This window comes from Symphalangus syndactylus, chromosome 1, assembly GCF_028878055.3.
Source record: "Symphalangus syndactylus isolate Jambi chromosome 1, NHGRI_mSymSyn1-v2.1_pri, whole genome shotgun sequence".
In the NCBI taxonomy this organism is placed as follows: Eukaryota; Metazoa; Chordata; class Mammalia; order Primates; family Hylobatidae; genus Symphalangus; species Symphalangus syndactylus.
The window spans coordinates 140,769,573-141,275,595 of NC_072423.2; the positions used below are offsets into that span (position 1 = coordinate 140,769,573).

The window sequence follows — 506,023 nt, forward strand, 5'->3', positions numbered from 1 at the left end:
TCAGCTTTAATTTAGAAATTATCAATCAGTAAATACATCAATTAATGAAAGTTACTAATTATTTTGTGGGGACTTTCAAAAAACTTTGTAGTAACTAAAAACTGTAGCATAACATTTCTTTCTGAGACTCTGAGATGCCAACTACACAGATGGTGCTGATATTGGTGAAAATACAATCACATATACAATATGCTAAAATGCCTTTCATCAATTATTGTGCTCTATAGAATTTATGCTCACTGAACCCCAGAAACAATATTAACTTGGAGCTGGTCAGTCCTTCATGCTCTGGATAAACAATCTTCAAACACTACATGACCATGACATTCTGTTTTATAATCTTTTCTTGAAATAAAATGAATTTATTGACTTTTTTTCATTTATAAGCCATTGGCAATGAAAATAATTGCACTAATAAATTATTTAACATGATTTCTTCTTGAGGGATTCATTCTACCATGAATGTCTCTCACGTCTGCTAAAAAGAAATCACACAGAGTAAGGTTACTTTATGCGACAACCAGGTTCTTGTAAATGTTCACGGTAAAATGCACTGAAGCCACAACAGATAGTGTTTCTTTCCTTTCTCAATGTTCCTTTTATTTTTAACATTTTCTATGTACTATGCAAAAACTGCTACCTTTTCCTCAATTCAATTAATAAATACTCTCCAAAATTCTCATATGAGTTCTAAAAGCAGCTGATAAGATTAGGAGAACATTCTTCGTCGAATTTGATACAAGAAAAATGAAACTATAATATCTGAGAAACCCCAAATCTTCACTAGATAAATCGTAGGAACACAGTTGACTTTGGAATTTCAGTGCTGAATTCCGATATCCTCTGGTGCTGTCAGATCTAAGGATAGAGGGCCTTTTAAAAATAAGCTATTTTCACGTAGATACATATTCTGCTATTTTACAATAACCAACTGTTCCTCAAAATAATAATTAAGGAGGAGAATTGATCTTACCTTGACTCATTCGGGTACAAACAAATAGTCTGCTGTTTATACAATCTGAAAAACAGTGCTACAATCATCAAGATGGATGACTAAAGGTGCTCAACACTTGCCCCCCAACAAAGATCAAAAAACAAACATGACAACACATCAAATGGAATATCTAGGGGAGAACACAGAAATTCAACAAAGAAGTGTCAAAGACCTTCTGCAGCACAGAGACTCAGAATGGCAGCATAAAGAAGGAAGTAAACCATATGGGCCAGGATCATCTTGGGGTCAAGACAGACTCCCCACCCCAAGAAAAGGGTAAACAGGAGATCCTTAGTAGTCTGCATTTCCACCACAGATGCCTGGTATCCTAGCCCCCATAGCCCTAGCTAGTCCTAAGCCCAGTATAGGGAGCTTCCTAGAGTCCATCTGACTGCATTATTCTGGAGAGGGAATTTACACTCCCCCTCCATACACACACTCAGTTATTCAGGTTGCCACAGAACATCACCACCTTGAGAGTGGAGCCACCATCAGAGTGCATCCTGCCCTGGGGCCCAATAGCCCCCGCATCTCCACATACCTGAGGACTCACCAACATCCTACCACATCCATCCTGAGGCTGAAGCAACAAGAAAACAGCGGAACCCAGCAGTGTGGTCATGATTACAGCACCCAAGCCTATACAATGCCCCATCAGGGTGCAAGCAGTCCAGCACAGTGGGAAGACAGGCCCCAGGAAAGAGGGAGCCGATATGTACGCTTCCCAGAACCTGAGACCTATCAGACTGGGTCCCACTGCCACCACTAGTAACCCTTCCTCCTCCATAGCAAAGTTGTCCTACACGCGGACACTTGTGCATGCCCCCCATTGGCCTGAAGTCTGGCCCACCCAGCGACTGCCATCTCCACCAGTGACCCAATTCCCTACAGAACAAAGTGCCACACACCCATGTGCACCCCTCAACAGAGCCAAGAACTGGCCTGCTTGTCATTGCAGCACCCAGAAAAGCTATTCCACAACTTCCAAAAATAACTGCAGCCTAGGTCATGGAGGTACTTGTAATCACCACTGACATTGATTACAGCCAAAGAAACCAAATGGAAAATACACTACTCTACCCTCCAAGAGTCAAAGCCAAAGCAGCCTACCCAACTGAAACTACACAGGACATATCTACAGAAAAAAGTCTTTCCCTATTAAAGCTACTTCATAAACTGGAGGAAGTGACAATTACATCAAATGTGCAGATATAAAGGGACAACACAAAAAGTATGAAAGGGCAAGGAAACGTGACACCTTTAAAAAAACACAATGATTTTCCAGTGACATGCCTAAAAGGGAAATTTAAATAATGACTTAAGAAATCTCAGGGAGATACAAGATAACATATATACACAATTCAATAAGATCAGGAAAACAATTCCTCTGACTGAGAAATTCAATAGAGATAGATATCATTTTTAAAAAACTGAAGTCTTAAAATTGAATAATTCAACAAGTGAAATAAAAAATAGAATTGGGAGCTTCAGTGATACACTAGATCAAGCAGAAAAAAGAATTTCTGAACTTGAAGACAAGTCTTTTGAAATAAGCCAGTCAAGCAAAAAATAAATAAATAAATAAATAAATAAAGCCTATGGAACATATGGGACACCATTAAACAAACAAACAAAAAATGCATTATGGAAATTACAGAAGGAGAAGAAATGAGAAAAGGCATTTCTTAAAAGACCTATTTAATGAAATAAGAGCTGAGAGTTTCCCAGGTCTAGAGAGAGATATGGACATCCACATTCAGGAAGCTCAAAGATTCCCAAACAGACTCAACCCAAAAAGTCCTTCCCAAAGCATATTTTGGTCAAGTTGTCAAAAGTCAAAAACAAAAAGAGAATTCCAAAACCAGTAAAAGTGTCAAGTCACATATAAAGAAATCCTCATCAGGCAGACAGCAGATTTCTCAGCAGTAACCTTACAGACAAGGAGTGAGTAGGATGATATATTCAAAGTGATGAAAGAGAAAAAAAAAAACTATAAGCCAAGAATACTATACCCAACAAAGTCATCGTTCAAAAATGAAGGAGAAATAAAGTTTCCCAGACAGGCAAAAACTGAGGGAATTCACATATAAATGAGTCCTACAATAAATGCTTAAGGGAGTCTCACATCTGGAAGCAAAAGAACTATAACTACCATCATAAAAACACATGAAAGTATAAAATTCACTGATACAGCAGATACACAAATGAGAAAGAGAAAACAATCAAATGTTATAACTTCAGAAAACTGTCCAACAACAAAGATAAACAATAAGAGATAAGGAAAGGAACAAAGAATATATAAAATCACCAGAAAATAATTAACAAAATCATAGGAGTAAGTCCTAACCCATCCATAACAACTTTGAATGTAAGCAGTTTAAATTCCACAATTAAAATATATAGACTTGCTGAAAGAATTTTAAAAGCAAGACCCAAATATATGCTGCCTTCAAAAACTCACTTCACCTATAAAGACACATAGACTGAAAGTGAAGGGATGAAAAAAGATACTCCACAAAAATGGAAACTGAAAGTGAGCAGGAGTAGCTATTGCTTGCATCACACAGCATAGACTTTAAAACAAAAAAATGTTTAAACTGACAAAAAAGTTCATTACATAATGATAAAAAGGATCAAGTCAGCAAAAGGCTATAACAATTATAAATACGTATTCACCCAACCCTGAAGAACTCAGATATATAAAGCAAATATTATTCGAGCTAAAGGAAAAAAATCCAACTATAGGCCCTCGTACAATAATAGTTGAGAACCCCTTTCTCAGCATTGGACAGATTATTTAGACAGAAAATCAACAAAGAAACCACACAGGCAAAGTATACTATAGACCAAATGAACCTAAAAGACATTTATAGGACACATTATCCAATACCTGCAGAATATATATTCTTCTCATCAGCATATGGAACATTCTCCAGGATGGATCATATGTTAGACAACAAAACAAGTCTCAATAAATTTTTAAAAATTGAAGTTATATCAAGTACCTTTTCAGACCACAATGAAATAAAACTAAAAAATAATAACAACAGTAGCTTTGGAAACTGTACAAATACATAGAAATAAAACAATATGCTCCTGAATGACCACTGGGTGAAAGAAGTAATTAAGAAGAAAATAAAAAATATATATTTGAATGTAAATGACTTAAATTCCACAATTAAAAGATACGGACTTGCTGGATGAAAACACAACATATTAAAACCTATGAAACAAAGCAAAGGAGTACTAAGAGGAAAGTTTACAGCAAAAATTCCTACACCAAAAAAATTTAAAAGATTTAAAATAAACAACCTAATGATATACCTAAAGGAACTAAAAAGGCAAGAACAAATCAAATCAAAATTAGTACAAGAAAATAATAAAGATCAGAGCAGAGCTAAACAAAATAGAGACTAAAAAAAGAAGATTGGCAAAACAAAAACTTGGCTTTTTGAAAAGATAAAATCAAAAGATCATTAGCTAAACTATGAAAAAAAGAAAGAAAACCCAAATAAATAAAATCAGAAATTAAAAAGGAGATGTTACAACTCTTACCACAGAAATACAAGGATCATGAGGACTATTACAAACACCTATGAGACAACAAATTGGAAAACCTAGAAGAAATGGGTAACTTTCTGGACATATACAACCTGCCAGGATTGAATCATGAAGAAATAGAAAATCTGAACAGAACAATAGCAAACAACAAAATTGAATCAGTAATATAGTCTCTCAATAAAGAAAAGCCTAGGACCAGGTGGCTTCACTACTGAATTTTATCAAATACATAAAGAAAAATGAACACCAATTCTCCTCAAACTATTTGAAAAAAATGAAGGGAGGGAAGTCTTCCTAACTCATTCTTCATGACAAGCATTATCCTGATATCAAAACCCAAGAAGAACATAACAAAAAAAGAAGACTATAGGCCAATATTCCTGATGAACACAAATGCAAAAATCCCCAACAAACTACTAGCAAAACAAATTCAATAGCACATCAGGAAGGGTATACACCATGAGCAAATGGGATTTATTTCAGGGAAGCAAAGATGGTTCCATACACAAATCATAACATATACAATCAATAAACATGGTACATCACATTAACAGAATGAAAGACAAAACCATATGATCATCTCACTAGATGCAGACAAATCATGTGATAAAATTCAACATCCCTTTATAACAAAAACTCTCAATAAATTAGGTATAGCAGAAACATCCTCCAGTATAATAAAGGCCATATATGACAAACCCATAGCTAACATTATACTGAATGGGGAAAAGTTGGAAGCCATTCCTCTAAGAGGTAGAACAGAAGGATGCCCAGTTTCACCATTCTTATTCAACACAGTATTGGAAGTCCTAGCCAGAGCAATTAGCCAAGAGAAAAAATAAAGTGGGCTGGGCGCGGTGGCTCACGTCTGTAATCCCAGCATTTTGGGAGGCTGAGGCAGGTGGATCAGCTGAGGTCAGGAGTTCAAGACCAGCCTGGCCAATAGAGTGAAACTCTGTCTGTACTAAAAATACAAAAAATTAGCTGGGCGTGGTGGCAGGCGCCTGTAATCCCAGCTACTAGGGAGACTGAGGCAGGAGAATGGCTTGAACCCAGGAGGCAAGGCTTGCAGTGAATCGAGATTGCACCATTGCACTCCAGCCTGGGAAATAAGAGCAAAACTTCATCTCAAAAATAAATAAATAAAGTGCATCCAAATTGTAAAATCATCAAATTGTCCCTCTTTGCAGACAATATAATCTTATATATATATAGAAAAACTTAAAAACTCCAACAAAAAACCTCTTAGATTTGATAAATGAATTCAATAAAGTTGCAGGACACAAAATTAACACACAAAAATTTGTAGTATTTACATACACCAATAACAAACTAGCTGAAAAAGAAATCAAGAAAGTAATTCATTTACAATAGCTACAAAAAAATAAAATACCTAAGAATATATTTAACCAACAAGGTGAAAGATGTCTACTATGAAAACTACAAAACACTGATGAAAGAAATTTAAAAAGACACAAAGAGAAAGATGTTCATAAATTCGAAAAACTCATATTGTAAAAATGACAATACTGTCCCAAGCCATCTACAGATTCAATGCAATTCTTATGAAAATACCAATGACATTCTTCATAGAAATTTTTTAAAGATCCTAAAAAACAATACGTGGACCAATGGAACAAAATACAAAACTCAGAAATAAATCCAAGTATTTATGGTCAACTGATTTTAGACAACCACTCCAAGAACGTATGTTGGAGAAAGAACAATCTCTTCAATAAATGATTCTGGGAAATTTGATATCTAAGAAGAACTAAACTAGACTCCTATCTCTCCCCATACAATAAATCAACTCAAAATGGGTTAAAGAGTTAAATGTAAGACCCAAAACTATACAGTTAATAGAAAAAAAAGCACAGGGGAAATGCATCAGGAAATTTGTCTAGAAAAAGGTTTTAGAGCTTAAACCTCAAAAAAACAGGCAACAAAAGCAAAAGTAGACAAGTGAGATTATTTCAAACTAAAAAAGTTTCTGCATAGCAAAGAAAAAAATTAACATAGTGAAGAGACAACCTATACAATGGGAGAAGTTATTTGCAAATTATTCATCAGACAAAGGACTAATATTCAGCATATACAAGGAACTCAAAAAATTAAACAGCAAAAAAAAAATCCAATTAGAAAATGGAAAAAGGATCTAAATAGACATTTCTCAAAAGAAGATAGTATAGTTTCAATGTTTGTCCTCTCCAAATCTCATGTTGAAACGTAATCCTCAACGTTATAGCTGGGGCCTGGTGGGAGATTATTGGATCACAGGAGCTAATCCCTCATGAATGGCTTCGCACCATCCCCTTGGTAATAGCAGAGTTCTCCATCAGTTCACGTGAGATCCGGTTGTTTAAAAGTTGAAGACTTCCCACTTCTCTCCTTCTTTTGCTCTCACTCTTGCCATGTGACATTGCTTGCTTTCCCTTTGCCTTCCTCCATGATTGGAAGCTTCCTGAGACTCTCACAAGAAGCAGATGCTGCAGCTGTACTTATACAGCCTGCAGAACCATGATCCAATTCAACCTCTTTCCTGGCTGGGTGTGGTGGCTCATGCCTGTAATCCCAAATTTTGGAAGGCCAAGGCAGGAGGATTGTTTGAGCCCAAGGGTTCCAGACAAGCCTGGACAACAGAGAGACTCCATCTCTACAAAAAAAAAAAAAAAGAAAGAAAGAAAACAAGAAATAAAATTAATTAATTTTAAAAACCTAATTTCTTTATAAATTACTTCATTTCAGGTATTCTTTTATACTAATGAAAAAAGGGCCTAATATAGAAAATTCATAGTGAGGAGAGAGGCATTGCCATAAAGATGCCTAAAAATGTGGAAGCAGCTGGGCACAGTGGCTCATGCCTGTAATTCCAGCACTTTGGGAGGCCGAGGCAGGTGGATCATGAGGTCAAGAGTTCGAGACCAGCCTGGTCAATATGGTGAAACCCCGACTCTACCAAAAATACAAAAATTAGCCAGGCATGGTGGCGCGCACTTGTAGTCCCAGCTACTTGGGAGGCTGAGGCAGAAGAATCACTTGAATCCAGAAAGAGGAGATTGCAGTGAGCCAAGATCACACCACTGCACTCCAACCCGGGCGACAAAGCATGATTCCATCTCAAAAAAATAAAAAATAAAATTAAAAAAACATGTGGAAGCAGATTTGGAACCGGGTAATAGGCAGGGATTAAAAGTGTTCAGAGGGCTCAAAAGAACACAGAAACATGAGGGGAAGTTTGAAACTCCTTAGAAACTGATTAAATAGTTGTGATCAAAATGTTGATAGATATGAACTGTGAAGATCAGGCTAATAAGGTCTCAGATGGAAATAAAGAACTTATTGGAAACTGGAGTAAAGGTCACAATTGTTACTCCCTAACAGAGAACTTGGTTGCCTTGTTTCCATGTTCTAGGGCCTTATGGAAGTTTGAACTTTAGAGCAATTACTTAAGGTAATGACTTAGAAGAAATCTCTAAGAAGCAAAATCTTCAAGAAGTGGCATAGCTGCTTCAAACAACCTATAATTTTAAGTGGGAGCAAATAAATGACTTAGAATTGGAACGTATAATTAAAAAGGAAGCAGAGCATAGCCTGGCCAGGTGGTAGAAAAGGAAAGCCCATTTTCAGTGAAAGATTTCAAGAGGACTGCAGAGCAACCATTTGCTAAAGGGATTATCATGACTAAAAGGTAGGCAAGTGCTAATCCAAGACAATGCAAAAAAGGCCTCAAAGGAATTTTAGAGAACTTCCAGGCCTCTCCTTCCACCATGGGCCCACAGGCCTAGGAAGAAATAATGGTTTCAGGAGCCAACCCCAAGGGCCTGCTGCCCTGCACAGCCTTGGGACATTGCTCCTCTCGTCCTAGCTCTTCTGGCTTCAGCCTCAGCTCAAAGGAGTCCAGGTAAAGTGCAGATTACAGCTCTAGAGTGTGCAAGCCATAAGTTTTGGCAGTTTCCATGTGGTGTTAAGTGTGGTAGATGCTCAGAATACAAGTGGGAAGGAGGCCTGGTGGCTTCTACCTAAATTTCAGAGGATCTATCAGAAAACCCGGGTGCATAGGGAGAAGCCTGCTGCAGGGGTGGAGCCCCACAGAGAAACTCTACTAGCATAATGCCAAGGGAAGATGTGGGGCTGGAGCTCCTGTGCAGGGTCCCCACCAAGGCACTGCCTAGTGGAGCTATGGGAAGGGGGTCACCTCCCTCCAGACCCAGAATGTTAGAGCCACTAGCAGCTTGTATCCTCAGCATGGAAAAGCTGCAGGCATTCAACTCTTACCTGTGAGAGCAGCCATGGGGGATCCACTCTGCAAAACCACAAAGGCGGAGCTCTCCATGGCCTTGGGAGTCCAACTCTTACATCAGTGTGCCAAGGATATGGGATATGGAGTCAGAGAAGATTATTTTGGAGGTTTAAGATTTAATGACTGCACTGCTGGGTTTCAGACTTGCTTGAGGCCTGTGGCCCCTTTCTATGGGCTGATTTCTCCCTTTTGGAATGGGAATGTTTATCCAATGCCAGTACTATCACTATAGCTCTCTCTGTCTCTTGATCTCACTCTTGCCATGTGACATCACCTGCTCTTCCTTTGCTTTCTGCCATGATTGGAAGCTTCCTGAGACCCTCACCAGAAGCAGATACTGGAGCCATGCTTGTACAGCCTGCAAAACTGTGAGCCAATTAAACCTCTTTTCTTTATAAATTATCCAGTCTCAGGTATTTCTTTGTAGTAACACAAAAACAGCTTAGTACCAAAGACATACAAATGGCCAACAAGTATATTAAAAAAAAAAGTTCAATGTCATTAATTATCTGGGAAATAGAAATCAAAACCACAATGATATATCATCTCACCCCAGTTGGAATGGTTATTATAAAAAAGAAAAAAGTCACAAATGATGGCAAAAAGGCAGAGAAAAGGGCACTCTTAAACACTGTTGGTAGGACTATAAATTAGTACAGCCATTAAGGAAAACAGTACGGAGTTTCCTCAAAAAATTAAAAATACAACTACCATGTGATCCAACAATTCCACTATGGATATTTAAGCAAAGGAAAGGAAATCAGTGCATCTAAGACATATCTGCATTTTCATGTTTATTGCAGCATTATTCACAGTAGCCAAGATATGGAATCAACCTATTATCAACAGATGAGTGGGATAAAGAAAATGTGTTATATATACACAATGAAATATTATTCAACCATAAAAAAGAATAAAATCCTATCCTTTGCAGCAACGTGAATGAACCTGGAGGACATTGTGTTAAGTGAAATATCAGGCACAGAAAAATGAATATCACATGTTCTCATTCATTGGTGGGAGCTAAAAGTTTGCACCCACAGAATTAGTGAGTAGAACTCTCTACTCTAGGGTAGGAGGGAGAGGAAAGAGAGAGGTTGGTTAATGAATACAAAATCACAGCTGGACAGGAGGAATGGGTTCTAGTTTTCTGTAGTACTGGAGGATGGCTATAGTCAACAATAGTTTATTGTATATTTTCTTTTTTTTCTTTTTTCTTTTTTTTTTTTTGAGACATAATCTTGCTCTGTCACCCAGCATGGAGTGCAGTGGTGCAATCTTGGCTCACTGCAACCTCCGCCTCCCGGGCTCAAGCTATTCTCCTGTCTCAGCCTCCCTAATAGCTGAGATTACAGGCACGCATCACCACGCCCAGCTAATTTTTGTATTTTTAGTAGAGACGGGGTTTCACCATGTTGCCCAGGCTGGTCTTGAACCCCCGACCTCAGGTGATCCTCCCACCCTGGCCTCCCAAAGTGCTGGGATTACAGGCATGAGCCACCGTGCCCAGCCTATGGTATATTTTCAAATACCTGGAGGAGAGGGTTTTTTTCTCACTATGAAATTACAGTGGAAAAGAGATTTTGAATATTCCCAACACAAAGAAATGATGTTTGAGGTGATAGAGATGCTAATTACCCTGATTTGATTATTACACATTGTTTATATGCATCAATGTATCACTTTGTACCCCTAAATACATATAATTGTTACATACCAATTAACAATAAAATATAACTAAGGAGATAAAATATAAACATAAAGAGAAAAATATCAAGAGACAGCAGTATAAGTGTGAGAGACATTGAAAGAAAGAGCACCTGACAGTGCAGCCCTTGCAACAGTGCCCCCACTCACTCCTGCTGTTCCTCTCCACTCCCTCTTGCACATGACTTGACTCCTCACTGTTCCTCTTCATTGCTCTTGGTAAAATACAAATTGTCCAACAGTGGCTGCTCATCTTTAACAATTCTTCCCTCCCTGAGAATCATTCTTAATCTACTCTTTCTGAAATTAGCTGAACTCCAGCTGGACACCCTTGCTAAAGCCCTTTACAACATTTCTCCCTTCTTCCTACCTTAAGAAGGCTCCTTCAGTCTTATATCTAGCATTTGCAAATAAAAACTTCTCCCCACTCCATTAAAAAAAAAATAAAACAGTGCTACCATCATTAATGAGTCTATGTTTCATCATAAAATACCTGACCGGCCGGGCACAGTGGCTCACACCTGTAATCCCAGCACTTTGGGAGGCCAAGGCAGGCAGATCACGAGGTCAGGAGGTCGAGACCATCTTGACTAACACAGTGAAACCCCGTCTCTACTAAAAATACAAAACAATTAGCCAGGCGTTGTAGCGGGCACCTGTAGTCCCAAATACTCAGGAGGCTGAGGCAGGAGAATGGCGTGAATCTGGGAGGCGGAGCTTGCAGTTAGCCAAGATGGCGCCACTGCACTCCAGCCTGGGCAACAGAGTGGGACTCCATCAGGAAAAAAAAAAAACCCTGACCATTATCATAATAATACCTAAAATTATGAATTATTATGTGCCAGGATCCCATAATATTCTTGTGTTGTCTTATGTAGTCCTCACCACAACCTTGTAAGCTAAATACTAATATTTTTCCATTTTACAAATATGGAAAGTGACACCCTGAGACATTCATTACTTAAATTCACACAATCATTATAAGTTGATGGTATGGCTGGGCTAAAACCCATCCTAGTCTAATATTTCTTAATATTAAACATTTGCTTTAATTTTTGAAGTTTTCATTTGTACTTCTGTGCTATAATTCATGAAGGATGATAAATGAGGGATTATTTATTTTCATGACAGAAAGAAATATAGCACATAATTATCTTTCCACAATATCATCAATAAACTACTGAACTAGTGGTAAAGTTCCATGACTGATGAAAAAAATTAGGATTGGTTAACCCAGTATTTTTAGAAAGTTGACAAGTTTCATAAAGTGATTTGTTTTGAAAGCTACCTTTTCTATGAGAAAATATTCTGACTCCCACATTCTGGACAAATGGATAATTCTGTCAACTTAGTGACTGGGTCACAGTTTTATTTAAGTGTTCCTTTTTCAGTGAAATACATATCACATACACCTGCATGCATGCAAAAAATAAATCCCACTTTAATTTTAAAAAATTTAAATGACACCTTAAAAAAGATGTAACATCCGTTAAATCAACGATTAGATAGATGAATAAATACAAGACAGATGGATGAATGGATAGATAGATAGATAGATAGATAGATAGATAGATACAAAGATACATAGATACATAGACAGATAAACATTTGTTTTTGACTCTGATGACTTTGTTTTAAAACTGAGCCCTAAGAAGAGCATGGCAAAAGCATGGTTATGTGAGATTCTCTGTTAACTTTTCTGGACCTCCCTGATTTTCAAACTCTGCCTCTTTCCCATGTGCTCCTCCACACTTGAGCTGTTTCACTAGACCTCACCTCCAATAACTGACAGAAACTGGTTCCAGTAGAACTCACCCAGCATATTCTCCTGTTCCATATGTGCACGTTGACATTATGACAACTACAAAAAAAGACCCAAAGACCTGGTAAGATCCAGATGAAACATATTTGTCGTAATTCAGTAGCAGTGTGGCTGCCCCCAAGAAAACAATGTATTATCTTTCCTTCCTGTATAGTAAGAATTATGTAGTAAACCATGTTTCTCTTTTGCTTTGACCTCCAAGAAGGTCAGAAGCAAATTTACACCTCAACCATATGAAACTTCAGAGTGCTTTTTTTTTCCCCTGTTCTAGTATAATTTACTCCATTTTGTTTTTTCCTGCTACTGATTTTATTTATATGTAACCAGTTAGGCATTTCTCTAGCTGGGTTTCCATTAACACTACTTTTATATATATATGAATAGATCCCTTATGAAAAAAATTCCCTTTAAAAGGTTTTGGGGAAATATTGCATAATAACTATACCCCCACATCATCCACAAAAATCACTTTTATTGAATTTTAAGCCCAAAAATTCCAGACAAATTTGAACATGGAACAGTTTTGTCATGATATTTATTAATATCTTAAAATATAGTTTGCAAAACACTGTGTTTCTTGTTTTGCGTATTTTCTGATAACCACTTTATATCCTTCAGGAAATCAAGAAAGGTATATTGGGGGAACCCACCCTCAATATTTCAACCTAGGTTCTTTCTATTTTCCATAAGTGTCAGCCAGCTGAGAAATAAAGAGAGACAGTACCAAGAGAGGAATTTTACAGCTGGGCCACCAGGGGTGACATCACATGTCGGTAGCACCGTGACACCCACCTGAGTCTCAGACCAGCAAGTTTTTATTAAGGGTTTCAAAAGGGGAAGGGGTGAAAGAACAGGGAGTAGGTACAAAGATCACATGCTTCAAAGGGCAAAAAGCAGAACTACTAATAAGGGTCTAACAAAGATCACATGCTTCTGAGGGAACAGGACAAAGGGCAAAAGCAGAACTACTGATAAGGGTCCAACAAAGATCACAGGGCAAAGGGCAAAAGCAGAACTACTGATAAGGGTCTATGTTCAGCGGTGCATGTATTACAACATCTTAAACAACGGAAAACAGGGTTCAAGAGCAAAGAACCGGTCTGACCACAGATTTACCAGGGTGGAGTTCTTCCCCACCCTAGTAGGCCTGAGGGTACTGCAGGAGGCTAGGGCGTAACTCAGTCCTTACCTCAACCACATAAGACAGACATTCCCAAAGCGGTCATTTATAGACCTCCCCCCAGGAATGCATTCCTTTCCCAGGGTATTAATATTAATATTCCTTGCTAGGAAAAGAATTTAGCGATATCTCTCCTACTTGCACATCCATTTATAGGATCTCTGCAAGATGAAAAATATGGCTCTTTTTGCCCAACCCCACAGGCAGTCAGACCATATGGTTGTCTTCCCTTGTTCCCTAAAAATCGCTGTTATTCTGTTCTTTTTCAAGGTGCACTCATTTCATATTGTTCAAACACACATTTTACAATCAATTTTTACAGTTAACACAATTATCATAGTGGTCCTGAGGTGACATACATCCTCAGCTTATGAAAGATAACAGGATTAAGAGATCAAAGTAAAGACCGGCATAAGAAATTATAAAAGTATTATTTGGGAACTGAAAAATGACCATGAAATATTCACAATTTATGTTCCTCTGCCGTGGCTCTAGCCAGTCCCTCCATTCAGGGTCCCTGACTTCCCACAACAAATGTATACATGGACAGATGGATGATTGATTAAATAAGCACATTAGAATTGAATTTTTCAAAACTGCACAGTATATTATTTAATTTCCAAGTTGAATTCTAGAGAAGTTTCATATGCAGAAACCTCCATACCCAATATGAACAACCTATTTGAAGAAAGAATTTTAATCAGCTTAAAATAAAGAGACACAAATTTAAAAGAATTTCTGAAGAAAAGTGAAAGATAAGAATCAAGTCAGGTGGGAGAGAGAGAGAACGTTAAACTCAGAAAAATAAAAGCAATGAAAAAGAATGTGATGCGATGAATCACAAAACTTTAGCTCAAGTTCTTACATCCAAGACAAGAAAAAAAGAAAAAGAAAACAAGTGGTTGTCAAATTAGTGCTCTCTAATAAAACAAAGCAGACCATAATATGAGATTATAAGAAAACTTTATCATGTAGAAACTTATGATATTTGAGTCAATAATAGGCCGAGTGTGGTGGCTCACACCTGTAATTCCAGCACTTTGGGAGGCTGAGGTGGGTGGATAGCTTGAACTAGGAGCTCGAGACCAGCCTGGCCAACATGGTGAAACCCTGTCTCTACTAAATATACAAAAATTAGCCAACGTGGTGGTACACACTTGTAAAAAAAAGAGGACCAAAAGAAAGTCCTCTTTTTTTTTTTTTTTTTTTTTTTTTTTTTTTTTTTTTTGCCAGGAACACTATGTTGAGGAGAGAGTTCTCAAAATTAAAAACAGAATAGGAAGTAATAAAAAATTCAGTGGAAGATAAAGCTGAAGAAATATCCCAAAATGTAGAACAAAATGATAAAGAGTTGAAAAAAAAAAAGTGCAACAAAATTGGAGGACTAGTCCAGGGGTTCCCATACCTTAAAAACAAGATTTCCAGAAAGAAAAGAAAAAACAAAGCAGAGGTCGTTCTGGCAGTTTTTCAAGAACTATTTCAAGGAAATGTCTCAGAACTGAAAATTTCCAATTAAAAGGCCCCACAAAATATCCAACATAATGGATTAAAACATCATTACCAACCCACATTATTGTAAAATTTTGAAAAATTTGGAGAAAAAAATTGGGAGGGGAAAAATCTACAAGCTTGTAGAAAGACAAAAACAAGTTTCATATAAAATATCAACTATCAGCCAGGCACGGTGGCTCACAACTGTAATCCCAGCACTTTGGGAGGCTGAGGCAGGCAGATCACTTGAGGCCAGGACTTAAAGAGTGGCCTGGCCAATGTGGTGGAAACTCCTCTCTACTAAACATACAAAAATTAGCTGGGCATGATGGTGGGTGCCTGTAATCCCAGCTATTCAGGAGGCTGAGGCATGAGAATTGCTTGAGCCAGGGAGGTGGAGGTTGCTGAGATCACACCACTGCACTCCAGCCTGGGTGGCAGAGCAAGACTGTCTCAAAAAAAAAAAAAAAAAAAACTCAATAACAGACATCACTAAGCAATGTCATTTTTTATGTATTTCATTATAGGTTTTTAAGTATACATCAGGAGACTTTAAATGTTATATAAATTATAAGTGTGTAATGCATTCATTAAATAAAGCTAGAGTGGGTTCTGCCAGTAGGATACTAAAGTCAGTGAGACAAACCCAATGCTTCATATATAGAATTTATAAAATAACAAACAAAGCTTGTTTCATGACTCATAGAACCCTTGTGAGGAGAGCAGAAATCACCTGGTGACCATCAAACACCATCTGGAGGCAAAACTTCTTATCTGAGGAATTTAGAAGGGAACAAAGACCACCTGGTCACATCTGGTTCCAGGTCTCTTTCAACTTTTATACGTAAGTAAAATTTCTATACTTCTCTGGAATGTCATGCTAAAACTCATTTTAAAATCCTAAGCTCCTGCCTTAAGGTCCATAAATACCCCTAAGGAAAATCCACCACGGTGCTCAGTCCTCTCACTGAAGCGCTCCACTGTACCCTTTTGCATTGTTCCTCCTTTCTAATAAACTTCCCTTTTTCAAACCTGTACTGTTGTTGTTAAACTCTTTACAACCTGCGAGTTGACCACTTCCTGGTGCTGAGGCTCTCACACCTCCCTTGGCATCTTGGAAATATCAAGGCAAAAAAAAAAAAAAAAGAGGCCAGGGAGTAGGTTTTGGAGGACATTGATGAGCAGATTGCTCTGAAGAGAGCCAGCCAGCTTGGGATGACTTGATCTTGTCAATAAGACTCAGCAGAACAGGAGAAGACTCAGCAGAAAGTCACTGGGAATTTACCTCTGGAAGCCGAGACTTGGGAAAGAAGATGCAAGTGACTAACAGGAACAGAGATTAAGCCACTAGAAAGAATGACACCTTTGAAAAAAAAAAAAAAGAAAAAGTTGCAACTGCGTTTTAAATCAGGAAGTCTTTTAGGTTGGCGCACTGATGTGTCTCATCTTAAGAGTGCTTTGGGCCAGGCGCGGTGGCTCACGCTTGTAATCCCAGCACTTTGGGAGGCCAAGGCGGGCGGATCACGAGGTCAGGAGATCGAGACCATGGTGAAACCCCGTCTCTACTAAAAATACAAAAAATTAGCCGGGCGTGGTGGCGGGTGCCTGTAATCCCAGCTACTTGGAGAGGCTGAGGCAGGAGAATGGCGTGAACCCAGGAGGCGGAGCTTGCAGTGAGCCGAGATTGCGCCACTGCACTCCAGCCTGGGCGACAGAGCGAGACTCCGTCTCAAAAAAAAAAAAAAAAAAAAAAAGAGTGCTTTGGAAAGGGGACAAATAGGATACTTTAAAATCCAGAAGTTTATTTTTATTTCCTTTTTTTATAACAATTTTTAAAATGTGACTATCTAAACATGGAAAAAAAAACTCCTCCCAATATTCCCTTCAAAAACTTTTCAAGCTTCAAAGACACTTGCTTTATACCCAACAGACTTGATCTTTACACTTTGAGAAGGGTTACTGTATTCAGTTCACTCCGGGGTATGAAAAGCAATTCCTCACACTTTATCAGCTTTTGACAATAGGCACTTATGGGCCTGAGGGATCTAAAATAGATTAATGAGGCACTAAAGTACTTTAATGAATAATGGAGCGTTTTAAAATTTATTTTGTTTTTTAATTCATTTAACTGCAATCAATTTAACAGTTGAAACACTCCCTCCTGAATATATTAAAAGGCATATTATATGGAGGTTTTATTAATTTATTATGTTTCAATTCATTTATCATTTATTCATTTTATTAATTCATTGAATTGAGCTTCACCATACAAATATTGTAGAAATCAATGATTTTATTGGGTTTTATGTTCAGCAAAACAAGTTTTCAGCATATTAACCAGGGAATTTGGAATCTGTGAGCAGAAACACCATTGGCATAATGCAAAAATATAGTTATCATTTCAAAGAGCATAGGATAACTAGAGTCCACTGAAGAATTTTGATTCTATCTCCCTTAAAAGGTAGACTTTTTAAAATAATCAGATTGTTTGCAGGCATTCTACATCCTTCTCCTTTTGTTGACTTACTCATCTATTTGTAACATTCCCTTCCCTCTCTCAGAAACACACTCTTTTTAAGTGCACCCCCTACCCTCCTTTCACTGATAAAAATAACAAAGATCCTAAAGAACTGAGTCACACCACCGTCCCTTATGTTCCCATCTATACTAATAAAGAGTGATGGTGGGATTTGGGGTATTTGTACCCATCATAAAGAAATTTGTAAATAATATTTGGCAGACTAGGTGGGGGAAGATGTTTTTCCCATGTGATAAAGTTTTGGCTGTCATGTATATGGAAGGTTGTTCTTACTGTTAGAATGACTTAAGTCTTTTTGCAAAACATTTTTCTTTTCAGAGGGTTAGAAATTTATCTGTGAGATTTAACCAGAAACTATCTTGTCATTTGGGTAAACAGAACCAAGCCTGTTTGGAAAACAGTCCTTTAAGAAAAGCTTGTTTCCTTGCTCAAGGAAACATAGTAGATCAACTCTGGGTCATTCTTGCAGCTGAACCATTTCTAAACTTAACATATCAATTATTTAATTACTGTGCTGTGGTATTAATTCCCATGGCCTACCTTTTTTTCCTTGCCTTGCACAGTGCCTTACACATTTTTCAATAAATTTTAGTCATGTGTATGGATGAATAAAACAATATCAAGTTCCTAGGTGCCCCATTCTTATCTAGAGTCCCTGCTTCATGCTACAATCCCTCAGAAATTGGATTATCTGCTCATCCCTGAGTTTCTAATACCTAGTACTTGTCTGAAGGCACCATCTGAATGGCTCCTATTACTTAAAGCTCAGATTATTTTCTACGCTGCCCTGTATTGATATTCTTCATCTTAGAATCTTATTCAGATTTTAGAGAATCCTTTTCATGTCTCTCAAGATCTCTTCTCCAAAATTTAATCTCATGACTTGAAATGCAGCTTTGGGTACATCTGTCATGAGACCAATTCCTAGAATGACTGACCCTGAGCCATAATGTTATGTTCAAACCTGTAGATTCTGCTTTCTCTACCAGGTCCCTTTACTGAGTCCCTGCCTGCCCTCTCCCCACATAACTATCATGATCTGATGTCTGATTCAAACAGGCTGTTCTTTACTCACTTTGAACAGAAGGACAAAAAGGAGATTGCAAATAGAATGGTTTATACAACCACCTTTAGCAATACATTGGAGTGAATTCACTAACATAAAACACTCAGGTTTAAGGGAAAAGAAATCTTCTAGATCATGCCAATTTTCTGCTATCTCATCTCCATATCAGGCTATTATCAGAAAAAATTGCATTTATTCATTCAAAAATATTTATAGAGTTTCTAGCATGTGTAAGATTCCCTGGTAGATTTGGAAGGTGTTTTGCTGAACAGGACAGACATGGATCCAGTCCTTATGTGGTTCACAGTTGGCCCATTTCTCATGGATTGTTCTCACTACGAATTCATAATTTCTAGGATAAATGAGTTTTTGGCTCTATCTTACCATCCTGTGTGTTTGCGGACAGTTTTCTCTCACATGCTGCTGCACTGTGCTTATTTTCTTTTTTTTTTCTGAGACGGAGTTTCGCTCTTTCGCCCAGTCTGGAGTGCAGTGGCCCGATCTCGGCTCACTGCAACCTCTGCCTTCCGTTTTCAAGCGATTCTCCTGCCTCAGCCTCCTGAGTAGCTGGGAATACAGGCACCCGCCACCACGCCTGACTAATTGTTGGGGTTTTTTGTTTTGTTTTGTTTGAGACAGAATCTTGCTCTGTTACCCAGGCTGGAGTGCAGTGGCATGATCCTGACTCACTGCAACCTCCGCCTCCTGAGTTCAAGCGATTCTCCTGCCTCAGCCTCCCAAGTAGCTGGGACTACAGGTGCATGCCACCATCCCCCTGGCTAATTTTTGTATTTTTACTAGAGACAGGGTTTCACTGTGTTAGCCAGGATGGTCTTCATCTCCTGACCTCGCGATACGCCCACCTCACCCTCCCAAAGTGCTGGGATTAAAGGCATGGGCACTGTGCCTGGCGTAATTTTTGTATTTTTAGTAGAGACGGAGTTTCACCACGTTAGCCAGTCTAGTGTGGAACTCCTGACCTCATGATCTGCCCGCCTCAGCCTCCCAAAGTGCTGGGATTACAGGCGTGAGCCACCGCGCCCAGCCCACAGTGACCTTTTAAAAACACCTTCACTCACTGCAAGTTCTTCCTTCTCCACCACACTCCTTCCTCTTAAGCCATGGCATCATCTCCTATTTTACAGAAAAAAAAGAGGCATCATCACTCAGGAATTTATTCAAATATTATCTCACTTCCCAATTACAACATATGGGCAAATTTGCTTCTTTTGTCCTGTTAAACTAGAAGAGGTGTCTTTCCCTGCCTCTGAGATCAATCTGATACCACTGCCTGGCTTCCTCAGAAATCTCTATTCAACTATATTCATGCCCCTTTCCTGTGCCCTTGACTATTCTATTTCCATAGATTCCTTCCTGTTTAAACAGGCTGCAGTCGTTTTCAAGTAAAAGAAAACCCTCACTTAGATAAAAACTAAAAGTAATAACCATCTCTGTTATACCTTTTTTTTCCTCTTCCCTTCAAAGTCAAACTTTTTGAAAAATGTGTCTCATGTATGGTTTCTGCATTGGCATCCTCATCTTCCAGTCAGTCTCCCCCTTCCATCATCTCACACATTTCTCTACTGACTGTAGTGTCACAAAAGTGTGTCCAGAATTGGTTCCTTCCAGTGGGTTCTTGATCTCGCGGACCTCACGAATGAAGCCACGGACCCTCATGGTGAGTGTTACAGTTCTTAAAGATGGTGTGTCTGGAGTTTGTTCCTTCAGATGTTCAGATGTGTCCAGAGTTTCTTCCTTCTGGTGGATTCGTGGTCTCGCTGACTTCAGGAGTGAAGCCACAGACCTTCGCAGTGAGTGTTACATCTCTTAAAGGTGGCGTGTCTGGAGTTGTTAGTTCCTCCCGGTGGGTTCTTTGTCTCACTGACTTCAGGAATGAAGCCGCAGACCTTCGCAGTGAGTGTTACAGCTCATAAAGGTAATGCGGACCCAAAGAGTGAGCAGCAGCAAGATTTGTGAAGAGCAAAGGAATAAAGCTTCCCACAGGGTGGAATGGGACCCTAGCAGGTTGCCACTGCTGGCTCAGGTGGCCAGCTTTTATTCCCTTATTTGGCCCTGCCCACATCTTGCTGATTGGTCCATTTTACAGAGTGCTTGCTAATTGACCCATTTTACACAGTGCTGATTGGTGCGTTTTTACAGAGTGCTGATTGGTGTGTTTACAATCCTTTAGCTAGACACAGAGCGCTAATTGGTGCATTTACAATCCTTTAGCTAGACACGAAAGTTCTCCAAGTGCCCACCCAACCCAGAAGCCCAGCCAGCTTCACCTCTCAATCCTCCCTCTAAACAGGACACCCTAACTGCTGTTGGGAATTGGGTGATGACAGCTCTAGCTACTTCCTGGGGGATAGGGGCTATGAAGGGGCCCCGCAGTTCTAGTATCCTCCAGAGGGGAACTCGTTATGCCACTGAAAGGGCCAGTGGGTTGGTCCAAGGGTCCTTGGTAGAAGTTGTTAGTTGAGCTCATTTGGGGTTCCATTTGTAAGACCATCTGTAGCTTGATGGCATCAATCCTAGAGGAAACAAACTTGAAAGGAGGTTAAAAATACAGGGCCCAAAGGCAAATAAAAGCAAGATGGCTGTCACAGGACCTAGGAAGGTGAGAAGCCATGTTGTCCAACCCCAGACATTGGTGTAAGAGTTTGAAAGGCATTATCTGATTTCAGAAGCCTGTTCCTGTAAATGCCAGGCAGCATCTCATACTATCCCTGACTGGTTAGTGTAAAAACAACACTCTTCCCCTAACAAGGTGAAGAATCCTCCTTTCTCAGCAGTGAGGAGGTCTAGGCCTTGGTGGTTTTGGAGAGTCACTGCTGCCAAAGAGTCTATTTGGGATTGTAGAGTAAGGATAGGGTTCTTTATTTCTTGCAAACTGTCTGAGAAATCCTTTGAGAGTGTGTGGTAGTAGGATAACGAAGTAGATAAACTGGCTATTCCGGTTCCTGTAGCAGTAGCCATTCCTAACCCTATAAGTAGGGGTATTAGTTGTATGGCCCTGCACTGATGGACTTGAGCTTTGAGGGGCACTGATAGGGTCTCATTTCCATAAGATTAGAAGTTAGGATAATACATTTTACACTGTTAACTTTTAGCAAACTTTACTTTTGTTGAAAACCTTGGGCCAGGCGCGGTGGCTCACGCCTGTAATCCCAGCACTTTGGGAGGCCGAGGCGGGCGGATCACGAGGTCAGGAGATCGAGACCATCCTGGCTAACACGGTGAAACCCCGTCTCTACTAAAAATACAAAAAATTAGCCGGGCGAGGTGGCAGGCGCCTGTAGTCCCAGCTACTCGGGAGGCTGAGGCAGGAGAATGGCGTGAACCCCGGGGGGCAGAGCCTGCAGTGAGCCGAGAACGCGCCACTGCACTCCAGCCTGGGTGAAAGAGCGAGACTCCGTCTCAAAAAAAAAAAAAAAAAAAAACCTTGTAGGTTTAGGATTTTAATTTTTCTTTGCTATTAATAAAACCTCTTTCAGTCCATATTAACTAAGAATTGGTATAGATGGCTCCTTCATGATTCTGAAAGTACTTTATGGTTTGGCTGAGTGCAAACAGCTTGCATGTTTGAACAGACCAGTTTTTAGACAATTTTCCTAACTCTGCCTCTACAAGAGTTTCCTTGTCAGTTACTGAATACCCATTGTGTCTTTTTTCTTTAATCGCCTGGGAGGAACCATCTATCCTCCAGTCCTGAAGGGAGTTCCTCCTAGGTCTGGCCTGAACTTTGCATGGTAATTAGTTAAGATTTAGATCCCCTGTTTGGAAACCTGCAGGGTTAAGGATTTTTGATAGGAAGGCTATGGGTTGTCAGAGGCCTCAGTGCTTTCGGGCTACACCCTTGTTTAAACTGACAACAAGGTGGTATTGGAGTGTTATAGGGTTACAGAAAAGATCTTCAATTATCAATTATAGGTTTTAACTTTATCCTGGCTTTTAAAGGAATAGGGTACACTGTTTTTTCTTTATTACTTCCATCTCTCTTTCTTTTTGACTTCTTCATCTCTCTCTTTCTGACTCCCTGTCTGCCTCTTCCTCTCTGACTTTCTATGTCTCCCTTTCTAACTCCCTCTTTATCTCTGTCTCTTCCTCTCTCTTTCTCTGACTTCCTGTCTCTTTCTCTCTCCTTTCTGCTGGTCTTTCCCTGCCTCTGCCAGCTGCTTATGCTGCTGTTCTCCCCTCTCCTTCCCCGTTTGATGGCTTCGGCAATGTAAGACTGCCACCTCCTTGGGTTTTTGCACTGCGTGCAATAACTCCATAATTTCCTTGTGGTATTTAATGTGGGTTCCCCCAGAGGTTAGGAACTCTCTTTCTTTCCATATGGCAGCATGGGCACGTAGGATTAGATAAGCACACTTGCTATCTGTATACACATTTACTCTTTTTCCCTTTCCCAGTTCTAAGGCTCAGGTAAGTGCCACTAGTTCTGCTAACTGGGCCCTGGTCCCTGGGGGAAGAGGCTTACTTTCAAGTACTGTTACTATGGCATAACCTGCCCTTTATATCCCATTCTCCACAAATGAACTTCCATCAGTATATAGGTTATGGTCAGGATTAGCTAAGGGGACTTGTAAGAGATCATCTTGGGCAGCATAAGTCTGGACTATAATTTGTTGGCAGTCAAGCTCGATTGGTTCCCCATCCTCTGGGAGAAAAGTGGCAGGGTTGAGGCCTGCACACGTATGTATTTGAAGCACTGGTCCCTCAAGAAGTAGCAACTGGTATCAAAGCAGGCGGTTGTCTGATAACCATAAACTTCCTTTGGCACACAGTATGCCATTTACATCATGAGTAGTCCAGACAGTGAGATATTTTCCTTGTATTATTTTGATAGCCTCTGATACTAAGACAGACACCGCCATAACTACCCATAAACAGTGAGGCCAGCCTTTGGTACAACATCAATTTCCTTACTTAGGTATGCCACTAGTTGTGGGGTTGTTCCACGAGTCTGAGTAAGGACCCTAAGAGCTATTCCTGCTCTCTCTGTGACATATAAAGAAAAGTTTGGTGCTGTGTGAAGGCTTAAGGCTGGAGCTTGAGTTTGTTCCTTCCAATGCCCAGACTTCATGGTTGATTCCCTCCTCAAGAAGGGGACAACAAATTGGTAACTTGTTCCCCCTATTCATGTAGATAATAGCTCCAGCTTTGGCTAATATATCCCTCCCTAATAAGGGTGTGGGACTTTCAGGCATAACAAGAAAGGCATGTGTAAAGAACAAAGTCCCCAGTTACAACTGAGGAGGTGGGAGAAATACCTGGTTACAGGCTCTCCCAGGATTCCTCGGATGGTAACCGACCTTGAGGACAGTCGTCCAGGACAGGAGATTAACACTGAGAAGGCCACACCAGTGTCCAGGAGGAAGTCAATTTCCTGGCCCTCAATGGTTAAATGTACCTGGGGCTCAGTGAGGGTGATGACATGAGCTGGCACTTGCCCTGGGCATCCTCAGTCTTGTTGTTGGATCATGTGGTTGGGGGCTTCTGGCCCACAGAACCTTTGCCCTTTGGGGCAGTATGCCTTCCAGTGATTGCCTCGGCAGAGCGAACATGGGCGAGGGGGCAGCTTGTTTCGCATTGGACAATCTTTTTTAAAGTGTCCTTGAACACCACACCAATAACAAGCCCTACCAGGTGATTGGCCTGCTCCATTTTCTGTCCTCTCTGAACCACCAAGGTTTGTTTGTCTAAGGGCCGTGACTAAGGCTGTGGCCTTTCCCTGATCTCACTTTTCCTTTTTGTCCTGTTCCTCTTCTTTCCTATTATAGAATACCAAGGTTGCCAGGTTTAATAATGCCTCTGGATTTTGTTCAGGGCCCAGGGCTCACTTTTGGAGCTTTCTCTTGATATCTGCAGCTGATTGGGTAATAAACTTATCTTTTAGGATCAATCGACCCTCAAGGGAGTCAGGTGACAGGGGAGTATATTTCCTTAAGGCCTCCTGTAGCTGCTCGAAGAAGGCAGAAGGATTTTCTTCCTTTCCCTGAGTTATGGTAGACATCATTGAGTAATTCATGGGCTTTTTCCTAATTCTCCTTAGTCCTTCTAGAACACAGGTCAACAGATGTTTACGACTCCAGTCCCCACGATCTGAGCCGAGGTCCTAGTGAGGATCCATACTGGGGATGGCTTGCTGACTGGTAGGGAATTTGTCCCTTTCTTCGACTGTCATTCTATCACTTACTTGACTAACATACCAGATATCTCCAAACTCTCGGGCTGCAGCTAAAGCCTCATTCTTTTCATTAAAGGCCAGGGTTTGATCTAACAATAGCATGACATGTCTCCAGGCGAGATCGAAGGTTTGCTCTAGACCCTGTAGGACATCTACGTACTATCAGGATCATCTGAAAACTTCCACAGGTGTGCCTTGATCTGATTTAAATCAGAGACGGAGAAAGGGACATGTACCCAGGTTGGGCCAAATTCCCCTCCCCCTACAGCTTGAAGGGGACATAACTGATAGCCTGGGGGGTTTTGTGGTCCTTTCGATGTTTCTTTGCTTGTTTCCTTCTGGGCGGGGGAGACTAGAGGAGGCTTGTCATTAATAGGAAGGGGAGCTATACGGAAGCTAGGATATGGGGGTAAGCTGAGAGGTCCTCTTGTGGGATGTAAATTGCAAGCTTTCCATAGTTGTGGATTCCCCTTCAATGAAAAGAAAGCTTCAACATAAGTTATGTCACTCTATTTGCCTTCCCTCTTACAGAAAAGGTCAACCTGCAAGATAGTATTGTAATTTATACTTCCTTCAGGTGGCCAATTTTCCCCATCAGAGAGAGAATAGTGGGGCCAAGCTGTAGTGCAGAAAAAAAACGAGCCGCCTTTTTTTCAGGGTTTGCAGGTCAAATTGGTCCCAATGGCTTAGGATGCATCTCAAGGGTGAGCCTGTTGATGCCTGAGTGTTTCTCATCTGAAAGACAAAACCTCCCACAGTTTTGGTTTGTTTCTCCCCCTGCCCAAGAACCCGTAACGGTCCCTGGACCCTGCTGATCGGAATAGCTGCACTCACTGATGCAGTAGCAGAAACACTATTTTTCTTCCTAGACCACAAGGAGGACCAAGGAATGTCGGATTTAGTGGCCCTTACCGACGCATTCTTGAAAACCTGCACCCTTGCCTGTCCTCCTAGACCACAAAGAGGACCGAGAAAAATCGGATTTAGTGGCCCTTACTAATGCATTCTCGAAAATCTGTTAGAGTCCTAAGAATTCTCTTGTTAGTATTGGGACTTTACCCCTGTCTTATAAAGATGTTATGCCCCAAAAATGAAGTGGAGGGCCATACCCGGAGGGAAGGATGGGATCTCCAGAGTTGGAAGAGTGATGCCTTTTGTCGTCACTTATATGAATAGGAAGGATACAATTTCTGAGGCTCCCCATATCCTAGCTTCAGGAATAGCTTATATTAGGCCTGCTTGTATGAGGAGGGATCCTAAAATTCCAGAGAGTCCCCCCTACAATAGGGCTTTGGACAAAAATTAGGTCTTTCTGATTGGTGAGCCTGGGTGCCTAAAGAAGGGACTAGAGTCCAGAGTTTATACTAGAAATCATTCTTATAGGAGTAACTAGAAAAGCACCAGAGACAGGGAGTGGTTTTTAGAAGCGGGACTAGCCTCGGAGAAGAGAGGCCAGAGGAAGTTTGTCTGACAAGCATTAGGACCCAGGAGGCAAGGGTCAGGATAGACAGGACACATGGGTGAGTCTCGCTTGGGCGACGTAACTTTAAGAGTTCCGCACATGGCTGCAGGGTCAACCAACAACTTGTTGTCAGGACCCCGGAGCTGAATGGCTTTCCTCTCTGCCAACCCTCGGCTCAGCCCAGAAGTACAGGAAAAGCGGAAGCTGATTCCAGGCAAACCAATGCTCACAATTCCAAAGAGTCGGGGATTGTTAAAGCACCCTTTCCCAGAAAGCCTGACATCTGTGTCTTTAGTCCGGTAGCTGCGCTACTCACTTTTAACTGGCCATCAGGTGCCCAATATTTAGCCACCAAATTGTAAGGAAAAATAGGACAGAATAGCAAGCAAAAGGGGTCTGATGGTACTCACCGCTTGGCGATAGGCGATAGTCCCTTCGTGGTCGCCAAAATGTGTCCAGATTTGGCTCCTTCCAGTGGGTCCTTGGTCTTGCTGACTTCAAGAATGAAGCCGTGGACTCTCATGGTCAGTGTTACAGTTCTTAAAGATGGTGTGTCCGGAGTTTATTCCTTCAGATGTCCAGATGTGTCCGGAGTTTCTTCCTTCTGGTGGGTTCGTGGTCTCGCTGACTTCAGGAGTGAAGCCACAGACCTTTGCAGTGAATGTTACAGCTCTTAAAGGTGGCACGTCCAGAGTTGTTTGTTCCTCCCAGTAGGTTCGTGGTCTTGCTGACTTCAGGAGTGAAGCCGCAGACCTTCACAGTGAGCTCTTAAAGCTGGCGCGTCCAGTGTTGTTTGTTCCTCCTGGTGGGTTCATGGTCTCACTGACTTCAGGAGTGAAGCCGCAGACCTTTGCAGTGAGTGTTATAGCTCTTAAACATAGTGCCTTCTCAAAGAGTGAGCAGCAGCAAGATTTATTGTGAAGAGCGAAAGAAAAAGCTTCCACGGCATGGAATGGGACCTGAGCAGGTTGCCGCTGCTGGCTCAGGTGGCCAGCTTTTATTCTCTTATTTGGCCCCGCCCACATCCTGCTGATTGGTCCATTTTACAGAGCGCTGATTGGTCCATTTTAAAGAGTGCTGATTGGTCCATTTTACAGACTGCTGATTGGTTCGTTTTCACAGAGTGCTGATGGGTGTGTTTACAATTCTTTAGCTAGACACAGAGCACTGGTTGGTGCATTTACAATCCTTTAGCTAGACACAAAAGTTCTCCAAGTCCCCACCTGACCCAGAAGCCCAGCCGGCTTCACATTTCAAAAGGAATAGAACAATTGTGTTGATAAACATAGCATTTTTCCATTCTTATCTTCCTAGACCTTTCTGATGCATTTGACATCCCTGATATCTCCATCACAGTTGAAATGTTGGATTTTCCTGGAGTTATCTCTCACTTGGTTAGCTACTCTTTCCCAATCTGCAGGAAAAAGACTTCTTTAAAGGCCTGAACCTTAAACATTGTTATTCTCCAGGGTTCCATTTTCAACTCTTTCTTTCTCCACCACACATTCTTCCAGATCATGTCATTTATATATATGTAGCTTCAACTACCATCTACATACTGATAATATCACAAAGGTATATGTTGGATCCTCTATGATAAGAAGAACAAATAAGGTGCTTGTTCAGCAGCACATATACTAAAATTGTAACGATACACAGAAGATTAGCATGGCCCCTGCACAAGGAAGATACACAAATTCGTGAAGTATTCCATATTTTAAGTGTTTAGAGGGAAATTCATAGCACTATATGCCCACAGGAGAAAGCAGGAAAGATCTTAAATTGACACCCTAATATCACAATTAAAAGAACTAGAGAAGCAAGGGCAAACAAATTCAAAAGCTAACAGAAGACAAGAAGTAAGATCAGAGCAGAACTGAAGGAGATAGAGACATAAAAAACCCTTTAAAAAATCAATAACTGGTTTTGTGAAAAGATCAACAAAATAGACCACTAGCCAGACTAACAAAGAAAAGAGAGAAGAAAAAAATAAACACAATAAAAAATGATAAAGGGGATATCACCACTGATCCCACAGAAATACAAGCTACCATCAGAGAATACTATAAACACCTCTCCACAAACAAACTAGAAAATCTAGAGGAAATGGATAAATTCCTGGACAAATACACCCTCCCAAGATTAAACCAGGAAGAAGTTGAATCCCTGAATAGACCAATAACAAGTTCTGAAATTGAAGCAGTAATAGCCTACCAACCAAAAAAAGCCCAGGACCAGATGGATTCACAGCCAAATTGTACCAGAGGTACAAAGAAGAACTGGTATCTTTCCTTCTAAAACTATCCAAGGACTCCTCCCTAACACATTTTATGAGGCCAGCATCAGCCTGATACCAAAACCTGACAGAGACATAACAAAAAGGACAGTTTCAGGCCAATATCCCTGATGAACATCGATGCGAAAATCCTCCGTAAAATACTGGCAGAGCAAATCCAGCAGCACACCAAAAACCTTATCCACCATGATCAAGTTGGCTTCATCCCTGGGATGCAAGACTGGTTCATCATATGCAAATCAATAAATGTAATCCATCACATAAACACAACCAATGATGAAAATCACATTGTTATCTCAATAGATACAGAAAAGGCCTTTGATAAAACTCAATACCCTTCATGCTAAAAATTCTCATTAAACTAGGCATTGATGGAATGTGTCTCAAAATATTAAGAGCTATTTATGACAAACCTACAGCCAATATCATACTGAATGGGCAAAAGCTGGACGCATTCCCTTTGAAAACCGGCACAAGACAAGGATGCCCTCTCTCTCCACTCCTACTCAACATAGTATTGGAAGTTCTGGCCAGGGCAATCAGGAAAGGAAAAGAAATACAGTGTATTCAAATAGCAAGAGAGTAAGTCAAATTGTCTCTGTTTGCAGATGACATGATTGTATATTAGAAAATCCTATCGTCTAAGCCCAAATCTCCTTAAGTTGATAAGCAACTTCAGCAAAGTCTCAGGATACAAAATCAACGTGCAAAAATCATAAGCATTCCTATACACCAATAACAGACAAACAGAGAGCCAAATCATGAGTGAACTCCCATTCACAATTGCTACAAAGAGAATAAAATACCTAGGAATACAACTTACAAGGGATGTGAAGGACCTCTTCAAGGAGAACTACAAACCACTGCTCAAGGAAATCAGAGAGGACACAAATGGAAAAACATTCCATGCTCATGGATAGGAAGAATCAATATTGTGAAAATAGCCATATTGCCCAAAGTAATTTATAGATTCAATGCTATCCCCATCAAGCTATGACTAACTCTCTTCACAGGATTAGAAAAAAACTACTTTAAATTTCATATGAAACAAAAAAAAAGAGCACATATATGCAAGACAATCCTAAGCAAAAAGAACAAAGCTGGAGGTATCATGCTACCTGACTTCAAACTATACTACAAGGCTACAGTAACTAAAACAGCATGGTACTGGTACCAAAACAGATATATAGACCAATGGAACAGAACAGAGGCCTCAGAAATAACACCACACATCTACAACCATCTGATCTTTGACAAACCTGACAAAAACAAGCAATGGGGAAAAGGATTTCCTGTTTAATAAGTGGTGTTGGGAAACTGGCTAGCCATATAGAGAAAACTGAAAGTAGACCTCTTCCTTACACTTTAAACAAAAATTAACTTAAGATGGATTAAATATTTAAATGTAACACCTGAAACCATAAAAATCCTAGAAGACAATGTAGGCAATACCATTCAGGACATAGGCATGGGTAAAGACTTCATGACTAAAACACCAAAATCAATGGCAACAAAAGCCAAACTAGGCAAATGAGATATAATTAAACTAAAGAGCTTCTGTACAGCAAAAGAAACTACCACCAGAGAGAACAGGCAATCTACAGAATGAGAGAAAATTTTTACAATCTATCCATCTGACAAAGGGCTAATATCCAGAATCTACAAAGAACATAAACAAATTAACAAGAAAAACAAACAACCCCATGAAAAAGTGGGCAAAGGATATGAACAGACACTTCTCAAAAGAAGACAGTTATGCGGCCAACAAACATGAGAAAAAGCTCATCATCACTGGTCATTAGAGAAATGCAAATCAAAACCACAATGAGATACCATCTCATGCTAGTTAGAATGGCCATCATTAAAAAGTCAGGAAACGACAGATGTTGGAGAGGATGTGGAAAAATAGAAATGCTTTTACACTGTTGGTGGGAGCGTAAATTAGTTCAACCATTGTGGAAGACAGTGTGGCGATTCCTCAAGGACCTAGAACTAGAAATACCATTTGACCCAGCAATCCCATTACTGGGTATATACCCAAGGGATTATAAATCATTCTACTATAAAGACGCATGCACACATATGTTTCTTGACACACTATTCACAATATCAAAGACTTGGAACCAACCCAAATGCCCACCAATGATAGACTGGATTAAGAAAATGTGGCATGTATACACTATGGAATACTATGCAGCCATTAAAAGGGATGAGTTCATGTCCTTTGCAGAGACATGGATGAAGCTGGAAACCATCATTCTCAGCAAACTAACACAGGAACAGAAAACCAAACACCACACGTTCTAACTTCTAAGTGGGAGCTGAACAATGAGAACACATGGACTCAGGGAAGGGAACATCACACACCAGGGCCTGACTGGGGGTGGGGGCTTAGGGGAGGGATAGCATCAGGAGAAATACCTAATGTAGATGACGGTTCATGGGTGCAGCAAACCCCCATGGCACAGGTATACCTGTAAAACAAATCTGCACATTCTGCACATGTATCCCAGAACTTAAAGTATAATAATAAAAAAAGAAGAACAAATTAGGTAAATCACACACATCAACAAGCAGAAAAATAGTTATTCTATGATAACAAGGAAGCATAGACAATGACTCTGTTTAATAGATAAGTGAATGGCTACAACCTCACCTAATCTCTAAGTGGAAGTGGAAAAATATTTTAATCTTCCAATTCCTGCCCACCCCTATCTGTTGGAATCCAAACAGTCTTTGTGATTCAAATTGAAGTAGGTCCTTATTAAAATACTCTAAAGCAATGTCTGGAAACTTCATATTTTTTCATAGCCTTTTGATCAATAATCTCACTTTTAGAATTCTATCATAAGATACAGAGAAGTGGTCAATAATCATCAAACTGATGCAGGATATTTTCTTGACCCCTTCATGGGACTTGCAACAGGGGTGCCTCGTTTACTCAGCCTCCCTCGCAGGAGGGACCATGTGAGCGAATGAGTGCAGGAACAGACCAGCCACTTTGGTGCTGGTAGGAGCAAATCCACTCACTTGGGTCTGCTGTGTTCCACCCCTTGCAGGAAGGAGCACACACATGAGCGAGTGCAGGACCCAGCTGCTTTAGCAAAGGAGCGAACTCCATGGAGTCTCCACAGCAGCATCTGTTTGGGGGTGCCTGTGACCCCAAAGCCCCAGAGGGCATATTACAATGCTCTCTTAGCTCAGCTATCTGCAGACAACAGTGTGTTATCAGTTCAGTGAGCCCTTTCCCTTGTTGTGTGAGGCAGCTGCCCTCTGGCAGTGAGGGCAAAGGGCCAGCATGATAACAGGTACCCATACCTGGTGTGTCCTGAATTCTCGTCCAGCGCCCAAGAGGAATGAAGTCACGTGGATGAATTGAAAGACAGTGAATGTGGAGAATTTTGAGTGAGTAAAGCAGCTGTCAGTGGAGAGGAGAGCTGGAAAGGAGACAGGAAGGAAAGGTTGCTCTCCCCTGAAGTCAAACCGCCTCTCTGCCTTTCTCTTCTGAAGTCAAGTTGCCTCATCCAGCCACCATCTCTGAAGCCAAAGTCACCTCTCCCCAACGTCTAGCTGCTTCTCCCTGATATCAAGCCACTTCTCCTCTCTGCCTGCTGAGTTTGGGGTCTTTATAGGCACAGGATGCGGGTGGGGCAGGACATAGGAATTTTTGGAAAAGGCAACATTCCATTGGTAAAAAAAATATTATTCAGAAAGAACAAATCAGGAGAGAGCAGGCACACAGGAATGGAAGTTCTCACTTTGGGCCACAGGTTTCAGACTTTTTGGCTCGAAGGTGGAGTCTTGCCAGGGACCTGCCCCTGTCTGACTCAAATTTATCTGCCTCCTGTTGCTATCAAAACTGGGATGTTTATCAGAAAATTATAAACTGCCTAAATACGGGTATGACTATACAACAGAATATTCTGCAGACATTTAAAATTCATATCAGAGGAAAAGTTATACATGAAAAGGAAGGAACGAAAGGATCTACCCTCAGAATAAAAATTTTCCATTCCTGAATCTACACAAAAGATAATTACACATACATACACACACACAAATCCAAAAATTATTTTTGCAACACTAACATGAATATAGAATCTTCCAAGGTGATTATTCTGAAAATAACACTTCCATGTAAGATCTTAAGATATATAGTGATGGCTAGTATAATAAATAGTTGAAAGATTGTTTAAATGAAATTATTCTAAGATTTGGGAATTTTCCACTAAAATTAGAGCCATATAGATTGTGGGAGCTTTTGAGAAATTACGAGCCATCACAGATTCAGGATAAACTTAGCTTGAGGAAGGTCAAGATGCACAGGTCTTTCCCTGGTTAACTTTAGCATCATTAAACATATAAAAAGAATGAGGGAATTCAAATTCCTTTCACCTTTAGACACTGTTATAGCAACATCTGGTTTAAAGGCCTTCTTATAGCATCTACACTGCATTCAAATGATTTTGTATATTGAAGAGAGGAGAATAACAAGTAAAAGTATACTAGGAAATGTATTTGACTCTACAATATTCAGCAATACAATTGTACAGAAACATCCACTGCATGTTTTTAATTCTGCCCATAACTTGCCTGCTCACAGATATCCCTGGAACTCTGTGACAACAATTTGTCAACTGTCACTTTTCTAGAATTCTGTTCATTGCTGCCGCAGTGTCATACACTTTAAAAAAGCCTGATTTATATTTTTCTTGTTTTGACCACAGTTGAATAATACTTCAAATAAGCATATTATAAAGCCCTTCATAGAGGAAATTTTTTAAAAATAGCATTTGGTCTTTACCTAAAATTGCAATCAATCACACCTTTAAAAATGGATCTATATTTGAGTGTAATTTTTATTATTTAAGTGTAATTTTGATGATTTTAGCCTGTTGGACCTTACAGAATTTAAAACATATGAGGCATACAACTTTCCCTGTAAAAATATGCCATCTGTTTTGTTCTATACATCAATTGTCCACTTAAAATGTTTAAGCACATATAGATAATTATTTTTTAAATGATTTTTACATAAAATTATGAAAATAAACTATGTTAAGATAAAAGATCAATGTAAAAGTCACAAAATGCTATGTACTTTGCTAGTTGGAACCTATATATAATACCAAAAAATTACCAAATCAAAATTTAAAACAGAAATAACTAGCATGCATTCTAGAGAATTCAATGGAATAAAAACATCAGGGAAGATGGGGGTGTGGGAGAACCTTTTTGGGAATAATTACAACAATTAGGTAACTTTTCTATTATTAGACAATTAGATAACTTTTCTATTATTCAGTCGAGCCAGTGACATTAAAAATTAAAATATTTTCTCATGATTATTGATCATGTCTATGTTTTACAGAACATAAGCACTGAGTATAAACAGGCATTTTTTTTTAAAGAAACAGGCTTGATTACACTGAACTAAACATATAGATTGATATTGTTAACAAAAGCTGTCTGAAAATTATGGCTGAGATGTCTGGAATCTTAATTAAAATTCCAGAAAACCTGGAAAAGCTAAGAAATGAAAGGAAAAAATAAATAATTGCATTTTCTGGCTAGCTCCCAAATACCAGCTTTCTTCATATGAGAATATGAGAGACACACAAGATATACTAGGTAACATGTTACTGAAACTTGAATAAGTAGTTTGCCTGAGTTCTTAAAGGTAAGGTCCCCCTGTAAGATGTATTTTCTGCTCACTCTATTTGCCCTGGTGGATCCTTTCACCACCCTGCACACACCCTTGGTCACTCTCTTCATACCACTTAACAAGAGAAGAAAAAGATCTAGCTACAAATATACATGGCATACTTACCTCTGTTTTTTAGTTTCCATAGTCTGATTTTTCTTTTTATTCTAAATTTCTACTTTTCTTTCTGTTTCTGACTTTCTGTAATCAAAATCTCACTCTTTTATCTTGGAGAGCTGAAATGTCTGCACCATTTGTTGATCGTGTCTGAGAACTATTTCTTAATAAATTATACTGAAACGGTTTACATTGATAGATGAATGCCCAGACTTATTTCCCTTGTGATCTATTGATTCTACAGGTTGTGGCATTAAAATTAGGGAAATAGAATCCTAAGACCTCAAAGCCAGATTTTTCACACAATGTTTCCAAATAATTGAATATATTTATATTTAATATTTTTAATGTCTTTACAGAAAAATGTATATACTGACAACAAAGACAGCCAAAAGAAATCGTATTGAATTGAAGGGAGATTTCCCCACCATCTTATTTGCAAAACTCTATTACATTGCTTCAAAGATAATCTTTTGAGTTTTCTTTTTTTTTTTCTGTTGGTAATCTACTAACTTAATAGGATCTGCTAGTCACACAACAATTTATACAAACACACTGATACTGGTTCTTAAAAAGTTAAGCTTTGGCTGGGCACGGTAGCTCACGCCTATAATCCCAGCACTTTGGGAGGCTGAGGCAGGCGGATCACGAGGTCAAGAGATTGAGATCATCCTGGCTAACATGGTGAAACCCCATCTCTACTAAAAATACAAAAATTACCTGGGCATGGTGGTGCGTGCTGTAGTCCCAGCTACTTGGGAGGCTGAGGCAGGAGAATCACTTGAACCCAGGACGCGGAGGTTGCAGTGAGCCGAGATCACGCCACTGCATTCCAGTCTAGCAACAGAGTGAGAAGCAAGATTCTGTCTCAAATAAAATAAAATATAATAAAATAAAATAAAAAAGTGAAGCTTTGAACATTTCTGAAAGATGCCAAGCAACAGTATACACATTAATTCCTAAATTATGAATAGCTTGAGTTTGAAAGTATGCCAACATTCATCATCCTAATGTGCAGTTTTCTTTTCCCTGGCATGCATGCAAGCACTGCTAAAGAGATGTATGCCTTTAAAGTGGTTTTACCAGCCCACTGTCAACCAAGAGACAACCTTAGAATGTAATTGTCCACAATTTTACCACTTATTCAATTTAAATTACTAATATCCTCAGGCAAGAGGGCCAATCTACTGAACAAGGTTACCTTGGCTTAGTCAATGAAACTATGAGGCCAAGAAAACCATGTCAGTCAAGTTCGAGGAATAACATTATAATTTAGTAAACATTTTGGTCACTGGCAACACATCAACTGACAAGCATTTAATTACAATCTTCCTCCCAGTGGTATAAGGCAGATTCCTTAGGGCTAGGAATTCCTCATACTTGACTATTCATGGCCCATGCTCCCTTGGCTTGTTAACCCTGGGACTAAAAGCTTCCAAACTGTGGAGTTACAAACAAACTTACTAGAAGCCTGAGTAACTGCATACCCCAAAATAAATCTAGGTTTGCATAAGGCTGCATATTATTTCATTTATACACCTATTCCCAAATATATTTAACTAATATTCTATTTACAGATCTTCAGATTGATTCAAATATTTCATTATCATAGACAATGCTATAATGATTGTCTTTGGACCTTACTGTATATTTATCTAATTTTATTTTTGTAATAAAGTCAAGAAGTTGTAAATGTCTTGTTAGTTTCCTTCACCACATTTCTATAAGAATTTGTACATTTTTCTTATTGATATTTAAGAGCTACCTATGTATTAAGGAATTTAAACCTTGTTATATTTTCTAATTTTCCATTTAAGCATTTTCTTATGTAAGCATTATTTAAAGCATAAATAATGCTTCAAAATTTTAGAAAATCACATTTGTTACCAATTGAAATAAAAAATTGCCAGATTAGGGCATTTGGTGGCTGCTCACCGGACCCCCTCCTTGGTGCTGGTCCTTGTGCCTGCCACTGGGTAACTTGCACATGGCCCTGCCTCATTCAGCCTTACCCATCTTGGTGTCCCACTATGGTGCTGAGCAAGGAGCTCACACCACTGTCTACTGAATGGATCAGCCTACTGCCTGAGGCAACAGAGAGCTTCACCTAGTAAACAAGGATGAGGTATATACCCATCCACATTGGCCTCATTTCATTTTTATCCATAAGCACCACCTACTGACCTGTAGGTCAAAAATACAGCCCAATATAAAAACGTGCTGACAGGGGTGCATAGGGCTATAGAAGCAAAGCCAAAAGACTCTACCCAACATTCTCTATAATCACAATCCTTAGGGAGTAGGGGAAAAAGGGGAAAAAAACTCAATAATATGATAAAGAAAGAGAGAAAGAAAAAAATCCTATCCACACAAAAATAATTACAAAAATTGGAAGTACCAGTGTCTCCAGATGAGAAGGAACCAGAAGAGGAATCCTGGTATGAGAAATCTGAATGTTGCAATACTGACAGAGGATCACACTAGCTACCCAGCAATGGTCGATAATCAAAATGCAAACTCAGAAATTACAGACAAAAAAATTCAAAGCATGGATTGCAAGGAAGCTAAATGAAATCCAAGATGAAGTTGAAAATTAACACAAAGAAACTTCTTTTTTTTTTGGATACAAGGTCTCACTGCTCTGTCACCTATGCTGGAGTGCAGTGGCATGATCTTGGTTCACTGCAGCCTAAACCTACTGGGCCCAAACAATCCTTCCACCTCAGCCTCCCGAATAGCTGAGACCACAGGCATCCACCACCACATCCAGCTAATTTTTGTATTTTTTTATAGACATGAGGTTTCGCCATGTTGCCCAGGCTGGTCTCAAACTTCTGAGCTCAAGCAATGCACCTTGGCCTCCCAAAGTGCTGGGATTACAGGTTTGAGCAACTGAGTCCAGCCAAGACAAAGAAACTTATAAAGCAACCCAGGAAATGAAGGAAGAGATGAACAACATAAAAATAAATTAATCAGAGCTTCTGACACAGAAAAACTCAAGGAATTTCAAAATACAATTAAAAGCTTTATCAGTAGACCAGATCAAGCAGAAAAATGAATTTCAAAACTTGAAGACTGGTCTTTTGAACTAACCCAGTCAGGCAAAATATTTAAAAAGAATTTTTAAAAATGAACAGTCTTCAAGAGGTACAGGATTATGTAAAGCAACCAAACCTATGAATTATTGGCTTTTTCTAGAGAAAAAGAGAAAAAGTAAACAACCTGGAAAACATATTTCAGAGAATAACCAAAGAAAATTTCCCTAATCTTCCTAGAAAGGTAAACATTCACATATAAAAAAATTGAAAGAACACCTGGGAGATACTATACAAAATGAACATCATGAAGGTATATAGTCATCAGACTATCCAAAGTCAACGCTAAAGAGAAAAATCTTAAAAGGCAGCTGAGAAAAAGGTCAGATCATGTACAAAGGGAACCCTATAAGGCTAACAGCAAACTTCCTGGCAGAAACCTTACAAGCCGGAAGAAACAGGAGGCCTATTTACAGCATTCCTAAAGAAAAGAAATTCCAACCAAGAATGTCATATCCTGCCAAACCTAGCTTAATAAGCAAAGGAAAAATAAAATATTTTTTAAACAAGCAGTCATTAAGGGAATTCACTAGCACTAGACCAACCTCACAAGTACTCTCAAGAGAGTTCTAAATGTGGAAATGAAAGAGTAATACCTATTACCACAAAAACAGACCTAGGTATTATGCATAGCCCAGACTCTATAAAGCAACTACAGGAAAGAAACTACAAAGCAACCACCTAAAAACTTTACAATAGGATCAGAACCTCATACATCAATATCAATCTTGAATGTAAATTGTTGCCGCATTTAAAAGGCATTTTAAGTTGGATTAAAAAATAAAAAGGCCCATCTGTCTGCTGTCTTCAAAAGACCCATCTCACATGTAATGACACTCATAGACTCAAAGTAAAGGGTTGAAGATCTATCATGCAAATAGAAAACAAAAAAGAGCAAGGTTTGCTATTCTTATATTAGCTAAACAAGACTTTAAACCAACAACAGGGAAAAAAAAAACAAAGAAGGGCATTAAATTATAATAAAGGGTTCAATTCAACAAGAAGACTTAACTACCCTAAATATATATGCCCCCAATATTGGAGCACCAGGATTCATAAGAGAAGTACTTCTAGACCTATGAAAAGACTTAGATAGCAACACAATATTAGTGGGGGACTTCAACACCCCACTGAAGCACTAGATCATAAAGGGAGAAAACTAGAAAAGAATTCTGAACTTAAATTCGACACTGAACCAATGGGACCTAATAGACATCTACAGACTCCTCCACCCATTAACCACAGAATACACATTCTTCTCATCTGCACAAGAAATATCCTCCAAGATTGATCATTATGCTCAGTCATAGAGCCAGTCTCAGAAAATGCAAAAAAAAAAAAAAAAGACAAAGAAATCGCACCAACCATATTCTCAGCAAAAAGTGGAATAAAAATGGTATATGGAAATCAATAGCAAGAAGATCTCCCAAAATCACACAATTACGTGGAAATTAAAGAAACTGCTCCTGAATGACTTTTGTGGAAACAACAAAATTAAGGCAGAAATCAAAAAAATGAAAACACAGACATAACATACCAAAATCTATGTGATGCAGCAAAAGCAGTGTTAAGAGGAAAGTTTACAGTGCTCAAGGAAGTTAGGAAGATCTTTGTTAAATGCTTTAACATCACACCTACAAGAACTAAAAAACGACAACAACAACAATAAAAACGTCAGGAACAAAGTGGCTGGCAAGATGGCCGAATAGAAAACAACTCCAGTCTGCAGCTCCCAGTGAGATCAATGCAGAAGGCAGGTGACTTCTCCATTTCCAACTGAGGTACCCAGTTCATCTCACTGGGACTGGTTGGACAGTGGGTGCAGCCCAAGGAGGGCGAGCCAAAGCAGGGTGGGGCATCGCCTCACCTGGGACGTGTAAGGGGTCGGGGAACTCCCTCTCCTAGCCAAAGGAAGCCATTAGGGACTGTACTGTGCACTCTGGCCCAGATACTGCACTTTTCCCACGGTCTTCGCAGCCCATAGACCAGGAGATTCCCTCTGATGTGTATGCCACCAGGGCCATGGGTGTCCAGCACAAAACTGGGCAACCATTTAGGCAGACACCCAGCTAGCCACAGGAGTTTTTTTTTCATACCCCAGTGGCGCCTGGAATGCCAGTGAGACAGAACCCTTTACTCCCCTGGAGAGGGGGCTGAAACCAAGGAGCCAAGTAGCTCTGGCTTGGTGAGTACCACCCCCACACAGCCCAACAAGCTAAGATACACTGGCTTGAAATTCTCACTACAAACACAGCAGTCTGAGCTTGACCTGGAACGCTAGAGCTTGGTGGTGGGAGAAGCATCTGCCATTGCTGAGGCTTGAGTAGGCAGCTTTACCCTCACAATGTAAACAGAGCCCCGGGAAGTTCGAACTGGGCGGAGTCCTCCTCAGCTCAGCAAGGTGCTGAGGCCAGACTGCCTCGCTAGATTCCTTCTTGTCAGGGCAGGATATTTCTGAAAAAGAACGCAGGAGCCCCAGTCAGGGATTTATAGATAAAACCCCCACCTCCATGGGACAGAGCACCTGGAGGAAGGGGCAGTTGTGCACACAGCTTCAGCAGACTTAAACATCCCTGCCTGGCAGCTCTGAAGAGAGCAGCAGATCTCCCAGCACAGCATTTGAGCTCTGCTAAGCGTCAGACTGCCTCCTCAAGTGGGTCCCTGACCACCATGTATCCTGATTGCGAGAGACACCTCCCAGTAGGGGCTGACAGACATCTCATACAGGAGAGCTCTGGCTGGCATCTGGTGGTTGCCCCTCTGGGATGAAGCTTCTAGAGGAAAGAGCAGGCGGCAATCTTTACTGTTCTGCAGCCTCGGCTGGTGATACCCAGGCAAACAGGGTCTACAGTGGATCTCCAGCAAACTCCAGCAGACCTGTAGCAGAGGGATCTGACTGTTAGAAGGAAAACTAACAAGCAGAAAGGAATAGTATCAACATCAGCATAAAGAACATTCACTCAGAGACCCCATCCAAAGGTCTCCCACTTCAAAGACCAAAGGTAGATAAATCCATGAAGATGGAGAGAAACCAGCACAAAAAGGCTGAAAATTCCAAAAACCAGAACGCCTCTTCTCCTCCAAAGGATCACAACTCCTCGCCAGCAAGGGAATAAAACAGGACAGAGAATGAGTTTGATGAATTGACAGAAGTAGGCTTCAGAAGGTGGATAATAACAAACTCCTCCAAGCTAAAGGAGCATGTTCTAACCCAAAGCAAGGAACCTAAGAACCTTGAAAAAAGATTAGACGAACTGCTAACTAGAATAACGAGTTTAGAGATGAACATAAATGACCTGATGGAGCTGAAAAGCACAGCATGAGAACTTGGTGAAGCATAACTAAGTATCATAGCCGAATCGATCAAGCGGAAGAAAGGATATCACAGATTGAAGATCTACTTAATGAAATAAAGCATGAAGACAAGATTAGAGAAAAAAGAATGAAAAGGAACGAAGAACGCCTCCAAGAAATATGGGACTCTGTGAAAAGATAAAATCTACATTTGATTGGTGTACCTGAAAGTGACTGGGAGAATGGAACCAAGTTAGTTCCATTCTCTTCAGTATATTATCCAGGAGAACTTCCCCACCCTAGCAAGACAGGCCAACATTCAAATTTAGGAAATACAGAACACACTACAAAGATACTCTTCGAGAAGAGCAACCCCAAGACACATAATCATCAGATTCACCAAGGTTGAAACGAAGGAAAAATTGTTAAGGACAGCCACAGAGAAAGGTCAGGTTACCCACAAAAGGAAGCCCATCAGACTAACAGCAGATCCCTCTGCAGAAACCCTACAAGCTAGAAGAGAGTTGGGGCCAATACTCGACATTTTAAACAAAAGAATTTTCAAACCAGAACCTCATATCCAGGCAAATTAAGCTTCATAAGTGAAGGAGAAATAAAATACTTTACAGACAAGCAAATGCTGAGAGATTTTGTCACCACCAAGCCTGCCTTACAAGAGCTCCTGAAGGAAGCACTAAACATGGAAAGGAACAACTGGTACAAGCCACTGCAAAAACATACCAAATTGTAAACACCATCTACGCTATGAAGAAACTGCATCAACGAATGGGCAAAATAATCAGCTTACATCATAATGGCAGGATCAAATTCACATATAACAATACTAACCTTAAATGTAAACAGGCTAAATGCCCCAATTAAAAGACACAGACTGGCAAATTGGATTAAAAGACACAGACTGGCAAATTGGATAAAGAGTCAACACCCATCAACGTGCTGTATTCAGGAGACCCATTTCACATACAAAGAAACACATAGGTTAAAATAAAGGGATGGAGGAAGATCTACCAAGCAAACGGAAAGCAAAAAAAAAAAAAAAAAAAAAAACCGGTGGCAATTCCAATCTCTGATAAAACAGACTTCAAACCAACAAAGATCAAAAAAGACAAAGAAGGGCATTACATAATGGTAAAGGAATCAATTCAACAAGAAGAGCTAACTACCGTAAATATATATGCACCCAATACAGGAGCACCCAGATTCATAAAGAAAGTTCTTAGAGACCTACAAAGAGACTTAGAGTCCCACACAGTAATAGTGGGAGATTTTAACACCCCAATGTCAGTATTAGACAGATCAACGAGACAGAAAATTAACAAGGATATCCAGGACTTGAACTCAGCTTTGGATCAAGCAGACCTAATAGACATGTACAGAACTCTCTACCCCAAATCAACAGAATATACATTTTCTTATCACCACATTGTATTTATTCTAAAATTGGCCACATAATCAGAAATAAAACACTCCTCAGCAAATGCAAAAGAATAGAAATTATAACAAACAGTCTCTCAGACCACAGTGCAATCAAATTAGAACTCAAGAGTAAGAAACTCACTCAAAACCACACAACTACATGGAAACTGAACAACGTGCTCCTGAATGACTACTGGGTAAACAGAAATGAAGGCAGAAATAAAGATGTTCTTTGAAGCCAGTGAGAACAAAGACACAATGTACCAGAATCTCTGGGACACATTTAAAGCAGTGGGTAGAGGGAAATTTATAGCACTAAATGCTCACAGGAGAAAGCAAGAAAGATCTAAAATCAACACCCTAACATCACAATTAAAAGAACTAGAGGAGCAAGAGCAAACAAATTCAAAAGCTAGCAGAAGACAAGAAATAACTAAAATCAGAGCAGAACTGAAGGAGACAGAGACATAAAAAACCCTTCAAAAAATCAGTGAATCCAGGAGTTGGTTTTTTGAAAAGATCAACAAAATAGATAGACCACTAGCCAGACTAATAAAGAAGAAAAGAGAGAAGAATCAAATGGATGCAATAAAAAATGATAAAGAGGATATTACCACCGATCCCAAAGAAATACAGACTACCAACAGATAATACTATAAACACCTCTACACAAATAAACTAGAAAATCTAGAAGAAATGGATAAATTCCTGGACACATACACCCTCCCAAGACTAAACCAGGAAGAAGTTGAATCCCTGAATTGACCGATAACAAGTTCTGAAATTGAGGCAGCAATTGATAGCCTACCAACCAAAAAAAGTCCAGGACCAGATAGATTCACAGCTGAATTCTACCAGAGGTATAAAAAGGAGCTGGTACCATTCCTTCTGAAACTAGTCCAAATAATAGAAATAGAGGGATTCCTCCCTAACTCATTTAATGAGGCTAGTGTTGCAGGAAGTCAGGGACCCCAAACGGGGGTACCGGCTGAAGCCATGGCAGAAGAATGTGGATTGTGAAGATTTCATGGACATTTATTAGTTCCCCAAATTAATACTTTTATAATTTCTTATGCTTGTCTTTACTGCAATCTCTAAACATAAATTGTGAAGATTTCATGGACACTTATCACTTCCCCAATCAATACCCTTGTGATTTCCTATGCGTGTCTTTACTTTAATCTCTTAATCCTGTCAGCTGAGAGGACGTATGTCACCTCAGGACCCTGTGATAATTGCATTAATTGCACAAATGGTAGAGCATGTGTGTTTGAACAATATCAAATCTGGGCACCTTGAAAAAAGAACAGATAACAAAAATGTTTAGGAAACAAGAGAGATAACCTTAAACTCTGACCACCGGTGAGCCGGGCAGAACAGAGCCATATTTCTCTTCTTTCAAAAGCAAATGGGAGAAATAGTGCTGAATTCTTTTTCTCAGCAAGGAACATCCCTGGGAAAGAGAATACGCACCTGGGAGTGGGTCTCTGAACTGGCCCCCCTGGGCGTGCCCATCTTCTATGGTCGAGGCTGTAGGGGTGAAATAGACCCCAGTCTCCCATAGCGCTCCCAGGCTTATTAGGAAGAGGAAATTCCCGTCTAATAAATTTTGGTCAGACCGATTGCTCTCAAAACCTTGTCTCCTGATAAGATGTTATCAATGACAATGGTGCCCAAAATTTCATTAGCAATTTTAATTTCGCCCTGGTCCTGTGGTCCTGTGATCTCGCCCTGCCTCCATTTGCCTTGTGATATTCCATTACCTTGTGAAGTACTTGATGTCTGTGACCCACATCTATTCGTACACTCCCTCCCCTTTCGAAAGTCCCTAATAAAAACTTGCTGGTTTTCCGGTGTGGGGGGCATCACGGAATCTACCGACATGTGATGTCTCCCCCGGATGCCCAGCTTTAAAATTTCTCTCTTTTGTAATCTGTTCCTTTATTTCTCAAGCCAGCCAACGCTTAGGAAAAATAGAAAAGAACCTACGTGACTATCGGGGCAGGTTCCCTGATAGGCTAGCATCATCCTGAAGTCAAAACCTGGCAGAGACACAACAAAAAAAGGAAATTTCAGGCCAATAGCCCTGATGAACGTCGATGCAAAAATCCTCCATAAAATACCGGCAAACCAAATCCAGCAGCACATCAAAAGCCTTATCCACCACGATCAAGTCAGCTTCATCCCTGGGATGCAAGACTGGTTCAACATACGCAAATCAATAAATGTAATCCATCACATAAACAGAACCAACAACAAAAACCACATTATTGTCTCAATAGATGCAGAAAAGGCCTTTGATAAAAGTCAACACCCCTTCATGCTAAACACTCATTAAACTAGGTATTGATGGAATGTACCTCAATAAGAGCTATTTATGACAAACCTACAGCCAATATCATACTGAATGTGCAAAAATTGGAAGCATTCCCTTTGAAAACCAGCATAAGACAAGGATGCCCTCTCTCACCACTCCTATTCAACATAGTATTGGAAGTTCTGGCCAGGGCAATCAGGAAAGAAAAAGAAATACAGTGTATTCAAATAGCAAGAGAGTAAGTCAAATTGTCTCTGCAGATGACATGATTGTATATTAGAAAATCCTATCGTCTCAGTCCCAAATCTCAAGTTGATAGGCAACTTCAGCAAAGTCTCAGGATACAAAACCAGTATGCAAAAATCACAAGCATTCCTGTAAACCAATAACAGACAAACAGAGAGCCAAATCATGAGTGAACTCCCATTCACAATTGCTACAAAGAGAATAAAATACCTAGGAATACAACTTACACGGGATGTGAAGGACCTCTTCAAGGAGAACTACAAACCACTGCCCAAGGAAATCAGAGAGGATGCAAACAAATGGAAAAACATTCCATGCTCATGGATAGGAAGAATCAATATTGTGAAAATGGCCATATTGCCCAAAGTAATTTATAGATTCAATGCTATCCCCATCAAGCTACTATTGACTTTCTGCACAGAATTGGAAAAAACTACTTTAAATTTCATATGGAACCAAAAAATAGCCCATATAGCCAAGACAATCCTAAGCAAAATGAACAAAGCTGGAGGCATCATGCTACCTGACTTCAAACTATACTACAAGGCTACAGTAACTAAAATAGCATGGTACTGGTACCAAAACAAATATATATACCAATGGAACAGAACAGAGGCCTCGGAAATAATGCAACACATCTACAACCATCTGATCTTTAACAAACCTGACAAAAACAAGCAATGGGGAAAGGACTCCCTATTCAATAAATGATGTTGGGAAAACTGGCTAGCCATAGGCAGAAAGCTGAAACTGGATCCCTTCCTTACACCTGAAACAAAAATTAACTCAAGATGGATTAAAGACTTAAACATAACACCTAAAACCATAAAAACCCCAGAAGAAAACCTGGGCAATAACATTCAGGACATAGGCATGGGCAAAGACTTCATGACTAAAATACCAAAAGCAATGGCAACAAAAGCCAAAATTGACAAATGGGATCTAATTAAACCAAAGAGATTCTGCACAGCAAAAGAAACTATCATCAGAGTGAACAGGCAACCTACAGAATGAGAGAAAATTTTTACAATCTATCCATCTGACAAAGGGCTAATATCCAGAATCTACAAAGAACATAAACAAATTTACAAGAAAAAAACAACCCTATCAAAAAGTGGGCAAAGGATATGAACAGACACTTCTCAAAAGAAGACATTTATGCAGCCAACAAACATATGAAAAAAAGTTCATGATCACTGATAATTAGAGAAATGCAAATCAAAACCACGATGAGATACTATCACACACTAGTTAGAATGGTGATCATTAAAAAGTCAGGAAACAACAGATGCTGGAGAGGATGTGGAAAAATAGGAATGCTTTTACACTGTTGGTGGAAGTGTAAATTAGTTCAACCATTGTGGAAGACAATGTGGCAATTCCTCAAGGATCTAGAACTAGAAATACCTTTTGACCCACCAATCCCATTACTGGGTATATACCCAAAGGATTATAAATCATTCTACTATAAAAACACATGCATGTGTATGTTTATTTCCACACTGTTCACAATATCAAAGACTTGGAACCAACCCAAATGCCCATCAATGATAGACTGGATTAAGAAAATGTGGCACATATACACCATGGAATACTATGCAGCCATTACAAAGGACACGTTCATGTCCTTTGCAGGGACATGGATGAAGCTGGAAACCATAGTTCTCAGCAAACTAACAAGAACAGAAAACCAAACACTGCATATTCTCACTCATAAGTGGGGGTTGAACAATGAGAACACATGTACACAGGGAGGGGTACATCACACACCAGGGCCTGTCAGGGGTTAGAGGGCTAGGGGAAGGATAGCACTAAGAGAAATATCTAATGTAGATGAGGGGGGTTGATGGATGCAGCAAACCACCATGGCACGTGCATACCTCTGTAACAAACCTGCATGTTCTGCACATGTACCCCAGAACTTAAAGTCTAATAATAATAATAAACTCAAAGCTAGCAGAAGAAAATAGATAATGAAAATTGGAGTAGAACTGAACAGAATTGAGACCCAAAAGTCCATACAAAGAATCAACAAAACCAAAAGTTGACTCTTTGAAAGGATAAACAAGATGGATAGACCACTGATTAACAAAGAACAAAAGAGAGAAGATCCAGATGAGCATGATCAGAAATGGCAATAGTGACATTATAATTAATCCCACAGAAATACAAAAGATCCTCAGAGACTATTACAAATACCCCTAGGCACACACACTAGAAAATATAGAGAAAATGAGCAAGTTCCTGAAGACACACAACCTCTTAAGATTGAATTAAGAAGAAATTGAAACCCTAAACAGACCAATATTAAGTTCTTAAATTGAATCAGTCATAAAAAACCTACCAACCAAGAAAAGCCCAAGACCAGTGGACTCACAGTTGAATTACATTAGATATACAGAGATGAGCTCTTACTAATCCTACTGAAACTATTCAGATACATCAAGGAGGAGAGACCCTCTCTAACTCATTCTATGAAGCCAGCACTACCCTGATACCAAAACATGAAAAAGACAGAACAACAACAACAAACAAAACTACAGACCAATATCCTGATGAACATTGATGCAAAAATCTTCAGCAAAATACTAACAAACCAAATCCAGCAGCACATCAAAAAGATAATTCACCACAATCAAGTAGGCTTTTTCCTTGGGATGCAAGGTTGGTTTAGCATGTGCAAATCAATAAATGTGATTCACCAGATAAGCAGAATTAAAAACAATGACCGTATGATCATCTCAATTGATGCAGAGAAAGCTTTCAATAAATGCCTTCATGATAAAAACCCCCAACAAACTAGGTACCGAAGGAACATACCTCAAAATAATAAGCGCTATCTATGATGAACCCACAGCCAACATCATACTGAAGGGGAAAAAGCTGGAAGCATTACCCTTGGGAACTGGAACAAGACAAGGATGCCCACTCCCATGATTTCTATTCAAAATATTACTGGATGCCCAAGCCAGAACAATGAGACAAGAGAAAAAAATAAAAGGCATCCAAATAGGGAAAGAAGAAGTCAAACTATCTCTCTTTACTGAATATATGACTCTATACCTAGAAAACCCTAAAGACTCTGCCAAAAGGCTCCTTGAACTGATAAATAATGTTAGTAAAGTTTCAAGACATAAAATCAATGTACAAAAAGAGGTAGCATTTCTACACACCAATAATGTTCAAGCTGAGATCCAGATTAAGAATAAAATCCCATTTACAATGGCTACAAAAATTAAAATACCTTTCTTTTAAAATACCTTTATTTTAGAATCCTTGTACAGGTGAAAGATCTCTACAAGGAGAACTGTAAAACACTGCTGAAAGAAATCAGAGATGACACAAACAAGTAGACAAGCATTTCATGTTCATAGACTGGAAGAATCAATATTATCAAAATGGTGATATGGGTTGGACGTGTCTTCCCTCCATATGTCATGTTGAAATGTGATCCCCAGTGCTGAAGGTGGGGCCTAATGGGAGGTATTGGATCATGGGAGCTGATCCCTCATGAATGGCTTGGTGCCATCCTCTCGGTGGTGAGTGAGTTCTCATTCTGCTAGTTAACATGAGATCTAGTTATTTAAAAGAATGTGGCACCTCCCCGCCTCACTCTCTTGCTCCGACTCTTACCATGTAATGCACAAGGTCTCCTTTCACCTTCTACCATGGTGGTAAGCTTCCTGGGGGCCCTCACCAGAAGGAGATACTGACACCACACTTCCTGTACGGCAATCAGAACTGTGAGCCAATTAAACCTCCCTTGTTTATAATCCAGTCTCAGGTATTCCTTTGTAGCAAGGCAAAATTGGACTAACACAGAAAATTAGTAACAAGGAGTGGGATATTGCTATGAACATACCCAAAGATGTAGATGCAGTTTCAGACTGGCTGAAGTTGGAAACATTTGAAGATCTCAGAAGAAGACAGGAAGATGAGGGAAACTTTGGAACTTCTTAGCAACTTGTTAAGTGGTTGTGACCAAATGCTGATAGAGATATGGACCATAAAGTCCAGGTCGTTGAGGTCTCAGATGGAAATAAGAAACCTTTTGTGAACTGGAACAAACGTTACCCATGTTACACCCTAGCAAAGAACTTGGCTGCATTGTGTCCATGCCCTGGGAATCCATGGAAGTTTGAACTTAAGATTGATGAGCTAGGGTATCTGGCAGAAGACATCTCTAAGCAGCAAAGCATTCAAAAGATGACTTGGTTGCTTCTAACAGCCTAAATTAGATAGGAGGACAAATAAGAGACTTAAAGTTGGAACTAATATTTAAAAGGGAAGCAGAATGTAAATATTTGGAAAACTTGCAGCCTGGTCCCGTGGTAAAGAAAGAATCCAAGCAGGCTGCATTGAAACCACTTGCTAAAGAGATTAGCCTGACTAAAAGGGAGTCAAATGCTAGTATCCAAGACAATGGGAAAAAGGCCTCAAAGGTATTTCAGAGATCTTAGAGACAGCCTCTCTCATCACAGGCCCAGAGGCCTGGAAAGAAACAATAATTTGGGGGGTCAGGTCCATGGCCTCATTGCCCTGCACAGCTTCAGGATACTGCTTCCTGCATCCCAGGCTCTCCTGCTCCAGTCACAGCACAAAGTGGCCCAGCTACAGCTCTGGCCACCACTCCAAAAGGCACAAGTGGTAAGGCTTGGTGGCATCCAGGTGATGTTAAAGCCTGCAGGAACACAGAATGCAAGAGTGAAGAAGACTTGGCAGCTTCCCCCTATATTTCACAGGATGTATCACAGGGGCAAAGCCCACATAGAGAAATTCTACAAGGGCAATGACAAGGGGAAATGTGGGGTTGGAGTCCCAGTGCAGACCCCCCACTGGAGCACTGTCTAGTGGAGCTGTGGGAATGCGGCCGCTGCCCTCTACAGCTGTGAATAGTCAATCCACCAGCAACTTGTGCCCTGTACCAGAAACACCACTGGCACTCAACTCCAACCGGTGTAAAGAGCCATGGGGGCTGAATGCTTCAAAGCCACAGGGGTGGAGCTGCCAAAGGCCTTGAGACCTTACCCCTTGCACCAGTGTGCCATGGATGTGGAACACAGAGTCAAGGATTATTTGGGAGCTTTAAGATTTAATGCCTGCCTGCTGGGTTTCAGACTGCCATAAGGCCTGTAGCCTCTTTCTTTTGGCTTATTTCTCCCTTTTTGAACAGGAATGTTTACCCAATATGTGTACTAACATTGTATCTTGAAAGTTAAATAACTTGTTTTTTATTTTACAGGCTCATAGGTGGAAATAACTTGAGTTCCAAATGAGACTTTGAACTTGATGTTGGAACAAGTTAAGATTTTGGAGGATTATTAAGAAGGGATGACTGGGCCAGGCGCAGTGGCTCATGTCTGTAATCCCAGCACTTTGGGACGCCAAGGCAAGTGGATCACCTGAGGTCAGGAGTTCGAGACCAGCCTGGAGAACATGGTGAAATCTCGTCTCTACAAAAATGCAAAAATTAGCTAGGGGTGATGGCGGGCACCTGTAATCCCAGCTACTTGGGAGGCCGAGGCAGGAGAATCGCTTGAACCCAGGAGGCAGAAGTTGTGGTGAGCTGAGATCGTGCCACTGCACTCCAGCCTGGGTGACAGAGCAAGACTCCGTTACAAAAAAAAAAAAAAAAAAAAAAAAAAGGATGATTTTATTTTGCATTGTGAGAAGGAGATGACATTTATTTCATGGCCAAAGTGAAAAGATATGATTTGGATGTCTGTCCCCTCCAAATCTAATTATGTTGAAATGTAATCCCCAAGGTTGGAGGTGGGGCCTAGCAGGACGTGTTTGGGTAATGGAGGTGAATCCCTCAAGATTGGCTTAGCACCATTCCCTTGGTTATGAGTGAGTTCTCACTCTGGTAGTTCATGTGAGACCTGGTTGTTTAAGAGTGTGGCACCTCTCCCCAACTTCTTGCTTTGCTCTTACTATGTGACTACATTGCTCCCCATTTACCTTTTGCCATAATTGTAAGCTTCCTGAGGCCCTCACCAAAAGCAAATATTGGTACCATGCTTCTTGTACAGCAGGCAGAACCATGAGCCAAGTAAACCTCTTTTCTTTATAAATTACTCCGTCTCAGGTATTCCTGCAGAGTAATGCAAAAACAGACTTACACAAACAGCCATACTGCCCAAAGCAATCTATAGATTCAACACTATTATTATCAAACTACTAATGTTATTTTTGTAGAATTAGAAAACTTTATTCTAAAATTCATATGGAATCAAGAAGAGCCCATATAGCCAAAGCAATCCTAAGTAAAAAGAACAAAGCAAGAGGCTCACATTACCCAATTCAAACTATACTATAAGGCTACAGTAACCAAAACAGCATGATACTGGTACAAAAACAGACACATAGACCAACAGGACAGTATAGAGAATCAAGAAATAAAGCCACACAATTATGGCCATATGATCTTTGACATAAGTTGACAAAATGAGCAATGGGAAAAGGACTCCCTATTCAATAAATGGTGCTGAGATAGCTGCCTAGTCATATGCAGAAGAATGAAACTGGACCCCTACCTTGCACCATATACAAAAATTAACTCAAGATGGATTAAAGAGTCAAGTGCAAAACCTCAAACTACAAAAATTCTAGAAAAAAACCTAGTGATATGGGTTTGGCTGTGTCCCTACCCAAATCTCATCTTGAATTTTAGTTCCCATAATCTCCACATGTCATGGGAGAGACCTGGTGGGAGGTAACTGAATCACAGAGGTGGTTACACCCATGCTGCTGTTCTCATGATAGTGAGTGAGTTCTCTCGAGATCTGATGGTTTTATGAAGGGCTTTTCCCCCTTTTGCTCATTAATTTTCCTTGCTGCTACCACGTGAAGAAGGATGTGTTTGCTTCTCCTTCCACCATGATTGTAAGTTTCCTGAGACCTCCCCAGCCATACTGAACTGAGTCAATTAAACCTTTTTCCTTTATAAATTACTCAGTCTCAGGTATGTCTTTATTAGCAGCATGAGAACAGACTCATACACCTGGGAAACACCATTCTTGACATCAGCTTTGACAAAGAATTTACGAGCATATCCTCAAAAGCAATTGCAACAAAAACCAAAAATTGACAAGTGAGAACTAATTAAACTAAAGAGCTTTTAATTTTCACAGCAAAAGAAACTGTCAACAGAGTAAACAAACAATCTACAGAATGGGAAAATTATTTGCAAACTATGCATCCAACAAAGGTCGAAAATCCAGAATCTACGAGGAATTTAAATAAATCAACAAGCAAAAAATAAATAACCCTATTTTAAAATGGACAAAGGACTTGAATAAACACTTCTCAAAAGAAGACATACAAGCAGCCAAAAGAAAGTATGAAAAAATTCTCCACATCACCAATTATCAGAGAAATGCAAATCAGAATCACAATAAGATACCATCTCATACCAGCTAGAATGGCTATTATTAAAGAGTCAAAAAACAACAGATACTGGCAAGGCTGCAGAGAAAAGAGAATGCATATAAAATGTTGGTGGGAATGTATATGAGTTCAGCCATTGTGTAAAGCAGTTTGGAGATTTCTCAGAAAACTTAAAACAGGACTACCATTCAAACCAGTGATGCCATTATTAGCTATATACCCAAAGCAAAATAAATCCTTCTACAAAAAAAGACACGTACACATATGTTTCTTGCAGCACTACTCACAATAGCAAAGACATGGAATCAGCCTAGGTGCCCATCAATGGTGGATTGGATAAAGAAAATGTAATACATATCCACCAAGGAATACTACACAGCCATAAAAAAAAAGAAAATTATGTCCTTTGTAGCAACAATTATGCAGCTGGAGGCCATTATCCTAAACCAATTAAAGCAAAAACAGTAAATGAAATGCCGTATGTTCTTACTTATAAGTGGGAGCTAAATATTGGTTACTCATGAATATAACGATGGAAAAAATAGACAATGGGGTCCAGTAGAGGGTGGAGGATACTTTTGGGTACTATGCTCACTATCTGGGTTACAGAATGACTCATACCCCAAACCTCAGCATCATGCAATATACCCATGCAACAAACCTACATATGTACCCCCTGAATCTAAAATAAGAGTTAAAATCACAAAAAACAAATAACCTTTTTATTTTGAAGGAAATTTAGATCTACAAAAGGTTTACAAAGATAATACAGAGAGTGCCTTTCACTCAGGCTTTCACTCAGCCTCCCTTATGCCTTTCACTCAGCATCCCTTAATATTAACACCTTTCATAACCATTGGACAAGTATCAAAACGAAGAAATTAAAGTTGGCACATTATTAATTAAACATCAGACTTCATTTGGACTTCCCTAGTTTTTGCAATGGTTCTCTCTTGTCTTGCTTGTAAAGTCTTCTTGGTGAACTTGAGAACAACATTGACACTATAGAAAATGTCATATTAAGATTTCGATTAGAATTTTATTAAACATATAGATTAATCCGCCAAAATTGACATCTCTCTGATACTTAGAGTTCTAATTCAGGACCATGGTATCTATTTTGGTAATGAGGGTTTCAGAGGCAGTCTCCAACATTTCCATAAGCTATTCACTTTCCACTTTAAGATTCTTGCAATTATGTCTTTTGATTTTGTTGAGTCATCCTTCATGTTCTTAGTAATCTTTTGCAGTTCTTTTCATTTAGAAACTCTAGATTTTATGTAGAAATGTTTAGAAAACTAAAATTTTTGTTACTATTATGTGTCTTTTTTTCAATATATTTTAAAGTGGTCATTGCTGGAATACAGAAAGGCTATTGATTTTTATATATTTATTATTCATTTGGCCACCTTTCTGAACTCTTGTTGGTTTTCATGGGTTTTCTTACTGATTCTCTTGAAATTTTCTAGGAAAATAATCCTCTATACTTTATAATAATTTTGTTGTCTCCAATGTATATATATTTACCTCTAATTTATTATATTTTACTGCCTTGTCAAGAATTTCCAAGACAATAGAAAATAGCAGTAGTGCCCTTGTCATGTCCTTATTGAACTATGCTTATACTCCTGGGATACAAGAGGCGGACCAGAGAGTCTGATGCTTTTTAGGTCAAGTGAAGAAAAAATTTCTAGAAGAAAGGAAGGATAGACTGCGTGAAATGCTCATTATAGTTCAAACAAGAAAAGGAAAAAAAATTTCTTTAGATTTAGCAATGTAAAGGTCAAAGACAAATTTTGGTGGGGTGCTTGAGGTGATCGCAGTGCTCTAAGAGGAAATGAGAGGAGACAACTTGGAGACATACAGAAAAGCAGTTCCAGGAGTTTTGAAGCTGTAGGGGAACAAGAGAAATAGAATTGTGGCTAGAGAAGAACATAAGGAGAAACATGATATATTTTGGGGTTGGGGGAGAAGTAGTTGGTAGGAAAGTAGGAGTGTGAACAAACTGGACATGTGGCAATATTTATAGACACCATGAAGGGCCCTCTAGAGTTAGTGGGAGGAATTTAAGCTAATTCATGTCAGTCTAGTTGAGTGATTTTCTCCATCAACTTCCAGGTGCACAAGACAGGTTTAGTGTCAGTACGTTTAATCAAGGTTGGAGGTTTTCCAGACAATAAAATAGAACAAAAGGACAAATGAGCAATTATAAAGATTGATGATGTAATTTAAGGTAGGTAAGGGGAGAAGTGAAAACATGAGGGGGTTGAGAGACAGTGATGAGGATCAATAGACTCCCAGTTGATCAACTCATCATATAAGCAACTATGTCTTTGATTCTTCTTCTGTTTGGAATACGTGTTGAAATATAAGGGTAAATACAGTTCTCACGCCACTGATTAGAGAGAATATGTCTCACAGTGAAAGATACCTATCTAATTTTCTGTTTGATGACACTTGGATCAATGAACATGAACTATCTTCTTTTCCAAAAGGAGGATGTGCTTTCCCCTTTTATGGTTATGAGGAAGAGGGAATAGGGAGATCCTAGCTTCAGTACTATTTATGTTATGATTATAGATGTTTAATGCAGAATTTATAAGCTATATCCATCTAGTCTGGCATTGCTTTGTGTTTCTGTCTTTCCTGTGTCTTGTAAATATTTTAAAGGGAAATTGAGAGAGACTACAAAAGATATTGTTAGCTAAATATTATCTTACCTAGACTTCTCAATTCTATTTATATGGAATTAAAGTTAATCATGTAATTTTTCCTCAGATACTCAATTCCATACCAATAGCAGATTATCCGAGAAATTTTGGACTTTGTGTTAGGCTTTCCAATGACTGGTTCATTTTATGAAACTTCAGTTTGCATTTCATAAACACTAAGCACAACTCAAATTTCAGAAGAGTTTTAGTCTAATTCTGACGTTAGAATTCACAAAGACTTGGCGAGATCTTATAATTTTTTCGTAGGTCTCTAGAGCACATTTTCTCTGCTACATAGATCTGCTCATCTAAAAGCTTAACATATTACTATGCCTCATGTACAAAACAGGGCAAGGGAATATATATGATAGAAAAACATTCTTGGAAGCCTTCGTTTTTATTAAAATTTTACAAATAAAATTGGGACTAAATTAGTAGAAGTGGCCCTTAGAAACCCCACAAAAGTTGTTCCAAGCATCTTTGTCTGATGTTTGATTCATTTTTATCTTATCTTTAGGCTTACCAACTTACCTATCTTAGATTTAGCAAAAGATCAAATGGATAACCATATTCCTACTAAGTAAAAAAAAATAAGTTGCTGATTACAATTTCTAACTCTATCATTAAATAGCTGAATAACCATAGTTTAATTATTTAACCTAACCTAGCTTCTATTTCTGTATCTTCTTTTTCTCTAAAATAATGGAGTTGGACTAGTTGGTATCTGAAATTCTACCCAGCTCTAATTTCCCTAATCTTACTGTTAGGAAGAAAGTGGAATTTTAGAGGTATCCTTCACTTAATATGTTGTAAAGGGCAGTATGAACTAGTATAACTTAATTAGTCAATAAAAACAACAAAAGGCTAATCACTTAGAAAAATATAACTGGTTTCCAACATCATATTTTACACAACATTAAAATGATAAATTAATTAAAGATTTAAATATTTAATAAGAAATTATGAAAGAAGTCAACATGTAGGTGAATTATAGTCACAACAATTTCCTCAAAATATAATCTCTATAATGTGTTTTATTATCTTGTAAAATGCATCTTTGTCCTTTTTCTATTGGGGTGTTTGTGATTATCTTTCTCACATATAAGAACTCTATATAATAAAGATATAACTTTTCACTGCAAAAATGTTTTTCCTCCATTTTTCCATATTAAACTTGATATATAGATTTTCCTATAACTTAGAAAAAATTTTTTCTGCATAAAACAGGTATATTTAACCTGGTAATTTATTTTTTCAATTTTTTATAATTTCAACTTTTATTTATTCAGGAGTATGTGTGCAGGTTTGTTACATGGGTATATTGTGTGATGATAAGGTTTGGGGTACGAATGATTCTATCACCCAGGTAGTGAGCATCGTACCCAATATGTCGTTTTTCAGCCCTTGTCCCACTCCTTTTATTTCCCCTCTAGTAGTCCTGAGTGTCTATTGTTCTCTTCTTTATGTCCATATGTATCCGATGTTTAGTTCACATTTATACATGAGAACATGCAGTATTTGCTTTTCTCTTCCTGTATTAAATTGCTCAGATTGATGGTCTACATAGCTGCATCGATGTTGCTGCAAAGGACACGATTTCATTCTTTTTTAATGGCTGCGTTGTAGTCTATGGTGTATATGTATCAAATTTCCTTTATCCAATCCACTGTTGATGGGCACCTAGGCTGATTCCTTGTCTTTGCTGTTGTACGTAGTGCTTCAAGGAATATACTTGTGCACATATCTATTTTGTAGAACAATTATTTTCCTTTGGGTGTAAGAAAATGTGGTACATATATACCATGGAATACTATGCGACATAAAAAAGAATGAGATAATATCCTTTACAGTAACATGGATAGAGCTGGAGACCATTATCCTAAGCAAACTAATCTAAGAACAGAAAACCAAATACCGTATGTTCTCACTTATAAGCGGGAGCTAAATAATGAGAACACAGGGACACAAAGAGGGAAGTAACAAACACTGGAACCTACCTTTAGGTGGAAGGTGGGAGGAGGGAGAGGATAAAAAAATACTTATACTATACTTATTATCTGGGGGGCTGAATAATCTGTACACCAATCTCTACAACACACAGTTTACTTATATTACAATCCTGCACATGAACCTAAAATAAAAGTTTAAAAAAGTGGGCAAAGGACATGAACAGATACTTTTCAAAAGAATATGTACAAGCAGCCAACAAACATGTGAAAAAAGTGCCCCACATCACTAATCCTGAAGGAAATGCAAATCAAAACCACAGTGAGATACCATCTCATACCAATCAGAATGGCCTTTATTAAAAAGTCATGGCCGGGCATGGTGGCTCATGCCTGTAATCCCAGCACCTTGGGAGGCTGAAGCAAGCGAATCATCTGAGGTCAAGAGTTCGAGACCAGCCTGGCCAACAAGGTGAAACCCCAACTCTACTAAAAATACAAAAATTAGCCGGGTGCGGTGGCACATGCCTGTAGTCCCAGCTACTTGGAGGCTGAGGCAGGAGAATCGCTTGAACCAAGAAGGTTGCAGTGAGCTGAGATCGCACCTTTTCACACCAGCCTGGGCAACGCACAAGACTGTCTCAAAAAATAAAAATAAAAAAACCAAAAAAAAAAATAAAATAAGCAAAAAAACCCAAAAAGTCAAAAAACAACCAATACAAGGGAACACTTACAGTTTGAGATTTTATACTTAAATATTTAATCCATCTTGAATTAATTTTATATATAGTGAAGGATAGGGGTCTAGTTTCACCCTTCTACATATGGCTAGACAACTATCCCAGCACTGTTTATTGAATAGAGTCCTTCCCCCATTGCTTATTTTTGTCAACTTTGTTGAAGATCTAATAGCTGTAAGTATGTGGCTTTATTTCTGTGTTCTCTATTATGTTCCGCTGGTCTATGTGTCTGTTTTTGTGCCAGCACCATGTGTTTTTGGTTACTATAGCCTTAAAATATAGTTTGAAGTTGGGTAATGTGATGCCTCCAGGTTTGTTCTTTGTACTTAAGATTGCTTTGGCAATTCAGGCTATTTTATGGTTCCATAGGAATTTTGGAATAAAGTTTTCTAATTCTATGAAAAATGACATTGGTAGTTTGATAGGAATAACATTGAATCTGCAGACGGCTTTGGGCAGTATAGCCATTTAAATGATATTGATTCTTTAAATCCATGGGCATGGAATTCTTTTCTATTTCTGTAATCTCTGATTTATTTAAGTAGTGTTTTATAATTCTCCTTGTAAAGATCTTTCACCTCCCTGGTTAGGGGTATTCCTGGGCATTTTTTTTTTTAGCTACTGTAAATGGGATTTTGTTCTTGATTTCACTCTCAGCATGGATGTTATTTGTGTACAGAAATGCTACTTATTTTTGTACATTGATTTTATATCTTGAAACATTAGCAAAGTCGTTTATCAGTTCCAGAGGCATTTGATGAAGGTTTTAGTGCTTTCTGTACATAGAATCATATTGTCAGTGAAGAGGTATAATTTGACTTCTTTCCCTATTTGGATGTCTTTTATTTTTCTTGTCTCATTGCTCTGGCTAGGACTTCCAGTACTATTTTGAATACAAGTGATGAGAGTGGGTATCCTTGTCTTGTTCCAGTTCTTAAGGAGAAAGCCTCCAGCTTTTTCCCATTCAGTATCCTGTAGGCTGTGGATTTGTCATAGATGGAGCTTATTATTTTGAGGTACATCCCTTTGATGCCTAGTGTGTTGAGGATTTTTATCATGAAGGCATGTTGAATTTTATCAAAAGCTGTCTGCATCTATTGAGATGATCATATGGTTTTTGTTTTTAATTCTGTTCATGTGGGGAGTCACATTTATTGATTTGTTTATGTTAAGCCAACTTGCATCCCAGGGATATAGGCTATTTGATCATAATCTTTTTGCTGTAGTGATGAATTCAATTTGTTAATATTTTGTTGAGAATTTTTGCATCAGTGTTCATCAAGGATACTGACCTGCAGTTTGTTGTTGTGTCTTTGCCAGGTTTTGGTAGCAGAGTGATGCAGACTTCATAGAATGCTTTTAGAGAGGAGTCCCTCCTTGACTTTTTTGAATAGTTTCAGTAGGGTTAGTACCAGCTCATCTCTTAGATCTGGTAGAATTCGGCCGTATGTCTATCTGGTCCAGGGTTGTTTTTTTTTTTTTTTTTTTTATTGGTACGGTTTTTTATGATTGATTCAATTTCAGAACTTAATATTGATCTGTTCAGTGTTTCCATCTTTTCTTGATTCAGTCCTCAGGGGTTGTGTGTTTCCAATTACTTATCCATTTCCTCTAGATTTTCTCGTGTGTGTGCATAGGGGTATTTACACTAGTCTCTTTTGTATTTCTGTGGGATGTCATCTTTGTCATTTTGGATTATGCTCATTTTGATCTTCTCTTTTTTTTCTTTGTTAATCTAGCTAGCAGTCCATCCATTTTGTTTAGCCTTTCAAACAACCAACTCTTGGTTTCATTGATTCTTAGTATGCATCTTGGAGTGTCAATTTTGTTTAGGTCTGCTCTAATTTTAGTTATTCATTTTCTTCCACTAGCTTTGGAGTTAGTTTGAGTTAGTTGGTTCTGGTTTTTCTAATTCTTCTAGGTCTTATTTTTCCTGGCCTTGTCGATGGGAAAGCTTTTGATTGTATTTTGAAATTCCTTAAGTGAGTTTTTTGTATTCCAGAAGCTCTGATTTATTTTTAAGACGTTTATTTTCTCTTTCATTTTCCGAGCTGCTGTAGAAGTTTCCTTGTGTTGATTTCCAACTTTGTTCTGGGTCTCATTGAGCTTCCTTCCAATTCATGCTTTGAATTCTTTACCTGTCATTTCTGAGTTTCCATTTTTATTATTGACCATTGCTGCGGAGCTAGTGTGATCCTTTGTTGGTGTCATGACATTCAGATTTCTTGTGATACCAGAATTATTCTGCCCGCTCTTCTCATCTGGAGATACTGGCACTTCTAATTTTTGTAATTATTTTCATAGGTTGTTTTCTCCTCTCTTTTCTTATCATATTATTGAGTTGTTTTTATTCCCTTTCCCCCTCCCTAGGGCTTGTGACTGTAGAGAATGTTGAGCAGAATCTTTTGGCTTTGCTCCTATAACCCTGTGTACCCTTGTCAGCAGGTTTATATTGGGCTGTTTATTTTGACCTACAGGTCAATAGATGGTGATTATAAGTAAGAGCCAACTGAAGCCAATGTGGATGGATATATACTTGATCCTTGATTCCTGAGAAAAGCTCTCTGTTGCCTCAGGCAGTGGTCTGATCTGTGGAGTGCATAGTGGTCTGAGCTTCCTAATGAGCCCCAAGGTGACAAATCAAGAAGGGCAGACCCAGACCCAGCAGACCCTCCTACTGGTTCCCTGAGGCAGGCACGAGCACTAGTGCTAATCAAGAATTCAATGGGCATCCACCAAGTACCCAGAGGTGTGCCTAAGCATGGAGCTGAGAAACCCCCTTAGCCGCCAGTTCTCTGCACTGGCATGAGGGCCAGCCTAAATTCCTAATCCAGGAGAGTTAGTGCAGCAAGTGTTTGGAGATCTGCCTGGACTTGGAGCACAAAGGGCCCCACTACACCACAGTCTCTGCACAGGAAGGGTGGGCAGCTCAGGCCAGTAATTCAGAGGACCTATTGCTCTGAATGCCTGGAGACATGGCTAGGTGTAGAGCAAAGAAGGCTCCACTTCACCACCATTTCTGCATAGGAATGATGGGGAAGCTCACACTGCAGATCCAGGTGAGTGAGTGTTCTGACTACTGGGCATAGAATGGAGAAGACCCTGCTCCACCACAATCTCTGTGCAGGAAGGTTGAGACAGCTCACACTACCAGTTCATGTAAATAGGTGCTCCAAATGCCTGCAGATCTGCTTAGGAGTACAGTGATCCCCTCTGAGCCAGTATCTCTGCCAAGGAAAGTTGGGGTGACTCAGGCTGCTGAACCAGGCAAGCAGGAGCTCCACATGCCTGGATCTCTGCCTGGACTTGAATCAGAGAGAGCCAACTTGCACCAGGATTTCTGTACAGGGAGGGTTGGGTGGGTCTCACTGCTGATTTGGGTAAGCAGGTCATCCAAATACCTGGAGATATACCTGGGAGTGAAGCAGAGAGGGCCCTGCTGCACCTCAATGCCCAGGAAGGATGGGTAGCTCAGGTTGCTAGTCCAGGCAAATGTGTGCTCCAAATGCCTGGAGTTCTGTCTAGGGGCGTAGCAGAGAAAGTTTCACTGTTCCATGATCTCAGAGGAGCAGGCTGAGGCACCCAGCAATGACACACACAGACTGGTTCCAGGTCATCAAACTGGCCCTGGCTGCATGTCTCGTCACCTAGGACAAACTGCAGCTGTAGCAGCTCTCCTCCCAATCAGGCCTGTGATGACAGCACAACTGAAGTGCCTACTACTGAGGTGCTTTTCACAATTCTAGCTGTGGAGGCCCCTACCTCACTCCAGAGCGAGTGCTCCAATATCTGGCCCAAGACAATGATGCCTGCATGACCATGCTGCTGGGTACCTGGCAATTGGCTGACTTTGTATGCACCCAGATTGAAAATGGTGTCTTACTCTTAGTCATGGGTCTGGGAAAATGCCTGCAGCTTTTCCCAGTGTATTTCTGTCTCAGCACCTCCAAGCCTCTTCCCAAGGTGGCTCTGGGGCTTGGGAGAAACAAAGTGCCCTCCCTCGGCTTCGGTTGCTCAGATCCCAACTGGGAAGGTGAGTCACAAAGGGAGGCTCTCTGCTTCTCTCACTTACTGGGGCTTAACTCACTTATATCAGCTGTAACACCATCATGGGGACTGTTTGCCCACATTCTCCTCCCTGGCACCTGGGGCATCCTTCATGATTCCAGTGGATTCCCATTTTCCTTCTTGAATTACAGCTCAGAGAGTTGATCTTTATGTACCATCTTACTACTTCCATGGGGCCAAGGCATGCCAAAAGCTCTAATCCACCATCTTGAGAATAAACTAAAAATAAAAAGTTTAAATAAATAAAGTGTTCTAAACAGATATCAAAACACATAATAAAGCTACAGTAATCTAAATAATACAGCAAAATAGTGACAGACAAAGCAATTAAAGAGAATGAAACAAATGCATTTGGTATTCTACATGAATTAAGGAGAATTATTTTTTAAATGGAACTAAATCAGTGAGTTAATTATGGAAATGGCAAGAAATCAAGTTTGGACCCTTACCTAAATCCACAAAGGAAAACTGTAACTGGAGCACAGGCTTCAAAATTAAAAATAAAACTATTTCCTTCTGAAAACCAAACAAGAATATAAATAAATGCCTATCTGGTCACAGAATGAAAGAGGAATTTCTAAACATAAAAACAATGGAACAAACCACAAAGAATAACAAAAAAAAAAAAAAATATTTCACTGGAAAAAAAAATTTAAGCTTTTGTTTAAAAACTTCAAAACAATTGAAAGTTTAAAAATTATATCTGGAAAAGTTATTTGCCACAAATATAAGAGACAAAAACCTTTGCTTTCTTAATCATCAATATAAGATTAATAAAAAGACATTAATACTCTAATAGGAATGGGGCAAAGGACATGAACAAACAATGCCCAAAAGAAATAAAATTGGCTAACAAATACACTTTTAAATTTAACTTCTTTAGTGGTCAAAAAGGAAAAGAATAATGTGATAAATTTTTTTGCCATTATACTAGCAACTATTCAGACAGGTAATTATAGCCAGTGTTGATGAGAATATGTTGGAATAGACTCTATACTCCTGGCACCACTGATGAGCATGTTAATTATATAAGCTTCTAGGAAAGCAATTTGTCAATATATAAAAAGAGCTTTTAAAATGAGCATTTCCTTTAACCCAATATTCAGGTGAAGTTTTATGTATATGGCTATTTGTCAAAGTGTTGCTAATAACAGAAAAAGATTGAAATTATCTACACATAGGCACAAGTATACATACACAGACAGACCAGAAAGAAACATGCAAAATATTAACGGTATTGCTAGATCAGAACATTATGGATAAATTTTCCTTTTCTTCCATTTACTTCCCTAAATTTTCTAATCTTTCTGGTAGTATCTATTACATAATTTTATTTTGTTCATATTTTTCCCTGTTTGCTGGAGTTTCTCTAATTTTTCTTATAACTAGGAGAGAAATGCAGTTTCTTACACAGAGAAAACAGGGCTTAAAATTAAGGAATATAAGAAATCTTTAAATGTATCTAGATTTTTAAGCATTCAAAATATACAAGAAATTTTAACATTGGCTGATATTTTGATAATTCATAGAAGGTAATAAAAAAAGGCTGCTATATTAAACCTGACTTGCACAAGGAGAACATGTGGGCTATGTGGCATGTTCCCATTTCAGAAGTGAACCAGTCAACTGTACATAGTCTCTGGGACTTTATCTTCTTATTTCCTAGTCACAGATCCAAACTTCTGGTTAATTAGTTCTAAATGTCCTTCCAGTCCCTCCATTTTCTCCTGAGGCTGTTGGAGTCCACAGGCAGCTAGGATTATTCTGGGACTTAGACGGCTTTGGTCCTGGTGATTTTAACTTTTTCCTGGGAGTTCCTAGTTTGATCTGACTTTTGTCCTCAAACACAGAATGCTAGAGACAATCATCCCTCCAGACATCAAGGAATTGTTACTGGATTTTCAGAAACAGATGACAGCTTTCAGACTTTTTTGAGGGGTGGGGAAGAGAGAGTTTCATAAAATGATACTTAGCTTTACTATGAGGTAAACACTCTGATTATTTTCTATTTTATTTTTTTCTATTCTGTTCTGTTTCATTTATTTTTTTAAACCACTTACTTAATTTCATGAGCTTCCAATTGATCCTGATCCTAAGGGTGAAAATCACTGGGCCAGAAAATATGGAGGATGCAGGCCGGGCACAGTGGCTCTCGCCTGTAATCCCAGTAGTATGGGAGGCTGAGGTGGCGGATTGCCTGAGGTCAGGAGTTCGAGACCAGCCTGACCAACATGGAAAAACCCCATCTCTACTAAAAATACAAAATTAGCCAGACATGGTGGCGCAAGCCTGTAATCCCAGCTACTCCGGAGGCTGAGGCAGAAAAATCGCTTGAACCTGGGAGGCGGAGGTTGCGGTGAGCAGAGATTGCACCATTGCACTCCAGCCTGGGCAACAAGAGCGAAACTTGGGAGGGGAGGGGAGGGGGAAGAGTGGAGGATGCTAGCTGACAAAAAAACAAAAGTAAGAAGCTGAACAAAACTCAAAAATGATCACAGTCAGGTTTTCAGAAATGGAGCAAAGGACTGATCTGTGCAGAATGGGGTATTCAGTTCTTATGGGTCCCTTACATAGAGTTTCTGGAAGTGGCGACTTAAAAAAAAAAGCAAAGATGATTTAAAATGTGATGTGTTATACAGAACTGACATTAAGTAAAGAGTGAGATTGCTATTCTTATTTTAGTCGTATTCCATTCATTCTGAAGGCCATAATTGTCCATTCCGGCTACAGAAAACTCTTCTAATTTATTTTTGCATTGATCAAATAAGCACATGGAACAATAATTTAAAATAATGGCAAAGGTTATAGCCTTCCTTTGTGCCAGGAGCTATTTAAAAAACTTTTCACATATTTTATCTCATCTTCTTTATAACTCTGTAAGTTAAGTACAATTAATATTCCCATGGTAGAAATTAGAACGCTGAGACTCAAAGAAATTCAGTAAGCAGCTCAAGGCCACAAAACTGGTAAGCAGCAGAGCAAGGATTTGAACCCAGGCAAGCGTGCCTATGCTCTTAAATACCATTCCATGATTCAGAGTCCAAAAGGATAACAAGTGAAAAGTAAAGACTCCTCTACTTTCAGCCATCCACCCACCCTCTTCCCCACCCAGAGACAACCACTGTCACTATTTTCCTATAAACACTTACAGAGATATTCCATATGTATAATAAATAAATATATAAAAACTTGTGTGTTTGGGCTGGGTACAGTGGCTCACGTCTGTGATCCCAGCATTTTGGGAGGCTGAGGCTAGCAGATTACTTGGGGTTGGGAGTTCAAGACCAGCCTGGCCAACATGGTGAAACCCCATCATTACTAAAAATACAAAAAATTAGCTGGGTGTGGTGGTGCGTGCCTGTAATACCAGCTACTCAGGAGGCTAAGGCAGGAGAATCTGTTGAACCCAGGAGGTGGAGTTTGCAGTGAGCCAAGATTGTGCCACTGTACTCCAGCCTGGGTGATAGAGTGAGACTCCATCCAAAAAAAAACAAACAAACAAACAAAAGAAAAACACCAAAAAAAAAAAATCATGTGTGTGAATGTGTCCTACAAATGAAACTTTTCTCATATAACGATCCACTTCCCATAAAACCGGCCATGGAGTTTTAGCAGCTCTATTCTATTCTATTGTATGGACCGAGCGCAGTGGCTCACACCTGTAGTCCCAGTACTTTGGAAGGACCAATATGGGAGGATCGCTTGAGCCCAGGAGTTCGAGATCAGCCTAGGCAACACCGAGAGACTCTGTCTCCACAGAAAATAAAAATAAATTAGCCAGGCATGGTGGCACACACCTGTGGTCCCAGCTACTCAGGAGGCTGAGGTAGGAGAATCTCTGAGCCCGGGAGGTCGAGGCAGCAGTGAGCCGTGACCATGCTACTGCACTCCAGCCTGTGTGACAGAGCAAAACCTTGTCACAAATATATATATATTCATATATATATGAATGCACAATAACTTTTGCTAATCATTATTGAGGAGTATTTATTTTATTGTAGTCTTTTGCTACATCAAACAATGCTTCAACAAATAACCTTGTGCATAAGATCATTTCACACGGTCATAAACAAATCTTCAGGCTACATTCCTAATTGTATAATTTCTAAGTAAATGGATATGGGCATTTTTTTATATCTGTGTTGACAAAAAGAGAGTATAAATTACAGCCTTCAACAATCCACAGTGTCTAGCTAGAGCTTAACAACATTTCATTTCATTTGTTTTTACTTTTAAGTAAGGTTACCAAGTATTTATGACTAGTGATATTAGTTGTTCATTTATACAAATTATAGAAACCTTATTAACATTAGTGAAACAGTGAGCAAATCTTTAAAATATTTCTTATATAAATATTAAAGATGGTGCATCAAGGTAGTACTTGAATGATTAAATGTGGAAAGACTTACGATTGCTAATGGTTTCCTTGGACTGCCTATAACAGGAGACCAAAGAGGGGGAGGTGTATAACCATTTTAAAACACCTCGATTTACTTCTATAGTTTTAGTACGTTTAGATAGTTTTACAGTTACAGGAACAGGTACCTCCACTCTCAATGAGTACCACCTGGCTCAAAGTTATTCTTTATAACTAGTTTGACAGCTTTAATCTTATTCAAAATGACAGTACCCTCAGATGTCTTTGCGTGGTGATTTCACCCTCACTCACAGATTATGCTGACCTCTTACTCTGCCTCATGGTAACTCTTGTTTTCCTTCTCCCCACTGCCTAGCAAAGAGTATTTGATAAATGCTGATCACTTAACATGCTTATTCAAGCTTTCCCAAGTAATTGCATTATTGAATTCTATCCATAAGCATGTTTCATAGGTTTTTATATACATTGCTGGGCTTATAATTTGTCTGCCACTTTCTGCTTGCCAAAACACTCTTGAGTTGAACTATGTGTCCTGTAATATATCTTTAGTGTGTTTAAGATGCCCTTGGGATCCGTTTTATCTTTCCTTTTCCACATAGCTATTCTGAATAAAAATACATGTTTCCACAAAACGTATGAACCATATTAGATGTGGTCTTGCCCTGTGAACCTAGATAAGAAGTTTACTTAAGAAAAAAAAAAAAGGATGCTTATGCAATCTTTCCTTGGTTCTTTCACCAAGGAAAGTAACTGCAAAGTATGCTCTTTAGTGATTTCAAAAACACTATGTTATGAACCTCAAATTGCTTTGGATTTGAATTTGGTTCCAAAATATATCCCATAAGTATTGTATTCTGTTACCTGATATTTCTATATCAAATTATGAGTCAAATATAATGTCCAAATCCATTTACAGAAAATTCTGATCTTTGACCCAGAGGCTGCTTTTTCAAATCCTAGGTTGGAAGCATTTAGTTATACAAACCCTGCACTGTGAACTTATAACCATACTACTGCGAAGTGGCCTTTGCTTCTTTTATATGTTTCCATAAAGATTAAAGTTTATAACTGTGTGGGAGTCCAAGCATTGCTCACATTATTTCAAGTGTAAAGTGCCATAGCTAATTTTATTTGTAATCCAGTTATTTTTAATAGCATTTCTCTTCTTATTCAAAATCTATATTTAATATAGATACTACATTTTGATTATTGGACAAAAATAAAATAATGGTGGAATTATTGACTTCAAGGCTAACAATTCTATCTTTCAAGGTCTACAGTCCACCCAAGAAAGATAAACTACAAATTCTGGAAAGAAAAAGAGTCTTAAAACTATCTTAATTTCATTTCAGTGTGTCACATCAGTTTTCAATCTTGTTCCAAGTATCTACTAATGCTAAAAGTGTCAATCTTTTCAATCACTCTGCAAGTAAATAGAACCATCTTTTTAAAATCTTTATATTCTTTTTAATATTATTTAAAATATTAGGACACATATCAGGCTTTCTTTTCCTAGCTAAATAAAGAATACTCCTTTGATACTATTTTACAGTAATTTGACAGCTTTTTGCCTTAATCCAAACAATAGGTGCTTATTGAGGGAAGTAATCAACATCAGATTTTTCCCATTATGTTTCATATAATGAGCCTGGACTGCCTAGACTTCTTATTTTGTAATAGTATCTGCAGCCACTACTTATTACACACTTCCTATTTGTCTGTGTCTCGTAAATATGAAAACATAGACTATTTTCTACAAACATTACAATGACCCCATGATGTAAATATTATTATTGTCTCCAGTTATGGATAAGGAAATCAGGGTCGGAAAAGTGAAGTATTTCCCCAATCGTGCATATCTCATATGAAGCAGAACTGGGATTTAAGCCCAGGATCTCAAGCCAAATCCTTAAATACCATGCTTGTACACTGCCAAGTTAACAAGGTAGGGCCTTTTGTTTGATGTATATTTAGTCTTACAGAAGGTGAGGAAAAAAAAACTTTATTCTAAGATCATATGTTGCAAAAATAATATTAATCAAGCAGTAAACTATGGGTAGATATTATTGATTTAACAGAAGAAATTTGCTTTTTTTTTTTTTTTTTTTTTTGAGACGGAGTCTTTCTCTGTCCCCCAGGCTGGAGTGCGGTGGCGCGATCTCGGCTCACCGCAACCTCCACCTCCTGGGTTCAGGCCATTCTCCTGCCTCAGCCTCCCGAGTAGCTGGGACCACAGGCGCCCGCCAGCACGCCCGGCTAATTTTTTTGTATTTTTTAGTAGAGACGGGGTTTCACCGTGTTAGCCAGGATGGTCTCGATCTCCTGACCTCGTGATCCACCCGCCTCGGCCTCCCAAAGTGCTGGGATTACAGGCTTGAGCCACCGCGCCCGGCCTGAAATTTGCTTTTTTTTTTTAGAAGGAGTCTCGCTCTGTCACCCAGGCTGGAGTCCAGTGGGGTGATCTCGGCTCACTGCAGCCTCTGCATCCCAGGCTCAAGCGATTCTCCTGCCTAAGCCTCCACAGTAGCTAGGATTACAGGCATGGGCCACCACGCCCACCTAATCTTTCTATTTTTTTAGCAGTGACGGGGTTTCACCATGTTGGCCAAGCTGGTCTCAAACTCCTGACCTCAAGTGATCCACCTGCCTAGGCCTTCCAAAGAGCTGGGATTACAGGTGTGAGCCACCATGCCCAGCCTAAAAGAAGATAATTGCTTTTGATGAGCAACTTATCCCTTAATATTGGAAATTGCTAAAATATATATTACTAATAACTGGTCAGTGTCTTTCACTTTTATCCTATGTTAATTTATTCTTCATTTAATTCCATTGTTTCCTGATTGATTTTCAATTTTGTGCTTCACTGTGACCTCTATTTTCTTTTCTTTTTGTACACATTAAGTCTACATTAGATATTCATGGTACAGTCATGTAGAATTTTATTCCAAGTGGAGATAGATCTTTATATGTATTATGATTATGTGCCTCCCTTTCTCTGCGTATATACATCCTCTCTAGCTGTATATAAAATTCTTTTTAAGAAACAGAACATTGGTTTATTCAGAACTACATCCTCTACAATTTAAAAGCTTTCAGGAGCCATTTTATATTTGCAGAATATCTCAATTGTTTTGAGTGGCTTTTCAAAACAAGATACTACAGCCAGAATTTTTTTTTTTCCAAAAGGCAGCTGGAATTAGAGACAGAATTGGCATTCTGTGCTATTAAATCAAAACTCCCCCATCTGTTTCTTAATCCCCTTGCAACATGGAGCCCAAAGGTTTAAATAAACAGACAGCCAAGTATTTATCCACTGGGCTAAATTTCTACTTACCTTTCCTCTTTGAATAAGGCACATTATCACTGCTGTGTTGTACTATATTAGTCATATAAAGTCATATGTAGCTAAAATACAACTGCATTCACTTTAGAAAATACCTGGAAGTGAAATGCATGGGAGAAATACCCTCAAACACTACAATATGTTGGTTAGATGGCTTTTCTTCAAATGTATTGCAGCATTTGGTCTGTAGTGTGGAAAAGGTGTACAAAAAATAGAAACTGACAGATTTTTTTAAATTCCTTATATAGACATCATAAAAGGGTAACAGACATGGCTTAATTCATTTACTAAGTTTTTGTTTAATTAGTGGATAACATTTAACTATCAAACTGTTTATGTGAAAACCCAGATTTCCAGCATTTTTTTATCGTAAGATGTGATTACCATGAGCTGAGTATCTGCTGTCCCTTAGTCAGAGGATGGACCTCCAGTTTGCTAATGTCTCGCCTCGCCTGCTTCACTAATTTGTATTACCTTCCTAACTCGTGTTGAAGACGGAATTTGTGGCTCTGCAAGAACTTAATGGACTCTGAAAGATGTCACAGGAAACTTGACTCAATACCATGAAGTATGGTGAGGCCAGTGACAGATTAACTCTTTACTAACAAAACCACAATAAAATGCATTATACGCACTGGTCAGCCGAGCCTTGGACAAATAGATAGATCTAAAGCATCATAATTCATGAAAGTTCTATAATATTAATAACAGATTTGCCCCACCTGAGATTTTCTGACCCTCAACAAAAGTATCAAAAACAAGATATATTAAGAAATTTTAGAGAACTTAGGTTTTTAGCATGTCAATAAATATTTGTTGTTTTTCCAAAGGTCTAGAAACCCTTGACTGAAGTGGGCTTTTCCACCTACAACTGGGTCAATTTAATACCTAAGGAAACTGCAAAATGCTTCTATTCTTAGCAGAGTCCTCTGAACCAAAAATGACTGATGGAGCAAATACAGACTCCAAAAGCGTGCCCAAGAAAGGAAAGGAAATCCCTAAATCTAATCCCAAACAGATTATTTCTAACGAGTTCCTCCAGTAAATAAAAGAAACAATATAAATTGCAACTTTCAAAAAAAACTCTCATTTGTTTAATTTTACACAATTTGTGAAGAAATGTTAGTAAGAGATAACATTCTGGAGTCTTCCACAGTTACAGTCCTGTCTTAAATCTCAATATGATGTACAACTGTCAAGACCAAGATAGAACTTGACCTAATTATGAGAGTATCTTTCCATCACAATAGCACTGATTAAGGGCTTAGTTTACCTTTAGACAATTCTCTCCCTTTAAATGGCATTTATATTAATCCATCCTATGTTGCTGACAGAAAAGCTCAGTCATAATGCATTGTCAGGTGTTTTTATCTCATGCAAGAGCTTGCTCTCATGAGCAATTATAATCTAATTAAAGTCATTAATGTTTATTCCTTTGGGAAATATAGTTATTCATAGACATCAGAATCTTTTATGTTTTCCCACCACTATATAATTCATATTTTGTTTCTCACTTCTAAGACTCTTCAGGAGTCATTTTCCTGTCACCCTAAAATAGAAATGTACCCTTTGGCAATGTTTTCAATATAGCTATTTGCAGTTAGATTGAATAAAAAATGAATAATGTGTTTATTAGGAGTATCAGGAGTGGAAATGCAACTTTTCTCATTATGTTATATTAATGTTTCTGCTCAGCTACATGATATTAATAATTTTATAACATAAATAGTAGATTAAGTTTTGAAAAGTCGTAACACCTACAGGAACATACCTGGACTGGAAATTCTTCCACATAGTGGCAATATCCTTTAAATCAACATAAAAATACAAATATGGTATAAACTTTTAAAATTTAATTTTCCTGGGAAGTGTTTTTATTTTTTAAAACTAGGACGCATTTTTGTATTGATATTATAATATTTCTATGAACACATTCTCCAATATACCTAGAGGGTCCTTAACTAAATAATACATGTATTAGAAAAGAAAGACAACAAAATTTTTTATACTGTTTACCTATCATTGCACAAGTCATATACTCTATTTCAAAGGACAAATAAGCATAAATGTTAATAGACAATAATGATACAACTTTTTGAGAGTTTACTGTGCCAGCCACGAGCTTAAATGTTTCATCCACCTCATTAAATCCTCATATCTTATTAGGATTATCCTCTTTTAACAGGGGAAACTGGAGCACAGAAAGATTAAGTAACTTGTCAAAAGTCAATCAGCTAGTAAATGATGGAGCCAGAATACAGTTGACTCTAGTGCCTGGACTTCTACCATCTTTTCCTATGCTATACTCTCTCCTAAATTTAGAGCTTCTCCCTTTTTGAAGTTGTAGTTATTCAAGTGCTATCTATGAGTTCTGAACCTTCCTGACATTCGTTGAGTGACTGCTTGTGTGACATTATTGCAAAGTAGGTAAAATAAGTATATATTCAGCCACCATGCCTGCCACTTTACAAACTGCATGGATCTAGGCTTGTTATTTAAACTCTCTAAGCCTCAGTTTTTCATTCATAAGACGGTACATACCTCATAGAGCTGTTCAGAAAATTAAAGGAGGAATGCAAGTAAAGCACTTCACTAAATGTCTGGCTCGTAGAAAGCACTCGATAGATGTTAACTATTACTATTACTATGGCTTTAGTGTTCAAGTGCATGCATAAGGTGCTCTTTTAAGGAGTCAAGAGACTTCCAGGAATCATCAAATAAAAACACAATTTCATGTCTAATACAAGGCTGTGTTGCTTTTGTTTTTGTTTTTGTTTGTTTAAACACTAAAACGGGGAGCCTTTCAACAATGTGGATATTATCCATGAAATAAATAATCAATGATCTTACTGCTGGAGTTGCAGATTTTTCTGGTAGATTAAGAATACAAATTAAGTAATAGGAAAGTAGCTATGCCTTTCAAGCTGTTGTTTTTTAAAAAAAACAGTACTTCTTAATGGTATATAAGAATAATGGTGAATCAGAAATATTTTGTAAGAATTTTGTAAAAATCTGTAAGACAGTCCTAACACTTTCTTCAGTACTCTTTACTAAAAGCCAATAATTGATACTTAGAAAATAAGGTCTTGAAATAACATCCCTATGGTTATGTCCTCCTTGTCTATACGGCAAATATTTTTAAGAATATTTTTACCCAAATTTACAATCCTTTCATCTATGAATGTTACTGTTAATGGTTCCCAAACTTTAAATCACCCTAAAGATGATGACAATTTTAATCAAGTGAGGTACGTTATTGACAAAAGGATTTCAAAAAGGTAGAATTACTGTGATACTAAAGAGTTTTAGCTTTCAGGGTCCCTCATTTGCATGGGGTCCTTCCAAGACCCTGGGATGCTGAGTGGGTGATACATTTGGCTTGAGTTTAATGTGCATTATTTATGTGGCTCACAGTCACTTCCCTGTATAGTTAAGTTATTGCTGGCTTTCCTAGTATAGAAATGGATTCCAAAAATACTCCTAATGCCCACTGTGGTGAGTTATCCAGCATTTTTTTGCAAAGGTGAGAGACAGAGTCCTATCATGATATGAATATGCCTATGGTAGTCAAAACTGGAATTATGTGAGAAGAAATTAGATTGTGAATGTATGGAACCATAAGTTGGTAGGTGGAAAATAATTATACAGATGTGTTGGCAGTTATTTAATAAAAATATTAATTTCTCTGGATCTTTAACTGTTCGAGGGTTTTGTCCCAGCTTTTTAAACTATTCAATCGGTTACTTTTTTCTAATTTTAAATAATTGTGGACTTTTATGCCTAACTTTGCACTTGTAATTTTCTATCCTTTTACATAAAAGAGCTCAAACCACATAGGCTTTAGTCTCACAAAACCTGGATCTACCTTGACCATAATATGTAATAAAAGACTGATTATCCTATTTCCCCACTTTTCCCAAATAGAATTATCTTAAGGTCAAATAAAATCTTTCTCACTGCAAAAAATAAGGCTTCTATGAAAAAATAAAAGTATAAGAGAATCAGAACCCAGCCAAATTAGGAATAGGAAATCTTTAAAAATCCTCATTTGGGCACAGTGGATCAATGTCTGGCAGAAGGATCACTTGAACCTGGAGGTCAAGGCTACAGTGAGCTTTGATCGCTTCACTGCAGTCCAGCCTGGACGACAGAGTGAAACCCTGTCTCAAAAAAAAATTAACTTAAATTTATAAAGTTAAAAAAATTAAAAATTCAATTATTGTTCTTCACATGCCAACATAATGATCCATAAATACATTAATTTCAGCATCCATTCACATAGTCAAGGTATGCAATAATGTTATCTGAGCTAACACCTTTTAAGGATGAAAGATATTAATCTAATTTTAAAATTAGTCTTTTTGGAATATGCCTAGTACCTGAGAGAAAAGGTTGGCACAATTTAACCTTGATAAAAGCACAAAACTATACATACCCATGTATAAATACAAATGTAAAAATCTTTCCTCAATTTTTCAATTTTGGGAAGACCAAAGTAAGAATAGCTGCAATCCAGAATTTTCCAAAAGCGTTAAATTCATTCCAGGGAAGGACTGCCTGAGTCTATAGCAGTCTTCATTTACTGGTCACCCTAAAATTTCATCTAAAAAGTTTTGGTCAATATTTGAATTGATCTAAAATTTCCACCCTGCCCAGGGAATCCCAGAAGCTGGTATTCCTCACCAAACACTTGTATAATATCCATTGAGCATTTTGTTCCAGGCATCATAAGCTACCTAAAAGCCCATCTTGATTTTACAGTAATTGACATAGCAAGTGAAATGATACTGGGCTATTAGGTGCCATATGAAAAGTGTGAAAACATCACTGAATCAATAGATGATAATATTCATTTAAACTAACTCCTGAGGCAGGGTGGGGGGAAGGCATTGAACTCAGCATGATGAAAAGATTGTAATTTATTAACTGTAATCAGTAAAGACCTTTTGCCCATAAGTTTGGCATTTACTCATACTCTGGCACAATAATAAAGAAAACCATAAAACCAGATTCCCCAAAGGCTAAGTACTTCAATATTTGGCAACTGGGGGCAATAGTCTTACATTTTGCCATTAAACCATTTTCTCCAAGAAATCTGCCGAAAGAGGATATTGAAATTACATAGTATTCTAGCTCCACCAAGTGACAGCTTTATATTGTTACTGCGTTGCTGCTACTCATCTGCCAACCTCTGAGGGGTACACTAACAAAATAATACATTCTACTTAAAACATGCTCATTCAGCTAGCCAAACTTGAGGGGATTTTTTTCTATTCAATCAGGATGCAAAAAAAATTATATTTGTACTTCTAAAATTCTAGTCTCAATTCGGCCTTCCTAATATGTATGTTTGAAATTGAAAATCTTATGTAATTATTGCAATGTATTATGTCATAGTCCATTCCAAGTTTATGACTACTTTTGTTGAAAAAATATGGGATGCAATTTTACTATTCTACCCAGACATTTGCGTTTTAGAAATTAAAGTTTATGCAATTCAAAGTAGTCGTCTTTCTTTAAAAATCTACAAAGAAAACAAGTAAGAATCACGGATATTTTTAAAGAACAGTTATTTATCTGGCTCAGAATTCTTGTCTATAAACTACAGAATAATAGGAGAGCTTTTTTGTCAAATAAAGGCTATATTTCTTTTAAAAGTAGCATATGTTCATTATTTGAAATAAATAATTAACTTATGACACAGGAATACATTTTTAAAAGAGAACAAAAAATTTAAAATTATTCATAATTTCTTCACCCAAAAGTATCCAATATTATATTCTAGTGGATAATATCAGGTTATTTGCTAAACATATATTTACATATGTATCGGGGGGTACAAAAACAGCATGCTATAATACAAGCTATTTTGTAGTATGCTTCTTTTTTTCTTTTTTATATTTTCTTTTCTACATGCACAGCTGTGAGCTTTTTTCTTCATGAAGGTTATAATGTATAACATCGTATTACACAGCTGCGTAGTATATCAATGTATGAACATATTCTTTGTATATATCCAATGTCCTATTGTTAAACTTTTTTGTTGCTGCCAGTTTTCCTCTATAACAGGCAACTCTGAATATACAATTTTGCATGATATAGTTTTATTAATATCAGATTAAACTACCTTTAAAGCAAAAAGCATGATTAACAAAAAAGAATTACTACTTCATGTTTAAAAGGGTCATTTCACCAAAATAACAGAAAAATTTTAACTTGTCTACATCTAAAGCATAACTTTAAAAGCAAAAATTGACAGAACCAAATGATGTTGACATTATATAACGAATTCATACAGAGAGTTTTACATATATAGGAAATTATATAAGGATTTTTATACTTTTGATTGTTGCTAGGTAAGAGTATATTCTTACCCCCAAAATGGTAAGAATTTAGAAAATTTATATATATATTCAATGTTCATTTATTATTTAATAATTTAAATTTTAAAAAGTAAAAGGATATCCTTTTACCAAACTACAAAAATAAATGGATTGAGAATGAACCTTCTCAGCTGCCTAGAAAATTGCACACATTCTACCTCCTAAATCATGTGAAGAAATGAAGAGTTCTCAAGAAACTTAAAGCTAGGAGCCTGAAATTTATAAGCACTAGTGAATGGCAGCAGGGACCATATTTTCTGAACCATCCATTATGGCTGCCCCACGAGTCCCCACTGAGTAATGGTGTGTATTCCAAATGTTTTAAGTCCATTTTTTGGAACTCAGGATACATTATTCTCATAGAAACAATGTTACAGACAATGTATTAATAGAATAGCCCACACAAGTCCACTTAACTCATACTATAGATGAATTATATTGTTAACTAATAGGCCCACAGAACCCAACCATCATCAACAGTATTGTTTCTCAGGGAAAATTAATACCAACTTCACCCCAAACAGCATAGTTCTTGTTTCCCCTAATGTAGCTCTAGGAATGAGAGGGTAAACTTTCCCCCACGTGCTAATCAAAGCCACGGGGGTAGAATTCCAGTGACTCTAGAGGTTCTTGGAAAGAAATTTAGGAAATAAAAAAGCATCCCACAGTTATAGCCCTCCCTCACCCACTACCCCAACCAAATCTCCCCAGCTAGACAGTCTCAGACACAACCAATGATAGCGAGGAAGAGTCCTGATCACACCCAGAAGCTGCAATATCAGAACTTTTCATCCATTCCCAGTATGCTTTGTGAAGAGAACCTATGGCAACCAGGCCTAGAAAAGACTGCTGTGGTCAAGGTTCTTGTCTAAGGTAAGTATTTCAGTTCAGTATTCAATCAAGGGCTGTCTGAACTGTAGCAAATAAATATTACCAATAGGAGATTGGGGGATAATAAGATATTCCCTTACCTGAAGCAGAAGAGACCAAGAACACATTATTGGGCCAGGGAGGCCCATTGGCCTGTCACTCAGAGCACAGGATTGTGGGTAAATGGACTTTCTCTAGATGCTCTATAACACCCTTGGGAGACAAGTGGGTGACAGGTACAATCCCTTCATTTTTCACCAAGGGTAAATGAAGCCCAGAAAGTGTAGGTGGCAGAGTTCCAGAAAGCTTTTCAAAAAGTAAGAAGCTAACCTTCCAAAGCCAGCCACTTTTCTTTCTAGGTGAAAAGTCTTGCATCAAGTACAAGTATTTCATGTTAAGACTTGCTAAAAAGTCTTCTGGGATTTGTTGATAAAGCATCGCTCAGGTCTCAGGCAGAAGAAAATAGCAATTTATAACTGTGACATTTTGCAAATGTTTCAACCCTCAGCATAGCTAATTATGCTTCCTAGAGCTTTTCCTATAATTTTCTTGACTATTTGAATTAGTGATAAATGACTTGCATATTTCTTCTGATTACACATGAAATCAAACCTTCTTACTTCTAGTGTTTTTCTCCCTCTACTTCTTTCCTAATTATCTGGACTAATCAGAAAGAACACTGATATCTACTCTCACTTCTAAGAAATATGTGATATATAATTTTTATCCATACATGTCAGACTTATCAAATTCATCTTCCAACTCTAGGAAAGATAGTCTTGTGATCTACTTTATGTTCAAATTATCTTTATAAATTATATTTTATTATGTAAGTCCATATTTTCATCCCAAGTAGGACTTCTCAGAAATCTCCTTGGACTGAAGGAAGTAATAGTTACTGAAATACAGTATTTCAAAAAAAGATGTCAAATACACAATATAGAAAAGAGAAAGAGAACAAAACTGGCAGAATAATAACAATAGAGGTCTCTTACTCTCGTTATTTAAGCCATAGAAATTCTAGTTACACTTTCATCTGGCATCTCAATTGAAGTTCTTCAAGGCATTCAGCATGTCAACCTTCTCAGGATGTTTCTTCATCCTAAGGAAAAGAGTAACGTGCACTTCAGAAGTGTTCACTTTTTAAAAATTCATTTCTGAACATAGATGCTAGCCTTCTCTGACTTCGTCTGTAGTCAAGCATAAGGTCCTTAATGCTCACTGTCTCCTGGGATAATTAGCTAGGCAAGTAATTTAAAAGAACACAAATGCCAAAGAAGAACAATAAGAAAACTGGCAATTTTCGCTGGGTGACTTATGGGTCCTAATGTCTCTGCTGTCATTTGGAATGTGTGAACCATGCTGGTAAATAAATGAAAAAGCCATAGGTGGCCACACAATCACAACGGTCAGCAGCAGGACAATGAATAAGGGAGAATAAGCTGGATCAGGGAACAAAGAAAGGGACTAGAGACAAAATGAACTTCTTTCTTTCCATTAATCACAAGACTCTATGCCTCTTTCTTCTCTATCACATACAATTTCCCCCTAAATCTGAGACTGATATCTAAGAATAAAAAGTGCATTTTAGTCTGGAGTTATTTTGCCACCAACCAGAGGACCAGTCACCCACAGAAACATGGGCTGCCAGATTCTCACAGCTGCCCAGAATCAGCAGCTATGAAAAAGAGAAGCCTGCTGATTTTGCTGTCCTGTGCAGAAGAGGGGAAGCTTCATTACAGACACCTCCAAGGCAAGTTGGAAGTGAGAATGGGTTGACTCCAAACAGAGGTGCAGTGAGAATAGGTTGACTCCAAACAGAGCTGGAGAGAGAATCTACCATGTACTAATGACAAGAGAAAAATAACGTCAAGAAAATAAAGAAATAAAGAAAAGTCAAGTCACATGTAGCTTCAAGAATCTTGCCTGCAAGAATCTTATTTCAATATATATAATTTGGGTTTTTATTTTCTCAGTTTCTCTACCATTATTTTTTTCATACAGTAGGCCACGTGTGTGTACATTGAATAAATGAATGGGATGTGGTCAGCTTCTCCCTACTCATGCTTCAAATCTTTACTGATGCTGGAGCTTAATAATGCTTACAGAAATTGTGTGGAGTCATAAAAACATTCAGCAATATACATTTGTCAAAGAATATTAATTTATGTGAAGAGACGGACACAGTATATTGCTAAATTAACAATACAGTACAACAACAGTATATTGCTAAATTAAAAACAACAGTACACAAAACATAGTTATACTATGTTACTATTTTAGATACATTATATATTTATTCATTCCATCAGCAAATATTTATTGAGCTTCTACTATATGCCTATCACTATTAAATTCATAACAATCTTTTGCCCTTGAAGATTAAATGGGGAGGAACTAGAGAATCAACAATGACAATAAATAATAGATGTAATAAAATAAGTACATTACATAGTCCGTTAGAAAATCTTAAATTCTGTTAAGAAAAGCACAGTGAAGCAGGACAATGGGGATTGGAAGCGAGCATTGTAGATGGGGATGAAATGTGGAAATGGGTTGCAGTTTTAAATAGTGTGGTCAGGATAGGCAATTTTTGAATGTGGGATTTGAGCACAGACTAGAAGGCGAGGAGGTATGAGGCAGATTACCCCACTTTGAAAAGACAGCCAGAGCAAAGGCCTGAAGGTGGGTGTGCCTGGGGTACATAAACAACAACAATGAGGTGAGTCTGTCTAAAGAAGAGGAAACAAGTGAGAGAAAAGAAAGTTAGATAGGTACTAACAGTATCAGATGATGTGGGTCCTTATATGACAAATGTAGTTTTTTTTATATTAATACTAGAAAGGCACAAGCTAAAATAATTTTCTTTTTTGCTGTTTTAGAATTGCAAATAATTTATATTTTCATTGTTCTTTTCTATGTACTGGTTTAAAAATTAGGAAAAGAAGTTATCATAAGAAACAATTCTAATAAAATTTAGAATAAATTAAAGCTATGCTAACCCCTCATTCCCTATTACTGCTATGACGAGGGTATACCTTAAAAGTTCAGGCTATGGGCTGGGCGCAGTGGCTCATGCCTGTAATCCCAGCACTTTGAGAGGCCAAAGCGGGTGGATCATGAGGTCAGGAGATTGAGACCATCCTGGCTAAAACGGTGAAACCCTGACTCTACTAAAAATACAAAAAAAAAAAAAAAAAATTAGCCAGACGTGGTGGCAGGCACCTTTAGTCCCAGCTACTCGGGAGGCTGAGGCAGGCGAATGGTGTGAACCCAGGAGGCGGAGCTTGCAGTGAACCGAGATCACGCCACTGCACTCCAGCCTGGGCAACAGAACGGGAGTCCGTCTCAAAAAAGAAAAAAAAAAAAGTTCAGGCTATGAGCACACACCTTGCAAGCCACAGTCTTTCTCCCCATAACACAGAAGATAAAAGAGAATCAATAGTCTCGTGCAGCTCAAAGATCAGAGCTCACGCACATTAGGGCTGCTGCTCATTAGAGCCAGTGTCTCCAGTGGTTTCATCTGACAGACTCAGTGCCCTGCCATCTAGGCCTGTGACAGTCCCACCTGACCAATTCCTGCCTTAGTCGTTCCATTCAACAAACACTGACTGAGCACATATTACCAGGAATATGGATCTCTGCTGCTGTAGGCCCAAAATCTAAGAGACTATCTGCTAAACCAACAATTACAGTAAGCTGTAATAAAAGATATAATAAAGGTAAATAGAGGGTGTCCCCAGAAGAATAGCCTGAGCATGGTGTGGGAAGGATAAGAAAGCCTTCCAGGAAGGGAATGGCTGAGGTCAATCTTAAAGGATAAATGGGAACGAGGCAGCAGGATGGGTGGGCAGGCAACTTGGCAGAGAAGACAACTTCTGCAAAGGCATAAAAACAAAAGACAGATGTGTTTCTCAGACATTAATGTGAATATAAATCACTAGAAGATGTTAAAATGTAGGTTTGGGTTCAGGAGGTCAGGGTGAGGCCTGAGATTTTGCATTTCTAACAAATTCTTAGGTGTTGCCAACACTGCTGGCTGAAGGACCACATCTGCTGGATGGGGACCACGCTTTGCAATACTGGAACTAGAGCAGTGTGTTTCCAAACTTTGCTGTATATTGGAATCATCTGGAGACTTTTTAAAAGTACTGATGCCTGGATCCACCCTCAGACATTCAGATACAGTGGATCTGAGATGCAACTTGCACATCAGAGTTTTTTAAGTCTCTCCCAGATGGTCCTATCATGCAGCAACATTTGGGAATCACTGACATTCAAAAACACAAAAGAGGATACAATTCCTGTGGGGAACTGGAAGGAAATGTAATGGGTGAGGTCAGCAGCTGCAAATCAAAAAGATCCCCCAAATTGTCACACTAGGAAGTCGGGAGATATATATCTCATCTCTTGAATAGCTAATAAATTCTCAAAACTATTACATGAAAATCCAAACTCCTGATTTTCACTCCCCCAACATAAACATCAAAAAAAGCTTTGCCCCTTGTTTAGTCTTTCCCAGCTCAGTAAATCTCAGCTTTTCCTTCCTGGTACTCAAGGAGTCTTCCTTGAAGCCTACTCCCCACATCCAAACTAGCAGTAAATCCTATCAGCTTTACCTTCTAAATACATCCAAAACTGTCTGAGATTTCTTCAAAATAATATAGTAGGAGGATTGAATGGGTAATAAACAAGAGAAAATTGGTCCTGAGTTACTAATTTTTTTGAAGTTGGAGGGGTTTCTTATATTCTTTTCTTCACTTCCATATATATTCTATGTTTTCCACCATGAAAAGTTTGCATATGTATTTTTACCACCTTTGTCACTACTGCAAAGGTCTAAGGCACTCCCAGCTCTTAGGTGGGTTATGGCAAATGCTCCTTAATTGCCTCCTAAGCCCTTTCTAATGGCTTTCAGTCTTGCCCCATTTCCAGCTCTTCTCCACAGAGCAACAGAGGTATCCAGTTCAGTAGACTCATATTACTCCTCCACTCAAAAGTCTCCAGTGGCTTCCCAACTCACCCACAAGAAAAACTAAAATCTTCACAATAGTCCATAATCTGCACGGCCCCTGCATCATTTCTTTTTACCTCTTTGATCTTATTTTCTACTTATTTCTTCACTTTAAAGATACAAGCCTTCTTAGTTTTTCTTCAAAACTCCAAGACATTTCCTCTCCTTGTTGCCTGTGAGGTGACTGCTACCTCTATCTGGAATGCTTTCCTCCTAGATATCCTCATGGCTTGTCCTCACCTCCTTCAGGTCCTCACTCAAATACCATTGCCTTTGTGAGACTTTTCTGACTTTTCCATTCTCTTTGTTTTTAATTGACATATAATAATTGCACATATTTATGAGTTACACTGTGACGTTTCAATGTGTATATATATTGTGCAATGATCAATCAGGGTGATTAGCATACCCATCACCTCAAACACTTGTCATTTCTTTGTGGTAAGAACATTTAAATTCCACTCTTCTGGCTATTTTGAAGTATGCAATACATTATTGTTGACTATAGTCATCCTACTAAGCAATAGAACACCAGAACTAATTTCTCCTACCTGTTACTTTGTACCCGTTGACCAACCTCCCACCATTCTCCTTCCCTGTACTTTCCCCCAGCTTCTGGTAACCACTATTCTACTCTCTACTTCTATATAAAATCAATTTATTTAGATTTCACATATGGGTGAGATCATGTGGTATTTGTTCTTTTTTCTTTTCTTTCCTTTTTTTTTTTTTTTTTGAGACGGAGTCTCGCTCTGTTGCCAGGCTAGAGTGCAGCAGCACGATCTTGGCTCACTGCAACCTCCACCTCCCAAGTTCAAGCGATTCTCCTGCCTCAGCCTCCCAAGTAGCTGGAACTACAGGCACATGCCACCATGCCCGGCTAATTTTTGTATTTTTAGTAGAGACGGGGTTTCACCATGTTGGCCAGGATGGTCTCGATCTCTTGACCTCGTGATCCGCCCGCCTCAGCCTCCCACAGTGCTGGGATTACAGGCATGAGCCACTGCGCCCCGCCCAGTATCTGTTGTTCTGTACCTAGCTTATTTCACTTAATGTCCTCTAGGTTGATCCATGTGGTTAAAAGCGACAAAAATTCATTCTTTTTATGGCTGAATCATATTCCATTAGGTATGTACACCACATTTTATCCATTCATCCATTGGTGGATATTTAGATATGTAGATTGATTCCATATCTTGCCTATTATGAATAGTACTGCAATAAACATTGCAGTGCAGACATCTCTTTGACATACCGATTTCATTTCCTTTGGATATACACCAGTAGTAGGATAGTTGGATCACATAGTAGTTCTAGTTTTAGCTTTTTCTTATTTTTCTCTTTCTTGCATAGACAGGGTTTCACTATTTTGCCCAAGCTGGTCTTCAAGAAATCTTCCCTCCTCAACCTCCCAAAGTGCCAGCATTACAGGAATGAGCCACCACATCCACCTTTATTTGTAATTTTTTGAGGAATCTCCATACTGTTTTCTATAATGGCTGTACAAATTTACACCCCACCAACAGCATACAAGAAGAGTTCCCCTTTCTCCATATTTGAGTCAACATTTGCTATTTTTCATCTTTTTGATAATAGCCATTCCAACTGGGGTGAGGTGATGGCTCATCGTGGTTTTGATTAGTATTTCCTTGATGATTAGTGATGTTAAGGATTTTTTCATATACCTGTTGGCCATTTGTAGGACTTCTTTTAAGAAATATTTATTCAGAGCTTTTTCCCATTTTTGATCGAATTTTTTTTGCTATTGAGTTGGGTTTCTTAGGTATTCTGAATATTAACTTCTTAGTTAATGCATAGTTTATAAATATTTTCTCCATTTCTGTAGGTTATCTCTTCCCACTCTGTTGATTGTTTGCTTTGCTGTGCAGAAGCTTTTCAGTTTGATGTAGTCCCATTTGTCTATTCTTGCACTTGTTGCCTGCCCTTTTGACATCTTTTCCAAAAAGTCCTTGCCCAGACTGTCATAACTGATTTCTCTTTTTTAATTTGAAGCCCTGCCTCTAGCACTACCTCGCCTGAATTTCTTTTCATATGCATTTATCATGACCTGTCATAATACTTGTTTTACATATTAATTCAGTCATTCTCTAACTCCTCTTTATCGACCCTTATCCTGGCCTCTCACAGGCAGTTAGAGTGTATGCTCTATAAAAAGAAAGATTTTTGTTTGTCTTTAAATGCCCTATATTTCAAATTCCTTGAACATGTCTCTCAGCAGATGGTAGTTACTCTATAAATATTTGTTGACTGATTGAATTGATCAGTCAATCAACTAACATTTGTTTCCCTCTTGGATAAGAGACTTCTACCCCACTTAGCATAGTTGTACCACAATATCAAGAGATGATAGCTCCTATTATGATATATATTTCCCTGTAGCAGGGTTGAGCAAACTTTTTCTCTGTAAAAGGCCCACTTTTTTTTCAAGTCATACAATCCTTTCTGCTACAACCACTGAACTCTGCCACTGTAGAAGGAGTTAGAGATAGTAGATAAACAAAAGGGCATGATTGTGTTGGAGTGAAACTTTATTTACAGGTTTAGCCCACGGGCCATAGTTTGCCAGCCCCTGCTTTAAAACAGAGATTCCCAATTTCATTACTTAAATATGTGCAAAAGAATTGCCTATATCATGTCAAGTAATGCAACCAAAAGCAGTAGAAATAACCAAATCCCACAAAATAGGTAAAATAACTTCAAATAATAAAAGGCTGATGTGACCAACTAATTCAAGACTATTATTAAGGCAGTTTGGCATAGCTTAATAGCACTTAGCATTTTTTAGAAATAATGGTGCACCTGATAATTGGTGAAGTTTTGTGAAATATTATTTTATGCTTAAAATATCTACAATTGTTTCTACTTCTTGCACTGAACCTTGACTAACATAGCATACACTAATCTAACTTGCCCAGAATAATTTATATACATTCTGTCTATAGTATTCCTCTGATCCATGAGTAAATTATATGTACGTCTGTGTACATGCAGACATATCTGTGTGTGTATGACACAAATAGTTTGGGTAACTTTCTCTTTTGAAAAGTTTAATTCATAAAGCCACACTTTCTAATATAATTATTTAAAATTATTTTGATTATCTGTTTTAGAATATTTTCAGGTTAGTAAGCAAATTTAGAATACCTACTTTATAGAATATGTTTTATCTATTTTTTTATTAATAAATAATTTATTATTAATAAAAACCAAGACTGTTTGCCTAACTCTAGATTTCCTACTTTCCTCCCTGACAACTAGTACTGGCTCACTGATGCAAAGTGCAACTTCTTTCAATGCCTAACTCTAGATTTCCTACTTTCCTCCCTGATGACTAGTACTGGCTCAGTGATATAAAGTGCAACTTCTTTCAGTGCCTAACTCTAGATTTCCTACTTTCCTCCCTGATGACTAGTACTGGCTCAGTGATGTAAAGTGCAACTTCTTTCAATATTATGAAAATGTACCATTAGGCCAGGCCCGGTGGCTCCCACCTGTAATCTTAGCACTTTGGGGATGCTGACGCAGGCATCAAGACTGGCCTGGACAAAATGGTGAAACCCCGTCTATATAAAAAATACAAAAATTAGCTGGGTATGGTGGCGTATGCCTGTAGTCCCAGCTACTTGGGAGGCTGAGGTGGGAGGATCACTTGAGCCTGGGAGGCAGAGTTTGCAGTGAGCCAAGATCACACCACTGCACTCCAGCCTGAGTGACAGAGTGAGACTCTGTCGAAAGAAAGAAAGAGAGAGAGAGAGAGAGAGAGAGAGAGAGAGAGAAAGAAAGAAAGAAAGAAGAAAGAAAGAAAGAAAGAAAGAAAGAAAGAAAGAAAGAAAGAAAGAAAGAAAGAAAGAAGGAAAGAAAGAAAGAAAAAAGAAAGAAAGAGGGAAGAAGGGAGGGAGGGAGAGAGGGAGGGAGGGAGGGAGGAAGGGAGGAAGGAAGGAAGGAAGGAAGGAAGGAAGGAAGGAAGGAAGGAAGAAAGGAAGGAAGGAAGGAAGGGAAAAAATGTACACTTTATCAAAAAGGAGGCAGATTCATTAAGAGTACTCATATATGCTACAAGTAGGAATATCTCTGGCAAATGGTTCACTCATGAGGAGAAGGAGCCAGAAATACAAGATTGGCACACTACAGCAGAATAGAGAAAGGGATGCTAACTCAAAACAGGCGACAGGCTTTCACTTCAGAGAAGTGGCCAGATGAGCAAGGTACAATGTCCAAAGGAATAATAAAATAAACTGCATCACAATTTCATTTCCAATCAGATCTATCTTCTAGTGTATTAATTCCACCTTCAGCTGAGTCAAATCTTTTCAATCTGCTGAGTTTTTAGTATCAGTGACTGTATTTTTTATTTCTAAAAGTTCAATTTGGTTGTATGTATTTCTTTTTTTAAATTTTCTTGGTCTTTTTTTATATTTTTTTTTTCTTTCACGCTTTGGATTTCCTGTTTATATCCTTAACCATTTTATGCATATTTATTTTCTCTTTACTATTCAATAGTTCTTTTATGTTTTTGATAGTATATTACTAAAGCTTATCGTGTATGCTGATTCTCAATTGTGGCATGTTGTTTTCTTATGTATTTGGCAATTTTGTATTATGAAATCTTCAGCAGCAGGATTCTATTGGTGGTAATTCTATCTGGATTGAAGATGTCCCTTCAAAGAAGTTTTACATTTACTTCACCAATGCTCAGGGTTTTTACACGCTTTAAAGAAAGATATTGGTGGCTGCGCACGGTGGCTCACATCTGTAATCCCAGCACTCTAGGAAGCCGAGGTGGTTGCATCACATAAGGCCAAGAGTTCGAGACCAGCTGGCCAACATAGCGAAACCTTGTCTCTACTAAAAATACCAAAAAAAAAAAAGGTAGCCAGGCATGGTGGTGCACATCTGTAGTCCCAGCTAGTCGGTAGGCCAAGGCAGAAGAATTGAGGCCGAGGTTGCAGTGAGACGAGATTGTGCCTGGGTGACCGAGAAAGACTCTGTCTGCAAAAGGGAAGGGATAGGGGAGGGAAGGGGAGGGAAGAGGAGGGGAGAGGAGGGGAGGGGAGAGGAGGGGAGGGGAGAAGGGAACGGAAGGGAAGGGGGAAAGGAAAGGAAAAGGAAAAGGAAAAGGGAAAGGAAAGGAAATCAGGAAGCTTTCTGGGTAAAATAATTTGCCATATTGCCAGAATTAGAAGTAGAAAATGGTGGCATGATGCCACAAATTTAGCAGGATATGTTCAAACTAAGCATCCCTTTTTTCACCAAACTGATGAAAAAAAGAAAAGCAAACTAAGCATTTAAAATCTAAAGAAAAACTACTACAATTATTCAGGGATTTATAAAGTCACACAACACTAATATAGAATTTTACAAAGTGTCATTAAATACAGTAATAAAAATGTAGAAACTTCTTTAGAGGTTTCTCATTTTAAAGCAAAAGTAAAAAGCACAGCCACGTCCATTGGGGAAACACTTGTTCTTTCTGTCATGGTAAAAATGGCTAAAATAATACAAAAGAAAGAGCATATGATGAAGCCTAAATGCATTTCTTTGTCAGCAAATATTGTTAGACGATATATAGAAAACATTACAGTAGAGTGCAGAAACAAATGTTGCAACAAATTATATAGTGTTGAAAGTTTGCTATATATTTAGATGAAGCACTGATGTTTCTAACACATTTTAGCTATGGTATTTTCTGGATTCTATTTCCAATAATAAAACACATGAATAACTGCTTTTTTTTTGTATGTGAGCTGTTTAAAAAAAAAAACAAGTAATATTTTCCTTCAATAATAAATGGTTTCTTTTAGAAAAACTATGATACATGAAAAATTGTGGGGCAACTATTTGAATTAGAATTTTTTAAATTCCCAAGCAAGGATACAGATAAAATGCCCCACATGAAATACATTTTCTTTCTCAGTCACAAGTGAGCTGTCATGAAGAATATGGTGAAGCCTGAAGAGAGCAAAGTGCTACAGGATGTTATGGGTGAGGTTAGTTTCATAGAAACAAGACATTTAAAATTTTAGAGGACTGTTTGCACTCTCTTATGGAATGTAACTAATTTAGATCAAGTTTTTTGGAAAGAAAATTCTGACATGGAGAGCTGCATATAGAAATGATATTGGGGCCGGGGGCAGTGGCTCATGCCTGTAGTCCCAGCATTTTGGGAAGCCGAGGCAGAAGGATAGCTTGAGCCCAGGAGTTTGAGACCAGCTTGGTAAACATTGTGAAACCCTGCCTCTACAAAAAAATGCAAAATATTAGCCAGCCGTGGTAGTGGGTACCTATAGTCCCCACTACCCAGGAGGCTGAGATGGGAGGATCACCTGAGCCAGGGTGGTTGAGGCTGCAATGAACAGTGATAAAAAAAAAAAAAAGAAAAGAAAAAAATTATATTGGGGAGTGCCCTCAGGCTCAACAGCCAAGGAAAAGTGAAGGAAGCAGGAATGAGCAAAAGAAGAAGATGAACTCTGATGCAGTTACCACAGTGTCCTCAACCAATCCCGTGGGGAGCTCAGACAGTCTGTCAGTATTGTCTCACCTTGCAGCAAACTAGCCAGGCCTTTTTTTCTTAAATTTATTTTATTTTTAAGTGACAAATAATAATTTTATGTATTTATAGAGTACAATGTGATGTTATTATATATGTATACATTGTGGGATAATTAAATCAAGCTAATTAACATATCCATCACCTCACATATCTATTATTTGTGGTGAAAACATTTAAAATCTACTCTTTTGGCAATTTTGAAATATACATTGTTGTTAACCATAGGCACTATGCTGTGCCAGAACTTACTTATTCCTCCTAACTGAAACCTTCTACTCTTCAATCAACATCTCTCCTTTCCCCATTCACTTGCTTTCCCAGCCTCTGGTAACCACTATCCTAAACTCTACTACTATGAGTTCAACATTTTTTACATTCTCCATGTAAGTGAGATCAAGTGGCATTTGTTGTTCTGTGCCTGGTTAATTTCACTTAGTACAATATCCTCCAGGCTCATCCGTGTTGTCAAAAATGATAGAATTTCCTTCTTTTTCAAGGCTAAGTAGTATTCCATTGTGCATATATATTACATTTTCTTTAACCATTCATCTGATGATGGACACTTAGGTTGCTCCCACATCTTTACTATTGTGAACAGTGTTGCAGTGAACATGGGAATGCAGATATCTCTTCAACATACTGATTTCAATTCCATCGGATATATACGCAGAAATGGGATTGTTGGATCATATAGTAGTTCTATTTTTAGTTTTTTGAGGAGTCTCCACACTGTTCTCTATACATTTACAAATTTACATTTCCACCAACAGCATAAGAGGATTCAGGCCTTTAAATTTACCATAGGCTGGTCTTTGGAGGAGACCTGCCTTCTGGGAAGCAGTGTGACCTTGGGTGAGACAGCTTTCTTTCCCTGAGTGCAATACCTAGAGAATGAAGCAACTGAGAGACTTCAGCCACCAACATAGTGCAGAAGGGCTGTGGAGAGTGTACCACAACATTCAATGAAGTAATCACACAGAGGATGGCAGGTAATATTGTAATAGAGTCCTTAATATAGTTGGCAAACTTACACGAGTTATTCATTTTCTCTTACGAAAAAAATCAAGTGACTTAAATATGCTGGATTTTACTAAAGATAATTAACTGACACTAAAATGTGACACACCATAAAAAAATTGAATCTAACAAAAAAAATAAGAAAATACTTCTTGAAAGACATTTATGCTATGGAGAGAGCTCTTTAAAAACCAAACTTTGGAAGTGTTTCCAGCATTATACGCTGTTGTTGTTAAAAATTACATAGACTATAGAAATTCGAATACTTGCACACTTAAGAAATCTGGAAAATAGCCAGGTGCAGTGGTTCATGTCCGTAATCCCAACACTTTGGGAGGCAGAGGCGGAAAGATCACTTGAGCTCAGAAGTTTGAGTACAGCCTGGGCAACACAGTGAGACCTCATTTCTACGAAAAAATAAAAATAAAAACATAGGTGTGGTGACACACACCTGTGATCCCAGATACTAGGGAGGCTGAGGCTGGAGGATTGCTTGAGCCTGAGAAGTTGAGGCTGCAGTGAGCCATGATCATGCCACTGCACTCCAGCCTGGGTGACAGAGTGAGACCTTGTTTCAAAAAGAAAAAAAAAAAAAAAGAAACCTGGAAAATTATTATAACTTGTTAAGAATATTAAAAGTTTAGTACATGTTAAAACTACATGTTAAATTTTTAAAGTATAGAGGTTGAATAAGCAAAAATTTTCCAGTTATTTTTTCAACAGAAATATTTACATAATTTTGGATTTGCTATGAAAGACAAATACTACAAATTAGCTGACATCACAAAGTTAGAAAGATCTCAGATTAACAACTTAACACTACAACTGAAAGAATTAGAGAAGCAAGAAAAAAATCAACCTCGAAGCTAGCAGAAGATGAAAAACAACAAAAATCAGAGCTGAACTCAAGGAAATGAAGATACACAAAAAAAATTCAAACGATCAATGAATTGAGGAGTTTATTTTTTGAAAAAATTAATAGCTATATAGGTTGCTAGCTTGACTAATAAAGAAAAGAAAGAAGATATGAATAAATAAAAATGATAATGGGAATGTTACCACTGACCCCACAGAAATAAAAATAACCACCAGAAACTACTAAAAACACCTCTACGCAAACTAACTAGAAAACCTAGAAAAGATGGATAAAGTCCTGGATGCACACACCCTCCCAAGACTAAACCAGAAAGAAACTGATTCCATAAACAGACCAATAACAAGCTCCAAAATTGAATCAGTAATAAATAGCTTACCACCAACAAAAAAGCCCAGGACATGATGGATTCACAGCCGAATTCAACCAGATGTACAAAGAAGAGCTGGTACCATTCCTGCAGAAACTATCCCAAAAAAACTGACGAGGAGGGACTCTTCCCCAATTCATTCTATGAGGCCAGCATCATCTTGATCCCAAAACCTAGCAGGGACACAACAACAAAAAACTTCAGGCCAATATCGTTGATGAACATCAATGCAAAAACCCTCCACAAAATATTTGCAAACCAAATCCAGCAGCGCAAAAAGCTAATTCACCATGATCAAGTAGGCTTCATCCCTGGGATGAAGGTTGGTTCAATATATGCAAATCAAGGTTAGTTCAACATATGCAAGTAAATGTGATTCATCACATAAACAGAACTACAGACAAAAACCACATAATTATTTCAATACATGCAGAAAAGGCTTTTGGTAAAATTTAACACACTTTCATGTTAAAAACTCCCAATAAACTAGATATTGAAAAAAAGTCATAAACCCATAGCCAATATCATACTCAATGGGGAACTACAGACAAAAATCACATTATTATTTCAATACATGCAGAAAAGGCTTTTGGTAAAATTTAACACACTTTCATGTTAAAAACTCCCAATAAACTAGATATTGAGAAAAAGTCATAAACCCATAGCCAATATCATACTCAATGGGCAAAAGCTGGCAGCATTCCCTGTGAAAACCAGCATGACACAAGAATGCCCTCTCTCACCGCTCCTATTCAACACAGTACTGGAAGTCCTAACCAGAGTAATCAGGCAGAAGAAAGAAATAAAGGTCATCCAAATAGTAAGAGAAGATGTCAAACTATCTCTGTTTGTAGACAACATGATTCTATGTCTAGAAAACTCCATAGTCTCAGCCCAAAAGCTCCTTCAGCTAGTAAATAACTTCAGCAAAGATTCAGGATACAAAATTAATGCACGAAAATAACTGGCATTCCTATACACCAACAACAGCCAAGCCAAGAGCCAAATCAGGAATGCAATCTCATTCACAACTGCCACAAAAAGAACAAAATACCTAGGAATATAGCTAACCAGAAAGGTGAAGGACCTCTATCATGAGAATTACAAAACACTGCTCAAAGAAATCATGGAAGACACAAATAAACTGAAAAACATCCCATGATCATGGATAGGAAGAATCAATATCATTACAATGGCTATACTGCCCAAAGGAATTTACAGATTCAATGCTATTCCTGTCAAACTACCATGACATTCTTCACAGAACTGAAAAAAATAAAAACTATTTTAAAATTCACATGGAACCAAAAAAAGAGCCCCAGTAGCCAAGGCAATCCTAACTAAAAAAAAAGCAAAGCTGGAAGCATCACATTACCCAACTTCAAACTATATTACAGCACTATGGTAACCAAAATAGCATGGTCCCGGTACGAAAACAGACCCGTAGATCAATGGAACACAACAGAGAGCCCAGAAATAAGGCCATACACCTACAACCATCTAAACTTCAACAAAACTGACAAAAACAAGAAATGAGGAAAAGACTCCTGTGTTAGTCTGTTCTCACACTGCTATAAAGAACTGCAGAGACTGAGTAATTTACAAACAAGAGAGGTTTAATTGACTCACACTTCCACCTGGCTGGGGAGGCCTCATGAAACTTACAATAATGGCAGAAGGGGAAAGAAGCACGTTTTACATGGCAGCAGATGAGAGAGGAGTGTGAGAGTGCAGGAAAAACTACCATTTATAAAACCATCAGAGCTAAAGAGAATTCACACACTATCACGAGAACAGCACAGGGAACACTGCCCCTGTAATCCAATCACTTCCCTCGCTCGACATGTGGGAATTACAGGTCCCTCCCTCAACAAGTGGGAAGTACAATTCAAGATGAGATTTGGGTGAGGACACAAAGCTAAACCATATCAACTCCCTATTCAATAAGTAGTGCTGGGATAACTGGTTTGCCATATGCAGAAGACTGAGGCTGGACACTTTTGCATATGGACACCATATACAAAAATCAACTCAAGATTGGATTAAAAACAAATGTAAAACCCAAAACCATAAAAACCCTGGAAGAAAACCTAGGCAATGCCATCTGGGACACAGATACAGGCAAAGATTTCATGACAAAGTCACCAAAAGCAGTTGCAACAAAAACAAAAATTGACAAGCAGATCTAATTACACTTAACAGCTTCTGCACAGAAAAGAAACTAACAACAGAGGAAATAGATCTACCAAATGGGAGAAAATATTTGTGAACTCTGCATCTGACAAAGGTCTAATATCCAGCTTATATAAGGAACTCAAATTTACAAAAGAAAAACAAACAACCCCATTAAAAAGTGGGCAAAGGACATGAACAGGCACTTTTCAAAAGAAGACATAAGCAGCCAACAAGCATATGAAAAAAGCTCAATATCACCGATTATCAGAGAAATGCAAATCAAAACCACAATGAGATACTGTCTCACATCAGTCAGAATGGCTATTATTAAAAAGTCATAAAGTAACAGATGCTGGTGAGGTTGTGGAGGAAAGGGAGCACTTATACACAGTTGGTGGAGTATAAACTAGTTCAACCATTGTGGAGAGCAGTGTGGCAATTCCTCAAAAGCTAAAAGCAGAACTACCATTCAATACAGCAATCCCATTACTGGGTATATAACCAGAGGAATATAAAGCATTCTACCATAAAGACACATGAATGTGAATGTTTACTGCAGCACTATTCACAATAGCAAAGACATGGAATCAATCTGAATGCCCATCAATGACCAACTGGTTAAAGAAAACGTGGTACATGTACACTATGGAATAATATGCAGCCATAAAAACAAATGAGATCATGTATGTTACGGGAATGTGGATAGAGCTGGAGATGATTATCCTTAGCCAACTAGCACAGGAACAGAAAACCAAATACCACATGTTCTCACTTATAAGTGGGAGCTAAATGATGAGAACTCATGAATACAAAGAAGGGAACAACAACAGACACTGGAGTCTACTTGAGGGCAGGGAGGAGAGAGAAGAGCAGAAAAGATAACTACTGAGCACTGTGTTTAATACCTCGATGATGAAATAACCTGTGACACAAGATTACCTATGTAACAAATCTTCACATGCACCCCCGAATCTAAAACAAAAGTTTAAAAAATAATAATAAAATAAAATCTTTTTTAAATGATAAGTATTAAAATTTGGAATGCATACGCAAAGGTACACTTTTTCCGTTTGGGCATACATGTCTTTAGAACTTTTTCAACTCTGACAGCCATTAAAATTAAGTACTATTCAAATAATTTAAAACATAGGTTTCAAATTTCTATATCACAAAACGCTACACCAAGTTTTCATATTAGAATGAAGCATCTGATCACATAATGATTCAAGGCTTAAAATAATGTACTTATCCAGAACCAAGATTCAGCAGCTCAAGGCTTCTGGTCTCCCACAACAATTCTCAAGATGAACTGCCCATTCTCTTCTTTCTATTACCCAGTTTCTAGACAGTGGCTGGTTACTCTCGCTGATCACCTAGCAAGTGATCTCCAACCCTTTATCTATATGTGTCACCACTGGTTAAAAAAAAATTGAGTATGTACCTCCATTTATTTGTTTATAAGTTACACACGTGCTATTCTTCGGACAAATCATCTGTATTATGTAACATATACAAAAGTCAAAATTTTAAGTCATGAGAGATTCTGCAATGTAAGCGGCATTACCCTTTAGAAATGTCATCGTCATGAAAGAAAGGGAGATTTAGGAACTGTTCCAAGTTGGAGTAACAAATGTATGACCCTTGATTGGATTCTGAAACTCTAAAGAAAATTTTGGAGAAAATAAGCAATGTTTGAATGGGATCTGTGGATTAGATGGTAGTGTTAGATAAATGTTGATTTAATAATTTTGATTTTAGAACTGTAAATATCTGCCAACTATTAAGAGATTGTGTCTGCAACTAATTTTCAAGTGGCACGGGGGGAAAAACCTACAGTGATGTGATGTGATGGGTGTGTGTGTGTGTGTGTGTGTGTGTGTGTGTAGACGAAGAGAGAAAGAGGATGCAAATATGGACAATGCTAACAATTGGGAAATCTGGCTGAAGGATATAAACAGCTCTTTGGCCCTTTGTACTACTTTTGGCACTTTTCTGTAAATTTCGAATTGTTTTAAAACAAAAAAGGTAAACAATTTAATATAAATCAAACAAAACAAAAACATCTTTAAAAAGATGAGACAAACTTGGGCAACATAGCAAGACACCATTTTTACAAAAAATAAAAAGTAAAACTAGTCTGGTGTGGTGGCATGCAGCTGTAGTCCAAGCTACTCATGAGGCTGAGACAGGAGGGCCGTTTGAGCCCAGGAGTTCAAGGCTACAATGAGCTATGATCACACTACTGCACTCCAGCTTGGATGACAGAGTGACTGTGTAATTCTTCTTCCTTATGAAACTGTTCCAGAAGAAAACCTTTAGTGATCTTTTTGTTAATTAAAAAAAGTTTCCAAATTGTAAAACCAACTCCACTCTTAAAACATTAGATTTAATAATTTAAAAGTGACTTTTTGTAGGTTAACATTTAATATTTGAGATTTAATGAATTATAAACAATTTAACAAACACATTTAATTGCTATTCATGGCTGTTCAAAAGATTTAAATTATTTAATTTATTAAAGCCATGTTTGGGCTGGGCACGGTGGCTCACGCCTATAATCCCAGCACTTTGGGAGGCCAAGGTGGGCAGATTGCCTGAGGCCAGGAGTTCAAGACAAGCCTGGCCAACATAATTAAACCCCGTCTCTACTAAAAATTTAAAAATTAGCTGGGGGTGGTGGCAGGTGCCTGTAATCCCAGCTACTCGGGAGGCTGAGGCAGAGAATTGCTTGAACCCAGGAAGCGGAGGTTGCCGTGAGCTGAGATCGCGCCACTGCACTCCAGCCTGGGCAACAGAGCAAGACTCCATCTCAGAAAAAAAAAAGAAAGCAATGTTCATATTCTCTCAAGAAACAAAATAGAAATGATTTTCTATTAGGTGTTCCAAATCTTGATCATATCTAATTATTTTCCACATTCTTGGTGTCCTTTCTTTCTCTCAAAATAGAAGTAACATCCTAGGAGTATTCAAGATACGCATTATTATGTAGTAGAATGTGGTAACAGTTTGGGCTGCAAAAAGAATTGTTCCTTCTTAGACCGTCTCCTTTACCTCATCTTCATTCTGATCCCAAAAGCATGTAAAATGATGCAGTAGAGTTATTATTTAGCAACCAGTGTCATATAATAATTCCCTGCTGCCTCCTTCTTTCACCTACCTCCTTCTTTCACCTTTTCTGACTGCTTCTGATTCATAAAAGCGAAAGCATTCCATCAAGAAAAACGTAAGGGTATGAAGGGAGTGTTCACTGACTTAAGAAAAGCATGTGAATGATGAGTACATGGTCACTTTAATTACACAAGCAGACCAAAAAATACATGCAGATAAACATTAGGCTTTCATTTGAGCATTTATATTTCACCAGAATGTGATACGAATTGCAGTGAGGACTTGTGTACTTCTGAAATAAAGTCCTTGACATTGCAGTGTTTCTCTCAACAGCAACATTCCCCAAACACAGACGGCCATTTAATATAGGTACCTACAGATGGCCAAATTGCTCCCAAAGTCTGTCCCAAATTTGCTATATACAAGATGTTGCTGAGTACTGTGTTCTACATAGAGAAGTAGCTAAAAGAGAAAGCTATGTATACGACGTCACTATTCAGCAGATTGCCCATGCACAAATAATGAATAATGAGCATCATCAACGAATACTCATCCACGGATACAGAAGACTGAAGTATCTTTGAGAATATCCCACAAACAAGGGCAAACTAAGACTCTTGAACACACATGCACAAAAGCACTTTTGCTTCAAATAGAATAACCTTACACAGTAGTCTCTCACTTATCCATGGTTTCAGGTATCAGTGGCCAAACAGCAGGGTGAGTACAGTACAGTAAGATATTTTGAGAAAGAGAGCAAGAGAGAGATCACACTCACGTAACTTTTAGTACAGTATATTGCTACAATTGTTCTATTTTATTATTAGTTACCATTATTAATCTCTTACTATGTCTAAACTATAAATTAAATGTGTGCATAGAAAAAACATAGTACATGTAGCACTCAGTATTATCTGAGTTTTCAGGCATCCATTAGTGGGCTTAGAAGATATCCCTTGAGGATAAGGGAAAATGCTATAATTACAAACAAGCAGTATGATTTGGCTGAGTTGTTAAAATTGTTATACTTTTTGTATCATTTCCTTAATAGTTTTTCTATTTGAAAGTGGTAACAAAAAAGTCAAAGATTTTTTGTCAATGATTATGTTTCCCATGGTATAAGAACTTGATGATATAGAAAGGCAAAGAAGTGGGTTACAAGGTTTTTAAAAAGCCAGAATGTTGTGACCATACACATCTCAAGGAATTATAGAGGAAATTAAAAGATAATCAGCTATATGATACAGCAGAACATAGAAAATTCAAAATGTTTATTCCAATAACAAAAGGGGGGGAAAAAGAACAAAACCTATAGTCTGTTCCTTACACTTGCCAATGACCTCCAGCCAGAGACTGCCAGGAACACACCTGCAGTTGACCAAATTTGGGATCCTTGACTTGTAGCAATGGAGAACCATGTAGGGAACTATGGGGCATTAAGAGGTATTAGGAAGAGCTTATTATTACGATTAGAGTTTGAGGTGAGTTGGGGAAGAGTTCCAGGAAGCAGGGCTGTGCTCTGGATTGGACATTATCAGGAAGTGGAGTAATTCTATGATTGGGTCTCTTAATTCTTGTCTATTTTAGATGATGAGATGATTGGGGTGAAGCTAAAGCTGTCATTGTTTTTTTTTTTAAAGCGGCAGTCAGTTATATCAGCCAGGATATGGAGATGTTTGGCCATTTTTGTGGTTTGGATTGGATAATGCTCATGTTTTTGTCTGTGTTCAACCCTGACTATAGAGTGGTTTTGTTTTTGTCTTGGTCCACCATGGTCACAGAGTGGCCTTGTCCAGTGTTGGTGTTTATGTTCAGCAAAACACTATGGCCCAGCTGTGTGTGCCAGGACATTTTCCAGCTGTCAGGGTCTGCTTTTCTCTTTCTCACACTAATAAAATGTGAAAATACTTCAGCAAAACTTCTGGAAATATTCAGTGCTCAAGATTGAGATGAGTTTTAAATAGAATATATTCCAGTATTCCTCAGACATTATGATGCTCCAGGCAAATTTACTGAGCAATAATATAATATGAAGTAGGAAATAGTTCAAGGGGTCATTGCATTCATCTCCTTGCCTCCAGGGTTGATTTCTGCATCTTAAAAGTACCTCATATAAAAATTATACAGTTTCTATTGGCAAGTCTGTTATGATAATAAGGAATCTCAAATTCTGCCTCATTAAATGATAAGGTAATTTCTTCTTTCTTTCTCTGTGGAGATAGATGACAACCAGCCAATACCCTCTTCATGGTAACACTTTAAAACATATAAAACCTTTGCCTTCTCTCCTCTGGAAAATGTAGCCTCTTTTCCCAAGGAAGCTATTTTATGTCTCTCAAATTGGTCTGCATCTCTCCATCTGCTGCCACCACGTTAGTGTAAGCCCCTATCATTTATTATCTGGGGCACTACAGTACTTCCTAAGTGGTCTCCCCCATCCCTTCTGGAACTGCTGCCCACCCTCTTCCACACTGCTGCCAGAGCGATCTCTCAGTTCATTTCACTAATGTGCATAAGTTTCCCCGATTTCTCAAAAGGCAAATCTAAACTCCTTAATCTCACCCAGAAGGTCTTGCCTTCCTGATTTTCCACCACTCACATTCTCCAACACTTCTCCCTCTCTGCACTCTAGCCACACGAAACATCTTTTAATTCTGGGAAATCCATGCTCCTTCAACCTCAGGGCCTCAGCCCATTGCCCTCCTTCCTGGAATGTGCTTTCCCTTTTACTTTATCCAAATGGCTTCTCCCCATATTCCAGATCTCAGTTTAAACATCCTGACAACCACCCCTAGATTTGCACAGGTTCCCCTTATTAGATGCATTCTTAGCATCCTGTACTTCATCTAGCATGCATTACAGTTATAATTAACTAATTGGCATGTGAGTTGCTTGTCTCCAAAAGACAGAGACAGCCCCTATCCCATTCATTACCATCTCCTCAAGGCCCACTTAGGGGAGTGATTTCATTGGGTAGGCATTCAATAAACATTTGCTAAACAAATGACCAAATGCATTTAATAATTTATGGCCTGAGCCCTCTTCAATTTCCTTGAAACTAAAAATATCATTTAAAAGTGGCCTAACACTCTGAATACAGCAGTGGAATTTTATCCAGGACCCCAGAGGTCCCATTTACATTAGAAATAATAATGCCATTTCATGGCATTGGGTGATTGACATATAGATTTACATCACCAGTTCATTCCACCAATGACTTAAGATAATATAGTAACTTACACTATTATTGACCATAATTCAGGTTATTGTGCCCAAGCCCTGACTTATGGTAAAGTCCCTTTGTTAGGATCCTCTACTCTTATTTTATTTATTAACTATATTAATAATTAAAGTATTATAATCAATATTCTTCATTATTATACAAGGTTCTTTTCATATGTAATTAATTTAATTAATTAATAATTATTGGAGGCCGGGCGCGGTGGCTCACGCTTGTAATCCCAGCACTTTGGGAGGCCGAGACGGGCGGATCACGAGGTCAGGAGATGGAGACCACGGTGAAACCCCGTCTCTACTAAAAATATAAAAAAAAATCAGCCGGGCGTGGTGGCGGGCGCCTGTAGTCCCAGCTACTCGGAGAGGCTGAGGCAGGAGAATGGCATGAACCCGGGAGGCGGAGCTTGCAGTGAGCCGAGATTGTGCCACTGCACTCCAGCCTGGGCGGCAGAGCGAGACTCCGCCTCAAAAAAAAAAAAAAAAAAAAATTATTGGAAATTATTATGACCACTTTATAGATGAGAAACTGAGGCCACATAGCCAGATGAAGCTAGGATTCAAATCCAGACTTTCTGATGCCAAGTCTGTTCCATTAAAATAAGCCTCTAGAAACCAGGAGTCTTTCTAGTTGGTGATGGGGATCCTGATACCCACCTAAGTCTGGCAGTCCTCCTTCCTGAGGCTGGACATCTCCTTCCTGTAACCCAGGAGAAAAGTGATGGTCTAACTGAGTATGTGCAAATTTCCTTCCTTTAATAACTTTCCCTGACTGGTTGTTAATGAACTGCTACCTAGAAGCGCTTGCTGCTATGTCCTAATCACCAGACCTGACCTCCTTATTCTGACAACCACCTGAGCTGGTTCTATGGTTATTGTAATCTTAAGACATTGTACCTGGAGCTGCCTGGCTCTCCTAGCCTGCACCAGCTGTCATAGCAGCTTAGTTGCCCCCTTCCTAGGCACTAGTCCAGGTCTAGCTTTTCAATGTTCCTATAGACTCTAATATATAAATGTGACAATATAGTCCAACATCAAAATAAAGGATTTGAAGAAGACAAGTAATGTGAAGAAAACAATAGAGAAATATTGATGGAAAGGATTCTACAGAAAGGTTGAGAAAGAAAATTCAACTTCAGTCAGGCAAGGAGGTAGATTGCAAAGGTCCTTGAATGCCCTAAGTATGCGTTTCCTAAACCTAAAATTATTTGTGTAAACCCATCACATCAATAAACTACCTTTAATATATTTTTTAAATTGATTCACTTTTTCTGCTGAAATAAATTTATTTCAAAACGAAATTTATACCATCACTTTTACATCACTATAAATACTGGTTGTATTTTTCAAATACAAAATAGACTCAAAATTTAAAAATACGCTTTCAGCTTTCAAGCCGGGCGCGGTGGCTCACGCTTGTAATCCCAGCACTTTGGGAGGCCAAGGCGGGCAGATCACGAGGTCAGGAGATCGAGACCACGGTGAAACCCCGTCTCTACTAAAAATACAAAAAAATTAGCCGGGCGTGGTGGCGGGCGCCTGTAGTCCCAGCTACTCAGAGAGGCTGAGGCAGGAGAATGGCATGAACCCGGGAGGCAGAGCTTGCAGTGAGCCGAGATCGCGCCACTGCACTCCAGCCTGGGCGACAGAGCGAGACGCCGTCTCAAAAAAAAAAAAAAAAGATCTATCCTCAGGACAATAATTAATTGAATTCTACCGGACACACATCTGCATTTCTATGGACAAAAAAATCATTTGCATTATTCCCAATTTTCTACAATATATAAAGTTATAAAATAGCTCCAAAACAATGAGAAGCTGAGATAAGCTGGAAGAGGACACTCAAGATGACACATAGTAATATTTTTTAACTACTTTAAATTTTTCCACAATTTTTCTTGCTAGATCTTGTATGTTTATTATGTGCTAATAGGTAAATAAATTATTACCTAATTTTTAAGAATGTCAGCAAAAGCTATCTACGTAGAGGATTATGGTATAGCCTTCTAAAAGTGTTTATATACCAGAAAACTCATAAATTTAAAGAATTAATTAGATCATTTGTGTCTTTATTTACTTCTTATTTTACATTAAGCATAATATACTACAACATATGATTACTTGTATAAGTTATTGGTCCACCTAAAATTATTCCTCCCTACCAAATTTGCACTTACATATGCCACTGTGATAAAGCAACTGGTAGAAATCAAAATCAGTACTATAGATTAAAACAGTGCTAGGTATATATTTAGAATTAACATCAAAACTATTATATGCCTGTTGTTTACTTTTAAACACAAGAATTATCTATACCCACACAATGCTCTTAATTTGCCTGGCAATGATTACTCCAGTGTTCCCCTTCTTTCAGATGAAAAAAAAAATTCAAAAGGTTACTACCCACAATTTGTAAAACTTAAAGAAAAGGAAAAGTAGCAATTCCCACAGACTATTATTCTTAATTAAAATTTTTATTGAGCTAATTTTAGATTCTCACATAGCTGTAAAAAATAATACAAAGAAATCCCTCTCACACTTTGCCCAATTTACCCTGTTGGTAACATTTTGCAAAACTAACATATAATATCATATCCAGGATATTGACATTGAAATCTTAGTCAGATTTCCTCAGTTTGACTAGCATTCATCTGTTTTGTGTATTTTGTGTATGTGTGTGTGTGTTAAGTTATATTATTGCCTGTGTAAGTTTATATATCCACTACCACAGTGGAGATAAACCACAAGGGCCTAAATGTAAGAAGTAAAACTATAAAACTCTTAAAAGAAAATAATAGATACAAATCTTTGTAACCTTGTATTAGTCAATGATTTCTGAGAGATGATATCAAAACCACAAGCAACAGCAAATAAATAAATCAGTAGTAATTGAGAATTAAGTTTTCAATAAAGTTATGGAAATTTAAAATTTTGTGCTTCAAAGTACACCATTAAGAAAGAGAAAGAACCAGGCATGTGGTTTGAGCCTATAATTCCAGCTACTTAGGAGGCTGAGGTAGGAGGATACCTTGAAGCCAGGATTTGAGCAACAGAGGGAGACTCAGACTCTAAAACAAAACAAAACAAAAAGTTGGGCACGGTGGCTCACACCTATAATCCAAGCACTTTGGAAGGCTGAGGTGGATGGATCACCTGAGGTCAGGAGTTCGAGACCAGCCTGGCCAACATGGCAAAACTCCGTCTCTACTGAAAATACAAAAATTAGCCGGGCATGGTGCTGCATGCCTCTAATCCCAGCTGCTTCAGATGCTGAGGCAGGAGAACCGCTTGAACCCAAGGTGGGGGCGGAAGTTGCAGTGAGCCGGGATTGCGCCACTGCACTTCAGCCTGGGCGACAAGAGTGAAACTCCGTCTCAAAAAAAAAAAAAAGAAAGAAAGAAAGTGAAAGGACAACCCACAGAATGGGAAAAAATTTTTGTAAATCATTTATCTGGTAAAGGATTTTTATTTAAAATATGTAAAGAACTCTTACAACTCAATAATAAAAACAACTCAATTTTTTAAAATGAGCAAACTGTCTCATAGACACTCCTCCAGATAAGATATACAAATGACCCATAAGTACATGAAAAGATGCTTGATACCATTAACCATCAGAGAAATGCAAATGAAATCCACAGTGAGATACCATTCATACCCACTAGGATGGCTAGAATGAAGAAGAAAGATAATGACAAGTTTTGGTGTGTAAACAGAGAAACTGGAACGCTCATATACTGCTGGTGGGAAAGTAAAATGGTGCAGCTGCTTGGGAAAGCAATCTGGCAATTCCTCAGATGATTAAACATAGAGTTACTATGTGACCCAGCAACTCCATTCTTAATATATAACCAAGAGAAATGAGAATATATGTCCACACAAAAACCTGTGCAGAATTGTTCATAGATGCATTATTCATAACAGTTAAAAAGAAAAAAACAAGCTAAATATCCTTTAGCATATAAATGGATAAATACAATGTGGCAGAAAAATCCAATGGCATATTTCATTGGACAATACAAGAGAATTAAATATGGTTATGTGATATATTATATAGACAAACCTTAAAATCATTATGCTAAGTGAAAGAAGCCAGTCACAAAAGACCAAAGATTGCATGATTACATTTATATGAAATGTACCAAGTAGGCAAATCTAGAGAGAGAAAGTAGACTAGCGCTGTAGAGGGAGAAATAGGGAATTACTGCTAATACTTACAGGGTTTCTTTTTGAGGTGGTGGAAATTTTCTAAAATTGATTTGGAGAATGGTTGCAAATATCTGTGAATATACAAAAAAATTGAATTATACACTTTAAATTGGTGAATTTTATGGTATGTGAATTATATCTCAATTAATCTGTTATTTTTTAGAGATTGGGGGGTAACGGTATATCATAAGGATCCTTCAGGTTGCCCTAAATCATACCTACCTTCTTCCTACCACTCCCTATCCTTATTTCTATTCCATGGCAACCACTAGTCTGCCCTCCTTCCTAAAATTTTGTCATTTAAAAAATGTTATGCAGTCATACAAAAGAACAAGATCACGGCTTTTAAATGAACATGGATGGAGCTGGAGCCTATTATCCTTAGCAAATTAATGCAGCAACAGAAAACTTTATACCGCATGTTCTCAATTACAAGTGAAAGCTAAACAATGAGGACTCATGAACAGAAAGAGGAGAACAACAAACACTGAGGGGTACTGGGTTTACTACCTGGGTGAAGAAATAATCTGTACAACAAACCCCTGTGACATGAGTTTACCTATGTAACAAACCTTCATATATACCCTCCAACCTAAAATAAAAGTTAAAAAAAGAAGAAAAACTTATATAGATGAGATGATGACTGAAGGAATAAGTGAATATAATGAAAAAGCTCAGAAGTTGGTTTGCCTCTGACACTGATGTAGTAGTTCAAAGTGATTAAATTAATTCTCATTTATTTAAAGAAATCACCAGTAATTAAACATATAGATAGCATCGGTCTCTAGATATGATGCACAGAAAGAGCAAACACCCCTTTGTATTCCTGCCAAAAATGAATAACCTGAATCTAACTTCAAGGAAGCACTGGAGAAACCCAAACAGGGGGACATTCTACAAAATAACTGCCCCATACTTTTTTTTTTTTTTTGAGAAAATTTCATTCCCATTGCCCAAACTGGATTGCAATGGTGTGATCTTGGCTCACTGCAACCTCTGCCTCCCAGGCTCAAGTGATCCTCCTGCCTCAGTCTCCCAAGCAGCTAGGACTGCAGGTGCACACCACTGTACCCAGATAGTTTTTGTATTTTTTGTAGAGACAGGATTTCACCATGTTGCTCAGGCTGGTCTCAAACTCAAGCTCAAGCAATCCACCTGCCTTGGCCTCCAAAAGTGACTGGCCTATACTCTTAAACACTGTTGATACCAAGAAAGATAAAAGAAAGATTTGATGATCAGATTAAAGAATAAATATATGTGACAACTGAATGTAATGCAATATCCTGAATTGGATTCTAGGCCAAAAAAAAAAGCCGTAAACAACATTATTGGGAAACTTGACAAAATTTAAAGACAAACTGTTGTTTAGGTAGGAATATCATATCTATGTTAAATTTCCTGATTTTGATCATCATATTGTAAAAAATATCTTTGCTCTTAGGGAACAAAGACTATATATTTATGGGTACAGGTGCATAATATCTACAACTTACTCTCAACTAATTCATGCAGGAAAAAACTATGTTTAAGCTGGTCTGATGGTAGTGGGTTATTAGAACTTATAAATATTAGTGTCACTGAAGTTGGTATACAACCCCCCACTGCTAAATTTGACTGGCTTAAAGAAAACTATGTTTATATATAAAGAAATAAACATGATGAAATAAACGAGGCAAAACTTTCACAATAGGTTGTTTTGACTAAAAAAGTAGTTCTTTTTACTCATGCAAGTATTTTCTTTTTTTTTTTTTTTTTTTTTGAGACAGAGTCTCGCTCTGTCTGGCGTGCAGTGGCTCAATCCCAGCTCACTGTAACCTCTGCCGCCCAGGTTCAAGAGATTTTCCTGACTCAGCCTCCCAAGTAGCTGGGATTACAGGTGTGCACCACCACGCCCAGCTAATTTTTGTATTTTTAATAGAGATGAGATTTCACTGTGTTGGCCATGCTGGTCTCGAACTCCTGGCCTCAGGTGATCTGCCTGCCTCAGCCTCCCAAAGGGCTAAGATAACAGGTGTGAGCAAGTATTTTCAAAGCTTATGATTTTATCAAAATAAAGTTACTCACCCCTGAGTGTTACATAAAGTTACTCACCCCTGAGTGTTACATAAATGGAATCATACAGTATGTAACCTTTTGGGACTGACCCTTTTCACTCAATATTAATTCCTGGGAGATTCATCCAAACTGTTTATGTATCAGTTCATTCCTTTTTATTTATTTCGCTTGGTATGGATGTACCATACTTTCATTCCCTTTTTGAAGTACATCTGGGATTATTCCAGTTTTAGATTATTACCAATAAAGCCTGTACTTATGTCCAACTTTTTGTGCAAACGTAAGTTTTTATTTCTCTAAGGGAAAAAATCCCCAAGAGTGCAATTGCTGGGTTATATGGTAATCAAATATTTAGTTTGTTAAGAAACTGTCAATTGTTTTTCAGTCACTGTATCATTTTATATTCCCACCAGCAATGTCTGAGTGATCCAGTTTCTTTGCATCCTCACCAGCATTTGGTATTGCCATTATTTTTTTATTTTAGCTATTCTGATAGATGTGTAGTGCTATCACATTGTGGTTTTAATTTTCATTTCCCTGACGACTAACCATGTCAAACATTTTTTTCACAGGCTTATCTGACATTGGATTATCCTCTTAAAATATCTGTGCATGTCTTTTCCACATTTCCTTTTTTTTTTTTTTGAGACGGAGTCTTGCTCTGTTGCCAGGCTGGAATGCAGTGGCGTGATCTCGGCTCACTGCAACCTCCGCCTCCTGGGTTCAAGCAATTCTCATGCCTCAGCCTCCCTAGTAGCTGGAATTACAGGCACGCACTGTACCACATCCAGCTAATTTTTGTATATTTAGTAGATGGGGTTTCACCATGTTGGCCAGGATGGTCTCAATCTCCTGACTTCGTGATCCGCCCACCTCGGCCTCCCAAAGTGCTGGGATTACAGGCGTGAGCCACTGTGCCCGGCCTTGCACATTTTCTAATTGGATTGTTTGCTTTTTCACTGTTGAATTTGGATATTTATATACTTATTATAAAGACTAGTCCTTTGTTGGATAGGTGGCATGTTAGTTTCCTAGGACTGCTGTTACAAATTACCACAAGTAGGGTGACTTAAAACGAAAGAAATTTATTCTTTCACAGTTCTGAAGGCCAGACGTCCAAAGCCAAGGTGTCAGCAGGTGGTACTCCCTCTGGAGGCTCCAGAATGAAATCCATTCCTTGCCTCTTCCAGTTTCTGGCAGCTGTCGGCATTCCTAGGTTTGTGACATCTTTCCCTCTGCTAGTCTTCACATCACCCTCTCTGTGCCTTGCTTGTGGCCTCATGACTATAATTTCTGTCTTCATCTTCACATTGCCTTCTCTCCGTATGCATTAAATTTCTCTCTGCCTTATTCTTACCAGGCTGCTTGAGATGGAACTAAACAAACACTGATTTTGATCGTACTTGACTATTCTTATTTGTCGTTTAATGCTTATATCCCTTTTAATGATCCATAAGTGTTTACTGGTTCATAATATCAGCGCATGACACAAAACCAAAATTAGCAACAAAATAACACAGCATCAGTAATTTGTGTTTCTAGCATAAAGCCTTAACAAAAATGACATAACTCCGACATGTGTGTATGTATCCCTTTTCCTCTGGGACTTACACTCACATTAGCCATTCACAAAGACGTCCTCACATCTGTACGTGGTAGGCCTTTAGACATTTGAATGATTTGACAAACGTCAAAGCAACATCAATAAATTTAAATGTATTTAAAGTATATATCATCATGATTAAGGACACAGGCCCTGGAGTCAGATTGACAGCAAAGCTTGTACCTGGCTTCATGCTTACTAGATTCACCACATTATGCCTCAATTTCTTCATCTGAAAAAATAGGTTTATAAGCTTTATCACGAGGATAAAATGAGTTAAGTCATATAAAGCACTAGTATTTTCCTGGCAGAAAGTATGCCCTCACTCAGTGTTAGCCGTTATAATTCAACTAAACGTTCATGTCTCGCTATGCTAAGAGAAATGGGAACCACTAAAAAAAAAAAAACTATAAGACATGAATTCCACTATACAATAAATAGCCTTATGAAAGCAATACATATGCATATTTCTGAAAAACACAAATGAAACATAAAAACAGCATAAAGTGCTATCTATTCCTTGTACTCTTCTGCCCACTTTATGCAGGCACAAACTCTCCAAAGCCTGTTACTATTGAGCTGAAGAAAGTACTAAACTAATAAAAGCAGATGTCAAAAAAATACAGTCACAAAACATTTTGACGCTTTGCTGTATTTCAGTTTTGAAAATTTTGGTCACCAAATTACTAATTTTTGTATTGCTATTCAAGTTAATTCACACCACACTCCATGATAACTATTGTATTAAACTTTCTCAAAAAAATTTTTAAAAATATTAACTCCAGAGAGGAGACACATTAATATATTTTTGATCGTCAAATAAACAGAGAGGAGTTTAATTTTTTTCTTTAAAAATAAGGAAATCCCAAGAGAACATGAACCAGAAAGAAATAATAAAATACAAAATAATAATAATAATAAAAACTAAGGAGAAGTCCGAGCATGGTGGTTCATGCCTGTAATCCCAGCACTTTGGGACGCCAAGGCAGGAGAGTGGTTTGAGCCCAAGAGTTCAAGACAAGCCCAGGCAACATAGCAAGACCCCGTCTCTACAGATTTTTTTTTTTTTTTAATTAGCTGGACATAGCAATGCATGCCGATGGTCCCAGCTACTCAGGACACTGAGGTGGTAGGATCACTTGAGCCTGGGAAGTTGAGGCTGCAGCGAGCCATGATCACGCCACTACCCTCCAGCCTGGGCAGCAGAGTGACAAACCCTGTCAGAAAACAACCACCACCACCAAGGAGAAATCAGAAGAAGATATCAAGTCTGTGCAGGACGTCAGCTCCATAAGCAAAAATCATAAAATCTGCACATAGTAATAAATGTTAGGAACAAGGCAGTTAAAGATTAGTAACAAGCAGTTTCATTGGGATTTTAGGAACCTGCAGGGGAGAATGTGAGTGCTCATTATATTTTAAATACATCATAAAGTTAAAACTAATGAAAGTAGAAATAACATGCATTCACATTTTGAAAAACCTTGAAAGTAATGCAGCTACAAATATTCACTATCATTTGAGAGCAAGCTTTTTAAGAAGTTCAAATGATTTCAATTATACCATAACTATTCTAAACATCTATTAAATTAAAGAATTTTGACTAATTGGTTACCCTTTCATAGGTTCTTCTCAGTTTGTCAGCTAGATGACGTGTTCCTACACTATACTTTGCTGACATAATTAAACCATGGATTATCTCTGAATTAGGCTGGGTATAATTGTAATATAACAAAAGGGAGAAGTCACAGAACATAGTCTAGCTGTTAATAGCATGGACTTTGGAGCCAGGCTTGCTGGGTTCAAACTCCAGTCCACCATTTAGTACTCTTTGAAATATGCATATTTTTGTTCAAAAAGGAATATGTGCACTCTTCCTGGGAACAACTGTAGTTTCCACAATATTTTAAAAGAACTGTTGATTCCAACAGTAATTCAGATCCCTAAAATCAGCGGCAGTAGAACATTTTAATGTATGAAAGTTTTTCATGCTAGGACTCTGGTGGTATTTTCCCTCACTGCCGCTAAATTCAGCCATTTCTATTCTTTAGTTAGGGCTCTATAATAAACACCTGATTTGAAGTCTGACCCGTTTTTAAATTGGGAACGGGGAAGACACCCCTCGGAACCTCCAAGCCTTTGGTCAGGGCCAGCTATATAATCTGTGTGGGTCAATGTTAAATGAAAATATGACGCTCCTTGTTCAAAATGAAGACAAAAACCTTCAGCTTACCGATAAGTAGAGAAAGACTGAAAAGGAAAGGAATTGTGGAATGTCTTATCTTTCCTTTTCCTTTTATGCCATCACTTTTAGTGTAAGTGGTTAGAAAATATAGTAAGGTGGTTGGGCATGGTGGCTTAGCCTGTAATCCCAGTTTGGAAGGTTGAGGCAGGCAGATCACTTGAGCTCACAAGTTTGAGACCAGCCTAGGCAACATGGCAAAACTCTGTCTCTACAAAAAAAATACAAAAATTAGGGGGTGTAGCGGTGGATCCCTGTAATCCCAGCTACTTGGGAGGCTGAAGCAGGAGAACTGCTTGAACCTGGGAGGCAGAGGTTGCAGTGAGCTGAGATCATGTCACTGCACTCCAACCTGGGAGACACAGCAAAACCCCGTCTCAAAGAAAACAATAATAATTTCAAGAGGGCAAGGGTGAGCCCTTTTGGGCACTTTGTACTTAGGTCCCTAACTACAAAATAAGTGGTTCATGGAGGCCATTTAGTGCGCATCCTGAACATTGTATGACATGGGGCAAGAAACAGTGACAGACACACACATTGCATGAATCACGTCTGCTCACAAGATTGCTCCATTGTCTCATCCGACCTCACTCACAAAACATAAGTTCAAATATAAACTACTAAGCATTTCAAGACGGCAACAGCAGAGCATTAAACCAAATGTACAGCCCTTCTAAGCACTAGTTGCCTGCTCATGAAGCTGGCCCTACTCTCTGCTCTCACGTTCCACTTCATACTTTTCTGACCTCAAACAACAAAAAAACCTCTCTGCCCATTCCTTCTTGATGCTTCTGCACATATAAGCCACATTGCCCAGTAGCAGTAAACTGAGGGTTAATGGAGTTGGTCTGGTTAACTTGGAAAAGGAGGGAGTTGTTGGCTGGAGAAGGGTGTTTCAGCCTCTTCCACTCAAGCCAGGATGGGTCCCTAGACTACAGCAAGCATGTGTTAGCTACCTTTGAAAAACACCACCACCACACCTTCATAAAGAATGCCTAGATTGAAAGCATTTGTTTCGTTTTCATTTATTTGTTCCTTTATTGACCCAGTGAATATTTACTACTTACTTCAAATTGCAACGAGATGCTGACAATTTAGCTATGAACAAAGCAGATGTAGTTCCTGCCCTTATTCAACTTCAAGAAACAGGCAGTGAACGACAAGTCAGTGTCACAAGGAATACCAAGGGGAAAATGCAGGGCACTAAGAAAGTATAAAGGAGATACTCAGGGGCTTTAGGGGCAGATAAGTCTTCTGGAAGAATTCATCTGTACAGTGAAACTTCAGTATACATAGGAGTAAGTCAGGCCAAAGGAAAGAATGTTCTTGACAGAACAGCATTGGCGAAAGTGGCAAGAATTTTAAGAAAATTAAAGAAAATGTACAAGTAATGGAACCAGGAATCATGGGGCTCTTTAAGGACAAAATATCTTAAAGGAGTTTGAACTTCACCTTAAATGCAATAGGGAGCCATTGTAAAGTTTCCTATTCGATACTTGTTTTGTAAAAATATTACTCTATGAAGAATATAGGGAGTGGAGTCTGCGGTCAGCGGGTACTAGTGCAATTTAGGGAATGAGATTAGGCTGGAAGCTGGATTGGGGGAGAAAAGGTGGGCATGAGAGAAACTTGGAAAGTAGAGTTGAGAAGATCGTGTGACTGACTGGACGGGCAAAGGTTAAGAGAGGATAAATAATCATTAAGGACGATTTCTCAGGCTTCTAGTCGGTAACTGGATGGATGTTGGTGCCATTTCTCGAGAAGAGTTAAAGAGCCAGAGGTAGCCGGCAAAGAGAAACATGGAGCTCGAATTTTCAGGTATCTGCAGTTTCCCTAATACCTTTTTAATCCAGAATTTTCTCCTTGTTTTGGTTTTAATTCTTCTAAAAGCTGCTTCCGTGTTGCAAGCTGGCTGACCGCTTTAACAGGCAACCAAAGAGATCCTTCTCACAAGAGAGAGGCTTTGAGCACAACCCGGGACATTTGAAGTTGTCAGACTGAAGAAACAGGAAGCTTTGAACTACCTATCACACCCCGGCCTTAAAGGTTTCGGAGTGACTCCACCAGTAAAATCCCCGCGACTCTGAGTAGAAAGTCCCGGCGGCTCGCCGCGACCCTACCGCAGGCTCCGCCCCAGGGCCGGGTGGATGCCCGGATGTGGACAAGAGCGATTGTGCGTCACGTGACGTCGCCTGGCGGGGCGGGATTCTGCCTGCGACGGTGGTGTTGGGTGCATCCCGCGCCACGTGATCGCCTCCCAGCCAACCAATGGAGGAGCGAGGCGGAAAATTTCGAATGTGGCGGCGGTAGTTCCAGGCTACGGGGGACGGTGGTACGATCCCGGAGGGGCCAGGAGGCGGGGCTCGCGCGTGGCGGGAGAGCTTCGAGAGCCTTGAAATGTGAGGAGGAGGAAGATAGCTGTTGCAGAAGTAGTGGCCAAGGTATCGTTCTGGACGCGCCTGCGGCAGGAGGGTCGCCGCGTCCACTTCCGCCAACCCCACCTCCCCTCGGCCTTCCTGGAGTCCCGGAAAGAGGAAGAAGTAGGTTTTAAGGTGCGAAACAAGGGGGTAGTGATCCCTGTTTGACTTCCCTTCGGTTTTCAGTATCGTTTTAAATTCGGTGGCCGAAAGCTCGGGCTGTGGAGTCCCACTCACCGCGCGCTTTTCGCCGTTCAGCCACTCGATCTGCGTTTTCAGATGTTCCGGCTTCCTCTTCAATAAATGGAGACCCTAATTTCCTACTTTGCAAAATTGTGTAGATTAAGTGATGTGCAAATGAAGCTTTTTACAACAGCTAAAAGCCTGGCTTAACGTAAGGACACAAGAAAATTGACAGCAGTTCTTTGTGCAGCGTGATACCGTTGACGTCCTCCTTGTCCAGGCCATTCTCTTCCTCACTTACCCTGGAGAGGCCGGCACTGACTAGTATCCTACGTGGCTGTCTTCGCAGCAGGACTAATTGGAGAATTATGGATGGAGATCAAATATGCTAGGTTCTTTTGAATCCAGAGCGCTTACAAGAGTACTCTACAGATTGAGACCGTCATCTCGCTCTGTGGTCTGTCTTTGCTTTCATCCCTTCTACCACACCCCCTGCTAATACCATCGCCTTATTTAGACAGGATATAAAACTTTTGATATGGCAAGTTTCTTTTGTGATTTTTAACTTGATTAAAAGTAATAACGAAAGCTTTTTAGGTAAGGCTTTGCCTTTAAAATACCTTAACTAAACTGGATCCGTTACTTAATCTTTATGACTCTCAAACATCTCCAATTCTAACTTAATTGTGTAAAACAACCCCTTTACCATTCGTGCTTTTAAAAATAGCTACCCTGTCTCTGCTACGAACCTCCCAGTATCTATTGTATATACCTTGGTAGAAAGAAACTTCTTAAGTGGTATCTACAATACCTATATTTAAGATTCCAGACACTGCATAGAGGAAAATAAGGCCTGGAGGAAATACTTAAGAAAGTGTAAGGTTTAGGAAAATATTTGACTATCGTAGAGGAGATGAAGATATCCTTTGTAGTGAAAATTGTATGCATAGATTGTTATTGGAAACAAGCTTTTTTTTTTTTTTTACAATTTTAAGATCTGCAAAGTGCAATCTAGAGTAAAAGATGTTTGTGAAAAGTGGTTTGACATGTTTAGTAGCATGCTAAAGCCTACCTGATTTGCAACATTGAAAGATGAAGTATACTTATGTATTTAATACTCAATGTTTAACTGTATGTACGACAATATTTAATGTCTGATTTGATATGTTCATAATTTACTTGGAGTTAGCCCTAACTTTTAGCCACACTTTGAGAATACTAGAGTGTTCCTCTGCCCAAGTTCCTGCTCTAGCTCTGTAATTGTTACAATGGCCTATTAAAATTGTATGTAGTGCTACATAGTTTAAACCTCTAAGGATCACCTTGACTTTCTCGAGAGTGTGTGCATATCATAAGTGATAATTGGGTTAAAAGAGTATGGAAAAATAGTTGAATGACCTAATCTGATGAATTAATCATTAGAGAAGAGCTGGAAAACAAAACCCAGATATATAATTGCCTCAGACCTAATGCTGTAAGCTTAAGCAGTAAAAGTTGGTCCTAAACATTTTCTATAAAAAGCATAAATAATAATGGCATCAAAATACAATAATAAGCATTTTCGATAGTGTCTGGCATATACCCCACAGTGAGTATTTGTTAAAGAATGAATAAGTGGCATATTGTGGAATCTTTGGGTTGGAAATCTATATTCAATAAACCTTTTCTATAAAGTGCCTGAGGAGGAAGAGGGAATGTCAAAAATATGAATGAGATTTTCAAAGGGGAAAATTTATATTATCAAGTTAGTTAACTATCTACTTTGAGCTAATTCTACAGTTTAGTCTATTTAATGCATTCTTTATGAACAGCCTATGTTTTTTAAGTTTTATATTTGACAATATTCTCTCTGAGAAAAATTATTTTTTATTGTTTAGGCAAAATATGGCCAAGGAAAGATGCCTGAAAAAGTCCTTTCAAGATAGTCTTGAAGACATAAAGAAGCGTATGAAAGAGAAAAGGAATAAAAACTTGGCAGAGATTGGCAAACGCAGGTCTTTTATAGCTGCACCATGCCAAATAATCAGTAAGAGATTTTTATGTTGTCCTTTTATATCACTTTTAAGTTTAGATTTAATAACTGATAAATTTTTTTTATCCTCTTTTAGCCAACACTTCTACACTGCTGAAAAATTACCAAGACAACAACAAAATGTTAGTTTTAGCTTTGGAAAATGAGAAATCCAAAGTGAGAGAAGCCCAAGATATCATCCTACAGCTGAGAAAAGAATGTTACTATCTCACATGTCAGCTATATGCATTGAAAGGAAAACTTACATCACAACAAACAGAAGAAACTGCTCAGGTATTTTCATTACTAAGGCCGAATTTCTTAGTTTAGTTAAGCCATGAATAAGTAGTTTAGATCAATTATGTTATTTAAATGAATTACTGATAACTCAATTATGCATGAATTGTTTAAAACATCCTTTAGTGCTCCAGCACAGCGATTGCATTTGGCCATTTAAGAAAGCTTCAAGCATATAGGTGATTGAGGCCTGTTCCTGCCTGTTTCGTTCTTAAAGCAGGTAGCAAAACAGGATGCAGAGGAAATAGTTTAGCCTTTTGCATTGCTGGTCCATTTGAATGTTCAACTAAGTGAGTCGAAGATAGTGCAACTAAGCTAAAGATACAAAAATGGTAGTTGAAGTGGACTCATCCAAAAGTTTTAATCAATGCTATCTTAGCTTTTACCTTAGCGTTTTGTTTTGCTTTGTCGTTTTGCTATATCCAATGGGGTTTTATAAGAACGATCTTTATTTAGGACATAGGGAGTATTTAAGTGCTTTTTGGAGAATCGTTTTTACCTACTTGTTGGCTAAGTAGAGAAGACTATTAACTCCCAGACAAGTAAGATCATAAACATTTGCTGCTCAAATTTTTTTTTTTTTTTTTGAGACGGAGTCTTGCTCAGTCGCCCAGGCTAGGGTGCAATGGCGCGATCTCGGCTCACTGCAAGCTCCACCTCCTGGGTTCACGCCATTCTCCTGCCTCAGCCTCCCAAGTAGCTGGGACAACAGGCGCCCACCACCACACCCGGCTAATTTTTTTTTGTATTTTTAGTAGAGACGAGGTTTCACCGTGTTAGCCAGGATGGTCTCGATCTCCTGACCTCGTGATCCGCCCATCTCGGCCTCCCAAAGTACTGGGATTACAGGCGTGAGCCACTGCGCCCGGCCTCAAATTTTTAATCTGATTCTCTTTGTGTCTAAGATTGTAAAGAAGGTGTTCAAATATGGTCCTGCTAGCCAAAATATAACAGATATGGAGAAAGTTTGCTTTAGGATATTCTTTGTGTCTCGCTGTACCATTGTGTATCACTGTCTACACAGTAATGTGTATCATTACTTAAGAAAAGTAATGATGAGCTAGTTTATTTTTCCCTTTTTCCAGTAGCCACTGCCGGGGAAATGGGGCAGAGAAAAAAAAAGCAGTGGTGTCAGGTGTACAGGACGTTGAATTTCTTCCCAGTGGCCATTGCTTCGCTATGCCAGTGAAAACAATTGAGTTGGCACTTAGGCCGGAAGGTCAGATAAGAAAGCGAGAACATTATGATTAGGGGAGGGATATGGGGGGGTGGGAGGAGGTGGGTGGGTACTTGAGAATGGAATTAACCTCACTTCTCCATTGATAGAAGTCAGTGAAAGAGTTCTTGCTTCCCTATTGATTCCTTATTTTTTTATCCATGTGATTAAGACACGTGTTAATATATACGTATATACACACATAGACAATAAGTACATATATGGTATATTTGAGAACTGCCTCTATAAAGATTAGATATGTTTTCGTTACCTTCATGGGAACTTTATATTTTTTTTTCTCTTTTTTTCTTGAGACAGAGTCTTGCTCTGTCACCCAGGCTGGAGTACAGTGGTGCAATCTCAGCTCACTGGAGCCCCTGCCTCCTGGGTTCGAGCGATTCTCGTACCTCAGCCTCCCGAGTAGCTGGGATTACAGGCATGCGCCACCACACCTGGCTAATTTTTATATTTTTAGTAGAGACAGGGTTTCGCCATATTAGTCAGGTGTCTCGAACTCCTGGCCTCAAGTGACCCACCCACCTCAGCCTCCCCAAGTGCTGGGATTACAGGCGTGAGCCGCTGTGCCAGGTGTGGTAGGTTACTTTTTCTTTTTCTTTTCCAGAATGTAATCTTTTCTAATTTTGTATTTTCCTTCTTCAGTCAACTAGTAGGGGGAAACAGTTCCTCTAAAGGCATTTGAATCTTCCTCCTCCCTTTACAAAGTTTTTGCTGAAAAACAGAAATAGTAGGAAGCAAATACTCAATGAGATAATTACAAAAGCAGTTGGGAAAAAATTCTACTACTGCAGCTCAATAGTTTTTGAGTATTTATTAAAAACATTATTAGTTGCTACGCAAATACATTCTTAGCATTTAGAAGGTCAACGTTTGTATTTTCTGCTATGTACTAATTGCCTGTGTCACTCATTCTCAACCTCATTGTACACCCATGCTTCAGTGCTTATCAAATCAATTTAGCAGTGGTGGAGAAGCTTAAAATGTAAGAATTTTACAAGAATGTTTTCTTGCCTAGCCCTAGCAATAGTTAATGTTTAGGTAATTTTTAACAGCCTTTTGTTCCCTAATTTTATAGTAGATTTTTCAATGACTTGTTTTTAAGTTATATTAGTATATAGTTAAATGTTCTTTTTTATTTACCTGCATTAATATTAGTTTCAGAACATTAGCTATATTCATGTTAAATTTAAAGTTTTCATCTTTGGCCGGGGTAGGTTCGGGGGGACAGAGTCTTGCTCTTGCCCAGCCTGGGGTACAGTGGTGTGATCACAGCTCTCTGCAGCCTTCACCTCCCAGGCTCAAGCACACTCAGCCTTCACCTCCCAGCCTCAAGCGATCTTCCCATCTCAGCCTCCTGAATAGGTGGGACTATAGGCGTGCACTGCCATACCTGGGTAATTTTTTTTTTTTTTTTTTTCGTAGAGACATGATCTTGCCACGTTGCCCAAGCTGGTCTTGAGCTCCTGGTCTCAAGCAGTCCTCTGGCCTTGGGCTCCCAATGTGCTGGGATTACAGGCAGGAGCCACCACACCTGGCCTAAAGCTTTTAACAGGATTAAATTTCTAGTTGTTTTGTTTTTAATGAACATTTTTAGCATATTTATTATAATGTCAACATGTTCATCAAATTTCAAAAGATAATTAAATTAGAATTGGCTTCTTAGGAATTGAGTGAGAATTGTCATCTTCGTAACAGAGATCTACAAATCCCCCTCTATACTTAGGTTCTTCATCTTCCCTCTTGTTACAGTGGCAGAATGGCCCCTGTTCCTACTAAAGGCAAGCACCGCCCCCAGCCGCTCCCCAGCCCATGCATCAGATTTTCTCACCTCCTCTACAACTTTATCCGTGGAAGATTGTTCTCTCTTCTATATATTCCCCTCTCCACTGGATCATTTCAGTCATCATAAAGATGTGCTTTCGTATCTCTCAACCTTAGAGAAAAAGTAATGAAACCTCTCCTGGTTTCATATTTCTTTATCTCCTCATTTCTTTGCTTCCCTTCACAGCAGAACTTTTTAAAAGAAAACAGTATATTCTTCACTTCCTCAGCTTCCATTCACATTTGAAATGACTCTTTTTTTTCCTTTGAGACAGGGTCTCGCTCTGTTGCCTAGACTGAAGTGCAGTGGCATATCATGGCTTACTGCAGCCTTGACCTCCCAGGCTCAAGTGATCCTCCCACCTGAGTCTCCTGAATAGGTGGAACACCACCACGCCCAGCTAATTTTTAAAAAATTTTTTGTAGAGACCGCCTCACTATGTTGCCCAAGTTGGTCTTGACCTCCTGGGTTCAAGTGATACTGCTGCCTCGGCCTCTCTAAATGCTAGGATTATAGGCATGAGGTACCATGCCTGGCCTGCAGCCACTCTGAATCTAGATTTTTATCCTTACCATTCTGTTGTCACTGCACGTCAAGGTCACCAAAACCTCCATGTTACCAAATTCAGTGGTCACTTCTCTTTCTTCTTGACCTTGCAGTAATAATATGCAAAACAGGGACCACTCTTTACTTGACATACTTTGATCTCTTAGTTTTCATTATATCGTGCTCCCCTGGTTTTCATTCTACCTTTCTGACTGTTCCATGTCAGTCTCTTTTGCTGATTTCCTCCTCATTCTACCTTTAAATGTCAATTATTGGCCAGGCACATTGACTCATGGCTGTAATCTGAGCATTTTGGGAGGCTGAGGTGAGAGGATCGCTTGAGCCCCGGAGTTCAAGACCAGCCTGGGCAACACAGTAAGACTCCCATCTCTACAAAATAAAAAATAAAAATTAGCCAGTTGTGGTGGCATGCACCTGTAGTCCCAGCTACTTGGGAGGCTGAGATAGGAGGATTGCTTGTGCCCAGGAGTTCAAGGCTGCAGTGAGCTATGATAGCACCACTACACTTCAGCTTGGGTGACAAAGCAAGACTTTATTTCAAAAAAATGAATGAATGCCAGTTGTAGACTCATCTTATACCCTCTAATAGCTTTATGTACTGTCTGCTGATGCCTTCCCAGTTTATAGTACAAAATCTAAAAACAAACACATACATACATATACCCACAGCCACCATTTGCTATCTCCACTTAAAGATTTATAAGGGATCTCAAACATACCTTATATAAAGCACAACTTCCCCTTGCCCCACCAAAGATACTGTATACTTCCTACCTTCCTTTGTAAGTCTTACTCATCTCAGTAAAGTAGCCTACACATTTGCTTAGACCAAAACCACAAGAGGCTTTCCTCTGCCTCACTGTTCCCATCTCCATCCCTTTTCAGTCCTTGAGCTTGACCTGTCGTCTCAAGGCCTTCTTCCACTGGGCTTCACCTCCATAGTCATGACTCATCTTAACTGATATCATATCTTGCTAGATATGCAATGATCACCTCTCAGCTCTTTCTACCCCCGGCCTCTTTCAGTTCAGACTGATCTTTCAAAAACTTAAATCAGTTTACTTCCTTTCTTAATATTAATTATCTTCCCATCATACTTAGACTAAAATCTAAACTCATGGCTCTCAAGGCCCTACATTATCTGGCCTTTGCATTTACATCTGCTGTTCTCAGTGACTATGTTCCAGCCACAACAGCCTTTCTTTCCTAAACACAGCAAGATTTTTCTTATGTGTATTTGCTGTTTCCACTGCCTTCTTTTCCTCCTGCTCTTTCAGTGGCTGGCTTCTTTGCAGTCTTCTGATTTATATCAGATTGACTGTATTTAAAAGAGCAATCCAACCTGAGTTACTCTCTATCACCTCACCCTGGGTATTTCCTTCATGACATTTATCGCAATCTGAAATTTTGTACATATATCTTCTCTTTTTAAAATTTTACTTCCCTGAACTAGAATGTAAGCTTTAAAAGGATAAGACTTAACTCTGCTTTTGAGCTGTTATAGTCTCAGTTCCTAGAACCATGGCATGGCACCATGATAGACTGTCAACAAGTGCATATTGTTGAATAAATTAATGCTTTCTTACGACTACTTCAGTTATAACAGTGTTTTGTTTTAATACATTAACAGAACCAGGAAATATCTTCCTCTGGAATGGACCCCAATAGTGATGACAGCTCCAGAAATTTATTTGTGAAGGATTTACCGTTAGTATCAAATTCTTTATTATGATTATTAATACTAAGAAGGGTTTAATTCTGTGATTCATTTATGAAAGGAAATGTGCATCATGTCAACTCTTATATTTGTAGTCTGGTGTTTTCTCTGCTGAGAATATATTTAAGAGAATTTGATGTGTTGAAATTCTGTTACATATAGCCAAGCTAAACCCTTCTTTTTCTTATATTTCACTCCTTTTTTGATGCCTAGGAAAAAGAAGCCTTACCAGAATTTTTAATTCTACTTCATACTTTCCTTCAGTTATACTTTTCTGTATACCATGTTTTTATTCTAAGAAGCATTAGCTATTGAAATGAGGTGTTTTGCCAGCCCTATGAATAGTCTGGTTGAGAAAATAAATGAATAAATAAAATATCATATTTAACACAGTTGTCCCATTGTCTCGCTGATCCAGTTCATTTTTCTAGATCCCATATACCCTCCTCCCCTTCTCTTGGATCAAATGTACTTTGTTTATGAATTATTATGATTTAATTATAAACAGTAAAATGCACAGATCACAGTTACACAGTTTGATGAGTTTGACTAATGTATGTATTGTGGAACTAAAATTTCAATGAAGACATAGTGTTTTCACTGTTAACATTGTGGGCCAGGTAATTCTTTGTTGTAGAGGGCTGTCTGTGCAAGATGGGATGTTTAGTAGCATCCATAGCCTCCACCCAATGAATCCCAGTAACATCCCTCAGGAGAACAAAAAATGACTTCAGATATTGCCGCATGTTCCCTGGAGAGCATAATTGCCCTTGGATGAGAACTACTGCCATAGACAGTTCTTTCCTATGCCTTTCAAGTCCATCCCCTTCTCCACAGAAGTAACCACTAAGATGATTTCTATCGCCATAGATTACTTTTAATCATTAGTAGTTTTTAAACTGTTGTACTTTAAGATCTGATAAACTTATGTTGTGGGCGAAAGGTAAGATAAGGTAATCGAGTTTGTAGAAGATTTCTAAAGTAGTTATTAGTTACCACAGCCATTACCTAAATCTGTTTAATGTCTAGAGTGGAAAATTCTCTACAGAGAATAAAGAATAAAATTACAATTAGAATGAAAGTGCCAGTAATAGTGTTAGAGTATAAAGAACACTTCATGTTTCATGAACCAAAGAACAACATTTTTAAAGAAAATGAACAGTGTTAACTTCAGAAGAGTTCAATAGTTAAGCACCATAAAAGCATATATTACCAACAAATCACAGCTCTGCTAATGATAAAGCAGGCTCCTAAAGAGTTGAGTGATCAAACTACATTTTTAAAAAAAATTTTACAAATTAATTCTCATGGGCTGTTTCCTTAGTTAAATGAAATTGAGTTATATAACGTGTTTTCAGGTGGAATTATCCAACTTGATAGGTTGGTTCTACAAGTGGGAATTGAATGTCAGTCATAACAAATCAATCTCCCTGTAATCAGCGTAAGTGTCCTTTGGTTTCCTTTGATACAGAATAGATGTATTGATTTGAAATCGAATTATGAAATGATACTAAAGGAAAGAAAAATTATAATTTAGGAAAATACTGAATTTGTTTTTATTACATAATTGTTAAATTTCTGTTTTTCATTGGTATTTTCTAAGGCAAATTCCTCTTGAAGAAAGTGAACTTCCAGGAAAAGGAGAATCATTTCAAATAGAAGGTAATTCAAGTGAAAATCTAAAAATATTATTAAGGGCAAGATAAGGTCTTTGAAAACAAATAATACAATTAAATTTATCTAATTCTGTTTTTTTTAACTTTTTAAATTTGTTCATCTGGTATTCTGCTCAAAGCAAATCTGTTTATTTTACCCAGAGTAATAGAGTGTTAAAATACATTTATTGTGTCAAATCTGTAATCTGAAACTTTGGCTATAACTATGGCAGCAATTTACTGATTGCTACTACATGTCATTTGGCTATAACTATGGCAGCCATTTACTGATTGCTACTACGTGTCAAGCCTATGTTAGGCATTTTATGTGCATAATCTCACCTAACCCTCACAACAACCTAGGAATATAAGTACAGTTAGTCCCGTTTTATAGGAACTCAAGAAGGTAAAATATCTCACATGAAGAAGTCTAGATGTTAACAGCTAGTATTTAAAATCAAAGTTGAACTCCAGAGCCATCCCTTTCTTCTCAATGTCAATCTCCTCCATTTGAACTAAGCGTCGAAGAAGGGATAGTATTTGAATAAGCAAAACCAGACATAGCCCCACTTTTCCTTAAAATACAGATTATATTTCTTACCTGAGAAGCTTTCTAGTTATTCAAATCTTATTTATTTTTCAAAGAACAACTTAGCTCCCACTTTCTCGTTTGTCCCACTTTGAAATATGCGGTTCTACTTCTCTGAATCTGTACTCAATGATACATACAGACTATTCATTTTCTTTAAACCAAGAGTACATGAAAGCCTGTTATAATTTTTTTTTTTTTTTTTTTTTTTTTTTTTTGACGGAGTCTCACTCTGTCGCCCAGGCTTGGAGAGCAGTGGTGCAATCTCGGCTCACTACAAGCTCTGCCTCCTGGGTTCACGCCATTCTCCTGCCTCAGCCTCCCGAGTAGTTGCGACTACAGGCACCCGCCACCACGCCCAGGGGCTAATTTTTTGTATTTTTTTTTTTAGTAGAGACGGGGTTTCACTGTGTTAGCTAGGATGGTCTTGATCTCCTGACCTCGTGATCCACCCGCCTCGGCCTCCCAAAGTGCTGGGATTACAGGCATGAGCCACCGTGCCTGGCCTATAATGTTTTTAAAGATTATAAAGATTGAGTGTCCCTTATTCAAAATGCTTGGGACCAGAAGTGTTTTGGATTTATTTTTTAAATTTTGGAATATTTACATTATATCAGTTCATCATCCATAATTTGAAAATCTGAAATCCAAAACCCTCCAGTTAGCACTTCCTTGGAGCATCATGACTGCACTAAAAAAGTTTTGGATTTCAGATTTTCAGATTAGGGATACTGAACCTGTACAAGATTCTTTCACATGTCAGATATAAGCCATTAGTTGATCATTGACAAGTAAATAGATGGCAATATTTAAGTTCCCAGATTTTTATTTACAGATTTTATAATGTAGGAAAACTACAGGATGACTTTTTGGTCATTCAGTTTTTTGCTTTTAATTCTAAAGTTCTTGAAATTCAAATTTCCACAAAGTAAAACTATTTTTCTCATTTATTTTTTAAATTCTCAGATCAGATACCTACTATTCCTCAAGACACACTGGGAGTTGATTTTGATTCAGGTGAAGCTGAGTCCACTGATAATGTCTTACCTAGAACTGTATCTGTCCGTAGCAGTTTAAAGAAACATTGTAACAGTGTATGTCAGTTTGATAGCTTGGATGATTTTGAAACCAGTCATTTGGCAGGGAAGTCTTTTGAATTCGAAAGATTTGGCTTTTTAGACCCACTAGTAAACATGCACAGACCTGAAAATGTACAACACAATGCTTGTCAATGGAGCAAGGACCAAGTTAACTTATCACCAAAGCTGATTCAGCCAGGAACGTTTACTAAAACAAAAGAAGAAATTTTAGAATGTAAATCTGAACAAACTAAAAGTAAGCAACGAGATACACAAGAAAGAAAAAGAGGAGAGAAAAGAAAAGCTAACAGGAGAAAATCAAAACGTATGTCAAAATATAAAGAGAATAAAAGCGAAAATAAAAAAACTGTTTCCAAAAAAAAAATGCACAAATCTGTCAGTTCCAATGATGCTTACAATTTTAATTTGGAAGAGGGTGTTCATCTTACTCCTTTCCGACAAAAAATGAGCAATGACTCTAAAAGAGAAGAAAACAACGAGTCTGAAGTGAGCCTCTGTGAATTGAGTGGTTCAGGAGATGATTCCGATGACCTCTATTTGCCCACTTGCAAGTACATTCAGAATCCCACCAGCGATTCATATAGAAGACCAGTTACCAGGCCTCTAGCTAAAAGAGCACTGAAATATACAGATGAAAAAGAGACAGAGGGTTCTAAGCCAACAAAAACTCCTACTAGTAAGTGATTTACTTGTTTACCTGTGTTTTTAATGCTCATGATAAATGATCACTCCTGATGCTTATATACTATACTTACCATCTGTTTCTCTGGTGGAGGTTGGAGATTAACCATCTGTCTCTCTTTGGTGGAAGTTATGGTCTGATTAAACAGTTGGGGGCTGGGTGTGGAAATCACAGTTGTATTGCTCTGACCTAATTCAGAGATTGCTTCTTATGGAGACGGAATTTTTATTTTCAGTAAATGAGGACTCCCAAGGGGACAGAGGGACTTTTTTGTAGAGTTAGTTTGAATTGAAGTAGCTTTTATACACTTACCTGAAGTATCCCCTTGAAAGTGAAATCAAATTCGAATCCAGTGACTTGTTATTTTAATGGCCTTGTTTTACATTAAATTTGACAGGAACCATGATTTAAAATAATCTTCTAGTTAGTGAAGATTTCCTCAATTGATAGGCTTAGTATTCTTTTGTACGACATCTCTAAAAACTGGCTCAGAAAATATTTTATTAGATCAAAAGTAGGCATAGTTCAAATGTTCATAATACAACCTACATCTGTCCAGAAAGATTCCCATTTGGCAATTTTAGTTAATGCAAGTAAAACTAACATTTATAGTCAAGTTGTATCATTTTCAAAATATTGTCACATCATTTTATTTGATCCTCAGAACAATTCTGGGAAGTATAGGTGTTATCATGCTTATTTTGTTTGTAAGGAGATTAAAACCTTAAAAACCGAACCAACTTTCTAAATCGGCCAGTTAGTCAGTGGCAGCAGGCAAGTATCTTTTTAAAAAATATGCTGTAGGCCAGGCGGGTTGGCTCACGCCTGTAATCCCAGCACTCTGGGAGGCCGAGGCAGGCAGATCACCTAAGGTCAGGAGTCCAAGACCAGCCTGGCCAACATGGTGAAACCCCATCTCTACTAAAAATACAAAAAAATGAGACGGGCATGGTGGTATGCACCTGTAATCCCAGCTACTCAGGAGGCTGAGGCAGGAGAATCGCCTGTACCCAGGAAACAGGTTGCAGTGAGCCGAGACCATGCCATTGCGCTCCAGCCTGGGCAACAAGAGCAAAACTCAGTCTCAAAAAAAAAAAAAAAAAAAAATGCTATAATGATGTTAGATAAATCAAACAAGATTGTCAAAGTGTTGATAATTATTGAACCTGGGTAACTCAGAGTTTATTATACTGTTATTGCCATCTTTGTGTACATTTAAAAATGTCCAGAAGAAGTTGCGATTTTTTGTTGTTGTTGTTCACTTTTTAATTGAGACAGGGTCTTGCTATATCACCTAGGCTGGAGGGCAGTGGCACTGTCATGGCTCACTGCAGTCTCAACCTCCCAGGCTCAAGTGATTCGTCCACCTCAGCCTCCCCAGTACTTGGGACTACAGGTATGCGCCATCACGCCTGGCTAATTTTTTTTTTTTTTAACTTTTTGTAAAGATGAGGTCTCACTGTGTTGCCAGGGTGGTCTCAAATTCCTGGGCTGAAGCAGTCCTCCTGCCTTGGCCTTACAAAGTACTGGGATTACAGGTGTGTGAGCCTGCATCCATAAAAATACATAAAATCCATAAAAAATACATTTTTTAAAGAAAAAAATATACTCTAAGATGGTATTACTCAGAGTTTGATCCCTAGACATCTTCTAAGAAATGCAGAATCTCAGGCCATACCCCATACCCTGGAGTCAGAATCTGCATCTTTTGTTTTTTTTTTGAAACAGTTTCACTCTTGTTGCCCAGGCTACAGTGCAGTGGCACGATCTCAGCACATCCCAAACCCCGCCTCCTGGGTTCAAGCGATCCTCCTGCCTCAGACTCCCGAGTAGCTGGGATTACAGGCATGTGCCACCACGCCCAGCTAATTTTGTATTTTTGGTAGAGACAAGCTTTCTCCATGTTGGTTAGGCTGGCCTCAAACTCCCAACCTCAGGTGATCCGCCCACCTCGGCCTCCCTAAGTGCTGGGATTACAGGCGTGAGCCACTGTACCTGGCCATTAAGAAGTCCTCCTGTGGATTTATATACACATTAAAGTTTGAGAAGCATTTTTCCAGAATATAGCAACTGATCTGATACTGTTCCATAAGACATATTTCTCAAACTGAAAGTTGGAATAATTAATACAGTACAGTATATTTATGTGGCAAAAAAAAGACAGACTGTAAAACCCAGATAGCACTGGAGCATACGGCTGTTAGTATACAATCATTTCACAGTTATGGTTTTTACTTTTTTGGGGATACAGTTTGCTTTTTAAAGCTATTTGAGGAGATTGTTTTGCAGTGTCTTTACTATGTGTTGGACATTTGCCTCCCAATATAGGTGTAGCTCCAAAGTATAATAACTTGGATGTTTATGATGGGAAAAACACTGAGTAACTTTTTAACATGCTAGCTTTTCTGCTAGTTTACACAGAGGCTTGTTATTTAGAATTCTCATTTATTTAATAGAAGGAGTTTTAGCGGCTTTATAAGACTATAGGAAGAGACTTGATAATGAACCTTGGTATTGAAAGAGAGAGGACTTGATTCCAAATAGCAAGGTATGACTAAAATGAAATTCCATGGTTAAAGTAAGTTATTATGCCCAAGCTATCCTAGAAGAATTTTAAGTTTTAGTAAAGTGTCCTGTTAAAATTAATATTTCAACACTGTCTGGTTTGAAAGGAAGAGGAAAAAATGATAAAAAAGCTAAAAAATATATATCTTATTGGCTGGGTGTGGTGGTGCATACCTGTAGTCCCAGCTACTCAGAAGACTGAAGCGGGAGGATTGCTTGAGACAAGGAGGCGGAGGTTGCAGTGAGCTGAGATCACACCACTGCACTTCAGCCTGGGAAACACAGTGAGAGCCCATCTAAAAAAAAATTCTATTATTAAATGCTGGATTTTGTATACAGTTAAGATATATAAAATTGAGTACAATTTTAGTTCTTGTGTGGGTTTTTTTTTTAAATCATATTCAGTAAAAATTGTTTTGTAGGTACACTACCTGAAACTCACCAGTCACCTCATCTTACCCTGAAGGATATCACCAATGTCTCCTTGTATCCTGTTGTGAAAATCAGAAGACTTTCTCTTTCTCCAAAAAAGAATAAAGCAAGCCCAGCAGTGGCTCTACCTAAACGTAGGTGCACAGCCAGCGTGAACTATAAGGAGCCCACCCTCGCTTCGTAAGTATTTGGTTTATGGGAACTTATTTTTAATGATACATGTCGGGGGAATAAGGTTATGGAGCTTTGTTCAAGAATGAGTTTATTCTGAAATATAAACATTTGATTTAAAAAAACTGAAGTGAGAACATTTAAAATTGGTGTGTTTTACCATAACTTGGTAGGGAAGAGTAAGTTAATATTGGGATGTTCACATTATGCCTGAGATCTCTTTTTACTCTTACAGGAAACTGAGAAGAGGGGACCCTTTTACAGATTTGTGTTTTTTGAATTCTCCTATTTTCAAGCAGAAAAAGGATTTGAGACATTCTAAAAAAAGTATGAAACAAATACAATGAAGGTTTTATTGGATATTGTTTAAATTCAATCTACACCTCTTCCTGTTGCTTCAGGAGAGGATCTGTAAGAGTACACAAACGGAGTGAGCCATTGCCATAGAATATTCTCTTGACAGGACCCTAGCTCATAAACATTTCTTCAGAACTATACTTCAAATGGGATGCTTTGTATTAAAACTTTAATAAATTTATTTTTTCTTTTGAATATAAATAACTGAGCTTAAGCATTATCATCATATCGATTTCTTATGCTGCCTAAACCTCTTAATTTTAGTCGAAATATATCTTTTTTTTTTTTTTTCGGAGGCAGAATTTCATTCTTGTTGCCAGGCTGGAGTGCAATGGCGCAATCTCAGCTCACCGCAACCTCCGCCTCCCAGGTTCAAGCGATTCTCCTGCCTCAGACTCCCGAGTAGCTGGGACTACAGGCATATGTCACTACGCCCAGCTAATTTTGTATTTTTAGTAGAGACAGGGTTTCTCCATGTTGGTCAGGTTGGTCTCGAACTCCCAACCTCAGGTGATCTGCCCGCCTCGGACTCCCAAACTGCTGATTACTGAGCCACTGCGCCCAGCCCAAAATGTATCTTATACAAACATTGTAGAAATGAATAATGATTACTCAAATTAAGATCTTTTAATCATAAGCTTCTGGCATCTCTATTTTTCCCTTAAGTAGGGGATACTAAAGTGAATGATTTTCTAAGAGGATCTTTTGAAACTCTTTAGTACAATATTTGAGTAAAATAAATTATTGTGGATCTTTTGAAACTCTGTGTAGTATTCAAGTAAAATAAATATTTGACATTTACAGTAGGGTACATGCTAAGTTGTTTACGAATTCCTTATACCACTGTTGTATTTAATTTTTCAGATAAAATACGTATGGGAAAATGACTAGAGAAATTGATTCTTTTTTAGGCCCAGGGACAAGATAAGTGACTAACTGTGAACCCCAAGCTCTAATTGTATGTTCAGAGTGATGTCTCAATAAAATTACAAATGTTATGTACTTTCAGGATAGCTCCTTATTTAGTCAGAAATCTCAAAGATTAAATGTGTGAATATTTAGGGTTTTTGCATATTTTTGATCAACCAATGAAAGGGAATCAGTTCAGTTCAGAAAGTTTGATGTCTATACTTGTATATACCTCTTTAAATTTTAGAACTTTGTAGGTTATTCATTTTTAAAGAGCAATAAAGTTTGTATAAGATAGTGATTGCTTTCCTTCTATTCTTTAAATATCAAAAATAGAATATCTCTCTGTCTTCACTATTCTGATCCTTGGACATTTCCTCTCCCTTCCCCTTGGTATTCTCTTTTTTGGGGGGTGTGTGTTCTAGGTGAGTGAATCCTTAGTATTTTCAGTAGTCATTGCTATGAAACTCTCAGCTTCCCCTCCATACTTTCAACCTAACACTTCTCTCCCCCAACTTATCTCTGTGTAATCTCCCAGTTCATGATTAACAAATTATAATTTTATTGGGGGACTGTTCTAATCCTGATATCTCAGACTTTCTTGGCTGTTATCTCCCTATCTTTCTGTATTCTATGTCAGTCAGAGCTGAAATCCTTTTCATCATCCCAAATTTTTCTATCCACCACATCACTGATTCATACACCCTAGTCTCCCATCACAGTCTTTTAATTTTTCAGTTTTTTTCTTACTACTCCCTTCATACTTATTCTTTAAATTCATGGAAACACTAGAGTAGCTATCTTAAACTAAGACTACAGACCATTAAAAAGTCAGTTTTTCGGCCAGGCACGGTGGCTAACGCCTGTAATCCCAGCACTTTGGGAGGCCAAGGCAGGCGGATCACGAGAGGTCAGGAGATCGAGACCATCCTGGCTAACACGGTGAAACCCCGTCTCTACTAAAAATACAAAAAATTAGCCGGGCACCTGTAGTCCCAGCTACTCGGGAGGCTGAGGCAGGAGAACGGCGTGAACCTGGGAGGTGGAGCTTGCAGTGAGCCGAGATCGCGCCACTGCACTCCAGCCTGGGTGACAGAGCGAGACTCCGTCTGAAAAAAAAAAAAAACTGTTTCTCAGTCCGTGTAACCACCTTTCAAGTGATCAGTAGCCACATGTGGCTAGTGGTTACCATATTAGACAATTGAGGAAATATTGAACATTTTCATCATCACAGAAAATTCAGTTGGACTATGGGCCAAATCTAGCACACCACCTGCTTCTGGATGGTCTTCAAGCTAAGAATAGTTTTTACATTTTTAAATAGTTGAAAAAAAAAAAGCAAACATTTGAAATCAATTTTAATGATAGAAGCACTAACTTTGAACCCCAGTAAAGTACTTACATTATATTCTTGAGTTTGCCTCTTGGCCTACAATCCTAAAATATTTACTTTCTGGTCTTTACCAAAAAAGTTTGCCAACTCCTGCTCTAGACCATTAAGTACTTTACTTTTGCCTTAAAGATCATTCTGCTCTGACACTCTGATCTAGCTTTGATCCTTACCTTCCCTTCATCCCCAAAGTCAATCATTATCCTAAAGTCAGTGTTGAATTGTTTGTATTTTTAGTGTTCCTGTAGTCCTGCTGTCATATTTGTTCATAGGCTTTTAAGTATTGTTTTATATCTTAAGATTTTATATGAATATTATATTGTACACATCGTTTTACAACTGACTTTTATTTTTTTTTTTTTTTTTTTTTGAGACGGAGTCTCGCTCTGTTGCCCAGGCTGGAGTGCAGTGGCGCGATCTCGGCTCACTGCAAGCTCCGGCTCCCGGGTTCACGCCATTCTCCTGCCTCAGCCTCCCGAGTAGCTGGGACTACAGGCGCCCGCCAACACGCCCGGCTAATTTTTTGTATTTTTAGTAGAGACGGGGTTTCACCGTGTTAGCCAGGATGGTCTCGATCTCCTGACCTCGTGATCCGCCCGCCTTGGCCTCCCAAAGTGCTGGGATTACAGGCTTGAGCCACCGCGCCCGGCCTACAACTGACTTTTAACTCAACATTGTTTTTGAGATTTATCCATGTTGGCAGATGTAGATTATTTTCATCATTGTACAGTTCATTATATAAATTAGACTTACTCATTTCTTCTTTTGAGACACAATTCATTTCCACTTTATTATTTACAAATTAGTGCTGCAGTGAATATTCTGCATCTTTGTACACTTAAAGTGCTTAACTTTCTATAAAGTTAATACCTAGAGGTAGAGTTGCTTGGTTGTAGAGTATATTGAACTTTAACTTTACTATGAGTTAGGAAATTGCTTCCTACAGTGGTTCCACCAATTCTGTTATAAGGAGTATATCACTCTCCTAACAGCAATTTCTAAGTTCCAGTAGCACCACACACTGTCAATCACTTAGTTTTATTAGACATTAAAATTAGCCAAGCCAGGAAGTATGAAATTATTTCTCTCTTTGTTTTAATTAGTATGAACTTGTATCTGATTGATTTAATTATTTATGAGAATTCAGGTGTTTATTATTCTCATTTCTTCCTTTATGAATTATTATATCTTTTGCCTGCTTTTCTAATAGAATGTAAAACTATGGATTTTTCATATAGTCTACACACTATTCCTTTTTTTCTGTTTACGTGTATTCTAAGTATCTTTCCTCAATCTCTGCCCTTTTTTATACCTTGCTTATAATACCCTTTGATATTTAGGAGTTTTAAATACTAGTATCGTCTGCCACCTTCTTCCTTAAGATTTTGTCTAAAATTTGTACGGTTTTGTTTTTCACTTTAAGGTCTTTAAACCATATGGCATTTATTTGGAGGACTAGGGATCTAATTTTATTTTTTCCCATGAGGATAACCAGTTGTCCCAGCACAATTCATTGACTAATGTCTTCTGTCCCTACTACTGAATATTCCTAGCTTTGTCATAGAATGGGCTTCTTTCCATTGCTTTATTTGTTTAGCTTTATGCTGGGTATATTGTATAGTCACAATTTTTTTGTGTGTTGGTAGGGGTGGTAAATATACATAGAATTTATCATTTGATCTTTTTAAATTTTATTTTTATTTTTTTATTCTCACTCTGTCACCCAGGCTGCAGTGCAGTGGCCAATCATAACTCACTGTAGCCTCAAACTCCTGGGTTCAAAGGATCCCCTTAACCTAGGACTACAAGTGTGCACCACTGCACCTGGCTAATTTTTGTTTTTTCTTTTTTGATAGAGATGGGGACTGGCTATGTTTCCTAGGCCAGTCTTAAACTCCTGGCCTCAAGCCATCCTCCCATCTTAGCCTCCCAAAGTGCTAGGATTACAGGCATGAGCCACCACACCTGGCCATTTTGATCATTTTATTTGTAAAGTTCAGTAGCATTAAGTACATTCACATGATTGTGCAACCATCACTACCCTTTTCCAGAACTTTTTCTTCTTCCCAAACTAAAACTCTATACCCATTGAACAATCACTCTCCCTTCTCCCCTCTCTCCCAACCTCTGGTAACCACTGTTTTTACTTTGTATCTCTATTAATTTGACTGTTCCAGGTACCTCACAAATATAGGATATTTGTCCTTTGTGTCTGGCTTACTTAGCATAATAGCCTCAAGGCTCATCTATGTTATAGCATGTATCAAAATTTTATTCCTTTTTAAGGTAGAGTAATATCTCATTGTATGTATACATATTTTCTTTATCCATCAATGAACATTTAAGTTTGTATATCTTTGAAGAAATGTCTATTCAAATCCAATAGGTTGTTTTTTGTTGTTGTGTTTTAGTCTTTATATATATTAGATATTAGACCCTTATCAGATATGTGATTTCCAAATGTCCTCCCCCATTCTGTTGGTTGCCTTTTTACTCTGTTGATAGTGTCCTTTGATGTACAATAGTTCTGAAATTTGATTGAATCCAATTTGTCTATTTTTTCTTCTGTTTTTTTCTAAGTCATAATTTTTTTAATACATAGGTAGGATTTGTTTGCTAACTTTTTTTTTTTTTTTTTTTGAGACAGAGTCTCGCTCTGTCAGCCAGGCTGGAATGCAATGGGCATTGCAACCTCCACCTCCTGGGTTCAACCTCCACCTCCTGGGTTCCAGCGATTCTCCTGTCTCAGCCTCCCAAGTAGCTGGGATTACAGGGGTACGCCCTCCATGCCCAGCTAATTTTTGTATTATTAGTAGAGTTGGGGTTTCACCATGTTGGCCAGGCTGGTCTCAAACTCCTAACATCAAGTGGTTCGCCTGCCTTGGCCTCCCAAAGTGCTGGGATTACAGGCATGAGCCACTGTGCCTGGCCAACATTTTGTTTAGGATTTCTTCTATGTATGATCATGAGTAAAATTTGCCTATATAATTTCTTGTATACACCTTGTATTTTTTGTATCAAGGCTATACTAGCAATGTTTTCTTTTTTCGCTCTGTGGGAACAAATTGTACCTGTTGAGGGTTTGGTGAACTTGACACCAAAACCATCTTATCTTTCTATGTTTTCATGGGGAAATTTTGTACCAGTTTTTTAATAATTATAAGTCTTACACATTCTCTAATTCTTCTTGAATCTGTTTTTCTCCCTTGGGAATTGTAAATGTACATGTATTGTGATAACTGCTCTAATTTTGCTTTTATTGAATTTTTTTTGCTTTATATCTGCTACACTTTGGTTTCTCCAAATCCCATGTTGAAATCTGATCCCCACTGTTGCTGGGGGATCTAATGGCAGGTGTTTAGGTCATGGGAACAGGTCCCTCATGAATGAATTAATGCCCTCACTGGGAGGAGGGAATAAGTAAGCTCTCACTCAATTAGTTCCCAAGACAGCTGGTTGTTTAAAAGAGCCTGGTGCCACTTCTCTCTTGCTGCCTTTCTTGCCGTGTGATCTCTGCACAGGCCACCTCCCCTTTGCCTTCTACCACGAGTGGAAGCAGCCTGAGGCTTTCACCTCATGCCCAATCTTCCAGCCACCAGAATTGTAAGCCAAATAAACATTTTTTCTTTATAAATTATTCAGCTTCGGGTATTCCTTTATAGCAACACAAATGAACTAAGAAACTACTCTGCTTTTTCTTTATGTCATTTTGATAATGGTCAAATTCTGTGTTTTCCTTAAAATGAATGTAATTTTGCCCTCATTCCTGAGGTATAGGTTAAGAGTTACTAATTTTCTTACAGGCTTGATTTTATTGTTGAGAAGTGTAGTCTTTCTAATTTTTCTTCATATTTTGTTAGTTTGTCCCTTAGCATTTCATATTCTTGACTTATTATAAATGTATTATTTTTAATTTTCCATTATTTTGCTGCTAGTTTATGGAATACAATTGATTTTCATATCTAGACCTTGCTAAATTCATTCGCTAGTTCTACTACCATGTTTTGCAGTTCCATTAGGATTTTTTTTGTACATGATCTTAATTAAAGTCTACAGGTAAAGACAATTTACTTCTGTCTTTCTGTTTTGCATGTCTTTTCTTGCTTTACTGCCCTGACTAGAACTTCCTCCATAATGTTGAATAGGGGTGAGAAGAGCAGTTATCTTTGCCTTTTTCTCGACTTTGGGAGGAAGCATTTGGTCCTAGGGCATTGCTGTGATATTAGCTGTAAGTGATCACTAATAACCTTTCTCAGACTGAAGACATTTCCTTGTATTCTTTCTTTGCTGGGAGGTTTTTTCCTTTTTTCTTTTTTTAATCTTGAGTGACTGTTGAACTTTGTCAGCTACTTTACTGAGATGATTTTTTTTCTCCTTTATTCTCTTAAAATGGTGAGTTAAATCAATGGATTTCCCATGTTAAACCAACCTTGAGTTAATGGGATAAATCCATCACTCAGTCATAACATCATTTTTGTATATTGCTGAATTTTATTTGTTAATATTTTGTTAAAGATCTTCACGTCTACGTTTGTGAGAGTTATTGGTCTATAGTTTTCTTGTGGTTTTTAAAATGTTTTCTAGCTTTGGTTATCAGAGTAATAATACCAGCCTCATAAAAGGGGTTCAGAAGTCTTTCCACCTCCTCTGTTTTCTGAAAGAGTTTGTGTAGATTGATACTCTTTCTTGAATGTTTGACACACTAGGGAGACTATTTGTGCTAGGACTTTTGTTTTTAGAAATGTTTTTAATTATGAATTCATTTTTAAAGTTGATGTAGAGATGTTTAGGTTTTGTGTTTCTTTAGACAGTTTTGCTAATTTGTGTTATACAAGGACCTTGTTCACATCTAAGTTATCAAATTATTAGACATGTTATTCATAATATTCCCTTGTATTTTTTGTCTTGCATGTAAGAGCTATAGTTATCCTCCTCTCTTTCATTCCTGATATTGATAACCTTTTTCCCATTTGCCTCAAGAATATTCACTGGCAGCACTTGCAGCTGCAGCGTTTACCCAAAGATAACTTTGCCACAAAATAATCTCGCTCTTATTATTTTTCCATCACTCTAGTATATTGACTTTGGAAACAAAAGATATTCTATTTATAGCATTCTGTTATAGTAGTACTATATTTCCATTTAGAAAACGTAGTAATTCTCAAAACCTGAAAATGTCAAATCCTAGAAAACATCAAATCCTAGAAAACGTAGCAATCCTATGTGTGATGTTAATATCATTCTTGAACAGTTGTTGGTCGAAGATTCATTTGATGAACCCAGTTTTTCCGAAACAGATGATTCTGATGATTCAGACAATTCCGATGTTAGTTCTATTAGAAATAACTCCAAGAAAAGTTTTTATATTTTATTTTCACATTGAAAATCAGTCAGATTTGCTTCAGCTTCAAAGAGCATATTTATGTAAAATTAAACGAGTACTGGCAGCAAGCTGCGCTTTTTTTTCCAAACAGGAAAAGGGATTATTTGTGCTTTCTTCTTGATCAGTCTAAATAGAAGTTTATGACTTTCAAAGAACCAGTTTTTAGTTTCAGTGATTTATCTCTTTTTTATTCATTCTCTGTTCATTGATTCCTACTCTTTGACATTCTTCCACTTTGGATTTAATTTGCCCTTTCCTAACTTCTTAAGGTACTATGAATTAAGACTTCTTTTATTTTAATATGAGTATTTTTAATGCTGTAAGTTTTCCTTTAAGCACTCTATTAGCTGCACCCTACAAATTTTTATATATTGTCATTTAGTCTAAAGTATTTTCTGATTTCTCTTGTGATTTTTAGTCTTCTTCCCTGTGGGCTTCATTTTGGATAGTTTCTTCTGCTTTGTTAAATTGTCGATTAATCCTATCCAGTGTATGTTTTCTGTCATGATATTGTATTTTTTTTTACCTCTAGAAATTCCATTTGGGTCTTTATTTTATATATATCTTTTATTTGTCTCTTTATTGTATTCATGTTTTATATTCTAGAGCATATTTATAATGTTCAGAATAACTATTTTAACACCCCTATCTGCTGATTCCATTATCTCTGTCATTTCTGGATCAACTTTTATTGGCCTATTTTTCTTTTAGTCGTTTATTATACTTTCCTGCCTTGTATATCTTGTAACCTTTTAAATTGGATACTGTACATTGGGAATTTTACATTTGTATAAGCTATATCTTCTTGTATTCTTTTAAAGAGTTAACTTTGTTTTGTCAGGCAATTAAGTTTGTTAGAGATCAGCTTGATCTTTATTAGGCTTGCTTTTAAGTTTTTTGGGGCAGATCTTTGGGAGCTTTTACTCTATGCTCATTTACCCCCAGTACAAAGATGTGAAGCATCTGGGGTTTTCACTGAATGTCCCATTTATTCAACAAGGTCTATCCATTCTGGCTACTGGTTGCCCAAGCCTGTTCAAAGTATTACTTTTGAGTGTTGTTTGGCTCACAACTCCCTGTAATTGTTCTTTACCCTGTAGTTCTTTCCATAGTTACATGAAGTTTCATCCTACACATGCATGGATTAGTATTCAGTCAACACTCAGGAGACAGAATTCTGGAGCTCTTTCTCTGCATAGCTCTTTCCTATTACTCTGCTAACAAATTCTAAATTTGCGGCCTCTCCAAACTTCAGTCTGTGTCTTCAACTCAGTGATATTACTGGACTCTGGATTCTCCCTCCTTGTCCCACAATTCTGAAACTACTTTGGGAAGAAATATAGAAGAACATGGGGCTCACTGCTTATTTTCCTTCTCTCTGGAATCATCATCTTCTTATACTAGCTATTGCACAATTTCTGAAAACAGTTGATTAATATTTTCCATCTTATTTGCTTGTAGTGGCTGAACAAGTCTCATAGTAGAGGACTTTATAGGCAGAAGTGGAAGTCAATAATTTATCCTGCTTGGGATTCACTATGCTTATAAATATTCATGCTTTTTATTATGAAAAATTATTGGCTTGTTGAATATTGCCTTTTTCCCATTCTCTCCTTATGCAGTATCTCATAATTGTTGGGCTTTGATTTAACTGATAATATTCAGGAACAACTGTGCTAGACCTTGTTTTAGGCCCTTGGGATGCCTCAGTGACCAAAACCAATATTCTGCCCTGATGGAATTCACATTGTTTATAACCTGTGTCTCTTAACTCCTTTTTCATATTTTCCATCTCTTTAGCTACATTCTTTCTGTATCATTTCGTCAGTTCTATCTTCCAGTTCACTCATTCTATCCTTGGTTATATCATAGCCTACGTAACCTGTCACTTAATGTTTTGTTCTCTATTTTTAGCAATTATAAGCACTCTAATTCTGATACTTGTTGTATCTGCTGACTTTTGATTATTTGCTCACATATTTTCTAATTTTTTATTGTGAGCTCATCTTTCATGGAACTTATTTTTCCTTCTGAAAAAAACCTGTGGACTAGGTTGTAGAAACGTCTCTGTAGACCAATTTTGTGTTTACTTTTACCAGGAGCCCTGGAGGTATCACCTGCAATTTTTATTTTATATTATGTTCGAGAATTTGTTTCGAGATTCCCAGACTGTAGGAAATGTAAACTTGAAACCCACATCTGCTTGAGGTAAAGTCCAGGGGCTTCACATCCTTAGAAAACTTTTTTAGTCCATGCATTCACTAATGTATGCAGACCTTTAACAGATTCTAGCTTTATGTGTGAGGGGAGAAATGGAGGGGTGTTGACAGTCTGTTTCACTCAGCCTACATACATCATAATAAAATCTAAGCCCTTTAATTAGAGATAGCAACTCTCCCAGGGTGACCAAGGAATCAGTACATGTGTTGAAGCCCTCTTTTAAGTTTCCTGTTGGTTGTGTCACTTGGAGATTGCCTTTTCTTGTAAGCTCAGCTATGTCCTCAAATGTATTGCATTTTACCCAGCATTTCCAGGTGTTTTCAGGGGTCAAAGTTTTTAAGTTATCTTAGTCTTTGATATTGTGTAAGCGAAAATCTCCAATCCCAGTTCCTAGATGATTTTTTAAAATCACAAAATGTGATTATGCTTAACAGCTGTTTCCTGTTTCTCTTAAAATAAAATCCATTATTCTTAATATGGCCTGTTATGGCCCTGCACCATCTCACACTACACCCCTCTGCTTCTACAACTCTTGTCATGTTGAATTCTCTCAGTTCTTTGGAGATCTTAGCCTATATTGTCTTTGCCTGCCTTCTTCCAAATTTTGCCTTAGTCAATGCCTATTCTAATCTTTCAGCTTAAAAAGCCACTTCCTCTCAGAAGCTTTCTCTAAGTTCCTGCTTACCAGATTTTGTCTTCCTTTTTATAATCTCATAGCACTATACTAGTAAAAGCTCCAGAATTTCCCTATAAACAGGGACCTAGGTTTTTTTAATGGAGGAGATATTGGGACAAGGAACCAGGGGAGTACCCTGGAAATGTATATTAAAGCTACATTCGCTTAAAAAGTATGATTTTTATTTAATTTGTATTTTTGTTGAAGCCACCCTTAGTCCCACCACTGCAGGCTCTACCTTTCATTATAGCACTCTAGATACCTGTAATTACTATTCAATGTCTGACCTCTCCATGAAAATATAATTGCTACTTTGATCATTTTTTAACTACACACACTCCAAGTTTTAGTAGCTCTCTTGGGCGATTGTTCTAGGCCCTTGGGCCTAGGCCCCTGGCCCAGAAGGCCAGGCTCCTTAGCAAGGTGTTTTGTGACTCTATCCAACCTGATCCCACAATACATCATCAACTCTCACCCTGACGTGAAATTGATCTCTCATCTCTTAATTCACTGATGTGACATTTCTTCTCCAATTGACTTTTCTTTTCCAGTAATAGAATCTTAGCATAAAATCTTTATCATTTTAAACATAGGAGATGCTTAATAAATGTGGAATAGGAATTTGCAGGGAAATGTGAAGGAATAGGAACTATGGTTGGTAGCCTTAATATCCAGATACTTCATGCTGCAACAAACTAGGACCATCATTCTTTAAATGTAGCTGTGGCATTGCATAGCATTGAAGAACACTGACTCTGGATCCAGAATCCCTGCATTTGCCTTTTTGGGAAAATTCTCTCTCTGTATCTCAGTAATTTCACTGAATTTTGTAAGGATTCAATGAGTTAGTACATATAAAATGCTTAGAAGAGTGCTTAACACTAAGTACTCAATAAGTGAATTGTTGCAAGGATTCAGTGAGTTAGTACATATAAAATGCTTAGAAGAGTGCTTAACACTTACTAAGTGCTCGATAAGTGGTAGATTCCTGAGGAAATTACTTGGTTATAGGAATCTATACAGCATCCACAGATTGACTATCTGCACTAAATTCTATCTGCTCATTCAAACCCACTTAGTACCAGTACAAATAAAACAATAGTCATATTAACAATACTTCAATACTGGTTTAGGTAAAAAGCCTTTTTTAAATTTATAGTGTTAAAATTTTTATATAGTGTTTTTTTTTTTTTTTTTTTTTTTTTTTTTTTTTTTTTATATAGTGTTTTACATTCACTTGAAACCATCTTCACATACATTAAACACATCCTCACTACAGCTTTAAGCAGAAAAGCATGTGTCTGTACTCGAGAGGCTGAGGCAGAACGTCGTGGACCCGGGAAGTGGAGCTTGCAGTGAGCCAAGATCGCGCCACTGCACTCCAGTCTGGGCGACAGAGCAAGACTCCGTCTCAAAAAAAAAAAAAAAAAAAAAAAAAAAAAAAAAAAAACCGTGTCTAATGAGAATAGACTCAAGATAATAAATATGGTGTTTCATCATAAAGGGTGTTGGGAAGCAGCATTTGTGAAAGAAGATACATGTAATAAGTAAAACAGAGAGTAATTAAAATTTATTCCAGCTTGGTATTATAGAAAAGGTGGGAAATGTAGCCTGGATCGGGTTTGTTAGGTGAGTTCACATACAGCTGCATGATTACACTCGAGTGATATTGATCTTTAGCATCTTGCAAATTGGTATCCAGCATCATAATGGAAAGTTTCATCCTTTCCCTCATCCTGTTCAATATTTTTTTCAATAACATATGAGAAAACATTATATAATTGACAAACAAATTCGTAATTTATAAATGTAAAACTTAGAAGGAATAGGTAACAGTGAATATTGGAACTGGAATAAAAAATGCCTCACAGGTTAATACAAGGGTAGGGGGGAACTTCCTATAAAATTAAGCCCACGTCTACTTTGTGACCTAACAATTTCACTATTTGGTATTCATGTAAGAGAAATGAAAGCATATGTTTACAAAAAGACCTACAAAAAAAAATGTTTATAGCAGCCTTATTGTAAGACCCAAACGTAGAAACTACCCAAATGTCCACTAAACCCAAACGTAGAAACTACCCAAATGTCCACTAGAGCAGATAAACAAATTGTGGAATATTACAATAGTATACTCTTCAGCAATAAAAAGGAATGAACTTCTGATACATACTACAATGTGGATGAGCCAGACCCCAGAAAGTACAAACTGTGACCCCATTTATATGAAATGAAGTAACACACAAAACGAATCTACGGTGACAGAAATCAGAAGTGGTTTTCTGGAGACAGGGATGGAGAATTCACCTGAAAGGGGCACAAGGGAACTTTTCTTAGGTGATAAGAATGTCCTGTCTTTAGGGTCGTGATTATACTGGTGTAGACAATTGCCAAAAGTCATCAAACTTAGCACCTAAGACCTAAGTTTTTTAATAGAGACAGGGTCTCACTATGTTGGCCAGGCTGGTCTCAAACTCCTGGGCTCAAGCGATCCTCCTGCCTCGGCCTTCCAAAGTGCTGGGATTATAGGCATGACCCACTACACCTGGCCTGACCGGTGCATTTTCTTGTATGTTAACTATACCTCAATTTTTAAAAATGTTTTTCGTTTGTTTTGAGACGGTGTTTCACTCTTGTTGCCCAGGCTGGAGTGCAATGACACAATCTCGGCTCACTGCAACCTCCACCTCCCAGTTTCAAGTGATTCTCCTGCCTCAGCCTCCCAAGGAGCTGGGATTACAGGCATGCACCACCATGCCCGACTAATTTTGTATTTTCAGTAGAGACAGGGTTTCATCATGTTGGTCAGGCTGGTCTCAAACTCCTGACCTCAGGTGATCCACCCGCCTCAGCATCCCAAAGTGCTGGGATTACAGGCGTGAGCCACCGTGCCCAGCCTAAAAATGTAGACAGGATCTTGAGTTGTGCACATAGCTACAACTGTACAAGTATGCTTGGGTGTGTTGAGGGATAGGAACAGTGCTGGCACACTAACATAACAGTACTCTGTGGGAGACTTGAATTAGAGCTTGATGATAAACAGCTGACTTCAACCCAACCTATGGGCTTTCTTATAAAGCTCTGCCTATCCCACTGATGGGCAGTACTATTCCATAAAAAGGCAAATTTCCCATTCACAGATGTTTTTAAGTAGAAACTAGATGTCCATCTGTTAACAGTAGAAGATGGCAGGTTGATGGAGCAAAGATGCTTTTTTTTTTTTTTTTGAGACAGTCTCGCTGTTACCCAAGCTGGAGTGCAGTGGCACAATCAAGGCTCACATAGCCTTGACCTCCTAGGCTAAGGTAATCCTCCCACCCCTCAACTTCCCAAGTAGCTGGGACCACCACTGTGCACCACCACACCCGGCTAAATGTTTTTTGTTTTTTTTGGTAGAGATACGGTCTCACTACGTTGCCCAGGCTAGTGAGACCAAGATTCTTAAACTGGGGTTCACCAATGAACTTCAGGAGGGTCCAAGGACCAAGTGAACTGATATGCAGAAAGTGCACACATGTAAACATGTGCATTATTTTCAGAAGGTCCTTAGCCTCCAAGTTCTCCAGGATTTCTTTTAAAGGACTTCAAACCTAGATAAACTGAGACTGGTAACCCTTGGTTCAGCTCATAAAATTTCATACACATACCCAGAGTCATGTCAAATGAAGATCTTTGGACAACAATAGCCTGTATATACTATGGTGGTCCCATAAGATTATAATGCCATATTTTTACTGCACCTTTTCTATGTTTAGATATGTTTAGATACACAAATACTTACCATTGTGTTACAGTTGCCTACAGTATTCAGTACAGTAAAATGCTATACAGGTTTCTAGCCTAAGAGCCATAGGCCATACTATGGAGCTTCAGGACGGTAGGTACACTCTAGGATGCTCACACACCAACAAAATCACCCAACATTGCATCTCAGAAGGTATCCCCATCGTTAAATGGTACATGACTGTATATAAATATATATACATGTATATAAATACACACACACAAATTACACATATCATTTCTTACCTTTTTCAACTCCTGATCCTGTGAAAGTTGTGTCGGACTTCCCATTAAGAAGAGGGGGCAGGAAGCTTGACTTTTAATTTTTCTCTGCTTTGTTGAAATACTGCTTTTTAATAAACCCAAAGAAAATCTCCAGCTTTGTCACTGTTAGCTTCCTTTTTCCACAACAAAGTAAAGACGTTCCCATAAATAAATCAAACCATAAATATACATAAATACATTAAAGAGGACCTTTCATAATGCTTATGGTTGTTTTCTCACTTCCTTATAGCATCTTTTTTTTACTTTGTTGAAGCTCTTCCTCCAAAGTATACCTGGAAATCTTTCATTTGCTCTTTTTTTCTCTTTAAATTCATTTTCAGCTCTTTACCTGAGACAGTGTAACACTGTAACAGTGTTTTCATCCTGCCAATCTTCGTCATCACTTATACTGATAGCACTGATACACCCAAAGGAGAAAGTAAATACCACTTTAATACCAGGAGCTTTAAGACTCAGAGCCATTGATTTCAGTCCCTGCTACCAACTTCCCTGTCCACCCTCCACTACCCCCTACACAGATACATTTTTTTCTGCCAGGAAAAAATGTCAGAATGGTCAAGAATTTTAAACATATATTTCAACAGATGAAAAAAATGTCAACCTAATTACTACCTCTTGAGTAAGAACTTGCAAACATTTCCGACCTTTGATATTCCAGAATAGCTGATTGCTTTTCTTTGGCATTTTCACTTTGCTAAGAGGAGAATGCTAGTTAAGGGATAGACCAGAATAGCTCTAACGACAAGAGCTGCCACCAGTTACCCTTCCTCGTGCAGCACTTAGAATCCTTTTAAATAAACACTGAGGGTTAGTCTAAAGAATGTTAGCTTAAAGGGGTGACAAATAATTAACTGGTCCACAGTACCTCAGTCTGATCTTGTTTCTACTTCTTAGTTTCTGAAAATATAAATTGTTCGTCCAGGTAAAATGAAAACCTCAGTCTCCCTCTCACCATTTGCTTCTAATAAATATAACGGATTTTTAATTATTGATTGAAGTAGACTTATTCTCCATTACAGAAGTTTGCTTCCTTGAAGGAGGACATACATCATCTCCTGACTTCCTTCTGTCTCCTCATTCATTCTTTCCCTGGGAGGGACTTGACTAATTAAGGAGTTAAGTAAGAACATACTTACCATAGGTTATTATGGACATAGGTTGATATGCCCCGCTGTCACCTGGGCCTCTTCGGGGTTGGCCCACCTTCAGAGAGCACCACTGCTGTTGGCCTGCACTAAGCTTAATGGGAAAGTCCCTGCCCCATTAGTGGGGTACGGAGCAGCTTGTCAGTACATTCTGGGGTACAGAACAGTAGTACAGAGCAGCTGGTCAATCACATTCTGGGTTTCAGCCTTAGAAAGAAAGCCCATTTTCCACAGATAAAAGGAAGCCACATTCTCCAATATCCATTTTACTAGTATTAAAGGTAATACTTTGGCCATCATATGCCTTTTTTTTTTTTTTTTTTAAACTTCTCAGTTGGTTTAGATTTCAGTAGGGAAGAGGAGTTCTCCTGGTTGGGTCCTCTCAAACCCCAAAAAGATATAGTATTCTTTCCTACAGACATCATTTTGAATCATATTAGAAGCTCATATGGGAGATGTTTAAAAATAGGCTGTATTTTTCTCTCATCATTTATATATTTCACAGATGCAAAGTATAAAAACAAAAATCTTTTAATTTCTAAACCAACAACACTCTTCTTTCAAAGGATCTTTTTTGTTATTGTTTAGCAGGTGAGTGGGTAAGATGCAGTGAATAACTCAAAAGACAGAGTAAGTGTCTCTCCTGAAAATCTCTTACTGATGAGCGATGGATTTTTATGAAACCTCACCCAAATGCAACAGAATGCTTAAGATCTAAGGTTTAAGGATTCAATTAATGGTCATCAATCAGATCATAATTTGTTCTGTTAACCTCAGCCTACTGAATGAATAAAACACACCACAAGATTGGAAGCTCTTTAAAATATAATTTAAAACTATTTTGTACCAGTACAATATATTAATTTTACAAATGTAAAATTTTATCAGCTGTTAAAGCATTTGCAAAAACCACACATTCTACTTCAGCTTTATTGCACAGTATCTATAAGAAAATATTAATTTTTAAATTAGAAAACATAAAAATGCTTTCAATATAGAAGAGACAATCTGATTTTAAAGACAATACTCTATAAGAATGTCTACTCAGAAAATAACAAACTTTCACAGGATACCAGCTGGACAGATGCTTCAGCAGATCCGGTACAAAGCACTGTTTAAAACCAGTCCAAGATACTTAATCCAAACTGTATCATGATTCTTCATTAGAAATCTAGACACCACTCATGGTGGTTTCTTATACTTTAAAAAGTTGAGGCATTTTCAGTGTGAGCATTCTGAATATCTCTTACATATCAAAAACAATACTTTCAACTCAATAGCCATTTGCAGGGTTCTTTTTCCTTCATGCAGATTATCACTGGCAACTGTTTTTAATGACTATTCATGACCATTTTATTTATGCTGATAGAAAACATCAAGTTAAATACGCTTTTAAAACTTTGTCCTTTACAAAAATCAGTTTATAAATTTGCATCATAAAAATTAGTGTTGAGACCATCAAGATGGCCTTCATTTATATGGTTGTATATTAGTTGGTTTTCCCAGAGTTGGGCTGGCAGATGTCTCACTTTTCTATGTAGTGTAATCAGGAAATAAATCCAAGCACTAAACTGGAATCCCAAGACAGATTAATAAGGTTGCATGATGGATTTTAGGGGGTTATGACCCTGGACCCATATACTAATATGGGTGTTAAAACACTGACAGCAAACCCTGGTGGGAATTTAATTTACCTCAGACAATAAACATAATCTGGAGAGACAAAAAAATGTTCATTTACATATTATCAGTGTGGCTGTGTGTATCATAGAAAAGAAAAAGAACCTTTATTAGAATAATCATTCACCAGATTGATACATATATAGACCACACATCTTTTCCTATTAAAGCATGTTGATTCAATCTCATGTGTTTTCAAGTTTATGCCTTTGTGGGCAGGGAAATTATCTTTTGGAACTTATGGCCTGCATAAGCAAAGTCAAATATGATATTACACATTTGTGTAGAGAAAATAATTATTAAAATAGTGGTTATGTACTAACAAGTTTGTTGTAGGTAGACAGAATTATCAAAAACCTAGATGCTTATTTAAAAAGTTTGCATTATTTAGAATTTCTTCCTTAGGAACCAAAGCAGTTGCTTTCGTGGAACTGCATTTTTCAGAACTGCTCAAAGCACCTCATCTAGATGAGTGTTTTAAAAAATATATATAAAAAGTCTATAAAGAGACTTCAAACGTCACATATTTCACCTCTTACAGGCTTTTTTAAAATCATGTATCCCTTCCTTAAAGTCCTTCAGAATAAAATAAAAATAAACTCTCACATTCCATTAGAAAAAAAAGGAAACATTCATTCACGGTCTGAAAATTTTATGGATTTCTCCAAATTTTGCTACTATGTGCAATTTCCTTACACACAGGTTTTGAGGAAACCCCTAATCATCTATCATGAAATAGTCAGCTAATGGACATGCCATAGAAAATTTACCTTAATAGTAGTAAATAGATTAAAATCTATTCCATAAAATAAAAATGTCCTATGACTTCAATTTAAATACATATCTGAAAAGCTAAAAGGAGGTTTTTTGTTTTTCAAAAGTGCTAATTATTACATTTACAAGTCTCTTCAATACATCATGTCCAATTCTTTGTAAAAAACTAAACCACCTTGCTTTAGGCACACTGCTTGATGAGTTTCTAAGAAGCAGAGGGGAAAAAAATCACTTGTCAATTAATCCAGCTTCCTTAATTTTACTGAAGAAGAATTTCTCCAGGATATTGGCACATTTGTAGTATTCACTCTCAGGGGGGTTGTACTCTTTGCAATTGGTAAAGACTCGCTGTAAGTCTGCCATGAATAATTTCTTAGACACGTAGTACCTATTCTTGAGGCGTTCACTCATGGTTTTCAGATCTGCACGGAAAAAAAAATATTAGCAATCCTTGACTCCTTTTAAACACCAGGTGACAAAACTGGGACTGGGAAAGAAATCTATGTTGTTGGTTTGATTACATTTTTATCATCCCAATGCTTTTATTTAAGAGAAATTCTTATGACCAAGGAAAACAGTTCTTAAATCTTAAGTTCATTCTTTTGTGGGTTTTTTAAAAATGTAAAATCACAGCCATTTTAGCATTAAAGGGACCATTATTAGTCATCTGGTTCAATCCCCTATTCAGCACAAGGAAGCTAAGTAGATTAGCAACAATAAGTATGATGAACTGACTATTGTTAGCTATTCATTCAGAATTATACAGAAGAGGCTCTATCTATATGGAGTAGAGCAGGTGGAACGTTTGTATTCAATCATTTAATTACTTAAAACAATCAGACTGCGTTTGTTTCACTAAGCTCACAGTTGTTTTGGTGTCATATAAAGTAGAGAAACTGATAATAAATACATCTGTGAACACACCAGTGCCCTTGCATGTAAAATGATTCAAATGAATTTTGCTTCAAGCTCCATCAACGAAATCAGAATAACAAACTTCATTTAATAATCTATTTTCTAAAGCAAGTAAGCCTTGTGATACTATTGCAAAGAATATTTCCCAATATAGCTACTTGCTTTAAATTGCAGTATTTTACAGGTGAAAGCAGTACTCCATCTAAACTCATAAACTAAAGTGGGGTTTCCTCAATCCTCACCGTCAGGACTAATTTAAAGAATTCTATGCAGATGAGAATAGACGCTAACATTTGTCTATTTATGGTTCCCTGGTTGTCTTGAAATCTGGCTTTATTGTTAAAAGCTATAATTGTATTAACTACTATGTGTGGAAAAATCAGTCAAATGGGAAAAAAAAAAACCCACCTCTGACTACCAATATCCCAAATTCTAAGTATGTTATAAAATTTCCAGGGGGAAAGAAACCTATAACCAAATACATTGGGATCATCATTTAATAAGGTAAGTAAATGTATGTACAGTATCCCCAAATGGGGAGAAATTCATTTGCATCAATATCCTAAATCCACCACAAAAGCATCAAAGAAGAAGTGGAAAAAAGCTGCTTCTGCCTATCTCTTGATTAAAGCCTATCTTGGTTAGAGTGTATGTCATCACATCTGTAAATTCAACTTTCAACTTTTCTTTCTTCTCTAAAACAGTCTGGAGAGAGATAAAAATCTAAAAGCATTAAGAAACACAAAGACTCATCAAATACCACACTAAATGTCCCATCCAAGTGTGACTGAACAGATCAAAATGTTGTCTCATTTAAAGAAGAAAAAAACAATGAAATTGGCCCTAAGTAAAAGTAGATGTTTACATTCCTTTCACTTTTCTACCTAAATGTCTACCACTTAAGATATGTTGCCCAATATAATATTTATAATGTTTTAAAAGGAAGAAACATGTACCCCCAAAAAAGGGGGAGGGGGAGTAAAAGGATGACATGACACGAAGAAGTTTGCCCAAAAGCTTTTCGAACGTTTTTTAGGAGATGGGTAAGAAAAGATGGAGAGAGCCTAAAATGCAGCAGAAACAAAGCAAGAATTATGGAGGTGTCTGGACTTTTCTGAATAACTATAACCAATTCTGAAAACTCCCTTTCTATACTAAAGCTATAGGTAGCATTTTTCTTCCTCTGGCCTTCTTAGAGTTTTTTCAATTGACAAAATGAGGTGGGTTAAAAAAGATGACTAAATATTGGTGGTACCAAATATAGAGACACCATTAAATTATTCTGTTTTCACGTCCTTTCCCCTTAACTTGAGAATTCTGGGTAAGCAGGAAAACCCTGCCTAGCCATCCATGGGTAACAAGAAGTCATGCTTCGGCCAGACTATACAGGTGATGTCCAGTGTGTGACTCCCTAAGTAAAACAGATTAGATCCCATCCATATGAAACAGTTTTTTAGAATATGGGGAAAGAAAAGATGTTATTAGAAAAATCAAATAAGGAAATAGTGGGAACATGTAAAATTATTGATGTGTCAATCTTGTCTTCAAATACAAGATAATCTTGGGGAGAAGACTAAATATTTTACTCAGCATCTGAACAATACCAAGAAAAAAAAATACTGCCCTACTGAAGCACACCATTTATAGCTTTAATTAACTTTGTCCAGCACACATTTCAGCCCATCACCCGCCTTGCTCAATTAGGTCAGTTTCCCCCCTTGTGAGACTCAGCTGTGCATACAGGTGGTATCCAACTGGAGAAGTTCACAACCTTCACAGGCTGGACCAAGCAAAACACTTTCAGAAAGCAGGCTGTAAGTAGGCTATGATCGATGGGATCTGCTAGACCTATCGCTGCACGTCGTCAGAGTGCATGCGGACAGGGGCTAAAAGGGCCCCAAACTCATACAACTTCCCATGAGGGTTTTCCCAAAAGAAGCTGAGATGGTCCAGAGGAAGAGGATGCAGAAATCAGTTAATTTATGGTTAGAAATGGACACAAAGAGTTTTAACGTATTTTGCACATAGTGGACAATATTGATTCCCAAATCAGCCTTCCATTCAGAATTCTAGACTGAGTCAACCCTACCCTTTATTTTCTTGTACTGAAATAAATAGTAGTAAGGCAGAGAGAAGAGGGAAAGAAAAGCATATAGATGTGTGTCCACTTTAAAGGGTGTAGGCTACTGAAATCATTACTACAAATATATAAAATATTCATGAGAAACATTTAAATGCTAGAGAAAACACCTGTAAATAACTCAGTTTTCAAGGAGCTAATGCATCCCTTTCACTCTTCCTTTTCACATTTTTAACACTTCCATAATTTTTTTTTTTTTTTTTTTGAGACAGGGTCTCCCTCCAGTGCCCAGGCTGAAGTGCAGTGGTGCAATCACAGCTCACTACAGCCTCAAACTCCCAGGCTCAAGTGATCCTCCAACCTCAGCCTCCCAAGTAGCTGGGGCCTCAGGTGTGTGCCACTGCACCTGGCTAATTTTTTACTTTTTGTAGAGACAGGGTCTCACTACATTACCCAGGCTGGACTTTCACAATTCTTAGCACCTGGAATAGATTACAGGTAGAAAAGAGACAGAAGACTCTGGCTCTCTCCAAAGACACGGCCACATAGCTGATAAAAAGAAAACATTTCAACTAGTTGTCTGTCACCCACACAATGCCAAATTAGTTTAATTTGAGCGTCCACAATTGAGTCAATTAATCATTAATTTTAGAGTGGTGTGGGCACAGCACCAAACTGCACAATTCTACGTTTCTGAAGACATCCTTTTTTGTTTGATTTTGGATATGAGACAAAGCTTGAAAAGTACATACAGTGACATTAACAGTACCCATCCAAGGGCATGGAAAATCAAGAATTGTGGTAAGTGTAATTTCTCCCTCTGAAAGTACAGCAGTCAAGTAGTTTAATCTAACTTCTTTCATTATTATCTTGAATAATTATTAAAAGGAATACCTACTTACAACAGACGCAAAGCATATCAAGAGGATAAGCTGATGTTTTTCTATTTGCACCAAAGAGTTAGAATATAAGCAAAGTTATATCTAAAGTGCCAGCTTTCAAATCTAGTGCTGTCTGCAGTTACCCTGGATTTTCTGCATCTAGTGTCGTTAAGCTCATGTGGGCTTTAAACGACAGCTGCAGAATGTCTCTAATGAACACAGCCACCCACTTCTCTGCCATCAGTGCCCCTCCATGGTGCATGGAATCCCACCACCCGTCATACACTTCCTACCCTAAACAGAGGAGTACAAATCAACCTCAGCAACCATTTGTCCCCCACACCGCCATCCAGAGTTTTAAATCTATACTTAGAAAATGTTAATGGCATTACCCATGGGGAACCTTATAACTTCATAATATCCTGGAGCTTCTGTTCTCTTCACAGGTTCCATGAAGGGCCAAGCGCTTTGATGGCTCTTGGGTAAAGAAAAAAGTAAGGTATCTAATATGGAAATTCCATGTGGGAAATCATTTCAAAATATTTGCATGAGGTGAATAAAGAGAACACCCACCTTCACCTGCTGGAGGATGCTCTTGAGCGTGCTGTAAAGCTGGTCAGGGTCTCTGGGCTCTTTACTTGAAAGGAAAAAGGGAAACGAGCAATGATTAGATTTTTACCCTATTGCCAGCTGATTACTATTCAGCTTATTCTTACAAAGACCTAAAATTGGAACCATTCCAGAATGTTTTAGGAAACTCAAAACCCACCAACTGTTGTGTTAGTGATTACAATTAGTTTGCCTTTTTTCTTTAAGTCGCTGGGTGGGGAAAAAAAAATCACTTCCATTAACATCCTCTTGCCCGTCATACTTACCTTTTCTCTTTTCCACTCGGTTTCCAGCCTGTCTCTCCTATACGTCAACAAAATGAAACACTGAATGAGAAGTGCTTTTGGTCAAGAGAATAACATAGTAAATACTTATCAAAAACAAGAAATTACAGGCATGACTCAATAAAAGTCTACTTCTGAGAAAAGACTGAAATTAATGGCAATTAGTTACTTCCTTATACCACTAACAATATAAAACATTTCCAAGACTAACAACGCTGCCCCGTATGTTAGTGTTTTAAAGCAGGAACACCAACCTTTCAGTGGAGAGCATAAAAAATAAATATGTACAGTACTGTGGGCCTGTGTATTTTTTAAACTGAAAGTCAAATTTTTGGCTGATCACCCTGTAAAAGAGTTAAGCTGTTATTTTAGGTCAGAACAAATTCTGTCCTGGTCTCTGTTCTATTTGGCTAAGGCCCTGCTTGTAATGCAAGAAAGTTTAGTGTAGCAGATAGAAAACAGCCTGGAGTCTGACAGATCTGGATGTGATTTCCTGTTCTTTCCTTAAAAGGTAACTCACCCTAAATAAGAGTAAGTTGCCTCTCAGTTTATCAATCTGTAAAACAGAACCCTAAAAATTAGGTGGTTTTATCCCTGTTGAGAGTAGTTGATGTACAAAAAAAAAAAAAAACACACAGATAAATGCATGGCACAAGTAGGCATTCAATGATATGGTTGCTATTATGTCATTAATAGAGATAACACATGGAAGTAGAATTTCTGGATTTAGCATAAAAGTAAGATCTGCCAGAGGGCACATGTAATAAAGTGATATATCTTGTCCAAATAACATTTTATTTTTTCTGGAAAATTTTTGCTTGTTTTTGTTTTGTTTACTAAAGCTTAAATATACTAAAAAGAACTTGTATTCGAACTGAATAAAATTGCCAAATGATATTCAATGGCTTTTGACCTATAAAAACAACTATTTGGTATGGTTTAACCCACTACAACTCAACTCTAACATACAGACAAGAACCGTTAGGAAAACTACTGTAAAATAGGGAATGTGAAACAAGGTATATGATTTCCACCACAGATAACAAATAATATTTTTTAGAAATTTGAGGAGACTACTTTAGTCAAGCACAGATCTTGGAGGTTGCAACCATGGTGACAATGAGACATGGTGCAAACAGTAAGGTGTGTGGACATCAAAACTGGGCTGCCTCTAATTCTGACCATTACTGGCTATGTGCCCTTTAACAGTAAATGATCTAACTGCTTTGGAACTCAATTTCCCCATTTATAAAATAGGATTCCCTGCTTTCAAGGTTGCATATGCGTAATAATTCGCACTGCGCTACAAATGGCAGACTTAATAAGTGGTGGATATTAACAGCTATTACAAGGGGGCATCTAAGCTCCCTTTGGTTTGTTTGTATTGGGTGGTAGGGAAGACATAAAAGGATGACATTTGCTGCCTTCTTAAAAGACTAGAGATAACACAGAGACGGGCAGGGCAATAAAGCTTTCGAAGTTACTGCATTCTGGAAAGGGTTTCAAACACAAATCACGGCATTACAAAAAAATTTCGCTTTTAAAAGAAGGTCTATACGTACTAATTCCAGGAATGCTTTCTATAGGAATCTGTCGAACTCCATCTTTAAAACATGAAAGTCCAGGGTAAACTTTTCGAATCTGTGCCTGTTTTCTTTCAATCAGCTTTTTAATTATCTGTAAAGCACAGGAAGGAAATGTGTTTAGGGAAAGAAGTCTATGGATACAGTTCAAGTCAGTCAACCTAATGAAATGTTTTCCTAACAAAACAGTCTTTTTTATGAAACAAGATGGGAGAAAGGGGTGAATACTATTTAACAGGTAAGAAATAAACAGATTATATTATACCATGTCTATTTAGTGACATTCACAAAAACATCTTTGAGTTACTTGTCCCTGCCATCCAGAAAAGCCAATACTGAGAAAACACAGAGCCCCTAGGGCCCACTTGTCATCTGTAGCATAAGAGCCAATTATTTTGCCCTGCTTCTCTAAGGAGGCTCTACCAGAATTACAGGAAAGCAGCCCTGAGCATTCACTACTCAGTCAAGTGACAGAAACTCTTCACTTCCCATAACTAGGAACTGTTCCCTTCAGACTAGAGAGGCAGGTAAATGGGCCCCAGAAAGTCCCAAAAACCTACAGTAGTTAAAGCTTTACTATTTAAATTTGTCAAGGCTGGAGCTCCAACCTATTCTAGCTTCATCAAAAATGCAGCTCTATAATAGTAGGCTTTCATGAGAAGAAAGAAAAGAATAATGCAATTTAAAGTATCATCTATTAAAGCAACACAACCATGACATGAGCCATCACACTGACTGAGAAATTTTGAGATGTTTTGTTTGTTTTGTAAAATAATTATTAATATGCTGAGGTAACTACTTCCAAGAAAGTGAGGTTATCCCTTTAAAAAAAAAAAAAACAACAACAACAACTAAAAAATCCCATCCGGAAATTAAACATATCATAACGAATTTTTGGAAAAACGAAACAAAGCAATAGAAATCACTAATTGCATTCACAAAGGAAAACAAAAAAATCTACTTCCTGATTGATTTCAAACATACAGCTGGTAAATACTGCAGCAGGAATATGGAATCCTAACAGTTAAACAAATAACTTCATAAAATGAATGGGACTAGTAAAAGTATATTCCTAGTAAATCTAGATCAGTGCTGTCCAATAGAGACATAATACAAGCCACTCACGTAATTTACATTTTTCTACTAGCCGCATTTTTAAAAGGCAAAAAGAAACGGGAAGTTGATTTTAATAATGTATTTCATTTAACCCATTATATCTAAAATGTCATTGTAACACACAATTGGAAAAAAGTGTAAGATATTTTACATTGCTTTACTCATATGAACTCGAAAATCAGAGGATTGGCCAGGTGCAGTGGCTCACACCTGTAATCCCGGCACTTTGGGAGGCCGAGGTGGGTGGATCGCTTGAGGTGAGGAGTTCAAGACCAGCCTGGCTAACACGGTGAAACCCAATTTCTACTAAAAATACAAAAAATTAGCTGGGCATGGTAGTGCACGCCTGTAATCCCAGTTACACAGGAGGCTGAGACAGGAGAATTGCTTGAACCTGGGAGGTGGAGGTTGCAGTGAACCAAGATTGTGCCATTGCACTCCAGCCTGGGTGACAGAGCAAGACTTCCTCTTAAAAAAAGAAAGAAAGAAAGAAAAGAAAGAAAATCAGAGGATTTTATACTTACAGCATGCCTTAATTTTGACTAACCACATATCAAGTACCCAGTAGCCACATGTGGCTAGTGACTGTCACTTTTGACAGGGCTGATCTAGATGGGTGCTTTCCATTTATTTATTTTAAGTCCACTTACTTATTATAAGTTCAAATCTTTAAAAAAAAAAAAAAAAAAAAGAATCCCGGCTGGGCGCAGTGGCTCACGCCTGTAATCCCAGCACTTTGGGAGGCCGAGGCAGGCAGATCACGAGGTCAGGAGATCGAGACCATCCTAGCTAACACAGTGAAACCCCCTCTCTACTAAAAAATACAAAAAATTAGCCAGGCATGGTGACGGGCACCTGTAGTCCCAGCTACTCGGGAAGCTGAGGCAGGAGAATGGCGCGAACCTGGGAGGCGGAGCCTGCAGTGAGCCAAGATCATGCCACTGCACTCCAGCCTGGGTGACAGAGTGAGACTCCATCTCAAAAAAAAAAAAAAAAAAAGAATCCCAAGGGCAATCTCTTAAATCGACAACTTCAGAGAATATGCTGAAGACTGCTTCAATTTGAAAAGTTTCCTTCTCTTCACCAAGAGACTCTCAAACGCAATGACCTACAGATGGCTTCCACACACCTCATGTAGCACCTTAAAGATTGTGGGCTCCTGAGAAGTGACTGTTAATGGGAATGGGAGGCATCCTAAGCTCTCTGTACCTCCAGTAATCAGTATGGAGAAGAGATCTTTTTTAATTTTAATTTATTGTTTTCATTTTAGATACAGGGGGTATTATGGGTATACTGTGTGATGCTGAGGTTTGGGCTTCTAATGATCCCACTGCCCAAGTAGTGAGCACAGTACCTGACAGGTAGTTTTTCAACCCTTACTCCTCTCCCTCTCTTGCCTCTTTTGGAAACCCCAGTGTCTACTGTTCCCATCTTTGTGAGCATGTATACCCAATGTTCAGCTCCCACTTATAACAGAAAACATGCAGTATTTTGTTTTCTGTTCCTGTGTTAATCTGCTTAGGATAATGGCCCCAGCTAAACCCACACTGTTGCAAAGGACATGATTTCGTTCTTTTTTATGGCTGCATAATATTTCACGGTGTATATGTACTACATTTTCTTTATCCAGTCTACCTTTGATGGGCACCTGGATTGATTCCATGTCTTTGTTATTGTGAATAGCGCTGCAATGAACATAAGAGCACATGTATCTTTTCGTAAGAACAATTTATTTTCCTTCGGGTATATGCTCAGTAATAGGATTGCTGTGTGGAATGGTAATTCTACTTTTAATTCTTTGAGAAATCTCCAAACTGCTTTCCACAGGGGCTGAACTAATATGCATTCCCACCAAGAGTATATAAGCATTCCCTTTTCTCCACAGCTTTGCCAACATCTGTTATTTTTTTAACTTCTTAATAATAGCCATTCTGACTGGTGTGAGATGGTATCGCATTGTGGTTTTGACTTGCATCTCAGAAAGGAGGTATTTTCATTGGGTTCTAGTGTATTAACTTCACCTCCCTAGAAAATATCTTCACTTCAACTCCCTACCATGACCATAAAAACCAATGCCTTCCAAATGAAATTATGTCCTCATCTTCTTCTCCTGAAGTCCATAGCTCAGTCCTATCATCTAATGCTGTCAGTTTTAGGGTCTCCCAAAGCAGAAAATTTCAGTGGAGTAGTTCCCCATCTCCAATACACCACCCAGTCTTCGCATGTCTCCTTATAAAAAAATTGCATTGAGTTTCCCCATCCTTACTTTGGCTTCTCCAACCCCAACTCCTTATATTGTCACATGTAGATTAAGATTTAAGAATTTATCCCCCCACCCACCACCCAGCCTATCCACACATACATGTACATAGGTATATGTATGTACACACACACACACAGAGGCACATATATACCCAATTATGCTTGCTCATAGCCTATTCGCACTTTCTCAAATAGTGCCTTCATCACCGACATAACAATGGTCCTACCTGTTCATGTGTCCACAAATGTGTTTACACTGGACTCTGAGCCTCTGCTAATGAAGATTTCATTACTGGCTGCCCAGTTCAAAACAAATCTCCCACAAAGCCATGTCAGGTGACATGAGGCCCCTACAGATCCTACCTTTCCCTTGAAGTCAACACTCACAAAGTAGCACTTAACTCTCCACTCTTGGTCCACCTGTCCAACTATACTAGTTTTCTCTCTCTCTCTCTCCTAATGACAACTACAACTTATTCTGCTCCTATATACTTTTAGGGGCTAGGAAATGCCTCAGAATATTCACTGTTTCTTTGCTGCCACCATGAATCCCTACCTTCCTTGAGGGGTTTTTCACAGTTGAAGTAAATAATACTTATAAAAAATCAACTGAATTCTGTGGAAAAAAATACTACATGAATCCAAATATATTTTTATTGAAGTGACTTCAGATAGCTTTTTAAAAAACTAGGTTAAGATCTCCAAACCTCCATCACCCATTCAATGGAATGTGTGAGGGAAGGCTGGAGGCAGAGGGGGAGGAGAGGAGAAAAAAGAACGGGGAGGGAGCCTTGGCTTCTAAAAAGTTGACTGCTTTGTTAGCCATCTAAAATAGCTCTGCGCTTCTGGCATTCCCCTGTAGGTTTGAAGGGCCAACAGATCATGTACAATGTGAATTTGCAGACTCTGCCAAGGGAATCCTGCTCTCAGCTAACACCGTGGGGATGAATTAGTGCTGCTGGGAGGAGGAATGAGGAAAGAGCAGCTGACAGCGGGGTGATGGCTTTAGTTGGCCAGCAGCCTCTAATGCGGAACGATGTGCTGCTGAATCCAGACCTGCTCATTAAGCTCCAGAGAGAACAATGAGGAAAGCCAGCTCTTCAGAGAGACAGGGAGAGAGAGGAGCCTGCTGTGCTTTATTAACTCTTCCAAGTGCCTACTTGGAATTCTCTCTTAGGCTGACGTCTTTGAACAAAAAGCAACAAAAGTTGTTTGTATTTTCAAAAAAAAAAAAAAAAAAAAGCCTTTGCTCACTTCCCCAGGAAACATAAGAACAAGACTGAGCCGCTTTAAGTAAAAGAAAAATACTTCATGAGTAACTACTATGCACCAGACACTGTGTAAAAAGCTTTAGGGCTGTTACGTAGATAACGCCTGACAAAAAACTAAGAACTGGGATTAAGAAGGTTAGTAGAAACCAGAAACAAAGATGGGTATAACACAGATGTCCTCCTTAGCTATTTGTTAGAGAAAAGTGCACTAAATGAATAACAGAAGTATCAAGTGGAATTGATGTGGGATGACACAGCTGCAAACTCCACCCAACTGGGGGCAGCCAGGAGGTGATCCTGGACTTAACACACAAAGTTCTTTCTTTCAATAAACGGCCTTTGTGTGTACTCCCCAGTTCTGTTCTTTTCATCATGAGTGTTTTTTTTTTCTGCCTTAGAAAATTTACAATTATTATGTATTCAACTCTATCAACCTTTCCCTTTTACTGCTTCTCTTTTCATTCATATGCATAAAAAACGTCACCTCAATAGCAGATAACATATCACTTAATACCTAGAAGGATAAGTCTTCAGAACTTGCAATGAAAAAGAGATTAATATACAGTAAGGTAAATGTCTATGTAAGATGAATAATTGAAATTCAAATAGCTGGATCAAACTGGTGCTAGAGAAGTTCAGAAGAGGAACTGGAACACACGCTGAAACGGTTTGATTTATGTGTGTGCTGAGTGAAGGGGGTGGTTAATGGACAAAGACACTTTGGAGAATAGTAAATAGATGTACTTGGAGTATTTGGAGATGAAAGTAAAGAGATAAGAGTGGGAACGATAATTGAGGCCAGAATGTAAAATGGCTTGAAGGTGAAGTTAAAATATGTCACCATATTTTACACATTTTGTATTTTACACAAATTTAAAAAGTAATGACTCTTGTAGAAATGGTAACTGAGAAAGGAAACAGATCAAGGATACCTTTAAAGAAGAAATCTATGGCCAGGCGCGATGGCTCACACCTGTAATCCCAACACTTTGGGAGACCGAGGCGGGTGGATCACTTGAGGTCAGGAGTTCGAGACCAGCCTGGCCAACATGGTGAAACACTGTCTCCACTAAAAATAAGAAAAATTGGCTGGGCGTGGTAGCACACGCCTGTAATCTTAGCTACTCAGGAGGCTGAGGTACGAGGATTGCTTGGGCCCAGGAGGCAGAGATTATAGTGAGATAATGCCACTGCACTCCAGTCTAGGTGACAGAGAGACTCTGTGTGAAAAAAGAGAGACAGAAGAAATCTATATAACACACAGCAAACTGAGAGTTTGCAATCCAGTAAACACATACACACAGCACCCAAGGAAATGCAACTCACTCCAGCTAAGACTGGCCTGTACAGAAGGTAAATGAGTCAAGCACCTGCTTACCTCCTTCTGCTTTTTAATGATGACAGAAAATTCTGTGTAAGGGATCCGTGGATTTAGCTCACATCCCATTAAAGTGGCTCCTTCATAATCCTTGATATAGCCAACATATTTGGTTTTAGGTATTTTAATTTCTTTGGAGAAACCCTGAAAAGCAAGTAAATTCATTCATATGAACACCATGTACCAAATATCTACTGAGTGCTAACTATGTTCCAGGCACTGTGTGAGGAATCAAGACAAGCTTCTTTGAAGTTCTCATTGTACTATTCTGAAGAGGATTAGCTTAAAACCACCCATGAAGTTCAAAAACACCAGAAATCTAACTGTGTAAATAGGAAGCAAGACAACATTTTTTAAATGGCCCTAATAAAATGAAAGAAATATTAAAAAGTTTAAAACAGAAACAGGTATTAAGTAAAAATTAGGCTTAATTTTGTATTGAATTACATAATTAAATATGACCGTTGCAAATTTCTCCCAAAGTGGTGAGGGGGTCCCAAGGATTCTCAACAAATCAATAACTAACATTGATCTAAATTATCAAAGAAAAGATGGGCAAAAAAATAAAGTGATTAGAAACTTAATGTTTCAGAGGAAATGAAATCCTTTCTTTGTAGGCAAAAAAATTCCAGGCAGTCACAATGTGTGGTTGTTTCAATGACATTAATGTTTTGTAATATACTCATTTACATACTTTAAGCCATTATGGCTTAAATAACAGACTGCTTCAGAGTATATATTCAAAATTATAAATAATATATTTATAATATAAACATTATTTTCCTTAAGTATCTATTTCAGTTATTTGCAGAAAATTTCTTGAACTTCAGCACCATCACCAGCAGTTCACTGCCTCATCTTTCAACAAAAACTCATTTTCCAAGTAATTATTGCCATCATCCTCAAAGAGGAATACAGACAAGTCATTTAAGAACCATAGCTAAGATCGCATGCTTTGCACTACAGTTACAGCCGAGGAAAGCTGATGCTCAAGACCTCAGTGAAACAATCCAATTAAGTTCTCAGTGAGTTTTACCACAAAAGTTAAAATGCATCTCAAACAGTGAGAAGATAATAAATAGGAGATTATTTATCCGTCTTCAGAGCACAAAAAGCTTTCTAATTACATAAGAACACATTAAAAAAAAAAAAGTCTGGGTGCAGTGGCTCATGCCTATAATCTCAGCACTTTGGGAGACTGAGGCAGGAGGATCACTTGAGTCCAAGAGTTCAAGACCAGCCCAGGCAACATAGCAAGATTCCCTCCCAACCCCCTACCATCTCTACAAATGATTAAAAAAAAAATTGCTGGGCATGGTGGCATGCACCTAAGGTCACAACTACTCAGGTGGCTGAGGCAGGAGGATCGCCTGAGCCCAGGAGGTTGAGGTTGCAGTGAGCTATGATCATGCCACAGCACTCCAGCCTAGGTGACAGTGTAAGACTCTGTCTCAAAGCAAACAAACAAACAAAATCCAAACAGAAACAAGTCAATAGATTTTATGTAATAAAATCTTTAACATTCTGAAGATTTAAAGAAAAAGCCACAAGCAATGTTGAAACAAATATTATCCAAGGTTAATACAGTTATATACTAATAGTTCTCATAAGTTAATGTACAACTAAACATTTTTATAGAAAAAGAAACAAAAGAAAATGAATTAGCAATCCAAAAAAGGAACGAATACAAAGAATTGATAAACATGGAAAAATAAATCAAACTTCACATAAATAAATTCAAACATATACAATTTATTATCTGGAAAAGTGGTAAATTTTTTTTCAGTTACCAACTCCTTTCCTGACCCCCTTATACACTGCTGACAAAAATGGAAATTTTTAAAATATTTAGCAACACATTACAAAAACCTTAAAAATGTCTGGAAGCAACTCTGCTTCTAGAGATTTATTCTAAGCAAATTACCATCAATGAGGGCAAAACATGTGCACAAACACACACCCATACACATGCACATTACCTACAAGAAACACCTAAATAGCCAAAAATGTACTGGTTAAAGAAATTATTTTCTATTTCTACAACAAAGTCCTAGGAAACCATCAAAATTATTATATACACAGTAGGAACCAACTTTTATATTTATATACACACAGAAAAAATACTAAAAAGATTTATGTCAAAGCATTAACAGCATAGGTAAGAGCTGAGAGGAAAATAAAAAATTTTAAAATAAAAAAATCAAAGCATTAACAGTAAATTTCTTTGGGTGATAGAATTACAAGCCATTTTTCTTTCCTTCTTTTGCTTTATTACATTTTCTACAATGATTATACATTACTTTTATAGTCAGAAAAGTAAATGAAAATGTTTAGGAATTATAAATCACTATTAAAAATAATATGCAGTCAAAGAATAGTCCTCAAAAAGCTGAGCTGAAAACTTATTTTAAGACTTATTTAAAGAGAGACAAGTTCTCACTATGTCGCCCAGGCTGTTTCAAACTCCTGAGCACAGCAATCCTCCTGCCCTGGCCTCCCAAAGTACTAGGACTACAGGCATGAGCCACTGCACCTGGCCTGAGCTGAAAACTTCTGATAAGAAACTGCTAGGACAGAGGCCTGGTGAGGTGGCTCACGCCTATAATCCCAGCACTTAGGGAGGCCGAGGCGGGTGGATTGCTTGAGTCCAGGAGCTCGAGACCAGCCTGGGTAACACGACAAAACCCTATCTCTACTAAAAATACAAAAAATTAGCTGAGTGTAGTCACAGCTACTTGGGAGGCTGAGGTGGGAGAATCACCTGAGCCCAGGAGGTCAAGGCTGCGGTGAACTGAGATTGCACCACTGCAGTCTCAGCCTAGGCACCAAAGTGAGACCCTGTCTCAAAAAAAAGAAAGGAAGGGAGGAATGGAGAAAGGAAGGAACTGCAAAGATGACAGCCAAGCTCCTAGCCCACTATGTGCTGTAGAATCAGGACTGTTTGCAGGTTTTTATAAACTCCAGGATTTCCTCTCTGCTGTCATAAATGGAGGCCTTCCAGAAACTGAATCTGTTTTTCTCATTCACAGAGAATGCTACCCACCAAATTCCAGGACTGGGAATTTCTTAGTAGAAACCATATTTTAGAATGTTAGGATGCAATATTATACCTCACTGACAGGTGACATTCATTCATTCTCTCAACAAATAGTTATTCAGTACTTACTATGTGCTAGTGACACTCTCTAATCCAGGCTGAAGCTTATTTTTGACACAAGGCTTGTAAAACAAATGCCTGTTCTTATAAGCAGAAAACACTGGGGGAGAAACTTATTTGGAAGAATGCTACCTGAGAACATATTAAGAAAAGGAATGACAAAACAGTGTTGCGCGGTGAGAAACCAACCTGTTTCTTAAAGTATCCAATTGCATATTCATCTGCATATGTGAGGAAGTTGAGGATGTCATGCTTTATGTGATATTCTTTCAAATGATTCATCAGGTGTGTTCCATAGCCCTGTGTGAAAGTTAGTATACAAACAAATCATTAGACTGGGGAGAAAAATTTTTACAAATCCATCAGGAAATGATGGCGAATTCAGGAGTTTGTACTTTTACATATTTTACCAACCAGGACCTTTCCTGAAGGAAATATATTAACACCCTTTCTTGCGTTTCTTAACTTTGAAAATAAGCTATAAAACCAACACAAAATCAAAATCCTTGCTTCAAAGATAAAAATCATCATTTGACAATATAAGTTTCTAGTTATTTGAAAATAACACACCAGGGCCACAAGTTCCTAGCTCAATATTAAAGATCACCTGCTGAATATTAATATAAAAGTTTTCAGAATGAATGTAGTTTATGAATTTCTGCTTATCTTTAAGGTATTTGAGATTCTCAGAAGAAAAAAAGATGCAAATGAAAAGTGCTTATCTTCACTAGAATATTTAGTAATCCAAGTGTTTATTGTACACCACAAACTGGCAACCCTTCTAAAGAACTGAATCATCACATATAGAGCATTTTAAATTTGGTCTTATCAGACCTTTCCAAGTAAGGTCTGAGAAGCCCAGAATCTCTGGATCAGCCAGAAGACATTAGGAAGTAACTAAAGGTAGTGAACAATGTAGAATAAACTCAGTGATTGAAATATTTTTATAATATGAAGTTTTTTCAGTGACAAAGCTTACAGAAAACGTATAAATCTAATGTGATTGTTTCGGAACCTCATAAGGAGAGATAAAAGTAAATCCAAGCGTCCAGACCCAAATATCTTCGCATAAATTTTCTACAATTTGGTGGCACATTTTTCTAAAGAACTCAAATATGTTCCCAGGTATGATCTCATAGAATCACAGTACCTCAAGGACAGAAGGATCTTTGGAAGTCATTTTATCTAACCCCCTAACCCATATGAGGCTAGAGGTCTTTTGCCATCTATCATGAAAAGGCAATCTGCTAGAACACCTCCAATGTAGGCCAATTCCTTAGTGGTGAGATAGACCGATTCATTTTCAGGCATCATATGGTTGGGAATTCCTTCCTAACGTTCACCTAAGATCTGGTCATTTTTATTTCTACTTATTGACCTTAGTTCTACTCCTAGAGTTACAAAGACTCATTCCTGCTTTTAACAGCCCTTCAAGCCTTTGAAGATTATGCTCTCTCACACATGCCCATCCATACTTCCCCAGTCCCAAGCGAAGCACCATCAAGGCTATAGTCATTCCTCATATGGCATGACTGAATGACACCTTATCAAACTAATCACTTTTGGTTTTTGTTTTTTTTTTTTTTTTTTTGAGACGGAGTCTTGCTCTGTCGCCCAGGCTGGAGTGCAGTGGCACGATCTCGGGTCACTGCAAGCTCTGCCTCCCCAGGTTCATGCCATTCTCCTGCCTCAGCCTCCCGAATAACTGGGACTACAGGCGCCCGTCACCACACCTGGCTAATTTTTTGTATTTTTAGTAGAGACAGGGTTTCACTATGTTAGCCAGGATAGTCTCAATCTCCTGACCTCGTGATCTGCCCATCTGGGCCTCCCAAAGTGCTAGGATTACAGGCGTGAGCCACCGCACCCGGCCACTAATCACTTTTTTCAGAGTTTTTTCTAATATAACAATGCCTTTCCAAAGCATGGATCCTAGGACCAAGCATAATAATAAGGGGACGGTATGTCCAGTAAACAGAACAGTATCATCATCTCCCTCTTCTGCAAATTATTCTTCCATTGATGTCACCCAAAGACATTTTAGCTTTTAGCTTTTCCCAAACATATCACAACACTGAACACTGAGAGTTTGAATAAAACTTGGATAAAAAGACAAATGAACTATTTCTCTCCTTGAGAAGACGACAGTAAAATGGGGAAGATAACATATAAACTCATGTGTATAGAGGTATACTATTCAACAGAGTAGACACTAGCCTCATGTGGCTACTGAGCAACTGATATGAGACTAGTCCAGTTTGAAATGTCCTGAAGTATAAAAACACACTAGGAAAAAAATTCTCATTACTAACATTTTATACTTATTACATGTTGATATGACAATAATTTTAGACATATTAAGTAAAAAAAAGTCAAAATTAATTTCACCTGTTTCTTTTTACTTTTTTAAATATGGCTACTCAAAATTTTGAAATTACATATGTGACTTGCATTTGAGGCCTGCATTACATTTCTGTTATACAGTATTTGTACAGAGTGATATATTTGTATCTTCAATAGTGGGCTGGGTGTGGTGGCCTATAATCCCAGTGGCTCACACCGATAATCCCAGCACTTTGGGAGGCTGAAGCGGGCGGATCACGAGGTCAGGAGATCGAGACCATCCTGAACAACACGGTAAAACTCCGTCTCTACTAAAAATACAAAAATTAGCTGGGCGTGGTGGCACGTGCCTATAATCCCAGCTACTCGGAAGGCTGAGGCAGGAGAACGGCATGAACCAGGGAGTCGGAGGTTGCTGTGAGCCAAGATCTGAGCCAAGATCGCGCCAACGCACTCCAGCCTGGCAACAGCGCGAGACTCCGTCTCAAACAACAACAACAACAAAAACAACAAACAAAACAAAACAATAGTGAAAAAGACCATAATCAAGGTGGTAAAGAGAAGGCGAATAGAGGAAAAGAAAATGTTTAAGCTAGGCCTTAAAAGAGTTTGTCAAATTGAAAACAAGAGAAGGAAATGGATTAGAAATCTAAACGTAAGGTAAAATAAACCTTTACAAAAGGATTGTAAAAAGATATAGGAAAGTGGGCATATAACTTAGGGATACAAAAAGTCTTCTTAAAGAAAATATAAAATGCGAAAGCACGACGTAAAAGACTGATTATTAAGTAGAATACTTCAAATTTTAAAACTTCTTCAAGGCACCATAAGTAATCAAAGATACCATAAACAAAAAACAAATGACAAGTGAGGGGGGTGTAGTTGCAACATATATTACAAAGATTTAATATCAAAAATACATAAATATCTTCTATAGAATCAATACAAAAAAGAGATAGAATAAAAGAAAATTTGTCAAAAGCTAGAACAAGAATAAACATTACCAGTAAAGAGATATGTTCGACCTCAATAGTGATCACAGCACTCTACCATAAAATGAAATATTTCACTCGATGGCATGCAAATATGTTTACAGTTTATGTACCCAGTGCCAGTAATGGTAGGGAGAACTATTCTCTCCAACACCACTGGTGAAAAATGTAAACTGGTAGACCCACTGAGAAGGCAATCTGGAAATAATTTTTTAAATTTAGACTGGCCATATTCATTCCTATAGGAATTCTGCTTCTCAGTGTCTAAGGAAACATTTCCAAACAGAGCATTGTTGGTGATAGAAAATTACCAGAAATAAGCAAACATGTAGCTACTGAGTACCTGAGTAACCAAGGATGTAAATATTCATTTTAATTTAATGTACCTAAATACAAATTTAAACAATCACATATATGCACTAAAGCTGAAAGGTCTCTAGGACAATGTTAAGTTTTTTTCCAGTAAGGCAGTGCATACAATATGAATTCCATTTATTTAAATGGGAAAAAAGGAACAACAAAACACACAATCACCTCTTATCTGTAAGTTCATTAAGTTCAAATATATGGGTCAATACTAAAGTACCTGGAAGGATGCGTACCAAGCTGACGAAAATAGCAGGATGGTAGTGGGAAGGGGAAATGGGATTTTTGTTTTATCTGAAAACGCATTTGTGTATGTCTTATATAATTAAAAATTATTTCTAAAAAAAAATATTTTTAACTAGAGGAAAGAAAATGGTTGGCCAGTTGGAGTGAACTGCACGTGCACAGGAAAAGTAATGTCTGAAAATCAGTAAGAAATGTGTCTTCTGATGAAATTCACTTTAACACGGATGTCGATGTAAGAGAGATTATGTTGTATGCACCTCTTGTAAGGAGTTAATAGAAACTATAAATTTGTCCCCTTCATCCATAATCCAATTAATTTTACTCAAGAATAACAATGGTTCTTTGGTAAATAGCTTCTCAAAACCTGCATAAGATATTTTTCATCAGTGACCACAAATTTGTCATCTCTCCAAAAAACTTTTCCAGGTTCTAAGTTGCTTGTGAGAAGGGGCTGTGCCTTTTAACTTGAACTTCCTCTGTATCTAACTAGTATTTGTGACTAGCAGTCATGGTAGTTTAAGTACTGCCTTGGTGAGAGAGGCAGTGACAACATAAAGCTATTATAAGCAAATGTTTATTTAGATTTTAACCCCAGACCTATTTCCCCTTGTTTGTACACCTTTATTTTTACCTGCCATCAAAAGGATCATTTTCTAACTATCTGGTAACTTCAGTGTTTATTTAAATACCTATTATGGTAAATAAACAGTAGCTACATAATTTTAAAGCTATATATAGTATCAAATTCAATTTTTTTTTCTTTTGAGATGGAGTTTCACTCTTGTTGCCCAGGCTGAAGTGCAATGGCACAATCTTGGCTCACCGCAACCTCCACTTCCTGGGTTCAAGTGATTCTCCTGCCTCAGCCTCTGAGTAGCTGGGATTACAGGCATGCACCACCACACCCGGCTAATTTTGTATTTTTAGTAGAGATGAGGTTTCACCATGTTGGTCAGGCTGGTCTCGAACTCCCAACCTCAGGTGATCCGCCCGCCTCAGCCTCCCAAGGTGCTGGGATTACAGGCGTGAGCCACCGCGCCTGGCCCAAATTGTTTATAGATTACAGGATATTCCAAAATCAGGAGAGGAGCTTCAAGTAAATTCTCAAATGTTATCTTGTGTTTTCAGCACAATAAATCCACATAAAAATCTAATTTAAAGAATTCACAGGAATTTATCAGCATGATTCTCCAAAATTACCGTATACAGATTTTAAAGTGCCATTTAGCCAAGATTTTTAATATAGTAAATAAATACTTAAAATGTCTGCTTATCGTTGGGCGCAATGGCTCACGCCTATAATCCCAGCACTTTGGGAGGCCAAGGAGGGAGGATCTCTTGAGACCAGGAGTTCGAGACCAGCCTGGGCAACATAGGGAGACCCTATCTCTACAAAAAATAAATTAGCCAGGCATGGTGGTGCACATCTGTGATCCCAACTACTCAGAATGCTGAGGTAGGAGGATCACCTGAGCATAGGAGGTCACAGACACAGGGAGCTGTGATCATGCCACTGCACTCCAGCCTGGGCAACAGAGCAAAACCCCATCTCAAAAAAATTAAAATAAAAATAAAACCTCTGCTTATGAATTTGCTGTTTTCAATAATATAGGCTACAGCCACTGGGACCCATTCAGTTTTACTCCATATTGGAGCAGTGCTTCCATATTGTCTAGTGTTGCTGGGTTGGCAGAGCTCAGCAATTTTTATCTTAAGACTATACGCCAGTGAAAATGTAAATATCTTGGGCAGCGTGATGTCTCAAAAGTTGTTCACTAATCATTAATGACACAGGACAGTAAAAAGATCAGGAAATTGGCCAGGCACAGTGGCTCACGACTGTAATCCCAGCACTTTGTTTGGGAGGCCAAAGCAAGCGATCACCTGAAGTCAAGAGTTCGAGACCAGCCTGGACAACGTGATGAAACGCCGTCTCTATTAAAAATACAAAAATTAGCCGGGCATGGTGGCTGACGCCTGTAATCCCAGCTACTCGGGAGGCTGAGGCAGGAGACTCACCAGAACCCAGGAGGAAGAGTTTGCAGTGAGCAGAGATCACACCATTGCACTCCAGCCTGGGCAACAAGAGCAAAACTCCGTCTCAAAAACAAAAACAAAAAAAGACCAGGAAATAAATGGAAGAACTGTTTCTCCCATTCTTACTTCTACTAAAGATTGGTTCTTACCATTAAAACACACACACACACGCACGCATGCACACACACACGTTCTTACCATTAAAACAGACACACATGCATGCACACACACACACACTAAACTCATCCATTCTATTTTGTTTTGAAAGACTAATCTTCATTTTCTAAAACTACAGTTTCAAGTCACTTACAAGAAGTGACTGCTTTTCTTGTTCTTCCTACTGAGTTTGTGATGCTTGGCCACCTTCCTTCAAGTCTTTAGAAAATTACATGGTTGCAGGGGGAATTGCCTTTCTGGGAAGTAGTAAGACAAAGTATCCAATTCATATTAAATACCTTCAGTTTCCCTCTAGTATCCCTAAAAGTGTCCAACTCAACCTTAATCAACCTTTCCAAACAAGGTGTTTGGTATAGCTATCTTTGAAAATAAAAATTATGCCATCTTTTTCTAAAATTACAAACCAAGGACATATTTTCCAGGTCTTCACCCTAAGAAAAGCCAAATAAAATTTTCCTTTAAGCAAGTTTTTAAACTTTGAACATTTGGAAACATCTGGACATTTGTCACTTTGGCTAGCGGGGAATAATGATAAACACAGCAACAGCACCATCTAAAGACACACTGTCAGAATTCCTTGAAAATGAGCCAGAGATCAGTTTCAAGCAAATGTGGGTCTTCACCTTCCCCAGTCAGAAAGATGAATGTAAGTCTGCTGAATTGCATTTGCCCTTTGATGCTTAGTGCTAGGAGTCAAAGACAAAAAGCTCCACTTGTGCTTTGTGAGAATAAATACATCACAGCAGCTATTATTGGTGCTGAGGCCAGGCGTGGTGGCTCACGCCTGTAATCCCAGCTACTCAGGTGGCTGTGGCATAAGAATCACTTGAATCCAGGAGGCAGAGGATGCAGTGAGCAGATCACATCACTGCATTCCAACCAGAGCAACAGAGCAAGACTCTGTCTCAAAATAATAATAATAATAAGAAGAAGAAGAAGAAGAAGAAGAATTGTAAAAATGGGTACTGTGACCAGAGAGTGAAGCTGTTAATGAAAGCTAAAGTACCAACAGCACAGGCTGTGCCCCTAATGCAGAGAATGATTCCTTTCAGGGACTTATTTTTGGTTTCTGTAAATGGTATTGCTTCTTTGAAGCTGAAGGAGTCAACAAAATACTTAGACCAGCACTGTCCAATACAGGAGCCACTGGCCACATGTGCCTATCAAGCACTTGAAAGGCAGCTTGTCTAAATTGAGATGTGTTGTAAATGTAAAACACATGCTTGGTTTCAAAGAGTTAGTAAAAGGCTGGATGTGGTTGTTCATGTTTGTAATCCCAGCACTTTGGGAGACCAGGGAGGGCAGATCACCTGAGGTCAGGAGTTCAAGACCAGCCTGGCCAACATGGCGAAACCTCATCTCTACTAAAAATACAAAAATTGGCTGGGCATGGTGGCATGTGCCTATAGTTCCCAGCTACGCATGAGGCTGAGGTGGCAGAATCACTTGAACCCGTGAGGCGGAGGGTGCAGTGAGCCAAGATCGCACCACTGCACTCCAGCCTGGGCAACAGAGTGTGAACCTGTCTCAAAAAAAAAAAAAAAAAAAGAACAAAGAACGTAATGTAAAAAGGTCTCCATAATTCTTCGTGACATTGAATGCCTGTTGCAGTTATATTAATAATACTTTGGATATATGGGTAAAATAAATTTCCAAAATTAATTTCACTGGATTCCACTTGCTTTTTAAAAAATATATATATAACTACTAGAAAATTTAAAAGCACATAATATGTGTGCTTTTATGACCTCATATTTGCAGGTTGCTTTATATCTCTATTGGACACATTGCTTTAGACCTTCCAGTAATTTTTCTCAGCAGCCATCTCAATCATCCTGAGCTGCTAATCTTTAATCCACCCATGAAAATCCTAAATGAATAACATCCTTTTTTTTTTTTTTTTTGAGATGGAGTTTCGCTCTCATTGCCCAGGCTGGAGTGCAGTGGTGTGATCTTGGCTCACTGCAACCTCAGCCTCCCGGGTTCAAGCAATTTTCCTGCCTCAGCCTCCCAAGCAGCTGGGACTACAGGCATGTGCCATCACACCCAGCTAATTTTGTATTTTTAGTAGAGACGGGGTTTTACCACATTGGTCAGGCTGGTCTCAAACTCCTGATCTCAGGAGATCCACCCACCTCGGCCTCCCAAAGTGCTAGGATTACAGGTGTGAGCCACTGCCCAGCCCTAAATGAATAACATTCTAAGGACATGTTTTCTGGTTCCCTTTTCTTAAAAGCAAGAAAGTAGAACAGGACAAGGTCTAGATGAGAGATCTGTCTGTCAATTCAGAATCTAGTTTATTCTCGCCAGACTGCGACACCAACTGCAATACCAATAAAACACGGACACAGTTCCCGGAAAGGAAGGGACCTAAGCCAAAGACAACTGGGAAGGTAAATTAGCAACATAAAAAACAAAACAAAACAAAAAGACACTCCAACACATGCCAAACCCTACAAGAATAACTTCTGAAATTTATTCATAAATTTACATGACTTCCCTTATAGAATTTCATGACTTCCCTTAAAGAATTTCTTTAGTCCTTGTTTTCCCTTAGGGACAACAAGGTCATAAGAAATCTTTCTGAAGTGTAAGCTGCCTAAATCATCTTTCTAATCCACATTAACCATATCCTTTCCAGTAGTTCAGTGTCACTAATTGTGATTACATGTTTGTATGTATGTGTAAATTAACAATGAACACTGAGATCTATTTTTCAAATATTCCTTCATTTGCTATAGACTACATTTGAGTTACATATTGAACTTGTACAGTATCCTGGTACCTTGCCCCAAAGTCCAACAAAGCCTTGGTACAACCCTACTTGTTGGTAGGTGAAACCACTTACTCTCTTCACACACATACACATACACTCACAGTGAGACAGAGGTCCCCAACCCCTAGACCATCACCAGTCCGTGGCCTGTTAGGGACCAGGCCACACAGCAGGAGGTGAGCGGCAGGTAAGTAAGCATTACCGCCTGAGCTCTGCCTCCTGTCAGATCAGTGGTGGCACTAGACTCTCATAGGAGTGCAAACCCTATTGTGAACTACGCGTGCAAGGGATCTAGGTTGCCTGCTCCTTATGAGAATCTAACTAATGCCTGATGATCTGAGCTGGAACAGTTTCATCCCAAAACCATAGCCCTAATCTGACCCGTGGAAAAACTGTCTTCCGTGAAACCAGTCCCTGGTGCCAAAAAGGTTGGAGACCATTGGAGTGAGAGGACTATTCCCAGAAAGTCCTTAGCTCCACTTTGAACCTTCTCTGGACATGGCATAGAGAGATCTTCCCAAGCTCTGCAGGACTTAGTGAGAAGCCCCACATTCTGCTTTTCTTCTAAGACCTTGGGTTTACCCTTACCTTGACTTGCTCGTTTGAGGTTACAGCACAGAAGACAATCTCTGTGAATCCTTGAGATGGGAACATACGGAAACAGATACCACCAATAACACGGCCATCTTTAATTAAAGCAAGGGTTTTGTGTTTCCTGAAAGAATAAGATTATGTCAAAGTTTTACCTATCCTAGTTATATAAATATACTTTTTGGGGTGTTCCTTATTAACCAACTAAGAAAGAGGGACATGTCCTAAGTTTCTATAGAAACTTCCTTCATGTAGTCCCTATCTCACTAGACCATCCTTTTATCTGAACTTTCTAGAGCTAGGTTGCCTGCACAAGACGTCGTCATCACTCCCATCAGAACAAAATACCAGTCACCTAAGAAGTGCCTGAGGTTTACAAATAGAGAACAGAGTATGTGCAGAGGTGCTCTGGAACTGGCACAGCCAGTGCCAAGGAGGGGTCGGGGAGAGCAGGAAGTCATGGACAAACATGGTATGTGTCTCTGAAGAGTTAAGTCTTACTCCAAAATCTTACAGAAACATTATGAAAAAGAATTTAAAATTTGCATATACAATTTGCAAAACTCTGCATTATGGAATCCTTCCCTCTGTCTAAAGCATCACTCTGAATTGTGACAGGCATGGACCACAGTCCCCATAGGCTACTGGGCTATGTATGTTAAGATAAATTCAATTAGAGAAGTTTAGTTCTTTAGGGTTCTGTGGGTTTTGTTTTTTGTTTTTATTTTGAAAAGGAGTTTCGCTCTGTTGCCCAGGCTGGAGTGCAATGGCACGGTCTCGGCTCACCACAACCTCTGCCTCCTGGGTTCAAGCAATTCTCCTGCCTCAGCCTCCCAAGTAGCCGTGATTACAGGCATGTGTCACCAGGCCCAGCTAATTTTGTATTTTTAGTAGAAACTGGGTTTCTCCATGTTGGTCAGGCTGGTCACAAACTCCCAACCTCAGGTGATCCTCCCACCTCAGCCTCCCAAAGTGCTGGGATTACAGGCATGAGCCACCAGCCCAGCCTAGTTTTTTTTTTTTTTTTTTTTAAGCAATGGATTTTCAAAGTTAACGTGTCTTATATCCCAATAATTGCCCACAGACCTGGGCAATAATGGCACCTAGTTAAGATACCAAAACCAATATTTTGATTATGAAAAAAGCAGAACATCTTAGTGTTACATTCTCTCACTGCTATGAAGAATGAAGCACAGGATAGTCATCAGGAATGTAAAATATAAAGTTTCATTATCATGAACAAGAAAATTTGTAAATTGTTGAAAATTAATCTTAGCACTTTCAGACATGAAAATTAGCTTGGTGTAGCTCTGTATCCACAGCAAGACAGGAGCAGTAGTATTCGGTGGATGACTATGGCTGACTTTCACTAACTAAGCAGTTCCTCTTTCATTTAAAAAGGAAATAAGGAAGAAGGAACAGAAAGTACCACTTACGGGTCAAAGACGAGCCGTGTGATGTATTCTTTTGGCATTCGGGGCAGCTGGTGGGAGAAAACGTTCTGTAGGCCAACCAGCCACATCAGGATCTTCTTGTTTGGTTTCTGGTTGAGGGAATTGCCAACCACGTGAAATTCAATTACACCCCTGCGCTCTTCCAACCTTGCCGCCTCATCCCTGGCCGAGTGTGCTGACAGAAAGTTGGTCTGAGATGCAAGAGACAGGAAAAAATTACACAGAGCTATTCTCTCAAGACAGTGGGGACGGGACACATCCAAGCTTCTCATCTTTGTTCTAATAAGATACACATTTGTGGATTTTCGGAGTCCTAAATACATGTGTGCACACATACACACAGAGACACATACACATACAAGTTATGAAGACAAGATAGAAAAGGCAGGTAAAGCATTTTGAGAAATTGGAGTATTATATGTGTACATGGATGATATTCAGTGTAGATTAGGGGCCAGCAAACTTTTCTGTGAAGGGCCAGATAGAAAATATTTTAGACGTTGTGAGCCATAAGGTCTTTGTCACAACTACTCCTTCTTCTGCTATAATGCAAAAGCATCCACAGACAATATGTTAAATAATGGGTGCAATACTGTTCCAATAAAACTTTATTTAAAAATACAGTAAGCAGACAAAACGTGGCCTGTGGGTTAGAGTTTGCCAACCTCTGGCTTAAAGGAATCCTCTCCAGCTGAGCTTTAAGGACCCTTGAGATGACAGATTCAAATTCTCATTACAGGCCCAATAGTAGCACTCACGTATATATTCTTTTTTTGTTTTTTTTTGAGACGGAGTCTCGCTCTTTCGCCCAGGCCTGACTGCAGTGGCGCTATCTCGGCTCACTGCAAGCTCCGCCTCCCGGGTTCACGCCATTCTCCTGCCTCAGCCTCCCAAGTAGTTGGGACTACAGGGGCCCACCACCGCACCCGGCTAATTTTTTGTATTTTTTAGTAGAGACGGGATTTCACCATGTTAGCAAAGATGGTCTCGATCTCCTGACCTCGTGATCCACCCGCCTCGGCCTCCCAAAGTGCTGGGATTACAGGCTGAGCCACCGCGCCTGGCCTCATGCATATATTCTTAACACCTCTTTTTAAAGAACAGTTTTCTTTCCAGAGAATATCTGTTGACCTACACTCAACCACAGCTGGAAGCACAACCATTTGCCAGCACTTATGCTCCCCATCTTATTTAATCTGCCTAGTGGTTTGCAAGTAAATGCTCCACAAACAGCTCTTCAGGGAAGGAAGGCCCTAACTGGTGACACTTCGTCTCATTAGTCCAGAACTGGCTATCCAGGTAACCAGGTGCCATGGTAGTCAATTTCAAGCTACCAACATGTGGAACAACCAGCTCACAAAACTCCTGAAAATTTAACAATTTTCTTGTGCATTCCAGTACACGCCAGCTCTAGTACACTACTAAATATTAACATATCCAAAATATTTTGAAACATGTGACTACATCCTGATGTAGTTTGAATGTGTGCCCCCTCCAAATCTCATGCTGAAATGCAATCTCCAATGCTGGAGGTGGGGCCTAGTGGGAAGTGTTGGATCATCAGGGCAGATCCTTCATGAATGGCCTAGCACCATCCCCTTGTTGATGAATGAGTTATTGCTCAGTTAGTTCATATGAGATTTGGTGGTTTAAAGGGGTCTGGCTCCTCCTCCTCACTCTCTTGTTCCCTCTCTCACCATGTGATGTGCCTGCTCCCAATTCACCCTGCACCATGAGTAAAAGTTCCCTGAGGCCTCGCTAGAAGCTGAGCAGATGCTGATGCCATTCTTGTACAGTCTGCAGAACTGTGAGCCAATTAAAGTTCTTTTTTAAAAAAATAAATTACCCAGTCTCAGGTATTTCTTTGTAGCAATGCAATAGACTAGTACAAATCCCCATTTTATAGCTGAAAAAACCTAAACTCAGCTAATCTGTAAAGTTACTAAATCCCTAAAAAAACTATAGTCTTAAGCCTTCACAGACCGGATATCCAGAAGGAAATGGAAAGATCAATTTTAGGAAGAGATTTTTCTATTACAACATTCTGGTTCTCTGAAGTATCCTCAATATCATAAAATAAATACTTAAGAAAACATGACAAATTGAAAATTAACATTGTAATATAATCTCCAAGCCATTTCTTCATTTCCTGGAAGCTGTCAGAAATGTCCTAAGACAGGCATGTCTTAAGAAATGTCATTGCCTTGCATGCCCTCAAATGCAAGGCAATGAGATGACAGCAGCATTTTTACCAAAAATGCCTTACTTGAATCTAATCCTTAGTAAACAATCAACAAATCCAAAAAGAGGGACCTTATACAAAACTAGCGACCAAGACTCTTCACCAATGGCAGTGCTGCAAAAGACCAAAACAGGGCTGGGGAGTTGTTTTAAAGGAGACTAAACAAATGAAGAGATAAGAATTAAATGCAATGCACAATCCCTAACTGATCCTTCAACAACAACAAAGGTTATAACGGACATCATCTGGCTATATGGGAAATTTAAATACGGTTTTATATTAGGCCAGAGGTCAGCAAACTTTTCAGTGAAAAGCCAGACAAATATTTCATACTTTGTAAGCCACACATTCCCTGTCTCAATTATTCAAATTTACTGTTGTAATGCAAACACAGCTGCAGACAATATGTTTCAATAAAACTTTATTTGAAAAAAACAGCCAGTGGACCAGATTTGGCTTGCAGGCTGTAATTCACCAACCCTGTATTAGAAAATATTGTAACCATGCTAAATTTTCTAAGAGTAATGACTGCATTGTGGTTATGTAAGAGAATAGCTTCCTTATGAGATACAGTACATGCAAAAATAGTTAGGGGTGAAGTATTATGACATGTGTTTTTAATTCCGAAATGGTTCCAAATGGTTCATGGGGAAAGGGGAGAGAAAGAAAAAGAGCATATGGGGAGGCGCAGAGCGAAAGAGAGAAAGCAAATGTGGCCTAATGTTAACTGCTGAATCTAAGTAAAGAGTCTATGGATTTTTATCACAGAATTTTTGCAACATTTATGAGGGCTTGAAATTTTTCAAGAGAAAAAGCTGGGAACGATGCCTTCAACTGTGAGATTATTAGTACGTGGACCTGTGATCTGATATTCATCAAGGGGAATTACCCCTTGATCAGTTGTTCCTGCCCTCTCCACACTGACCACCAGGTTAAATGCAAACCAGGGTAGCATAACATGTTAATTCTCATCATTAGCATCCCCACTTCTGACAGCTCGAGTGGCCAGGAGAGCAGAAGAGGTCTACCAGCTGGCTGCCCAGGTTTACCCTGCTGACCTCTGGTCCAAGCATTGCTGCAGGGTCCGTGATGGTAGACATAACCTCGTTGATTAATTCCATCGGAATATCCCCCATAACTCGGGGTTTCTTGGCCTCCTCTAGAACATGAGAATCAGTCATTTTCCTCTTTTCTCCTATGATGATCAAAATAAAAGGCAAACAATGGGTGGTTCTAAACACAAAACAAATAACACATGCCAACTAATTTTCTAACAGCATTGATGGGTACGGAGGTCAACTCTATCTTTACCACCAGGGGAAGGGATGACAAAGGAACACAGGAAAGAGAGCTACTGTGAGCTCACAATAACTGCCAACCCAATTCATTCTGAATATTTTCTACTTTCTATGATGATTTTTAACTAGATACATGAAATATTAAGGCACATGTTCCCTCATCTGTAAATGCAAAGGGGTGATTCTAGCTATTGTTTGTTAGTACTCTCTAATATAGTCTCTTCGAGGTCAGAGAACATGGTCCATATGACACCAAAATGTCAAAATGTATTGAAATTTTTACCTTAAGGCCCAAAATAAGACCAATCTTTTGTAAATGTGCAGTGTCTTCTCGGAAAGAATGTGTATTTTCATATTTTGATCTCTATAACTCCATTAGCTCAAGCTTACTGATCATGTTGAATGGATATCAGTAAGAGCCTTACTGATATTTTTGTCTGTTTGACCTATGAATTACTCATTTGTTTGTTTAAACCCTCAACAGTTGGTTGATTTATTTCTCCTTGTAGTCATGTTAATTCCACCCCCCCCCACCTGCCGGCACCCCACCATATATGTACGGAAATCAGTTTGCATTAGGCTTTGGGCTTTATTGGTTAGTTATTGCTATGTAATAAACCAACCCCAAATGAGTCTTAAAACCATAACAACTTACTATCATAGCTCATTCATTTAGTATGTTTCCTGATGGGTGGCTGATTTCAGCTCATCTCATTCAATCTTGGCAAGCTTGCTCATGAGTCTACCCACTGATTGGAATCTCTGTGCTGGGCTTGGCTATACACACACACACGTATGTATATGTGTATGTATGCATATATATTATGTATATATATCTATATATATTTGAAATATACCATAAATTGTTTTATTTTTAATAAACAAAATTATGGATTTAATTTTTTATTATAAAATGACACACTTTATCTTTTACAATGCTTTTTTGCCTTAAAATGATGCCTCAGAAAGTGAGCAGGGCCACTAGCCTATCAAGTAGATGCAATCTCACCATTCCACACAATAGGACAGGCCATGCAAAGGCAGAGAGAACTTTCTTCCACTTTCCTCATGAGAATGCATGGTAGTTTTTTTCTCCTTTCTATTCTCATGTTTGGTTTTTCCAGTTTTTTCCAGACATAACATGCACTTATTTTTCCAAGTAAATTTTTTGAATTTTTAAGATGTCTAGATCTAATTTATTTCCTCACATGTGAATCCCACTGCTATCTCAATATAACATTCTCCCCATAGCATTCTCACTATCTCTAGTTGAAAAGGAGCAGAACAATATAAAGTAACTCGACTGTAGAAGATTCTTCCAGAAATATTACATATTATTTACTAAATGACTTTTGTCGAGTTCTTTTTTTTTTACAATTCTTTTGTTGTTTGTTTTTGGAGACAAGTAACAATATTTTCAGACATCTGACCAATAAGTCCTCAAATTCCATGATTCCGTAAGAGTAATGCTGAAAACTATTTATTTCATAGCTGGGGTTTGTACTTGATATGCCCTCTGCTTGTCAGACTACTAATGGTGTTTATGATTTTTTAAAAAAATCTGAGGCTGAATCCAAGCTCACTGGTAAAGAGTTTCTGCATGGATTAGTGATATCTCCCTTGGAAGTGAAAGGGAATGGTGGCATATGCTAAATATATGATACTTCTTATATTATAAGGTCCTCTTCTTTCCCTCTTTCATGGTACTTCTTTTATTTAAAAATTTGGTCACATGCAAGATTTGTCTGATGTCAAGTCTGTGGACAGAAATGCAACCTTCAAAACATTCTCTAACTGTGAAATGCTTCTAGGATCAAGAGATATTTTTGCCTGTGTGGTAGATTACATTAATGGCCAAATTCTTTACCCTCTTGGTATCTACACTCTTTGCCATGTGACTTTGCAGTTATTCCTACGAAAGGAATAGACTACCTTTTTCCACTTCTCCACCTCTCAACTCTGAGTTCAACTATGTGACTTGCTTTGGATGAGAGAATGAGGCAGAAGTCAGCAGGGCATGGTGGCTCACACCTATAATCCCAGCACTTTGGGAGGCCAAGACAGGTGGATTACCTGAGGTCAGGAGTTTGAGACCAGCCTGACCAATATGGCAAAAACCCACCTCCACTAAAAATAGAAAATTTAGCCAGGCATGGTGGTGGGCACCTGTAATCCCAGCTACTCAGGAGACTGAGGCAGGAGAATCGCTTAAACCCAGGAGGCGGAGGTTGCAGTGAGCTGAGATCGCACCACTGCACTCCAGCCAGGGTGACAGTGTGAGACTCCATCTCAAATAAAAAGAAAAGGAAAAAAAAAAAGAATGTGGCAGAAGTGATGGTTTACAAGTTCCGAGCCTAGGCTTCAAGAGACTGTGTGTTTCTTCCTGCCCTCTCCCATCACAAGAAGGACATGTTCCGGGTAGCCCAATAGTCCCAGGAAAATTATGAGAAATATGTGAAGCAGAGTTGCTTCAGCTCAAGTGCTCTAGCCAAGCCAAGCCCAAAACAGAGATTATAATCAATGGGTAACTTGCAAGCAAGCCCAGCCAAGATTGAGTGAGACTAGCTGAAATCAGCCAACTCTCAGGCAACACAACAGATGAGTGAGCTATGACAATAAGTTATTACAGTTTTAAGATGGCAATAACTAACCAGTACAGCCAAAAGCCTAATGCAAAGTTATTTCTAGCCGTTAAAATCCTGGACATGCACAATCTGTACTTGGTTCAAGTCTACCTTTTGCACTCCTCAGGTAATGGAGCTCCTGGAGCAAGTCACAGCCCTCTCTTATCCCCTCTTAAGAGCTTACCTGGGTTTGCCTCAAGTCCAGAAGAGGCTTTGCAGGCAAGACTGCCGCTCCCTGCATTTGGCTGCTCAAGGGAAGATGAGGTTGAATTGTATGAAATTGTCCCAGCCACAGGAGGTGGATTGATAACTGCACCAGCAAAAGGAGAAGGTGTTAGATGAGTGACTCCTTTCTTAGGCAACAAGAAACGAAGTGCACATGGGACCACCCCATTCCTGCCCAATGCCACAAAATAAGTCATCTTTAAAACATAAGCCACACGCATCAAGATAGTGAAGACAGTAGGGATTATAACTCATTAAATAGAATAAGGATATCTGAGTCTATATTGATAAAATAATAAATAAATACACAAATAAATTAGTGGAGATGAGGAAAGCTCAAGAATACCAACAAAGAAATAAGGAGAGAATGATGGAAGTTAGTAAAAAAAAAAAAAAAAATCACTATTTGGCAGCCACCATATGATAACTGATTTGGGGAAGATCATGTGTGTAGGCTAAACCCTGTGAGTATAATTTTGATGAAGACAAGATATTTATACAATCTCAAAATATCTCCCCACAAAAGTATTTTTTTTATTAAAAAGGAAAGGTGGTAATACTGCAGTGGAGAAAGCCGGTGACCACCACCAGAACCATGTGATCCAACTTAATACCAACGATGATGGGACAAGCCAACATAATATGCCTCCTGATGCAATGGAAAAATTGCAATAAACCACATTATTGAGACAAGAGGCAAAAACAGAAGACAGCATATAGCTTAGATAACAATACTATATCAATGTTAAATTTGCTGATGGAAAACTACAGTTTTTATGTTGGAGAATATATGAGAGACATCAAAATTTCTAAAGGGGCATGTTTTTATGTTAGGGAATATATGAGAGACATCAAAATTACTAAAGGGGCATGATGTTTGTAAGTTTCAACTAATTTAGGAGAAAAAATATATATAATATATATTTGTATTTATATATAACATAAAAATATATATATTATATATATAGCTCACACTCTCTCTTTTTTTTTTTTTTTTTTTTTTTTAAGACAAAGTTTCGCTTTTGTCGCCCAGGCTGGAGTGCAGTGGTGCGATCTTGGCTCACTGCAACCTCCTCTGCCTCCCTGGTTCAAGCTATTCTCCTGCCTCAGCCTCCTGAGTAGCTGAGATTACAGGTGCCTGCCACAACTCCTGGCTAATTTTTTGTATTTTTAGTAGAGATGAGGTTTTGCCACGTTGAGCAGGCTGGTCTCAAACTCCTGACCTCAGGTGATCTGCCTGCCTCAGCCTCCCAAAGTGCTGGGATTACAGGTGTGAGCCACCACGCCTGGCCTACATAGCTCTCTCTTTCTGTTTTTTTCTCTCTCTCTACTCCTCCCCTAAGTTTTATATATACATATACACACACATACACACACACACACACACACACACAAATTTAGGAGAAAATATATATACCTATATATAAATAATATATTATATATTTACATATGTAAATATATTTGTATATTATATATAAATTAAAAATATATATTTTATATATATTTAATCTTTTTCTCCTAAATTATTTTATATATATATATATGTAAATAACTTAGGGGAAGAGTAGAGAGCGAATAAAAGAGAAAAAGAAGGGATAGAGAAAGGGTAATAATAAAGCAAGGATGACAAAATGTTAATAATTGGTTTCTAACCAGGTAAAGCATATAAAATATACAGGATTTCTTTGTCCTCTTCTTGTAACTCTGTGAGTTTGATAGTATTTCCAAACAAAAAGGGTTTTTTTGTTTTTGTATTTTAGAAAAGGCCATTGTACAAAGTAGGATGCTGCTTTGCTAGCTGTGTTGCTGACTGGTAGCTGATGAGGTGAGAGGTGACAAGGGGTACAGACATTCTCAATAACACTGGTCACATACAGGACACAGCATGGCAGTACAGACAATTGTCAGAGAGAATGTTCATCTACGTTTCAACACAGTCACAGTTCAGTCAACCAGGACATTCCCAGCAGCCAAGAAGGCAATAAAATAAGTAAACCAAGCAAGACAGATACCAGCCCATAGCACTTCTAACTGAATGGCCAGTGGTTTGTCAAAAATCAGAATATACTAAAGTGCCGGGCTCTATGTTTTTTCTCCCAATATATAGGCCTTCTGAATTTCAAAGCATACTGGAGTGATTCTGAACAAAGAGAAAGCTCTGGTGATTCAGAAAACATCTGATTACCTTGTAAAATTTCAGGTCCATCCTTATGAATGTCATTTATCACAGTTGCATCGATACGCAGACATGCTAATTAAGTAGATTATTACACTCTTCTTTTCCCCCAAGAGAACACATTGCAATTACAGTAGAACAAGAGAAGACAGCCCACTTCTGATGGCTTCAGGTAATACTAAAGTGTACAAGCCAACTTAAGTTGGTGACAACCTTAGCCACAGAAAAAAGAATAAAATTCCCATGGGGTCACAGACAACAACCTCTTCCTTCTCCATCCTGTACTATGACAGAAAACAATGTGGCTGGAAGTTGAGCAGATTGGAGAATTTTGAGCAAACAAGGGTCAAGGGGAGTTTTCACACACAGAGAAATCCTCTCCACAGACCCACCAAAGGAGAACTATGTTGATCCTGCTGAATAACTTTGGTCCCCCACTGCCTGAGGGAGGAAACCGTTCTTCACTCACTCCTTCCACAAGTGTATGCTGTATATTGGCAGCACACACCAAGATGGTGTGATGTAGTGGTTAGAGTTCTGGCTCTCTTAATACAGTGTAATATTTAGGAATTAGATACAGATGTGAAACCCAATTCCATCACTTACAAGGTCTATCTTGGGCAATTTATTGCTCCTCCCTGAGCTTCTATTTCCTCAACCATGTAAAGGAGATCGTAATTCCAACTTCCCAGGGTTTGTGAAAAGGCTTAAAGATACCAACGAAGTGTCTTAGCCAAGCACTTAATAAATGTATCAGTTATTGTGACAAAACTGGGTCTCTGACCATCAAAAAGCTGCATTCACAGGAGATAAAAGACATACAGAAAAAAAGGGGCTAGGATAATATGAGGTGAGTATTGTCTAACAGTCATTCTCAAATGTTGCTGCACGTTAAAATTACCTGGGGAGCTTTTTAAAAGTCCCAGTGTCCAGGCCACACCCCAGGACAATAATCTCACACTCTCTTGGAACGGCACTCAGAAAACAGTATATACAGTGCATTTCAAATTCCATGGGTGATTCCAATGTGAAGCCATGTTTGAGAACCATGGATAGGATATATTCAAGGCTCTATGAAAGTATGGAAGAAAAGAGATCCAGTCCTTGCTAGAGGGGATGGGGGAGAACGTAGGGAAGTTTGCAGAAGAAATGCCATTTGAAAGTTAGGTGAGATCAAATCCAAGGTAAAGTGAATAGCACAGGTACAGGGGGAGCAATGCAAAGGATATGTCCAGTAACCACAGAAAACATGTCCACTAAATGCTGACTGCTCAACTGTAGAAGAAACATGTAATAGGCATAGACAGGCCCCAAAGCATTACAGGTTTTGGACCAGAGATACATGAAATTATGATCTCAGGTTAGAAAAAAAAAAAGGACACAAACACGTTTTTGACAAGTTTTTGTTAATGAGCTCAAACAAAAAGAGTATGATTCAAATAAAATTCCTCATTCACTGGTACTTTGGTTTGTAGGGATTTAGTTATATTTACACCTAAACTTGAGGTCTAGATGAAAACCTTTTTCAAAAATCACCTCTCAAATGCATTATGCTGAATTAAAGTTATCAGTCTCAAAAAGCTATCTACTATATGATTCCACTCCCATAACATTCTGGAAAAGGCAAAACTGTAAGAATAAAAACACAGATCACTGGTTGCCAGAGCTGGAGGTAGGACTATGAATGCACTACAGAGAGGTACAAGGGAATCTGTCTGGAAGGAGGCCACTGTTCTATATTTTGAAGGCAGTGGTCATTACTCAAATATATGTGTTTGTCAAAACACAGTACAGTAAAAAGAGTACATTTTACTATATATAAGTTATACTTCAATTTTGTTTATAAAGCAAGAATAAATCATTTTTTCTTTGCTGGAGGCATTAGAGGCAATACTCACAAGCCCCCATATTACACATTGACCTGGAGAACTACAAAAAACTCTTGACATCAAAATTTTGCATCCTGTCTTTCCCCATGGCCAGATATAAACTCTTTTGGCATTTCTTGCCAAACCTCTCCATGGAGTCTTCCTAGTGTCAAAGGCAGGAATTCAGATCCTCTTTCTGGGATCACTGTGACTCCAGAAGGCACCTGTCTTCCTTCCTCACAAAATGCCAACTGATGCCACTGGCTGACTTAAGCAATAGCAAGGATGCCCTGCCCCAAAGGGAAGTAGTTCACATCCTGAGACTCAAGACTGCCGCTTTCACTCACTATCCACCATTATACCTGGTGGTAACGTGATGTACAAAACAGACATCATAGATTAAGAGGTCAGCCTGAGACTTGATTCCTAGGTGTATCTAGCCATCGACTGAGACTATAATTGGGTATGAAAATAGCCAGCATTTGACTATAGAGCTAAGCTCATTTGACTATAGAGCTAAGTATAAGTTGCAGTGAACTGCAACTTACACTTCAGGTTGGACTTCCTGGTTGTTACTCTGATTTATGTAAAAGGAAACTTACCTGTTTGGATGCCTAGCTGGCTGGTTCTGGAAGAGGCTGAGAGAAAATCCTGATCCCAGATGGGAGAGTTTTGACTATAAACTTCTTCTTCTAGCATGGACAGAAATCTAGACACAAGAGTAACAGCAGTAAGATTTAAAAAAAAAAAACTACGGTAAGGACAACAGCCCTAATCATCTGTGGCAATCACCTTAACATCAGTGTCTCAAACCTTCAATCAGAAATATAATGGAGAATTACAACTCAAGTTATGATTTAGTTGGGCAGCCCTGGTATATTCAAATACAGAAATGCATTATACAAATGTTTACTCTTTTGACCCTGCATAGCTTAACACAACATAGGATACAGACATATGAATCACATCAGTAGAAATACATTAATCTTCCTCAGTGAATCTCAGAGCACGATTTCAGCCCTCCATATAGCTGCACTGTCATTGCCATTACCATCACAAAAGTTACTAATATTTATTGAGTGCTTGCTTTGTGCCTGCACTGCTCTAAGAACTTCTTACTGAATCCTCACATCAACCCTGTGAGTTATATATTCTATTTTTATTTGTCACGCACATATATAGCTCTTGCTACATGATAGGCAGTGTTGTAAGTGGTTGAAGTATATTAACTCACTTGATCTTTATAACAACCCTATGAGATAAAATTCATATCCATTTCACAGATGAAGAAACTAGGGCACAGAGAAGTTAAATATTTGGATCAAATTTCCACAACTAGTAAATGGCAGGATCAGGATTGGAACCAGTGATTAATTACTATGCTAACTTTAAACCAAATGGATCTCAAGTTTTGGCAACCCATAGAAATCATCTGGAAACCTTATTAGAAATACAGATGCTTATCAGAATAGGGCAGGTGATTTAAAAAGAATAAAAAATTAAAAGAGAAAAAAAGAAAAAAGAAATACAGATACCTAAGTCCCTCTGAGGCTTACTGAATTTTTTTCACCAATAAATGGGGGAAAAAACAGAAATATCTAAAAGCACTAAAAATAGTTCAGAGTGGTGAAGCTATCAGTGGTCATCTTCTTCATTTTTTCCCTGAACCAAATTTTCTTCACTTTTAGAATGAAATATAGATACACAACTTAAAAAAAAAAAAAACACTTTGTAAATAGGTGAATGGGGAAAGAAGCACACGTTAAAGCCAAGTGGAAAAAAAGGCAGCACATATGAAGAATAGGAAGATAAGAATGTAAGCCCTGAAAACGCATCTGAGAATTGCAGAGACCTCCCTGGGTGCTGGGAAGCCAGTCCCAGCTCTCACTCTGAAACGGTGCCCAAGACTCAAATAATACCTCAGGCTTCAACATGTGTGGTTCTGCTGCCAAAACTGTAGGTATAAATCCCCAATAGCCTTAAATGTTGTCATATTCGGTGAAAAGGGATTTAAAAGGAGAAGTGGGTGGTAGTTTTACCCCACCATTAGTAATAGAGAAGAAAAGAAGGTAGCATTGATGTTTTAGCTCCTAGCATAAGCATGCCAGAACTATGGGCTGAGGGAACAAAACACACTATAATTAGCAAATGTCTGCAAGAAGCAAAATGAATTTGTTATGGAAAAAAAAAGTTATTACGCAAAGTAACTAAAATTTCTCTTTAAATACTATAACAGGTGTTGGGAAGGGAGGAGTCTTCTTTGTCCCTTGACTCAGAGACAGAATGACAACTATCACCTGAAAACATAAAATGCTGCTTATATGGCAAATGTAATAGATACATAAGTAAGAAAGCTGCTTCAATCTCTAAGGAAAGGAGCTTACATCAGTTAAAAGACACTGAAATACACGAGTGTGCCCTAATTTCGTAACCCATTCTGGGGGCAACATCCAAAATGCAGTTTAAGTGCTTCAGAATCTCCCTCCACAGAGGACAACAAAATGTTCGTGTCATGACTTAGTCTCATGTACTGGTTCTCTAAAGAAAAACTGGACAATCAGGTTGTTGAAATATATGTGCAAATATTGGGTGTTTGGCCAAAGCCCATCAGAATTACTCACGACATCTATCTAAGGTTTAGGATTTGGGTTAAACTGCCAACGAATCTTCAGTCAATTTCTATCAGAAAACCATTTTATTGTTGTTGTTTTGAACCTAATTTATTGTTATGAATTAAAACTCCATCTTTACTGAGACAAAAATTCTGTAATCTAATAATACTATCTGAATAATAAAAATCTAGTTTCTCAAACAAAACAGTGTTTCATCAATCTTTGATCAAAGAATATTCCTCTCAAATTCTATTCTCCACATCAGCAGTTCAGAATGGCATGGGGAAGGAAGGCTGTATCATACCTAGCCAGCCTTTTCAAATGACGCCTTTTACCTTCCTGACCAAGCACTGATCTAGGTGAATGACAACCACAAAATTAACTGTCTCATTCATTTCTCGCTGTTATTGCTCCATGAGAAGTCATCAACTGCACCCTTGGCCTATCTCACCAGCATCCAACCTCTTAGCTTACATTTTTGGTTCTTAGCATTAAAAATGCATTTCCAAGGCCAATAGTGCAGCACTGCAACTTTCTATTGCTTTGAAGCATTTCCTTGCTTTTAAAATATTTAAATGATCATTTATGCTTTGGAGCTCTGACAGGTGCAAGAAGCAAGGAGCACCAAAATATGCCTATTCTACAAGAAATTTAGTACAGGGGTTCATCACGCTGAAGGAGCTCTCTATTCCTCTTCATCCCTGCTTTTGCAGTCTAGCTTCCAAAGAGTGGGGGCAAGTCTACTATAGCTGAGGCAGGGATGGTTCACCAGTGCTTAGAAAAAGTTGGAGAGATTGAATGGAAAAAAAAAAAAAAAAAAGCCACTTGAGTTCTTTTGCACCATTTCTGAGTGGCTGGAAAATGTACCTAAACATTCTCCCTCATCCTCCTAGAGCTTCCTGGCCGCTGAATATACAAAAGAAAGCACTGCCCCATTCTATGTGAGTCAGAGACAATCACTCAGGTAGGATGAGGAGGGGATAAGGGATCAATGACAGCAGTCAACCCAAAGTCAGGCTAATAAATGGACTGGAAAATACCCAAGAAGATTCACAAAGGGAACTGAGGGTCTTTTCTCCCTCCCCCTTGGAATGCTTTTTCTATCATTTCCGATCTTGTTATTTATGCAGGCTTTTGCATTGTATTTAGCAACCTCAAGCTCTGGGATCAAAGACCAGCAAAAAGTCTCCCTTACTTTGGGAAATGAGTGAGGATTAGAGTTCGTTTTTCAAGAGGCAGTTTATCTTTTTCCTGTCTTGCTTGTTCCAGGAGTTGTCGCCTCATAACAGTGAAGACCGAGCGAAGCAATGTTCTCCCAAACACCTGTGTGGTTTCGTACCGAGGTAGACTGTCGCAGAACTGTGGCACATTGCAGTAACACAGCCACCTGCGACAAGAAAAGTCAAGCACCATCAATATCCCGTAAACCCCCAGGTCATCAGAAATATTCAATTATGTTTATCTCGTACTATTAACCACAGCAGAAAAAAACTAGGCCTGCAATAACAAGCAACAATATCCCTGCCAGCTAGTGAAACTTGGGAATGCAATTAGCTTACCCATACATCACCACTTGTGTCTAACTCTGTTAAAATCAACTTATTCTGCAGTATCATACAGTGAGTCCTGGAATGAAACAGCCCCTGGGATCAAATTCCAGCTGTGCCACTTAACCAGCTGCATAACTTTGAAAATTTGATTACGCTATTTAGCCTCTCTTTCCTTATCTGTAAAACGGGGACAACAATAATACCTACTTCATGGAGTTCTTGTGAGCATTAAATGAAATACTGTATACAAAGTTCATAGTATAACTGGAGTTACTGGCACATTAATGGTAGTTTAAATAAAAGAAAAAATTAAAGGAGAAGCTGAGGAAGTCCCTTTTGTGAAAGAATCAGAATTAACCACCTAGTCCTTTGAGTAAAACGTAAGATTTATTTAAAATGCCTACACAGCACTTATCGGAGGTTTGGTGGGAAGATAACGATCTTCAGGACTGTTTAAAACTCAGTCAAAAATGTAGGAAGTATTAAGCTTCTACCATTTGTCGCCTAGGTACATTTTTCAACGACTCAGACTCAAAGTCAAAAATGCACCCCAGCATCACCACACGACGCTGGAGGAGGACCCAGACCAGAGGGAAGCCAGGAGTTTTCTTGAGATGTGACCACAGTTCTGGGGTACACTAACAACACAGGTCATCTAATTTAGAAAGTGCATTTGGCCAACATACAGTGGAGAGTAAAAGTCTATTCAAAAATAAACCTCTTTTTCTTTCTTTTGTTTTTTTTTTTTTTTTGAGACAGGGTCTCACTGTGTCACCCAGGCTGGAGTGCAGCGGTACAACCTCGGCTCACTGCAACCTCTGCCTCCTGGGCTCAAGTGACCCTCCTACCTTAGCCTGCCAAACAGCTGGGACCACAGGCATGCACCACCACACGTGGCTAATTTTTTCTCATTTTTTGTAAAGACGGGGTTTCACCATGTTGCCCAGGATTGTCTCAAACTCCTGGACTAAAGACATCCACCCACCTCAGCTTCCCAAAGTGCTGTGATTACAGGCATGAGCTACCAAACTCACCCAACCCTATTTTTTTTTTATCTCCCAGAAGTGGAAGATGTGAATTTCCCAGGACCCAAAAACATAAATATAACTGTGGTAGCCATGGAGCATGGCAACCAAAGAGGAAAAGGGCAAAAAGCATTATTCCACAGATTCTTATTCGTTGAGAGCAGACCCAAATCATCCTCTTCTAGAAAAGGACTCTTCGAAAAATCAAACCTCTCCTCCCTACGTGCTTTCCTGTTCTCCTTTAAAATGGGAGACAGCTCTCTCATGCGCCCAAGCTGCTACAAAAAGCTCCCGATGAACTTTGAGCCCTTTAATGAAGAGAGGAATAATATTAATTTATTCATGCTCCTGACTTTTTTAAAAAAAATCTTATTCTGTATTATAAAATATTTCGCCTGTATGTGTGCTAGTGGCAGAAATGGTGGTGGCTGTGGCAGTGGTTCACCTTTGGAGAAAAAGCCTTCATTAAAGTTAGTTCATCTGCCTAGATTAAAAATTAACCACTATCCTGGCTAACACGGTGAAACCCCGTCTCTACTAAAAATACAAAAAATTAGCCGGGCAAGGTGGCGGGCACTTGCAGTCCCAGCTACGAGGGAGGCTGAGGCAGGAGAATGGCTTGAACCCCAGGGGGCGGAGCCTGCAGTGAGCCGAGATCGCGCCACTGCATTCCAGCCTGGGCGACAGCAAGATTCCGTCTCAAAAAAAAAAAAAAAAAAAAAAAAAAAAAAAAAAACCTAAAATTTCTGCTACTATTTCTATTTCTTCTCTCAACTTTTTTCCTTTAATAATTTACACCCAAATGTGGTTTATGTTTACAATACTGAAATGGGTATCTTTTTTTTTTTTTTTTTTTTTGAGACGGAGTCTCGCTCTGTCGCCCAGGCTGGAGTGCGGTGGCACGAACTCGGCTCACTGCAAGCTCCGCCTCCCGGGTTCACGCCATTCTCCTGCCTCAGCCTCTCCGAGTAGCTGGGACTACAGGCGCCCGCCACCACGCCCGGCTAATTTTTTGTATTTTTAGTAGAGACGGGGTTTCACCGTGGTCTCGATCTCCTGACCTCGTGATCCGCCCGCCTCGGCCTCCCAAAGTGCTGGGATTACAAGCGTGAGCCACCGCGCCCGGCCCTGAAATGGGTATCTTAAATGTTAATGTTGTCTTTTGCCTGAAACAGTGATCTTGGTAGCAGAAAAAAATTATAAAGTGCATTTATTTTGTAATTCATAAGGTGCTTCATATAGAAATTCATTGCTTTCAAAGCCAATTATTTCGGCCGCCCCGTCCGGGAGGAAGTGAGGAGCGCCTCTGCCCGGCCGCCCCGTCCGGGAGGAAGTGAGGAGCGCCTCTGCCCGGCCGCCCCGTCCGGGAAGAAGTGAGGAGCGCCTCTGCCCGGCCGCCCCGTCCGGGAAGAAGTGAGGAGCGCCTCTGCCCGGCCGCCCCGTCTGGGAAGTGAGGAGCGCCTCTGCCCGGCCGCCCCGTCCGGGAAGAAATGAGGAGCGCCTCTGCCCGGGCGCCCCATCCGGGAAGAAGTGAGGAGTGCCTCTGCCCGGCCACCCCATCTGGGAGGTGAGGAGCGCCTCTGCCCGGCCACCCATCGTCTGGGAAGTGAGGAGCGCCTCTGCCCGGCCACCCACCGTCTGGGAAGTGAGGAGCGCCTCTGCCGGGCCGCCCCGTCTGGGAAGTGAGGAGCGCCTCTGCCCGGCCGCCCCGTCCGGGAAGAAGTGAGGAGCGCCTCTGCCCGGCCGCCCCGTCCGGGAAGAAGTGAGGAGCGCCTCTGCCCGGCCGCCCCGTCTGGGAGGTGAGGAGCGCCTCTGCCCGGCTACCCATCGTCTGGGAGGTGAGGAGCGCCTCTGCCCGGCCACCCATCGTCTGGGAGGTGAGGAGCGCCTCTGCCCGGCCACCCATCGTCTGGGAGGTGAGGAGCGCCTCTGCCCGGCCACCCATCGTCTGGGAGGTGAGGAGCGCCTCTGCCCGGCCACCCATCGTCTGGAAAGTGAGGAGAGCCTCTGCCCGGCTGCCCCATCTGGGAAGTGAGGAGCGCCTCTGCCCGGCCACCCATCGTCTGGGAAGTGAGGAGCGCCTCTGCCCGGCCGCCCCGTCTGGGAAGTGAGGAGCGCCTCTGCCCGGCCGCCCCGTCCGGGAAGAAGTGAGGAGCGCCTCTGCCCGGCCACCCATTGTCTGGGAAGTGAGGAGCGCCTCTGCCCGGCCACCTATCGTCTGGGAAGAAGTGAGGAGCGTCTCTGCCTGGCCGCCCCGTCTGGGAAGTGAGGAGCTCCTCTGCCCGGCCGCCCCGTGTCTCGGTAGAAGTGAGGAGCTCCTCTGCCTGGCCGCTCCGTCTGGGAGGTCTACCACGGAGGCCAGAAGCAATGTGGGGGCTGGACGTGGTGGCTCACGCCTGTGGTCCCGGCACTCTGGGGGGCGAGGCGGGTTGATCACTTCGGGCTAGGAGTTCAAGACCAGTCTGGCCAACTTGGCGAAACATGAAGAATACAACAGACAAACCAACCAACCAACTCAGTGACAACAAAACAGGTCTACCCTGGAGTCTTACTCTAATTTTTTCTATTTTCTCCCTTTCTGATCCTTTATCCCACTTTCTTTTTCTTCCTCTTCCTTCTCCCTCTTCTTTGTCAAATAGAGGATTGAGTTATTATCACTGATCCATATAAAGTCCCTCTCTCATTTATTTTAATTCCCACCCCCCATTTCTATTCCCCGACTTCCCATGTGCAACTTCCCAATATGTTTGATACGCATCTTTTTGTTTGTATGTATTTTTAGAAAATGTTTATTGTTTTTGTATGCAAAAAAAATTAATAAAAAAAAAAAGCCAATTATTTGCTAGATGTTAGTCTGTGGCCACTTAATTAAGTTAAAAGAATGGGCTGGCTAGGCATGGCATGGTGGCTTACACCAGTCACCCCAGTGCTTTGGAAGGCCCAAGCAGGAAGACTGCTTGAGCCCAGGAGTTCAAGACCAGCCTGGGCAACATAGTAAAATGCTCATCTCTACAAAAAGTTTAAAAATCAGCCAGATGTATTGGCACATACCTATAGTCCTAGCTACTTGGGAGGCTGAGGAGGAAGGATCGCTTGAACCTAGGAGTTCTAGGCTGCAGTGAGCTATGATTGTGCCATTGCAATGCAGCCTGGGTGACAGAGTGACAGAAAGAGACACTGACATGCTATCTATCTATCTATCTATCTATCTATCTATCTATCTATCTCTCTGGGGCTGAGGGGAAGTCAGATCCCAAATAACTAGTAATGAAACTATAAATATAAACAGTCACAAATCTTCATAATCAGAAGTTCAATTTCGTGAGACTTAGGCAATCACAAGACTATCTGTAATACTTAATATGGTCATGTCTTTCATGTCTTGCTTAACAATGGGAATACATTCTGAGAAATGAGTCAGGTGATTTTATCATTGTGCAAACACTGGAGAGTGTACCTGCACAAACCTAGATGGTAGAACCTACTACACACTTGGCACCTAGGCTCTATGGCAGAGGTCCCCAACTTTTTTGGCACCAGGGATTGGTTTCATGAGAGACAATTTTTCCATGGCTGGGGAGTAGAAGGGATGGTTTCCAGATGAAACTGTTCCACCTCAGATCATCAAGCATTAGACTCTCAGAAAGAATGTGCAGCCTAAATCCCTCACGTGCACAGTTCACAATAGGGTTCAGGCTCCTGTGAGAATCTAACACCACCACTGATCTGACAGGAGGTGGAGCTCAGGCTATAACGCTCACTCGCCCATCACTCACTTCCTGCTGTGCAGCCCGGTTCCTAATGAGCCATGGACCTATGGTGGACCATGGCCCAGGGGTTGGGGACCCCTGCTCTATGGTCTAGTCTATTGCTCTTAGGCTGCAAACCTGTACAGCATATTGCTGTACTGAATGCTATAAGCAACTATAACATAAGGGTAAGTATTTGTATATCTAAATATACCTAAACATAGAAAGGTACAGCAAAATTTTGGTATAATCTTAAGGGACTACTGTCATTATACGTGGTCCATTGCTGACTAAAACGTTGTTATGCAGACCCTAAATTTTAAAAATAACAAAATATGTCCAGTCTTCTGCAATGAAAGGTTTACAGATTTATTGTCCAATAAAGCTTTCACTGATGATGGGGATGACTCTATGTCTCTGCTGTCCAATACAGTAGCCACCAGCCACTGGTAACTATTGAGCACTTGAAATGTGGCTAGTATGACTGAGAAGTTTAACTTTTAATTTTATTTAATCAATTTCAATTTTACTTTTAAATGGAAACGGTGTAAAATGTTTTCCCATTAAACACAACTTGATTGTTCTAGTAGGACTCCATTTAGTTTTCATTGTTTAAAATTTAGCTACTGAATTAAGATGTGTGAAAAATACACACTGGATTTGGCCAGGTGCAGTGGCTCACACCTGTAATCCCAGCACTTTGGGAAGTTGAGGCAGGTGGATTACCTGAGGTCAAGAATTCAAGACCAGCCTGGGGAACATGATGAAACCCCATCTCTACTAAAAACATAAACATTAGCCAGGCATGGTGGCAGGCGCCTGTAGTCCCAGCTACTCGGCAGGCTGAGGCAGGAGAATCGTTTGAACCTCGGAGTTCAAAATGAGTCGAGATCATACCACTGCACTCCAGCCTGGGAAACACAGCGAGACTCCAACTCAAAAAAAAAAAAAAAAAAAAAAAAGGAAAAAGCAAAAAATAAACACTAGATTTGGTTGGAGGTTTGAAGGACTCAGTACCAAAAAAGCAAGTATGCATCCTTAATAACTTTTCACAATGGTTACACGGTGAAATTATATTTTTCTGGGTTTTTTGTTTTTGTGGTTTTTTTTTTTTTTTTTGAGACATAGTATTGCTCTGTGCCCCCAGGCTACAGTGCAATGGCACGATCTCAACTCACTGCAACCTCCACCTCCCCATTTAAGCAACTCTCCTGCCCCAGCCTCCCAAGTAGCTGGGATTACAGGTGCCCGCCACCATGCCTGGCTAATTTTTGTATTTTTAGTAGAGACAGGGTTTCACCATGTTGGCCAGGCTGGTCTTGAACTCCTGACCTCAAGCGATCCACCCGCTTTGGCCTCCCAAAGTGCTAGGATTACTGGCGTGAGCCACTGCGCCCAGCTGAAATAGTATTTTTGATATATTGGGTAAAAAATGTATATATTATTGGCCAGGTGTGGTGGTTCATGCCTGTAATCCCAGCACTTTGGGAGGCCGAGGAGGGCAGATTACTTAAGGTCAGGAGTTCAAGATCAGCCTGGCCAACATGGTGAAACGCCATCTCTACTAAAAATACAAAAATGAGCCAGCTGTGGTGGTGCATGCCTGTAATCCCAGCTACTCGGGAGGCAGAGGCAGGGGAATGGCTTGAACCCAGGAGGTGGAGGTTGCAGTGAGCCAAGATTGCACCACTGCATCCCAGCCTGGGTGACACAGCAAGACTCCGTCCATAAAATTCAAAATAATTTCTTATATCTATTCATTTTATATGTAGCTACTAGAAAACTTTTAATTATATATCTGGCTTGCATTTTTGGCTCATGTTATATATCTACTGGACAGTGCTGATTTAGAGTCTGAACAGCATTTCCATCTGAGGAGAGATTTGCAGATGTCTAAGGCTCTAAGACTGACATTATTTCTGATACAAAGATGATAGGTTATAAATAGTATCATAAAATCCTAAAAAGTTATCCAAAAGTGCTTTAACAGGTTATTCAATCTTCCCAGGGTAGAAGACAGCATAGATTGTTATTAGCTAGTAAAAATTTTCAAATAATGGATTTTCATTCATTTCCTCAAAGTCATTTTATAGACCTCAATTTATACTTTTCAGCTTTTTCTTCTTAACTTCCAAGATTAATCTTATTTTGTAATCTGTTAAGTTCACAGTAGGTTAAGACAATGAGGCTGAGTCAATGTCTGTGTGTGTGTGTGTGTGTGTGTGTGTGTGTGTCTACTTCTGGTGTTGTTTTCATAAATTGATTGATATTATTATTGCACATAGTGAGACAGAAAAAAGGAAATGGACATGCATGAGCACATGTATTCCTCCAAAGAAGGAACTGTAGGAAAAGATTTTACCTACATGACTGATTTCAGGTCTACTAAAAAGAAGCAAAATGATAGTTCATTCATTTTTGTATGTCTAATAAAGATTGTATTTGCACGCTATTTTCTGACTGTTCAAATAACTCCCAGATTTTTCACATCAGCATGATGATTTGTAACTTCTGTGAACAGAATTTTAAAATGTGAACACAGAAGACCACGTCATTCTACTGACTTGCTGAACTGAAAATCCCGTGGTTTTCAGGAATAAACTGACCTGCCCTAGTTCACAGGGACTGAGGCCCAGTTACTTAATTAAAGTCCAGACTAGAAGTCAGACCTCCTGTTTCCTAGTGTTCTTTCCATGCTTCCTGATAAATCTGTTCTAGACTTACATGTCTAATAATGAATGCTCAGTACACATGGCAATAGGCTATACATCATAGAAGAACGGCTAAATAAAACTGTTTCCCAAAAACAAGTTAGTTCTAGCTAGCTTGCTATGTATTCTTTCTCTTCTTCTTTTTTTTTTTTTTCAGACAGGGTCGTGCTCTGTCGCCCAAGCTGGAGTGCAGTGGTAGGATCATGGATGGCTCCATGCAGCCTTGACCTCCCGGGCTCAAGCAGTCCTCCCACCTCAACCTCCAGAGTTGCTGGGACCACAGGCACACGCCACCACAGGCACATGCCACCACATCCAGCTAGTTTTTTATTTTTTATTTTTTTTGTAGAGATGAAGTCTGATTCTGTTGCCCAGGCTGGGCTCAAACTCCTGGGCTCAAGCGATCCTCCGACCTCAGCCTCCCAAAGTTGCTGGGATTACAGGCATCAGGTACTGCACCCAGCCACTCTGTATTATTATGAAGCAGCTCCCCAATGTGGGGGTAAGCTTTAACTTTCAAAAGTTCTACACAATTCCAAATCTAAGACTAATTACTTGCCACTTTCCTCCAGCAGACTGTTGGTCAGTTGTATTTTAAGAAGTTGTAATCCTCTGACACTTCCTTTTCAGGTTATTTCTTCATGGAATTATAATAGTGTACTATCATGAAATTCAGGAACTTCAAAATATTTGCCCACATTTTTTTTCTATAACCACAATGCTCCTGGGAGTATAGATAAGGTACAGTTAACATACACTTATGTAACAATACTTAGGTCGAGCATGGTGGCTCACGCCTTTAATCCCAGCATTTTAGGAGGATGAGGTAGGCAGATCACCTGAGGTCAGGAGTTCAAGACCAGCCTGGCCAACATGGTGAAACCCCATCTTTACTAAAAATACAAAAATTAGCCAGGCATGGTGGCACGCACCCATGTAATCCCAGCTACTCGGGAAGCCAAGGCAGGAAAATCGCCTGAACTCAGGAGGTGGAGGTTGCAGTGAGCTGAGGTCGCACAACTGCACTGCAGCCTGGACAAAAGAGTGAGACTCCATCTCAAAAAAACACAAATAAACAAAAAAAAGAATATTTATATTTTTCTTTTCTTCAGAACAGAGAAGTAATTTAAGCAGCACTACTGTTCAGTCTGCTTTTAATTTTTATCGAATAAATATTTACAAGTTAGCTCTGTAATGAACACAATCATATTCTAAGTCCAGTCTTTTCCACAAAGAATCTTGTTTAACTTCATTTTCAGACTGATATACTGCAAACATTTTCGGCACATCTTTGTTCTAATATTTACAGTAACTGTAAGTTATAAGCTGAACCAGCATTATAGGTCCAGAGGTTCTCTTACAGCAACATCAAGATAAAGCCTGCTGGTGCCTGCAGCCAGTAATATTACCCATTTTTGAGAAGATCAGTATCAGTGATACATCATGCTGTGGTGGTATGTGGTTTTATTTAATTCCCCATGTGGTCATGGCAGTGAGGTTTTACTCTGAATATTGATTCTCCTAATTTTCACAGGTTGTTCCTCTCTACTTCCCTTTCCTCATCAACATGACGTGATGGTGGGGACGTGGGGGAGGTTGGTGTCATCTACCTTCATTTCCTTATTTATTATTAACAGGGGCTCTTGGTCTACATTTCACCTAGAAATCAGCAGGTTTCAGAACTCATCAGGGCATATTCATTTCAGTTTCTCTCAGCAAGTTTCTCTTTCCCATTGTCTGACTCCACTTTTTGCCTTCAGCTGCTGGCTCAGGAGGCTGGGCTATAAAGGACTCTTTTGACGTTTTTCTATTCCCTGCTATCTTAATTTCTAAAGCGATATTCAAATAATTACACACTCAATTATACACTTAAGGCTCTAGCTTAATAGCTCCACATTGGCAGTGACTGAGTTTTAGAGAACAATGTGCATGGGAGGAAAATGATGATGAGCATCTTCCCAGCACCTGTTCTGTGTGTCAGAAACTACATACAAACCACCCATGGAATACTCACAAAACTCATGACACTGGGACAGAGAAAGAAACCAAAAGTCTCTTTAGACCAGAGACTGGTCTAAAGCTCATGTAACAAGGGAGAGATGGATCCACACCATTCAAACCCAGCACTCATCCAAACCAATTTCCATTTTTACTACTTCTTAAGTATTCATAAGTGCCACCAATTTCTTAGTAATTCTCAAAGGCTCCCTTGCATTTTTCTTCTGTATTCTAAAACATCATAGCTGGGCACAGTGACTCACACATGTAATCTCAGCACTTTGGGAGGCCAAGGTGGGAGGATTGCTTGAGGTCAGGAATTTGCGACCAGCCTGGGCAACATAGTGAGACCCCTATCTCTATAAAAAATAAACAAATAGCCAGGCATGGTGTCATGTGCCTGTAGTCCCAGCTACTCAGGAGGCTGACATAGATGAATTCCTTGAGTCTAGGAGGTTGAGGCTACAGTGAGCTATGATCATGCCACTACGTTCCAGCCCAGGATACAGAATGAGACACCATCTCTAAAAAATATAAAAATAAAAATAAAAATAAAACAAAATATATGAATGTCTCTCAAGCTGCTTCACAATTAATTCTCCTTTTTCTTGATGAAACAATTATTTTCTCTGTTAAAAGTTACAAATGCATTCAGGGCCCTGGCTTTGACAAATATTCAGCTTTGTCAATTGTTCACAGACGGGATTAAAAAATACATATTTTTGAGAGACTTAACGTCTCAACTCTTATTATAAACAAGAGTTTCAATAATATAGCAGAGTTTCAATAATATACAACTATGGTTAATGTAAAATCCTAAAATGAAAGATACAGAAATAAAGATATAATTCAAAAACTTATTTTGAAGAAATCTGCAATTCCTATAAATATCAATTAAGGAGAAAATACTTTATAACTGAAATTGCTTATATTGCAAAAGTGAAGAGAAAGAGAGGAAAAGGGTGTGTTACACATGAAATTAGGTCAATGACAGAGAGGAAAGCTTATTTTAGATTATACAATTCTTCCATGTTATCTGCTGTTACAGAAAATAACCTGGGCACAAGTGGTCTTGACAGACTATCAAAAGATACTACTGCCCACTTTAAATCAGGAAAAAAATAGGCACTAAAGCTCCCTAATATCCCCTGATGCAAGCTTGATGTGCCTCTGAAATATAAACAGAGAAAAGTTATAAAAAAGTTGAAAAGAATGGATGATCCAAGTCACACTCCTACAGATGAAAATAAATGTAGGTCATTATATTTTGTATGGTACAAGTTTAAGATTTGTAAAACCAATTCTATTATTCTGCAAGTAATAAGCAACAAAAATAAATTTCCACTTTAGAAGAAAATATATGTTCAACCCAAGACTATCTGCAGAGTGTGAATGTCCAGCAATAGAGAAATGGTTAGGTAAGTTATGGTAAATCAACTCAATGGACTATAATGTAACCTGTGAAATGTTTGATATGATGTTAAGTGAAGAGACATAAAGGCTACAAAATTCTACATTTTCTTTCACTATAACTAATGTAAAATGTTATTTAAAAGGACAAAACCTGGAAGATAATATGTATAATGATATCAGTTCCATCACAGTTCTGGAACTAAGCTAATCTTTCCTTTAAAAAAATCTTTTTTTTTTTTTTTTTTTTTTTTTGAGAAAGAGTCTTGCTCTGTTGCCCAGAGCACACGATCTCAGTTCACTGCAACCTCTGCCTCCAGTGTTCAAGTGATTCTCCTGCCTCAGCCTCCCAAGCAGCCAGGATTACAGTCACGTGACACCATGCCCAACTAATTTTTGTACTTTTAGTAGAGCTGGGGTTTCACCATATTGGCCAGGCTGGTCTTGAACTCCTGACCCAAGTGATCTACCCACTTTAGACTCCCAAAGTGCTAGGATTAGAGGTGTGAGCCACCATGCCCAGCCTAAAAAAAATTCTTTAACGTCGTTATATGGTCATTGCATTTTTTGAGTGAGGGCTCTAATTAATTTCAGAGTTACAGTGTAGCTATCTAGTCAACAATATTCAATAGATAAATAACACAAGCCACATATGGATTTTGAATTTTCTAGTAGCCACACTGGAATGGTAAAAACAGGTAAAATTAACTTCAATATATTTTATTTAATCCAATGTATCCAATGTACTATCATTTCTACATGTAATCAATATTTTAAAACTATTAATGAGCAATTTTAAACTCCTTTTTGGTACAATCACAGAAATCTCAATCCAAACTAGCCACATTTTCAAGTGCTCATATGGCTAGTGGCTATCGTACTGGGTATAGATGATTTACATCCCTCACCCCTCAACATATTATGATAGCAATGAAAAGTAGGAGTTTGCAAGTTAAATTATAAAGACATTATCCCTGAATTGATGGAGTCATAATGATAACTAGGCAACCCTATACTTACAGAGTCAAGTAGAATTTTCGGTCTGTAACAGGCTTTATGGGGCCAAAGAAAAAGAACTTGCATCTGATTACCTTGTGTAGTTCTCTTTGTATCCAGAAATATCATCATTGGGAGATCGCAGTCTTCGTTGAGATGGTGCCTCCAGATGCCAATAGTTGATGCGGTTTAGGAACATTTTTGCCAACTCAACTATTGTTTGCCTTTCTTTTGCTGGCAGGTGACTAAATTTGTACTGTACAAAGTTATTCACACCCTTAAAAAGAGGGAAGGCAATTTCTTCATGCAGCTATGCAATCATACTAATTCTGAACACCCACACAGCCAGCATGATTGGTGGTTATTAGCAAAATAACAGACATTTCTCTATTCACAAAAATCTCTTCCTTTTCCCTAAAAGAAAATAGCAATCCCCAGAGGGAATCTTGCTTCAGATCACAGAGGATGAAAAGTGACAAGACAGAGAGGCTGTGAGTTGTGATTCTACGCCTGCTGAAATCCTGAAGCATTAAGGAGAAAATCAAAATCATGGACTGAAAAGGTCAAAACCCCTGAAACAAGAAAATATGACTGTTGTGCAGAATAATTATTGCTTTACTATCAGCAGAGTAGCCCACATATAATGCAGTTCTTAGATAAATATTGTTTTTACATTACAAAAATGCTAATCAAAAGGGTGCTATCATGCCTTCCACTGAACTAAACAACTAAAATTTAAACTCTTTACTATTATTTGTTTGAAGTCAATAAGCTTACCAAAATATATATATCATTCAAAATTATGGGCTTTTAAAAAAACTGTTAATTTAATCTTTCTACAGAATATTATCATTTCATCTAATTTCAAATAAAAGAGCAATGAATTCTTATTTAATAGAGTTTGGAGACAAAATAAAATTTACTGAAAACTGACTGATAAAAATGCATTTATTTTTAAGGGTTCTGGTATCATGACTTCAGTAGTCATTCTCATCAAAAAATTCAGTCCAGAGTGTTTTTGTTTAGCCAAACAATCAAAGGCTAAAAAAGTGATGCTAATGAGAGATACTTGACAACACCTAACAGAAAAACTCTTTACATTTTAACAGATTCCCTGAGTAAAACGGCTTCTTTCCAGGAATCATAATGTAGCAGGAAGTCCATTTCTGGGTACAAAATCTCATTTCTTTTTTGCTTTTTTTGCTTGACTTACAATGTTTTTCACATTGCTACTAAATCCCCTCACCTCATTGGGCTTTCTCAGACAGTGCCAAGCAAATGGACAAAGACTTCATTTTAAAGCATCAACAACAAGAAAAAGCACATTTCGTGTGTTCTCCTTACAAACTACATGTTCTACTTAAGGTTTTTCTTCTGCAAACACACAGTAAACTGTGAGTATGTAACAACCCTAAAAGGCAAAAGCTAGATCATGTATTAAATTATGTATACACCTCTGACCCAAAGCCTCCAGGACAATTTCCACAGACTGGTAAACATCTCTAACCTGGGTATGGAGGACTGAAGCCGTAGATAGAGATATAAAAGGAGGATTAAAAGATTTCTTCAGCCTTAAGCCAATAAAAAGAGGGCTTTTAAAATCTTTTTACCTGTTCAATGCTAGGTTTTTCAAATGGGGGTTTCTTTTCCAAAGAGCCTTCAACCACAGGTTTTCCTCTTTGTAAAATAGACTTTCTCAAGAGCTGCAAAGAAACCATCAAAAAAAAAAAAAAAAAAGAAAAACTTAATTGGTATGTCTATCTCTCTCTCCTCTCTTCTGTTTCTTTCTGTCTGTCTCTCTCTCTCTCTTACACACACACACACAGCCTTTAAAGGAAGTTACCATATTCTATTTATCTTAACTATATATAAACAAATCCTTAAGTCAATAAAATGGGCAACTATCAGGTTACCCAAACTGGCCTTCATGTCCACGGCCAGAGTTATGAGGAAATGGACACCTTTCATGTTCTGGGCAGCCTAGGCCACCCATGCTGGTCCAACAGACACCACTGTCCCATTCACTTCCCTCTTCTCCCCACTGTTTCTGGCTTTCCATTGACCCAGAGGCCTGGTATGCAACCCTACACACTTGGCACATGCCCATCCAGGCCACTATAGGTGTGCTGAAGCTCTAGAAGATCTTATTTAAAGATGTGAGAGAAAGATCTATTCTGCACAAAAGAGGCCAGGGGACAGGAGCTGTCTATAGCAGCTACATGGCATACGCATCATCTAGGGCACAGGCTTTTTGGGAAGAAAGTCTGCAGAGCTCTAAATGGGCAACTTTCACTGTTAGTCTTTTTTTTTTTCATTTCCCTTCCATCCGTAGAATGCAAGCCAACTGTTCTGGCATCTCAATGCCCACAAAACAAAAACACTGCTCTTAATTCCTGCCACTGGAATTTAAAGCTCTCAAAGTGCAAACAGAAAAGGGAACACAAAGCCACTTACCAAGAACAACGCAGAAAATAAATTTGATAATGAAATTCTTTACCTTCGATCTTTGCTTGAATCTTCTGTAACTTTTACATGTGGGTCAGTTAGATATGGCCACACATTTATGTAAGGAACATCCTTCCCTCCTTTCTCTGCTTACTGCCTTTTCAGTAGAAACAAAACATGGAAACCATTCTCTCAGGGGTAAATGGAACTCGATAAACCACCAAGATTGAAGATGACCATGTCTCACCACTGAACTGTGTCTTACAAGGACCTCAACTCCTTCCAGGGGTGCCATACGAATTCTGAGTATGGGGTATCTGTTCATCCTTTCAAGTATTATGCCCATCTTTATAAAAGCAAATTTGCAATACACATAAGTTATTGTATATGTTTCTAAGAATATCTAAAGATTAGTCATAAAAATTAAATACAAATAATTCTGGTTGCTTACTTATTTTCCCCACTTAAAATAAGACCATTTAGGAACTTGGCTCATTGGGGGTTTCAATTTGGAGGTAAACTGATGGATTGTGGAGATGTTGAACTTCAGTTTATCCATAAGATGATGAAGCTGGGATTAAGTGGGCATATAAAAAAAGTTCTTAATAGCAGCAGGCATTTGCATCCTTAATTTCAACAGACAATCTTCATGGTTCTTCATATATATTATCTCCTTTAATACTTATAACCTTTTGAGGTAGGTGCTACTACTAACAAGGCAGATTAACTTGCCCAAAGTCACATTTAGTAAGTGATAGAGCAAAGTTTTAAACCCAGGTAGACTCCAGAGCCACATCTGTAAGCACTAAGATATACTTCAACTTTAAACGCAGCTTGCCACTGGGTTTATGTTCAACACCTAAGACTGATTTTTTTTTTTTTTTTTTAATTTGGGACGTTGTCTCACTCTGTTGGCCAGGCTGGAGTGCAGTGGCGTGATAGCTCATGGCAACCTCTGCATACCAGACTCAAGCAATTCTCCTGCCTCAGCCTCTCAAGTAGCTGGAATTTACAGGCGCGCGCAACCACGCCTGGCTAATTTTTGTATTTTTAGTAGAGATAGAGTTTCATCATGTTTGCCAGGCTGGTCTCGAACCCCTGACCTCAGGTAATGGGCCTGCCTCAGCCTCCCAAAGTGCTGGGATTACAGTTGTGAGCCACCGTGCCCAGACTAAGACTGAAATTTTTTAATGCTACTAAAATATATAACACATTTTTACTTTAATTATTGACAAATGAGACACAGGAACTGCCTTTCTCTTTCTTTCTTTTTAAAAAATCATGGGCCAGGTGCAGTGGCTCATGCCTGTAATCCCAGCACTTTGGAAGGCCGAGGCGGGAGATCACTTGAGGCTAGGAGTTCAAGATCAGTGTGGCCGACAATGTGAAACCCCATCTCTACTAAAAATACAAATATTAGCCGGGCATGGTGGCACACACCTGTAATCCCAGTTACTCAGGAGGCTGTGGCAGGAGAACCACTTGAACTCGGGAGGTGGAGGTTGCAGTGAGCTGAGAACACACCACTTCACTCTAGCCTGGATGACAGAGTGAGACTCTGTCTCAAAAAAATTAAAATTAAAAAAAATTTAATCATTATTTTTGTTTTGTTTTTAGGAATTGCCTTTCAGAAGCTAAGGAATAGATTATTTATAACTCATTTGCCCAAGAATAATACTTTTTGCAGGAGGTGGGGAGAATGCTGAATATTTTGGATTGTGTTTCCACAAACAAATATACTTGCACTATTATTTTAAGACGAAGGAGGGAAGAAAGAGAGAGAAGATGTACATTAAAACAGAGAAATGCTTTCTGGCCTGTTTGGTTGGTTATAAACTAAAAAGAGGCTGACAGGATGGAAACCTTGACACCACCTTCACTTCCAACAGGGTAGTGGGGAGCTGCCAGGGAGCACAGTTCCAAGATAAATAATAGCTGTAGTCATGCAGACCTTGTTTTTCTTCAACTAAGATCTTTTTCCAAAGAAGCTCTAAACACTACGAACCTGCCAGGGTTCGAGCTGAATGACTCAAGCCTCACAGCCACATCAACAAGTTGTCACCGGCATGCCTAAAGTGGTCTAGTGCCTGCTAATGGCTGTGGGGAATCCAGCTGTTCATATTCTCTCCCTTCCCCCACTCTCTCTCTCTGTCTCTCTCTCTCTCTCTTTCTCTATTATTCTTTTTAAAGTTAATATCCCCAAATTTAATATCTACCAAATTATAAAAATATAATTCTACCTCCCACTCCTATCTCCTAACCACCCAAAAAAACCCATTAGTACAATAAAAGACAAAAGTTAATAAAAAGGGGGAAAGGCAAAATTATGAATCAAATAAGTTCAGACAAAGAAAAGAAAAGAGCTATAGGAATTGGGTACAAAATTTTCACTAAGATTCCTAGCAGCCAAAGCAAAAGAGGGAACTCACTGGAAAATTTAGCTATTTTTGTCATATAAAAATGAAGTACAAATAAATATAAATGAGTTGAAGGAGAGTTATTATAAAATGAAGCACAGTGCTTCTTATTAGAAGAGGCAAACTTTTCCTACCCATAAGCTCTGAGTGCTTTTGTTTTGCTTTCAACATCCTTGTAAGGGTTACACAATACAACGTAATCTACAATGCCCTCAATAGCAGGTTTACTTTTTTTTAAGGTTATTCCTTCTGGCAGCCTCCTTTATAGATCTATTTTTGGCAACCTGAAGTTTTACTATCCATTTCCACCACCAGTTTTGCTCCCACATCTGCTAGTCCTGGCTCTAATCAGAAGCTTGAGGAGATGTACGTCTATGGTAGGGAATGGATGTGACCCACATGGAGCTGAGGTAGAACTAGTGAAGAGGCAGCTATGGGGAATGGCAGCAGTAATTGGTGACTGGTGTCAGTGAGAAACAGGTAACAGTGGCTAAGATACCAAAATAAATTTGGAATATCTTGCTTCCTTCTCTTAAAGCATTAGAGATAGGACTTACAGCCACTCCTCCAACTACATCTCCTCCCACCCATCCCTCTGCTAGCTGGGCTCCACCACACTGCCCGCCTTGCTGTTCGGACATCACTTCAAGCTCTCTTAGTGCACGGCCTAAAATACCTGTTTCCCCCTCTGCCTCGGAGGCTCTTCCCCTAGCACTTTGCACAGATGGCTCCTATCTCCCAACTCAGGTTTCTGCTCAACTTCCATCTCCTCAGAGAGACTATCCTAACTGACCTTCCTGGCTGGCATGTCCCCAACTCGCCACCATCCCTGCCATTCTGATTCCACTTATCCTACTTTGTTTCTCTTCAGAATGCTTATCACCACCTGCAAAGATATTATTTACTTGTTGACTGTCTCTTCTACTGAAATATATACTCCATGAGGGGAAGAACTCTGTTTTGTCCACTGTTCTATCCCTCATGCCTACATTAGTGCCACATGCAGAACAGATGTGCAATAAATACTTGTTGGGTGGATGGAAAAAATCTATTTGCATATGCACACCAAGATACTCAACTTTGCATATAAGTGTAAAAGCTCTCAAAGAGAATGACGTGTTCAAAGTATGGTGGGCCATTTTAGAGAATCCGCCAAGAAGAAGCGTATAGTTCAGCAAACTCTGAGGGCAAAATGTACCATGAGCTGAAAGCCTTCACACCCATGACCTGGCATATGCAGACTGAGCACATTTGAATAATGAGAGAAAATGGTTTTAAAATGTTAAAATCTCACCTTAAATAGGTAGAAATAAACTTGTTTGGTATCTGCATCTTCTTCCTTGTGGACACAGGTAAAGAGATATTCCACATCCAACACTATTCCCAGGAGTCTGTTCATTTCTTCCTCTGACACATTCTCCAGGTGGGAAACATGAGCAGCTTATGGTAAGATCAAAGAAACATATGTAAGACCTCAACTGGAAACCAAACATTCCCCATTTTTAAGTAGAAGGTCCTCTTTCATCAATCTTACCATCAATCCTTTAAGCTCATTGGGAATAAGAGAAGATTTCTGAACTCCTATAGGACTGAAGTCTTCTCACAAAATCTACCTATAATTAAGAGACTACCATGTTCTTAAGCCTTAGCCTCCCCATCCAACATTAAAAATGGGCTGGTGGCTAATGTATGCAAATAATGTATATTTTAAGAACCAGTACTGGTAGCATCAAGACTGGTCCTGATAGGGTCAACTTCTTAGGTTTCCATATAAGAAAATTCTCCACCATGTCAAGAGGGTTCTCTATGGTCCTAGTCATGAATGCAGGACTTGGAAGTTGGTGGTTCAGAGATGCAGAAAACCAAGCTCCCTAAAGGTATAGCTCTAAGTCCTGTGAAGAGCTCACTCACCAAAGAATATCATGATAGCGTAAAGACTGAAGGCCTTTTTCTTCAGCCTTTCTTATTGAGACACACTAAAACCTCACTGTCTGCTGCAAAGTCCCCACGGCCTATTTTAGCTTGACATTCAACATCCTCCGTGATCCAGCTGCAAACCCACTTTTGCATCTTTGTTCTGCTGTCGTACTATAGTTTTGTGACCTTTCCATTGACCTTCTCCTCACTCATCCCTTTGTGATCTCTTCTACTCAAATACAGTCCATCTTTTAAGGTTATTACATTTAATCCCCAATCCCATGTAGTCGGTATTAGTAATTCCATTTTACAGTTGAGGAAACTAAGGCTCTGATATGGTTGGGCTCTGTGTCTCCACCCAAACATCATCTCAAATTGCAATCCCCACATGTCCAGGGAGGGACCTGCTGGGAACTGATTGGATCATGGAGAAAGTTTCCCGCATGCTGTTCTCATGATAGTGAGTTCTCATGAGACCTGATGTTTAAAAGTGTTTGACAGGTCCCTCCTCACTCGCTCGCTCTCTCTCTCTCTCCTGCTGCCATGTAAGACTTGCCTTCCTTCCCCTTCACCTTCCACCATGATTGTAAGATTCCTGAGGCCTCCCCAGCCATGCAGAACTGTGAGTCAATTAAACCTCCTTTCTTTATAAATTATCCAGCCTCAGGTAGTTCTTTATAGCAGTGTGAAAATGAACTAATACAGTCTCAGGCAGACTAAATAGTGTTTCATCAAATGTCACTCAGCCAACAAGGCAGAGCTAGGGTTTGAAACTGAAAAAGGTTTGACCCAAATTCTAAAGCACCTACAAACACATTTTTGTTGACTAAATGATTCACTTCAAGTCCCTTTTCACTCGAAAAAGGATCTCTAGGTAAACCATCTAATAATCACCCACTAGCCCAGGAACCCCTCTGGGCTGGAATCACGTCTTTTATTTCTGTTATCCCCAACTTCTATTACTATGTTTGCCACATAACAGGAGGCGGCACTTCAAGAACGATCCTCTTAGGTATAGCTCCAAGTGTGCTGGCTTAAAAATGCTTGAAGATTCAAGTGCTTGAAATGATTTTTAAAGAAAGATTAAAACAGATTTTAAAAAAGTGATAGATTTTTCCTCGTTCTTTTAAAGGGAGATGAAACTAAAGGCTATTGAGGAATATCTGCTAGGTGCTGGACACAGGTCAGTCTACTCTGGAGACCATGATGCACTCACCATTGAACCACAATGCTCAGTCAGAAGCCTGGGATAGAGTATGCTGCTAATATCCACCTATATATCCCCCCTCCTTAGCACAACTCTTGGTTTCCAACTACCAGGAGCTCCATTTGGCCTAAGGGCTTTTCTTATCACTGTAACCTACTCTGCCACCTATATACCCCTCAAGAGCAGCTCTTAGCCAAAGACTAAAGAAGTTAGGGTATAAATACTCATTTCCTCACCGTTCAGATGGAGTAACTCTGAGGTAAGTGTTCTACACCAGCTCCCAATTTTTCCTGCACAGAATTAAGTAGCAGTTGCCCACAGTGAGAACTGGCTTAGTAATTCACTCTTTATTGGCCACCTTTTCCTCAGTGTTTCGCTTTTAACTCTCCTACTCTCAACCTAAATAAACTACATGCACTCAAATCCTTGTCTCAGAGTCTGTTTCTTGGGGAACTCAAACTAAGATATCTAAACAAATGCATTTTCAGAAAGTTAAGAGGATTAAATACCAAGGGGTAGGGGCAGGAGTAGCTGCCCTGAAGGAGCAGGAGTAGCTATGTTTATATCAGACAAAATGGACTTTATGTCAAAAGCTGGCTGGGCAGTGGCTCACGCCTGTAATCCCAGCACTTTGGGAGGCTGAGGCAGTCGAATCACAAGGTCAGGAGTTCGAGACCAGCCTGTCCAATATGGTGAAACCCCGTCTCTACTAAAAATACAAAAATTAGCTGGGGATGGTGGCACGTGCCAGTAGTTCTAGCTACTCAGGAGGCTGAGGTAGGAGAATTGCTTGAACCCGGGAAGCGGAGATTGCAGTGAGCCGACATCACGCCACTGCACTCCAGCCTGGCGACAGAGGGAGACTCCATCTCAAAAAAAAAAAAAAAAAAAAAAAACAACAACAATAAAAAACCATGCAGAGACCAAAAAGGGCATTATATAATGATAAAGGGATCAATTCATCAAGAGGATATAACAATTGTAAATATACATGTACCTAATCTTACAGCACCTAATGTTTGCTGTAAAAATATAAAATATATATATAATATAATATAAAGCAAACATTAATAAATCTGAGCTTGGCACAGTGGCTCATGCCTGTTATCCCAGGGCTTCAGGAGGACAAGGTGGGTGGATCACTTGAGTCAGGAGTTTGAGACCAGTGGGGCCAACATGGTGAAACCTCGTCTCTACTAAAAATGCAAAAAGTAAGCTGGATATGGTGGCACATGCTTGTAATCCCAGCTACTTGAGAGGCTGACGGGAGAGGATCACTTGAACCTAGGAGGTGGAGGCTGCAGTGAGCCTAGACCATGCCACTGCACTCCAGCCTAGGCAACAGAGCAAAACTCCATCTTAAATAAATAAATAAATAAATAAATATGTGAAAGGAGAGATAGAATGAAATACAATAATAGTAGGGGACTTCAATATTACACTTTCAACAATGGATAAATCATTTACACACAAAATCAATGACAAAGCACTGGGCTTGAACTATACTTTAAAGAAAATGGACCTAACAGACATATACAGAACATTCCATCCAATAAGAGTAGAATACACATTTTTCTCAAGTGCACATGAAATTTTCTCTAGGACAGATCAGATGATAGGCCATAAAACAAGTCTTAACAACTTTTAAAAGACTGAAATCATACCAAGTGTCTATTCCAACCACACTGGTAGGAAACTATTGGGTTGGTGCAAAAATAATTGCATTTTTGCCATTCCTTTCAATGGCAAAAACCGCAATTATTTTGGACCAACCTATATACATCATTAACAGGAGGAATTTTGGAAAATTTACAAATAGGTTGAAATTAAACAGCATGCTCCTGAACAACCAATGGGTCAGAGAAGAACTTAAAAGGGAAATTTAAAAATATCTTAAGACAAACAGAAGTGGAAATACAACATACCAAAACTTACAAAATGCAGCAAAAGCAGTTGTAAGAAAGAAGCTTACAGCAATAAATGCCTACATTAAAAAAGAAAAAAGATCTCAAATAACCTAATGTTACACCTCAAAGAACTAGAAAAAGAACGAACTAAAGTCCAAAGTTAGTAGAAAGAGTAAACAAAAAAGATCAGAGCAGAAATAAATGGAAACAAGAAAAACAATAGAAAAGATCAACACAACTAAAAGTTGGTTCTTTGAAAAGATTAAAAAAATGAACAAACTTGTAGCTGGACTACAAAAGAAAAACAGAGAAGACTCAAAATAAGAAATGAAAAAGGAGACATTATAACTGACACCACAGAAATACAAAGGATTATAAGAGATTATGATGAACAGTTATGTCAATAAATTGGATAATCTAAAAGAAATGGATAAATTCCTGGAAATGTATAACCTACCAAAACTAAATCATGAAAATATAGAAAATCTGAACAAACTAATAACAAGTAAGGAGACTGAATCAGTAATTAAATAAAAAATCTTCCATCATGGAAAAGCCCAGGACCTGATGGCTTCAAGGCTGAATTCTACCAAACACTTTAAAAAGAACTAATACTAATTCTCAAACTCTTCAAAAAGCCCAAGTGCAGTGGCTCATGCCCACAATCCCAGCACTTCAGGAGGCTGAGGTAGGAGAAATGCTTAAGCCTAGGAGTTCAAGACAAGCCTGCACAACATAGTGAGACCCTGTTTCTATAAAAAATAAAAATAAATAAATAAAAATTAGGCAGGTGTGGTGTCACATGCCTGTAGTCCCAGCTACTCAGGAGGCTGAGGTGGGAGGATTGCTTGAACCCACAAGATCGAGGTTGCAGTGACCCATGATTGTGCCACTATACTCCAGCCTTTATGACAAAGTGAAACTCTAAAAAAAAACTTCAAAAAACTGAAGAGGGATGCATACTTCCAAACTCACTTTACAAGGTCAGCATTATACTAATACCAAAGCCAGACAAGGACACTACAAGAAAAGAATATTACAGGCCAATATCCCTGATGAACATGGATGCAAAAATACTGAACAGAAAACCAGCAATCTGAATTCAACAGCAGATTAAAAGAATCCTTCACCACAAGCAAGAAGAATTAATCCCAGGGATGCAAGGATGGTTCAGCAATAAATTGATATAGCAAATTAACAGAATGAAGGAGAAAAATCATATGGTAATCTCTAAAGATAAAGAAAAAGCATCTGACAAAATTCAATATCCTTTCATGATAAAAATTCTCAACAAATTAGGCACAGAGGGAATGTGCTGTACCTCAACACAAAGAGGCCATATGTGACAAACCCACAATTAACATCACACTCAATAGTGAGAATCTGAAAGCTTTTCCTTTAAGATTAAGAACACAAAAAATATACCCACTCTTGCCACTTCTTTTCAACATACTATTGGAAGTCCTAGCCAAAGCAATTAAGTAAGAAAAAGAAATGAAAACTATCCAAATCAGAGAGGAAGAAGTTAAATTGTCCCTGCAGATAACATAATTTTATAAACAGAAAACCCTAAAGACACCACGAAAAAACTTTTAAAACTAATAAACTCAGTAAACTTGCAGGATACAAAATCAACACACAAAGACCAGTACCATTTGTTTTTTCTTTTCTTGTTTTTTTTTTTTTTTTTTAAATAGAGATGGCGTCTCACTATGTTGCCCAAGCTGGTATTCTCAAATCCTGGGCTCAAGCAATCCTTCCACCTCACCCTCCTAAAGCATTGGGATTACAGGCAAGAGTAACCATGCCCAGCCATGTTTCTCTATACTAACAACAAACTATCAAAACAAAACAAAAAATCAAGAAAACAATCTCATTTATAATAGCATCAAAAACAATCAAATACCTAGGAATAAATTTAACCAAGGAGGTGAAAGATATCTACACTGCAAACTATAAAACATTGATTAAAGAAAGTAGGCCAGGCGCAGTGGCTCACACCTGGAGTCCCAGCACTTTGGGAGGCTGACGCAGGCAGATCACAAGGTCAGGAGCTCGAGACCAGCCTGGCTAACATGGTGAAACCCCATCTCCACTAAAGATTAAAAAAATTAGCCAGGCGTGCTGCTGCACGCCTGTAATCCCAGCTACTCAGGAGGCTGAGGCAGGAGAATCACTTGAACCCAGGAGGCGGAGGTTGCAGTGAGCTGAGATTGTGCCATTGCACTCCAGTCTGGGTGACAGGGTGAGACTCCATCTCAAAAAAAAAAAAAAAAAGTGAAGACACGAATAAGTGATAACATATCTTTTATGTTCACAGATTGGAAGAATTAATACTGTTAAAATGTCCATATTACCCAAAGTGATCTACAGATTCAATGCAATCCCTGTCAAAATTCCAATGACATTTTTCACAGAAATAGAAAAAAAAATCCTAAAATCTGTACAGAACTACATAAGACTCCAAATAGCCAAAGCAATCTTGAGCAAAAAGAACAAAGGCAGAGTCATCACACTACACTTGATTTCAAAATCTACTACAAAGCTATCACAATCAAAACAAAATGCCACCAACATAAAAAACAAATACATAGACCAACTGAACAGAATAGACAGCCCAGAAATCCATCCATTTACAGTCGACTGATTTTCAACAAAGATGCCAAGGAGAAGGGACAGTCTCTTCAATAAATGCTGTTGGGACAACAGGATACCCACATGCAAAAGAAGGAAATTAGACCCTTATCTCACACCATATACAAAAACCTACTCAAAATGGACTAAAGACTTAAATGTAGACCTGAAACTGTAAAACTACTAGAAGGAAACATAGGAAAAAGTTTCTTGACATTGGTCTTGGCGAAGATTTTTTGAATATGATCAAAAAGCACCGGCAACAAAACAAAAATAGACAAACTGGATTGCATCAAACTAAAAAGCTTCTATATAGGAAAAGAAACAATCAACAGAGTAAAGAGACAACCTATGGGATGGGAGAGAACATTTTCAAACCACACATTCGATGAAGCTAATATCCAAAATACATAAGGAACTTATACAACTCAATGGTAAGAAAACAACCCAATTTTAAAATGTGCAAAGGATATGAATAGACATTTCTCAAAAGAAGACATATAAATGGCCAACAGGTATATGGAAAAATGTTCAACATCATTAATCAGAGAAATGCAAATTAAAATCACAATGAGAAATCACTTCACGCTCAGGATAGCTATTATCAAAAAGATGAAAGATGAGTGTTGGCAAGAATGTGGGGACAAGGAACCCTTGCACACTGTTGGTGGGAATGTAAATTAGTACAGCCAGTATGGTAAACCATATGGATATGTCTCAAAAAATCCAAAACAGAACTACCATATGACCCGACCCAGCAATTCCACTTCTGGATATATATCCAAAGAAAAGGAAATCAGTATGTCAAAAAGACATCCGCATTCCCATATTCACTGCAGCATTATTCACAATAGCCAAAATATGGAATTTACCTAAGTGTCCACCCCAACAAATGAATGGATAAAGAGAATGTAGTATATGAACACAATCGAATACTATTCAGCCTTAAAAACCAAGGAAATGGCCAGGCATAGTGGCTCACACCTGTAATCCTAGCACTTTGGAAGGCTGAAGCAGGAGGACTGCTTGAGCCCAGTTCAAGACCAGCCTTGGTAAGATGGCAAGACCCTGTCTCTACAAAAAAAAAATTTTTTTTAATTAGCTAGATATGATGGCTCGGATCTGTAGTCCCAGTTACTTAGCAACCTAAGGCAAGAGGATCCCTTGAGCCCAGGAGTTTGAGGCTACAGTGAACTATGATTGTACCACTGCATCCTGGCCTGGACAACAAAGTGAGAGCCTGTCTTAAGGCTAAGTGAAATAAGCCAGGCACAGAAAGACAAATACTGCATGATCTTACTTGCATGTAGAATCTTAAAAAGTCAAACTCAGAGAAGCAGAAAGTAAAATGATGGTTACCACGAACTTGGAATGTGGGGTATGGGTAGAGATGGCTGGTCACAGAGTACAAAGTTTCATTTACACAGAAGTTCTGGAGATCGATTTGTGTGGCATGGTGACTATAGTTAGTAATAATACATTGTAATTGTATAATTGAAAATTGCTAACAGAATCAATTTTAAATATTTTCACCACAAAAAGTATGTGAGGTGATAGATATGCTAATTAGCCTGATTTAATCATTTTATAATATATACATCTCAAAATATCACATTATACACAATAAATACACACATTTTTATTTGTCAATTAAACCTTAATAAAACTGAAAAAAATAAATTATTTTCTCATTTTAATTAACGTATAATTGTACATATTTATGAGGTACCCAGCAATATTTTGATACATTTAATATATAGTGATCAGATCAGTGTAATTAGCATATCCATCATCTCAAATATTTATCATTTCTTTGTGTTGGAAACACTCGGTATCATCCATCTAGCTGTTTGAAACTAGATATTATTGTTAACCATAGTCATCTTACAGTGGCATGGAACACTAGAACTCATTCTTCCTATCCAGCTGTAATTTTGTATCCTTTAAAAAATCTCAGCTGGGCGCGGTGGCTCACGCCTGTAATCTCAGCACTTTGGAAGGCCAAGGCAGGTGGATCACGAGGTCAGGAGTTCAAGAGCAGCCTGACCAACATGGTGAAACCCCATCTCTACCCAAAATATAAAAATTATCCAGGCGTGGGGGCACATGCCTGTAATCCTAGCTACTTGGGAGGCTGAGGCAGGAGAATGACTTGAATCTGGGAAGTGGAGGTTGTGGTGAGCTGAGATTGTGCCACTGCACTCCAGCCGAGACTGCGCCACTGCACTCCAGCCTGCGAGACTCTGTCTAAAAAAAAAAAAAAAAAAAAAAAAAAAAAAACTATTTGTTTTTAAATAACACAAATGTCATAGAGGAAGACAGATTAAAGGGCTTAAAATTAGAGAGGTAGAGGCCACTCACCTTTCATTTCTCTCTAATACAGAAAAGTAATTGAAAGGCAGAGTGATGGACCCGTGATGAGGAACATGCATGGGTGTGCACTCCAATACAGCATTTTTGGGGAGTGGGGCAGTATCGAGACAGGGTCTCCCTTGGTCACCCAGGCTGGAGTGCAACAGTGCGATCTTAGCTCACTGCAGCCTTGACCTCCTGAGCTTAAGTGATCCTCCCACCTCAGCCTTCCAAGTGGCTGGGACTATAGGCGTGTACCACCATGCCTGGCTAATTTTTTTGTATTTTCCGTTGGCGCGAAGTTTCACCATGTTGCCCAGGCTCGTCTTGAACTCCTGGGCTCAAGTGATCCTCCCGTCTTGGATTCCCAAAGTGCTGGAATTACAGGTATAAGCCACCATGCCCAGACTCCAATACAGCTTGTTTTTCTTCCTTTTTTTTTTCTGAAACAGGGTCTCACTCTGTCACCCAGGCTGGATTGTAGTGGCACAATTATGGCTCACTGCAGCCTCGACTTTTCTGGGATCAGGTAATCCTCTCACCTTAGTCTCCCAAATAGCTGGGACTACAGGTGCCTACCATCATGCCCAGCTAGTTTTTATATTTTTATGTAGAGATGGGGTTTCACCATGTTGTCCAGGCTGGTCTCGAACTTCTGAGCTCAAGCAATCCATCCACTGTGGCCTCCCAAAGTGCTGGGATTACAGGTGTGATCCACCATGCCCGGCTCAAAACAGCATTTTTAAAAGGTAAGAAGAGAGGAATTAATCTTTATAATCTGTCTGAATTCAGCAGTATTGAATAAAATGCCAACACTGTATTATTACATTATCAAATAGAAAAAGAATAATCAATTAAATTGTTTCTAAGTATATAAATAACTTACATCATAGAAAAATTACATGTAGGCAGGGCGCAGTGGCTCATGCCTGTAATCCCAGCACTTTGGGAGGCCAAGGCAGGTGGATCACCTGAAGTCAGGAGTTAAGAGACCAGCCTGGCTAGTGTGGCAAAACCCTGCCTCTACTAAAAACACAAAAAATAGGCGAGTGTGGTAGTGCATGCCAGTAGTCCCAGCTACTCAGGAGGCTGAGGCAGGAGAATCACTTGAACCCGGGAAGTGGAGGCTGCAATGAGCCAAAATTGCGCCACTGCACTCCAGCCTGGGAGACAGCAAGACTCTGCCCCACCGCAAAAAAAAAAAAAAAAAAAAAAAAAAAAAAAAAAATTATGTGTGTGTGTAAACACAAAAATTAATGTTTAAATATATTATTTTCTATTTGGCTACACAATACGTTACCTCATCACTTTCTAAAAGATATCCAAAATCAGACTTTATTTTAGGTAGAACATTTGCTGGGTCATCTTTTTCTTAAGACTGCAAAATCTTCCTTGAGGTCAATCTGAAGCCTTTGGGAAACAGGCCTCATTCTGGAGACAACTAGGTCAACATTTTTATGTCAGTTATTTACAGAAATAATTTATTTAGGACTATTTTTGTCTTATAAACTTTTTTTAAAAATTAATAGACATAGAGATGGAGCCTCACTATGTTGCCCAGGCTAGTCTCAAACTCCTGGGCTCAAGCAATCCTCCCACCTTGGCCTCCCAAAGTGCTAGGATTACAGGTGTGAGCCTCTGCATCTGGCCTGTCTTATAAACTTTTAATCTCTTTTTGTGATAAGCTATGAAAGCAATCAGTATACAATATCAAGTAAATTCCTTCAGATGCTCCATAATACGAAACCATCTAATTAAGGTGCTAACATGTAGGTTTAACTCATGGAAGTACATGCCATGATTTACTTTTGAAATAGTAGCTTACTTTTTTCAAGCCCCAAAACACTTTACCAAAATAAATTACTAATCAGAATTAGAAGGAGTTGCTCTGGATGAAATAGAGGTGAAAGCTTCTATTTTTGGAAGGCTCAAGAACCCATCCCATACCCTTGTTGGGATTCTACAGTTTTAAAACCACTGTTTAGAACCAACTTTTTGCATATTTTGAAGAGTAGTCTGATAAAAATTAAAATGCTTAAGTGAAACCTGAGGAGGCTCATTTCCCTCTGACTCTGCCCATAATGAAATGTGTTTGTGGTTTTGTGATTTTTTTTGCATTTATTAATTATTTATTTATTACCATAATGCAATATGTGATCTCTCCTCAGAGCTCTGTGTGAAACCCAAAGTAGAAAGGAATAGGGAGATGGGGCCTTCTGCGCAGGGAAGACGCTGAGTTCGACGTTGGCCTACCCAGTCGGAAGGCAGAGCTGCAATCTGGTTAACTGCCTCCTTTCCCCCAGATTTCCTTTCATTCTGCTCGAGTCTTCGCCTGTGTCCGATCCCTATCCACTTTCCCTCCTCTCGTAGGCAAGCCTCAGACTCCAGGCTTGAGGTTTTGTTTTTCTCCTGGTGAAAATCCGACGACCATGTCTACGGAACTCTTCTCATCCACAAGAGAGGAAGGAAGCTCTGGCTCAGGACCCAGTTTTAGGTCTAATCAAAGGAAAATGTTAAACCTGCTCCTGGAGAGAGACAATTCCTTTACTGTCTGTCCAGATGTCCCTAGAACTCAAGTGGGCAAATTTCTTGGTGATTCTGCAAACCTAAGCATTTTGTCTGGAGGAACCCCAAAACGTTGCCTCGATCTTTCGAATCTTAGCAGTGGAGAGATAACTGCCACTCAGCTTACCACTTCTGCAGACCTTGATGAAACTGGTCACCTGGATTCTTCAGGACTTCAGGAAGTGCATTTAGCTGGCATGTAAGTTCTGTTGCTAAATGAACCCCACGCAAAAGCCTTTTAGCACTGGTCATAGAGATTTTATCCTGTGCAGACTCTGCAGAGTACAAAACCTTTCATACTGGGTATAAGTGGGCTTTGAGGCCTAGTTCCTTAACTTGAACAGTTTCTAAGTTTTCCAGATCTAAATAGTGTTGTGAAAATGAAGGCTATTCATTTTAACTATCATAATCAGAAGTATTTATAAGGAAATGAAGGAAAATGGTATACTACACTTATGTATAGGCTTTTATTTGTATGTGAAAGGTGCTGTATCTTAGTAATTGAACGTACAGAGTGGCCGGGCACAATGGCTTATATCTGTAATCCCAGCACTTTGGGAGGCCAAGGCAGGCGGATCAGTTGAGGTCAGGAGTTCAAGACCAGCCTGCCCAACATGGTGAAACCCCATCTCTACTAAAAACACAAAAATTAGCCAGGTGTGGTGGCATATGCCTGTAATTGCAGCTACGGAGGTTGAGGTAGGAGAACTGCTTGAGTCCAGGAGGTGGAGGTTGCAGTGAGCCGAGACCACGCCACTGCCCTCCAGCCTGGGTGACAGAGCGAGACTCTGTCTCAAAAAAAAAAAAAAAAAAAAAGCTTCCTTCCTTCCTTCCTTCCTTCTTTCTTTCTTTCTTTCCCTCCCTCTCTGGCCCAGGCTACAATCTACTCGGCTTGCTGCTGCCCGTGCCGCGGACTGCCTGGGTCTGCCGGCGCGCGCCACCGCTGCCTGCCTTTTCTCCTTTGGATGCAGGCACGCGTTCGCCATCTTGGCCACGCTGCTCGCCAGCTCCTGACGCCGAGTGCTCTGCCCGCCTCGGCCTCCCGAGGTACTGGGACTACAGACGGAGTCTCGCTCACCCAGTGCTCGGTGTTGCCCAGGCTGGAGTGCGGTGGCGTGGTCTGGCCTCGTGGCAGCCTCTACCCCCCGGCCGCCTGCCTTGGCCTGCCAGGGTGCTGGGATTGCAGCCCCTGCCCGGCCGCCGCCCCGTCTGGAAGGTGGGGAGCACCTCTGCCCGGCCGCCCCGTCTGGGAGGTGAGGAGCACCTCTGCCCGGCCGCCCCGTCTGGGAGGTGAGGAGCGCCTCTGCCCGGCCGCCCCGTCTGGGAAGTGAGGAGCGCCTCTGCCCGGCCACCCACCGTCTGGGAAGTGAGGAGCGCCTCTGCCCGGCCACCCACCGTCTGGGAAGTGAGGAGCGCCTCTGCCCGGCCACCCACCGTCTGGGAAGTGAGGAGCGCCTCTGCCCGGCCGCCCCGTCTGGGAAGTGAGGAGCGCCTCTGCCCGGCCACCCACCGTCTGGGAAGTGAGGAGCGCCTCTGCCCGGCCACCCACCGTCTGGGAAGTGAGGAGTGCCTCTGCCCGGCCGCCCTGTCTGGGAAGTGAGGAGCGCCTCTGCCCGGCCGCCCCGTCCGGGAAGAAATGAGGAGCGCCTCTGCCCGGCCGCCCCGTCCGGGAAGAAGTGAGGAGCGCCTCTGCCCGGCCGCCCCGTCCGGGAAGAAGTGAGGAGCGCCTCTGCCCGGCCGCCCCATCGGGAAGAAGTGAGGAGCGCCTCTGCCCGGCCGCCCCGTCCGGGAAGAAGTGAGGAGCGCCTCTGCCCGGCCGCCCCGTCCGGGAAGAAGTGAGGAGCGCCTCTGCCCGGCCGCCCCGTCCGGGAAGAAGTGAGGAGCGCCTCTGCCCGGCCGCCCTGTCGGGAAGAAGTGAGGAGCGCCTCTGCCCGGCTGCCCCATCCGGGAAGAAGTGAGGAGCGCCTCTGCCCGGCCGCCCCGTCTGGGAGGTGAGGAGCGCCTCTGCCCGGCCACCCATCGTCTGGGAGGTGAGGAGCGCCTCTGCCCGGCCACCCATCGTCTGGAAAGTGAGGAGCGCCTCTGCCCGGCTGCCCCATCTGGGAAGTGAGGAGTGCCTCTGCCCGGCCACCCATCGTCTGGGAGGTGAGGAGCGCCTCTGCCTGGCCACCCATTGTCTGGGAAGTGGGGAGCGCCTCTGCCCGACCACCCATCGTCTGGGAAGTGAGGAGCGCCTCTGCCCGTCCACCTATCGTCTGGGAAGAAGTGAGGAGCGTCTCTGCCTGGCCGCCCCGTCTGGGAAGTGAGGAGCCCCTCTGCCCGGCCGCCCCGTGTCTGGGTAGAAGTGAGGAGCTCCTCTGCCTGGCCGCTCCGTCTGGGAGGTCTACCACGGAGGCCAGAAGCAATGTGGGGGCTGGACGTGGTGGCTCACGCCTGTGGTCCCGGCACTCTGGGGGGCGAGGCGGGTTGATCACTTCGGGCTAGGAGTTCGAGACCAGTCTGGCCAACTTGGCGAAACATGAAGAATACAACAGACAAACCAACCAACCAACTCAATGACAACAAAACAGGTCTACCTTGGAGTCATACTCTAATTTTTTCTATTTTCCTCCCTTTCTGATCCTTTATCCCACTTTCTTTTTCTTCCTCTTCCTTCTCCCTCTTCTTTGTCAAATAGACGATTGAGTTATTATCACTGATCCATATAAAGTCCCTCTCTCATTTATTTTAACTCCCACCCCCATTTCTATTCCCCGACTTCCCATGTGCAACCTTCCTAATATGTTTGATACGCATCTTTTTGTTTGTATATATTTTTAGAAAATGTTTATTGTTTTTGTATGCAAAAAAAATTAATAAAAAAAAAAAAAAAGAAAGGAATAGGGAGATGGAGATGGGGGAAAATGTAAATAAAGCAGCAACAGTTTCCCGGAAGAGAAGAAAGAGGCTCTACTGTACAAAGGGTGAGTAACTTTCACAGCAGAAGAGGATAGCTCTTCCTCTGAGAATGAAATAAACGTAGGTCTGGAGTGGTAGGGGGTGCACTGAGGCAGGAGGATATTGTATGAGAAAGCTTAAGCTTCCTTGAATAAACAAAGAGGTGGAGGAATATCAAATGAAAGTAGATGGAGTGGACAGTCTGCTGGAGAAGGGGGGAAAAAGGTCCAGACAAGTTGTTATCAAAGAGAAGCTTCCCTGTAATAAGAAAACCAGACAAGAACAGCTATGACTACACTATATAAACACGTAGTTGTCTAAATGTGCCAACTTCTCAGACCCTCCAATGTAGCCCCTCTCCAAGGAGGCCAACTACAGATCCCTTTTGACCAAAAATCCTTTTCAGTTCTCACCTAACTCAATCTCTGAGGAAGTAGCGCTGAGCTTTCTGTTCTCAACAAATACACATCCCCAGCTAACCTCTTCTCCAGCTCCAATCTTCCCCGAACCCCACCTTGCATCCTCCCTATCCCAACAAAATACGTGCACCACCATCATGGAAAATGACTCAAAGACTGAACTCCTCACGGCCCTCCTCAAAATGGCAGCTACCTCTTGCTGGCCCTGTTTCTGCCAACAAGCCCCTCATTCATTCCTTTAGTGTCCTTTACCTCCCACACATTACCAGCCACCAGACTCCACTGAGCTTCCTCATTCTCTCTCAGAGACACTGCATTTCCCCATCCTACCTTTGTTCCACTGGAATGTCAAACCTACAGTAATAAAATAGCCCCCTAGACTGTTCTCTCTGCTGCCAGGGTAGTCTTCCTAAAATACCACTTTCCTTAAACAACCCCATCTCTACCAAATCCAGAGACTACTCCTGGCTCTTTGGGGATGCTGACCAGAATTAGACTTGTTTAACCTATCTCTAGATTTACCAGTCACCTAATTAATCCCAACCCATGTCAACACCCAGGTGAATCTCACTCTAACTGCAAAGTTAAACTATTTACTATACTGACAGTCAATTCATATTAAACCAAAAAGAATCATTCCTTATTAAAAGAAACCCTTCTGTTAATCATGTATTAAGAAGACTTTTTGATGCAAATAGGCTCCCTTCAATTATCTAAAAGTATGTTTTCTTAAAGAGATAGGCCTCTATTATTTATGAGTCTAGGAGCATATTATTAAAAACTAAAAAATAAAATAAACTACAATGCACAAATCTAAAGCAGTCAACCTGCCAAAAAACTCAAGATATGAAGTCGCTGCTATGATGTATTGCTCCCTAATTTAACCTCCCTCATCAAGATGTGCATCAATGTACACTGTGTCAGTAGTGAGAGAATATCCTTTTTCCTGTGCTCTGCCTACAGCAGAGAACCATCCTCGGTAATTTAACCAATCTTTCGAAAATTAATAAGCACCCCCCAACTGTTTTGATCTGCATTCAACGGAAGGCCCAGGGACTTGTTTGTTTTTCATATTACTGGCCGTTTGTATTTGATCTCCTGTGTACCTGCCAATTTGAGTTCCTTTCCTTGGTTTTTAAGATGTTCGTCTTTTTCTTACCACCTTGAATAAACCTTATGTACTAACCTTTAGTCTGCCATACTCATTGCAAATGCTTATGTATTTGGTGGGGAGGGGTTTTTTCGTTGATTTGATTTGGTTGCAGAGAAATGTTAATCTTCTTAGAAAGCCATATCTACGTTTGGCAGTTCTTTAAGGTTTTGCTTGCAAAGGTTTTTCCTACATAAACAAAAAATAACAAAAAATGTATTTTTCCTAGCTCTTTAAAGAGTTTCTTTTTAAAATTTAAAACATTCCTCCATCAAAATGTCAATGTTATAAAAGCCAAAAAATAAAATAAAATGCTGAGGAACTCCAGATTAAAGAAAGTTAAACAGACATGACCACTAAACAGATATGTGATTCTTGAGTGGATGCTTAATGGAAAGGAAAATATGTTATAAAGAACATTTTTGGGTCAACAGATAAAATTAGAATACAAACAGTAGATTAAAGTATTATATTAATGTTAAATTTACTGAAGTTGGTAATTGAACTGAGGTTATTAACAGAAAACTGTGGCCGGGTGTGGTGGCTCACGCCTGTAATCCCAACACTCTGGGAGGCTGAGGAGGGCAGATCATTTGAGGTCAGTAGTTCGAGACCAGCCTGGCCAACATGATGAAACCCCATCTCTACTAAAAATAAAAAAATTAGCCAGGCATAGTGGCAGGCACCTGTAATCCCAGCTACTTGGGAGGCTGAGGCACGAGAATCATTTGAACCCAGGAGGCGGAGGCTGCAGTAAGCCAAGATCACACCATTGCACTCCAGCCTGAGCAACAGAGTGAGTCTCCATTTCAAAAAAAGAAAACCTTATTATTAGGAACTGTATATTGAAATATTTAGGGGAGGAAGGGCTATGATATATAAGTAACTTATTCTCATATAGTTCCAGAAAAACAAATTTATACATAGAGACTCATATATATATATGAGACTCTCTATATACATTTTTATATATATATGAGCCAATGACAGCAAATAAAATAAAATGTTACTAGTAGGTAAATCTAGGGAAAGGATTTATGGTATATTCTTCGTTATTATTCTCATGACTTATGTAAATTTTTAATTATTTGCAAATTAAAAGTTTTTTTATAATCTTTCCTCCACCTAAATTTGATCATTAAAGAATCCTGCTTTTACTTTAAATAGTCTTCCAAGAGCCTGATACAAAGCATCGATATACACTAATTACCCAAGATTGACCAACCCTTGAGTTGTGGCAAAGTTTATTGCTTTTGGTGGGTCATAGTTCTCCCAGTGTCCACTTTGTGTGAAGGGCACAAGAAAACAGACAGAAGGTGCAAGTGAGGGGACGAGAGGAGGCTTTGCCTTGCCTTCTTTAGATCGCTCCAGAAGGGTGTACCTTGGCACCTCTCGATGCTGTGTCAGACTTCCAAACACCCAGGGTGCCAGAGAGTGACCCGCCATATGACTGCTGCCAAGAATCACGGTGCAGCTGTCAACCTTGCTGAGAACAGGAAGCACAATGTCACTGTGTGCTGTGACCCTCACTAAGCTCTGGCTCCAAGTATCATTGGCCTGCACTTCTCGTGAAGACAGCCAGCCAGTCCTCACATGCCCTGCAGTGTGAACAGGCAGCAGCTGGGCAGGCAGCTAACACGTCCCTGCTCCTCTGGACCAGAAGCAAATAACACAATAGGATTTAAAGGCTGCTCAAATACATTTTTTGTTCATGGGAATTTGGCATCGAGGCTAGAAGAGGTAAAATTAATCACCGCAATGAAATTTGTCAAATTGACTAATGTGCAAAAGGCTTATCATTTAAAAGTGGTTTCATTTTCTGTAATCTCAGATCTGGAATGGAAAAAAAAAGAGAAGCCTAAGAGTAAGACACCAGTAGATGAGAGCAGTCCAGTAGAAATATAATGCAAGCCACATATGTAAATTTAAGTATTCCAGTAGCTGTGTTTAAAAAGATAAAAGAAATAGGTGAAATTCATTTAATAATATATTTTATTTAACCTAATATATACCAAAGTATTATTCTTTCAATATGTATGCAAGATTAAAAGTTACTATTTACATTCCTCTTGTTGTACTAAGTCTTCAAAACCTGTGTGCATTTCACACTTACAGCACAATTCAAACTAGTGAAATTGCAAGTGTTCAATAGCCACACACGGCTAGTGGCTACTGTGTTGGACACAGCAGGTATAGATTATAAACTATGAAAGCTCCTCTGCAAATATATGCAACCAGCCCTCATTTTAGCATTACTGAATTCAATGACTATTTATCAACAAAAGAATAAGCACAATTATGCCCAAAGAACTAAATATATTACAAACTAGAGAAAAAGTCAACTCTTAATCACAGTTCAGTACAGATTGGTATATAATTATAGTTATATAAGAAGGAACATTGCCATAGAGCTCTAAGGCCTTTATTCTCTCTACAGAGTTCTGTAGTCAAGCCTTGGAGGATAAGCAGAATTCCCTCGCAGAAAATCAAGGAAAGGCATTGAAGGTGGTGTGAGCTTCCAGATCTAAGGCAGAGGTGGGAGAAAGTTCAAAGAACCTTTGGAGAACATGGAGCAGCCTGATGGCCAAAATGCAATGAAGATAATTGGAGAAAAGCTTTGAAAACAAAGAGGCCTCAATGAACTGAACCCGCTTGCTCAACTACAGATCACCACCCTTCACTCTGAGGATAATGGGAAGCTCAGAGGGGTTAAGCAGGAGAATGTGATCACATTGTATCATCACTTTATGGGAAAGCCAGGTATGCAGGAATGGAAACAAGAACTCCAGAAGCTGCAGCAGACACACACAAGGAATAATGAGGAAAAGCCTAAATTCAGCCAGTGCTAGAGGGAGGAACTTGAAGGGAATATCAAACAGGACTTCGTGACCAGAGGACGTCAGGGAGACATAACTTATATCAAATGAGCAGAGAAAATGTTACCAGTATTATCCCCTTAACTCCCGCTGTGCCCGACCCACAGCTCCTGAAAACTCTGAAACCGGCATCAGAAAGGCTGCATTAGCCAACAGTGGACATCCAGCCAAGAGGAATATGCTGGCTCAATTCAGGAGGCTGTCATTGTGCCAGCTGGGCCCCATGTTTACGTCCTTTGGCATCTGCACAGTACATGTGTAAATGGGAACTGAGGGGGCGATTACATGGTACAAGTCTGTACAAATGTCGTATGATCAAAGAAAATGTGTTGAGTCAAATGATCCGCCTAAATGATTTAAATATTTGAAATATACATGAGAAAAATACTGGTATTTTCTTCATAATACTCAAGAAGCTCAAGTGTGATTGTTAAAGCTAACTCTTGACCTTCCTTAAAAATCTCTGGGAGTCTCAGGCCGGAAGCGGTGGCTCACGCCTGTAATCCCAACACTTGGGGAGGCTGAGGCGGGCAATTACCTGAGGTCAGGAGTTCGAGACCAGCCTGGCCAACATGATAAATCCTGTCTCTACTAAAAACACAAAAATTAGCTGGGCATGGTGGTGGGCGCCTGTAATCCCAGCTACTTGGGAGGCTGAGGCAGGAGAATAGCTTGAACCTGGGAGGCGGAAGTTGCAGTGAGCCGAGATTGCACCATTGCACTCCAGCCTGGGTGACAGAGCCAGACTCTGTGGCAAAAGAAAAAAAAGAGGCCAGGTATGGTGGCTCATGCCTGTAATCCCAGCACTTTCGGAGGCCGAGGCGGGTGGATCACCTGAGATCAGGAGTTCGAGACCAGCGTGGCTAACATGGCAAAATCCCTTCTCTACTAAAAAATAATAATAATTACAAAAATTAGCTGGGTGTGGTGGTACAAGCCTGTAATCCCAGCTACCTGGGAAGCTGAGGCAGGAGAATCACTTGAACCTGGGAGGCGGAAGTTGCAGTGAGCTGAGATCGTGGAGATCGCGCCACTGCACTCCATCCCGGGCAAGAGAACGAGACTCCTTCTCAAAAAAAAAAAAAAAAAAAAAAAAAAAAAGCTCTGGGAGTCTCTTTGAATCAGTGAGTCTCTTTGAATCAGTTCTGGTTGTAGGGTGAGGGGTCTGCCTAACTCGAAATTTTAAAAGTTAACAGAAAAGAAATTTCCTACTGTAAACAAGCAGGAAAGCAAAGAATCTATAGTGACAAAAAACAGTCAGTTCCCACTACTGAATGTGTGTGTGTGTGTATATATATATACACACACTTAACTCCTGCTGTGCCTGACCCACAGCTCCTGTGTGTATATATATATATACACACACACATATATCAGATATATATGTATATATATCAGATATATATGTATATATATCAGATATATATACGTATATATATATATATATATATACACACACGCACATATATATCAGAAAAAGATGATGAAGGGTGCGGTAGCTGTAATCCCAGCACTTTGGGAGGCCAAGGTGGGCAGATCGCTTGACCTCAGGAGTCTGAGACCAGCCCAGGCAATATAACAAAATCCGTCTCTACCAAAGATACAAAAAAAAAATTAGTTGGGCATGTTGCTGCATGTCTGTGGTCCCAGCTACTCGAGAGGCTGAAGTGAAAGGATCGCTTGAGCCCAAGAGGGGGAGGTTGCAGTAAGCTGAGATCGCACCACTGCACACCAGCCTGGACAGAAGAGAAAGAAAAAGGTAACAACACTGAAAAATAATCAAAAAACCTCTACATAAACTAAAATATTATTACTAGACAAATTTAATAATCAGTCTGTTCTGAAACAGTTCAGAACAATGGACTCCAAAATAACAACAGAAATTCCAGTTATGTTTTGATCACAAGGATTTGTTTCCTACTTTCCTGCTCGTAAAAACAGGCTGCTTTTTTATTTATTTATTTATTTATTTATTTATTTATTTATTTTTGAGACAGGGCCTCACTCTGTGACCCAGGCTGGAGTGCAAGTGGTGCGATCTCGGCCCACTGAAACCTCTGCCTCCCAGGCTCAGGCCATCCTCCCTCCCACCTTAGTCACCCGAGTAGCTGGGACTACAGGCACATGCCAACACACCAGCTAATTTTTGTATTTTTTGTAGAGGTGGAGTTTCGCCATGTTGCCCCAGATGGTCTCGAATTCCTGGGCTCAAACAATCCACCTGCCTCAGCCTCCCAAAATGCTAGGATTACAGGTGTGAGCCACCACGCAAGACCCAAGCTGCTTTTTAAATAGCAGTCCCCAAATAAGAAAAATCTTTATTAATACTAAAATAAGGAGAAGTGCTGGGATCAACTAAAGCACTTTGTTAGACCCTTTGTCAAATTTTTATAAACCGAATATTATTGTGCCAATCCCAAATATAATTTCAGAGAATGAACTAGAATATTCTAAACCAGCACAATTCAATAGAAATATAATGTGAGCAATATATGTAATTTTAAATTTTCCAGTAGAAATAATTTTAATAATACATTAACCCAACATATTCAAAATATTATCATTTCAACATATAATCAATATAAAATATAATTACTGAGACATTCTGCATTGTTTTTGCTTATGACGTCTTCAAAAACTGTGTGTATTTTATACTTACAACATATTTCAATTCAGAGTAAACACATTTCACGTGGCCAGTGGCTACTGTATTGTACAGCATAGGTCTAGACCAACCATTTCATTCTGTGGATGGAGACACTAAACAGCAAAAAGGTTAAGGAACGCCGGGCGCGGTGGCTCACGCTTGTAATCCCAGCACTTTGGGAGGCCGAGGCGGGCGGATCACGAGGTCAGGAGATCGAGACCACGGTGAAACCCCGTCTCTACTAAAAAAAAATACAAAAAATTAGCCGGGCGTGGTGGCGGGCGCCTGTAGTCCCAGCTACTCGGAGAGGCTGAGGCAGGAGAATGGCGTGAACCCGGGAGGCGGAGCTTGCAGTGAGCCGAGATTGCACCACTGCACTCCAGCCTGGGCGACAGAGCGAGACTCCGTCTCAAAAAAAAAAAAAAAAAAAAAAAAGGTTAAGGAACTTGGTAAATTGCAGGGCCAAGCTAGAATTCTTTTCTTGGTTTTGTTTTGTTAGAGGTGGGGTTTTGCTCTGTCTCCCAGGCTACAAACACGGTGGCCCCATCACAACTCACTGTAGCCTCAAACTCCTGGGCTCAAAGGATCCTCCCATCTCAGCGTCCTGGGTAGCTGCCACTACAGGCAAAAACCACCATACCCAGACAGGCTAGAATTCTTACTTCCTAGTTCCCAACTGAATGTTCTTTCTACTTGATCAGACTATCTCACTCCTGTGTTTTATGTCCATGAAACACAGAATAGTATTAAATTACGGCAGACCAAAGATGTCTGGGATGAAACAAATTGTCAGGAGACTACATAAAACCAGAGATCCAAAGAACATATACGGCTGAGGCAAAAGAAACCCAACATTTAATCAGTAGAATTGATACTATCTCAATCAATAAGCCAGTATGTTTTGTTCTGACAAATTCAAGAACATTTCACTCCGTGTGTACAATTACTGGTGAGTAAATCAACCATGCTCAGAATGGTGCCTACTGTATGTGAAAACAGAACAACAATGTATACCAACTGAAATGTATTCGGGAATTCAGGCTTGCATAATTCCTAACAGAATTCCCTAGACCCCAACTTGTACTTTGTTGGTAACAATTAAGAAGATATCTGCATGAATAAGATAAGAAAAAATGTAGGAAACTTGCTAAAATACTCTAGCAAATAAAAGCAGGGGGTTAGATAAAACAAAACTGGCAAATGTAAATAATCATTAGAGCTGGGTGCTGCGTCCAAGGCAGTTCATTAAACTATCCCTTCTGCCTTTACGGGTGTTTGAAACTTTCCATTAAGAAAAAAAAGTTTTTTAAAAAGCATGGAAAGGAGGGAGGAAGGAAGAGTAATCTCAGAAAAAGGTTTTCTAGAGCCGTTACACTAAGACCAATAAATAAACACTGGCATTCCAACAATAATTCCAGGACCACTTGAAAATGTGCAGTAATTTCAGTTTTAAGGAAGCGGACTAAAGAATAGAGAAGAAACAAGGAAGAAAGGAAGGAGTAAGGGGAAATATTTTTTAAATACCTATACCCCCAGTACCCTGAGAAAATCAGTCAGCAACTCAATATACATCCTTCCAGACCTTTTCCTGATCATATATATCAAAACATATGTTTGTGGTATAGTATGAAATATATTTGGTCTTTGTCCCAGTTCCTGTCACAAGCTCTTAAAACCCTTGGGATTTCCTGAGCAGGAGGAGTATCTTTTATTGTTCATCATGAGCCCCTTTTGATCATACGTGAGTTTATGCTAATGAGGTGACTTAAGATAGTGCATAGATAACCCAGATGAAGCTGCTCACCAGAGACCAGGTTATTAGAGGATTAAAGGATTGGAACCTTCAGCCCCACCCATCAACCTACAAGAAAGGTAAGGGAGGGAAAGTGTAGAGTTATAAAGCCCTATGAAAAAAAATTTTTTTTTTTTTTTTTTGAGATGGAGTCTCGCTCTGTCGCCCAGGCTGCAGTGGTGAGATCTCGGCTCACTGCAGCCTCTGCTCCCAGGTTTAATCGATTCTCATGCCTCAGTCTCCCAAGTAGCTGGGATTACAGGCTCAAGCTTCCAGGTTGCTGAACATGTGGAGGTGCCTGGTGGGTTGTGCACCTGGAGAGGGCAAGGAAGCCGCACTCCCCTTCCCCAAACCTTGCCATGTGCATCCCTTCATCTGGCCGTCTGTGTATCCTTTATATTAAACTGGTAAACTGAAGTGTTTCCTTGAGTTCTGTAAGCCATCCTAGCAAATTATTGAAACCAAGGAAGGGGTATGGTGGGAACCCTAATTTATAGCCGGTCAGTCAGAAGCAAAGGTCACAACCTGGGACTTGCAATTGGCATCTACAGTGGGAGCAGTATTGTGGGACTGAGCCCTTAACCTGTGGGATGTGATGCTATCTCCAGGTAGGTCATGTCAGAACCAAAATAAATTATGGGACCTCCAGCTAGTGTTCAGCGAGTGGCAGAATTGCTTGGTGAGTGAAGGAAAAAAAAAAAAAACCCACACATCTGGTCACAGAAGTGTTCTGTGTTGAGTAAAACAGGAAAAAGTTTTACAATATTACATTTTCTTTTTTTTTTTTTTGAGACAGAGTCTCGCAATGTCGCTCAGGCTGGAGTGCAGTGGCGCGATCTCGGCTCACTGCAACCTCCGCCTCCCAGGTTCAAGCAATTCTCCTGCCTCAGCCTCCCGAGTAGCTGGGATTATAGGTGCTTGCCACCATGCCCAGCTAATTTTTGTATTTTTAGTAGAGACGGGGTTTCACCATGTTGGCCAGGCTGGTCTCGAACTCCTGACCTCAGGATCCACCCGCCTCGGCCTCCCAAAGTGCTGGGGTTACAGGCGTGAGCCACCACGCCCGGCCTTATAGTATTATATTTTCTAAACTACTAAAATGGGATTATACTCATGAAACATCAATGCTACTCCTGAGTCAGCATCGTGTATTTGGGAAAGGACCAATTTCTTAGTTCCCTTGGGGTAAAATTGGGAGTTAGACACATAACAGGCACAAGCTCCTCCACAGGGTATTTAAATCCTGAACCAATACTCACAGGGACAGAGGCAGTTGGAGCTGAATCCTAAAACATTCAGTGGCAGGAGACTGAACAGAAGGTCTGTGAACTTCTGCAGCTGAGATCCCCAAATAAGATCAAAACCTGTTTTCCGCTTCTAGAAGCTGCTAGTACCCTTCTTATATGCATTGTTTTCTTATTTAAGCTAGACAGAGTATATATCTGTGTGTGAAGTGAAAGAACCCTGACACTGTTATAATACCACTACTACTAACATCAGCCAATAATCATGTATTTAGATGCCAGGTACTATTCTAAGATTTTTTCTTATCTCATTTAATCCTCAATGATCCTGCAAGGTAAATACTACTATGAATTAACCCATTTCAGAGCAAAAGCTGAGGTCCAGGTAGATTAAGTAATGTGCTCATACTCACAGCTACTGGTTATAGAGTCAGGATTTGAACTGAGGCTGATCCAATAATTTAGTCCTAAATTATAAAACCTCCTATCAAGCTGCTTTATTACCTGATTTCTTCACAATCATCTCCTACGTTGGAATATTTAGGTTGTTTCATGCTTTTTATTATCGTAAGTAAGGCATAAAACACTGTCACCGTCCTTTTAGTTTGAGGGCACATCTTAATTTACACACAGATTAAATTTCTGGCATGGATTTGCCAGGTCAAAGGATACGTGATTTTTTTTTTCATTCTTCACTCTTGATTATGTATTGCAGAATGAGGGCATTTGTTTTCAAAGCTTGTTAAGAAATAAAAAAGGAAACGAAGTTGGCTTTTTTTGTGAAGCACTGTTTCTGCCTTCAGGCATTCATGTGTGTTTACGTGCTTAGAATGGAGACAATCTGCTCAGCTAAGAAAGAAAGAAGATCCTGTTTTAAATGTTAATTGATGTAGGATAATAGGATTTCCCAATCAATAACAAATACACTTCAAGCCTAGAGCTTAAGGATTTCTTGAGTCCAGACATTTATTATGTCATATTTCCTGAGGCAATCCTAAACTCTATTCACTCCATTCATAGTTAGTGGTTGTTTAGTTTTGTTTTGTTTTGTTTTTAAAAAAAAAAAAGGTAAATTATAATCAAGGACAGTTCTCTAACTTTTGAAATTTTTGCTCTGTATTGAGTGCTTCAAAACTCAGAGCTTACATTATTTGTGATACCAATTAAGTCGACAGAATGATGAAATCATTAGAGTGTTGCTTTTGTGAGATCACAACTATTTCTATTTTCAGAACGTTATTCCAATGTGATGACTTCTTGGGAAGATCACATTATCTACTTTTATGCTCTGTAAATATTGAAATACTCTCTGAGTACAAAATAAAATTTCAGATGACCTAACACCATGCTAACCTTGGAGGCGACACCATTTCTTGTAAGCAGGAAGCTCCAGAGAAATGATGGCATAAGAAGTCACCCACTTATAATGGTCAGGTGGAAAGAGCAAGTACTTTAGCAAGAACGTTCTGCCCAGTGCTATGTCCTTGCAGTCATGGACAGCAAACTGGCCTTGTTGACATTTTGGGGGAGACTGTATAACTGAAGGCAGAAAAGTAAGAATAGTCTAAGATTCTTCGTGGACTGAAATTGTAGTATCTAGGAAAAACTAATTCCTCAACTTTTATCTACTCAAACAACATAAGATTTTTTCTAATATATTAATCATAAAACTAGTATTAGGACAAAGAACAACATATTAGCACAGTCCTTTTGAGTGAATGCAGCAGGGCCTACTGTGCCATCATTGACAATGATTATTTTGCAGGGTCAGATAAGAAAGTTGAAAGGGAAACCACCAGTAAACATTCAATAAACACAATAAAGAGCAGCCCAGTGAAGAAAGAGCTATCAGATACACAAAACTAAGGAACATGAAGATAAAATGAAGCACCCCAGAAAGTTCAGGGCAACAGAAATAATAAAAGTGATAATTATTATCATTAAACCAGTTGGTTGAGGTTTCAACCCTGAGGTCAAAGACCCTCAGGCCCCAACCCCCAAAATAAATCAGGACATGTTACACATTATTCATGCTAACCAGCTCGATCGTCATGTTTCATCTTATTTGGCAATCCCCCAGTCCAACTCAGCTCTTGAAAGGAAGAAGGGACAAAGTCACTGCACACAGTGCAGCATTTGTCTCTCACGAGAAGTCCTTTCCAGCAAACTCGTGAGACTAGAGAGACTCTGGTTGTTGGTCTCATACAGAGGGACAAAGCATTCAAATTTGGTGAACCCACAGAATTAAGAGTCTCAGGCTACAATGAAGTCGTTATACTTTCCTTGAAGATTTAGGAACTCACCTAGGGCATGGCTACAACTCCGACAGGATTCTGTTAGACTGACAATTATTTGCTGCAGATCGGCTCTGGGGGGAGTGGGTGAGGGGTTAGGGTTTTTCCAGCCATTACATTTACAAGACTCCTCGGCCTAAAAAAGGAATAAAGAAAGAGACAAAATTACTTAACAGTCAGCCGTGGACTGATGGTTTTACATGAGAACAATGTACACTAATTATATGACAGCTATCCCCTCACCCCTAACTTTGTCGTCTTCCATATACACAAGAGAAAAATAGAAAAGCCAAAGGTGGTATTTGATTTGAGTGCTTTGCTTTTTGTTTTCTTTTGTTTTCTGCTGGCTCGAATCTGCATGCTACAGCTCACACAGCTGACCCACACACTTTGCTACCATTGCCCCCAGTGGGTGTCCATGAAGTGGTGAGTTCCAAGAAAGTCCATCTCAAAAGATGGACTTTCCAAATCCACAAGCCACACTCCTGATGTCCCACAAACACGGCTAAGGTCTAGGCTAAGGTTGAGCCTTACAGGTTCCAAGGCACCAGCTGCATCTCTGCCCCATGGACCAGTAGGGAAACCCATAGAACCAAAGAAGTTAGCAATCTTAGGAAGATGAGATGGGGCACACCAAGCTGAAGGCACACTTGCAGGCTCCTCCAAGACTTCTGTGAGCTCCCAGCTTTAGAAAATGAAGAGGGCTTCATCATGTAGTCCTGGGTTTGTCCTTATACATATATTTCCCAGGTTTCCTGTACTAGAACACCGCTATTTTAGCAACTCTTGATAGAAAGCTTCCTTAAGTTTGTCTACATACTCTTCACACTTCCCTATGTTTGCAGACAAGAGTGAACATGATGAGGCCTTCTTTAAGTGATTTGACCTATGAAATGGAAGGCAAGCATGAAAAATTATCAATTATTCTACCAGGTACCACACTGTATGCTTCAGCAGCTCTCAAGGTATGAAAGGTTCACACCTTTCATTCGTGCTTGCAATGAATGACCCCAGCCACTTATAAAAATAATTATTCTGCCCCTTCTCTGCTATTCTTAGCACTCCATCACTCTCACCATTTATTTACTGCTTCAAGTCAGCTGTGGCTGGGAAACCAGAAGATACATTGTTAGAATAACATGTAGCACAGATGAAGTCACTCTAGGGTAGACCCATCTACATACACTATCCAGTACGGTAGCCTCTGGCCACATGTGGCTATTGAGCACCGGAAATCCAGCTAGTTCAAATCAAAGTGCACTGTAGTTGCAAAATATACAGATTTAGAAGACTAGTGCAAAATATAAAATATATCATTAACAATTTTTATATTTTATATTGAAATTATATGTTTAAATATATTATTTTGGATATATGGGTTAAAGAAAAGATAATATTAATACTAACTTATTGTTACTTTTGTAATACAGTTATCCAAACTTTTTGGTTTTTTTTTTTTTTTTTTTTTTTTTCCAGACAGAGTCTCTCTGTGTTGCCCAGGCTGGAGTGCAGTGGCAAGATCTTGTCTCGCTGCATCCTCTACCCCTCAGGTTCAAGCGATTCTTGTGCCTCAGCCTCCTGAGTAGCTGGGATTACTGGCGTGCGCCACCACTCTCAGCTAATTTTTGTATTTTTAGTGGAGACAGGGTTTTGCCATGTTGCCAAGGCTGGTCTCGAACTCCTGACCTCAGGTGATCCGCCCACCTCGGCCTCCCAAAGTGCCAGTATTACAGGCGTGTGCCACCATGCCCAGCAGCATAAGTCTAATTTGAAGAAAATTGTCAGAGTGGCTGCTGCTTTGACCTCACACATAAAATTCTCCAGGATAGAGATCATTTCTGAAGTGTGTATATATGTGTAACAGTATAAGAAAAGAGAGGCCGGGCACAGTGGCTCACATCTGTAATCCCAGCACTTTGGGAGGCCAAGGTGGGCGGATCTCGAGGCCAGGAGATCGAGACCATCCTGGCTAACATGGTGAAACCCCGTCTCTACTAAAAATACAAAAAATTAGCCGGCCGTGGTGGCGGGCACCCATAGTCCCAGCTACTCGGGAGGCTGAGGCAGGAGAATGGCGTGAACCTGGGAGGTGGAGCTTGCAGTGAGCCGAGATCGCACCACTGCACTCCAGCCTGGGTAACAGAGCGAGACTCCATCTCAATTAAAAAAAAAGAAAGAAAAGAGAATAAACGATTGGCAAGGTAAGAAGGGTCATGGTAGAAGAAAAATCTGCTTTTGAATGAGTCCTTTTCAGTGGGCCATGTGAATCTGGAACACCTAACCTGACTGCTTTTCCCATTTTGTATTAATGAGGATGGAGAAGGCAGGGCCAGGAGAAGCACCTACATCAGCATCCCCACAGCTACATCCCCCAGTGAGTAGCTCAAGAGACCCTCTTTTGTCTAGGCATCAGGCAGGCCCAACTCTTACCCCCAGAGTTCTCTGTTGCCAGGCTGAACCTGGCCTTGAAATTCTCTGTAATGAGCCATCCACCTTTTCAGAGGTTGCAAAGGTCTCAGAGGCCATGTTCTTGAAGGAAATTGTCATGAGAATTTACAATGAAGACAGTGAATAGCAGAATATGGCAAACCAAAATATACAACTTTGGCCTAAGGGTTATTAAAATGCAGATACAAGAAAAGCTTGGCAGGGCGCAGTGACTCACACCTGTAATCCCAGCACTTTGGAATCATGAGGTCAGGAGTTCAAGACCAGCCTGGCCAGTCTTGAATGGTGAAACCCCGTCTCTACTAAAAATACAAAATTAGCAGGGTATGGTAGCAGGCACCTGTAATCCCAACTACTCGGGAGGCCGAGGCAGGAGAATCACTTGAACCCAGGTGGCAGAGGTTGCAGTGAGCTCAGACTGCATCATTGCACTCCAGCCTGAGCGAAGAGTGAGACTCTGTCTCAAAAAAAAAAAAAAAAAGAAAAGAAAAGAAAAAGAAAAGCTCTCTGCCCTCCCCTATATCCCCAGAAGCAGGACATAAATTCTTACAGGTATCCCTCCTTCCCTCTCTACCAAGAAGGACAGAAGTTGATCACGGAGACAACTCTAGAGCTTTATCAGCCCAGATAGGGTACCAGGGGAATCTACGTAACAAACCTTGCTAAAACCAGCCCTAATCTACCATTGGTTTCCCCACATACTTGCCTTCCCACAATCTGCTGTCCCTAGCAGCTCAAGGTCCTTTTGCTTTGTCTTCTCACTTCTCTAAAAATTTACTAGTCTTCGCTGAGATAGCCTATAAGCCCAAGTTCTAACTACCTCGAGTTACTCTTCACTGGGTGCTCTCATGTTCATGTGCAATGAATGTCAATAAACTTGTTTTTGTTTTTCTCTTGTTAATGTATTTTGTTAGTCTGGCTGACAGGGCCCCAAACCAATGCACCTAAAATGGTAAAGGGAAAACAGCTTTCTTCCCCTACAAAAGTATCACTAAGATTTTGTAGAGTCAAAGAAAACCACCCTTATTGTGGACCAACCTCTCTTAGTTGCCGCATAGCTACTTCCAGGAACTCCCGAAGCCTCTAGCTTTTCTGAATAGTTGGTCTGATCCACAGCCCTTTCCCAAAGGACCTTCAGTTTTAGAAAGAAAAATGACTAAACGGCCCCAACAAAGCAATTAAATATGGCAGGCCAAACCTAGAAGGAAAAAACAGTAATAACCAAAAACACCTTGAGTTTGGAGAACGGCATTTCAAGCCAAGCAGTTATGCACACTGACTCATTCTTTCAACAATATTTATTGAGGCCTACTACATGCCAGATACTATTGACTATGAAACAAAGATTCTGCTCTCCTGGAGATTACAATAGGGGTAGCCGGGGATGGGGAAAACAAGATTGACATAAACAAGTAAATTATAGAATATACTGGAGAATGTGATGGTGCTATGGAAAGAAAGAAAAAAGGACGAGTACAGGGAACTCAGCAGGGGGTGGGATAAAAGGTATAATTTTAACCAGGACTTTTTGAGATGACCTTAGAGCAAAGACTTGAAGAAAGGTAGGAGTTGGTCATTAGGCATCTGGTATAAGGGAAACACAGCTAGCGCAAAGGCAAGAGAGTGCCTGGCTTGCTCAACAGAAAGCAAAGGCCAATGTGGCTACAGCACAGTGGGTAAAGACGTGTTGAAATTAAACCAGACAGGATCAAGCACAGTGGCTCACACCTATAATTGCAGCACTTTGGGAGGCTGAGGCAGGCGGATCACCTGAGGTCAGGAGTTCAAGACCAGCCTGGCCAACATGGTGAAATCCCATCTCTACTAAAAATACAAAAATTAGTCGGCATGGTGGTGCACATCTGTAATCCCAGCTACTCAGATGGCTGAGGCAGCAGAATCGCTTAAACTCGGGAGGCAGAGGTTGCAGTGAGCCAAGATCGCACCACTGCAGTCCAGCCTGGGTGACAGAGTAAGACCCTGCCTCAAAAAAAAAAAAAAAAAAAAAAAAGAAAGAAAAAAGAAATGAAATTAAGCCAGACAGGACAGGCACAGGTAATCCTAGAACTATGGGAGGCTAAGGCAGGCAGATCACCTGAGGGCAGGAGTTCGAGACCAGCCTGGCCAACATGGCAAGACCCCGTCTCTCTTAAAAATACAAAAATTAGCCAGGCGTGGTGGTGGGCACCTGTAATCCCAGGTACTTGGGAGGCTGAGGCAGGAGAATCGCTTGAACCCAGGAGGCAGAGGTTGCAGTGAGCCAAGATCGCACCACTGCACTCCAGCCTGGGTGACAGAGTGAGACCCTGTCTCAGAAGTTAAAAAAATATATAAAAAATACATAAAAGAAAGAATTCAAGGATCTAAAACTTTTCTTCCTATGGACTTGCTTATAAAACTCTGCCTTGCCCTGAGATTCATGCTAACAAGTAACGAGTTTTAAATTCTTGGAGAAGACAACACGGAGTTTTAGAGACGTAGATCTTCACTTCATTGTTGCAACAGACTAAGTTCAGTCAGCCCAGAAAATAAGTTTATTTACGCCCCTTCTTAACATGACAGAGAATAATGGCTGTGTTCACTGGGGGCTCATAAATGGGTGAGTCATAAATCTCATGGCAGGGAGATTTGTAATAATAAGGTCTTATATTTCCCCTCCTCAATAAAAAAAAGGTTACATCTTAAATATTAACCGCACGTGTTGAAACCACTTGTGATAGAGTGCTTAATGAATTCTACCATACAATAAACACTGCTGCTTAAAAATGTAACTGAATAAAGATCTTTTCTTTCAAAATTGGCTGATTTTACTTCCTCCACTGAGTCTTGGGATCCCAGTACAAAGTAGATTTTTATTTCTTTTGTTCATAATGACTGAGACTTTCCAAACAAATTAAAATTCCCTGAAAACTAAGAAGAATGAAGAGAGGGAGACAAAATGGGGTGAAACACTGAGAAGTATAAAAGTTTTGTCAGCCCCGCAGCACTCCAACTGTGCTATCCAAGATGTGGCAGCCAGCCACAAGCGAATACGGAATCTTTAAAAATTGGCAATAAAAATTGAGATGTGTTATGAGTGTTTGAAAATACACCCTGAATTTCAAAGACTTAGTATTAAAAAAAGAATGTTAAAATATCACATTAAGAACTATTTTATATTCATTAAATATTATAATACTATTTTGAAATATTCAGTTAAAGTAAACTTTAGAATTAATAAAATTTAATTTTTGGCTTTCCTGATTTTTTTTTAAATGTGGCGCAGTGGGTTAAATAGTGTGTGCCCTAAAGTTCCTGTACCAGCCAGGTGCGGTGGTTCATGCCTGTAATCCCAGCACTTTGGGATGCCGAGGTGGGAGGATCACATGAGGTCAGGAGTTCGAGACCAGCCTGGCAAACATGGTGAAACCCTGTCTCTACTAAAAACACAAAAATTAGCCAGGCGTAGTGACATGCGCCTGTAATCCCAGCTACTCGGGAAGCTGAGGCAGGAGAATTGCTTGAACCCAGGAGGCCAAAGTTGCAGTAAGCTGAGATGGCACCACTGCACTCCAGCCTAGGTGACAGAGCGAGACTGTCTCAAATAATAATAATAATAAATAAAGTTCATGTTCCCCTGGAACCTCAGAACGGGGCCATATTTGGAAATAGTTTCATTGCAGATGTGATCAGTTAAGGATATGCAGATGAAATTATCCTAAGCCCTAAAACCAATGACTGGTGTTTTCCTAAGAGAAAGAAGAAGGAGATTTGGAGACAGACACAGACAAACAGTAAAGAAGGTCAAGTGAAGACAGAAGCAGAGGCTGGATCTCACCATGAGACACACCGGGGTCTCACTATAAGCCAAAGAATGCCAAGGATTGCCAAGCACCACCAGATGCTAGGAAGAGGTAAGGAAGGATTCTTCCCTACAGCCTTCAAAAGGAGTGTGGCCCAGATGACATCTTGATCTCAAACTTCTAGCCTCCAAAACCGTGAATAAAAAAAAAAACTCTATTTGTTGTTTTAAGCCACATATTTTGTGGTTATTTGTTATGACAGGCCTAAGAAACTAATACACAGGACTACTAGAAAATGTTAAATAATATATGTGGCCCCCATATTTCTATTGGATATTGGTGCACTAGACTATAAAGGGACTCCACCCCCAAGCCCCAGGTCTTCACTATGGACCCCTAACAGTTTAAGCATAGAATAGTCTCAGCATCCCTAAGTGGTCCTAACTCATTAAAGTTATACCCTACTGATACATCTGAGAATCCCTTGAGTTTTCCTTACTTGTTTCAGTATTTTTTGTAGGATATGAAAATTGGTTCTTGCACGTGTGCATGCTCCATGGGACACCTAACAACCTAAGTGTACAAAATTTTTAATATATATGGGACCCACTGCTTGATTTGCTAAAACGGACATACTATGCCCTTTAAAAAACAGTCAATGCTCTTATCCTTGACTGCCAGCAAAGCATTTTCTGCCAAGTTTTCTGAGCTGCTGCTACCATGCTCTCCACTTTGGCCTTCATCTCCCCATTCCAATGTTCTGGCCTAGCCACTGTTCTTTGAGATAAGAGGTCTCCTTTCAAAACACCTTTCCCATGTCTCTCCTTAATTAGGCATGACAGCTGCTGTCTAAGGGAACTCCCAAGGGAGTTGGCCTTGCAGCTTTAACGAAGTACCAGCTGAAGGACAACCTTTTAGGGAGTGCACTGCCAAGCCAATTACTGTAGCAGCTAGCAACCTGGGCACAGGGAGGGGAAAGCTACCCAGATGACTTCATCTCCCCCAAGAGCAAGTCTCTGCAGACATTGCAGAACTAAGGAGGAAGAAAAGGCCACTGCACTACTTTCAACAGGACTGGGATAATGTTTTCATCCCAACAGGATCCAGGATTAGAGGTCAATAGCATGCAACCGATGTTATTATAGTGTGCAGAAACGAGGATGGATGATGAGAAAGAAGATAAACTGGATAAACAAGTGGTCACAACCCAGATTACAGACAGACAAGGGGTGGAGAGCTCACAGTTCACGCTGTGTTAATGAGTGAGATGGGTGTGAAGCTATTTGAGTGACATCCAGAGGAACAGGAGAAAGACAGCCAGCTGTCTAGCAGGATTCTGTCATGCTTAAAATATTGGAAAGTCGCATTTGTTGGAAAACTTAAATTAGTGTCAAGGATGTCCCACAGCAAGAACACGTTGATGGAAAATTTATTCAGTATAACTGTGAATCCAACATTTATTTGGCACCCAAAATTAAAAATGTGCATGTATTCTTATCTCACCCGATGTAAGTAAAGTATGAATTATTGCCATTATTAAAAGAGAAAGCCGAGCCTCTAGGTGATAAGAGACTTGCCTGAGGTTACTCATTCTACCCTGCAGAAGCACAAAATGTGTCCAGGCAGGTAATTGGCACTGTGGTTGTGAGAGATGAAGGCCTCACTCTTATTCACTACCTCTCTGCTCCATGCTGGACAAAGGCATAATGTTTAAATGTCAAGGATCAAAACCATAACTTCACACCCAATAAGATATCTCTAACCAAATATAGATAGGAGGAGTAAGTTCTGGTGTTCTATCGCACAGCAGAGTGACTATAGTTAACAATAATATGTTGCACATTAAAAAATAGCTACAAGAGAGGATTTTGAATGTTCTCATCACAAAGAAATGACAAGTGATTGAGGTGATGAACGTGCTAATTACACCGATTTGCCCATTACACAATGTATACATGTTTCAAAACACCACACTATGCCCCCATCAATACGTATAATTATTAGGTGTCAATTAAACACAAAATAAATTCTTTTTTCAAAAGGAGCAGACAATAACAAATTATCAGGCATGTGAAAAATTGGAATCCTCATACAGTGTTTGTGGGATGTAACAAGGTAAAACCACTTTGGAAAACAGTTTGCTAGCTTCTTACATACTAATGGAACAGAATAGATACCCCAGAAATAAACCCTCACAGATAATGGTCAAATGATTTTGACAAGTGTGCCAAGACCATTCAATAGAGAAAGGACAGTCTTTTCAATAAATGGTGCTGGAAAAACTAGGTATCAGAGTGCAAAAGAATGAAGTTGGACCCTTAGCTAATAACACACACACACAAATGAACTCAAAATAGATGAAAGACTTCAACATAAAACTCTGAATCTCGGCCGGGGGTGGTGGCTCACATCTGTAATCCCAGCACTTTGGGAGGCTGAAGCAGTTGGATCACAAGGTCAGGAGTTCAAGACCAGCCTGGCCAACATGGTGAAACGCTGTCACTACTAAAAATACAAAAATTAGCCGGGCATGGTGGCGCACGTCTGTAATCCCAGCTACTTGGGAGGCTGAGGCAGGAGAATTGCTTGAACCCGGGAGGCAGAGGTTGCAGTGAGCTGAGATTGTGCCACTACATTCCAGCCTGGTGAACAGAGTAACCATCTCAAAAAAAAAAAAAAAAAAGGCCTACTCAGAAGTTGCTGCGAGGTGAGATCGCACCACTGCACTCCAGCCTGGGCAACGGGGCAAGACCCCATCTCAAAAGAAAAAATAAAAAAAGAAAGAATCTCTTAAAAGAAAATACAGAAAAAATCTTCATGATACTAGATTAGGCAATGGTGTCTTGGATATAACACCAAAAGCACAGGCGGCCAGGTGTGGTGACTCAGGTGTATAATCCCAGCACATTGGGAAGGTCAGGAGTTCAAGACCAGCCTGAGCAACAAACAAGACTCCATCTCTACCAAAACTTTAAAAATTAGCTGGACATAGTGGTGCACGCCTGCAGTCACGGCCACTCAGGAGGCTGAGGCGGGCAGATCCCTTGAGCCTAGGAGTTCGAGGCAGCAACGGGCCATGACTTTGCCACCATACCCCAGCCTGGTCAACAAAGCAAGATCCTGTCTTGAAATAAATAACAAAAACACAGGCAACAAAAGAAAAATAGATAAACTGGAATTAGTAAAAACTTTAAATTTCTGTGCACCAAAAGACATACACAACAGAGTGAAAAGGCAACCCAGATAACGGGAGAAAATATTTGCAAACCATATATTTGATAAGGGGTTAATATCCAGAATATGTAACGAATGCCTACAACTCAACAACAACAACAACAGCAACGAATTTTTTAAATGGGCAAAGGACTTGAGCAGACACTTCTCCAAAGAAGATATACAAATGGTCAATAAACACATGAAAAGATGCCCAACATAATTAATAATTATGAAAATGGGCCAGGCACAGTGGCTCACGCCTGTAATCCCAATACTTTGAGAGGCTGAGGCAGGTGGATCACCTGAGGTCAGGTGTTCAAGAGCAGTCTGGCCAACAAGGCGAAACCCCATCTCTACTAAAAATACAAAAATTGGCTGGGCGTGGCGGCGCATGCCTGTAATCCCAGCTACTCGGGAAGCTGAGGCAAGAGAATCGCTCGAACCCAGGAGGCAGACGTTACAATGAGCCGAGATCATGCCACTGCACTCCAGCCTGGGTGACAGAGCAAAACTACATCTAAAAAATATATATATATATAATTTATATATATAATAATATATTTTATATATAACATACATTTTATATATAATATATTTTATGTATAACATATATTCATATATATCTTATGTATATATAATATATATTATATATATTTTATGTATAATATATAATATATATTTTATGTATAACATATATTATATATATTTATGTATAATATATAATATATTATATATATTTTATGTATAATATATTATATATTATATATTTTATGTATAATATACTATATATATTTTATATATATTATATATATTTTATGTATAATATATAATATATTATATATTTTATGTATAATATATAATATATTATATATTATATATTTTATGTATAATATATAATATATTATATATTTTATGTATAATATATAATATATTATATATTTTATGTATAATATATAATATATTATATATTTTATGTATAATATATAATATATTATATATTTTATGTATAATATATTATATATTTATGTATATTATATATATTTTAAGTATAATATATAATATATTATATATATTTTATGTATAATATATTATATATATTTTATGTATAATATATTATATATATTTTATGTATAATATATTATATATATTTTATGTATAATATATAATACATTATATATTTTTATGTATAATATGTTATATATTTTATGTATAATATATAATATATATTTTTTATGTATAATATATAATATATATTTTTTATGTATAATATATTATATATATTTTATGTATAATATATAATATATACATTTTATGTATAATATATATTTTCATATATATTATATATTTTTTCATATATATGTATGAAAATGCAAATTAAAACTACAATGAAATACCACCTCACTCCCTTTAGCATGGCTACTGCAAAAGAAACAGAAAACTGTTGGAGAAGATGTAGAGAAACTGGAAACCTTGAATGTTCCTGCTGAAGACGTAAAATGGTATGGCTGCTATGGAAAACAGTATGACAGTTCCTCAAAATATTAGAAATGGAACTACCATATGATGCAGCAATTCCACTTCTGGGTATATACCCAAAAGAACTGAAAGTAGGAAGTCAAAGAAATATTTGGACACCCAGTCACAAAATGACAAATACTGTATGATTCCACTTACATAAGGTGTCTATGGTAGCCAAATTCATAGAGGTAGGAATGGTGGTTGGTTGCCGAGGGCTTGGAGGAAGGAAGAGGGAGCTACTGTTTAATGAACACAGTTTCAGTTTTGCAAGCTGAAAATTGTTCTGTGGATGGATGGTGGTGATGATTGCACAATAATGTGAATTTCTTAATACCAATGAACTAGACACTTAAAAATAGTTCAGATTAACTTTAGATCACCTGTATTTTACCACAGTTTTGTTGTTGTTGTTGTTTTGAGACAGGGTCTCACTCTGTTGCCCAGGAGTGCAGTGGCATGATCACGGCTTATTACAGCCTCAACCTCCCAGGTTCAAGCAATCCTCCAACTTCAGCCTCCTGAGTAGACAGGACCACAGGCATGTACCACTACACCTGGATAATTTTTTTATTTTATTTTTTATTTTTATTTTTTGGTACAGACAGGGTCTTACTATGTTACTCATGCTGGTCTCAAACTCCTGGGCTCAAGTGATCTTCCCACCTCAGCCTCCCAAAGTACTAAGATTACAGGCCATGAGCCACCATGCCCAGCATTACCACAGTTTTTTGTTTTGTTTGTTTGTTTGTTTTTAGACAGAGTTTCTCTCTTGTTGCCCAGGCTGGAGTGCAATGGTGCGATCTCAGCTCACTGCAAACCCCACCTCCTGGGTTTAACTGATTCTCCTGCCTCAGCATCCCCATTAGCTGGGATTACAGGCATGCACCACCCTGCCCAGCTAATTTTGTATTTTTAGTAGAGACACGGTTTCTCCCTGTTGGTCAGGTTGGTCTCAAACTCCTGACCTCAGGTGATCCGCCCACCTCGGCCTCCCAAAGTACTGGGATTACAGGCGTGAGCCACCGTGCCCAGCCCACGCTTTTTTAAAGAAACAACAATTTTTTCAAAAAGTTAAACATAAATATACTATATGACCCAGCAAATCCACTAAGTACCTACCCAAGAGAAATAGAAATATATCCATACTAAGACTTGCATGCAGATGCCTCAGCAACATTATTCATGATAGCCAAAAGGCAGATATAATCTAAATGCCCATCAACTAGTTAACGCAGAAGCAAAATGTGTTCTAGTCATATAACGGATTATTACTTGCAATGAAAAATAAAGAAGTCCTGACATATACTACAACATGGATGTATCTCAAACACATTACACTCAGCATAAGAAGCCCGTCATAAAAGGACACATACTGTATACTTCCATTTACGTGACTATCCAGAAAAGGCAAATTTATAGAGACAGAAAGATTAGTGGTCATCTGGGGTGGGGGGTAGGAGCAGGGTTAACTGTAAATGGACCCAAGGATCCTTTGGAGGTGATGGAAATCTTCTAAAAGGTAGATGGTGGTGATGATTGTACAACTTGTCAATTTCTTAAAAATCATTGAATTGTACACTTAAAACTAGAGAATATTATGGTACCTAAATCATAACTCAATAAAGTTGTATTTTAAAAGGCAAGAACTGATAGTAACTATCACTTCAAAGACAGGTGTTCTGAAAAGTTTCTCCAAAGTGCGTCGCAGAATTGGGGCTTATCTTCTCCTCACAAATTAAGGAAACTTTAGTAAGACAGATACACTTACAATTTAAAATAATTTTGTTTTTAATAGGACCAGCACATGGGGGTCTTCTTCTCTGTCCAAACCCAGTCCTTTTCGGATCTAAATAAGCAAAAGGTCCTTCCTTCACTGTCAGAATCTGACTTGGCAAAAGAGAAATAGCAAATGACAAGACAAGTGAGCCATTAAGTAGGGTGCCCTGTTTTTGAAATTAGTAGAGAGTTGGAAAGAATTGAAACTTGCTAATAATAAAGACTAGTGTTGCTGGTATTCATTCTGGGATTCCCTACTTCAGCAAGTAAGTCCAACTTTCTGGTCTTTTCACGAATTCATTGGAGCCAAACTGGAATCGAAATGAATTTCTGGGCTGGGTGTGGTGGCTCAGGTTTGTAATGCCAACCCTTTGAGAGGCCAGGGCGGGAGAATCACTTGAGGCCAAGAGTTAGAGACCTGCCTGGGAAACACAGCCAGATTCTATCTCTACAAAAAATAAAAATAAAAATTACCCAGGCATGGTGGCTCACACTTGTAGTCCCACCTATTTAGAAGGCTGAGGCAGGAGAATCACTTGTGCCCAGGAATTAGAGGCTACAGTGAGCTACGATCACACCACTGCACTCTAGTCAGGGTGACAGAGCAAGACCCTGTCTCTAAAACAATTAATTAATTAAAGTGAATTTCTAGATAGTTATTCTAGTTCCCTTCTTAAAACTACCATACAGGCCGGATGCAGTGGCTAATGCCTGCAATCCCAGCACTTTGGGAGACTGAGGCGGGCGGATTACCTGAGGTCAGGAGTTCGAGACCAGCCTGGCCAACATGGTGAAACCCCGTCTCTACTAAAAAAATACAAAAAATTACCTGGGCGTGGTGGGGCGTGCCTGTAATCCCAGCTACTCAGGGAGGCTGAGGAAGAGAATTGCTTGAATGTGGCAGGCGGAGGTTGCAGTGAGCAGAGATTGTACCACTGCACTCCAGCCTGGGCAACACAGCAAGACTCCATCGCAAAAAAAAAAAAAAAATTGAAAACCAAAACTGCCATATAACATGCAAGACACAGCCTAAGGGTGGGGGAAAGGAAACTAAGAGTTTCTGGAAAAGGTTATTAAAAGGGAGTAAGGGGTGAGACAAACAATGCGAGAGGATTGTGGTAATAGGATTTAAAATTTCATTTGCTACCATTGCAAACTGTTTGAGTTTTCCACTTAACTGTGTACATGTATTTAAAAAAGATATTTTTGTTTTGTTTGTTTGATTGGTTATTTTTTTTTTTTTTTGAGACGGAGTCTCGCTCTGTCTCCCAGGCTGGAATGCAGTGGCTCGATCTCAGCTCACTGCAAGCTCCGCCTCCCGGGTTCACGCCATTCTCCTGCCTCAGCCTCTCCGAATAGCTGGGACTATAGGCGCCTGCCACCACACCCGGCTAATTTTTTGTATTTGTAGTAGAGATGGGGTTTCACCGTGGTCTCGATCTCCTGACCTCGTGATCCGCCTGCCTCGGCCTCCCAAAGTGCTAGGATTACAAGCGTGAGCCACCGTGCCTGGCCATTTTTTTTTTTTTTTTTTGAGACAGACTCTCTGTCACTCAGGATGGAGTACAGTGGCATGATGATCTCAGCTCATTGCAACCTCTGCCTCCCAGGTTCAAGCGATTCTCCTGCCTCAGCCTCCCGAGTAGCTGGGACTACTAGACGCATGCCACCATGCCTGGCTAATTTTTGTATTTTTAGTAGAGATGGGGTTTCACCATGTTGGCCAGGCTGGTCTCGAACTCCTCACCTCAAGTGATCCGCCCACCTCAGCCTCCCAAAGTGCTGGGAATACAGGTGTTAGCCACATGCCCAGCAAGATATTTTAATTACCTTTTTAAAAAACAACACCTGGAGTCCACAGTAAGCAGCTGGGATTGCCAAAAGTTTTCTCTTTGGAAATGAGCAGTTTGAATTATGCTGATGTAATTTGGAGTAGTGCTTCTCAAACTCCAATCTACTCAGGAATCACCTGGAGATCTCATCAAAATGACGATTAAGATTCAGTGGGTGTCGGGTGGAACCTGACATTCTACCTTTCTAAAAGTTCCTGGGTGAAGACCACTCTTTGAGTAGCAAAGATTTAAAGAGATAAAGATGGTTTGACTTCAGCAACACCTTTCTCTTCTCCCTGAATTAACTTTAGCTTTTCATATACAGATTAAATGGTTCAGTAATCCTTCCCTGGGACATAAGCCCTTTTTCTTCCTCCACTGTGTGACAATCCTTCCAGTTCACACAGTTGTACATGGAAGGCCAGCAGAAGATACCATAATGCTATGACTTCAAGATGGGATTTTTAAAATATGGGAACTTTAAAAATCTGACACAAGTGAAAAGAGGAAAGTGTACAGGTTGGGGGTCAGGGTTCCCTCAGGAGAACAAAATTGCCTGGGATTGAGATAGAAATAGAATCGTAAGGGAGAAAAGGTAACTAGTGAGGTAATTCACTATCAGATGCATCTCTGAAAACCGTATTTTTTTTTTTTTTTGAGACAGAGTCTCGCTCTGTTGCCCAGGCTACAGTGCAGTGGTGCAATCTCGGCTCACTGCAATGTCCGCCTCCCAGGTTCAAGCAATTCTCCTGCCTCAGCCTCCCGAGTAGCTGAGATTATTGCCCGCCAACACATCCAGCTAATTTTTGTATTTTTAGTAGAGACGGGGTTTCACCATGTTGGCCAGGCTGGTCTTGAACTCCTGACCTCAGGGGATCTGCCTGCCTCGGCCTCCCAAAGTGCTGAGATTAGGCGTGAGCCACTGCACCTGGCTGAATGCCTTAATTTAGAGTGCCATTTTGGTCTGTGAAGCCACAAGGAATCAAAAAAACAAATATTAAAGAGTGGTCAAGGCTACAGAAAGAGAGTGGAAAGCATATCATGAGGAAATGACCCAAGACAAAACAACCCAGGTATAAACAAACACCTCATTCAAATTCTTCTCATCTATGCTCTCCGCGGTTACTCCAAAATCAAATCAACAGAAAATCTTCATGACATCCCTGTCTGGAAGAAATCCTTGCGTTTATGCTGGAATTGAATAATAAACTGCCCTCCCTTTGCTAAATATTATAATTAGGGCCGCTGACTGAAAGGTCTGGAACCCCCTTGGCAGGCTCTCTGAAGATGCTGAAATGGCTCCAGTGGTTACCAAATAGCCTAGGGGTTGGCCAGACCCTTCATTACATCCAAGTGACCTCTCCAGGAGCAAACCTAAGCATGCATTACCCCTGAAAGGGCCTCAGGAGGTCCTGGGTGACACTGGGGCCTAGAAACTAGTACCCTGGAATGCTAAACAGAAGACAATTTCTTTCCATTTAATACACACACACAGAATTTATCAGAAGTTATCTGTCAAAATGCCAGAGCAGTCAGTCAGCTCAGACTTCGACACAGTGGAAAGATCTGTCAAACGGCTTGGCTAACATTGAGCAGTTCAGACAACCAGATGACTAACAGAATTTTTCACCCTTCCGCCTGCTGTTTTGGCACCAAATCAACCAGGATGAGCAAAATAAGTAGTGCCTTATATGTTGTTTCCTTGGACAGCTCACGTTCTCATGTTATCAGTCATTATCTGAGATGATGACTCTCACATCCACATAACTAGCCCAACCTGTAAAGTAGAACTTCCAGCCCTCATTTGTAACTGCTTACATCCAGCATTTCTGCCCAGTCAAGTTTTACAGAAAGGCTTGCCTTCCATCCCAATACTCCCTTTTCAACTACCCTATTCCCTTTGTTGGCACTGTCCTTCTCCCAGCTCCTAAGGTTAATCTGCACTCAATGCCCTCATCCAGGCCACCTGATTCTTCTTCCAAACTCTGTCAGATCTATACCTTCTCCATTGTCATTGCCAGGGCCCCAGTTCATGCCCTTATCAGCCAACTAGAAGAAATACTTCCTCCCCTCTTCCAGTACATTCCCACTCCCAACCTTCCTCCTAATACCAGCTCACGTCACTCTACTCTAAAATGCCACCTAAGAACGTCAAGCATTTGTGTTTACTACTTTCCAAGGCAATTGCAGTCCAAATCATGTTATGTTCCCCTCCCAACAACCCTGTAGGACAAGTAATTCAATGCTTAGAGAAGGGGTGTGGCTTGCCTGAGTTCACCCAGCTGGCAAAGAACAAGGAGCCAACACCAAAACCTAGAACTCCTCTGTGGCATTCTAAAATAACTTGTGCCTCCTCCTTCTTAAAGGGCAAGGACACTATTATCAAATGGAATCAGTCCAAATTTTCTACCTGAAATTCAAGACCTTCTATCAACTCATTTCTTCCTAACCTAGCAGACCCTATTTCCCAGTTTCTCTTTGCCCGTATTTCTCTTTTCCTCCAAGTTGGCTAGCCTCTTTATTAAAAACAATAATTATTATTTAGCATTGTTTTAATTATAATAGTAACTGACATCTATGAGGCATTCAGAATGTTCCAGATTCCATACTAAGTTGCTAAATACATTATTTCATTTTATCCTCAAAACAGCATTTGTCTATTAACAGACATATCTAATGTATCACCTCCAACAAAGAACTCTTTATTCTTACCCAAACCTGCTTCTCCTATGGTATTCTCTACCTTGGTAAATGGAACTACCATCCATTCAGTTGCTCAGGCCAAAAACCTGGACATTATCATTCATTTCTGTCTTTTCATCACCCCTGTAACAAATTAAGTCCTGTTGCCTCTACCCTCACAATATAGCCCAAACTAATTCTCACCCCTCCATTCCTACTACCCTAGCCCAAGACACCATCTACTCATACCTAGACTACAATAACTTCCAATTGGCCCTCTTTATCTACTGTTTCTCTCATATACTTTATTCTTCTCAGAGCAGCCAGAGGGGTCACTTCAAACCGGAAATCTAATTTGAATTCACTGGAAACAGCCCAGATGTCCATAACAAGTCAACAGATAAACCAACTAGTACATCCATACAGCAGCATACTCCTCAGCAATAAACAGAAATTAACTACCAATGCACCCAACAACATGGATTAATCTCAAAAATATACCGAGTGAAAGAACAGTATGCACTATGTGGTAACATTTATATGAAAAATAGCTAAATTAACTTAAAGTGACACAAATCAGATCAGTGGTTGCTTCCAAGGGAGACAGATTTGAATGGCAAGGAGCAGGCGGAAATTTTCTAGGGGGATGGAAAAGTTCTGTGTCTTGATATGTATTTGTTGAAACTTATCAGAACTAAAGATCTTGACATCACTGTGTAAAAATTATATGTTGGCAATCTGGCCCCCATTTATCCCTTCCACCTAATCTCCTACACTCATCCCCCCAACCCCACCCACCTTCATCTAGCCACACAGGTCTCCTGACAGGCCTCGCACACAAAAAGCCACTTCTGGCCCCAGAGTCTTTGCACAGCACCTTCTTCCTCACTTCTTATCATGCAGGCCTCGGTCTGTGTCCCTTCTGCAGAAGGATTTCCTGGGCATGTATCTAGAGGAATTCCCCAGGCATTCTCATTTAATTCTCTGTTTTCATTCTCTGCGAGGCACTTAACACTTTCTGTTATTTTCTGGCTTATTGTCTGCTTCTGCTACCAGAAAGCAAGCTCTGCAAGAATAAGGACCCATCTGTCACTGTATCACCAGCATCTAAATCAACACCTGGCACATTAAATAACAATTTGTTGAGTAAACGGAAAAAGTTGACATATATCACTGTCTCCATATTACAGCTGCGAAATCTGAGGCTTGTAAAGCATAAGTAACCTCCCCATAGTCACACATCAGGGTTCAAACCCAGGCAGTCTGTTGCCCAGGTCCATGTTCTAAACTACTCTCACATCTGGCTCACATCAGTTTTGCTTCTCTGCTTGGTTTTACTCTGTTCCCTCTACCTGGGCTGGGTCTCTCTCCCACCCTTTCACCTGCCCCAAGCTCACGATGGTTTCTCTCTGCATTGACTTCATGCTTGATTATTCATTTTAATTTTTCTTTCACTTAATATCTGTCTCCTCAACAAGAAAAGGGCTCCTTGTGGCTTTTGCTTCCTTTTGTACATGTAGCAGAGAAGTGGCCACAGGCCCCTAACCGGTGCTCACAGATGTGTTCCTTTAGAGGTGGGATGAGTCAGGTAGTCCTGTGAGTATGTGCAAATCCTGGGTTACATGACTCACTTCATTATTTCAAAGTATGCTGACCTCGGTGTCTTTGGCATTCTGCCATCTAGTTTCAACACCAGCTTGTCAGAGCTGATGCAAATTGGCACTGCCACCATCAATCACTACGATATTACTCAGGTCTCATCCTCGTACTTCTGGAACCTCCTGCATACCACACAAACCTCGCAAAAGGCTGCACAAGCCAAGAGTACGCAATGCATGGGGACTGATTACGATGGCATGGAATTTAATGGAAGCAACCCCATACAACTTGCCCTGAGGTCACTGACAAGATTACCCTAAACCTCCTCCTGATATTAGGTGATGTATTGTTCCAAGTGGACCATTAGAGACATTATTCACACTTTTTTCCAAAATAAATGCATCCATCTCCTTCACATCTGTAATCAACCCCAGCACTTTGGAAGGCCGAGGCAGGTGGATCACAAGGTCAGGAATTCAAGACCAGCCTGGCCAAGATGGTAAAACCCCGTCTCTACTAAAGATACAAAAATTAGCTGGGTATGGTTGCAGGCCCCTGTAATCCAAGCTACTCAGGAGGCTGAGGCAGAGAATTGCTTGAACCCGGGAGGCGGAGGTTGCAATGAGCCAAGATCACGCCACTGCACTGCAGCCTAGGTGATAGAGCAAGACGCCGTCTCAAAACAAAAAACAAAAAAACAAAAACAAAAACAAAAACAAAAAAAAATGAGCCTAAAGCCAGGCACAATGGCTCATGTCTGTAATCCCAGCACTTTGGGAGGCTGAGGCGGATGGATCACTTGAGGTTACGAGTTTGAGACCAGCCTGGCCAACATAGCGAGACCCCATCTCTACTAAAAATACAAAAATTAGTCAGCTGTGGTGGTACATGCCTGTAATCTCAGCTACTCAGGAAACTGAGTCAGGAGAATCACTTGAACCTGAACATGGAAGTTGTGGTGAGCTGAGTGATTCTCCTGCCTCAGCCTCCCAAATAGCTGGGATTACAGGCACCTGCCACCACATCTGGCTAATTTTCATCTTTTTTTTTTTTTTTTTTTTTTAGTAGAGATGGGGTTTCACCATGTTGGCCAGCCTGGTCTCAAACTCCTGACCTCAGGTGATCCGACCACCTCGGCCTCCTAAAGTGCTGGGATTACAGGCATGAGCCACTGTGTCCAGCCTCTTTTTCTCTCTTTTTTTTTTTTAAGACACAGGGTCACTCTCCGTAGCCTAGGCTGGATCACCAACTCAGCCTCCTAAAATGCTGGGATTACAGGCATGAGCCACCATGCCTGGCCATCTTTATAACACAGTTTCCTTTCCACCAATCTCACAAAGCCTGTGAATATCAAATTACCAATTTATTCAACAAATATTTATCAAGTGCCTACTATGTGCAAGGTATGATCCACCTGGGATATGAACTTAATGGAAAATTTAATGGAATTTAATCCCCATACAACTTGTCTGTTTTTCTCATGGGCTGAGGCCTTATGGGCTCCATGAACCCAAATCTCTGCTTCATGGAGCTTCTATTGTCATAAGGAAAACAGACAAGAAATCATTTTTTAAAATATAATTTCCAAATATTAAGAAGTGCAGTAAAGGAAAACAAAACAAGATAGAATCATAGAGTGATACATGGGGTGCTGCTACTTTAGACCGGAGAGTCAGGAAGGCTTCTCTGAGAAGCTGGCATTTAAGAACAGACTGGAATGAGGCTTTGAGAACAAGATACGGAGATAAATGGGAGAGAAAAGTGTGCAAGGCAGCAGGTAACCACATGCACAATTAGATGCTAGAGATGAATGTGATTCAAAATTATAAAAGACTTGATTCCATTTGAATTATAACTAGGTGATAAATTATCTTAAGAAGTTTGAGGCCGGGCGCGGTGGCTCACGCCTGTAATCCCAGCAGTTTGGGAGGCCGAGACGGGCAGATCACGAGTTCAGGAGATCGAGACGATCTTGGCTAACACGGTGAGACCCCGTTTCTACTAAAAATACAAAAAATTAGCCGGGCGTGTTGGCGGACGCCTGTAGTCCCAGCTACTCAGGAGACTGAGGCAGGAGAATGGCATGAACCCGGGAGGCGGAGCTTGCAGTGAGCTGAGATCGCGCCACTGCACTCCAACCTGGGGGACACAGCGAGACTCCGTCCCAAAAAAAAAAAAAAAAAGCAAGTTTGAACAGCAGGTACCTGAGCAGCAATCTTCCAAAGGAGCCCATGGAATTTAATGTTAAATGAGTAAATAAATGGCAACAGATATAACACCCCATGTGTGCAAACATACAATCTTTAAGTAAATTCCCATTTTCTTAAATGTATCAATTATGGAAAAGACTAATTTATAAGTGGATGGTTCGAATGAATCAGCCATTAAATAACAAGCTCATCATATATTCAATACTACTTTTCAGGGACAGTTGTTATGAAAAATCTTTGTGGAGCTGTAGAGTAATCTTTGCTTCTCACTGTCATTCCTGGGGAGAGGGTGGCATTTAATGGCCTCAGCAAGTAGTTCTAGAGAACACGGGAATGAATGTTCTCTTTCCAACATCTCTATCAACCAAGCCCACATAAGAAAGGTGGCATTGCCCACTGGAGCTTTATGTACTGGGCTCTGGCCAGCCTTTTAGGAAAGCTGCCATCACTCTCAACATGTATGGTTCTGCATGGCTCACCGACTACAACGTATAGCAACTCTAGTCATCTTCCAGGACGAGGGACAGGTGGTAACAGGATTTCACATGAATATTTACCAGTAAGGACTCACCAATACGGACTCCAGGGGAGAAGGAGCTGTGCAGCCTAGACATACTACCAGCAGTGACATTATTATTAGCCCACATGAACCCACCTCCTTATCATTCTACCTCTCTTCCTTTCATAATCCTTATCTATATCTACTTGGCCAAGTACCCCTCCTTGATTTGTTTTTTTTGTTTGGGTTTTTTTTTTTTTTTTTTGAGACAGACTATCGCTCTGTCACCCAGGCTACAGTACAGTGGTGTGATCTTGGCTCACTGCAACCTCTGCCTCCTGGGTTCAAGCCATTCTCGTGCCTCAGCCTCCCAAGAAGCTGGGACTACAGGTGTGTGCCACCATGCCCAGCTAATTTTTGTATTTTAGTAGAAACAAGGTTTTGTCATGTTGGCCAGGCAGGTCTTGATTTCTTGGCCTCAAGTGATCTGCCCACCTCGGCCTCTCAAACTGCTGGGATTATAGGCGTGAGCCACCACACCCGGCCACCTCTTTGATTTCTTATCCACATTCCTGCCCTCCTGGGTTCTTCCAAATTTGACTATCAAATTCCCATCCTTTCTTTCAAAAGCCTAGTTAAAGATTCATCCCATAGAATGGTGTGACCCCAGGAGGCAGATCTTGCAGTGAGCTGACATCATGCCACTGCACTCCAGTCTGGGTGACAGAGCGAGACTCTGTCTCAAAAAAAAAAAATAAAGATTCATCCCATGAGGTTGTCCACATCCAATGACTTCCATCCTGAAAACTGCTGGCAATGTTTTAAGTTTTTAATTTAAAAACATGTGTCTTTACAAACTACTGCTATATGCAATAATATAGATGCATCTGACAGACATAATGTTGAGTGAAAGAACCCAGACACAAATAATTCATACCATATGATTCAATTTATGTAAAGTTTAAGAACAGACAAAACTAATCTCTGGTAATTGAAGTCAGAATAAGGATTACCAGGAGTGGGGAGGAGGCACAAGAGAACCCTCTGAGATGCTGGAAATGTCCTACAGCTTTATCTAGGTGGCAGTTGCATAGATGTATACACATGTAAAAATTAATTGTGCTATAAACATGATTTGAGCCTTTTACTCTATGCATAATGCAACTAAAAGTTTTTTTTAATGACTCCTTTGTATCATGTTGAGATACTGTTGTGTGAACAGTCTTATATAAACTGGTTGGGGGACTTCTAATTTTTTTTTTTTTTTGAGACAGGGTCTCACTCCATTGCCCAGGCTAGAGTGCAGTGGTGTGATCTCAGCTCACTGCAATCTCCGCCTCCTGGGCTCAAGCAGTCGTCCCAACTCAGCCTTCTGAGTAGTTGGGACTATAGGCGCAAGCCACCACGCCCTGCTAATATTTGTATTTTTAACGTGTTGCCCACGCTGGTCTGGAACTCTTGAGCGCAAGCGATCCACCTGCCTCAGCCTCCCAAAATGCTGGGATTACAAGGGGGAACCACGGTGCCCAGCTGGACTTGTAAACTTTCAAGACAGTCAATTTCTTAACTTTCTGACACATTTGGCACCTTCTATAGCCTGAGTAGGTATCTCTTTCATCTTCCTTCAACAGAGAATTCTATTGGGCCAGCACAGTGACCAGTCTTGATTGTCACCTTTAAAACAATCAAGAGGCCGGGCGCGGTGGCTCACGCCTGTAATCCCCACACTTTGGGAGGCCGAGGCGGGCAGATCTCGATCTCTCAGGAGATCGAGACCATCCTGGCTAACACGGTGAAACCCTGTCTCTACTAAAAAAAATACAAAAAATTAGCCGGGCGAGGTGGCGGGCGCCTGTAGTCCCAGCTACTTGGGAGGCTGAGGTAGGAGAACGGCATGAACCCGGGAGGCAGAGCTTGCAGTGAGCCAAGATCGCGCCACTGCACTCCAGCCTGGGTGACAGAGTGAGACTCTGCCTCAAAAAATAAATAAATAAATAAAACAATCAAGAGCATGTATATGTCCTGGGCCAGTAATAAAGAATGCTTATTTTGTTTACTTTATGGTCTGCACAGGTTCAATGGACTAGAAAATCCTTTGAACATACCTCTCAATTGGAGTACAATAAATTTCAAACGACAGCAGAATGCCTAAAACAAATGTAATCCTCTCCGGAAACCATCTGGAAGAAAAGCGACCCCCTCCACTCCCATGCGAAAGTTTTGGAAGAGGAGGCAAAATGGTGCATAGGAAAGAGGAGCTACTTGGGCAGACGCTTTCCTGAGTAACCACTGTAGCTTGAAGAAGTCACTTAACCTCTTTGGGTCTCAGTTCCCTGCTAGTAAAATGACCTCCCTTACCTTCCACTTACCCTGGGTAGAAGAATCAAATGACGTGAGACGTAACACTTTGGCAAACACACAAACTGCTAATACAAATGGAACGTTTTTTACAAATAAAATTAAGTAGACATTTGTGGAATGCCTAGGTTCCAGGAACTTTCATATATCCTGAAGTATTTAATCTTCACAATAAGTCACTGAGGTGGCACCTGGACTCCTACTTCACCAAGGAAGAAACCGAAACTAGGCAGTTAAGGCGCTTCCCGGCCAGGCGTAGTGGCTCAGGCCTGTAATCCCAGCACTTTCAGAGGCCAAGGTGGGCGGATCACGAGGTCAAGAAATTGAGACCATCGGCCGGGCGCGGTGGCTCACGCTTGTAATCCCAGCACTTTGGGAGGCCGAGGCGGGTGGATCACGAAGTCAGGAGATCGAGACCACGTGAAACCCCGTCTCTACTAAAAATACAAAAAAATTAGCCGGGCGTGGTGGCGGGCGCCTGTAGTCCCAGCTACTCGGAGAGGCTGAGGCAGGAGAATGGCGTGAACCCGGGAGGCGGAGCTTGCAGTGAGCCGAGATTGCGCCACTGCACTCCAGCCTGGGCGACACAGCGAGACTCCGTCTCAGAAAAAAAAAGAAATTGAGACCATCTTGGCCAACAGGGTGAAACCCCGCCTCTACTAAAAATACAAAAATTAGCCGGGCGTGGTGGCGGGGGCCTGTAGTCTCAACTACTAGGAAGGCTGAGGCAGGAGAATCACTTCAACCTAGGAGGTAGAGGTAGCAGTGCACGCCACTGCACTCCAGCCTGGCGACAGAGCAAGACTCCGTCTCAAAAAAGAGAAAAGGGGGGCGCCCAAAGGCACCCAGCATAGAGGGAAGGAAGCAAGAATTCCCCTCCTTCTCTCCCCATGTGCGAGTAGCTAATGTGCCTGTTCTAATTCCCCGTTTGAATCAGATGACCACAGCAGAAAAGCACCATGCAAGAGTAGGAAACTGTTGACAATTTTTCCTAAATAGCCACTTTTCTCTTAACGACAGACTAACTAATCAGAAGCCACTGAGCCTTGAAAATCCTAATTTTATTGGCACTACACGGAGTATTCATCTGAGAAGCAGATGTGCTGACTGCTCCCAGGCATCTTACAGGAAAGTGTATATTTCACCCTCCACAGTCACCATGATGGATCAGACCCTGTGGATTTACTTAACAACCACAGAATTAAATCTGGCTAACACCAAGGCAACTGGGTTTAAATCTGCCGGGTGATTTTTAAAAACAAAACAAAACAAAAACCTTAAACAGTGCTATATCACAAATCGCTATTTGCAAGCACACACTTCCTAAAACAAAACAGTCCTCAGCAGATTTTGCTATTTTGCCCTGTAAACTACTTTCTCAGTTATATAAAACTACAAATTGCAATCTGAAGGCTTTGCAGGCTTGAATTTCCATCTTCCCTGAAAATTTCTGAGGATGCAGAATTAAATTTGGACATCTTTCTCTCAGGCTTTTTGTATTGTGCCTGCCAAATAAAACATTTTTTCCTTTGTATGCTTGGCTTTATGATACTTACCGCATTTTAGAGAAGTCACCACAGGATATAATTGTACACAATAAACTTATGTGGCTAAAGACTGATCTTTTAAAACAACATCTTATCCACCTCCCTCCATGTTTTGTATTTTGCGGTGACAATATTGCCTATCTGAAGCCTTGCCAAAAAGATATTTCTAATTTAGTTTCTGTTTGCAAACCAACAACCAATTTGATACAAAATATCACTTTCAAAAGGTATTCATGGGCCTTGTGTGGTGGCTCACGCCTGTAATCCCAGCACTTCGGGAGGCGCAGGCAGACAGATCACTTGAGGTCAGGAGTTTGAGACCAGCCTGGCCAACATGGTGAAACCCCATCTCTACTAAAAATACAAAAGAATTTAGCAGGGCATGGCGGCATTTGCCTGTAATCCCAGCTACTCGGGAGGCCGAGGCAGGCAAATTGCTTGAACCCGGGAGGTGGAGGCTACAGTAAACTGAGATCACACCACTGCACTCCACTCCAGCCTGGGGACAGAGTGAGGCTCCGCCTAAAAAAAAAAAAAAAAGGTACTCATGGCAAGAGGAAACTTTCCGCGATGGAAGAAGTCATAACACTGAGTTGTGGTGATGGATGCACAACTGCATACATTAACTCAAAAGCAGCATAGTTACAGTGGGCAAGTTTTATGATCTATAAATTATACCGCAATAAAGCTGTTTAAAATATATGCCCATGATTCAAAAAGTGAGATTTTTCAGATTTTAAGTGTTAGTCAAATTCATATTAAAAGCATTGGTTTAGGCTAGGCATGGTGGTTCATGCCTGTAATCCCAGCACTTTGGAAGGCCAAGGCAGGCCAATTGCTTGAGCCCAGGAGTTCAAGACCAGCCTGTTAAACATGGCGAAACCCAGGTTGGCGAAACATCTCTATAAAAAATACAAAAATTAGCCGGCCATGGTGACGTGCACCTGTGGTCCCAGCTACTTGGGAGACTAGGGTGGGAGGATCACCTGAGCCCACTGCACTCCAGCCTGGGAAGCAGAGTAAGACCCTGCCTCAAAAAAAAAAGGGGGGGCAAAACAAAAACCACTGATGTTTTTTCTTTCTGTGCTGCAAAGGTATTTGTCTAAAACAGGCTTTCTCAACTTCCGTTAATTCTATTAATATTTTGGACCAGATAATTATTTGTTGGGGGGAGTTGTCCTGTGCATTGTGGGATGTACAGCAACATTCCTGGCCTCCACTCACTAGTTGCCAGTTGCATTCCCCCCTCCCAGCTGCAAAGACTGAAAATGTCTCCAGACATTGTCAAATGTCCCCTGGGATGCTAAATAGCTCCTGGGTGAGAGCCACTGCTCTAAATGCTGACAACTGAAAAAGACAGTTTGTTCTCTGGGGGAGTGACTGACAAATACAAAGGTGTTGGGGGGCACTCTCCAACTATAAGGCTTGTTCTACTGCCCCATCCACCAGCCCTTAGCCAACAGAGGATGCTTTTTATTTTATGGTGGCACATCTGCCTCTGCTGTCTGTATATTCTACAGCCAGTGCTACTTCTAGATTATAAATCATTATTATTATTATTATTTTGAGACAAGGTCTAGTGCAGTGGCATGATCTCAGCTCACTGCAACTTCTGCCTCCCAGGCTCAAGCCCTCCACCCACCTCAACCTCCTGAGTAGCTACGGACTACAGGCACGCACCTTCATGCCCGGCTAATTTTTGTAATTTTTGTAGAGACAGGGTTTCACCATGTTGCCCAGGCTGGTCTCTCGAACTCATGAGCTCAAGTGATCCGTCTGCCTTGGCCACCCAAACTGCTGGGATTACAGGCATGAGCCACCACGCCCGGGACCAATTTTTTCAATTAAAACTAATTTTATAGTCCTGTACCCTTGAAACTGCTTAAATGTGGCACCTTGCCCAGAACCCAAGCAACTGGGTTCTCCATAAATGCTTTGGGGCCACTGACTCTTATATATGAGTAAAGCACCAGGCAATTCAGTTTAGCCAGCATTAACCTAGCATCTTTATGTTCTAGGAATTCTGGGAACACTTTTTTCTTTTAACTTTAAGGTTGAAGTCATGATCACCACTTTACACATGCAGTCATTGAGGCTCAAAGAAAAACTAAGTGACTTGTGCCTAAGATCACACAAGTGGCAGAGCTGGGGTGGATTCAGGACTGAGTCTGTTGCTCTTACTTGACTTCCAAGTTAACAGTGTCTCCCCTACCTTCTGAGCACTTGCCATGGGCAAGACACCACGCTGGATGTGTAATACAGCCCATTTTAAATCCTCACTGTTATGCTATCAGCGGGGTAACATCATTCCTTTACAGACAGGGAAATAACGGCTTAAATAAAATCCTTATCCAAGGTTGCAGAGCTGGATATCCCAAAATTTGAACTCAGATTAGTCTGAACTCTGAAGCCCATCCTATTGTCTCCCCTTAGGTATTAATATAAATGGCCCGTCCTTTAGGAAGGGTTAGTCAACGGGTTTTGTTTCTCTTTTGAAGTTAGTAGATGATACACTTTCATTGAAGATGATTTGGATTTGGCCTACTCATACATTCACTTGAGTTTCTTTTATAACATTAAAAACCCAGTCCCAAGCAGGCATGGTGGTGCAGGCCTGTAGTCCCAGCTACCCAAGAGGCTGAGGTGGGAGGATCACCGGAGTCAAGGAGTTCAAGGCTGCAGTGAGCTATGATCGTGCCAGTGCACCCCATCCTGGGCAACAGAGCAAGACTGTGTCTCTAAAATAAATAAATAGGCCAGGTGCAGTGGCTCACACCTGTAATCCCAGCACTTTGGGAGGTTGAGGCAGGCAGATTGCATGAGCCCAAGAGTTGGAAACCAGCCTGGCAAACATGGCAAAACCCCATCTCTACCAAAAAAAATACAAAAATTAGCCAAGTATGGTGGTGCATGCCTGTGGTCTCAGCCACTCAGGAGGCTAAGGTGGAAGGATCACTTGAGCCTGGGAGGTAGAGGTTGCAGTGAGCCAAGATCACACCACTGTACTCCTGCCTGGGTGACAGAGCGAGACCCTGTCTCAAAAAATAAATAAATAAATAACCCAATCCTATCAGTATCTGTGGGATACCTAGAACTGTCCTATATGACAAATCTCTACTTAGTTGTCAAGAAGTGATTAAGTTAAAATTCCACAACTGCTATCATCACAGCTAATCATTTCTTCCATTTTCTCTTCTCTGGTTCATTCGCTTAGTCAATAACCGCATCGCTAAGAATCTATTCAAAGATTCTAAATGCATATCAAATAATCATACAAATCATAAAAATCATAATATAAGCACCAGGAAGAGTACAGATGAATTTGGATAATTTCTAATGGGAAGGCGGCTCAGGGGGGTAAAGGAAAGGCAAAGAAACAGTTCTACAGGAAGGGTTGGGAGTTAATTTTAAAATGTGGAAAGAAGAGCTTCCAGTCCCAGTGAACAGCATGTGCAAAGCCCCTCACCCCACCTCACCCCCGACTAGGTGAAAGGAAACCATGTGCCTGAACCCTCGATAAGGAGCCACAGATAGCAGTAGCCAGGCCATGCAGGGCCTTGTGGACCGCAATAAAGAGAAATTAAAGGGCCTGAAGTGGGGGTGTAACATGGTCAGATCTACTTTTTTTAATTTTTTTTATTTTTTTTTTTTTTGAGGCAGAATCTCGCTCTGTCGCCCAGGCTGGAGTACAGTGGTGCAATCACAGCTCACTGCAACCTCTGCCACCACGCCTGGTTAATTTTTTAGTTTTTGTAGAGACGAAGTCTCACTATATTGCTCAGGCTGGCCTCAAACTGCTGGACTCAAGTGATCCTCCCGCCTCGGCCTCCCAAAGTGCTGGGATTACAGGTCTGAGCCACTACGCCTGGCCTAGATCTACATTTTTAATGATCACTCTGCCTGTGTCACACATAACCAAAATGACTCTGAAGCAACCTTTACCAGGACACAGTTCAAAGATCTGGATCCTGCAAAACAAGTTTGTTTGTTTCTTTTCTTCTTTCTTTTTTTTTTTTCCTTTTTCCTTTCTCTGGGGTGTGCCACGTCGCCCTGGCTGAGTTAGCTCCCTTCTTTTTTGGTTTTGTTTGTGAAGTTTAAAGGCCAGATTTATATCAGGCCTGGGACTTGTTTTTCTTTCAAAAGCCCCCCAGTGAACTACCTTATCTCTTTCTAGATCCCTCCTCATTCTCTAATCTCTCTAATCTAACTTGCCAAGGGGCCTGTGGCAAAGGTAGAGCAATCTGTCCTTTTGGGGTTGCTCATATTAAGTGCAGAAACAAGCTGAGAGAGAACCACAGATTTTGCTTTCTTATACTCCTTCGTACCCAATCAAGTCCAGTTAAATTTTTTTTTTTTTTTAATAAGCAAATCTGAGATAGTGTCACTCCCCAGGTTAAGATTCCTACACTCCTCAGTGCCCTCTTGGCCACGTACCCCACCCGGTGGCCCTAGGCAACAAAGGTCTGGCTTGAGTTGGCCCACCTCCAAGCTTCCAGAACTGCTTTCAGTTTCTCCACTACAAGAAGCTTCACCCCACCCCACTCTGCCCTGCCAAGAGTTCTTAGCAGCCACTGACACCTCCTCCAGGAAGCAAATCCCACCCTACCAGTGCCCCAGTCTATGAACTCTCCTGCTCTGGGTCCACAACTACTCCAAGAAAGTAGTTTTTCTGAACTTCTCTGTAATTTTGGTTCACTGCCCTCCTCCCTAGGACCCCAACACATGGATACACACACATGCACTTGTGCACACACACAGTAAGTAACTCCTGAAGGACAAATTCTGTGTGTCATAGGCCCAGCACCTAGCAAAAAGCCTGACACCCAGGTGGTAATCCTCTAAACATTTACTGAATGAATGGACACATAAAAATGAACACTTTCAGCCGGGCATGGTGGCTCATGCCTATAATCCCAGCACTTTGGGAAGCAAGGCGGGCAAATTGCTTGGGCTCAGGAGTTTGAGAACAGCCTGGGCAACAAGGTGAAACCCTGTCTTTACAAAGAATACAAATAATAATAATAATAGTGTACTGGTACACGCCTGTAGTCCCAGCTACTCAAGAGGCTGATGTAGGAGGATCACCTGAGCCCAGGGATGTTCGGTCTGCAGTGAGCTACCATCATGCCACTGCACTCCAGCCTGCATGGCAGAGTGAGATCGTGTCTCAAAAAAAAAAAAAAAAAAAGACCTTAAAATAAATTTTCTCTTTCTCTTGCTGGGTCATGAAAGTGACCAGAAAACACTCAAATCCCACTTGGAAGTGGTGCTACATCTCACCCATGGAAATTTGAAAAGATCAAAAATATCAATGCAGGCCACATATGCTCATGGTTTTAGACAAAACCAAAACTTCAGGAAAGTTTTCAGACATTAAAGCTACAGCAGGCAGCAGGAAGTCTTTAAGAGGTGCTGGTGATGAGAACCCAAAAAATAAATTTTAAAATAAAGCCAGAACAGAAACACTGAGTTGAGACAGTTCCTGCATGAGCCCACTTTGGCTGCAAAACGCCAAGGCCACCAAGTAATTGCCCTTGCTCTTTTTTTTTCATAGGTTTTTGTGGAACAGGTGGTGTTTGATTACATAAGTTCTTTAATGGTGATTTGTGAGATTTTGGTGTACCCATCACCCAAGCAGTATGCCCTGTACCCATGACCTTCTTCTTAATTCTGTACATAGCTCGCCCTTCTGCCTACTACAGTCAGTGTCCCGTTCACATTCGTCTAATGCCCTTCATGATCAACTCCTGGGCTTGCACCTTTCTTAGAAGCACACTCCCCACTTCATCTTTTTGCATTCCTTCTTCAGAAATAACCACATGGCATTATTGTTTCTGTCTTTTCTGCTAAAATCAAAGGGGACAAATAATATATTGTCCAGGTCTGAATTGGAATGTGGTCTGTGGACTAGCATAGCATCACTTGGGAGTTTGTCAGAAATGCAAACTCTCAGCTTCCACCTCAGACCACCTGATTCATAATCAACATTTTAACCAGCTTCCCCAGGAGATTCCTATGCACATTAAAGTTTGAGGAGCACTGGGCTAGATCCTACATTCACTCAACAAATATTTATTGAACCAGTGTAGGATACAGAGGTGCTTAACATAAACCTGAGCATATGGTGTGGAAAAAGAGCAAGCACAGACATTCCATCGTGACTGAGAAGCTCCTGCAAGTACTAAGAAGAGTATAACCTAGATGTTCTAGTAGAATAAATTATAGTTATGTCAAAATTCAGAAGTGGTCACTGCAACTTGGTTGTGAGAATCGGGAATCTGGAATCTGGGAACTTGACCCTCTTTGCAGCAGGCAGGAAGAATACAGAGAGGTGTGTGAGTGTGTGTGACTGTGTCTCTTCCCTGCCTCAGCCACAGGCCGCAGGAGCTGACAAGGCCAAGTCCCCGCCCCCCTCAGCTGTCACCCTGTCAAAACAAAGCCGCTGCTGACAGCGCAGGGCCAGCCTGCCCCGCGGCCTCGGGCAATCCTCCCACCTCGGGAACAGCCTCCACATCTGGATCTGCAGCTGGGGGTGACAGGGTGCCTAAACTGGCATGGAGAGTGGGTAGCAAGAAACGGGTGTCCTCAAACTGAGCAGTAGCGCCCGCCGCGCTGGGCTGTCACTTTGCCAAATCCTGTTTACACCTCGAGCAGCTGGGACAGCGTTTTAACTAAACAAGTAATAATACAATAATGACAGGGCTGTCACCGCACGCGGCAGTGCCTCCGCCCCCAGCCGAGGGCGCCAGGCGCCACAAGACCCTCGCCTCGGGCTCTGCCCACCTTCCTACCCCGCGCTTTCCTCCCCTTCGCTTTCCCAAAGCGCCAGGAGTCCGAGAGTCTTCTCCACTCCCACTCCTTCCACCCAGTTCCTCCCAGTGGGACACAGGAAGGGATCGACTGTAGAAGGGACCACTCAGTCCCCCAAAAGATGTTTCCTTGCCCCTGGGTCACCCGCCACATGGAGAGCACCGCTCCACTCCCGGGAAAGTGACTCCAGCGAGCTTCTACAGAGCAACAAAACCCCAACGTAGCCCGGGAGCTCGGATGCCGAAGCTACTCCTTTCAAGCGGAAGGAATGAAGGGCTCTCCGTCTTAGTGATCCCCCTTCTTCAAACCCAGCAGGACTCTTATCCAAGAAGAAGCTAATTGGGCGCGGGCGACAAGAGCACTTCCGCGGTGCAGCGGCCCCAGGCGGGAGGCGAGAGGCAGGAGGCGGGAGGCGGGAGGCGGAGGTGGAAGCGGGAGGGGGAGGGGGGTCCCGCGGGCTGGGCCCCTAGCACCCATCCGCGGTCCGAGAGCGACGAGCGTGTACCTTGCAGGCGGAGTACACTCCGAGTTTCTCCAGTTTCTTGGCCCGCGGAGCGGAGCGTAGTTGCGCTTTCTTCACGGCGATTCGGGCCGAGCCACCGCCTCCCGGTCCTTCGGCCGTGCCCGCTGCAGCCACTGCCGTCGCCGGACCGCAGGCGCCCGAGCCTCCCGCGGCAGCGGCGCAGGGGGAGCCCTGCGGGGGCGCGGGCGGCAGCGCCGCAGGCTGCGGGGGCAGCGCCCCGGGCCCGGCCCCTGCCCCGCAGCCGCCCGGCCCGGCCCCGCCAGCCTCGGACATGCTGCCCCGGAGCACGGCAGGAGGCGCCGAGTGTCAGGCGCCGCCGCCGCCGCCGCCGCCAGGGTCTCCTTCTCGGGCTCTGGTAGTCGGGAGAGCGAGACCCTCCCCCCACGCCCTCCCGCCCCCTTCGCCCACCCCCCTCCCCGCCCCCGCCCTCCCCCTAGCGCGCCGCTCGCCCGGCTCGCTCCGGCCGGGCCCCGCGCGCTGATGGTGGTTGTGGCGGCGGCGGCGGCGGCGGCAGCGGCGGCGGCAGCAGCTGCTCCCCCAGGAGGGAGGGGACTAGCGGCTCCGCTGCCGCTGCCGCCGCCGCCACAGCACACGCCCTCCCTTGGTTCTTCTGCCCGGGACTCTGCTCCGCGCCCTGGCTGCGGACATATTCCTCGGGGCTGCGGACTGGGTGTGCGTGTCGGCGGGTGCCAGCCTTACGATGTCTGCCGGGGCCAGGAGGCCCCCCACGGCCTCTTTTCCGCTGCCCGCGGTGTTTGCACCCCCCACCCCACTGCCTCGACACCTACCGCTCGCCCGCCAGGGGGCGAGGCCAATCCCTGCGTGTGGGTGTGGGTGAGGATGGGGACGAGGGGTGGGGGTAGGGGCCTGGAGCCCAGGCACCTGCTGGCCACCTCCCTCCTCCGCGGTCCCCCATCCGACCCCCGCACGCCCGCACCGGTGGGAGGGGGCAGTCTCTCAGTCATTTGTCCTTTCACTCTCTTCCACCCTATCTCTGAACAGAGAGACAACTTCCTCCACCCTAGCGGGAGCCAGAGGGGAAAAAAAATTATTTTTGAAAAGTACCCGTCCGTGCTAATCCTTTTCTTTGTTGCTAGTTCACCAAAATAAAGGCGTGTTCTCCCTTTCTCTTTTTAAATACTTTCTGTCAAACTATTTTTTAATATAATTAACACTTTCTTCCCATAGCAATTTCTGGGTCAAATCTGCCGGAGGAGGGAAATAAAACTTACTATTCTCTGTAATTTTTGTTTGAAAGTGCTGGTTGCTAAAAGAAAGATTGTCTAAAAAGCATTGTCAAAAACTATGCAGTGGAAAAAGTTTGAATATAAAAAGTTTGTTAACAGGATTCGTTTCTGGGTGGTGGTTCTATAACGTTACGTAGTTTTCAAAATTGTACCACCAGCGTGCATATTAACCAAGAAAAAGATATAAGCGTAATTCAAAAGAATAAATATCCATTTTGGCCTCAAACTTTAAAAAGAAAAATAAAACCCTCAACTCAGTGTTTCCAACTGTTGTCGAAAACTGTTGTTTTCACTGTTTATGACTGTGGAGCTACAAGTCAGTGCTGCGTTTGAAAGTGGTGTACCGTTGACCGCCTTCCTAAAGCAGGTTTTAAAAGCCCAGGGCTGTTTTTCACGACCCTTCAGAAGTGCCCTACTTTTTGTTATATGCAATGTGGGTCATAATGTGCTTATTATCAGATTTTATGCATGCTATATAGCTCTCAGGCCAGACGCCTTAAGGGGTGTGCTTTTCGTTGGAAACATTCCCCTTCTTCTTTTTCCAGATTCTCTGTGTTATTTTGACGTGTAATGCAGGGTAATATATAAACGTGGGGAGGTGGGGGAGTTGGTAGATCTAAACAGTGATATTAGTTTAGATAGGGCAAAAGGCAATATTCTCTCCCAACTTGAGTCCAGTCTTGAGGGGATGAAATGGCAGATTCTTATCAGGTTCCATTCAGGACAATTAACTTCAGTACTTCCTTTCTTAGCTTGACGTGCTTCACGTTACCAGTGTTACTCTCTCCTGGCTCTGCTGAGATGTTTCGCAGATTTTTGCCATTCTCCTCAAAGCAGGGTGAGAGTCTTAAAGGCTGTGCTTCTCTGATCAACCTCTAACATGGATTTAACAGATACTAATAAGAGCTTGGGTTCCACCTTTAGGCATTTGTCAAACTGATGGAATGATCCACTTGAGATTTGCACATTTCACTGGATGCAAATGTTGCCTCAAAAATTTAAAAAAAAAAAAAATCACAAGCATTGAACTCTATTTAATGGTGCTCTTTGTACTTTGAGATGCATCAAAAATAAGATGTAAAATGGATGCCTCCATGCATGGGTAAAGGGTGGATGAACAGAGATGTGATAAAGCAAATAGGGATCCATATAATAGTGGAGTCTAGATAATGGGCACACTGCGCAATTCTTTCAACTCTTCTGTATGTTTGAAAATTTTCACAGTAACATATTCGGGGAGGGAACCCAGATTTAACATTAAGTCACCTATCACCTCCTCCTCCCAAGCGTCCCTCAGAATTCAGGAGGCAGACGACGTCCAGGATGTTTTGAAGCAGAAGTAGCCAATGTCCTTTCAATCCACTCTGAAAACCATCACTGTCTGAGTGGCGAATGGCTTGTGCCATTAACTGAACATTATTTTTCATTATTTCCCTGCTCAGAGCACCCAGATGACATACTGCCTTAGGCTGAAGGCCCGCAGTTTCAAGACCTACTGAAAGTGTGTTACGAGCACCAGGCAAGGAAATTTCAAGGGCAAAGGATTCAGGAGGCTTATTGCTTTTCCATAATTAGGTTGTTGTAAGCATTTAGTATGCTCTTTCTGTGCACACAGTACTTTTAAGAAATGACTACCAAGAAAATAAAAGGCAATGTTTTCATTCACAAAGTATTTACCACTTACTGAGGTAAAGAAGCTACATTCAGAAAATAAAAGCTTGGAGAGTGGGCATGGTAGAGGTAGGCTGACCACTGGAGGTTACTTGTGGTATATTCACACAATAGAATATTTTATAGCTGTTATACACAATGACTTTTATAAAAATATAATAACATAGATCTCTAAGAAACACTGTTGAGTAAATCTCAGTGCAGCGTAATACAATTTATATTAAAAACAAACTCATATTGACATATAAGCACAGTTTTGTATATGTTCAATAAATGCATGGGAATTCAAAAGTAAGGAAAAGATTTTAAAAGGTACATAGCAATAAAATAAAATTTCAACTTCACAACACGAGATTATATAACAAGAAGTTGATAAGGTCCACCCCTTCCCATTCTCCCTGGTGCTGCAGTATATTTCAGCCAAACTCAAGAAATGCTTTCCTACCTCAGGGCCTTTGCATTTGCTGTACTATGTGGATACCGTCCACCAAATAGCATGGCTAACCCTATTCATCTGGTATTCCTTGCTCAGAGATGCATTCCTAAGAAAGTCAAGTTTTGTGGCCATCTATTGTTATATCATCTAGCTGAGTTTCTTGCCATATTCCTTCCTACCAAGGCTATACAGCTTCTGTAATGTACCAGTAACCCTGAATCCCACAGATGGATTGAAATTGTCCCCAGTAAAGGCACAGACTTCAAGGGTACAGATCAAGTGATCAAAGTGCAGGTTTGGCCCAGTGCAGGGACCATGACTGACATTCTTCCCAGCCACCTGCTTTTAGAAGCAGCAGTTGGCTATGAGTGTAAAATAAAGAGACATGAGGTCAATGCCCAAGTGGGGCTCCTTGGGCCAACCTTCCTCTGAGGGAAGTGGCTATAATTACTGAACATTTATTTTAAATTAAATAAAATAAATCCTCCTAGGAAAAAAGTATTGAAAATAATAATAAAATGGATCCTAGGATGGGGAAACATAAAATCCCCTTCCCTAGTTTTCAAGCATTCATGAATTAAATCATCATTTCCAGTGTGAATCTTAACCATGCCCCAAATACCATTAGTGCTTTTTTTTTTTTTTTTTTTTTGAGAAGGAGTCTCGCTTTGTCACCTGGGCTGGAGTGCAGTGGCGCTATCTCGGCTCACTGCAACCTCCACCTCCCAGGTTCAAGCGATTCTCCTGCCTCAGCCTCCCGAGTAGCTGTAATTACAGGCGCCCACCATCACGCCCAGCTAATTTTTTCTATTTTTAGTAGAGACAGGATTTCACCTTGTTGGCCAGGCTGGTCTCGAACTCCTGACCTCGTGATTCACCTGCCTTGGCCTCCTAAAGTGTTGAGATTACAGGCGTGAGCCACCATGCCCAGCGCCATTAGTGCTATTTTATTCAACCTTTTTTTTTCTTTTTGAGGCAGGGTCTAGCTCTGTCACCCGAGCTGGAGTGCTGTGTTATGATCAAGGCACACTGCAGCCTCGACCTCTTGGGCTCAAGTAATCCTCCTACCTGAGCCTCCCAAGTAGCTGGGACTGCAGGCATGTGCCACCACACTAGGCTACTTTTTTTTTTTTTTTCCAATTTTTATTAGAAACAAGGTCTCAATATGTTGCCCAGACTGGTCTCTCACTCCTGGCCTCAGCAGTCTTCCTGCCTGGGCCTCCCAAATTGTTGGGATTACAGCCATGAGCCACTGCACTACCCAACCTTATTTATTTTTATTGTTAGTTATCCTTAGTAACAATCTTCTATTATTAATATGGATAGACCTAAGTATATTTGGCTAAGCCTTGCCCTTGTAAAGACAGAGGGGATTTTTTCTATTGCTTTCTGTTTTAAGTACTAACACATACTTATTTCACCAGTTTACTTACCATTTACAATGAAAGTACAATGTACGTAAAAGAAATGAAGTCGGCTTTCTTCTAAATTCAGGCTAAATGGCTTTCTACTTTTCCAAAGCAGCACACGAGAATTTATTGTTTCAAGCACCTTGAAAATTACATAAGGAAATCAAATTTCCAAAGAACCAACTTTGGTGTGACCTAGATTTTCTGGAATGATACGAACATCCTAAATTGTATTCCTGTTAGTTCCAGATAATTGTTCAAAATAAACCTGAGGGATTCTAATTCCCTAAATGTATAAAAACATTCATACATATAGTTTCACAAATTAGGGAAAAAATCTTTCTCAGAACAGGTTTTCTAATTTAGGGTCCCCTTATAAGGGAAGCCTTTACTATAAAAGGCTTCGATTCCTTAATCCTAATTCCTGATTGGCTGAGCACACTGCCACTGACCTTTTAAGTCTAAAATCAAAGCACAGAGCAGTGTGTTCCAATGTATAAAATAGGTGCTATACATCAGCAAATGCTTTGGGTAAGAAAAACAACGAAAAATGACGATTGTTCAGTATAGTAACATTATATCCCTTCAAAACCACAACAGTTTTATGTTGTTTTAAAATATTTCAAACATATTAAAAAATAAAGTAATATATTTGTATATTCACCAACCAGATTTTTAATGGTTTCATTTTCCATAGACATATATAATAAATATGTAATTAAAGACTGCTCTTTTATATCTCTCTTTATCTCATTTCCCAATTCCCTGCCCACCCCAGAAGTAAATATGTACGGAAGTGTATCTTTGGTCATGTTTTTTGATGTTTGCAAAATAAACCCATGGAGAAGGATCAAGCGAACTTTCACTGTTAAAGGCTAGATGAAGATATTTGAGGCTTTGTGGGTCACAGTCTCTCACAACTACTCAACTCTGCCAGGGTATCATTTCTAGGAAAGGACCTGTGTTTATCCTACATAGTAAAAAATCAAGCAAGATATTAGTATATAAGTACTCACCAAACGCTCCCATCTTTCTTGTTATTGTCTATAATTTTTTATCTACATTTTTATGACACAAACCGACTTCTGATTTTACCACAGTATATAAGTTTGCTAGGGCTTCCATAAGAAAGTACCACAGATTGGGTGGCTTAAACACAGAAATTTATTTCTTCAGAATTCTGGAGGCTAAAAACCCAAGATCAAGGTGACAGCAAGATTGGTTTCTTCTGAGGCCTCTCTCTTTGGCTTGTGTATGGTGGTTTTTCTCCAGTGTTTTCACGTGATCTTCTCTCTGTGTGTTTCTGTGTTCTCATCTCTTCTTCTAGGGATGCTAGTCATATGGAATTAGGGCCCACCCTAATGACCTCATTTAACCTTAACTACCTCTTTAAAGATAATCTCAAAATATAGCCACATTCTGAAGTACTAGGGATTAGAACTTCAATATGTGAATTTTGGAAGGACACAATTCAGCCTATAACATGCAATCAATAGATCATTAACATTTCCAATATATTTTAATGATTCCCATGCTTAATATACTCCTTCACTCTACATTGGCTTTTTTTCTTGCTAAACACATCCTTCAGCAGTTCTTTCCGGAAGGATCTAAACCACTACTTAGCTAGTCTTCTACTCACTGAAGGCCTTAATCTGTAGAAGGTGAAACACCTGCCAACAAATATGTATTATATTTGGCTATGTTGAGTTTAATATTTTTATTAGCTTGTAAAGAAAAATGACATCTTCTACTCCAAATAACATTTGATGTCAATTTTTTAAAATAAGCTTTTATGCATTTTTTCACACTGAAAGAAAAATGAAAGAAACAAAAGGAGACAAAGCCTAATATATATGTATCTTCAGCTGTTTTTGTCTTTCTGTTCTAGAATATTTATTCTATTTTTTCAGCGAGTTTTTTTTTTTTTTTAAGATAATATGAGCCTGGGCAATATAGCAAGACCTGGTCTGTACAAAAAACAAAAAAGCTACCTGAGAATGGGGGCACATACCTGTAGTCCCAGCTACTTGGGGGATTAGGCAGGAAGATGGCTTGAACCCAAAAGTTCCAGGTTGCAGTGAGCTATCCTCCAGCGTGGGAGGATAGAGTGAAACCTTGTTTCTAAAATAAGCAAATAAATAAAATAAAAGATAATATGCTTTAGTTAAGTACACTAATTTTAATTGTTCAGCTCAGTGAATTTTTATATATGGATACACTTGATTCCTCACCAGCCAGATCAATATATATAGAACATTCCCAACACTAGAAAGGCTTCCTGGCTGGGCACAGTGGCCCACGCCTGTAATCCAGCAATATGAGGGGCCAAAGCAGGCAGATCACTTGAGGTCAGGAGTTCGAGACCAGCATGGCCAAAATGGCAAAACCCATCTCTGCTGAAAACACAAAAAATTAGCTAGGTGTGGTGGCATGCGCCTATAATCCCAGCTATCTGGGAGGCTGAGGAAGGAGAATTGCTTGAAACGGGGAGGCACATGTTGCAGTGAGCCCATATCACACCACTGCACTCCAGCATCGGCAACAGAACAAGACTACGTCTCAAAAAAAAAGAAAAAGAAAGACTTCCTTTTGCCCCCTTCTAATCAACACCCTAAGGCAATTGCTATTCTGGCTTTATAATCATAGATTAGTCTTGCCTATTCATAAAATTCATATACAAATAACACAGCATGGACTCTTGTTGTTGGGCTCCTTTTTATTTTATTCATTTATTTATTTAGATGGAGTGTTTCTCTTGTTGCTCAGGTGGGAGTACAGTGGCGCAATCTCAGTTCATTGCAACATCCACCTCCCAGGTTCAAGCAATTCTCCTGTCTCAGCCTCCCAAGTAGCTGGGATTATAGGTGCCTGCCACCATGCCCGGCTAATTTTTTTTTTTTTTTTTTTTTTAGCAGGAGCCTCGCTCTGTCTCCCAGGCTGGAGTGCAGTGGCTCAATCTCAGCTCACTGCAAGCTCTGCCTCCCGGGTCCACGCCATTCTCCTGCCTCAGCCTCCCGAGTAGCTGGGACTACAGGCGCCCACCACCACGCCCGGCTAATTTTTTGTATTTTTAGTAGAGATGGGGTTTCACCATGTTAGCCAGGGTGGTCTCGAACTCCTGACCTCGTGATCTGCCCGCCTCAGCCTCCCAAAGTGCTGGGATTACAGGCGTGAGCCACCACACCCGGCCTTTTTTTTTTTTTTTTGTATTTTTAGTAGAGTCAGGGTTTCACCATGTTGGCCAGGCTGGTCTTGAACTCCTGACCTCAGGTGATCCACCTGCTTCAGCCTCCCAAAGTTCTGGGATTAGAGGAGTGAGCCACCATGCCCGGCCTCCTTTTTAAAGATATTATGTTTATAAAGTCTATCCTGGTGTTCCATGTAGCCATGTCACTTTTTTTGTTTGCTTGTTTGATTTTGAAACAGCATCTCACACTGTTGCTCAGGTTGGATCGCCGAGATTGGAGTGCAGTAGTGCGATCATGGCTTACTCCACCCGTAACATCCAGGGCTCAACCGGTCCTCCAACCTCAGCCTTCTGAGTAGCTAGGGCTACCTGGAGGCGCTACTACACCTGGCTAATTTTTATTTTTTGTAGAGATAAGGTTTCACCTTGTTGACCAGGCTAGTCTTGAACTCTTGGGCTCAAGTGATCTGCCTACCTCGGCCTCCAAAAGTGCTCACCTTATAGGCATGAGCCACCATGCCTGGCCTCATGTCACTTTTTTAAATTGCCATGTAGTATTCCACTGTATGACTCTACCACAATTTACCCATTTTCTTGTTGATAGACATTTCTAGTTTTTTACTATTATGAATAAAGTTGTTATGACTGTTTTTTTTTTTTTTTTCTTATGAGACGGAGTTTCACTCTTGTTGCCCAGGCTGGAGTACAATGGTGCAATCTCGGCTCACTGCAACCTCCGCCACCTGGGTTCAAGCAATTCTCCTGTCTCAGCCTCCCAAGTAGCTGGGATTATAGGCACCTGACACCACGTCTGGCTAATTTTTAGTAGAGATGGGGTTTCATCATATTGGTCAGGCTGGTCTCGAACTCCTGACCTCAGGTGATCGGCCCGCCTCGGCCTCCCAAAATGCTGGGATTATAGGCATGCGCCACCATGCCCGGCCCACCATTATGACTATTCTTAAATGCCTTCTTGTAGTCATATGCACTCATTCCTCCAGGGCATATACCTAGGGGTATGGTTGCTGAATCATAGCAAAAATGTAGTACAGCTTTAATAGATACTTCTAGTTTTGCTAAGTGATCATACCAGTTTAAACTCCTATCCCCAGTGTACAAAAATGACAGTGTTGGCTGGGCATGGTGGCTTACACCTGTAATCCCAGCACTTTGGGAGGCCGAGGCAGATGGATCACTTGAGGCCAGGAGTTTGAGACCAGCCTTACCAATATGATGAAATCACATCTCTACTAAAAATACAAAAATTAGCTGGGCATGGTGGCATGCACCTGTAATCCCAGCTACTCAGATAGTCACTTGAGCCCAGGAGGCAGAGGCTGCAATGAGCCAAGATTGTACCACTGCACTCCAGCCTGGGTGACAGAAGGAGACTGTCTCAAAGACAAAAAGAAAGTGGCCGGGCACAGTGGCTCGCTCCTGTAATCCCAGCACTTTGGGAGGCCGAGGCGGACGGATCACTTGAGGTCAGGAGTTCAAGACCAGCCTGACCAACATGCTGAAACCCTGTCTCTACTAAAAATACAAAAATTAGCCGGGCACAGTGGCAGGCTCCTGTAATGTTAGCTACTCAGGAGGCTGAGGCAGGGGAATTGCTTGAACCCTGGAGGCGGAGGTTGCAGTGAGCTGAGATCGCACCACTGCACTCCAGCCTGGGTGAGAGAGCAAGACTCTGTCTCAAAAAAAAAAAAAGAAAAGAAAAGAAAAGAAAAAGAGACAGAGAGAGAAAGGAAGAAAGAAAGTAAGACTGGGCAAATCCTCAAATCAAATTTTGGCATTACCGATCTCTTTAGTTTTTGCCGTTTTGGTGATATATATTTGTGGCTAATACATTATAATGTTGAGTGCTTTTTAAAACTTCATTTGCTTATTGGCATTTTGAATACCTCTTTTGTGAACTAAATGCCTGTTCAGATCTTTTCCCCAATTTAAAATTGGTTGTCTGTCTTTTTGTGACACTACAGGCACAAGCTACCATATTTGGCTGCCTTTTCACTCTGTAAATAGTGTCCTTTAATTAACAGAAGCCCTTACTTTTATTAAAGCCTGATTTATCAATACAATTACCATTTCATAGTAGTGCTTTTGCGTCTTGTTTAAAAATGCTGTTCCTAAGCCATGGTTGTGGAGATATTCTCTTACATGTTATTTGAGTTTTATTGCTCGCATCTTTTATATTTAGGGCCCTGCTGCTTCTCATCCAATTACTGAAGATAGCACGAGGCAACAGTCACCATATCTTATTAATTTTCTCTTTATATTTTATTTTTTGTCTATCAGTGTTAAATATTTGAAGTAAAGGGAGTGCCTTATAGCACGACTCTGACCCCATAGCTCAATTTTTTTTCTTTTCTTTTTTTTTTTTTTTTGAGACAGAGTTCTGCTCTGTCACCCAGACTAGAGTGCAGTGGGTGTTCCCGGCTCACTGCAACCTCTGCTTCCTGGGTTCAAGTGGTTCTCCAGCCTCAGCCTCCCGAGTAGCTGGGATTATAGGTGCCTACCACCACGCCTGGGTAATTTTTGTATTTTTAGTAGAGACAGGGTTTCGCCATCTTGGCCAGGCTGGTCTTGAACTCCTGACCTGAGATAATTCACCAGCCTGGGCCTCCCAGAGTGCTGGGATTATAGGCATGAGCCATGGCTCCCAGCCAGTATAGCTCAGTTTTTACTGTAAGTTCACTGTAGTGCTTTTAAAGAATATTACTGTATCCCTTTAATGATTGTTCTTTAACCCTTATTTTTTTTCTTTTGAGACAGAGTCTCATTCAGCCACCCAAGCTGGAGTGCTGTGGCACTATTTTGGCTCACTGGAACCTCTGCCTCCTGGGTTTAAGCAATTCTCCTGCCTCAGCCTCCCGAGTAGTTGGGACTACAGGCACCTGCCATCATACCCAGCTAATTTTTGTATTTTTAGTAGAGACGAAGGTTCACCATGATGGCCAGGCTGGTCTCGAACTGCTGACCTCAAGTGATCCACACTCCTCAGCCTCGCAAAGTGCTGGGATTACAGGCATGAGCCACCGCGCCGAGTCTTTTAACTCTATTTTGTTTGTTTGTTTGTTTGAGACAGAGTCTTACTCTGTTGCCCAGGATGGAGTGCAGCGGCAGGATCTCAGCTCACTGCAAACTCCACCTTCAGGGTTCAAGCGATTCTCCTGCCTCAGCCCCTTGAGTAGCTGGGATTACAGGTGTGTGCCACCATGCCCGCCTAATTTTTTTGTATTTTTGGTAGAGACAAGATTTCATCATGTTGGCCAAGCTGGTCTCAAACTCCTGATTTCAAATGATCCGCCCGTCTCAGCCTCCCAAAGTGCTGGGATTACAGGCTTGAGCCACCCACCGCTCCCAGCCTTAACTCTTTTTTTAAAGCGGGATCTCTCTTAAACTCAGGCGAGAGGAATCCTATGCCGGGTCGCATAGTCTAGAGAGCTCCTCATGTCATAAACACTAAAAAAAAAGATGTATAAGGCCGGGTGTGGAGGCTCACGCCTATAATCCCAGAAATTTAGGAGGCCTAGGCAGGTGGATCACTGGAGTTCAAGAGTTCCAGACCAGCCTGATCAACATGGCAAAACCCCACCTCTACTAAAAATACAAAAAAAAATTAGCCGGGCGTGGTGGCGGGCACCTGTAATCCAGCTAGTCAAGGGGCTGAAGCAGGAGAATCCCTTGAGCTGGAGAGGGGGAGGTTGCAGTGAGCTGAGATTATGCCAGGGCGACAGAGCGAGACTCTGTCTCAAAAAAAAAAAAAAAAAAGGTGTGTGAGTTGTGAGATGGGGGTGGTGGTGTTAGTGTCAGCTGGTATGAGTTCTAGACTGGGCGACCTTGTAAACCTAGACATTCACCCTTCTGCCTAACAATCTTCAAGCCCCGGGGAGACGCACTTCCAGCGTATCCCTTGCCCCAGATCCTCAAAACAAAAGGCACCCGCATTGGAATGCTGAGAATTTTTTTGGTGAAAGAGGCATGGCTTTGGAGTGCAGAAAGAATTTGAGTGGCAGGAGTACTTAGGTAAGAGAAAAGACAAATTAATTAACTTGTCAAATCGTCCTTCTTAGCATGAATGCAAAAGATTCTTGCATAACAAAGTATTGTTTCCCAGAGTGCTAAGCAGCCGATTTTTTTGCTTCCCTTTGTATTCCAATTCACGGTTCTGAAGATCCTCATGAATTAGCACAGTGTTCACTAACATTGCACAGAGTGGCTGAGAAACATTTCGTAGTATAAATTCATTTTACCCTCACATTTGTATATATAGAGATCTAAATATTACATATGGGAAGCATGACATGGATTCTTTGGCAAATAGATGAACATTGAATGCAAAGACTAAACATTCTTAGAAAACAGCCTTCATGGTGGGGCCCGGTGGCTCACGCCTGTAATCCCAGCACTTTGGGAGGCTGAGGCAGACGAATCACCTGAGGTCAGGGTTTGAGACCAGCCTGACTACCATGGAGAAACCCCGTCTCTACTAAAAATACAAAAAAAATTAGCTGGGTGTGGTGGCGCATGCCTATAATCCCAGCTACTTGGGAGGCTGAGGCAGGAGAATCGCTTGAACCAGGGAGGCAGAGGTTGCGGTGAGCCGAGATCATCCCACTGCACTCCAGCCTGGGCAACAAGAGCGAAACTCCTTCTCAAAAACAAAACAAAACAAAAACTTCATTCAAATTTGTAAACAGCTAATAATGTGTTCAGCTTTATTTAAAGATCTTTGACTAAAAATCCCAGACTGACTAACCACAGCTTCATTTGCCATTGAGTTTTGATAGATCATTTTGAATATTTTAAAAGAAAGAGAACTTTTTGTGAAAAATAATCTTTAGATTTTTTTACCTTTACTGTCATTCATATTTTCTGGATAAAAACACATTTAAAATTTGAACAGTTTGGCTGGGCATGGTGGCTCATGCCTATAATCCCAGCACTTTCGGAGGCCGAGGCGGGCTTATCACTTGAGGTCAGGAGTTCTAGACCAGCCTGACCAACATGGTGAAACCCTGTCGCTAATAAAAATACAAAAATTAGCTGGGCTTGATGGCCTGTGCCTGTAATCCCAACTACTTGGGAGGCTGAGGCAGGAGAATTGCTTGAACCTGGGAGGTGGAGATTGCAGTGAGCCAAGATCATGCCACTGAACTCAGCCTGGGCGACAGAGTGAGACTCTGTCTCAAAAAAAAAAAAAATTGAACAGTTTAACTACGATTACATTTTAAACCATGCACATGTAATAACATTTTAGCTATGTACATATATTAATTTGAATTAAAAATTTAAAAAGGAGGAAAAGAACGTTCATAAGAAAAAAATAAGTGCTTAAAACAGTATTTGGCAAACGGTGCATTTTCAGTAAGTATTAGGAGTCCCCTTCTACCACCCCTACTTTCTCTCTCGGTTTTAATCTGACATCAGATTAAACATCATTTCCCTTCCTCCTTCTTTTCCCACTCTCCACCCTCCAAATACAAACATACATATCCTGTTTGGAATTTGGTTGCTCTACAGAAACAAATCTAAAATTTGGAAGATAACAGAGCCAGAAGATTTGACAGGAGACATTAGAGAAACCTAGTTAAGGTCAAACGGAAAAATTAGAAGTTCAGTTGTTTAAGATGAACAACACTTTTTAGCAGAATTCTGACGTATAGCATTTGCCAGGCACTTCTTGGCCTAGTGAGAAGTAATGGGCACTGAGAAATATGGGTGGGACTAAAGGAAATTTAACTCACGCCAACAATTTGACTTACAGGTTGGGTTGCCAGCTGTCAGCAAAACCAAATGAAAGCTTCAGGAAGTTAGCACTACTAGCCACATCCGTGCATCTTAAAACACACACCTGGAATGTTTTAACATTCCATTAATCACCTCAGAATCCAATTTCTGAGGTGATTCATGAGAAAGTCAAATATGATATAGCATTCACCAATAATAAAACAACAAGAATTGGCCAAGCACGGTGGCTCACGTCTGTAATCTCAGCACTTTGAGAGGTTGAGTTGGGTGGATCACCTGAGGTCAGGAGTTCGAGACTGGCCTGGCCAACATGGTGAAACTCCGTCTCTACTAAAAATACACAAATTAGCTGGGCATGTTGGCAGGCATCTGTAACGCCAGCTACTCGGGAGGCTGAGGCAGGAGAATTGCTTGAACCTGGGAGGCGGACATTGCAGTGAGCCGAGATTGCACCACTGCACCACAGCCTGGGCAACAGAGTGAGACTCTATCTCAAAAAAAAAAAAAGAAGAGCTAACGGTTTTGGGGAACCTACTGCATGTTAGGTACTGTGATAACCCCTTTTTGCAAAACGTGCTATGTAATCCTACCAGGATAGAAAAAGCTATTCTCATTTTACAGATGAGGAACCTGAGGCTCAGAGAAGTTAGATTATTTTCACCAGAGTCTGTTCTGCACTTAACACTTTGATTTTCAGCCAATAACAATTGTGGCTACCATCTATTTATTTTTTATTTATTTAATTAATTTATTTTTTGAGACAAAGCTTTGCTTTGTCACCCAGGCTGGAGTGCAGTGGCACAATTACAGCTCACTGCAGCCTCGACTTCCCTGGCCCAAGTGATCCTCCCACTTCAGCTGCCTGAGTAGCGTAGACTACAGGCATGCACCACCATGCCCCGCTAATTTTTTTTTTTTTTTTTTTTTGAGACACAGTCTCACGCTGTTGCCCAGGCGGGAGTGCAGTGGTGTAATCTCAGCTCACTGCAACCTCCACCTCCTGGGTTCAAGCGATTCTCCTGCCTCTGCCTCCTAAGTAGCTGGGATTACAGGTGCTCCACTATGCCCGGCTAATTTTTTTGCTACTTTTAGTAGAGACAGGGTTTCACCATGTCGGCCAGGTTGGCCTCGAACTCCTGACCTCAAATGATCCACCCGCCTTGGTCTCCCAAAGTTTTGGGATTACAGGTGTGAGCCACTGCACCCAGCCCCAGCTAATTTTTTAAAAAAATTTTTGTATAGGCAGGGGTCTCACTGTGTTGCCCAGGCTGACCTTAAACTTCTGGGCTCAAGCAATCCTCCCACCTTAGCCTTCCAAAGTGCTGAGATTACAGGCGTGTCCAACTTTTTAAATTTAAATTTCCTTTTTTTTTTTCATTCACCTGATGAGTATTGCAAGATGGCTAACATTTATTGTAGAGCTAACTAAGGGCCTGAACATGGGTTGTAACTAATTTAATCTTCACAACAACCCTGTATTTGGAAGCATTTAGTGGTTTTATTTGCAATAAAGCACCTTCAGCTGCAGCACCTACAATTATATGTGATAGAAACAAATGTAGTAATAGATACAGGGTCTCTCCCCCATCTCCTGATTTGAAAGCAGAGGGGAAAATGGGCTCTCATCTGTCACCCTGCTGAGAATCCTATGCTCTGCCGAAGAGGGTATTTTCTATTCCAGAGCAGCACTCTTCAATACATTTTCCTGTGATAATGGGGATGTTCTCTATTTGCTCTATTCAGTATGGTAGCTACTGGCCATGTGTGAGCATGCGAAATGTGGTTGATAAGACTGATAAGCTAAAATTCTAAATAGTTTGAATTCAAGTAGCCAACGTGGCTAATAGCTACCATGTTGGAGAGCACAGTTCTAAGGGAGATGACTGCTTGGTGGCCAAATTCTCAGCAGAGTCCACTCTGCCTTCTCTTAGGTCTTCTATTGGCCAGTATCTTCAGACTAAGACCTCACTGCTCAGAACTGAGGATGAGGGAAAAATATAGGAATCTTTCTTACTCCCTCTATTAAAAAATAAATATTTAAGAGCTCAAATGATTACTCTATTTGTTCATTAATTTATTTAATAAATATTTATGAAACTTTTACTATATAGCAGGCATATTTGCTACAAATCTATGAATTGGCTCTGGGATTAAAAAGGCAAGCAGGATGGGAATGAAGAGACAGACGTTACTTAAATAATCAAACAAGCACACCATTACAAACTTGAATCAGCCGGGTGCGGTGGCTCATGCCTGTAATCCCAGCACTTTGGGAGGCTGAGGCAGCAGATCACTTGAGGTCGGGAGTTCAGACCAGCCTGACCAACATGATGAAACCCCGTCTCTACTGAAAGTACAAAATTAGCTGGACGTGGTGGCTCATGCCTGTAATCCCAGCTACTCGGGAGCTGAGGCGGGAGAATCGCTTGAACCTGGGAAGCGGAGGTTGTGGTGAGCTGAGATCGAGCCACTGCACTCCAGCCTGGGCAACAAGAGCAAAACTCTGTCTCAAAAAAAAAAAAAAAAAAAAGTCTAGGCTCGGTGGCTCACGCTTATAATCCCAGCACTTTGGGAGACCGAGGTGGGTGGATCACCTGAGGTCAGGAGCTCGAGACCAGCCTGACCAACATGGAGAAACCCCGTCTCTACTAAAAATACAAAATTAGCCAGGCGTGGTGGCACCTGCCTGTAATCCCAGCTACTCAGGAGGCTGAGGCAGGAGAATCGCTTAAACCTGGGAGGCAGAGGTTGCAGTGAGCTGAGATTGTGCCATTGCACTCTGGCCTGGGCAACAGAGCAAGACTCCGTCTCAAATAAGTAAGTAAGTAAATAAACAAATAAATAAAATAAGATAAAATAAAATAAAAAACTTGAATCAATTGAAAGCATAAGCAGTTGTGCAGGCATTTGACAAAGTGTGGAGGATTCCTATGAAGCATCAGGAAACATTTTTCTGATGATGCTAAAGTTCAGCTTGTGGAAATGAGGTTTTAATTGAGGAATGAGTTAGAATTAACTGAGTGCCAGTGGAGAGAAAAGTCTTTGAGCAGAGGGAATAGCATGTACAGGCTTGAGGTGGGCAGAGTGTGGATTATGCTTGAGGAATGTTAATGAATGGGAAAGTGGGGAGAGATTAGGCTGAAGAGTCAGGCTTTGGCCAGGCCCTACAGAACTTTTCTCATCATATTAGGACTTCTGACCTTTATTCCAGAAACAGTGGAAATCTACTGAAAGGTTTTAAGCAGAGGAGTGACATGGTTAGAAAATAAACTTAAAAAAAAAAAAAAAAAAGCAAAACTTGGCTTTTACAAGGGCCTCATTGTTCCCTGTTCCTTCCTTCCTTCCTCTTTCAGCAAGCAGGCAGGTGACTTCCCCAGACACAGGGCTGCAGCTGGCCCCAGAAGCAGTTCCTCAGAACAGATTAGAAGTGCTTGGTCCTGGGCCCAGGGGATGAATGGAGCTAAGCTATGTTCTCTCCTCTAATACTCTGTGTGTTCTCTCTGTGTGTTTCTGCTATTAAATAAATACTGGGGGTATTTATAAGAACTGTCAGCAAACCACCCACTCCTTCTCTGCCGCAGGCCCAGAAGCCCTCAAACAGTAACAGCCTGTACCAGAATCTCCGCGATATCCAAAGAGACAGCTCCGAAAGGAATACTAAATATAACTCTCTTCCACACAGGCTGGTGCCTGCTGCCTTGACTTTTACAATCATAGTTATGGAACATGTAAGAAACTTGAATTTGATGGGCAGTTTTAAGCCAAACAAGGGCTGCCTACTGGAGAGATTGGCTGTGAATATTTTCTAATCTGACCACCTTCCCATTAAGCCATATGTATTTGATTGTCCTGCAGTTGGGAGGATGACAAGCCAAAGAATTTATTCCAGTGGGAGTAAGGCAAGAATGGAAGAGTGAGAATCAGATATTAAGATTTGTGAATGTATTTGAAGTTCAATGCTTCCAAATAATGTGAAAGAAACATCTAAGCAAATGTATCACTGATTGTCCTCTTCTTCCAAAATGAATTGATTTTTATAGCCACTTTGGAAGACAGTTTGGCAGTTTCTGACAAACTGTTTGCAGGTCAACACACCTGGGCTCTGCCATTTATTGCAGCAAAGTTAACTCACTTTCTAGAGCTTTAGGGTCCTTGTATGTAAAGTAGATTATTAGTGCCTGTGTGCAGGGTTGTTGTATGGTTGAGAGACAATGTGGGTGGAATGCTTAGAAAGAGCCCAGCACATGGTCAGCACTGATAATGTTATTATCTATTAGTGCATCTGTGTGTCTGTCTTCCCCATGACAGGCACTGAGCTCATCAAGCACAGAGACCTGCTGTTGGCCTTTATGTCTAGTGCCTACCCCTGTAGGTGCTCAATATATAAAATAATTAATTGAAATAACCATCTTAAAATAAAGGAATTCTTCTCTTGCATTGTTATTGTTCCCAAGATGGTGGTCAATCTTCTAATTTCCTACAACATTCACTGTTTATTTATATCTGTTTTAGATATGAATTAGGGGGGAAAATTACTAGATGCACTTCCAGAAAGATATTTTCTTAGAATGTCCTACTTACACACACACACACACACACACACACAGAGCACACTTTAATTAATACATTTTACTTTTGAGTAGTTTTAGGTTTACAAAAAAATTGAGTGGAAAGTACAGACACTTCTAATATACACTTCACTGCCTCCCACCACCTCTTTCCCTTATTATTAACATCTTGCATTAGTGTGGTACATTTGTCACAATTGATGAGCCAATATTGATATATCATTATAAACTAAAGTCCATAGTTGACATTAAAGTTCACTTTTTGTGGCCGGGCGCGGTGGCTCACGCCTGTAATCCCAGCACTTTGGGAGGCCGAGGCGGGCGGATCACGAGGTCAGGAGATCGAGACCATCCTGGCTAACACAGTGAAACCCCGTCTCTACTAAAAATACAAAACATTAGCCGGGCGAGGCGGTGGGCGCCTGTAGTCCCAGCTACTCGGGAGGCTGAGGCAGGAGAATGGCGTGAACCCGGGGGGGCGGAGCCTGCAGTGAGCCGAGATTGCGCCACTGCACTCCAGCCTGGGGGACGGCGAGACTCTGTCTCAAAAAAAAAAAAAAAAAAAGTTCACTTTTTCTGTTGTACATTCAATAGCTTTTGACAAATGTGTCACAAGTATTCACCATTACGTTATCATACAGAATAGTTTTACAGCCCTAAAAATCTCCTGTTCTCCACCTATTCATCCCCCGTTCTCCTGAACCCCTGGAAACCACTGATTATTTTACTGTCTCTGTAGTATTGCCTTTTACAGAATGTCATATAATTGGAATTATATAGTATGTAGCTGTTTCCAGTTGGCTTGCTTTCTCTTTCCCTCTTTCTTTCTTTCTTTCTTTCTTTCTTTCTTTCTTTCTTTCTTTCTTTCTCTCTTTCTTGTCTTTCTTTCTGTCTTTCTTTCTTTCTTTCTCCTTCCTTCCTTCCTTTTTTTTTTTCAGGGTCTCACTCTATCACCCAGGCTGGAATGCAGTGGCACACTCTTGCTTCACTACAACCTCCGCCTCCCAGGCTTGAGTGATCGTCCCACCTCAGCCTCCCAAGTAGCTGGGACTATAGGCCTGCACCACCACACCCAGCTAATTTTTGTATTTTTAGTAGAGACCGGGTTTCGTCATGTTGGCCAGACTGGTCTCGAACTCCAGACCTGAGGTGACCCACCTGCCTCAGCCTCCCAAAGTGCTGGGATTACAGGCGTGAGCCACCATGCCCGGCCTCAGTTGGCTTCTTTCAGTTAGTGATAGTGATAATGCATTTAAGATTCATCCATGTCTTTTAGGGGCTTGACAACTCATTTCCTTTTTATTTTATTTTATTTTTTTTGAGACGGAGTCTTGATCTGTTGCCAGGCTGGAATGCAGTGGCGCGATTTCAGTTCATTGCAACCTCCACCTCCCGGGTTCAAGCAATTCTCCTACTTCAGCCTCCCAAGCGGCTGGGATTACAGGCATGCACCACCACGCCCAGCTAATTTTTGAATTTTTAGTAGAGAGGGGGTTTCACCATGTTGATCAGGCGGGTCTCAAACTCCTGACCTCAAGTGATCTGCCCGCCTCGGCCTCCCAAAGTGCTGGGATTACAGGCCTGAGCCACCATGCCTGCTTATTTTTATTTTTATATATTTATTTTTTATCACTGAGCAATGTGTATAGATGTACCATAATTTGTCTGTTTACCTACTGAAGGATGTCTTGGCTGCTTCCAAGTTTGGCAATTATGAATAAAGCTGCTATAAACACTTATGTGTAGGTTTTTGTGTGAACATAAATTTTCAACTCATTTGGATAAATACCAAGAAGTAACATTGCTAGATCATATGGTTACACTATGTATAGTTTTGTAAAAAACTGCCAAACTGTCTTTCAAAGTAGCCATACCATTTTGCATTCACACCAGTAATGAATGAGAGTTCCTGTTGCTCCACATCCTCACTAGCCTTTGCTGTAGCTAGTGTTTTGGATTGGCCATTCTAGTTAGCTGTGTAGTGGTATCTCGTTGTTTTAGTTTGCAATTCTCTAGTGACATATATTATTAGCATAATTGCATATACTTATTTGCCATCTGTGTATCTTCTTTAGTGTAGTGTCTATCCAGATTGTATGCCCATTTTAAAATTGAGTTGTGTTTTTTATTGAATTTAAACAGTTCTTTGCATATTTTGAATACAAGTCCTGTATCAGATGTATGTTTTACAAAATATTTTCTCCTGGTCTATGGCTTGTCTTTTCATTTTCTCTCTCTCACTCTCTCTCTCTCTCTTTTTTTTTTTTTTTCCTGAGGCAGGGTCTCACTCTGTCGCCCAGGCTGGAGTGCACTGGTGCAGTCATGGCTAACTGCCGCCTTGACCTCCCAGGCTCAAGCTATCTTCCCAACATCAGCTTCTTGAGAAGCTGAGACAACAGGTACACATCACCATGCAAGGCTAATTTTTGTATTTTTGTAGAGATGGGGGTCTCACTGTGTTCCCCAGACTGGTCTTGAACTTCTGGCCTCAAGCCATCCTCCTGCCTTGGAATCCCAAAATGCTGCGATTACAGATGTGAGCCACCATACCTGGCCTATCAATTTTTCTTCCATGGATCACGTCAGCATTTTCTTCATCATGGAAAGTGCTGAAAATAGTGCCTGGCAAATAGTACATCCTCAATAAAGTGTTGTTGAATGAATCTGAAAAATTCAAAATTAACTTATTCACAGACAGAGAATTCTACTGCAGGGAGTTTGTCTAATAGATACATGTGCAAATTTTGTTGTTGTTGCAGCATTGTTTGTAAAAGACAAATGCTGTTAACAGACTAAATGTCCATCAATAAAGTATTAGTTAACTTTTTGTATACTCCTATTGCTAAGTAAAAAAGCAAATTACAGAATAGTCTCAGTTGGATGCCGTAGCACACACTGGTAGTCCCAGTTCCGCAGGAGACTGAGGTGGGAAGATTGCTTGAGCCAAGGAGTTTGAAGCCAGCCTGGGCAACACAGCAAAATCCCATCTCAATTTTAAAAATAAGTTTTTATTTTTTAAAACAGTTTCTATAGTTTGAGTATACGTGAAATATAAGAAACCTGCTTTCTGACCCATATTGGAATGTTTCATGTCTTCCAGTGAGTCTATCTTTGGGTGATGGATTGAGGAAGGAGGAAAAGAACACTTTCACATCAGAGCCTAACTTATTTGCTTAGTTTTTTTCCACTTTAATAAGAAGCAAGTAAAATTTTATGATTTTTTTAGTTTTAAATTGGTTTTATTTATTTATTTATTTAATTTTTTTGAAACGGAGTTTCTCTCTTGTTGCCCACGCTGGAGTGCAAAGGCGCAATCTCGACTCACCGCAACCTCTGCCTCCTGGGTTCAAGAGATTCTCCCGCCTCAGCCTCCCGAGTAGCTGGGATACATGTGCTACAAGGCTAGGATACAAGGCTAGGATACAAGGCTAGAATAGAATACATAATTCTATTTCCTCTGTGAAATGTCTCTCGAGTCTTCTACCTTTTGGGGAGAAGGAACTGTCTGTCTTTCCATTATTGATTTGCTTGAGTTATTTATATCTTTACATATTTTGGATTTGAATACTTTGTTATTTGTCAATATACATGCTGTAAATATCTTCTCCCTGTGGATGGTTTGCTTTCTCCCCTTTGATGGTAACTTTATATAATACTGAGGTTTTTGTTTTGTTTTGTTTTGTTTTTTTGTGAAACAGAGTCTTGCTCTGTCAACCAGGCTACAGTGCAATGGTGTGATCTCGGCTCATTGCAACCTCCACCTACTGGGTTCAAGCGATTCTCCTGTCTCAGCCTCCTGAGTAGCTAGAACTACAGGCACTCGCCACCATGCCTGACTAATTTTTGTATTTTTAGTAGAGATGGGGTTTCGCCATGTTGGCCAGGCTGGTCTTGAACTCCTGACCTCAGATGATCCACCCACCTCGGCCTCCCAAAGTGTTGGGATTACAGGCGTGAGCCACCGCACCCGGCGATACTGAGTTTTCTGATCCAAGGACAAGATGAGTCTTTGCCTTTATTCATTTTTTTGTTCTTGGTAGAGTTTTATAGTTCTTTATATGCAATTTTTTTCACTCAAACTTTTTTTGTTTATTCTTAGTTAAATTATTTTTTATAATATCTAGCAGGTTATTTTTGCTTTTATATTTTCAAATTAATTGTTTTGGTTTTTGTACATTGATTATGTGATCCTCTACCTTACTGAGTTGCTTCATTTCTTTTCCTTATGAAATGTTGTTATAGCAAAAAAATTTTCGTTATTATAGATAAGCAGTTAATCCGTGTTACAGCTTTATGTTTATGATGGAATATAATACAGTGGTTAAAAAGAATAGGTAGGTTGATAAGTACTGACCTGATAAATCCCTATTCCATACTGGTAAGTGAAAGAAAACATTTCCAGAATAATATTGTCACTATGTTGCCAATTTACTAAAGAAAATACAGTAAACAGGCCAGACAGGATGGCTCATGCCTGTAATCCCAGCACTTCGGGGAGCTGAGGGGGGTGGATCACTTGAGGTTAGGAGTTCGAGACCAGCCTGGCCAACATGGTGAAACCCTGTATCTACTAAAAATACAAAAATTAGCTGGATGTGGTGGCACACACCTGTAACAGAGGCTACTCGGGAGGTTGAGGCACAAGAATCACTTGAACCTAGGAGGCAGAGGTTGCAGTGAGCGAGATTGCACCACTGCACTCCAGCCTGGGGGACAGAGTGAGACGCCATCTCAAAAAAAAAAAAAAAAAAAAAGGAAAATACAGAAAACAAACAAAACTTGATGGAGCCTACAAGTTCAGTTCCTATACAAAAATTTATCAAGCTGTACATTTAAAAATTGAGCAATTGATTTTATGCAAATTATACCTAAATTTAATAATGGATAGCATGTATGTTTTCATGTATATATAAAATACTTTAAACCCAGTCTGGAATAATACACACCATGCTTTTGGCAGTGGTTTCTTCTGTTTTTCCTCTGCATACTTCTGTATTATTTGAATATTTTAAAAAGGAGAATGCATGAATTGGATATCTAATAAATAAAAAATACAATATTTTTATTTAAGTCAATAAAATAAATAATTGATCAATTAATAGACAAAATTAACACACGACAAACACCCTTTGGAAGAAAACAAGCTGCTGAGAATTTATGTAGACATATACTCATCTTCACTCTTGGGAAGCATCTCAGAACTATGTTTTCTCTATTTTTGCTTTTCTAAAGAGAAGTTTACAGTAAGTCATCAGTTAACTTCTGTAAGGGGCCTTTCCACTATCCTCAATCACCATCCGGCCTGATAGCTGCATGCGGAAGTGTGATATGAACACCACAGCCACCCTATGAGATGCCTGACCCCACTCTAGGGAGCTGGGGTTTACAGACACTTGCCTGAAGGAGATGCTTCATTCTTTCCCACATCTACAGTGGCATGGGGATAATGCAGCTGCCATATATATACATATGTTTATAGATATATTATATATATATATAATACACACACACACACACACACACATATATATATATATATTTTCTTTTATGAGAAGGGGTCTCACTCTGTCACCTGGGCTGGAGTGCAGTGGCACAATCTCACCTCACTGCAAACCTCTGCCTCCCAGGCTCAAGCCGTCCTCCCACCTCAGCCTCCCGAGTATCTTGGACCACAGGCATGCACCACCACACCCAGCTAATTTTTGTATTTTCGGTAAAGACATGGTTTTGCCATGTTGCCCAGACTGGTCTCAAACTCCTGAGCTCAAGCAATCTGCCTGCCTCAGCCTCCCAAATTGCTAGGATTACAGGCATAAGCCACTGTGCCTGGCCTACTGCTAGATATTAATATGCAGTGCCTGTATGCTCAGTGTGATTTAAAAAGCAATAAATAAGACAAAATTCAGGTTATAATAATCTAATACCAAACTGGCAAAGATTTATCTAATGACTCTACATAATATTGGCATTGGCTGAGGGAGCAGTGCTGACAGATGGGGCAGGAGAAATTAGCAGACGCCAACAGAGACACAGCTTTGTCAAACACGTTAAGGAGGTTATCCCAAGGACAAGGACAAGCCAGTAATGGGCCTCATTCAGGGCATCACCTGCTCTGACTGCTCTAAGGGGAATGCACTGAGAGGCAACCAGACTGGAAGTGAGTTGAGCAGTTAGGAGTTTGTGCAGTAATCTGGGCAAGATATTTTCGCCTCCTGGAACCATGAGACAGCACTGGGGATGGAGACAGGTGGGTGAGTAGAGGGATGTTGAAGAGAGAGATGTGGCTGGGTGCAGCCGCTTACGCCTGTAATCCCAGGACTTTGGGAGGCCAAGGAGGGTGGATCACCTGAGGTCAGGAGTTCGAGACCAGCCTGGGCAGCAAGGTGAAACTCTATCTCTACTAAAAATACAAAATCAGCCTGGTGTGGTGGCAAGCACCTGTAATCCCAGGTACTCGGGAGGCTGAGGCAGGAGAACCGCTTGAACCCAGGAGGCAGAAGTTGCAGTGAGCCGAGATTGCGCCACTGCACTCCAGCCTGGCGACAGAGTGAGAATCCATCTCAAAAAACAAAAAAAAATACAGAGAGAGAGAGAGATCTGACAGGTCTTGGTGATCAATTTCATATATCCTGAAAAGGAGGATGGGGTGATGGTGGTCTCTGTATTAGCTAGGGTTCGATCAGTAAAGCAGAACCCTAGGCATTGTGGAAAAAAGGATTTATTGTTAAAATTAGTTTGTGGGAGAAGCTGGTCAACTAAACATCTGGGAAGAGGAGATGGGGCATCAGGGAAGCCCCCAACCAGTCAGTCTGAGAAGCCAGGGACATCCAGATGCCCAAGTTGGACCATGAAGGAGAAGCTGATGGGGAAGGCTAGAGGAAATGTTTGCTTCTGTGAGCCCAAAGACAGGTCCCAGCTAATAGGCCTGGGGCTGCTATTAGTCAGCAAGACCTGGAGCTGGAGGAAAAGCTGGAGGCAGAGTAGTGGGGAACAAAGGACAAGCAGAAACCTGCTAGGCACTTCAGCATCTGTGGGTGAACTCATTGGATGATGATAGCATTCCAATATAAACCCCTAAGTTTTAAATATTAAGATTCTCTTCTTGGCCAAATTTAACCTGGAACCACACAGGAAAAGGGATTCTCTGAGACGTTCCAGTTAAACTAAGTTGATGATCAAAGAAGAGTCTGGAGGGAAGGTTAGTGAGTTCCATTTTGAACATGTTGACTTTGATACCTCTTCAGGGAGATACCTAGTTGACAGTTGGGCTTGTCCAAACTTCTTCAGCATTCAGGCAACCTGCTCTAGGACTCTTGTTCTAACTCAGCCTTGGGGTGAGGGAGTGGCATGCGGCTGTGGATTAAAGATTTAGGAACTAAAGATATTAGTCAGGAGTCAAGGCAGGGGAAATAATTGTAAAAGGCAGTCCAGTCAAGATCTACGACTCTCAGGCCGTTACTTGAGACAGCAAGATGGGGTGGGCAGGCTCTACAGAGCAGATAGAGGAGGTGTCCTAGAGAGATGGCCTGAGGTGCTGGAACACTGGGTGGGCAGACATCCCATCTGTACAGTAAGGATAGTCTCCTAAAATGGCTATTTGAAAGTGCCACAACTTATAAAAACAATTGATAGTCACTCCTTTTACATTTTCGTTTCTACTACATAGGGATAAGACAGTTTATTTATTTATTTTAAAGACAGGGTCTCGCTCTGTCACCCAGGCTGGAGTGGAATGGCACAATCATAGTTGACTGCAGCTGACTGCCTCAAACTCCTGGGCTCATGTGACTCTCCTGCCTCAGTCTTCTGAGTAGCTAGGACTACAGGTGTGTGCCACAATGCCCAGCTAATTTTTCTTTCCTTTCTTTTTTTTTTTTTTGTAGCGACGGAGTCTCGATATGCTGCCTAGGCTGGTCTTGAAATCCAGGCCTCGAGCAATCCTCTTGTCTTGGCCTCCCAACGTGCTGGGATTACAGACATGAGCCCCTGCGTCCAGCAGTAATACATATATATATACATGTATACTGGCGATATATATATGTATATATATATATGCAGAGAGAGAAACGAAAGACCTCACATATTTATTACTGAATCCAGCCAACCAGTGCCTTCATAGCACACACAGAGAGAAAAAATCTAGTCCCAATAAAACATGTCCAACTGTCCAGATAGTGGTAACATTTTCAGCTTGATATGGTAAGGTGGTCGTGACCTTCACACAACATAAATATGTGTGCCATCTCATGAGGAATTCCTTATAGACCCGGCTTGCTTCTTCTCCAATGTCTTCTTTTGAAGTTCTACTGATTTTATTACCAGTTTTCAATCAAATCCACTGGGGAATGGGACGATTTTGCTTTTGTTTCTTGGCCAAGAAATGCTTAATCCTGAAAGTTTTGTGAGAAGACATGGCGAGAAGCAGAGTCAAGCACACACCACGACGGCGGAGAAAGGAAGAGTAAGTAAGAGAGTATATTTAACAAATGCTCCTTCTTTCAGACATTCCAAAGTTTACTTCATACAACTTGTGATGTTATTGCTTTACAGTCCTTCTGAATCATAAAGTGAGTTCTGACTGAGGTTCCAGGTGATGTAGTGAACATTCCACACAGGGAGCTCTACCAAGTCAGGGGAATGCCCACCACCACTATCATCACTATCGCCACTACTTCTGCCACGGCCATCACGTTCACCTCTACTTCCACCATCACCATCACTACTCAAGTTGGAGAAATAGAGGCCAGGGGAAGGGGATAAAGGGAGGGCAAAGAAAGGTAATTCCAAAGGAACATGAACACCAATAATGCTTTAAGGTAAACTTTCTTAAATCTTTTTTGGATAATAAATATAGCCAATGAATAATTATATCTACAGTATTTTTTTCCTCTACTTTCTTTTTTTTTTTTTTTTTTTTTTTTTTGAGACGGAGTCTCGCTCTGTTGCCCAGGCTGGAGTGCAGTGGCGCCATCTCGGCTCACTGCAAGCTCTGCCTCCTGGGTTCACGCCATTCTCCTGCCTCAGCCTCTCCGAGTAGCTGGGACTACAGGCGCCCGCCACCACGCCCGGCTAATTTTTTTGTATTTTTAGTAGAGACAGGGTTTCACCATGGTCTCAATCTCCTGACCTCGTGATCCGCCCGCCTCGGCATCCCAAAGTGCTGGGATTACAAGCGTGAGCCACCGCGCCCTGCCTCCTCCACTTTCTTAATTATCAGATGAAACCTTGGCTTCCTATTAAACTGTGTACTTTGAAGAGTGATATATCCCTCTACCTTATACAAAAGAGGAATTCCATTCCTCTCTATACTCTTATTCTGATGTCTTTACAGTTAATTAATTAATTAACTTATTTTATTCATTTATTTTTTGAGACAGAGTCTCGTTCTGTTGTCCAGGCTGGAGTGCAATGGCGCGATCTCGGCTCACTGCAAACTCCGCCTCCAGGGTTCAAGTGATTCTCGCACCTCAGCCTCCCCAGTAGCTGGGATTGCAGACGACTGCCACTATGCCCAGCTAATTTTTGTATTTTTAGTAGAGACAGGGTTTCACTATGTTGGCCAGGCTGGTCTTGAATTCCTGACCTCAAGTGATAGGCCCGCTTCAGCCTCCCAAAGTGCTGGGATTATAGGTATGAGCCACCGTGCCCTGCCTATTTAATTTGTTATTATGAATGAACGAACATATGAATGATGCAATACATTCTAAGAATGGCCCATGTGGGATAGAGCTGTATTATGGCTGTCCCCAGCATATGGAAAAATGAAGTTCTGATATAAGTAATTGACTTCAGATCAAAACACAGTATTGCAGTGCCTTATATATTGTCCCAATAGTCCATCAAGGCCCATAAAACTGCATCCTTTATATGAATATTACCAAAAAATAGCAATTAAAATATTTTTATATATTTTGGCCAAAAGCACTCAAAGGCCTTGACAGATCCAGTTTCTTCCCCTACTTCTCTGCTTACCTGTCCATTTCTTTTGCTGGGTCCTCTTGCTCCCTCTGCCAGCTAACTGATCATTCTCTTGGATATGCCTTGGACCCCTTGCTAGTATGTCTCAGCTGTGAGTTTTCCTAGGTCATTTTCTTAGGTCTTGTTACACCATTCCTAGCCAGGTGAAGGGCTAGGTTTCCAGTTGGGTACAATAATGGGGCTTTGTCCTTGACTCCACCTGACCTGTTTCATTCTGTTATTAATGACCTGGATGAGCATATGGACAGCACTGCAAACTTTTCCCCTCATAGCTTCAAGGGCAGGGTGCATCCTCATCCATCTGTGCATCTCAGCACCTTGCACAGTAGCTGGCCTATTGTAGGTATTTTAAATTTTTATTTATTTATTTATTTATTTTGAGACGGAGTTTTGCTCTTGTTGCCCAGGCTGGAGTGCAATGCGTGATCTTGGCTCACCACAACCTCTGCCCTTGGGTTCAAGCGATTCTCCTGCCTCAGCCTCCCCAGTAGCTGGGATTACAGTCATGCACCACCATGCCCGGCTAATTTTGTATTTTTTAAGTAGAGACGGGGTTTCTCTATGTCAGTCAGGCTAGTCTTGAACTCCCGACCTCAGGTGATCCGCCCGCCTCGGCCTCCCAAAGTGCTAGAATAACAGCGTGAGCCACTGCGCCTGGCCTATTGTAGGTATTGAAGAAGTGATTGGATTAGACTGTTGAGACTGAAGTATTTATGGATGAGTTGATATGATTTGGAGATTGGCATTAAAATACTCCAGCAAAAATTGTGATAAAATTAAATAACATAGGCTGGGTGTAGTGGCTCACACCTGTAAATCAGCACTTTGGGTGGCTGAGGTGGGTAGATCACTTGAGTTCAGAGTTCAAGACCAGCCTGGCCAACATGGTGAAACCCCGTCTCTACTGAAAATACAAAAATCAGCTAAGCATGGTGGCAGGCACCTGTAGTCCCAGCTACTTGGGAGGCTGAGGCGAGAGAATTGCTTGAACCCAGGAGGCAGAAGTTGCAGTGAGCCCAGATTGCACCACTGCACTCCAGCCTGGGCGACAGAGCAAGACTCCGTCTCAAATAAATAAATAAACAACTATATGGGAGGGCCGATGCAGTAGCTCACACCTGTAATCCTAGCGCTTTGGGAGGCTAAGGCAGGGCGGGTGGATCACATGAGGCCAGGAGTTCGAGACCAGCTTGGCCGACATGGCGAATACCCATCTCTACTAAAAATACAAAAATTAGCCGGGCGTGGTGGTGCACGCCTATAGTTACAGCTACTATGGAGGCAGAGGTGGGAGGATGGCTTGAGCCCAGGAGTTCTAGGCCACTGCACTCCTGGGTGACGGAGTGAGGCAACATACAAGGAAGATGCAAACACTACGCCATTTATATCAGGGACCCAAGCATCCTTAGATTTTTGTATCCATGAGTGGAGAGGGTGGTCTTGGAACCAATCCCCCACAGATACCTAGGGACGATGTATATTGTTTTGCTTTTCCATATTCAAACTTCCTGTCCATGACCTAGTATTTACTGAAAACATCAGATTTTAGGGTGGTATGCAAAATGGTTCCCTACTTGCCTTCAGAAAATATATTTATTTGTTTGTTTTTGTTTTTGAAACAGTGTCTTTCTCTGTCGCCCAGGCTGGAGTGCAGTGGCTTGATCTTGGCTCACTGCAACCTCCACTTCCCGGGTTCACACGATTCTCCTGCCTCAGCCTCCCGAGCAGCTGAGATTACAGGCGTGCCATCAGGCCCATCTAATTTTTGGGGTACTATTAGTAGAGACAGGGTTTCACCATGTTGGCTGGGCTAGTCCCGAACTCCTGACCTCAAGTGATCCACCTGCCTCGGCCTCCCAAAGTGCTGGGATTATGAGTGAGCCACTGCGCAGGGCCAGAAAAGATCTTATATTCAAATTTATATTTGGAAAGATAGATAAGATAATTACTATTGGGGCTGGGGTTTGTTGCCCAGGCTGGAGTACAATGGCTTGATCTCAGCTCACCCAACCTCCACCTCCCTGGTTCAAGTAGGGTGGGAAGACAGAAACATTCTTTTGTTTTCTACTTTGTATCCTTCTGCATTGAACTTAAGAACATGATGATGTATACCTTTTATAATAAAATATATTTCATTATTATTATTATCATATTGTCATTTTAATTAAATGGGTTAATTTCTTATCTAACTACCAACAATCTATAGAATATCAATACATATTTGGTTGTTGAATATCTGTTTCTGAGATGTTTTAAGTACTTAGAGGCTCCAAGTATTCTTAGTGTCGTAGGCTCCATCCCTCATTACTCTGACACATTAAAATGTACCCATCTCAAATACAATTTATATATGAATTGAGTTGAAGTTGACTAGTATTTGTAATGTCACATTTCATAAATATTTATGGCTGGGCACAATGGCTAATGCCTGTAATCCCAGCACTTTGGGAGGCTGAGGCAGGTGGGTCACCTGAGGTCGGGAGTTCAAGACGAGCCTGACCAACAGGGAGAAACCCTGTCTCTACTAAAATTACAAAATTAGCCAGGTGTGGTGGTGCATGCCCGTAATCCCAGCTACTTGGTAGGCTGAGGCAGGAGAAACACTTGAACCCAGGAGGTGGAGGTTGCGGTGAGCCGAGATTGCGCCATTGTACTCCAGGCTGGGCAACAAGAGTGAAACTCCGTCTCAAAAAAAAGAAAAAAGAAAAAAAAAAAAAATATATATATATATATATATATAAAGTTACTTTATTTATTTATTTTTGAGACAGGGTCTCGATCTGTAGCCTAGGCTGGAGTGTGGTGGCGCAATCATGGCTCACTGCAGCTTCCACCTCCCAGGCCCAAGCAATCCTCCCACCTCAGCCTCCTGAGTAGCTCAGACTACAGGCATGCATACCATCACACCTGACTTTTTTTTTTAATTGTTAATAGAGATGAGGCCTCACTATGTTGCCCAGGCTGGTCTCAAACTCCTGACCTCAAGTGATCTCCCTGCCATGGCCTCCCAAAGTGCTGGGATTACAGGTATGAGCCACTGCACCCAGCTAACTTTGATTTTTATCAAGTTTTAAAATATTTTGTAACCAAAGTATTTTTTTTTCTGGTCTCTAACTTTTCATAGGCCCTTGGAAATATCTCATGCCCTAGAAATTGTGCATGAAATGGGTAAAAATGGCCCCAGGTGTTGAGTACAGTCCTAGATGTTTCTGATAGGAGGGGGTATAAAACGATGCCTGCTTTCCAGAAATGTATCATACAGCTCTACATCTTTTCTTTCCTATCCTCGCCCCGTACCTCTTCGTAGTAGTTTTTTTAAAAATTCTGTCCTTACTATCAATTCTTTTTCTTATTCTGCTGGGTTTTGGCATAATCCATTCATTTTCTTGTGAACCCTCTAATTAGAACACAAGTGTTTTAAGGCAGACGAAATGCAGTACAAAAGTAATTACAATCATGCATCATTTAACGATGGGGATACTTTCTGAGAAGTGCATCGTTAGGCAATGTCATTGTTGTGTGGACGTCACAGACTGTACTTACACAAACCTAGATGGTGCAGGCTACTAACACCTAGACTATATGCTATAGCCTATTGCTGCTGGGCTACAAACCTGTACAGTGTGTTACTGTAGTGAATACCGTAGGCAGTTGTAGCACATGGAAAGTATTTGTGTACCTAAACACAGAAGAGGTACAATAAGACATTGTACAAAGAATAAAAAATGCAACATTTTAAAATAGGGCACTTACCATGAATAAAGCTTGCAGGACTGGAAGTCCCTCTGGGTGTCAATGAGTGAGTGGTGATTGTGAAGGTCTAGCACATTATTGCACACTACTGCAGATGTTATAAACCCTGTACACTTAGGTTACACTACACTTATAAACAATATTTTTTCTTCAATAATAAATTGATCTTAGCTTACAGTGACTTTTTACTTTGTAAACGTTTAAATTTTTAGAACTTTTTGATTCTTTTGTAACATTTGGCTTAAAAGACAAACACATTGTACAACTGTACAAAAAGTACTTGCTTCATATCCTTATTCTAGGGGCTTTTTTCTGTTTTCAATTTTTTGATTAAAATTTTAACTAAAATTTTAAATTATTTATTTATTTATCTTTTGAGATGGAGTCTCACTCTGTCACCAAGGCTGGAGTGCAGTGGTGCGATTTCTGCTCACTGCAGCCTCTGCCTCCTGCCTCCTGGGTTCAAGCAATTCTCCTGCCTCAGCCTCCCAAGTAGCTGGGATTATAGGCATAAGCCACCAGGCTCAGCTAATTTTTTGTATTTTTAGTAGAAATGGGGTTTCACCATGTTGGCCAGGCTGTTCTTGAACTCCTGACCTCAGGTGATTCGCCCGCCTCGGCCTCCCAAAGTGTTGGGATTACAGGTGTCAGCCATCGCGCCCAGCTAAATTTTATTTTTATTAAAAAATTTAAAATTATTTTTAAATTTTAAAACTTTTTAGCCTTTTTTTAAAAAAAAAAAAAACTAAAATACACACCTTTTCCTACATACACAGAGTTGGGATTATGACTGTCTTTCACCTCCACATCTTGTCCCACTGGAAGGTCTTCAGGAGCCATAACACGTAGTTGTCATCCATGTTAACAATGTCTTCTTCTGGAATACCTCCTGGAGGGCCTGTCTGAGGATGTTTTACAGTTAATTTTTTTTTAATATAAGGAGTTCACTCTAAAATAACAATAAAAATTGTACTATCATAGACACATAAGCCAGCCACATAGTAATTTATCATTATCAGGTATTACGTTCTGTACATACTTGTATTTGCTATACTTTTTTTTTCTTTTTGAGATGGAGTCTTCCTCTGTCACCCAGGCTGGAGTGCAGTGGCACCATCTCAGCTCACCGCAACCTCCGCCTCCCAGGTTCAAGCAATTCTCCTGCCTCAGCTTCCTGAGTAACTGGGACTACAGGCACCCGCCACCATGCCCAGCTAATTTTTTGTATTTTTAGTAGAGACGGGGTTTCACCATGTTGGCCAGGTTGGTCTTGAACTCCTGACCCCATGATGCGCCCACCTCGGCCTCCTAAACTGCTGGGATTACAGGTGTGAGCCACCGCGCCTGGCCTAATTTTTGTATTTTTAGTAGAGACGGGGTTTCACCATGTTGGCCAGGCTGGTCTTGAACTCCTGACCTCAAGTGATCCGCCCACTTCGGCCTCCCAAAGTGTTGGGATTACAGGCGTGAGTCACCGTGCCTGGCCTTGCGTTTGCTATACTTTCATTTGACTGGCAGCACAGTAGGTTTGTTGACACCAGCATCACCACAAAAATATACGTGACATGTCGCATTTTATGACATTGAAACAACAATGATGTCACTAGGCAATAGGAATTTTTTGGCTCCATTATAATCTTTTGGTACCACCATTGCATATGGTCCATCATTGCCTGAAACATCATTATGCAATACATGACTCTATGTCCATATTAGAAATCAGAATCTCAGGTCTCAAATATATACTTTCACATGTCTAAGGTAAAATACTGTGCTGATCTCTCTGAGCATTTGCTTAGATGTCTAGCTGACTTTTTGGAATTTTTGCCTAATTTATTTCAGGCAGACACAGGTCAATCACCAATTAATTGAGTACTTACATGTTTTTTTGTGGAATATGACTCAGAATATTTAATCCTAGGCTTATATAAGATTGTGAGGAGCCAAATCAAATTGCAATGATAATAGCCTACTTGAAAGGATTTTCACTGCATCGTCCTGGCATGTGAATATCTTTCATCCTGTTTGCAGAGTGTTTTGGAAATCAAGAGAATGGAATATGAAAACATCAACATTTGATTCAGATGAGGATATTCTACTTTTACCCCAAAGAAAACGTTTTAGAAAGAAAAAGTCAAGACCAGTGAGACACACCAAACGCCATGAAGAGGAGAAGGTCTACGAGCAAAGGACCACGTTACCCTGTTGCGTATGCAAGCACGAAATTGACCTAACTGGTATTTTTCTCCATAAGAAGCAACATGTAGCTCTGGCCACGCTGGGTTTCCAGTGGATGGGTGGAAAGAAACCACAGCCCTCCGTGATTGCTGTTCAGAGACAGTTCATGATTTCTAAACTATTGTCATCTTTTATGTTCACTGAAAAAACCCTACAGAGCATTAATAATGCTTTTGAGCTGCTTTGGAAAAAACAAATACCAGCATACTATAAGATTTTTGATAACATTGACAGGAGTGTCTTATATTCTCAAAAAATATGTCATCTATTAATTAAAGGAGTGGGCATTTGTGAAGACAGGAATTCTACATGGAAAGCTGACATGAATGATAAATTCACTGTAGTGAGTAATTTTGGTAATAAACCTAATGTGTGTTTTTTTGGTTTGTTCGATGGACATCATGGTGCCTCAGCGGCAGAGTTGACATCAGTGGAACTCCCAGTTTTACTTCTCCATCAGCTTTCCAAATTTGATCCTTCTTACCAAATGACAACTGATGAGCAACAAATAATCAATTCCTTTTACACTGTGTTTAGAGAAGAATACACAGCAATAGAAGACCTCTTTTCTGCCATAAACAAAACAGAAGCAGTGAGGTGTGAGTATGAGGACATACACAAAGCCTTTGCAAAAGCATTTTGGAGAATGGATAGGCTTTTACGTCTTGGAAGAAAAGAAGTGTCCAGGGTTCAATGGAGTGGCTGCTCTGCGGTTACTTGTATATTGGAAGGCAAACCTAAAAGTCCTTATGCTCATAAGAACTGGAAAAGAAAAAATAACCGTGATGGGCTGGCAGAGAGCTCCCCTTCCCAGGAGATGCCAAAAATAATTTCTGGAATATTACATGTTGCAAACACTGGTATGTACATTGAATAGCACCAATTAACACCTTTATGTTTTTGGTTCCTCGCAGCAAAACTCCTCACGCTTCCAGAATTTTTTGTGGTCTATTATTTAGTGACTTAGTACCTAGAAACTGCATTGATCAATATAAGAAACAACAAATAACCACAATTTAAATGCAGATTGCAGGCACAAAAATAATTGTAATTATTTTTTAAAGAGCCACAGATATGATATAATGTGACAAATATGTTAAATTTTCCCAAAGGGGTAGCAATAGAGTTGTTGATAAGGGTGAAAAGCGAAGGTACTACATATGCCTAAATCTGAACAAAATTAAAAACATTTTGTACACTTCCTTTTTTCAGAAAAATGGAAAGTTGTTTGCTCATTGTTAGTGTAGTTGTTTAAATTGGTCAGTTACTCTGATAACTGTATTTGCAATAGGTCATTCTCATGCTCACTGGCCAAGTAGCGTCTATTTCATCTCAGAGAGAATAACAGTTCATGCCTCAGTTTTATGAGCATGTATTCTCTCCTTTAAGAAGTTACCTGTATTGTATAAAAGTTATTTCAGGAAGTTTAGGAATTTGCCAAAATGGAAAGCTCAGAGATAAAACTTTTTAGCAAAATTGACATGAGTTCCACACTGAGTTCCACGAGATACTTAACTACAGTTCTACTACGCTTTTCATAGATAGAATTATCATTAATGATAGTGTCCACTTACTGAATATTGAATACAGAGTAATTTCCCCATCTAGTCTTACAATAACTTTGATATCTAGTGATATCTAAGTATTGTTAACCCAATGTTTCAGATGAGAAATTAAAGCTAAAAAATGTGAGATAATTTGTTCAAGGTCTCAGAAGTAATAGGAATTGGAGTGGAAATCAGTCCTACCATATCAGGTTACCTCTTAAGCGGATTGTTTCCAAAGCCTGAGGAGGCTGGGCCTCAGCAAGTGGGACTTTGTGGCAGAGACAGTGTTGCAAGGCCAGATAATCCCAAAGAATGCTACAACGAATGTCAAGGTGCCAGAAAGTCAGCCTGTTTCTGATCCAGCCTGGTTCTGAGCCTAAAATGTCAAGGACTCCAGACTAAACAATACCAAGAAAGCTAAGTGCATGTCCACTGCCTCACAGTCTTTGTCATTTCTCAGGCTCTGTGCTGAGGTTTCAAATAGTTCATAGACATAATCGTTACAGATTTAAGGCCAATCTGTGAACTGACCCATATCCTTGGAATTGGGACCCCTATAGAAGATATCATTAATTATAAGAGTCTTTGTAAAATTAATATGACAAATTATGACGTATTCAATAAGTGGATACTGTCATTAAATGTCTAGACATGGCTGGGGGTGGTGGCTCATGCCTGTAATTCCAGCACTTTGGGAGGCCGAGGTCGGTGGATCACCTCAGGTCAGGAGATTAAGACCAGCCTGGCTAACATAGTGAAACCCCGTGTCTACCAAAAATACAAAAAACAAAAAAAAATTAGCCAGGCGTGGCAGGCGCCTGTAATCCCAGCTACTCCGGAGGCTGAGGCAGGAGAATTGCTTGAGCCTGAGAGGTGGAAGTTGCAGTGAGCTGAGATCACACCACTGCACTCCAGACTGGGCGACAAAGCGAGACTCCATCTCCAAAAAAATAAAAAATAAAAAAATGGCTGGGCGCGGTGGCTGACGCCTGTAACCAGCACTTTGGGAGGCCAAGGCAGATGGATCACGAGGTCAGGAGATCGAGACCATCCTGGCCAACATGGTGAAACCCTGTCTCTACTAAAAATACAAAAATTAGCTGGGAGTAGTGGTGCATGCCTGTAATCCCAGCTACTCAGGAGGCTGTGGCAGGAGAATGGTGTGAACCCAGGAGGCAGAGGTTGCAGTGAGCTGAGATGACGCCACTGCACTCCAGCCTGGTAACAGAGCAGGACTCCGTCTCAAAAAAAAAAAAAAAAGTCTAGACACACTGCTGATTGGTTGGTTCTAATCTCCAGGTCAAACAGTTGGATTTAATTTCCAGGCCTATACAATGGTGCTAAACTGTTTGCATCTAGCCATGCTGCATTTTAATAGAAAGACACATGGGTGAAAAAAATTCAAATTGTAAAAGAGAGAACCTGAGGTCATGATTTAGCTACAAAAGTACTTCTGTAAGAAAGACCTTTAAATGACTTTCAGCCGTAAGAAAAAAATTTTACACAAATTTTTCAAAAATTATTTTGTATTTTATAGAACAGAATTAATTATAGCAAGGGAATTAGGTTTCCTTGTTTAAAATTCATAACATATCAATGTCATCATTAACTCTAGAATTTAAAAAAAATTATTACCTTATAATGAAATATGAGTTCAATAATGAAGCCATTGAATACATGTTGAATTTGTGCACATAGAAAAAGGTACTGCCAAACTCACATTTTTAAAAAAGTGTTCATCTATTTTATTGATACATAATAACTGTAAATATTTATGGGGTACATGTGGTATTTTGATATATGCATATAATATGTAATGATCAAATCAGAGTATTTAAGATATCACCTGAAATGTGTATTATTTCTTTGTGTTGGGAACACTTCAACTCTTCTAGCTATTTTAAGATATACAGTGAATTATTGTTAACTATAGTCACCCTAATGTGCTATCAAACACTAGAACTTATTCCTTGTCTCTAACTGTATGTTTGTACCTTTTATTTTTTTTTGAGACAGAGTCTCACTCTGTTGCCTAGGCTGGAGTGCAGTGGCGCAATCTCGTCTCACTACAACCTCCAGGGTTTAAGCCATTCTCCTGCCTCAGCCTTCTGAGTAGCTGAGATTACAGGTGCATGCCACCACGGCTGGCTAATTTTTGTATTTTTAGTAGAGACAGGGTTTCACCATGTTGGCCAGGCTGGTCTTGAACTCCTGACCTCAGGTGACCCACCCTCCTCTGCCTTGCAAAGTGCTAGTATTACAGACGTGAGCCACGCGCCCGGCCTAATTTTTGTATTTTTAGTAGAGACAGGGTTTCAACATGTTGGTCAGCCTGGTCTCAAACTCCTGACCTTGTGATCTGCCCACCTCAGCCTCCCAAAAGTGCTGGGATTACAGGGGTGAGCCACTGTGCCCAGCCTGTTTGTACTTATTAACCAACTTACTTTATCTCCTCCTGCCCCATCCGCAACATTTCCCAATCTTTGGTAACCACCATTCTGCTTTACCTCATTGAGATCGACAATTTTTAGGATCCACATATGAGAGAGAACATGCAATGTTTGTCTTTCTGGTCTGGCTTATTTCACTTAACATAATGTCCTCAGTTCCATCCATGTGGCTACAAATGACAAAACTTTCTTCTTTTTCATGGCTTAATAGTATTCCGTTGTGTACATATACTACATTTTCTTTATCCATTCATCTACTGATGGACATTAAGTTGACCCTGTATCTTTACTATTGTGAATAGTGCTGCATAAAACGTGGGGGTGCAGTTACCTCCTTGATATCCATTGGCTGCATACTCAGTAGTGGGATCTGCTCCCCATGACTCAAATATCTATCAGACCCCATCTCTAACATTGTTGATAAAATTTCAACATGATGTTTGGGGAGAACAAAAATACATACCATAGCAGGGCCTTTATTATGTTGAGATATGTTTCTTCTGTGCCTAATTTGTTGAGAAGTTTTATCATGAAGAGATGTTGAATTTTTTCAAAAAAATTTTTGGGGCATTTATTGAGATAGTCGTATGGTATTTCTCCTTCATTCTGTTGGCAATGTGTCATATTTATTTTATTTTTAATGCTGACTCTATTACAAGTCGTCACGGTGGGCTATTTATCATACTCAGTAATGGGATCTGCTCCACATGACTCAAACATCTATCAGAACCCATCTCCAACATTGTTGATAAAATTTCAACATGATGTTTGGAGGCAACAAAAATACATACCATAGCAGGGCCTTTCTTATGTTGAGATATGTTTCTTCTGTGCCTAATTTGTTGAGAAGTTTTATCATGAAGAGCTGTTAAATTTATCAAAAAATTTTTTTGGCCATCTATTGAGATAATCATATGGTATTTCTCCTTCATTCTGTTGGTAATGTGTCATATTTATTTTATTTTTAATGCTGACTCTATTACAAGTCGTCACGGTGAGATATGGGGAAAAGTTTTCAATTAGCAATAATCACAACGTGGCTAAACCTCACTGGCTATGATATTGCCTCTGCACAAAGCTTCACATTTATTGATTTCTGTGTGAACCATCCTTGCATCCCTGGAATAAATCCCACTTGATCGTGGTGCTTTTTTTAAAAAAAAATATGTTGTTTGATTCAGCTTGCTAGTATTTTGTTGAGGATTTTCACGTCTACAATCTTCAGGGATATTGGCCTATAGTTTTCTTCTTTGTTTTGTCTTTTCTGATTTTGGTATCCAGGTAATGCTGGGCTCATGGAATGAGTTGAAAAGAATTCCTTCCTCTTCAATTTTCTGAAACAGTTTGAGAAGAATTGGTGTTAATTCTTTTTTATAAGTTTGGTAGAATTCAGCAGTGAAGCTATCTGGTCCCGGGCTTTTCATTTGGGGGACTTTTTATTACTGACTCCATCCTGCTACTTGTTATTGGTCTGTTAAGGTTTTCTATTTCCTCCTGGTTCAATCTTGGTAGGGTTGTGTGTGTCCACGTGTTTATCCATTTCTTCTAGGTTTTCTAATTTGTTAGGGTATAGTTGTTCAGATAGTCTCTAATGATTTTTGTTTTTCAGTGGCATCTGTTGTAATGTCTCCTTTTTCATTTCTGATTTTTTAGGGATTTTCTGTCTTTTTTCTTTTTTAGGCTAGCTAATGGTTTATTGACTTTTAAAATCTTTTCATAAAAACAACCTTTTGTTTTATTGATCCTATGTGTATTTTTTAGTGTCTATCTTGGTTAATTCTGCTCTGATCTTTATTTTTTTTCCTTCTATTAATTTGGAGTTTGGTTTGTCCTGGCTTTCCTAGGTTCTTGCAGTGCATTGTTACGTTGTTTATTTGGAGTTTATTACTATAAATTTCCCTGTTAGTATCACTTTTGCTGCATCCCATAGGTTTTGGTATGTTATATTTTGATTTCCATTTGTTTCAAGAAGTTTTCGATTTCCTTTTTAATTTCTTCACTGACCCTATGATTGTTGAGGAGCATGTTGTTTAATTTCCACGTATTTGTACAATTTCCAGTGTTCCTCTTGCTATTGATTACTAGTTCTATTCCACTGTGGTATGAAAAGATACTACTTTTAAAAAATCATATATTTCTCTAACTTTTGAACAAATGGCATACAGTTATAATAACTTATATCCATGCCTGCTAATTGCAACATCTGTGCCATTTTGGAGTTGGTTTCAATTGATTGACTTTTCACTTATCATGGGTGTTATTTTCCTTCTTATTTGCGTGCCTCGTGTACTAGTTTCATAAGGCTGCTGTAACAAATTACGACGAACTTGGTGGCTTAAAACGGCAAACATTTATTCTCCCATGCTTTGGGAGGCCAGATGCCTGAAGTCAAGGTGTTCACAGGGCCATGCCTCTTCTAGGGTAGAATCCTTCCTTGGGTCTTCCAGCTTATGTTGGCTCCAGGCATTCCCTCACCCACAGCTGCATAATTCCAGTCTCTGCCTTGATTTTCACATGGCATTTTACTGTTCCGCTCATGTGTCTCTACTCTGTGTATCTCTTATAAAGACATTTCTCATTGGAATTTGGGCCCGCCTGGATAATCCAGAATGGTATCATTTTGAGATCCTTAACTACAACCGCAAAAACTTTTTTTTTTTTTTTTTTTTTTTGCCAATAAGAACACATTGACAGGTTGTGGGTGTTAGGAGTAAATGTGTGTTTTTGGATATATGGTCTTCAGCTTTGTTTTGGGATGAAATTACTTGGAAATAGTTTGATCCTTTTAGATCCTGTTTTTGTAATTTATCAGGCAAGTCCAGGGCAGTGTTGAGTTTGGTCTAATTATTCTCTACTACTGAGGCAAAACATTCCTAAGCATGCTACCTAATGATTCACGAATTAATATCTTTTCAGTCTGGCTGATTGGAACAGGAATTATCTCCAGCCCTATGAGTCCTCAGCAATGCTCCCTCTAATCCTTTTCAAATGTTTCTTTTCCCAATGTTGCGGAGTTTCCTCACACACACGTATTCACCAGTACCCATCTAAACACTTGAGAAAGACTCACTTGAGAAAGACTCTTGAAAGATATCTGGAATTCTCTGTTCCTCTCTTTTCTCTCTGGTATTCTGTCCTCGGCAAGCTCTAGCTGCACTGGTTTCCCTGGACTCTTGGCTCTGTCTCTTCAAAACAGATGAAAGTGTAAATCCAGTCACTGTTATTGTATCTTGACCAGAAAGATAAGAAATTCCATATAATGTATGGTTAGGGGAATTATTTGAGAGATGTGTCATCCAGAGTATTGCATTTGCTCCTGCCTGTTGACACTATCAATATGTACTAAGTGATCCATTTGAGGCTTTCAGACTACAAATACATGAAGTTTGGTGGTTTCACATTCTGTTTTGCAGAGATTGGGTATTGTTATGTTGCCCAGGCTGGTCTCGAACTCTTGGACTCAAGTGATCCTCCCATTTAGCCTCCCAAAGTGCTCTGATGCTTTGATGAGCTTTAATCTTCTAATGTATTAAACATGTGATTATCCTTTCCTCACAGGATTACAGATGTGAGCTACAATGTTAAGCCAGTTCCAAGTTCTTTGTAGCTTCCTTTCTTCCCTCTTTCTCTCTTTGGCATAATTTGAAATAGTCATTTTTTCTGTAGTCTGTGTGGTGGCAACAGGCATAGGTTTATTTTTGGCTCACTGTTTCGGTGAGGCCATCGTCCTTTGGGGTCCTAGCTTTGTTGTGGTGAGCCATTTAGTCTTCCCCATCTTGGACAAGCCCTAGGTTTTCTCTCCTGTTTCATAAACCTGTGATTTTTTTTTTAAGACAGAATTGGGCCTGGTGCAGTGGCTCACTCCTGTAATCCCAGCACTTTGGGAGGCCGAGGTGGGTGGATCACAAGGTCAGGAGGCCAACACGGTGAAACCCAATCTCTACTAAAAAATACAAAAATTGGCGGGGTGTGGTGGTGGGCACCTGTAATCCCAGCTGCTTGGGAGGCTGAGGCAGAGAATTGCTTGAATCCAGGAGGTAGAGTTGCAGTGAGCTGAGATCGCGCCACTGCACTCCAGTCTGGGTGACAGAACGAGACTCTGTCTCAACGAGACTTTGTCCAGGGAAACAAACAAACAGTCTTGCTCTGTTATCCACACTGGAGTAGAGTGGCTCAATCTTTACTCACTGCAACCTCCACCTCCCGGATTCAGGGTCCAAGTGATTCTCCTGCCTCAGCCTCCCAAGGAGTTAAGATTACAGGCATGTGCCACCATGCCCAGCTAATTTTGTTTTATGTAAAGACGGGGTTTCACCATGTTGGCCAGGCTGGTCTCAAACTCCCGACCTTAAGTGATCCACCTGCTTTGGCCTCCCAAAGTGCTGGGATTATAGGTATGAGCCACTGCACCTGGCCACTTTGTGAAAATTTAATGTGGATTTGGCTCAATACATGGTCTCAGGTAAAAGCTGGTTTCTGCTCTTAATATACCTGAATTTAGTCATTATTCATCTTGAGTATTTTGCACTTTCTGCTATATTATCCAGGATATTTACTTGTTCTCAGTGGAAGGGTCAATCTAAGACCCAGACTGCCTCATTACTGCTCTTTTTAATATTTGAGTGCTTTAGTGTATCTGTTATTCCAATATCTTTATGTCTAGATTGTACATTTGTTAATAATTCTTTTTAATGAGGCCCTGTAAACTACTTTTGTTTCTAGTGTCCTAGCTTTCTGTCTCATAAGTTCACAGTAGATTCAGAGAGCAGGCACAACTTTACCATTTCACAACTTTACCCACTATTTCTCTATTATTCTTTTCCTTTTTCTTTTGAGATGACGTTTTGCTATGTAGTCAGGAGCGCAGTGGTTATTCTTAGGCTCACTCAGAGGATACCACACCCTGGAACCCCTAGCCTCAAGCAGTCCTCCCACCTCAGCCTCCCAAGTAGCTAGGCCTTCAGCCTGCGCCACCACAGCTGGCTATCACAATTTTTAAATTGGTGGCCACCTGAAACCCACTTCTCAAGATTGCCATGTCACTCCTTTCATCTAATCTTCAAAATCTGTGAGGAAAGGATAATCACATTTTTAATATATCAGAAGACTAAAGCTCATCAAAGCATTATACGAAGTTATATAACCAGTGAGTGAGCCAGGACTCCAATCTTTCAGGCTTGAAGTCTGGTTATTTCAAATGAACAGTACTAGCTTTCTCCTGTTTTTAGGATGTCTTCATTTTTATGTGGAACTTTCTGTCTTCATTCATCACTAATGCTGTATTTGCAGACCTCAGTTGTCTTTCTTCTCTAGATGTGATTGTTTCCATGGGTGTGAAAATGTGTTCATTTGGACTAGTTTAATAAGTTGTTTTTAAAATTATCCCCACCCCTACCGTTTTCCCCTAAAGTTTAATTCAACTCCAGAATCTCCTTCAATTTTGTGCAGGGAAAAAGCCAAATTCTTAACACTGACATTTTACAGACCTTCCCTTCCCCCTCTCCATTTTTTTTGACGGTGGTGCTGAGGAACTCTCACGTTTACAAACCTGATTCTGAGAACACATTCAACAAATATTTCACACATAGTTGAGACTTGTGCGTAATATAGTTAGGCTTTAGGAGTACAATGGTGAGCAATGAACAATGGACATGAGTTTCATGATCATACATCTATAAAACAGAAGGACATTTTGAACATCCAATGAAAGCTAGTTCAACATGAGTAAGGGTCTTATGCTAACCATTCTTAGGAAGTCACAAAGCTGCTGTCCATGCATAAAATTAAACAAATTCAGCCTCTTTTGCTGAAACTAAAGCACTGAAGAAAAACTGGATATAGACTGTTTCCCCTAACCTTATTTACATGCAATTCTAATTTACTTATGCTCCTTTATAATTGTAATTTTTCCTTTCCCCAGTAACAATTTCAATTTTTCCCAAGTTCCAAGTTACCACTGCTTACTGTCTTAAGCCTGTAATTCTACTTCATGTTTTCTTATAATTCTTTTATAAATGGGTCTGAAATGAAACATTTGTCATTTCCCCTCAATTTCTTTTGAATAGCCTACCTGCTTTTCTCTTCTTGGAACACTATATAACCTCTAAGTGTCTACCTCTTAAATTAGCTTATTGAGTCTCAGAATAACTTTGACAAATAACACCGCAGGTGAAAACCTGTTACTTAGTGAAATAGTGACCTAATGAAGGCCACACAGACAAAAGTTTGGGGTTAAAGTCTGCCTGTCAGGCTCCTAAATCCTTCCACTCCCCATACTGTTTTTCTACACCAAACTGTCCTTATTACCCCAGGCAACGTTGTGCATCCTAGGTGTGTTTTTATTTTTCCTGCTTCACCCATCACGTATATAGGTATGTCTTTTTCTGACCACCACATAGAGTTTCTTTTCCTTTTCTCTCATTCTTTCTTTAAACTCTCTTGTTCTAATCAACACTAAGTCACCTTTCTGGCTTTATCTGAGAAAAATGTTGATATTGCCTACTCAGCTCTAGAATTCCCTGGTTGGGATTCCAGAGTTCACTCTGTAAGTTTACTGGACTTTTCCTTTTCACAAAAGTTGGTGATAACCCACTAATTGCAGGAGGCAGCCACATCATTACCCTCTGCATTAAGAAACACTTTACCTGACTATGCCGCTTTAAAAAGGCTTGAGCATCATCTCAAAGCAGCTCTTTTTAATCCCCAAGATTATTGTTCCTGAACACGTTGCTCTTCCAGTAATCCTGTTCCATTTTTGTTCTGATAACATTTTCTGAAGAGTGCAATCTCTCCAAATACTGAAAGCTGTTACCTTTGTCTAGGAATTCATTTATGCTTAGATTAAAATTGTGTAGTGGTCTTCAACACAGTTCATTGCATGGTTAGCTGTTCGCATTTCCTCCAAACAGATGTTACCAAGATACTTTTTTAAAAGCCAAATTGACCTTTCTCTTAAACTATTGAAGGCTGTTTCCTCTCCACTTCTCTGGACTATGTGGACATAACAGTGATATTTAATAATCTTCCTCTACTTGCAGTGAGCCGAGATCGTGCCACTGCAAGTAGATCGAGACTCCTTCTCAAAAAAAAAAAAAAAAAAAAAAAAAAAAAAAAATCCTTCCTCTATTTTCCCATCTTCATGGAAACCTTTTGTTCATTATCCTGTTCAAGCCTTCAGTTTAATACAGCACTTGACTTCAAACACCCTGTTTGTAGCTGATAGCATATGCCACTCATTGTTACAAAAGGAAACTATTGACTCTGCACATCTAATTTTTTAGTTCATTCCATTAGTAGTCTTCCTGATGAATCTTACTTAACCTCTACTTCCTGGGTTATATACACAAATAGTTAAGAAACGCTGGCCACTTCTTCTGCTTCACTTTTTCTTTCCTTCATGCACCATTCACACAGGTAAAGAATGTGCTGCTGGGTGCAGTGACCGGCACCTGTAATCCCAGCATTTTGGGAAACCGAGGCGGGAGGATCGCTAGAGCCCAGGAGTTTGAGACCAGCCTGGGCAACATAGCGAAAGCCTGTCTCTATGGAAAAAATGCAGAAATTAGCCAGGTGTGGTGGAACATGCCTTTAGTCCCAGTTCTCGGGAGGCTGAGGTGGGAGGATCACCTGAGCCCAGGGAGGTCAAGGCTGCAGTAAGCCATGATCATGCCACTGCACTCCAGCCAGGGTGACAGAGTGAAAACCTGTCTCACATTATCTCCCTTTTTAACAGGTAGGGAAGAACTGCAACCAGGATTTAATGTCCTTTCTCCTAGAATATTTTATTGTGCTGAATCCCAAGGATGTTCACAAGTAATAAAATGGGCCAACATGGTATGTCCCACTCTGTAGCACAGGAAAAAAAAAAAAAAAGGCAAATAGTGCATAACACTACACTTGTCAAGCTCTCTACAGAGGTAACTAAAATAAAAATAACCTGTTTACCATCCTTCCATTGTAAGTACATATTTCTATTAAATTCTTTTCAAATCACATACTAGGAAAATAATGCTTTTTCTTTTTGCTAAATGGCCTTTGACTTGCCACATGCAAATAAACATTTACAAAGTCAATGGATTTGACTATTCTGAGCCAAACTATGTCCCTTTTGTTTTCAGAGCTATGGCCACACAATCCATATGTATGTACGCACGTAAAAATTTTTTGAATTTAAGAGGTACTGAAACATATGTACTAACAATTCCATTTACTCAGTTGGCACATAAGTGCCACTTCATGTTGTCTTGCTGATTCAGTAATAATTTATAATCCAGCAAACGTCAAGATTTTACTGACTTATGTTCTGCAAAATCTAAGTCGAATAATCAACAGTAAGACAAGTTAATACACAATATTCATAACCAAACTATAAAGAAATGAGGGGCCATATAGCCTTTAGAACTACTATGTATGTAAAGTTTCCAAAATATTTTTCACAAACATCATCTTTTAGTCCCAATCCAGTAGCTCAGCTATTAAAAATTCCTATTACATAAATGAGACAACAGTTTATGTCTATTATCTGACACTAATGCTTTACCAATTTAGGCTTTTTGTGAGAGAGTCTCACTCTGTCACACAGGCTGAAGTGCAGTGGTGCGATCTCGACTTACTGCAACCTCCGCCTCCCGGGTTCAAGCAATTCTTGTGCCTCAGCCTCCTGAGTAGCTGGGACTACAGGCGTGCACCACCACGCCCGGCTAATTTTTGTATTTAGTAGAGACAGAGTTTTGCCACGTTGGCCAGTCTGGTCTCGAACTCCTGGCCTCAAGTGATCCTCCTGCCTCAGCCTCCCAGAGTGCTGGAATTACAGGCATGAGCCACCACACTGGCCACCAATTTAGGCTTTCCAACTATACTACTATACTAGTTGCATGGACCTCACCCTTTTTTCTTTTTTTTTTTGAGAGTCTTGCTCTGTCACCCAGGCTGGAGTGTAGTGGCATGACTTCGGCTTACTGCAACCTCCACCTCCTGTGTAGAGGCGGTTCTTGTGCCTCAGCCTCCCGAGTAACTGGAATTACAGGCGTGCATGTGCCACCATGCCCTATCGGGGGAACCATCCCCAATATTTCACGTAGGTTCTTTTCTATTTCCCTAAGTGTCAGTCAGTCTCAGAAATAAAGGAAAAGAGTACAAAAGAGAGAAATTTTAAAGCTGGGTGTCCAGGGGAGACATCATACACCAGCAAGTTCTGTGATGTCCCCCAAGCTGCAAAACCAGCAAGTTTTTATTAGTGATTTTCAAAGGGGCAGGAGTGTACGAATAGGGTGTGGGTCACAGAGATCACATGCTTCACAAGGCAATAAAATATCACAAGGCAAATTGGGGCAGAGTGACATTGCAGGACCTGGGTGAAATTAAAATTGCTAATGAAGTTTCGGGCATGCATTGTCATTGATAACATCTTATCAGGAGACAGGGTTTGAGAGCAGACAACCGGTCTGACTAAAATTTACTAGGCGGGAATTTCCTCGTCCTAAAAGGCCTGGGGGTGCTACAGGAGACCAGGGCTTATTTCATCCCTTATGTGCAATCGTATAAGAGACATTCCCAGAGCAGCCATTTCAGAGACCTCCCCCTAGGAATGCATTCTCTTTCTCAGGGCTGTTCCTTGCTGAGAAAAAGAATTCAGCGGTATTTCTCCTATTTGCTTTTGTAAGAACAGAAATATGGCTCTGTTCCACCCAGCTCTCAGGCAGTGATACCTGATGGTTATCTCCCTTGTTCCCTGAACATCGCTGTTATCCTGTTCTTTTTCAAGATGCCCAGATATCATATTGTTTAAACACACATGCTTTATGAACAATTTGTACAGTTAATGCAATCATCACAGGGTCCTGAGGTGACATACATCCTCAGCTTATGAAGATGACGGGATTAAGAAATTAAAGACAAGCATAGGAAATTATAAGAGTATTGACTGGGGAAGTGATAAATGTCCATGAAATCTTCACAATTTATGTTCAGAGACTGCAGTAAAGACACGCGTAAGAAATTATAAAAGTATTCACTTGGGGAACTAATATATGTCCATGAAATTTTCACAATTTAAGTTCTTCTGCCATGGCTTCAGCTGGTCCCTCCGGTTCAGGGTCCCTGACTTCCCACAACAATGCCCGGCTAATTTTTTTGTGTTTTTAGTAGAGATGGGGCTTTGCCATATTGCCCCAGCTGGTCTCAAATTTCTGGCTTCAAGTGATTTGCCTGCCTCAGCCTCCCAAAGAGTGGTGATTACAGGTGTAAGCCACCATACCTGGCCTTGGACCTCAACCTTCTAAGCCTAAATACCTAAAAAACTGTGGGCCTAGAATTGAACTCCTCCTGCAAGCAACTAAATGATCCCAGGTACAGTATCATATTTAAAACCAGAATATTCTATGTAAATTTGGCATCCTATTCCAGGAATTTTAAATCTCAAAGATGTTATAATATTCAAATATCATTAATCCCATCTCAGAACAGTTTAATAACTTTCTATAAATCACAAATGATTTAATATCAAGAAAAACAATATGTAATTATAGGTAATTTTAAAAATATGTAATTATATTCCTAAAAACTTGAGAAAAATCAATTTTTCCTAACAAACTAAAAAAATTCAGTGGTTCTTAAAAAATACACCAAAAAAAATTACAGTAATATATAACCACCTTCCAGTCTGTTCAGATCATGTTTAAACTGTAAGATTTCAATGAAGCACACCATCATGGATTCATTTGAACCACGAACAAACTACAACCAACTTTTAAGATTTCAGTTTCCAACCAAAGGGTTTCACGTTGGCTGCCTATTATTCATATAATACATTAATAACGTATTTCTTCACAGGAACGACTGATTTTTTTGTGTTTTTTTTTTTTTTTGAGGCAGATTTTTGCTCTTGTTGCCCAGGCTGGAGTGCAATGGCGTCATCTCAGCTCACCACAACCTCCACCTCCCGGGTTCAGGCAATTCTCCTGCCTCAGCCTCCCGAGTAGCTGGGATTACAGGCACGTGCCACCACGTCTGGCTAAATTTTTGTATTTTTAGTAGAGATGGGGTTTCTCCATTTTGGTCAGGCTGGTCTTGAACTCCTGACCTCAGGTGATCTGCCCACCTCGGCCTCCCAAAGTGCTGAGATTAAAGGCTTGAGCCACCACACCTGGCTGACTGACCTAATTTTTAAAATCTACACATTATAGCAACCTAGTTAAGACTAACAATAATAGTGACATTCTAATTTTTTCATCACCCATGACCTAAGTACATTCAAGTTTTAACTTGTACTGGTTACACAACTGTCATTCTGTTTTTTTTAAAAAATCAAAGTTTGTGTTTTAAATTGAAAAAGCATTTATCTTAAAACATTTAAAAATCTGCTAGATGGAATATATGTTGGTTATAAAAAAGTTCAACTCATGACTCTCCAATATGAGCAATATTAAGTCATTTCATTTAAAAATTTAGAAGTTACTTTGCATTATCTGTAATGTTAATACTAAATGTAATAGTTTTAAACACTAAAAGCTGCTTAACAATGAGGGATAAATTGACCTGTTTGAAATCTGTATTTACTGTAAATCATTCAGTAGTAATATATTACACATATTTAAACAGTACTTTTACATAGCCTGCTTTCTGTTGCATTGAAACACAGAATTTACTAAAGTTAGCAGATTTTGATACAATTGGTTATCTCTAGGATAAAAATTTCTTCTTTTAAAAAATAATCTTTTAGGTAATGTGCAAGCAGTCTTATGCAGAAATGGGAAAGGTTTTTGCCTAACCAAAGAACATACTACACGAAACGCAAATGAAAGAAGAAGAATACTTCAGAATGGAGCAGTCATTAGTTCAAATGAACCATATGGGCTTGTAGAAGGGCAAGTAAAAACTACACGAGGACTTGGATTTCATGGAAATCTCAAGCTGAAAAAATCCATTATCCCAGCACCACAAACTATTTCTGTCCCTATAGATGACCTATGTCAATTCCTTATTTTAGCTACTAATGGACTTTGGGAAGTTTTGGATAAAGAGGAAGTCACTGCCCTGGCAATAACAACATTTCACATGTATAAAGAAACATACTGTTCTATCATACCTAACAAATCTCCACCATCCAAAGGGCCTCTGATTTTTTCAACCAGTGAACCAAACCTTCCTAAATCACAGAGTAATATCCATGTATTGTTTCAGTATAAATCTGTATCTGAAGTATGTGTGTCAACTACAAATTCCAAAGAAAATTTATCCAATTCAAACTATTCTAAATACTGCATTTACAACGCTGAGAATGTAGAAACATTTCCACCAGAAACGACTCATCGTAAACCTTGCAGTGAAAAAGTAACTGACAGACCAACTAGTGTAAATGGTGTGGCAACAAATGAAAAAGAATCAGACACTAAGAGTTTCTATGAAGGTGCAGCTGAGTATGTTAGCCGTGAACTTGTAAATGCTGCTTTACTGGCTGGCTCCAGAGACAACATTACGGTTATGGTAATATTTCTCAATGGAAGTGAGTATCACCTTCTGACATAAAAAATAAAGTTCCAATTATCCAGAGCATCAAAATATAATACCATAAAGCGATTCTTCAATGATCCAGATGTTAGGATGATTCATCAATACCATGCAAATAATTTTATGAACATAGTAAAGAAAATATAAAAGCGGATACTAGGTCATATAATGTCATTTATATACATTCACTGTTTTATGCCAAAAAAAAAAAAAAAGAGAAAAACCAATAGTTGCTTTTTATACCACTTTATTCCAACCTGAGCACCTCAGTATAAAACTAAACACTGGTGAACCGTTTTCCTAATTCTGCATTATCGTAAATGTACAAGTTCTCCTAGCAGTCCAACACTTAAATAGATTAAATCATCTCTGACACATGGTAGCTTTCATATAATGAAAATACCTAAAATAATTAGTGCAATATACTCAACTGATCAAAATAAAATGAACTTTGGAAAAGAAGGCTGCAAGATTGTTACTAACATATTGCAATACTTTATGTTACAAATTACGGGTACATTGTTTATTATGGTTCTTAGCCATGGAGGAACAACTGAAACCCCTTCCTGTCAAAGGGGGAGAGAGAAATAATTAGCTGTTTTAGTAACTGTACATTTTGTATACTTTTAAGCAACTCTTAAATATTACAGAAAAGTAATACAGATATGGAGACTACAATGCAGTACCCTATTTACAGTACAGCTGAAGATCGAATTTAAAATAATCAAGTTTGAATATACATAATTGTTAGTGCATTGACTATATGATGTCAAAAGGGAAGAAAAGCCCCCTCCCCACCCCAAACAACAAAACCTATATAATGGCCAGCAGTGATTAATTAGAAATCACAGACACCTGGTTTATTTCATTTTTGTTAAAGAACTCACATGTTTGAAAGGAACACTGTCCATTAAGGTGCATTTATTAGTTCTCAAATTCCTAAAACAAGATGGGGTTGCATTTGATTTTTACCCCATTTAAAAAAAACAAACAGGACTAAGTATAATTAAGATACCATTAATACTCCTCTCCACCCCAACCTTGTATATGTGGGATTATTTTCTTGTGGTTAATTTATTAAAATGTGGAATGTACATTTTAAATACAGGTACCAGGAGAAATGAACATTTGCCTGAATACTATGGCTAAGCATCATAAATAACTTTAGAATCTCCTTCTAAACAAAGAATGTTTTTGAAAAGGCCAAATTAGTAAGTTCCAATTTTATTTTCACAGGTGACTACTGTACCAGTGTGGAGAAATGGGCTGGTTAACTGTGTGGGTCCAGACAGTCATTTGTCTATATTCCTAGTGATGAGAAATTATTCCCCCTAACCTTCCAATGAAACAAGTGTCCACATAGTTCTCATTTTTCCCTATTGTTGAAACATTAGTGAGAGGGACCCATGCATGTTATTAAAAATTAAGTTCAAAACACTTAAAATAATTCTGTATTAGAAACTTGACTCTATCATAAGTCCCTTCTTTTGGAAGTCATACTGGGCTGGTTAAATGCTCCAATTCCATTGTTATTAACATTTAGGAAGCAGAAGACTATTCCAGCTAGTTCAAACTAGAGGCTTAGTTACTACAACACTGACTCCGGGTTGGTTGTGTGGGTTCGGTAAGGTCTACTCCTCTTCCTCTGGCAGAATTTGCTCCTGGATTTTGTGGTTCATTCTTTGGCAATTTTTTAGCTGAAAGAAAACGATCAAATAAATAGAATATTTGAATACTCATATTAATATCAGTTTCACCTATTTATAATTTTTCTTTCCAGTTAGGTTACCCCCAAGTATCATATAACCATATGTTCATTCTTTTCAAATGTTTACCGAGTATTAAACGCCAAAACATTGGTTGCTGTCTTAGGGAGTTGATTTCTGGATTAATTGTGTTGGGGGAAGGGTAGATGGGGACTGGTTGTAGATACAATTAAAACTTAAGCCTGACTACTGCTTTATGTAATTCTCTATACCGATTCACTCAATAATATCAGAAAAGTTTTATTTTATTTTATATTCATTATTACTTCTTCTTCTTTTTTTTTTTTTGAGATGTAGTCTCACTCTGTCACCCAGGCTCACCTAGGCTGGAGTGCAATGGCATGATCTCAGTTCACTGCAACCTCCACCTCCTGGGTTCAGGTGATTCTCGTGCCTTGGCCTCTTGAGTAGCTGGAATTACAGGCATGCCCCACCACACCCCGCTAATTTTTGTTTTTTAGTAGAGACGGGGTTTCACCATGTTGCCCAGGCTGATCTTGAACTCCTGACCCCAGGTGATCCACCTGCTTCAGCCTCCCAAAGTGTTGGGATTATAGACATGAGCCATGGCGCCTGGCCTCATTATTATTTCTATTAAATAAAATCTACGTCAATAAAGATGATGGCCAGCCAGTAAGTTTATAAAGAAGCTCAGCTCGTATCAGCGTTCTCTAGACTGCCAACAACATTTTTTAGAACAAGTGAGGATACAAATACCATTGCCATCATCACCCCAACAAAACTTGTCCTCTATTGTGCAATTAATTATCACCCCGAATTATGATAGATCATATTTACTATTTCCTTCCTGGCTTCCACAGCCTTTGGCCTTAAAACATCTGTATACATTTTCTCTCTCTCTTTTTTTTTTTTTTAAGAGACAGGGTCTCACTCTGTCACCCAGGATGAAGCGCAGTGGCGTGATCACGGCTCACTGTAGTCCTGAGTTCCAAAGTGAGATGGGGTCTCACTTTGTTGCCTAGGCTGGTCTTGAATTCTTGGGCTCAAGCAACCCTTCCGCCTCAGACTTCCACGTGCTGGGACTGCAAGCATGAGCCACCATGCTCGACTGCTTAGTTTTTAAAAGAGAAACTTACACCTTGCAAGTAACCATCAGCTGCCTTGAAATAAAGGGGAAATAGGTAAGAGTTGAATTTTTGAGAATGAACAATTATAATCTATGCTTTGGGCAAAAGAAGGACAGATAAGACCCAAGTTAGATGCCTGCATGTGTCAAAACCTAGCACACTGGAGGAAACATACTCACACACAAACACACCTTAGCATGCTAGTGGAAATACACTCAGACACAAACATATCCACATACATTTAGACATACTCAACACTTTGTTGTGATCTTAGTTTGAACGTAGCCTGCAGCCATACTTCTTTTCATTTTGGAGACAAGGTCTCCCTCTGTAGCCCAAGTTAGTGTGTGGTGCATCAATCACAGCTCACTGCAGCCTTGAACTCCAGGGCTCAAAAGATCCTCCCACCTCAGCCTCCCAAGCAGCTGAGACTACAGGGTGTGCACCACCATGCCTGGCTTTTTTTTTTTTAGTAGAGACAGGGTCTTGCTCTGTTGCCCAGGCTAGTCTAGAACTCCTGGCCTTGAAAATCATCCCACCGTGACCTCACAAAGTATTGGGATTATAGGAGTGAGCCACCGCAACCAACCTCATTTTCTCCTTTTATGGGCTGATGAATCCTAATCTGACTGACCAGTAGCTGTACTTAATCCAAATAGAATTATCCTGAAGACCTCATCTCCAAAAACTATTTCCTAATTTTATTTGAGTCCGATGAGTGTGGCTTGTTAGATTCAGACAACACTCTCAACCAGCAGTTATGGCTTTACCTCTGCCAAGCTCTATACAGCTAGTGGCTGTTCTCTGGAGTGTGCTTCCCACTGATTAAAAAAACTTACTTGCTGCATATACAGATGCTCCTTGACTTACAATGGGGCTACATTCTGATATATCCATCCTAACTTGTATGTTTTTGATTTATGATTTTTTTTTTTTTGAGGTGGAGTCTCGTTCTGTCACCCAGGCTGGAGTACAGTGGCACGATCTCAGCTCACTACAACCTCTGCCTCCTGGGTTCAAGCAATTCTCCTGCCTCAGCCTCCCAAGTAGCTGGGACTACAGGCACATACCACCACGCCCAGCTAATTTTTCTATTTTTAGTAGAGACGGGGTTTTGACATGTTGGCCAGGCTTGATTCCTGACCAACTCCTGACCTCAGGTGATCTGCCCGCCTTGGCCTCCCAAAGTGCTGGGATTACAGGTGTGAGCCACCGTGCCCAGCCTGATTTATGATATTTTTAATTTATGATGGGTTTCTGTATGTAATCTTGTAGTAAGTCGAGAATGTACTGAATGCATATCACTTTCGCACCATCATTAAGTTATAAAATCTTAAGTCAAACCACTGTAAAGTTGGAGATTGCTGTTTGTTTTAATCCATAAGATCCTTGATGTGCTAAATTCATTTTTTGAGGGGAAGCAGAATATTAAACATGTCTAAGAGTACCGATTTTAAGAGTGGCTGCACACATTGATCTCTATCAATCTTGGGGACAGACCACTATGTTAAAGAGTCTAACTTTACCATAGCTTTGACTCAGGTTACTCAGAAATTGAATACGCTCTGCTTCAAGATCTGATTGCCTAGTTGCATTGTGGACCTTTTATCCTTTATTTGTCCTACACATTCCATTCTACATCAGCATCAATCATTTTTAGAATCCTAGATGCTGGGTTCGGCAATGGATTTGGGAGCCAGCAGCACTGAAGTTCGGAAAGAAAGCCTTCAATCGGGCCACTTCTCTGGGATTGGCTCTGGGCTGGTAGCATAGATAGCATTACAATGGTAAATCTCCAGTCAAACGTATTTACAAGCAAAGCCCCAGAGATGCTGAACACTGGTACCTGGGACACAAAATACCATTATATATTGTATATAATAACAACTTAGGTTCCGGATTGAGCAATCAATCATGTCTCCTTCTAGCATGCTTCCCTAAGTGTTTAAATCAGAGGTGAGTGAGATTAAGAGGATGAAGGAAATAAACTAGAATGAGTAACTTTTTAGTCCTTGCATTGATTAGAGTTGTTATGAGTGCACTGTGTGATTTGTTACTAATCTATCAAAGTATTCCTTCATAAAAAAAAAAAAGAAAAAAATAATTTACTAATCTAGTGAAGGAAATGGAAAGGCCACAGTATTCCATTTACAACACAGGTTTTCTTTTAAGAAGGGAAACATTCTAATTTCAGAAAAAAAACAAAAAACTAAAATATGTAGGCTGCTTTCTAACTCGAAAAATGACTTTATTAGCATGTTTGAATAAAAAGGTACAAACTAAAGCCCATCTGGTAGAGTTTAAATACTGTAAGAAAGGTTTAAAGTGCAGGCTGACTTGAGAGGCCTATTATCTCATTGTTTCCTCCAACTTTTCAGATGTGATTCTGGGTGTAATCTGTCACATTTGTAAAATGAGTATATTATCACACAATCCTTCGCAACTGTGCCAGCATTTCCCTAGCAAACTGCAAACTTGAGTATTTCAGGAAAACAGTTTACATGAAAAACAGGCAAGTTTTTTCCCATTTCAAATGAAGTACCATTAAACTCAGTCACCTAGTGAAAAATAATAAAAATACTTGCAACTTTTACTGGGTTTTCATTATTCTCTGATTCAGCTATTAACTGTTTATTTATATGAGTTCAATTTAAGAATATTTCTTACTTGGGGTTAGGACTGTGAACACCCCAGTTAAGAATCAGGGCTGTAAAATAAAAGGTGTTATGGGATGAGAAGAGTGCCGGGCACAGGAAAACAACGGACAGCAAACTTTGAGAACCACCAAAACAGACCCCTCAGGTAGAATCTATACACTAAAACCACTGGAAAGAGGAAAGGCTTAAAAGAAAAAAAAAATCCAAAACCAAAAAAAAAAAAAACCAACCTTTATTTTTGTTATAGAAAAAAGGAGGCTTATTACTACTCCAACTTCATTACTTATAACTGAAACAGCAATTACCATCAGTTAAAAGTACCTTAGGGCCAGGCGTGGTGGCTCACGCCTGTAATCCTAGCACTTTGGGAGGCCGAGGCGGGCGGATCACGAGGTCAGAAGTTTGAGACCAGCCTGACCAACATGGTGAAACACTGTCTCTACTAAAAATACAAAAATTAACTGGGCGTGGTGGCATGCACCTGTAATCCCAGCAATTCAGGAGGCAGAAGCAGGAGAACCGCTTGAATCCAGGAAGTGGAAGTTGCAGTGAGCTGAGATCGTACCATTGCATTACAGCCTGGGTGACAGAGCGAGACTCTGTCTCCAAAAAAAAAAAAAGAAAAAGAATCTTGAAGCAACAGCAAGAACACTGTGTAAGATCAAATGACCATCTGAGGTAATATAAAGTATTACCTGTTGCTTTGTTTTCCTTTTTTCTCCTTATGCCTCTATGCTCTAAAATCATCTTCCTTATAATGTTTACATTAAAATAATTTGTCAATCTGTATACTTATGTGTCATGTTCTTCTGAGTTATATTTACCAAAAATTTGATTTTTAAAAAGTATAACCTAATTAAAAAAACATATTTATCCAAATTTCCCAGCAAAACCTTTGCAAAATCTATCTGTTTGAACTATCAGGTTAAGGTCAAGGCTTAACTCACCTGGAAGAAGCTGCCTAAACTGACAATATTACAACCTAATACGTAATCATCTTTCAAATTTAACAATATTACCAACAAAATATTGCTTTGTAGAAGAGACTTAGAAAAGTGGTATAATCTCTCTCTCTCTCTCACACACACACACACACATAAACATACACACAAACCCACCCTCAAAAATTTTTTAAAAAAGAGACAATCAAATCAAATATACTTCATACTTGTTTTGCTTATATTGATCATTTTAAAAGAGATATTAATCTTACCTATTGCCATGAATATTTCATTTACATTCATTGATGTTTTAGCGGATGTCTCCATGAATAATAAACTATTGTCATCTGCATAGGACTGTGCTTCCTGTTTACAGAACAAAAAATGAGATATATCTCTTGGAAATATGCTACACCTGCTTCAAACTTGTTACAGAAAAGGAGACTTATTACTACTCCAACCTGATTCCTATAATCATCTATAATCAACAACTATATAAAAAGCTACAACAGAGGTAAGAGCACTGTGCAAGGTAATTTTATAATGGACTATTTCCTTTTTTGTCTGAAATTCTTGCATTATCCCACCTTGATTGATCTGTCCTTACATTAAATCTGCTTTCAAATACTGAGTTCCAGAGATGGGGAGAATTATCTTATTCTAAATAAAACTCTTTGATCTCAATGGCAATTTTTATTTGCACTACTATCTGCAATGAAGACAAAGGGAAACCAAATACCTAACACTGGCTTCAAATACTAAATGACACCCTCATATTTAATTTTCGATGACTTCTACAGCAATATTATAATCTTGAATATATCATGAATCATTCCTTTGAAAATTACATCACTGCCTACATTTTTATCATGCTTTTACAGTTTACATATATTACTTTTGATCCTCATAGCTGTTGTGAGGGGTAACCAATGATCTTTCCCACTGGACAAAGAAAGAACTGAGGTTCCTCTGAACTGTTATGTGACAGGGCCACTTCTGACTGTAATTTAAGTGTTTTCTCTGCCACTCTTGTGCTGGGAAGGCAACAATTTTGAAAAGAGTAATAGATGATACTATATCTCACATCGTTTTCCTAAGAATTAAATAAAATTACAAACGTAACATGCCCAGCTTAATACCTAATGGTGCAAGAATACATGTATTCCATCTACTGTCATCAAAAAAGAAAACTATTCCATCACTGATATATACATAATAGCCACAACCACCCTTCTAGTAAAGAAGCCAAAGAGCAAGAGAACAGGCAGTTTTAAAAAGTCTAAGTACGCCGGGCACGGTGGCTCACGCCTGTAATCCCAGCACTTTGGGAGGCGGAAGCGGGTGGATCACGAGGTCAGGAGATAGAGACCATCCTGGCTAACACGGTGAAACCCCGTCTCTACCGAAAACACAAAAAATTAGCCGGGCGTGGTGGTGGGTGTCTGTAGTCCCAGCTACTTGGGAGGCTGAGGCAGCAAATGGCGTGAGCCCAGGAGGCGGAGCTTGCAGTGAGCCGAGATTGTGCCACTGCACTCCAGCCTGGGCGACTGAACAAGACTCCATCTTTAAAAAAAAAAAAAAAAGTCTAAGTAGAGGACTTGCTTTGTTTTTAAGTGATTGCACTTGCTCTATTTTGCAGCAGCAAACATTCTGAATTAACAATTGTTAACACAAAACTGGATTTTTTCAGCCTTAAAAAAATTTTTTTTAATTATTAGTTGTTAGCTTATTATTTTCCAACTCTGGATCCAGATTGGCAGAACCTTTCTTTTTGAATGCCCCTTTAAGAACAACCACGTGAATGTCTGTATATTTACATAGGTGGGGTACACACATGTGCTGATACATATTTGCAGATGAGTGGAAGAGGGTTAGGACATAAAGTATGTGTGGGATGGAGGAATTAGGGCAGGATACAATCACTTTCTGCACTGTGAACAATGACTACTTTTGCTGTTTTTCTTTTTTTTTTGAGACGGAGTTTTGCTCTTGTTGCCCAGGCTGGAGTGCAATGGTGTGATCTCGGCTCAAAACAACCTCCGCCTCCTGGGTTCAAGTGATTCTCCTGCCTCAGCCTCCCAAGTAGCTGGGATTACAGGCATGCACTACCATGCCCAGCTAATTTTGTATTTTTAATAGAGACAGGGTTTCTCCAAGTTGGTCAGGTTGGTCTCGAACTCCCAACTTCAGGTGATCCACCCACCTCGGCCTCCCAAAGTGCCGGGATTACAGGCGTGAGCCACTGCACCCGGCTTTTATTGTTTAAGTCTACAAAATCTTTGGGTCAGTTTATATATTACAATAATCTATTTAAAAATTTAGGTTTATCAGAAACATTTTATTATATGTAGTACTTCATATTTGTTTTAAAAATCAATATTTTCTATTACTTGCATGGTTTTAACATTATAACTAATTCAAGTGTTGACACGAAAGAAAAACTTACAGAAAAAAAGTGCCTTTCAAATGAAAGTTAAATTTAACATACCTGGAAATCTACTGCTCTTTTATTTGCTAGGTCGGCCTTGTTTCCTGATAAAGCTATTACAATGTTAGGACTTGCTTGCCTCTGAAGTTCTTTAACCCAATTTTTTGCTCTTGCAAAGGACTCCTGTTAAACAAAGAAACAGCCATTGGGCATAGGCTCAAAAAATGGTTAGGAAGCATCTTTGTGATACAAGGCTTTAAAAGACTGTCCAAAGTGACTGTGGGAAAGAAATTCTTAGCACTACTGTATTATGAGACATTTTCATTTTTTTTTTTAAAACCAGATTTTCTAATTCACAAAAGCTTCAGCAGAAAGGTCATGATTGACTATCAAAAAAAGATTTTCCAAAATATTTAATCAAAATTCTGAACACCAAAAGTGGGTACTCAAATTAGTTTCACTGTGGAATGCATCCATACTTACCTCATTTGTGATATCATATACAACTATGGCTGCTTGTGCTCCTCTGTAGTACATTGGTGCTAGGCTATGGTATCGTTCTTGACCAGCTGTATCCCATATTTCAAACTTTACTGTAGTGTCATCAAGACATACAGTTTGGGTTAGAAAAGCAGCTGAAAGAAAAGGACTGCAATAAGTCAATTATTTTTCTCCAAATGTTTTCATAATAAACACCTGCTTGTATACATGTATCAAAATGTCACACTGTACCCCGTATGTACAACTATTACGTGTCAGATAAAAGTAATAAATGAGAGTAAAAGAAAAAGAAAACACCTAGAAACTTGACAGATTGCATACCCACAGTTAATAATAGCTTTAAATACTGGCAAATCTGTGCTTCTAAGCTATTTACATATATGCTTACATATAGGGCCTTTGCAGTGAAATCACAGATTGAAAAACTTCTGCATCTTAAAAAAGCTTGTTATAATACTAAATAAGCTTAAGACTACATTTCTTTCCTTCTTTTTTTTTTTTTTTTGATACAAGAGTCTCAGGCTAGAGTGCAGGGGCGTGATCTCAGCTCACTGCAACCTCCGCCTCCCGGGTTCAAGCAATTCTCCTGCCTCAGCCTCCTGAGTAGCTGGGACTACAGGCATGTACCACCACACGTGGCTAATTTTTGTAGTTTTAGTAGAGATGAGGTTTCACCATGTTGGCCAGGCTGGTCTCAAACTCCTGATCTCAGGTGATCCGCTCACCTTGGCCTCCCAAAGTGCTGGAATGACAGGCGTAAGCCACCAAGCCCAGCGAAGACTACATTTCAAAATTGCTCTACAATTAAAGAAATGCACTGATAGTCTTAAAAAATGGAAGTTGGGGGAAACCCAGTGTGCTTAAAAGTACCATCTACACTGCCGACACCATGACCTGTTCCATTTTACTAGTTTTTATTGGCACAGTCTGGCAATTTAGTCCCAGTCCGTTACCACCAAATTAGTATTTCTTGTTATATTATCTTTTTTTTTTTTCCTGAGACACAGTCTCGCTCTATCTCCCAGGCTGGAGTGCCTCCCAAAAGGGCTAAGATTATAGGCGTGAGACACCATACCGAGCCTCTTGCTATATTATTTTTTAAAACATTGTTACACTTTAATTGTGGTAGTCATTATTACCTTAACCTAGATTTAATTTGTTCAGTTGATTCAATATTTGCTCCTACCTTTCATTCCCTGCCATAAGAATTTTTTGGATCTGTACTTTCCCTGATTCTAATTTTAACACTAGGAAAGCAGCATTACAGGCCAGGCGCGGTGGCTTATGCCTGTAATCCCAGCACACTGGGAGGCTGAGGCGGGCAAATCACGAGGTCAGGAGATCAAGACCATCCTGGCCAACATGGTGAAATCCTGTCTCTACTAAAAATACAAAAATTAGCTCGACATGGTGGCGCTCGCCTGTGGTTCCGGTTACTCAGGAGGCTGAGGCAGGAGAGTTGCTTGAACCCACGAGGCAGAGGTTGCAGTGAGCTGAGATCGCACCACTGCACTCCATCCTAGTGACAGAGGCTCAGTCTCAAAAAAAAAAAAAAAAAAGTAGCATTATAAAATGATACAATATTGTTAAAATTAAAAGACCCACACACAGCCATTAGACCGCCCTCTGCTGCTGCTCTATCATTCACTGTAAATTGGTATGCTCCTCCCTTCCTTCTACGTTTAGCTCAAGGTGTGATATTCAAACCCTATTTCCAAACTGATATGCTCTTGAATTACAATTTTCTAAAACTGTCATATTACGCAAAAGAATTATGATATATTACTCTAAATTACAGCAGTTTATCTAGTGATGTTGACAGAGATGTACTAACCAGTAACAAATGTGCTAAAGAAACCAAGTCTACTGAGATACATCTCTTTCATGTTAGATACAACATTTATTTTTCATGCTCTTTTAGGTTAACTGGTTGCTGGCTTTAGTATCAACAACTAAAATCTTCTGAATTTTGCAAACATTACTGTAAACGTCTTCATTTTTACCTAGATTCTAATTAATAGTTTTACGAATTCTCACTAATCATATTGTAAATACATTCTAATCCAGTTCAAACTTTTTTCAAACCAACAATTAGCAGAATTCTCCATTTTCTAAAATACTGTATTTATGGTAAAGCATATCCAGAGAGCACTATGTCACTTTTTGAAGGTCATGAGAGGTTCTCCTGTAGGATCAAAAAATGTTTTTAAACTAAAATTTTAAACTAAAAGTCCCTAAGACAGTACTCTTAGCAAAAAGGAAAAGAGGAAAATAAGTCACAATACATAAGCCTTTTTTCAAGTATAGTTTGATGCAGACTTGCAAAAAAAGAAAAAGAATTAAAATGTGCATAGACTGTTTTATTTCTCAGACATACTATGATCACAAAGTATACTAGTACTAAAAACATTCACTTATACGTCCATAAGTAAACTTCAGGCTCAGGGAAATAACTATAGTCGTCCCTCAGTATCTGTGGAGGACTGTTTCCAGGACCTCCCCATATATCATGAAGGACTGGTTCTAGAATCCCCAACGGATAACAAAATCTGAGGATACTCAAGTCCCCGATATAAAATTGCAAAGTATGTGTATATAACCTAAGCACATCCTCCTGTATACTTTAAAGCATCTCTAGATTACTTATAATACCTAATACAATGCCTGCACATCATGTCATCCACATACATTCAACATAATATTAAGTGTGTAGCAAATTTAATTTTTGCTTTTTGGAGATAAGTGAATTTTTTCCCCCCTAATATTTTCAACCTGCAGTTGGTTGCATTTATAAATGTGGAACTCACAGATTCAGAGGGCCAACTGTATTAGAGATGTTGCCTTAAAGAAAATATGACCCAATTCTCAAGCCAGTTAAAGATACAAGAGGCCACCATACATGTACACCATACATGTACAAAAATGCCAAATACAAAGAAATTCCAACAAATACATTAAGAGAAACAAATGCCCATGACCAAGTACATTCTTTCAGAAATACAAAACTATTACATTAACAGGCTAATGAAGAAAAATCCATTTTATTTAAACAAGTTACAAAAAGGCATTTGAGTCAATATCCATTCCTAATAAACACATAAGATTCTTCCTTATAGCAAAACAGGGGATTATTTCTAAACCTAGGAACAAAACCAAGGGAAATCATGCTGGAACAGGAACAGATCCCACTCAGATTAACAAAGAAGATAATCAATTCATTCCTCAACTCTGCTTAGAAACCTTCCTTCATTCCACTCTAGTTAATATCTCCTACATCTGTGCTCCCAGAGTTCTCTGTGTAATAACATTTCACACCTTTTATAATCATTGGTTTATATCTTTTTCTTCTCCTTGATTGGGAGTTATCTGAGCAATGACCACAGGTTAAGTATCCCTTATCTGAAATGCTTGGAACCACGAGTGTTTTGGATTTGTAAAGATTTTGTAATATTTGCATAATGAAATATTTTTGGGAAGGGATCCAAGTCAAAACATGAAATTCGTTTGTTTCACATAAAGCTTGTACACATAGCCTGAAGCTAAAATAACTCTGTGCATTAAACCAAGTTTATGTACACTCATCAGAAAGCAAAGGTGTTAAGTGTGGAAACTGTTCATTTGTGACATCATATTGATGCTCGAAGAATTTGGGAGCATTTCAGACTTCAGATTAGGGATGCTCAACTTGTAGTAGCTCCTCTCTGTACCAGCATTTAATATAAATTCTTGTTCATACAGATGTTCAAAAAGATACATGGAACCATTTAGAGGCTACTTCAGATAACATTTGAATGCAGAGAGAGGCAGCTCCCAAATGTGAAAAAACAGGTATTTCACAAGGTCTCTACTCAAGTTGTAACACAACCTCATAAACAACATCAAGATATTTTTCACTTGATAACACTGTACTGTGCCAGGTGCGGTGGCTTCTGCCTGTAATCCCAGCACTTTGGGAGGCTGAGGCAGGTGGATCACCTGAGGTCAGGAGTTTGAGACCAGCCTGACCAGCATGGCGAAACCTCGTCTGTACTAAAAATACAAAAACAATTAGCCAGGGATGGTAGCGCATGCCTGTAACCCCAGCTACTCGGAAGGCTGAGGCAGGAGAATCACCTGAACTCGGGAGGCAGAGGTTGTGCCAATCCTCTTCAGCCTGGGCAACAAGAATGTAACTCTGTCTCAAAACAACCACCACCACCACCACCACCACCACCACCGTACTACTGTTCATGTGGTACGATAAAGCATAATTTTGGGGGAGAAAAAGACCAATATTACAGGCCTGGGAAAATCAGTTTTATAATATACTTTAAAAAATGAAAAGTGCTGCAGTACTACATGAATAGAAATATTACTTGAATAGTGTAGCCTAGTATAATAAACTCTTGATATACATAATACACCCTAAGACGTTCATGATTTCTCAAAGTCCTAAAGTTTTAAAATACTATTATAGTGGTTTTTTTTTGTTTTTTTTTTTGTTTTTTTTTTTTTTTTTTTTTTGAGATGGAGTTCAGCTCGTCGCCCAGGCTAGAGTGCAATGGCGCGATCTCAGCTCACTGAAACCTCTGCTTCCTGGGTTCGAGTGATTCTCCTGCCTCAGCCTCCCGAGTAGCTGGGATTACAGGCGGCCGCCACCACGTCTGGCTAATTTTTGTATTTTTAGTAGAGATGGGGTTTCACCATGTTGGCCAGACTGGTCTTGAACCCCTGACCTCCGGTGATCCATCCGCCTTGGCCTCCCAAAGTGCTGGGATTACAGGCATGAGCCACCACACCTGGCCAAATTCCACTACAGTGTTTAATTTCCCCTATAAAACTGAGTGAAGTGTAACTGACATTTAGGTGACATCTTCAAATTCTCAGTGCTCCTAAAAATACATCACTAGTAATTTATAAAGTTATGTAAACAATTCTGCCACTGAAAAGATAAACTACTACATCAATACTGTAGCAACATCAACCAACCACAAACTTACCTGAATCTGTAAAACCACTTTAATTTATCCAAAACGTCTATTTTCTGGCTAAGAACCATCACTCTTAGACCGCTTCATTTTCTCTTCACTTCCATCACCAGCACTAGCAGTTGGTTTTCTTTTCCGGCCCATATTTCACAAAGAAACAGCTTTTATCACTTCGAGAGTTACTGTGTACGCGATGACAAGTAGAGAAAAACAAAGCTGCGTTGAGATGTGGGTGCTGGCCTGTCTGATAGGCTCCCTCTGAGCTACGTGATCAGCTCCTATTTGCAAGCCTGGCAGCAAGCAAGTAACATTTCAGCCTCAGCAAAACTACAAATTACTTTACCACAGACCTTGGAATCAGGTAAGAATAGCTGAAGCTTTAAATGTCAAATTCGCAAATACCAAAGGCCTATTATAATATGCAAGACTCAAACAGTAAGCCAGGGGAAGACACTACAACACACTGGGCAAGGGAAAGGATATCCAAATTGATGGCATTAAACCAAAGATTAATAATTAAAAAAACAAAGTGGCCGAGCATGGCGGCTCACGCCTGTAATCCCAGCACTTTGGGAGGCCGAAGTGGGTGGATCACAAGGTCTGGAGTTCAAGGCCAGCCTGACCAACATGGTGACACCCCATCTTCACTAAAAATACAAAAATTAGCCAGGCATGGTGGCATGCGCCTGTAATCCCAGCTACTCAGGAGACTGAGGCAGGAGAATCGCTTGAACCCAGGAGGCAGAGGTTGCAGAGCTGAGATCGCGCCACCGCACTCCAGCCTGGGCGAGAGTGAGACTCCGTCTCAAGAAAAAAAAAGGAAAACAAAGTAACCGCCACCCCATAACTAAAATGATTCTACATGAATTAAACAGAAAGAGGAAAAATACAAAAACTGAGAAACCATACAACTTCAAGCCCAAACTTATTATTTATCAAAATTGACAGGAAAGAATTGCTTTATTAAAATTGGCCAAGATTCTACATAAGACTACAGATTTGATTACACAAAAATATGAGACTTCAGGTTTGCAAAACTTGTGTCATAACATCCATAACAAAGGGGCAAACCTAATGAGAAAAATTTCTACAATGGATGCTAAGTGATTAGTATTTTCAACGTGTAGAAAGCTATTACAAATGTTTACAAAAACTTTAGAACCTCGGGGATAAATGTGTAAAGAATTCACGAAAGAACAGAAAAGGAGACCAGTAGTCAACAAAATCATCCACATAGTAAAAACAATTTTTATCTCCTAAATTAGCATAATGAAAAAATAAAAATAGGGCAGGCATGGTGGCTCACGCCTGTAATCCCAGCACTTTGGGAGGCCGAGGCAGGTGTATCACTTGAGTTCAGGAGTTCAAGAACATCCAGGAACATGGCGAAACCCTGTCTCTACTAAAAAATACAAAAATTAGTTGGACGTGGATGTGGGCACCTGCAATCCCAGCTACTTGGGAGGCTGAGGCAGGAAAATCGCTTGAACTCAGGAGGCGGAGGTTGCAGTGAGCCGAGATCGTGCCTTTGCACCCCAGTCTGGGCAATAAGAGTGAGACTCCATCTCAAAAACAAAACAAAACAAAACAAAAAAGCAAACAAAAAAACCAAAAAACAGCAATTTGCAAAAAAACCCCAAGCACAGCTGATGATTTTGTACAACTCTGTTGGAAAGGATTTTGGCAACATGTAGCAAAGGCATGAAAATGCTAGTATTTTTAACCTAATAATCTCACGAAAACTCCAAAAGATAGTGTGAGGGCAGGAGAGTAGGTAGAACAAACTTTTAGCTCAAATAATTTAAAACTATTTAATAATTAAAAACAACCTTGTTAGTGAAATGAAATCCATCATCAAGAATTGGAAGTAAGGCCGGGCACAGTGGCTCATGCCTGTAATCCCAGCACACTGTGGGAGGCTGAGGCAGGAGGATCACTTGAGGCCAGGAGTTTGAGACCAGCCTGGCCAAAATGGGGAAACCCTAGCTCTTTTTTTTTTTGAGACGGAGTCTCGCTCTGTCGCCCAGGCTGGAGTGCAGTGGCGCTATCTCAGCTCACTGCAAGCTCCGCCTCCCGGGTTCACGCCATTCTCCTGCCTCAGCCTTTCCCAGTAGCTGGGACTACAGGTGCCCGCCACCACACCAGGCTAATTTTTTGTATTTTTAGTAGAGACGGGGTTTCACCGTGGTCTCGATCTCCTGACCTCGTGAACCGTCCGCCTCAGCCTCCCAAAGTGCTGGGATTACAAGCGTGAGCCACCGCGCCCGGCCCCTAGCTATTAAAAATACAAAAATTCCCTTTGCTTTCCTTCCCTCTCTCCCTCTCCCTCCCTCCTCCTCCCCTCCCTTCCCCTGTCCTCTCCTCTCCTCTCCTTTCTCACGGTCTCCCTCTGTTGCCCAGGCTGGAGTGAAGCAGCATGGTCTCCGCTCGCTGTAGACTCCTTGCCTCGGGCTCCCGTGATTCTCCTCCCTTGGCCTGCCGGGTGGCTGGGATTGCGGGCGTGCGCCACTACGCCTGGCTGGTTTTGGTATTTTTGGTGGAGGCGGGGTTTCGCCATGTTGGCCAGGCTGGTCTCCAACTCCTGGCCTCGAGTGGTCTACCCGCCTCGGCCTCCCGAGGTGCTGGGACTGCAGAGGGAGTCTCGCTCACTCTCACTTGGTGCTGGGTGTTGCCCCGGCTGGAGTGCAGTGGCGTGGTCTCGGCTCGCTGCAGCCTCCACCTCCCAGCCGCCTGCCTTGGCCTCCCACGGTGCTAGGATTGCCGCCTCTGCCTGGCCGCCGCCCCGTCTGGGAGGTGGGGAGCGTCTCTGCCTGACCGCCCACCGTCTGGGATGCGAGGAGCGCCTCTGCCTGGCCGTCCCGTCTGGGAGGTGAGGAGCGCCTCTACCCGGCCGCCCCATCTGGGAAGTGAAGAGCCCCTCTGCCCGGCCGCCCATCGTCTGGGAAGTGAGGAGCGCCTCTGCCCGGCCGCCCGGTCTGGGAAGTGAGGAGCGCCTCCGCCCGCCCGCCCGGTCTGGGATGTGAGGAGCGCCTCTGCCCGGCCGCCCCGTCTGGGAAGTGAGGAGCGCCTCTGCCCGGCTGCCCATTGTCTGGGATGTGAGGAGCGCCTCTGCCCCGCCTCCCATCTGGGAAGTGAGGAGCGCCTCTGCCCGGCCGCCCGGTCTGGGATGTGAGGAGCGCCTCTGCCTGGCCACTCCGTCTGGGATGTGGGGAGCGCCTCTGCCCGGCCGCCCCGTCTGGGAGGTCTACCACGGAGGCCAGACGCAGTGTGGGGGCTGGACGTGGTGGCTCACGCCTGTAGTCCCAGCACTCTGGGAGGCCGAGGCGGGTTGATCACTTGAGGCTAGGAGTTCGGGACTAGCTTGGCCAACATGGCGAAACATATGAAAAATACAACCAAACAACCAACCCAGCAACAACAAAACAGGTCTACCCTGGAGTCATACTCTAATTTTTTCTATTTTCCTCCCTTTCTGATCCTTTATCCCACTTTCTTTTTCTTCCTCTTCCTTCTCCTTCTTCTTTGTCAAAGACATAGAGGACTGAGTTATTATCATTGATCCATACAAAGTCCTTCTCTCATTTATTTTCTTTCATTCCCACCCCCCATTTCTATTCCCGGTCTTCCCACGTGAAACCTTCCTAATATGTTTGATATGCATCTTTTTGTATGTATTTTTAGAAAATGTTTATTGTTTTGTGTGCAAAAAAAGAAAAAAATTAATTAAAAAATACAAAAATTAGCTGGGCATGGTGGCACATGCCTGTAGTACCACCTACTCAGGAGGCTAAGGCATAAGAATACCTTAAATCCTGGAGGCGGAGGTTGCAGCGAGCTGAGATTGTGCCACTGCACTTCAGTCTGGGTGACAGAGAGGGACTGTCTCAAAAGGAAGAATCAGAAGTAGAGTAACTTGTGGGGAAAGAATGTAAAGAAAACACTAGGTAGTTTGGTTAGAGCATAATAAATCAGATTTTTTGGTTTTCAAAAATTTGAATTGCAGTAAAAGGAAATTTCGATGTGCTTTTTTTTTCAATTTTCAGTAGTAAATAAATGTGTATAAACAATAATATAGATTGTCATATTTGAGTACCTTTAAAAAAAAATCCCAATGTGTAAGTGAAAAAAAATACTAGTAACTAAGTATTAAGTAGCAATTAAATTAAAACTAAAAGGAAAGGATGCAGTGACTAGAGGGGAAAGGGTCTTGTTCAAAATTTCAGAAATAGAATGAGGCTTTGTGATAAAAAAAAAATTCAAGTTAGAGATTGTTAGAATCAGGTACTAAAGTTATCAGTGAAGACAGAAATTGGTTCACTGGGAAAATGAGTACTGACAGCAGTAATCCAACATAACAGATTTTCTCAGACAGATAAGCACTAACTTCAGATGATAAAATTACACACAGAGAAGAATACATAGCCGAAAACGGAAAAAAAAAAAACTGAGGCCATTTTTATTTCCTATGAAAGTATGTGTATACCGGAAGCACCCAGTGAATGGACTGCAGAAGCAACAGTCGTGAGTGTAGTTAGGGAAGAGTTACATTTCAATTAATGTGAGGAAGAGTAAAAAATAAAAGTAGAATAGGGCAAAGTATTACTCAGCACCCAGGAGGGAATAAAGAAAAAAACAGGGCACAGTAAAGCATACACACTGTGAGTAAACCCAAAAAGAAAATATTCCAAAAGCCTAACAACAAAATAAAAAATTATTATGTAGATAGCATATAGAAAGATAGCAATCTTCCCAAAATTAATCCATCTTAAGAGGTGATCTATACTAATTTATCTAGAATTCATTCTTAAATCAATAAGCATCTGATAAGGGACTGAAAGCTAGAATATATTAATATAAAGAACTCCTGTAACTCAGCAACAACAAAAAACCTGATTAGAAAATGGACAAAGGGCCGAGCGCAATGGCTCATGCCTGTAATCCCAGCACTTTGGGAGACTGAAATGGGTGGATCACCCGAGGTCAGGAGTTCAAGATCAGCCTGGCCAAAATGACGAAACCCTGTCTCTATTAAAAATACAAAAATCAGCTGGACGTGGTGGCAGTTGCCTGTAATCCCAACTACTCTGGAGGCTGAGGCAGAACTGCTTGTACCCAGGAGATGCAGGTTGCAGCAAGCCAAGATGGTGCCATGGCACTCCAGCCTGGGCGGCAGACTGAAACTCCATCTCAAAAAAAGAAAATGGACAAAGGACTTGAATTAACATTGATCCAATGAATATACACAAATGACCAATAACAGCTGGGCACAGTGGTTCACAACTGTAATCCCAGGACTTTGGAAGGCCAAGGCAATAGAACTGCTTAAGCAGGCGTTCAAGATCTGCCTGAGCAATATAGTGAGACTCTGTCTCTAAAAAATTTAAATATCAGCCAGGCAGGGGGGAATGCACTGGACTACTTGGGAGGTACAGACAGAAGAATCACTTGAGCTCAGGAGGTCAAGGCTGCAGTGTGCTGTGATCATGCTACTGCACTCCAGCCTGGGTGACAGAGGGAGACCCTGTTTCAAAAAACCAAAATAAATAAATAAATAAATAAATAAATAAATCCAATAAGCACATGGAAAGATGTTCAATATCACCAATCATTAGGGATATGCAAATCAAAACCACAAATTACCACTTCACTGCCACTAGAACGGCTATGATCAAACCAAGAGAAAAAGGTAAAGTGTGGGTGATCATGTGGCGAAACTGGAACTGCTTTGCAGCTGGTATGGAAAACTGTATAGAGATTTCTCAAATATATTAAAGATAGAATCACCATATGATCCAGCAATTCCTCTTACGGGCATACATCCAAAAGTAGTGAAAGCAGGAGCTTAAAACACTATTTGTACATCAATGTTCACAGCAACATTATTCATAACAGCTAAAGATGAAAGCAACCTAAGTGTCCAATGATGGACAAGCAAGATGAAGTATATACATACAATGGAATATTATCCAGCCTAAAAAGTTTTAGGAAGGAAATTCTGCACATGCTTTACAACATGGATGGAACGTTGAGGACATTATGCTAAATGAAATAAGGAAACCACTAAAGTACAAATACTGTACAATTCTACTTATGTGAGGTAGCTAGAGTAGTCAGAGTCGGACAGAAAAAGGTGAATGGTAGTTGCCAGACACGGGAAGAAGGGGTAGTTATTGTTTAGTGGGTGCAGAGTTTCAGTTAGGGAAGATAAAGTTTTGGATAGTTACACAACAATGTTAAAAGTACCTAATACCACTAAACTGTACACTCAAACATGGTTAAAATGGTAAATTTTGTGTTACGGATATTTTACTACAATTTTTAAAAGAAATATGGGTAAGGCGCAGTGGTTCACACCTGTAGTCCCAGCACTTTGGGAGGCTCAGGCGGGCATGCTGCTTGAGCCCGGGAGTTCGAGACCAGCCTGGGCAACATGGAGAAATCGTCTCTACTAACAAAAATACAAAAACAGGTGTGGTGGCGTGCACCTGTAGTCCTAGCTAGTGGGCGGGAGGGTTGGTGAGAGAGATTTGTGGCTCAGGCAGGAGGATCACCTGAGCCTGGGTGACAGTGAGACCCTGTCATCCCGTCCCCACCCCAACCCCTGCCCCAAAAAACAAAGGAAGGAAGGAAACAAATATAAAAATCTATGAGCAACATCTAAAGGTAATAGTTGTGAAATGATTTAAAATTCTGAAGAATATTAATGATGCACAGGGAAGATCCTGCATGAAGTCAAGAGTGAGGTAAAGAATAAAAATTAGTATTTCTCCAACACTGTCTAGGGTAAAGGATATTGAGAAGCCAATGCTTTTTACTATCACAGCTTGACAGCAACCCTTAAGGGACACCCAACTCTAAGGGAATCCACTAACCAGTACATAAGACAGTCAGCCACATGTCAACAGCTGAACATCGTCGCCCTAAGAATTTCTTTTTTTTTTTTTTTTTTTTGTTTAAAAGACAGGGTCTCTCACTGTCACCCAGGTTGGGGCAGTGGTGCAATCATAGTTCACTGCGCCCTTGAACTCCTGGCCTCAAGCAATCCTCCCAAGTCAGCCTCCGGAGTAGTTGGGACTATGGGCACGCACCACCACACCTGGCTAACACTAGGTATTTCTAACATACTGATGCACATTGTTTGAAAATTAATCTTAGGGCTGGGCACAGTGGCTCACACTTGTAATCCCAGCACTTTCAGAGGCCAAGGCGGGTGGATCACTTGATGTCAGGAGTTCGAGACCAGCCTGGCCAACATGGTGAAACCCCATCTCTACTAAAAATACACAAATTAGTCAGGCATGGTGGCATGCACCTGTAATCCCAGCTATCTGGGAGGCAGAGACAGGTGAACCCAGGAGGCAGATGTTGCAGTGAGCTGAGATTACACCACTGCATTCCAGCCTAGGGGACAGAGCGAGACTCTGTCTCAAATAAATAAATAAAGTAAGTAAGTAAGTAAGTTAATCTTAGGAGTTTTCACTAGGCATGGTAGCTCCCATGTGTGTAATTCCAGCATTTTAGGAGGCCAAGGTGGGACCTGAGGGAGTTCCAGACCAGCCTGGCCAACAAATGGTGAAACCTTGTCTCTACTAAAAATACAAAAATTAGCCAGACGTGGTGACATGCGCCTGTAGTCCCAGCCTCAGGAGGCTGAGGCACAAGAATCGTTTGAACCAGGGAGGCAGAGGTTGCAGTGAGCCAAGATCGCGCCACTGCACTCCAGCCTGGGTGACTCCATCTCAAAAAAAAAAAAAAATAAAATAAAATTAATCTTAGGAGTTTGTTAGTATTAAGTTAGTGCCCCAAACCTGATCACCCTAGAATAAACTGATAAAGTCAGTATGAGCACCTTCAGGGCTAAGACCCTGTGATTACCTCACCAAGTGGCATAATCCTAAGAAAGTCTCTGCTCACCAGATTAGATTTACGTAACAGGAACGGACCAAAACGGAATTGGGAAGAAGAATGAAAGAACACATTACAAAGACAAAAGATATTTTTTAAAAAATGATAGGGTACAGGTTGTTACAAGTTATTAACTACAATCAGATAAAGGATACCAAACAAATATCAAAAGAGAAAAGGTTACGGAAATTAGCTTAGCTTTAAGGGATATATAGATACAGATATATAGATATCTATAGGTAGGTAGGCAGATATATAAGTATCTACAGAAGACATTTTATCTGTAGACAACAGATACTTTACGAAACAGTTCAACAGTACTTCACTAAACTTGTCAAACGTGCAAGGATAGCGCCCAAGCTATTTTGCATACCAGGATTCCTTCCCTTCTTCTTAGTGATAGCCCTTTTCTCCTGGTTCAAGAACCTAGCACATAATGCTTCCTAGCCCTCAAGAGAATCTTCCAGACCTTTAAAACATTACTGGCCTTCAAAGTGATTCTTTCGTGCTTGGCAGTAAGCTTACATACTGAATGAATTTAAAATTTCTAATATTTGGCTGGGCACAGTGGCTCACACCTGTAATCCCAGCCCTTTGGGATTCCTGTCTCAGGAAGATTGCTTGAGGCCAGGAGTTCAAAACCAGCCTGGGCAACATAGCAAGACTCCATCTTAAAAATAAATTAGCCAGGCATGGTGGCACATGCACATGTAGTACCATCTACTTGGGATGCTGAGGTGGGAGGATCATTTGAGCCCAGGGGGTGGAGGCTGCAGTGAGCCATCATCATGCCACTGCTCTTCAGCCTGGGTGACAGAGGAAGACCTTGTCTCTCAAAACAAAAACAAAAGTTCTGATAGCTGAGAATTTTACAACATAATAGAAAAGACGACTAAAGGAGAGAGAACAGAGAAGGAAAACTTAAAACTCCTACTAACAGTTAGAGGAAACCTGTAATCCTAGGATATAATTATCTAGGCCAACCCACAAAGAAATTGGGTGTATCTCTAAGGGATAAAATAGTGCTGAAGACTAGAATTCTTTTGATCCTACAAAACAATTTTATTAGGATAAAATTCCTTTGGGTTCAGTACTCACCTCTAGAAATTGATCTTACAAAAATAAGTTGGGGGGGTGAAATTCTAAGATATCCCCTATTAGGTGATTACATAAAACAGCAAACAAAAAAGCAAACATTAAAAGCCCAACAATGGAACAGTTAAAAAATAATAAAAAGAGAAGATTGCCAGATACTAAAATATGACAATATAAATGTACTGAGAAATATTACCATTAATAAATCAAATGGAACACAGTAGTGTGACTATTATAAAGAAATCTATATAGAAATAACATGAGGTTATGAATAGTTCACAGAAAAACTAAACACAGGCTGGGCATGGTGGCTCATGCCTTTAATCCCAACACTTTGGGAGGTCAAGGTAGGAGGATGGCTTGAGGCCAAGAGTTTGAGACTACCCTGGGCAACATAATGAGAACCCTTCTCTACAAAAATTTAAAAATCAGCGAAGTGTGTTGATGCATACCTGTAGTTCCAGCTACTTGGGAGGCTGAAGTGGAATTATCATTTGAGCCCAGGAGTTCAAGGCTGCAGTGAGCTATGATAGCGTCACTGCACACCAGCCTGGGCAAGTGACACCCCGATTCAAAAAAAAAGAAAAGAGAAACCAAACACAATGGGCTCTAAAAATATATACTGCAGATATACTCAGAATATGTGAGAAATTACTGCTCACTGTTATTTAGGACAGTACTATTACAGCCAAAGCTATAACAATGTGCATATCTAAAACTAGAGAACTGGTATTACTAATATGACCCATGCAAGGGAATACTGTTACAGCCAAGAAAAATGCGGATGTTCTTTTGATATAGATAGGTCTTATGGTAAACAGTATTTTTTTTCTTTTTTTTCAAGATGAACTCTTGCTCTGTTGCCCAGGCTGGAATGCAGTGGTGCAATCTCAGCTTACCACAACCTCCGCCTCCCAGTTTCAAGCCATTCTCCTGCCTCAGCCTCCTGAGTAGCTGGGACTACAGGCACATGCCACCATGCCCGATTAATTTTTGTATTTTTAGTAGAGAAGGGGTTTCACTATGTTAGCCAGGCTGGTCTCGAACTCCTGTCCTCGTGATCTGCCCACCTCAGCCTCCCAAAGTGCTGGGATTACAGGTGTGAGCCACCACGCCCAGCCAGTAGATTGTATTTTCTAAGGCAGCTGCAACAAGACATTCCATATCACATTCTTCTTACAATGTGATATTGACACTCTTCCCTTCAATCTGTACAGGACTGTGACTAGAATAGAACTGATGCTATCTATCTATGTGACTTCTGGAGCAAAGTCATAAAAGGCTACTACATGTAGGTGTGTTCTAGCTAACAGCCCCATCTGAGGTCCCAACCAACAGCCAGCACCAGCTGCCAGATGTGTTGAGATGATTCTTGCCCCATAATGAACTGCAAATCCAAGGGAAAGATCAGAGTGAGAACCACTTACTAAGCCCACTCACCAGAACCATGGAGATGACAAAATAATTTTAAGTCTCTACATTTTGGAGGAGTCATTTGTGTCTCAGCAATAGATAACTAGAACAGCATTAAAGTGAAAAATAAAAAGTGTATTACAGTAGGTCCGACATATTTCAAATTTTGTAAAAAGGGAGACAAGAATATATAGATTTGAGTATAGTGGTAACTTGGAAAGGATATATAACAAAGTAACATCATCTTTGGGGAAAAGAACTGTGTGGGCTAGACAGAAGATGAGGGGGAGATTTTTCACTGTAAACCTTATAAACCTCTTGAATTTTGACTCACATGAACAAATTAATGCATTTGATTAAAGTCAGTTAAAATACAGCGTGTGATACATGATGATGGCATAAAAATGAAAATGGTGGTGATAATTTAGGAATATGTACAATAATCATCTTATATTCTTTTGTTCTCAAACTACTTTCACATTATTTTCCTTAAGTGATATATAGCAAGAAGGCCCCTACCTGTCAAATACTACATATTATTTAACAGAACGCTTGTCATGTGTACTCTTAACTATGAGCCAAATTTTCTAGTCTGATAGGTTCTTGCAAGGTGAAATACACATACACAGTACATTCCAGAACATGAATGACATTTCAGAAAGATGTGTTTAATCCAGCTGTCACCTAGTTGCAAAACTTCAAGCATATACTTAACCTTTATTGCTTCAATTTTCTTATCTATAAAATTAGTACCTCCCCATATAGCCATGGTAAGGTACAGATGAAACTTGTGAAAATTCTGTTTAAGTTCTAGGAATGTATCACATAACAAGTAATTATTGTAAGTGTCCTATCTTTAAATTATCCTTTATTTCCTAGAAGTCACATTTTTCTAAAATTTACAGATTACTTATGAATGCAATAGAGGAGAAAATTCTATTCATGTTATACCTCAAATAAAAATGATAGTAACTAGGTGGAACACATTCTGGCTCTAGTTTTATGCAAAGATAAAGAACAGTTTTTTGACTGAGAAAAGCTGAAGGTGTCTGATAATTACGCAGTGACTAGTCACGTATCAAGATTACCCACTTCTTCTTTGGGCCCCAAGGAATACCCAACAACTACTACTGCGAACACTTAAGGCTTAAAAAACCATGAATAACTAACCAGTTCTTCATCCTGCTTCTACCTTTCCTCAAATGGAGGATGAATGCTGTTTAGCAACACTTACTTCAGATATTCTGATTTGTAGAGCATTCTTATTTTCAAAGTCCAACATATGACTTCAGTAACACTTAACTTTCATCTTGAAGAATTTAGCAACTAGGTAACTAAAGTTTACATATACATCAAGGTAGCCAATGAATTAAAAAACAAAAAGTGATGCCTGAAAAAGTGGCTTACGCCTGTATTCCCAGCACTTTGGGAGGCTAAGGCAGGTTGATTGCTTGAGCTCAGGAGTTCGAGACCAGCCTGGGAAACATGGAGAACAGCCATCTCTACCAAAAATACTTTCTGATACATTGATAGTTAAAATTTGTGAAAGTTAATCATTTGGTTTCAAGCAAAATAATATTATCTTTATGCATCATATTTTCTCCTAAAAAGTACATATTCAGAATTTGAGAGGTTGTTACCCAGAGAAGTTGGTAGAGATTTGATATATCAGATTCATATCACAACCTAAAAAAATCTTTCTGTAGTCTTAATTATTCCCCGATTTCTTAGTTTAAAATATTATCATATGTGGCTATGTAAACATTCCTGGGTGCCGGGAGCAGGGGCACACATGCCTGTGGTCTCAGCTACTCAGGAGGCTGAGGTGGGAAGATGCGCTGGAGCCCACAAGTTGAGGCTGCAGTGATCCATGATCATGCCACTGCACTACAGTCTGGCACAGAGCGAGACCCCTGTGAAAAACAAACAAAAACCTTTAGAAGTACTCTTACTGTTTTTCTTACTCTCACACATTTTTATTCTCTTTCACAAAGAGATCTGCTGAAAAGGCTCTTGATGTAACTCCAAATGATATTATCCTATCATAAATTTACTCAGCATACTTCATAAACAAGATTATGTATATGCAATGTCAGGTTATTACGGCATATGATCTAAAAAAGGGAGAAAGAAACAGTTTGCCAAAATTTCCCATGTTTCTATCAAGTAAGAATTCTTATTCTGTTCTAAAAGCAAAATTTTAAAACACTTCCCATCCCACAGCCTCCACCAATTATTATTCAAAACCAAGTGTCTTTCATGTGCCTCTCAAGATTGTCTCCAAAAAGATCAATTATCTGGAAACCTTATATATTCAGAACACAGCCTAGCGCGGTAGCTCATGCCTATAATCTCAGCACTTTGGGAGGCCAAGGCAGGAGATCACCTGAGGTCAGGAGTTTTAAGACCTGCTTGGGCAACATAGCAAGACCTCGCCTCTACAAAAATTTCAAAATTAGCCAGGCATGGTGGTGCACACCTGTAGTCCCAGCTACTCGGGAGGCTAAGGTGAGACGACTGCTTGACCCAAGAGGCTGAGGCTGCAGTGAGCCATGATCACATCACTGCACTTCACCCTGGGCAATAGAGCTAGACTCTGTCTCAAAAAAAAAAAATCAGAACACAACCAGAAAGCTAGCAAAAGTAGACTAAATGCAGCCAGAATAAATCTCACAAAGTCCAAACACTAAAGCTTATGCAAATTTACAGATTTCCTCGGAATGTAACTGAGACTACTTTCTATGTATATCTTCTTTTGGAGATATATATATGTATATCAGTACATAACAGGAAGATCAGCTGGAGATTTAGGCTTAATTTTTAAAAAGTGGCATATAAGATCACTTTTAAAAACCTTTAATATATAGCACCAGATTACAATGTTTACTCAATCTGTCTCTCAAACTATACCAAGAAGTCGTCCCTGATTTCTACTTTTAGAATCATCAGAGATGATTTCTGGTTTTATTTTGATTTGCTTTAGACAACCTAATACTTCCCATATATAACAAATAAAAGCAGCAAATTAGTGAATCAGTAGCAGTTCACTAAGAGCTATTTCGCAAAATCATTCTATCAAACAGCTTGAATACTTCCAAAGCACCAGAGGGCATCAACACATTAAGCACAGCAAGGCAAAAACATGCTCATAATGATTCCAAATCTTGAAATACATTTTAAGAAAACAAAAGTTAAATTGTATTGACTGTATTGTTTAATGAGAAGAGTACAGTTTATAAGAACATCTGCTCTACAAGAATCCTTTTTTTTTTTTTTTTTTTTTTGAGACAGTGTCTCGCTCCGTCACCCAGGTTGAAGTGCAGTGGTGCGATCTCAGCTCACTGAAACCTCCGCCTCCCAAACTGAAGCAATTCTCATGTCTCAGCCTCCCCTGCCTCAGCACCCTGTCACCCAGGGTGAAGTGCAGTGGTGTGATCTCAGCTCACTGCAACCTCCGCCTCCCAGGTTGAAGCAATTCTCATGCCTCAGCAGCTGGGATTACAGGCACATGACACCACACCCCGCTAGTTTTTGTATTTTTAGTAGAGACAGTGTTTTGCCATGTTGATCAGGCTCGTTTCGAACTCCTGACCTCAGGTGATATGCCTGCCTCGGCCTTCCAAAGTGTTGGGATTACAAGCGTGAGCCACCACGCGTAGCCTACAAGAATTCTTACCTAGTTCAATACTCTAGTGTTACAAATGTGTAAACAGAGTTCACATAAATGCTTATGAAAGCATGTGCAGATGAGAACCATGCATACTGACTCCCAGCTCACAGGAATGTTTACATAGCCACATATGATAATATTTTAAACTAAGAAATCGGGGAATAATTAAGACTACAGAAAGATTTTTTTAGGTTGTGATATGAATCTGATATATCAAATCTCTACCAACTTCTCTGGGTAACAACCTCTCAAATTCTGAATATGTACTTTTTAGGAGAAAATATGATGCATAAAGATAATATTATTTTGCTTGAAACCAAATGATTAACTTTCACAAATTTTAACTATCAATGTATCAGAAAGTAGAATGAATATTTCAAACACACATTTTTTCTCATGAATCAAAAACCACATGCTGGTGGTTTGGTCTCTAGGTCTTCTATCCTTTCTCAAAAGTACTTTTAACAACGTGCACATGCAAAAAGATAAAAAGCACATTAAATAAATGCACCGATTATAATTATACAAACAAGTCATTCTGATGGCTAAAAAGAGAAGGGCAATGGTAGAAAGCTTTCTACTACCGGAAAAACATGAGTTACTTGGATTTAAATTTTCTGGCTAGCTTTTCTCTGTTTAGGAAGTAACTTTATTCCCCCCAGCTTTATTAAGGTATTGTTGAAAAATAAAAATTGTTATGTATTTACAATATATACTTACAATATATAACATGATGTTTTGATACATGTACACATTGTGAGGTGACTAAATCAAGGTAATTCAATATTGATCACCTCGCCTACTTACCTTTTTTTTTTTTTGAGACACAGTCTCACTCTGTTGCTCAGGCTAGAGTGCAGTGGTGCTATCTGGGCTCACTGCAACCTCCGCCTCCCAGGTTCAAGCAATACTCATGCCTCAGCCGCCCGAGTAGCTGGAATTACAGGCGTGTGTAACCACGCCTAACTAATTTTTGCTTTTTTTTTTTTTTTTAGTAGGGATGGGGTTTGGCCATGTTGGCCAGGCTGGTCTCAGGCGATCTGCCCACTTTGGCCTCCCAAAGTGCCATGTGCCCGGCACTTACTATTTTTTAATGGTGAGGATATTTAAGAATTTAGCAGTTTTCAGGTACACATTATTAAGCAGTTACCGGAAGAAACTTTCTTTAATATATGCAAACATGTAGTACTTTAGCCTTGTAATTTCTCCCTCTGAGAAACTTCCACAAATAACACAGTTGGGCTGGGCACAGTGGCTTACACCTTTGATCCCAGCACATTGGGAGGCTGAGGTGGGAGGACTGCTGTAGCCCAGGAGTTTGAGACCAGCTTAGGCACCAACAGTGAGACCTGTCCTTACAAAAAAATTAGCAAAGTGTGGGGTGCATGCCTATAGTCAGTCCCAGCTACTTGGGAGGACCCCTTGAGGCCACGTAGAGGCTGTAGTGAGTTTTGATGCCAACACTGCACACCAGCCTGGGCAACAGAGCAGGCTGTTTAAATAAAAAAAAAAAAAAAAAAAAAAAAAAAAAAGGAAAGAAACAAAATTTTTCAAATCTTCAAATTTTCTAAATCAAATGCTATGCACTAGGTGTAACAGCTACCATCTCAAGATAATACTATGTCATGACAAAACAACAAAAATATCAACAGGGATAAAATAACTCAGCCAAAAGTAACAGTGGTGATGGTAACTGTAATAGCTATAATTTAATAAATCTTTTACTGTGCCAGGCACCGTGGTAAAAACTTCAATCTGGATACAGTCTTCTCTCTTAACCACAGTAGTTTATTCTTGAGAATGACTTGGCCATAAACTGTTAGGTAAAATAGTATGTTAATAATAACTTCGAAATAAGCCTTATTTTTCTTCATTTTAACGTAACTTTTATTCCTGTTACAGGTTGTTTTAGAATAAAAACAACTAGTTGGCCATGCTAACCAATTTAGATGGATGTTAATATAAGTAGAAACAGCACTTCACTTAGAGTTAATAATTGCACTAAATTTCTTTTCTTTTTTTTTTTTTTTTTTTTTTTTTTTTTTTTGAGACAGAGTCTTGCCCTGTCGCCCAGGCTGGAGTGCAATGGCGCAATCTCGGCTCACTGCAACCTCTGCTTCCTGGGTTCAAATGTTTCTCCTGCCTCAGCCTCCTGAGTAGCTGGGGTTACAGGCACCCACCACCACGCCTAGCTAATTTTGGTATTTTTAGTAGAGACGAGGACACACCATGTTGGCCAGGCTGGTCTCGAACTCCTGACCTCGTGATCTGCCAGCCTCACCCTCCCAAAATACTGGGATTACAGGCATGAACCACCGTGCCCGGCCTACACTAAATTTCTTAATTAATTTTGTGTATTATCAGGCCTTGATCATTTGCAACAAGAAAGGAGAGCAGCAGTGGTACAGATGACTGAAAACTATGGGTACTCCCTAAGTAGAAAAAAAGCAGAATACTCTTGATTGGACAGAGGGATCATACTTTCCTAAAGACGTCTGGCAGGTGGCTAACAGGAAGGCATTCTCCTATAAAGAGATACAGATAACATGTAATGTGAGCAGTACATAATACATGTAATTCACAAACTAGGTTAGTTGCATGAACAATTTTTTTTTAAGACGGAGTCTTGCTGAGACACCTAGGCTAGAATGCAATGGCATGATCTCAGCTCATTGCAACCACCTCTTCCGCCTCCTGGGTTCAAGCGAATCTCCTGCCTCAGCCTCCCAAGTAGCTGGGACTACAGGTGCACGCCACCATGCCTGGCTAATTGTTGTATTTTTAGCAGAGACAGGGTTTCATCATATTGGTCAGCTGGTCTTGAACTCCTGACCTCATGATCTGCCCGCCTCAGCCTCCCAAAGTGTTGGGATTACAGGTGTGAGCTACCGCGCCCAGTCAACAATCTTTTTAAAAATCCGACAAACACCACACCTCAAAAAAAGACCCCAACTATTCCACGTATGGGTGAATCAATGTTAGTACCAATGTAAAATCAACTACTCAGAACACACAAAGCAGTGGTTCTCAAACTTAGCATGCCATCAGAATCATCTGGAAAACTTATTAAAACCTAGATTGTTGCTCCCACCCAAATGTTTTGATTCAACACGGGATTCTGCATTTTAACAAGTTCCTAGTTAATACAGCTGCTTCTGGAAGTGGGAATGCTCTTTGAGGACCACTGTTCCAAGCTAATGTACAAAAATCGCAGAACCAGCAAGAGGAATGTTAATATTTTCATGTACAGTTCCATCACCTAGAGTTTATAAGACATTTTTTGATTAGTGCATACAAAATTATAACTGTGGTATGAAGCACTTTTCTCAGAAGAGAAAGGATTGTCTGCTTGCTATTTCACTGCATATTCTAACCACTGAGGATTAATCTGTTTATAAATATCACATAAATGTCTTCTTAAAAATAACTATTTTTTGAGAAGAGAAACTCACTAGGAATCTTTAAAGTTTTTTCAGGTATTCAAGGTGCTAAACGAAAGATGGCCAGCCCTCATTCAACAAGTATTCAATGAAGAGCTACCAAGCCTAGAGATGCAGTACCAAGTAAAGAAGAAGACAACTCTCTGAGCCTACTGCTCCTTGCTAATCTCTGGGCTAACTTTAGACAAACAATAGAAACATAAATGTCATGCAAACTTTAAACCCCTACAAACAAGCTAGAATTCTCTAAATTGCTAAATCTGCTGCACGCAATTTCATCAAGAGTGCTATAGGGGTAAGATGCATGAAATATGGTGAGGCAACAGGGATTTTTTTTTGAGACAGGGTTCTCACTGTCACTCAGGCTGGAGTGTGGTGGTGCAGTCTCGGCTCACTGTAACCTCCGCCTCTTGAGTTCAAGCAATCCTCTCACCTCAGCCTTCTCAGTAGCTGGGACTACAGGTGTGTGCCACCATGCCCAGATAATTTCCTATTTTTGGTAAAGACGGGGTTTTGCTATGTTGGCCAGGCTGGTCTCAAACTCCTGGACTCAAGCGATCTGCCCACCTCAGCTTCCCAAAGTGCTGGGATTACAGACGCGAGCCACCGTGCGCAGCGCAACAGGAATTCTTAAATCAAGTTATTGTATTTAGGAAGAACCACACAAATTACAGAAGAAATCTTGATATTCTTAATGAATCCAAAATCCACAAATCAAGAGTGTAACATATGATATCCACCTTCGAACACAATCAAATAGAGATGAAAATTTTGAGTGCTTCAGAACAATAACTCATGTTAGGAGATATAAACAGTAAAGTGAAAAATTAAACAGTTGAGGCCAGGCGTGGTGGTTCATGCCTATAATTCCAGCACTTTGGGAGGCCGAGGCAGGTGGATCACTTGAGGTCAGGAGTCTGAGACCAGCCTGGCCAAGATGGCAAAACCCTGTCTCTACTAAAAATACAAAAGTTCGCTGGGAGTGGTGGTGTGGGGCTGTAATCCCAGCTACTCAGGAGGCTGAGGCAGGAGAATTGCCTGAACCTGGGAAGTAGAGGCTGCAGTCAGCCTAGATCACACCACTGCACTCCAACCTGGGCCACATAGTGAAACTCTGTCTTAAAAAAAATAAACCAACAGTTGAAATGCAAAAGAGTGTGTTGGCTTCATTTTTTGGGTAACTTCTACTACATGACAGCCAAAACAAAAATACACATTACCTACAAGTTATGGACCTTTCGGGTTGATCATGAAATAGCTCAAACCTTAAAATTCTTAAATGCTTTACATCTACTCTAGTTCCTAAAAGTGAAGAGCTATGAGTACAGAGCATAAAAGAATAGTGTCCACAGCTATAATCATAATGGTACTGTCATACCTCCTAAATAGTATTCACATGGGGTCAGCACAGTGAAAAAGTATCCAACAAAGATTAACAGAAACTTGGGCCAGGGGCAGTGGCTCATGCCTGTAATCCCAGCACTTGGAGAGCCCGAGGCAGGCGGATCACTTGAGGCCAAGAGTTCAAGACCAGCCTGGCCGACATGGTGAAACTCCATTTCTACTAAAAATAGAAAAATTAGCCAGGAGTGGTGGCTTGCGCCTGTAGTCCCAGCTACTTGGGGGGCTGAGGCATGAGAATTGCCCGATCCTGGAAAGCAGAGGTTGCAGTGAGCCAGGGCTACGCCACTGCACTCCAGCCTTGGCGACAGAGACTTTGCCTCAAAAAAAAAAAAAGGATTAATAGAAATTTGGATGCAAATTCCTTTTTGTTTTTAAACAGGAAGCTCTACACATAGAAATGAAAATCTTTACGAAAAATTCATTAATGAAATCTACACAATCTAACTGGTGTTACATGGAGATTATATAGAGATACACACATCAGATATATATTTATGATACACAGGATATGGGGTTACATTTTTCTTTTAAACATCCTTCTTGAGATATCATTAGGAAAAAATAAACTTAGAAGTGGATTATCCAAAACAAGATAAAAATTCTAATCTTAAGCTCTTGCAAAGCTCCCCACGAATTAAGTTCTATACTACAGCACTTCAGAGTTTTCATTATTTTAATAAAATAATAAAGAGAGGGGAGAAGAGTAGCATATAGTAAGTCCCAAATGTATTTCGCCCAGGTATTTAACCCAGAATGCATATATACTTTGGGAAATGCTTCCATTAACAGTCAAATAAGTGGGTGGACATGATCTAGCAGTCTTTAAACTTTTCCTACTAGATGGGACAGTTAGCTTTGACCAAATCACTTCTCGAGGAAGCAAAACCTTCTTGAGTAGTATTTCATTATTAAACTAGATATAATGTATTAACAATAACAACAACAACAAAATCAAATGTGGATGTACTTTCAGGGAAAAAAAAAATCACAAAGGATGTCTAACATATTGTGTATTAACATTTTTTAAAATGCCAAGACTTCTGACTCAAAATAAAAGCTCCATGATGCTTTCTGATGCTCAGCCATTAGAAAAAACATAAAACATTCTAATATAACATTGTAACAAGATATACAAAGACCAGGAGGTAGTAGAGTTCTGTAACTTATCTTACTAGAATGGGCCTAAGATTATGAACAACATTCTCAAGTATATTTGCAGAAGAGCATTCACTAAACGCACAGTATAAAGTTTTGCTTCTGAAAGACAGATTCCAAGAAGTTGCCACATGCCAGTTGGTATCTACCTTATTTCCGAAGTTCGACTTTAATTTTACAAGATGGGGTTAAAACATATACACGAATACCTTAGAAAACAGCATTGCTTAATTATATATCACTTGCAAAATATTGTGAATCTCAAACCGTGTGGCTCTTCCCACACATCATCTAATTGAAAAGCATCATTTCACAGATGAAACAGAGGCCCAAAAGAGGCTATCTTGTCCCACCTGCTATATAATTATAGGTTTCTTTGATTAAAGTCAATTTTTCTTTTTAAGAGATGGGTCCTCATTATGTTGCCCAGGCTAGACTTGAACTCCTAGGCTAAAATAATCCTGCCTCAGCCTCAAATACCTAGGACTACAGGAATGCACCACCATACCCAGCTAAAATTCAATTTTCCCATTTCACATCCTCTCTTGACGATACTGTACTGTTTGTTGTCTCCCTTTCGCCCTGCATCTTACCTTCCCCTCATCTCTGTCCCACCATAACTACCCTTGTCAGTGCCTACTCTTTCCCTTCTTCTTTCATCTTTTTCTTCAGGTTCCATTTTCCTGTTATGTCCGTTTCCATTAATCACTTTTTCTCTTCCCTCAGCTTAGGAGCATTCTTACGTGTGCATCTCAGCAGGGAGCACCTGTAATCACAGCTACCTGGGAGGTTGAGGCTGGAGGCTCACTTGAGGTCAGGAGTTCAAGACCAACCTGGAAGCACAGCGAGACTCTGACTCTTTAAAAAAAAAAAAACTTGCCTGGCATGGTGGCATGCACCCTTAGGTCCAACTACTTGGTGGGAGGCTAAGGCAGGAAGATCATTTGAGCCCAGAGTTCCAGGCTGCAGTCTGCAGTGAGCTATGATCCGGACACTGCACTCCAGCCTAGGCGACAGCAAGATCCCGTCTCTTAAATACCAAAAAAAAAAAAAAGTACATCTAGCAGTATTTAATTACATTTAATTTTACAAATAAGTATAATTATTTACAAATACTTCAGTTATGTAGATCAGAATTTAAGGTTACCTTTTTTACTATTCATTTTAAACCAATATAATTGAGCACAAACATGTACTGTATTAATTTGAAGAAGCTTCTAGTTGTTAGCTAGAAATAGGTATCAGGTCAAATCTTATTACTTGAGACACTGATTCTGCTCATGTTTTTTATCTGTATTTTAGCTACAATATAACCACAAGGGATTAACCAAACAATCAAATATAAAAACACATCATTTTAACAAAGATAAAGGCAAGTTTTAAAGCTTAAGGTAAGCTGAACAGCTCTTTTCTTCACTCTATGACTTATTTAGCTATTCATAACCACACAATTGGAACATCAAAATATTATCTGTCAACGTATGATTCGATTAAATGAAGCAGGGAAAAAAGAAAATCTCACCCCCAATGGTACTCTCTTGAAATTCATGAAATTGGCCTTTCACAAAACGAAGCACTAGGCTTGATTTGCCAACAGCGGACTCTCCCAGAAGTACTAGTTTGAACTGGCATATTTTATTTCCAGTATTTGGCCCGTTGGGTCTTGTTGCGCCTCGACTAGCCATGTCCAAATTTGAAATAAGTCCCTAATTTCAGAGTCTTCAATGAACTTCCAGAATTCAAGGGGCCAATATTCTTCTTTCTGGAGGTAAAGAAACCTGTAAAGAAACAATTATGAATTAAATATACAAATCAGTAAAGCAAATTTACTATTAATCACTTTAAATTTTGCCTATAACATGATTATCTTAAACTCTACTAGACCTTCAATGCCCTTTAGATTATGTCACTATCTTTTAAAGGAAATTTAAAGGTATAGGATTTGAGCCCAAAATCACTTTTTTTTTTTTTAAAGGCTAACCTCAAAGCTTCAACTTTGTGCCAGGTAGTGCCTCAAGTACTTAACTTCTCAACAATCCTATAAAATGAGGTATTATTACAACCCTTATAAATGAGGAAACAAGCACAGAGATGTTAAGAAGCTTAATTGAGGTCACATAGTTACTGTCACAGAAGTGACAGAGCTGAGTTTCAAACCCAGGCAACCTGAGAGATGACTCGAGTTCAAGTTCTGTAGCCAGGCTACTTGGGTTAACATTGTTTTGAGAAAAATTATGTTATTAATAAATGGGAAGCTTTTAGAACAGATCCTAAAATTTAGTATTATTTGAAGTCTTCTGTTAAACGATACATTTGTCATTTAATTAATGGTAAATTTGGACAACAAATATTTTCAGTCTCCCAGATTTGTGTGCCTAACGGCAGAAAGACTTAAAACTGTTTCTTCATCTGCTCAAGTATATACCATACACAGAAATGCTAACAGTTGTTCTCCATGTGGTGATTATTACTGACTTATTTACTTACATTAATTGTAGCTTTTTTGTAGTTTTTAGACGAACAATATACATGCCATTTTTTAAAAAAAATTTTTTGAGAAAGGGTTTTGCTCTCTCACCCAGGCTGGAGTGCAGTGGCGTGGTCATAGTTCACTGCAACCTAGACCTCCTGGGCTCAAGCAATCCTCTTGCCTCAACCTTCCGAGTAGCTGGGACTACAGGCGCTCAGAACCATGCCAGGCTCATTTTTTGGGAGAGACACTGAACTGCTATGTTGCCCAGGATGATCTTGAACTCTAGGGCTCAAGCAATCCTCCTGCCACAGCCTCGCAAAGTGCTGGGATTACAGGTCTGAGCCACCACGCCCAGCCTGCAGGCCATTATTTTTTATTTAAACAACACATTAAAAAAATCTAGCCTGAATGGTGACTTCTATGCTAATTTTTAATCTCTAAGGAATTAGTGAATATTTGAAGAACCTTTTTCAATCCACTCACACACCAATCTTAACAGTTTCCTTCTATCTTTAATCAAAATCCGAATACATGCTAATATATTAAACCTGTTGATTCCCTCTCTAAAAACCCTGCTATATTTCATTTAGCTACCTCATACAAGAAATATGTCTTTCACACTGGACACAGTGGCTTATACCAGTAAATTCCAACACTTTGGTGGTGAGGCAGGAGGACTGCTTGACACTAGCCTGGGCAACACAGTGAGACTCTGTCTCTATATTAAAAACAAAAGAAAGAAATATGCCTTTCCCATAAAATGAGTTTATAATACGCTCTTCATAATGAATTCCCTAACATGTCCACGAGATCTTAGTTCTTAATGCAATGAAACTACCTCCTTGCCTTAGCTAAACACCAGCTTTTTAGAGTCCTTATCTTTTACCATTACATACTGAAATATTTACACATTAATTGACGTAATAACTGAGTTGCTTCCAAATAACAAGGTATAAATAAAAATGCCCCCTCCCCCACAAACATACCAGATTTGGGGGGCTAATCCTGGCTATACCAATTTCCGTCTGGGCAAACTCTTTAATTTCCAAGTTTCTATTCCCATAATATCTAACTTGCATAGCTGCTGTGACAATTAAATAAAACAACACATGTAAACAATCTCTAACACACATAGTAGGGATTAAAATTGCCAATAATGTGCTCCTTTGATAAGAAAATGACAAAATATCAACAGAACATCATATATACTGAAATGCACCAATAAATCTTCAGATATTACACACACAGTATCAATTAAAACATTTTCCATTTGTCTTTTTATCTACGAAAACAAGAAATTACTTATCAAGGACAATATGCTCCAAATTTCTATGGCACTTCCAAAATTTCAGGGAAAACTGAATAAGACTCCCATTAAAAAAAAAAAAAAAATCAAACAAGATTCTGATTTCACTTTGACTTTTAAGGTTTAAAGCTACTTAATTGTGGCTACTCCCCCTAAGGATCTCAAACAGGAAATAACTAAAGTTAATGGTAAATATACACTTAGCATAACACTAAGGTTAAAAATTATGTGCATTCATTTGTATTCACTGCTTACTGAAACTTGTTTTGCAAAACAAGAATTTTGCATAATATATATACATTTGTAATCTTTTGAAAATAACTGCTATTCATTCTATAGTTAAAATCCTTCTAAAGGTTCTTTGATCAAAAAATTGACTGGGCACTTATTTTGTGCCAGGCACTGTTCCATGTACTTTGCTTACATAAATGCTGAGTTATCATTTCCATTTTACTTTAGGAATAAAGTTTATGAGCAGTCTTGAATATTCCCAGAGGTGAGCAAGTGTTTTTTTCTTATTATGTGAAAGGCAACTGATTGAACGCTTTGATTCCACTTCAGCAAGACAAAAACCAAGTATGTGAACTACGACGTTCAGAACTTAAAAGTATGAACGTCTCAGAGGTAAGCAGCTTCCAGGGAAGATAACGCCAGAGCAAGTTTCATGGTCTCTACCCAGTGAAGGAGTTCAGTCCTGTTATCTTGAATTTATTTAACGCTGTAGTTCACTACCTTCCATACAGAAGACAAGAGTCTCTAGACAGCCTATTTTGACGAGCCTCCCACCCACCGACAATACTCATCTTTGGAAGTTGAAGGTAGGCGGAGCTCCCCACATTCACACCTGCAGTAGGCCCGGGTTCCTGCTTGGAGAGCACCTGAGTAGCTAACAGCCAACTACAGATCGCCTGGATAAGCAGCACTCGCCAGGTCTCTTGGCCTTTCCAACCTCCTCCCCCGAACCTGGCTTGCCTTGACCGAGACCCCCAGGGCTGCCAAGACAGGGACCAGGCGGAACCGCGGCCTCCAGTACACTTTCCACGGCGCCATCTTGAGAAGGGAAAGGGTGACACCCGTCGCTCCCTCAGTCAGTCCCCAAATCCCGGTCTCCAGAGCCCCTTGAGGATGAGTCACCAGGGCTGACAGAACAACACGCCGGGTTCGATAGTTCTCTGGTCCAGGGCACTGCTGCGCGTGAGGGAGAAGGGACGGGGGTCTCAGTACCGGCAGGGCCGCGGACGGGCTGGGGACCGCGGATAACCTGGGGTCCAGGCCCCCGCTGCGCAGGGGGAGGGGCGGTTCGATTCGGTTACCTGAGACCGCAGCAAGCCGAGCTGCGGGGCCGAAGCTTCCTGGTAGCAAGGCCCAGGCGTGGCCCGTAGGATAAGAGTGTATCTATGGCGGTGGTGGTGGCGGCGGCGTCGTGGTGTGCTCTTCGCGCCGCTCCCCTCACACTGGACTGTGCGGGGCTCGTGCCGTCGTGCTGCCCCTGTCGGGCTTCGTCTCCGCCTCTCGCCGCTCCGCCTTCCTCTTTCCTTTCTCCTCCTCCGCCGCCGCTGCCGGCGCTGGAGTTCCGACTAAGTCTTCCTTCTCCTCCTCCCTCTGCCTCCTCCCCTAAGGCCAGGCGCCGGCTCCTTCACGAACCAAAACACAAACACTCAAGTCCCACCGCCGGAGCCACTTCCGCTGCCCGGTGCCGGCCCCGCCGCCACGTCGCTGCACGCAGCGAACTGCGCCCCTTCGTCACTTCCCGTTATCGCCAGTCAGCCGGCTCCAGCCGCTTCCCCGCCCCTTCCCGAATCCCTCCCCGCCTAGGTTTGTTCGCGGGGCGGTGCGAGGCAGGATGTCACGTGACACTGCGAGTGGCTCAGATCCGAGCTGGCCGCCTTTCTCCCCTTCTTCAACCCCAGGTACGCGCGGCCACGCCCTCTCCAGCGCCATTGTTATTTCGGCTGGGGGTCTCTGGGCTCCCAGCGGCCGGAGTCGGGGGAAATTCCTTTACTATTCTTTGGGGGAAGATCAAAGTAACTTGTGTTTTTTTGTTTGTTTTTTGTTTTTTGTGCCCAGCCCTTGTGGAAGCGGCGAGGTTCCCTCACCCCAATCCTGGCATCTCGGCTAAGGGGCTTTATTAGAGGGAACTTGTCTAGCACGAGAGAACCTCCCCCAACAAAATGGCCCTGGGGTTGGGTGGGTCGGTAAAGGCTGCTAAATCGCATTTACCCCAAGGAGGAAGAGAGGACCGTCCCTATCCGAAAAGCCGCCTTTAGGCACCTGACAATAATGAGTCGCTTCTATGAAGAGTTTACGTGGTTTTCGTAGGGAGCGGGGAGGGCCAAATCCTAAAATAGTGTCTACCTTTTATTCAGAATTTCCCTTCGCTCTTTACTGTACTAAACGCTTTACAGGAATTATCCCATTGAATTCTTACACTCGAGTCTTTCATTCTGAAACTAACTTGTTAATCGTCTGTTCCCTACATTCGAATTTTAGTTCCCCTTGGTGGTCCTCACCGCTGTAAATCTGTGTCTAGCAGCAGAAGACTGGCAGCCAAGTCTTCAGTTCTAGTTGTAGATGTTTTACAGGTAAAGAATTTGAAACACTAGAGATTGAGTAACTTGTCCGAGATCACGGCTGTGTGGTGCCGAAGCTGGATTCTAATTTGCGGGTTGGCTCCAGAACGTGAGCTGTTGAACACAATTCTGGTGGAAGACAACCCAAGACGTTCGTTACCCTCCACTATCCCACACCACAGTCAGTCTCTGGCGAGGCTTCTGCCACCACCCCCTCCCCAGCCCCCGCCAAAAAAATTTTGATAATTTGGTAGAAGAATATTAAATTGATTTTGCTTCAGAATAAAGGCTACTTTTCAGTTTGCAGTTTACAATGTATAGCTCTGTTGTGAGGGCGAGAATATTGTCTTTGAAGTGTACCGGGTTAAGGTTTCCTATGGGCGTGCAGTCGGCGGCATTGTGCAATGAAGATGATTTGAACTTTGAACAGCCGGTCTTTCAGATCAACTACCTAGTTGCCAGAAGAACGTAATGTGTCATACGTAAATGATACCTGTGGCATTTTATTCTCAAGGAGTTGTTCCGATATGAACTATTAATCATGGTAATAGCTCTGGGACAATCCCAGGAGGAGTCAGGAAATAGGATATGTGACATCAGTTTTGTCATGTCAACAGTATGCCCAAAACCAAACCTATTCCACTCCAAACCTGCTTCTGCTTAGAGACTGGCATTAACATCCTCCCAGTCACCCAGACTTGGAACTGCGGAATCAGCTTCACCTCTTCTCACAAACCATTGTCCATTCTATCAACAAATTATCTATTCCCCAAATTTGAGGTCTAATCCCAACACTTGGTCCATGGTAGTGTTTATATAAACAAATTAATGCATACTGCTGCTCTTTCTGTCCATTCTTTACACTTTAGCCACTCTACTAAAAAATATTCAATGCTATCTCATTACTTGACAGTCTAAAGTTCTTTAATTCTTCTAGTCCCAACCCAAGTTTCTTTCATTCTATTTCTATAGAATTCCTCTCCCCAAACTCTTTATTTGTCCCCTGACCACACGTATCTAGTGTGTGTTCCCTGAATATTGCCTGTGTGTTGCCATCTTGATATCTGATCACTGTATTTTCTCCACCTGGAACACAATTATTGCCCGTAACTGCTGGCTCCATCTTAGCCAGGACACCAGTTCCTGTGGACCGCATCTGCAGATACTTCTACTGGATTTAATTATTATTTTTTCTGTAATTTCACAATACTTTGCCTTACTCTCTATAATGGCTGTCTTAAAATCTGCCTTATTTTAATAGCTAATGAGCACCTGGACTTTTCTCCTTGGACTTTCATTGAATTATAAGGTTTTTATGGGCTGTGACCATCAGTTATTCATCATTTCAGTTCTTCACAGAAGACCCTTGACTGCTGTAATAGGGACCCCCAAAGTATTGGTGAACTTAATTACATTTAGAATCATGAACCTTAAGAAGACCTCACAACGAAAACATCTCATGCTGAAATTTATAAATTGCAAAAAACTCCCTATTTCATCGTTCCAGTATGTTGCTTCCTCACTCGTTCCTGTTTACTGATTTTGTCTTCACCTCCTTCATGAATACATTTCACAGTATTTTACAGTTTAGTCATAATGTTTGCCTGGAAGAGTGCTGCCCTGGTGGCTGGCATTTCCAAAGATCCAGTAGTAGTTTTAGAGAAATTGAAATGCCACAGTAAATCTCTGTTGTTGTGTTGCCACTTGCAATATGCCTATATTTTCTTTTTCATTGCCCCAGATAACTGAGGAGGACTGATAATTGTATATATTTTAGTGTCAAATGTGGAGTCCTACCGGTTGATAGAACTTGTTAAGGAAGGTACAAAATGGATAAATAATCATAAAGACTTAAACACTGTCTAATGCTTATACTGCTCTCAAATCTCTAAATACTCAATAAAAAATTCCCAGTGACAAGTGTCTCTCTACCATTCACAGGACCCCATACCCTTTTCCTTCTCTTCCAGGAAATCTGTCCTCTCTTGTTTAGCTAAAGAATGAATCTTTGCATAGATGATAATGAATGGTTACATTTACTTTTAATTGGAACTGTCTGGAGAGAATTCAAAATTTTTCCTGGAGACAAACCAACGGTAACGCTAACATTGGCATGGTAGCAAGTCAGTGAATAAAAGACTGTGAAAACTTAAGCTAGTCATGTTTCAAAAGCTCTGGGACATTGGAGGGCATCATTCAGGCTTCAGCTCGAATGTCATCTACCTAAGGGACTTCTAAGCCCACTAATTCTAAAGTGCTTTCTTACATGTCGAAGCAGTCTGTTGTCTTCATAACAGCACTGTTTGATATGATATGCATTGTCTTCATAACACTTAGCACCATTTGGTATGATATTATGCATCATTCGACTTGATGGTTATCTATCCCTACTAGAATATAAGCTCCATGAGATAGGGGTTGGGTTATACAGTCAATCCATCTGCTGGTGATTGGTTCTTGGACACTCCCCTATTGCCCCACCATTTGGGTACCAAAATTTGCAGATGCTCTAGTCTCATGTAAAATGGTGTAGTATTTGCATGTAGGCTATTCTGTATGCTTTAAATCATCTTCAGATTACTTACAATAAGTAATACAATGTAAATGATATGTAAATAGTTGTATTTTTTTATTTGTATTATTTTGTGTTTTTTTCATTTTTTAACTCAAATACTTTCTGTGGAATACAGAGGGCTAACTGTATTCCCAACACTGACACAAAATAAGGAGGGACTCAATACCTATTTGTAGAATGAATGAATGAATTGAATGAGCCCTTACCTTGATTTACATACTGCAAAGTCATTTGAATAATTTATGGGGATTTATTGAATGCAGTGGCCACTTTTGGGGTTCCTATATCTTTCTTCACAGTCCAATCCGGCCTACATGCAAACAACCATGTTTAAGGGACCTGCAGTTGGTATTCATCTTGGCACCATCTACTCTTGTGTGGGTATTTTCCAGCATGGAAAAACAGAGGTAATTGCCAATGATCAGGGAAATTGAATCACTCCAAGCTATGTCACCTTTACTGATACTGAACAATTGCTCAGTGATGCCACAAAGAATCAAGTTGCAATGAACCCCATGAACACAGTTTTTGATGCCAAATCTGATTGCTGATTGGACACATACTTGATTATGCTGTTGTCCAGTCTGATATGAAGCACTGGCCCTTCATGGTAGTGAATAATGCTGGCAGGTCCAAGTATAATACAAGGGAGAGATAAAAAAAAACTTCTGTCCAGAAAGGTGTCCTCTAGGGCAGGGGTCCTCAATCCCCAGGCCATGGACTGGTGCTGGACTGTGGCCTGTTAGGAACTGGCTGCTCAGCAGGAGGTGAATGGCAGCAAGTCAGTGAAGCTTCATCTGTATTTACAGCTGCTCCCCATCATTCACATTACCACCTGAGCTCCACCTCCTGTCAGATCAGTGGCAGCATTAGATTCTCATAGGAGTGTGAACTCTATTGTGAATTGCACACACAAGGGATCTAGCACTTCTTATGAGAATCTAATGCCTGATGATCTGTCACTGTCTTCCATCACCTCCAGATGGGACCATCTAGTGGCAGGAAAACAAGTTCAGGGCTCCTACTGATTGTACATTATGGTGAGTTATATAATTATTTCATTATATATTACAATGTAATAATAATATAAAGTGCAGAATAAATGTAATGTGCTTGAATTTTCCTAAAACTGTTTTCCCCCCATCCTACCCCCTGCAACTTGGTCTGTGGAAAAATTGTCTTCCATGAAACTGGTCCCTGGTGCCAAAAGGTTGGGGACAGCTGCTCTGTTGTTCTGACAAAGATGAAGGAAATGGCAGAAGCCTATCTTGGAAAGAGTGTCACCAATGCTGTGGTCACAATATCAGCTTCGTTTAATGATTCTCAGCATCAAGGCTACCAAAGGTGCTGGAACTATTGCTTATCTCAATGTATTGAGAATTATCAATGAGCTAACTGCTGCTTCTGTTGCTTATGCCTTAGACAAAAGGTTGGAGCTCAAAGAAATGTGCTGATCTTTGACCTTAGAAGTGGTACTTTTTAATTTTTATTTATTTATTTTTTTGAGATGGATTCTCGCTCTGTCACCCAGGCTGGAGTGGTGCGATCTTGGCTCACTGCAATCTCTGCCTCCCAGGTTCAAGTGATTCTCCTGCCTCAGCCTCCTGAGTAGTTGGGATTACAGGAAGCCACTACCACGCCTGGGTAATTTTTTTCTTGTATTTTTAGTAGAGACATGGTTTCACCATGTTGGCCAGGCTGGTCTCGAACACCTGACTTCAGGTGATCCGCCCCCCTCAGCCTCCCAAAGTGCTGGGATTATAGGCGTGAGCCACCATTCCTGGCTTTTTTTTTTTTTTTTTTTTTTTTTTGATGGAGTCTCACTCTTGTTGCCCAGGCTGGAGTGCAGTGGCACAATCTTGGCTCACTGCAACCTCTGCCTCCCAGGTTCAAGCGATTCTTGTGCCTCAGCCTCCCGAGTAGCTGGGATTACAGGGATGCACCACCATGACCATCTAATTTTCATATTTTTAGTAGAGATGGGGTTTTGTCATATTGGCCAGGCTGGTCTTGAACTCTTGACCTCAGGTGATCCTCCTGCCTCAGCCTCCCAAAGTACTAGGATTACAGGTGTGAGCCATTGTGCTTGACCTGGAAGTGGCACTTTTAATGTGTCAGTCCTCACTGTTGAGGATGGAATCTTTGAGGTGAAATCTACAGCAGGAGACACGCACTCAGGTGGAAAAGACTTTGACCACCAAGTGGTCCACCATTTTATTGCTGAGTTCAAGCACAAGCACACAAAGGACATCAGTGAGAATAAGAGAGCTGTCTGACATCTCCATACTAATTGTGAACATGCTAAGTACGCTCTTTCTTGAGCAAGCAGGCTAGTATTGAGATCCATTTTCTCTATGAAGGAATCAATGTCCATACCTCTTACACATGCCCGGTTTGAAGAACTGAATGCTGACCTGTTCTGTGACGTCTGGACCCCGTAGAGAAAGCCCTTCAAGACACCAAACTAGACAAGTCATGGATTCATGATATTTTCCTGGATGGTGGGTCTACTTTTATCCCTAGGATTCAGAAGCTTCTCCAAGACTTTTTCAATGGAAAAGAACTGATTAAGAGCATCAGCCCTAATGAAGCTGTTGCTTACTGTGCAGCTGTCCAAGCAGCCATTCTGTCTGGCAACAAATCTCAAAATGCTCAAGATTTGTTGCTCTTGTATGTCATTCTTCCTTCCCATGGTATTGAAACCAATGGTATAGTCATGACTGTTCTCATTAAGCATAATACTACCATTCCTTCCAAGCAGACAGACCACTACCTACCCTGACAAGCAGCCTGATGTGCTTATTCAGGTTTATGAAGGTGAGCATGTCATGATCAAGGATACCAACCTGCTTGGCAAGTTTCAACTCACAGGCATACCTTCTGCACTCCAAGGTGTTCCTCACATTGAAGTCACATTTGATATTGATGCCAATGGCATCTTCAGTGTCTCTGCTGTGCACAAGAGTACAGGAAAAAGAACAAGATTACTGTCAGTAATGACAAGGGCCATTTTAGCAAGAAAGACATTAAATGTATGGTCCAGGAGGCTGAGCAATACAAAGCTGAAGAAGAGAAGCAGAGACAGGTGTCATCCAAGAATTCCGTTGAATCCTATGAATTCAACATGGAAGCAACTGTTGAAGATGAGAAACTTCAAGGCAAGATTCATGTTGAAGACAAACAGAAGATTCTTGTCAGACGTAATGAAATTATTAACTGGATAGATAAGAATCAGGCTGTGGAGAAGGAAGAATTTGAACATCAGCAGAAAGAGCTGGAGAGAGTCTGCAATCCCATCATTACAAAGCTGTAGCAGAGTGCAGGAGGAATGCCTAGGGGATTCACTGTTGGTGGATCTCCTCCCTCTGGTGGTGCTTTCTCAGGGCCCACCACTGAAGAAGCCAACCCAAGTATAGATGTAGCATTGTTCCACACACTTAAAACACTGAAGGACCCAAATATGTAGCAAATTCTGTGGCAGTTTTTTTTCTCTTTTGATTAGTCAATGTAGTTTAATTTTTCCCAGTCAAAGTTTGCCTAAAAAGGCCTGTAATCTCATAAAAAAAGAAGTACATAGAAAGTAAGCCTTTAAAGAAATTGGAGAGATCATTCCATACTGGGGCAGGAAATTGAGTTGTTTTCATGAGGAAGATGGTGTTTGAGAGATGTAGGAAGATGGTGTTTGAGAGACTTAGGAAGATGGCTGAGTCAATAGGGGCAGTGGGCCTTAAACTCCTGTAGAGGAGATACAATCAAATCTATAACACAAAGTTGTTGGAGGGTGCCAGCGTGTCATCCGTGCCAGTTCAATATCAATTGTTCAGTTCTACAGTGGTTTATCAAAGCCTCTTTTAGATCAGACCCTGTGCATTCTATTAGAAGGCTTGCTCTTCAAGGAGCATCTAGTTTAGTATACAGACATGGAAACCTATGTGGGCCTAGATCATAGTAGGATAAATACTGTGTTACAAATAAGTTTGAGGTGCTATGGGAGCATGAAAGAGGGAGACCCATGGGCGGGTGTGGTGGTTCACGCCTGTAATCCCAGCACTCTGGGAGGCTGAGGTGGGCGGGTCATGAGGTCAGGAGATAGATACCATCCTGGCTAAGACACTGAAACCCCGTCTCTACTAAAAATACAAAAAATTAGCCGGGCGTGGTGGCGGGCGCCTATAGTCCCAGCTACTCGGGAGGCTGAGGCAGGAGAATGGCATGAACCTGGGAGGCGGAGCTTGCAGTGAGCCGAGATCGTGCCACTGCACTCCAGTCTGGGCGACAGAGTGAGACTCCATCTCAAAAAAAAAAAAAAAAAGAAGGAGACCCAACCCAGTTTGAGTGGCAAGACATGCTATTGGGAAGAAGTAATCCCTGGGTTGAGTCTTGAAGAGCATTTGCCAGGCAAGGAGGTCAGAGGATGAGTTTGAATAAAGCATTCCAAGCCAAGGGGACAACAGGAGCAAATGTAGAAAGTCATAAAGTAGGCTGGGCATGTTGACTCATGCATGTAATCCTAGCACTTTGGGAGGCCAAGGCAGGTGGATCACCTGAGGTCAGGAGTTTGAGACCAGCCTGGCCAACATGGTGAAACCCTGTCTCTACTGAAAGTACAAAAATTAGCTGGGCATGGTGGCGGGTGCCTGTACTCTCAGCTACAAGGGAGGCTGAGGCAGGAGAATTGCTTGAGCCCCGGAGACAGAGGTTGCAGTGAGCCAAGATTGCGCCACTGCACTGCAGGCTGGGCAATAGAGTGAGACTCCGTCTCAAAAACAAAACAAAACAAAACAAAACCACAAAGTCATAAAATAGCCCAGTGTGTGAGTGGAACTACAAGCCCTGGGTTGAGCTGTAGTACAGGCTGCAGTAAGGTGGCAAGCGTCAGGGATGAAGCTGAAGAGGTTGGCAGAGACTGGATCATGGAGGTCCAATTTATGTTTCTGAAGGTTCTCTCTGGCGATCCTTGGGGTGAGGAGAGACTGCAGTGGGCTAACATGAAGGCCAGTGTAAAGGTGATTGCAAGATTCCAGTCAAGATGTAATGAGGTCTAAATCAAGTCTGTGACTGTGAAGATACCAGAGATGTTAACCCACATCTCTTATTTTTTTCCTAACATTTTATGATGAATATTTTCAAACATTCAGAAAATCAAAGTAATTGTACTGTGAACACCCGTATATCTACCACCCAGATTCTACAATTAGCATTTTACTACACTTGGCTTTATCACGTATGTCCAGCCATGTATCAGTACTTTATGCATTTCAAAATTATGAGCATGTGTACACATTCCTTTAAACTTCATCATGCATGCCATTTACTAGAGTTCAATATGTGAACCTTTTTAAAGTTCAAATATCTATAAAATGAAATAAATGCAAGCGTCTTAAGAGTATAATTTCATGTTTTGACAAATGTGTATACCTGTGTAACGCACATCCCTATTGAGATACGGAACATTACCATAATCTCAGAAAGTTGCCACATGTCCTTTCCCAGTCAATCACAGACCTTTCTCCTTTCAGAGTTGGCCTTGAGTTTGGAATGTGTGAAAATAGACATTCCAAGTGAAGGGAACCTAGGTGGCTCCCTCTCCAGCAAAGGCATGGAGGCAGGTAACTAGGGAAGAACACATCAATGTTAGTAAACAAGTTCAGTTGGATGCCCTTCAGTCTTCCATCTCTCTCCCTACTAAGCCCCATCTTTTCGGGTCAAAGCATAAAACATTGAAGTAGAGAGGAGTTGAGTCAAGGGACTGTCAGGCCCGCAGGAGCTAACAGTCTTCAGGGGAGAAGGAAACAGAAGCGCTGACGGTCACAATTTACTGTAACAAATGTTGAATGTTATCTTGTACCAGAGTCAGGGCTATAACCAAGGGAAGAGCAGAAAGTTAGGTAAAACACCATAAATATGCCACAAGGGTTTGTTGTATGTGTGCATGTCTGAGAGAAAGAAGTGATAAGGTGAGTGACTCAGACTCTTGGTACTGGAGGAGCTCAAAGGAAAAGAGAGAGGAGTGTTTACCAGCCATGAAAAGTTTTCTGGAGGTAAAGTCTTAAGGGATGTTGACTGTTAAGTGTGGTAGATGTAAAGATGTTTCAGTTATAGATAACAGAAAATGTGAGTCAAGCAGGGACATTGGCCCATGTGACTGGTAAGTCTAGAGTTATGTGAGTTTTAGGTACAGTTTGATCAGAGCTTTGGTCCTGATGATCTTAGTGCTGTCCTATTTTGTGTGTGTTAGCTTGTCTTCAGGATACTTCTTCATGGTCACAATATGGCTGTCTGTAGCAGTTTAAAAATTGAGCTGCTATAGTAAATTCTTGGGCATTCTCAGTACTTGAGTATGGAACATGTGCATGTGGAAGGAAATAACATTGCACTTTATAAACACTGTATTGCAAATGGAAAATGCAATGTCTTAACTAAAACTATTTAAATTTGGCACCATAAAAAAAGAACTAAGGAGAAGAATATATTAACCTTCTAGAAAGTTGTAGAAAATAATTTTTTGGGTTTTTTTTGAGACAAAGTCTTATTCTGTTATCCAGGCTTTAGTGCAGTGGTGGGATCTCGGCTCACTGCCACCTCTGCCTCCCTGGTTCAAGTTATTCTCCTGCCTCAGCGTCCCGAGTAGCTGAGATTACAAGTAAGCATCACCATGCCCAGTTAATTTTTGTATTTTTAGTAGAGATAGGGTTTCATCATGTTGGCCAGGCTGGTCTCGAACTCAAGTGATCCTCCTGCCTCAGTCTCCCTAGTATACCCTACTCACTTTTTAATTATTTATTTATTTATTATTTTGAGATGGAGTTTCACTCTTGTCACCCAGGCTGGAGTGCAATGGCGCAATCTTGGGTCACTGCAACCTCCACCTCCTGGGTTGAAGCGATTCTCCTGCCTCAGCCTCCCAAGTAGCTGGGATTACAAGTGCCGGCCACCATGTCCAGCTAATTTTTGTATTTTTAGTAGAGAGAGGGTTTCACCGTGTTGGTCAGGCTGGTCTCGAACTGCTGACCTCAAATGATCCACTCGTCTAGGCCTCCCACAGTGCTGGGATTACAGGTATGAGCCACTGTGCCTGGCCTTATGTTTTATTTTTATTTTTTGAGACAGGATGTCTTATCACCCAGGCTAGAGTGTAGTGGCATGATCATATCTCACTACAGCCTTGAATTCCTGGGCTCAAGTGATCGTCCCACCTCAGCCTCCTGAGTAGCTAGGACTACAGGCATGTACCACTACACCTGGCTGATTTTTGAAATTTTTTGTAGAGACAGGTCTCACTGTGTTGCCCATGCATGAACTCCTGGACTTTTTTTTTTTTTTCAGTCTGTCGCCCAGGCTGGCGTGCAATGGTGCAATGATGGCTCACTGCCGTGTAGACCTCCTGGGGTCAAGTTATCCTGCCACCTCAGCCTCTGAGATAGCTGAGACTACAGATGTGAGCCATCATGCTGGGCTAATTGAATTCTTGGCGTTAAGCAATTCTCCTGCCTTGGCTTCCCAAAGTGTTGGGATTACAGGTGAGTGACTATGTCCAGACTCCTACACACTTTTAAAAAATATTTTTGGATTTTAAGGGGTTTTCGTAGAGTTCTGGAATCCTGTAAATTCTTTACAAATTCTGTTTTTTTCTTTTTTTTTTTTTTGAGATGGAGTCTCACTCTGTCGCCAGGCTGGAGTGCAGTGGTGTGATCTCGGCTTACTGCAACCTCCGCCTCCCAGGTTCAAGCGATTCTCCTACCTCAGCCTCCCAAGTAGCTGGGACTACAGGCGCCTGCCATCAGGCCCAGCTAATTTTTGTGTTTTAAGTAGAAACGGGGTTTCACCATGTTTGCCAGGATGGTCTCGAACTCCTGACCTCGTGATCCACCCGCCTCCACCTCCCAAAGTGCTGGGATTACAGGCATGAGCCACTGTGCCCGGCCGTTTTTTGTTTTTTGTTTTTAAATGGAATCTCACTCTGTTGTTCAGGGTTGAGTGTCGTGGCACCATCAAGGCTCACTGCAACCTCCACCTCCGGGTTTAAGTGATTCTCTTGCCTCAGCCTCCTGAGTGCTGGAATTACAGGCGCCGGCCACCATGCCCAGCTAATTTTTATATTTTTAGTAGAGATAGGGTTTCGCGATGTTGGCTGGGCTGGTCTCAAACTCCTGACCTCAAGTGATCCGCCTGCCTCAGCCTCCCAAAGTACTGGGATTAAAGGTGTGAGCCACCGTGCCCAGCCTAATTCAGTTCAAATTCCAAGCTAGGTGTTTCATATCCTATATGTGTAGAACATGACAAATATTTACCAAATATACGTTCATTAAAATCTGAAAGGTGAAACCTCAATTAAAAAAAAAATCTCCTACTTAATAAAGTTTTAGTTTGCCACATTATCTTTAAAATACAGTATGCCTTATTGTGTAGCATATCTCAAACTTTAAAATATTTACTTTAGGCCAGGCACAGTGGCTCACGCCTGTAATCCCAGCACTTTGGAAGGCTGAGGCGGTGGATCACTTGAGGTCAGGAGTTTGAGACCAGCCTGGCCAACATGGTGAAACCCCGTTTCTACTCAAAATACACAAATTAGCCTAGCATGGTGGCGCATGCCTGTAATCCCAGCTACCCGGAAGGCTGAGGCAGGAGAATCGCTTGGACCCAGGAGGCGGAGTTTGCAGTGAACCGAGATTGTCCCACTGCACTCCAGCCTGGGCGACAAAGGGAGACTCCACCTCAAAAAAAAAAAAAAAAAAAAAAAAAAAATCACTTTAAATGTGATGTAAAGCCTAGTTGTTAAAGTGTAAATGTTCTCAAGGACTTTAAGATGTCTTTATGCCACAGTTGTCAAATGTAATATTTCTAGAATTTAAAGTCTTTTTTTAGCACTAATATAACTACATGCAAGACGGAGGTACTTGGACAAGGAAGGACCTAAAAAAGTGATCATCACCAGAAAGTTTATTTGTTCATCATCACCAACATTAAGAGCCAATGGCCAGGAAGAAGCCAATTGTTGAAACCACTTTAAAACGACTGCGTTGCTTGGGAAACCAGAGAAGTTGGTGTACATTTGATTTAGCGCGCAAAGGCCACATCACTCAAATTTTCTCGCCCTCCAAATCTAGCAAAGAAAAAGTGAGAGGAAGCAGGGATAGAGAGGAAGAGGGGGAGGGAAGGGAGAGAGGGAGAAAGGAGAGAGGAAAGGCAAGATAGACACACAGAGAAAGAGGGAGAGAGAGAGGGAGGGAGAGTGCAAAGGAGAGGGAGAGAGAGGAGAGAGAAGGGGGGGAGAGAGAGAGACAGAGGAGAGAGAAGAGGGGAGAGAGAGAGAGACAGGAGAGAGAAGGGGGAGAGAGAGAGATTGAGAGAGAGAGAGAGAGAGAGAAGAATGAGAGATGAGCAGGGATCTGTTCAAGGGGGACTTGAGCGCCAAGCCCCGCCCCTGTTTCCCAGGTAACCGGATAAACAGACTCCATCTTTTCCTCTGTGAACTCGGCTAGGTGTTAAGAGGCAGGCAGGAAGCAATGGACAGGGAGTCCGAGTGAGGTTGTGCTCTTTCCTGAGAGAGGGGTTCCGCAAGGGATTGGAAGCGTCCTTCTAGCCAGGTTTCCCTTTAGAGATGAGTGCTCTTGGAGAAATGAGAATGGGGAGAAATCGTCCATGAACATGGAGATTGGACACCCCCACGAAGGAAAGGGTGATTTAGGAGACAAGAGGGTGATCATGGGAACAAAATTTCCCATGGAGTTGGGGATCAGAGTAGGATTAGGAAAAGAAGATTCCCGATGTGGGGAGAGCTCTGTGGTTAGTAATAAGTGTGAGGGAAGGATGGCATCACCAGAAACAAAATTTCCATTGAGCAAGGGGCTTGAAATGGGATTAGAAAGACAGAATATTTCTAGGACTCTCATGCAGAGGGGTAGTTTAGGAGTCGACAGTGTCTCAGCCTCACAGGGAACAAAACCTTCTCTGTTGCCAGGAAGAATGGGATTAGAAAATGAGAGTCTTCTTGCAGGATATACCCGTGAACGGATAATACAGCCTTCTTTGGGCAGGGTGTGTGGAAGTCCACAGGCTGTAGGGGGCAGGAGAGCTCCTTTGGCTAGTGGCCCTGAAGGGGTAGAGGAGTTAGTGGGAAAGCCTGCTTTGGATATGGAACCAAGACAGGAAATGGAAAAAGAGTCTACCTGTGTTGTAATGAAACCCAGCACAGAGATTAAGCCTCCTGTGGAGGTGGACATTGGACTAACCCAAGCCGAGGGGCCAGATGAGACTAAGAATACGGAGCCCCAGAGGGGCTTGGTGATAGAACCTCCCCAATGCCAGTTTGCCCAACAACCTGAACAGAGAAAGGAGGCTGGAAACATTGAATCAGGAGTGGAACCTCCAGATCGCATCAGACCCATATACTCTGGGAAGTTTTTTGATCGGACACCTTGCTGGCCAAGTGTAAGTTTTTTTCACCTTCCGTAGGAACTGAACTGTGTATAGCCATGTCTTTATTGAGATGATAAAGTGATAAAATTTGTTTTGGTTTGAAGAGACAAATCACACAGATTTCATGAGATTTCTATATTTCTTGCCCCACTGGAGTCTTTGCAGATGTTACTTAGATTTCCGATTCTCTGCCTCCTTTCCTATATGTCAGCTTTGTTTTCTGTGCACACCAGTGGTTTGTTCTGATTTCTTTCTCTTTTCTCCTTTAACCTTCATTTCATTTTCCTCAAGCCTCTGACATATTGAAAATACTGAAGATACATGCTGTGTTCTCATATTCATACTATGAACGGAAAAGAAAAGTGCTTCTTTTTCCATTCATTGTTTAGTCTGTGAGTTATTTGTTCTTTCAGCAAAGACTTGTGGTGGCCATTGTGCCAGGTACAGGACAAAATCAAATGAAAAGTACATGATCCCTACCTCTAGGTTTAGGCTTACTCCAGTAATGGAGACAGTTAACTAAAGGAATAGTATACAGTTATCTAAATGAATAAAAACACACAAGATTCTTCCTTCATAGAAGTACACTCTGAATACAGAGCTCAGTGTAAAGATTGCGTATTTCTGTTTAGAGGAGATGGGAAAAGCTTAAGGGGAAAGTAATATTTGAGCTAACATCGAAAGGTGTCAGTATTTGTCTGAAGAAATAATGAGGTTAGAGCATTTTGGGCATAAAAAGGTATAGAGCACAACCAAAGCTTCCTATGTTCGAGAGGCATAACAGTTCTATTCAGCCAGCAGGGTATTGAGAGATGAAGATGAAGAAGAAATACGTAGAAGACATCTAAAGGCCCAGAATATAGGGATAAAACATATGGATACAGCATCAATGGTGGATCTTAATGAGGGTAAAAATAAATAAAATTTGCCTTTTAGAAAGATAATTCTGATATCAGTAGTTATGATGGACTGGAAAGGGGAGATACTGAATGACAAGTAGGTAATTAGAAGAACATTCCAAAGGTCTGATGGACTGGAATTAATGCAGTGTTAGAAAGAATAGAAAGGAGACTGCACTTTTGAGAGGTTTTTAGATGATATTTTAAAAAATTGTCACTCAGTTGTGGATATGCGTGGTGAGTAAGGGAAGTTAATGGATGACTCAGGAGTTTCTGTGTTGATAATGATTTCTTTGGGTTTGGTGGCAAATGAATGTCCAGTGTTGGTTGTCTTCAATATGAGATGACAGGTGAAGAAGCCAGGGAGACACTTGGTAATATGAGACAATTGATGCCCCATGGGTGTGAATGGGAGAAGAAAGTCAAGGCAAGAATCTTGGGGAACATTGACATGAGGTGGTCAGTGAAAAAGATGTCAATAAGGTGAGTTCTTGAGGGCAAGGACTATATCTTGTTTATTGTTTACCTTCATGTCATACCACAATACCTGGCTTGTGTTTGGTCATTCAATAAATACATGTTTGATAAATAGAAGGAAACCAGGATGATTAAATGGGAGAAAGACCAGTTGGAGAAGAAAAAAGTAAGTCTGAGACATTGGTATTGAGGAACATAAGAAAGTGTCCTTAAGTTATAATGTGAATAAAAGATTCCACATTGAAATTTGAGAGTAAAACTCAGCTGAAGAGGTCACAGGGCTTCCACAGAATTTTGTCTGGGTTTGAAGACTTTTCCTCTTCAGACTTAGAATGTTCTTTTCTTCTTTGTCTCACATTGCTTTCTGGTTTCCTCTTTGGATTTTCCCAGCCACTTTACTTGACCACACCTGTTCCATTTCTGGATTGGTTCTGCAGTTTACAGCTTCTGATCTGATCTGATCTCACACACATGCAGGCACCAGCTTCCAGTTTCCAGCACAGGCAATTCTAAAACCTCTGCTTCCTCCCACTTCTCATACCTTCCTTTCTGAATGTGATAGGACAAGAAAGAGGGTGTCAAGGAGAGAGTGACCAGCAGTGTTAAACCATCTCTGATAGGCCTTTTGCAGTGGCACTACCTATAATCCCAGCACTTTGGGAGGCTAAGGCAGGAGGGGTTTTTTTTTTTTTTTTTTTTTTTTTTGAGACAAAGTCTCACTCCATCACCCAGCCTGGAGTGCAGTAGTGCAATTTCGGCTTGCTGCAAACTCGGCTCCCAAGCTTAAGAAATTCTTGTGCCTCAGCCTCCCAGTAGCTGGAATTCTAGGAGCATGCCACCACACCCGGCTAATTTTTTTTCCTTCTTTTTTTTTTTAAATTTAATTTTTGTATTTTTAATAGAGAAGGGGTTTTGCGATGTTGGCCAGGCTGGGCCCCTACTCCTGACCTCAAGTGTTTGCCCACCTTGGCCTCCCAAAGTGCTGGGATTACAGGCATGAGCCACCACGCCCAGCAGGCAGCAGGATTTCTCAAGGCCAGGAGTTTGTCATCAGCCTGGGCAACATAGCAAGACTCTGCCTATACAAAAAAGAAAAATTAGCCAGATGTGGTAGCATGTGCCTGTAGTCCTAGCTACTTGGGAGAGGTGCGAAGATCATTTGAGCCCGGGAGTTCAAGGTTCCAGTGAGCTATGATCACACCACTGCATTCCAGTGTGGGTGACAAAATGAGAGTCTGTCTCTAAAAATAAAGTAAAAATGAGATTAATTAACTTTGGACATTAAGAAATTACCAGCATTGTTAGAACGACTAATAGAAAAAGAATTCAGATTATAATATACTGAAGAGCGAATGGGTTATTAGAATCAGAGAAAGCTATCATGAAATTTTTTTCCCTTAAGAAGTATGACAGTGAAGAGAAAGAGTAAATATTCCACTTAAGAATCATATTATTTAGTGAATCAGTGGGGGAGTTTGAGATAACACAAAGGAAGAGAATGGGTGGAACCAGATTCTAGATGAGTGGAAGGGAATGGAATTAGGATTATAGGCAAGAGGAGGGATTCTAACTTCGTTAGAAACAAGGCTTCATTTAAAAATAATTTTTAAGATGTTAAAATATTTATTTTGATTATAACACAAGAATAATAACATTATAGAAAATTTAGAAAACAGGGATGAAAATGCCTGTAATCTTATCACCTTAACACAATGCCTATTAGCACTTTACTGTTTCATGATTATTAATATTTATTGGTGGCTCACTATATTAATATGGCTATTCATAGACCTTTGTAGGTATTAATTTGTTTGCCCTTATTGCAACCTGTGAGGCATCTACTATTACTAAATCCTATTTTACAGGTAAGGAAATGGAAGCATATTTAGGTAATTCGGCTAAAGTCATATAGCTAAAAAGTGGTGGGATTTGAAATCTCAAATTCCTATTTGAGAGCCTGAGTTCTTAATTACTCTATACTTTTTATGACACTTTTATCCAAATGCACTTTTATATAGTTGTTATTACCGAGTGCAAAATTTGTTTTGATTTTTCATTTGTTATTTATAAGATTTAACTATTACTACAAAGACTTAAAAAGGATCTTTTAATGATAAAAAATATTTAAGCCAATTCTTTTTTTGTTTTTTTTTTTGAGATGGAGTCTTGCACTCTCGCCCAGGCTGGAGTGCAGTGGCACCATCTCAGCTAGCTGCGATCTCCGCCTCCTGGGTTCAAGCAATTCTCTTGCCTCAGCCTCCTGAGTAGCTGGAATTACAGGTGCCTGCCCCGACACCCGGCTAATTTTTTGTGTTTTTAGTAGAGACGGACAGAGTTTCATCATATTGGCCAGGCTGGTCTTGAACTCCTGACCTCGTGATACACCCACCTCAGCCTCCCAAAGTGCAGGGATTACAGGCGTGAGCCACCACACCTGGCCAAGCCAATTCTTTAGTTAACTCTTTCCCTCTATTGCTGGGCATTTATTTTTTATTCTTCCAGAATTTTCTATAAAATAGTTTGTCAGCCTGGCATGGTGGCTCATGCCTATAATCCCAGCATTTTGTGAGGCTGAAGTGGGAGGACTGCTTGAGCCCAGGAGTTTGAGATCAACCTGGGCAACATAGTGAGACCTTGTCTCTTAAAAAAAAAAAAAAAAAGTTAAAAAAAAAGTCTTTTTATATGTATTGGAATATTTCCTTAAGGATAGAGTTTCAGCAGAAGCCAAAAGCATGGATCTTTTTCTAGTTTCTGTTGCCAAATCTCTTCCTAAAAGATTGTAGCAATACATTTAAAAAATCATAATAATTTGTTAGGCATTATTTTAATTTATGTTTCTTTGACTTATAATTAGATTAGAAATTGCTCCATATGTTTGTTTTTATTGTTTTTTTGTCTTTGTGTGTGGTCACCTTGCTGAAGTCTTATTAGTCGTAATTGCTTATCATTATTTCCTTTTTTTATGACTATTTTGCTTGTGTATGGATATTTCAGGTAGACAATCATATTGACACTTTTGTCCTTTTCTCTTTGGTATCTATACTTTTCATCTATCTCTATTTCCTACCTCATTGCATTGGCTATGATAAAAAAAAAATACAATATTGAAAACGATGTCTTTTGGCCGGGCACGGTGGCTCACCCCTGAAATCCCAGCACTTTGGGAGGCCAAGGCAGGCAGATCACCTGAGGTCAGGAGTTTGAGACCAGCCTGGCCAACATGGCAAAACTCCGTCTCTACTAAAAAATCAAAAATTAGCTGGGCATGGTGGCAGGCACCTGTAATCCCAGCTACTTGGGAGGCTGAGGCAGGAGAATCACTTGAGCCTGGGCGGCAGAGGTTGCAGTGAGCCAAGATCGCACACTGTCCTGGGCGACAGAGCGAGACTCCATCTCAAACAAACAAAACAACAACAAGGCCTCTTTTCTCATTTTAATGAGAATGATTCTAATGTTTCACTATTACATATGATTTTGTGGGAGATTTCTGATATTTAAAGTTAAGAACACTTGTATCCATTTCCAGTTTGCTAAGAAAGTTTAAAAATCAGGACTAAACAATCTGTGAAAAGCTTTCCACACATTTATTGAAACATATATTTTTTCTGAATTAAAATATTTCATTTTCTAAGGGTAAACCATCTTCATATTTTTGGCCTAAGCCCTACTTGTGATATATTATGTTCATAATATATCCCTGGATTTGACTTGCCAGTGTTTCACTAGGATTTTTGTATTTGTGGTTCTCTGTAAATTTAGACAGTAGTTTTTCTTTCTGTGCTTGGTATTAGGGTAATGCTAGTGTATAAAAAGAATTGAGAAGCTTCCCATCTTTCCAACTGTCTTTATGCTTTCTTTATATGTTATTTATAGTATTAGCTACTATATTATTTACTATATATATAGTACGTACTATATATATACTATAGTATTTATTTATATATACTACAGTGTTTATAGTATTATTTACTTCTTGTAAGCTTGGTTAAACTCGAACAGCTGAAAAAGGAAGGGAAGGCAATCCCTAACATCCTGACCAGGGGATGGGATGGTAAAGTATTTGATGCCCCTGAGTCTCAGAGTAGGAAGGAAGTGCATTTGGGTGAGGTTGAAACCCAGTGTCAAGCATGGCTGTGAGGAGAATTTAGATGAAAATCCCCATTGTGAATAACCTGCAATATCAATGCTTGAGGATAATCACTTTGCATCAGGGTGCATTCAGGGAACTGGACGAACTTACTTTAATGAGAGATCTTTCCAGTTTTGAGCGAGGAAGAGTAGATACACTTTATTTTAGGACTACTCATCCTGTGGTTTGAAGTTGCTGCCCAAAGTTGGTGTTTAATTGCGGGTGAAGGTTTGCTCTGATGGATTTATGACACCCATCAGGCAAATTCTTCTAGTAAAACAGTCATGGATATGGAACCAGTGCAGGAAGGAAAAGTTTCCAAGAAATACTGGCCTAAGGAGACATTTCTGGTGTGTCCTTAAACAATCAAAAAGAGTCTTGTGAAAGGAGGTCCTCTGTGTGGAGGCCTGGTAGCCCTTGAAAGGGCACTTGACTTTTGAAAAACACTGTCAGAGATCAAAATCTCTACACTGGTTATTTTCTAAGATATCCCAAGACTGTCCCTTGATTTCCATCAATGCACTGACTATGGCAGAAACCTGGAGTTATTAAGACAAAACATCTGAAGCATACAAAGTGCATTGGTAAATGATATTGAGCCCTGGAATAGAAAGACGAAGAAGGAAGGAAAGCTTCAAGGGAAAGTTTACAAAAATTATAGTGTCCATGATAACATAGGGCTATGGGAGGTTGAGGCTGCAGTGAACCGTGATGGTATCACTTCACTCCAGCCTGGTTGACAGAGTGAGATCCTATTTAAAAAACAAAAACAAGGCCGGGCGGGGTGGCTCACGCCTGTAATCCCAGCACTCTGGGAGGCCGAGGTGGGAGGATCACCTGAGGCTGGGAGTTCGAGACCAGCCTGACCAACATGGAGAAACCCCGTCTCTACTAAAAATACAAAATTAGCCGGGTGTGGTGACAGGCGCCTGTAATCCCAGCTACTCAGGAGGCTGAGGTGGGTGAATCACTTGAGCCTGGGAGGCGGAGGTTGCTGTGAGCTGAGATCATGCCATTGCACTCCAGCCTGGGTAACAAGAGTGAAACTCCGTCTCAAAAATTAAAATAAAAAATAAAAAAACAGGCTGGGCGCGGTGGCTCAAGCCTATAATCCCAGCAGTTTGGGAGGCCGAGGCAGGTGGATCACGAGGTCAGGAGATCGAGACCATCCTGGCTAACACGGTGAAACCCCGTCTCTACTAAAAATACAAAAAATTAGCCAGGTGTGGTGGTGGGCGCCTGTAGTCCCAGCTACTTGGGAGGCTGAGGCAGGATAATGGCGTGAACCTGGGAGGGGGAGCTTGCAGTGAGCTGAGATTGCACTATTGCACTCCAGCCTCAGCGACAGAGCGAGACTCCGTCTCAAAAAAATAAATAAATAAAAAACCAAAAAAACAAAAAAACCCCAAAAAACCCATACACAAACAAACGCTGGGGCTACATAGATGAACAATTACATAGTATCTGCATTCAAGGAGCTTAGAGTCTAGAGACTGGAGACCAATAGACAAATGACTTTATAATATGATAAATGTCATGCAAAGGGGTGCCTTGCTTTTTCCTGTTCTATACTAGTAGAACCTGACAGCTATTTTGGGAATAGGTGGAGGGAAAGGTGCCACCCATTAATAAATCTTGTGGGACCTTCCTAGTTATGCAGGCCCTGGTATTGGAGAAAATACCAGGTAAAAAATTTATTTTGTATGAATTTGCAAAGCTAATCTCTGCAGAATTCTGGGAATTGGATGTTTGTATTTGCACAATGGATTCGGTGTCTTCTGGGCAGAAAGGGAATGGGTACCATCACTCCTAATTCTCTCTGAGATGTTTAGAATTGGGGATCTCTCTGAGTAAAACAGAGGGATCTTGACCAAGGGGAAGTGGGAGAGCTGTAACCATTATGCTAACCCACACTGAGTTTGAAGAGTGGAAGGTGGTGTGTTGATTATGGGTCTGTGGGTCTTGAGCAGCTGAAAATGGTCTTATATCAACCTTCCGGAGTTGACTTGAATCTTGGGACTCACTTGTATGATAAATGAAAGAGGTACTTGGCCATTGAAGGCTGTAACACTGGGGGTTGAGTGAGGAGGTGGCCAAGCAAGGTGTCTCCACTGTTGTTAGGGACTGAGCAAAGAGGCAGCTGAGCAAGGAGATGGTTGGTGCAGTTTGGAGTTGGGTTACAGACAGAAAGCCTAAGCAGATAAGTAAATATATTTAGGACAATAATGCCAGGGTTATTTAGGACAATAACCGTTTTCTCACTGACGGAGAAAAGGGTTACAAATATGGAAAGGAGAATAGAATGAATCCTGTTGTGTTGGATTGTGATTAGAGGTATTCATATACATTTATGGTATGTCTGTATATCTATGACCATGGATTCTAACTACACAGATTTAACTAGACAGAATATTATAGGATCAATATACATGCAAGTGTGCGGGGGTGTTTGTCTATTCATACATTTCCTAACTCTATTTTTTTTTTTTTTTGAGACAGAGTCTAGCTCTGTCACCCAGGCTGGAGTGCGGTGGCGGGATCTCAGTTCACTGCAAGCTCCGCCTCCCGGGTCCACGCCATTCTCCTGCCTCAGCCTCCCGAGTAGCTGGGATTACAGGCGCACGCCACCACACCCGGCTAATTTTTTGTATTTTTAGTAGAGATGGGGTTTCACCGTGTAAGCCAGGATGGTCTTGATCTCCTGACTTCGTGATACGCACGCCTCGGCCTCCCAAAGTGCTGGGATTACAGGCGTGAGCCGCTGCGCCCGGCCATCCTAACTCTATTTAAGAGAGCTTAGAAGCAGTATTTCTCTAGTAGCAAAGAGCACACCAAAATCCAGATCTTTATTTCTTTTTTTTTATTATACTTTAAGTTTTAGGGTACATGTGCACAACGTGCAGGTTAGTTACATATGTATGCATGTGCGATGTACTATTCTCTATGAAAAGAAATTAAGCTCCTTGGAGAAATGGCTGACTCTAGGACTTGCACAGGCAAGTACGATATAAACGTGGAACAGCTTTGTGAGCAAAAAAGTGAGAAGAATCCTAAAGAATCATGCAGCTATAAAACAAACTTGAAGAAACAAGTTTGATGAGTCTTCCCCTAGACCAAACTGGTGTACATTGAGTATTGAATAAAATTACCATTGAATAAAATAGAAATCCATGAGTACATAGGGATGTAAATACATAAATGTGTGAATAAATAGTGAGAAAAGGCCTGGCACAGTGGCTCATGCCTGTAATCCGAGCACTTTGGTAGGCTGAGGAGGGAGGATCACGAGGTGAGGAGTTTGAGACCAGCCTGGCCAACATAGGGAAACCCCGTCTCTACTAAAAATACAAAAATTATCCAAGCGTGGTGGCATGTGCCTGTAGTCCCAGCTACTTGGGAGGCTGAGGCAGGAGAATCGCTTGAACCTGGGAGGTGAAGGTTATAATGAGTCAAGATCACGCAACTGCACTCCAGCTTGGGCAACAGAGGAAGACACTGTCTCAAAAAAAAAAAAAAAAAAAAAAAAAGACAGGGAGAAAAGAAAACTTCCTTGCAGTATAATGCAATTAATAAATGTAGAAAGAATGCTAAAATTAGAAAGTCCTCATTTGGCAACCATCATAGGAATAATGATTTAGGAAAGAATCATCACTAGTTTTTTTTTTTTTTTTTTTTAAAGAGATAAGGGTCTCACTTTGTTGCCCAGGCTGGTCTTGAACCCTGGGCTCCAGCTGTCCTCCTGCCTCAGCCTCCCAAAGTGCTGGCATGATAGGCATGGGCCACCACGCCCAGCTCCTCAGTACATATTAAAACAATAGGTGAAAAGTAGAAATTTTATTTAGATTATCATATTTAAATTCTAAAGAGTTATTTCTTCTCATGTTGTCTTTTAATATTTCTAATATAGTTTTATAAATGCAATAAATGCAACATCTTATATCTCTCAGGTAATCTCTTTTGTTTATTTATATTTTCCTATTCCCTGTATGTTTGTGTATGTTTTTTACTAGCTTGTTTTGCCCCTCCCTTTCAAATTGGAGTCTAAGAATTCATATTAAAACATTAGGCAGGCTGGATGTGGTGGCTCACGCCTGTAATCCCACCCCTTTGGGAGGCCAAGGCGGGCAGATCACTTGAGCTCAGAAGTTCAAGACCAGCCTGGGCAACATGTCAAAAACTCGTCTCTACAAAAAAAATTAAAAATTAGCTAGGCATGGTGGCCCACACTTGTAGTCCCAGTCACTAGGGAGGCTGAGGTGGGAGGATGGTGGAGGTTGCAGTGAGCTGAGGTTGAAAGGCAGAGGTTGCAGTGAGCTGAGATCTGCACCACGGCACTCCAACCTAGACGACTGAATCAGACCCTGTCTCTAAAACAAAACAAAACAAATGAAACATTAGGTACTACAAAGAAAATTAGTAGCTGTGTGTGTGTTGCATGGCTTGTTTACCCTGGGGCTTTTTTTTTTTTTTTTTCCTTTTGAGACAGTTTCGCTCTTGTTGCCCAGGCTGGAGTGCAGTGGAGCGATCTCAGCTCACTGCAACCTCTGCCTCCTGGGTTCCAGTGATTCTCCTGCCTGAGCCTCCCGAGTAGCTGGGACTACAGGCACGTGCCACCATGCCTGGCTAATTTTTTTTTTTTTTTTTTTGAGACGGAGTCTTGCTCTGTCTCCCAGGCTGGAGTGCAGTGGAGCAATCTCACAGCTCACTGCAAGCTCCGCCTTCCGGGTTCATGCCATTCTCCTGCCTCAGCCTCTCCGAGTAGCTGGGACTACAGGCGCCCGCCACCACGCCCGGCTAATTTTTTTTGTATTTTTAGTAGAGACGGGGTTTCACCGTGGTCTCGATCTCCTGACCTCGTGATCCGCCCACCTCGGCCTCCCAAAGTGCTGGGATTACAGGTGTGAGCCACCTCGCCCGGCCGCCTGGCTAATTTTTGTATTTTTTTGTAGCAACGGGGTTTCATCATGTTGATCAGACTGGTCTTGAACTCCTGACCTTGTGATCCGCCCGCCTTTGCCTCCCAAAGTGCTGGGATTACGGGCATGAGCCACCGCGTCTGGCCGGGGCATTGTTATAGGGTGATGAAGTGATGAGGCAGCCTTTATTTTGGGAGAGTCCCGAATATTAATTTTTTTTCTTCTAGGTTATTCACATTTTCCAGAGAATAGTAACGTAATAATAGTTGAAACTTATATAGCACATAGCATGTGTGGACACTGTTCTAAGCATTTTATATGTATTAATTCATTTAATTCTCACAATGATCTCTATGAGTTTGGTACTGTTATTACCATCTCCATTGTGGGCAAATTGAGGCTGAGTAACAGGGTGACAGAGCTTATTTATTGGCAGATATTTGAACCCAAGTAGGCTAGCTTCCAAATCTCTATTTATATTCATGATGCCCTACTGCCTTTCCTTTGCACTGCCCACTGGCTAGAGGGCTGGCTTAACTCCTGGCTGCTGGCTTTCCAGGGCCCAGTGGGAGAGGAGGCTAGAGGAAATGCATTGCAGAAAGTATACTTTTACTTATTAATGCTCCTATTAATGGCCCGCTACCTTACCTTGGGCTTGATGTTTCTGGCTACAAAACCCCTTTGCGAAAACAAATCCACAGTTTGGCAAGAGGGGTTGAGAGTTTGTGTGAAGACAAGGATAACATAGGATGGAGAAGAACTGGGGATACAATTGCCCTGAATATAAACTTTCAACCAATCTTTGTATTTTCATATCCAAGCTTTACCACACCTTCTTCCAAGAGTTGAACTCTTCCTGTATCTGTTGATTCTTAACTGCCTTCAGCTCAGAATAATCCATATGCAAAAGTGGCATATTTTTGGGTGGCATATTCTGATTCCCTTCATAATTTTATTTTTCTTTTTTTGAGATGGAGTTTTGCTCTTGTTGCCCAGGCTGGAGTGCAATGGCGTGGCCTCGGCTCACTGCAACATCTGCCTTCTGGGTTCAAGCGTTTCTCCTGCCTCAGCTTCCCGAGTAGCTGGGATTACAGGCATGCACCACCATGCCTGCCTGATTTCTGTATTTTTAGAAGGGACGGGGTTTCACCATGTTGGCCAGGCTGGTCTTGAACTCCTGACCTCAAATGGTCCACCCACCTTGACCTCCCAAAGTGCTGGGATTACAGGTGTGAGCCACCTTGCCTGGCAGCCTTCATATTTTTAAAAATGACTTGAGTTCCTATCCTAAGTATAGAGAGAGACAATATTCCCTGGTATCAGTGAGATTTCATGTAACTTCCAACTGAATTAAAAAAAATCTCACTGTATCTCTTCTCCATCTTCTCAGTCTTGCTTTTGCCCAGGTTAGAACACATAGAACACAGCTCCTTTCTTTTTTTACACAAAGTTCTTCTCACATAATGTAATTGTGTGGGTAGAATTTACTGAAGATACAGCAGTAAGACTGGGCTGCTTCTCACTGTCTTATTTCCCATCTTGGCCCCCCCAGCCTCTCACCCTGTTGCTAGACCTTGGACTCCACACACTTTCTCAATTTATTTGTCATCTCCTTGATTTTTCCTTCTTAGTGTATCTAATCAGAAGTTGTTTTGCCCCTCCCTTTCAAACTGGAGTCTAATAATTCATATTAAAACATTAGACACTACAAAGATCGTATTTTCTCCCATTTTTTTTTAACAAAGCAATTCAGTTTTCTGCCTGGCTATGTCTGTGGGCTTCCTCTTTTATACCTAGAGATGTCAGCAAGACAGTCTCTTAAACCCTAAAGACTCTCTCACTAAAAGGAATTCCACACTCAACACTTAACATAATAATAAACTTTCACCTACCCATATGTATTCATTCATATGTTCACCCACAGCTACTCATTCATCCATCCACTCCACTCCATTCTCAATTTCCCAGCTTTTGTCTGTTTGTTCTCTTTCTTTCTCTCTCTCTCTCTCTGCTCTTTCCAGAGACCCAGAACACTATGGGAAGTTAGTTTCTTTCTCTCAGTTTTAAATTTTATTTATTTATTTATTTTCAGAGGCAAGGTCTCGCTCCATTGCCCAGGATGGAGTACAGTGATCACTGTAGCCTCGAACTCCTGGCCTTGAGAAACCCTCCCTTCTTGGCCTCCCAAAGATCATACTTCTATTTCACTGTTATATAGAACAAAGAATAATTAACCTGTGATCTATGAGAAGATTGTTCTGAAGGTTGAATTCCTCAACATGTCACAGAATTCCTGTAACTGGATGAATCACTAACAATGTTAGTGCTGTAAAAATATATGCTTACAATTTTATAAATGTTTATAATATATACATAGCATTTAATGTTTGTTATGTATGAAGATTGCTTTATATTTACTATTTGTTCTTCCTTTTTTATGTTAGTCAAAAGTAACTTTGTAGCATCAGAGGCATAGGACAAGTTTGAAATAAATTTCATTCTTCAAAATGCTCCTCTTCCACCCTGACAATGATCAACCCACTTTTTTTTCCCCAAAGGCAGGAAAAGTTATTCCAGTTGGTTACAGAGTTGCAACCTGCTTGACTGAAAAACTTCCCAGGGTGAGCCCTTTCAATATACCTTTATATTTCTATTTTTACCTTGTTTGTGAACATTAAGGAATAGGCAACTCAGCGTTCCTTATGAAAGTGGTATAAATTTCAAGTGGTCAATTTGGATTCTTTGCAGTATTTTGAGGCGTTCTATTGATTTTTCTAAGAAAGTGAAAATCCCAGGCTTACAATTTCTAGCTCTACAGGGATTCAATTACAGGGGATTCAATTTATTTCAGTGGGAATAATGGTATGCTTTGTAACCTGGATTCTTCCTGGTTGTTTTCTAAATAAAACACTTAAAATATGTTGTTTAGGACACATGTTCTCAGGATCTGTGTTATGGAAAAAAATGTTTACTTCCATTAATAAATAAATACATTTTAGGGGGATGTTCATTATTTGGGGCTATACTTCCAAATGCATTTACTACATACATACACTTAAGGTTGTTGGTTGATTGGTATAGATCAGTCCTGTTAATATTTTTAGAAACTGTACTTAACACTATTTTCTTGCCTCACTCTTTGTAGCTAATTACTCCACCTGAGGCAAAAAAGTATTTCAACTTCAGATACCCACCTGCTGGCGTAGAAAGAGTATTTTATGGAAGAGCAAATGATCCCCAAATTGCACCTTATTTGACACATGGAATTAGATCTAAAATTTCAATACCGGTAACTTATTTTCTTTTTTTCCTTGTACATTATTAATTTACCAAGGTGAAAATGCACAAATCAGGTATTAGTGAAATTCATCAGTTCCAATCTCCTTCCCACCCATATTTTTACTAGCCTTTTCTCAATCTGTCTTCCAAAAGCATTTATCTTGAGCAGTAAAAAAAATCCAAGCAGCAGCAGCCAAGACAGTGTGAAGAAATTAATAGTTTAAGCCACAAACTATCCGTTCTCCTCTCAAATGATAAAAGCCTAATTGCATTCCATTTTCTCACAATAAAGAGAAATGCTGTCAGGCTGCATTAGACAATAAAGAAGACTGTTTTGGTGGGGCATGGTGGCTCATGCCTGTAATCTCAGCACTTTGGGAGGCCGAGGCAGGAGAATCCCCTAAGATCAGGAGTTTGAGACCAGCCTGGCCAACATGGCGAAATCCTGTCTCTACTAAAAGTAAAAAAAAAAAAAAAATAGCTGGGGCATGGTAGCGGGCGCCTATAATCCCAGCTACTTGGAAGGCTGAGGCAGGAGAATCGCTTGAACCCGGGAGGCGAAGATTGCAGTGAACTGAGATCATGCCACTGCAATCCAGCCTGGGCAACAGACCGAGACTCCATCTCAAAAAAAAAAAAAAAAAAAAGACTGTCTTGGTGACTTGCCTAGAGGCACTATAGAATACTTACATGGACACTGAATAGAGGTGGAGTCAAAATGTTTGTTATCTGCTGTTGATTGAATGGACAGTGTAGATTCAGAAGACCTGATCTCTATATCTGAAGAGAACTTTTGGAAGTCAAGTGGTTCTTGTGCTTTTCATTTTCACTTTTCTTTTTTTCTTTTTCTTTTTTTTTTTTTTGAGACTCAGTCTCACTCTGTTGCCCAGGCTGGAGTGCAGTGGCATGATCTTGGCTCACTATAACCTCCACTTCCCAGGCTCAAGCGATTCTCCTGCCTCAGACTCCTGAGTAGCTGGGACTACAGGCACGTGGCACCACACCCAGCTAATTTTTTTTTTTTTTTTTTTTTTTTTTAGTAGATATGGGGTTTCACCATGTTGGCCAGGCTGGTCTCAAACTCCAGACCTCACTCAGGTGATCTGCCCGCCTCAGCCTCCCAAAGTGCTGTGATTACAGGTGTGAGCCACTGCACCTGGCATCACTTTTCTTAAATATTTGGGTCAAGTAACCGGGAAGCTATCATCGTAAACCTTTTAGTATCACTGAAACCTTTTAACTCATTAGAAAGTTCTTGTAGGCAAGTTTAAACTTCACAGCCAATTCTGACAGTTCATTTGAAGGTGAGCAAAGCCAATGATGATAATGAAATGTTTTCCCGCAATCGTACAGTCTCCTCTGCCCAGCTATTGATTAGGGTTTCCATTTTCAGATTTATACTTTTTTTTGTTGATATATTTGTGCATTGTATGATCTCTTTAGGCAAACACATTGATAAACCCACAGCCTATTACCACATTTCAACAGAAAATTAAAGATAAAAAAGAATCTATATATCTTAGCAATCGACGAGCACCATTAGGAAAATCTCACGATCAAGCACCAGGATTACCTAAAGGCATGGACACAATCAATACAACATTTGGGACAGCAGTCATCAGAGGTAGTAAAAAAAAAAAAAAAAAAAGGGGTGGGAAGGGGCTGGTAAAATAAGTCTCTTTGGAAAATCTGATTAAATATCTTATTTGTATCATGTTTGGTGATGGTGTAAATGATGACTCAAGAAGGAAAGATGGGATTGTTGCAGGAAAGTTACTCTCAGAACCAAAATCCTTGACGTGTATGTATGCAGAGGCAGGAAAAATTCAGGTATTGGAGTCCAGATATAGTGAGCATAGTGGGCGTGGTGTAAAGACAGGAAAGAACTCGACAAAAATTGGCTCTGGGGCTAGCTACAGAACTGCAGTCCCTTTGCCTTGGACATCAATTTGTGTGTTTTATTTACAACAGTGCTTCACACATGTTCATGACTGAACTCTTTATGAACAAGAGTTCATGGCACAGATAAGTTTGGTAAATGCTGTATACCGCACTCCATTCATGCAGATCTGTGAGGTCTACCTGCATACTAACCAAATACAGAGCAGAGTGCATAGTTGACTTCCACTCTGATTTTGAGAGGGAGTAGAGTACCATCTTTCAACAAATAACTCATTAGAGTTGGTCACAGGCCATTCATCCTTCTGAAGACCCAGGTTCCTGCCGTGTTGTTGGGTGCCTTTCTTTATACCTTTCTCAGATTTCTCTCCTATACTCTTTTTCAGGTTATCCCCTCCCTCTAGGAGTCTTACCATAGGAGATCTCAAATCCATCTTTCTTTATTTTGTGGAGAAATTCTCTCTTTGTCTTTCCATACCCATTGAGGCTCTCTTCCAGGAACCTTAGCTTTGTTCACCGAAAGGCTCATTAGATTATTTTCCTTAAGGTAGTGACATCTACTCTGAAGATAGATTATACTTTGGAATGTAAAATCTGGAGTTGTACCTTATTGCATCAGATCTGAAGTTTTTAAAAATTTGACACATGAAAAATGTATTTTAGAGTAGATTAAATATCCTTTCCTTTTGATGTTTCTATATATATGAAACATGTATTTATATTTATAAACGATATATATTTATATTTATATAGAGACTGGGGTCTCACCATATTTCCAGGCTGGCCTTAAGCTCCTGGACTCAAATGATTCTCCCACCTTGGCCTCCCAGACTGCTGGGATTACAGGTGTGAGTGACTATTCCCCACCTCTTCTTTTCGATAGGTTTAAGAAATCCGATGTATATGAACTGTTAGACGTGGCATTATTTTAGGATTAGTTTATTTAATGTGGAAAGTATTCTCTAAGTGTGCCTCATTTAAATATATAAAAGAAACAATGTTTCAAAACATGTATATATGTGTATTATTAAGTGTAATCTCGGCTCACTGCAAGCTCCGCCTCCCGGGTTCATGCCATTCTCCTGCCTCAGCCTCTTCGAGTAGTTGGGACTACAGGTGCCCGCCACCACGCCCGGCTAATTTTTTTGTATTTTTAGTAGAGACGGGGTTTCACCGTGGTCTCCATCTCCTGACCTCGTGATCTGCCCGCCTCGGCCTCTCAAAGTGCTGGGATTACAAGCGTGAGCCACCGCACCCGGCCAAACGTTGATTGAGTTGACGATATTCTTAACTATTAGTTTATATACCTCAATTCTTAGCAGAAAGGCCAAAACAAAGGAAACTTCTTAATCTATGTTGTTAGGTCGAAAGGGAAGAGTGAAATTGTAAATGGAGTTACATTTACAAATTATTATCTAAAACAGTAAAAACAAAATTACTCACTGTACACAAAACTGGGTACCACTAGTCATGGGAATGCAGCTATTAAACAAACATCTTTTCTAGATTTAGGACTAGTGAAGAATTTCTCCCTGATTCCAGTGATTTCCCTGGTACCTCTGGCTACATTGAGGATACAGATTCATTTTTAAAATTAATTAATTAATTAATTAATTTTTTTTTTTTTTTGAGACAGAGTCTCACTCTGTTGCCCAGGCTGGAGTGCAGTGTCGTGATCTTGGCTCCCTGCAACCTGTGCATCCCAGATTCAAGCGATTCTCCTGCCTCAGCCCCCCGAGTAGCTGGGATTACAGGCGTGTGCCACCACGCCTGACTAATTTTTGTATTTTTAGTAGAGACAGGGTTTTACCATGTTGCTCAGGCTGGTCTCGAACTCCCGACCCCAGATGATCCACCCACCTCAGCCTCCCAAAGTGCTGGGATTACAGGCCTGAGCCACTGAGCCCAGCCTGGGAATACAGATTCAGATCAAAACAGACACAGGGTGTATGCTTCCATCTAAAACTGCCAAAATTTACACCATGGCTACCCCACAGGGCATTAGAGCTTCTAATTTGTGGTTCAGATTTGTTTGGATCATCTTGAGAAGTCTGCAGCAAACTAAAATAAAAATTGTACAGAGATTCTCAGGATCAGAATTTAACTGTGCTTAGAGTATGGCTTACCACAACTACACAGTTAACTGATAATAGAGTTCTTTTTATTTTTTTGAGATGAAAGTTTCGCTCTGTCGCTCAGGCTGGAGTACAGTGGTGCCATCTTGGCTCACTGCGACCTCCACCTCCCGGATTCAAGTGATTCTCCTGCCTCAGCCTCCCGAGTAAAGTAGCTGGGACCACAGGCGCGTGCTACCACACCTGTCTAATTTTTGTATTTTTAGTAGAGATGGGGTTTCACCCTGTTGGCCAGGCTGGATTTCTTTTTGTATTTTTTTTTTTTTTTTATTAGAAATGGGGTTTCACCATGTTGGCCAGGCTGATCTCAAACTCCTGACTTCAGGTGATCTACCCTCCTTGTCCTCCCAAAGTGCTGAGATTACACGCGTGAGCCACTGCTCCCAGCCAATGATAATAGAGTTCTAATATGCTTCTGACTTCTAGGAGATGAGCCAGGTCAAGTGGGCTTCCCTTTCTTGATAAATCATTTATGTTGGCTTTGTGATCTCTCGGGATGTCTATATAGCCTTGCATCCAGCATACCTAATTTCTCATTTTTTCTAGTCAATATAAACGTATTATAAATAGGTTAAAAAGTACCTTGGAACTGATTTTATTAATTCTTCCTTCAGAATACTCTGCTAAAGATGTGGTGAATCCACCAAAATCGTATGAAGAAGTATTTAAAGAAGGAAATGTAGGACATGATTTGTATGTTGTTTCTCACAATGATTATTATGCAGGTAAGTGTCCTCCAATGCAAAATGGGCCTGAGGATATGGGACTCTCGGATTTGTGAAGAGGAATAAAGGAGATTAGTACATAAAGTTAAATGCCTGCCATGTAATAGGTGATTAATACAATATTATTCGTAAGGTCATAAACCATGATAGCTGAGAAAACCTGTACCGCATATACTTATGGTTTTTAAGAAAATTTTATTTAATTTTTTTTTTTTTTTTTTTTTTAGTCAGGGGTCTCTGTTGCCCAGGTTGGAGTGCAGTGGTATGATCATGGCTCATTGCAGTCTCCACCTCCTAGGCTCAAGCGATCCTTCCACCTTAGCCTCCTGAACAGCTGAGACTGCAGGTGTGCACCACCATGCCTGGCTAATTTTTTGAGTTTTTAAATAGAGATGAGGTCTTCTTATGTTGTCCAGGCTGGTCTCAAACTCCTGAGTTCAAGCGATCCTCCCACCTTGGCCTCCCAAAGTGCTGGGATTACAGGCATGCACCACTGCACTTGGCTCAAGACTTATTCTAAGTGCTTAATTTTATATTAAGAATATTGGGTGATGGTCAAGTTCACAAATTTTTGAATCAGATCAGGTTCAAATCCTAGCTCATCCATTTACTATCTTTTAAAATTTGGGCAATTTACTTATTTGATCATTATATATATTCTTATCTCTTAAATGGGTATAGTAATATTGTGAGGATTGAGTAGATGTCACATGCTTAACACAGCAACTGGAACATAGTTAAGTGCTGATAATTATTAGCTATTATTATTATTATTAGTGATCTTGTCTTAAAGTTTCATGTCTAGTAGCTTATCACTAGAATTATTCTATAGCACAACTAAAAAGGCATTAGATGTTTATAGTGCTATAAAATAAAACTCAATTGCCTGTATGTTGATGCTAAGTGAAGTCTTGACATAATGAAGGATTGAGAAGTAGACTGATACATGTCGTGAGAAAGCCTATGGATTGTGCATGGTTTAAAAACTCAGTCTTGTGAAAATATTGTATTCACGTTTGAAAAAGCTTCATGTCTATTGCACAGTCTAATGCAATGCTCTTTAATTGTTTTAAAAAGAACTTTGGTCTGGGTGTGGTGGCTCACTCTTGTAATCTCAGCGCTTTGGCAGGCCGAGGCAGGTGGATCACTTGAGCCCAGGAGTTTGAGACCAGCCTGGGCAACATAGTGAGAATCTGTATCTACAAGAAATAAATAAAAAAATTAGTCAGGCATGGTGGTGCATGTCTGTAGTTCCAGCTACTTGGGAGGCTGAGATGGGAGGATTGTTTGAGCCCAGTAGTTCCAGGTTGCAGTGAGCCACGATTGCACTACTGCACTCTAGGCCTGGGCATATGAATATCCGATTTTCCCAGCACCATTTGTTGAAGAGACTCTCTTTTCCTCAGTGTATGTTCTTGGCACCTTTGCCAAAAATGAGTTCACTCTAGTTGTGTGGATTTGTTTGGATTCTTTATTCTGTTCCATTGGTCTATGTTTCTGTTTTTCTGCTAGTACCATGCTGTTTTGGTTACTATAGCTCTGTAGTATAATTTGAAGTCAGGTAATGTGATTACTCTAGTTTTGATCTTTTTACTTTGGCTATTCTGGATATTTTGTGGTTTCATATATAGTTTAGGATTTTTTTTTTATATTTCTGTGAAGAATGTCATTGGTAGTTTGGTAGGGATTGCACTGAATCTGTAGATTGCTTTTGGTAGTATGGACATTTTAACAATATTGATTCTTACAATCCATGAACATAAAATAGTTTTTGATTTTTTGGTGTCCTGCTCAATTTCTTTCATCAGTGTTTTATAGTTTTCATTATAGAAATCTTTGATTAATTCCTAGATATTTAATGTGTGGCTATTGTGTTTAATACATGGGATTACTTTTTAAATTTCTTTTTCACATCATTCATTGTTGGTATATAGAAATGCTACTAATTTTTGTATGTTTATTTTGTATCTTGTAACTTTACTGAATTTATCAGTTCTAATAGTTTTCTTGTGGAGTCTTTCGGTTTTTCTAAATATAAGATGATATCATCTGCAAATAAGGGTAATTTGGCCTGTTTCTTTCCAATTTGCATGCCTTTTATATCTTTCTCTTGTCTGGTTGCCCTAGCTGGGAGTTCCAGTATGAAGGAAGAACTTTCAGTCTTTCCCCATTCAGTATCATTCTAGCTGGGGTTCTATTGTATATGGCTTTTATTATGTTGAGGTGTGTTCCTTCTATAGCCAGTGTGTTGAGGATTTTTATTATTACAGGCATTAGCCACTGCTAATGTTGAAGGGATGTTGAATTTTATCAGATGCTTTTTCCAGCATCAATTGAAATGATCATATGGTTTTTTACTCTTCATTCTGTTGGTATGATATATCCCATTGATTGATTTGTGTATGCTAAAAAATACTTGGGTCCCAGAGATAAATCCCATGAGACTTGCAAATATTATCTTAAACCCATTATTTTAACCTGATAACAACTTAACACTATTTGCATAAACAAACAACAAACAAAGAAAAATAAAATAAAAACTCTATGCCTTAACTTTCTCCCCTTAACTTTTTAACCCCGTTGTTTCTATTTATATCTTATTATAATCTCTGTGTCTTGAAAAGTTGTTGTAGTTACTATTTTTGATTGGTTCATTGTTTAATCTATCTACTCGGGATAAGAGTAGTTTGGATACCACAGTTACAGTGTTATACTACTCTGTGTGTTTCTGTGTGCTTGCTATTATCAGTGAATTTTGCACCTTCAGATGATTATTCATTGCTTATTATTATTATTTTTCTTTCTGATTGAAATTGAAGTACTCCCTTAAGCATTTCTTGTAGGATAGGTCTGGTATTTATGAAATCCCTCTGCTTTTTTTTTTTGGCCTGGGGGAGTCTTTATTTCTTCATCATGTGTGAAGGATATTTTCAGCAGATAAGATATACTATTCTAGAATAAACGTTTCTTTTCTTCAGCACTTTAAATATATCATAGCACTCTCTCCTGGCCTGTAAGGTTTCCACTGAAAAGTCTACTGCCAGATTTATTGAAGCTCCATTGTATGTTGTTTCTTTTCTCTCACTGCTTTTAGATTCCTTTCTTCATCCTTGACCTTTGGGAGTTTGATTATTCAATGTCTTGAGGTAGTCTTCTTTGGGTTAAATCTGCTTGGTGTTCTATAACCTTCTTGTACTTGGATATTGATATCTTTCTCTAGGTTTGGGAAGTTCTCTGTTATCCCTTTGAATAAACTTTCTACTCCTTTCTCTTTCTCTATTTTCTCCTTAAGGGCAATAACTTTAAAAATAAAATAAAATAAAAAAATAAAAAATAATAAAAAATTTAGTCTCATTATGTTGCTCAGGCTAGTCTCGAATTCCTGGGCTCAAGCAATCTTTGTACCCTGGCCTCCCAAAGTACTGGGATTACAAATGTGAGCCACCATGCTTGGCAAGGCCAATAACTCTTAGATTTGCCCCTTTGAGACTATTTTTCTATATCTTTTAGTTGTACTTCGTTCTATAAAATTTTTTTCTTTTGTCTTCTCTGATTGTATTTTCAAATAGCCTCTCTTCAAGCTCATTAACTCTTTCTTTTTCTTGATCAATTCTGCTGTTGAGAGACTGATATACTTTTCAGTTTGTCAATTGAATTTTTCAGTTCCAGAATCTCTGCTTGATTCTTTTTGTTTTTGTTTGTTGTTGTTTTGTTTTTGTTTTTTGAAATGGAGTCTCACTCTGTTGCCCAGGCTAGAGTCCAGTGGTGTGCTCTTGGCTCACTGCAACCTCCGCCTCCTGGGTTCAAGTGATTCTCCTGTCTCAGCCTCCCCAGTAGCAGGGATTACAGACACCATCATGCCTGGCTAATTTTTATATTTTTAGTAGACATGGGGTTTCACCACATTGGCCAGGCTGGTCTTGAACTCCTGGCCCTAAGTGATCTACCCACCTCAGCCTCCCAAAGTGCTCAGATTACAGGTGTGAGCTACTACACCTGGCCTTTGCTTGATTCTTTTTAATTATTTCAGTCTCTTTCTTAAATTTACCTGATAGAATTTTGAATTCCTTCTCTGTGTTATCTTAAATTTCTTTGAGTTTCCTCTACACAGCTATTTTGAATTCTCTGTCTAAAGGACATATAGCTCTGCTGCTCCATGATTGGTCCCTGGTGTCTTATTTAGTTTATTTAGTGAGGTCATATTTTCCTAGATGGTGTTGATGCTTGTGGATGTTCCTTGGTGTCTGGCATTGAACAGTTAGATATTTATTATAATCCTCACTGTCTGTGCTTATTTGTACCCATTCATCTTGGAAATGCTTTCCAGATGTTTGAAAGGATTTAGGTGTTGTGATCTAAGCTGTATCTGCTTTAGGGGGCACCCCAAGCCCAGTAGCACTGGTTTTTGCAAACTTGTAGAGGTACTGCCTTGATGGACTTGGAAAAGATCCGGGAGAATTCCCTGGGTTACAAGGCAGAGGCTCGTGTTCTTTCCCTTTACTTCCCCCTAAACATACAGTCTTTCTCTCGGTTCTGAGCCACCTAAAGCTGGGGGTTGAGTGACACAAGTACCCCTGTGGCCACCACTGCTGACAGTATTGGATCAGACTTGGAGCTAGTGTAGCGTTTGGTCTCACCCAAGTCCTGCTGTACTCAACCTCTGGCTGCAGCCTATGTTCGCTCACGGTCTTGGGGCTCTACAATTAACAGGTGGCAAAGCCAGCGAGGCCTGTGTCCTTCCCTTCAGGGTGGTGAGGTCCCCCAGGCCCTGGGTGGGTACAGAAGTACTGTCTGGGAGTCAAGGACTAGAGTCAACAACTTTAGACGTCTACCAAGTATTGTACTGTATTGCAGCTGAGTTGGCATTCAAACCACAAGATACAGTCTTTCCCACTCTTCCCTCCCCTTCCCCAAGGCAGAGGAACCTCACTGGGTAGCCACCGCCACCCCAGGCCAGACTACCACCAATATTCTCTTTTTTTTTTTTTTTTTTTTTTTGAGACGGAGTCTTTCTCTGTCCCCCAGGCTGGAGTGCAGTGGCGCGATCTTGGCTCACCGCAACCTCCACCTCCTGGGTTCACACCATTCTCCTGCCTCAGCCTCCCAAGTAGCTGGGACTACAGGCGCCCTCCAACACGCCCGGCTAATTTTTTGTATTTTTAGTAGAGACGAGGTTTCACCGTGTTAGCCAGGATGGTCTCGATCTCCTGACCTCGTGATCCGCCCGCCTCGGCCTCCCAAAGTGCTGGGATTACAGGCTTGAGCCACCACGCCCGGCCCACCAATATTCTCTTAAGGCCCAGGGTCTCTTAAGTCAGCTTGAAGTTAATGGCCTGGGACTTACGCTTTAGGGAAGTGGATTCCCCTCTGGCCCAGAGCAGGTCCAGAAATGCTATTCAAGAGCCAAGTCCTGGAATCGGGAACCCTAAGAGCCAATGCTTGGTGCTCTGCCCCCCTGTGGCCATGCTGGTACCTAAGGTGTAAGACAAAGTTCCCTTTACTTTTCCCTCTACTTTTCTCAAGCAGAAGGAATTTTGCTCCGTAGCTACCACAGCTGGTAATGTGCTAAGTCTCTTCTAAAGCCAGGAAGTCTCAGAGGCTTACCCCAGGCCCTTGATGTACTACCTGGGCCCTGAATAACTGCAGCTGGTTATTCAGGGCCCAAGAGCTCTTCAGTTAGCAGGTGATGAATGCTGCCAGGATTGGGTTCTTTCCTTAAAGGCAGTGGGTTGCTTTTTGGCCCCGATGTGTCTAGAAATGTCATCTGCAAATCAGGGCCTGGAATGGCGGCCTCCTGAGTCCCACCAGTGCCCTATCTTGCTGTGGCTAAGGTGGTGTCCTAGATGCAAGGTGAAGTCTTCCCTGCTCTTCCCTCTCCTCTCCTCAAGCGGAAGAAAGGGGTCCCTTTTGGAGCCATGAGCGGAGCTGTGCAGCCTGGGGTTAAGGGAGGGGTGAGGCCAGCATTCCCTTGGCTGCTGCAGCTGGTGTCGCAGTATGACATGTATCCCGCCACCCACCCCACCTCCAGTCCACTGTCTCTGGGCCTGGTTCTGCTCTGGGAGTCGCCTAAGAGTTCCAGTCCTTATGGTCTAGACTGCCTTTCAAGATTACTTGGAGACACAGAGTCCCATAGCCCTTGGTGGTGAGGTTTGCAGGCACTCAAGTTTGGACTACTGGGATTGGCAATTCCTTTTTTGGTAGGGCTGATTTAAATGCTGCCTCTGGGGACAGGCATCAGCTGAGTTTGGTTCAGTTTTCCATTCTGCTCTAACAGGAAAGCACTGAGTTTAATACCTCACAATGGCTGTGTTCTCCCTGCCCTAGTGCCAGGAGAAGCTCTCCACACCACTCTGCTGCTGCTGGGGTTGGGGAGGGGTGGTGTCCGTGATTGGAAACTATTTTTTCTATCTCTTGAGTGCCTTTATTTTTTCAGTGCTATGAAGTTAAAATTTGAGGTACTATGAGTTGCCCACCTGATTTTTGAGATGGGCACTCATATCTGTGTAGATAGTTGTCAACTTGGTCCTTGTAGTGGGTGGGGGGTGGGTGTCGGTCTGGGACACGGGACTGGGACATGATTGGTGGAGCTTTCTATTCTGCCGTCTTGCTCCACTTCCTCTCCCTGAACATTTTTTCTAACCCCCGTCTATTGAGCCATTAAATCATTAATCATTAAATAAATGGGATAATACTCTCCATGCTTTTAGGGAGCCTGCTCTATATACTTAAAATTTTTTACTTAAATAATATGTAAATAGCAATAAATATGGACCTACAACATTTAAAATACACTTAATGCTTTAAAATAATTTTAATCATTACTAAAGTGATAGATACTTTTATAAAATAAAAGCTATATAGAAATATACAATATACAAAAAAATTCCCACAATTCTCTATCTCACACAGATCTTTCTTTTTCTTTCTTTCTTTCTTTCTTTCTTTCTTTCTTTCTTTCTTTCTTTCTTTCTTTTCTTTCCTTCCTTCCTTCCTTTCTTCCTTCCTTTTTCTTTCTTTCTCTTTCTCTTTCTTTCTCTCTCTCTCTCTCTTTCTTTCTTTCTTTTCTCTCTTTCTTTCTCTCTTTCTCTCTGTCTTTTTTTGAGATGGCGTTTTTCTCTTTTGTCCAGGCTGGAGTGAAGTGGCCTGATCTCGGCTCACTGCAACCTCCGCCTCCTGGGTTCAAGCAATTCTCCTGCCTCAGCCTCCCGAGTAGCTGGGATTACAGGCGCCTGCCACCATGCCTGGCGAATTTCTGTATTTTTAGTAGAGACGGGGTTTCACCGTGTTGGTCACACTGGTCTCGAACTTCTGATCTCAGGTGATCCATCTGCCTCAGCCTCCTAAAGTGCTAGGATTACAGGCGTAAGCCACCGCGCCCAACCGATGATATGTTCATAGATGTTTTTCTTTGCACTTTTATATATATCAGTATGTATGTTCATTTTGTTCCACATCATATGTACATTTTTTCCTTTTGCTTTTTTTGTCTTATGAAATATTTTGGAATGTCTTTTCATGTCAGTATCTACATTATATTTTTACTATTACAGAAACATATTGTTTATATACCTTTGTAAATGTGATTGGCTATTTCCTTAAGTTACATTCCTAGATTTCTGAGAAATTTTTACTCTTAGAGCCAAACTGTCAGGTCAAATTACTGCCCAATTTGCCCTTAGACCCAGAGTGTGAGAATATCCATTACTCCACACCCTTCCCAATAATGAGCTCAGCCAATCTTCTTTACTTTTGCTTAACTAAGAGACAATTATAATTTCTTGTTACTTCAATAACAAGACATTTACTGTTTTTATTTACATAATTTGAGTTACTAGTGAGGCTGAATATCTTTACTCCAACATTTCTTACCCTCTTGGTTGTTCTCTAGTTTCAGTCCTACTTTCTTATCTCGAAATAGAAAACTAACACCACATCAAGACTTGAAAAGAAAAAAGCACAGTATTCAGTTTTAAATAAAAAGACTCCTCTGTTGGGTTCTCAGCCCTCAATCACCCTTTGAATGTTTCTAATATGAGGTAAATGAAATATGAGGGCCGCAATGTTCTGATGATTGCACCAAATCTCAGTGAGAACAAGTGCAAAACACCAAACCTCTCAAATCTTAGCATAGTGGAAAGTGCTGCCAGGGACCTAAATCATTGCCATACCTCCCTTGATCTTCAGGATTTCCATAACAATGGTGGAGACCCTGCAGTTTTTCATCATTGATATCCCCTTTTCCCATGCAATGTCCTTACTTACTTTCTAAATATTAAAGTTCTTCACCCATTTTAAGAATTGAGTTACATATTTTCTGTAAATTTTGAATATTAATCCTCTATCAGATATATAGTTTGCAAATATTTTTTTCCCAACTCATAGGTTGCCTTTTCATTTTGGTGATTGTTTCCTTTGCTATGCAGAAAGTTTTAATTTGATGTAGTCTCATTTATTTATTTTTGCTTTTGTAGTCTGAGCTTTTGTATCTAAGACATTGCCAAGGCCAATGTCAGTAAGTTTTTCCTCTATTTTTTCTTCTATGAGTTTTATGGTTTCAGGTCTTACATTTAGCTTTTTTTTTTTTAATGTAGTTTGAGTTGATTTTTGTGTACGGTGTTGCATGTGGAAATCAGGTTTCCCAGGACCATTTATCAAAGAGACTATCCTTGCTCCATTGTTTCTTCTTGCTGCCCTTGTTGAAAATTAGTGCATTGTATATGTTTGGATTTATTTCTGGGCTCTCCATTCTGTTCCACTAGTCTGTATGTCTGTTTTTATGCCAGTACCATACTGTTCTAATTACTACAGCTCTGTAATATAATTTAAATTTAGGATGTGTGATGCCTCTAACTTTTTTCTTTTTCCTGATAATTACTTTGGCTATTCAGAGCCTTTTGTGGTTCTATGTAAATTTTTAGGATTTTTTTTTCTATTTCTGTGAAGAATGCCATTGGGATTTTGATAGGGATCACATTGAATCTGTATTTTGCTTTGGGTAGTATGAACATTTTAAGAAAATTAATTATTCTTATCAATGAGCATGGAATGAATATCTTCATTTTATTTGTGTCCTCTTCAATTTCTTTCATCACTGTTTTATAGTTTTCAGTGTACAGGTCTTTTACCCCCTTGGTTGAGTTCATTCCTAAGTATTTTTTTATGCTATCATAATTTGAATTATTTTCTTGATTTCTTTTTTTTTTTTTTATAGAAATGCCATGGATTTTTATGTGTTGATTTTGTATTCTTTGACTTTACTTAATTCATTTATTAGTTCTTTTGTTTTTTGAGAAAGAGCCTCACTCTGTTGCCCAGGCTGGAGTGCAGTGGCACGATCTCGGCCTCCCACAACCTCCGCCTCCTGGGTTCAAGCGATTCTCGTGCCTCAGCCTCCCAAGTAGCTGGGATTACAGGTGCATGCCATCATGACCAGCTAATTTTTGAATTTTTAGAGAAGACATGGTTTCACCATGTTGGCCAGACTGGTCTCGAATTCCTGGCCTCAAGTGATCCACCAGTCTCGGCCTCACAAAGTGCTGGGATTACAGGCATGAGCCACTGTGCCCAGCCAAATTCATTAGTTCTAACAGTTTTTTTATGGAGTCTTTGGAGTTTTTTACATATAGCTTTTCAAATATTAACACAAGGTATTGTTGTGTGTAGCATCCTACCAGTCTCCCAGCTCACATGGGGAAATGCTTCTGTCATCTGTAGCTAAATCTGTGCAGTTTCTGCACTGTTACAATTTAATTTTTTGTTCCCTTCTCATTTTCAATGTCAATGAGAACATAGTGTGCATCTTGCAAGATAAGGTTATTTGTGTTGCTTAAGTCATAAGTCTTCCTTTCTTTTTCCACAGGAGAGGCAAAGAACCGAAAGTATAACCCATCAAGTTTCCATAGGTTTAATGTGTATGGATTACCAACACCACATTTTAATGATGGACGAGCCATGGCAAAATCTCTGTATTGGCTCCATGAACTACAAATGTAAGTTTAATTATACTGTGCCCAGGAACAAGTGTTAGACATTTGGACTTAAAGAAAAGTTGATGTTTAAACTTTGTTTTTTGAAGAGGTAATAAAATGATATGGTTCAAACAAAATGATTAGAAAAAAATAGCAAAAACAGTGTAATGTATTTCACTTCTGACACCCATCCTATCTAGTTCCTACAGAGGTAAAAATGATACTTTTTTTTTTTTTACTGTCTTTATTCTGAAGTTGCAAGCAAACATAAAGACACATATGCATGTTTTAACTCTCTGGGATCAACTTTATTTGTGTTTCTTAAATACAATGGACTTTCAAAACTCTACCAAGACAATTGTAATTGACTTGAAATTTATTTATTTATTTATTGAGACAGTATCTTGCTCTATTGCCCAGGCTGGAGTATAGTAGGGCCGTCATACCTCACTGCAACCTTGAACTCCTGGACTCAAGCTATCCACCTCAGCCTTCTGAATAGCTGGGAATAAAGGCATGAATAACCATCCTGTCTTGACCTGATATTTGTTATTCAGCTTTGTTGAATAGTTATTTGGGCACCTGAGCATCACTCAACTTTTTCAAATTGTGACCTTTTTATGTCTTCATTCTGTAAAAACTACTTCCTTAGAAAACAAAATTGGGTCCTTAGTTTTTCATTTCCTGTGTTAGATTTTATATCCGAGCCAACATGTAAACTTTGGAAGATTGCTCATAAAAGTCTAGATATCTTGTTATGCTTAAAAAAATCAGAAGATTGTGGATACTGGTACCATGGTTTGAACGTTGTAAATACTGGTGCCGCCCTGCCCTCTACAAAAGATATGTCTATGTCCTGATGCCCAGAACCTATGAATGTTACTTTGTTTGGAAAAAGGGTCTTTGTAGATGTAATTAAGGATCTTGAGATGAAGAGATCATTCTGGATTATCTGAGTGGGTGTTAAATCCAATGATCAGTATCCATACAGGGGAAGAAGAAAATTTGATACACAAGAGGAAAAGACAAGCAGAAGGGAAGGTATGTGAAGATGGAGATAGATATTGGTGTGATGTGCCTATAACTAAGGAATGAGAAGTAACGCCAACAGCCATCAGACTTTGGAAGAAGCAAGGAATGGACTGGGTGTGGTGGCATATGCCTGTAGTTCCAGTGCTTTGGGAGGCTGAGGTGGGAGGATGGCTTGAGCCCAGGAGCTTGAGGCCAGCCTGGGCAACATAGCAAGACACCATCTCTAGGGAAAACAACAAAAAAAGCAAGAAACTAATTCTCCCCTAGAGCTGTTAGAGGAAATGTGGCCTTACTGACACTTTGATTTCAGACTTGTGGCTTCTAGGACTGTGAGAGAATACATTTTTTTAAGCCATCAGTTTTTGATAATTTCTTGTAGCAACCACATGAAGCTAATGCACGGGCCTTGCATTCGTATTTGTCAATGATAGGGGTAGATTTGTTCTGACCTCTGCCCTCTTTAAAGGAGACAATGGCCCTGTAGGTTTCCATAGGCCCAACATGCACACAATCTTAGCATTACTGCAGGTATCCAACCTGCCTCACTCTTTTGCCTATTTTGTCTCTGTGACAATAACAGCTCTCAGTTATAGAGGCAAAATTCTGAGCACTTTATATATTATTAGTTTAATTCTACTAAGAACTCCACAGGATAGGGTGTATTATAATTTTTATTCTTCCCATTTTACAGGTGAAAAAGCTGAGGTACAGAGGGGTTAAATCATTTGCCTAAGATCATGCAGCTCAGACGTGTCAGGGGTAAGAATGAAACCCAGGCAGTGTTGGCTCTAGAGGCAGCCCTAACCACTGCACCAGATCTATAGGCACTTGATTCTTGATCACCTTTTTATGGGCTTCAAAAATGATTTCCATTCCTCTTTCACTCCTTTATTACATGGAGTTTCTGATACTCGAATTATTCAAAATAAGGATGGTAAAGCACACACATAAAATAAATTTTTACAGTATCATAGTAACCCTGTATGAGATAGTTTTTATTTAGGATATGGATGAAGTATTTACATAATAAATATTTCTTAATTATATTATTAAAATGGTTAAACTATGTATAAAGGAAAGTATGAAGATATTATTTAAATATTTAAGGACTATAGATATTTATAATTAAATATAATAAATAAATTGATACTTAAAAGGAGACAAATATGGTTTATCCATTTTCGATGGGTTAGAAATATAAACTTCCTATCAGTTTGTAAAACGTATGAGGTAAATACATTAACAACAATGTGGTCCTCAAGAACATCCTAAGAGCAGAGCAAATATCAATGATTTAGTGTTGCCACAGAAAAAGACACAAAGTTTATAAGGGCAAACAGTGTGCAGTGCATGCTTCCCTCCAACTTGTCTCTACTCCCAAGAGGACATTGTTAATGGAACAGTGTTTTATTTGATCATACATTTTGTATTTTTTTTTTTTTTTTTTTTGAGATGGAGTCTCCCTCTGTCACCAGGCTGGATTGCAGTGGCATGATCTCGGCTCACTGCAACCTCTACCTTCTGGGTTCAAGCAATTCTCATGCCTCAGCCTCCCGAGTAGCTGGGATTACAGGTGTGTGCCACCATGCCTGGCTAATTTTTGTATTTTTAGTAGAGACGGGGTTTCAGCATGATCGTCAGGCTGGTCTTGAACTCATGACTTCAGGTGATCTGCCTGCCTCAGCCTCCCAAAGTGCTGGGATTACAGGCATCAGCCACTTTGCCCAGCCTTTGTCTATTTTGAAACTTAATTGGAATGTTATTGCTAGCAGTAGAGAAATTCTTTATTCTTTTGGTTGCAATTTAAAAAGAGCTCACTACTTCATTCAGTTTGATTTCTGTTACAAACGTGGAGTCAAGTGTGTTAGTTTACATTTTGAGGCATCTAATTTTATGTGCACGATTTAATGTAAATTTGGTTTACTCTCAACTTTTATGGGATATATTTCCTCTGTAAAAGAGGATCTCTATTGGCTGGGCATGGTGGCTCATGCCTGTAATCCCAGCACTTTGGGAGTCTGAGGCAGGCAGATCACGAGGTCAGGAGTTCGAGAACAGCCTGGCCAACATGGTGAACTCCTGTCTCTACTAAAAATACAAAAATTAGCTGAGTGTGGTGGCACACACCTGTAGTCCCAGCTAATTGGGAGGCTGAGGCAGGACAATCGCTTGAACCCGGGAGGTGGAGGTTTCAGTGAGCTGAGATGGCGCCATTGCACTCCAGCCTGGGTGACAGAGCAAGACTCTGTCTCAAAAAGCAAAAACAAAAACAAACAAACAAACAAAAATGATCTCTATCTATGTTTTGCTTATGACCTTTGGTTTGAATAATCAAACCAAAGTCAAATCAAACTTTGGTTTGAGTCATCAGATGGTAGGCATGCATGTGCAAGTGCATGTGTTTGTGTGCATATGTGAATGAATGAATTCACTGGCACACAAAGAGCTTTATCTGAGTTGGTTTGTGAATGAAACTCACGATTGTTGTGTAATGATGTTGCAGTTACTGATATTCTGACATACATGGTTGCCCATAGATACTTCCTGATTGTTGCAGAAGCACATTCCAGGCAGTTCTTGACTAAAAAGGGTTGGCTCTGTGCCTTACAGTTCTTTTTCTTATCATCTCTGCATGTTCTTAATTATGTACCTTGGAGCTGATTTTTTTTTTTTTTTTGGAGACGGAATTTCACTCTGTTGCCCAGGGTGGAATGCAGTGGTGTGATCTTGGCTCACTGCAACCTCCGCCTCCTGGGTTCAAGCGATTCTCCTGCCTCAGCCTCCCGAGTAGCTGGGATTACAGGTGCCCACCACCACGCCTGGCTAATTTTTGTATTTTTAGTAGAGACGGGGTTTTGCCATGTTGGCCAGGCTGGTCTCGAACTCCTGACCTCAGGGTGATCCACCTGCTTCGGCCTCCCAAAGTGCTGGGATTACAGGTGTGAGCCACTGAGCCTGGCCTGGAGCTGATATTTAGATTGTTAACTCTGTTTGTTCAAGGTATAGCCCTAAACTACATTGATTTATTCTGACTCCACCTACAGTCTTCCACCCGCCAACAAATGGGAAGGAAATGAAGAAACGAGATGAATTGCTTATATTCCTTCCTTTGTTCCTCCACAGAGTGTCACTGTTCTCCAGAAATTTATTCAGCTCAGTAGTTCAATAGTACAGGAGATACTTTGAAAAGCAAATGGAGTTTAAGAATGTAATGTTCATTGTCTTTAGTCTTAGCAAAGCAATAGAGAATTTATTAATTTTAATGTTATTAAATAGTAGTGTAATTTTACAGGTTTCAAAAGAAATTTTATTCATTTAATCACAATAGTAGAAGTAACAACATTATTTTACAGAAAACTGGCAAAATAAAATCGCTCATAATCCTATTCACTTTAATTCAGCCATTATTATCATTTTAATGTATTTTTTCCTAATGTGGCTTCCTATATAGATTTTTGCATAGTTTTCACCAGAGTGCAATCCCATTTTGTATCCTGTTTTCCACCTAACATAAAATAATTATATATTGCTGTATATGCCAGCATTGAAAATGCATGCAGTGTATTCTTATTAATGTGACAGAATTTAATTACCCTCCACAACTGAACATTTTGATTCTTTTCTTTATTCCATTGTCATCAGTGAGGCTACGAACATTTTTTATACATAGAACTTTTCTACATTTTTTTTTTTTTTGAGACAGTCTCACTCTGTTGCCCAGGCTGGGGTGCTGTGGCATGATCTTGGCTTACTGCAGCCTCTGACTCCCAGGTTCAAGTGACTGTCCTGCCTCAGCCTCCCAAGTACCTGGGATTACAGGCGTGTTCCACCACACCTGGCTAATTTTTGTAGTTTTAGTAGAGACGGGGTTTCACCATGTTGGTCAGACTGGTCTTGAACTCCTGTCCTCAAGTGATCTGCTCACTTTAGCCTCCTGAATTGGTGGGATTACAGGTGTGAGCCACCGTGCCCAGCCTCTTTTCTACATTTTTAATTGCTATCTGGATTATATCATTATTATTGGTTCCCAGATGTGGATAAAAGGGCATGAGTGTTTTTATGCTTTTTGATTCATATTGCCCAATTATTTTCAAAAGGACTGTAGGAATTTGCACTAGCAATCTGTAAATGTTTTACCATACTTTTTTGCCAAAGTTAGATATTCTCTCTCTTTCAATATGCTTATATATATTTGCTTGTTTACTGGAAATGGCACTTTGCTATTCTTTTATTTCACATTTATTTTATTACTAGAGAGTATTATAAATTCTCCATGTATTTGCTTACTAGATGTGAGTTATTTGTTTATATCCTTTGGCTATTTATTTATTTGATGCTAAATTTTTTTATTTTTATTTTTATTTTTTATAGAGTTGGGATCTCACTATGTTACCCAGGCACATCTCAAATTCCTAGCCTCAATTGATCCTCCAGCTTTAGCTTCCGAAAGTATTGAGATTACAGGCATGAACCACTGTGCCTGGCCTGATGCTTAATTTTCTTCTAGCAATTTTACGAACTACACTTACTTTATTTTTTTGAGACAGGATCTCACTCTGTCACCCAGGCTGGAGTACAGTGGCGTCATCGCAGCTCACTGCAACCTCGGCCCCCCAGGCTGAAGCGATCTTCCTAGCTCAGCCTCTAGAGTAGCTGGGACTGCAGGTACATGCCACCACGCCCAGCTAGTTTTTGTATTTTTTTAAGAGACAAGGTTTTGCCATGTTGCCCAGGCTAGTCTCAAACTCCTGAGCTCAAGCCATCTGCCCACCTCAGCCTCCCAAAGGGTTGGGATTACAGCAGTGAGCCACTGTGCCCGGCCAGGAGCTACGCTTACAATAGTGATATTAACACCTTGTTTTTATTTACTAAAAATATTGTTTGCTTACCTTATTCATTAATCAAAGTTTATTTTATTTTAGTGTAAATGAAAAAAAATGAACACATAAATCTTTCTTTTTAGCAGAGAGTTTCTTTTGAAACTACATTTGTTCCTTGAAGGCCTAATGATACTATGGTATTCTACACCTTATGTATATTTGGCAGCCGAGAATACTTTAGGTAATAGAGATACCTGATAATGTTCTAATTTTGCAGGAAAAGAGGAGCTAAGTTTGTATCCAAAAGAGTGGATGATTTCAAAGAAAAGTTTCAACATAAACTTGGAAGAGTTTTAGATCCGTAAGTTAATGATTAACTTCAAATTGATAGTTTCTTTGCATAGAATTTAAAAAATACTCTTGTGGTGACTGTTGGTGTGCCTGTTAGATTCTATCTATTAAATAAGAAAATCATTATTTTATTGTTAATCAGTTAATCTGTTAATATCTATAGAATTTGGGATTCCAGGAAAGCAGTGAGTTCACCAAAATGCAGAGGGCACTGGAGAAGAGAGAGGGATAATTTTGTGTAAAGCATTATTTCCTGGATATCAGAGATTTAACTTACTGTGTTTACATTTTTCTTTGTCTTTCCTGTCTGTCTTGCTCTCTATTTATACTTTGGTAATTTTGCTTTGAATGTATTCTGTTTTTTCTTTGTAATTCTGAGCTCCTGAAAAAGGGTGAAAACATTCAATCATTGTTAATGCAAGTGGAAGATCAGACAAAAGGTCTATTGGAGAACTTTTGTTTGATCTTCATAGTTTGGTTATGAGATAAAATATGGGCTACTAAGAACATATGGCAAACATATTTTAAATTCCAGAGATGCCATGTGGTGGGTATTTTAACTAAGGATTTGTTTTCTTTGATAGCATTGCAGAAACAATGAATGTTCCCCCAGACTACACATTTGGAGCTTGTCTCCGTCCTGAGGAATATGGTAAATATACACACTTTCTCCGCAAAAACCCCAAACAGCAACAAAATCCCCGCAAAGTTATGCAGTTAAGCTCACCATCTCCTTATTTCAAAGCTTCTAGTTTTAAAGGCTTAAAATGTTGCATTAACATTAATGAGAAACGTATATAACACAGAAATAAATTTTTTTCATATTATGTTTGAAATAGGTACAGTTGGAAGCCCTTGTAATGAGTACCGTAAGTGTAGTTAAGGCTTTGAATTTTATTTAGGAAAAATAAATATGGCCTATATTGAACAAGCCAAAGGGAAATGGGGCATCTTTTTAATGACTTCGGATATTGTCCTAGTCCCAGCTTCTCAAAGTGTGGTCTGCAGACTGCCAGTATTGGCATCCCCTGGGAGCTTCTTAGAAATGCAGAATCTCAGGCCCCATCCCAGAACTACTGAATCAGAAACTGCATTTTTACTATATTTCTGGGTGAATTTTAAGCACATTCAAATATGAGAAAGCACTGTACTCTACAACCACATAATTAAGAACCACTCTTTTCCTACCAGCCAGCCAGCCAGCCAGCCAGCTAGCCAGTCAGTTGATCAATCAATCAATACATAAAGTAGCCGAAGAAACTTACTTGGATTTTGTCTTTATTTCTAGGCAATCTAAACAGCAGATATCTAAAGGGAAAAATGTGCTACAGCTTATCAGGATTGGGCTGTATATCAGTGGTTTTCAAAACATGGGCTGTAGACTACCTGCATTAAAATCATCCAGGGAGTTTATTAAATCTGCACATTCCTGGGACCCATGCCCTAGATATTCTGATTCAGTAGGTTCTTATATACACTAAAGTTTAGGAACCACTATGAAAAATGTTTTGGCTAAAGTCCACTCATTGACAGATAGAATAAATATTTATTGAGCTTATGCAAGACAGTGGTTTGGAGCATCATTAATTACTACATTAGGAAATTGTATTTGGGTTCTGTTTTTACACAAACTACTAATGTTTGATGGATGCCTATCCATCGTAGAGGCTTTAATATCTTTTGAAGATGGTAAGGGATGATTAGGAAATCATCAATTAGCTTGAAAAAGAAGTAGGTAATCATGGTAAATTCTGCCTGTTTGAGGGCAAGCTTCATGCTGGTGGGTGCTCTTCTTGCTGTCTGTTGGATCCTCAGGGTCCAGCACATAGGACATCTTTCATCAATATTTATAGCATGAATTGATGAATTAAAAAAGTAAGAGAAAGCTGAGAGTCCTGGCAGCTTATGGGAGATGTGTGTAGGCCAGGGAAAATGATTAGAGGCAGGAGGTCTCCTCTGGGGATATCCACCAAGCTGCCACATCTGGAGCAGCATGGTCAACTCTAGTTGGGGTGGGGGTCAGGACTCTTAGTTAATGGACCTGTGAAGGGAGGCAGGCCTCTAGTGCTGGTGGTGGCATGAGTGGAAGCAAGGCTGAGAAATGGGAACTTGGTATGCAGACTGACGGCCAACTGGAAACTCACATAGGAGAGGGTAGATAATTTGAGTTTAATTTTTACAAGGCTCTCCCAGTTTAGTCAGTTCCAAGGCACACTGAGTGTTCCCCACCCGGAATCAGCCCTAGCTTTCAGATCCTCAGCATTGTAGACAAATGGCCAAGAGGTAGTCAAGCAAGGACTTCGCTGTCTAAGGAAAAGACTTGACAGTTGAGTGCGGTTGGTGATGTCCACACAAAATTCATTTTTTTAGATTTTCTTCTTGAGCAGAGAGGTAACATAAAACAGGAATATTAATTTTTATCAATTAATGTATGTACTTTTCCTTAGAGTATATAAGGATTTTCTGACATGCTGCATAATCATGTCAGAGTTAGATGTTTCTTTCATTCACAGAGGTTGCTAGATCTCTCACTTTTTTTAAAAGATAGAAATAATCTAGAAAGGCTTTAAATTTATGTAAAAAACTTTTTTCTCTCTTCAATAGGAGTTGGTGATCTCATCCATAATAGACTTCCGGGTGAATATCTTCGAGGCAAGGATAGACAGCGAGCCCTGATTGCAGCAGTTCGGCATCACCTGAAGAAAGTTAATTACCAAAAGTTTGAGACTTTGCTGGCAGCCTTCAGGCACTATGACAAGGCCAGTAATGGGAGAGAGCTTTTTGGTAATGCATGAGCTTACAGATCCCAGCAGTTTGGTGTAGATCAGGGGTCAGCAAACTATAGCCTGTGGGCCAAATCCAGCCCACTGTTTGTGAAAGTAAAGTTTTACTGGAACACAATCATGCCTGTATTGTTTTCAGTATTGTCTGTGGCTGCTTTTGCACTGTGAATGCAGAGTTAGGTAGTAGCAACAAAAACTGTATGGCCTTCAAAACCTAAAATATTTACTATTTGCCCCTTAACAGAAGACGTTTGCTGACCCCTTTTGTAGATTATTGGTTGTCAAAGTGTGGTTCCACTACCACCATCACCATCACGTGGGAACTTGTTAGAAATGCACATTACAAGGCCCATTTCAGAAAATACTGAGTCAGGAACTCCGGGGTGGGACCCAGCAATTTTTGCAAGCCCTCTAGTGATTCTGATGCACATTCAAGTTTGAGAACCACTGTTACGGATTATTAAACTGCAGTGTGCTGGGAGCAAGGGGCAGTGGGTAGCACTGGGGATCCCTGGGGAAGACTTGACAATCTACACCTAAATCTGAATATGTACACAGAGTACCTGCATTCTAGGTCCAAGTCAAGCTTAGAATGTCTTTTCCCTGGGGAACAGGGTGTGGTTTTAGTTTTGAGAGTGTAAGATCATTCAATGTTCAAGCTACTCTAAATTTTATTCTTTGAAAAAAATCAGATCAATCTAGGGCTACATAATTACCTCGCGTCATTTTAGGCCGTCACAGAATTGCCTTCACCAAGCTGCACTGCCTTTAGCTTATGCTGAGGAGCACTATAAGAAACTGCCATTGAAACGTGGCATATTTTTTGTTAGTATGCCCATGAGGCTTTTATTTTTGTCAGATGCATCTTCCTTATAAGAAACTCAGTCTTGACAAAGGAAATAATTGCACTTCATCTAAGTATCTGATGACTGGTTTTTATCTCATGGATAGCATATATTTCGTATTGATTATGCACACCTTTTTACTTTGGTTACCAGGAAGCTTGGAGCCAACTCAATAAATAATGGTAGTGACATGAATAAGAGAACCTACCACAATATGTAGTGCCCTGCTTTTAAGAATTCTTCATTTTAAATGTAATTAAAGGAAAGATGATCATCTTAATAGCTGTTGATTATCTAAGTAAACCACCAGGCATATTCCTTATGATATATTAAGCAGGGAGAAAATTACTGAGAATTATTTAATGCTGATATGCCATATATATATATATATGCTTATATATAAATATATGTTTATATATAAATATAAATTATATATATTATTTATAATATGTATTTATAGATATAAACATAAATTATATATATTATTTATAATATATATTTATAGATATAAACATATATATTTTTATATAAACTATATATATTTATAAACTACATATTTATATATAAACTATATATATTTATATATAAACATATATATTTTTATATATAAACTATATATATATATTTATACATATATATATTTTTTGAGATGAAGTCTTGCTCTTGTCCCCCAGGCTGGAGTGCGATAGCGTGATCTTGGCTCGCTGCAACCTCCGCCTCGTGGGTTCAAGCGATTCTCCTGCCTCAGCCTCCCGAGTAGCTGGGATTACAGGCGCCTGCCACCACACCCTAATTTTTGTATTTTTAGTAGAGACGGGGTTTCACCATGTTGGCCAGGCTGGTCTTGAACTCCTGACTTCAGGTCATCCGCCCACCTCGGCCTCCCAGTGTTGGGATTACAGGCGTGAGCCACCGCGCCTGGCCTTGATATACCTTTTAATAGTTAACTTAATATGCACAATGTAGCATTCAGTGTCCATAAGGAGCTTTTTTTCTGAGAGGGTAATAAGATGTGGGTCTAGTACACCTGTAGGTTAATTTTTGATTATTTAAATCTTATATTATTGGATGCCACATTTAATTTAATGGAAAAACAAAACACAACAGAGCAAATAAACTATGATTTTCTAAATGAATCTTCTTGGTTTATGAACTTAATTCTGTTATTTATTGAGTAATCATAGTACATCAAGCATTATTCCAGATAATGTGTAGACATTCCATTTAGGGAATGGAAAATCTAGAGGAAGAGTTACACATTGGGTAGCAGTAGTGTGCTAGAGTTGGCTTGAGAGAGCATACTGTTAAATTTGCAGCAAGCTTACAAGCCAGTTGACATGGCAATGGTAGCTAGAAATTACCATGAGAGGAGTATGAACACCATGGAAAGCAGCACCTGCTACAAATCAGGGCTTTTTTTCCACCACACTGCCAAAAAGCCAGTTGTTGAACATATGTAACACAACACTGAAGTAGAGTGAGGCCCAAGTACTATGATAAACTCAGAGTTGCAATCAGGGATTTTGGCTCCTAGCTATCATAGACTATGTAATTCATGACAGATGTTCTTAGCAATGCAAGTCAGCTGATGATTTTCTCTTTTAATTAATTGTCTAAATAAGCATGTGTAGATTTGTGCTCACTTAAGCAGCACATTTGTTTTCAATATGTAAACACTGTTAATTTAAAACTAGAATAGTTTCCTAAAATAAATTTTGCTGCTAGGTTATAGGGCTCTCAGTTAAGTTCAGTAATTGTGTATAGTCCTTGTTTTTGGAGGGGCTGCATGAGGTAAGTCCAACCTCCTGTCTGTCCATGCCACCAGCTGATGGTATTTGCTCAACTTGTGGAATGACTGCAAATGGGGCTGGGGAAGATACCCAAAGGTGTTCAATGTGGAGGTGCAGTAACTAGGGTCATTCTCTGCTGTTTCCAATAGATTTCTTGGTAAAGTTGAGGTGGTTGTCATTCAAATTGTGGTCAGAACTGCCTGGCAGTCAGTTAAAACTAAGGTGTCACCAACAGTTTGAGAGAGCTACCAAGGCATTTTCCTTTATGATGCAGTCTTCAGGAGTGGGCTGAAAAACAAAATATCATGATGTCCCTCACTCCCCTGAACATCCTGGGTCTAAAGTGTTCTCTCTCCAAGAGCTCAGTTGCTACTCTCCCTCTATTGCCGCAAAATCAGGGTATCCCATTCCAGTAGCTATAACTTCACCTTTTTCCCATTTACCTCCTATTTTCACCTAGAACTTTTGTCTGGAAAGGTCGGGCATAAAAGAGAATAAAACAGACCTCTGGAACTTTTCTAAGAAATCCCTGGTCTCTCTTATACCTGACCTTTCCAAACAAAAGGTCTGGGTGAAAATAGAGAATATGGACTGGGCATGGTGGCTCATGCCTGTAATCCGAACACTTTGGGAGGCCGATCACCTAAGGTCATGAGTTCGAGACCAGCCTGACCAACATGGCGAAACTCCATCTCTACTAAAAATACAAAAACTAGCCAGGTATGGTGGCATATGCCTGTAACCCCAGCTACTTGGGAAGCTGAGGCAGGAGATTGCTTGAACTTGGGAGGCAGAGGTTACAGTGAGCTGAGATCACACCACTGCACTCCAGCCTGGGCAACAAAGAGACATTCCATAAAAAAAAAAAATAGAGAATATGATTGGGAAAAAGGTGAAGTTATAGCTACTGGGATGGAACATACTGATTTTATTTTATTTTATTTTATTTTATTTTATTTTATTTTATTTTATTTTATTTTATAGATGAGAGTCTCACTCTGTTGCCCTGATTGGAGTGCAGTGGCACCATCATAGCTCACTGCAGCCTTGAACTCTGAACCTCAAGTGATCCTCCTGCCTCAGCCTCCCATGTTGCTGGGATTACAGATGTGAGCTACTGCTCCCAGCTCTCACACTGATTTTTGAGAGGTATACTCAACCAAGTGGTTATTATCCTTATGATCAAGGATTATGTAAACCCAACAAGAAAATCAGGAGGCTGAAATAGAATTAAATTTGAATGTCCTAGAATCCTTTTTATGCCTGGTTGCTACCAAAAGGGCAGACCAACCCTACTGGCCCAGGATTGCTGTTGGGGGGAGAAAAGATGCACCATGTCCAGGAATGGTCGTGGAAGTAACACCAGTTTTCAAAATAAGTCTTTATAACCCCTGCCCCTTTTATTCTGATTATTATTCAGGAAGCAGCTGCGATAGAATGAGTCCTTTCTGGGGACAGCTGCATTGAGTGACCAAACAGCTTTACTAAGGTGTGGGTGCCAAGAGCTGGTAAGAGAGGTAGACAGTTTTTGAGAAGGCCATTCCAGTGCTCAATAATACCATATGACAATGGATGGTAGGGAGTAAGAAAGCTTCACTGAATACCTTGACTAATAGCTCATTGTTGAATAGCTTTTGTGCTATAGGGTGCACCCCATTGACAGACTGAAAATGTTCCAGAAAGCAAAATGCATAACCCAGATTAACTTAACTTTATGGGTCCTACTGTTGGGACTAGAGGCATATGATTGGACTGGAATGGCAATTCTATAACTTGAATAAGTGTCAATATTGGTGTGGCACCACCGATAGCTCTGAGGAGGGAGGGGTCAGAGGTTCACTGTAGTCAGTCTGTCAGGAGCATGAGGGAGATCCCTATGTGTGACGTGTCCTCTCTCACCGTGAGACAAATGAGTCAACTTCTGGCAGTAACAAGTTTGGCATGTAGTGGTGGCTTCTGCATTAGAAATATGGAGTCCTTTACCTTGTGCCCTGTGTGTAATGGGGGTGTGTTGCCACGTATGTACAGGCAGCAATGTTGGCAATCTGGATGATTGAGGCTTGATCAGCAGCTTGATTCCAATCATTCCCATGCTTATGGTGAGTATCTACATGAACTTCCCAGATAGCTCAATCAGTAGCCATAATTTTTGTCCTACAGTTTGCAGTCCCTTAAAGGGGTGTCTTTAATCTGCTATTCTATTGTTTTCCAAGTGGCAAACCAAACAGGTAGGCCGCAGTCAACAGCCCAAGAGTCAGTAAAGATATAACAGGTTTATCAAGGGGAGTATTGGCCAGAGCCATGAGAATGGCCTTTAGTTTAGCTCAGTGAAGACCACCAGGTTTCAGCTCAGCCAAACTGTAAGTGAAACAGGCCCAGGCATTTAGAGGAGGTTCTGTGAATTGAGGGTCTTGTTGAGCCAGTGGCTTTGCTTCGGGTGACAGAGTGGTGAATAAATTTTTTTTTCTAAAGGATCACTTCTCAGCTGAGTGTGGAGGCTCACACCTACAATTCTAGCATTTTGGGAGGCTGAGGCAGGAGGATAGTTTGAGGCCGGGAGTTTGAAACCAGCCTGGGTAACATAGTGAGACCCCATCTCTACAAGTAAACAAAAATAATTAGCCAGGAGTGGTAGTGCCAGCTACTCAGTAGGCTGAGGCAGGAGGATCACCTGAGCCCAGGAGTTTGAGGCTGCAGTGAACTATGATCGTGCCACTGCACTCCAGCCTGGACAACAGATTGACAGCCTGTCTCAGCAGCAGCAGCAGCAGCAGCAATAACAACAACAAAAATATTGCTACTCTTTTACACATAAAGCTGAGATGTTACTGGGGTTGGGCTGGCTGCATTCTTGAATATGCCGTTTCCATTTGGCATATGAGGCTTGTTTGCTTCTTTTTCATTTTTGTTAATCATTGAGTCCAAGTTGGCCCACCTCAAAATGATTATCAGCTGGAGAGTCAGAAGGCCTCCATGGGTCTAGTGTTCAGTTTCCAGAGGAGCTCAGTGACAGGCTAATAGCTGCTTTTCAAAAGAGGTCTACCTGGTAATTATGTTAGGGAGGCAATGAGTCCTAAACTTCACGGTGCACCTCCAAGTGAAGGTTGTCTTTCTTTTCCAGAGGCTCTAATTGGCAAAACCACCAGTTATAGACTTGTAACTCAAAGGAGTCATTAGGGTTGTGGGTCCCAAAGGTACTAACAATTGTCTATACATGGCTCTTCTTGATCAGGATAATCCCCTCCGTCACATATGAACATTCACTATACAGACATGGAAAGCATCAATACCAATTAAACATTCAGCCTTGGAAGCCATAGCAATAATACATGGTTATCTTTAATTCTTCTCTGCGAACTCTGCCCAAACCCCATTAACTGAATTCGGACATCCTTCCCTACCATCCTCTCCCAGGACTGACTATGATGATGACTTTGGGAACTGTATCCCAACCATAAAAATGTGAGAATCTCACCCCAGTGAACAGATGCATCCCTCTTGAAGACCTGGAGCCCTTGGTCCTACTTCTACTCATCTTTCTCCCTAAAGCAGATGAGATCAGGGCTTGGGGGAGGGAGAGATTAAGGGTACAGAGGGAGAGAATGGCTTTGCACTAGTAAGTAAGAAATACCTACTTTGATTTTGAGTGACATGGTGGTGGTACGGTAGCTCCATGAAACAAACCACCAGTGTTTTCAGTGCACACAAAGCCCTGTGTATTAGGCGGTAATTTATCATTGACAGGGTCTGTTTCAGTTTTGGGGCTCTGTTGATTCAACAGCCACATCCCACATTGCTTTTCAGCTAGGGATGAGTGTGGGTTTGCATTTTTGGTTGTAGTAGAGACTTTTGTTTGTTTGTTTGTTTTTGAGATGGAATTTCGCTCTTGTGGCCCACTCTGGAGTGCAATGGCGCAATCTCGGTTCACTGCAACCTCTACCTCCTGGATTCAAGCGATTCTCCTGCCTCAGCCTCCCGAGTAGCTGGGATTACAGGCATGTGCCACCACGCCCGGCTAATTTTGTATTTTCAGTAGAGATAGGGTTTCTCCGTGTTGGTCAGGCTCCCAAAGTGCTGGGATTACAGGCGTGAGCCACCATGCCTGGCCTGTAGTAGAGACTTTTATAAAGGAGTCTGCTTTAATCCAGGGCATTTGCAACTCTATTGTCAAGATCATATGTTTTAAGTTCTCACTCTGTTTGAACACAAGGGTTAAGTAGGGAAGTTTTCCAGGGCTGTGGGTCTGACTGCAAGAATTTATAATTCATTGAGTCAGTTTCTCATTCTCCAGGGGATTGCCTCCATCAGCATTGTAAATCCAGTCCTGGGCAGTAAGAGCTTAAATACTATGCAGTGACTCATTTATGATTCCTCTTGGGAGTTATTTCCTCTCAGGGAAGTCTCTTCGAGGGGGCCAAAGCTCCCTTATAGCAGGCAGAATCCACTGCAGAAACAAACAAACAAGAAAACTGGGACCTTTGCCATCATCTCTGAATGGATTTAAGGTTGGCTTAATAGACTGCAGGAGGGGCTGAGAGCATGCTAAGATGTCCCACCTGTTGACATTCTTCCTTAACAAACATTGTGTGCTCTGCCCCTTCATCTCCCAAGTGACTCAGCCAGTTTCTGCTGAGAGCCCTTATGCGTTTCCCTCTGTTCATACTCAGTGGAGGTACTTCTGTCTTTAACTGCTGTCTGAAAGGAGGTGAGACTTTTTCCCTCCACCCTCCTCCCACTACTTACGAGGATGAATCTTAGTGTTACTTGTTACAATGGGGCTGACCATCAGATTGGTAGCATTTCCCTCTTGCCCATAAGAGTGTTATGAAAACCAGACCACTGTCTTTGAACCCACCTCCATGAACTTGTCCTGCAACTATCTCCCCAATTTCTCCTTAATAACAAGCAATGAAATGAAGGGCCATTTATTGCCGGGTTAAAACACAGAAGGTATTAAAAACTTTGTAAGGGTAAAAAATTGTAGAGAGTTGTCAAAAGTACACACCCATTGGTCACAGGAAATGTCAAGCCCATATCATGGTAATACTGCTCTACCATGGTCTAAACAGTATATTTGACTCCTCTTCTGTGAAAATTGAGGCAAATTTGAATTTATGTGATGAAGCTATTTCTTTTTTCTTAAACTAAATAATGTTGCCTACTCTGCTCTTGAAGACAACTCCCATTTTATGTTCTTTTGCTTCCTGTATAACAGAAGGGAGATGGGATGATAGATAAAGCCGAGCTGCAGGAAGCTTGTGACCAGGCCAACTTGAGTTTAGATGACAAGCTCCTGGACCAGCTATTTGACTACTGTGATGTGGATAATGATGGCCTCATTAACTACCTGGAATTCGCAAATTTTCTTAACTGGAAAGACAAAATGCTTCTTAAAGAGTGTGAAGAGAGGGTCATTATTAAAGGTATTTAATTTTTGAAGGTTTGATGAATTATTTTTTCAAAAAAATTTAAAATGTATTATTATTATTATTTTTAATACAGACAAGGTCTCACTATGTTGCCCAAGCAGTCTCAAACTCCTGGGTTCAAGGGATTCTCTTGCTTTGGCCTCCCAAAGTGCTGGGATTATTGGTGTGAGCCAGCATGCTTAGCCATTTGCTGAATTCTTAAATGGACTTCTGTATTTTAATTTTTCTAAGAGCTCAGCTATATTTAACTTTAATATTACATGAAAAATAAAAATATACACATATACATAGTGTTTATTTGCTTGTTTATGCATGGAATATCTGTGGTAGTGTAGGAAAGAATCAATAGCATTTATTATTTCCCGGAAGAGGCAGTTGGATGGCTGAGGGACAGGGTGGCAATGAGACTCACTTTTTAATCTATGTTTTTGTATCTTTTGAGTTTGGAACCATGTATTATTTATTCAAAAAATTAAAAGCACAAAACTTACACTGAAGCTCAAAATATAAAAGACAGTTTCTCAGAAACCTGTTTAAAAACGATTATCTGAGTAGTTAGTTCCCTTTCCCAGGAAACATACAATTTGACATAAAATTAGATTTTAAAAATTCTGTATAAAAAGGAAAAACAGCATAATCTTTACTTTTGATTCAAATATTATAATGTTTACATCAAGCTTGTCCAAGCCTTGGTTCAAGACAGCTTTGAATGCTGCCCAACACAAATTTGTAAACTTTCTTTAAACGCTGAGATTTTTTTGCGATATTTTGTTTTTAAGCTCATCAGCTGTCCTTAGTGTACTTTATGTGTGGCCCAAGATAAGTCTTCTTCTTCCAATGAGGCCCAGGGAAGCCAAATGGTTGGATACCTCTGGCCTACATTTTATCTTTCTGTATCATTACATATATAGATATACATATATACATATGTGTATATGTATATATTTTAAGCATGTCTAAAATAACACTGAACATACTATATAAGGCTTTTTAAAATTTAACTTTCACATTTCTCTTCTTCTTCCTTTTTTTTTTTTGGTAGGGTCTTGCTCTGTTGCCCAGGCTGGAGTGCAGTGGTGTGATCTTGGCTCACTGCAATCTCTACCTCCCGGGTTCAAGTGATTGTCGTGCCTCAGCCTCCAGAGTAGCTGGGATTACGGCAGGTGTGTGTCACCATGCCTGGCTAATTTTTTGTATTTTTAGCAGAGACAGGGTTTCACCATGTTGCCCAGGCTGGTCTCGAACTCCTGGCCTCAAGTGATCCTCCTGTCTTGGCCTCCCAAAGTGCTAGGACGACCGACAAGAGCCAACATGCCCAGCCAGCTTTCGTATTTCTAAGGAATGAAGAAATGCTTTTTTGGTTTCTATGAACTACATTTCAGTTCCCTCATGCTCATATATTATGATTTACTAAACCATTTCTTCAGTCTATGAAATTTAGGCTGTTTCTAGATATTTTAAAAGTAATATGCATAATGCTATAATGATCATATCTCAAAAAGCTTTTTATTTCTCATTTCTTGTGAATGTTATTATTGTCTCAGAAGTAGCTCTATTTTCATTTTGCTTTTCTAAATGATTTTACTGATTTGCAATTTTATCAGCTAAGTCTGTGAAGTTTTACTCCAATCTCACTTCCATTGAGTGTTATTTCAAACAAAAATTCTTACATTCTTAGTTGGTTTATAATTCTTTAGTTGATTTATAATAATACCTCATTTGCCTTGCTTTTTTTTTTTTTTTTTTTTTTTTTTTTTGAGACAGTGTCTCACTCTGTTTGCCCAGGCTGGAGTGCAGTGGTGCAATCATAGCTCACTGCAGCCTTGAACTCCTGGGCTCAAGTGATTCACCTGCCTCAGCCTCTTGAGTGGCTGTGTTGCCCAGGCTGGTTGTGAACTCCTGGCTTGAGGGATCCTCCCTCTTCAGCCTCCCAATATGCTGGGATTATAGGCATGAGCCACTGCATCCAGCCTGCCTTAATTTTTGTATCTTAATTATTAGAGGTTCAACTTTTTTTTTTTTTTTTGAGACGGAGTCTCGCTCTGTCGCCCAGGCTGGAGTGCAGTGGCGCAATCTCGGCTCACTGCAAGCTCCGCCTCCCGGGTTCACGCCATTCTCCTGCCTCAGCCTCTCCAAGTAGCTGGGACTACAGGCGCCCGCCACCACGCCCGGCTAATTTTTTTTTTTTTTTTTTGTATTTTTAGCAGAGACGGGGTTTCACCGTGGTCTCGATCTCCTGACCTCGTGATCCGCCCGCCTCGGCCTCCCAAAGTGCTGGGATTACAAGCGTGAGCCACCGCGCCCCGCCAAGGGCCTGAGCATTTTCATAGCAGCAATTGGCAGGAACTGAGTGTGGGGAGAGGTGGGGTTGCGGGGAGGAATGCGTTCTTCAGAGAGGTAAATCTTTTCTAGTTTGCCACGGTATCCACCCTTCTCTAATACCAGCAGGCCACTTGCCTTTGCAACCCTTACTTGGGCTCCCCCAGAACCTTTAGAATTTTTCTAAAGATGGAATCACCACAGCGCTCTCTAGTGGTATATATGTAGTAACCAGATCTGAAAAAGATTGCCCGAATTTATTCCTAAATTTCAGAATTGGCTCAGCAAAGCAATCTGCAAAAGAGGACAGAGTCTTACAACTTCAGTTCTATCTCAGGGTTTTCCTTTGTAAACTGACTTGTCAGGAGTTAGTTGTAGAAACAGTTCTTGAGCTCACAGTGAGTTCTTATCATCTCTCTCGATGTTGTAATGCGTGCTCCCCCCAGTCAAGTAGAGGTGGAATTTTCAACTACAAGCATGTCTTGTCTTATTTCTCCCTAGGGCATAGTGCTAGGAAAAACCGTGTACTTCAAGTTAAATATTAAAATACGCTCTTTTTTTTTTTTTGAGACAAAGTCTCACTCTTGTCCTCCAGGCTGGAGTGCAATGGCGCGATCTCGGCTCACTGCAACCTCTTCCTCCCTAATTCAAGTGACTCTCCTGCCTTAGCCTCCTGAGTAGCTGGGATTACAGGTGCCTGCCACCATACCCGACTAATTTTTATATTTTTAGTAGAGACGGGGTTTCATCATGTTGGCCAGGCTGGTCTCGAACTCCTGACCTCAGGTGATCTGCCCGCCTCAGCCTCCCAAAGTGCTGGGATTACAGGCGTGAGCCACCGCGCCTGGCCTCTCTACTTTTTTTTTTTTTTTAAGAAAAGAAATGAATGGATTCTATGTTTACATTTGGTCTCTCATATTTCAAAGCTTTATTCTAGAATAAAGTGAGTGGATTGGCAGAAGAAAACATTAGGCCACGTTCAGATTTCCTGGTGTATGACATTGGCCTGAACTTACTCTTCCACAGTTGAGTGTTGGGTCAGTGGAGGGGTCATCCCAGGTGTTTCCATCAGGAAGAAGAGACTAGATGGGAAAACTTACCCTGTTGCAGAGCAGCTAAGCACTAAGCAGTAATGTATTCCTGCATTTTTTTTTTCCTTAAAGGTGGAAAACCAGATTGTGTAAACCCTACTGAGGCTAATGTTGATGAACCTGAACCAACTCTCCTCATAAAGCCAGAAGATATTGTCTTAAAAGAACCAGGAAGCACAGAAAAGACTCTCCGGACACTTCTGAGACCAAGTGATAAAGTTTCCAAGTACTATAAGACAACTTCTTCTGAGATCAATGCAATTGTAGGAGCCATTCCTTCTACTTGTATGTCACTTATTTATCAAGTTTTAAAAGCATCAGCAAACGTGGAAGCAAACTGTCCTCTGTCTGTCCTTGCATTGTCCCCTGCCTTTCTCCGTTAGACTAAGTTTCTCAAAGCCTTGTACCTTGCATTTAATTCATATTCTAACTACCTGGGGAGGAGAGGCCCACGTATAAATGTTGATTGAACTGAATTGCCAGTGATGACCAAAGTAAAATGATTTTTTATATATTAGTGAAATGGAAACCATTATAGATCAGAACATCGAATGTTATACATTGTAGTAATTCAGACTCCACCAAGTATTAATATTAGATGATTTTTAAACCATATGATTCTTAGCTCCATACATATCTGCCTTCAAATATTTAAAGAGCTTTTACATAACATTTCTCTGCATATTCATTCCCCATGTGTTAGTTTGCTGGGGCTCCTGTATCAAAGTACCACAAACTGGTGTCTTAACAGAATTTTATTGTCTCACAGTTCTGGAGGCTTGAAGTGCAAGGTGTCAGCAGGACTGGTTCCTCTGGTGGATTGTAAAGGAGAATCCGTCCGTGCCTCTCCCCTAATTTCTGATGATTTGTTAGCAGTCTTTGGTACCACTTGGCTTCTTCAGCATCACCCTGATCTCTGCCTTCACCTTCACACGGTGTTCTCCCCATTTTCATGTCTGTGTCCAAATTTCTCCATTTTACAAGAACTCTAGCCATATTAGGTTACGGGCCCAGTATACTACAGTATGACCTCATCTTAATTAATTATACCTGAAATGACCTTATTTCCAAATAAGGTCACACTCTGAGTTAGTTGAGGTTAGGACTTCACCATATAAATTTTGGGAGGAGACAATTCAACCCATAACATCCATATATCAATATGAAGCATGATGAATATTGGTAATTTAGAAAAACTATTTTATGTTGATCAAGATCACATCCTTGGAATAAGGACATGATTGAGGATTTACATATTTTTCTCAACTGGATTTTTATAGACATGCTATACATTCTAGAGTAAAGAAATCTTGTTATTCTCTTTAGACTGTGTTGTCCAGTAGAAATAAAATTGAAGTCATCTATGTATTTACAAACTTTTTAGCATTAAAGAAAACCAGGCTGGGCATGGTGGCTTATGCCCGTAATTCCAGCATCTTGGGAGGCCAAGGTGGGAGGATCAATTGAGGTGAGGAGTTCAAGACCAGCCTGGGCAACATAGTGAAACCCTGTCTCTACAAAAAATACAAAAATTAGCTGGGCATGGTGGCAAACTCCTATAGTCGCAGCAACCTGGGAGGCTGAGGTGGGAGGATCACTTGAGTCCAGGAGTTCAAGGCTGCAGTGAGCTGTGATCATGCCACTGCATTCTAGCCTAGGTGATAGAGTGAGACCCTGTCTCAAAAAAGAAAAAGAAAAAGAAAAAGAAAAAAAGTCATGTTAAAAAAAAGAAACAGGTGAAATTAATTTTAATACTATATGTATTCAAAATATTATCATTTCAATAACTAATCAATATAACAGTTATTAAATATTTTGCTTTTTTGTACTAAAATGTTTGAATTTTACATTTGGATTACACCAAAATTCTTCCTAGCCACATTCTAAGTGCTCAATATGCACATGTGACTGGTGGCTACTGTGTTACACAGCTTTGTTTTAGAATGTCTGTTTTCTTTCCTCATCAATGACCTAGGTTACCCCATTTGTGGTGTTCCAACCATTCGATCTGACATTCCTGCTCCCCGAATTCGTCGCATCAGTGACAGAACTAATTATGGTGAAGAAGGTAGTGCGTATTCACTACTATATCCTACCATCTTCGCCCAGAAAGGAGTGTTTGAAAGAGACTTCTTCAAGACCAGATCAAAAGAAGAGGTATAGCATATAAACATACAAAAATGGAAATGTTTTATCTACCAACAACTACTATTTTAGACTTTTAAAAACTTGGGTTTTTATATTTACAAAAGTCTACAGGATCCCCAAGTATAGGATTCTTGATGAATAATGCTCAACTTGGTTGTGACATCTGGTACAATTCTTGAGGTAGAATTTATGCTGTGACAGGAAGAGCAAATTCATAGTTTACATTCAATATGGTCCATGTAAAGAAGAAAAATATTTTTCTAAAACATTTAATACTATTCTAGTTGACAAAAGGAACGGGATCAACCACTTCCTTATGTAAGCATCCTGATGGCCTTGGGCCTCTAGAACTAAGAGTGGGCATGAGGATGGTCACTCTGCTACCCTTCTTGTCCACTGCTATCATATGTCTCAGATTATCTGCGACAAGCATTGATTTAAAATATTCTGTCTTGTTGCCACACCACAGGTAAGGTAATACGTCTGTCGTATGTATGTATGTATGTATGTATGTATGTATGTATTTATTTTTGACTCAGAAAACATGATGCCCACATCCGAGATGATCCTCTTCCTAGATGAGTTAGAAAGCTAGGGTTATAAAACCAGCTAGGTCTGAATAGCCACTGGGGTGCTGAGGGCCAGAGATTGATAGCAGTGCTCAGTTAGACCAGCCTGTTTACATCTGTGCTTATGGAAAGCAGGTGTAATTCAGGGAGTACTTGCTTCTTCAGAACCTTCATAGCTGGAGCTAGAAATGATATAGGAAAAGACATACGATGACTTTTCGGACTTCAGATGAAGGGTTAATGGCTTGGAAACGTATTAAATACTAACTGAATTAATGGCAGATGCATCCCAGCAATTGTTTCATACGGAGGCAGGACAGAGAGGAAGGAGAGACAGAGGCTGATGCTTGCTTACTGTCCCCAAAGGAGGAACCTGGTATCCTTCCCGCGGATCAAAGAAGAAAACCTCCAGATTGTGTTTTCACTTTTCTCAATCACTCTAAAAGGCCTATGAAATAGAATTTTAGGGTTTCCAAAAGAAACAGAAATCTCCTGCTTGTTTCATAACACCTAAAGATTGTTTTAACTAGGAAGTCATACTTTATCCCACAATTCTAGACAAAAAGTAAGAAGTCAAAGACCTGTTTGGAATAATAATGTTGACTTGAGGATGGATAGATTTCAGTAGACGTGTTAGGTAGTCAGCATACTACTGATAGAATTCCAAACCATTGGAGCAAAGCCTCTCAAGGAGCGGGGAAGGAAGCAGGGGAGAAGGTCTGGGATGCTCAAGACTGACTCAAACCATTCCTGAGCTCACTCTGCAGGGGCCTTTTTAAACTACCAGTGGGTGGGGAAAATAGCAGCTATGCATAGGGGTGTTGTGTTTTTGCTTTACAGCGGCAGTTGCTAGCAGCTCTTCTCTTCTGAATTTCAGAATTTGATTTGTATTTGAATAGTACTTAATTTGTATTTAATTACACTAATTTCCCACAAGGGTACATCATTTCTAGGGGATTTTTTAATTGTTGAGATTCTGTTTAATAGACGTATTCTGCAACTATTTTATTTCTTTGGCTATTCGCTTCTAACCTTTTCATTTCCCTTTTTTTTTTTTTCTGAGTGCTTCATAGTAAATGGTTCTTTTAAATTTAGTTTCATTTTAAAATTTTGTTTTCACATATTTTATTCCCACTACTCATTCTATTGTTTCTTCCCACTACTAGTTCTTACTTTCCTTTCTTATATTTTTCTTAAGACATAAGAAGCATGTTTTTCCCCACCTTCATCTGTTTTAATAATTATCACTGTAGACAGATTATTTGTAACCAAACATTGCTGGTTTTCAGTGTGCTTGGCTTTTAGTGTGCTCTCTTAATCATGGGTACACTATCTGCCATTTGCACACATAGTTAAAGTTCCAACAGGCCAGTTAGATACATTTTATAAGTGTTCGTATTTTAAAGAATACAAAACTTGGCCATGCCTAGAGGCTAATGCCTGTAATCCCAGCACTTTGGGAGGCCGAGGCGGGTGGATCATTTGAGGTCAGGAGCTGGAGACCAGCTTGGCCAGCGTGGTGAAACTTCATCTCTACTACAAATACAAAAAAATTGGCCAGGTGTGGTGGCACACAGCTGTAATCCCAGATACTCAGGAGGCTGAGGCAGGAGAATCACTTGTACCCAGGAGGCAGAGGCTGCAGTGAGCCAAGATCACACCACTGCACCCAGCCTGGGCAACTGAGTGAGACTCTGTCTCAAAAATAAATAAATAAATAAATAAATAAATAAATAAATAAATAAACAAAACTAATGTTCAAGTGGCTTAGGTGACATACACAAGACCAAAATGACAATAAATGACTGAAATGGAACTCAAACCTAGCAACTCTTCTTTCTTTATTTTTTTCACTCTTTTTACTTGAATTTTGCTACCTCTCCTTAACATAACGAGACATTTAAAGTTGAAAGTAACTTTATATATTGGCTAGTGTATTTGAACACCCTCATATTCATAATAACAAAATTATTCCTGAGCTGACAGTATTAGAATTTTGATATTTTCTCATTATATATGTATACAAGCACATGCACACACACAAATACATACACACACATACTTTTCACACATACTTTTTTGGAAAAATATCTATAGTCTTAGATGTTATAAAGATATTTTTCATTATAAATTTTAAAACATATAAATCACGGTCTATTTTAAATGCCTTTTTCTAGATTGCAGAGATGCTGTGTAACATTGGTGTCAAGCTTTCTGATGAAGAATTTGAAAATGCATGGAATCTTGCATCAAAAAAGCATCACAGAGGAGAAGTTTGTGTTGAGAACATCAGAAATGTTCTAGATGAGCTATGGCATGCAGACCGGATCAAGTGTAAAACACCCATGTGATATTTTTGGACTTCATTCATTCAAGCAAAAGAATTATTAACTCTATGTTTATCTAAAATGTTCAATCCATTCTGGTTTTAGATATGATGTTAGAGTTCAGCAATCACAGTGGTTAAGACTCATATGCCTGTATGTGTTGCTAATAAATTAGATTTTGGATGTTAAAATTTATTGTTTTCCATAAAGCACCTAAGAACTTGACAAGTGATTGAAGAGTTAACATTCAGCCTCAGCAAAGACAGTTCAGAATGATATTAGAAGTTTTGTAGGCCTAAGAATTCCATCCATTTTAGTTGGCCATCTGAATTCATAGTGTGATTTGTGATGCAAAGTTTAATTTTTTTTGTTGGTTAAGCCAATTTGAACTGCAATTTCTGTCACAGGTGATCAAAATGTAGTAACACACCAAGAGTAAGGAGATTCATGTTTATGTAGTGGACTAAAAGCTAGATCTTATGCATGGAACTACAGGTGAATTTTTTTTTTTTTTTGAGATGGAGTCTCACTCTGTCACCCAGGCTGGAGTGCAGTGGCACAGTGTTGGCTCACTGCAACCTCTGCCTCCCGAGTTGAAGCGATTCTCCTGCCTCAGCCTCCCGAGTAGCTGGGACTACAGGCGCGTGCCACCATGTCAGGCTAATTTTTCGTAGAGACGAGGTTTCACTGTATTAGCCAGGCTGATCTCGATCTACTGACCTCGTGATCTGCCCGCCTCAGCCTCCCAAAGTGCTGGGATTACAGGCATGAGCCACCGCGCCCGGCTACAGGTGAAAAATTTTAAGAAAAAAAAAAAAAATGGTCTTGACTTCCTTACATTTCCTTTTCCATTAAAAAGTTACTTGTCTTTTAAAAATTAATTCTTTAAAAGAACAAATGAAGAATACAGCTAGAGGAGCTCTTTCCATATATTAAAACCCACAAATTTAAAGCTTTTATGACAGCACAAACAAGACAAAAGAAAACATTATAAGGTTTGGGGAATAAGCAATCTTTTCCAAATAATCTCTAAACTCATGCTTTCTTAACACATCTGGCTTAAGTCATCAAACTATGGTCAAGCAGGCATGGGGCCGTTGCCCTTAAGGGAGGAGATAAGCCATCTTTCAGGATGGTCCTGATTCACTTTCCTAAATCTACTCTAAAAGTACCAGTTGAGGTTCCTTTGTGTATCCTCCTTCTATCACTGGTGGGTTCTTTGTATTTTGTCCCTAGTAGGATATAAAATGGGTCAGAACTGTACATTTTCAACATCAAGGAAAATCCATTGACAAATAAAAAAGTTATCTTTTTATTCTATCTCTCATTCCAACTTATGCCCAGTCATGTTGTCCAACATAGTGTATAAGGGATTCTATAATGAGAATTCTACAATGAGAATAAATAATAGCATTGAGATACTCTGGTAATAAAATGCCAACATAAAGATGATAAACATGAAGATGATAAAATTTGAATAAACTTTCTAGTGTCGAATTCACAGGAATAAATAATACCCAAATGTTAAATTTCCTTGCCAGTTAAAATCTGAAGATAAAATTCGAAGTAATTCAAGACTGAAATCAAATTATCCAGTATCCAGTGAGTTAAAAATCCAAGGAAATTATCTCTCCCTTTTTTCTGCTTCTGCCAAGTTTCAGCCAAGGTGTTTGGAAGACCTGGGGAGAGGTGTGTTTCCTTTAAGCAGCTGTGTCTTGAGCTACTTCTCACTGGGAAGACCATAGTTCCATCCTGGCTGTTAAAGTCATAGTCACTTAACTGAAGTGACTCAGCGGGCTGAGCTTCAATTTTAGGAAGTCAAAGATGTAACAAGACGTGCAAGATTTCATAGCTCCCACCAAATTTAGGAAATAAGCCAATTCTTAGCTCTGAGAGCAGTTATCTCAGAGCAGTTTTCTCAGTGAAAATTGTGTTTCTACAACCAGTATCTGTATGTCACCGAAGATATAGAAGAAATTACGTGGTATCTGAGTGAAGGAGAGAAATGGAGAAAATCTTGATTTGAGCCTTACCAGGGTGTTCATATGTGTACGTTAGCTGGAATTTATGACCTATGGACTTAAACGAATTTGGAAGAAATGAAGTTAATTTTGATACTATGCATTTACTATATCTGGCCTAAAAATCTACTTTATATATACTGTCTTCTCTTATTGGAGCACGACATTTGAAACATTATTTCCTTCATGCAATTTAGAAATTTTGGACAGAAGCCCAATCATTACTTTTTTTTTTTTTTTTTGAGATGGAGTCTCACTCTGTCACCCTGGCTGGAGTGCAGAGGCACGATCTCAGCTCACTGCAACCTCTGCCTCCCAGGTTGAAGTGATTCTTGTGCTTCAGCTTCCCGAGTAGCTGGGATTACAGGTGTGTGCCACTATGGCGGGCTAATTTTTTGTATTTTTCGTAGATATGGGGTTTCACCGTATTGGCCAGGTTGGTCTTGAACCCCTGACCTCAGGTGATCCATCACGTTGACCTCCCACAGTGGTGGGATTACAGGCGTGAACCACTGTGCCTGGCTGGTCATTACTTTTTATTATGAAGTATCTCTCTTTCCTACTCAGCCTATTCTATACTTTTCATTATTCTTTGAGGTGCTAGGGACTGAATAGAGTGCAGGTGCTATTTAGCAGTCTTATTGTCAATATTCTTTTCAAGTGCACTCCTTCAATTCTGTGCCTAGGAATTGCTTCCATTGCTTCTTGTTTTGGAATTGCCTAGGATTCAGAAACCTACCTCCTGTTACAGTTTCTTGTATGAGTTAAACTAGCTAGAATCAAAGTGGCACATGTGATGGAAGTGATCGTTGAGCCACATGAATTTAAGTTTAGCTGATTGAGGGGTTTGCTTCCTGCCCTGAGTGCAGGATGGCTTTGGGGCAAGGGACCTAGTGCTGCTTATCTGGGCAAACCCTGTTTAAAAGTTTGAGCCTTCACCTCTTGTTGTCTAGAAGATATGGATACATGGGGGCAACCCCCTTTGGGTCCCCTCCCTTTGTATGGGAGCTCTGTTTTCACTCTGTTTTACTTTATTAAATCTTGCAGCTGCACTCTTCTGGTCCATGTTTGTTATGGCTCGAGCTGAGCTTTCGCTCACCGTCTACCACTACTGTTTGCCGCTGTCGCAGACCCGCTGCTGACTCCCATCCCGCTGCTGACTCCCATCCCGCTGCTGACTCCCATCCCTCTGAATCCGGCAGGTGTCCGCTGTGCTCCTGATCCAGCCAGACTCCCATTGCCACTCCCGATCGTGCTAAAGGCTTGCCATTGTTTCTGCATGGCTAAGTGCCTGGGTTCGTCCTAATCGAGCTGAACACTAGTCACTGGGTTCCACGGTTCTCTTCTGTGACCCACGGGTTCTAATAGAGCTATAACACTCACCGCATGGCCCAAGATTGCATTCCTTGGAATCTGTGAGGCCAGGAACCCCAGGTCAGAGAACAGGAAGGAGGCTTACCACCATCTTGGAAGCGGCTCGCCACCATCTTGGGAGCTCTGTTAGCAAGGACCCCCGGTAACATTTTGGCGACCACGAAGGGACAACCAAAGCGGTGAGTAATATTGGACCAGTTTCGCTTGCTATTCCGTTCTATCCTTCCTTAGAACTGGAGGAAAATACAGGGCACTTGTCAGTCAGTTAAAAACAATTAGCGTGGCCGCCGGACTTAAGACTCAGGTGTGAGGCTATCTGGGGAAGGGTTTTCTAACAACCCCCAACCCTTCTACTGAGGACGTTGGTCTGCCAGGAGCCAGCTTCCACTTTCAATTTTCTTGGGGAAGCCGAGGGCCGACTGGAGGCAGAAAGTTGTTGTCCCAAACTCCCGTCAGTAGCCGGTTGAGATCGTGGCGCAGCCAGAAGTCTCTACTCAGCAGTCACCCATGCGTGCGCCCCTACCTTTCCTTCTGAACCATACCTCCTGGGTCCTGACTGCGACTTTCTTGAAAGTGTAGCCCCAAAATTCTCCTTGCCTCTGAATCTACTTCCTCTGATCCCTGCCTCCTAGGTACTAATGGTTCAGACTTTCATTTCCTCTAGCAAGTTGTATCTCCAAAGGGATCTAAGGAGGCTCTACGCTGCATCCTTAGGCACCTAGGCTATAACCCAGGGAGTCTTATCCCTGGTATCCCTCCCGATTTAGGTACACAGCTCTCAACGTGGGCAGTTACGTGGGACCCGTTCCCCACTACCCTTGCCAGGGCCCCAAGTTTGTAATGGCTGAGAGAGGCAGAGAGAGAGATGGAGAGAGAGAGACGGATAGAGAAAGAGGGAGTCAAAGAGAAAAAGAAAGAAAAAGATAGAAATAGTAAAAAAAAAAAAAAAAAAGTATACCCTATTCCTTTAAAAGCCAGCGTCAATTTAAAACCTGTACTTGATAATTGCCACTTTGTTGTCAGTGTAAATAAGGGAATAGCAAGTCTTTAACCCAGTAGTAACCCGGGAATGGGCCAAATGCATTCAGTCGGTAGCGCAACTGCTTTGCTAAATGTAGAAAAGTAACTTTTAGAGGAAACCTCGTTATGAGCACACCTCACCAGTTCAGAGTTATTCTAAGCCAAAAAAAGCAAAAAGGTAGCTTACTAACTCAAAAATCTTAAAGTATGGGGCTATTATGTTAGAAAAGGGTAATGTAACTGCAACCACTGATAATTCCATTAACCCAGCAGATTTCCTAACAAAGGATTTAAATCTTAATTACCACACAAAGGTCCGACCAGACCTAGGAGGAACTCCCTTCAGCACAGACAGTAGATGGTTCCTCCCAGGTGATTGAGGAAAAAACCACAATGGGTATTCAGTAATTGATACGGAGACTCTTGTGGAAGCAGAGTTAAAAAATTGCTTAATAATTGGTCTCTTCAAATGTGCGAGCTGTTTGTACTCAGCCAAGCCTTAAAGTACTTACAGAATCAAAGACTATCTCAATCCTGACTCAAAAGGTTCCTACACCCTCTCTGAAATGAATTTGCATAAGAACTGTTGTTTATGGGAATGCATCTTGATGGGGCAGCTGGGTTGTTATGAAATATAAAGGAACTCAGCCCAGCTCTAGGACTCACCCCTGAGTGCAAAGGCAATGTTGTACACACTGGTAAAGGACCACTAGAATCCAGCAGCCGGGACTGCTTTCTTTGTGGTCAAGAAAGGTGGGAAAACAGGTGCAGGACTGCTACATTGGTGAGCATAACTAATCCGATAAGCAGAGGTCCATGGGTGGTTACGCACCCTGGAAAGGAACTCACCTCTGAGCACAAAGGCAATGTTGGGCACGCTGGTAAAGGACCACTAGAATCCAGCAGCCCAGGCTCCTTTCTTTGTGGTCAAGAAAGGCAGGAGAAGGAGTACAGGACTGCTACCTCGGTGAGCGTAACTAATCCAATAAGCAGAGGTCCGTGGGTGGTTACGCACCTGACTCTCTATGACTAATGATCATGGGAAAATAACTAGGGGTGCTGCATCCCTATGTTCTTTTTTCAGATCGGAAACATTCCCCCCAAGGCAAAAATGCCCCTAAGATGTATTCTGCAGAATTAGGACCAATTTGACCCTCAGACTCCAAGAAAGAAACGACTTACATTTTTCTGCAGTACTGCCTGGCCACAATATCTTCGTCAAGGGGGGAAACCTGGCCTCCTGAGGGAAGTACAAGTTATAACACCATCTTACACCTAGACCACTTTTGTAGAAAAGAAGGCAAATGGAGTGAAGTGCCATATGTGCAAACTTTCTTTTCATTAAGAGACAACTCGCAATTATGGTGTATGCCCTACATGAGGCCCTCAGAGTCTACCTCCCTATCCCAGCATCCCCCCGACTCCTTCCCCAACTAATAAGGACCCCCCTTCAACCCAAACAGTCCCAAAGGAGATAGACAAAAGGGTAAACAATGAACCAAAGAGTGCCAGTATTCCCCGATTATGCCCCTTCCAAGCAGTGGGAGGAGGAGAATTCAGCCCAGCCAGAGTGCATGTATCTTTTTCTCTCTCAGACTTAAAGCAAATTAAAATAGACCTAGGTAAATTCTCAGATAACCCTCATGGCTATATTGGTGTTTTACAAGGGCTAGGGCAATCCTTTAATCTGACATGGAGAGATACAATGTTACTGCTAGATCAGACACTAACCCCAAATGAGAGAAGTGCCGCCATAACTGCAGCCTGAGAGTTTGGCGATCTCTGGCATCTCAGTCAGGTCAATCATAGGATGACAAGAGAGGAAAGAGAACGATTCCCCACAGGCCAGCAGGCAGTTCCCAGTGTAGACCCTCATTAGGACACAGAATCAGAACATGGAGATTGGTGCCGCAGACATTTGCTAACTTGCGTGCTAGAAGGACTAAAGAAAACTAGGAAGAAGCCTATGAATTATTCAGTGATGTCTACTATAACACAAGGAAAGGAAGAAAATCCTACTGCCTTTCTGGAAAGACTAAGGGAGGCATTAAGGAAGCATACCTCCCTGTCACCTGACTCTAGGTCCACCAATCTTAAAGGATAAGTTTATCACTCAGTTAGCTGCAGACATGAGAAAAAAACTTCAAAAGTCTGCCTTAGGCCTGGAGCAAAACTTAGAAACCTATTGAACTTGGCAACCTCGGTTTTTTATAATAGAGATCAGGAGGAGCAGGCAAAATAGGACCACTTTAGTCATGGCCCTCAGGCAAGAGGACTTTGGAGGCTCTGGAAAAGGGAAAAGCTGGGCAAATCCTATGCCTAATAGGGCTTGCTTCCTGTGTAGTCTTCAAGGACACTTTAAAAAAGATTGTCCAAGTAGAAATAAGCCGCCCCTCATCCATGCCCCTTATGTCAAGGGAATTACTGGAAGGCCCATTGCCCCAGGGGATGAAGGTCCTCTGAGTCAGAAGCCACTTAGCAGATGATCCAGCAGCAGGACTGAGGGTGCCCGCGGCAAGCCCCAGCCCACGCCATCACCCTCACAGAGCCCCGGGTATGCTTGACCATTGAGGGCCAGGAGGTTAACTGTCTCCTGGACACTGGTCTGGCCTTCTCAGTCTTACTCTCCTGTCCCGGACAACTGTCCTCCAGATCTGTCACTCTCTGAGGGTTCCTAGGACAGCCAGTCACTAGATACTTCTCCCAGCCACTAAGTTGTGACTGGGGAACTTTACTCTTTTCACATGCTTTTCTATTTATGCCTGAAAGCCCCACTCTTTTGTTAGGGAGAGACATTCTAGCAAAAGCAGGGACCATTATACATCTGAACATAGGAGAAGGAACACCCGTTTTTTGGCCTCTGCTTGAGGAAGGAATTAATCCTGAAGCCTGGGCAACAGGACAATATGGATGAGCAAAGAATGCCTGTCCTGTTCAAGTTAAATTAAAGTATTCCACCTCCTTTCCCTACCAAAGGCACTACCCCCTCAGACCTGAGGCCCAACAAGGACTCCAAAAGATTGTTAAGGACCTAAAAGACCAAGGCCTAGTAAAACCATGCAGTAGCCCCTGCAATACTCCAATTTTAGGAGTACAGAAACACAACAGACAGTAGAGATTAGTGCAAGATCTCAGGATTATCAATGAGGCTGTTGTTCTTCTATACCCAGCTGTACCTAGCCCTTATACTCTGCTTTCCCAAATACCAGAGGAAGCAGAGTGGTTTACAGTCCTGGACCTTAAGGATGCCTTTTTCTGCATCCCTGTACATCCTGACTCTCAATTCTTGTTTGCTTTTAAAGATCCTTCGAACCCAACATCTCAACTCACCTGTACTGTTTTACCCCAAGGGTTCAAGGTTAGCCCCCATCTATTTGGACAGGCATTAGCCCAAGACTTGAGACAATTCTCATACCTGGACACTCTTGTCCTTTGGTACAGGGATGATTTAATTTTAGCCACCTGTTCAGAAACTTTGTGCCATCAAGCCACCCAAGAGCTCTTAAATTTCCTTGCTACCTGTGGCTACAGGTTTCCAAACCAAAGGCTCAGCTCTGCTCACAGCAGGTTAAATACCTAGGGTTAAAATTATCCAAAGGCACCAGGGCACTCAGTGAGGAATGTATCCAACCTATACTGGCTTATCCTTATCCCAAAACCCTAAAGCAACTAAGAAGGTTCCTTGGCATAACAGGTTTCTGCCGAATATGGATTCCCAGGTACGACGAAATACCCAGACCATTATATACACTGATTAAAGAAACTCAGAAAGCCAATACCCATTTAATAAGATGGACACCTGAAGCAGAAGCAGCTTTTCAGGCCCTAAAGAAGCCCCTAACCCAAGCCCCAGTGTTAAGCTTGCCAACGGGGCAAGGCTTTTCTTTATATGTCACAGAAAAAACAGGAATAGCTCTAGGAGTCCTTACACAGGTCCAAAGGATGACCTTGCAACCTGTGGCATACCTGAGTAAGAAAATTGATGTAGTGGCAAAGGGCTGACCTCATTGTTTACAGGTAGTGGCGGCAGTAGCAGTCTTAGTATCTGAAGCAGTTAAAATGATACAGGGAAGAGATCTTACTGTGTAGACATCTCATGATGTGAGTGGCATACTCACTGCCAAAGGAGACTTGTGGCTGTCAGACAACCGTTTACTTAAATATCAGGCTGTATTACTTGAAGGGCCAGTGCTGCAACTGCACACTTGTGCAACTCTTAACCCAGCCACATTTCTTCCAGACAATGAAGATAGAACGTGACTGTCAACAAGTAATTGCTCAAACCTACGCCACGTGAAGGGACCTTTTAGAGGTTCCCTTGACTGATCCCGACCTCAACTTGTATCCTGATGGAAGTTCTTTTGTAGAAAAAGGACTTTGAAAAGTGGGATATGCAGTGGTCAGTGACAATGGAATAATTGAAAGTAATCCCCTCACTCCAGGAACTAGTGCTCAGCTGGCAGAACTAACAGCCCTCACTCAGGCACTAGAATTAGAAGGAAAATGGGTAAATATATATACAGACTCTAAGTATCCTTACTTAGTCCTTCATGCCCATGCAGCAATGTGGAGAGAAGGGGCATTCCTAACTTCCAAGGAACACCTATCAAACATCTGGATGCCATTAGGAAATTATTATTGGCTGTACAGAAATCTAAAGAGGTGGCAGTCTTAAACTGCCAGGGTCATCAGAAAGGAAAGGGAAATAGAAGGGAATCGCCAAGCAGATATTGAAGCCAAAAGAGCTGCAAGGCAGGACCCTCCATTAGAAATGCTTATAGAAGTACCCCTAGTATTTGTAATCCTCTGCGGAAAACCAAGCCCCAGTACTCAGCAGGAAAAACAGAATAGGGAACCTCATGAGGACATACTTCTCTCCCCTCCAGATGGCTAGTCACTGAAGGAGGAAAAATATTTTTGCCTGCAGCTAACCAATACAAATTAGTTAAAACCCTTCACCAAACCTTCCACTTAGGCATTGATAGCACCTATCAGATGGTCACATTATTATTTACTGGACCAGGCCTTTTCAAAACTATCAAGTCGGTAGTCAGGGCCTGTGAAATGTGCCAAAGAAATAATCCCCTACACTGCAGGCCATACATTTCAATCCCTGTATCTTTAACCTCCTTGTTAAGTTTGTCTCTTCCAGAATTGAAACTGTAAAACTACAAAGTTGTTCTTCAAATGGAGCCCCAGATGCAGTCCATGACTAAGATCCACTGCGGACCCTTGGAATAGCCTGTTAGCCCATGCTCCGATGTTAATGACATCGAAGGCACCCCTCCCGAGGAAATCTCAACTGCACAACCCCTACTATGCCCCAGTTCAGCAGGAAGCAGTTAGAGTGGTCATCGGCCAACTTCCCCAACAGCACTTGGGTTTTCCTGTTGATAGGGAGGACTGAGAGGCAGGACTAGCTGGATTTCCTAGGCCAACTAAGAATCCCTGAGTCTAGCTGGGAATGTGACTGCATCCACCTTTAAACACGGGGCTTGCAACTTAGCTCACACCCAGCCAGTCAGAGAGCTCACTAAAATGCTAATTAGGCAAAAACAGGAGGTAAAGAAATAGCCAATCATCTATCGCTTGAGAACACAGCGGGAGGAACAAGGATCAGGATATAAAGCCAGGCATTCGAGCTGGCAATGGCAAACCCCTTTGGGTCCCCTCCCTTTGTATTGGAGCTACGTTTTCACTCTATTAAATCTTGCAACTGCAAAAAAAAAAAAAAAAAAAAAAAAATATGGATACATGGAAATACTCTCTTTTCTAAAATCAGATTTTTGCCTCAGCTGCTTTTTGCTGGGTCATGGCAACCTGCCATTAGCTCAGGTCACTGCCATCCACAGAGTATACCTAGTGCTCTAGCTGCAATTTACAGTTAAGTTGCAGCAGGCCGGCACCCAGAGGTCTCCTCTGCCTGTTATAGGCCTGCTGGCTGGCATTGGCTGCTAGATGTCTGCCTGAGAACTTCACCAAAGCCCTCTTGGATCTTTATGAAGGTTGTCTTTCCTAATGTCTGCGCAATTGGTAGCTTTCCAGTTTATCTTTCATTAAGGCCAGCATCTCTGCTGTTTGCTTGTTGTTATTTATATACACCGTCCTGTTACGGAAGAAGCAGCCTTTAATGTGTGAACCTAGCTGCCATAAGCCACAGTCATCCTTGAGCAGGGCTCTGCAAAAAGCCAGTGGTCTGTGAAAGCAGATGCACTGCACCACATAGACTACTGAAAAAAAAGAATTGTATGTCTGAACATGGTGCTAAGGATGTTGAAATGTGCATAATGTTAGCAACTTTTTTTTAACATAGAATACCAACATCTTGTCATTTACATTTCTTACCTTTGGCTGTGTTAAAGTGTGAAGAACTGTAATTTCAATCAAGTTTCATGCTTCAGTGATTCCTAACTCATCATTTAGTTTTTTTCTATCTGCTATGATACCTCCTTCCCAAATTGTATTACATCATATACATAATGTTGATTTCTTGATTCCCATTTTCAAAAGTTGTTGTTCCTAGCATGATGCAGTCTTTCAGCCCTCATACTTTACTTAGTCAAATTGCAAAGTGCTTAGTAATTATGGATCACAAATCAGATCCCTCCTGAGAAGCAAACTGAGAGCATTTTGAGTAATAAATTTGTCATTCACTGCACTTATGACCTTATAAAGACATCTAATCTTACAAAGCTGTGGCTTTTATATTTATAAAATGGAGACAATGGCTGCCTTTTCAACTTGTAAGTTTATTTCAATGGTTATGGAGATAATGCGTATATAAGTACCTAGCACCGATTTAGCTTAGTAAATATTAATCAAGGCTCCTAGTTTAGGTCTCAGCTCATCTCATCCACTTCTAAGTAACAGTGTTTCTCCATCTATTTATATCATCATTATATTGACCTTTTCTTGTTTTTTTTTTCTCATTTCCATAATTCCCGTTTTTCTTAATTGGTTGTCTTTTGTTGATTTTTATAGATTTGACAATTCCCGTTGGCTTATTGCTATCATGGCATTTCTATCACTTGTTTCAGGCTTTAAGCACAGCCTCTCATTCTATTTTTTCTTTTTTAAGCATGCACACAATCTGCTGGGATTTTTATTGTGATTGCATTGAATCTAAAGATCAATTTGGGGAATTTTACTTTTTTTTTTTACAATGTTTTGACTTCCAAACACTAAATATGGTACATGTATACATTTATTTAGCTTTTCTTTATTACTTTTTAGTTTTTCATGTTGAGATATTGTACCTCTTGCGTTAGATTTATTCCTAGGTATGTTTTTGATGTTGTGATAAATTTAAAAATTGTGTATCAATTTTTAGAAGTCCAATGCGCTATCCGTTGCGCAACAGAGCCAATTGTGTATCAATTTCTAAATAGGGCTATTGAGGTATTATCTATACACAGTAAAAAGCACCCTTTTTAGTGTGCAATTCTATGAGTGTTGACAAATGCATATAGGTTGTGTAACTACCATCACAAACAAAATATATAACCATTCCATCACTCTCTAAAATTCTCTTGTGCCTTTTTGTAGTAAATCTCTTCTTCCCCATCTCACCCCCATTACCACTGATCTGTTTTCTGTTCCTATTGTTTTGCCTTAAAAAGAAGCTCATATAAATGGAACCATGGAGTGTGTAGCCTTTTGAGACTGGCTTCTTTCACTCAGTACATGTTTTCAAGATCCATCATGTTATTGCCTGGGTTAGTAATACATTCTTTTTATTGCTGAATAGTATTCCACTGCATAGATATACTATAATTTGTTCATCTACTTACCATTTAAAGATGTTTGGGTTGTTTCCAGTTTTGGGGAATTCTGAATAAAGCAGCTATAAACTCTCATGTATATGTTTTGTATGACCATAACTTTTCATTTCTTTTAAAAAAATATCTATCGGGTAGGATTGCCAGGCTATATGTTAACTTTATAAGAAATTAAAAGACTGTTTTCCAAAACAGCTGCATCATTTTGCATTTTCACCAGCAATTCATGAGTGTTGCAGTACATCCTTGCCAGAATGTGGTATTGTCACATATGGTCAGTTAAGAAAATGTTTTAAGCCATTCTATAGGTATGCAATAATAGCACATAGTAGTTTTAATGTGCATTTCTGTAATGACTAATGATGTTGAATGTCTTTTCATAAGCTTATTGGCCATGCACGTGTCTTCTTTGGTAAAGTTTCTATCTTAGTATTTGGCTTTTTTTCCTATTACTGAGTTTTGAGAGATATTTCTGTATTCTGGATACAAGTCATTTATCAGATATGTGTTTGCAGATATTTTCTCCTGTCTTTAGCTTGAATTTTTATTTTCCTAACAGTGTCTTTCAAAGAATAGAAGTTTTAAATTTTGATGAAGCCCAATTTTTCATTATTTTCATTAATGGATCATGCTTTTGGTGTCTTCTCTATGAAAGATTAGGTTCAAAATCTCGTAGATTTTTTTTGTGAATGTTGAGTTATTTTAGCACTATTTTTTGAAACAGTTATTCTTACATTGAATTAATTGCCTTTGTACCTAGGCCATAAATCAATTGGCTATATTTGTATGAGCCTATTTATAGACACACTATTTTGTTGTATTTATTTATGTGTTTACACTTTCACCAATACCACACTGTCTTCATTACTATAGCTTTAGAATATATCTTAGAATCAGTGTGAATCCTCTTTGTTCTTTTTTTTTTTTTTTTTTTTTTATTATACTTTAGGGTTTTAGGGTACATGTGCACAATGTGCAGGTTTGTTACATATGTATCCATGTGCCATGTTGATTTCCTGCACCCATTAACTCGTCATTTAGCATTAGGTGTATCTCCTAATGCTGTCCCTCCCCCCTCCCCCCACCCCACAACAGTCCCCGGAGCGTGATGTTCCCCTTCCTGTGTCCATGAGTTCTCATTGTTCAATTCCCACCTATGAGTGAGAACATGCGGTGTTTGGTTTTTTGTCCTTGCGATAGTTTACTGAGAATGATGGTTTCCAGTTTCATCCATGTCCCTACAAAGGACATGAACTCATCATTTTTTATGGCTGCATAGTATTCCATGGTGTATATGTGCCACATTTTCTTAATCCAGTCTATCGTTGTTGGACATTTGGGTTGGTTCCAACTCTTTGCTATTGTGAATAGTGCCGCAATAAACATACGTGTGCATGTGTCTTTATAGCAGCATGATTTATAGTCCTTTGGGTATATACCCAGTAATGGGATGGCTGGGTCAAATGGTATTTCTAGTTCTAGATCCCTGAGGAATCGCCACACTGACTTCCACAATGGTTGAACTAGTTTACAGTCCCACCAACAGTGTAAAAGTGTTCCTATTTCTCCACATCCTCTCCAGCACCTGTTGTTTCCAGATTTTTTAATGATGGCCATTCTAACTGGTGTGAGATGGTATCTCACTGTGGTTTTGATTTGCATTTCTCTGATGGCCAGTGATGAGGAGCATTTCTTCATGTGTTTTTTGGCTGCATAAATGTCTTCTTTTGAGAAGTGTCTGTTCATGTCCTCTGCCCACTTTTTGATGGGGTTGTTTGTTTTTTTCTTGTAAATTTGTTTGAGTTCATTGTAGATTCTGGATATTAGCCCTTTGTCAGATGAGTAGGTTGCAAAAATTTTCTCCCATTGTGTAGGTTGCCTGTTCACTCTGATGATAGTTTCTTTTGCTGTGCAGAAGCTCTTTAGTTTAATGAGATCCCATTTGTCGATTTTGGCTTTTGTTGCCATTGCTTTTGGTGTTTTAGACATGAAGTCCTTGCCCACGCCTATGTCCTGAATGGTATTGCCTAGGTTTTCTTGTAGGATTTTAATGGTTTTAGGTCTAACATATAAGTCTTTAATCCATCTTGAGTTAATTTTTGTATAAGGTGTAAGGAAGGGATCCAGTTGCAGCTTTCTACATATGGCTAGCCAGTTTTCCCAGCACCATTTATTAAATAGGGAATCCTTTCCCCATTTCTTGTTTTTGTCAGGTTTGTCAAAGATCAGAGAGTTGTAGCTATGTGGCATCATTTCTGAGGGCTCTGTTCTGTTCCATTGATCTATGTCTCTGTTGTGGTACCAGTACCATGCTGTTTTGGTTACTGTAGCCTTGTAGTATAGTTTAAAGTCAGGTAGCGTGATGCCTCCAGCTTTGTTCTTTTGGCTTAGGATTGACTTGGCGATGCGGGCTCTTTTTTGGTTCCATATGAACTTTAAAGTAGTTTTTTCCAATTCTGTGAAGAAAGTCATTGGTAGCTTGATGGGGATGGCATTGAATCTATAAATTACCTTGGGCAGTATGGCCATTTTCACGATATTGATTCTTCCAACCCATGAGCATGGAATGTTCTTCCATTTGTTTGTATCCTCTTTTATTTCATTGAGCAGTGGTTTGTAGTTCTCCTTGAAGAGGTCCTTCACATCCCTTGTAAGATGGATTCCTAGGTATTTTATTCTCTTTGAAGCAATTGTGAATGGGAGTTCACTCATGATTTGGCTCTCTGTTTGTCTGTTATTGGTGTACAAGAATGCTTGTGATTTTTGTACATTAATTTTGTATCCTGAGACTTTGCTGAAGTTGCTAATCAGCTTAAGGGGATTTTGGGCTGAGACAATGGGGTTTTCTAGATATACAATCATGTCATCTGCAAACAGGGACAATTTGACTTCCTCTTTTCCTAATTGAATACCCTTTATTTCCTTCTCCTGCCTGATTGCTCTGGCTAGAACTTCCAGCACTATGTTGAATAGGAGCGGTGAGAGAGGGCATCCCTGTCTTGTGCCAGTTTTCAGAGGGAATGCTTCCAGTTTTTGCCCATTCAGTATGATATTGGCTGTGGGTTTGTTGTAGATAGCTCTTATTATTTTGAGATACGTCCCATCAATACCTAATTTATTGAGAGTTTTTAGCATGAAGGGTTGTTGAATTTTGTCAAAGGCCTTTTCTGCATCTATTGAGATAATCATGTGGTTTTTGTCTTTGGTTCTGTTTATATGCTGGATTACATTTATTGATTTGCGTATGTTGAACCAGCCTTGCATCCCAGGGATGAAGCCCACTTGATCATGGTGGATAAGCTTTTTGATGTGCTGCTGGATTCGGTTTGCCAGTATTTTATTGAGGATTTTTGCATCAATGTTCATCAAGGATATTGGTCTGAAATTCTCTTTTTTGGTTATGTCTCTGCCAGGTTTTGGTATCAGGACGATGCTGGCTTTGTAAAATGTGTTAGGGAGGATTCCCTCTTTTTCTATCGACTGGAATAGTTTCAGAAGGAATGGTACCAGTTCCTCCTTGTACCTCTGGTAGAATTCAGCTGTGAATCCATCAGGTCCTGGACTCTTTTTGGTTGGTAAGCTATTGATTATTGCCACAATTTCAGAACCTGTTATTGGTCTATTCAGAGATTCAACTTCTTCCTGGTTTAGTCTTGGGAGGGTGTATTTGTCGAGGAATTTATCCATTTCTTCTAGATTTTCTAGTTTATTTGCATAGAGGTGTTTGTAGTATTCTCTGATGGTAGATTGTATTTCTGTGGGATCGGTGGTGATATCCCCTTTTTCGTTTTTTATTGCATCTATTTGATTCTTCTCTCTTTTCTTCTTTATTAGTCTTGCTAGCGGTCCATCAATTTTGTTGATCTTTTCAAAAAACCAGCTCCTGGATTCATTAATTTTTTGAAGGGTTTTTTGTGTCTCTATTTCCTTCAGTTCTGCTCTGATTTTAGTTATTTCTAGCCTTCTGCTAGCTTTTGAATGTGTTTGCTCTTGCTTTTCTAGTTCTTTTAATTGTGATGTTAGGGTGTCCATTTTGGATCTTTCCTGCTTTCTCTTGTGGGCATTTAGTGCTATAAATTTCCCTCTACATACTGCTTTGAACGTGTCCCAGAGATTCTGGTATGTTGTGTCTTTGTTCTCGTTGGTTTCAAAGAACATCTTTATTTCTGCCTTCATTTCATTATGTACCCAATAGTCATTCAGGAGCAGGTTGTTCAGTTTCCATGTAGTTGAGCGGTTTTGAGTGAGTTTCTTAATCCTGAGTTCTAGTTTGATTGCACTGTGGTCTGAGAGACAGTTTGTTATAATCTCTGTTCTTTTACATTTGCTGAGAAGAGCTTTACTTCCAACTATGTGGTCAATTTTGGAATAGGTGTGGTGTGGTGCTGAAAAAAATGTATATTCTGTTGATTTGGGGTGGAGAGTTCTGTAGATGTCTATTAGGTCCACTTTATGTAGAGCTGAGTTCAATTCCTGGATATCCTTGTTAACTTTCTGTCTCGTTGATCTGTCTAATGCTGACAGTGGGGTGTTAAAATCTCCCATTATTATTGTGTGGGAGTTTAAGTCCCTTTGTAGGTCACTGAGGACTTGCTTTATGAATCTGGGTGCTCCTGTGTTGGGTGCATATATATTTAGGATAGTTAGCTCTTCTTGTTGAATTGATCCCTTTACCATTATGTAATGGCCTTCTTTGTCTCTTTTGATCTTTGTTGGTTTAAAGTCTATTTTATCAGAGACTAGGATTGCAACCCCTGCCTTTTTTTGTTTTCCAGTTGCTTGATAGATCTTCCTCCATCCCTTTATTTTGAGTCTATGTGTGTCTCTGCACGTGAGATGGGTTTCCTGAATACAGCACACTGATGGGTCCTGACTCCTTATCCAGTTTGCCAGTCTGTGTCTTTTGATTGGAGCATTTAGCCCATTTACATTTAACGTGAATATTGTTATGTGTGAATCTGATCCTGTCATTATGATGTTAGTTGGTTATTTTGCTCGTTAGTTGCTATAGTTTCTTCCTAGCCTCGATGGTCTTTACAATTTGGCATGTTTTTGCAGGGGCTGATACCGGTTGTTCCTTTCCATGTTTAGTGCTTCCTTCAGGAGCTCTTTTAGGGCAGGCCTGGTGGTGACAAAATCACTCAGCGTTTGCTTGTCTGTAAAGTATTTTATTTCTCCTTCACTTATGAAGCTTAGTTTGGCGGGATAGGAAATTCTGGGTTGAAAATTCTTTTCTTTAAGAATGGTGAATATCGGCCCCCACTCTCTTCTGGCTTGTAGAGTTTCTGCTGAGAGATCAGCTGTTAGTCTGATGGGCTTCCCTTTGTGGGTAACCCGACCTTTCTCTCTGGCTGCCCTTAACATTTTTTCCTTCATTTCAACTTTGGTGAATCTGACAATTATGTGTCTTGGAGTTGCCCTTCTCGAGGAGTATCTTTGTGGCGTTCTCTGTATTTCCTGAATCTGAATGCTGGCCTGCCTTGCTAGATTGGGGAAGTTCTCCTGGATAATATCTTGCAGAGTGTTTTCCAACTTGGTTCCATTCTCCCCATCATTTTCAGATACACCAATCAGACGTAAGTTTGGTCTTTTCACATAGTCCCAAATTTCTTGGAGGCTTTGTTCATTTCTTTTTATTCTTTTTTCTCTAAACTTCCCTTCTCTCTTCATTTCATTCATTTCATCTTCTATCAGCGATACCCTTTCTTCCAGTTGATCGCATCTGCTACTGAGGCTTCTGCATTCTTCACGTAGTTCTCGAAACTTGGCTTTCAGCTCCATCATCTCCTTTAAGCCCTTCTCTCCATTGGTTATTCTAGTTATCCATTCTTCTAATTTTTTTTCAAAGTTTTTAACTTCTTTGCTATTGTTTTGAATTTCCTCTCGTAGCTCAGAGTAGTTTGATCGTCTGAAGCCTTCTTCTCTCAACTCATCAAAGTCATCCTCCATCCAGCTTTGTTCCGTTGCTGGTGAGGAACTGCGTTCCTTTGGAGGAGGAGAGGTGCTCTGTTTTTTAGAGTTTCCAGTTTTTTTGGTCTGTTTTTTCCCCATCTTTGTGGTTTTGTCTACCTTTTGTCTTCGATGATGGTGATGTACAGATGGGTTTTTGGTGTGGATGTCCTTTCTGTTTGTTAATTTTCCTTCTACCAGACAAGACCCTCAGCTGCAGGTCTGTTGGAGTTTACTAGAGGTCCACTCCAGACCCTGTTTGGCTGGGTGTCAGCACCGGTGGCTGCAGAACAGCGGATTTTCGTGAGACCACAAATTCAGCTGTCTGATAGTTCCTCTGAAAGTTTTGTCTCAGAGGAGTACCCGGTTGAATGAGGTGTCAGTCTGTCCCTACTGGGGGGGTGCCTCCCAGTTAGGCTGCTCAGGGGTGAGGGACCCACTTTAGGAGGCAGTCTGTCCGTTCTCAGATCTCCAGCTGCGTGCTGGGAGAACCACTACTCTCTTCAAAGCTGTCAGTCAGACAGGGACATTTAAGGCTGTGGAGGTTCTCGCTGAGTTTTTGGTTGTCTGTGCCCTGCCCCCAGAGGTGGAGCCTACAGAGGCAGGCAGGCCTCCTTGAGCTGTGGTGGGCTCCACCCAGTTCGAGCTTCCTGGCTGCTTTGTTTACCTAAGCAAGCCTGGGCAATGGCGGGCGCCCCTCCCCCAGCCTCGCTGCCGCCTTGCAGCTTGATCTCAGACTGCTGTGCTAGCAATCAGCAAGACTCTGTGGGCACAGGACCCTCCGAGCCAGGTGCGGGACACAATCTCCTAGTGTGCCGTTTTCCAGGCCCGTTGGAAAAGCGCAGTATTAGGACGGGACTGACCCGATATTCCAGGTGCCGTCTGTTTCCCCTTTCTTTGACTAGGAAAGGGAACTCCCTGACCCCTTGCGCTTCCCGAGTGAGGCAATGCCTCGCCCTGCTTCGGCTCGCGCACAGTGCGCTTCACCGACTGTCCTGTACCCACTGTTAGGCACTCCCTAGTGAGATGAAACCGGTACCTCAAGCAGAAATGCAGAAATCACCAGTCTTCTGTGTCGCTGGGGCTGGGAGCTGGAGACTGGAGCTGTTCCTATTCGGCCATCTTGGCTCCACCCCAAGACCACCCTCTTTGTTCTTTATTTGGAATTATTTTGGTTGTTCTAGTTACTTTGCTTTTCTTTTATTAGTTTTAGAATCAGTTTATTTATGGCTGGGTGTGGTGCCTCAAGCCTGTAATCCCAGCACTTTGGGAGGCTGAGGTGGGCAGATCATGAGGTCAGGATATAGAGACCGTCCTGGCTAACACGGTGAAACTCCGTCTCTACTAAAAAATACAAAAAATTAGCTGAGCGTGGTGGTGGGCACCTGTAGTTCCGGCTACTCGGGAGGCTGAGGCAGGAGAATGGTGTGAACCCGGGAGGCAGAGCTTGCAGTGAGCTGAGATTGCACCACCGCACTCCAGCCTGGGCGGCAGAGCAAGATTCCGTCTCAAAAAAAAAAAAAAACAATCAGCTTATTTATTTGTATAAAAATCTTTCCTGGATTTTTATTGGGATTGTGTTACATTTATAGATCCCTTTTGGGAGAACTGACATCTTATCTTCTACATTAAGCATAGCTCTAACCCCAGTTCAAGTCACCATTTCCTTGTTCCTGCCTTCCACTGTACCTATTCATTTCTGGAACATCTGTAATTTGTCACCACCTCTCCATTCACAGGCATTCTCCTTGTTTGATAGTGCTTCACCTATGCTTTGATGATTTTTTTCTACATACAGGCCCTTCTCCTTCTATTCCAGCCTTTACAATCTTGCCACTACTATACCTTAAAACTTTCAACAGTTTTCCCATTTTGTAGAAAATGTACATTCTTAGCCTAGCATCGTAAGGCCCTACAGTGTTTTCCTCTAATACTTCTTTTTGACCTCATTTCATATCGCTCCGTTTCATTTATTCTTTCCTTCTGCAAGAACTGAACTACATGAAGTTTCTGTGACTGCTATCCACTATACTCATATCTTCCCCTGGAAATACTTCCATCCTCTTTTCCCCACTTTCTACATGCCTACATTCTACATCATCTTTAAGGAATAGTTCAAAGTTTACTATTGTTACAAAAATTCCTGGAATCATTCTCTTGCTACAAAGAATCTGTCTTTCCTTTGAACTTGCTTAGTTCTCTGTGCCTTTGTGAGACGATTACTTTGTATTTTGTCTGATAATTACCTATATACTTGCCTCTTCTATTTAATTTATAGTATATGTTTTCTGAGGACATAATCCAAATTGATAAGTTTCTAGATACACATTACCTGGCATGGAGTAGTGCTCCATAAATCTTTGGGGAACTAATGAAAAAGATATACAGACTAAACAGGGACAATAGTATGCAATCACTCACAGAGTATTGGCAGAATAAAGATTCATCCATCAATGCCAAGTCCTGACTTAAGCCATCTATCACCTATGTAAAACTTAGATGAGAAGGTTAAGCCCCACTCTTTCATTTGCACTGCAATCTGGGAGTGGTTCTGCACTCTTAATATTTTTGGGGTCATTAATTCAACAGACGTTTATGGAGCACTTATTCAAGTGAAGAGGTATTTTAAGAAGGAGGGAGAAATCAACTGACAATGCTATTTGGAGGTAAAGATGAAGCCTGAGAATTGACCATGAAGTTTGACAATTGGATGTTACTGGCAACCTTGACAGGAGCTCTTTTGATGCCAGTAGTGGAGTCACAGTTTCATGAAAATTGGTTCACAAAAGTTTAGGAGGTAAGTAGTGCGTATGATGAACTCTTTAACACACTCTGCTATAAAGAGGGCAGAGAGGGCCGGGTGTGGTGGCTCATGCCTGTAATCCCAGCACTTTGGGAGGCTGAGGCGGGAGGATTGCTGGAGCCCAGGAGTTTGAGACAAGCCTGGCCAACGTGGCAGAACCCCGTCTCTACTAAAAATACAAAAATTAGCCAGGTGTGGTGATGCTCACCTGTAGTCCCACCTACTGAGGGGGCTGAGGCATGAGAATTGCTTGAACCTGGAAGGCGGAGGTTTGCAGTGAGCCTAGTTTGTGTCACTGCACTCCAGCCTGGGCAACAGAGTAAGACACTGTTTTTTTTTAAAAAGAGGGCAGAGAAAAGATGCTTTTTAAAAATATGAGATTTTATAGCACAATTCATGTTGATAGGAATTGTATAGTTGAGGAGAATAAAGGAGTAAGAGGGAATAATTACAGGAGCAAAGTTCTTGAGTTGCGAAAGGGGTTGGGATACAGTGTAGAAATGGAGGGGTTTCCTTGGAACAGCTGTCAGTTGTATAAGAGGACAACAGGATGGCAAGTTGTATGCAAAAAAGGGTTATCAGCAGAGAGTAAGAAAGGAGGAGGCTATGTTGAGGGCTGGAGGAAAGGTGAGAATGGAGAATTGATTTAGAGTGAGGCAGTGAGTTGACTAGAAAACATAGTAGGATTGCAAGCCCTCTTGAATTTTTTAATTATAAATTTAAAAAGAGATTAGTCACTTGGTTTTGTGTTTCTCTTCAGTCAGTTTTTTTCTTATGCAACTACTGGACTTTGGATCTGGAATAAATGGAGATTTACATTTGACTAGGGCTGGAATTTTACCTGCTGAATAAAATGGTGGGAGGGAGGCACAAAGTTGAATTTATGCAAGGAAATAGTTCTAGTGACATGATATGGAGGCTAAGATCTGTCAGGAAGATGTTCAGAAATGAGATGGTAGGGAAAAAATGGCAGGAATAATGAACTGGGCCTTTCCTATAGGTCAACATTTTAGAGGAATACTATAAAAAATAAGCTAGAAAAATAAGAGTTGGTGATCGGAGTGGAATGCCTGCAAATGAGATTCTGCAGGTGGTAGAGATGTTGGTAATAAAATTTAGAGTGTGATAATGGGCCTGAGTGACTAAAGTAGGTGGAGAACTAGTTCATTAAAAAAGGGAGTTCAAGAAATGAGAAGTCTGATGTTAAGTAGATGAATCACCTACAGGGACACTGATATCACCAAGAAAGATGACAGGGAAGATAGCGGAGAGAGAGTGACCCAGGTTATGTATACCTTTGAAATAATTATGAAAGCTATACACACTATTATTTTAGAAAAATTCATATACACATATACTTTTGACCATGTGATATTCAGTCACCGTATGTCCCATAGATAGATCTCTAGACCAGATGAATACTCAAGTAGCTTCTAACTCCAAAATTTCAGATTTATCCTCAGGTAGATTTACTACCTGCCTCTGTCTCCCATCCATCCATCCATCCATCCATCCATCCATCCATCCATCGGGCTGACTAATTGTTGCTTATCTGTGCTTTGGTTAAGTACCCTTTTTGGGAGAATATTCTTTGAATGGCGTGGCCAAAAACATGATTTCCCATTTTAACGGTAGGGGGCACCCTAGCATTTCCAAACTTAGCGATGAACCTTCGCCAACTGGGTGGAATAGCAGCAGTTGAAAAGAGGATGTTAAGCTGGAGGAAGAAGTCTACCACCACACTTTGCAAAATCCGGGATGATCTATGCACTTTCTTTTTTAAAATTATTATTTGGTGGCAGAAATTAGGCTGAAAAGGCACATTTTAAATAGTACTAGCAACCTACAGAGGAGGTTTGCTTCGATCATAAAGTGTCATCTGTTAGAGAAACAAGTAAAACAATGTGAAATACTCAGATGAGATATAAATAAATATTCAAATATATCACCATGTTCTCACCTAAACTATGTTTCCATAGTGTTCAGGATAGTCTCGTTAATAGTAGAATATAATGAACCTATGAAAAGTTTTAAAGACTACTGTTTCCTAGCTCAGGCAAATAAACTTAATACATTTTGTTCACAACATGGTTAACCAAGGAACTTGTTGGAAATATTATATGGGCCAATAAAGGGTAATTTTATTTTATGTAATAACCACTTATGAAAGCTCACGATGGCTTGATGTGAAGAGCTGGGCTAGTTAGAGGTTAACACCCCAATCATAAACCAACAATGAGCATAGACTTGAAAGGCGTTTCTTCTATTATAAAACATTTACAGTAATAACCTTGTAAAAAATAATGGGATCTATTTAAAGCTCATTTATTTCCCAGCTAAGTGGCAATTTCCCATCACTCAAAATGCTAATACTTCCTCCTGAAACCCTAGGGATAATCCAATTCATGTGTGTTCATTAAAAAAAAAAATAAAAACTGGTTAAAATAAGCAGGTGATTTTGTTTTAATAATATCTGTCCTGCCAGCAATAAGACAGTCTCAGTTGCAAATAAATATATCAACAAACAGATTTTCTTTAAAGCACATGGAGTCTCATATCATTCCCAAATTAGCCAATTAGCATGATGCTATTGGAAGAGCTAATTAAAAAGTGCATTTAGACTAAGAAATGTTTCCTGAGAGTAATCTGGAGCTTATAGCTCTTATTCCACCTGTAATTACTCTGCCAGATTTTCTGCTCTGTAAATAGAGGTGAACACACCTTCACCTGAGCAGAGGAAAAGTCTTTTTCATTCTCTTGGAGTAAATTATATATATTAGTACCTTGAAGTGATTCACATACGCTTATCTTTTTAAAAAGGCACTCCCCATACCTAGTCTCTCAGTTGTTAGGTGGTGGTGAACTAGTAATTTAGACTGACTAAGAATGATCTCTTTGTCCAGAGATCCAGTCTGTAGTTTGCCCTGTTAGAAATATTTTCATGATTAGAATTTTTGGTCAGCGGTAAATTAATCAACTTCTGCAGTAAATATACCTATCTGAATTACTGAGATTTACAGATAGACTAGCACTTCCATTAATGAAAAAGAGTAACAAAAACAAAAAAAAGATTTACAGATATAAAAATTTTGCTAGGAGGAAGTGTGAATTTGAGACAATAGGGAATGAATAAATTTATGTTTGATATCTTCTAAGTTAGTGTGTTTTAACTTTTAATGTGCATATAAATCACCTGTAGATCTTGTTAAAATGTAGATTCCAATTCAGTATGTCCAGGGTGGAGCCTGAGTTTATGCATTTCCAAAGCTTCCAGGTGATATGATGCAGCTGCTCCCGGATCTCACTTGGAGTGACAAGGCTTTAAGCTTTGTGACATTTATGTGACTAAGCTCACAATTATTCACACTTTTGATGGTTACTAGTGAGAGTCAACTTGATTGGATTGAAGGATACAAAGTATTGATCCTGGCTGTGTTTGTAAAGGTGTTGCCAAAAGAGATTAACATTTGAGTCAGTGGGCTGGGAAAGGCAGATCCACCCTTAATCTGGTGGGCACAATCAAATCAGCTGCAAGCAAATGTAGAGCAGGCAGAAAAACGTGAAAAGGAGAGACGGGCCTAGCCTCCCAGCCTACATCTTTCTCCCGTGCTGGATGTTTCCTGAGCTCGAACATCGGACTCCACGTTCTTCAGTTTTGGGACTTGGACTGGCTCTCCTTGTTCCTCAGCTTGCAGACAGCTTGTTGTGGGACCTTGTGATCATGTAAGCTAATGCTTAATAAACTCCTATCTATCATCTATTCTATTAATTCTGTCCCTCTAAGAGAACCCTAACTAATACAGATATTGGTACCAGTAGAGTGGGGCATTGCTGAAAACATACCCAAAAATGTGGAAGTGACTTTGGAAGTGGGTAACAAACAGGCAGTTATTGGAACAGTTTGGAGGGCTCAGAAGAAGACAGGAAAATGTGGGAAACTGTGGAACTTCGTAGAGACTTGTTGAATGGCTTTGCCCAAAATGCTGATAGCGATATGGACGATAAGGTTCAGGCTGAGGTGGTCTCAGATGGAGATAAGGAACTTATTGGGAACTGGAGCAAAGGTGATTCTTGTTATGTTTTAGCAAAGAGATTGGCGGCGTTTTGCCCCTGCCCTAGAGATTTGTGGAACTTTGAACTTGAGAAAGATGATTTAGGATATCTGGTTGAAGAAATTTCTAAGTAGCAGAGCATTCAAGAGGTGACTTGGGTGTGTTAAAGGCATTAGTTTTAATGAGGAAATAAGTCCATAAAAACCCAGAAAATTTGCAGCCTATCTATGCTATAGAAAAGAAAATCCCATTTTCTGGGGAGAAATTCAAGCCGGCTGCAGAAATTTGCATAAGTAGCAGGGATCCTAATTTTTTTATCATTATTATTATACTTTAAATTCTAGGGTACATGTGCACAAAGTGCAGGTTTGTTACATATGTATACATGTGCCATGTTGGTGTGCTGCACCCGTTAACTTGTCATTTACATTAGGTATATCTCCTAATGCTGTCCCTCCCCCCTCCCGCCACCCCATGAGAGGCCTGGGTGTGTGATGTTCCCCTTCCTATGTCCAAGTGTTCTCATTGTTCAATTCCCACCTATGAGTGAGAATATGCAGTGTTTAGTTTTCTGTCCTTGCGATAGTTTGCTCAGAATGATGGTTTCCAGCTTCATCCATGTCCCTACAAAGGACATGAATTCATCCTTTTTTATGGCTGCATAGTAGTCCATGGTGTGTATGTGCCACATTTTCTTAATCCAGTCTATCATTGATGGACATTTGGGTTGGTTCCAAGTGTTTGCTATTGTGAATAGTGCTGCAATAAACATACGTGTGCATGTGTCTTTATAGTAGCATGATTTATAATCCTTTGGGTATATGCCCAGTAATGGGATGGCTGAGTCAAATGGTATTTCTAGTTCTAGATCCCTGAGGAATTGCCACACTGTCTTCCACAATGGTTGAACTAGTTTACAGTCCCACCAACAGTGTAAAAGTGTTCCTATTTCAAGGAGCCTAATGTTAATCCCCAAGACCATAGAGAAAATGTTTCCAGGCATGTCAGAGACCTTCACGACAGCCCCTCCCATCATGGGCCTGGCTGCCTGGAAGAAAAGTGGTTTTGTGAGCCGGGCCCAAGGTCCCTGTGCTGTGTGCAGCCTAGGGACTTGGTGCCCTGTGTCCCAGCTGCTCCAGCCATGACTGGGAGGGGCCAACATACAGCCTAGGCTGTGGCTTCAGAGGGTGGACGCCCCAAGCTGTTGCAACTTCCACATGGTGTTGAGCCTGTGGGTGCACAGAAGTCAAGAATTGACATTTGGGAACCTCCACCTGGATTTCAGAATGTTCATGGAAGTGCATGGATGCCCAGGCAAAAGTTTGCTGCAGGGGCGGGGCCCTCATGGAGAACCTCTACTAGGGTAGTGCAGAAGGGAATTGTGGGGTTGGAGTCCCCACACAGAGTCCCTACTGGGCACTGCCTAGTGGAGCTGTGAGAAGAAGGTCACCATCCTCCAGACCCCAGAATGGTAGATCTACTGACAGCTTGCACCGTGCACCTGGAAAAGCCGCAGACACTCAATGCCAGCCTGTGAAAGCAGCCGGGAGGGAGGGGCTGTACCCTGCAAAGCCACGGGGCAGAGCTGCCCAAAACCATGAGAACACACCTCTTGCATTAACATGACCTGGATGTGAGACATGGAGTCAAAGGAGATCATTTTGGAGCTTTAAAATTTGACTACTCTGCTGGATTTCAGACTTGCATGGGCCCTGTAACTCCTTTGTTTTGCCCAAATTCTCCCATTTGGAACAGTTGTATTTATCCAATACCGGTACCCCCATTGTATCTAGGAGGAAGTAACTAGCTTGCTTTTGATTTTACAGACTCACAGGTGGAAGGAACTTGCCTTGTCTCAGATGAGACTGACTGTGGACTTTTGGGTTAATGCTGAAATGAGTTAAGACTTTGGAGGACTGTTGGGAAGGCATGACTGGTTTTGAATTGTGAGGACATGAGATCTGGGGGGGCCTGGGGCAGAATGACATGGCTTGGCTGTGTCCCCACAAATTTCAGCTTAAATTGTATCTCCCAAAATTCCCATGTGTTGCGCGAGGGACCTAGGGGGAGGTCACTGCATCATGCGGGCCAGTCTTTTCCACGTTATTCTCGTGATAGTGAATATGTCTCATGAGATCTGATGAGTTTATCAGGGGTTTCTGCTTTTGCTTCTTTCTCATTTTTCTCTTGCCACTGCAGTGTTAGAAGTGCCTTTTGTCTCCCGCCATGATTCTGAGGACTCCCCAGCGATGTGGAACTATAAGTCCAATTAAACCTCTTTTTCTTCCCAGTCTCGAGTATGTCTATCAGCAGCATGAAAATGGACTAATACAATACTCATAGTTTATATAGATGTTTTTCTATTTACACTCCAGGTGTGTGCACATATGTTCTCTCCTACTCTGTCTCTCGGTAGTATTCACTTTGTTTTAAAAAATAAACTTTTAACTTTAGAACAGCTTTAGGTTTACAGAAAATAGTGCCCTGCACCCAGTTTCCCCAAATACTAACTTCTTACTTTAGTAAAGTATATTGGTTACAATTAATAAACCAATATTGAAATATTATTCTTAACTAAAGTCTATACTTTATTTACATTTTCTTCTTTTTTGTTTTTAAAGTTTTATTTAAATAAAAAATGGATGACCTTTATAGAGTGATCGATTGATTTGTTAACTCAATGGGTGCACCACTTTGTCAGATTCAGGACAGTAATTGGGGTTAGGGGAGAAAAATCTAATGGAGAAGGCAGTCAATCCTGAGAACAAGTGGTTGGGAGGAGTCAGAGGAAAACATTTCAGAGGGGGAAAAGAACATATAGTTAAGGCTGGAGATGACACAACATAATACTACTATCTATGCTATTTTTCCTAGTTCATCTGTCTCCCATTACCTCAGAAGCAGCAACACCATTACCGTGTACTTAAAACTCCTTTCCCAACCAATCTCCCTAATCCACTCGCTGAAAGATCTTGTTTCCTACAAGATGATAAAAATGGAAATCATCAAATGGAAACACCTTCAAATCCTGGGATCCGCCCTACAAATTTATCTGCTCTAGGGCAACCCTCGCTCCCTCCTTTATGTCACAGAGGAAGTTTCTCCTTTCCTGTGTGGGGAAGGAGATAGGGAAGCTGTGTACTAAATCAATCCACTCTCGCCTCTTCAGAAATCTTGTCACTTTAGGAAAAGACTTCATGACCTAGAACCCAAAAGCAAATGGGTTATCTCCAAATTGTATATTTTAAATTTAGATTTAAATTTTTTTTTATTTCAATAGTTTTTGGGAAACAGGTGGTTTTTGGTTACATGGATAAATTCTCCAGTGGTGATTTTTGAGATTTTGGTGTACCCATCACCAAAGCAGTGTATCCATCACCCAATGTGTAGTCTTTTATCCCCCACTCCCACTCTTCCATCCAAGTCCCCCAACTCCATTATATAATTCTTATGCCTTTGCATCCTCACAGCTTAGCTCCCACTTATGTGTGAGAACATACGATGTTTGCTTTTCCATTTCTGAGTTACTTCATTTATAATAAGGGTCTCCAACGTAATCCACATTGCTGCAAATGCCATTAGTTTGTTTCTTTTTATGGCTGAGTAGTATTCCATGTTGTATGTATATCACATTTTCTTCATTCACTTGTTGCTTGCTGGGCATTTAGGTTGGTTTCATATTTTTGCTATTGTGAATTGTGCTTCTATACATATGCATGTTCAAGTATCTTTTTCATATAATGATTCTTTTCCTTTTTTTTCTTATTTTCACTATTTATAAATATAACCTTTTTTATTACTGTACTTTAAGTTCTAGGGTACATGTGCACAATGTGCAGGTTTGTTACATATGTATACATGCGCCATGTTGGTGTGCTGCACCCATTAACTCCTCATTTACATTAGGTATATCTCCTAATGCTATCCCTCCCCCCTTCCCCCACCCCATGACAGGCCCTGGTGTGTAATGTTCCCCTTCCTGTGTCCAAGTGTTCTCAATGTTCAATTCCCACCTATGAGTGAGAACATGCAGTGTTTGGTTTTTTGTCCTTGTGATAGTTTGCTCAGAATGATGGTTTCCAGCTTCATCCATGTGCCTACAAAGGACATGAGCTCATCCTTTTTTATGGCTGCATAGTATTCCATGGTGTATATGTGCCACATTTTCTTAATCCAGTCTATCATTGGTGGACATTTGGGTTGGTTCCAAGTGTTTGCTATTGTGAATAATGCCGCAATAAACATACGTGGGCATGTGTCTTTATAGCAGCATGATTTATAGTCCTTTGGATATATACCCAGTAATGGGATAGCTGGGTCAAATGGTATTTCCAGTTCTAGATCCCTGAGGAATCACCACACTGACTTCCACAATGGTTGAACTAGTTTACAGTCCCACCAACAGTGTAAAAGTGTTCCTATTTCTCCACGTCCTCTCCAGCACTTGTTGTTTCCTGACTTTTTAATGATTGCCATTCTAACTGGTGTGAGATGATATCTCATTGTGGTTTTGATTTGCATTTCTCTGATGGCCAGTGATGAGGAGCATTTTTTCATGTGTTTTTTGGCTGCATAAATGTCTTCTTTTGAGAAGTGTCTGTTCATATCCTTCGCCCACTTTTTTTTTTTGAGATGGAGTCTCGCTCTGTCGCCCAGGCTGGAGTGCAGTGGTGCAATCTTGGCTCACTGCAAGCTCCGCCTCCCGGGTTCATGCCATTCTCCTGCCTCAGCGTCTCCGAGTAGCTGGGACTACAGGCGCCCGCCACCACGCCCCACTAATTTTTTTGTATTTTTGGTAGAGACGGGGTTTCACCATGGTCTCGATCTCCTGACCTCGTGATCTGCCCACCTCGGCCTCCCAAAGTGCTGGGATTACAAGCGTGAGCCACCGCGCCCGGCCCCTAGCTATTAAAAATACAAAAATTCTCTCTCTCTCTTTTCTTTCCTTCCCTCCTTCCCTCCCTCCCTCTTTCCTTCCCAGACACACATAGGATCAAAATAAAGGGATGGAGGAATATTTACCAAGCAAATGGAAAGCAAAAAAAAGCAAGGATTGCAATCCTGGTCGCTGATAAAACAGACTTTGAACCATCAAAGATCAAAAAAGACAAAGAAAGGTATTACATAATGGTAAAAGGATCAATGCAACAAGAAGAGCTAACTATCCTAAATATGTATGCACCCAATACAGGAGCACCCAGATTCAAAAGAAAGATCTTAGAGACCTACAAAGAGACTTAGACTCCCACACAATAATAGTAGGAGACTTTTACACCCCACTGTCAATATTAGACAGATCAACAGGACAGGACAGAAAATTAACAAAATTAATATTCAGGACTTGAACTCAGCTCTGGACCAAGCAGACGTAATTGACATCTACAGAACTCTCCACCCCAAACCAAGAGAATATACATTTTTCTCAGCACTACATAGCACTTATTCTAAAATTGACCACATAATTTGAAGTAAAACACTCCTCAGCAAATGCGAAAGAATGGAAATCATAACAAACAGTTTCTCAGACCACAGTGCAATAAATTATACCTGAGGATTGAGAAACTCACTCAAAACCACACAACTACATGGAAATTGAACAACCTGCTTCTGAATGACTACTGGGTAAATAACAAAATTAAGGCAGCAATAAATAAGTTCCTTGAAACCCATGAGAACAAAGACACAATGTACCAGAATCTCTGGGACGTAACTAAGATCAGAGCAGGGCTGAAGGAGATAGAGACACAAAAAACCCTTCAAAAAATCAATGAATCCTGGAGCTGGTTTTTTTTTTTGAAAATATTAATAAAATAGACTACTAGCTAGACTAATAAAGAAGAAAAGAGAGAAAAATCAAATAGACACAATAAAAATAATAAAGGGAATATCACCATTGATCCCACAGAAATGCAAACTACCATCAGAGAATACTATAAACACCTGTACACAAAAAAACTAGAAAATTTAGAAGAAATGGATAAATTCCTGGACAAATACACCCTCCCAAGACTAAACCAGGAAGAAGTCAAATCCCTGAATAGACCAATAACAAGTTTTGAAATTGAGGCAGTAATTCATGCCCTGCCAACCAAAAAAAAGCCCAGGACCAGATGGATTCACAGCCAAATTCTACCAGAGGTACAAAGAGGAGCTGGTGCCATTCCTTCTAAAACTATTCCAAACAATAGAAAAAGAAGGACTCCTCCCTATCTCAGGTTATGAGGCCAGTATCGTCCTGATACCAAAACTTGGCAGAGACACAACAAAAAAAAGTGGCAGTATAAATTAGATAAATCATTGTGGAAGACAGTGTGGCAATTCCTCAAAGAGCTAGAACTAGAAATACCATTTGACCTAGCAATCCCATTACTGTGTATATACCCAAAGGATTATAAATCATTCTATTATAAAGACACATGCACGTGTATGTTTATTGTGGCACTGTTCACAATAGCAAAGACTTGGAACCAACCCAAATGCCCAGCAATGATAGATTGGATAAAGAAAATGTGGCACATATACACCATGGAATACTATGCAGCCCTAAAAAAGGATGAGTTCATGTCTTTTGCAAGGACGTGGATGAAGCTGGAAACCATCACTCTCAGCAAACTAACACAAGAACCAAAAACCAAGCAGCAGGTGTTCTCACTCATAAGTGGGAGTTGAATAACGAGAACACATGGGCACAGGGAGGGGAACATCACACACTGGGGCCTGTCAGGGGTTGGGGGGCTAGGGGAGGGATAACATTAGGAGAAATACCTAACATAGATGACAGGTTGATGGGTACAGCAAACTACCATGGCACATGTATACCTATGTAACAAATCTGCATGTTCTGCACATATACCCCAGAATTTAAGGTATAATCAAAAAAAAAAAAAAAAAAGGAAAAGTAAAAGAAAAATTTCAGGCCAATATTCCTGATGAACATGGATGTGAAGATCCTCAATAAAATACTTGCAAACCAAATCCAGCAGCACATCAAAAAGCTTATGCATGACAGTCAGGTCAGCTTCATCCCCAAGATGCAAGGGTGGTTCACCATACACAAATCAATGACTGTAATCCATCGCATAAACAGAACCAATGACAAAAACCATGTGATTCTCTCAATAGATGCCAAAAAAGCCTTCAAGAAAATTCAACACCCCTTCATGCTAAAAACACTCAATAAACTAGGTATTGGTGGAACGTATCTCAAAATAATAAGAGTTATTTATAACAAACCCATAGCTGGTATCATACTGAATGGGCAAAAGCTGGAAGCATTTCCTTTGGAAACCGGCACAAGACAAGGATGCCCTCTTTCACCACTCCTATTGACATAGTATTGGAAGTTCTGTCCAGGGCAATCAGGCAAGTGAAAGAAATAAAGGGTATTCAAATTGGAAAAGAGGAAGTCAAATTACCTCTGTTTGCAGATGACATTACTGTATATTTAGAAAACTCCATAGTCTCAGCCCCAAATCTCCTTAAGCTGATAAGCAACATCAGCAAAGTCTCGGGATCCAAAATCAATGTGCAAAAATCACAAACATTCCTATACACCAGTAATAGACAGAGAGCCAAATCAAAAGTGAACTCCATTCACAATTGCTACAAAGAGAATTAAGTACCTAGGAATACAACTTACAAGGGATGTGAAGGACCTCTTCAATGAGAACTACAAACCTGCTCAAGGAAATAAGAGAGGACACAAACAAATGGAAAAAACATTCCATGCTCATGAATAGGAGGAATCAATATCGTGAAAATGGCCATACTGCCCAAGTAATTTATAGATTCAATGCTATTCCCATCAAGCTACTATGGACTTTCTTCACAGAATTAGAAAAAACTACTTTAAACTTCATGTGGAACCAAAAAAGAGCCCATATAGCCAAGACAATCCTAAGCAAAAAGAACAAAGCTGGAGGCATCACACTACCTAAGTTCAAACTATACTACAAGTCTACAGTAACCAAAACAGCATGGTACTGGTACCAAAACACATATATAGACCAGTGACAGAACAGAGACCACAGAAATAACACCACACATCTATAACCATCTGGTCTTTGACAAATCTGACAAAACAAGCAATGGGGAAATAATTCCCTATTTAATAAATGGTGTTGGGAAAACTGTTTAGCTAGATGCAGAAATCTGAAACTGGACCCCTTCCTTACACCTTATACAAAAAATAACTCAAGATGGATCAAAGATTTAAACCTAACACCTAAAACCATAAAAACCCTAGAAGAAAACCTAGGCAATACCATTCAGGACATAGACATGGGCAAAGACTTCCTGACTAAAACAATAAAAGCAATGGCAACAAAAGCCAAAATTGACAAATGAGATTTAATTAAACTAAAGAGCCTCTGCACAGCAAAAGAAACATCATCAGCGTGAACAGGCAACCTACAGAATGGGAGAAAATTTTTGCAATCTATCCATCTGACAAAAGGCTGATATCCAGAATCTACAAGGAACTTAAACAAATTTACAAGAAAAAACCCATCAAAAAATGGGCAAAGGATATGGACAGAACCTGCTCAAAGGAAGACACTTATGCAGCCAACAAACATATGAAAAAAAGCTCATCATCACTGGTCATTAGAGAAATGCAAATCAAAACCACAATGAGATATCATCTCATGCCAGTTAGAATGGCCATCATTAAAAAGTCAGGAAACAAGAGATGCTGGAGAGGATGTGGAGAAATAGGAATGCTTTTACACTATTGCTGGGAGTGTAAATTAGTTCAACCATTCTGGAAGACAGGATGGTGATTCCTCAAGGATCTAGAACTAGAAATACCAGCAATCCCATTACTGGGAATATACCCAAAGGATTATAAATCATTCTACTATAAAGACATGCTCACGTGTGTTTATTGTGGCACTATTACAATAGCAAAGACTTGAAACCAACCCAAATGCCCATCAAGGATAGACTGGATAAAGAAAATGTGGCACAGATACACCGTGGAATACTATGCAGCCATGAAAGAGAATGAGTTCATGCCCTTTGCAGAAACATGGATGAAGCTGGAAACCATCATTGTCAGCAAACTAATACAGGAATAGAAAACCAAACACTAGATGTTCTCAGTCAGAAGTGGGAGTTGAACAATGAGAATATATGGGCACACTGAGGGGAACATCACACACCAGGGGCTGTTGAGGGGTGGAGGGCAAGGGGAGGGATAGCATTAGGAGAAATAGCTAATGTAGTTTATGAGTTGATAGATGCGTCAAACCACCATGGCACATGTTTACTTATACAAGAAACCTGGATGTTCTTCACATGTATCCCAGAACTTAACGAACAATAATAAAAAAAGAAGAAAACTAGCTAGAAAAACAGGAGTATAATAGGATATACAAAAAAAAAATACAAATCAAGCCTAAATTGATATCATATCTTGGCTTTTTCTGTATTTATTAAGATAATCATTTGGTTTTTGTCTTTAGTTCGGTTTATTTGATGAATCACATTTATTGCTTTTTGTATGTTGAACCACCCTTACATCCCAGTGATGAAGCCTAGCTAATCGTGGTGGATTAGCTTTTTGATGTGCTGCTGGATTTGGTTTACAAGTATTTTGATGAGGATTTTTGCATTCATGTTCATCAAGGATATTTTTGTTTTTTTAATTTAAAAGTAAACTTTAATGTCAAAAATGCAAACTTGGGGAGGGCAGAAAGATCACACACAAGGCTGCCACTTCATACTTGGAAGGTTGCACAGCAGCTGGGCAGAGGCGCTCCTCACTTCCCAGATTGTGGGGCAGCCAGGCAGAGGTGCTCCTCATTTCCCAGGGGGTAGGGTGGCTGGTTAGAGGCGCTTCTCACTTGCTAGATGGTGCAGTGGCCGGGCAAAGGCGCTCTTCACTTCCCAGATGGTGGGTTGCAGGGCAGGGGTGCTCCACACTTCCCAGACTTTGGGGTGCCTAGGGAGAAAGGTTCCTCACTTCCCAGACGGTGTGGCGGCCAGGCAGAGGCACTCCTCATTTCCCAGATGGGGCGGCGGCCGGGCAGAGGCACTCTTTACTTCCCAGACAGTGGGGTGCCCTGGCCTGACATTTTGTTTTTTTGTTGTTTCTCTGCCAGGTTTTGATATCAAGATGATGCTGGCCTCAGAATGGGTTGCGGAGAAATCCTTCCACTTCAGTTATTTGGAGTAATTTCTGTAGGAATGGTAATAGTTCTTCCTACACCTGGTAGAATTTGACTATGAATCAGGTCCTGGGCTTTTATTTGGTTGCTAGGCTATTTATTATTACTGATTCAATTTCAGAGCTCATTATTGGTCTGTTCAGGGAGTCAGTTTCTCCCTGGCTCAGTGTTGGGAAGATATATGTGTCCAGGAATTCATCCATTTCTTCTAGGTTTTCTAGTTTGTGTTTGTAGAGTTGCTCATAGTAGTTTCTGATGGTTGTTTTTATTTCTGTGGGGTCAGTAGTAACATTCCCATCATCATTTTTAATTGTGTTTGACTCTTTTCTCTTTTTTTCTTGATTAATCTAGCTAGTGGCCTATTTTATTAATTTTTTCAAAAAACCGACTCCTGGATTTATTTATTTATTTATTTACTTATTTATTTATTTTGTCTCCAGGCTGGAATGCAGTGGTGCAATCTTGGCTCACTGCAACCTCCGCCTCCCGGGTTCAACTGATTCTCCTGCCTCAGCCTCCTGAGTAGCTGCGACTACAGGCACATGCCACCATGCCCAGCTAATTTTTGTATATTTTTTTTTATTTGAGGCAGAGTTTCACTCTTGTCCCCCAGGCTGGAGTGCAATGGTGCGATCTTGACTCACTGCAACCTCCTCCTCCCAGGTTCAAGTGACTCTCCTGTCTTAGCCTCCCGAGTAGCTGGGATTACAGGGATGCGCCACCATGCCCTGCTAATTTTGTATTTTTAGTGGAGACAGGGTTTCTCCATGTTGGTCAGGCTGGTCTCAAACTCCTGACCTCAAGTGATCTACCTGCCTCAGCCTCCCAAATTACTGGGATTACAGGCATGAGCCACTGCACCTGGCCTAAGCAATTCTTTATCTTTTGGAGTCTTAATGTATTCCTAGCCCTAGGAGTGATTTAGGGTGGGTATTTTTAATAGAGACGGCTTTCACTGTGTTGATCAGGATGATCTCGATCTCTTGACCTCATGATTCACTTGCTTTGGCCTTTTTGGCCTTTTGAATGGTTTTTTGTGTCTCAGTTTCCTTCAGTTTTGCTTTAATAATTGTTACTTTTTGTCTTATGCTAGCTTTGGGTTTGATTTGCTTTTGGTTCTCTAATTCTTTCAATTGTGAAGTTAGGTTGTTAATTTGAGATATTTCTAACTTTTTGATATGGGCATTTTAGTGTGTGAATTTCCCTCTTAACACTGGCTTACCTGTGCCCCAGAAATTCTGGTATGTTGTATCTTTGTTCTCATTATTTTCAAAGAACTTCTTGGTTTCTGCCTTAATTTCATTATCTACCTAAATATCATTCCGGAGCATGTTGTTTAATTTCCATGTAATTGTATAGTTTTGAGCGATTTTCATTCTGTTGACTTCTTTTTTATTGTGCTATGATCTGAGAGTGTGTTTGATATGATTTTGGTTCTTTCACATTTGTTGAGGGTTGTTTTATGCCTAATTATGTGTCTATTTTACAGTATGTGCTGTGTGGCAACAAAAGAAATATATATTCTGTTGTTTTTGGGTGGAGACTTCTCTAAAGGTCTATCAGATCCATTTGGTCCAATGCTGGGTTTAGGTCCTTAATATCTGTTAATTCTCTGCCTTGATGACCTGTCTAATATTGTCAGTGGAATGGTGAAGTCTCCCACTATTATTGTGTGGAAGTCTATGTCCCTTTGTAGGTGTCTAAGAACTTGCTTTATGAATCTGGCTGCTCCTGTGTTGGGTGCACATATATTTAGAATAGTTAGGTCTTCTGTTTGAATTGAACCCTTTACTATTATGTGATGCCCTTCCTTGTCTTTTTTTTTTTTAACTTTGTTGGTTTGAAACCTGTTTTGACTGAAATTAGGATTGCAACCCCTGCTTTTGTCTGTTTTCTATTTGCTTATTAGATTTTTCTCCATCTTTTTATTTTGAGCCTTTGTGTGTCATTATGTGTGAGCTGGATGTCTTGAAGACAGCATATCACTGGGTTTTGGTTTTTTATCTGGCTTGCTACTCTATGCCTGTTAAGTGAGGGCATTTAGCTCATTTGCATTTAAGGTTAGTATTGATATTTGTGGATTTAATCTTGTCATTGTGCTGTTAGCTGGTTATTAGTTTGTCTTGTTTGTGTGGTTGTTTTACAGTGACATTGCTCTATGTGTTCAAGTGTCTGTTTGTAATATTAATATCAGGTAGTGGTCTTTCCTTTCTCTATTTACTGCTCCTTTCAAGATCTTATAAGTCAGGTCTGTTGGTAATGAAGTCCCTCCAACATTTGCTTATCTGAAAAGGATCTTATTTCTCCTTCGCTTAAGAATCTTAGTTTGGCTGGATATTAAATTTTTGATAGAAATTTTTTTCTTTAAGAATGTTGAATATAAACGCCAATCTCTTCTGGCTTGTAGGGTTTCAGCTGAGTGGTCTGCCCTTAGCCTGATAGAAATTCCTTTGTAGGTGACCTACCCTTTCTCTATAGCTGTCTTTAACATTCTTTCTTTCATTTTGACCTTGGAAAATCTGATGATTTTGTGTCTTGGGGTTGATCTTCTTATATAAATCTTGCAAGAGTTCTCTGTATTTTCTGAATTTGACTCTTGGCCCCTCCAGCAATGTTGGGGAACTTTCCATGGGCTGTATCTTGAAATACATTTTCCAAGTTGTTTGCTTTCTCCCTTTCCCCTTCCTGGATGCCAAAGATTCCTAGATTTGACCTCTTTATATAATGCCATAGTTCTCAGAGGTTTTGTTCATTCTTTTTTTTTAATTTATTTTTCGTCTGACTGTCTTATTTCAGAGAACCAGTCTTCAAGTTCTGATATTCTTTCTTCAGCTTGGTTTATTCTGCTGTTAATACTTGATTGCATTGTGAAGTTCTTGTATTATGTTATTCAGCTGTGTCAGACCCATTAGGTTATTTTTTGTACCAACTATTTCATCCTTCAGTTCCTGTGTCACTTTATTGTGATTCTTCTTTTTCTTGGATTGGGTTTTGCAATCCTCCTGAATCTCGGTGATCTTCATCTCTATCCATATTCTGAATTCTTTTTCTGTCATTCCAGCCAGTTTGACCTGGTTAAGAACTCTTGTTAGAGAACTTGTGCAGTCATTTAGAGGGCATATGACATTTTGGCCATTTGAGTTACCAGAGTTCTTGTGCTGGTTCTTTCTCATCTATGTCTGTGGTTGTTCGTTTAACTGCAGTGTAGGTTGAATACAGTCAATAGACTTATTTTCTGGAGGTTTTCACTGGGCCAAAACTTTTGAAGGGTTTTATTTGTAGTTGACTTCTTGTCTCTTGTTTTAGATGAGGGTATGTTAGTGAGGTATTTTTGATGTTGAAGCTTTGGGGTGTGGTCCAGCAGGTAACACTTCAGCTATTGGCCAGTTGGTAGACTCTTGTTTGGTTGTGTGGCTTCCATATGTTTCCTCACAGTTGCAGCCATGTTCCTTCTCAGTGCTCTGAAAGTGTGGCCCCCTCTCCTCCTTGAGTACTGGCTGTAGTTCACAACTTGGCACTCTTGGGCTGCCTACTGCACATCTAGGGTGATCTCAGTGTTTATGTTCTTTCCCCAGCTTAGCAGCAGCAGAGAAAGAGATCTTAGTAGTGATTGTGGCTGAGAATTGTTTGCCTGACTGCTGGGGGCTCCATCCCAGAGAGATGCAGGTTAGCAATCACTCAGTGCTGTCAGCTCAAGATGAAGAGTTTGTACTGTGGGCCCAAGCCAGGGGTTCCCTGTCTGGTGATAAACCATGGGGGGTGTGTGGGACCCATGTGAGATGGATTGGTCTCCTCTCCTTGAGTTGACTGCAACTTGTTGGAGGTGTGGATAAAGGACTTATAATGTTTGTTCCTTTGTTAGTTCAAGGGTAGCAAGGGCAGTTTGACTGCAGAGGCAGTGGTAGAGAGGGTTCCAGTTGCCCCTGGAGGCTCTGTCCAGAAAGTTGCTGAGTTGGTACTGGCTCTATAGCTCTTGTGGTGGATGGCTGGAGGCCCAAGCCTGGAGGACCTGCCCAGTGAGAAGATATGGGAACAGCCACTCATGTCATAGTCTAGCCAATTTTCATAGGGCTGCTGTGGTATGCCTGGGACCCGCTCCAGTCCCAAATCACCTTGGATTTTCCAGAACCTGGTGGTGTCACCAGTGAAGGCTACAAAACAGCACAAGTGGCAGCCTGTCTCTTTCTCTGGGAGCTTTGTCCCGGGGAGGTACGGATCTGTTGCTGGCCCCATTGCTGGCTTCCAAAATCTTGCTAGAATAATTTCACTTTGATCTAGGCTAACAGTGACTGTGAGACTCCATTTACTTACAAGATACGTTGTAATTCCAAAGCTCCTAAAGTATGAAGAAACTTGCATCATTGACAGGATAAAATATGATAACCAGGAAGGCGACACAGTGATACTTGGATTTAGGTTGAGATCTGAAAGATGCTGGCCTTACCTTAATGAAGAGGGTGGGAAGAACATTCCAGCGAAAGGCATAAACATGCAAAGGGCCTCAGAAGGGGGAAACACAAAGCAAAGGGAACTGCAGGGCACTGGCATAGCTGGAACATAGAAGAAGTGAGCATGGTAGTGGGTGAAACTGAAGAGGTGGGCCAAGGAGAGCCCTCACAGGGTCTTGTAGGTAATGTGAAATAGTTTTGTCCAGATTCTAACAGAAATGGGTAGCCTCATATGTTTGAGGATGGGGAAGGAGTTTGAGAGAATCACATCTGAGTTTAGAAATAATGATTTTGGGTACAGTAAGGAAAAGAGATTGAAAGTGAATGGAAGTTTAGTGTGTGATGCTTACATTTAACCCTTAGTGAAGGCTCTCTTCTTTGCAATAAGGATATCCCGGAAAGACTGAGGCCCACTTTGGATCTGACTATTTGAAAGGGAATAGTCCTCAGGTATTGAAAGAACAGAGTGTCAATGTGCCAGGAGGTCACTGGTGGATCCTAAAAGTAGCATTTTGGCATTTTTGTGATATATTTCATAAGACATTGCTTGCCACTTTTTTCTTCCTTAAGTGAGCAGCTAAAAAGCCATGTTTTTGAAAGACATTTTTATATCACAGATGATAATGCTTTCTTTAAATTCCCACCTGCCTTATTTTAAAAGAAAAACCTACTGAAATTCAATGACTGGGTCTGGTTTTACAGTAAGAGAAAGGTAGGATGCTGTCTCTGTGATTGAATTTTTTATGGTTGATCTTTTTGCAGATGCCCTGTATCTGGCTTTTAAAATTTCTCAGGAGTATTTTATTTTTAAACTCTAAATATAGTGTCAAAAAGAGTGACTTACAAATGGACCTAACAGACATTTATAGAATATTTCATCCAGCAGCTGCAGAATACACATTCTTTTCATCAGCACATGGAACATGGAACACTCTCCAGGATAGACTATATGTTAGGCCACAAAGTGGTCTCAACAAGTTAAAAAATGTCAAAATTATATCCAGAATCTTTTCTGATCACAGTGGAATAAGACTAGAAATCAATAACAAAATAAACTTTGGAAACTTTAATTTCCATGTACAAATACATGGAAATTAAACAATATGCTGCTGAACAACCAATGGGTCGATAAATAAGTAGAAAATTTAGACATGTCTTGAAGCAAATGAAAATGGGACACAATATACCATGACCTATGTGATACAGCAAAAGTGGTACTAAGAGGGAAGAACTTTATAGCAACAAATGCCTACATAAAAAAGCAGACTTGAAATAAACAATCTAACAATGTACAAAGAAATAAAAAAGCAAGAACAAACCAAACCTCAAATTAGTAGGAATAATAAAAGTCACAGTAGAAGTAGATGAGATTGAGATAAAAAGTACAAAGGTTTAAGAAAATGAAAAATTGTTTTTTGAAAAGATAAACAAAACTGACAAACCGTTAGCTAGACTAAGAAAATAAGGGAGAAGATCAAATAAATAAATAAATCAGAAATGAAAAAGGAAACATTACAACTGATACCACAGAAATACAAAGGATCATTAGAGATTATTGTGAATAAGTACATGCCAAAAATTTGAAAACCTAGAAGAAATGAATAAATTCCTGGATCCATACAGCCTACCAAGATTGAACCACGAAGATATAGCAAAACTGAGCAGATCAATATTGAAAAATAGGTCAGGGTAGTAATAAAAAGCCTCCCATTAAAGAAAAGCCCACGACCTGATGGAGTCACTGCTGAATTCTGCCAAATATTTGAAGAGGAAATAATACTAATTCTTCTCAAACAATTTACAAAATTGAAGAAAAGGTAACACTTCCAAATTTATTCTATGAAGCCAATATTACCCTGATACCAAAACCAGACAAAGACACCATAAAAAAACGAAACTCTAGGCCAATATACCTGATGAAACATTGATGCAAATATCCTCAACAAAATACTAGCAAACCAAATTAAATAAGAAATTAAAAAGATCATTCACCATGATCAAGTGGGATGCATCCTCAGGATGCAAAAATAATTCAACATATGCAAATTAACAAATACAATACAACATATGAGCAGAATCAAGCATAAAAATCAGATGACCGTTTCAATAGATGCAGAAAAAGCATTCAATAAAATTTAACATCCCCTCATGATAAAAAACCCTCAACAAATTGGGGATATAAAGAACACACCTCAATACAACAAAGGTCATATGTGACAAACTGATAGCTAACATCATACTGAATGGGGAAAAGTCAAAAGCTCTTCTAAAAACTGAAACAAGTCAAGGATGCCCACTGTCACCACTCTTATTCAACATAGTACTGGAAGTCTTAGCCAGAGCAATTAGATAAAAGAAAGAAATAAAATTATCCAAATTGGAAAGGAAGAAGTCAAATTATCCTTGTTTGTTTGCAGATGACATGATCTTATATTTAGAAAAACCCAAGGACTCCACCAAAAAACTTTTAGAACTGATAAATGAATTAGTAAAGTTGCAGGATACAAAATCAACACAGAAAATCGGCAGTGGTAACTCACAAAATCTATATGCTTACAGCAATCAATGTGAAGGAGATATCAAGAAAGCAATCCCATTTGCTGCAGCTACAAAAAATACAACATGGGAATATGTTTAACAAAAGAAGTAAAAGATCTCTTCAAGGAAAACTCTAAAATACTGATGAAAGAAATTGAAGAGGATACAAAAAATGAAAAAAAAAAAACCTATTGGAAGAATTGTCATTAAAATATCTGTAGTACCACAAGTGATCTACAGACTCAAAATGATTCCTATCAAACTACCAATGTCATTCTTCACAGAAATAGGAAGAGCAATCCTAAAATTCGTGTGGACTCACAAAAGACCCCAAATAGCCAAAGCAATCTTAAGCAAAAAGAACAAAGCTGGAGGCATCGCACTACCAGATTTCAAATTACACTACAAAACAATTGTAACTGAAACAGCGTGGTACTGGTATAAAAACAGAGACATAGACCAATGGAACAGGATAGAGAACCCAAAAATAAATCCATGTACTTACAGCCAACTTATTTTTGACAAAGGTGTCAAGAACGTACATTGGGGAAAAGACAGTCTCTTTAATGAATCTAGGACAGTCTCTTTAATGAATGCTGGGAAAATGGGATATCCATATGCAGAATAATGAAACTAGATCTCCATCTTTCATTATGTACATCATATACAAAAATCAACTCAAAATTGATTAAAGACCTGAAACTATGAAACCATTGAAAGAAAACTTTGGGGAAATGCTGCAGGACATTGGTCTGAGCAGAGTTTTTTTGGATAAGACTTCAAAAGCATAGGCAACAATAACAAAAGTAGACAAATAGGTTTATAGCAAACTAGAAAAGCTTCCGCATAGCAAAGGAAACAATTAACAAAGTGAAGATAATACAGACCAAATGGGAGGAAGTATTTACAAACTATCCATCTGACAAGACTAACAGCCACATTATATAAGGAAGTCAAATAACTCAGCAGCAAAAACAAAAATATAATGGAATATTATTCAGCCATAAGAAGAATGAAATCCTGTCATCTGCCACAGCCGGGATGGAACTGGAGGTCCTAGGTTAAGTAAAATAAGCCAGGAACAGAAAGACAAATATTACATGTTCTCACTCACATGTGGGAGCTAAACAAGTAGATCTCATGGCAATAGAGAGTAGAATGGTGGTTACCAGAAGGCAACGTAAGGGGATGAAGAGAAGTTGATTAATGGGTGCAAAAATCCTGTTAGATAGAAGAAATAAGTTCTAGTATTTGAAATTAGGGAAATTATAGTAAACAATAGCATGATTTATAACATAAATTTTAAATTTACTTATCAATTTATAACACATTTATTTAAAAATTTATAACAATTTGTTGTATATTTCAAAACAGCTAGAAGATAAAAATGTAATGTTCCCAACACAAAGAAAAGATAAATATTTGAGGTGATTGATATCACAATTACCTTGTCTTTTTTTTTTTTTTGTGACAGACTCTCGTTCTGTCTCTCTCAGGCTGGAGTGCAGTGACTTGATCTCGGCTCACTGCAACCTCCCCCTCCCGGGTTCAAGCAGTTCTCCTGTCTCAGCCCCCTGAATAGCTGGGACTACAGGTGCGTGCCACCACACCCGCCAAATTTTTGTATTTTTAGTAGAGATGGGGTTTCATCATATTGGACAGGCTGGTCTCGAACTGCTGACCTCAGGTGATCCACCTGCCTCAGCCTCCCAAAGTGCTGGGATTACAGGCGTGAGCCACCGTGCTTGGCCCAATTACCCTGACTTGATTGTTACACGTTGTATACATGTATGAAAATATCACATATACCATTCTAAATATGTACAACTATGATATATTAATAAAAATACAAAAAAGACAGACTTCTAATATCTACCAGAGATTTAAAAAATTTGCTTTTTAAATTTTATTTTTATTTTATTTTATTTTATTATTTTTTGAGACAGGATCTTGCTCTGTTGCTGAGGGTGGAGTGCAGTAGTGTGATCTTGGCTCGCTGCATACTGAAACTCCTGGGCTTAAGCAATCCTCCCACCTCAGCCTTCAGAGTAGCTGGTACCACAGGTGTGAGCCTCCATGTTCATTCTAATTTTATTTATATTTTTTGTAGAGACAGGGTCCCACTATGTTGCCCAGGCTGGTCTCAAACTCCTGGGCTCAAGTGGTTCTCCCGCCTTGGCCTCCCAAAGTTCTGGGATTACAGGCATGAGTCTCCATGACTGCCCCTCTTTTGCTTTTAAAATTGTCTTTAAAATTAGCATAAAACAATATAAAATTGATTAATGGCACTGTATCATCCATAATAAGGTTTTATTCAGTGAATTTTTTTTTCCATTTTTAAAGCTTGCTTCCCTCCATCACCTATCCTTCCTAGTCCATGATGCCATATCTGCTCTGTCAGCCCAGTAACCCATTTAATTTATTTTTATATATTTAGTTAAAACTTATATAGTGCTATACGAGCTAGGCACTATTCTAAGCCATTGGCAAACTTTAGAAATCTGGTGAATACTGTAGATTTCTTCTGAAAATAATGTTTTTAAATGTGTAAAATAGAATATATAGGTTTATAAAGTAAAGCAAATATGTTGAAATAAATTTATTAGATCTCAAGATATTGTGATATAAAGTATATGATTTTTAATAACACATTGCATAAAAACTGTTAGGTCAAATAACTGTCATATTTTAAAGTAAAGATGAAGATAGATGATATTTTGAGATACTGAAACACCTCTAATGTGATGTGAAAATATCTATGTTTCTATTTGTAGCAGTCTTAGGTACTGCAAATGATATTGATGTGTGTTGCCTGTATTCATAATTGAAGGAAGTGTTAAACTTCAGTTAATTGTAAAAATAAAAGCAAGTTTTTTTCTATTTAATTTGTGGACCAACTCTAGGTTAAAAACCTTTTGGTGGAAGAATTCCGTTTCTGCTAAATGAACAGTGTCTATGTATGCACAGTTCAAAGGAATGTGTATGTAGTTTGGCTGTTGGGTACTAGGCTTAGTGTCACCAATACCTGGGTGAAAAAATAATTCATACAACAAACCCTCGTGACAGAAGTTTGCGTATATAACAAACCTACACATGTACACCTGAATTTAAAATAAGTTTTCTTTTTTAAAAAGGATTATAGTTTGGTATTAAGGGGAATCAAAGTGTATGTTTACCATGTTAGTAACAAATAGAAGTTGCAACGAGTACAGGGAGGATGTATTTTTCTACAGAGAACATATTATAATAGGACATAGTGGGACTTCAAAATCATGCTAACTTGACTCTGGGTAGCAGGGTTGATTTAAACTAATAAATCTAAGAAAAGAATCCTGAAAAATATTGGTTGAATTAATTTTAACTACAAGAGAAGAGGACAAATTGAGTATTCATAGATAGCAGGCACTTTTTCATTTACTTTGAAAAATTTGAAGAAATCAGTGTCTTTGTATTATACATTTTGTTTTTAATGAAATGCTCTGGGACGCTTGGATTCCAATCTTGATGAGATATACAGGTTTTGTTTACTGTCGGACAAAATGTTGATGTTAGTGGTGGAAAGAGCAAAGATACCTTCTTGGTAGGGCAGCTTAATTTCATGATCATATTGATAGAGAGAGCTTCACATCCCTTGATTCTATTGTAGGGAATAATTGATGGCTTTAGATCACCCACTTGAAGTTTCAGACGTAGAGCTTGCTGCTTAGTGGCTGGAGAAGCCCTACAACTATGCTTTAAACAATCCTTTCAAACTTTTTAAATTGTGATGCTCAAGAACAAAATACACTTTATGTTGAGAGGCAGTATACACACCCATATGAATGATGCAAAGATTTCAGAAAGCAATACTAACCTTTAACAATTTGGAATGCACTGATATTTTCTATTTTTGTTCATTTTGTTCCATTTCTTTTTTTCTATTTATTCCAGGTATGTCATATAGTTAAAGTTCCTGCTTGGTACCAAAGGGCTCCCCTTAAAATGTAATGGCTTTTAAGGGGCTATTTGCTGTTGAGTATTTTCCTGAGGACGTTTTAGAGCAGTGATTTCCAAGTCAAGGGTTATAGTAAAAATTTTATATATATAATATATATATACATATATACATAAATATATATATACACATAAATGCATTTAATATATTCTCTGTTACACATATATGTGTGTATATATGTATAGACTTTTTTTTTTGCTATTGATCTCAACCAAGAATTGAAAGCCACTGTTTGAGAATAATTGCAGAGCTTCTCAAATCATTTAGAAGTATAAAGCAGCAAAATGTGGCCCTGTTCTTTTCCTCACATTTCTAGCAGGCTGACTTTGTGGCTTAATCCATCATGCCTATGTAATGAAGCCTCCATAAAAACCCAAGAGGACAGGGTTTGCAGAGCTTCTGGATGGCTAAACACGTGGAGGTTCCTGGAGGGCAGTACACCCAGCGGGGGCATGGAAGCCCTGAGCCGCTTCCCCCATACTCTCCCTGTGCATCTCTTCATCTGTATCTTTTGCAATATCCTTTATAATAAACTGATAAACATAAATAAGTGTTTCCCTGAGTTCTGTGAGCCACTCCAGCAAGTTAATCAAGCCCAAAGAAGGGGATGGGGAGCCCCCAGTTTAAAGCCAGTCAGAAGTTCTGGAGTCCCGGACTTGTGACTGGTGTCTGGGGGTGTAGGGTGCAATCCTGGGGACTGAGCCCTCACCCTGTGGGATATGACCCTGTCTCTAGGTAGATAGTGTTGAAATTAATTTGAAGGACACTCAGCTGATGTCCACTGCTTGGTGTTTGAGGAAATCACCCCACACATTTGGTGACAGAAGTCTTCTTTTGCATTAGTAATGGTTGTAATGGTGTTAGAGTTTAGGAAAAACCTGGTTTGCGTTTATCAGAAACACGGGAATAGAGGAATGGAGGAAGGGGGTACCTTAAGGACTTGTAGGCAACTGGGACATTTGAAGTTGTAGCAGGATGAGGTTTCAAGTTTGTGGGTTAGGCACACTTTTCTGTAATGTGTTACCCCTGACAGCCTGATCTCTGTAGCTGAACAGCATCATTTGGCTCCTTTCTCTGCTAAAAATACTTAATATTCGTTTATTTTTACTTTTTTTGAGATAGGGTCTTGCTCTTCACTCAGGCTGCAGGGCAGTGGTGAGATCTCGGCTTACTGCAACCTTTGCCTCCCAGGCTCCCAAGTAGCTGGGACCGCAGGTGCCTGCCACCACGCCCGGCTAATTTTTTTTATTTTCGTAGAGATGGGCTTTCACCGTGTTGGCCAGGCTGATTTCAGAGCACTCTTGAGCTCAAGCGATCTGCCCACCTTGGCCTTGCAAAGTGCTGGGACTACAGGGGTGAGCAACCAGCCTGGCCCCTACTTAATATTTAAATAGATAGTTTAAACACCCGCTGCATATTTCCTTCATTCCTTTATTTTGTCCAATCACATTATCAGCATATCTCTTTCTTTACTTTCACTGTGCACCTTTTTTCAAGAGATCTACATTCATTGCTCCTTTCTCATCACACGTCCTTCTGTAATCCTGCTTCTAAGACAATTTCTCTACTGAAACTGTTCTTTCAGAAGTTACTAAAACTTTACAAAGAACTAAATTTAATGTCTTAAAAACATTTTATTATGGAAAGCTTCAAAATGTACAGAAGTAACAATAGAATAATGAGCTACAATAAATCCATCAACCAACTCTGACAATAATCAATATATTACCATTTTTTTTTTTTTTGAGAAGGAGTTTCACTCTTGTTGCGTAGGCTGGAGTGCAATGGCACGACCTTGGCTCACCGCAACCTGCACCTCATAGGTTCAAGGGATTCTCCTGCCTCAGCCTCCTGAGTAGCTGGGACTACAGGCGCCCACCACCATGCCCAGCTAATTTTGTATTTTTAGTAGAGATGGGGTTTCTGCATCTTGGTCAGGCTGGTCTCGAACTCCCGACCACAGGTGATCTGCCTGCCCTGGCCTCCTAAAGTGCTGAGATCACAGGCATGAGCCACGGCGCCCAGCCCATTCTTTTATTGTATTCATCCTCTCTACTCCCGTGACATTTTCCTTAATTCACCCCATCTTTGAACTTGTTTGAAGTGTTTAATTCAAGTAAGTAACCTTTCTTTCTTGAAGTTCCTTCCTAGATTAACTTCTAAGACTTGCCTGTCCTGGACCTTTTCTTATATTTTGGATTAATTCTTCTTGACTGGAAAATGGCAAAATGTGGGAGGATGAGTTTGAAACCATCCTGGGTGAGATCCTGTCTCTTAAAAAAAAAAAAAGCAAACAATAAACATCAGAGGGTCATAAAAGCTTTATTCAAAATTGCTAAAATCTTAACCTAAATGTCTGTCAACAGAAGAATAGAAAAACAAACTGTAGTATAGTCATATAGTGGAATTTTATACAGCATAAAAAGAACTACTGGGCTGGGTGCAGTGGCTCACACTTGTAATACCAGCACTTTGGGAGGCCAAGGCAGGCAGATCACGAGGTCAGGAGTTCGAGACCAGCCTGACCAACATGGTGAAACCCCATCTCTACTAAAAATACAAAAATTAGCCAGGTGTGGTGGCAGGTGCCTGTAATCCCAGCTACTCAAGAGGCTGAGGCAGGAGAATCGCTTGAACCCAGGAGGCGGAGGTTGCAGTGGGCCAAGATCGAGCCATTGCACTCCAGTCTGGGTGACAGAGCAAGACTCCATCTCAAAGAAAAAAAAAAAAAGAACTACTGATGCATGCAACAGCACAAATGAATCATAGCCACAAAGGGTTCATACTGTATGATTCCATTTATATGAATTTCGATAATAGGCAAAAGCAATCTATGGAGTTAGAATCACAGTTACCTCTGAGAGACAGTATTAACTAGGATGGTGCAAGAGGGAGTCATCTAAGATGTTGGAAATGTTCTCTATTTTGATCTGGATGGTGATTATATGAGTGTATTAAGTTTCTTGTGTTCTTTCACATTGTTTAAATGGAATCCAAAGTGTGGACTCTTTGGCCATAGAAATCAGAACTTTACCTGGGTGGTGGTTATGCAGGTGGATATATATGTGAAAAATCATCAGGTGGTACACTTCAGATGAGATCTGGTGCACTTACGATGCTATGGTTGTAGACAAGGTTGTATACTTCAGATCTTTACACTTTATGTATCTTATAATGTAATTTTTTTTAAAGATTCCCTTGTGAGAGAAGACTGTGGCAGGTGATTAATGTTATAGTCAACATCTGAAGATAAGGCCTTAGGCTCCAAATTCCCAGGAGCAACTGAAAGTTTGCATCCTGAAGTATTTTTTTTTTTCATTTTATGAATCTATCTCATCTGAAATGATAATTTACAGAAAATAATAAACATAGGATTATAATACTAGAATCGGAAGAGTATGATTAATTCTTAAAATAAGACTCAAGGCCATGCAAAATGATTTGTATTAAGCACTCAGTAAACATCAGGGGTGAGGAGAAGAAATTGAGACCTTTGCAACAGTTTTTTCCTTAGTAGGCTGGGAGAGGTTGGGATTCTGTGTCCCAGGTGGAAAGAGGGCATTGGTGTCATAGAACTAGTTCTCTATTGGAAGTCTTGACATTTCTGTTCATTTGAAGTCTTTCTTGATGGCCTCGGTGATGACTGCTTTGAGGCATCTCATGTACACTTTAATCACCACCTTCACAAGAGCCATAACCGCAGAAGCTACAGACAGAACACCACACAGATAGTCACTGCCCATTTAATGGCCTCCCAAAGGCAAACACTCTTTTACCACCCCTGGAAGCCAATTTCAGTGCTCAATCTTCTGTTTTTATTCTGCTATTCTCTCCTCTACTGGCATTATCCTGGAGGTTTTCACTTATTTCCACTCACAAACTAGTATTTGAATAAAATGTACCATCTCTTTGTGCAGCATACTCTTTTTTATATTGAAGTGGCTGGTTTGTAAGGTAGCATCTTCTCACATGCACATGGCAGAAAGGATATTGTAGAAACATACTAGAAGTATCCTGAATATTAGTCCAGATATTTTGTTTGTCCAACTTGTTATACTAGATAAGATAAAACAGTAGCTGTATTTACATATGTAGAAGCTAGAATTCTTCCCTGAAAGATCATAGGATTAAACAATGACCCCTTTTCTTCTCTGGAATGGCTCTCCATCTGCCTAGCTGCTTTATGGAATTGTTAATACTTATGAAAATATTTATATTTCTTTCAAATTATATATATAATAATTTGTTTGAACAGATAATACATGAATATGGCTTAAAACATCACATAAGTCAGTGAAAAGTTTGTTTCTTTCCTGCTCCTGATCTCTGTGCCTGTCTTTTTTTCTTAGATGCAACCGTGGTGACTGGTTTCCTATGCGGCCTTCCATAAACATATCCAGCATATTCAAGAATCTATATATACCTGTCCTTAGTGGTGCTCATTTTTGTAATCTAAAATTATAAACTTAATTGAAGTATTTACATAGAGATACTTTGTCAGTGAATTTAAGCCAGCATTTGAAAATCTGCTAAAGTATTTTCTAAACTTCAGTTGTGTTGGATTTTTCTAGCTATCTTTATTTTTCTAGGTGTTCTAATAAATGCTGTTGAGTAGCAGGTAATTGCCTAATTACCTGGAAATTCTTTACCAGTCTTTAAATAATCTAAACCTCCATTCTAGACCCTACAGAGAGAGTATGCCCAGTATGGAAATTAGCACAATATATATTTCTTGGGGTGTAAACATTACTGCCATAGGAAGGCTTAGTTGTAGCTAAAGATAGGAATGAATGGTTAAAAGTGGAAGAAAAGTCTTGTTATAGTCTTCTTCTAAATTATAGAACACTAGTTTGTTGAAAGACTCCTGTAACTAACTGGGCAATCACTTATTGAGAGTGTTCATTACGAATTAAGCAACCTTTTTAGTTTCTTACACATATCATGTCTCCTCTGTGGATAATAACTCTGCTGAGTAGTTTTTGTCATCTCCAATTTGTAGACAAGGGATTTCATACAAAGACTATTTGTTAAGTCACAGAACAGGAATATAATTTAGGCTCGTTAAGATTGGAATCCTAGTTGGCTTTATTCCAAAGTTCATACTTTTTGTTTTTTTCTCTCCTAATCCATGCTAACATTCAATTCATAACTTTACTAGTTTCCAAAGCAGGTAAGGACTAGCCTATTTCATGTAGGAGAATGAACTCAGACCATGTTCTGAGTTGCTTAGAGTATATATTTTTAAATTTATATTTTCAAACAACTTGAGACTTATAAAATGTTATAAAAATAGTTCAGAGAGAGCAAGGTGGCAGATTAGGAAATCCCAGCCCTCACTCCTCCACAAAAACAATTATCAAATCAACTACCCAGAGATAAGGATAGCTTTGTGAGAGCCTAGAAGTGCAGTTAGGGGGCTGCAGTAGACCAGAGGAGCACAGATAATGGGGATGTCCACAGAGAAAGGGTAAGGAAGAATTCTGCCTGTGTTGCCCATCTCCTGGGCTAGCATAATATCAAAAGGAATTCCCTTGGCCATGAGTAATTCATGTAGGGTAAGAAGGATAGTAGGGTACCTCAGCAGCCTGTGCCCCTGAGGAACCCAGCATCCCTAGCCACTGCTGCAGAGGACTCTTTGGGTTTCTGCTGATGTGGACCCCAGCTGTTGGAGCTGTCCAGAGCCAGAGCTGCTGTGTCCTGTGAAATCAGAGCCTTCAAGTGCTGCCACTTCCCACCTCCGGAGTCAGAGCTGCTACTTCACGCTTATCCCTGGTCAGGCTATGCATGCCTGCACCGGGGGGTGGGCACTTACCACCAAGCACATTCCTGTGCACTGGTCCTGGTGCCCACCAGTGCCACCATGCATGTGTCCATATGCCCACTGGACTAGGTGCCTACCATAGCTGTGCATGCACAACTACAGGACCAGGCACCTGCCAAAGCTGAGTATGTATACCTATAGAATCAGGCATATGCTGTAGCTGTACCTGCTGCCCAGCAGACTGAACCCTTGTGCCCCAACTGCCACAGAGTTCATGCACACCTGTGGACCTACTGGACAAGGCTTCTGCTACAACCATGTTTGTGCCCATGAGCCCCGCAGACCCAACCCCTGCATGTCCCTGGAACTGATGTCTCCAGACACAGATCCAGACCTGGAGCCACTGTGCACTTTGCCCAGCTGGCACTCTCACAGCTACCCATGGGAAGAAGTCTTTCCCTACCTAGGCCAGTCCTTGAAGTTTGGAAGGGGTGATCCCTTCTTTGAGTCAAAGGTGACAACATAAGACTATAGCAACATAAAAAACTAGAGAAACGTGACACCACCAAAGGGACATCTCTCCAGTAACCACCCCAAATAAATGGAGATCTATGAATTGCCAAAGAAAGAATTCAAAATAATTGTTTTAAACACTCAGCAGGCTACAACAGAACATAGATGGCTCAATGAGATCAGGAAAACAATACAAGAACAAAATGAGAAGTTTAACAAACAGATAAAAATCATAAAAAAGAACCAAACAGGAATTCTGGAGCTGAAGAATACAATGACTAAAACGAAAAAATGCAACAAAGAGCTTCAGCAGCAGACTTGATTAAGCAGAAGAAAGAATATGTAAACTTGAAGACAGATAATCTGAAACTTTCCAGACTGAGGAGAAAAGGAGAAAATATAATAAAAGAGTGAAGAAAACCTGTAGGATTTATGTGACCCCATAAAGCCTTAAAAAAGAAGAAAAATCCTGCCATTTACAACAACACAGATGAACTTGGAAGACATGACACTGAGTGAAATAAGCCAGACACAGAAAGAAAAATAAATGGTCTTACTTATACATGGAATCTAAAAAGTTGAATTTGTAGAAGAAGAGAGTAGAATGGAGGTTACCAGAGGTGGGTAGGGGAAATGGGGAGATGTTGGACAAAGGGTACAAAGTTTTAATTACGTAGGGTAAATAAGTTCTAGAGAGCTAATGTACAGCACAGTGACTATAGTTAATCATGCTGTAGAGTATACTTGTAATTTGCTAAGAGTAGATCTCTAGTGTTGTCTTTATTTTTAGTTTTTGAGACAGGGTCTCACTTTGTTGCTGAGGCCGGAGTGCAGTGGTGTGATCTCAGCTCACTGCAACCTCCTCCCATGCTCAAACAATCCTCCCACTTCAGTCACCCAAGTAGCTGGACTATAGGTGTGCTCCAGCTAATTTTGTGTTTTTTGTAGGGATGGGATTTCACCATGTTGCCCAGGCTGGTCTCCAACTCCTGGGCTCAAGTGACTCGCTGGCCCTGGCCTTCCAAAGTGCTGGAATTATAAGCATGAGCCACTGTGTCTGGCCTAGATCTCCAGTGTTTTCACTACAACTGCCCTCCCACCTAAAAAAACAAGGCAACTATGTAAGATGATGAGTATGTTAATTAGCTTGACTATACCGATCATTTCACCATATATCTCTATCTATAGATATGTAATCAAAACATCACATTGTACAACTTTAAGCATGTATAATTTTTATTTAATTTTTTTTTAGGAAGTTCAGAAATTTTTTTCTGCTCTTCATTGAGATTTTCCTGTTAATATGTTGCATAACCACAGTGCAATGCTCTAGATCAGGAAAATAACACAGTTGCAATATTAACTAACTTATAGACCTTACTTGAATTTGTCTCTTGTTCCACCAATGTCCTTTTTCTGGTCCAGAATCCAATTCAGGTTTCCAAGTTACGTTTAATTTGTTTTATCTCCTTGATCTCTCCAATCTCTGACAATTCCTTAGTCTCTTTTTGTATTTTATGACCTTGCACTTTTGTGGATTCCTGGTCAGTTATTTCATAAAATATCTCTCAATGGGTGCTTGTTTCATGTTTTCTTATGTTTTAATTAGGTTATACATTTTTATCAGGTAAACCACAGAGGCTATGTATTTTTCTCAGCACATCGTATCAGGAGATTATATAATATTAATATTTTATTTTTGCGATGTTAACTTTGACCACTTGGTTGAAGTCATGCTTGCTAGATTTCAACACTGAAAAGTGACTATTTTCCATTTTATAGTTAGTAAGTATCTCATGGGGAGACATTTTGGGACTACAAGCTTAGCCAACTTTGGTTCTAGACTTATGGCTACCAAAATCTCAGCCAAAATATTTCTGCATTGGGTACTGGGGGCCAAGGCCTAAGAATAACCACTGGTTATTCTATGTTGATACATTTTCCTAAGGTACTTTGATGGAAAGAATTAGTTGGTCTAAGACAGGATTTGATTGTTTCCAAGTCGCTTGACTTAACACTGTCATCTTATAACCCTTTCCAATTCCCAAATACCTTTAAGGTTTAGTCAAAATAATAGGCCTTCCACAAGTCATTTGATTTTTGTGGGCCTTAGTTTATCGACCTATTTGGATAGATGGGATGAAAAACCTTAGAGCCATCTTTCCTTACTCATTCCCCCTGCTAGTGAGAGACAATTCAGTGGAATCAGAAACAGAATGAAGCATATACTTGGAGAAGTAAAAGAAATTTCCGAGAACAAAAGACAGAAAGGGCCCAGTGAGCAATATAAATATGTACTGTATGTCCATATTTAGGCATATTGCAATTAAAGTTCAAAATAACAAAGATGATTTGAAAATATTATGTATCAAACACGGTTTTACTTACTGGGCAGTATGTAGTATAGGTTGTGCATTCACTTAACACAACTTTTAAGCATTTCTTGGGGGCCAGGCATTGTGTCAGATGACTAGGGATTTAGAAACATATAAGAGATGATTGGCATAGTCAGCTTTGGCTGCCATAACAAGATGCTGTAGACTTGAGGCTTAAGCAACAGAAATTTATTTCTTACAGTTCTAGAGGCTAGGAAGTCTAAGATCAAGGAGCAAGCAAGGTATGTTTTATTCTGTGGTCTCTTCTCTTGGCTTACAGGCAGCTGCCATCTTGCTGTGTGCACACAGCACAGACCTCTTCTTCATGCATCGGGGGAGAGAGAGAGACAGATAGAGAGAGCAAGCACTTTTGTGTCTCTTCTTTTAAGGGCACTAATTCAATCATAAGGGCTCCAACTCATTTAACTCAAATTACCCCCCATCTGCAGGTATTGTCATCTTGGGGTTTACAGGCTCAATATATGAATTTTGGGGAGGCACAGCAATAATCCTTTCCTTAAACTCTTTGGGGGCAGCAATAGATATGTCAGTGAATAACTGCAACTACAGGCTAATAAATGGGACAATAGAGTATACACTTAAAAAGATGGGGCAGCACAAGAGGGCAATTAGCCTGGTCAGGAGAGACCAATGCAAACATTTCCCATCCAGCTGAATCCAGAAATTCAGAAATAAAAAATAATATGAAGATTTTTTTTTTCTTTTCAGAATGCAGTTCTTTAAATTGCTCTGGTAATAAGCTGTGAGCGTGAAAAGACTGGCGGCAGGGAAAACACAGGTCTGTGGTATGTTACTGAAGTCTAGTTACTTGGGTTAATGTGTGGTTACTGGAGTGATGCACAGAGGCCCAAATGATTTCTGGAAAGCTTTCAATCACAAGCAAGTCGTGAAATCACAGGCCAGGGAAATAGACCTAACTATCTATGTTTTGGTTGTATCTCCAAGGAAAAAAAAGAAGCAAAAAATTTATGTAGAATTTTAAGGGAAGAATACATTGTTTCTTTTACCTTTTTTATTTTTTTGAGTCAGAGTCTTGCTCTGTCGCCCAGGCTGGAGTGCAATGGCGTGATCTTGGCTCACTGCAACCTCCGCCTTCCAGGTTCAAGCAATTCTCCTGCCTCAGTCTCCCGAGTAGCTGGGATTATAGGCACCCACCACCATGCCTGGCTAATTTTTGTATTTTTAGTAGAGACAGAGTTTCGTCATATTGGCCAGGCTGGTCTTTTGGCCAGGCTGGTCTCGAGCTCCTGACCTCAGGATCCACCCACCTCAGCCTCCCAAAATGCTGGGATTACAGGCATAAGCCACGGTGCCTGGCCCACATTGTTTCCTAATAGAGTGCTTTGAGTTGACCTTATGTGGCTTCTATCTACAAAGGGGCTAGGCAATGGGGTAAGTTGAGTTAGTAATAAACACAGTGAACCCTTTTGTTGTTGAAATCTGTAAGTAAGATGGTATTTCGTTAAAACTTTTTTGTTATTTAGCTGTTGATTATTAAAAGAAAGGTATCACCAGTATTGGAAATAAAGTGTTTTTTTTTTTTTTTGGCAGGGTGTCACTCTGTCACCCAGGCTGGAGTGCAGTGGTGCAAACTTGGCTCACTGCTGCCTTGACCTCCCTGGGCTCAGGTGATCCTCCCATCTCAGCCTCTGGAGTAGCTTGGACCATAGGCATATGCCACCACACCCAGCTAATTTCTGTATTTTTAGTAGAGACAGGGTTTTGCCATGTTGCTCAGGTTTGCCTCGAATTCCTCAGCTCAAGTGATCCACTCATCTCGGCCTCCCAAAGTGCAGAGATTATAGATGTGAGCCACCATGCCTGGCTAATTTAAGGTTTTATAAAATAACTTAGCTGGAGACTAATACCCCAACCAATTTATACAGGGAACTAATGATAATAATTAAATAAATTGCAAATATGTAGATAATTGAAATAATGAGACTGTTCTATTACCTGCAGCTCTCTATGTAAGTCCTAGCATACTGGTTCTATTACCGCTCATGTTGGTGAGAAAATGCTAAAGGGAACTGGATGTATTCATTTCCACATTGTTAGAATAGATTTCCATGATGATTATAAAAAGACAATTTGACATGGTGGAATGAAGGGGTAAAATTAGCTGATGAGGGGTTGTGCCTTCACAGTCCAATCTAATTTCAACAAACAAATGCATAAGTGATTGTTAATAGCATAAACAAAATTCTAGCATTACATCATGTGGCACTTATGGTGAGAGGGTCATTTGTTTTCCATCTTAGGTTCTTTGATTCTAAGGTCTATGTTTGTTTGTTTGTTTCTGGGTACCACAAATGTGTTCCTAGGAGGTAGTCATGTTTGGATATAAACTGTTAGCCATTTCCACCTTTTCAAGAATAAGTTGCTCAAGTTATCTAGCTTAGAAAACAGAGCGAGCTATTATGCATGTGACAGTGGACAGGCAAATCTTGCTAAGAAGGAGTGAGGGATATGGACATGAGACAATTCTTCGGGAAACGGTGGAGCAAAATTGCAAACTTTGGCTTTGATGCCACTTCCTCTTTCTGAACATACCTCCTCTCCACAGTCATCACATCCTGGAATCTCATGCTACTTAATTCACGATCAATTAATTGACACATATGGGTGACAATGTGTTTTTCTTCCTAAAAGCATATATGCCTTTTAATAACAAAGCTATTGTAACTCAAAAATGCATTGTTAATAGACTTTAAGGAAAGGGTCTTGAATAGAAAATCTTTAGGAGATCTAAGGAAGGCCAGTCATAGAAACTTCAGCTGGAATCGCTTGGCAGGCATAAGGAAATTCAAAGGACATGGAAGTTGTGTGTGCTGGAAAGAGAGGCTGATAACAAAAATGGTAATATTGAAAAGATAAATATGGTAGGCTGCACCAGTGGATGGAGGTAGAGAGAAGAGAAACCAAGGTAATGGCATTCAAAATATAATTAGCTTTAGTTCTAGAGATTGCATGGTAACTCTTATTTTCAAACTTTTGAAGAACAGAGTAACAGTCACCTCTTTGAAATTTTATGTGATACACAGCTTGGATTCAAGAAAGTAATCATTCCAGGCCTCGATCCCCTGAGGCCTTCTGAGGAGATACTAGGCTAACTAGGGTTCAGTCTTTTCTTCTTCTCAGTCTTTAGTTCTGGCATTTTTCATCAACATATGTGTCCTTTGGGTATTCTAACCACGAGCATTAGAAAAAAGTTTTAATTGTGGAAAATTTCAAATGTACACCAAAGTAAAGAGAATTGCCTAGTGAACCCCATGTACCAGCTTCACCTGGTTTCAACAATCATCAGCATTTGTTAGTCTTGTTTCCTTATTCCCACATAATGCTCTTCTCACCTCCTTTTTCAGCTAAAATATTTTGAAGCAAATCCAAGACAGGATGTCATTTTACCTGTAAATATTTCAGTAAAACAATGGCCATCTTGACTTAATAAGCATAGATATAGAAATTGGAATAAAAATATATTTAAGTTCTACTGTGTTCAGAACTCTGTGCTAAGCACTTTGCCTGTGTTATGTTGTCCTTTCACCATCCAGTGAGCCAGGCTTAATTGTTCTCACTTTTCTAATGGGGAAACTGAAGCCCCAAGAGGTCCAGTAAATTGCCAAAGATCACACACATAACTAGGAAGTGATGCAACTGGGATTCAAATTTGCTTTAACTCTCAAGAGCTTGTGCCCTTAACCATTGTATACAAATGTCTCAGCAGTACAACATACCTGTCTTCTGAAAACAGGCCCACAAGGAACACTCTTGCATAGGTGAAAGAATGACTTTGCATAACACAATTTATTCTATTGCTCAGTGTCCTTAAATAAATCTCTTCTTGACTGAGAATTGTTGAGCAGAAAGAATATTGGGTTTGGAGTCAAATGGTTTTAGGTTGGGCACATTGTTCCATCACTTTGTGGAGGCGAGACTTTGGGCAAGTTACCCAGAATCTGAGTCTCAGTTTTCTCATCAATTACTGTGAAGATTAAATGAGATACTAGAAGTCCTAGAATAGTTCACTGCATGTAGACTGGAATCAGGTATATGTTGGTACTCTCCCTCTACTTTCTTTTCCTTTCATCTATTCCCTACACTTCACTATGAGTGTGCTTTTCCCTCCCCTCCTATGACCTTTCCTCCATCCTATGTTGTGAGGACTATATTTATATTCATATGTCCTAAATTTCCTCATTTAGCATGATTTTGGCTTAATTTCCACTCCTTCATTAGTTTCCAAACACATTTTGAAATGGCTGAGCTTGGCTATTACCTTGTGTTAATTTTACACATTCTTCTCATTGCATTTTTAAATGTAAGCTGCCTAAAACACTTTCAGGAAGTCAGCAGGGTATAAATGACCAGTCTCATTTTTTATTGCCACATTCTGTAAAGGATTATAAGGTAGTATGTGCTGCTTAAGCCATGGCACATATTTGTCATCATTGTGTTGTCAATTTCAGTTAAGCTGAGGTTATCTGACGAATAGATTGGGTTGGCCAGGGTAGGGGAGGGTCATATAGGCTGACGGTTGTTTTGTCAGCCTGGCATATTCTTCAAACCAATTTACAAGGCTGCTTTAATTACCTTGGCAGCTTTCCTTGGAACGCTCTCCAAGTTCCTCACATTAAAAAGTTTTCTCATCAGTACAACCAAAATTATCAATGATTAAAATGTCATAAACCTCCCAGCTCTCTGCTTGGCTCATGATACGGATGAACGCTAAGGTTTTATTGTCTGAGATGTCAAGCTGATTCTCTGGTTGCCATTGGAAACAGTTTAAATCTCTTAAAAACATGAAATAAGCTCTTCAGGTCAATACAGCATATTCATCTTGTGACTACTGAATTAATAAAATTAGATTAATGAATCTTTTTAGAGAGTTACAGGGGCTTTTTGTTGGAAATTGATGCATTATTTGTTGGCATTGGGAAACTTGCATAAAGAGATTAGACATCCATGTATGTTGCATGACTCAAACACGTGTAGAATTAAGTGTAATTTTGACTTTGTTGAGATTTAGGGAATAGAAATAAAAATGAGTACATGTGCACTAATACATACACATACACAAATGCACACACACACACAGACACACATTTATAGATCTTCCTCACACTTAAGAATAGCCATAGGAAAATTGTAGTTTTATTGATTTAATTTAGTTATTTAATATTTTTTAAAAAAAATAGAGGCAAGTTCTCTTTATGTTGCCCAGGCTGGTTTTGAACTCTTGGGCCCAAGTGATCCTCCCTCCTTGACCTCCCAAACTGGTGGGATTACAGGCATGACCTTTCCAGCCAGAAAAGTGTAGTTTTAGAGTCTGAGGGAAGGTTTAAAGTGGGCGTGGTAGTGGCCTTGGAATTACAGGACAGAGGTGTAGATATAATAAAGGAGAAATGTGGAAATTTCTATAATTTCATGTGAGGCAAAGCAAAATGGGAATGGGGCAAGGCTGGCATGGGAAATGTTGACAGGAGGAGGAAAAAAGCCTGCTGGCTTGTTCGGGCTCCAAGGCAGTGTTTCCTGCCTGGCCATCATTCCCTGGCTTTCTTAAAGACCCAGAGAGATGAGCCCCGGAGTGTGGTAGAGATAAGGGAGTAGGGAAAAAGATAGTGCATCAGTTAACTATCGCTGTGTTACTAACCTCTCCAAAGTTCAGTGTCTTAAAACAACACCCACTGATTATTCACAATTCTGTGGGTCAGGAAATCTGGGCAGGACCCAGCAGAGTTAGCCTGGCTCCCCATATTGACTGAGCTCACTCATGCAGCACTGTTCATCTGAGGGTTGGGAGAGGCTGTACGTCTAAGATGGTCTCACATACCAGGGTGTGGTGTTGCCTCCTATCCTCTGGGTTGCTTTAATCCATCTCCACCTGGCATTTCTATTCATGCAGTCCTTCTTTCTTTTTTTTTTTTTTTTTTTTTTTGCGTTTTAAATTTTTTTGCTTTAATCTTTATCCTTCAAACATGATGCCTTAGATAAATGCTACCCCCCAAAATCTCAAAATATTAGTGATAGAATGGTGACCCCTTCTCTCCCTTTTTCTTTTTTGTTTTTCTCTCTTCCAATTTGCTGATTTTCCTACATTTTCTTTCTTTTTTTTTTTTTATTATACTTTAGGGTTTTAGGGTACATGTGCACAAGGTGCAGGTTTGTTACGTATGTATCCACGTTCATGCAGTCCTTCTTTCTATTAGGATAGCCCAGAGTTGTTGTTGTTGGTTTTTTTTTTTTTTTTTTTTTTTTTTTTGAGACAAACTCATGCTCTGACACCTAGGCTGGAGTGTAGTGGTGCAATCACAGTGCAATGAAGCCTTGACCTTCTGGGATCAAGCGATCCTCCCTCCTTAGCCTCTGCAGTAGCTGAGACTACATGGACACGCCTGGCTAACTGAAAATTTTTTTTTTTTTTTTTTTTTTTTTGGTAGAAATGGAGTCTCACCGTGTTGCCCAGGCTAGAGTTCTTTACTTGTGGGTTAGAGCAGTAAGCAAGCAGAAGAGGAGTTGCCAGTTATTTTTTTTGTCCTCCCCAAGACGGAGTCTTGTTCTGTCACCCAAGCTGGAGTGCAGTGGTGTGATCTCGGCTCACTACAACCTCTGCCTCCTGAGTTCAAGCAATTCTCCTGCCTCAGCCTCCTGAGTAGCTGGGATTACAGGTGTCTGCCACCATGCCCAGCTAATTTTTGTGGTTTTTGGTAGAGACAGGGTTTCATCATGTTGGCAAGCTGGTCTCGAACTCCTGACCTTGTGAATCGCCCACCTCGGCCTCCCAAAATGCTGGGATTACAGGCGTGAGCCACCGTGCCTGGTTTGTTGCCAGGTTTCTTAAGGCCTAGGCCTGGAACTGGCACAGTGTCATTTTTGCTGTGTTCCATTGGTGAAAGCCAGTCACAGTGCCAGCCCAGATTTAAGGGAAAGGAAAAAGACTTCACTTCTAGATAGGAGATATAGCATGGGGCTACAGAAATTATGGTTGATCATCTTTGCAGATAATTTTCCACAGATGGCTGCCCAAATACATTACAGTAAATATCTGGTGTCTTTGGCTCTTGGTAGGGAGCAATGGCAAATTTTCAAATCTCACAGTGGTAGATGGTGATATTCTGATTCAGTTTCCTTTTGTTGGGAAGGTGGTCTAGGAGGAAGAGCACTGGTTTTGACTTTAGCTCTGGTCCTTAATTAGCCATTCATAAGTTGTATGCCCATGGTCCCACTTCATACTCTGTGAACATTACTTTCCTAATCTCTAGTTAGTAATAAACGTTACCTGCCTCCTAGGGTTGTGCTAAGATGTACTGAAATTACTTACACAGTATCTAGCCCAGTGCTTAGTCAAAATAAACCCTCTGTAATACTAATCTCCTTCCCTCCACATTTGATCCAGGAGAGGCATAACTGAGTGCTCATACGGAAGGTGACCATATAGTTTATCTAAACCAGGACACTTTTGGAGTGCTATGAATAATTACGGAGGTGCTGATAATAATTATGCCAGATAAGAGATGTAAGCCAGGAGTGTCCCAGGTAAACTGGGTCCTCCTGGTCATAAGGAACTGCTGGATTGGGGCAAGGATAGGGCAGTAGCGGTTGCCTTCAGTGAGAACTTGGCAAGATCTATTTGTATTAAATATGTTCTATATTAAAGGCCTCATAAAACAGACAAGAAATCTCACAAGTGGAAATCAGAACTCAGAGTAACTGCAGAACAATAGTGGCTCATGCCTGTAATCCCAGCACTTTTGAGGCTGAGATGGATGGATCACTTGAGGTCTGGAGTTTGAGACCAGCCTGGCGACCGTAGTGAAACCTCATCTCTACTAAAAATACAAAAATTCGCTGGGCGCAGTGGCGTGTGCTTATAATCTCTGCTACTCGGGAGGCTGAGGCAGGAGAATCGCTTGAACCTGGGAGACGGAGCTTGCAGTGAGCTGAGATCGCGCCACTGCACTCCAGCCTGGGTGACAGAGCGAGACTCCATCTCAAAAAAAAAAAAGAAATAGTTTGCCTTGTATTACCCTGAGTTTCTTTGTCAGCAAAGATGTATCTTGTGACAAATTTATCTTCTGTGAGAGGGTTACAAAAAACTTACAAGAAAATCCACTTGAAAACACCCTCTACCTCCTTCCTACTCTCCACTATTTCTCTTTCTGGATCCCCTTTCAGTCTCTGCATTACTACATGTATAATTCCAAGAAAGAACAATTGAGAGTAAGGCCACGAGAATTCATGTTGTCAGTCTGGTACAATGGGAATGAAGCAGCAAAGAGAAAAAATTCCACCATACAGAACCACTTAAAACATGGTTGGTAAAGAAAAAAATCAGACTCATGATGTTAATAGGGAATTGTTTGCTTTGAGAAGTCTGTAGGAATGATAGGATCTTGTGAGTCAATAATAGAGATGTAGACATGAGAAGCAGAATAAAACAAGTTGGAACTGAATAAAAATGATCATGATTGCATGTTATCATGATTTTATGTCCAGATTGTTATAATGTTAAATACTGATGCAGGATTTTTTGCCCCTTAGTTCAGCTAGGTCTGGGTTCTTGTCACAAGACCAGGAAGAAGTAGGCACCTGGACCCCCAAAGAATGAGTGGAATAGAATTTATTAAGTGAAAGGAAAGCTCTCAGCAAAGAGAGGGGTCCTGAAGGCAGGCTCCCGGTTGTCTCCTTCACAGTTGAATACCAGGGGTTTTATATAAAAACTGATGGGGCTGGGTATAAGGCGTGAATTCCTGGTGGCTCCACTCCCTCCCCACAGTGCACATGCGGTCACTTAGTCTGCTGTCAGGATGTTCAGGCAAGCCCCATGTGCAAGTTCCCTTATCTGCACAAAACATCTGGTGCAAGCACTTGTGGGGTGGGTCGGAGATTCTCTGAGGGCACTTCCCTTACTGTCTGACTAAAGCAAGCTGGCTAACTCCTTTCAATATTGTTCCATATCTCTCAACTATAATTAATATCAAGTGTTAATGTCCTTTTGTACTTGTACAAAACATAATGGGCTCAATCCTAGATTAATTTTTGCAGCACTGTTTTCCAAATTTAAGAAAAACAAGAAAAATATAATTCCCTTGGTGATGGATGTAGAAATTATATATTAAGGTCCCACTGTGTTAGGCTGTCACCAGTGCATCCTCATGCATAGTAAACTATGTTTTTATGATGAAGTCTAAAAAGTAATCAATTTATTTATCTCCTTTATGAACAACACAAAAGTTTTGGCATATTAAACATCCCTCTAACATCCCTTCATTATTGTTTTCTCCCATATTATTGGTGCCCAATATTTTGATTCCACATGGCTTTTAAATATAAATTATTTACACTTTTTGCAGTTAATTGTAATCATGATAATAGTGATTTATATTTAAGAATATAGTTTGCTGATTTTCTTTACTCCTTACTTCTGGGTTTATTTTTCTTTCTATCCAAGTATATGTAGCTTTCAGTATTTTGTTTGGGATAGGTCTGCGGATTCAAATTTTTTTAGTTTCAGGTAGGTTGGAAATGTTTTTATTTTTCGTCTCAGTCTCAAAGGATGTTTTGGCTTGGTATAGAATACTAGGTTGAGAGCTACTTTTCATCAAGTATTTTAGAGATTTTTATTGTCTCTGGCATTTATTCAGTGATGTGCTGGTAAATGTTTTCTGGAGGCTGGAGAAAGAACTCTGGTTTGTAGCACTTATCAATTTCTATGGTATAAATACTCCCACCATAGCTGATTTTAAACTACTGACATTTTAATGACTGGTTCACAAAATTCCGGGAAATTTCTCAGTCAGGTCTTGTGAGTTGGTGCAGGCTGGCTCCAGTATGCCACAGCATTTATTGTTGCTGATTCACTGATGTTAGTCTGTTCATCTTTCTACTTTAGGTAATAGTCTTTCTTCCTGGTAGCTTGTCAGGCTTTCTTTTACTATTGATGTTTTGTAGCCTTAAAATGATGTTTAGGTGTGGGTTTACTTTTATTTATGCCACTTGGGACCCAGTGTGCCTTCTTCATCTAAGGACCCAAGTCTTTCATCAGCTCTTCAAAAATCCCAGCATAGGCTAGGTGTGACAGCTGACACCTGTAATCCCAGAACTTTGGGAGGCCGAGGCAGGAGGATTGCTTGAGCTCAGGAGTTTGAGACCAGCCTGGGCAACATAGCAAGAACACATCTCTACTAAAATTTTAAAAAGTTTATCCCTGCATGGTGGTGCCTACCTGTAGTCACAGATACTTGGGAGGCTGAGGTAGGAGGATGACTTGAGCTGGAAAGATGAGGCTGCAGTCAGGTATGATCATTCTACTATCCTCTAAACCGGGTAACAGAGCGAGACCCTGTCTAAAAAAACCCCAGATCCCAACATAATGAAACAGTCATTGCCCCTTCCCTCTTCTTTCCCTCAGGAGTTCTGATTTGATGTAATTTGGAGTATCTAAGTCTAGCCTCCATGACTTTTGTTCATATTTTCTATATATTATTCTTATGTGTTTATTTTGGGTTTTCATTCAGTTTATTCTTTAAAATTTACTAATTCTCTTTTCACTTTTGATGAATTTACTATTTAACATGCTTACTAAATTTTTTATTTTAATGATTATACTTCTCATTTTAAGATTTTATAATCTACTACTTTAAAAAAAAATCCATATTTCTTTCATAAATTACTGTTCTTATGATCTGAAAGCTTTTAATTATACTTATTTTAAAGTCACTTCCAGATTTCTCAATTAACTCTGCTCGTCTAGTTTGACTTCCACTTTTTAGGTCTGTGGATTATCTCTTGGCTATGGAATAAAATAGTTAATACTTATTGAGTGTTCATTGTGGACTTTATGTGTATTAACTCTCTTAATCTTCTCCACAAAGGTGGATGCTATCATCCTCATTCTGTAGTAAAGAATACTGAAATGTTGAGAAGTTGAGTAACTTGTATAAGATCTTGTATAAGTAACTTGTATGGGAGAGGCAAAACCAAGAATAAGTCAAGATTCAGAGTGGCCACTCATAATCACGATTGAAGGCAGGCTCCCACGTGTCTTTTTTTCTTAACGATCTTTCTAATAAAGCATGAACATACATATATAAAAGTGCAAAAATTGTAATGGAAGATCTTGGTGAATTTTCACAAAATAAACTCAGCCACATGCAGACCGAAAAACCAAACAACATGCTTCCAGCATCCTGGAAACTCCCTTTGTATATATTTTTCAGGTGTTTTCAGCCTTGGATTCACTTATTAATCCTAGTAATTTGTCTCTAGATTCTCTGAGAATAATTGCATTTTCTCGTTTTAAAATTGTGAGCCCTCCCCCCTCCGTTTTTTAACCCTGTCTTATGGCTCGGGACTCCTGTACTAATGTTGGATAAATAATTCTTGCAGGCACCCTTGTCTCATTCCCCAATCTAAGGAAAAAGGTTTTAACATTTCATCATTAAATATGTGGCCTCTTGTGAATTTTGGGTGGATACTTTTGGGGCTCAGAAAACAATATCCTGAAATGTGCCACTTTGTAATTTACACTGAGAACACTTTGGGAGCAGCAAATGAAGGGAAGGCCTTTTACTGAACTTTGCTTATCTACCTAAAGGCCAGATCCTCCAAAAGACGTTCAACTGTTGTGAATCTCTTCCCCAGATATCTCACTAACCATGGGAAATTGATGCATATCGCAGGAAGGAAGGTGACACCACACCCAGAGCCCAGAGGAGCGTTGTCCCAGGCTATTGTTTATACTTTGGGCTCATTCATCTCCCCTAAAAAATCATTTACTCTTCCTCTAAAATTACCTACATCCCTCACTTTCCTCTCCCCTTTGGAGAGAGTATTTAAGCTTCAGCTATCTGGTGCTTCTTTGAGTTTCTATACTTTGTGTGACTCCGTGTGCTCACATATTAATACATTTATATGCTTTTTCTCTTACTCATCTATTATCAGTTTGTTTTATAGACTCAAATTCTTGAATATTCAGGGTATGAAAGAACACCTGTTATAAATCTCGACAACACTCTCAAATTAGGGAATTTCATTCCTATTCCCTGTTTGGTAAAAGTTTTATCATTAATGGGTTCTATTACATGTCTGTTACTGCTGTAAGAAATTAATACTGATTTAGTGGATTCAGCCAACACAAACTTATTATCCTACAATTCTTTAGGTAAAAAGCCTGACACAGGTCTCATGGACTGAAAATCAAGGTTTTGACAGAGATGTATTCCATCTGGAGGCTCTAGGAGAGAATCTGTGTCTTTTTTCCAGCTTTTACAGGTCACTAATATTCTTTGGCTTGTTGTCTGTCTCCTCCATCTTCAGAGCCAGCAATGTTGAATCTCTCACTATTCTCCCATAGTCACATAGTCTCTAACTATAGTCAGGAAAGGTTCTTATTTTAATTAGCCACATAATTAGGTTACCACATAATTAGGCTGGATAATCCAGGGTGCTCTCACTATCTCAAGGCCTTTAACTTATTTGCATCTGCAAAGTCCCTTTTGTCATGTCAGGTTTTGGAGTTTAGGATGCGAACATATTTGTGGGGGCATTATTCTACCTGTCATATGGATGTTGCATTTTTTTTTATATTTATAAGCTGATAAACTAATTTTCTCCTTTATTCTGTTATGTAGTGAATTACATTGACTGATTATTACATATTATACCAGGCTAGATTACTATTCCAGTTTTGTTAGAATAAATGAAAACTTGATAGTTGTATGTTATCTATTTTATATTATTGTATTTGATTTGGTAATACTTTATTTAGGATTTTTATGTCTATATTATGTGAGAGATAGCCAGTAATTTTCCTGTCTTAAAATTTCTTTGCCAGGTTTTTTAGTATTAAGATTTGCAGAACTCAAAAAAATGATTCGGAAAATGTTATTTTTTTCCCTAGAATATGGGTGAGTTTTTTAAAATTATTGCTATTTCTTTTTTAAATGTTTAGAAGAATTCACTAGTAAAGATATCTGGGCCTGGAAGTTTTTTTTTTTTTTTAATTTCAACTTTTTTAGATTTAGAGGGTACATGTGCAGGTTTGTTATATTGGTATATTGTGTGATGCTGAGGTTTGGGGTACAATTGATCCTGTCACCCAGGAAGTGAGCCTAGTACCCAATAGTTAGTTTTTCAATCCTTTCCCTACTCCCTCTTTCTCCTCTCTAGTAGTCCCCAGTGTCCATTGTTGCCATCTTTATGTCCAGGAGTACCCAATATCTAGCTCCCACTTAAAAGTGAGAACATACAGTATTTGGTTTTCTGTTCTTGCATTAATGTGCATAGGTTAATGGCCTCCAGCTGCATCCATGTTGGTGCAAAGGACATAATTTTTTTTATGGCCGTATAGTATTCTGTAATATATATGTACCACATTTTGTTTATCCAGTCTACCACTGATGGACGCCTAGGTTGATTCCATGTTGCTGCTATTGTGAATAGTGCTGTGATGAACATATGAGTGCATGTGTCTTTTTGGTAGAATGGTTTATTTTCTTTTGGATATATACCCAGTAATGGGATTGCAGGCTTGAACAATAGTTCTAAGTTTTTTGAGAAATATTTAAACTACTTTCCACAGTGGTTGAACTAATTTACATTCCCACCAACAATGCATAAATGTTCCCCTTTCTCTGCAGCTTTGCCAGCATTTGTTATGTTTTGATTTTTTAATAATAGCATTCTGACTGCTCAGAGGTGTTATCTCATTGTAGTTTTGATTCACATTTCTCTGAAGATCAGTGATGTGGAATACTTTTTCATATGTTTGTCGATTGCCCGTATGTCTTCACCTTCTTCTTCTTCTTTTTTTTTTTTTTTTTTTTTTTGAGATGGAGTCTCACTCTGTTGCCCAGGCTGGAGTGCAGTGGCAGGATCTCAGCTCACAGAAACCTCTCTTTTCTGGATTCAGTCAATTCTCCTGCCTCAGCCTCTGGAGTGGCTGAGACTACAGGCACTCACCACCACGCCCGGCAGATTTTTTCTATTTTAGTAGAGACAGGGTTTCACCATGTTGCCCAGGCTGGTCTCAAACTCCTGAGCTCTGGCAATACACCTGCCTCAGCCTCCCAAACTGCTAGGATTACTGGCGTGAGCCACCATGCCTGGCCTTGCTCGCTTTTTAAAGGGGTGATTTGTTTTTTTCTTATTGAATTGTTTATATTCCTTACAGATTCTGGATAGTAGACCTTTGATGAATGCATACTTAGTGAATATTTTCTCCCGTTCTGTAGGTTGTCTGTTTACTCTGTTGATGGTTTCTTTTGCTGTGCAGAAGCTCTTTAGTTTAATTAGGTCCCACTTATCAATTTTTGTTTTTGTTACAGTTGCTTTTAAGGGCTTAGTTATAAATTTTTTTCCCAAGGCTGATGTTCAAAATGGTATTTCCTAAGTTTTCTTCTAGAATTCTTACAGTTTGAGGTCTTACGTTTAAATGTGTAGTTTATCTTGAGTTAACTTTTATACATGGTGAAAGGCAAGGGCCCAGTTTCATCCTTTGGCGTATGGCTAGGCAGTTACCCCAGCACCTATTGAATAGAAAGTCCTTTCCCCATTGCTTATTTTTGTCAGCCTTCTCCAAGATCACGTGGCTGTAGGAATGCAGCTTCATTTCTGGGTTCTCTATTCTGTTCCATTGGTCTATGGTCAATTTTTTTTTTATAGTATAGGTTGAATTCAGGTAATGTGATGCCTCTGGCTTTGTTCTTTTTGCTTCAGATTGCTTTGGCTTTTCAGGCTCTTTTTTGGTTCCATATGAATTTAAATTTTTTTTCTAATTCTGTGAAAAATTGCAATGGTAGTTTGAAAGGAATAGCATTGAATCTGTAGATTGCATTGGACAGTGTGGCCATTTTTAACAATGTTGATTCTTCTAATCCATGAACATGGAGTGTTTTTCCATTTGTTTGTGTCATCTATGATTTCTTTTAGCAGTATTTTGTAATTCTTGCAGATATCTTTCTCCTCCTTGGTTAGAGGAGGAGAAAATGCCTAGGCGTATTCCTAGGTATTTTTTTTTTTTTTTTGTGGCTACTGTAAATGGGGTTGCATTCTGGATTTGGCTGTCAGCCTGAATGTTATTGGTGTATAGAAATCCTACTGATTTTTGTTCATTGATTTTGCATTTTGAAACTTTACTGAAGTTGTTTATCAGTCCCAGGAACCATTTGGTGGAGTCTTTAGAGTTTTCTAGGTGCAGAATCGTATTGTCAGTGGAGGTAGTTTGACATTTTCTTTTCCTATTTGCATGCCTTTCTTTCTCTTGCCTGATTGCTCTGGCAAGGACGTCCAATGCTATGTTGAATAGGAGTGGAGAGTTGGCATCCTTGTTCTAGTTCTCAAGGGGAATACTTCCAGCTTTTCTTTGTTCAGTATGATGGCGGCTGTGGGTTTGTCATAGCTTGCTTTTATTATTTTGAAGTATCTTTCTTTGATGCCTAGTTTTTTGAAGGTTCTTACCATGAATGAATGTTGCATTTTATCGAGGTTTTTTCCATGTCTATTGAGATGATCATATGGTTTTTGTTTAAAATTCTGTTTAAGTGGTGAATCACATTTTTTGATCCATGTATGTTGAACCAACCTTACATCCCAGAAATGAAGGCTATTTGATTAAGGTGAATTAACTTTTTGCCGTGCTGTTAGATTTAGTTTGCTAGTATTTTGTTGAGGTTTTTGCATCTATATTTATCTGGGATATTAGCCTGAAGTTTTCTTTTTTCATTATGTCTTTGCCAGGTTTTGGTATCAGGGTGATGACGCTGGATTCACCTTTGGTTAAGGACCGTTGCTGGAGAGCTAGTGTGAACCTTTGGTGGTGTCACTACATTCGATTTTTTATTACGCCAAAAATCTTACATTGGTTCCTTCTCATCTAGAGACACAGGCACTTCTAATTCTTGAATCTATTTTCTTATGGATAGAATTTTTTCTTTTTCTTTCTTTCCCTATAATAATATTAGTTTGTAAAATTTCCCTTTCCCTCCCCCCTCCTCCCTCTTCCTCCCTCCTCCCCTTTCCCCCTTCCTAGGAGGGTGTGACTGTAGAGAATGCTGAGTAGGGTCCTTTGATTTTGTTACTACAGCACTATGCACTTCTGTTCACAGGTTTTATATTGGGCTGTGTGGTTGGACCTACAAGCCAGTGGATGGTGCTTAGAGGTAAGAGCTTATAGGTCAATTTGTTGGGTATATACTTGACCCTTGTTTACTGGGAGAAGCTCTCTGTTGCTTCAGGCAATGGGCTGATCTATGGAGGGAACAGTGGTCTGAACTCCCTGCTCAGTCCCAGGGGTTGGTTGGGAGCAAGACGGGCCGGGCTGGACTGGGCAGGCTAACCTACAGGTCCCCCAGTTGCAGGCACAAGCACTAGCACTGAAGGAGAATCTAGTGGCCAGCCACCGAGCACCCAGAGGTGTGCCTAGGCATGGAGCTGGGAGTCATCCTCAGCCCGAAGTTCTCGGCGCAGGTGGTGTGGGTTGAGGAGATGCAGGTGGTGTGGTTTGGGGAGGCTAAACTCTTAATCCAGGAGAGTCGGAGCTCCAGATGCCTGGAGATATGCCTGGATGTGGAGGGTAGAGGGCTCTGCTGAACCACAATCTCTGTACAGAGAGGGTGGGGCAGATGAGGCTGCTGATCCAAGTGAGTGGGGGCTTCAATTGCATAGACATCTGCCTGGGCATGGAGCACAGATGGGCCCCCCATGCACCTAGGTCTTTGCACCGGAAGGGTGGGGTGATCAGGCTGCCAATCCTGGTAAGCAGGTGCTCCAGATGCGTGGAGATCTGCCTGGATGTGAAGCGGAGAGTGCTCTCCTGCAGCAGGATCTCTGCATAGGAAGGGCAGGGTGACTCAGGGTGCTAGTCTATGTAAGTGGATGCTCCTGATGTTTGCAGATCTGCCTGGTTGTGGAGTGGAGAGGACTCCACTGCACAATGATCTATGCACAGGAAGGGTGGGATGGCTCAGGTTGCTCATCCAAGCATGTGGGTGCTCTAAATGCCTGGAGTTATGCCTAGGGGTGGAGTGGAGAGGGCCCTGCTGCACCACAATCTCAGGCAAGTAGGTTGAGGCACCCAGCGATGACATATACAGACCAGTTCCAGGTCACCAAGCTGGCCCAGGCTGCAATTCTTATCACCTAGGAGAAATCACAGCTGTGGCAGATATCCTGCCCCAAGCATTCCATGGCGGAGAGCACAATTCCAGTGCCTACTGCTGAGGGGGCTTTCCACAATTCTGATTATAGAGGCCCCTACTCTATTCCAGGGCAGATGCTCCAATTTCCAGCTCAAGACTAAAATGCCTGTGCAGCCATGGGGCCCAGTTGCCAAAGAATGGCTGGTTTGTATGCACTCAGATTAAAAATGGTGTCCTGTTCTGTCCTGGGACTGGGAAAATGTCTGCAGTTTTTCCCACTATTTTTCCCTCATAACATCTCCAAGACTCTCCCCAAGTTAACTGCAGGGCTTGGGAGAAACAAAGTGCTCTCTCTCAGCCTTGGACCCCCAGTGGAAAGGTGAGTCACAGAGGGAGAGTCTCTTCATCTCTCATATACTGGGGCTTCATTCACTTTTATCAGTTGGACACCTGTCATGGCAGCTGTTTGCCCGTGTTCTCTTTCCTATGATCTGGGGTGTCCTTTGTGATTTTGGTGCATTCCCATTTTCCTTCTTGCATGAAAGCTCATATAGTTGATTCTTATGTGTGATCTTGCTACTTTCAAGGCACTGAGTCGTGCTAAAATCCCCTAATCCACCGTCTTGGGAAAACTGGAGATTTCTTTTGGGAATGTTTTTATAATCAGCTTAATTTCTTTTATAGATACAGGCTATTCGAATATTGTATTTCTTCCTATGTCAATTTTTTAAATGGTGTTTTTCTAGGAACTTTATTACTTCATTAAAAATTAAACATTTATTTGGTTCAATTTGTTTATGATAGCCTCTTCAGTTTTTAAAGTCTGCGTGTTTCATTCCTGACTACCGTAATTTGCACTTTCACATTTTCCTTTATTAATTTCCCCAGAGGCTTATCACTTTCATTGATCTTTTCAACGAACTAACCAAGGTTTGACTTTGTTTATTTTCTCTAATATACATATGTTTTCTATTTCCTTTATTTTGGCTCTTATATTAACTATTTCTTTTCTTCTATTTTCAGTTTGATTTTCTGCTCTCTCCCCCTTTTTTAACTTTATGAGAAGGATACTTAAGTAGTTGACTTTCTTCTTTTCCAAGCTATGCATTTGTAACTGAAGCTTTTTCTCTCAACAAAAAAATTACCTGAATTGTATATGTTTTTGCATGTCATACTGAGACAGCCAGGTGGCAGATGGGAGGGGGTCCCTGGAGAGACTCCAACCAGCCTGCCCACTGGGGTGGAGCCTAGGGAAGTTCACACCGTTTGCAGTGGGGAGGAGCCTGGCCCCTCCTCTTCCTGTGTGGAACCTGGGATTCTATCAGCTGGGCGGGAAGTGCTCTAGTGGAGAGACTCAGGCCTTGTGAGAATCCCTGTTTCCGCCGTTTTTTCCCTTTTCACCCAATAGAACCCTGCTTTACTCACTCTTTAAACCATCTGCGAGCCTAAATTTTCATGGCTGTGGGACGGGCAAAAACCCTGTCTTTAGCTGAACTAAGGAAAAGCCCTGAAACAATATTTTCATTATCATTTGGTTAAATATGTTTTATAATTTCTATTATATATATTTTTTATTCATGTGTTATTTAGGATAACTTTTAAATATTTTGAGATTTTCTTTTTTCTTTGTTATTGATTTATAGGTTAATTTTATAAATAGATTCTGATATCAATCCTTTGTCATTTGCTGAGAGTTGCTTTATGATCTAGCCTATTGTTTATTGGAGTAATTATTCCATTTTACTGAATCATTCCACTTATGTTTGAGTGCAGCATTTGTTCTAGCTATATGTTGCTGAATAACATCAACAACTTTAGTGATTTAAAACATTTATTTTGAATGCAAATCTGAAATTTAGGAAGAGTTCAGTAGGGACAGTTTGTCTCTTCTCCACATGGTATCAGCTGGAATGGCTTAAAGGCTGGAAGTGGTGTATGTCATTCATGAAATTTATTCCTTTTATCTAAGTAGTTGAATTTATTGACAAAAATTTATCTATATGTTTTCTTTATTAACCTTTTAATATCAGTGTGACTGTAGTAATGTACCCTGTTTAATTCCTGAAATTATTTTTGTGTCTCTTCTCTTTCTTTGTTGGTCTGACTAGAGCTTTTCCAATACTTTTGGGGTTTTCAGAGAATTATATTTTTGTTTTACTGATTTTTTTCTATTTTATGTTTTCAATTTTATTGATTTTGGTTTTTATCTTTATTATTTTATTCCTTCCATTTGATTTCATTTGGATGTAATACTCTCTCTCTTCTCATTCCTTAAGGTGGAAACTTAGATTATTTGTATTGAGACATTTCTTCTTTTTTAATACAAGAATTGTAATGCTGTACATTTCCTTCTAAGCACTGTTTTTTTTTTTTGCATCTCATAAATTTTGATATGACATATTCTCATTTTTACTCAATTAAAATATATGCTAATTTTCATTGTGGCTTTTCTTCAAACCATAGTTTTATTAGAAGTGTGTTGTTTATTTTCCAGATGTTTGAGGATTTTTCAGATATCTTTACTAATTGATTTGTAGTTCAATTCCATTGTGGCCAGAGATATTTTGTATAATTTTGTTTGTTTTGTTGTCCAATGTCTTGGTCCATTTGGGCTGCTACAACAAAATACCAAAAAGCTGAGTGGCTTATAAATCAACATAAATTTATTTTTCATAGTTCTAGAGGTTGGAAAATACAAGATCAAGGCACCAGCAAATATGGTGTTTAGTGTGGGCTACTTTCTGATTCATAGACAGCCATCTTTGCCTGTGCCTTACATGGCAGATGGGGTGAAGGAGCTCTCTGGAGCCTCTTTTATGAGGGAACCAATTTCATTCATATGTCCCCTGCTCTCATGACTTCATCTAATTTTAATTACTACCTAAAGGTCCCACCTCCAAATTCCATCACACTGGGGCTTATATTTCAACATGTAAATTTTGGGGGACATACATTCAGTTTATAACACCCAGAATATGGTGAATGTTCCATGTGCAGTTGAAAAGAAAGTGTATTGTGTTAAGTTGGGTAGAGTGCTCCCTAAATGTAATTATGTCACATTGGTTGGTAGTGCTAGTCAAATTTTTCTATAAACTTGCTAATTTTTCAGTCTACTTATTTTGCTGATTACTGAGAGAGTACTGTCAAAGTCTTCAATATAATTGTGTTTGTCTATTTTTTAGTTACATTAGTTTTGTTTTTGCATTTTGAACCTTTGTTGCTAAATGCATATAGATTTAGAATTTTTATGTTTTCTTAGTTGATCCCTTTATTATTATATAACATCTTTCTTCTCTGATAATATTCCTTGTTCTAAAGTCTTCTTTGATATTTTTAGTCACTCTAGCTTTGTTATGGTTGGTATTTTTGGGATATATATTTTTACATCTTTTTAATTGCAATCTTTCTTTGTCTTTATATTAAAAATGAATTTCTTGAAACAACATGTAGTAAAAGTTTTGTTTTTTCCATTTTGGTAACATTGCCTTATAATTGGAGTATTTAGTCCATTTACATTTAGTGTAAATAATGATATATTTGGATTTACAAATATGCATCTCTTTTTACAATTTATTTTTATTTGTTCTTCCTGTTTTATGTTCCCCTTCATTTTCTTCTTTTGCCCTAATCTAGTAATTTTTTTTATTGGCTTGTTCATTGAACCTTATTTTGCTAACATTTTAGCAGTTACCCTAGTAAGTCCTTGACTTAATCATATTTCATATATAAGTACATTTGTCACTAACCTGACAATGCTAGGAGTTAAGAATAGTGTAACTCCATTTGTTTTTGTGTTATTCTTGTCATGCATTTAAAATTTACATATATTTTAATTTTTAAAAGAAAGTTATTCTTTGGGAAGCTGAGGTGGGAAGATCCCTTGAGGTCAGGAGTTTAAGACCAGCCTAGTGAGACTATGTGTCACAAAAAATAAAAAAATTAGCCAGGCATGTCCCAGCTACTTGGGAGGCTGAACTGGGAGGATCGCCTCAGCCCAGGGGGTCAAGGCTGCAGTGAGCCATGATGCCTTCACTGCACTTCAGCCTAGGTGACAAAGTTAGACCCTGTCTCAAAACAAACAAACAAACGGTTATAATTATCTTTTTGTTCACTCGATTTACTCATATATTTACTCTTTCATTTATTCTTTATTTTTCTTTTATTTTATGTTTCTATCTGGAATAATTTTCTTTTCTTTGTTTTGCTGGCAAGTTTGTAGAACAATGAAGTCATTTTCCTTCTGTCTAAAAAACTCTTTAGCATGAAGCATGAATGTGCCAATAGATTTTTTGTTTTTGATTTTTTGTTTCACTTTTGAAGGATATTTCACTGGGTTTAGAATTCTGTTGTTGGAAGTTATATTCTTTTAGAACATTAAAGATTTTATGATTGTCTTTTTGCTTTCAGTCTTATTTTCTACTTTGAAGGTAGTATGCCTTTTTTTCATGGTTGCTTTTATCCAAAGTAATTTATTGTGGAAAATTTCAGGCAACTATGAAGTTTTACAGAATATTATAAGGAACCCCATTTATCGATCATTCAGCTTAAAAAATTATGAATTTGTGCTTAATCTTCTTTAATCTCTATTCGCAACTACTTATTATTGTGAGGCAATTTCTCATCAACTTATCATTTAGTATTTCAGTATGTGTCTCCATTTACTAAGAGCTCATTTTATCTTTAAAAAAAGGCATAACCACAATACTATTATCGTGCCTAAAATTAAGAATTGCTTAATGCGATCCAATATTCAATTATGTAAATTATTTGAACACAGCAAAAAAAAAAATGAAATCCACACACATATATTTAACATTCTTAACAGATTCAACATGTGTGAGTGCATGTGTGTGTTTGACTATCTTTTGGTTTGAATATGAAGTCAAATAAGTCTATTGTTCGGATTGGTTGAGGTATCTTTTAAGTCTCCTAATAGACTTCCCTCTCTCTTTTCTTTTCCTTCCTTCTTGCCTGCCTGCATGCCTGCCTGCCTGCCTTCCTGCCTGCCTCCCTGCCTCCCTGCCTCCCTGCCTCCCTGCCTTCCTCCCTTCCTGCCTTGCTTTCTCCTTTCCTCCTTCCCTCCCTCTGTCCCTCCTTTCCTCTTTCCCTCCCTTCCTCCCTCACTTCCTTCCTCTTTCTTTCTGTAGTTTGTTTGTTGAAAAAACTGGATTATTTGTTTTGTTGAGTTTCCTACATTCCATAGTTTGCTGAATGCACCGTTTTCTTTCTTAAACAGTTTCATTGTTCTCTGTATTTCCTTTAATGTGGTAGTTGGATGTAGATTCAAGCTTTTTGCTTTGGGCAAGAATACTCCAATGATGGAGGTGGGTTCTCTCATCAGGAGTTACAGAATCTCTGGTCATCTTTTTTGTGATGTTAGCAACCATAGAGAACATATAATTAATTAAAGGTTGCCAAATGTGATATTCCATCATTCTTTATTTTTAGTTGGAATTTTACCTACTATATGGTAATTCCATGGTACAATTTATACAAGAAAGACAGATAAATGTTTGATTTTTCCCCTTATTATATCAGTTTTTAAAATAATGAAGTGCTCTACTCACATTCTTGAGTGGTAGTCACTCTTATTTTGGTCTAATGTTACACAGTGCAGTTATCTGCATTGACCCTTAAATTGTTCCATATTTGCCTAATGGAAGTTTTTAAAAAAGTTACTCCTAAGCCATTTTGACACAGTCCTTGTTTTGTTACTATCTAAAATAATTACATGGTTCTAAAATCGAAGCTACAAAATAAGTTGTATTCAACAAAGTCTAGCTTATATCCCTATCCCATCTACTCATTTCCTTTCTTACTCTATAATCATTTATATTTGTATGGTTTTCATTTTAAAAAGTTATATAGATATGTGTGTGTATATATGTAAAATATATTTTATTTTTACCTTTTATTTACATCCCTTATTTCTTAGATTATCAGTAACACACTATATAAATTTTTATTTTTTCACTTAATATGTGGTAGTGATTACTCCATGGAGAATATTCACAATTCACTATTATAGCTCCAGAGTACTTCATTGTATGGAGACACCACAGTTTATTCAACCACTCCATTACTGATCAACATTTAGGTTGTAACTAGTCCTTTCCCATTACAAATATTTCTGTAATGAATAGCCCAGGTTGTATGTGTTTTGTAATGATTTTCACTCTATTTTTGGGTTGGATTCCAGGAGTCCATGTAATTTTCTTAGGTATCATGAAATTCCCTTTCATAAAAGTTGTACCATTTTGAATACTCATAGGCAATGTATGAGAACAATTGTTTTTCCACAGCCGCACCAAGAGAATATGTTGCAGAATGGTTGGATATTTGCCTGACTTTTATTTTATTTTATTAGAAAAATTTTAAAAATAGAGATGGGATCTCCTTATGTTGCCCAGGCTGGTCTCAAACTCCTGGGCTCAAGTGATCCTCCTGCATTGGCCTCCCAAAGTGCTGGGATTGCATGCATGATCCACCTCATCCAGCCTTGCCTGGCTTTTAAATAGTTTTTTTCTATTTGTTTTTTAGTAGTTTTACTATGGTGAGCCTATATATGGGTCTCTATAGATTTATTTTGTTTGGAGTTTGCAATGGTTCTTCAGTCTATGGCTTCATGTCTGTCATCGTTTTTGGGAAATTCTCAGCCATTGCCTATTTAAATATTGCTACGCTCACATTCTCATCCTTCTCCATACTTGGGGCTCTAATTACATATTAGTTAGACCTTTTGTTGTGTTCCATGTGGATCTTGCACTCATTTTCCTCTTTCTATCCTTTTATCTTTTGTGCTTTATCCGGACACATTTTTCAGTTCACAGATTATCTCTTCTGCTGTATCTAATCTGCTTTTACAGATGCTGAGTTCTTAATTTGAATTAATGCATTTGTCAGTTCTAGAAGCTTTAATTATTTTTCATGGATTTTAGTTCTTTAATAATTTAATCATCTGTTTTGTTAAACACAGTAATTTTAAACTCTGTGTTAGATAATCCAATAAATGGGTCCTTTGTGGTTTTATTTTTTCTAGATATTCTTGGTCATTTTTTATTTAATGATCACCATTATATATGAAAAATTACAGAAGCTCTTGACGATGCAATTTTTCTCTAAATAGGGTTTACACTATTGTGTGGTGTAAGGCAGACAGAATAGAAAGGCAGGTAGACTAGGTACAGGTTTCATTAATTCTGTTAGGAACTGAATTCACTGGCACTCAGTTCAGGATGCCCTTCTTGTGAAGCTCTGTAACATGGATTTATCCCTGACCCTGGGGTATGGCCATTTTAAGGTCCTGCTGAGAGTCTAGATGAAGTGTTTACTGGACTCTTACACGTTTTTTGGTCTTGAATTCTAATTTTCTTTCTTCAGCACTTGAGACTGCCCAAATTCTTTCTTTTCAGCATCTTTGTATTTAGCTTCTTAGATTTTTGCCTTATGCAGCATAAATATTCAACAATTGCCTTGGCTGAAAACCACCACGTGTTAGACTTCTCTTCATTCCTTTCTCTTCAGGACCTTGGCCATTTAATTATTGGCTGCATTAGGATGTGCAAGGTCTAATTTTTTGTCTCTTCATCCCCATGAGTTTGCCAGAAGCTCTGCCTCTGTAGTTCTCTTTCTAGATTCTGATGCCATGCAAAGAATTTGCAAATGCCTTGGAGGTAAAAGTGGGTGGTTTGCTAGGCTTACTTCTCTGTAATCCTGATGTCTCAAGTCCTAGTTGCTTTGGTAGCTCTCTGATATCTTCAAACAGGTTTTTTAGAGAGGTATCATATTCAGTTTTCTAGTTATTCTTGGAGGGAGAGTTGTTCCTCAGCAAGCTATTCTATCACATCAAGAAGGTAAAGTCACCTACGTATTTGTTCAGCACCTGAATTTTATAACATGAATATCTTCTATATTTTATAATTTCTATGAGCTCTTTAAAGGGAGTTATCTTATATGTATGTGCATGTTTGTGTTTGTGTGTAGGGTGGTCCTGCATATACTTTTAGTTGTAGAGACCTTTCTATGGGGCAGTTTCACTTTTGCGTTTCCTGGGGCTCTATGGCATAAATCATTTTTGTATCAGTCATCATGTTTGTTTCTGTGATTGGAGCTTCTTCATATGTGGGTGGTACACATGTGATCCTTACCCATGTGTAATTTAAAATTTAGTTTTTCTTGGCCTGGTAGGGTGGCTCATGCCCATAATCTCAGCTCTTTGGATGACCAATGAGGGAAGGCAGCTTGAGGGCAAAAGTTTGAAACCAGCCTGGGCAACATAGTGAGATCTCATCTCTAAAAACAATTTTTTAAAAAAATTAGCCAAGTGTGATGTCACACACCGGTAGTCCCAGGTACTCAGGAGGCTGAGGTGGGAGGATCCCTTGAGCCCAAGAGTTTGAGCCTGCAGTGAACCATGGTTGTGCTACTGCACTCCAGTCTGGGTGACAGACTGAGATTCTGTCTCAAAAAAGAATTAGTTTTCCTCAGATAAGTCTATCTCCACTCATGACTTGAGTAGATGACTGATTTTTATTGCAATTTTCAGCTAGCAGGTTGAGATCTTGTGATCTTTCTTCACTGAATATAGAGTATTTTCCTTGTGTCTGGACTCTGCTGATGAAATCATAGTCTGGGTCATGTGAACAAATGGGGCAATAAATCACCACGTTTTCAAAACTCCATTGACACTTGATGAAAGCAAATTTATAGCCATTATATGGAAACACTATTACTTATAGAAAGTAATAAACTACAGAATATATTACCCACAAGAGAATTATAGGCTAAAAATAGAAGTGTATGACAGAGTATTTATAGAAGTATTAGTAAAAGTGGGAAAATTAATAACAATAAATCTAATGTACATTAACATTTCTAGCTTCAAGGGTAAAACATAGGAGTGACATCCCTGTTGGAAGTATAAGACAAAGGAAAAGAACCATAAGTTGTTAAGTCATTATACATGCCAAGTACTTTATACATTTTATTTCATAAACAATCTTATCAGCAAAATGTTGGTTTCCCCATTTTACTGATGTGGAAACTGTGACTTAAAGTAGCAGCTCATTTAAAGTTACAAAATCCCTTTGGAGGCAGCAGAGCCCTAAATTCAAGTCCTTTCAGTCTGATCAGTATATATGGGGTAGAAACTGGGGTTATAGGGCTAGAAGACAGAATAGGTGTCTGATATTGTAAATGGATGAAACGCCCATTTGGCTTCTCTTTTCCTATTTTCTTCTGTCATGTCATAGCTCATTTTGTATGTAATAATCTGTCTGCCACACACTCTAGGCTGTGGGTTCCTTGAGTGTAGTGACAGAATTATATCCATCTTTGTATCCTTAGTGCTTAACATTGTGTATGATGCATTAGGTGGATAAATAAAGTAACAGCTAGTAATTGCCAGATCCAATGTTCAAATGGAGATCCATCTTACAACATACTTGTGCTGTTCCCCTTAATCCAGGGAGCCGTGGAAAGAGGAGAATGTGCTAGGAGAAACTGCCTAATGAAATATGCAAATGACATACTCCTCAGTGTATAAGCTGTGCATCAGCACCAATGGGATGAATCATATTTCATTTTGATTTTGGAAACAGTTAGCTTTGATAACTTATGCAAATAATTTTTCCCTTTACATCACATTTCTTTTACTGAATAATGGGAAATAAAAATGATGAATAGTGATATAAATGGCTATCTTCTCTAATTCCTTTTCAATATTTTTTTGCCTTTAAATGTCTTTCTCTTATTACTTAAAGCACAGTGGCTTAACAGTGATATAAATGGCTAACTTTTCCAATTCCCTTTAAGTAGTTTTGCTCATAGATGTAACTCTTTTATTATGGAAAATACAGTAAATTCTAATGATTTGTTAGTATAGTTTCCATAGCAAGGTTTGAAATTTGTTCATCAGTTAACTTAGAAAGACTTATTTTGACAGCTTCTTCTGAAGTTGATGGCAGTACTTAACATATAGGCAAAGCTGGTATAACACAGGAGCCCCAAAACATTGTGGTTTAAAGAAGAATGTCATTTAAATAATTTAAGTCTCACAGGAGTTTTGAAGAGAGTGGTCTAGGTAAGGACAGCTCAGCTCCACACAGTCATTCATGGACATAGGTCTCTTGCATCCTGTGGTTCTTCCACACCCTAAAGTCTTGTTTTCATCTGCCTGGTCAAACTAAACCTCAGGCACAACAGAATAGGAAAGAGTGGCACTTCCAACTAAGTTTTTCTCCTAAGTAAGTGAAACTAAGTTGAACATTGTACTTTTTCTGTTCATCTTAAATTGGTGACAACAGTCATATGGCTACACTTAGCTTTAAGGGTGGTCAGGAAATACAGTGTTAATTGGACAGCTATTGCTGAAATTTTATTACTGTAGAAGAAGAGGGTAACAGATTTTGCTAGGCAATTAGCGATCTCCACTACTAATGGTAGGACTGGAATTGACATGACAGAAAATGAGTTTTGGGGGTGAGTTCTGGAAAATCTTTGGTATTGGTTATTTATAAAAAATGACTTAATGTGGCTAAGCTGCTTTCAGGAAACTGAAAATTTACACATTTTAATTTCCTAAGGAGAATTTATTTAGTTAGTTCTGAAAATCCATCTCTATTACACTTCAAGGTAGCTGGTATAATATAATTGCTATCTCTTTTTTATAATTTTTTAAAAATTTAAATTGATATATCATAGCTGTATATATTTTTGGAACATATTCTGATGTTTTGGTATATGCACAAAATGTGTAATCCTCAAATCAGGGTAATTGGGATATCCATCACCTCAAACCTTTATCTTTGTGTTGAGAACATTACAATTCTTCTGTTCTAGCTATTTTGAAATATACAACAAATTATTGTTAACTATAATTTCTCTACTGTGCTATTGAATACTAAAAGTTATTTCTTCTGTCTAACTGTAATTTTTATCCCATTAACCAATTTATTTCCATTGTCTTCCTCGCCTTCCCTTCTCAGCCTCTGGTAACCACTGTTCTACTCTCCACCTCCAGGTGAGTGAGGTAACTCACACTTATGAGTGAAATCATACAATATTTGTCTTTCTGTGCCTGGCTTACTTCATTTACAGTATGACTTCCAGTTTTATCCATGTGCTGCAAATAACAGAATTTTATTCTTTTTATGGTTGAATAATATTCCATTGTCTATGTATACCACATTTTCTTTATCCATCCATCTGTTGATGGATACTTAGGTTAATTTCATACTTGCTTATTATGAATAGTGCTGCAATAAACATGGGGGGCAGATATCTCTTTGATATACTGATTTCTTTTCTTTTGGATATATACTCAGCAGTGAGATTGCTGGATCATATGGTAGTTCTAGATGGAAACTCCGTACTGTCTTCCATAATGGCCGTACTACTTTATTTTCCACCAACAGTGTACGAACATTCCCCTATCTCTTCATCCTCACCAGCTTTTGTTATTTTTTGTCTTTTTGGTAATAGCCATCCTAACTGGCGTGAGATGGTATCTCACTGTCTTTGTAATTTGTATTTCCCTGATGATTAGTGATGTTGAACTTTTTTTTTTTTTTCACGTACCCATTGGCCATTTGTAGATTTTTTTTTTTTTTTGAAACAAGGTCTTGCTCTGGTGCCTAGGCTGGGGTGTAATGATGCCATCATGGCTCATTGCAGCCTTGACCTCCCAGGTTCCAGCAATCCTTCCACCTCAGCCTCCCGAGTAGCTGGGACTATACACTTGTGCCAGCATGGGTGGCTATTTATTATTATTTGTAGAGGCAAGGTCTTGCTGTGGTGTCCTGTGGTGTCCAGGCTGGTCTCAAGCTCCTGGGCTCAAGCAATCCT

The 506,023-nt window shown here is 39.9% G+C and overlaps 6 protein-coding genes, 2 long non-coding RNA genes, 1 other non-coding gene and 2 pseudogenes across 37 annotated transcripts; 7 read left to right on the forward strand and 4 right to left on the reverse strand.

Moving 5' to 3' along the window:
- Positions 1 to 5,001: 5,001 nt before the first annotated feature.
- LOC129486335 (uncharacterized) lies at positions 5,002 to 111,251 on the reverse strand. 6 transcript variants are annotated; one of them, XR_010120356.1, is made up of 13 exons: positions 110,962 to 111,251; positions 103,231 to 103,292; positions 90,505 to 90,668; positions 77,645 to 77,751; positions 61,695 to 61,894; positions 35,153 to 35,269; positions 31,930 to 32,048; positions 26,726 to 27,729; positions 20,121 to 21,194; positions 19,740 to 19,794; positions 12,339 to 12,423; positions 8,831 to 9,213; positions 5,002 to 7,208 (listed from the first exon to the last, which is right to left on the reverse strand). It is a non-coding gene; the product is annotated as an uncharacterized lncRNA (long non-coding RNA). The 6 variants fall into 6 exon arrangements; XR_010120352.1 differs by lacking the exons at positions 31,930 to 32,048; positions 61,695 to 61,894 and having other exon boundaries at positions 35,153 to 35,295; positions 110,962 to 111,229; XR_010120355.1 differs by lacking the exons at positions 8,831 to 9,213; positions 12,339 to 12,423; positions 31,930 to 32,048; positions 61,695 to 61,894 and having other exon boundaries at positions 35,153 to 35,295; positions 110,962 to 111,229.
- On the forward strand, positions 27,930 to 28,035 carry LOC129461138 (U6 spliceosomal RNA). The gene has a single exon (XR_008650400.1). It is a non-coding gene; the product is annotated as a U6 spliceosomal RNA (small nuclear RNA).
- Positions 111,252 to 111,328: 77 nt separating the features above from the next.
- On the forward strand, positions 111,329 to 137,450 carry SGO1 (shugoshin 1). Of its 14 annotated transcripts, none has more exons than XM_055286177.2 (9): positions 111,355 to 111,562; positions 113,599 to 113,747; positions 113,830 to 114,026; positions 119,283 to 119,359; positions 120,973 to 121,031; positions 122,580 to 122,630; positions 126,383 to 126,572; positions 126,799 to 126,890; positions 136,702 to 137,450. In XM_055286177.2, the coding sequence occupies exons 2-9, from the start codon at positions 113,606 to 113,608 to the stop codon at positions 136,812 to 136,814; spliced, it is 921 nt and encodes a 306-aa protein (XP_055142152.1). In that variant the 5' UTR covers positions 111,355 to 111,562; positions 113,599 to 113,605; the 3' UTR covers positions 136,815 to 137,450. The 14 variants fall into 14 exon arrangements, with proteins under 14 accessions (XP_055142135.2, XP_055142152.1, XP_055142145.1 ...); XM_055286170.2 differs by having other exon boundaries at positions 111,356 to 111,673; XM_055286153.2 differs by having other exon boundaries at positions 111,361 to 111,562; positions 122,580 to 123,389; positions 136,702 to 137,444.
- A 6,068-nt stretch (positions 137,451 to 143,518) lies between these two features.
- KAT2B (lysine acetyltransferase 2B) lies at positions 143,519 to 264,247 on the reverse strand. 2 transcript variants are annotated; one of them, XM_055286211.2, is made up of 18 exons: positions 263,753 to 264,245; positions 230,980 to 231,106; positions 204,324 to 204,469; positions 199,778 to 199,870; positions 198,263 to 198,444; positions 185,924 to 186,115; positions 182,719 to 182,825; positions 178,032 to 178,157; positions 174,984 to 175,120; positions 171,666 to 171,874; positions 170,227 to 170,353; positions 160,891 to 161,001; positions 157,545 to 157,688; positions 151,497 to 151,611; positions 149,917 to 149,953; positions 149,615 to 149,678; positions 149,434 to 149,518; positions 143,519 to 145,587 (listed from the first exon to the last, which is right to left on the reverse strand). In XM_055286211.2, the coding sequence occupies exons 1-18, from the start codon at positions 264,041 to 264,043 to the stop codon at positions 145,394 to 145,396; spliced, it is 2,487 nt and encodes an 828-aa protein (XP_055142186.2). In that variant the 5' UTR covers positions 264,044 to 264,245; the 3' UTR covers positions 143,519 to 145,393. The 2 variants fall into 2 exon arrangements, with proteins under 2 accessions (XP_055142186.2, XP_063493483.1); XM_063637413.1 differs by lacking the exon at positions 149,434 to 149,518 and having other exon boundaries at positions 263,753 to 264,247.
- A 26,373-nt stretch (positions 264,248 to 290,620) lies between these two features.
- On the forward strand, positions 290,621 to 314,665 carry PP2D1 (protein phosphatase 2C like domain containing 1). Its single transcript, XM_055286249.2, has 3 exons — positions 290,621 to 290,861; positions 297,808 to 298,874; positions 313,731 to 314,665. The coding sequence occupies exons 1-3, from the start codon at positions 290,839 to 290,841 to the stop codon at positions 314,534 to 314,536; spliced, it is 1,896 nt and encodes a 631-aa protein (XP_055142224.2). The 5' UTR covers positions 290,621 to 290,838; the 3' UTR covers positions 314,537 to 314,665.
- On the reverse strand, positions 302,960 to 303,091 carry LOC129461083 (uncharacterized; annotated as a pseudogene).
- Positions 314,666 to 314,748: 83 nt separating the features above from the next.
- RAB5A (RAB5A, member RAS oncogene family) lies at positions 314,749 to 354,492 on the reverse strand. 4 transcript variants are annotated; one of them, XM_063637496.1, is made up of 7 exons: positions 354,041 to 354,454; positions 353,572 to 353,915; positions 350,471 to 350,726; positions 323,882 to 324,033; positions 323,459 to 323,581; positions 321,243 to 321,336; positions 314,749 to 316,215 (listed from the first exon to the last, which is right to left on the reverse strand). In XM_063637496.1, exons 3-7 carry the CDS (start codon positions 350,631 to 350,633, stop codon positions 316,100 to 316,102), a joined length of 648 nt encoding a protein of 215 aa, XP_063493566.1. In that variant the 5' UTR covers positions 350,634 to 350,726; positions 353,572 to 353,915; positions 354,041 to 354,454; the 3' UTR covers positions 314,749 to 316,099. The 4 variants fall into 4 exon arrangements, with proteins under 4 accessions (XP_063493566.1, XP_055142233.1, XP_055142244.1 ...); XM_055286258.2 differs by lacking the exon at positions 353,572 to 353,915 and having other exon boundaries at positions 354,041 to 354,492; XM_055286269.2 differs by lacking the exon at positions 353,572 to 353,915 and having other exon boundaries at positions 323,882 to 323,991; positions 354,041 to 354,177.
- Positions 321,345 to 346,729, forward strand: LOC134736377 (uncharacterized). Of its 2 annotated transcripts, none has more exons than XR_010120358.1 (4): positions 321,345 to 321,484; positions 327,610 to 327,727; positions 328,980 to 329,227; positions 346,417 to 346,729. It is a non-coding gene; the product is annotated as an uncharacterized lncRNA (long non-coding RNA). The 2 variants fall into 2 exon arrangements; XR_010120359.1 differs by lacking the exon at positions 346,417 to 346,729 and adding an exon at positions 339,084 to 339,295.
- Positions 353,216 to 422,416, forward strand: EFHB (EF-hand domain family member B). Of its 4 annotated transcripts, XM_063637393.1 has the most exons (14): positions 365,314 to 365,392; positions 366,721 to 368,306; positions 381,274 to 381,336; positions 381,861 to 382,004; positions 383,438 to 383,618; positions 386,643 to 386,753; positions 396,613 to 396,742; positions 402,851 to 402,934; positions 403,509 to 403,576; positions 405,529 to 405,683; positions 413,558 to 413,765; positions 417,254 to 417,466; positions 419,157 to 419,338; positions 422,076 to 422,416. In XM_063637393.1, the coding sequence occupies exons 2-14, from the start codon at positions 367,518 to 367,520 to the stop codon at positions 422,247 to 422,249; spliced, it is 2,502 nt and encodes an 833-aa protein (XP_063493463.1). In that variant the 5' UTR covers positions 365,314 to 365,392; positions 366,721 to 367,517; the 3' UTR covers positions 422,250 to 422,416. The 4 variants fall into 4 exon arrangements, with proteins under 4 accessions (XP_063493466.1, XP_063493468.1, XP_063493463.1 ...); XM_063637396.1 differs by lacking the exons at positions 365,314 to 365,392; positions 366,721 to 368,306 and adding an exon at positions 353,216 to 353,351; XM_063637398.1 differs by lacking the exons at positions 365,314 to 365,392; positions 366,721 to 368,306 and adding an exon at positions 353,527 to 353,545.
- LOC134736376 (uncharacterized) lies at positions 354,125 to 366,250 on the forward strand. Of its 3 annotated transcripts, none has more exons than XM_063637515.1 (2): positions 354,125 to 354,637; positions 365,199 to 366,250. In XM_063637515.1, exons 1-2 carry the CDS (start codon positions 354,125 to 354,127, stop codon positions 365,289 to 365,291), a joined length of 606 nt encoding a protein of 201 aa, XP_063493585.1. In that variant the 3' UTR covers positions 365,292 to 366,250. The 3 variants fall into 3 exon arrangements, with proteins under 3 accessions (XP_063493585.1, XP_063493593.1, XP_063493587.1); XM_063637523.1 differs by lacking the exon at positions 365,199 to 366,250 and adding an exon at positions 355,299 to 355,599; XM_063637517.1 differs by lacking the exon at positions 365,199 to 366,250 and adding an exon at positions 355,310 to 355,599.
- On the forward strand, positions 358,082 to 361,390 carry LOC129486399 (heat shock cognate 71 kDa protein-like; annotated as a pseudogene).
- Positions 422,417 to 506,023: the final 83,607 nt, after the last annotated feature.

Bases quoted from the DNA above. Each gene is read 5' to 3' on its own strand.
- KAT2B (XM_055286211.2), bottom strand. From the start codon at position 264,043: ATGTCCGAGGCTGGCGGGGCCGGGCCGGGCGGCTGCGGGGCAGGGGCC. The intron at 199,871-204,323 runs GTGAGATTTTAA...GTTTCTTTGCAG, and splicing joins TTTATTTCTACCTATTTAAG to CTCTTGAGAAAGTCTATTTT. The intron at 157,689-160,890 runs GTTGGTTTCTCA...CTTGCTTTTCAG, and splicing joins TTGGATACTTTAAGAAACAG to GGTTTCTCCAAAGAAATTAA.
- SGO1 (XM_055286153.2), top strand. From the start codon at position 113,606: ATGGCCAAGGAAAGATGCCTGAAAAAGTCCTTTCAAGATAGTCTTGAA. The intron at 119,360-120,972 runs GTTAGTATCAAA...GTATTTTCTAAG, and splicing joins TTATTTGTGAAGGATTTACC to GCAAATTCCTCTTGAAGAAA. The intron at 121,032-122,579 runs GTAATTCAAGTG...TTAAATTCTCAG, and splicing joins AGAATCATTTCAAATAGAAG to ATCAGATACCTACTATTCCT.
- RAB5A (XM_055286258.2), bottom strand. From the start codon at position 350,633: ATGGCTAGTCGAGGCGCAACAAGACCCAACGGGCCAAATACTGGAAAT. The intron at 324,034-350,470 runs GTGAGATTTTCT...CTTTTCTTTCAG, and splicing joins TCAAGAGAGTACCATTGGGG to CTGCTTTTCTAACCCAAACT. The intron at 316,216-321,242 runs GTAAGATTAATA...GTTTTCTTTCAG, and splicing joins TGAAATATTCATGGCAATAG to CTAAAAAATTGCCAAAGAAT.
- LOC134736376 (XM_063637515.1), top strand. From the start codon at position 354,125: ATGGCGGTGGTGGTGGCGGCGGCGTCGTGGTGTGCTCTTCGCGCCGCT. The intron at 354,638-365,198 runs GTACGCGCGGCC...TTTTTTTTTCAG, and splicing joins CTCCCCTTCTTCAACCCCAG to TCTGTCGCCCAGGCTGGCGT.
- EFHB (XM_063637393.1), top strand. From the start codon at position 367,518: ATGAACATGGAGATTGGACACCCCCACGAAGGAAAGGGTGATTTAGGA. The intron at 386,754-396,612 runs GTAAGTGTCCTC...CTTTTTCCACAG, and splicing joins TCACAATGATTATTATGCAG to GAGAGGCAAAGAACCGAAAG. The intron at 403,577-405,528 runs GTAAATATACAC...TCTCTTCAATAG, and splicing joins TCTCCGTCCTGAGGAATATG to GAGTTGGTGATCTCATCCAT.
- PP2D1 (XM_055286249.2), top strand. From the start codon at position 290,839: ATGAACACCAATAATGCTTTAAG. The intron at 290,862-297,807 runs GTAAACTTTCTT...TCCTGTTTGCAG, and splicing joins AACACCAATAATGCTTTAAG to AGTGTTTTGGAAATCAAGAG. The intron at 298,875-313,730 runs GTATGTACATTG...ATAATCTTTTAG, and splicing joins ATTACATGTTGCAAACACTG to GTAATGTGCAAGCAGTCTTA.